Below are 576,716 nucleotides of genomic sequence, written 5' to 3'. Positions count from 1 at the left end.
TGCAAAACTTTTAATTTCCTTATTTTGCTCTCAATTGGATATGAAGTATAGATTTTTAAGTAAAACATGTTACTGAAGTTCCACAACTTTGCTGAGCTAATCTAGCACCCAATTTCCAGGGGTGCTGAGCACCCATGACTCCCACTAACTTCAGCTGAAATGGTGGGGATTCAGAACATCTAATAATCAGCCACTAGTCATTAGCTGAAGTAATTTTCCTAAAAATCATTCATATTCAGTGGTAGATAGGATTGTGCTTTACCTGATTAATAACCATAAGAGGTAGGAACAGAATAGACCACTTGACTCATCCAACCTGATCCCTGCCTTTTTCAGGACTATTCTGTACATCATTCCAATATCTCCAGTAAAGGTGCCATAGCTACATGTACCTCCTTTTGTAGTGCCCAGAAACCTCAACTTACATAAATACCATCATGATCCATCACCACAGTAGGCTGGACCAAGAGATAATTGCTCTGTGGAGCCCCATAAACATCACCCCAGCATAGAACTGTGTGTGTGGCAGGAGGGGAAGAGTGCAGCAGCAGGCCTGTCCTACCGATCTGGACAGATACAACCCAGCTGCAGAGGTAAGCAGAGGGGGAGCCCCATGCCTCTTGCTTGCTGCTCCTGAGAGGAGGCTGCCCCTGTTGCCATTTCTGGTTTTGGGGAAAAAAGGGGCCCCATGCCACTGTTCCTTCCTCTCTAGGTTGATAGGAGTTCCTTCTGCCACCACAAGTCTAAGTGGGGCTAAGGCCACACAAGGCCCTATATCATACTGTGCCTAGTGCCCCAGATTACCTTCTGCAGCCTAAACTTTTCCCTTCATTAGGGCAGTGGGTCCCAATGTTTTTACTAAGGCAGCAGCCAACTGCATTTTGTCTTTTTTTGCATCCCACTATTACCTATATGCACCCTCTGCCCCAGCTGAGGAAGCTGGAGGGGGCTGGAGAGCAAGCTTGCCTCACACTCACCCTGCATCAGCGGCTCACGTCCTGCGGGCTGGCTCCTACTCCAGGCATTGCGACATAGTGCATAGGGTTGTAGTGCATCCAGGTTTGGCCTGGCCAGGAGTGTATGTTTGCCTAGACCAGGGCCCAGTGATGGGTTAATCAGGCCCTGGATATGGGCAACCCATCTAGAACCTTCCTGGAACCCACTGGTGGATCGGGACCCACCATTTTGGAAACACTGCATTAAGTCACTGCCTTTGCTCCCAACATTCTCCCAGTCTATGAATCATTCCATACCATCATTTATATTGTTACCTTCAATTTATTTATTGACTTTGTTTTTATACTCCCCTGAATGTTCTCTTTGCAGAATTCACATAGGAAACAATATACCTATACTGTAACTTGAAGAAAGAAACTGTCTGAGTGGCCCATTATTGTTGTGGGAGGTGACAGCCAGATTTCTCTAGAGTGCGGTAGACTACATTTAAAGGCCATATCCTACCTTGTACTATGGCTGCCTTGCACCATCTGGCAGTGCAAAGCTGCCTAACCTACCCCTTAAAGAATTCACTCACCATTCCCCTTCTCTGCTGTACCAAGCACTGCTCAACTACAGCTGAGGATCTAGCCCTAAATCTGTTGAAACTGCAACAGACTAATAAGTATTATCTTTTAAAAGTATCTCAGTGATACTGTTATGCATCTGTTGATAAGAGCGAAAACCACCTTTTGTGTTGTATGTGTATATGGTTTACTAGTTTGTAATAACTGAAACCTCTCTTCAGGCTGGAATGATGATATTTTAAAAATGGGATGAAGGCAAGTATTGAAATAATTGCTGATGTGTGTGTGTACACACATGTTGTACACACATGTGTGTGTCAGCAATTATTTCAATACTTTCCCTCATTCCATTTTTAAAATACCATCATTCCAACCTAAAGAGAGGTTTAAGTTATTACAAACTGGTAGAGTCAATCAATATTTTATGATACTTCATCACCTCCTGCCATATTTGGAGTATATGTCAAAGGAAAAAGTTATTTTGAGTGTCAAGTTATTTAGTTTTATTTTGGTCTAACAACAAGAAAGCTAAAAAAGAGGTGGGTGCTATCTCATCTGTCTCCATAGTCTGCCAATTAGATGAGGAGAGTTGTAAATATCCAGTCCCTCACATACCTTAAATTACATGCCTATTTGTACATTCCCTAGATTTAGCAGAAGGGAATAACAGTGGATAAAAACTAATCTATGAGATTTAATTTTAGATTTAGAGTCTCAGAAATTATTTTTATCTGATTAAAAATGAGAGTATCAATTTCATTACTGGAATTTTTCTCTTTCCTCAGTCTAGGATATAATTTTTGAAAATGTTAAATTTTTTTATGTTGCTTAAGAGGCTTTTTTAATGCCAATTTAAAATTTTGTTGTACAAAACCTGTTGATTATATGGAGATCTGATTTAAAATGCTAGATTAATACTGAACCATCGAGGATCAGGTGCTTCCCCCTTTCCTGGGAAAATTTGGTAACGTCAGATATTTGTTCTACCAATTGGAGAAAAACTATTAAGCATGTAGATTAAGAACACAGGAACATATGAATTGCCATCTAAATCACATTAGTAGTCACTCTGTCGAGTCTAATATTCTGCCGTCTCTGACAGTGACCACTGCGCGATGCTTCAGTAGAAGTTACATGAAACCCTATAGTGGACAGTTATGGAATGCCCTACCGACAGGGAAATTTTTATTCCCGAATCTGCCATTTGTTAATGATTAAGTTATGCCCTGACAGAAGAGGGTTTCTATCCTTTATTTAGGAGATGTTTTTTATTCAATGCAATTTTGATGGTTCTCATAGTGTCCAGTTACCCCTTCTGGCTCCAGAGAGACTTGCTGATACTTAGCTGCGTGTTAGGTTCTTGACACCTACAATCTGTTAGCCACCCAAACAATCTCCTCAGGGCTATTCCAACCCTTACTTTGCCTTGCAGATTAACTATACGTGCACTCCAGTCCTGAGCCCCTTTGAAGCGTTCCCCTGCGATATCCAGCCTCTGGCTACTCACAGAAATTGCTGGTTTGCTTTCCCCCAAAGGAAACAATGTACACACCAGCCTGTTTGATTAAACTGAGGCTCAGCTCCCATATAACACAACAACACTGAGATATATTTATAGTGCAAACAATCGTAAGTTCTTCTTCATCCTATAGGTGCTACACTGTAGGTGTGCCTGCATCCCTGCACCTCTCATCGGAGATCTTTGGTAGCAGTATCTGTTCGGACAACACATGCGCTCTCCCTCCCTTGTGTTCTGCCTCAAGGCTAATTAGCACTGCGTGGGCGAACCACCCTTAGTTCCTTCTTAACTGCCCCCGGCCTGAGACAGAGCAAATAGCAATCCCCTTTCCCTTACCTTAGAGTTAGGTTTTGTTTTAGTTATTATTTCTATTAGATTTTTCTTAGTCTTATAGGGTTTCTGTTAGTTTTTTTCCCAGTTAAAAAACAAAACAAAACATAACTTTTTTTCTTCCCCGCTTTCTTTTTCTCTCCTCTAGGGATCACCCCCAATAACGGGCATGCCCGGCTCCCTGGGTTTAAAAGGTGCCTCTGACACTCCCGCTGTATCCAATGCCTTGGAGAGGCTCACATTCTGCAGAAGTGCACCTTCTGCCAACAATTGTAGGCTAGATCCCCCAAAAAATAGGAGTTAAAGCTGAAACTCATCCTTATGGAGGATGCTCTTAAACCAGCATCTGACCCTGGTCCAGAATCCATTCCACGACACAGACCATCCCCGGAGCCTTCTACGTCTAAGGACAGTGAGCCATGAAGGAAATCTTCGGACTCCCATTGCAAGTCCTCAAACGCAGCCCCAGACCAGCCAGAGGAGATCCCTGGTGCGATCAGTCACCTCGGCACCAGCAGCACCGATGACTCCAAAGCACGGTATCCATAGGACACGTGGCTCATATGGTGCAGACACCGCCTATAAGCCCTAAGGACTCTAAGGGTGCAGGCTCTGAAGCAGCAGCATCGCCTGACAAAGGCAAGAGCACAGTCCGTACCGTCTCTGCAAAGGAGGTCCCGGCATGTGAACCATTGCTACTGACCGTTTCCAAACAACCCTTATCGGATCGACCATCTTGGGCAAGATCTGTCCCGATTTCCTCAGTACCAGCGAGTCAGCACCAACAGGCCCTGATGGTACTGATCACTGCGGTACTGCAGGACTTCTGTTTTTCCAGAGATCTCATGGTGGCTGAGGCTCCAGAGTCCCTGCTACTTGGTATGAAGGTCCCGGTACTGAGCACTTCTCGATTCCCAGAATCACCACAAGCAATGGAGTGTTTGCTTCCAGCCTCCTTATCAGTTCCACCACTTTCCAGCAAGGATTCAATTAGTGACCAGGATGATGTCCTCTCACTACCCACACATCATGGCCCATCTCAACACCAACCAGGGCCTTCCCAGTCACACCATCAGTCTAAGTCTCAGCCCTCTTGATATGACCAGCCATGGGTATCACCACCCATGCCCTTCCCCCCACCCCAGTGGCCATACTGGGATCCATGGGCAGCCTACAGGCACCATACTTCATAGGCATCTGGTGTCTCCTACTCTGAGCCAATAAGACAATCTCCTGCAGCCTCTAGGTCCAGAGCCCCAGAACCTTGAAAGGAAAATTTTGAGGTGCAAGAGGCCAGATTAGAAGAGGAGGTTACACCACTAACCAATATCTCCTCCTCTTCTCCGGACGAGGCCGTGATGCTTCCTCCATCGTCCATAGTAGACGATTTTAAGTTGTTTCAGGTACTCACAAAAATGGTGGCAGACAAACTACAAATTCCCCTGGAGGAGGTGAAAGATACCCACCACAAGTTGCTGGATATATTGCACACATTCTCCTCCTCAAGAATCGCCCTCCCGGTTAATGAGGTGCTTCTGGATCCTGGTAAGGTCATTTGGCAAATTACAGCCTCTATCACACCAACATGCAAAAAGGCTGATAAAAAGTACTATGTGCTCCCCAAGAATGCGGAGTTCCTCTTTTCACACCTCTCACCTAATTCCATTGTGGTGGATGCTGTGAATTCCTGCGGCCAAGAACATCATTCTAAGGCCACCCCTTATGATAGACTGGAAAAGACTTGATTTATTTGGTAGAAAGACAAAAACCTCAGTGACTTTGCAAATCAGAATTGCGCATTACCAGGCCTTAATGGCAAAGTATGACCACATGAACTACACCAAATTTCATGCATTTATTGACCACCTGCCAGAAACACAATGGGAACAGTTTCAGATTATCATACATGAGGAACAGTTAGTAGTGAAAACAGCTCTCCAGACAGCACTAGATACCACGGATACAGCGGCTGATTCGGTGTCGATGGCAGTAGCAGTGCGTTGGGCATCGTGGTTACACCTCTCAGAACTGCCAAAGGAGGTACAGATGACGGTCGAGGACTTCCCTTTCGAGGGCTCCAAACTGTTTGCAGACAATATCGATGCATCACTTCATACCTTTAAGGACTCCAGAGCCACACTACATTTGCTGCGGATCTACATACTGGGACAGAAAAGAAAATTCAGTCCTCAGTCATCCCATAGATCCCAACCACCCCAGTACCCACCACCGCAACGGTACTATGAGCCACAGCGAAAGAGGCCTAAGATTCAAAAACGTAAACCATCAGCCCCTCAATCCTCAACATCCCAGCTCTTGACCTCGAAACACCAATTTTGACACCTTGGTCAAGGGCCCGAGAGACCACTCCCCATAACATCAGCTGTAACCTACAGACCTTTGGATGCCACCTCACTCTTTTCTTCCAAAATTGGAAGAACGTGACTTCTGACAGATGGATCTTGGAGATTATCTCCAATGGGTATTTTCTCCACTTCACCTCTCTCTCTCTCCTCTCTACCCTCCCTCCCTGTCCCTCTTCAGGGACTCTTCTTACGAGAGACTGTTAACATAGGAAATAGATCACCTGCTACTCCTAGGAACCATAGAACCCACTCCTGTGCACCTCAGAGGCAAAGGCTTCTATTCCAGATAGTTCCTGATCCCCAAAAATAAAGAAGGGTGGAGACCCATATTAGATCTAAGAGCACTGAACAAATTTGTGAAGGCACAAAAATTGAAGATGGCCACACTTTCAGCTATTATCCCATTTCTAGTGCAGGGAGATTGGTTCTTGGCCCTCGACCTGTAGGATGTCTACTTCCATATATCAATCCAGCCATCCCAAAAATGATTCCTCAGGACTCAGTCAGGACTATTACCAGTACAGAGTACCTTCCCTTCGGACTCTCATTCGCACCCAAAGTATTCTCCAAGTTCCTGTCTGTAGTCATGGCTCATCTACAGAGCCTAAGGATCATGATTTACCCTTACTTGGACGACTGTCTCCTCAGAGTCCATTCCTTCGAAGAAGCTCTTTGGGACACCCAAAGATGTATTCATGCATTTGAGTTTGCTAATCAATTCCCCAAAATCGACCTTGACTCCACTACACCACTTGGAGTTCATAGGAGCTGATCTTGACTCAATACAAGCGTAAACACTCCTCCCACAACACAGATTTCACATCCTGACCACTCTCATAGACAGTTCAGGGCAGCCCACAAACACCAGCCAGACGTTGCCTCCAACTTCTCTAGCACATGGTGGCATGCACGTTTGTGATATCTCATGCCAGACTACACATGAGGTGCCTACAGGCATGGCTCAGGTCTGTCTACACACCAAAGATAGACTAGGCAAACCCCTGTCGATGTCCTTTAGGATCAAACATTCCCTGGAATGGTGGAAAGACCCTATGAACGTCTGCATGGGGGTCCCTTTCACACAATTGCCCCCCCCCAAAAAAAAACATGGACGTATCCCTAATAGGCTGGGGAGCCCATCTGAATAACCAAAAGTTCAGGGCAAATGGTCCCCAATGGAGTCGACTCTCCACATCAACCTCCTGGAACTAAGAACGGTCAGAAATGCTTGTGCTCACTTTATTCCACTGATCAGGGACACGCACACAAAAATCATAGTGTGCATGTTTTACATAAATCATCAAGGGGATGCCAGATCATCCTTCCTGTGCACCGAAGTACTAAAGCTATAGAATTGTTGCGTTCACCACAATGTTCTCATATCAGCTGCTTACCTGCTGAGAGTACAGAATATAACACCATACAGTCTCAGCCACAAGTTCTCACGACTACAAATGGGAAATGAACCTGGCAGTACTCCACTACATACTGAATCACTAGGAAATCCCAATAATAGACCTGTTGGCTACTTACCTGAACAGGAAATGCCCACTCTATTGCTCCAGAAAACGCTTGTTAGGGGATGCTCTAGTTCTCCCATGGGAGAGGGGCCACATTTCCCCGAGTTTATTGTCTCCTCCAGAGACAGGACAGTCCCCTGTGGTACATTCTCCTGTGTCTTGTCACCTGTTGACCTTACACTCTTTTGTTGATTTTGTACATAAATGGTGCTTCTATTATGTTGGCTTAAAATGCTTAATTTACATGTGAAACTAGGTACACAAGTGAATATACATCCTTTGGCAGCAACCTGTTTGTCAACTCTGCTTTGATTCAGACTTTTAGGGAACATATTTTCTAACTATCCATACATACTTGCCCACATACAACAGTATTAATGACCAGTGTGACCCTGGCTTTTATTGAAGACCTTCCATGACATTCTTTATGGATAAATACTATGAAAGCAATGTGCTAGATGTAGTGAGTTTGTCAGGTCTGACAGGAGTTGCTGTTACAGAATAGCGAACCCTTTGCCAGCGGCACTAAGGAGTTGTTAGGGTCACACAGTAATGTAACTATGGATGGTCTCATTAGCTATATAAATATCAAATTAGTTTTTTAATCCTGCTAAGCCCTGGGCCTCAGTTATATACTTTGACAATGAGTTCCACAAGTTAATTATGTTATGTAAAAATAATTCTAAATGTGCTGCATTTCAATTTATTTGTACGTGTTTTATAATAAAGGTTAAATAGCAGTGCACAACTTACATTCTGGAGAAGAAGGATGGATAAGAGGTTTGTGCACAGGCCTAAGATGTAGGTGCCCTAGGTTCAAGGCCCTGCTCTCTCATAAACTTCCTGTATGATTTTTCGGCAAGTTACTTAGCCTCTCTCTATCTCAGCTCCCTACCTGTAAAATGTGCCTAGACTTAAGGTGGCTGGCAGTCTAGGTACTTATCTAAGCCAAGAAACCAACAGAAGTCACCTTACTCAACAGCAGCTTATGATGAATTTACCTTCTCTGTGCTTTTTATTATACCTCTATCATGTTCCCGCTCATCTGGCAAGTCTGCAAATTTTGCTACTTCACTGTGTTTACTCTTTTCCCAGATAATTTATAAATATATTAACTAACACTGGTCCTGGTATGGAACCTCAGAGCAACCTCACTGTTAAACTTTTGCCATGATGAAAATTTAGCATCAGTTTGTATTTCTACACTTCACTTTCTGTCTGTTAGCCAGTTTCTAATCAATGACAGTACTTTACCTGTCAGTCGTTGACTATTTAGTATCCTTAACAGCCTCCGGGGTGATGACTCTAGAAAAAGAGTTTTGAAAGTCTAAATAATTTATACTCTTTAGTTGACACACTCAAAGTATTCCATATTGTAGAAAGATTATTTTATTTTATGGATACTGTGATGATTTGTCCCTCTCCTATCATGTTCATTTAGTTTTACAATTATATTTTAATTTTTATTTCTGCTCATTTGTTTAGTTTCTCTTCAATGTCCTTCTCCTCCTCAACTGAGCCATGCTCCTGCTAAAGTCACCAGAAAAACTGTTATAGAGGTCAGTGCTACGGGATCAAATCTTTGCTCCTTTCACTCCCTGGTATCCTAGTGGTACCACATCTAGAGTGACCCGATGTCCCTATTTTATAGGGATAGTCCTGATATTTGGGGCTTTTTCTTCTATAGGTGCCTATTATCCCCCACCCCGTCCTGATTTTTCACACTTGCTGTCTGGTCACCCTAACCACACCATTCCTGTGTTTGATATGTGTAATTTATTTGGAGAAGTCCAGCCTCCCTCCACACCAGTCAGTGGATTTGGTGTGGCACACATTGCTTCATTTAAAATGCTACAGTATATGCTACCACTTGGGTGTGCACTCTCCCATCACTGCTGGAGGCACTGTTCTTACCCCACAAAAGATGTCACTGAAAGCTGTTGGTAGGATCCAATATTTCCAACACGGACAGTGGCTTAATGCTGTTTAGCTGTGAGATTCTGAGGACAATTTATTTCTAGAATTATTTTAAAACATCTACACAACGCTTTTGAAGAGAAACAGTTGCTTATACTAGGCAATACAATTAAAATACACAGGATTTTTGAAGTTCTTGAAAGGTTCACTCTATCATTTTACAGACTTGTTTGTCTAATCTATTATAAATGAAGAAATATTAAAATTTGTTTCCCACCTGCAGTCAGCAAAACATGCCCTAAGCACTAGAACTTCAAGAGCCCATTGTGCTCCTAAATAAGAGTCCCCTGAGACCATCCAAATTGGGTCACCCACAAATTTATTAAGCAGAGAAACATTCCAGAGAGATATTAGATTAGGAATACTTTAAAAAAAAAAAAAAAGATACCACACAAAAATTCCATAGGACCAAATTATGGAGACATTTTTCTGGACAGGGACCTGAAATAACTGGTTGGTTAGCAAAGCAAACAGCTGAAGCACATGAAAGGTATCATATGGTGGAAGATTAGATAAACCTCTCCAAAGTCTCTGTTACAGATGAGCCAACATTTTTGAGACACACTCAGGATAAACGCATAATTTATCAGCCTAGCAAGTTACCTCCTATCCCTGCTTAACTTTTCTTTTTCTATGGCATTTAAGGTAAAGAAAATATTTAAAAGTAAGACCAGTACATTTTGTGACAAATACATTATGACCCCAAAATTGTCATCCGAAACGCTTGCTTCACCTGTTCATGAGGCGTACTCAGCTTATAATGCACTTGGCTGTCTGTAGCAAGCACCAAGTTTAAAGTTAGTACTATTACATTGTTCCTCTCATGAATTTTAAATATCTGCCCCATTGTTTACATTGTAATTTAATATATTAGTTACCATAACATTATGATCAAGGAGGCACTTGAGATGAAAGCAGGGGGGAAAAAGTGTTTCGCTCTAAGAAAATTATTCTTATATAGATTTGGATAACCAAAAGATGGATTCTTCATAAAAGCTCTAAATCAACATGTATGTAATTCACAATAAGTCATAAATTACTTTTTCTGAATTAAAAAGAAATGGTTGAGTAATTAGTGTGCACCTTCTCTATATTAAATTTAAAATGTTGATGCAACAGACACACAAGTTGGGAAATGTACAGTTTAATTTCTTCTACACAACTCAAGCACATTACACATATACATTTTAAGGCAGAAAACCTATCACCATTTAAAATGCAATTGGATCAGGTTACAGTTGGTCTGTGAATCATCCTGAGATTTGTGCTTGTAATATTTCAACTAAATGTTGAACTAATGTTTTGCATTTCGCATGGGAGGAAGAATAACAGCTAAGGTTCAGAATTGAAGGAGATCTGTGTTCTACTTCATTACAAGTACAGATTTCCTGTGAGATTTTGGTAAGGCATTTAAGGGCACATCCTGATCACACTGAAATCAAAGGGATTTTACGCTTAGCCTTTGTTTACACTAGCAGTTTCATCAGCAAAACTTTTGTTGGTCAGGGTGTGGAGGAAAAAAAACGAACTGACCAACATGAGTTTCACTGACAAATGCGCTGGTGTGGACAGCACTATGTCAGTGGGAGAGCAACTCCCACCGACATAGCTACTGCCGCTCGTTGGGGGTGGTTTAATTATGCCGGTGGGAGAGCTCTCTCCCCTAGTCATAGAGCAACTATACAGGAAACCTTACAGAGGCACACCTGCAGCAGTACAGCTGTGCCACTGTAAGGTCTGTAGTGTAGACGTAGCCTCTGGGTTTCATTCTGCAAGATGCTGAGCACCTCCTGAGCTGGTGATTACCTTCTACTCCCAGGGAAGCGATGGAGGTTTCCCAGCACCACACAGATGGCACTCAAAACTTGCAGGATCAGGTATTTAATCTCTTTGCCTCCGTTTATTTGTAAGAAAACAGCGATAACATCCCATACTGTACTTCACAGAATATTGTGAAGTTAAATTCATTAAAGTTGTAAATAGTTTTGAGATAGCACATTTTGCCTAACTGCAATGTACAGTATATTTTATACTTTTAAACAGAAAGCATTAAACTTTAAAGCTACATAAAAATGCATTTGTGTTAAGGATTTGTGTCTCAAATTCCCCCCATCCACCAGACTCAAGAGCCCAGATTTATACTTCTGACACAGCCCTGAAAGGCAAGTTGATGCATGAGACAGTCAAGTGTGAAGGCAAAAGAGAAAATGGTCAAAATATGTGACTAGAATTTAGCAGACAGGGAAGGGGCCTGCTGTCTCCTCTTTCCCAAGATGTCAAATTGAGCTTCTCCTCTACAGCACAGGAAAGCCTAACGTGAGACAAACGCACGCCTTGTAGTTAAGCCGCAGGCAGTGATTGTGCACCAGGCCTTGTAGCCGGAGCACAGGGCACCTGTGAGCCAAACACCCGCCTGCTCGGCCGCGCTCCCAGCGGGTGCCGGTGTAGTGTCAGGGAGGGGCAGCCGGGCCCCGCTTTCAGGGGCCGCCTGAACGAAGCCGCGGCCTCGGGCTGGTTTCCGCAGGGCCGGAATAAGACGCAGCCGCTTCTGCTGCGTCCCCCTGGTTCTCCTGCGGCCCCGCCCCCCGTCTTCGCAGCCACCAGCGGCTCAGCGGCAGGGCCCTGCCCCCCCCAAGGACAGGCCCCGCCCCGCCGTCCAACTCTGTAGCCGAGCGCCCTGGCCTGGCCCCAGCGCAGCCAGGACAAGCTGACCTCGCCCCGGCATGCAACGCAGCCCCGCGAAGCACTACAGCTCCCGGCATGCAGCGCTTCGGCGTCACTCGCTGGGGTTTCAGTCCCCTCGGGCCGCGCTGCATGCTGGTAACTGTAGTCCGCTGGCTGCTAGACGCTTGTTCGACTCCGCCCCTGCTGTGACGTAGAAAACAGAGGGCGAGAATCCCGCTGTCGCTAATTTCACTGTTGCTATGACTACCGGGGAACGGGCAGAGCCATGTTGTATAACGATGTGATTATAGAGGTCTACAAATGGCGTCGGGGGAGGGGGTGACCCGGATGTAAATGGCGCGCGTCACAGGGCGGGAGGACACAGGACAGGAGTCCCCCGCCCGGGGCACGTGATCGGGCTGGGACGCGGCGCGATGGGGACCGCTCTGGACATCAAGATCAAACGGGCCAACAAGGTCTATCTCTGCGGGGTGAGTGCGGGGCCCGGCGCGCGGCAGCTGCCGTTGCCCGCGGTGGCTCCTGAGGGGGGCTGCGGAGGCGGGGCCCGTTGTCGGGCTCGGTAACCGACTCCCGAGGGGGCAGGGGACCTGGACCGAGGGGGTCCCGGGGCCGCGGGGAGGGGCTTGGGGGGGGGGATCGCGGCCGCAGCCAGCGCTCCGCGGGTCTCTGGAGCATCCAGCCCCTGCTAGAGCCCCGGGGTGAAGCGCGGGCCGGGGCTGGGGCCGGAATCAAAACTCCTCCCCTGGCCCAGCTGGTTCGGGGCCACCAGGGTCCCGTCCCCCCCGGCTGGACTGAAGCCCGCGCTGAGCCCGCCCAGCTCCTCTCCTGACAGCCCGAGGGGCCGGGTTCCCGGCGCTGCCTGGCCGCGGGTCTGGGGCGCCTCGGCTGGCGCCGCCTGCCCGCCCCTCGCCGGTAGAGGGGACCGACTGGTACCTTTCACTGTATCTCCTGTGGCTGTTCCGTGCGTCTTACGAGCTATTGGGCAAGTTAGGGCTGACTGAGCACCTGCCTTCTGAGGGGGTTTCCCCCAGGCGAAATGGAATGGTTGTGCTCTCAAATTCCATTTCACAGTGAACTGTTTGTTCAAAGTAGGGAGATTCCCTCTAGCTTATAAAGAACAAATCAAGTATATGTGTGTGTGTGTGTGTGTGTAAAGCAGCTGAATAAGAATGGACACAAGCATTACAGCTTTGATTTAGTGAATAAAGCCATTTAATGAGAGAGAAAAAGCATTACTGGAGCAATCAGTGGATGAGAAATAGAAAATAATAATGAATACAGTGGTCTTGTTTGCACCCTATATCTAAAGGCTTACGTACACTTCCATTACACACCACATTGTTCAGTGGATTTATAACTCAGCTTTAAGAGCATTCCCTGGACTGAAATCGGATACAACATATTTGGCCTTTGTGATGATTTTAACTTTTTATTCACTATATATAATATATATATATATATATATATATATAGAGTCTGGCTGTGTTTGTATGTTGCCACTTTAAAGAGATTGTTGAATACATTTCCTTTAAAGTTACCTTTAGTACACTGACTAGACAGGAGAGCTGAATGATCTGAGAACACAATGTTGAAAGAACTGTTTAGTTTACTGAGTGCTGTACTAGAAATGCTGTCTGAATCTTTGATCAGGAATCACTAGGAATAGTCAATAAGTTAAAAATAAATCTGTTTTAATTAATCATGGGAGTTACTTGCATGGTGTAAGTTTTCTATTCTATTTTAGAAAGTCATTTGTCACCACACATTACACTGACATCAGCCAGTGGTAATAATGTCTTTTATGTATAGCACCTTTCATCCCAAAGAATCCCAAAACATGCTTTCACAAACAGTACTTTTATAGGAATCCCTTCACCTACCAATGCCCATGTTGCACCCAAGTGGTGCTGTCTAGCTATATAACTGCAGGTGGCAATATTACACTATAGTTAAGGTGGGGGAAACAAATTACCAAATCCAATTGAAACTGCATTTGGATATTAGGCAGATATATTAATGCCTTAATTAACCATTACAGCTTGCTGTATATTTTTGTCACTAATATTATAATTGTATATAAAAACTACATTAAAATAACAAGGTTGAAACATCAAGCACTTCAAAGTTAGACAATGACAGTATGACTGTTCCTTGGATTACCTGAACTGGGTACCCTTATGCATATCTATTATGATAGGCTTGCTCAGTATTGCATAGGAATTCTGTGGCAGAGCCACCAGTAGAACCCCATTATTTTGCCTTGCATTCCAGTGTTTTAAATGCAAGGGAACATCTTTTCTCTTCTTGGAACCCTCTGCCTCAATCACAGTCCATCCTGTGCACTGAAAGAGGTAACGAGCGAACTTTATATTGGAATAGGGCCATGCTGGAGGTGGAAAGGATTGGTAGAAGAATAGAATGCTTTGACATTTTTGGGCTCTAGAGAAGCCCATAGGCATCTGGATAAGGATGCCTTAAGTTAGAACAGCTCCACTTTGATTACTGTAACCTACTCTTCATCAGGCTCCCAGGACCCACATCACCACATCCACCCCTGGAGTCCATACAAAATACATCTGCTAAAACTTTGCCCACCATTCTGACCAGATCAACACTCTCCTTTCCTTTCCTCTTTGATCCGTCCACTGACTTCACCATATTAAGTTCAGACTTCTTGTGATGGTCTTCAATATCCTGCCTAGCTTTGTCAGTTTCAATTTATCCATCTTTTTTTTTTTTTTTTAATAATGTTGCTACTCCCCCCCCCCCCCCCTTCTTCACTTCACCTCCACTCCATTTGAAACACCAGCTGTGAAGGCCTGTTTGTCCACTTCTTTTACAACAATACTTTCCCCCTGCTACTGTGTATTATTCCATTCCTTGAACAGGTCTGCAGAGGAATCCCCTGTCCTCATTTAAATCCCTTCTGAAGGACCACTTCTTCAACACCCACAAGAAGCTAGCTGACCAAGCCATCTGTTTACATGTCATTTATTTATAAGTAAATTGCTCATTTATGTGGCGGAAAGATATTGAAGACTAGGAGGGAGGGGCATACGGATACTGGAACACAATTTGTGAGTTAGGGTAAGGGGAAGAAGAGAGGTTTGAATTCTGGCAGCAGATTGGGTGGGAGTGGAGTTGAAAAGCAAACATGTAAGTAAAGAGACTTCTGCCTGCCATCACCTTGATCACTTAACTTGTATTTTGTATTCCTTTCCCCTGCCTCCTCTCTTCATCAATATGTCTTTTCAGACTGTATGTTTTGTGAGGCAGGGACTGTCTTCCTTTGCATTTGGAAATCACCTAACATACTTTGGGTGTCACTGCAGTCTGAATTCTAGCAAGAGAAGAAACTGATAAAATCAATATGTTTTGGTTATCACTTTTTCCTTGTTAGGAAGTTCTTTCTGGAGTGGTGGTCATAACAAGTAAGGATGCAGTCCAACACCAGGGTGTCTCCTTAACGATGGAAGGATCAGTAAATCTGCAGCTCAGTGCCAAAAGCGTTGGTGTGTTTGAGGCTTTCTATAACTCTGTTAAGGTAAGAAATATGTAGATTGGTTTCTTGGGTACAAAAAGTTATGTCTGGTGTCTAAATCAAATCTCTCCTTAGTAATTCTACTTCTTTATGATTGTGTATTACTTCAGTGTATGCAGGTGGTTTAATATTTTCCCAATCACTGCCATTATCTAGCATAACACTGTGAGCTTCAGATGCAGAAAAATGTGTTAAAACGTACCCAGCCTAAGTAAACACAGAGTTAAAGAAACCTTGTCAAGATATTTACTGCTGTAATGTGCCGTGCTATTTGCATGTAGCTGTAACTGGTGTAAGAAGCACAGTCCTGCAAGGGGAAGAGGAGTAAAACTGTTCTAGAATTCATAGAATCATAGAATATCAGGGTTGGAAGGGACCTCAGGAGGTCATCTAGTCCAACCCCCTGCTCAGAGCAGGACCAATCCCCAGACAGATTTTTGCCCCAGATCCCTAAATGTCAAGGATTGAACTCACAACCCTGGGTTTAGTAGGCTAATGATCAAACCACTGAGCTATCCATCCCCAAAGAACATGAATAAAGGGAGTGACATTTGCAATGCTCTTTCTCTCTCTTCCACCTCCATCTACATACATCACCACCAAGCAACTGAAGCACTGATCAAAGGGGAGAGCCTGGCTGAAGGGCAACCAGCCAGCCTGTGGTGAGAAGCATCTAAGTTTGTAAGGGCATTGAAAGTGTTAAGATTAGCTTTGAATATGTTTTGCTTTTATTTCATTTGACCAAATCTGACTTGTTATTTGACTTATAATCACTTAAAATCTATCTTTATAGTTGAATTCTTATAAATAAAGTGAATGTGAAGGCTCCAAGCAAAGCTGCAACGAGAAGCCTGTTTTTAGTTATATATAAAATATCTCTTCCATATGTGAGCCCTAAGCAGCTGGATAGTTTACTTTTGAGAGGAGAGAAGAAATACTTACTCTGAGGAGAAAGAAAGCTTCCGTCAGTCTGTGCTGCTTCATGGTTTGAATAGTCCCAAACTTAGAGGATATCCATATTTTTCCCCAACAAAGCATTTTCAAACAACCAGAACAAGAATTTTAATTCCATTTCAGCTTTAGAAGCTTAACTTCAAATATAAGTTCCTTGATTTAGACAAATGACCTTTGAACAGTAATTTGGGGCCCATCATCTTATCATTGGCATTGGGTATTGTAGCAATTTAAAACAAAAATAGTTTGAAAAGAAAAATGAAAAATCACATAGGGGAAAATAAGATATTTATTTCAATGCTCTATTTGATATTAAATTAATTTCCGTGCTCTGGGAGTGCATGTATTTATTTATTTTATTTTGCTGTTCCTACTCTGTTGTCTTTTAATTGATGGAGGCATATTTCATGAGAATTTGCATGCTTCCCCAGTCAAGTGCCAAACCATAGTTTGCCATTGTTCCAGCAACATTCTGATGCTAAATATATAGCTTGCCTTTGGGAGCCTTTCTTCCCTCCAAGAGCTAACTGCTCAACTGGCATATACACATACAGACTCCTTCTGCTGCTGTTAAGGTTTGTGATTTCGATAATGGAACAAGAAATGTGCTGCTTTCAAAAGTGTACTAGGTTCTACTTGTTAGCTTCTTAAATGTGCTTAGCCACCAGTCTGACACACGTGCAAAAAAACTGTACAGACTGTCTTGGTAAGAAACATTAAATAAGACCACTTTTTGCCACAGCGTGAGTTTGTAGAGAATTGTTTGTATGGGACACAGACATGTGAATTTGGAGATATTTGGAAAGGCTGATAGGGTTTCATGTGGCTCTGTTATTGGGCCGTTATTATGAAGCAGACTGCTTTATTATAAACTTCTCAACGTTTCTCTTTACAGCCTATTCAAGTTATCAACAGTACCATAGAAATGGTAAAACCAGGAAAACTTCCCAGTGGCAAAACAGAAATTCCTTTTGAGTTTCCATTGCATATGAAGGGCAACAAAGTTCTATATGAGACATATCATGGTGTGTTTGTCAATATTCAGGTGAGATGGTTTTCTGTGTAGGGGAAAATGTGATGAACTACACTCTGAGAAACTTCTCTAATTGCACTATGGGAGGAAACTATCTGGTGGCAGCATAACTGTATGTTGCCAATATTTTTGGTTTTGTCAATTTTGTACAATTATTGCAATGCTCATGTACAGGTCCCTTAAATTAAAATTCGTGTTCCAGCTGTGGGGGATTTTTTTAAATTTACCGAAATGCTAGTAGGAAAAGATTATATATCGGTTCAAACATTTCCCAAACATCTGTCATTGTGGTATTTGGGTGCACTTTACATGGCTTAAATTGAGTCAAAAGTTTCACAGTTCCGTTCAGCTCACAGCTGTTGAGACAGAACAAAAATTGTCCCATTAGCTATTTCTCCAGGATTTAGTACCTCAGAGACAGTGGAAGACCTGTGTGAAACACTTTTTGGATTTCTTTCCAAACATGGCATAACAGCCATTTTAAGATCTCAAAACTTTATCAGGATATATAGGCTTAAAAATTATACTTGCACTTTAAAAACAAAATATTTGGGATTGTTTTTTTTCCTAACTAGGAGTTTTGGCTTGTGTTACTTATATCCCCTGTTGCAAGGATCATCAGATACAGCCTTGGAAATGTAAGAAAGAAGAACGAAGTTTTGGAGGGGTTTTTGTTGTTGTTGCTGTTTGTTTTTTGCTTGAAATAAGTGTGTCTTAAAAACAAAGAAGGAATCTATACTGTGTTTCACCCTTTCACGTCTATATTTAGTGGTGGGGTTTTTTTAATGTAGGGCCATTTTATAAACTTAGAATCAAGAGAGATTGATTCATTGGAATTTCACCACTCTTCAGTAGGTTCAAATATGAAGTTACGTATAATGGGACAGTGATATCCTAGCACAGGATATTGTATTGTACCTATTGTGTCTTATTAACCATAAAATGTGTACATCGCCTGAGTTAAAACTTTCTTTTAGTCTCTTCATTTCATGTAGGAGCTGTTATTAGTTTGTAGGATGGGGTCTATGAGGCCTTCTCTACTCCCTGCTGGAGGCGTCAGCAATCTGATACTACCTCCATCACTCCCCAGCTCAAGGAAAGCCCGCTCAAGTCAGGCTACCAACAAGACTTAGTTGCCCAGAAGCCTAGAAGGGCCAGGAGGAGACACTGGCCAATCAGGAGCCAGCAGATCAGTTAAGAAAGCTTTCCTATTCCCTCACAAGGGATAACAAGGTGATTACTAGTGAAGCAGCTTTGCACGAGAGTACTAGTGAAGAATCACCAAAATCTTCACACCTTCTCTCCCCCCACCCCATCATTGCTGAGAGTATATAGTACAAAGTAAACTAATAAAAACTATTCCTTTTTATAACTGAACCAAGAGACTTGCACAGAACACTCTTGATGAAAGTATTTTATGAACCTCTTAAGCTGTCAAAAGTAACTTCAAAAATATTCAGAGTATAATTATAAAATGCTGCATACACAGATAGCATGTCCCAGATAAGACAGGTTTAATTCCAACCTATCAAGTACTGATGAGATGACAGCTAGAATACGGCATTCCATAATGGGCACCTTGGTCCATTAAAAGATGGTTATGATTGTAACAAAAACTAGAGACAAAGGGACTGGCTTTGAGGTCCATTTTTAGGTGGGGGGAGATACCTTAGGCTCTCAATCCTGCAGCTGGATCCATGTGGGCAGAGTTCCATTGACTCCAAGGAACATCCATACAGGCGTAAGTATCCACCCACATGGACTCACCTGCAGCTTCTGGGGTGTAAGTATCAAGGAAGGGGAGGCACTTCCCTTTAGAGTTATCAAGGAATACAATTTAAGAGTAAAGAGATTTTTAATATCAAGGAATAACTTCCTAACAGTGATGTCTGCTAAAGTGTGAAGTAATCTCCTAAAGGAAGGAAGCACAATTGCTTGAATTATTGAATCACTTAAAACTAGACTGGGAAAAACACTAAAAAATATAGAAAGAGAACAATTCTGCTTTGGCAAGGGAATATGCTAGGAGTGACCAAGTCAAAATTTCATACAACTCCAACAGATGACCTGAGTTGTTGTTCCAGTGGTTAGGGATTTGAGAGATGAGGGTTCAATTCTCTGCTCTGCTACAGACTTCTTATGTGACTTGGCACTTAGAATCTCTGTGCCTTAATTCCCCACCTGGAAAATGCTACTTTCCAACCTCACAGGAGTGTTGTGAGGATTAAAAAAAAAAAAAAACCTACTAAAGATGATGAGGTGCTTGGAATATACTGGGCTCATACAAGTACCTTAGATCAGTGATTCTCAATTGGTGGATTTCATCCCCCAAGTAGGTCAGGAAAGGGAATTGGGGGGTGGGCACTTTTTTAACAAAAAGCGTTAAATTTTTATTATAATCCAAAGAAAATCTGCACCCTGCACACCCTTACTGGTCAAGTATTATGTCAGCCTCTCAAAATGCACACAGATTATATAGACTTTGTATTGTTACCAGTGGTACTTTTCTTACATTTAAAGTACATGTAAGAGTTATGAAAATTTTTGGTTTTGAATGAGTTGCTAACTTGCAAAGGGTGAGAAACAATGCTTTAAGTAGATATGTGCTAACTGGAACTTGTAATGTTCCTATAGAACCCTGGACATAACATCTGTTGATTAGTATTAGTACTACAGTCTTTTAGGCAGTTTCCTCATTAATATAGCAGACAGGTTTTGGTGCGTATTCTGCTAATAACGATTGGACTAAACAAATACATAAAGACTATTCTTCGGCTGGGAGTAGCTACCATTACGCTGTATTCATTTTTCTTTTACTAGTAGAGTAAACAAAATCGATTGTAAATTGTGCTGGGTAGGGAACATATCTTTCTATTATGTGACTAGCATTGAGAGCAATCAGGCCTGATCCTGAGTGAGGTCTCTGAGCATTATTGCTGTACAGATATTCAATTATTACACTTTAAGTTTCAGTTTATAAAGAGCTGATAAATGATTAATAGATGTTATAGGGTTGTTAGATATATGAGTACTACATGATATAGATGGTTATAAGCAACCTGTTGGACTCTACAGCATCTATAACCATTGATTAACAATTTATTAAAGAATATATAAGTTGCCTACTGACTCTTAATAAATGACTTATAAATGGAATGTTAATATAAATAGACAGTGACACTTTGTGTTTCTAGAATGATTTCGCTCTAAGTCGATGCTGGAGATGGAAGAAAGCTTTGATAAGACTCTTATCCCCCAATCTTTTTCACAGTATACCCTTCGGTGTGATATGCGACGTTCTCTACTGGCCAAGGACCTGACTAAGACTTGTGAATTCATTGTCCACTCACCAGTAAGTTGGAACATAGAGATTTTCATCTCTGCAGTTTTGTTCTGTTTAGCAACGTTTGGTGCCCAGTCTTATATGGTGATGTTCACAAGATGTAATGCTGTAACTTGTATGTAATGTTGTAACTCCTATATTAGCAAGCCATAAGACCTAAGGTGGCGGTTGGGGGGGGGAGAGGGAAGGTTGGTGTCATGCTTTCTTTTATGTTTTGAAGTTAGCAGTATTCAGGCTTCAAGCATTTCTGTTACTACTCCTCTACCTCAATATAACGCTGTCCTCGGGAGCCAAAAAAACCTTACCGCGTTATAGGTGAAACCGCGTTATATCAAACTTGCTTTGATCCACCGGAGTGCACAGCGCGCTCCTCCCCCCCACCGGAGCACTGCTTTACCGTGTTATATCCGAATTCGTGTTATATCGGGTCGCGTTATATAGGAGTAGAGGTGTATTTGTATTACTGTGGTACCTAGCAGCTGAGACATGAACTAGGACCTCATTGTGCTATAATTTACATAACCTTTCCACCTTAACTTATTTTAAATGTGCTCTTTTAACTGACACAAATATGTTTGAGAGATGATGAGCTTGCTATGTTGTGAAAACCTCCTGTTTTCCCCCTGAGTCCTCCCCTTCTCGCTCCCTGCTTGTTCCCTTCATGTCCTAGATACGTACTGGTCTACTCAGTATCTAGATACTATGGTTATGTGTGCTCCCATAAGTATCTTTTGGATGACCTGATCTCTCTTTCTCTCTCTCTCCCCCAGGTGCTAAGCTTCCAGAGCTCCCATTGGAAATTGAGAGCTTTGGGTGTTCAGCGTCTATGGAGGGAAGATATCAAGCCTCTTGTATTCAAATGTGTAAATTATTGATTTAGGTCCCTTACTCTAGGTGTGGAAATAGGACTGCATCTAGTTGGAGACAAGTTTACAGCCTCTTAGAGTATGTCTACACTGCAATTAGACACCTGTGGCTGGTTTTTGTCAGCTGACTTGGGCTTGGGGTAAGGCGCTGTTTAATTGCAGTGTAGACACTTGGGCTGGAGCCCAAACTCTGGGTGCGTCCCAGAGCCGAATGTCTACACCTCAATTAAACAGCCTCTTAGCCCACATTCCGCAAGCTCGAGTCAGCTGACTCTGGCCAGCTGTGGATTTTTAATTGCAATGTAGACATACCTATAGGGACTACATAAGTTTGGTGTCCTAAACAAGTTGTTCTCATCAAGTTGTTCACGGATAGTGGTGGGGTCAGAAATGACTATTGTAACTAATGCCTTGATTCTGCAATTAGTTCTATGCAAGTGGATCCTTGCACCTATGTGGAATTTATTGCAGAATCAAGGCCCACATTTTTAGCTGTATTGCATGAACTGCTTTTGCCTTTCATCATGAACATGTTCAGTAAAATGGGTGCAACTGTGATTTGTATTGATTATAGATGTGTGCAGAGCACATGTATAAGCAATATAATCTGTGCAAACTTAACAAGCAAAATATATTTGCTTCCACCCAAAACTTGCTAGAACACACATGATGCTTAGCTCCTGTAAGGAGCTCTTCAAGAAGAGTGCTAATATACTTAACAATGTTTTGTTCTCCTCATCATCAGTGATGAAAATTAATACAGTAGAACTTCAATAACATGCACAAAAATTGCTCATGTCAGCAAAGATTTAATAGCAAGACACTTTTGTTTTTTTGCTTGAAATAAGTGTGTCTTAAAAACAATCTTGTTCCTACATTTTGTAAAATGAAAAATCGTACTATGCTACATTAACTAGTACATTATGAAGTATTATAAATAAGCCACAGTTGTAAGCTGCTCATTATTTTGACATATTACGCAGTATTCTTGCTTTATTTCTTTTTCAGAAATAGCACTCATTAGTTCACAAAATTCAGTAATTCACCATGAGTCTCCCAGTCAGTGTGAATTAATGAGGTTCTACTGTACATATATTTCTCACTGTCAGTACACAATATTATTTCCCTTAACCTTCTTTCCTTTGCCAGAATTTGTCAACTGTATTTTCCCATAACTGAGAATGTGTGTTTGTTTATGGCTGGCAGTTTCCCAGTTTTGCAGTTGTACACAAGAAACTACTATGGACACAAAGTAATGGAGAGTAAAACAACTGCAAAGTTCAAGTTGGGTCTTCTGATGATGATAAAGCACTGCACCAACTTTCAACAGTGCACAGCTGGGACCCTCATCACTGATTGGCACACAAAAAATCCTTACACTTATTTTAAATGGAAGCTTTGCTGCAATGTGAATGGAGCTGAACAAAGATAAGGCACCTCATTGGGATGAGGGTGAAGAGAGGCAGTTACCTGAAGATTAAAATGACAATTATTTTGTCCTTTCTGTGCGAAGTGCCAGACTGCCATTTCAGCAGCAGTTCAGGGCCTTTTAAGTCGCTTTAAACTTACTTTCTACCATAAAAGCTAAACTAAGAGGTTTTTAAATATTCCAAATATAGATTTAAAAAAAATAATAACATAGGTCCTCAGCTGGCAAAATCAGTGGAACAACACTGAATTACACCAGCTGAGTATCTGACCCAGTAAGTTGAAAACAGGTACTGGGCCATAACCTGTGTCTGAAAGCGCTCTCGCTGGGGGGAGGGGTGGTGGTAGTTGTTCAAATAGTGCAGGGAGGGCACTTCAGATAGAGAGGGTTAGAAAAACAATCAATATGTTCAGGATAATAGAGAAAGTGCATATATAACTTTCCCCACTATTTTCTCAAATCTGCTTACTAGGAGGGCTGAGTGCTACTGGAAGGACACATTGCGTCAGACTTCACAAAACTTAAAAAAAAAAAAAAAAAAAAAAAAGCCAACACTGATATGTAAAATCAAGAGCCCTACTTTAACAGCATGGCAAGGTGTGCATTAGTAGGCTATTGGTTTAGAGCACTTAACCTTGTGACTCGCAACACAACATGCCCAGGGCAGGCACCAGTAACCTAGTAATGCACATCTTGTCATGGTTTATTGCAGTAATGGCAAGGATAGTTCTGGATATCCAGGAATTAGAATGTCAAAATGTGGTTATTTTGTAACACCTGGTGACTTGTATTTGGTCCATGTCATAATCATGTCCTGTTTTTTTTGCAACATCTAATAGACTTTACATGAAATGGGTCAATTTCTTATTAAAAGAATTACACCTAGTTTGCTAAAGACTAGTTCAAAGTTAGACACTGTAAAGTGATTAGGTCAGCTTCTAAACCAGTCTTGCAAGTAATGGTATATGAAAAGGGATTCTTTTCATGATTTGATGTGTGTACATTATCATGTAAACTCTATATACTGAGTATCCAATATCAATACTACCTTTTCATTACATTACAGCCTCAAAAAGGGAAGTTGATGCCAAGCCCAGTGGACTTCACAATTACACCTGAAACCTTACAGAATGTTAAAGAGGTAAACATTTTGTTTTTAAAAAATGCCTTAAGTGGTGTTGAGTGACTCTCTTGTCTCTAGTGTGAACTGGTGTGAGGAGTGAGATAAGTGGCTACTATTAGATTCTGCTCCACAACTAGTCATAGTTCTTCCTCTCCTCTTTTGCCAGTTTTGATTCCTGAAATGCTAAGCAACAGTTTAATGGATAGCAGTGCTACTTGTTCTTTTGTGTTGATGCTGTGTTGTTAAGAGTTTTCCTCAGTAATGGCTACACGTTATTTTGTTTATATTTCCCTTACTGGGAACCAACCAAGTCAGTGGAATATGGCAGCCAAGAGCTCCCATTGACTTCAGATGAGGCTGTGAGTACTCAGCACTTCTGTAAATCAGACCACAGCATCTCAAGCTGGGCACCAGAAAATGAGGAACACACAATTAATCACTTTTGGCTTAAATGACTTTCCCAGTAGCTATATGGTGACAGAGGCAGGGATAGCAATCAGTTCTCAGGACAGTATTCAACTGCCTTAACACTGAGACCCTCCTTTCTCTCCCGCAATCCCCTGCCTCATTCACTAAACACCTTCCAACTGCCACAAAAAATAAAAGCAGGGGTCCTACAGGCAACAGCCTCCTTCACTCAAAATCCTGATTCATCCCCAATCCACAGTCCATCCTGTGCAGAGACCTAGTGGGGGGGGGGAAACAGGTTACCATGTAATTAGAGACTGTATCACAATGCATGCGCTCAAGGGTGCTCCATTAACATTGCACAGGCAAGCTTGATCCTGGCATTTTCTAACTTTTGAAGGGTCTGACTTTGCAACCTTAATAATGTTCTTTTAATGTAGGGTTTTTATGTACTTCAGTAATTCTTATGCTGCTGCTTTCCACAAAGGGTGGTTTTGCCTACTTAGCATTCTCTGTGCTCTTTATGATTAGTCATGTGACTTTTTTTCCCCCACCCTACATTTAGAGAGCCTCGCTCCCAAAATTTTTCATCAAAGGTCATCTCAACTCGACTAACTGCATCATTACACAACCACTAACTGGGGAGTTGGTGGTGGAGAATGCAGAAGCTGCAGTCAAAAGTATTGAGCTACAGTTAGTACGTGTGGAAACTTGTGGTAGGTTGTTTCATGTACATTAAAATCTGAATATACCACACGGGTTATCTGAATATTTATATTCTAAATGGACATAGCATACTTGTCTAAAGCAGTAGTAGAAATCATTTGCAAAAGTTACTTTTTGTATATCCAAAGTATCAATTTATAGGGTGTTCAGATGTAATTTTTAAACAGTCATAAAGACAAAGCTCTAATGGGTAAAAGGGAGGGTGTTTGTTTTTTGGCTAATGCCTCCAGCCTTTGAATTATGTTCAGTAACTTTCTAATAGAATTAGTGCTACTCTTTTTTCTTTCACCCTAATACTTGTTTTCTCCAGGTTGTGCTGAAGGTTATGCTAGAGATGCTACAGAGATTCAGAATATTCAGATTGCTGATGGGGATGTCTGCAGAAGCTTGTCTATTCCAATATACATGATATTCCCCAGGCTGTTCACCTGCCCTACACTGGAAACGACAAATTTCAAAGTTGGTACGGACCCAGATATTTTTGAAATATTGGTACCTTCAGAATCCATGTGAAACAAGCTGCTAGTTTCAGTTCAGTTTCTAGTGGGCAAGGGGCCACAATACAAACTACCACCACTGGCACTAATGAGCAGCTTTGCAAGGGAGGCCAAGGAGACCTTCTTACCAACAGAGATGGTTCCATACCAGAGTTGAAGTATATTAACAAGGGTAATGTGAGGAAATCAGCACTACCATTCTTTGAACAGTACCTGTTGTGGATAAAGAGGACTCAGGCTCCAGGTCTGTTAGTCCACTAGCTTTAGGGAATACTAAATATACCAAGTATCAGAGGGGTAGCCGTGTTAGTCTGGATCTGTAAAAAGCAACAGAGAGTCCTGTGGCACCTTTAAGACTAACAGATGTATTGGAGCATAAGCTTTCGTGGGTGAATGCCCACTTCATCGGATGCATTCACCCACGAAAGCTTATGCTCCATCTGTTAGTCTTAAAGGTGCCACAGGACTCTGTTGCTTTTTAAATATACCAAGCAATTTGTCTCATTAAAAACCTCTATACCATTCCTTTAGCTATAACCTTCTCCATTCAAACTAAGTTCTCTGTCTAGTATATTCTGTCTTCTTACTCTTAGTGGTTTCGTAAGCGGTCTAAACTAGAACTAAACTAGTTCTGACCAGGAAAATTATCTGGGAGAAGCAGTTTTAATGGCAAAGACCTGTTTCCCGTAGGGATTAAATATGCTGAATACCTACAGCTCTCAAGAGCAGCAGGAAATTCAGAGGGTAAAATGCTGAAAAGTGATGCTTTCCTTCCATTATCCCTTTCTGTCATCACTGACACACCCGCCATTCTCCCGGTCACTCAGGCCTGGAAGTTGGGGGTTGTCTGTGACTCCATCTATTGACTCCCAGCCAGGCCATATCCAAATCTGTCGACGACTTCTTCCATAGTGTTGCCAAGATTGTTTCTTCATCAATGCACACCATAAAAGCTCTTGTCTAGGCCCTTTTCTCCCCTCCTGAATATTACAGTTGCCTCCTTCCTTCCTAACAACCTCATCAAACTTTCCACTTAAGGACATTCAAAATGTTTCTGCTAAAATCATCTTCATAATCCATAGTTCTAACTAAGTTTCCTTCTTCTGAATCTATCCCCTATATCGCTTCTCCTTTTCCACTACATAAAGCTTTTTGTGCTTGCCCCTTTAGGACCCTCCACAACTTAGCGCCTTCCTACTTTTGTATCTTCGTATCATCCCCAATTACATCTCCTCTGCTTCACCAACTTTGATCATCCATTTTTGTGCTTCTTTTATATGTGCAATGCCCTCCAATGGATTTGTTTGGAGAACCACTACCCTAAACTCCTTCAAATTACTCCTCAAGATCTACTTCTTACTATGATGCCAACAGTAAATTACTAGCTAATAATGGCTAGACAGGTGGCTACCACTAATGCAGTTAGTCAAATCTTTTATGGAGCTATGTATATGTTGACACATAAGCTGGAGAAATTGGTCATTTTTTTTAGTGCCCTGTTGTTTTCTACAGTGTTGAATCATCTAGCACAGATAATCCTAGAACACTAAAAACAGCTTGAAAGATTTATCTAAGGTGAAGGAAGCTGAGAGCAGGAGCCACAGAATTATCATGGTCTCTACTGTACAATTTGAGTTAATACCAGAGCTCTCTTTTTCCCCTAGAGTTTGAAGTTAACATTGTTGTCCTCCTGCATGATGATCACCTCATCACAGAAAATTTCCCACTGAAGCTCTGCAGGGTGTGAATATCCACAGGAGAATTGCTAATGGAGGAACAAAGAAATTCTTCAGCTACCAAATGGAAATTCAGTTCATATCTTCAAACTTATTTTAATTGAAGGACTAAAACATTTGCTCATCCCACTATTGATTTCTGTGTTGGAAGGGAGTGCAGTTCTCTGTAACTCTTACCAAACACTTTGTCTATCTTCTGATATTATTAGTGAATGTGCTTTTCTGCTGAGATCCCTGCCAGGTATCTCTTTGAATTCAACAGCCATGCCTCCCTTTCTCTATTTTTTTCCTTAAGAACCCTTAAGGGATGTTTTTTGCACATTCCTATCGTGCACAACACACAGTAAGTTTCTATGATTAATTGATAATTTAACACTTGTGCTAACTCTTTAAATGTTTCCTTTATAAGGATCCTTGTATCTAAACAGCTAACAGGCCCTGCTATGTATTGGTCCTTGAAGGAGAGACTGAGAGATTAGATGTTTTCTAAGCCACCTCACCATATGGATGCTGGGAGACCTAATGTTCAGGAAATGTTTTGAGACCTTTGAATGGTGTTACGGAATTGCACCACCGTTATTGGAGCAGCATCACACAAAGAATATGAAGTGAAAAGAAACTAAGTATGTTTCAGTTAGATTGGGAAATGAATCCATTAATCAGGGGAACAACCTCAGAGTTAAAGCTTTTTATTGTAACAAAGTTGATACAACTATCACACTCTAGTTAGCTTGGTCAGTTACTTGCAGTGAGAGGACCAAACTGTCAAAAGAGGTTCTAGCTTGCAGTTGTGCCAGACCTCTTGCTCTTGATTAGCCAGTCCATGTTAATTTCTTTTTCCCCCTACTACTGAGTTCGTTACCTACAATCTAGTTGTGGTGCGAAAATGTGGGTGGGTACTTTGCTCTTGTGGCAACAAAGGCATCAGATGAAAGTGGCTGTCAGTATGCTTGGCTGCTACATTGTAGTCTAGCTCTTTCCTGTGCCTGACTTTATTGCAAGGTAGAATACTTTACTAAAGACTGCATAAACATATTTATGTTCTGGCCACCCCAATTAACCTTTTGCCTGCAATATGGTATTATCTGAGCCGGTTACTAGCTGCTTCCCCTTTCATTGGAAGGTTTAGTTGACATTTTCTGAACATGTCAAGATGTAACTATGGTAGGGGAAATGTGCCAGGCAGAAATGGATTTTTTTTTTTTTTTTTTTTTTTTACTATTTGCTGATTTAAAAAAAAAGAAAAAAAAACGCAATGGAAGGCTTTTAAGTTAGCACATCTTTATTGGGTAGACATGCTTAAACTGCCACAGCAGGAACTAAACCAGGAGACTCTTGTTTTGGGGAGGTGGTGTAGGGTGGAAGAATTTTGTTTTTGATAATGTAAGAAAAAGTATGTATAAGGGCAAAGTGTGCCTTTTCTGAATGTACATTTGCAAATGAAACCATCTGGGGAGGGGGAAGGAGGAAGAGGCACTGCAAAACAAAATGAGCAGGTGCCTAAAACATTAACTCAATCTTGAAGTAAAGACACTTGACAAAACATCTGATTCTGGCTTTATCCCTCCCTTCATCCAACAGAAAAACACAGTTTTCCAGCTGGCTATTCAGGCCTCTGGTGTGGCTAATGGCAAAATCCTTGTTCAGCAACTTCCATATTTTAAGGAATAAAAACCTGAAGTTCTAAAAATCTAGTTTAACAATTTGCAGTATCAGCACAACATGTTGACATTAAATAATTACAAAATCCTCTCCTCAGTCACTGCAAAAAACAATGTTTGCATGTGATCTGGAACTATTATCACAGGATCATTTCGGGGGAAATGAAGTCTGACTTCCAAACGGGCAGGATGATATTAGACTGCCAGCTATTGGCCAATACCAAAATGGCTATGTGAATTTACAGATGTTTAGGGGTCTTTTGTAAGCATGTAATGAACATCTAATGGAAACAATGTATAAATAACACTGCTATGAATCCTGCATTTAGTTTAGGAAGTACTGGCATTGGATCCTTGCATTGTCACAGCAGGAACTGTTGACCTACACCCTCCAACACAGGACTATACCACCCTAGATCATCCCACTGAAGTTCTTGTTCACATGTGACACCTACTGGAGTGTGTGAGACAGACTATGAAGATTATTCTGGATCTGCGGGAGAGGAGCGCATGTTAAAGCGCCCAGCTAATCTTGCTACATGGATGATACCCTTTCTGCTACCCTGTTTCCCCGAAAATAAGACATCCTCCGAAAATAAGGCCTACTTACAGTTTTGCCTCTCGTTGTAATATAAGGCATCCCCCCGATAATAAGACCTCCCCGATAATAAGGCATCCACCAATAAGGCATTTTTCATTTCTGAAAAATAAGACATCCCCTGAAAATAAGACCTAGCGCATCTTTGGGAGCAAAAATTAATATAAGACACTGTCTTATTTTCGGGGAAACAGGGTAGTAATAGCAATGTAATGGAAGGAAAGCTATTTATTTTCCTTAGGGAATAGAGAGCACATGAGTCCTCCCCTTCCATTTACTAAGCCATTTGGCTGAAAAGATGCAGGGTGGGGGGAAAAGATTGTCCTCCAAAAACTAAGCTCTGGTTAGCAGGAAGTCATGTATATAACCTTCCTTGTATTTCACTGTGTACATCTGTTTCTTTATTGTTCAGGTATGAAGGATTCTAGCTTAGTTCTTTGAACACAGTGGTCCAGTTATTTTGTACTGTTTACAGCATAAACAATAGATTTATTTATTTATTTATTTATTTATTTTTGCCCTCATCTTGAGAGTGGGGAGATAGTAATTAGTGAGCCCCACAACCTTAAATTACCAGTTTGTTTTTCTGCTCTGCATAATTAGGGATTGGTGGAAGCCCAAAGACTCTCATCTTACTCTATTTACATTTTTCATAGTCTCTTTTCACCACCACAGAGAGGTTTGGGGCTTTTTGACAGACTAATCTTTACCATGAATTGAAGTTGATGACTCTCTCATGTTTCCTCAAATGTTAGCAGAGCTGAGCAAATTCCAAGGCACAACTTAAAATTGACCTGCTATAGCAGGGGTCAGCAACCTTTCAGAAGTGATGGGCTAAGTTTTCATCTATTCACTTTAAGGTTTCATGTGCCAGTAATACATAGTAACGTTTTAGAAGGTCTTTTTCTAAAAGTCTATAATATATAACTAAACTATTGTTGTATGTAAAATAAATAATATTTTTTAAATGTTTAAGAAGCTTCATTTAAAATTAAATTAAAATACAGAGCCCTCCAGAGCGGTGGGCAGGACCCTGGGAGTGTGAGTGCCACTGAAAATCAGCTTGCATGCTGCATTCGGCACGCGTGCCAGAGGCTGCCTACCCTTGTGCTATAGAGTGACAGTTTCTTTACTTCTAGCAGCATTAAAACTGGAAAGTAAGAAGCATCCAGAAAAGGCTGTGACTTCTTAACTTTTTCCTCAGCCCTCAATCTTCTATTAATTCAAAGCCCTTCAGCAGTATCCCATAGGTCAAATTTGAAAGACCCCAAAACTGTTTGATCTCACTGAAACAACTAAGATCTAGTGCTTAAGCCACAACCATTAATACTGAATAGCTTTAAACAAATCTGTTTATTTCACACTAGTAGGGGAATATCATTAAATCACAATTGAACTAGTTTTATTATCCTTTTTTAAATTTTGTTGAACATAACCAGTTTTCTAGATTATGGCCCTTCATATTAGTTCATGACCATTAAGTCTGCATCCATGGAGTTTTTTCCTGCTCATTTCAGGAGAGGTAGCTATTGCTTGCCGTGAGCTAATTTTTTGTTCATATAACCTATCTGAATTCTGAAGCAGTTTGGACTTTTAAAGTGAGCTAATGGTGGTAATCATTCAAACTTCCCCTTTAAAGCTGGAAATTATATGTGAAGTAGTGTTTTCCCTTTCAAGTCTGTGGATTGGTCTACATCGGCATAGCTTCATCTCTTGAGGGTGTGAAAAACACACACACACACATACCCCCAGCGTGATGTATTTAAGCTGATTTACCTGCAGGTGTAGACAGCATTAGGTCAATGGAAGAGTTCTCCCATCAGCCTACCTACTGCCTCTCTGGGAGGAGGATTTCCTACACTGACAGCAGAAGGCTTCTTGTCAGCAGCGGGAGCGTCTTCATTGAAGTGCTAGAGTAGTGCAGCTGCAACGCTGCAGTGTTTCAAGTGTAGGCAAGCCCTCAGGTAGGGGGATTACCTATGCTGCCAGGAAACCCCTGCCTGTCAGCCTACGTAGTGTCTACACTGAAGAGCTACTGCAAGGCAGATGCACTGCTGTAGCATTTTAAGGATAGATGAGCCCTGTGTAGCTAGGTCTGTCACACTTTTTTTTAAGAGCAAGGAAATCTCTAACTGTACTAGTTAGAAAGCTCATACTTAAAACTAAAGAGGATGGGATCTGTAATCAGCAATCCACCCTCAAAAATACTTAAGACTGTAGCAAGGGAGAAAAGTCATAGTAAATGTTTAGTGCATGTAAAAACCCAGCTAGCTCTTCAAGGCTTGTTTTGCAGTTTCCGAATAGAAGACAGTCCCATCTAGCTGACTTCTTCAAGTAAGCGAGATTCAGGACCTAGCACTGAGCAGTTTTGTTTTTTTAGTTCTGGAATACATTTCTGCACGAAGAGGTGAAGTCTGCTGCAGCAGACCTGTAGAATGCATGGAGTCCTTGCTGTAGTGAAGTCTTAGATACTATTGTGACAAGTCCTTTTTAAAAATGTGTATGAATGAATACACTTGTCATAGTCACTGAAGGACTGCACTGCTGGCCATGCCCAAATGCAAAACCAGTAGCTCACAGATTCATATCAGCCAACACTGGGGGGGAAACGTAGCCTAGTCTAAAGTTGTATATATTGAAAGTAGGGTAGGTGCTGATTGTGCAGGGGCCCTTAGGGTGAGGAGCTGCCATGTTCTTCCTACACCCTGCAACCCATAACAATGGAGAGGAGCTGGAAAGACTGTCATCACCAAGTACTGCTTCAATTACTGCTGGTCCCTCCACCTATCCAGAAACCTCCCCTCCCAATAATACTAATGACCCTTTGGAGCACTCACCTCTGTCTCCAACTGCTTTTTTTATCTTTTTTCCCTTCTGATGCTGGATGAGTCTGAGCTGGGATGGGGGCAGCTGGGAGTCTCATTCCCAGCCTCTAGGCCAGGGATGCAGCAGGAAGCGTCTTACACACAAGAGTGTGGTGCTGGGGAGCAGGGCTGATAGCTCCTGACCCTTTAAGGACGCAGTGGGAGAGTGGGGAAATGGAAAAAAGTATCTTTGCCCGCTTCACATGCTGAGAACAGAAGGAAGCCTCGGTGGGTTTTCCTTCTAAACCTGGAGGAGAAACTGATAGCTCACAGTATTGGCAGCACACACGCACCCCTATTTGCATACACAGAAAAACCTAGCATTGCTTTCCCATCCCCCATCGACAGGATCTTCCTCTTTTCAGGCCTGTCTGGAGGCAGCAGGATTCTTCATTCCTAGCAGGGAGCCTGATCTTCACCCCTCGGGCCGGGGCGCAGGAGGACCCAGAAGAAAGCAGCGGCATGGGGCTGAGCAGTGGCTAGGGCAAGTGCTGACGGTCTGGGCAAACAACTGATTGATTGGCCCTGGGGGTGGGGGCGAGACTAGCGCAGCACAGCCACTGAGTTGGGTGGTGTCGCACTAGGGTTTTATACCATATCAACCTATAGATTTGGCAGGGCGGAGACTGACAAAACTGGATTATTTAACAGTCGACTTTTAAAATAAAGAGTTATAATATCTGAGATTGCTTTGGGGTGGGCTCTGCAGCTAAGGCAGTTATTCATTAAAGGCGTGGCCACTTGTACAGGTTGCACTGGGTATTGTAGCGTTCAGGCATGCTGTCCAAAATTGCTGTGAAAACCGACCCCACTGCTAGCTACCACTGTACTTCACCATCCTCCTAGTTGTGGTGCTTTGAGGAGGACTAGTGAAGGGGGGGGTGTGCTACAGGAAGAGCAGCGCTAACTCCAGAGCAAGGTGTGAAGCGATCTCAACACTGAATATAGACAGTCATCATGAGTGGAATTTTTTTAATTGAAGTCTGCCCTGCATTTGACAGTGTGGAAACACCACAAGTACTACTCCTGGGGGAGCTCATGTGCCATGCAGAATTTTTCCCTCAGAAAATACATCCTGCCAGAAAGGTGCTGCAGTTACTGCTATCGGCCAGCAGGGGCTGCTGTGGCACCAGAACACAGAGCAGCTGCAGCTCGAGAAGAGAAAGATGCTGCCTTCCTCACAGTGCTCTGCCTATGGGGCAGGCCTGCCAGGTCAGTGCATTGAGTTATGGGGGGATGGACAGCATGAGGCTGCTGGGGGGGGTGGGTCACAGACTGGGGTTCAGAAGGGCTAGTGGGAGGGGACAGACTGGGTAGAGGCTGAATGGAGGTGGGGGTGCAGGGCTCCATGAGGATGAGGGAGGGGGTGGGGGTGCAGGAACACAGGGATAGTGGGGTGGCTGAGTAGGGGCATAGGACCACATGGGGAGAGGGGGTTGGCTGAATGGGGGTGTGGGGTGACAGGAGGTGGCTAAGTAGGGGTGCAGGGAGGGGTGGCTGAGTGGTGGTGCAGGGCTACATGGGGGGGTGGCTGTGTGAGACGTGTAGGGCCACATAGGGACAGGGGGAGGAGGTGGCTGAGTGGAGGTGCAAAGACATGTGGGGGGATGGGGGGAGGATGGGTGGCTGAGTGGGGGTGCAGGGACACATTGGGGAGGGGCAGATGTACCTGACTGAATGAGAGAGGCTAAGGGTGAGCCAGGATTTGCAGAGTGGAGGCTCCTTAACAATCCCTTCCTACCCCCCAAAAAGCCTAATACCATACTTCTCCCACTCACACTCAACAACCCTCCATGTTCAGACCCAGGCTCCTTCCCAGCAATTACTTCCCTCTCCCTCAGCTCCTCCATTACCCCTAACTCCTCCAAGACTTTGCATTGTTTCTGAGTGGTGTGGGAAATGCGTTTCTGTATTGTTGTTTAAATGAATTATTACTCAGAGTTCTGTATTAACATGCCTGTTAAGGAATCTATTTGTTAAAAAACATTTCCTGAATTTTTTTGTCTGTAACAGACATACTTGTTGACAGGTATTTTGAAATAAATTGCCAAAATAATTGAAACTGGCATGCTTATATTGTGTTATTTTGACAAATAAAATACATAGAATTGCAAAATTTTAAAATATTGCGCACAGAATTTTTAATGTTTTGGTGCAGAATTCCCCCAGGAGTAAAATAAGGTACAGTAATCACAGAGCAGCATAATTTCCCCCTCTAAATTGAAGCATGTTATTCCAATAAAACTGTAGTGGGAATCTAGAATTGAGCTAAAGTTATCCTAACAAAACTTTGGAAGCTACATCACCTTAATGACACTACCACTAACTACTGAGTGATATAAATTCTTACATAATGCTCCTTGCAAAAGCAGCAGCCATCAGACAGACATGTTTGTTCCACTGTGTCAATGCATGCATAATTTGGATTTCAAAGACTGTGTTGGCCTTAGTCATAAAGTTGCTAACTGTTTAGCTAACAAAGAGGACCAGATGAACCAAAGTAAATACAATTCATTGGTTTTGATTATATCTGATATGAACAAAGTTTGCTTAAAACTGACATACAAAAACCTTTGGATGGGAAATTTTTAAAATCAAAGAAATTTTAAAGAGAACCCCACACAATTTGATAGTTTTAGAAATATCTACTGTGTTCTCCTCATGTTATTCAGTTGCAGCCGCCAGGGTGGATTGATTTAAATCTGAGCCATTTTAATCACAGATTTTAATCATGATTTAAATCAGCAAACAGGAAATCTTGATTTAACTCATTTTTAATCTTTTGCATTTGTACTTTTTTATTTTCCTAAAGAAAGCTTGATTCCCATTGATTGATAACCATTATAACATGTTTATTTGCAACTAAATATAGCCTTTACACCAAATTTCATTCTTTTATTTTCTAACCAGGAGACTATAATATCTATACTTGTTTATTTAAGCAATTATGTAGATTCTCACATTTATTCAGATTCTTTATTTTGTTAGAAAATGGTGAATGATGCATTTCTTATTTACTCAATGCTTAATTTTGTTACTTGTGTTTTGTGTCAAACTCTATTTGGATAGAAATTAAAATTCAATTAAAAATTCACAAAACCAGCATTTTGAATTTTTTTTATTATTAGTTTGATAAAACTACCTTAAATGTCCTAGAAAATTATCCAAATAGTTTGCATTTAAAATTAACTGGTTTATTAAAGAAAGGAAGTATTATCTGTAGTTAGTGAATTGAATTGATGGCCACCATGATATCTAAAATCTTGAACTAGTAGAGTTCATCCTCTCATACCTCATTTTTATTCATAGATTGGTAGAGGAGAACAAGCTTCCCTGGTTTTCCAGCTCCCAATTGGTTTCTTAACTTTGAATTAACTGTTGAATAAACTTCAATGAAAAAAATATTCTCTCTTCACCTGCAGAAGAGGCTATTGCTATCAAAAGCTGGTTTAGCATTGCAACAAACCCTAGTTTCAGGTGCTTAGCCAGTGGCTTCTAGCAGTTCAGTGCTTTTGATTTTCTTTAAAACTTATAAGCAAAGATATACTGCTTAATATTATTGTTTTAAAATAATTTAAATGACTTTAATAGTTTCTAGTAAATGTAGGCATTAACTTGGGTTGTCAATTTCAAATTTTACTTTTAAATAGTTTTGGTAGTTTTGAAAGTAAACCTAGATTTAATTTAAATCCAGAAAATCTGATTTTTTTTTAAATTGTTTTTAATCATATATGTTTATCCACACTACTGGCAACTATACCTAGGGGTATCACTGGGTAAATGTTGAAAATTATGTTGTTGTTGTTGTTGTTGTTGTTTTTAATAATTAAGAAGTGTTACCTGTGACTGTGTGGTGTTTTGTTGATACAGTGAAGCAGAAAACTTTTTTCTCTATATAAGAATATATATATATTTGCCACCGAGTCTGCAAATGCTTCTCTAGTGACCTCTCTCAGAAGGAGAGGAATTAATTCACTGTTTTAAGAAAGTGAAGTATGACCTTAGGGAAGTATTTGCACTGACTCATCACCAAGTGTTAGATTTACTGGGAACGATGCACTGTGGGGAAATTTTTGCCTCACTGTACTAAGTTTAGTTGGCATAGATAGGCAATTATTTCCAGCATGACAGTTACCTGAATGGAATTTCAAATACTCATTATAAATGAGGGAGAAACGCTCCAGCAAAGGAAATATGCATGGGCTGCCTCCTCAGAGGAAACATGTCTCTGTGGAACTAGAAGAATCTTTGTAAGCAATGAAAGAGTATAGTTAAAGCAGATGCAATAACTACTTGAGTATTATGCGACTTATCTTGCTAGCATATGATGATATTGCTGTTCCTGTGGAAGACATGGTGGACGCAGCCAAATTGCAGCCACTTCATTCAGTCACCAGGAGGCAGTAGGGAGAGATTGGACAAGATGTTAGTGGGCAGCCACTGCACAGTTTGCAATTTTTCTTCAGTTAGACACAGTGGGTTAGATAATATAATGTAATGCCCTGAAAGAGGGCTGGATAAATGTCCCCCCTCCCCGATGATCAAGAGCAGAGTGCTGCTGCTCCTCCTCCTTAGGGAAGAGGGGAGTGTAGGCCAGACAGTGTTGCCGGGGTTCCACACACAGTGTTGGGCTAGCCACCTTGAGAGTCAGGAGTTACAACTGCAGGAAGTGCTTATGTGTGCCGTTGTACTGGAGGTGAGAGAAGGGAGAGGAGGTTGGAGGATTCCCTCAGAAAAAATGGCCCGCTATGAGTGACGTGGATCTTTAGAAAGACTGCTGCCCACGACTATAGAGACAGCTCTCTTAGTGCAGAATCCTTACCAGGCATCCTTAATGTTCATCTCATTGTCTCTGTGTATGCCTATTGTGCTCACTACTATGTTAGAACCGGGTACATTCTGCATCTCTATTTGTATGAATATCTTAAGAAATGTAATTGCTGCAGTCATATTCTGGATCTTATCTGCTCCCCCATCCACAACTGAATGACTCTGCCTTGTCTGTGTGGATGTTGGAGTCAATTCTGTACTGTTTCTGGGATATTCCAACCCACCACTACATCCCTCCTTTCTGCCTACAGCATAGGAACAAGTCTGGTGATCCAGCAATCTCCTAGCTTTGTTTTTTTTCCCACCCATTATCAGGAGTGAAAGTAACTTACAGGACTTACCAGTACTGCTGGAGTCCTGAGGGGGGCGTGGCCTCAACCTGAAGAGGCGGGATCTCTCAAGATTTAAAGGCCCTGGGGCACCGGCTGTGGCTGGGAGCCCCAGTGCCTTTAAATCCACCCGGGGCTCCCACTGCAGAGGTGGCTGGGAGCCCCCAAGGCTCAGGGGCAAATTAAAGGGCCCAGGGCTCGGGCTGCCGCAGAGCTCCAGGCCCTTTAAATCCCGGCCCCAGCCCGGCAGCCGGGCTCGGGCATGGATTTAAAGGGCCCGGAGCGCCCCAAGCCTTGCCGGGCTGGGGCCGGGATTTAAAGGGTCCGGAGCTCCCGCCGTTGCGGGGAGCCCCGAGCCCTTTAAATCCTGGCCCCAGCCCAGCCGCCGGAGCTGCGGGCGGGATTTAAAGGGCTCAGGGCTCCCCCCTACGCGGGGAGCCCTGAGCCTTTTAAATCCCCGCCATGGGAAGCCAGTGCAGTCCGGTACAGTGTACTGGCTCTTGCCGGTATGCCGTACCAGACCGTACCGACTTACTTTCACCTCTGCCCCTTATTTATTTTTGGACAGGAGCAGGCGCTCTCCAGCCTGTCATCTGGGGAACACATCAGTTTTTTACTTCCTTAGCTGCACTCGCTCCTTCCCACTCCTTCATGGCAGAGCAGTCCAGCGAGTAGCAGGGAAAACCTAAACAGTTCTCTATATGTGAAGCAACTCTTTTCAGGCACTGAGAGACTGAACTACGCCTTAGCTGCCCACAGCCCGTCAACCGTCACGCTACTAGGACAGAGCTTTGAGCCAAGAGGAGAATGAACGCCAAGAGGCACCAAAGGCAGCAGCTCTCTCTGTTTTAATTCCTGTTCCTCAACTGAAGAGGAGCAGCTTTCAGAATGCAACTGGGGGGTAGGGGAATTCTGCTGCCCAGCTTCGCTCCTCATTCCTCACTAACAGGTAACACCTCTCACCTGTGGAATTGGGGGCAGCCCACTGTTGCTGCTGGAGCCTCAAGCTCAGCTCACCAACAATAATTCTTCCAACAAGGGAACACGTTGGCAGTTCAGTTTCTTCTGATCACTTTGTTTTATATAATTTAACTTTGATTTGTTTTCATGCAACAGAGACTTCAGTTCAGCTTCCGGAGTCACTCTCACCCCTTAGCGCAGCAGCAGTGAAGGCCTCCAAGCATTGAGGCACATGCAAGAAGTGGCACAGGCAGCTTCCCAGTAGCCTCAGCGAGTGAGCTATGCCCTGCTGCCCCAAGCTGCCAATCTTCACTCTGGCACGCCAGGGCCTCAGACCCCACCCAAAGTCACAACTCCACTGCAGTAGGCTGGACCAAGAACATGGGGATTCCTGCAGAAAGGAGAACCCCTCACAGGGCTAAGTCTTGCAAACTCCAGCAGCTCCAGGACCCAAAAAGGCAAAAGCAAACATCACCTTCATTAAGGCAATTCATGTTGTTAATGAGCAAGTGGTGTAAAAATCACACGTTAAACCTGTTCCTTCACCTTTCTCCCTGGAGGGAGGGTTTACTGGGGCTTTTCTCCTAAACTGAAGCTCTCACCATGCTCTGTATCAGGTTCCCTGCCCACCCCCCACCCCACATTGCAGCATCTCTGGGCAAGTGTCAAGGAGCACTGTAATGGGAGCTGTGCTTTTCTGGCTTTCAGCCCACAGCCCCTCATTCTGCTCAGATTGAAATACAGATGAAACTGTAATTGGTACCATTTAAATCTGCTTTTTCCCCCAAAACTTGTGGTCAAGATAGACAAGATGACTGTATTCCAAGCCGCAAAGACTAGGTATTTAAAATTGTTTACCTCCACACTTCAGCAGAATGCTGCAGTACATGATAAATGAGGTAAATAAAGGTGCTTTTCAAGTCCAAATAACTCCACCAGAAACTTAATCATTCTGAGTAACTTAGTGCCAGGGAAAGGAGTTCAGAGCCAGAATGAAGGAGTCTCTCTAGATGCACAGACTCTCACACTCAGAGGGTGGCTCCACAGTAGTACACAAAGCGTGTCAGGAAGAGGACTCCCCATGCCTCATGCAGCTGCACCATTTTGGGATGACAGGGAGGTAAGTGAGAAATCCTTTCCTGTATTCAAAATTGATCCAGATCTACTGAGTTAAGCCCTGAGTGACCCTAGTTCTTTCCTAAAGTGCTCAGAGGGCTGCTAGCCAGCTGGGGGGTGGCGGGACAGTCAGGCATCATTTCAGGCTCCCCCTCTATTGGGCCATTCCCACGATTAGGATATTTGACCATAGGCAGAGTTTGTACTCCTCTAAGGCCTGGTCTACACTAGGAGGTTATGTCGAATGTAGCAGCGTTAAATCGAATTAACCCTGCACCTGTCCACACAACGAAGCTATTTAGTTCGACATACAGGTCTCTTTAATTCGATTTCTGTACTCCTCCCCGACGAGGGGAGTAGCGCTAAATTCGACATGGCCATGTGGAATTAGGGTAGATGTGGATGGAATTCGACACTAATAGCTCCGGGAGCTATCCCACAGTGCACCACTCTGTTGACGCTCTGGACAGCAGTCCGAGCTCGGATGCTCTGACCAGACACACAGGAAAAGCCCCGGGAAAATTTGAATTCCTTTTCCTGTCTGGCCAGTTTGAATCTCATTTCCTGTTTGGACATCGTGGCGAGCTCAGCAGCACTGGCAGCGATGCAGAGTTCTCCAGCAGAGATGGCCATGCAATCTCAGAATAGAAAGAGGGCCCCAGCATGGACTGATCGGGAAGTCTTGGATCTGATCACTGTGTGGGGCGATGAGTCTGTGCTTTCGGAGCTGCGATTGAAAAGACTGAATGCAAAGATCTACGAGAAGATCTCCAAAGCCATGACGGAGAGAGGATGCAGCCGGGATGCAATGCAGTGCCGCGTGAAAATCAAGGAGCTGAGACAAGGGTACCAGAAGACCAAAAAGAGTCAAACGGATGCTCCGGATCCCAGCCCCAGACATGCCGTTTCTACAAGGCACTGCATTCCATTCTAGGTGCGGCCGCCACCAGTACCCCACCACTGACCGTGGACTCTGAGGATGGGATATTGTCGATGGCCGCTTCCTCGGAGATGTTAGCGGACGGGGAAGATGAGGAAGGAGATGAGGAGGACGAGGCAGTCGACAGCGCTTACAATGCTGATTTCCCCGACAGCCAGGATCTCTTCATCACCCTCACGGAGATCCCTACCAACCCTCCCCAGGCATTAACCCGGACCCTGAATCAGGGGAAGGCTCAGTCGGTAAGTGTTTTAAACATGTAAACATTTATTTTGAACAGAACAGGAATATTAACAATGGGTTTTTAATGATTAGTTTGCCCTAGGCGCTTAACGTTTTAGTCCTTGGCAGTGCAACTACTGCAAAAGAATCTAACAATGTCCGGTTTATCATGATTAATTTGCCCTAGGTGCTCTACTTTTTAGTCCTTGCCAGTGCAGCAACTGGAAAATAAGGTCTATATGTCCGGGGATAGAGGTGAAATCCTCATGGGATATCTCCACAAAGCTCTCCTGGAGGTAATTGGAAAGCCTTTGCATGAGGTTCCTGGGGAGGGCGGCCTTATTGCGTCCTCCGTGGTAGGAAACTTTTCCACGCCAGGCTATCATCAAGTACTCTGGGATCATTGCCTCGCAGAGCATGGCAGCATACAGCCCTAGTTTTTGCTGGCTTTCACGCAGCATGCGGTCTTTCTCTGTGTCAGAAATCCTCATCAGAGTGATGTTGCTCATGGTGACCTGCTTTGAATTAGGGGAATGTTAGTATTGGGACTGCTTGCCTGTTCCTTTACATAACTGTAACCGATGGTTTACAGCCACGCGGTGGAGGCGGGAGAGGGGCAGCATACAGGGATCTTTCCCAGGGACAGCCGCGAGGGGGTGGGACGGGGCAGAGTTCATGCTTGCCGGATTGCCGACAGCAGGAACTGGCCAACGCTAGGAGCATTGCTTTGAACGTGAAAGGAGGGCACTGCTATACATTAAGTTTTAAGCAGCCAAAAGTCTACGGCTTACCATGTCAGCCTACTACCCGAATTCCGCTGTCCTGCCCCGGTTGTCTGATCTCCACTGCAAGACCCCAGGCACTGAATGCGAAGGCCGAAAATTCCACCTTGTCCTGAGTGCACATATGATAGGTGCTGTGCCTGGTCTTCTTCACAGAGGAAGACTATGTTCATTGTTCACAAAAATGTATCTTTGTGAGGAATTCACTCCCTTTTTCCCATCCCACAGCTGCGAATGTCTCCTGACCTATCCCAGCATCCCCCTCCCAGAGGCTGGCGCAGATTAGGCGGAGAAAGAAAAGGACATGGGACGACATGTTCTCAGAACTTATGGGCTGCTCCCGAGCCGAGGCGGCCCAGCAGAGCCAGTGGAGGGAGAACATGTCGCAATACCAGCGATCACATAGCGAACGGGAGGAGAAGTGGCGGCAGGAAGACCAGCAGGCAACTCAAACGCTGCTTGCACTAAGGAGGGAGCAAACGGACACGCTCCGGCGCCTTGTGGATGTTCTGCAGGACCGGAGGCAGGAGGACAGAGCCCCGCTGCAGTCTCTCTCTAACCGCCCTCCCCCGCCACAAAGTCCCATACCCCCCTCACCCAGAGTCCCAAGAAGGAGGGGCGGCAGGGGCCGTGAAAACTGTCACTCCACCCCTGCAGACTGCTCAAGTACCAGAAGGCTCTCATTCCCAAAAATTTGATAAGTCCTTTCCTTCCCGCCTCACCCAAGCCCCCGTCCCAGTTTCATCCCCTAACTGTGTAGTTGCTAATAAAAGATAAGTTTCTGTTAATTACTGTTTCCATCATGTTCTTTTAGAGGAGAGTGTGTTTGAAGAGAGGGAAGGGGGTTGGTAATTGGAGAGGAGTCACCTTTACGAGGGTACAGACACGGGGGCAGGTTCAGCAGAAGATCACACACACATTGCAGTCACTAGGCACCCTGGTCAGTCTGGGAGGTGGTTTTCATGTTCTGTGGAGGGGGGGGGCGGTTAGAGATCTTATGCAGCAGTCCTTATCCTGGATCACAGAGCCACGCAGCAGGGGATCTGTAACCGTCCTCCCCCGCCACAAAGTCACATAGCCCCCCCACACAGAGTCCCGAAAAGGAGGGGTGGCAGGCTCCATTGAAACAACCAGTCCACCACTGCGGACCGCTCTAGGAGCAGGAGCCTGTCATTCCTCGAGTTTAGAAGCGTTCTTTCCATCACTACGCCTGCTCCCCACCACAGTCTGCGTCCCAGTTTCAACACTTTACAGCGAAATCCGTAATAAAGAAAACGGTGTTAATTAACAAAGTTCTGTGTATTTTATTTTTAAACATGTGTTGGAAGGGGGTGAACGGGGTATGTAACTGCAGAGGATAGTCAACATTAAGTGGGTAAAGAAACAGGGGCAGGTTCAGCTTCTCTTTAAACAAATTGAATAGTCACAGGTTACCTTGCTCACTGAGGAACCTAGCTTTCAAAGCCTCCCGGATGCACAGCACGTCCCGCTAGGCTCTTCTAATCACACGGCTGTCTGGCTGGGCGTAATCAGCAGCCAGGCTATTTGCCTCAACCTCCCACCTCGCCATAAACGTCTCCCCCTTGCTCTCACAGAGATTGTGGAGCACACAGCAAGCTGCAATAACAGTGGGGATATTGGTTTCGCTGAGATCAGAGCGAGTCAGTAAGCTTCTCTATCTCTCCTTGAGACGTCCAACAGCACACTCCACCACCATTCTGCACTTGCTCAGCCGGTAGTTGAAGAGTTCTTTTTCAGTGTCCAGGGCACCTGTATAGGGCTTCATGAGCCAGGGCATTAGCAGGTAGGCTGGGTCCCCGAGGAGCACTATAGGCATCTCCACATCCCCAACAGTTACTTTGTGGTCCGGGAAGTAAATACCTTCGTGCAGAGTTCCTGAAAACACGAGCGTCATGAACCTTGCCCGGCCATCCGACGTTGATGTTTGTAAAACGTCCTCTATGGTCCACCAGTGCTCGCAGCACCATTGAAAAGTAGCCCTTTCTGTTAATGTACTGGCTGGCCTGGTGGTCCGGTCCCAGGACAGGGATGTGAGTTCCATCTATAGCCCCACCGCAGTTTGGGAATCCCATTGCGGCGAAGCCATCTATGATCACCTGCACGTTTCCCAGGGTCACTACCTTTGACAGCAGCAGCTCAACGATTGCGTTGGCTACTTGCATCACAGCAACCCCCACAGTAGATTTGCCGACGCCAAAGTGATTCGTGACTGACCGGTAGCTGTCTGGCGTTGCAAGCTTCCAGAGCGCTATGGCCACTCCTTCTGGACAGTCAGGGCTGCTCGCATCCGGGTGTGCTTGCGCTTCAGGGCAGGGGACAGCAACTCACAAAGTTCCAGGAAAGTTCCCTTACGCATCCTAAAGTTTTGCAGCCACTGTGATTCATCCCAGACCTGCAGCACTATGCGGTCCCACCAGTCCGTGTTTGTTTCCTGGGCCCAGAATTGCCGTTCCACAGCATCAACATGACCCATTGCCACCATGATGTTCACAGCGTGGGGTTCCATGCTTTGTGAGAGGTCTGTGCCCCCTCAGACTTAATGTCCTCACCGCGCTGCCGTAGCCTCCTCGCCCGATTTCTCAGCATCTGACTCTGAAAAAGGTACATGATAAGGTGCGAGGTGTTGACAACGGCCATAACTACAGCGATGGTCGCAGCAGGCTCCCTGCTCGCAGTGCTGTGGCGTCCGCGCTGTCACTCACCAGAAAAGTGCGCGAAGTGATTGCCCGCCGGCGCTTTCAGGGAAGGAGGGCGGGAGTGACGGTTGAATGACAACAGTTACCCAAAACCACCCTCGACACATTTTTTGCCCCAGCAGGCATTGGGGGCGCGACCCAGAATTCCAATGGGCAGCGGGGACTGCGGGAACTGTGGGATAGCTGCCCACAGTGCACCGCTTCCAATGTCGACGCTTGCCCCGTTAATGTGGACTCACAAAGTCGAATTACTGTCCTTAGTGTGGATACACACGTTCGACTTTGTAATATCGGTTCCACAAATTCGATTTAAGTAAAATCGAACTACTCTCGTAGTGTAGATATACCCTTAGTAACCTTCCGTTGTTCCTACCTCACCCCTGATTTCAGAGGAGTAAAACTAGACTAGATTTCCAAGGCTTGAGCTGCTTTTTAGCATAAGCTTTGTGAGGGTTAAGTATAATCGTTATTCTTAAATATTTCCATTGTCTTGGGCTGGTGTGTACAAGACCAGTCAGCAATGGCGGATCCACATACATACAGGTATTCATTATACAGCAAGATTTTCATAATACAATTTCACGATCAGAATTCACACATTGTACAGACGTAACTCCAATTTTTCTTTAAAGGGAGACATATATAATTGCTTTTAGGTTTAATGTAACTTCAAGTCATTGTCAATGCTTATCTGTTCCGGGACTGTTTCTACAGCTTTGGAAGAGCTCCTGTGGTAGCCTGAGTTGAAAGGCAGTGGCTAATTTCTGGAACTTGAAAGCAACAACACAAGACTACTTCCAAATTCCACAGGTCAGATGCATTACCCATTTTTATGAATGAGTACAGAAGCTGCTAGCAGAATGAGAAATTTCTTACCTGATCATTTTCTCTCTCATTGTCAAATTTAACAATCTATAGAAAAATAGTTGCCAAGGTTGAAATGCAACCTGAAAAGGATAAGGCAGCAGAAAGCCAGTGGGGAAATACCTGGCATCCAAATGCAAAACTGGAGACTGTCCTTCTCCTACAGTCATCCGTTGAGAACATTATCAGGAAGTAATAGGAAAATACCACCCAAGGCAAAAGCCTCAGCCACCAGGCCACAAAGTTTTACAAAATTTAGGAAAGAACAGTTGTGTTATTTTACAGTAACTGTAGTTCTTTAATATGTGCTGTCCACATAGATTTCATTCCTGGTGCACATGACTCTCATGAATGCAAGACTGGATTAATTTGGCCAGGAGTGTCCATTGGGGCTGCATCTGTGGCCTGGATGTCCGTGTTCCCCCCACTGGTGCCCCAACCCTTCAGTTCCTTTTCCAATACTGAATCCGAAGTTTGTAGAATTCTGTAGTAGCAAGGAATGAGGATGGGTCATGGAATTCACGTGAATAAGACATCTCTAAGAACCAAAGTTGATGCAATACAAGGAGCCATTTTCTCCTTTGACTGTCTGTTCACAGAGATCCCACTTATGGTGACCTTCCAACAGTTACTGCCTTGCTTGGAGTTGGTTACTACTAAGAGGCCTATTTAAACAAGGATTGTTGAACAACACTACTAAAATTAGCATCCGATCTAGAAGACTCAACTAAGGAATGGTGTTGGGTAAAAGTGTGGACTGAGCTCCACATAGCCACCCTACAGATTTCAGAAGCCAGGATAGTACTAAAACTTGACCATATAGGTTGCCTGCACTGTAGTGGAGTACGCTCTAATAAGCACAGAAGGATTTAATCTGGCTAACTCACTTAGCCTTATGGGAATCTAGTTGAGGCTATCCTGCTTAGCACCAGAATGTTCTGAAATTCAGTTGAACAGCTTCTTGTGGTGACAGTTAAACAGCCAGCACCCAGGCTGTTAGGTGTAATGATATGAGGTTGGGGTCTGGGTGCAGAATCTGACTTTAGTTCTGCAAGACTGTTGTGTGTGGCAGGTAACTGGAAAGAGGACTGTGTTGACAGGTTCACCAGATCAGAGTTCCAAAACTGCCTGGTCCATCCTGGGGCTACCCTGATCATCAATTCTGTGTCTTGCCTCAGTTTCCTCAGAACACACTGTATCATGGGGATGGAGGGAAGGTATACATTGGACCCAGTGGACCCCAAGACCTTCTGCAGGACTGAGTTGTTGAGACACCACTTGTGGGTGTCTGAGAATTGTCTGCTGAGGATCTGCTAGTCAGAGTTCCAAACACCTGAAGGATGGAGGGCCAATGGCATGTTGTGATGATGAATACACCAAGTCCAGAGCCAAATGGCTTCCCTATCTAACACAATGCATAGCTGAATTGTTGCCTGTCAACACCTGGACTGTGGTTTCCTAGAGTAAAGACAGGAATGCTTTAGAGACAGAGTGGATGGCTCTGAGTTCCAGGGTATTTATGTTCAGATGAACTTCCTGATTGAACCAAGGGCCCTCTGTTTGTAGGAGATCCAAATGAGCCATCCCTGCCTGGAGGGATCTGTCACCAGAGTCTTGGTAGGTATTGGTGCAGAGAATGACACTCCCTTGCAGACCTGAAGAGGGTCTTTTCACCAGTTGAATGAGGAGAGGACTTCTTGTGGGACCATAAGCTGGATGTCTATGTGACATTTGCTGGAGAAAATACACTGATTTCAACCACCTTTGCATGGAGAGTAGGTGAAGCCTGACAAATTGCATCATGTATGTGCATGCGGTCATGGTGTCTGAGAAGTCTGAGGCACACTCTAACTGATGTCTTTGTGTGAGTTTGAAGTTGGTTGATGAGGCCTACTATAGTTTGGAATTTTTCTCATCATCTTTGAACCTACCACAGCTCCTATTAACTCTATATTTGCAATCAGAATGAGTGTAGATTTTTCTCTGTGTTGAAGCTCAGTGTGGTAAAAAGCCATAGAATTACTTAAACAGAGTTGGTCTCCTGTTGGACTGATCTTCCCCATGTCAATCAGTCAAAGTAGGGGTAGACCTTGATACCCTATCTCCTTAAGTGAGCTACCACATCTGCCAAACACTTGAACTCCCATGGTGCAATCTAGAATAGGACACCATCCGCCTTTCCAATTTAGGATGAGAAAATAATGGGAGTAAAATCATTTGTACCTTAACTGAGGATACCACCTCCACTCCTTTTAAGATGTAGGATACAGTTTAGCGCTTGCTTCAACAGTACCTCCTTAGATTTCCTGAAGAGGGATGGGGAAGGAAGGTAGCGATAGGAAGGGTGTAGAACTGCAGTCAATATCCTGTTCTGATAATTTCTAGGACTCACTGGTGTGTGGTGATCCCAGTCCAGGTTTCCTTGGAAAAAAAGGAAGGTTACACCAAAAGGAAGAGTGATGGTACAAATCCTCCATAGGCTCTGCCAGACTCTTAACTGTGGTGTCAAAACCTGCTGGTGAGATGAATATTAAGAATAGTTCTGAGCTCCAACAGCTTTAATGCTCTGGTTCTTCCCCCTGGCTTTCTAAGCTCCTTGTGCTATCCTGTGCCCAGGTGAGCTCCCCTTCCTGTCAGGTTAGCATTGGTTGAGAGTGTGGGGGTCTGGAAGGCATGTGTGAAGATCCTTGCAAATATTTTGTGGAATTGTCCATCATCTTAGAGTCAGCATCTGGTTTGGAACCAGTACCTGATCTTGCAGGCATTCCAGTGAATGGTTCCATACTTTCAGGTGCCTCCAGACCTCTCCTCTGATATAAGACCTTTGCTCATGAGGTGATTTCTATATACAAAACCAAGAGGCCCAGTAGCTGTAGATATTTAATTAGGGTTGGCCTTGCACACTTTAACAACATGGATATCAAGTTCTGAATCTTGTGTAATCTGTCCAATCATGGGTAGACCTTTTGCTACAGCAGTGCTCCCAAATGAACTCTCTCTATGGAGGAAGACCAGGATCTCTTCTTGGTGTTTATCACAAATTGATGTGCTTGAAGCAGATCCAGCATCCAGACTGTGGCACAATGTGCCGCTGCTTGGGTCAAAGCTCTGATCAAAATGCCATCCAGGAGGGGATATAGTGAGTGCTCTGAATCCTGAGTTTGGCTATTACCATCAACAACATCTTGGTAAAGACCCTGGGGGCCAACAAATGGCCAGAGGGTAGCATTTGGTACTGGTAGCAAGCTGTGATGTATGTGAATCTCAGTAGTCTGTGGTTACATGGCCATACAGGAATGTGCATCTGCTAGAATCACAGAAGCAAGGAAGTCCCCTTGAGACAGGGAAATCTGAAACTAGAGACTCCGTCCAAAATCTTGTCATCTTCATCCATTTGTTGAGCCACTTGAGATCCTGGATGGCTCAAACAATATACCACTACCACCACCACCTACTTCTGGACAATGAAGAAAGTGGAGTATTGTCCTAGGAAACTTGCTTCTGAAGGAACCCTTCCTATTGTTCCTATGTCCTGGAGATGTGAGATTTCATTAACAGCAGCTCACATTGAATAGAGGTCATTCGAGATGGGGGAGTGGATGAAGACAGGATGGGATGAAGTCCTTAGTTTGAGGTAGTATCTGTAATTCTCTGCTTCTCTCACCCACTTGTCTGTGGTCAATCAAGACCATTCTTCTGAGATGTGGGAAATTGTCTCCTAGATCTGGATGGAGGCATATTTGTTCCTTGTCATGGTAGTCTCTTAGAGATGGTGGAACGATTTCTGGACTTCCCATGTCATCTTCTGTTTCAGAGTTTTCCTGATACACCTGTTGTCTTTCCTCTGGTACTTTGCGAGGAGGATGGATAAAAGGAGCATTTTTGTCTGTTGCTAGATTTGTAGTCCCTGCTTAGACTGAGGGGCTATTTTGGTTTGGCAGCACTTTCTGCCACAATGTTGTCTAGTTTTTCCCCAGCGAGGCGCGAGCTTGTGAATTTAGATGAGCAAAAATTTCTTTGGAGTGAGTGTTGAGCTTCTAGGGATGAAATCAGTTGTGGCGTCTGACTGCTAAGCTGGATGTCGTGGCCCTCATTGAAAATCCCATTGCATCCACTGAAGCATCTGCCACAAAGGCTGTTGCAAGGGAAATTTTCTAAGTGTAGGCCAGAAGTCAGGATGATCTGTCCTTTATGGCTTTAAGGTCATTCAGCCAGGACGTTGCGGCTCTTGAAAGCAGGAATGCTCTAAGGGTGGCTGATGAAGCCTCTAAATCCCTTCTGAGAATGGCTTCTACCTTTCTAAGTTAGAGCTTTGGGAAATAAATCCCCTTCAGATGGTATTACCATACCTTTTCCTAGAGATACTGCTGCAGCATTGACTGTTGGTATCTCTTAGTGATTCTCAAACTGTGGGTTGGGACCCCAAGTGGGTCACAATCCTGTTTTAATGGGGTCACCAGGGCTGGTGCTGAAGCCTGAGCCCAACTGCCTGGGGCCAAAGCCCAATGGCTTCAACCCTGGACAGTGGGGCTCACGTTACAGGCACCCTGCCTGGGGCTGAAGTCCTGGGGTTTTGGCTTTGGCTCCTCCACCCAACCCTCGCCTGGGGCCGTGGGACTTGGGCTTTGGCCCTCCCCACCCAGGGCAGCAGGACTTGGGCAAGCTCAGTACCCACTTCCTGGGGTCATGTAGTAATTTTTGTTGTCAGAAAGGGGTGGTGGTGCAATGAAGTTTGAGAAACCCTGATATATCTGTAATGGCATTTTTCTGGTGCTTGCAATTTAGATATAAATATATGCCTAGTTATGCACTTACTCTGGTCAGATATTTCCAGTTCCTCCCTGATTATGTCTTCATAGATGGGTACCATGGGATGGCTGGCTGTCTCAGATTTGTAAGACAGATATTTGCCTTTAAGCTTGTCAGTGCAGTGTGTGCTTGGCTCAGGTTGGATCTAAAGTGTGGATACAACCTGTTTGCCCATGGGGGTAGAACAACAACTTTGTTGCATTTTTTTTTTTTATGCCCTGCTCAGAGGCTGAATCTGAGTGCTCCCCTCTCAGTGGAGGTGGTGATGTTTGAGGCAGAGGACAAATCTTAGTTTTTGTTTTAAATGCCATTGCTTTTCCTTTTTGCGCTTTTTGGTCACATTTGCTGGTGTTGCTGCCCTGCTATGGTCAGGGCACAGGCTTTTGCAGCTTGCTTTGTATGGTACCTTGAGCCCTCTAGATTTCTCTCAGGGTCCCTCTCCCCCTTCCCAGGGAATTGGGGTTCATTGCTAGAATTCCCCAGTTTGAGCTGGGAAGAAGGGGAGCTGAATACGAGCCCTGCTTCTCTCCCCAGGGAATTCTAGGATGTGTGTGTGTGTGGGGGGGGGGGAGGGCTGGAGCCCCTTAGGGTTTTTTCCTTCTGGTGCTGTTCTGTCCAAGCTGGCTGGCTAAAGTCCTCCTTGTCCTTGGAGTCTCTCCCTGCTCTGCTCAGCAACACTGGATCACGCTTCTCTGTGTTGGAATTGCAGCTTCTTGGGGACAGGGTGGGAACCCAACGAGCCTGTCCAATACAGCCCCTCCAGTTGGCTGAGAACAGGCAGGGCATAATTTGCCTTCTAAAGAGCCTGTAAAAGCTTCCTCACAAATAGACCACTGCTTGGATTTAGCTCGATGTTTGCACAGCCCTGCCATGCCTGAAGTTGGGGCCGAGATCACGCCACTGCACAACTAGTCCAGGAGAAGAAATGGTGCATGCCACAGCCTGAAAAAATGGGTAAAGTTGGGAGCAAAGTGAACAGTCACTTGCCTGCAGACGATCTGGCAGTGAGCTGCAGAAGGGGGCATGATTTGAACAGGTTGGGCTACAGCTGTGAGCTGCCTCTGGAAACGGCAGCCAGGAGGGCAATAACCCATACATACACCTCTACCCTGATAGAACACTGTCCTCGGGAGCCAAAAAAATCATACTGCGTTATAGGTAAAACCGCGTTATATCGAACTTGTTTTGATCCACTGGAGTGCGTAGCCTCCTCCCCTCCCCCCCGAGCGCTGCTTTACCACGTTATTTCCAAATTCGTGTTATATCAGGTCGTGTTATATTGGGGTAGAGGTGTATTGTAATTGTGGGAGATGCTGGGCTTCAGAATATCGGTGCTGGAAAACTTGGTGCTGAGGACACAGGTATAGGGTATCTATACAGAGTGCTGGTGCTTGGGAGTGTGTACCAAAGGGACTGTGGTCTGCAGAGCTGGATGATTCTGGACTCACTCAATACATGGTCAGTGTTGAGGTGTTGGAGGGACCCAGTCTTGGGTAGTTTACTACTTTTTGACAGTGAAGCCTGAGATGAGTCCAAGAAATGGTGACTTGTTTCTTGGTTTCATAAGTACTGAAGAAGGAGACCTATGTTTAGGCTTGTCTTTGGAACGTCCTCCCCCAGAACAAGGTTGACTGCATCAAGGAGGTCTGTTGTGCCCTTCAAATCTCAGTAACTAACAATTGAAGTTTCTGGTCAAGGAGGCAGCCCAGGAGTTCAGGGGTTCACATTTCACAGGGGTGCTAACAGTAATGGACTGCTTGGGGGTTTGTCCCTTGGCCACCTCTCTCTTTTCAGAGTCTGAGGCGAGCGTCGTTGGGCGCTCCAATAGAAAGCTTTAAGTCGGCATGCCTTGCCTTCTGAGACCACTTCAAGAAGCAGTGTCAGATAGAACAATGACCCAGGATATACTCTTCTCCAAAACGAAAAAGGAACCTAGAGTGCCAGTCATTAAGAGGCATAGAAACACCACAGTTGGGACAAGATTCAAGACATCAGAGATTTAAATTCTGCCATGAAGTCTAAGGCCCCTGTATGGAGAACTGTACTTAATATAATAAAACTAACAACAAATTATTTTGTTTAATTTTGCCCACTGGCAATATAAAAACAAGCAGCTAACTACAACTAAGTAACTACTCTAATGAGGTGTAAATGTGGGGCAGAAGGTGGGTAGAGCCCAAGTTCTTTCTCAATGCCAGGGTGGTAAGAAGAAATTAAGAGTTGGTTGGCCCTGCTCCACCCTTTATGTTTTCATGTTGTTTGGGGGTGGGGGCATGGGCACATCAGGACATCCAGAGTAATACTAGATCTCAGCCAAAGAAAAAAGAAAAAGTCGGATAGAACTCTAGCTGTGATATTTCCCAACGATATTCTGATTTCTCAGGACCTTAGCTTACCTCCATATCCCCATACTTCCACATCAGTATCACCTATGGACAGTTGTGTACAACAGGGGGCATCAAACTCATTTTGTGGCAAAGTTATGGATTGGGAGAGAGGTTATGCCTAAGAAAGGAAATCTTAAATTATGTTTAGGTAAGATGTGAGTTCCTAATCAGTGGAAGTAAGAACTTAGTGAGTGTGTTCTACATATGTAACTATGAACTTATACAAAGAAACCACACATTTTAGATGTAGAAATAATTTTACTTGATCACAAGCCTCAAATTAACATTAAACATACTAAATTGATTACTAGGTAGATTTAACAAAAAACTTCAAAAGAAGTATAAATAGGCTGTGTGTGGGAGGATTATGTTACATTAGACATTTTATTTCATGTAACCAGTCAACTTTAATACTCTTGACATTTTCAGAGTCTAAAATGTTTAGTGGTACGTAACCTAGTTTTGGTCTTCAGGTTGCTATGACAAGTTACTCAGCAATTAACAGATCTTAACTCTTAACCAGTATTGATCTTCAAAACTTGAAGAAAATGCTACAAGACTAATGCAAAATATTAGGGCAGTAGAGGCAGTTCTGAGCAGATATTTTAAAAAATGCCCCAAATGCAAGCACATTGTTATTGAGGGGACAATTCAAAAAGACCAACACTAAGCTTAGTTCAGATAAACATTTTAGACTGGTTCAATAAAAAGTAATGTAACAAATCAGTTTTCCAGATGCATTTACCCATATCAGAGAACAAGAGATAAGCCAGTGTCCATGCACAGAATACAATTTAAATTTAAATACTAATGATGATACTTAATTCATCTTCAAAAAATACATTTTCCTCTAACTGTAAATGTTAAGTTCTTACATCACTTTAAACAAAAATCAGAAACTGCATGTAGCAGTAGAAGGTTTAAACCATGTAGTGAGTTAGAGTAAAAATAAACATGATAAAAGTGAATAAATCATTCGCTTGGAGGTCTAAAATCAGAAAATGTTAACAAATAATAGTGGTTATTCAAAATATAAAATAATCTAGTCCAATTCAAAATACTTAAAGTTGTGGTTTATACAAAAACAGTATTAGTATGGAAACATTATCTGTAGGGGAGAAAACCCAACAGTTATGATATGGATTCTGAACAAGTTGTGATTTGAAGCCTTTAACTACAATCACTACTTTGTGATTAGGAAATGTATAGATTTTAATCTTATTTAAAAAAAATCATTTAAAAAAAACCTTACAAACAGCACAGCTAATTAAAACTGAAGTTTTAAAAGATCCTACTTTTCATTATTTAAGCAGTTTAATTTATTTCCACTGACCAAGCTGAGAAAAAGTTAGTATTTATTTTTTACACTGAAGCAACACGGTAATGTTTGTGGTCCAACTTTGCAGGAGAATGTTAATTAAATGAGCTAATTGGAATTTTGATTTCTTTTTCATGTAATCGGCAGCTGAAGTTTTTTTTTTTTTTTAAATTGACAAATTTTTACAAATGCTAAATTTGGAGTCAAATAGTATCTGATCGGACCTTTTAAAGGTAGAGAACTTTCAAAAAAAGGACAGTATTTAGGTCCCAAAAATTATGTTCCTTAATAGTGGTTTATGTAATTATATAACCTTTTGCTTGAATTCTCAAGAGAGATCACTCTTCATCTTCCAGGGATGAAGCACATAGGCCTTCCCTAGAGAAAAGTATATTTGGTGGCCTACGTGACTTAGGTATCCCTTTAAAATAAAAAAAATACCCCATGTTTTAACCTGATACGTTTGGGATATACATTTTGTTCAGTTTAAATATACAAACCGGATAATTACATAAAAGAAAGCTACATAAAATCCTCTTCAAGATAGCCTATGGTGTGTTAATATACACATCCATTTGGCCAGTAATCAGGAAAAAAGCCAACATTTTCAGTATTAAAAATTAACTGGTTTGATTTTTTTTCTTCTAAATTTTAATTGGAATAAAAATTATAATATTTATTTCTCATGACCTAGAGCACTCAGTGAAATTCTGGCTTCATTGACTTCAACAGAGCCAGGATTTCGCTTATATTTCTAGGCAGCACATTACACATACACATTTGTTACCAAGATTATTTATTTGCAGCTACTAATATGAATTGCATCTTCTTGCTAATCTGAATATTAATAAGGCAAAATTTAAGCATGTCGGTTTCGTCCAGGAAGCTTAGGGAAATCTTCAGGTAATAGAGCATGAACTCGACATGTTGGGCATGTACTTTGTGTTTTAAGCCAGGTTCCAATACACTGTAAAAGATGGCAAGAGAATGTCAGAAACCTTTAGTTAATTTCAGCTATACTAAGAGTTTTCAACTTAGTGATAAATACTAACAAAAATACATTTAAAAATAGATAGTTGTCCAAAGCATTCAATCATAAGTTAAGATTTGGTGTTGGAAAAAATACAGCCTCTGGTTCCATGATGCTGCACAGACTATGGGTTTTTTTTAAAACCAATTTCTGGTGTACACCAATTATACAATTACTTTTATTACACTTATTTTTAAGGTTTGGAAACTCAAAAAAAAAAATAATAATAATAATGAAATGCACATGGACAGCTTTTCAATCATCAACTTTAATAAAGTCCTACATACCAGTAGATAATGTACTTTAGTTTACAATTTTGATTCTTCCTTACTGTAAGAACTTACTATAGATGTAGCTATTTTCATGGTTGCCTACCCTTTTAACAAAATACTGGCAATGAAGCTTGTGTCCTATTACAGGTCTGGAGTTTGATTGCTAATGAGTAAGGCTACGATTTGGTCATGGAGATTGCAGAGGAATCCATGACTTCCACAGACCTCTGTGACTTCAGCCCACAGCGGCTGGGAGCTGCAGGCTACCCAATCTTCCCTGGAGTGGCGGGGGCCCCCACAGCATGGGGAATCCCCTAGAACTCCAGTCCCCACAGGGGATCCCCTGGCAGCTCCCCAGCTGCTACAGGCAGGGGGCTCTGCCAGCCATGGGGCAGGGGCCGCAGATCCCAGCCACAGCTGGGCAGGGTGCTGGATCCTCCCTCTCTCCCCCTTTTTGTCATGGACATTTTTAATAAAAGTCAGGGACAGATCACAGCTTCTGTGAATTTTTGTTAATTGCCTGTGACCTGTCCGTGACTTTTATTAAAAATGTCCATGACAAAATCGTAGCCTAGCTAATGACCTTAGCATTTCTATAGCACTTTAGTTTTTTGAAGTGATGCAGAAAGATGTAATTAATTAGTAACTTTATGAAACTTTGAATAGAAGGGTTGCAGTCAGCTTTATTTTTAAGCTTAAATGGTAGTTTAACAAAACCATTTTAGTGTCTAGCTCTCTAAAATACAAGAAAATTTTGCCAACTGAAAATACAAAAGAGGAATATTCTCAAACATACAATGAGTTATTACAAGGGATACAATAAAAAACAATATATGAATTACTACTTTAATATCAATGCTAAATACTATACAACTGGGGGCTTTTTTGAAAAGGGAAATCTGTCTAATTCAAAAAATATTTTTACATCAGATAGGTAGGTTCAAAAAAGACTCACATGTAAATAGTATGAGAATATAAAAAAAAGTATTAACCCTTACCCGTCTGTGAAAACTGTGTCCACATTCTAGCACACACATATCTTCCTGGCTTAGCTCTTCATGGCATATTATGCAGGGATCATCATCCGATGTCTAGAGATAAAATAATTTAAATATATATATTTTATGTAAGGTTAGCAACTACTTTAAAAAAAATCAATCAAGTATAGTCAGCTAGTTGTAACACAGTGGGTTGATTGCCTTCCAAACATAAAACAGGCATAGATCCTGCCCTGAAGAGCTTACAACCTATTGTAAACAAATCCATTTCTCCTATCTTTTTTAAAAGCACAACAGAACAGAACAACAGTACTTCAAAGTAAGTTGTTAATGCAAGTGATGCTACTGAAGCTGAGACACCATTATGGAATGCTTTTGAAGACAGAGCAATGAAGTTTTTACAAAAAGGCAAAGTTTAGTGATTGAAAGTCTGGGAATCCCATCTCCCATTTTTATTTGCATATTATGGTAATTGCATCCTGCAAACACCTCAGATAAATCTTGTTCTGCCTTCTCAAATCACCTTTAAAATAAAGCCTCATACATGATCACACCTGATAGTGCTGTTACATACATTATGCTTCTAAAAATAGAGGCTAGGAAAGTGAATAATAAGTATTTCAAAGCACTTTGTGGGGAAGATATCAAGTAGGGTACCCATCACCATTTTACAAATAAGTATATTGATGCAGGAAGTGTATGAATGACTTGTCTGAAGTTCTGCAGCAAGTTAGTGGCACAGCCAGGAGCAAAACACAGGGAGAGATTTTCCAGTTCTCTGCTCTGAAGAGCAGGGAACACTCAGAATTGGCTTACAATGCCTAAAGCAACAGGCATTAAAAAAAAGGCATCCCTCGGGGGGGGGGGGGGAGAGGAGGGGTGTGTGTGTGTGTGTGTCAAAGCTGTGCTGCGCTTACTGCCAAGTATTTACACGCTGTCTCATTAATTACTGCAATGCACAGAGATCTCATCTGACTAATGAAGATATTTTATAAAGTATCTTCTAAGAACATTAGTGAAGCAAATAATACAGATTTTCTTTTTTAAAATATAAAAGTTTTGATTTCCTAGTTGAATTTTTTGTAAGATATAATATCTTGACTTAATTAAATTAAAAACTATGGAGTAGTGCATCATAAAATTGCCCCTTGTGCTTTGATACATCGATTGAAAACACACACACACACACACATTATATAGATATATATAGATATAGATATATAGATATAAATATAAATAAAAATTAGTGGAAGAGTAAAGAAAACTTACAGTAGAATCATTTGATTTTATCCATTTTGATTGTGATGGTCCTCCAACAAGTCTCCACGGCTGGTGGGCTGGCTGTGATGGCTGAGTTGTTTTGTTTGCAACAGTTTTATAGGAAGGCCTTGCCTTGGAGAGGCTAGACACATTTCCCACGGCAGACTTGGCTACTTTCGGAGTCTGAGTTACAGCGCAGGATGCTGGCTTTTCGGTTCTCTTTGCTGAGGTCGGAGCCTACAGAGGTATTGCAAAGGAAATTTTTATCATCATCAAGCATTATGCCATGCATTTGCTAAAGAACATTCAGTATCCTCTTCAGCTTTGTTTCACTATTTTAATCAATTATGGTGCAAAAAAAGTCTGACATCTGCCATGTACCTTTTTCTTATTTTGATGGTCCAGAATGAGTTCGGTCACTCGGGTAAGGATTTCATCTGAGCTCAATCCTGAAAGTTTGTTTCCATTTTTAATTTGTACTTCTTTTATGAAGTTAGTAAGATCAAAACTGCAAGGGGGAAAAAAGTAAAGAACAGAGTTTTACAACAGTTTACATTGTGATTCAGTCAGCACAGTTACAGTAAAAAAAAAAAAAAAAAAAAAGCCTTTGCTTAAAGGCTTTAGATCAGGGATTGGCAACCTTTGGCACGCAGCCCACCAGGGTACTCCCCTTGGTGGGCTGGGCCAGCTTGTTTACCTGCCGCGTTTGCAGGTTCGGCTGATCGCAGTTCCCATTGGCTACGTTTCGCCGCTCCAGGCCAATGGGGGCCAGCACATCCCTCGGCCTGCGCTGCTGCCCCCATTGGCCTGGAGCGGCGAAACGCAGCCAATGGGAACTGCGATCAGCCGAACCTGCAAACACGGCAGGTAAACAAGCTGGCCCAGTCCACCAAGGGGAGTACCCTGGCAGGCCGCATGCCAAAGGTTGCCAATCCCTGCTTTAGATTTATAGAAGTGGCCCTCTTAAAAAAAAAAAAAAGGGGGGGGGGGGGAGAAGAGAGAGAGAGGTTGACATTTTAAAATGCATTTAGAAGACACACTTCTAGATACCATTCTGTCAGTGTCTAGTTTGCACTGCTCTTATACAACACCAATCTGAAATAAATAAACACCAGCATCTAGATGTTTTAACCACAATGGGCTGACTGAAGGAAATAGTTGCAATGTTAATTCAGGTTTGATGGGATTGCTTGAGATGGAGGAGTGGATGAAGAAGGGATGGGTGAGTCCCTCAGAGAGTAGCCACAACTCACTATTTCTCACCCACTTGTCTGTGGTCAATAGAGACCATTCTCCTGAGAAACGGAAAATTCAAGGAGTATTTCTGCATATTACTGGGCTTGTAGTTCCTTCTCAACACACTACTAGTTTGGTTTGGAAGTGCTGTCTGCCACAACTTAATCCAATTTTTCTCCAGACAGGAGACAACCTGTGTATTTGGGTGAGCAAAGAATTTGTTTGGAGTAAGCATCTGTAGTCCAGGGCACAGTTAGATGTGATTCCATGGCACTAGCTGAGAATCTCACTGCATCCACTGAGGCATCTGCCATAAAGTCTGTTGCTGGGGTTAGAAGTCAGGTTGGTCCTTTTGTTGTCATGGTTTCATGGCCATCCTGACTGTCTCTTGTGAAGCATATAGTGGCCTGTTCCTTTTATGGTGTCTTTCACCTTTTTGTATCACTGGGAGAGAAATCCTCTTCACCCAGGATTACCATTTCTTTTGCTAGAGATGCCACTGCAGTATCATCCTTTGGCATTTCTGTAATGGTGCTTTTTGGTGTTTGCATTTTATCTAAGTGCACACCTGCTTATGTGCTTAGCCTTGTCAGGTATTTCCCATTCATCCCTATTCACATCCTCAAAAGGGTGCAGTGAGAATGTTGTCAGAAGCAAGGATTTGGAAGGCAGGTATTTGCCCTTAGGCTGGTCCTCGTGTGCCAGTTCTGGTTGATCTGGAGAGCAGATGCAACCTTTCTGCATATGGTCTCAAATTTATTAGAGGGTGAAAAACCTTTGCTGCATGTTTTCCATGCCCTGCGCAGAGCCTGAATATGAGAACTCTCCTTCCTCATTAGAAGCGGCAGAGCCTGAATCAGAGGAGAAATACTCTCAGATTTCTTTTAATTTTTCTCTTCACCTTTATAATATTTTTGGATTTTTGGCCCTTCTTATCTGCTCAGCAGGAGTTGTCACCAGGCTATGGCTTGAGTGGGATTTCTTGAGATCCATGGAAATATCTCCCTGTACCTTCCCCTTTACTGGGAATGGGGTCTCACTGCTAGTGTCCGTAGCTTTGTGTGGGAAGGAGAGCTATGTAGGAATCCTGCTTCTTTTCCTAGGGAGTTTAGGATCCACCTCTGTATCGGGGGTGGGGGATTTGGTGCCCATTGTTTTTTCATTCTGATCAGGGTCTGCCCCAGGACTTAACCCCGAGCTGGCTGGCTGGTGTCCTCATCTTTGGCTATCCACCCCTCTCCCCCGCAATAACTTGTCTCGTGGGAGGGGTTTTCTACATTGGAGTCATGGTTCCTCAGACAGGTATGTCAGGTCTCCCCTGCCCTGACTCTGAGCCCCATGTCCTGGCAGAGAATAGACACAGCATTAATTTGCCCTCTGAAGATCCTGTAAATGCTGCCTCACATACGGAACACTGCTTAGATTTAACCAGTGTTTATGGGACAGACAAGGGAAGAGAATAGGGAAGGGAGAAGAAAGGTTGCTCACTTCTAGCCAAAAAATTAAAAACAAGGCTGGCAAAGAAATGATTGGAAGCAAAGTGAACTGCTACTATGGTAGTGAAGACTTGGTGGCAAGTTACAGTAGGGGATGTAATCAGCTGGGACTGTGTTACAGAGATGAACTGCTCTGGGAACCGCAGACACGAGGGGACTAGCCCTTAGAACTTGGGCTGCAGAAAAACCAAGCTAAATATTTCAGCAATTTATAGCAGAACTTCACAGGTGATTTTTTTTTTAAATCATACTACCTGAGTTGGCACTACAAGTTATAAATCCATAAAAACTGTATGCATTAAACTGCTATTTACCTAGCCAATTTTGAGATTTCAGAACAGTCAGGTGAAATAGCCTATATGGGTTTTTTTCTAGGACAAAAATCTTAGGAACAAAGTAGTTCTAAAAGTATGTTTTATGTAGAAGTTGATAATTTTTTCAAGAGATAAAATAAAACACACTTCTAACCTTAATGAGTGGCTCTGCCTCATCTTCAGTGTATGTTTTAGCATGCTTCTTGTATGTACATATTTAAAAATTAGTATACATCCAACACTTTGGAAGGAGCTCTAGTAACTTTCTACTGCACGTCAAAGAAGGTGTTTGAGAGAAAACTCAAGGGCCTTTTATAAAGTACCACTGTCCTTGTCACATTCCTAATGGTATGTAAAGGGACTGACGCTTATTCAACGTATTTTATTATTCTGTTAAAAACATTTAATATTCTATGCTTAGTCTAAACAAAAACTAAAGAGAGCCTTATCAGTTGCATGGTTAAGAACTCAAAATGCAAGAATACCAAGGTTGCACTAACAACTTCTCTACTTTGCCCCCATGTACATACACTATCACAGAGCTGAATTACATGGATTACATTCTATTCCTCAATTACAATATAATATGAAATTTCCTGCCACCTTAGATACACCTCCACCTTGCAATATTTATTCAGACTTTTATACTTGCACCAACATGTTTGCTGTAATAGATCACTGTACCTTTGAGAGAAGACTAGAATTAGTGTATAAGATATCTATGGTAGCACTGAATAATTTTCTCTTTTGAAGCAGAAGCACAGCTAACTGCAGGTACAAATTAGGGGGTCAAAGCAAATAACCTAAAGCGAATGGCTGCATGTTTAGGTGGTCTATAAGTACTATAAACAGGACTTTTTACTATTACTTCTATGGTATATACTTAATCTGTTGTATAACTGTTGTTGAGTATTTGCATATAAATGACTAATGGACTCTGACGTACACAGTAGCACATGTAGAAAATTGGGGTAGCATTGCATTGCGTTTAAAAATAATGTAACGCTTTAGACTGTCAATGTATAAACACACAAAAGGGAGCAAAGTTAAGAATGTGTATCTGACAGTGTAATCATAACTTTCTATCAATAATGTAAGGGTCCTGGTTACAGAATTTCCTCACTTAATAAGAGAGGAAAGAAGATTGGGGGTGGGGTGGACACATCACCTTTGTCAGGACTTGGAGATGCTGCAAACTAGCAGCTAATTGGTAATAGCATGCATAAATTCCATAATCTGGAGCATGTGGCTAGGTATAATCAAATGTGAAGTCTAAAGGAAGATCCTCTATTGCACACCTTCGCAGCTATCATGTCAACTCAGAGTGGACTCTATCTTGCACACCTTACCAAGTATGCTGCCCCAATCCTAACCCCTTTAGACCCAAATGCTATTAAATTTAGCCTCATGTACCTGCAGAGAATCCTCCTTCAGCTGAACATTTTACAATATTAATGGGAAGATAAACCCCAAATAGGGAGAAAAATTACCCAAGAGCATATCCTGCTCCCAGCTAAAATATGAGGAGACTCCCTGCCAAGAAACCCAGTACGATAGAAATAAAAGAAAAGAAAAAAACCTTTTAGAACAGTATTACCTTGTATAGTGTGGAAATATAGCCATTAGACGCTCAATGATATTATCAAGTGCTTTTGAAAGTGCCTTCTTGTTTGGCACTCCAACAGCTCCCAAGTGTGTAGCTGATGCTGGATCATTTAGCGGTCTTTGGTTCGGCTGTATGTTCTGAGCAGTACTTCCAGAAATCCCTGATGGCTGGGCTACTCGCACTTGATCAGAGTATGATGCTCCTAACGTTTCAAAGGGTATTTCTACTGATCCATTCTTTGGAAAACAAGGATTAGGACTTTTACGTGCTGTTTTATTTCCAGTTTGCACATTAAGTGTGGAATGCACCGGACTTTGATCTTTGGAGCTTGAAAATGCAGGAAGTAAAGTGGGGCGTACAGGTGGAGATGAATACATTATGATGGCTGGATCATTAATAGGAGGACTGCCTGGCATTACCTACAAAAAAAAAAAAAAAATTCCCCAGAAAGATGAAAAGTAAAATATTAGTCAAGTATTATTGTCAAACATGATAAGGCTGCAGCTACTTCATGGATTGGGCTGTACTTACCTAAGGCCTTGGCTACTCTGGCGCTGTACAGCGCTGCACTTGCTGCGCTCAGGGGTGTGAAAACGCCCCCCCCAGCACAGCGAGTGCAACGCTGTAAAGCGCCAGTGTAATCAGCACCTGCAGCGCTGCACGCTCACTCGCAGCACTGCAAGCTATTCCCCTCGGAGAGGTGGAGTACACACAGCACTGCGGGAGAGCTCTCACAGCGCTGGCGGCGCGACTACACTCGTGCTTCGCAGCGCTGTGAATCCCGAAGTGTAGCCAAGGCCTTAGGCAGTTAAGAAGGAAATGCACAGTAAAAGACAACACTTCATCCTGACCTGATTTACCACGCGGGGTAACCTGTTTATAGCACACATGCAAAATCATGCCCTTTCTGATAATCATGCAGTACCTATAGACAAGATTTGCTCCAAGCCTAATTAAAATATAATGTGCACACAAATGCAACCCTTACCATTATTTTAACTTATACAGAGTTCCCATGGTTTTAGCTACAGAAATGGTCCTGGCCAGTCATCATGATTTTACAGAAGGAATGTTTTGAAAGTGGCTGTGGGCATTTCTTCGTTAAAGATTCCAAGATGGCTGGCAAGAAAGCCAGCAGTTAGAGGCATTAAAAAAAATGTTTTTTAAAGGAATATATTTAAACTTTAGCCATATATAGGTTTTTATTTAAAGAAATAAATGGCTGCCATATTCACCATCCTGAAAGGCTCTGCAGGGTTAGAATTCATTTTCATCACAGGGCTCTTTAAAAAAGGATACACTTATCCTCACTAAGAATACAATTGTGCCCACTTACTCATAATGAGTAGTGCTATACTCTACATGCAGACCTAGTGAAATCAAATCAATGGAATTACTATTAGAATAAGTTACCACTCTATGAATACGAAAAGCAAGTCAACATGGTCAGGGACACAGCCCCATGCTCTGGGTGTCCCTAAAGTTCTGACTGCCAGAAGCTGGGACCAGGTGACAGGGGATGGATCACGCAAAATTGCCCTGTTTTGTTCATTCCCTCTGAAGCATCTGGCACCGGCCACTGTCAGATACTGGGCTAGATGGACCATTGGTCTGACCCAGTATGACCATTCTTATGTTCTAGAATTAGATTTTAATACCTGTTCTGTAAATGTGATTTTATCTTTGTACCACTCCTAGCACAAGTTTTCCTTGCATTAGTCTACAGTGAAATCAGATAAAAGATCAAGAACACAGCAAGAGAACAGTGCTAGTTTTAGTTTCCCCATCTATAAAATCAGGATAACACTATCTCCTTTAGTAATGTTTCTCAGATCTGAAGATGAAAACTATTGTAACCCCATTTTGACCAGAAAGATTAGGCAAAGTTTAGGGCCTTGTGGGTTGTTTCTGTTCGGAGGAGAATTTGATTGAGTCAGGTATCCTTGATGCAATCATATCTATTTGATTCCTCCTGTCTTCAGAAAAACGAATAGGAAACTGTTTGCTCCAAGCTCCTCAGCCCCAAAGCACTCAGCATGTCTCAGACCCATGTTCCCAGTGCCTGTTCAGGCTGTCTCTGGTGCTTCCTTGCTCCTCTAGTCTTTCTGCTTTTTCTCTGAGGCATTCAGACGTACACAGCTCCACCAATCAATGCCTTAGCCCCAGCATTTGTTATATCCATCCCCCTGGGCCACATAGTTCAGCTTCTGCTCAAGTTTTCATATATGCCTGTGTTTTGGGTGGTATGCCTATTGTTTCATCTGTGTGGTTATACAAAGATGTTTAATGGCTTCTTTATATTTATCATGAATGAAAGGCAGCTATTACACCCACCAATTTCAACAAGGTTTAATCCAACCCATAACAATACTATCTAAGAATGAAGTAGATTGAGATGGACTTAAGAGATCAGTATTCAGAGTACAGAAAAAGATGATATTTAAGAAAAAGAAAGGGGAGAGAGGAGAGAACGGTTTTCAATGGTTCAAATTTCAATGGTGAACCTCTATCCGGATTAACTATTCAGAAAAAAAAAATTAAAAACAAAACTATCCAAGGAAGTTGTGTGTACAGTGCCCAGTACAATGGGGCCCCCATTCTGACTAGGTTGCGTGGCTACTGAATACAAATTAACAAAAATAGAAAAGAGGCCGGTGACCAAACAAACAGCATCAAACCTTTCTGGTTATTTTCAAAGCTCACTCACTCACTACAATATTAATAAGATGTGAGCTGAAAGGGCATTTAAGGGACTGACAAGCAAATGAACTAACCAAGTACAGGTCTGCAAGAAAGCTGCATTTGTTTTGTCCAACAGCCCAAAACTCACCACGTATAAACTGCAGAATGCCCTAAGTTTTCAGTCATATTATTTGACCACAATTAATGAGGGCAGTCATGTTGTCAAAAAATTATACACATTACATATAAATGCTCTGTTTGTCAAACAGTCTGGAAAATGTCAGTGTCTTAAGAATTAATATAGATTTAAATCAGCAAGAGAGTTACCATTTAAATGAATGTTAGTTTTACACAGTAAAATTCTTCCGGTGGTGGTGAGAAAGAACAGTTACTGACCCTACAGTAAGGGCGGATATCCTACAGTTCAAGTTGATACCAGTGTGGATCCCACTGTGGGTGCATATGTGCCTAATGCACATGAGATTGGAGGTTCTTGTGATTTTTGTTTTAAAGTAATAGTCTGTTTTGGGGCACGCTTGCACCATATGCCTCTTTGTGCTCCCATGCCCAGACATAAGGAAGGGGCAGCTGTGACCCACCTTCCATTTTCTTGCAATTTGAAACCCATGTTTAGATGAGGACTCTGAAAAGAAGGGATTGAAGGCAGGTGATGGGACTCACCCGGACAATAGAAAAGAACTAGTTACTATAAGGTAAGTAATCGTTTTTTTTCAACTGTATCAGTCAAACAGTACTTAGCAGCCATGTCCAGTGCCAAGTCCAAAGCATAATGTTTGACAACGGTCAGTTGGTTTTCCCATTTCACTGCTTTGCAGATTTCTGATATAGGCATATTCCTGAAGCACGTGAATAGTACTGCTGGAGCTCTGGTGGAGTGAGACTTAGTATCTCTCCCATCAAATACACCAGCCAGCTGGTAACAGAGAGAGATACTGTGTTATCCATTGCTCTGTGAAGAGATGGCCTGACCTTTAGAATGCCCAGCTAGAGCCAGAAACATGGGGAGACGGTGTGAAGGGTCCTGTCAATGCAACAAAACAAAGTCCTGGACACGTCTAAATGTGTGCAACTTCTTTTTGCCCAGTGCAGACTGTAGTTTCGGGAAGGAGATGGGTAGATTGATAGGTTTAGATAAAATTCTGAGGACTACTTTGGGGATGAAGTTTGGTGAGGTCTTAGCACCACTTTATCCCCATGAAATGGTCATTTAGGGAGGGTTAGCCATAAGTTCTGTACGCTTACTACCTTTTCTGGCTGAAGTGATAGCCAACACAAAGACTCTTCCGAGTGAGGTAACTGTAAAGCAGCTCTCTGAAAGTGGATCAAAGGGAGCAGGCTCCATGAGTCTAACGAGGACTGTGTTGAGGTCCCAGGTAGGAGTAGGTTCTCTGACTAGTGGGTATGTATGTAATAACCTTTTGAGGAACTTTGATACTGTTAGTGAGAAAAAACTGAGCATGACTGTACAAGCAGATGGCATGCCAAAACTGTTGGGAGGTGGACCTTAACAGAACTGAACAAGAAACCAGCCTCCTTTAAATGCCATAAATAGTCAACAATCTTCAGTATCAACGCCTGGACTGAAACTAGACTATATGTTAAGTGGCCCACATCAATAACCTCTTCCACTTAGAGACAAATAAGTCTTTTTGGTAGATGCCTTCCTGCTCCGTATCAGGATTTCTTGGATCTTTTAGGGAGAAGTCCTTGTCCATGCTACTCAACCACTCAACATCCACACTGTCAGATGCAGTGAATTTAGATCTGGATGGAGTATCTGGCTGTGGTGCTGTGGGATCATGTCTGAGGAGGCCGAGAGCTGACTAGGCTGTTGAATGGACACTTGTAGCAGGTCCAGAACCAACAGTGCCTTGGTCAGTAGCCAGCAATGAGGACAACTGTGGCGCTGTCTTACTTAACTTCCATAATTACCATAGGAAATCAGTGGGAAGGTACACCTCTACCCCAATATAACGCAACCTGATATAACACGAATTTGGATATAATGCGGTAAAGTAGCGCTCTGGGGGGGGGGGGGCGGGGCTGCGCACGCCAGTGGATCAAAGCAAGTTCGATATAACGCGGTTTCACCTATAACGCGGTAAGATTTTTTTGGCTCCCGAGGACAGCGTTGTATCGAGGGAGAGGTGTATATAAAAGGCTGGAGAGGCTTTACTGCCTGCTATGCCAATGCTGTTGCTACAGAGGACTTCAATGACATTGACATGGTTGGAGTCGAAGTTGCTGGTAAAGCTCTACCTGTACCATTTTTGCCTTCTTTCTACTGCCAGATAACGGGTCTGATGTGCACTCGAGAGAATGCTGGTGAATCTGGCCTTGCTCTGGTAGCGATTATCATCTCTGTATCCAAACTGACTCACATGGATTACTCTAGCAGATGTAGTTTGAGCTAAGCATCCCTGGATTTGTGGGTCCTGGAAGAAAAGGCCTTGCACACAGGGCACATGACTGGGATGTGGCTTTCTCCTAGGCAGAAGAAGCTTTGTCCATCTTTGATAGAGATCAATCCCTCACAGGACAGGCAATGTGTGAATCCTAAAGGTTTGCAGCCTACCATGAGGTGTGGCAGTTGACACAAAGCACCTTGCCCTGCTGTAGGGGGGCGGGGGTGTCACTGATAATCTTTTCTCTTTTGAAACATCCAATTCCAAAGAATGTGAAGATGGAGATTTCTTTGAAGTTGGTTGAAAAAACAGTTTTATAATCTCTGAAGACAGTGTCAGATAAGACACTGGCTAGGCAGTAAAAGGGAACTGAGGGAGTATCACTGCTACCCCACCCTTCCTGCCCCTATACGAGGTGGCAGAGACATGTTTATTAAAAAAATCTCCAATCTCAAATGCATGAAGCACAAGCATTCCTACAGTGGGATTCACATTGACAACATCTCAAAGAAGAACTTAGTGGTTTCATTTGCTTTCTATGAAACAAAAAATCAAAGTAGATTTGTTAGCAGCGTTGAGATACTTACTGAGATGCTAGGAGGGGACTGAAGATCAGCAGCTTTCACTTTAGAGAGATCATTTAGCTGTGCACCATTTTTCACTAAGTGAATTCTCTCTTCATACTGAGACTACAGAAAAAGACAAAGAAAACCAAAAACAAATCAGCCTTTATATTATTCCACTTACACCAAAATGAGACCTCAAAGTACCAATTAACACTATTACATTTTGAGAGAGACCAAAGACCTAATACATAGAAATAAGACTACACAGAAGTTTGATTTTCTTTGCGCTATGTTAGTGTATAGATTAAAAAAAATATAACCATGGAAAGATACATTCATTAATTTTACAGATTTAGGATTACTGGGAATATTCTTCTCCAACTGTGTACCACTACCAGTTGTTCAGCTTCCTAGGATGATGATGATTTTTTTTTGTAAACAGCCTCGTTATTTGTTTTCCATACCCCTACCCCAAAGGTAAGAGAAGAGTCATTATAAGTTATGTGGACTTGGTAAGCTAATAAGAAACGGTTGTCACATTTTTGGCCAATTCAGCAAGGATGCCTACCTGAGTGAACACCTGGGCCCACATGAAGCTCCACTGAAGTCAATGGTGCTTCATTTAAAAGAACCCCAAACCCACATGGACCTCTGCTGATTTCAATATGGCTCCATACAGACACTGGTGTGTATGGTTCAATCAGGGCTCTTACAAGTTATTAATTTAAGTAAATACATTAAGAGTAGCTATTTGAGATCTGTATTAAATTATAAAGGAAATATAAATCCAAATACTTATATTGTTAAATTATTCTCCAACTAACAGTTTGCATCCATCTTTAAAACAAAGGATATATATATTGCTTTTTTTTAATCTACTAGGCACATCACAATTCTACATTTGGTAAGAAGAGATAATTAAGGAGGACTCTTATAATACAGGAAAATGTGTTTGGAAAACAGACTTACTTCTACTTTTTCCATTTCTTTCTTGATATTTGAAATAAATGTTTCCCAAGAATCAATCTGTGACTTCAACTGAGGTAACACTGAAGTGGGATCACTGAAATATTTCAAATTTTCAGTTCAAAATAATGTGATAACTTGAGTTCGTAAGTGATTCTTCAACAGAGAAAACTGCTACCCAAAAGTGTAATGCTCTCCTTCCCCTCCCAGGTAAATCATAGCTGAAGACTTCAGTCACACAGAATTTTAACAAATTCAAGTATCAGTGTTTGTCTACTAATTTAACCCTTAGGAACTGGCCAGTCTTGGAAAGTAAGAACCCTCAAGCAACAGCCAGACTCCTAAGGATACCCCAAGACCTGGAGAGGTTGCTGTGCAGGGAGGAGGCAGGCCCTTGGGTGGAGCCAATCCCAGCTCTGTCTCCTCACATGCAGAAACAGAGCTCCACCATGTCCATCAGTCTTGCTCCATCTCCTTCTAGTCCTTCTCCCTTCCTCATACCATCAGGCAGGAAAACGTGGGTAGGTCTGAGCTGCATGAACCACCATGGCTAAACTAGAACAGGCATAGAGCTGGGAAGTCTTTTACTCTGAATTTTTCCCATGTTGCATGGTCAGAGATTGAATGCTAGCAACCAAGAAAAGATTCTTTACAATTGATGTAATTCGCAAAGCTAATGAATGCCACTTTGCTTTCCTAAACATTCAGAACTTAATTTTTCAGACTCCTAAAATGTGACGTAAGGCATCAAAAACACATTCTTAGACAAAGCTTTAACATGGTGTTAGTACATTCTAGAAGATGTAGTTAGCGGTCTAAAAAACATCTATAATGGTATTTATTTAAAGTCACCAATGCAGCTGGCAATGTGAATACCTGTTACCTCCAACAGAAATGTACAGTTCCATTAAATAAATAAAAGCAAGTCTAAATTAGTGAGAGGATATAAAACAATACTAAAACCAGAAAACAAGAAGGTAAAACAATTATATGCAATTACTGCATTTTCATGTGTGTACACTGAATCTAGACTAAAATGTAATTCTAGATGAAATAGTGACAATGTTCTCTAGTTAGACTTATCTTCTGTTTCTATTTCGTAGTTGTTACACAAATTATAGTGATGTATTAAATGCATACCTGCTCATTAACTTTAGGAATTTAAGATTTGCTTCTGCATTTGCAGCTATGCTGCGTAATTTGCATACTTCAGTGTTCTTCCAACTTTCAAGTACTGACACCTAAAATTAAATTCTGTGACTTAAAAGACATACAGTACAAGCATTTTCCTTAGCACAAGCAGTTAAAACTAAGTAATTATTAATCTAAATTCAGCCTCAATCTGGTCTTTAGTAAACATACTCAGGAAAGGCCTAGCTCTAGAACATCTCTGTAGTGAGATATTTCAAGCAGCGTTAAAATGCAATGGCAGAATTGTGAGAGGAAACTTAATGACTCTCAGATGGCTGTAAACAGTCTGCTGAGCATTAAAACTTTCATAAATAGTGAAACACTTTCCATCCCCATCCTTTGAAAACAGATAACCTTGATATTGTGCATTATCTTTATGATTAAAAAGGTATTTATCTATTTCAAGGCAGATGCATTGGCATCTAGCTCAATAAGGACCCATCTTTTTTTAAAAAAAAAAAAAACACACGACTTGCAATCACAAGCAACTTTAACAATCCAAAACTTCCTTAAAAGAAAAGTTGCATAGCATCTCTTTTATTCAAGAAATCTGAGTTCAAAGCATTCTGAATATAGAAAAACATACAGGTTTTAGAGGAAATCACCTAAGAGAACTATTATGGACAGTCCTATTATTTACAAGATGCCAGCCTTTGAATGAAATATTCAAAGGGATCTGTGCATTCTAATACCACTAGAAATAGATGTGCTGATATTCCTATTAATGATCAGTAATTTTTTAATAAAAAGGATAAATTCTTTTTTGTGAGTATTTCCCACTAATGGAAACTATGTGCATGTCAAAGGGATAAAACATTCTTTAATTGCAATTACCTTTTAATAGTAGACTTAACTTTTAAAAAATTTTCTGGCAATATATCACATTGACCCAAACATCCAACCGCTTCTAAAAATATATACACAGAACAAATACAATAGAACCTTGCTAAGTTGCAGTGTCTTGGAGACCCATGGAGAATTAGCAACGAAGTGAACAAAAATATCCAGGATAGCGCATCACAAAACATACTTTGCTGATTGAGCATACTATTAAATATTGTGTAAGTGATTTTGTAACAATAATGAAGCCATCATTAAGACGAGACCTCACCAGATCTCTCTATTAAATCTATTCTGACAAGTGGGCAGATCAACCTTTTTTGTGGGGATTAGTGAAATGCAAAGGAGCAAGGTTCTAGTGTAGCATGTTTTACCTCTGCTGCAACAGCTCTTTTAATACACTCCTGGTAATTATCTTTGCTCTTTTTTATTAGCTCCTCCAGTTGTACTTTTTCATTGGCAAATTTATTACTGTGAAGTAAAATAAAATAAAATAAAAATGAAGATGTCAAAAAGAATACTGGGATGCCATCTACATTTGAACTGTACTCCAAAAACTCTACAACACATTTTTTTCCTCTTCTACAAAAATATGCATCACTAATTACATTATGTACATTACATGTAGACATGGATATTGGACTAATTATAGGACAGTGCTAACTCATCTTAAATACGGTGGGGCAGATACACTTACTATGAATAATTCTAAACCTACCACTTGTATACTAAGAAACTAAGGGCTAGTCTATACTGGCAATGTTACAGCGCTGCTGTGGCAGAGCTTTAACGTGGCATGTGTGGCCGCGGCAGAGCGCTGGGAGAGAACTCCCTCCACAAGGGGTGTAGCTCTTAGCGCTGGTGCACTGTCTACACTGGTGCTTTACAGCGCTGTAACTTGCTGCGCTCAGGAGGGTGTTTTTTCACACCCCCGGAGTGAGAAAGTTGCAGTGCTGTAAATTGCCAGTGTAGACAAGCCCTGAGAGCAAGGCTACAGGATTGCTATAACTACAATAAGTATGTGAGCTCGCCCCCTGCTGTACCGCAGCAGCACTTAAATTATTTCCCACAGCTGCTTTCCAATTAATGTTGATGCTGTTTCAGAGGAAGAGACAGGCTGATCAAATGCAGAATGAGAAAGGTGACCAAGACTTGGGGTGGAGGAGAGATTTTTATTTTCCAGCTTCTAAAAGGAAAGTAGGAGAGCGAGCATGAAGAGAGCTGCAGAGATATAAATGCAAAACACACGCACACATACAGATACATATGGTGGTGATATGCATTTGATAATCTGTGGAATCAACCCAAATTGCATTTAATAGATTTTTTATATTCTAAACCCGGAAAAGACCACTCTGATCATCTAGTCTGACATATTGCACAATACAGGCTATAGAACTTTCTTGAATTATTTCCTCTTTGAACTAGAGCATATCTTAAAGATCCAATCTTGATTAAAAAATTTCCAGCGATGGTGAATCCACCACAACCCCTATTAAGTTGTTCCAGCAATTAACTACCTCACTGTTTAAAAAACAAAAAAACACCTTGTTTCTAGTCTGAATTTGTCCAGCTTCAACTTCCTGCCACTGGATCTTGTTATATTTTTGCCTGAGAAATTGAAAAGTCCTCTATTATCAAACTTCTGTTCCCCATGTATGTACTTATTGACAGTCATCTCTTAACCTTCTTTTTGATATGGTAAATAGATTAAGCTCCTTCAGTCTTTTGCTGTAAGGCATATTTTCCAATCCTTTAATCATTCTTGCAGCTCTTCTCTGAAGCCTCTTCAGTTTTTTTTTAAAGCCTTCTTCTTGAATTGTGGACACCAGAACTGGACATAATATTCCAGCAGCAGTTGCACCAGTGTCAAATACAGGGTAATATAACCTCTCTACTCCTACTCAATGTTCCCCTGTTTATACACCCAAGTATCATATTAGCCCGTCTGGCCACAGCATCACTCTGGGAGCTCATGTTCAGCTGATGATTTACTGTGGCCTTCAAGTCATTTTTAGAGTCACTGTTCCCAGAAGAGAGTCCTCCATCCTGTAAGAAACGCCTGCACTTTTGTTCCTAGATGTAAGAGTTTACATTTATTGACTTATCATGGCACCTTTCATTGCTTCATCTGCCCTCTAATCAATCTCCCCTTACGACTACTATGGATAGTCTAAATTCTGCACAGATTCAGTAGCCACACTTCTACAACTTCTTGTTACAAAAATGTTTCACTCTTTCCCCCAAAATTCTTGATGCCTAGAACAACTCAAGTGAAAGGTTTAAGGCAGGGGTCGGCAACCTTTCAGAAGTGGTGTGCCGAGTCTTCATTTATTCACTCTAATTTAAGGTTTCACATGCCAATAATATATTTTAATGTTTTTAGAATGTCTCTCTCTATAAGTCTATATTATATAACTAAACTATTGTTATATGTCAAGTAAACAAAGTTTTTAAAATGTTTAAGAAGCTTCATTTAATATTAAATTAAAATGCAGATCTTATCAGTTTAGTGCAGTGGTTCTTAACCTGGGGTGCACGCACCCCTTGGGAGTGCAAGATGCCCTTTCTAGGGGTATGAGACATGCAATATTTTTTTTAGAAGCTGGGGGTGGCTGCAGAGCGCTGGGGCCAGGCCAGGAGCAGAGCCTTGGGCTGGCTGCCAGTACCCCAGGGCAATTGCAGAGCGCTGGGCCCTGACCAGGAGCAGAGCCCCAGGCCGGAGGCCTGGACCCCGGCTGGAACTCCAGACCAGCAGCGAGGTGAGCAGGGCCAGTGGCTGGTATCACAGGCCGGCAGCAGGCTGAACAGGGACGATGGCCAGAACCCTGGCTGGCAAGGGGCCGGAAGCTGGAACCCCAGACCGTCAGCGGGCTGAGAGGGGTGGCGGACAGAACCCCAGACCAGCAGCGGCTCACCCGCTACCAGTTTGGGGTTCCGCCGGCTCCTGCCAGCTGGGGTCCCGGCCACCGCCCTGCTCAGCTCACTGCCGGCCAGCAGCTGCAACCCCAGACCATCAGCAGGCTGAGCGGGGCTGCTGGGCAGAACCCCAGACCGATGGCGGGCTGAGCGGCTCAGCCAGCTGCCGGTCTGGGGTTCCGTCCGCTGGCTCCTGGCCACCAGCCCCACTCAGCCCGCTGCTGACCAGGGGATCCGTTCACCCAGGCAGGCATTGGGCTGAGCAGGGCTGGTGGCTGGAACCCTGGCTGGCAGCAGCATGCCAGTAAAAATCAGCTCGTGTGCCGCCTTTGGCAGGTTGCCAACCCCTGATTTAAGGTCTAAGATCTCTTGATCATTAAGACTACAAATAAAATTTCCTGTCCTTGGTGGTATAAGGTACTTCTTTCTAGCCCTGCTGCTGCATATTCTAAAATTATGAAAAAATCCTTTTTAAAAGTGTTTAAGAAGAGCAACAACCATAATGTCCCTAAGTAACTAGTATTTAGGTGATTTTCAGTAAAGCATGCTACTACAGTTAGTTAAAAAAAAAAGTTAAGTATTTTGCTTATTCTCAAAATAAGCCACTACCTATCAACTCAAATCTGGTATTCATGATTCTTTATTGTATCTAGTACAACAGACAACAGTGTTAGGATAATAACACCAACCAATTAAGATAAGTCAATAGTGCTTAGGGATGCAAGAATTTATTATAAAAAAAAAAAAAAAGTTACCTGATCTCCAGGAATTTATCCAAATACACTGTATATTGCTTGTCCTTCTCATCGATGTTCCTCAAGTACCTTCGTGCATCATAAAAAAGGAAATCTATTAAGTCTGTCTTGAAAAATATTTACTCAACAACCACAATACAGTCTTCTATAACCTTAGTTGCACAAATATAGTTGACAAATAAGTCTATGCATTTGATTTATAGTTTTGTAGGTAGTTCATTTAGGATTTAATCTCTTAATCCCACAAATTTGTTTTCTGCTAGATCAGCACTGTGAATTTGTAATTTGAATGTTATTGAAGATTATTTCAAGATGTGACCCAACCCATCTAGCAAGACAAAAGAAGGGTTAATCAATAAATATAAAAAAATCTATTACCACCCCCTCCCCCCCCAAAAAACATCCAAGGTTCAAAGTCTCCTGAGGTAGGTGGTCTATGTAAATAGAGGACAATGAAAATACAGGAAGATGTCAAAGCCGATCAGGGATGTATCACTAAACAAGGGTCAATACACGTTTTGCAAATTAAAAGAAAGCAGTATTGAATGTGTTTACCTGCAAAAGAAAAGTATGTTTAAGCAGAAATGTATGTACCTTAACCCAAGTTCAGTGATCCAACACCTACCTGAAAGACGTCTAAAAACCAGTCAGTATTTATGAAGTGATAAGATCATTGTTGGAAAGCATAAGAAATTATTATAATACCACAACCAACCCTCAACTCATCTAGTACATCACTCGTTTGAAAATTTCTTATTTGCTAGTATTGCCTGTGCTCACTGAGTATGGTGGTTGGAGAGGAGTTGATTTAGTTAATGCCCTTTTATCCACAGCCAGAGAGCCCTGTTGCCAAGAAACCCCACAGCATGGGGATGATAGGAGCCCATGTAAGGGACGTGCACCCTTAATAATAAGTCTCTATGGAACTGGGATCCTCCTTTCGGGCTTCTGTTTATAGGACAGGATAAAAAACACAGTAGGCATAAGGAAATGCTTGCAGTTTCATTTTGAACTGCAAAATCAGTACTTCTGAATCTAATATCAAAACTACACGCTAATTAGATGCAACGATGGCATGAAGTCAGGTGTAACTATATCAAGAAATGGCAGAACCAAAGCAGGAGGAAATCAATGTTGTCTTTGGATTGCCCCAGAAATGTTCTGTTGCATGGCAGAATGAACACAGAAAGTGAATCTGAAATGTGAACCAGTGTTGGGATTTGGTTGGGATGACTGTGTAGTGGGAATGGAGGAGCAGCATAGGAGTTGAGGGAATAGAATATGGAATCAATGATGGTGAGGGAAGACAGGAAAAGTTCAAAAGGAGTGGAAAATTAGGGGGTGCTCAAAGAAGTGCAAAGGAAAACCCAATACTGAAGATGGTAGTCTGAGATGGGAAACAAGGTATTATATAACCTGGTTATGTAAATTATTCTGCACGCAGACCTACCAATATCAGTAGGGCTAATCACAGAATAAGGTATGTGATTTTTAAAGGTGTCAGACCCTAAGAAAACAAGTCTAGTTGCATGTATTCTCACTCCATACATGTTACCCAGCTAACAACCATCACCAATTTTGTAGATTTTTATCATCAGAACAATAATACAAATTATTCTACCATTCAGTTGTAATATACAGAATCAATATTTAAGGTTTATTTCTAGTCAACTAATATTTCAAGTACTTATACTGCTGCTCCCATTTCTAAAATCATGCAAACAAAAATGGACACTTACATCTCATTGGTATCTGCAAGTTTTTTGGATGTATTCTTTGTTGCTTTTAATTTCTCTTGGTTTTCTTTTTTTTCTTGTTGCCATTTCTTAACTTCCATTTCTAAATCTTGGTGAAACCAATCCAGCTCTCTTTGTGTAATCTAGAGGCAGAAAATATTTAAGAAAATGTAGTTTCTTAAAGACATTTCTTTTAAAAATTACTAGAGTAAGTTGTGGGGTTTTTTTTGATTGATACACCGCCTAGCAAATGCATGCTGATTAGAACACGTGTTCCAGCCAGCATTTGATTCACATTTAGATGAAAATAAACAGGGCTACTCAGAACAAGTGAAAAAGGCATTCTGTTGTTAAAGCTAAGCTTTATTGTGATGATTACCACTTACGTCTCAAGTGCATTATTGATCAATAAGCTGTCTAAAGCTAAGAGGGTTTTTTAAATCATTCCAATTGCTCTTTATCTGTTATCCTACATTGGGGTATGCGTAAAAAATTTACCTTATTTTCTTCAACTTTTTTTTTTAACTGCTCTTCTAAAACACTCGTCTCTTCTGAGCTTCGGCACTGTAACTGTTCATATTTTTCCTTTGCTTCCTTAAGTTGCTCTTGTAATACCTGATGCTCTTTTTCCATACGTAAAATATCTCCCTGAAATTTAGGTTATGAAAGAACTTTTGTTACAGCACTCAGTATCCTAGAGTAACAACATGAGTCCACAATACATTCATAGGAAAAGATTAATGTGAACTATGGTCCAAGATCTTAGAGAACTTTGTTGATAAAAGGTTAAAAAGATTTTGAATTCAACTCAAGAAACAACTACTGATTCAGCACTGAACTAGCATGAACATTTTGAAGATCTGTTCCCCCCCCCTTGATGTGGGTATAAAACTGCCGTTTAACATTACAGGGAGTTAGATACTCCTATCCACTTGATACTTCTACATCCCAGAATGGAGGGATGTAATCATGCTCAGAATTGTTGGAAAGGAAGAATTGCAAAATTCACCATGAAACTGACTCCAATGTTTGGGCAACAACTAGAGAACCTGAACTCCAAAATTGCCACTTTTTTCATTAGACCTCTATGAATTCAACACTATGACATACTAAAAAGCAGGTCCAAACAAGATGGATGGGAAAAAAAAACAAAAAACAAACAAACAAACAAACCCCAAAGGTCACTAAAATTCTCTGTCATTTTCAGCCAGATTTATCCTTTCACTACTAAACCTTTTGGGGATGCTTTTTATCTCAAGCTCCTCTTGATCTATACAAATGAAATGTTTTAATATAGTTTGGAAGTAGTTTGGGTGATTTAAGCACTCGTCCCACAAACAAAAAAAATCCTATAGTAGTAAAACAAAAATCTATTATTAAGTGACTAATTTGTTGTTTTATAGCGAGATACTAAATTAAGTGACACTGTGCACTTCTTGTTGGGCCCTTAATTCTTCCTTATCTAATTAGCAAAGCTTTCATATCAAATATTGCCCAAGTTAAAAATACATGTACTTACTTGTTGAGTTTCAAATGGATAAAAAGGCATGGTATTAGCGTCCCTGTCTGCTAATTCCTGATTTACCTAGAATACAAACAACCACTAGTTATTTAAATAAAAATAAAAAATTATATCCCATCTACACTTGCAACCAGTCCCTTAAAAGTTTTGTAGTGTAGATGGGCCTAACTTAAAGCTCTCTTTTAGATCATGAGTAGTTCCCATCTACCAGACTTGAAGGAACCATCTTGAGGATAACAATATTGTAAATGAGTTCCCTAAAATGGTTGCATGTGTAAGTGAATGCAGGATATTTTGGCTGAACTTTCTCCACTCTCAGGTCAACAAACAGATATTTGTATTATGTTTAAAGAGCAATCCCTTCCCTCAGATTCCTTAAAAAGAAGCTTGAGTGAACAAGCAGAGTTTCTCTGAAAGCTCAGGGTAGGATTTTCAAAAGTGTTCACGACTGGCCTCCAGCTCTTACTGAAGGCAGAGGGAGTTTTACCATGGACTTTGATGAGAACAGAGTTAGGCCAACAATGAATGCTTTGAAAATACCACTCTGAGTTCAAAAAACAAATTATTACCATGAATAATGTATAATACCTGAAAATACAGCTTAATTATAAATTTGCATTTGATAATCTGTAGCACACACAGCTCTAAAAAAGTTAACCTCATTAGGGACAGTGGTGATAATGGAATTCAATATCAGCAAGCTATAAAAATTGTTATATTGCTTTAATAGTACTTTATTAATCTGACACCGGACTCCTACCATTGCCTGTTCCACTAATGAGGTCATGTGTCCAGGTGAGATGTCTACTCAGAAATGCAAATTTTATTTGGAAGGTTTTTTTCAAATGCTTATTTGAAGCAACAAATGTTTGGGTTTTCTTTTCTTTGTTTTGTCTCCATTAACTTTCAGAGTCCCTAAGAAATCCCTAATATTGAGACAATAGTTACTAAAAATATGATGCAGTTGCATTTCCCACTGTACCAAGTCTTAAAAGTTTACTTCTGCTGATCTTGAAATGATTTAAATATGGCACCACTGAAAAAACATGCAATTATTAGGCACATGAGGGGTTCTTTTTTGTAAGTCTTTCATTATATGCAGGTATTAGTTTGAAAACTGTTTTCCAAATGGGAAAAAAAGGGAGAACAATCTGATTTTCTTCCCTTTGGTTTGAAGAGAGATGAAGGCACATTTTTATTTAATTTATTTACAAAAACAGGCAAATCCACAATTTGTAGAATACCTTTTCATTCCTATATAAATATCTGCCTTTTTGCATTAACATAACCAACTGATATAAATATAATTGTGAAAACGTTTCTGAAGTGGTGTTGAGGAGCCATAAAGGGACCAATCCTGCAAACAGTTAGCTTAAAGTACTATGCTTGTTATTATCTGCAGGACTGGATCCCAAAACAATAAGTCAAATTTAGTCTTAGCTCACAGTGGACTAGTAAATACATAGATATTCTGAAATCTTGAATTTAGTGTACATAAGATGACAATTTAAATGTCTATGTATTTTAAACTATTTTATTAAATACAGCTGTCTCATTTAGTACGTATCAATTTAAACAACCACTGAAATAAAAAACAAGTTAAAGAACAAGAACCTTCCCCAACCTGTAAGATACATTTTATACTGCTTCTGTAACTCCCTCCCTTTTCGTGTAAATTTTAGGCATAAAAAAACCTCAATGTCCCTTTAAAGTATTAAAGGGACAAATGTGAATGAGCTGCAAAAAGTGGTTGTGTCTGCACTGACAGCTCTAGAGAATTAAGTGTTCTATTTATCAAGAAAGAACAGGAAAGGAAATTTAAAGCATTACTAGTCAAAGATCCTTAAAAGAGTCTCTTCCTTTAATTTCTTACCTGAATAGCTATCATCCTTGTAAGTGGAATGCTTTTCACTACAGGTGTATTTTTATTCTCAAATTCCATCTTAGCAGCAGATAGATCATATTTAACTTCCTTAATACTGCTCATACCCTGGTCAAGATTAGCTTCATAAGAGCTGTAGTCTGACTTCATCAATACATACTGAGTATCCCGGTATGTTTGTATTTGACTTGGTAGATGATTGCCAGGTATGTACTCTCTCTCTAATATTGTTATTTTATCGATATCAAGGGGAGCTTCATAATCAGCATATATATAACTAGGTTGCCCAGCAACATCTGGAATAGGAGGTATTTGAGAAATCATTGAGAACGTTCTTTCATTTTCATAACTCGAAGAAACCTTAGTCAGAGGTATATCATGATTATCAGAAATAGAGGAGTGCAGTAATACATTTGAAAAAGATAGTGGTCCTTCTATGGTATCAATACTCTGACTAGGGAGAGAATGCACTGAAATATGAGAAATATGTGAGGAATATCCCGTGACTGAATAATCTGGAGTTTCACAGTTTGCTACTGTAGTATTAGTAGAAATTGGTATATAAGGTTTAATATAAGACACTGGTTTGAATTCCTTAGCAGCTGGGTTTAACTGTAATTTGCTCTTGGAATTTTCATGAATATTTTGACAGGCTATTTGATTTTCCTCTTCATTTCTAGTATCTTCTTCAGTCTCAGTATTTTCCTTAAGCAGAATTGCATGCTTCATCAAGCCAATAAGATCATCCATCATAACAAAATTAAGGGATTCCAGAAGGAAAGATTTCAGACCACCTGCATCTTCCACAATCTTACGAGCTTCTGCAGGGAAATGTTCATATTCTCCAACTAACAATTTATCATCAATTTCCATGGGACCATGTTCCTCCAAGATCTGAGCGAAATAGCTTGAAAAAAACAGTTATACTCATTAATCCAAGCATTTTTCATTTCACTTTTAAGTCATACTTGATATTTACATTACTGTTTTAACAGTAATTTCTACAAAGACAAATAGCATTAGTAATGTATTAAGAAACTTTTGAAATCAATTTTTTTCAGGAAAAAAAAAAAACACATTAAGAAACACCTACTAATTCTAGATATTTGTTCTCTCTAACTCTTCTACAACTGACTCAAATTAACTTCTCCAAATACAGTGCCAATATGAAAAGGAGATGGCTAGAGCCAAGAACTAAAATTATGACTTATTGTAATAAGCTGAAAAACAGAATCTCACAGTTAACACTTTATTTCTCCAAAGAGAAGCTGGTGTTATATACTTCATCTGAAGGGTTAGCAAGGAAAAGATAGTACATAATGTAGTTAGCTGAAGTACGTGGATGTTAAAAACAAGTAACTGGAAATGTAAATAGGAAACAATAAAAGCTCAGAACCTAGGCAAAGTGTCACTATAGAAAACACTGGGGGGATATTAAAACTAAGATAGCTACTTTAAGTAAGGCCAAGTCAAGTGAACATGAAAGGGAGAACAAAGAAAATAAACCCTATGAAATGAAAACATGCAGGAAATATAGGATTCCTCAAGATTTCTGATGAAGAGTGCTATACAAAAGTTAGTTTTTCTAGAGAGAGGAGAGAAAGGTACCTTCACCTGCACTAAAACACTTCAATGAGGAATATGCTGATTAAAAGGACATGTCCTTTTGTAAAGAATGAAACCGCTCACACTACTCCATCAAACAACAAAAAACTCCCATCCACACTCCCAACACTACGCAGAAATAATACAGCTAAGGCAGTAACTGTAACCACCAGAGAAAGAACTCAGTATGTGTCTAACCTTTCAACTGGTGTATGACAATAATTACTCTGCAATAGCGTGCAAAGTTCCACTGCTCAGAATAGAAACCAAAAAACAGAACTTGACACAGTATTCAGCAAATAAACTCCAGACTAGAGACACTGGGTAATGTACATTTGTGGGTAAAGTAGACAAAAAACACATACTCTGTCCAATAAATTAGGCCTACAATTTGATGTGATCTTTGAATTAGAGGTTCTAACTCTAAATTTTCTTTATAATTTGGTGATTGTGGCAATGAGATATTAAGACAAAGACACCCATCTTTAAAACTGGTCATTCTGAGTTACCCTATCTCTCTACCATCACCAGTGCTGTGTTGTGGGTGTTGTGTGTTAAGTAAAAGCAGTAGGTTCTTTAAAACAACTTTTAAGGTTATTAAAAATATATATATAGAGAGAAAAATGTTTCTTTTTTAGGAGTTTGGTTTCTCTGAGGATTTGACAGCAATTTGTATACAGTCATTTCATTGTTTTACCTGTCCATGGAGATCTTTTACACAGCAATAGAGAAGATAAAACAACATTTAGAATATATGGAAATGTTACTAACAAACCACAAAATTTGTCAGGACAACTCAAGGGGGAGGTGCAATAACAAAACTAACTGAAAATATGTTTTTTGCAAATTGGCTAGGATGTCAAGTTGAGATCAGTTTTAGACATAGTCAACTAATCTCACTGTAGTTTTGATTTCTGCTGGAAATATTAAATAAGGGAAGAGTGTGTCCATTCTGATCCCTGTGAATTATTCCTTGATGACACAGCTGCCATTTTTATAGTGAAGCAAATGAGATTTAAGTGCAAGTTAGTGTGCCAACAACAAAGACAGACATCTCAGGAAATTACTAATAATATCAAAATCTTCCACTTCTAAGTCACTTGTTCAGCCTTAACCAAGGGTTGATAGAAATCAAGTATTAACAACTGCCAGCTATCCCGTGACCTCTGTGAAATAAAACTGGTCATCTCTGTTTAGTTCCCAGCAGACTGATGTCCACATCAAACCCAATACCACCACAATTTTTGTATAGATACCTTTTAACTCAAAGTTGAAGCATATTAGAGGAGGAGGAGGTTAGAACAGATGCTAGATCAGCAAAACAGATCAGTTCTGCCTCCAAGGCTATAAATCTCCTGGAAACAACCTCCAGCTTTCCCTTTGATGGAATTTCTTGTTCCCTTAAATCAGCATTTATAGGGGTACAACTGGCTCTCAATTTATTTGTATTCTTCAAAAGTCTGAGGTATTAACTATTATCAATTACACTCTAAACTTAAATTTTAGGATGTTTTATTTCTGTCTACCGGTTCAGCATTTCTTCCCTCAGAAAATACTGTGGCTTAAATCTCAAATGGATGATGCAGAATTTATTTTCACGTAAAACGGAAAAGTCACCCAAATTAAAAAAACAACACAAATATTTGAAATGACTGAACAGGTAAGTTTACACCTACTCGTATAAATGTTTACATGTTGGGTCTGGGTTATTATCCAAAAGTCTCTGATAATTGTTACTGTCTGAAACATTGTCATACAGAGCTTCAAATTCTTCCACTTGATCACGAAGATATTCTGGAATTATGAAAGGCTCACCAGGATTCATAAAACTTCTGTTGGGAAGAAAAATCTTATGATTTAAACAAAACAAAAAACAGACCTTGGTTTACTGGATTCATCCAATTGACTAATGCACAGGACCCAAGATTATTTGATTAAACTAATTTTAAAAGTTTTAATAGTAATGTTAAGAGTGGCTTGGTACCTCTAAGCAACACCCTGAGAGTCTGAATTCCTTGGTGTCAGCTTTTTTTTTTTTTTTTAATTATTATTATTATTATTTTATTTTTTTAGGCTAACTACAAAGCCTTTGTAAAGATTTTTTTAACCTTAAATTACTGATAAGTATCCTCAACCTCAACTTTCATCTTAATACATTTTTTGGTCTGATATCTGTTTACAGTATAAATCCTTCCTGGCAGGGACTGTATCTTCTCCTTGTTGTATAAAACAGCACACTCTGGGGTGCTATACAAAACAATAATAAAGTTGCCTGCTGGTACTCACAATGTATTTTCTTCTGGAAATATACTGTCTTCTTCTCGGGTTACTGCACCAACCCCACCAGATAGTACTAAAATAGGCTAAATTAAAAAAAATTACAATTTTTTTACTCTGCCACAGTATATAAAATTCAAAATATCTACAAGACAGTGATCCATCATCAGGAATGTAAGTGACTTATTTGTATCAAATCCTGTTTTAGTTTGACATGTATTCAGATGCCCTATAATGAATTATGAAATTTGACCACCATAATTACAACAAAAGCTAGAGGACTGAGTAAGACTGCCCAAAAATCCTTCCAGAATTACCGGTAAATAATCGTCTGTTCTTCAGAACTAGTTGTAGAAAGCAGGAAAGGGATGTTCAGCCCCAAATGACTTTTCACTCTTTGTTCATCTAAATCCCATGACATCTTTCTATCTTTTCATTAACTCTCAAATGTAATCTACGGTCCCTATTCTACAAATATGTAGGCACTTAATTTCATGCATTAGGAATATTCCCACTGAAGTTTTTAGAGGGTTGGGACCAAACTATTTATTCGATTTATATTCTGTGCCTCAATAGGCTTTTCTGTTAAAAGGTAACAAATGTAAAGGAGCAGGTTAAGTTAAATAAATGTTACCTACTTTTATCATTCACTCCTAAATTTCACTTTTTTTTTTTGCTTTGTCATTAAGAACAATTTTCATTAACTTCACACATCTATAACTTTAGAAGTACCCTATCGAATACTAATAATAAGTGAAAGATTTTTAACTTCTATTTTACTACAGTTTCAAAGTCAGCTGTAAACAAAGAAAATTCTTTTTGAGGCTCCTTCTTAGCAATGTATCCTCACTAAATTCAGGCCCTGAAAAGCAGAACTAAGGACAGACAGGTAAGAGTTCCCACATCTCAGAAGGCAGAAGCAGGACATTATTCCTTAGTTATCTGTTAACCAATATTTGACAGGGTATCTTGTAATGGATTTGTTTTTTTCCCCTGAGCTTTTAAGGAGATACTTTCTGCTTTTTCAGTTACTAACATGTCCCATAAACACAATCAGAAGAACAAGGGGAAGACATTCCCAACGTAAATATTGTTACAGATACACCCTCTCCCAACGTGGCTCTTCCTTGGACACATTCACCTTTGTTGATTATTGTACATGAAGCTGTTGGACTGGTAAAAGCTCCTGTGCCAAATTTGATTTGTATTTCCAGTGTGAACTGGAGCCAAAAGGTGTATTTCAGCACTGAAGTAATCACAGTAGATTGTGTTCTCTCTATCTCTACGATACTGAATTCCGCCCCCCGCCCCGTATTGAAGTGCAAGGAAATTGTTGGAAATGCTAATGTGGTCAGAACCATGGTTGTTTGTGAAACTATGAATATATTGCCTTTTACTTTCTGTTACTGCAAATTTTGAATACTACATTAATTGCTACTTACAACATTAACTGTACCTTAGGACATTTTCTATCTAGAGACTTCTCTTTAACTTAACCAAGAATATTTCTCAACATGCTGTTTTGGAAAATACTCAGTTTTAGATTTTTAAATACTACAAATTCCAATTTTTAGTAAATCAGTGTATAGAAATAAGTAATACAATTATTACATACCCTTGATTCTTTTGTCTTCTTCTTCCTATTTTTGTTTTTAACTTTGATACCATTAGTCTAAAACAGAAATATAAAGTCAATAGCTACTCATTAAGGAGAGGTTACCATGTGTTTCTTACACTGACACACACAGTTCTTCAATTCAAACTCTCCTATCATTTGGAATAATAATTTACAGAGCACAACAAGCAGTGTTGTTTTTTTTTTTCACTTCTGGAAACCTACGTGGGAAAATAATTTGGCAAAAGTCTTGTATTTAGACTGTTCCACTCACATGAGTTCTGTGTTTTCCTCATTCTCCACTTTTATTATAGGGAACATGGGTTTTAAAAAGAGAATTGACAATTTTTCTGTTTCTACTGCTTGTTCCCCACATGAAGCAATGATTCTGTTCTGTGACAACTTCTGTAACAGTCCACTGTGATGTCACAAACACCACAACTTCACGTAAGGAATAAGCTTCAGAAACAGGGCAACTGTTGACCATCTTGTTCACATCAAAAATATCTCTATGTGATAAGTGAGGGAGGGAATTAAGAATTATCTTCACTTATTGTTAACAGGAACTGAACTGACAACTGACTGAAAGATTATTTCCTCTCCAATTTTTCTCTAATAAGGTATTTGTCTTCTCAATTTATGTTTAACACTGAAGTCTAATTTCAACAACAACAATTATTTGTGGCAAATTGTAGCAATACCTTATGTCATTAGCTTACTTTGATATACAAATAATACACCAAAAACACAAATATTTTAATACAACAACATTTACATTACTCTTCAACTTTAGTTTCCCCTGAAACTGGAAGATAGCATATGGTTTCACATTCCATTGACATCTACATTCATTAACCTTGTCAAAACACCCATTCTGTGTATCAGAAGTTAACTGTATTGCATTGGGTGGACTAATTAGCAACCAGAATGCTTCAAACACATGAGCACCACTGACAAATGCATATTCTGTTATTCCACTTGGCAGAAAGATGATATTACTAAAGTTGTATGGTAGCAAACTAGTAAGATATGATTCAGAATAAAGGACAGCTAAGGCTTTAAGTATTTTTTTTTTAAATCATAGTTGTACTCTGAAAAGTGACTGTAAAAATGTCAATGTGTAGTTCTCAGTTTGTCTTAAAATGACCTGAGCAAATATGTTGAGGTCCTCAATAAAAAATAATTTTTGCAATTACTAGCCTTGCAAGCTCAACTTGAGATCTGATAGTCAAGTTGGGTTCTTTCCCTGTCACTTACGATTTTGAAATGTATAGTACGTGAAGTGGTCAGAGTTACTGCTGGTTGTTGTCAATGTTACTACAAATCACACACATGCAAAAAGACCTTGAGTTCAAATTCGGATTCAAAGTTGGCAGTTAGAAAAAAAACAAGAAACAAAACCAGAAATAAAAATCCAACTGCCTTTTTTACCTATAAAGTGGTAAATTTATCTGACCCACCACAATGCTATTTTTACAGTGATACTTTTCACATTGAAACCATACATTAGTTTCAAGTACTGTTTCTAAAGCCCACATGAACCAGGTGGCTTCTTTGCTCTAGCAAAAAATAAATAAATAAAGGGAGGGGGTACATTTGCCAAGTCACATTTTTCCTTGTAAAACGTAAGTCATAGATAGCTGGATTCCTCCCCACCCCGAATAAAGAGAAAACAGAAGAAAAGTTGTTTGGCCAAAATGCAAAATGAAATGCTGTGCTGAAAGATTTTTTTTTTTTAAAGAAGAAAACCAAAGCTCTTTGTTCACTTCTTTAAAGCTTTAAACTCCTCTTCTACCCCCTCCCTCCCTCCCCGCCCCCCCCCCCCCATCTCCCCAATTCCTGTTAAAGGTTTTTTATGCTTGTTTTTTAAATTACAAATATTGGGGTCTTGTTTCAATCATTTATGAATGGAGAACTATAGGATGTCACAGTGACAAAAGCAAACCTGAGCAAATGAAAGAGAAAAGGATCATTAGCCTGACTGTTTCACTGTTTTGTTAATATCTATTTAATTCAACCTCCTGACAGACACTTGGAGAAAATCTGTCTATTCAAAGATTCCAAATCTCCCCCAACTCCATAACTGAGAGCTGAGAACGCTCCCATACTTATTCTCCAGTCTTTTAAGGAGTGATCCTCCAAAAACCAAGGAAGACTTGATATTCACAATACTTCTCCTTTTTCTAACTGCAGATTGTTTTGTATACCTTTCAGGCCTTCAAAACAAAACAAAAAACAAACAAAACAGAAGTACACAATTTTCACTTTCTATTTTGCAAGTCCCCTTAAAAGAACAGGAAGCGAGCATGCATCTTCATTATACTCTGTGTCCACTGTGATGGTTTACTGTTGAGTCTAATTTGTTCATTTTTCAATTTATTATTTAAAAAACTTACGGAGAGATCTTCATTTTCCTGCTTCTTTAATATAATGCAAGGAACATCTATTGAAAGAAAAATATTAAATTACTTTAAAGGAAGTTGTAAAGTAGTACACAAAATATTAGATTCTGTAAATTATGAGATTTTGGGGATAAAAAAATTAATCTTTAAAATAGCTCCCAGAATAAAAAAAGTTATTCTCTAGAATTTCATTCCTGCTAAGATGGCATGCACATGGTTGGAGTTAAGCACTGGTTTTACTGGAACTATATATATATGTTTAAGGGTAAGCCTATGCATACGTCTTTGCAGGATTGGGACTTACAAGTGGAAATGGTATCTCTCATTCTCACACAGCCTCGAGAAGGGCATAGCATTTCAAGGTACTCTAAAGTTAAACTTCTCCAAAGTAAAATAACTTTATTCTGAAGACAGAACTCTATGAACTCCTTTAAAATAACCGCAGCAGATAAAAATTCTAACTTCTCAGCAAGTCAAAGTAAAACCTGCTGTACACTGCATTTTGTATTTCCAATTTTTGAAATACATGGGTAAAATCTTTATATATGCATAACCAAACATTTTAATAACATTTATCATCAGGAATCAACATAATCCCTTAAAAATAGCGGTCCATAATTTAAAGCTACTACCGGACAGCATTACAATATAAATAATGCTAATTATTAGTTTCATTTGATTTAAATAACTCTGAATTGTACTAGCTGCGTTCTTTTTCACATGCTCCTGCCTCTTTAGACTGTTCAGTCTTCAATATGGAACTTAGAAGATCCAATATGCAATTTATCGGAGAGGCTAATACTATCCCAAGTTTGTATCATTTAAATTACAGTGTCACCACTTTCCTAGGATAATTCACAATAACATAGATGGGGAGTAAAGGCAGGCACAAGAGGGCACTTATAAAATAAATAAGCTGTATACATTTACCCATTTTATCAAAGAATTCATCTAAAGCTTGATGCAGAGATGGAAATTTCTCTCTATTATCCTCTAATAGCCATATTACACAACGAGTTTCCTTCAATGATGCTTCATAGAAACACTGAAGTATTTCATTATCTTCAAAGCTGGTCAACACATTGCCTAATTTACTGCCATACTTCTCATTCCAGAGAATGGTTATAAAGCTAAGGTCAAGCTCTTTAACAATATCTCCATAACGAGAGAAAAAGATCTTTGTGGCTTCCAAACCTGAAATGAAAAAAATTAATATCAGTTAATAAATTCAATTTAGGATTTAGGTTATTCCAATTTAGGGCTGAACATTTGACATCTCCTACAGAACAGTTTGCTCCAAAACCAGATACAAGACTGCCAAAACTGAAGATATATACTGTAGCCTTGAAAAGTGCAAACAATCAGAACAGGTTCCAAAAAATCAAATTTTTACTCTACCATCAATTTCGTAAATGTGTCTATTGCCTGTCAAAGTACAGGTAACGGAATCCAATTTTTAAAAACTGATTTTACCCCATTTTTGGCATTTATTACATATCTTATCCCATTTTACTTGTAACATACACCCTACATTTTAATCAAACAACAAACCAAATAAAGTTCTATAGCAGGGCAACATTACCAAAAAAGTTAGAAGCTGATTTCTTCAAACTGTAGTCAGCTAAACAGAAGATAAGCATTCCAATTTGTAAGGCCAAGACAATAAATTGGTTACTTTGTAGAAAATGTTTAGATTTATCCCTATTTTATAGACTATCTTCTCCATTCTGGATTTTAAAGAGACAGATTCTCTACATCTAATCCTCTCCTACTGGCAAAGTCCCGTACAAATCAGTTGCAAAGAGTCCAATATTTCAAATAAATTTATCTGCCATTTAAACCACCTTCGTTTTAGGAACTTAATTAGCTATAGACAGAACAGTATTTAGTTCTATGAAGTGCAATACCTAAAAGAGCAATTCTACTTTGGAGAGGGACTTAAAATGCCACCTTATTACTCAGATGCATTTTGTTTGCATTACGAAAACATCTGACCACTTCAGTGACAGGTTCTTTTACTGTTTTTGACAGCACTGCAGAGCCAAGTGGGGTTGCCTAGGTGAAACTGAGGGCAGAATTTCTGCTGTAGAATATATGATTGAAGATTACATCACAAGTCAGAAAGAACAAAGCTTGACTTTAAGATCCTTGATTGAGAATGCAGAGCTGGCAACTAGGGATCTTTTAGCCATCTTTTAATTTGTAAACTGAACAAATTCCATGTGAAACCAGAGACAAACATGGAACTTCATGATAGCATACTACAGACTTGCTTTCCAGTAAATGGAGAAAAAGAAAGGTGGAAAGCATGCTTAATTTTATAATTTCATCTGCAAATTAAGTCATCTTACAGTTATATGAAATAGGACCTACCAAAACTGTTAAGATCTTTTATCCACTCATGTAATTTGGGATCCACTTCTTCAAGCTCACTCAGCACATGGACAAAAATTCTTGTGTTTACTCTATTCTTCTTCTGAATTAAATGACTTATGAGCTGCTCCATCACTTCATTTGATGTGCTGCTACTTGCGGAACACATGCTGTAATCCTCCTCACTTATTACCCACCAAGAAAGTAGTTCACTTAGAAGTTTGGAAGTGTCATGTATACCAGTTTTTATCTGTTCAACATTCTGCAAAATATGCTGCAAGACTCTATCACTAGCAAATAAGAACCTCTGAACATGACCTATAACAAAATAAAGCAAGATTGTTATGTCAGTTTAGAACAGCTGCAAAACAGAATCAACCCCAAAATATAGATCAATTTTATTACATTATTTTTTTAAATGTTTTTTATCATGTGAACTGGAACTCAGATTTAACTACAAGGGTTCTACTTGCACTTGCTAGAGACTAAAAGAATTTTTCATACTGGTAATTGAATTTTAGATGCGTAAGAAACTGATTTACAAATGGAGCAAACCATACTTCCTCAATTAATATTAGAAAGAAAACTTTAACTACCAGTAATTTTAGCTTCAAATTACCACCACATGGAATGCATATGCACTCTGGGTGCCCAGATGGAACTCTCAAGAGCAGCAGTGACCAGTGTGGATGCATCTGAACATTATGTTTTAAGGGTATTTATGGAACCTTGGCCTTATCCCTGCCTGAAAATCTTTGCAAAAGACAATGAAGAAAAGATGGATGGCAAATGTGAGAACGACAGTCACTAGCAAGTAATCTTTCTTTCTCCTTCAAGGACTGCCTCTAACAGACTGCCACTTGAGAAACTAACTAGCACTAACTACCTTCCAAGAAGAGGAGTCTGAAGATAAAATTAAAAAAAGACTGAAGTGCTGCTCTCCCCCAAATTTGGGACCAGACCTACCCAAGTCTAAAGTAATGGTGGTATGAACTGAGCACCAGATAGCAGCCTTACACATCTGTGATACATGTCTGAGGAATGCTGGTGATGATAATTTAGTACCCTATATAAGGATATTTCAGGATTGATTCAATAGGCCCTCAGATTACCTCACAAATCCAAGAAAAGCAGACAGATCCACTGCTTAGGCAGACAAAACCACTGCTTACGCCAAGTTCTTAGAGCCAAGGACCAGGCTTCATTTGCATAAATACAAGATGCTACACCCCAGTGATCAGGTGGAAGGTAGCAGGCTAGTGAATTGGGACATGGGTGATTAGACTCGGGCCCAAATAATGCAGTGTAGACACCCAAGCTCTAGGTTAACAAACCTAGGGTCTGCTAACTGAAGTTCTACTAACCCTGGGCTTACATTGCAGTGTAGACATACCCTTTGGCTGATACAGGCCTGCCAGGGGTGTTTTACTGCAGTATAGACATAGTCCGAGATAGAGACTTTAGGTCATGACATGATCTTTTATGCACAATATTACATATCTTTTATCAACACCCTTTTATGCACCGGCTACCCCAAATCTTTCCTATTTGGTATTATTTATTGCCATACATGATGTTTCAAATCACACAATTTACATAGCAAGTTGCTTCCCTTTTTAGCAATAACAAAGCTATCAATTCTATTATTTGACAAGGATTGTCCTTGTTTTCCCTAGCCACTCCAAAAAGTCCATAATAGGATGTTCAAATGTTAATAATTTTTTTTTGCCAGATATCTTTGTTCACACTTTTATCTCTATAAGATTATACAGAATTCATAACAACTACACTCAATTACTCAGGCCTGCAAAAGCTACATAGATATTGCTTATACATCTACGTATACACTGCTAATCAAATATCCACTAAATAAGGATTAGGCCTTTATCATGTTACATAAGGTAAGCTCATCTAACAAATGCTTTAGTCCCTTACATCCTAAAACCTTTTGGATCAGATACATCTGCAAGAACAATACAGAGCGCACCCCCTCACCTTTCATCTGGGCTTATGAACAGATTTGGTCTAATTAAATGGTAGCTCTGAACTCCTAAGCTCCTAAAGATATGTAACCTAGGCCTTGGCTACACTTGCGAGTTACAGCGCTGTAAAGCCGCCCCCAGCGCTGTAACTCATTCCCCGTCCACACTGGCAAGGCATTTGCAGCGCTGTATCACCGTGGTTGCAGCGCTGCATATACTCCACGTTCCCGAGAGGAATAGCGAGTATTGCACTGCCGTTGCAGTGCTACGGCACCAGTGTGGCCGCCCAATGCGCTGTGAATGGCCTCCAGAATTATTCGGCAGTATCCCACAATGCGTGTTCTAGCCACTCTGGTCATCAGTTCAAACTCTACTGCCCTGGCCTCAGGTAACCAACCATGTGACCCACTCTTTACATTCCCCGGGAATTTTTAAAATCCCCTTCTTGTGTGCTCGGCGTGGCGTGCTATCAGCAAATCTTTCCAGGTGACCATGCCTCCACACGCCAAGCGAGCCCCAGCATGGAGCAATGGCGAGTTGCTGGACCTCATCAGTGTTTGAGGGAGGAAGCTGTACAGTCCCAACTGCGCTCCAGCCGTAGGAATTACGATACCTCCAGGAAGGTATCAAAGGACATGATGGAAAGGGGCCATGACCGGGACGCCCTGCAGTGCAGGATTTAAGTGAAGGAGCTGCGGAGTGCCTACCACAAAGCCCGCGACGCAAACGGCCGCTCAGGTGCTCCCCCCGCGACCTGCCGATTCTACAAAGAGCTGGATGCGATACTTGGGGTTAACCCCACCTCCACTCCGAGCACCACCATGGACACTTCAGAACCGGTGGGGGGATCGGGTGGAGAGGAGGAGGAAAACAGGAGTGATGGTGGTGGTCCAGATGGAGACACCCCGGAATCCCTGGAGCCATGCAGCCAGGAGCTCTTCTCGAGCCAGGAGGAAGGTAGCCAGTCGCAGCGGCCGGTACTTGGTGGAGGACAAACAGAAGAGCAGGTTCCCGGTAAGCGGTTTTTCTTTTTCGGGAAGGAATTTTTTCGGTGCGGGCTCTTTGGGAGAGGAGGGTTAGGCATGTGCATTGATGTGGTTTATCACATTGCGGTAATCGGCCTCAGTAATCTCCTCGAATGTCTCATCCAGAACGTGTGCAATGCACTTGCACAGGTTTAATCAGGAGAGCCACCGTGGTCCTTGTCCCAGCCAGGCCAACGTGTCTGCGCCATTGTGCCGCGAGGGGCGGGGGGACCATTGCTGCACACAGGCAAGCTGCATATGGGCCAGGGCGGAAGCTGTATTGCAGTAGAAGACCCTCCCTTCCTTCCCAGGTCACCCTCAGCAGTGAGATACCATCCAGGACGAATTCCTGTGGAAAATGTTGGGACAATCTTCAGTGTAGGTGCCCCCTGAAGCTGTTGGCTCTCCCCAAGGCACAAAAACCCAGAGGACAGTGCAGCCCTGAAACAATCAGTCCCCCTTACTCACCATTTTGAGGCTCCCGTGGGATAAGTGTGCTCTGTTTCGGATGGGAAAATTATGCTGTTGTGTAGACCCTGTGTGTTTTCTACTCCTTAAGTGCGGGGGGAATCATTACTCTGTCTGCTATAAACAATGCTGCCTCTGATAAATGTTTCATTTTGCCTATACAGCTGCATCAACCTTGAGACCTCAGCCGTCCCTCTTATCGCCTACTCAGAGGCTGCAAAGACTCAGGAAGAGACCGCGAAAAAGCAAAGAAGACATGCTGCAAGAAGTGATGCAGCAATCTATTAAAGAGAATGAGAAAACACAGAACTGGAGGGAGAGAGAAAGCAGGATCCGCCAGGAAAAGGCAGTGCACCGGCGGCAAAGCACGGAGCACTGGCAGCAAAGCACGGATCGGCTCATAAGCATCCTGGAGCGCCAAGCAGATGCTATCCAGGAGCTTGTAGCCATGCAGAAAGAGGAGCAGTACCACAAACGCACCCCCCGCCCACAGCCCTTGTCCCAAAACTCTTTCCGTTGTGCCCCACTGTCACCTCCAACCCACTTTCCCCAACTTCTGTGTTCTTCACACCACCCGCTGCCTCCAACCCCAGTATCTTCACCACCCAGCCCTGAAAACCATGACCCTTACCCTCTGCACTCAACCCCCATCACCATGCAATATAGCTATCTTGAAGTGCAGCAGTCACTGCACAGCACACCAGACAGGACATACACGAATCTGTGATTGCACTGTTCCCCACTCCACCCCCTTGTTTCTTTTCAATAAATGGATTTTTTGGCTTTGAAAACATTCTTTATTATTGCATAAAGTAAAAGACTCCTTAGCCCAGGAACTAAACAGGCACTGCAAGTCTGATTGTCTGCTTAGCAGACACTGATTCCTAAAGATTGGAACTACTGCACTTCACTCCTGTGCAGGGCACCAGATATCACTGCTGGTTTTCAGCCTCAAATTGCTCCCTCAAGGCATCCCTAATCCTTGCAGTCCCGCGCTGGGCCCCTGTAATAGCCCTGCTCTCTGGCTGTGAAAATTCAGCCTCCAGGTATTGAACCTTGGAGGTCCATGCCTGAGTGAAGCTTTCACCCTTCCCTTCACAAATATTATGGAGGGCACAGCACACGGATATAACCGCGGGGATGCTGTTTTTGGCCAAGTCCAGCTTCCCATACAGAGATCGCCAGCAGCCCTTTAAACGGCCAAAGGCACACTCCACAGTCATTCGGCTCCGGCTCAGCCTGTAGTTGAACCGTTCCTTGCTGCTGTCAAGGCTCCCTGTGTAGGGTTTCATGAGACACGGCATTAACGGGTAAGCGAGATCTCCAAGGATCACAATGGGCATTTCAACTTCCCCTACCGTGATCTTCTGCTCTGGGAAAAGAGTCCCGGCCTGCATCTTCCTGAACAGCCAAGTGTTCCGAAAGATGCGTGCATCATGCACCTTTCCGGGCAAGCCTGTGTTAATGTCAATGAAATGCCCACAGTGATCCACAAGCGCCTGGAGAACCATAGAGAAATACCCCTTCCGATTAACGTACTAGGATCCTAGGTGGGGTGGTGCCAGACTAGGAATGTGCGTCCCATCTATCGCTCCTCCACAGTTTGCACCCCATTTGTGCAAAGCCATCCACTATTTCCTGCACGTTACCCAGAGTCACGGTTCTTCTAAGTAGGATGCGATTAATGGCCTTGCAAACTTGCATCAACACGATTCCAACGATGGACTTTCCCACTCCAAACTGGTTTGCGACCGACCGGTAGCTGTCTGGAGTTGCCAGCTTCCAGATTGCAATAGCCACCCGCTTCTCCACTGGCAGGGCAGCTCTCAATCTCGTGTCCTTGCGCCGCAGGGTGGAGGCGAGCTCCTCACACAGTCCCATGAAAGTGGCTTTTCTCATCCGAAAGTTCTGCAGTCACTGCTCGTCATCCCAGACTTCCATGACGATGTGATCCCACCACTCGGTGCTTGTTTCCTGAGCCCAAAAGCGGTGTTCCACGGTGCTGAGCATGTCTATGAATGCCACAAGCAATTTTGTGTCATACGCGTTATGCGGCTCGACAGCATCGTCAGACTCCTCACTCTCACTTTGGATCTTAAGGAATAGTTCGACAGCCAAACATCTCGCCAGCACGTCACAAGTCAGCATACGCCTCAGCGGTTCGGGCTCCATTTCCCGCAGACAGATTGCGCTGCACAGAAACCGTTGAAAGATGGTGCCAAAGGTGAACGGAAACAAAGGGATTTCTGGGATGCGAAGCGATGCATCACGGGGCGTTGGGACAGGACCCAGAATGCCCCGCACCCACGCCCCCTTCCCACAACCCACGGTGCCAGAATGGGAAGAGGTGCTCTATGGGATAACTGCCCATAATGCACCGCTCCCAATAGCGCTGCAATTGCTGCAAATGTGGCCACGACAGTGTGCTGGGCAGCTGTCAGTGTGGACAGACTGCAGCGCTTTCCCTACTCAGCTGCACGAAGTCAGGTTTAACTCACAGCACTGTACATCTGCAAGTGTAGCCAAGGCCCTAGTTTCCCCAACATGGAAGGAGGTTTCAGGAAAGAATAACTGCAAATTTATGCATTGATTCAGATGGAACTTGGAAACCACCTAGGCAGAAACTTGGTGAAGGAAGTACTCTTATGAAACATTGTATAAGGAGGACCAGCCAGTAAATTTTAGATTTCCCCTACCTGAGGTTACAGTACAAAGACCATGGGTTGGAAGTGTAGATAGTATAAAGATAACACAGAGACTCAAATGTTGGTTCAACAAGCATTGGATTCCAACTCCAAGAAGGTGGCAGCTCTCAAACAGGTGGAGATACATTACACAATCCTTTTAAAGAACTTAACATTAGGATGTTAAAATATGTAGCATCTTTGAAAGGGTAAGTGATATGCAGCTACCTTAACAGAACAAGGAAAGTCAAGAATACATAAGCAAAAACAGATCATCCAAATATAAAGGAATTGAGAAAGTCCCTGGTATGAGCTACAAAGAAACACTCTCACTTCAGAGCATAAGTTGCACAGCTCTCCAGAAGAACTTCTTGAACTGCTTGTGAACACTCAATGTCCACATTTAGCAACATATCACAAATTTGGATGAAGACCCTGACCAGATCCAATCTGACCAAGTGAGCTGGCAGAAGAACTGAGACACTTATTTATGCTAAGTTGAAAGATCTGAGATCTAAAGAGAGTTTCAAAAGGGAGGTTAAACTAAGAGAATTAAACTAAGGAACATTCTCCACAGATTATTTTTAAATCCCCACTCTCCTAACGCTATTTCATTCTATGCTGCCTGGAGGGGAAAAAAGGGTCCCAAAGGGGAGCAGGGAAGGGAAAGTCTGTGCTCTGATTGCACCAAGGGCATGTGTTCATCCCATATGTGAGAATCTACACACGTAATTCTCAAAGGAGAATTAAATTAAAGCAACTATCCACTATCTTTTCCACAACTAATACATACAAAATAGTAAACCGTTTAATGTGAAAAGAAGTATTTTATTTAATACGGTCTTGTCTAATTTTAGCAGCAAAGCCTATGAAAAGTAAATTAAATTCTGAATTAAAGCTTGCCATAGCCATCTTATCTCACCCATTTTTGGTAAATACATTTGCATTTGGATGTTAGCACTACAATAAATATGTAAACAGCTATTCTGTTCTATAAAGATTCTTCTCCTGCGTTCATCACTAGAGTATTTGAGCATCTTCCCGTAGTGCATTGACAAGGGCTCCTATGCACCATGGTAATAGAAATCATCAAGTAATTAAGCAAACAGACTATACAAGACACTCCAGATAAATATTTATAATCCTTTCCTTGAAATAATACTCCTATTCGATTCACTGATGGTACATTAAAACTGCCACTTATGCTAATCAAAATATCCATTTGTTTATATGATAATGTACAGCAATATATTAGAATACAAATGTATTCTACAACAAAATACCTTAAACTTCCACATACCTTTATGACTATCATACTTAGATGCATTATCTTCCCTTTTATTTTCTTCCACGCTATCTTTTGCAGAGTTCAGTGCTTCTTCTCTTACATGCTTTCTCTTTATTTTTTTTTCTTCTTTTATTTTTAGCTTCCTAGAACTGATAAATGAAACTGATCAGTGAGGCAAATCAGCCTCAACTATCAATAGACGATCTTTTCTCTGGCAGTTTACAAACCATTTTCCACCTATTAGAACATTTGTCAGCTTACATTACACAGTAGAAGTCATTAGTTGAACGATAGAGAGGTAAAATTTGAATTTAGCTATTCTTCAGTTAAAAAGTAATGGAGACCATCTACCTTCAGGCATACTGAACAACTTATTTGAAGCTTGTAGATGTAGAGAGAATATCCTAAATATTTTACAATAATCTGTATTAGGAGGAGCTGACTTTAAAAGACTCTCTGATGTAGCATGCATGCCCATATTTACATCTAACATGTACAAGATGTTGAGTTATTTATAAATAAATGTTAAAAAAAGGTTTCCCAAAGTTCCTATGACCAACTTAAGTAACACAAGAAATCCATCTTTACACATGTATCTCTCATTACTTGGAATATGAATTCCATAATCTAAACTCCTACCTAAATGAAACCAGTTTAGTGAATATCTCATTCCTTCAGATAATCTTATTCCAAAAGGAAAATTAAGGGGAATAAAATACTGAACCTGTCCAATAGATATTTACAGTATTTATCCTCTTACTATAAAGCAGCATTTACCACTCTGTCAAATCTGTTGTGAGCAATAAATGCAAACTCCTTTAGCGATATTACAGCAATGCCAAGACTGTGCTAATCAAACATTTGAACGTAACCTGTATACACAATTCAGTTTTTAACCAGCATTTTCTTAGGATCCATACAGAATGTTTCAGTCAAGTAAACACTCTAGGGTAGCTCAAGCAATGCCCCTCCCACGTAGCTTGAATCTAGCCATTTCCTTCCTCCCACTTAACAATAGGAGAAGGATTGAATAGTTACAACCTCCAGATTGACAACTCTGTGGCGTTTCTCAACATTTATACCAGGGACCGGCTTCCTGCCTTTCTAAACTATGTCTGGGAAATCTCAGGGAGTGGGAAGGAGGCTGCTATACAGGTTACTTACCTGTAACTAATCTTCAAGATGCGTAGTCCCTATCTGAATTCCACTGGGGGTTACACATGCATACCATGCACCTGGAGACGGAGAATTTGAAAGTTGTGTCTGTTGGTCTGCGCATGAGCCCTGGTTCACCTGGTGCCTCCGACTGAGAGGATAAAGGGCGGGGTGGACATATCGCCTCTCCAGTTATTTCTCTACCAAAAATCAGATAAGATCCGAAGCAGAGAGGAAGGAGGGCAGGTAGTGGAATACAGATAGGGATCACACATCTTCAAGGACCTCCAGTTAAAGGTAAGTAACCTTCTCTTCTTCGAGTGATGGTCCCTTCTATACGCCACTGCGAGTGATTGACAAACAGTACCTAAGTAGGAGAAAGATGCGAGGATATACACAGTAGGATTGAGTGGAGTACTGCCATCCCAAAGGAGGCATCAGCAGAAGAGTTCAGCACCAGGGCATAATGTACCTCCTCAAGAGATGCTATAGTCGTTGCTTAAGCCAGGGTGGAATGAGCTCTTACCTCTGGGGGGGAATGAGGGGGAGGGGAGGATTTGGGTTTGAGAGCTGATAGAGTAGAATGGAGCTGGATATCTATTTGGAGATTCTCTGGTGGAGATGGCATGCCCGCCGACTCTTTCTGCTACCGTGACAAACAGTTTCAGGGATTTCCTGATTGGTTTTGTTTTCTGCAGGTAGAAAGCCAAAGCTCGAGGGAGTGGAGTCTTCATTCTTCTGCAGAAGTGTGTGGCTTTGAGAAGAAAGCAGGTAAGTGAATGGATTGGTTAGGATGAAATTCCGACTTTAGGGATGAATTTGGGGTGTAGAGATAAAGAAAACTTATCCTTATGAAATACAGAATATGGAGGATCTGCCAAATAGAAAATACAGAGGTACTGCAGTATAGAAAAGCTTGAGCTCCAAGTTTGCCAACCCTTCTCACTGATGTGATGGCTACGAGAAAGGCGACTTACATGGAAAGGAGGGAATATGGAACAAGTAGCTAAGGGCCTAAAGTGAGGCTTATTAGCACTGAGAGAATGAGATTCAGGTCCCACTGGGGTGCAAGCATCTGAGGACGTAGGAAGGTTCTTATTAAGCCTTTCTAGAATCTATTGGTCAGTGGGTGAGTGAAAACTCAGTAACCTTGAGAAGGTGGATGTGGCAGTGGACTGGAGTGTTTAATCTTGCCGTTCCACTGAGTCAGGTGCTCAGGAAACATTGGGAGAATGATTGGTGGGTGAGACAACATGTGTAGAAGGCTAGGAAACCAGAACTGTCTGGGCCAGAAGGGGGTAATCAGGATGACCCTCACTCTGTTCTGCAGGATCTTGCCTAGAGCTCGTGGCAGGAGGGTGATGGAGAGAAGGCATAGGCATAGGTGAACTTGATCTTATCAAGTAAGAAGGAGACCATCGCCCTGGGAGCGGTAACCTAGGGCTCCTCTGGAGCAATACGTAGTGCATTTGCTGTTTACTTGAGAGGTGAATAGATCCCTGGTTGGAATTTCCCCATATAATGAAAATGTTGCGGAGTACCGCACCATGAAGCCTCCTCCCATTCGTGATCGATTGTGAAATGTTTGTGAGCATATTCTGCTTTCCTGGGAGGTAGTCTGCTGATCGGGTGATTTGACTGCTGACTGTTGTAGTGTTGTCTGACATTATAAGGACATGGTGATGGTGATGAATGGAAGAAAGAACTCACAAGCCTTCCGTATTGTCTGTAGTTCCAGGATATTGATGTGCATCCCGGCCTCTCAAGATGTCCAAACCCATTGTACTGTGTGGTTGTCCATGTGGGCTCCCCAACCTAGTGGGGCTGTATCCATAATGATGTTCCTATCTGGAGAGGAAGAGAGAAAGGGGACTGCACGCATATTTAATGAGAATTTGTCCGCCATAGGAAGGACGACAGTACCTTGCCAGGAACTGTCACCATGTGGTTCATGGAATGATGGTTTATACCTGAAGGCAACAAAGGTGGAGTCTTGCCAATGAGGTGATATAAGTGCACAAAGCCACATGACCAAGTAGGGACAGACATGTTTTGCCCGGTATCTGAGGACAGTTTGTGATGTGAGCTATGATATTGTTCATGGTCTGAAACCAGTCTGTGGGCAGGTACTCCCTTGCACTGATATAACCTGGGGGTGCCCCGATGATGTCTAAAGATTGTGTGGCACGAGAGCAGATTTTTCCATGTTTATGCTGACTCCCAGTGCAGAGCGAAAGTGTAGCATTATTCAACTCAATGCATAGGCCTCCTGGTGGGGCAGCAAGGAGCCAGTCATCAAGGTATGGGAAAGACAAGAAGGCCTTGACGTCTAATGTGGGTTGCAACAACTGAGAATATCTTGGTAAAGACTCTGGGTGCAGTTGCTATTCTGAAGGGGAGTATCTTGCACTGAAAATGATTGGGACCCACCATAAATCTGAGAAAATACTTGTGGGTGGAGTGGATATCTAAGTGAAAGCAAGCATCCTTCATATTGAGAGCTATGGATCACATGCCATTTTCTAAAGATGGAATTAATGCTGCTAACGTGACCATGAGAAATCTGAGTTTGCGAATGAAGTGGTTGAGATGGTGAAGGTCGAAGACTGGTCTCCAACCACTCTTCTTTTTAGGTATTAGGAAGGAGGTTGAGTAAAATCCTTTCCCTTAGTATTGTGGAGGAATGTGTTCTATTGCTCCTCTCTGCATTAAGGAATCCACCTCTTGTGTGAGCCAATTCTTGTGAGAGTGGTCCCTAAAGGGGGACGGGGAAGAGGGTTTCAGGGGAGGTAGTGATGCAAACTATCACATAGCCAGAGTGGATGATATTCAGCACTCACTTGTCTATTGTTATCGCACTCCAGCTGTTGAAAAAAAGAGACCTAGACAAACCCTGAATGGTGTGCTGGAGTCAGGAGATGGTGGGCTTAGTGGTTCATGGCTCTTGAGCTCTCATCAAAGATAACGTCGAGCTGATGGCTGAGACTGAGATGCAAAGCCTGTTGTGGAGGAGATAGGGAAGCAGGACTTCTGTATACTCTGTCTTATGTAGTGGCTTATAGGCCCTCTGATAGAAGAACTGTTGAGCCATATACCTCAATTTGGCCGGTGGGCAATGAAACTTCCTCTTAGGACCAGGTGTGTATATCCCCAGCGATCAGAGGGCAGCCCTAATCCTTCCGGGTATGGAGGGACTCATCCGTCTTCTGGTTGAAGAGGTGCTATTCACCTTGCTGTGATGTGAGCTTCCCCAAGGCAGTACAGGCAGCGTTGGTGGCTGTCACCGACTGAGAAGGATCATGGGCAGGAAGAACAGAGTTTGAAGCCCGGGTCCTGGATGTAATACCTGAACAGGGTACAGGGTGGGGTGGGTACCCCCCATAAACTAATCTAATGCTAAAGCTACTAGAATTGTTATATTTGCTAAAACTATACACTATTAAAACTTAACTTAATTGTAAATTGTTATTTATTGTTTACTCCAGGGGGAATTCTGCGCCAGCCACAGTGTGGGCACAGAATTCATATTATCCACAGATTTCTTTGCTTCCCCGCAGACAATATATTTCTGAGGGGAAGCAGAGAAGCCGCAAGAACAGTCACTCGCTCCTCCCCAGCAGCTTGGAGCAGCCAGCGAAGACATAAATCAACATGTGTATGTGTGTTTGTATGTGTGGGGAGGTGCTGGGAGAGATATCAATTATTGTAAATGACAATATAGCAATATAAATGCTTATGGTGCTTTAGTGATTAGAACTGGTCTAAATTTTTGGACTGAAAAATTTTCCTATCAAAATGTGCTCCATGAATTGTTTACTACTGACTTTTCTGGAGATGGTAGCCAATATAAATTATGAGTTAAATTCCCCAGCCATCACTTGCTCTTCAGCTGCCTATGATGTAATACTGAGCATATGGCTGCATATATTTGTTGACTAATAACTAGAAATAAAGAGTCAAACCTAACTATTACTATTAGACAAACGGGGTTTGGGGATTTTCTCCAATGCTCTCCACACCCATTCTCCCCATCCATTGTATTGTAATTTAAATAAATTACCAAAATAATTGAAACTGATGTTTTTATATTGTGTTATCTTGACAAATAAACTATGCAGAATTTTAAAATACTGGGTGCAGAATTTTTAATTTTTTGGCGCAGAATTCCCCCAGAAGTAATTATTTATGGGACAAAGTTGAAGCTGCGGACACTAATGGTTCCAACCTGTACTATGCAGCAGTGAGAAGGAACTGGAGAGGCAGTTGGTCCACCCTACCCTTTATTCCCTCAGTTGGAGGCACGATGTGAACTAGGGTGCATGCATAGACCAATGGACACTACTTTCAAATTCTCTGGCCCCTGGTGCATCCATATCCCACAGTGGAATACAAAAGGGACCATCACTCAAAGCAAAACATACATATGTCAAGAAGGGTAGCATATTCCCTGCTCTTCCTTCCCCTCCCTTCATAGCTACTTAGGTCATAGGTCAGATTGATGAGCAGAATGAAGGGAAAGAGATGGTTCTCAAGTTCCATCCACAGTCCTGGAATCCCAGGTTGTTTGTGAGAAGATTGTGAGCAGTGAAACGGAATTTACCAATCTTAAATAATTATAATTGGGCTTCAGATTTAACAGCCTATTGAGATGAATGGAGCAATTTGCACTTCAGAATTATTAGTTCAAATTTTATGGAAACCAATAGAATTACTACAGGAATTTGACCTTTCACCTCTCAGCAGAGAGATTCAGAGAAGACTCTTTGCATTGATTCATATTTTCTTCATGGCCATAAACAAGTTTTGTTCTTTTTTTAAATGAAAAAATTTAGTTCTTTAGAAATTGCTGGGGCAACTACAGAACTGCTAATAATACTTATTGCCTAGTACCAGCTCAATATGAGCTCTGATTTAATCATTTAGCCTTTTCATCCTTCCTATCAAATTAGGAACCCCTAAAATCTTTTATGCTGTTTTCTGAACTCCCTCTAGTTTGTCAACTTTCTAGTAACACAGTGAAAACATATGAATCAAATAACACTGGTCTACAATTTTTGAGAAGTCGTCTGCTTCAGAGATAAAATGTGCTATTTATTATGTATCTTGATGTGCTGAATTCAAATATGACAATTAAAACAACTGATTGGCTACTGTTTCTAAGATATTTAAATTTTTACATTTTATGTCTATGTATATTGTGTAGATAGTAGAGTTTTAATCCTAAATTGTAAACCTAGGTCTTTTCATGTGTTTATGGTTGCGTTACATGATAATATTTCACCTGTCCTGTTTATGTAACACTTTAAAAATCAGCAAAAGGGTTATATAAATAAAATTTATTATGAAACAAAAGGCAAAAAACTATTATGTACATAGTTTAGTCCTATTCAGTGTCTACTCGGCGCTTCTTGACTTGTCTCTTGTATTCATTAAATGGAGCGTCTCTTGTCACTGTCCAGCAATAGTCTGCAAGCATTGATGGGCTCCATTTGCCCTGATAGCGTTTCTCCATTGTTGCAATGTCCTGGTAAAATCGCTCGCCATGCTCATCGCTCACTGCTCCACAGTTCGGTGGAAAAAAATCTAGACGAGAGTGCAAAAAATGTATCTTTAGTGACATGTTGTAACCAAGGCTTTTGTATGCCTTGAGGACGTTTTCCACCAACAACCTGTAGTTGTCTGCCTTCTTGTTTCCAAGAAAATTTATTGCCACTAACTGGAAGGCTTTCCATGCCGTCTTTTCCTTGCCACGCAGTGCATGGTCAAATGCATCATCTCGAAGAAGTTCACGAATCTGAGGACCAACAAAGACACCTTCCTTTATCTTAGCTTCACTTAACCTTGAAATTTTCCACGGAGGTACTTGAAAGCTGCTTGTGTTTTGTCAATGGCCTTGACAAAAAGTTCTTCATCAGACCCAGCTTGATGTGTAAGGGTGGTAACAAAATCTTCCTTGATTCAACAAGTGGTGGATGCTGAACACTTTTCCTCCCAGGCTCCAATGACTGTCGGAGTGGCCAATCTTTCTTGATGTAGTGGGAATCTCTTGCACGACTATCCCATTCACAGAGAAAACAGCAGTACTTTGTGTATCCAGTCTGCAGACCAAGCAAGAGAGCAACAACCTTCAAATCGCCACAAAGCTGCCACTGATGTTGGTCATAGTTTACGCACCTCAAAAGTTGTTTCATGTTGTCATAGGTTTCCTTCATATGGACTGCATGACCAACTGGAATTGATGGCAAAACATTGCCATTATGCAGTAAAACAGCTTTAAGACTAGTCTTCGATGAATCAATGAACAGTCTCCACTCATCTGGATCGTGAACAATGTTGAGGGCTGCCATCACACCATCGATGTTGTTGCAGGCTACAAGATCACCTTCCATGAAGAAGAATGGGTCAAGATCCTTTTGACGGTCACGGAACATGGAAACCCTACCTAACATCACCTGCCAGGAGATTCCACTGCTGTAGTCTGGAGCCCAACAGCTCTGCCTTACTCTTGGGTAGTTCCAAATCCCTGACAAGGTCATTCAGTTCACCTTGTGCTATGAGGTGTGGTTCAGAGGAGGAGGATGGGAGAAAATGTGGGTCCTGTGACACTGATGGTTCAGGACCAGAAGTTTCATCCTCTTCCTCGTCCTCCTCAAGTGAGAATGATTTTGGTGCATCAGGAACCGGCAGTCCTTCTCCGTGGGGTATTGGGCTTATAGCTGATGGAATGTTTGGATAATGCACAGTCCACTTTTTCTTCTTTGACACACCTTTCCCAACTGGAGGCACCATGCAGAAGTAACAATTGCTGGTATGATCTGTTGGCTCTCTCCAAATCATTGGCACTACAAAAGGCATAGATTTCCTTTTCCTGTTCAACCACTGGTGAAGATTTGATGCACAAGTGTTGCAGCATATGTGTGGGGCCCACCTCTTGTCCTGATCTCCAATTTTGCAGCCAAAATAAAGGTGATAGGCTTTCTTAACCATAGTGGTCATACTGCGCTTTTGTGATGCAAAAGTCACTTCACCACAAACATAGCAGAAGTTATCTGCACTGTTCACACAAGTACGAGGCATCTCTGCTCACTTTGGCTAAACAGAAATGTGTCCCTTTGCAAAATCAAACACTGACAAATAAGAGAGCACGACACTGTATGATTTCTAGAGCGGATATAGGGCAATTTGTTCAGCAGAGTGATGTAACTTTGTTATGATTGCATCATCCATAACTTCTAGGAACAACATGATGCAATTCATATCATGTATGATGCAATACCAGCTTCAGATTGCATCATTCATTGTTTTGCCTAAAAAGCAAGTACTGTCCAAATCCAGTCATAGATTTATTCATAGATCCAGTCAAAGATGTATTTTAGTCATTTCTGGTTTAAATTGAGATCCCTTCCCTTTATAACTCACTTATCCTCTGCCATTCCCAAGTCAAGGGTCTATATACTGACCCAATAGCATATCTTGAAAACTAGAGCCAATCAACAATTTTAAGCATCATTTTCGTTTTCAGTGACCCAGAATTAGTAAAGTTTGACTACATTTATTTCAGAAGCATTTTGGCTGTAGAGTAATCATTTGAATCCTTGCCACAGCCATAAAGAGAGCAACTATCACCTCTCTAAAATATTTGGAGTATTTCAGCAATTTCTGAAATATGTAATCCCATCCTATTGTACATTTAAATTACTGTTAATCCTAGAAATCTTACCTTGAACATTTCTGTTTAACACTGGCTCTTGGTGAATTCTTAATTTTGGGGATTTTTTGTTCAAACTACAAAAAAATGACACCACGTTAATTGAATTTGAGTTCTAACGCAATCTTAACGATAAAAACAAAAATGACATCTGATGTTTCAGAAGGCAACAATGTAATAGCTTGAATTAAAAAAATAATAATAATGCAGCCACCTGGGCTGCTCAAGCCATATAAAGCTGCAAGCTTTGGTTATACAGAAAGACAACTAGTTCACGGGAAAGGTAATCTGGCAGAGAAGGTCACAACAGAGAAGAAACATTCCTTACAATTATTTCCCAGTGTCTCATATGATGAAACTCCCAATTCTCCTGTGCTGTAGATTTGAAAGCCAGACAAGAGTTACATTTTTGGGAGATATGGGACTCTCCCAAGCAACAGATATACCTAGAATGGTCATCGCTGACAGGAATAGCCTCCCGACAAGAAAGACAGCATTTGAAACCTGGTGAGCCAGGCATGTCGAGCCAGGTCAAATAAGCTCCACAGAAAAAAGGAGGAAAAAAGGGAGAGAAAACAAACAAACCACTCTCTCATTACTATCTAACTAATCCTATACTAACAACAGCTAATGCGAACTAGAAACACTAAACTAAACTAAACTAACAACATTATGTCATGTAGTTGTAGCTGTGTCGTTCACGTAGAACATGCTAGAACTCAGTCTCAGGCTGAGTTGGTAGAGAAGAACTCAGACATTTCACCACTGCAGCTCTATACACCATCTGTGTGTGACACGAGGTCGTACCAAGTGCACACAAGGACCAAAGAGACACTGCTAATGGGAAGTCTCCAATTAAGGGCTCAAGAGGTTCATGCTCGAAGAACTGGATTTACTTCTTCCCCAACAGGCAGAAATCCTGCTCCTACAACGATCAGTCGTTTCAGTAAGTCACCAGTCCAAAACAAGCTGGGATACTTAGGTGCAAGGAATCTGAGAGAGCATGGATATGTTAAAACTAGTAGAGCCAGACCACCTCATACTTATTATACTATGAAAATTCAATGAAGCTTCCACTAAATTACATTTGTATATCAAGGTCTTATAATAAATGTAAGAAGCTTATATTTAAAACATTCCAGTTTACCTGTGGTTTTGTAATAAGGTCAACACAGTAAATTGACTTGCTATCTCATCAAGGGCAAATCACTTTACCCTGTGCCTCTTTTTATCCATTTGTAAAATAGGTACCAAAACCACAACCACAACCACCACCTCCCTCAAAGGGGGATGCTAAAAAAGTTAATTGAGCTATGTAAAGTGTTGTGATCCCCTAGTGAAATTATGTAACTGCACTGTCAGTAAGTAACACTGTACAAGTCTCCAGTGGATCTTAATTGCAAGATGAGGATTTGTTTTAAAAAACTGATTATCATTTCACACTGATGTTTAATTACTTACCACACATTTCACAAGACCAGAAGAATTGAAGATAACAATTTTTGAAATGAGGCCTCTACAATCAGGAGTGAAACATGACTCTTGAAGAAAATCCTGTGGAAGAAGATCAGGTATTATTGAAAACAGAATTTTTTTTCTACAAATGGAAAGATACACTATCTCCGTGCTTTTGTACAAAAATGCTATTGTGTATACTGAACTTGAGCTGACCAAGGTAATTAAGACCATCACTAAAGGCTTAGGCCTCTACTTGCATTTAGCAGAAGGAAGCCAATCATGGCATAAAATGGCTGGGATCAAAAAGATGGGAGCAGTTGCTCATGGCACATACTCTTTTACTCCCCAAACCAATGGTGAAATCCTCCAATTTCCTGTCCACAGAATTTGTGCTCTATGGATTGAGAAAGGGTACTTCCTGATCTTAACAGCCTCATTTTCCCATCTCAAACCTGCTGGGATTTCCCAACAGAAGATTATACCGATTACCACCATTATCTTCTGCCAAGTCTCCCTGTGCACATTGAAACCCTTTTGGTTTTGGAGTATTAGCTGATGGAGAGGCCATAACAGCAAGGTTTCTAAGGGAATCAAGCATCCATAAAGTAAGAGGTAAAGAGAACAGGCCATACACATTGAGCCTTTACATAAATATCCCTGTCCTCCATAGATACCTTGACGCCTGCAGGATTTCCCTATGCCTGCAACACAGACTGTATGTTCCCCATAGGACAGGTGAAAAGTTAAGGCTCCAGGACTGTTCTCATCTTAATGACTTTAGCACAGCTACACCCCTAGAAAACAGTTAATAACCAATACTTAAATAGAAGTTTGACCTGGATCTTACCTTGTCATTTTTATCACTGTAAATTGTAGTTTTCAGCTTTTTCCAACAGCTGATGTGAAACTCCACTTTACACTGCTGACAGCAAGTAATCTGTATAAAACCCTAAAATTTGAAGACCATAGGAATTTATGCTTTCAAAGAAAAAAAAAAATGTACCATTCAATAACAACAAAAAATTAAGAATTTATGCTTCACATAAAACTTGTATAATGTGCAAGGCACATAACTCCGGCAAAAAGTTGGATCTCCAAAACCCTTAAAAAAAGTTTACCTTGAAGTCTGGGTCAGTAAAATAGATTTGAATTTTCGAATGTCCATGGCACTGCTGATAAGAACAAACTGCATCTGGTTCTGGAGGAAACTTGCATTCCTCAATGAAATTCTCCAACATCAACTATAAAACATCAAATACAATCACAAATAGAGATATCACATTGTTCCAAAGAATAAATTATTTCTCAGACACAAAAACCAAGTAATGAGATCAAACATCTCTCTACTTGAATTTTTTAAGATTTGGATGTTTTTAGGGTGAAACAGACACCACATTTTCAGAGCCAAAAGAGTTATACTTGAAAATAATTAACTTAATTTTAAAAACATCCTGCCTTTCATGCTGCAAAATATTTCAAAAGTTCTTCATACTTCTACAGGTGTCAGTGAGGAATGCATAGCCTCTCTGCATACAGTACTCCTGGAATAATTCTGCACCATTGCGCAAGTGCAGAATTAATGTCTATCCCCCCGCAGAATAGTTGATTCTGAGGGGGAGGCAAAAGGAAACCTTGAGAGAGGTCATGCTACAATTACACCTTTTGCTCACCACGAACCGATGTGGTACCAGAAGAGAGAACAGCTGGCTCATGGGCTGGAGCAGCCAACCATGGAGACAGGACAGAGGCTGCCTTCCTCACAATGCCCTGCTCGTAGTGCCAGGTGAGGAGGCCTGGGATATGGGGGGAGGAGGTGGACAGAGCAGGGCACACGGGGCCACTGGGGGGGCCACACAAACTGGTGTTCAGAAGGGCTAGTGCAGGGGGTAGACTGCAGTAAGGGCACAGGAACTTGTGGGATGACAACATTGAGACAGGGCTGAATGGGAGTAGGGGTGCAAAACCACATGAGAACAGGGGAGGGGAGAGTATGGGGCCACATGGTAGTAGGGGTTTGGGGCCAAATGGGGACATGTGCAGATATGCCTGGCTGAATGGGAAGTGGGAGTGCAGGGACTAGGGTTACCATTCGTCCGGATTTACCCGGACATGTCCTCCTTTTTGTGCTAAAAATAGCGTCCGGGGGGAATTTGTAAAGCACTCACAATGTCCGGGATTTCCCCCCCGCAGAGCAGAGCGAGCGGCTGGGAGGGCTGCAGGGAAGTCCCGGGCTGGACTCAGGAGCAGCTGTAGAGGAGCCGGATCCGCCCTGCATTCTGAGCCGGCAGCTCCCTTGCAGCCCAGTCCGGCAGCACTGTGTAGGGCCAGACCGGGTTTTGTTGTGCAGGGCCAGGGACCGGGTTTTGTTGTGCTGGGGAGCTCAGCCACGTGTCCGGCTCGGCTGCACAGAGCCCAACACTCTGTTCTGAGCAGCAGGGTAAGGAGGTCAGGGGGCAGGAAGGTTCTGGAGGTGGCAGTCAAGAAACGGGGGGGGCTTTTTGCGGGAGTGGAGAAAGTTTTGGGCAGTCAGCGTACAGGTAGGGGGTAGGGTCCTGGGGGGCAGTTGGGGGGGGTCTTAGGAGGGGGCAGTTAGGGGACAAGGAACAGGGAGTCTTAGGTAGGGGATGGGGTTCTGGAGGGCAGTTAGGAGCAGGGGTCCCAGGAGGGGGCAGTCAGGGGACAAGGAGCAGGGGGGGAGTGTTTGGGAGTTCTGGGGGGGGCTGTCAGGTGGCAGGGGTGGGGAGATGGATCGGAGCAGTCAGGGGACAGGGAGCAGAGGGGTTTAGATGGGTTGGGAGTTCGGGGGGGGGGCTGTCAGGGGGTGGGGAGTGGTTGGATGGGGCGTGGGAGTCCCAGGGGTCTGTCTGGGGGTGGGGGTGTGGATAAGGGTTGGGGCAGTCAGGGGACAAGAGGCAGGGAGGCTTAGATAGGGAGTGGAGTCCTGGGGGGCAGTTAGGGGCAGGGGTCCCAGGAGGGGGCAGTCAGGGGACAAAGAACGGAGGGAGGGTTGGGGGTTCTGGGGGGGCGGGAAGTGGGAGGGGCAGGGGCGGGGCTCCTCCCGTCCTCTTTTTTTCTTGCTGAAATATGGTAACCCTAGCAGGGACACACAGGGACAGGGGCAGATGTGCCTAACTGAATGGAAAAGGCTAGAGGTCAGCCAGAGTCTGCATGGAGGCAGCTCCCTATCTCCCCTCCCCCCTCCAAAAAAGCCCATGTTCCATACTTCTCCCGCCCACACCCAACAACCCTCCAGGTTCGCTTCCAAGCTCCTTCCCAGCAATTACTTCCCTCTCCCTCAGCTCCCCCAAGACTTTGCACTTCTTCTGAGGGATGCAGGAAAGAAGATTCTGTATTGTAGTTTAAATGAATTATTACTCAGAGTTCTGTATTAGTATGCTTAGTAAGGAATCTATTTGTTAAAAAACATTTCCTGAATCTTTTTTGTTACCTGTATTGTTACAGACATACTTGCTGACAGGTATTTTGAAATAATTACCAAAATAATTGAAACTGGCATGATTATATTGTATTGTTTTGACAAATAAAATATGCAGAATTTTAAAATACTGTGCACAGAATTTTTAATTTTTGGCACAGAATTCCCCCAAGAGTAATACAGGTTGGCCAGACCATCATTTTACATGTTAATAGTTCTCTCTCAACTTAAGGATAGTGTTTGTGAATGAAAAAAATAGCTTTGTTTCTACTATTTCAATGGGAAAGACAATCTTAAAGCTAACAGTTGAGATTTTTAAGGTTGACCAAGAAACGTAACCACTCTACTCCCAATAAAATCACTGGGAATCGTGTTGCTAAACCCCTAGCAAATGTTGGCTTTAAAAACTGACAAAGTAACTATTACTTAATTTCATGTTTCTCAGTACTTCAATTCTTTATTAATTATGATTTCTTTACTGATAGAGTCCAATGTATTAGAAATTTAGTGCAGAAAAATTTCTGTACTAAATTTCTAAGTGCTAAGAAACTAACTGATCGACTAACACTTGGACAACACTGGCAGGGTAGTTTCACAATATGCTACCAAAAAATGTACTAAAGCTCAAGGCCCTACCTAGATCCCAAGTTTTAGGAACTGAGTACATTCAGAACGGAGCCCAGCCCATTCAAGCAGTGTTGACTTGGTACCAAGGGAACAGATCCCACCTCTTTACAAATTGGGGCTTGGGTTGAGGATATTTTAATTGGTAAGAAATACAGTCAGGGTGAGGATTCTGAGGACCCTTGCTTCTCCGTTCTTGTGATTGGTGATACCATAAAAAGCCAAGATTCATTAGCTGAGTGAAATTGTATTAAATCAGCATCTTCCCATTCATTTAGAAATTCTCTGATTTACGGGGATGGTACTTCTATTTACCTGTAATTTCTCAGTCCGAGTCTCTTCAATGACAACAGATGTTGTGGGCCAAGTTAATATTCCAGGTACAATTTTACGATTAATCATTGTCTGTGATTTCAAGAACTGATGTATAGCATCTGAAAATCTAAATTTTAAACACATACAAGACAGTGAGGTCACAATTCTACAGCTATTTCATGCAACTGTCTTACATGGAATGGAATGCTTCGTGCTTGTGAAACTGAAAGCCATCATAAATTAAAGACTGTATGAAGTGCAAGGTAGTGGAGAAAGGGTTAACTATTAAAGACAAGGATATCTGTTACAAATATCTTCATTTATAGAGTAAATCTAAGTTCATTTGTCTCTGCACCAAGCTTAATAAAAATGAAGTTTTACATTATACAAACCTGTTTTGTCTAAGGTATACTTTTCCAATTCCATAATGTGCCAAGCCATTAAATCTCTCCTTGTGATACTGCTCAATTATTTTGTTAAACTGGTCTTCAGCCTTTGCTAATTCCTTCAAAATAAGTTTAAGATAATCACAAACTAATGAAATAGTTAAGAAACAAAAACAAAGAAGCAAATAGCTTTTGGATAATGGTTCTTAACTGCACAAAAAAAAATGCAGCACTGCCTATGTTTTGATCAACTTTAAGAACGCTGAAGGTGTGTGCCTGTGCACTCTCTTTTTCTTTATGATTTACATACATAAAAAACAGTTCATTGATCTAGACTGAATCACGCTTGCATGTTCTGGAAATTAAGCTTCCCTCTCACACGGTCCATTCATTTGATTACTTTAGGGAGGCAAGTGTACAATGTTATCATTAGTCTTCTCTCCTGAATAAAATATACATTAAATAACCCAAAATCTCAAGAGACTAGAAGGCTACAAGAACTCTATTTTTAAAAGTACTCCAAAATATTTGGGGGTGGGGGGACAACTAAACTAGGCAGAATCTTAATCCTTATCTGCTATTGGGCATTCATGGACCAAAAATATTTAAAATGCTACTAAAAAGTGACTTGTAACGGTAGCTGGGTCTACTCAAGTTACTCACTCTTTAAATACTATTAAAAAAAGAAGAGAAGGGGGGGGGGGGGGAAATGATGTGCAGGACTGATTTCCCTTTCATTAGTAGGCTTGGAGTCCCACTTGAAAACTTACAGGTAATTTTCTTTCTTAGTACTTTAATTTCTAGAAGTCCAAATACAAGCTTATCTGGACAGTAAACAACATTACTTTCTAACAGTCAAAACCTCCCTTCCTGGAGCTCACCCAGTCATTTCTGTCTGCTCATAAAAGGTGCTGGTAAATCACCTAATGTCTAAACTATCATTTTAAGATGCAGAAGAATCAATTGTAATAGCTTAAAGTCTTACCTCAGGCTGTCCTATTCCAAGGAGAGCAGTGGCATGTCCATAGATGACTACTACATAGTCAATAACAGCAAGATTCAGCTGCTGCAAATAGTCAAAGAAATCACATTAACAGTATGTGTGAAAAGATTAAGTTAGTAACCAGAACACTCTGCCTTGAAGTAGACAATGTTCTCCACAGTAGGCACAGGGAAAAACCACAATTCACACAATCACAATCTTCAGGCAATAACAGATCAGTGTTACAATGACAGGATCCTCATTTGACCTTCTGTGATGGCTTAAAAGGGTCCTCCTGTTCTCTTACTATCCTCAAACATAGCATGGTGATGTGTTCTGGAACTACTGCTTTTGGTAAAATTATACCTTACTATACTATGTTCAGAGAAAATACTCAACACAGGGAGAACAAGTTAACATATCTACTATTTTAGCTAGATGACTATACTACATTTCTTAAAGTTTTCCTAAGTGAATGGATGTTACTAGAAATTCCACAGGTTTTCCCTTATTAATAAGGCGAGATATGATTTTAGGTCGATAGCCATGCTATGTGCCTGGACAGTTAGGCTAGTGTTTCTCTTGTTGCAGAAGGAAGGCTTTGCCAATACAATAGGATCTGGGATATTTCATGTTTGTGAGGTGTCTGCATACATATATACATACACACTATATAATACTTACTCATAGGGGAATTCTGCGCCAAAAAATTAAAGATTCTGCATACAGTATTTTAAAATTCTGAAAATTGTCAAATAAAGGTTACTCACCTCTCGTAACTGTTGTTCTTCGAGATGTGTTGCTTATATCCATTCCAATTAGGTGCGCGCGTGCTGCGTGCACAGTCATCAGAAACTTTTTCCCCTAGCAGCACCCGTCGGGTCAGCTGTGGAGCCTCCTGGAGTGGCGCTCTCATGGTGCTCAATATAGGACCCTGTTGACCCGGCGCCTCCTCTGTTCCTTCTTGACGGTTACTCTGACAGGGGAAGGCGGGTGAGTTTGGAATGGATAGGAGCAACACATCTCGAAGAACAACAGTTACAAGAGGTGAGTAACCGTTTTTACTTTGAGTGCTTACTCATATCAATTCCAATTAGGTGACTACCCGCAGCCTTACCTAGGTGGTGGGGTCAGAGTTAAGGAAACGCTGATTGTAGCGCTGCTCTGCTGAAAACCGCATCATCTCTGGCGCGCCGGACGATGGCATAGTGCGAGGTGAAGGTATGCACCGAGGACCAAGTTGCTGCCCTGCAGGTTTCTTGGATCAGGACCTGGGCCAAGAACGCTGCTGACGAGCCTGGGCCTTCGTGGAGTGCACCGTAAGAGCCGGGGCCAGTACTTTGGCCAACTCATAGCATGTGAGGATGCATGACGTGATCCAGGAGGATATTCTTTGAGATGAGACCAGGAGCCCTTTCATCCGGTCTGCCACCACTATGAACAATTGGTTCGATTTTCTGAACGGCTTAGTGCGCTCAATGTAGAAAGCTATTGCTCGCCGAACATCGAGGGAGTGCAGCCTCTGCTCTCGGTTACTGGCATGCGGCTTACGGTAAAAAACAGGCAGGAAAATGTCCTGACTGGCGTGGAAGTGCAACACTACCTTGGGGAGAAAGGCTGGGTGCGACCCGAGATGCACCTTATCCTTGTGGAAAACCGAGTACAGTGGGTCAGAGGTGAGGGCCTTTAGCCCAGACACGCTCCTAGCAGAAGTAATGGCGACCAGGAAAGCCACTTTCCACGACAGATACAGTAGGGAGCAAGTTGCCAGTGGTTCAAATGGGGGCCCCATGAGCCTGGAGAGGACCAGGTTAAGGTCCCAGGCAAGGACAGGATGCCTGATCTGGGGATGTAGGTGGTCCAGACCTTTGAGGAAGCAACCAACTATAGGGATCCGACCAGATGCTCCTGGGTGGAAGGCCGAGATAACAACGAGGTGTACCCTTATGGAGGACGCCACCAGGCCTTGCTGTTGCAGGTGTAGGAGCTACTCCAAGATGAGGGGTACAGGCATCTGGAGGAAGGGTGTTTGATGCCGAGGCCTGCAACCATGAGCTACACCTCAGGGTGATAATGGAGGACAAGGTGCTTGCCGCCGAATCCGCAGCGTCCAGTGAGGCCTGTAAAGAGGTCCATGCCACCACCTTGCCCTACTCCACTATGGCTCCAAACTCCTCCCTGGACTGTGACAGAAACAGTTCCTTGAATTTGAGAATCAAGTTCCAGGAGTTGAAGCTATACCGGCTCAGAATTGCCTGCTGATTGGCAATCCTGAGTTGCAGTCCCCCCACGTCGAGTACACTTTACGCCCAAACAAGTCCAGGCGCTTGGCATCCTTGGACTTAGGTGCTGAGGCTTGCTGCCCCTGCCTCTCCTTCTCGTTCACTGCTGCAACCACCAATAAACAAGGCTGCGGGTGCGTGAAGAGGTATTCGTACCCCTTCGACGGGCCGAAGTATTTCCTCTCAATGCCCTTGGCGGTGAGAGGGATGGAGGCCGGGGTCTGCCAGATGGTCTTGGCATTGGCCTGTATGGTCTTAATGAGGGGCAGACACACCCTCGAAGGACCTTTTGGGGAGAAGAACCTTCGGGGCCAAGACGTCGACCACCGGGTCCTCCGACTCCACTACCTCCTTGGCCTGCAGACCCATGTTGCGCGCCACCCTGTGAAGGAGGTCCTGGTGGGTGTGGCCGTCTCTGGGAGGCGGTCCAGAGATAGACATGCCTGCAATGGCCTCATCTGGGGAGGAGAAGGAGGCTAATGGGGGAACAAGGTCCTCCTGTCCCTCCTGCTCGTCAGGGACTTCCCGTCCTGTCTTGCTGGCTGGACAAGGGTCCTGGTTAGGAACCGGAGTTGGAGTTGGTGTGGGGGGGAGGGGCACGGGCACTGCACCTCCTTGGCACCCCAAGGGGTTGGGCAACTGGTGGAAGCCTCCGGCACCAGCGGTTCAGAGGTGGCTGATTGGGAGCCTTTAGACTGGGTGCCTTGCACTTGGTGGTATGCCCACAGGGTCCAAAATGGCCACTGCGTTGGTTCCTGGCACTGCGCAGACCACAGCCCTGCTCCCATCTCAGAGCGTCCATGACCCGACCAGTGCCAACCCTGCTCTCAGTATCTAGATCCTGCCTCCGAGTCTGAAGACCAGGACGGCAATGGCCAGGGCAGTGCCGAGCGGAGCTGATCCTGCGAGCACTGCCATGCCGGAGAGCAATGTCGCTACGCCGGAGAGCAGTGCTACTACACTGGAGAGCGGTCCCGCCACCTGGAGCTGCACTGGGTCTCTGAGCGGCACCGGGACCTGCCGTGCGACAGGGATTGATGCGTGGATCGGCATTGCGAGTGGGAGCACTGGCGTAACCTGGAGTGGTGCTGCAAGTATGACCGGTGCCACAATTGCAAGCGACGCCGGGACTATCAGCGGCGCCGAGGGACGGAGCATCGCTTGAGACGGTGCCACGCAATGCGGTACCGGAGGCTTGGCGCGACGGGTGGGTGACCTTGGTGCTGTCATGGCAATGAGGTCCCTCGCAGCCTCAAAGGTGTCCAAGATGGACGGCAATTCCACCTCCTTGATGACCTAGGCCGGGGAGTCCAACGGCATCGACTCAACGGTCCTCCTTGCAGGGCCGAAGTCGATGGTGCCATCTCCGCAGGCTTAGGTGCTGGGTGCTCCTCTTGAGGACACAACCCATTGGCCTGCTCCAGACAGGTGGACCTCTGAGATGGAGAGCTGCTCCTTTCTTGCTTCCGGTGCCACTTCTGCACCAGGGAGTTGGAGCAGTGCTGGGTCAATCCCGCCATTTTCAGCACCGGGGAGCATCGGTGCCACGGGTCTCTGCCAGAGTCCTTCCGCGGTGCCGCTTCCACCAGTGTCGCCGGAGCGCTACGCACCAATGAATTATTTATTTATTTATTAAATGGTGAGACATATACCTATCTATCTCATAGAGCTGGAAGGGACCCTAAAAGGTAATTGAGTCCAGGACCAAGTACTGATTTTGCCCCAGATCCCTAAGTGGCCCCCTCAAGGATTGAACTCGCAACCCTGAGTTTAGCAGGCCAGTGCTCAAACCACTGAGCTATCCCTCCCCCTTGGCGCCGGGTCTTGCCATGGTCTAAGTGGCGCCTCCATAAGGAGCTGCTTGAGGCGAAAGTCTCGCTCCTTTTTGGTTCTGGGTTGAAACCCCTTACAAATCCTACACCAATCGGCTTGCTGAGCCTCCCCAGACACTTTAGACAAGCGTCGTGGGGTCGCCCGTTGGTATGGGTTTGCTACAGGACTTGCAGGGCTTACATGCCCAAGTCCGAGGGGTTCAAGCCCTCCCAAGGAAAAGCGGTCGGGATAGAGGGTAAGCTCCCCCAGCCCAATTGCTAGCTACAAACAACTAAGAACTAACTAAAAAGTACAGAGAACACAAACAAAGCTAGGGAAATGTGATAGAACTTGCTGAGCAAGACGCCACAGTTCCAACGACCGTCGCTGGAGGTAAGAAGGAACTGAGGCAGCGCTGGGTCAGCAGGGTCATATATTGAGCGCCATGAAGGCGCCACTCCAGGAGGCTCCATAGCCGACCCGACAGGTGCTGCTAGGGGAAAAAATTTCCGATGACTGTACTCTTGGCGCGTGCACACCTAATTGGAATCGATATGAGCAAGCACTCGAAGAATAACACTACATAATCATGCCAGTTTCAATTATTTGGGTAATATATTTCAAAATACCTGTCAGCAACTATGTCTGTAACAATACAGACAACAAAAAAAGATTCCTCCAGAAGTAGAGAGTTAAAGAAACCCCTACAACAACCCAGGTCCTGTTTCTCTGCACCCTCCTGTCCAGAGCACAGCTGTGGGGCCAGACACCGCACCCCTTCCTCCCAGAGCCCAGCCACATGCCTCCACCCCCACACCCCCAGCTCAGACATCCGCACCCCCTCCCACCCAGCTGCGGGGTGCCACTCAGCCCTGACACCCGCACCCCTCCCCCCCAACAGCCCAGCTGCGGGGTGTCCCCTTCCCCCCCAATGACCCACATCCCTTCCCCAGAGAGCCGCACCCACTCCTCCCCAGGACCGAGCTGCAGGGTGACCCCAAGCCCAGACACTCGTACTCCTTCCTACTCAAAGCCCAGGGATCCAGAGGGAGAAACAGCCTGATGCTGGGGCCAGGATTTGTATTGAGTTGCCTGCATGCCACCTCCTTTCTTCATGGCGTGCCATGAACTGCAGCTACCACGAGCCATCCAGCTCCCTTTCCTACTCAAGCAGTAACTTCTATTAGAAGTTGGGCTCTCCTGGATTCAGTGGCCCCTAGTGGCAGCCAGCAGCTCTGCAGCAGCAATTCTGCAGGGGGAAAAGGGAAATTCTGCGCAGAACATTAATTCTAAGCAAATTCTGCATTGCACAGTGGCGCATAATTCTCCCAGGAGCAGATACTGAAAACTACGTTAAAAATTGTATGAATGTATGACAATGAAAATATGTAAGAAGGTTATTGGGGATGGATTAGATATTTAATAAAAAAATCACGGTATTTGCCATAAAGAGTTTACAATCTAAAGAGAGAATAAAGTGTAAGAAAAATAGATACAAGTGAAGTGGCTAATATGGTTATGGATCACATCTTAAAATGTTTAGGATATGCAATTTTGTGTATATGCACACAGATAAAAATCTGTATTCCCAAAACATTTTAATGTCAAGATGTTGTCCATGATCACCATAACTACTTTATATGTTGTATCTTTTTCCCTATTCTCTGTCTTTTAAAATTATAAGCTATTTGAGACGGATTGTGCTTTTTTTTACATTTGTACAATGCCTAGCACATAGTGGAATGTGACTGGAAACAATAAAATAAAATAAAATATAATGATTGCTTTGGGGGAGGAAAAGCAGTGAAATATAAAACTTACAGGTCAAGGCTCAATCATCCCTAGTAAATAGGCCAGGGCACCCGCCTCCTTACCTTTAACTCTGAAGGATCCAAAATATTCAATAAGTCTGAAAAGAATTGTTCAGCACTGCGATAACGTTGGTCCCGCAAGGCTGTATAGCCATCATGAACAAGCGTCTTCAACATTTCTGGCAACACAGTTAAATCCACCTACAAAAATTCAATCTTAACTAAATCAAATTTTGTTGACTATGTTATGAAACAAGCTACTAATTATTAAAAACGCTATCCAAGTCGTGATTAAATAATATCAGAGTTCAATCTTTTCTGCATTTTGGTTACAAGAGTTCCACCTTTCTGAATTTAGTTCAGTGGCAACATTCACTTTGACCTGACTTGTGGGTATTCAAAGTTTGCACAGAAGCAACTTTGGTAAACTTTAAAAATATTGTTTCAGACCCATCCCCCCCAACAACTTCACTGGCTTCCCATTCATTTAAAAATTGTCATCCATGTATGTCAATGGTCTATTGTTCCAACGTACTTCACAGACCTAGGCTTTGTCTACACTACAAAGTTTTGTTGGTAAAAGTTATGCCGCTTTAATTAAAGTGCTTTAATTAAAACCGCTGTTGCATGTCCACACTAGCTCCTTGTGTCAGCAGAGTGCATCCACACTAGCAGCTTTTGCATCAACACAGAGCAGTGCACTGTGGGTAGCTATCCCACTGTGCGACTGGCTGCAGGGTGCTTTGGGAAGGGTGTTGCAATGCCTCATGGGGAAGGTACAGCATCACAAGGCATGTTTCTCAGTCCCATCATTCCAGGGGCATCCTAGTAGATTGTCAGCTGCTTTTTCAACTGAAGTGTGTGCGGGGAGGGAAAGGAGAGTGGTGTGGCTGGGGCAGGCGAGACAGCAGGCTGATCACCTATCCTGAGGCGGGGGAGCGGGACACACACCCCAGGTCAGCCCCCGTCTCTGCTTGGCAGTCGGCACAGCAGTCTCCCCTAATGCAGACCGCTCTGCCTGCCTGCCTATGGTTCTATGATTCTCGCCAAGTTCTCCCACAGCCCCCTCAGCTGCCGGAAGCAGCATCCTGAGCAGCTCTGTGAGCTCTCCATGCTGAAGAATGTCAAAGCAGCACAGCAGTCATCCATCGTCCTCCCTGCTCCTTGCAGCAGCAGTCTGCCTGCCGCTGTGCTCCCAGTGCAGGGCAGAACAGGAGCATTCCACGCTCATGATTTGCTCTTTGTTCCCCAAACTGAGCAGCAGGCTGAGCTGCCAGATACTTCCCAGAGCTTTGAAAGGGGAGGGGCGCATACCTGCAGGGCAGCAGAGATCAAAACAGTGAGCAGAGCAGTCAGGCAGGCATTGTGGGATACTGGTGGAAGCCAGTTATGTTGACAAAACAAACAGCAGTGTCTACACTGACCCTTTGTTGCTTTAACTTTGCCCCAAAAGGCTTTATGCCTCTCGTTGAGGTGGTTTTATTTTGTCTGCAAAACAGCAGGGATTCGCCACCAGAAGTAGCTCTGTAATGTGGACAGCTCCCCTGTTTTGTCAGCAAAAGGCAGCTTTTACCAACAAAACTTTGTAGTGTAGAGAAGACCTTAGTCTCTCTAAATCTCAACTCCTCGGTCCCGTCAGATGATTTCATCACCACGGTTTAAGAGTCTGCTCCTCAACACTTTTACCATCTAAAAGCAGACTTCCTATATTTTTTCACCTTACACCCACCCATTTCTCTAAAACAATAAGCAATTTGAAAACATTTTTTCTCTCCCTGGTCTATATACTTTCACTTTTGGTCTTCTTTTATATTTAATGCTGAAATATCTTGGGTATTGTATTAGCTTGTTACTCCTCTAAAGTTGCTGTATACACGAGACAAACACAGAAGTCATTAGTTCATGAAGTGGTCTAATATCTTAGGCTCTGATACTATGCTGTGGATCACAATGGACTGCTGTGCAGAAGTCCTCCAAGCACAAGTAGTTGCAGGATTGGGGCCTTAGTATTTTGAACAAGTAATTAAGGAAAAACAAAGCTGAATTTAATGTCATGAAGTAGCTACTATGCATAGGTATCAAGTACTCGTTAAAGAAGACTGCATAAGGATTTTTACTACGCACAAACAAGGGAGTACATGTACGTATATGCACACAGACCATAATACCTCATTGTTCCTATGTCAGGCAGACCTGTTTTATAAGCTTTCATTCCTCATTTTCTTTTAATATATGAAATAATTTAAATGTAAAAAATTATGAATAAAGCTCATCATTGTCTCTCCAGGCAATGGAAGACAGGGTTGGGGGTTGGAAAGGAATTATAGAAGTGGGAAAATATTGGACGGAGGAGGATGACTTGAGATCCTAAGCTGCCCAATTTCCTGATAGTGTGTTATACTGAATTATACTGCTGTATTTTAAATTACACTTCAGTATTATTTTGGTGTATTTTTAAGCTTTGTCAAGGGTGTTAGAGGCTATCAATAGGTCCCCTTTTTCCTATTTACATAAATCCAAATTAATACATTAAAAACAAACTGAATACTAAAGAAATTCATTATTACACATACTGTAATGATCTCCTAAATCATGCCTAAAATTAGAGTTTTCAGTATGTAAAATTGTTTTATTTTCAGATTCTTTAAAGTAGAAATTTAAAAGTTAGGATTGTAATGTTTGAAGTAATTTTCTAAATATTAATGTTTCACCCAATCATTAAACATTTTAATGAAGTGAAAACAAAAGCCAAATCTAACTAGTCCTGTTGGTACCACTGAAGTGAGATTTCAAAGTAATGATCAGCCCGTGTCAAACACTGGGGCCTTACAGAACATTTTAAATTTCAAAAGTTTTATCTTGATGAATTTTAGATTAACTTTCATCCATCAAAATTCAGATTTCAGAAGTCAAGCTGCAAAAACCATAGCTGAATTGCAAAACAAAATGGATACTAAAATTGCTGTATTTGCAAAAAAAATAAGAACATTCATCTACTCTTCGGGCAGAATGGAGCGAATGCTGATGGTGAAATTTGTCATAAGTCTGAAATTGTATTTATTTTCCTGATCTTTAAGTGACTGGTTGTCAATTTGTTATGTTTATTATTATGTGGTTCTTGTATTGAATTTTCTGTAAATTGGTGACATAAAATGTCTCTCTTAGGACTCATGGCCCAAAGACAAGCATGCCACCAACTTCCTTAAAAGTAGTTTTGTGTCTCTTGAGTTTTTATATTTTTGGAGGATCATTGGACAGCCTCTCTGATATAAAAATATTACATATTTTATAAAAATGTTCACCTAAGAGGTACTTTTCCAAAGCTGATGCCTGCTTAATTGTCAACCTTCATTAAAATGTCCTAATCTGCACTTGATTAGCAACACAATAAATTAACACTGCAGCAGAATGTAGGGGCTGATGTTGTTTTATTTGGCCCTACTGTACCACAGAGTAGACACAGCCCTGTTCAGAAGTTTATGCTCGTCTGATAGATGTGTACTTAACCCCTAGGCTGCCTCAACATGTTAAGTATTAAAAAATAAAATAATGGCATTTAATTAAGTAATGTCATTGCCAAGATAACATGATTTATTCAGACAGAGACATGAAAAGTTTTTTTCAACTAAGATCCTAATGTTTTCAGTTGTTTCCTTCATTTACCTTTCGGATAGCACTACAGAGTTTATCCTGGATGTTTTTAGAATCGATCTTCAAACTCAGATGATCTCTACAATTAAAGAGAGTATTAGCATCACTGCATTTTTTAAATTGGAATTTGTAAATATACATTTTATATACTCCATTCTTCAGAGGGTGAAGAAATTCCTTTGCTTATGTAACCATATGGGGTACGCCTGCACAGCAACTGGGAGGGTGCTTCCCAGAGCAAGTAGACAGATATGCACAAGCTCTGTTCAAGCTAACACAAAAAAATAACAGTGTGACTGCAGCATCAAGGACGGGTCATCAGGCTAGCCACCTGAGCCACTCTGCTATTTTTAGTGCACTAGCTCCAGCTTAGCTAACATGGGTCTCTCTACCAGTGCTGAGAAGCATACTCCCAGCTTCTAAAGACATTTGATTATACATTCATCTCTGCCCCATGTTCAAGGGCAGCAAGCACCCAGCACATGAGAAGTGTCCTAAAGATTGTGTGCTAAGAAACTGGAGATTTCTAGGAAGGAATCTGTCTGTTGTATACAGTAGAGCAAGTGTGAGGGGACCTTGAAAATGATATGATCATTTAGCCACACCATTTAGCCACTCTGCTGGTGTGGCTAAATTTTAATTCACTAATTAGTATGAGATCCATGGCATCCTAGACTGCACAATAAACACGTTCATTGTTATGGCTAGGCTCTATAAACTTTTCACAGCAACAGCCACAAAGATGTAAAAGTAGACTGTGATTAAGTAATGGCATCAACACATTTTATTAACAAGAATTTTCTAATTTTGCATTTATTTATAAAATTGCAAATGGTCTCTGAACAATACAAAAACTTCAAACAGTGCAGCCTCTCCATGACAGATGTAGTAATTAAAGAAATTTAGTCAACTGACTGGACCTGTAAACTTAATCCAAGTGTAGTTCAGCTCTGAAAAGTGACTTCCAAATGCCCTGGTAGGGTTTCATACTTTGGTGTCTCACTAACGCCATATCAAATTTGTTTCTGGCTGTGAGAATGACAGATTATGTATTCAGCCACCAGTAGCTTGCCAATCATTTTACCATCTAAAAAACTGATAATTATAACTACTGTGATAAAGAATGTTACAGTTGAAAAGCAAACCAAAAAAATTCTGCTGTGCCTAGACACAGTTCTCTATCAAAGGATCTTTGAATACCTATCTTTGATCACAAGTCTAATTATCTGAGAGGTAAAAACAGCAAACTGACAGCCTTAATACAAACTTAACAAAATGTTATGGCCCATGTACCATTCTTAGAAGTTTTAATAATTATTTTATTACTTTTATGATAATTATTTTTCAAGGTAAGATCTACTGTAATAACTAAAGGCTCATCTTAATTTCAGTAATGCATTTACTATAATCAAGAAACCCTTCAGCAGAAGTAAACAGCTATGCGGTACAAGATGGTTATACAAGCAGTGATTTGGATTTGTTTGTATTCCCCCTCTCCCACATGCAACTATTTTTTGACATTTGTTTATAGACATTTATCTGGTGATTGTAACACTAGCATCTCAATACCTTTGAACCTATACAAATGTGTTAAAATTAGCAATTCTGCTATTACTTTTCTTTTTTGCCAATCTGTTTTTTACAATAACTTCTATGCCTTGTGAATAGGGTTGCCAGGTGTCCAGTTTTCGACCGGAACACCCACTCAAAAAGGGACCCTGGCGGCCGTTAAAAGTCCGGTCGGCAGCACAGCAGGGCTAAGGCAGGATCCCTACCTGGCTCTGCGTGGCTGCTGGCCAATGGGAGTTGCAGGGGTGGTGCCTGAGGGTAGAGGGAGTGCACACTGCGCAGAGCCGCCTAGCTACGCCTCGGAGCTGAGAGACATGTCGCCGCTTCCAGGGAGTGCCCAAAGTAAGCACCACCCAGAACCTGCACCCCTCACTCCCTCCTGCACCCCAACCCCCTACCCCAGCTCTGAGCCCCTTCTTGGAGCCTGCACCCTGCATCCCCGCCTACACTCCAACCCCCTGTTCCAGCCCTGAGCTCCCCCCCACACCCAAACTCCCTCCCGGAGCCCATATCCCAACTTCCTGTTCCAACTCAGAGCCCCCTCCCACCCTGGAGCCCACCCCCAGCCCACAGCCCTCATCTCCCTGCACCCCAATCCCCTGCCCCAGCCTAGAGCCTCCTCCCACATCCTGAACCCCTCATTTCTGGCCCCAGCCTGGAGCCCACACCCCCAGCCGGAGCCCTCACCCCAACCCCAACCCCCTGCTCTAACCCAGTGAAAATGAGTGAATGAGGGTGGGTGAGAGTGAGCAACAGAGGGAGGAAGGATGGAGTGAGTGGGGGACAGGGCCTCATGGCAAAGCCTCAGGGAAGGGGGCGGGGCAAGGGTGTTTAATTTTGTGCAATTAGGAAGTTGGCAACCCTATTTGTGAGGTAGCAAACTCATTTAGAGCATTCACTTACTTACAAATGTTAATGAATAATTGTTGGGACATGATTTTAGATACTTATAAGATTACTACAGAAAAACCATTGAAGGAGAAAAGTTGAGCAAATTTAGCAGTGAGAACATTTACATAATATTTATACGGTCCTGTTTTTCTGGGTTCCTTTTGTCATTGAAGATCTAATTTTTAATCATGGCTCTTCTTTCTACAGCTTAGTTTCTTCTTCTTGGAGCTTCAAGGAAATCATAAACTTGTGCTTATGACAACCATCTACTGCTACTGAAACAACTGTGATGTCAAATTCACTATTTACAGACTTCTACACAGAATGAAAACAAGGTGAGAACCACCATTGCTGTTCAACTGCTTTTAAAAAAAATATGAACAGCTTATTTATTAGCAAGGAGTGCACACAATGTTGAAGTCTCCAACATGTCAATGAGAGTTTTTTATCCAATATATCTGAATGCCTTCCCTCGTGTAAAAATTTGTCCTTTCAAGAATATATAAAAATAGGAACAGTGAAAGTTTCATTAAAGTTCTTCCAAAGATTTTCACCATGTAAAGTTACTAAAATGATAAAATATCTACTTCTTACCTCGTCTTTTCAGAATCACTGGTTTTGTTCTTTAGTTTTCCTTTATTTTGGTGATTCTCTCCTGTTGCATAAAAATATGATTTTGAACCAACTGAATAAAACATTCACTTAAAAGGACACCAACTCGAAAAATCACACTTTGTCTGAAATTTTTTTACCTCCAGCAGTTACAAATATCTCAGATTAATGTAACTGAAAGAAGTTAATAAAAATATCACTTCTTTCTTTATCCAATTTGTTTACTTTGGAAATTTACCACCACTTTGTGTACAATTTCTCCCTTGCTAGAAGTCCCTTATAATTAAGAAGAAAACCCCTTTAAAAAAAAGTTTCTTTAAACAATTGTAACAATCACATATTATAAAGAGGTTATATCAGCAACAAGCTAAAAATTATTTCATTTTGAAAAATTCCAGTTGACATGGTCTAATTTTTGAAGGATTAAAATATCAATATGAGCCTTATTGTAACATATTATAATTTCAATTTGCTGTATTTAGCCACAATACTTAAAGAATACCTTGCTGAACAGACTCATACAGTTCTTTTTGGCTTTACATTGAGAGGGGAAAGAAATTGAGAGAATAAACACTCGAGTATACCCAATCTAAATAAATCATTTTCTCTACCTATGCCAGTCCATGCTGTAATGTTCTACAGGTGAGGAGAATTCATGACAAAGTTTCTTCCTCTCTATTACATCATATCAGGCAGGTAAGTGATTGAAGTAAACTCCAGTAATTAATTCTAGTACTTCACATATCTTAATATTGTGATGATTACTCAATGGGTTGGTTCCTGTGATAATTTAAAGCTATAACTTTAAAATAATTGTAAAATGGATAATGAATATATTATATATTAGTGGCATTTTTATATTAATTTAGTACAAATGCTAGAGGTAAAAGCACAACATAATGAAAATGCAACAAAATGAAGAAAAACTTTTGGAAGTATTTTGATTTCTATTCTGGTCTGCTGAAAATAAGAAGTGAAATCACTGACTCGAAAAGGATTTTTGCTCACTTTCTTGCCTGGAGATGAAGGAAATGAAATGTAAGATTGGATGTTTGAATGTGTGTTTATAATTAAATCAAAATTCAATGTTTATCATATTTTTATTTTTGTTTTGAATGTTTAGTAGGTTTTAAATGAAAACTTTATGAGACAGTCAATTATTTTGCTGCTCAACCTTTCACCAGTCCATGATCAGAAGTTCTGATTATCTGTGTAAGCAAAATGATGTTTTGGGACTCCTAAATAGACAATTAATAGTTGACAATGTTCAGTTATAGATTTGGTGAGTGCTGGATTTTGCCAGGGATCTTCATGACATGCTAAGTTATGAAAATCAGGGTTGTCTCAAAAAAAAACTAATCGTTCACAACTGGATAAAAGGCTTAGCAAATGCGAGGATATACTTTATTCTGATTCACTGAAATACTCCAGGAAGATTTTTTAAAAATCACCGATTTAAATTAGGCTGAGGCGCTGTAAAACTAATTTGAAAATATGTGCTACTGCAACTTTAGATGAAAATGTATAATGAATATATTATACATTAGTGGCATCTTTTATATGAATTTACTAAAAGTGCTATAGATTAAAAAAACAACATATGAAAATTAAGACTGTGGCTCTGCAAATACTTAAATAGGTACACCACTGCATTCACATGAATAGTCCCAGGGGACTATTTATGTACTTAAAAGTTAAAACATATGCATAAGTGTTTGTAGCATCAGGGACTAATATTTTTATTATCAACTTCTTAGTGGTATAAAATCTTTGTTACTTCAAAACAAAAATTACCTCAGTGTTAACAATGAAAAGTTACTTAGACTTTCAATATATTAATAAAATAATTATGAACTTCAGAATAAACAAACCAAAACCTTTTAAAAAATAGGAGCCTAAAGTTAAGATGTCTGTGGGAGCTCTGCACTGTGCAGGTTCAAATATTTACTGAAGGTGACACTTACAAATAATAATGCACAATAGTTTCCTCATACTTGTAGCCTGTGGGAAACTAGCAAGTGAGAGCCTGTCTGAAACACAGTGTTTTATTTCAGAGTAGCAGCCGTGTTAGTGTTTTATGTATATCCTCATTTTAGCATTTAAATGTACAGAGTAAATTCTCTTTTCATTATTACACTGGAGTGTTCTTTTAAGGAACTGATATTGCATGCAAACAAACATTCAAAAACATAACCAAAACCCCATTAAAACAGTTTTTGTACCTTTGTCCTGCTAATTGCCTAACTAGTTTGTAACGACCCATCTTCTTCTAATGTTTAAAGAGCATACATAGAAAAGAACACCACAAAATTAAGGGCAACACTAACTTAAGTCCAAAAAAGGAAAACATTCCAATTGATATGATTCTATTTTATCTTCAATGCATTTCATATTTAAAATATAAAAGACAACAATTAAAAGGAAAATGACTTGCTCCATTGTGTAATATAAGCCTCCTCTTCCACTGATCATCCAGATCAAGCACTGCTTATCTGAGAGCATTAATACTTACTTATAATCTCAATTTGCTCTTAAAATACAAAACTACAAAAACCCCTCTTCTGAAGTTTATTTAACATACCCATAGGAGAACATATTCAAATGTAAATGAAAAGCACTTACCCCTGAAACACTTTAAAGCTTTACCAGAAGTAACACTAACTCTGACAGGGAGTGCCATTAGGAATGAACAAAAATATACTACAGAAAGACAAACACACTCAAAAAAATACATGTAAACAACACTGAAAGGAAAAGAAGCCAAATGCAAATTAAAAAGAAATGGAGGCACCAGGGTCCTATATAAAATCTCCCACAAGCCACAGCCCTTCACTGAACAAAGAACCCGGAAAAGAATACTCACTCCCTCCACCCACCTAAAATCTGTAACTAGACATGCACAGCATAACTCCTTCTGCCAAATCAAGGCCAAGCTAAATATTTCCTTCAAAATCAGTATGAATACAAAGAATATCTTGTACTATAGACACTTACAAGGAAAACAAAAAACAAACAAAAAAACCCCTAAAAACTCTAAAGAGAACAGAATGAAAAGCTAGGCACATTTTCTAAGAAATTCAGATTAAGGAACAGCAATTCACAGCTCTATTACCTGCTTAGTCTTAGTGTGTTCTCTCCCCTAAACACTCAATCCTTCACTAGACCCCATTATTTCTTCTGCACCATCTCTAAAATGGATTAACCTTTTCTCTCAACAGCACCCAGGTTCATGCCTTGGGCCTCTCTTGCCTCAGCTATTACAAAAGCCTCTTTAGCCTTCTTGATACTCAGATTTTGCCCCTCCAGCCTATCCAAATACAGCTGTCAATATTATTTTCCTCCTGACCATGATTTTCTCCCTTCATAGATCTCTTTACTGACTTATAGGATCTTTCGGCATTAAGTCCTTGCAATACTTCACAATTCTATGCCAGCTAACATCTCTTCCCTATAATCCTACTACATCACATCTCTTCACTACTCCAAAATTTGTCTAGACTTGTCCCTTCCTACCTTTTCCGGCTTCAAAAATACCTTCTTTCTTCCTAGTACTTTACATATTATATATATATATGCTTAATTGTCCTGTGAATCATTCATACTACCAGATCACTCTTCAACACTTCCTGTTCTGTCATGTATTGTTTGGTGTTGTATCCACTTCTGGTTTTAGGGTTTAGTCTTGCATGGTGCTCTTTACTCTGGCTCCAATTCAGCAGAAGCATTTAAGCATGTGTAGTTTCAACAGGACTACTTTTGTGCTTAAGCACTTAAGAAATTACTCACCTAGTGCAGTAATGATGGTTCTTTGAGATGTGTGTCCCTATGGGTGTTCCACTGTAGGTGACTCCTGAGTAGAGTTGCCAACTTTCTATTGGCACAAAACCGAACACTATAGCCCTGTCCCTTCCCTACCCTGCCCCTTCTCCGAGGCCCCACTCACTACATTCCCCCTCTCTCAGTGCTTCGTTCTCCCCTACCCTCGCTCACTTTCACTGGGCTGGGACAGGCGGTTGGGGTATGGGAGGGGTTGAAGGCTCTAAATGGGGTGCGGGCTCCAGGGTAAGGCCAGAAATAAGGGGTTCATTGGGCCAATATAGTTACTAAGGGTTTATGTTTGGAGAATTGAGGCTTATTAAGAAGATGTATTGTATAACCTTTTACTGCTTGTGTGGTTCTCTCAAATTGCTTTGCATTCAGCAAATTGTATCCGAATTTTCACTGGTACCGGTAACAATCTGCCAGCCGTGGGCCAATAAAGATCCATCTCTACACCATCAGCCCCCTATTTCCCCTATCCTTCTGGCCGAAGTGATGGCGATAAGGAACACTGTCTTCATGGAGAGGTGAGTTAGTGAGCAAATGGCCATAGGTTCAAACAGTGGTCTAGCCTTTTAAAACAAGATTGAGGAATGGGGGTGTTTAGGTTGCGGGAAGATGTTCGCTATGCCTTTGAGACACCTCTTCATAGTTGGGTGGGAGAAGAAGTAGCCTTCTTCCTGTTTGTGAAAGGTTGCAATTGCCACTAGATTGACCTTCCGTGAGCTAACAGAAAGGCCTGATTTCTTTAAGGATAATAGGTAGTCTAATACAAATGGCAGAGTAGACCTAGCAGGGGTGATGCCTCTGGATTGGCAACAGATCTGAAACATCTTCCACTTCTGGAGGTAGGTGCAATGAGTAGCGCCCTTTCTACTGTGCAATAGCACCTCTTTTACCTCCTCAAAGCAAGATGCCTCTATGTGCTGGAACCATGAAGGAGCCATACTTTGAATCACAGGGTCCGCAAGTTGGGATGGAGAGTTCACCCCTCTTTCTGCGACAAGAGGTGAGGAGTGACCGGAAGGCTCATTGGTCGACAAACTGCCAGGGGCGACAGGTAAGGATACCCAGTGTACCTGGGTCAAGTACGGGCATTCAGAATGATGTTCACCTTGTCCTTTACCTTCAACAGGACCTTCCATCAATAGAGGAAATGGGGGAAAAGGCATACAGGAGGCCTTCATCCCAAGGAAGGAGAAATGCATTTCCCAAAGAATGATGCCCAATCCCCTCTCTGGAGCAGTACTGGGGACATTTCTTGTTCTGGGGAGTCACAAGTCTATTACTGACGTACCCCACTGCTGAAAAATGTTGTGTAGGGTTGTCACCTCTATTTCCTATTCATGGTTGTGCAGGAATTTTGGCTGACACTATTGGTCGTCGTGTTGTGTATTCCTGGTAGATAGGCTGCTGATATCAGAATGTTTTTTTAAATGCACCAGTTCCATTAACTTCAGTGCTTCCATATACAGGGAGTGAGACCAAGTGCCTCCCCATCAGTTTATGTAGTACATACAGGTCATATTGTCCATCATGACCTTTGTATGCATGTCCTTGATCAGCAGAAGGAAATGGATGTACGAGTTTCTGACCTCTCTGAGAGGTCAGAATCTGCTCAAGCAGATTCATGTGAAGGCATGTCTCTGCTGGGGACCATTGGCCCTGTACTATATGACCGTTGAGGTACACGCCCCTTTCTATGCGGTCTCCAGTCTCCTTTTTTCTTTGGTATCGGGAAGTAGCGAGAGTAGAAGCCTTTGCCCCTGAGATGCATGGGTAGAGGCTCTACAGCTCACATGGTTCACCTCTTGGTGTAGTAGACTCTTGTGAGAAGGGTTGCTGAAGAGGGATGGGGAAGGGAGAAGTGGATTGCATATCCATTCTGGACGATTTCAAACACCCACTTGTCGGAAGTTATCCATTCCCAGGGGCTGCGGAATGGGGAGAGGCGATCTCTGAAAGGAGGAGAGGAATCTCCCAGTGTGTAGTAATAGAGAGTGTTCTACGGGGACCTCAATCAACCCGTCAAAACTACCATTTTGATATTGATGGCTGTGACAAAGTAGTTTGTGGTCCCGACTGCTTCCGCTTAGGAAACCTCTTCCTTTGACGTTCATAGGGCCTCTGAGATTGCTGTTGAGGCATATATTGCAATGAAAAGGGCTTAAATTGTGGTTGAGGGCTATGCTTCCTTTTGTAGGCTGGAGTGTAAATTCCTAATGAGCGGAGGGTCACCGAAGAATCCTTCAGTGTGTGAAGGGATGCATCTGTCTTCTCAGCGAACAGCTTCATTCCCTCACAGGAGAGGTCCTCCACTGTCACCTGGACCTCTTTGGGGAAACCTGATGACTGCAGACACAAAGCCCTTCTCATAACCACTGCAGTGGAAATCAAGCATGTTGCCCATACTTGCCGCATCTAGAGCGGATTGGAGGGACATCTTCGCTACCAGCTGACCCTCGCTGATTATGGCTGAGAATTGGTCTTTAGGAGAATCTGACAGCTGATCAATAAAAGAATTTAACTTCCCATAATTCTGGTAGTACTTGGCCAATAAAGCATGGTAGTTAGCCACCCGGAACTGCAGAGAGGCAGATGAGTACGCTTTCCTGCTGAACAGGTCTAAGTATTTTCCATCCCGCTCAGATGGAGTGGGCCTAGATTGGTATTGGCGGCCCCTAGAACTAACTGAGTCCACTATAATAGAGTTCGGAGGCAGGTGAGAAAACAAACTCTGTGCCCTTTGCCGGCCTAGTACTTTTCGTCTACCCACTTACAGATTGGCAAGGCGGAGGCTGGGGTCTGCCATACGATTCTGGCAGGGTATGGAAGCACCTCATTCACAGGGAGCTCACTCTGGCAGAGGTGGAAGCATGTAGAATATCTACTAGTTTGTGGTGGTGTTCAGTCAACTCGTGTAGTTGAATTTGTAGGGCTTCTGCAACCCTCTGGGCCAATCCTGAAATGACTTGAAGTCATCCACCATGGATAGCGGAGGAGGCATCACTGCCTCATCAGGCGAGGAGAACGACATACAGGCTTGAAGGAAGCCCTCTCTTTCTGCCTGAAGGCTCGATTTCCTCCATCAGTTGTATGGGAGGTTCCGTGGTCCTTGATGCTGTCGCTGAAGGAGGGTATCACACTGGGGGCCCTGGAGATTTTCTGTCTCTGGGCTGGTCCCAGTATGGCCATTGGGGGTAGCTGGCTGACAGCTGATACCAGGGATGCCCATACTATGGAGGTTGAGGGGTTGGCAGGCGGTATACCTGTTGCCCATGCTGGAGTTGAGGCCCGTATGGCAGGTATGAGGAGTGTTGGGAAACCAGGTCCTCTGCTCACTCTTCAACCCCTCTGAGGAGAAGGGCAGTGCACAGCACAGAGAGGCCATCGATTCCAATGCCCTGGGGGAGCTCAGTACCGGGGCTCTGGTGCTGAGTATGGGGGAGTCCAGAACATCAGATATGGAGAGGCCAGAGATGCACACCAGAATTCTGTCGGTGCAGAGAGCATTGGTGCCAGTAGCTGTCGTTGCGGATTGGCTTGTACTGATCGAGACAGCAATGTGGGCCTGACCAAATAGTCCGCCCGTGCCACGTGCACGGTGCCGTTGATGTGACGACGTGGCCTTCCCCATGGTGGATTTTTTATGGTTTTCGCCCCTCTTGCTAACGGAGCTTCCTTGCCCATGCCTATCGGGTCTTTGGGCTGACCAACTTGCTCTGTCGGCTCAGTACCTTCTGAGCCCTGAGTAGTCGATCTATTCAGCTTTGATGCAGATAGTACCGATGATAAGGATGGAGCCGGGGAACATTTACAGCTCAATCTGCGCTCTCTGTGGAGACTCAGATCTTTTCTTAAAGGTCTTGAATGAGTGGCTCGTCTCCTGGGAATCACCTGCCTTCGACATAAAAGGTTGCAGTCGGTTGAAGGGCCGACTCCGTGAGTAGGAATTTAAGCTTCAATTCTCTGTCCTTTTTGGACTTGGGTTTTAGCTGCTGGCATAAACCACACCTTTGTGGATTGTGCTGTTCCCCCAAGCAGCAAATGCACTGCAAGTGCCCTTACCAGGATGGATTCCTTGCAGGTCAAACACTTCTTGAAGCCTGGAGAGCCAGGCATAACCTTGTCCAGGAGGTCCCAGGATTGGTGGGAGGCAAACCCTTTCTTCTTTTCTTCTTTTTCTTTGTCTTTTTTTTGGCAGGGCGAACTGGAAAACCGAAAGTACTTAAAGAAAAAAAAGCTTCAAGTGAAGCTAAATTTGCAAATCCATGGAGCGTTAATGATCCGTGAACGGAGTGATTGAGAAGGAACTGAGAGGGAAGTGCCCTGGCATGCTGGCTAGCCTCGAAGCGGGCGAGGAGCTGGGCACACCTATAATGGAGCATACCTAGGGACACTACTTAAAGAAGAAGCATGTATTTAACTTTTGCTTGGTCGGGCTAGAGGGCCCAGTGCCTTGCAGGAACAAGCCCTCATATTGTAAACATACTCTTCACTCAGCAACCAGAAATGTTTGCAATTCTATATAACCATTTTAAACAAGAACAAACTCTGATTGCAAAGGATAACTCTCATGCCTCCTCAACCACTTACAACTGTTACCAGGAAATATCAACACTTAACTACATTTAGGAAAAGCAAACTCTTTTTGAAGAGGACAATTACATAACTCTTAAAATCTTCATCTTTGGCACAGAAACAGAAGTCCCACCCATACACACCCCTGCAATGGGGATGATCCTCTATAAAGAGATTTGTTTGTTTGATTTTTGTGTGTGCAAGAAACTCAAGTTCTTATCCAAAAACTTATGGAATCTATAAGGAATGGATAGTGACTGCTAGTGTGTATGGGGTCAGTAGCTAGAGAACTATGTGCTCTCTACACACTGTATCCCCCTTGATTGTTTAACTTCTAATTTACTCCAAATGGAAGCCAGATTTCCTCAAAACATCCTTTATTCCTCAATTTCTACTTTTTCCTCCACCTATATGCAGTGTCTTTATTCTGACACTACTCTTCGTTTAGTAACCTGCCTCATTCCAATATACAGAAGAAAAAAGAAGGGAAAAAAAAAAAAAGAGTTTAGTGGAGCTATACCTCAGTGTTTACATTTACTTGCCACATAAAATACTGAATTGCATTATACCTTTTTATATTGTCTAAACTCAAAAACAACTAAGGGCTGGAGGGGGGGAAGGTGCATGGAAACCACTACAGCTTAAAGTGCTTCTTCTCCCCCAATTCCAAATTTTTTTTTTTTTTAAATATGTTGGGCTTTGATTTTGGTACTGATTAGTAAACTATGTGTCTTGAAATCATTATGTATCTTAAAAGTTATACATGCACGCTAAGAAAAAGGTGCATTCTAATCTTGGACCAAACATAACAGCAGCTGTACTAGGTCAGACCAAAGGTTCATCTAGCCCAATATCCTGTCTTCCAGCAGTGGCCAATGCCAGGTTTTTCAGAGCAGTGGTTCTCAACCAAGGTAAACTTGGTACCCGTAGGGGTACACAGAGGTCTTCCAGAGGGTACATCAACTCATCTAGATATTTTCTAGTTTTACAACTACAGGCTACAGAAAAAGCACTACTGAAGTCAGTACAAACTAAAATTTCATACAATGACTTGTTTATATTGCTCTATATACTATACACTAAAATGTGAGTACAGTATTTATATTCCAATTGATGTTATTTATAATTATATAGTAAAAATGAGACAGTAAGCAATTTTTTTGGTAATTGTGTGCTGTGACACTTTTGTATGTTTATGTCTGATTTTGTAAGCAAGTCGTTTTTAAGTGAGGCGAAACTTCGGAGTACACAAGACAAATCAGACTTCTGAAAGAGGTACAGTAGTCTGGAAAGGTTGAGAACCACTGCTTCAGAAGGAATGAACAGAACAGGTAATCACCAAGTGATCCATCTCCTGTCCAAAGGGATAGTCTGACCTGCTGCTCTTGCCTGACTCATTTACGTTGGTCTGTTTAGTTCCACTTTCAATTCCAAATGCATACTGATGAGTAAGATTTAAATAACAATGGATGAATAAAACAGGAACGGGACAGCTGGATAAGAAGAGCAGTATGACAATTAATGGGGAAAAAATATAAGACAAATGACAGTTTACTGAGATTTAGATATACAGTATTTTCAAGTCTGCTTGACTGTGGCACAGTTATTTAAGGGGGGGGCGGGGAGGGGAAAAAAAAAAAAAAAAAAAAAAAACACACCCTCATTGAATTTCCATTACTTTTAGAGCGAACTCAGGCAAATAAAAATTAACTCACCTGATGGAAGCACTGAAGACCAGTCTTTATTTCTTGCACTTATAGCATCAGTAGTCACCTAACAACAAATAAACAAGCTAGATTTTTCACAGAAAACATATTAGATAAATATTAAGTTCCAATGACATATTAGAACTATGTTTACGCTACAGATAACTATAAGTATTATCTGAAGAAATAAAATATTAAAAATAGGTTATGGTATCAACAGTTAAAAGCACTAGAATAGGGACAAATTTCTTTAAAAAAAAAAAAAGTAAAATTAGAAGAGATCAACTTTGGTGAGTAAAAGTAACTTACTTATGTTCTCATTCACTATAAATACATTAAAGCAGGGGTGGCCAACCTGCACCTGAGAAGGAGCCAGAATTTGCCAATCTACATTGCCAAAGAGCCACAGTATTATGTCAGCAGTCCTCATCAGCTCCCCCGCCCCGCCTGCCAGCCGCCCTGTGGATCAGTGCCTCCCCTCCCTCCCTGTGCCTCACGCAGGAGGCTCTGGGGGGTGAGGAGAAGAATGAGGTGTGGCAGGCTCGGGGAACGGGGCTGGAAGAGGCAGGGCCTTGGGGGAAGGGGAGAAGTGGGAACAGGGCCTGTGGCAGAGGCAAGGGTTGAACAGTGAGCATTGGAAAGTTGGTGCTATAGCTCCAGCCCCAGAGCCAGTGCCTATGGAAGGAGCCGCATATTAACTTCTGAAGAGCCACAGGCGGCTCTGAAGCCACAGGTTGGCCACCTCGCGTTAGAGCATAGATAGTTAACTAAGGCATCAGTCCTACAAGCTGTTCTGTGTGGGAACAAACCCACTAATGTCCAGGGGGCTCCACATATCTATACAGTCAATCCATATGGAAGAGTTTGCAGGGTCAGGACCTAAATATTTGTTCCAATATCGTAACCCCCATCTACTCTACCAGTGAACCAGCCTCAAAGCCCTGTTCATCTGTTTCTCCCACAAGTATCTCTGTGACTTTCTTTGTCATGCTTTCCTTACTGTTGTCTGCCAGGCAATTAACCTCACTCATCTAAATACTATTTCTTCTATTCCAACAATAAGTGAATAATTAATACCAATTTTTTTTTAATTAAAAAGCTAGATGGACAGACCATTGTGTGCACATTGCATAAGCAGCACAGTTGCATTATTGCACTACTGTAACCTTTGTCCTCTTTCTCATCTCTCCCTACCATTTGGCACTCCCACTTGCTATGTCACATCTAAAATTTAGACAGCAGTCTCTTTAAGGTAGCAACTGGGACTTGCCTCGGTCAATGAAACACGCAGAATACTTATGGGCAATCTAAAACAATAGCACAACACAAGCTTCTACCTTACATGGTTTGCTTTATTAGTACCGTATTTCAGCTAAATGCCCACATGAGCTACATCCAATCACAATGTATCGGGAAGAAGATATTTAATCAAATTCTAATTTTGTCACCAATTTGGCAGATATCACACCACCCTACTTTTGGTAGCTCAGATCTTCAGGGCTGTCGCTAAAATTCAAGACTTTTCGTAGTGCCACAAGCATAGAGGTCATGATTGCATATAATATTGACAAGAATTCAAAAATATAAAAAAACCTTGTAAAAACATTTTTGCTTGCTATGGGCAAACACTCCCTAACTCAAAACCACAAACAAGGAAAGCAAGGGTAAAGCCATACACCTATACACATCACTTTATCATACATACACACCCTCTCTGAAACCCCACACTGTCCCTACTGCAAGCAAATAAAAAATTATTGAAGTCTCAAAGTGACATCCAGACAGTCATAACTCTGCCTCATGACAGATGGCAATGATTCTGTGGAATTATTCCCTTTTCTAGTTTTTGTGATTTTGTTTTGGGAGCCATTTGCCCTTTGGAACCTTAGGCTACATCTACACTACCCGCCTGAATCGGCGGTTAGAAATCGATCTCTCGGGGATCGAATTATCGCGTCTCGTCGGGACGCGACAGTCGATCCCCGAATCGATGCTTGTACTCCACCAGGGGAGGTAGGAGTAAGCGCCATTGATGGGGGAGCCGCAGAGGTCGATTTGCCGCCGTCCTCACAGCGGGGTAAGTCGGATCCGATATGTCGAATTCAGCTACACTATTTGCGTATCTTAAATCGACCCCCCCCACTCTGCCCCGTAGTGAGGACGTAGCCTTAGTCATTTTTAAGATGGTGGTTGTTGTTGTTGTTGTTGTTGTAATATTGAATGTTTACCAAATTTTGTTGCTATTAGTAAGGGGTGTTGTATAATTGTTCACTGTTTGCTAGGAATGGGGAAGCACAATAATTTAGAGTGATATTGTATGCATGGGGCATGTCACAGAGGTAAGGTTGTGTAGGTATTACCTTGGCTGATAAGTGTTAATTTGCTTGGGGAAGGGTTGTTAAAAATGATTAGGTTGCTAAAAAGCAAACATCCAAACTTTGCTCTTCTGATGTGGTTTCATTTCTCAGTAAATGACTCACCCTGGTTTCTAGCCAGACCCGTTTTCCTGTTGCTAGGCAGAATTTCTTCCACGTTTACATAGTAGGCAAATGTATTTTTACACTGGGGACAGGGATAGCTCAGTGGTTTGAGCATTGGCCTGCTAAACCCAGGGTTGTGAGTTCAATCCTTGAGGGGGCCATTTAGGGATTTGGGGCAAAAATCTGTCTGGGGATTGGTCCTGCTTTGAGCAGGGGGTTGGACTAGATGACCTCCTGAGGTCCCTTCCAACCCTAATATTCTATGAGTCTATTAAAATGCTAATGTTTAAATTTCCCTGTTTTTTAAAAAAAATGAAAACTGAAGATACTGTTAAGAGTATCAGACCAATCAAAGTAGAGACCAATCAAAGTTAAATTGTCCACAAGGAGTCATTCTGCTCCCCCCTTCATACCCTTAATCTTCTCACTAAAGGTTTAGGCTAGGGCAGCTGTCAGAACGGCACAGCTGTGCTCCTCAGTCTCTAATGTATCAGCTCCCCCACATTTTTCTGCCCACTCCAAGGCTTCTGTGATATTTAAGAGGGGGAAGACAGAAGGGGAAACTGATCCCCAAGAGGTTAAGCATCACAGCTCTTAGATGTATTGCTCTGGCAGCAACCTCAGCCATCTAAGGGTTTCAGTATGATAACCCTCAGGCCAAGTCTCATAGTGGGGAGAGTGAGGATGAGGGGAAAGAGAGACTGGGGGTTGAATTTGTGGAGAGTAGATGAGACATCAAAGGGAACACAAAGAGGGAGCCTAGATCATCCCTCCAATTTCCTCAATTACACTATTGCTCAGTAAATCACAGTGTTTAAGAAACTCTTAACTTTGACTGGATTCTATAATGCACCTTATTCTACAGAGAAATTTCCAACTCTGCACATTAAACCAATATTGACCCCTTATCTTTTAAGGGGAACAGTAGGTTTTCTTCAAAAAGCCTATCCAGGAAGCAAATAAATGTGTGGCTGTTCACCTTCTACACTTGTGCTTTTTTCCCTTCCCTGATATCCTTTACATTATACAAGTTGAAGACTTTTCTGCTTCAAATAGAGAGTCAGGCTGTACTTTATATTCTTTTCAAACCTAAACCAGGAGAGCTATTTTTCAAACAACAATGTTTGCAGGAATACATGTGATACTGTTCTATGCTTATTAAATATTAATGAGTGGTCCCTTTGTTCTCATACTATGGAACAGAGTGAAGACTATTCCTCATGATTCTGAACTTAGCCATACTTCTCCCCCTCACAACTGTTTTCTTTTCCAATATTTGTCTTCAGTCAAATTTAACTTCTCTTTAAAGAAAAAAAATTAGCAGCTCAAATGGAATTTTACTACATAGAAAAAAATACCATGCCCTATGAAAATTGTAATATGCTTTTTATATGTTTAAAAAAATTCGTTACCTGAATTTAAAGTTCAAATTAGGCTTCACTTGTACATTGTCCTCAAATCAGAATGGCCAAGTTTGAAATTGCTCTTTCAATGTACAGTAATTTGAATTTCTTAGCACACTGAAATAAGCACATATAATGCACTGACAAGTTTTTTTCCCCCCAATGTCCACTAATTTCTCTCTCATTTTTCTTTAAAAATATTAGCAGTTTAATTTTAAATTTACATAAAAGCTCAGTTATAACACTGGATTAGTGTGTACAACTCAGATAATCAATTATAGTTCTTAAAGCAACTGAAATTTTGCCACCCCACCGCGCCTGCTCCCCCCCCATACACACGAGATGCTCACCATAAAACCCCCCAAAATATTATGTATGCATGATAAGGCCAAATATTTGCACTTGCATATAGTTAACTGTAGTTTAAAACAAAACAACTAGGACAGTTTAAAATATTATCCATCTACATTTAGCATGGATACAACTATACAATTTCCTAAGATATACCAAGTCTTTGAACAGTAGCTTAAAGAATATTTAAAAGTTTGTTACAGTCAGAGTTTATTGCAACACTGATTATCTGAAATAAGATAGTCTCTCTCTCCCATATCAAGCAATGGAAGCTCCTCTTTTATACTAGCTCTTTAAATTCACATCATTTTTCTAGGACACCGAGTTTCAAAAGGCACTTGGTTTCCTTTCTATAATGTATTATTGAAATTCAATTTCAAATTCATATTAATTTTATTATTTAAACTGCATTAGAATATTACTCCTTTTTAATTCAGTAGTACAGAAAGTATTTATCAGTTTAAAGGAGATAATGTATACTGACCTATTTTACAAAGATGTTCCTAGTTCAACGACAGGTGGCATGTTTTCACAAGAGGCAGTCTACCCACAAATACATAAGAACTGAAGCTTTCAAGTCCTCCTTTTATCCTGTGTATAATACTTCCTCTTTTCAATAAGAGCATTCCAATTAATTCATTGCTCAATCTTACTTTCTATTTTGCTACTCTTTGCTCTTCTGATGTGGTTTCATTTCTCAGTAAAATGACTCAGCCTTATTTCTAGCCAGACCCGTTTTCCCGTTGCTAGGCAGAATTTCTTCCACGTTTACATAGTAGGCAAATGTATTTTTACACTGCTGTTAGATCCACATTATGAATCATCATGCCTCCATTAGTATGCCGCATAACTAACCTGCTAATTTCTAGTAGTTGATAATGTTAAAGGGAGTCAGAAAGAGGCAGAAAAGTTGAATTTAAAAGGAAAGAATGCCTTCAGAGAGTAACAGCTTTTTGTTCAGTTTCATTCAGTTGGAGCATACAGCTTTATACCAGTCCTAGCGAGAGTTGAGCAAATAAGGCCTTGTTTATCCCAGGCCCTGTAGCTAGTGGTGTATTTCCAACGGTGTAAACACACGTTACACTAGTGTAATATGATTTGTACCAGCCAAGAGTTGTTGCAAGACAGGATAACTGAACCTTTACAATTCCCATCTACACTAGACGTTTGTACTGGAACAGCTACACTGCCATGTTTTTTTCCCACTGAAGTATACCAGGCCTAAATTCTTAACATAGAGATTTACTCTGCAATCATCATTACTTATTCCTATGTTACGAAGGCATCGCTTTCTAGGGAATTTACAATACGCTTGCCAGTGATTTACATCCGAAGTCAATACTAGGTGTCCTGTTACAGATTGTTTTCAGTCTTTCCTATCTATTCTCTAAAATTTATCTAATGTCTGGTCTTGCTGCTCAGGTACAAACAGTGTTGTTTCCAGCGATGTGAACTGGAATTTCCCACCTGAACTTCACTGCAAATCTGTCTTGGTATTTGGTGTTTTACTGAAACCCCCAGCTCCTGGCATCACATTAAAGCATGAGAACCTCAGGTTTCATATTAAAAGTATCTGGTGTGAAATCCTGGCAAGACACCCATTGATTTCAACTGGACCAGGATTTTTACCCATAGCTTTTATGGTTGCAGAAAAAAAAAAAAGAGTTTAAAAATGTAACCTGAATGCACACTGAAAACTCAGAAACAGGACAGCAAATTAAAAAAAACCTCCTTTTTTGAATGCTTGAGGTTGGAAATACTGTATTTTTGTTCACTAAGCACCCAACATTTTGTGGCAGTACATAATGACTGGCCAAACTCCTGTGGCTGAAGATTGGACTGTGCCAGGAGGCAAGTAGGGATGGTTTTCTGGCCACTGAAGCAGTGTCAGTTAGGATTCTTTCTTCCAATGAGCCCCGAACAATCCCTGTCTACTCCAGCTGGGAGTCTCTTCTCTTCCCCCAGCACCAAACTCCACCCCTATCCAATCAATTTCCAACTATTCCTTCAAATCAGGAAAGAAGGGCAAGGCTGTACACAGTTTGCATCAGGAGAGAAATCTACATAGAACTCAGCTTCATGATGCAGCAGGACAGATGAGCTGAATAAAGCTGCTACCCCTTCAGGAGGTCATATGGTCACCTAATACTTATCAAAGTTGGGATAGTGAGTAGTGAGCCAAGTTTTGTCAGCTCCAGTTTATCAGAGCTTCCGGGACAGTTTCTAAGGACTCAAGAATACAAACTGTGTCTATCAAGAAAGTCCACAATTTTTATAAAGCACATGTTATTGACAGTAATTTCTAATCAGTAACAGTACAATTTAAAGATTAAAGTTACCTTGATATTGTGTTTTTGATGACAGCTATGGTCTTTAGAGTCCGCTTGTATTTTCCTCCTTTCTTTGTCCATTTCTTTTGATTCTTGAGACGTGAATAAATCAGACCACGAAGAACCATATTCTCTAAGGAAAATAAAATGATGTTTTCAATGCTGGTAAGTCATATAGGCAATACTTAAGACTATAGACTGTATATGCATTGCAAAAAATCCCCATAGATAGATGAATCACAGATAGCTTAGACATATTTAAAGAGGTGGTCATGTAACCAAGCTACCAAGCTCTTCAAAGTTCTTCAGACTACTGACCAGCAAGAAGAGAACTAAGTGTCCAGCACCTCTAATCAAATAGCAGAGTGATGTTTTCTATAAAGAGTGTACATTTATACGGTTTCTGTCTACAGATAAATCATGCTCTATATGCCATAGCAAATGTTGCCTTTGCAATACAGAAAAGGAGGTTATGGAAGGAAGTTTCTTCAGGTTATTAATTTTTATAGAAAACTGATTTTAATTATAGTTACTGCATTCTTTTTTACAATGGCACATGCCATAAAGCTTACGAGTGAAACAATAAAATCCAATGCATCTTTTAGAGAAAAAAGCTTAGTTGATAGGCGTGCACTTTAACACAGCTAAATAAACAGGGACTAAGGTGGAGGGGGAACAAAAACACTAGACAGGTCAAATCCTATCTTGTTCTAAACACAGACCCGAAAAGATACATTTGACTAGACTGGGATTGCCCAATAGATGTACATGCTAAACTTCAGTGATGCTAAAAATTAATCTATGATTAATACATGTATATGATTGGTACTCAATTACTCCATATATCTAGGATTCAATATGGTTTTAACCCCCAGGGATTTTCTGTGGTTTAGCTGAATCTAAATCAAGACTTTTCATTCTTTAAATGTAACATATTTCCCAATCTGCTTCCCTAATAGCTACAGTACTGCAACAAAGATAAACAGAAGGATAGTTAGTTGTTTTCAGGACTTTTTAGATTTACAACCTGGGGAAAACTAAAAAACTAAAGAAAACAAATCTAGAAGTAGTAGTAGTTAGCACAAAACAAATGAAATATATTTTTAATTACTTTGTTTCCTACACTCCTCCACGACTACCCCTCATTCTGATTAACAGGCATTAGACACTGCTGGGTTCAGATACTTGCCTCTTTCCCTTTTATTTTTACTTGTTTGTGTATAACATAGTAATTCAAGCAAACTCTGTGCTCTGTACTATTTAAACAAACATTACATTAACTTTAGATTGAGTTATTTTTTATAAATAAAAATAAATCTGGCTTTAACTTACCTTTTCTCAAAAAATGATTTCTTTGTTCTGTGTTTACTTGCTTTCCGACCTATAGAAATTTAACACAGAAAGCACTGATCCAGCAACTGAAAAATGTCATTTGAAAGTAAAGTTGCAGTTTAAGGTACCTTGTTGTATGCAGAAAGTATCTTGAAGACAGAAAAAGCTACCTTTAATTTCTTCCATTTCCTTCCTTAACTTTGTGTTTTGCAGAATAAGATCCTTAACTCGCTCAGGAATATTCTTGCAGAGTTCCTGGGCTCTCTCATTAGCTTCCAGGGCCCATTCATGTTCTCCCAGCATTGAGAGAGCCTCACAGAAGCGATAATGACCCTAACGTGAATATCAATTTAAAATTTTTAATAAAGTGATGATTCTTTCAAAAAAGAAAAATACTAATCTATATCCAAAAAGAGCATCTTAGTAGACTGAACAAGTTAAAGTTTTTATATACTCAGTAACATACAAGTTACTGTCTGTTCTAGCCAACTGTTGAATGGCCAGTGTTACATAAGATTTGCCACATCAAAACAGACTATTGATCATCAAATCTAGTATCCCTTCTCTGGTTTCAGAGAAAAGTGAAGATGCCTTTCCCTAAACCCCAATACCACTTTTGCACTTAAAATATGGACAATTACACAATTGTTCAAGTCTTTTTAGACTTAACTTTGGGAATGAGACTTTGTTCACTGTTCTGCATATTTATTATAAAGTGTTGTGCATATTATAATGCTATGTAGCAACATAATACATGTTTTATTTATCACAAGTGTTTTTAATATGTACAATATATTCTCCACCCTCATGCATACAAAAACACCACCCAATAATATTCTTAAAAATATATCTCAATCTAACTTTTTATCTTTTTAAGTTTAGTCGGATCACTGAGCTGAGCTCCTGCCACTTCCATGAGAGCTAACTGGAGCAGAGAACAATCTGCATCTAAAAGGATTGTGCCCTCATATCAGACACTGTGACCTTTTATATAGGCCACCTGACATATTTTTCTTTCTATTGTAAAGAGAGTTGCCAAATTTACATTAAACTAACCTTTGGCCAATTAGGCTTCAAAATAGTGGCCGTTTTTCCATCAATAAGAGCTCTCCTTTAAAAAAAAAAAAAAAAGGAAATATTTATTAGTATTGCAGTAATACCTAGAGTTCAGGGCCCCACTGTGCTGGATACTGTACAGACATAACAAAGAAAGAAGTCCTGCCCAAAAGAACTTTTAATTTAAGTGTAAGACTACAGACAACAAGTGTATATAACAAACTTATGGAGGGGGACTAAAAAGGAATAATAGGACAATACAGGTTAGCATAAGAAGCACAGCACACCAGCTGCCTAACCATCAATTTTTGTGTAGCCGTCAAGGGAGACAGGAGTTGTAAAGAGGGATCTGAAAGTGGACAATAAGGTGGCCTTGTGGCAATCAAAACAGGTATCATTTGTGCATTAGACGCAGGGTTCAACATCTTGATACCATGCAAAAGGACGCTAAAGGTGAAAACAAGTATTTTGATACAGTGGAGAAGGGGTGAGACTATGGAGGGATGCAAAGAAGGGTTGATGTGGTCAAAACAAGCCATCGAAATTGATTGTTACATCAGCATTTTAAATGGCTATAAGTGGGGCAAGACAGGATTTGTTAACACCAGAAAGGAGGACGTTGCAGTGACTGAGATGCAAGATAAAAGACGACCTGGATGAGAGATTTAGCTATTTGGATAGAAAGGAAAGGCAGGATTTGAGGATTTATGCAGGAAGTATCAGCAAGATTTAGACATAGTTTGGATGTGAGGATCTAGACCAGGGGTTGGCAACCTTTCAGAAGTGGTGTGCCAAGTCTTCATTTATTCACTCTGATTTAAGGTTTCGCGTGCCAGTAATACATTTTAATGTTTTTAGAAGGTCTCTTTCTATAAGTCTATAATATATAATTAAACTATTGTTGTATGTAAAGTAAATAAGATTTTTAAAATGTGTAAGAAGCTTCATTTAAAAATTAAATTAAAATGCAGAGCCCCCCGGACCAGTGGCCAGGACCCCAGGCAGCGAGAGTGCCACTGAAAATCAGCTCATGTGCCGCCTTTGGCATGCATGTCATAGGTTGCCTAACCCTGATCTAGACAGAAGGATGAGTCAAAGATGACACCCAAATTGTGGTCTTGAGTGAAAGGGAAATCAAGTCTATGGTGACTAAAAGCGGGAGAGAAAGCGGCCTGTATGGGGGGGGGAAATCAAGAACTCTACTTTGGTGATGTTGAGCTTCATCTGACAACTATACATCCACAAAGAAATGCTAGAGACACGAGATGAGATTTTTAGCTTTGACAGGAGGCAGATCAGGAGTGGAGAGGTAAATCTGAGTCATCAGTATAAAAACACTGAAGTCATATTTATGACTAGGAACACTTAGGAAGAAAAGGAGATGAGAAGGACAGAGCCCTTTGGGATTTCCACAGAAAGTCAGAGGGAAATGAAGAGGATTCTTAATAAAATGCTAAAGGAGTGGATGGAGAGGACAGTCATGAAAGCAGAGGGAAAACAAAGTTTAACGAAGAGCATGGTTAACAATGTCAAAAGTTAAAGACAGTGATGAGAGAGTACTGGTTCTGAGGTTTTTTTTTTGTTTGTTTCTTTGTTTAAGAGATTTTAGAGTTCATTAGAGATTTTGGCAAGAACCGTTTCAGTGGAAGGATAGCAAGCCTGACTGAAGAGGGTCTACAATGGCATAGGAGGAGAGGAGCTCCAGACAGTTGGAGTAGATAATGCATTCAAGTAGTTTGGAAATGAAGGGGAGGAGGGGCAATAGCTAAAGCAGCAGGTAGGGTCACAGTGGGTTTTTGTTTTTTTAAGATGGGACAAACTAAAGCATGCTTGTGCTGCCAGGGAAGGAAGCGTGATAAGAGTGAGTTTGAGCACCAGGGAAATGGAGGGGATCAGAGTGGGGGTAAGGTATATCAGGAGATGGGATGGGATCACTGGCATTGGTGGAAAGTTAGAGGAAAAGATCAGATAAGCTTTAGTTTGTATTTGCTACAAATTATATCTATTCAAAATATACTTGTTTTCTAAAGATGTTTACATCTTTCAAGTTCTCAATCATATCTCCTTGTGGAATTTCCTTTCAAATGAATGGAAATTCAACCACACAAGATAAACACATTTGCTGGATGGCTCTGTTCAGACAAACAGCAATAAAATAGAAGGTTAAAGATGAAACTTAAATGTGAAGCCTAACGAAGAACTGGGATGACAACACTGCTCACACTTTGAAAATAGCTGTTTTTTGTTTTTTTTTTAGTCTGCCTGAAAACAACCAGTTTTATCCTGTCTGCTTTATACTGTGCCATTATTACTTCAGGAAACCAAGTATTGTATCTTCGAGAGATTAAAGTACTACTTTACCAAGTATACTGTCAATTCAGAGTTTACAATTACAGGAAAATTCAGCATTTCAGATCCCAGAAATGAATTACTTACCAGTATTGTGTAGTGAGAAGAAAACAGAGAGCCCGGTTACCGTAAAGAAGATGGTTTTCAGGACTTAAAAAGAAATTATTTTAAAAGTTATCAGTTAATAAAATATATTACTTCTGAACAGTATAAAATGTCTAATATAAGGAAAAAACAATTTTCAAAATAAAATTCTCCAACAACTTCATTTCCTCAATATGTGCAAGTCTGTGACCCAATCCAGCAAATATTTACAAACATGCTTAATTTTATTAATCTGAATAGTCCCGTTGATTTCAGATGTATTATCTCAGCCAAGGAAGGTACAGAACTCAGTCATTTCTGACAGTTCCTGCCTCTCACACCCCCCCCATTAAAAACAGCTGAGAAAGATCTAAATACTCAGGGGAGGAAGGAATGGGGTATATCAGAATCAAAGCATTAGTGAAGATAAATTGCAGCTCAGCTCTGTTGAACTTATTGAAGTGCACTTCAAATCCTTTGAGAGGGTACATTTACCATGATTTTCTCTTAGCTCAACTTCACTTTTTCAGGCTGGAAAAGGTGCCTGAGGTGCAGAAAGGCCAGCTGTACTGTAATATATACCCCACTTTATTTGGTATGGAAATTAATGGTTTTTAGGCAAATTTATTCTTGTTTCTGAACAATACACTAATACAACTACTCCATCAAGCCCTCTTGAATGAATTACTATAGACTTTCTCTGTTCCTGGATCAATCCAATGCTATCCAGAGGAGTTGAAGCAAAAATCAGCACAACAGCAAAACAGATTTTTCATTTGTGACTTGTACTATTGCTTAGGACTTGGTTTAACATAGCAAACATTAACAAACAAAGAAAACAAGAAATATTTTATTCTATTTTGACTGTTGTTCTGGAGGTTCTCCCAGCTAGCCACGAATCTTCTTGCAGCAGACTGACAGCTAACGAAATTTTCTGATTGAAAGAGGAAGACTAGCCTTGTGTTGTAGGCTCTACCACGATGCCTTCAGACACAAATACTTTTTTTATTTACTACAGAAGTAGGGAGCATTTTATCACTGAAATATAGGAATGTCTAATCTGCAAGAATTATAAGGGGTAAAGTGAACACTGATGAGTGCTAGGCCATAGGGTTTTAGTGGTAGATGCTTAAATAACAATTTTCATAAAAATGTCACTTTTCAAATAACAAACATATCACTGTCCCTAACTACTGAGGGAAAGCAGAATGCCAAAATGGTGGGAAAAGAAATTAGCTTCCTCATACTCATAAAGGAAGCAATTTTCCAGCCTGTGGTTCTCAAGTTTGTTGTCTATGATTATGACTATAGTTCTCCACTCAGTTCTATAAGCAACTAGGGCTTCCACAAGCATCTACAACTATGTTGCATCTTTTTAATTGCTGGACATGTGAAGAAGCTGCAGAAAACAATGAGAACTCCTTGAGCATGCAATTCATAAACTATGTTTTAATTCCACATATCACTGTCCTAACCATTTTACAAGCTGGCTGGTACTAAATAGTTTCTTCATCTCAGGTAGGTGTGAACTGGCACAATCTACAAAGGCTTCTCTCGAATATAGACAGGAGCCCAAAAGCACTGCTGCTATAAAAGTTGTTTTCAGTCCTCCTTCTGACATCTCTCAGTGCAATGCCTCACACCTGAAACCCTGCTTTCAGCAACAGTATTGGGCTCTATGGGAGGTGTTCTTTGCTGTCTCAGCATGTAACAATATATGTATAGTTGTGTTTTGTGAAGACATAGCAAAATGAAAAAGTCCTTATTAACATAAACAAACAAAAATACAATTCCTGTGTGGAGGCCTTGGACTCTTGCAAGGACACATGATGCAATAAAAATGAAATGGTTTCTGGGACAGTTTATTTGATTAGCATAGCCATCTAAAGTAAAACAACATGCCCAGTGCAACTGAGTTTTCTGAATAATAATAGTAGCAACACCTGATTGCTTTGACTCTCAACAGCTTTAATTCTGGATAAAAGGTTACTCACCCTGTGTAATAACAGGTTCTTTGAGATGTGTCCCCCTATGGATGCTCCATTTTACGTGAGTCTGCATCCCTGATCCAGTGATCCAGAGATTCTTGGTAGTAGTGCCGTTAGGGCCGCATATGCGCTCCCTCCATCTCGTACCACTCTTGGCAGTTATACAGCGCTGTGCAGCCAAACTGCCTTCAGTTCCTTCTCTACCGCAAAGTCCATGTAGAGAGTGGAGAAGGGTGGGTAGTGAAGCACCAATAGGTACACACATCTCGAAGAACCTCAATTACTGCACAGGGTGAGTAACCTCTTCTTCTTCTTCGAGTAATGTCCCATATGGGTGCTCCACTTTCGGTTACTGTAGAGCAGTGCCCCTGGTTGCAAGAATGGGGCTTCAGAGTTGCATTCATGAGCAATGATAAGACAATCAGTCCATCTGATGAGGAGTCCTGCACAATTGCACAGTGCTCTGTGAATGTGTGGGTGACACCAAGGTGGCTGCTTTACAAATGTCTGTGACTGGTACATTGTTCCGGAAGGCTAGAGAGGTGGAAATCGATCTTGTGGAGTGTGTTCGAGTTCCTGGGAGGCGAGGGTGGGGGGGGGGTTGCAAATCATGCTGACTATAGCAGAGGTGAATGCAACTGGAAATCCATTTTGAAAGCCTTTGTTTAGATATGGCTGAGCCCTTTGATCTTTAAGTAATAGAAAGGAACAATGTTGATGATTTTCTGAACAGTTTAGTTATTTTGAGACAGAATGCTAGCGCTCTTCTAAAGTCTAGCAAGTGGAGCAGGGCCTCCCTTTTATTGCATGTGGCTTGGGGAAGAAAGATGGGAGGTATAGGCTAATTCAGGTGGAATGAGGAAGGTATTTTTGGTAAGAACTTTGGATGTGGTCATAACATAACTTTATCTTTAAAGAAAACTACATATGGGGGAGGTACAGCATGAGAGCCCCTATTTCCTCCACTCTTCAAGTAGATGCAATGGCCACAAGAGGGTGGGGGAGGAAGGGACTGCAGGGTGATGTACCACCTCTGTACAGCCAGTGGCCTGTGCTCCCCTCTGCTGGAGCCGCCACATTTATTTATTTACAAATAAAATATGCAGAATTTTAAAATATTGTGCAACATTTTTGTATTGTTTTGGAGCAGAATTCCCTCAGGAGTAAATAACAGATTCTTAGTGAAAAAAATATTTTTTTAAACAAGAAAGAAAGAAAATGAGGGGAGAGGAGGATAGTTCAAACAAAGTAACTCTACTCTATCACTATAACAACAACAACACCACCACCACTAAAGAGTAACACTTTAGATATACTTAATAGGCTCTGCTAAGGGCTCCATCTCAGGCCAAAAGCGGTTGAGAAGGCACTGAAGGCGGTTTGGCCGCTTAGCGAAATATAGAGCTGCCAAAAGCGGCCCAAGACGGCGGGAGTGCATAAGTGGTCTGAGCACTGCGACCAAAAATCTCCAATGACAGGCACAGGGACACAGACTCACCTAAAGTGGAGCACTCATAAGGGAAGCTACTCAAAGAAGAAATCTACTTTACTAGTTGGCACACAATCTGAGGGGAGACATTAGAAAGGCATCAATCCTTCCAAATGCATGCCTACTATATGTGTCAGACCCAATACTCCCTAAGATAGGAATCTTTATGAAGTTCACAGCCTTTCCACAGACACAACTGAATTTGCCAAGAGCAGCACTTGCCTGTGATAGCACTGGTAACAATTTCAGCAAGCCAATGTTTTGTTGCTAGTTCATTTTATAAGGCATAGCATTATACACTAAATAAATACTGTACCATTGGCATGCACAATATTTGTTTTAGTTTTACTTTTACTGTTTCTCATTTGAAGTCATAACTAGAAAACAATTTCCACAACCACCCAAAGGATGACTTCAGGGGAGAAATAAGCAACACATATAGATGAAAGTGAGCATGTTCTCAACCCCTAAATATCCCACTGGTGCCAACACTGGGTCAGCCCCATTAGTGCCAGCAACATTGGGAGCCCTATTGTAGGCAGCTATCAGCTCCAGTAGCTGTTTTCAGTAGTGTATCTTGTTTTTCTGATGGGACCATGTTTAACAGACAGCACTGAAAGTGGCTTCTGAAGCTGAAGGGCCATTTACCCTACAGCTACCAACACTGTTAGAGCTGTTGTTGCTAAACTAGTATTAGTAATGATGGGCATTTTTTTTTTTTAAACTTCACTAACACAGACACAGATAAAAAGTGTCTTTAGTGCTAAGACAGGAAACAGAGATAATATGAATGTAGACAAAACTCTGTGGTAAGTCACTTAGGCATCATCTGATTTTTAAATGAGTGGTCAACAAACCAAGACAAGTCGGAAAAAGATAAAAACGTAACATAAACAAAGATGATCCAGTTAGTTGACTTAGTTCTTACCAATATTCTATGGCTTTAGTGTATGAGCTTATAGCAAAATCAAGGTTCTCTTTGGAAAACTCACAATTTCCTCTCTTTTTCATAAATTCACTTTTCTGTAAGATCAAGAAAAACAAATATGTAACCAATCAGAATTTATCCCAACTGTGATGCGTACTATAAAAGCATTTAACAATATGTATTTAAGTGTCTCGTCTGTCTGTATACCAAATGTTGAAATGTACTCATAACTAATTGATCTGGAGCAGTGTAATTATCTTAAAAGGCATGCAACTCCTAATAAGTGTTGGCATGTGATCCTATGAGAGGAATACTTATCTTTGGCCAATAGCTTCCCTACAAGTTTCTGTAACTTTGACCTTTTTTTCTTTTTTAAATCCACTTTAGTGTTTTGTCCTACCTTTATACAGTTTTCACAACTCTGAGCTTCAAACTCTTCAACTAAATTGCAGTCTTCCAATGCAACTTTAGTTATATAATGTTTATCTGTAGGCAGAAATTAGTAAGGTAAGGGAAAAAAACAAAAGCCAAACAACAATAGGTTTAACTTCTTGCTTTTAACAATCATAGTATATTCTATAACTGGAAATAGGATGTGTCTAGTTTTGTTTTTTTCCCCTCATCAACAACAGAAATAAGCTAAAACAAAGTAATACATTTCAAACAGAATGTGGATTACTTTTGCTTCCACTGTTGCACAAAAAATGTAAGTCCCAATTGAATTCAGCAAGGTACTTAAAATTACGAGCATAATGCCTAACTTCAAGCATGTGAGCAATCTCAATGAAGTCAGTAACACTATGCATATATTTGAAGCCAGCATGTACTTAAGTACCTTGCTGAATCAAGGACTAAATGATCCTCCCTTTGTACTAAAAACCCAAATCCTGCCATCCTCAGTCTACACCTCAGTGCCATGGAGCCTTTTGCTACTACAATAGAACTTTTTTCTATCATAAGAGTTAAATTCTCATATATCTGAATAATTTATTCAGAATTTTCATGAAGCTGACACAGATATTATTCAACTCTAATCACAGTAATAGAACAAACAGATAAATGTTTTAACCATCACAGCCATGTATTAGAATGAACAGCAGTTAAAGAGTTTCATTAAGATGACAACCTAACAATCTTTCACTCTACTACTGTTGTATGCTTTAAAATACCCACACAAAATGGGTGTAAAGTTACCTGTCAAATCCGTTACCATTTCAAGACTTTGGGAACTAAGAAAAATATTAGCCAGATAATGAGTACCGGAGGGTACCCCCAAAGAACTTACATTTAAAACCAAGTGGGGCTAATACTTTAGAGCTAATTATTACTAGTTTGGAATATTTTAAAATGAAAAAATTAAAGAGAGTTTATAAAAATATCTGACAGTTTCAGTAGATGGGAATGTTGTCTTTTAATGGAGGCACCCATCCTATCCACATGACATCACAAGAGACAAAGCCTCCTGAGCAAGATGACTGCAAAATTTCTGATCCTATCCAATAGTCAGACTGTCTTCAAATGTTATTAAGTTGTTTTAACTTTGAAACTGACTTCTCACTACTTTCTATGGGACCAAAATGATCAGTGTCCTAATTTGCCTAAAGACACTGTCAAACTTATGGACTCCTGTTTAACTTTTTTTTTTTTAACTATACTTCAGATAATTTTTAGAAAGTGCTAAAGAATCACTTCTTTATAATTAGATAAAAATTCTTATATTTGTTTTGTTTTTTGTTACACTGAAGTCTTCCATCAAATGTTAGACCAGCTTTGTTTTCTTTAATAGTTATTCTTGAAAAGGAAGCACCTGAGAGACTAACAAATTTATTTGAGCATAAGCTTTCGTGGGCTATAAACCCACTTCATCGGATGCATGCAGTGGAAAATACAGTAGGAAGATATACACACACACACACACACACACACAGAGGACATGAAAAAATGGGTGTTGCCATACCAACTATAACGAGAGTAATCAGTTAAGGTGAACTATTAATCAGCAGGAGAAAAAAAATTTTTGTAGTGATAATCAGGATGGCCCATTTCCAACAGTTGACAAGAAGGTGTGAGTAACAATAGGGGGGAAAATTAGCATGGGGAAATTGGTTTTACTTTGTGTAATGACCCTCCACTCAGTCTTTATTCAAGCCTAATTTAATGGTGTCCAGTTTGCAAATTAATTCCAATTCTACAGTTTCTCATTGGATTCTGTTTTTGAAGTTGTTTTGTTGGAGTGTTACGACTTTGAGATCTGTAATCGAGTGACTAGGGAGGGTGAAGTGTTCTCCGACTGGTTTCTGAATGTTATAATTCTTGATGTCTGATTTGTGTCCATTTATTCTTTTGCATAGAGACTGTCCGGTTTGGCCAATATTCTTTTTGCTGATACAGACTAACACGGCTACCACTCTGAAACTTGAAAAGGAAGGTAAGAGAAAACATGCTGGTTTATCATCTCTCTAAGAAAAAAAGTACCTCACGCCAAGTAGGATTCAGATTCGATTGTCACTGATGATGGAACACATCCCAATTATCAAAAGCTTATTTTTAATACAGCAGGGGATAGCATACCAACGGCAGCTGTAGCAAGAACGATGATAAACATTGGAGCAAAACTGGATATTTCAAAGGAAAGACTGCTAAACTGTTTTTCTAGACTTAGAATAGCTGACAAAACTGAAGAGTGGGTGACTTCACGGAAAAATTAAGTATACTGCATTTAGAAACTGTTTCACTTAGCTTATAATCAAGTTCTGTCTTTTCCTTTGTTATTTTCTAAGAGTTCTTCTGGCTCTTGTTAATTATGCCACAAATGAGGGTATGATATTTAAGACAGTCATGTTCACAGCAATTGATTGTATCACTGACTAAGAGTAGGATGTCAATGAGGGAATAAGCAGCAGGAATGGATAAAGTCAAGATAAGAATATCCTTTGTAATGAACAACATTAGAAAAGAAATACGTAAGTATGAGAGAATAATCCTTCTGAACTGAAAAAATTCTAATTTTCCCATGATGCCCTCAACTGCTCCAAAGCTAAAGAAAAAAAAAATTATATATGAATATGACTCAGACACACACACACATACATACACACACACACACACCATATGACAAGGTATCTCCCCCCCCCTTTTTTTTTTTTAAATGCTTATCACAGTCTGAGCAACTGCACCTGAATTGCCCCCCTATGATCCAGCAAGGGCACCCATTCTTAGATTTCCAGTTCCTAAGCCATTACCGCTCTTGGATTGACATATGCACCTCTCTACTTTCTGACCAGGGCATGTCCAGGCTGCACAGTTCTCCTTTAAGACTGTTATTCCTCAGCAAGGCAGACCACCTAACAGGCCTGTGTCTGCACTTTTCTTACACTGTTTACAGCCTGGGAAGAGTAACTGCTAGAGTTACAAGTTATCACAGCTCTTCCTAAGCAAATATGTTTATTCTTAAAGTAAAAGCATTATATAGAAAACATATTAAAACCAATAAAAAGAACCTACATGCATGCTAATAAGCTGACCAGAGATCGCCCCAAGTCCTACAAGGTCTCTGGTTGGTGAGCAGTCCTTCAAGCCTCACCAAGGTTTTGTTCCCCCGTCATGATCACAAGTTCGTAATTGCCTTGGCTCAGAAAAAAAACACCCCCATGAATCTGCAAATTACTCCTCCATGCTGTTTGGGACTTTTGATCCTGGGAATAGGTAATTCATAGTCAAAAGGTCTTGTCACCAAAGTGAAGTTTGAAAAGATCAGGTCCAGAGATGTGCATTTGCATTCCTCTCCTCCCAAATACCTCCTAGGAAACCTGCACAACTATCAATTCATTGCTGTCTTAGCCCATTTTCTAAAATTTGAAGCTCAATACTTCCCAAGGGTTACATTAGTCAGGTCTCCTACACAGCTTACATACAATCCCACAACACAAACATTTGCATTTTTAAAAATGAGATCCTATGATATTTAAAATTTAATTCAATAAGGTGTAGCCCAATTTAATAATGTTCATCCAGAATATTGCAGGAAATTGCATACCTGTCACAATGATTATACTTACATTTAGCAAAGAAAGCTTCTAAAGGAGGCCAACAGTAATCTCCAAGTTCTTCTAATTTCTGTAGAACACTGAACTCGCCTGTACATTTCACCCAGGCAAGGGCAGCCCCAATATCAAAAACTCTCTATTTCAAATAAAGGGTAGAAATTAGAGAAAGTTAGCAACTGTACTCAGTTTTTCTTATATGGAATAACCTAAATTACTGGCAACACAATATAAAGTAAAAAATTTAACAAATATGGATAGTATAGCAGCAATGTTGTGCAAAAGTCTGACGAATAAGGTGCAAGGGCAAATGTTGAGGGTGTTGCCTGGAAAAAATAGAGCATAGGTCAAATACTTCATATCTATTCCACAAGCCACAGAATTCAGGAAAGGTATTTTTAGTTTATTTCAGACACCTGATATGTTATTTCTATGCATAAATATATGGTCAAAGAGAACCAACACTAAGTTAGCTTGCATTTTCACAAATTATAACAGCCATCTCATTTTATGCACCACAAAGGCCAGAAAAGGTCAGGCTGAAACTAGATTTAAAAATCTGGCACAAGGACAACCTTGGAATAGTTTTTTTGCTCTAGCTAGGTTAGATGTGACATGCCAGTGATGCTGGCAGATCAGGTGCCCGCTCATACCAAGGTCCCCATGTCTCAATTAGACACTGATAAATTACATAACCAGAATCAGTCTGGCCAATCTGTATTATAATTCTAATATCTATTTTAACAATTCTAAGAACGTGTTTAGACTTCATTGAATGCTTATGAATTGCTGCGTGCATTAATATAAATTTATAATATTGTATCCAATATTGTAAGGTAATATTTCAGCAGTTACACTGTGAACCTCTGTGACTGTGTATATCACCAGATAGGATAGAGACCTTAATTACTGAGGGGCTCATCTTCAACAGAAAGTGTTATGCCTTTCCCAAAAGGAAAGGTCCATCAATACCAGACACATTATTGTGGGACCCTGCAATTGGAATCTCCCTACAAACCCTCAAGAGAACAAAAGACTTATGTTGTTCTGTCCTCCTCCCTGTGACAAGTCAAGCAAGTGGGTTCCTTCCATCAGTTGAGTTTCCAGCTCACAGTACATGGCAGGAGGGGTATGAAACCCCTAACAAGAACTGATGCTTGGACTCTGGGGACAAGATTTTTCCAGGCATAAGCAAGAGATCTCCAGCTGCTTAGCCTGGGTTAGCGCTAAAGGACATAGAGTTGCTGATTATAGAAACTTGTATTATCTTTTGAGTTACAATCTTAAGTTTCATTTGTGTATGTTTACTGCTTTACCCTTGTAAAGAATTCTCTAAATTTCTTTTTTCTATTTAATAAATCTTTGTATAGTTTATTACAGGATTGGCTACAAGCATTATCTTTGTTGTGAGACTTAAGGTGCAACTGACCTGGGGTAATGACTGGTCCTTTGGGACTCAGAGTAACTTAAATATTGCTGTGTTTCTTGGTGTAAAGGACCATTGATCAAAAAAGTACGCTCACCTGGGTGGTGAGATAGCGCAGAGTAGCCCAGGGGACTGTCTGTGACTCCATGTTAATGCTCCTATAGTGCCTAAGGAATTTACACTTGATAAATGGTTGATGAAATCTAAGACTATGTCCACACTACAGACCTTACAGCTGCACAACTGTACCACTCAAGTGCACCGCTGTAAAGTTTCCTGTGTAGCCACTCTATGCCGGCGGGAGAAAGCTTTCCCACCAGCATAATTAAACCACCCTCAATGAGCAGCGGTAGCTATGTTGGCAGGAGACGCTCTGCCACCAACATAGTGCTGTCCACACCGGTGCTTTTATCAGTGAAAATTATGTCGGTCAGGGTTTCATTTTTTTCCACACCCCTGACTGAAAACAGTTTTGCTGACAAAAGTGCTAATGTAGACATAGCCTTAGTATAGAACTCACAGCCAATTTGGGGATAGTACTCTTCCTGACAGTCTGCCCTGAGGTTAGTACTCCTTCTCTTGAATCACTGCAGGCAGCATTACAGTATCAAGGCAAAGTAAAGTAGCATTTCTCATACAGTGTTACTTTTTACTGGTGCTACAGATTACCACTCCTGACTTATGAACCTTTCCTCAAATCCTTGTTTGACAGCAAACCAGAAAGGACACTTTTGGTATATCAATATAAAACCAAATGTTAGTTTTTAAAACCATTATCCACATTATATGGGAATCAACCTGACGGTAGTCATCGGCCAATCACTGCTCCTTGTAAGGAACTGAATGTTACTCAGCACAGTAAATGCCCACTGTGACACCAAGGCCCATTGGTGACAACTGGCAAATGGCTCAATATTCTTTGCAAGCAGCTCCTTCCTCAGACCTGACAAACTCACTACATTCACTATAAAGGGTAATATGCAATTTCTCTACTAAAAGCTTGTAACTTAGCGACACTCCCTTATCGTGAGATGTGCGTATGGGAAATATTTAAGGAATAATGTCACTACACTGAAAATTAAGCCCTTATGGTCTTGAAGTGAAAGTGAGTCCCCAGGAAATAATACGTCTTGGTGATGGCCAATTCAAGTGGAAGGGAGTTGTCACCCCTCTCTGGCTAGCTAATGATGTAACATATTGCTCAATCATCCACCTTGGCAATAACCCAGAAAAGGCAATGGAATACCAACAAAGCAACTATAAACACTGAAACTAATTGTAAGTGAAAAAGAATGACATGACATCAAGGGATGGCCATGTTTGTGACTAAAAACAAAAGACTGTTTTAGTATATTACAAGGTGGAGAAAGACATTCTGTATCTGTTCACTGAGATGCATCTTGTTGAACGGGGTGCTTGATGAAAGACTGAGGCCTTGTCTACACTAGAGTTTTGTGGACACAAGTTACTCCGACTATCTAAAAGCACTATAATTACATTGCTTGAGCATATTCGCACAACGCTGCTTCTGTTGGTGGAGTGCATACACAGTTGGTGCTCTAGCATAGACACTGAGAGCAGTGCACTGTAAGTAGCTATCCCACTATGTTACTTGCCACCTTCTGCAGCTAGGAGTTGTGGGAAGGCAGAGTGGATCATTGAGCCCACACCCATGATGCATTTTTTCCCCATCCCATCATTCCATGGGCTTCTGACTGTATTTTGCAGCATTTTTCAATGTGCGCCCACCATCTCTGTCTGAAAGGATGGATCCTGCACTGTTCTCTATTGTTGTGGTCACTGTTATGAACAAATCATGGTTGGTTATGCAGTAGTATATCATGAACTCCCAATCTGAATAGGAATCAAGAGTTGCCGGACTTGCTCCAGGTCATCGAAAGAAACAACACCAGATTACTTTGGGCATTTATGGAGCACCTGCACATGGTGGACCGTAGCTTCTGGGCTTGGGAAACAAGCAGTGAATAGTGGGATCACATCGTTATGCAGGTCTGGGATGATGAGCAGTGGCTGCAGAATTTTCAGAAGAAGAAAGCCACCTTCCTGGAACTGTGTGCGGAGCTCGCCCCAGCACTGCGGCATAACAACACCAAAATGAGAGCTGACCTCTCGGTGGAAAAGCGTATAGCGATCGCTGTGTGGAAGCTGGCAACTCCAGACTGCTACCGGTCAGTGTTTAGAAACCTAGAGCAGTTTCCCCCTTGCTGCAGCACCGAGGCAGATCGCCTGCGCAGCTGATTTTGAGCAGCCAAATACCAGGGCTATTAGAGAGGGTGCAATGGGGGGTTATTTGAATCAGGGAAGCTTTGAGGCACTATTTTGATAATGAGTACAAGCAATAAATCTTTCTATACAGCACTCTGCCTGCTTTGTTAACTTTCCACCTTCCATGAAAATGTTGATTCCTGACCAAAATCTGTAGTCTGAAAATGATCCAACTGCCACTGTGTATTAATTCCAGCAGTAACTAGCATGTGAAGCAAACAAATAATGATCATCTTTCAGAGAGTATGTTTTTATTAAATACCAATTAACAACACACAAAACGCTTGGTGGGAAGAGAGGTAATAGTGCAGGGCAGTATAGGCTCTTATAGCTGTGCTAAGTCCAGCTATCATTTTGGAAGCTATCCGAAGGTGCGGAGTGAATAGGGTACCCAGACAGCCTGGGAGGTTGCAAGGAATGTGTGGGAGGAATTTGGGGAGGGCATGGCAAGCAGTTCTGCATCAGTGGGGTGTGGGGGCAGAGGGAAGCATAAGCACACAGCCATGCTGCCTGCAGCGTGATTAGGGATTTCAACATCTCTGTTTGCGCCATCACTCTAAGCCAATGGTGGAGAGAGCTCTCCAGTCAACTCAATTAATCCATCCCCAATGAGTGGTGGCAGCTATGTTGGTGGGAGAAACTCTCCTGCTGACAAAGCACTGTCCACGCTTAGGTTGGCATAAATTGTGTCTCTCGGGGAGTGGCTAATTCACAACCCTGTGTGACATAACTTACGTCACCTTAAACTGTAGTGTAGCCATAGCCTGAGTTCTGGCTCCTTGTAGCTCGCAAACTGCTCCAAGACTAATTCCCATCCCAAAGTTCAATAAGTGAAGACCCTAGTTAGCGTTTTATGATTTTGCTTTGTACGTAGCCATTTGTTTACCTTACTCACACTTGTTTCAATTTGAATCTCTATTGTTTCTTGAAATAAATTTTGTTTTGTTTAATTATCATTGAATTCAAGTGCTGCATTTGATACAGGAGCAATAGTCTAGGGTAAAACTAGTAAACTGTTCCTTTAGGAACAGAGAACCTAGTACTTCTGTGGGTATCCAGTGATCAGGGGCTGGACACCACAGGGGGGCACTTTAAAGGGACTCAGGATCTGGGGTGCATCCATTGTCAACCTGCAGGGAAAAAGTAGGGCTAGAATAGCCCACAGGAGAATTCTTGAGTTGCTGGCAGTTCTGTTGTGTTAGGGAGTTGACAGCCAGCAGGCACTGGCCACACTCCCTCAAGCAGCAGGAAGATGGCAACAGGTGAATCACAGCTCTTGGTGCCTCCAGAAACATCACACCCACCCCTCTTTTTATAACTTTTTTTTTTTTTTAAAGTACAATCCTTTCCCAAAAGGTGGGTTAATTTAAATCAAAGCAATATAACTCACCAATTTTAATAATTTAAATCAGTAAGTAAGAAACCGATTTAAATCATCCATTTTAGTCTTGTATTGTATTTGTACTTTAGTTTTTGCCCTTAAGGGAAAATTGATTCTCTATCATTAGTAACCATAAAAACCACATTGATTTGCAATTCAGTATAGACTTTATACTATATTTCATGCTTCTTTGTGCAAACCAGAAGGATACATTGTATACAAACGTAAGCAATTATAGACCTTTTAATTTACATTTATTACATTACAAAAAACAGTGAATGATGCATTTCTTACTTACTATATAAAATTTACTTGTGACGTGTCACACTCCATGTCAATGAAAAATTTAATTCAATTAAAAATATAAAAATGTGTGCATTTTTAACAGTTAAATAAAACTACTAGTCCTGCCAGAATTCTGTATTCCCTGCAGAATTTTACTTTCATGCTGAATTTGTGATTTCCCCCCAGGATTCCTGCACGTGCCTGGCACAGGGGGTTGAAGCTCCCACTGACAGCCCCAGGCTGATAATGGGAGCATGATTATATTGTGTTATTTTGACAAATAAAATACGTTGAATTTTGCAAAATTTTAAAATATTGTGTGCCAAATTAAGTTTTTGGCACAGAATACTCCCAGGAGTAAACTACCTCAAATGGGCTGGATATCTAAGAAACTGTTTATCAAAACATGGTTTGCATTAAAACTAACATTGACAAAACCAAGTACTATCTCTAGTTAGTGAATTGAACGGATTGTTTCTGGTCACCATTGTCCTTCAACATTTTAGAACTAGTAGACTCACCTTCTCACATCTAGTTTTTATTCAGGTTGGAAGAGGAAAACAAGCTTTCTTGCATTAGCAACTTCCCAACTGGTTTCTTAACTTTGAATGAACTAGTTACTAAACTGAACTAGTTAAATAAAATGAAAAAAGAAGAATATTTTTTTCTGTACCTATAGAAGAGGCTACTGCTGTCAAAAACTGGTTCCAATGCTTCAAAAGTGACTTCCACCAGTTAAGTGGTCTTTCTTTAAAAGTTGGACAAATGTACTTTTTTTTATTTAATTGTTTTAATAGATTATAGTAAGCTTAGGCCTTAAGATAAATGTGAAATATGAAAACTAATTCAAAAGTTTTATTTTTAAAAATGTATTTAATTGAAATTTTAAAAAATTGTTTAAAAAAAACCCCACTGATTTGTATTCACCCTGCTTTCCCCTAACTTCTCTTTTTGACAGATTAATTATCAGTACTAGTGTACTTGAATCCAAGTATTGCGGGATTTTTTCAGAATATTTGTAATGCACTATTCAATCATTTAAAATCACTCCACCGAAGAAAACAAGTAAATATTGGTTTACACCTACGAACTTAAATTTTGTATTTTGTCACTGTAGCATCATAAATTTTGAGTTACCTTTAGAACACACAATACAAAATTGTTAAGGTGTTTCTGCAGAAGACTTATTTTGGTGATCACTTTTAAGAGTCTGCATCATCCTGCAAGCTACTTTTCAACAGAATGAGTGTTCCTGTTGAAGACCATTTGGAAACTTCAGTTAATGTAAAATGAGAATCTGCTTACTTATCTGGATTTCCCCACATGCAGCACAAGCTTCTTTTCAACTGCAGTGGCTTTCAATTAACTTATGGGTATCATTCAATTGTAGGCTTTGATCTATTTAGCATTTTTCTTGGTGACACACTGTGGTGGGGTATACAGACTCCACACTGGAATGTAAGGGGTTAAATGACAGGCCTGGGTCCAGCTAGCCTTGCCCCTCTAATCATGCAGCACATGCTCTAACTTGCAACATGGTTGAAAAGGGAGCAAAGCCCGCTCAGAAAGCTGGAGAGGAGTACAGAACTACTCCACCAACTCCACCCAAAAGGGGCTAGAGATGCATCCCTGAAGTACAGGACTATATGCTGAGCCCCGCTAGGGTGACCAGACAGCAAATGTGAAAAATCGGGACAGGGGTGGGGGGGTAATAGGAGCCTATATAAGAAAAAGTCCCAAAAATCGGGACTGTCCCTATAAAATCGGGACATCTGGTCACCCTAAGCCCAGCTCACGCTGTTTGCTTTTCTTTTTGGAAAAAAAGGAGACTAAGGGGGGATATGATAGAGGTATATAAAATCATGAGTGATGTGGAGAATGTAAATAAGGAAAAGTTATTTACTTGTTCCCATAATACAAGAACTAGTGGCCACCAAATGAAATTAATTGGCAGCAGGTTTAAAGCAAATGAAAGGAAGTTCTTCTTCACACAGCGCACAGTCAACTTGTGGAACTCCTTGCCTGAGGAGGTTGTGAAGGCTAGGACTATAACAGTGTTTAAAAGAGAACTGGATACATTCATGGAGGTTAAGTCCGTTAATGGCTATTAGCCAGGATGGGTAAGAAATGGTATCCCTATCCTCTCTTTGGGAGAGGGTGGAGAGGGATAGCAGGAGAGAGAGATCACTTGATCATTACCTGTTAGGTTCACTCCCTCTGGGGCACCTGGCATTGGCCACTGTCGGTAGACAGGATACTGGGCTAGATGGACCTTTGGTCTGACCCAGTATGGCCATTCTTATGTTATGTTTTTATTTTCCTTTATCTGGGACCAGAGGCAGAAGGTGCAGTGGTAGGAAGCAACCCAGAGGGTCTATCAACACTGCTGACCCTCATAGGGCCCTGGGTCAGAGCTTGGTGGAGTGGGCGGGCACAGGTTCCCCTACCACTACCCCATGACTGAGTGGACGCTAACCACTAAGCCATTTAAGCCAACTGAGGACTCTACTACACCCACCTATGTATTTGTGTTTCAACCCAAACTGAGACAACAGCTGACATGAGAATGGACAATCCTCAAGCAGGGTGTTGCAAGTGAAAAGCCCTTGACTCTGAAATATACTTCTCCCATGTCCAACACAGCCTGAGTTGGAGGACCATCAAAGCATGTTCCAAAGCTTTTTCTAAACGAGTGGGGTTGAGTGCCGAATGTTTGTTAGCTGGTATGTTCTATACGTGTGTTTTTAAAACAGATTTTGTGAATTTAGATTATTATTTTATTTACTATTAAATGCATGTCCATCAAGACAAAATGCCATTTAAATTAAATAAAAATATAAGTAGTGAATTATCCAGTAACAAGTTATAGCTGTGCCTGATTTATTTCTCCCACTATTAAAAGTGGCTACGATATGGTCTTCAAAATGGCAAACTTCTTTTTTTAATGTTCAAGTAACTTTCCAGTTTATGCCATCTGTGTAGGTTAAGAGAAAGTGACATGCAGAAGAAAAAGTATACCCATGCACCAAAACTTCAGAACTGGGAGACTTCTAAGAAAATGCAACCTATTATACCATCAAGGGCTCTAACTGTTATATACCCATGTACCTTGTTTATATGTAGAAAAGAAATACTGCAGACAGATGGAAAAGCCTTATTTGTATTTACAGGAGGTTTTTGTTTCTTTTTTTTTTAAAGTCAAAATAACTTACATTTTCTATTCGAGTACCAATATTCAATATGCCACTGATAAAAAATGGATTGTTCTGGGGAAAAAAAAACAAACAAACAAAAGAAATCAGACTTTTCACCCAACCAAAAGCAAAGTGAGGCTGTTTACTCAACGGCATTTCTCTGTCTAATGCGATAATGTTTGAATGGTATATCTGATCCATTCAAAAATTTCAGGGAATGTTCTAGGCAACAGTGAGTAGAATCATATTGATTTTGGTGAAAATCAGAAGAAAAAAAAAAAGAAAGGGGAAAAAAGAGGAATCCGATTAGGAGAGCCAGCAGCTTCAAAGAACCGGTTGATGGCAGCCATTAACACCTAACCTTGTAACAATATCCCCTCTATCTCAGCTTTGCTGATCCTCCCAATACAGTACAATGTTGATATCCAAAATAACTTATTTCCCAGACAGAAAGACAAAAAATAAGAATAGTGGGGTGAAAGGACAGTGGGGAGATAGAAAATAGGAGGCTGGCACACAGGGAGCTTGTTGGAGGGAATACCAGGGGTATGTCTACACTGGCACTTCATCAGCAAAACTTGTTGTTCAGGGGTGTTTTTTTTTTTAAACCACACACCACACCTGCACTCGACAAAAAAGTTTTACCGAGGAGAAGCACCAGTGCGAACAGCTCCTTATCAGCAGGAGAACTCTCCTGCAGACAAAGCTGCTGCTGCTGGGGGATGGAAGTTTTTTTGCAGTCAAGAAAGCTCTCTCCTGCCAACACAGCAGCTACACTGCGCAGCTTTTAGCGGCGTGGCTATAGCAGCACACCGTGTCGCTAAAAGCTGCATAGTGTAGCCATAGCCTAGGACGCAAGGATGCCCTGTAAGGGCAATGTGCTCAGACAGAAGCAACAAAGTGTGCGACCCACTAGTACAGTGGTTCTCAACCTTTCTGGACTACTGTACCTTTCAGGAGGTTGATTTGTCTTGCGTACCCCAAATTTCACCTCACTTAAAAAGTGCTTGCTTATAAAAATCAGACATCAAAATCCAAAGAAGTGTCACAAGCACACTATTACTGAAAAACTGCTTACTTTCTCATTATCATATAATTATAAAATAAATCAGTTGGAATATAAATATTGTACTTACAGTTTAGTGGTATAGTATATAAAGCAGTGTAAAGAAGTCATTATCTGTAGGAAATTTTAGTTTGTACTGAATTTGCTAGTGGTTTTCATGTAGTCTGTTGTAAAACTAGGCAAATACCTTGATGAGTTGACATACCCCCTGGAAGACCTCTGTGTACCCAAGGGGTACACGTACCCCTGGTTGAGAACCACTGCACTATTTATTATGAAGTCATGTAACGGCAGAGTGGACCATCAAGATGCAGTTTTGGGTTGCACACAACCAATCTTCCATTGATCACAATTTTCAGAGTAAAAACTGTGCAATACCTCAATTTAACACACCACACCAAACACTAAAATATTTGGTTCATCATTTGCACACTTGCCCACAACCCTCCGTTTTCTTCGCTGCTTCCCTCTCTCCTTTGTTTGGCATCTCCTAGCAGTACATGGTTGTTTTGGACCAGACTAGAAGCAGCAGCAAGATTCAAACAGCAAACTGTTACTGAGCAAAAGAGTAGTGAAAAAGCAACTTTATTTCACTGTGGGTAAGAGGACCTCTCACCTCACTGACATGGTTCTACTGTCTGTACTGCAATCATGGATCAGGGAATGCTGTGCTATCCACTGTACAAACGTAACAAAAAGATGATCCATGCTCTAATCAAGCCCCTGGAGCCAGTTTTCTTGCAGACATCACTGAATCATTGTACTTCCCTTACAAGAACAGTAACTCATAGTGCTACCCAACTGGCTGTCAACATATTTATTCACCCTAGCAGAAACAACTGCCTTGTTCTAATTTAACATATAAATCAAGACCTGTATCATGGCAAGGTGCTAATTAAGCAGTCTAACACATTCGAAAATGTAAGTTATAGAACACCACTTACCACAACTTTCTTAGCCAAATCAACCACGTGTTCCAGAACCTCAATATCCCCGAGTCTCTTCAAACTTAGCTCACAAAAGTAGGAATTGCTTAAATGAAAACATTTTTTTTAGAAAAGTAATTTTTGTCCTGTTATATAGCCTTAGCTATTAATATTAAAGTCAGTCAGATCTAAAGAAGACAGTGTTTAGAAACTTAGAGCAATCTCTTCAAAATGGGAAATCAATTGTAGCTGCTGGGTTCTTAGCACTTTCAAAAACCAGAGCAATGATTTGGATGTTTAAATATAGGCATCCATTTTTGAAGAGTTTATCCCTGATATTCGGAATCTAAAGTCTCTTCAGTTATAGCTAGGGCCCTACCAAATTCATGACCATGAAAAAATGTGTCACAGATTGGGACATCTGGTCTTGTGTGTATTTTTACTCTATACTATAGAGATTTCAAGGGGGGAGACCAGTGTTTCTGAAACTGGGGGTCCTGATACAAAAGTGGGTTGTGGGTCAGGGAGGGGGGGGGGGAGAGAGTCGCAAGGTTATTTTAGGGGGATTGCGGTATTGCCACCCTTACTTCTGCGCTGCCTTCAGAGCTGGGAGGCTGGAGAGTGGAGATTGTTGGCCAGACGTCCAGCTCTGAAGGCAGCGCCCAGCCAGCAGAAGGGTGGAAGTAAGGGTGGCAATACCATACCACCCTTACTTCTGTACTGCTGCCTTTAGAGCTGGACAGCTTGAGAGTGGCAGCTGCTGGCCGAGGGCCCAGCTCTGAAGGCAGCAGAGCAGAAGTAAGGGTGGCAAAACCATATCATGCCATCCTTACTTCTGCACTGCTGGTGGCAGTGGTTCCGCCTTCAGAGCTGGGCTCCCATCCAGCAGCTATTGCTCTCTGGCCACCCAGCTCTGAAGACAGCACCGCTGCCAGCAGCTGTGAAGAAGTAGGGGTAGTAGTATCGTAACCCTCCTACAACAACCTTGCGACCCTCCCACAACTCCTTTTCGGTGCAGGACCCTTACAATTACGACACCATGAAATTTCAGATTTAAAGAGCTGATTTTTTAAAATCATCTGACCATAAAATTGACCAAAATGGTATGGCCCGTAAATTTGGTATGGCCCAGTTATAGCCAACTTTGCTCATGGCCAGATTGAAGCATTAAAATAAAACAAAAATGTCAAGGACAAGATTAACCAATATGAATAAATGCTTACCTGAAATCAGTTTTATTCTCAAGTTTAAGTAGAAACGGCCAAACAATGTAGATTTTAATCACATCACAATAGTCTTTCAGTACATGAACTGGCTTACTGCACCACACTTCACAGGGATCAACTGCTTAATAAAAGAAAAGGAAGACATAAGGAACCTGATTAAGAATAACCAAAGCTGAATGTTTAATTTAAAAAAAAAAAAAAAAAAAAAAAATCCACTAGAGTAATTTCTATATTATGCTCAGGCCTAAAACCTGGAATCAAGGAAATCTGAACATTCCAGGTATAGCTGAGTTCTTTTGCCACAACCTCCCAAATAAATGGGAGATTCCAGAAAGGGCTATATTTGCAAACTCAGAACATTCAGCACCCCCCGTTCACACCGTGAGCTCCCCACACTGGGTCCACCTAGATGGGACACCAAGGGAAGCCTTACATGCCTCCAAAGGGCCATTCACCCCCCACTTCCAAGTCATCAGTGACTCTCAGCCAGCATTGTAAAACAGAAGGTTTATTAGGCCTGGTCTAAACTAGTCGGTTATTTCAGAATTAGCAGAGTTAATTCGGAAAAAAAAATGAATCTGTCCACACCACCAAACCAGTTTTTTCTATTTAAAGGGCTCTTTAATCCGATTTCTGTACTCCACCTCGGCAAGTAGAGTAGCACTTAAATCGAGATCGCAATCCCGGGTTAAAGGTATTGTGGACACAATTCGACATTATTGGCCTCCGGGAGCTATCCCAGAACGCTCCCTTGTGACCACTCTTGGACAACACATTCAACTTCGATGCACTAGCCAGGTGGGCAGGAAAAGCCCCGGGAACTTTTGAATTTCGTTTCCTGCTTGGTCACCATCAGCACAGGTCACCATCACAGGCGACCATGCAGAGTCCACCATCACAAGAGATCACGTAGTCTCGGATTCGCAGATGAGCTCCAGCATGGTCCAAACAGGAGGTACTGGATCTCATCGTATGTTGGGGAGACGAGTCTCCAGAGCCATGACGGAAAGAGGCTACTCCAGGGACACAGAGCAGTGTCGTACAAAAAAAATCAAGGAGCTCAGGCAAGCGTACCAAAAAGCCAGGGAGGTGAATGGGCGATCTGGGTCACAGCCCCATACATGCCGCTTCTACAGTGAGCTCCATGCAATTATGGGGGGTGATGCCACCACTACCCCACTACTGTCTGGGGACACTTGCAAGGGGGGAGTTGCACAGAGTGAGGAGGAGTCATCGGAGGAGGAGGAGGAGGAGGACAATGCAAAGACGGTAAGTGGGGAATCTGTCTCCTCCCCTAGCCAGGAACTATTCTTAATGCTGGAGCCAATAGCCTCCCCCCACTCCCAAGGCAGGCTCCCGGACCATGACCCTGGAGAAGGTACTTCTGGTGAGTGAGAGCCTGATCAGAGCCACACAGTGGGGGGCTGAGGGGAAACCCAGCCGCACTGGGCTGTTCGCGTTTAGTTTAAAGGGCTCATCTCTGCTCAGAGCCTCATCGGAGCGGTGGGGGGAGGGGGGAAAAGAGGGGGTTGTGTGAAGCGATCATCCCAGAGAGCCCGCAGGCCCTCCTTTTATATGGCAAACCCACTAGGCATTGCTTGCTATAGGAAAGGTGGCCCGGTGGTTTGAAAGCATTGAAATGAATGCGGAAGTAGCAGAACCCCGCGTATCCCTGGGGCTTACCATGGCTGCCTGCAAGCTGAATTCTGTTGCCCAGCTGTGTGCGATGGCTTACTCACACCAAAGTGGCAGGCACTTCAGTACAAGAGGCAAAATGCTAACTCGTACAGAAAGAACATGTGCAGTGTAGTATGAATTGCCTGTTTCACTGAAGCATCCCCTTTGTTCTCTGAAATGTATCTTTTAAAATATTACCCTCCCCTTTTCTCCTCCCGCAGGTGCAAATGTTTCAACGCAGCACCTATCTACTCCATCCCAGAGACTGGTCCAGATTAGAAGGAGGAAAAAACCAACTCGGGACGACATGTTCGACAAGCTCATGCAGTCCTCCCGCACTGATAGGGCCTAGCTGAATGTGTGGAGGCAAACAATTGTGGAGTCCCATAAAGCATTACAGGAACACCAAGAGAGGAGGGACGCACACGATGAGAGCAGGCAGGACGTTATGGTCAAGCTCATGGGGGAGCAAACTGACATGCTGCGCTACATGGATGGATCTAATGTGGGAAAGGCAGCAAGACCACAGACTGCCACTGCAGCCCCTGTATAACCGCCCGCCCTCCTCCCCAAGTTCCATAGCCTCCTCACCCAGACGCCCAAGAACACTAGGGGGGAGGCTATGGAGACCCACACACTCAACCCCAGAGGATCGAACAATCACCAGAAAACTGGCATATGCGAACTTTTGATTTGGTTTCTGGACTTATCCTTCCCTCGTCCTCCACCGCACTAACCCAATACTACCCCCTCTCCCATCTAACTTCTGATTTCTCTCAATGTGTTGTGCAACAAATAATAAAGAACATTTATATATATGTACACACACACTTTTTTTGATATCTAGAGAGAAAGAGCAAGATTAGCTTCAAGAGAAACAAACAACTGTCACACTGTACCCTGGCCAGTCATGAAACTGGCTTTCAAAGCTTCTCTGATGCACAGTGCACCCTGCTATGCTCTTCTAATCGCCCTGTTGTCTGGTTGTGTGAAACTGGCCACCAGGCGAGTTGCCTCAACCTCCCACCCTGCCATAAATGTCTCCCCCTTACTCTCACAGATATTGTGGAGCACACAACAAGCAGCAATTACAATTGGAATATTGGTTGTGCTATGGCCACTCGCTTCTCAACTGTGTGGGCTGCTCTCATTTTGGGGTCTTTGTGACTTGCTGTCCCCTGTCCTGAAGCACAAAGTTCCATGAAAGTGGCCCTATGCATACAAAGGTTTTGCAGCCACTGGGAATCATCCCAGACCTGCAACACTATGCGGTCCCACCAGTCTGTGCTTTTTCCCGGGCCCTGAATCAGCGTTCCACGGCATGAACCTGGCCCAACCCCACCATGATCTCCCAATCACCACATGCTGTGCTTCTAGGAATATCTGTGTCCATGTCCTCATCAGTATAGTAATCACACTGTTGTCGCTTCTTCGACCAGTTTTGCAAGTACTGCACATATTGCTGGATAATGCGCGAGGTATTTACAATGGTCAAAACTGCAGTGGAGATCTGAGCAGGCTCTCTGCTCGGGTAATCCTGGAAAAGGGCGTGAAACGTAGGAGAGCTGTTTGGTTCAATATGGCCAATAAAAAGGCGGAAAATGGTTGTCTTCAGTAGCTTTCACAGAGGCGGGAATCTCATTAGAGCTGCAAGAGCGGGAGAGCAGAGTTTGTGGCGGAAGCTGTGCGGCTCAGTTCACGAAAGCCAAAAAAAGGCAGGAAATGGTTAGATAAAAAAGTAGATAGAAAGACAAGAGGCCATGCAAGGTGGATTAATAGTACCAGGAGACAAGCGGTGCACCGTACTGTACCGTCTGCTGGCAGTATGGCGTCTGCCGTAGCTTTCACAGAGGGAGGAGCGAGTGACGACACACCCAGAAACAACCCGCAAGAATGTTTTTGCCCCATCATGCACTGGGATCTTAACCCAGAATTCCAATAGGCGGCGGGGACTGCAGGAACTTTGGGATAGCTACTCACAGTGCATCACTCCGATATTCGATGCTAACCTCGGTACTGTGACACACTCCGCCGAATTTACGCGCTTTAGTGGGGACACACAACACCGAATGTATAAAATCACTTCCGAAAATTCAAATAGAATAATTTCAAATTAACTTCGTACTGTAAACGTACCCTAAGTCAACAGGAACACAGTATAGTTTTCTACCCTTTGGTAACCTGTGACCAGTGTTATTGACCAACCACTTTCTTAAAACAAAAGCCCTATCAACAGTACGGGCACTGCAACAGCATAGCAATGGTGTCATAGCTATGCTGTTGTAACCCCATAGCTTGTTAGCACAGAAATCAGGAACTTTCAGCAAAGTCCATCTTGGGGGGATCCAGGGCCTGGTGCACTGATTCCCCACTCCGAGTCCCACACAGGAGACTGATCATTTTCAGCTGCCTGACCCCAGACACGCCTGTTGCCCCTCCTCATTCCTTTGTCTCTTCCCAGGGCCAGCAGGTCACCTGGTCTACTTTGACACCTCCGGCTGATTCTTGCAGAGGAGGTGACCTGACCATCAGTTGCCAGGCTCCAGAGTGTCAGCCGTTCTCTGTCCCAGGCAGCAGTCACACCTGCCCTCTAAGGGTCATGGGAATGATCACACACTCTTACCCTGCCACCTAAATACTGTACTTGAACAACAGGGGAAACTAAAGCACACAGTATTCAGAGAAGACATTAAGAACCTTCCCACTTCACCACAGTACAGAACAATTAATTGACGATGACCTCAATGTCACTCCAGGGAGAAATTTAAATTTCATTTTTTGTCCAGTATGCGTGTTTGTTGGAGTAGGTTACACATTTCTAAATGAGGTTTCAAAACTTGTAAGGATAGACTTACTTCTGAGGCTTTGGTTACCAGTTTAAACAAAACAAATCTGCCAACTAAAAATCATAGGTTGTAACTGACAACACTTTAGAATAAATCAAAAAAGCTATTTGTCATTATTTATGCTCATTCTTTGCATTTCTCTCAGATTGAAAATAAATATAAATGAAGGCTATTTTACATTTACTTATAAACAGTTTCACATCCAGGCTTTTAATGTTGCAGTTGTTTGGGTTTCAAACAATGCAGGGGAATATTTGTTTGACTACAGCTGCTTTAAATGAAAAGTTTAAGAATTCTGAAAACATCTATTGGCCTCAAAATCCACACTCCTTAGCATTCTAACTATGCTGACCTAACTCTCAGGGTAGACACAGCTAGGCCAACAGAAAACTCCCTCAATTTACCTAGCTACTGTCACTCGGGAAGGTGTAATTCCTACAGCAACTGTAGTCTGCGTCTACACTATGGGGTTACAGCACCATTGCCATACCACTGCAGCACCAATATGGTTGATAGGGCTTTTGTCTTAAGAAAGTGGCTGGTCAATAACATTGGTCACAGGTTCCCAAAGGGTAGAAAGCTCAGGTACTCAAAACCGAGTCAGGCCTATATGGCGATAAGCAGTTGACATATATAGAATGGTTTACTCAGGTCCTGGTCTAAGATTGGAAGAATTGTGATTTGAGCAAGAGGCATAACACCTTCGTGTATTCTTTTGGGAGACCAGAAAGGGGACTGAGGTGCAGCTAACCCTGTAGCCCCAATAATGAAGTATCTGAGCACATTACAATTTTTTATGTACTTACCCTCAACACTCCATGAGGTAGAGCAGTTCTACAATAGTGAACTGAGGCACAGAAACATTAAGTGACTTGCCCCAGGTCACACAGGAAGTCTGCAGCAAAGCAGGGAACTGAACTCCCAAATCCCAAACTTGCACCCTAACTACTCAAAACCATCTTTCCTCTCACTTATATTGCATTTGTATTACAACAGCACCTATAGAAACCCAATCAAGTTCACAGCCCCATCATACTAGACTCTGGGCATGTAGACTAAAAAAGAGTCCATGATCCAAACAGCTTACAATCTAAATAGACAACAAATGGGAGAATATTATCCCTATGAAGGAACTGAGGTACCAAGGTCTTTGTGTACATGGAGAACTTTACCAGAACTATTATATCAATATAACTTCATGTGAGGACACTTGGAACAACATTGGCCATTTTTAAACTGAAGAAAAAAAAAAATCCACTGTTTTTCCAAATAAAAGTGTCTACATGGGGAGTTATATCAGTATACCAATACTGATAAATTTCTCTGTATAGATGAGTCAAAAGAGATTAAGTGACATGTGTAGTTGAGAAAGCCTGAAGCATGGGGCTTGGTATGAGGCCTAAGGCCTACGTCAGGCCCTGCTGATATAAAGCAAAGTTAGCAAGAGTCAGGCTTTGAGAAAAAGTCAGGCCCTCTTACAAAACAGATGGTTGCTTGTAGGTTCGCTGTCTGATACACGAACTTGGCAAGAACAGGGCTGGCATTACAAAAATACAAACACTCCTAAGAAGTGCTAGACACAGGATACTTGGATAAATACATTGCAGAAAGGTAGTACCAGAACACCCTAATATCAGGTTATGGCAGGGGTCCCCAACGCAGTGCCTGCAGGCACAATGACGCCCGCCGGGGCGTCTAAGTGCACCCGCGTACTGGCTGGCGGATGAGCATCCGCCAAATTGCCGCCGAGAAGCATTTCGGCGGTGACTCCTCTGGATGACGTTGCTTCTCGCCAGCATTTTGGCAGCAATGCCTATTGACGTTGCCACTTGTTGGCGGCATTTTGGCAGATGCTCGTCCACCGCCACAGTCCTCCGTGGCTCATCGTCTGGTTGGGGACCACTGAGTTATGGTATAAATATACTCTGCGAAGATGATACAGTGACATACTGACCCCTCCTAAAGATAAGGTCAGGATGACAGGATGATGGATAGATATGTTTTGATTGAGCCAACATGTACAAGGTAAAGGGTGGTAGCTAACCACGTCCGAGGGGCAACTTATTTATATCAGTGTATAAAAAGGGTCACAGAGGGGGTGTCTTTGTCCAGCCTATGGGGGAGTCAAAGGCCACCGCTCACTAAGCCAAATCCATTGTAACAGGCATACAGGTTCTAGTGTAACTGTAGATGTTGATCCAGGGAGCTAGGATAATAAACCTGGCCAAGCGCCTTCGCCACTGAACCAAGTCTGTGGTCTTCCAGGGAAGTTCGATAAAGTCTGCTTCCGGGCTATCTGGCCAGAGAGAATACAGATGCAGCCAAAAACTGACAACAACATGCCCATGGTCACAAAATAAGTCTGGCAAAATCAGGAATTCAACTCATATCTCCCAATTTGCAGTCTAGTGCCTTAACTGCAAGACAATCCTTCCTTTCTACAGGAATGCATATTTAGTTACAGAAAAAACTGTAGCTCAAACAAACCAAGCTGCTAGATCCTGGCTCCAATGACTTCAATGGGTCTCTTCACAGTGTAAAATTAAGCCTCTGCAGAATTGCAGCCAAACACCACATAGCTGAAGCAACTCAAAGACACCTCATTAAGAAAGCAAAGTTGAACCTGACATGGAAAATTAATGCTGAATTTAAGCTTTAATTCTCAGATCATACTAAGAGGTTGCATGCATGTAATCCTAATAAAATATCCATATTATTCTTGCGAACATATGGTTCTCTGTTAGGACAAGAGTGAGAAATATTGCAGCATGAAATATACACGCTTCTGCTCAACAGGGCTCCAAAAGAATGTTCCCAGCCATCCAAGCAAAATATAAGGGGGGGGGGGGGGGGGGGGGAGTGAAACAGTCCAAATGACCAAGTAAAGCAGACAAGAGGAAATAGCAAACATTTTACTTTGTAACTTCCCACGTCAGTTTACATACCTGTTTTACGTTTGTTTGAAGAACGCTTTCTAAATTTCTCACGAACCTAAAAATAAAGAAAATTTTATTTTTTGCATAGCAAGCAATAAAAATCACAACGCACAAACCATAGGCAACATAATTCCTCTAAGCAATAGTGATTTAACTGGTTCTAAAGCAGTTTACGTTTATTTAACTTTGCTAAGGACTTTTTAAGGTCTGTCACCAGGGATTTGGAGCAATCAAATTTTTGAATTGCTCCGCTCCAGAACCAATAGTGACTGTTCCAGCTCCGCTCCAGCTCCGGGCAAAAACCTGCAGCTCCACTGCTCCGCACTCTGCTCCAAAGCCCTGTCTGTCACCACTTTTCTCACTCTTTGCTGTACTAAGGTATCAAGGAATAGTAATAGTGCTAGAAAACTTTGCTTTCAAATAACAAAAGAAAAAACACACTCTGTGGACACAGCCACAAAGATTATTCCTGTCCTTCTACTCTGAATGCAAACATTTTTAATCCCACTGTGATGGGTTGGATCACAGAAACCCCCTTTTGGGGCATCAGTTGGCAGCCCAGACTACTTCTGCCCCTGCTTTCCTGCCCTGGAAGCTTGGGACTTCAGTGCCCTGCCTGGTTTGAGCCAGACCCACTAGCCTGCTGCAAACCCAGACCCAGGTCTGAACTATGTCCCCTAACAGCTGTAGGCTTAATTGAAAGCAGCTTAAGAAGCGTTCCTGTCTCTTAGGGTACACTACCAGCCGGATCAGCGGGCAGTGATGGGATCCATCCAGCGGGGATCCATTTATCGCATCTAGTCTAGACGCAATAAATCGACCCCCAAGCGCTCTCCCATCGACTCCTGTACTCGGCGAGAGACACAGGCAGAGTCGACAGGGGTGGAGGAAGGGGGACGGCAGCAGTCGACTCACCGCAGTGAAGACACCGCTGTAAGTCGATCTAAGTACGTCGACTTCAGCTATGTTAGTCACGTAGCTGAAGTTGCTTAACTTAGATCAGTTCCCCTGCCAGCATAGACCAGGGCTAACACTCAGATGCCCAACTTCCAATGGGGTCCAAACCCCAAATAAATCCGTTTTACCCTGTATAAAGCTTATGCAGGGTAAACTCAAATTGTTTGCCCTCTATAACACTGATAGAGAGGTATGCACAGCTGTTACACCCCCCCCCCCCCCCAGTATACTCTGGGTTAACTAATAAGTAAAAAATGATTAAATGCAGAAAGTAGAATTTAAGTGGTTCCAAGTAATAGCAGACAGAACAAAGTGAATTACCAAGCAAAATAAAACAAAACAAAAACATCCAAGCCTATGCCTAATACAGTATGAAAACTGAATACCGATAAAACCTCACCCTCAGGGGTGTTCCAGTAAGCTTCCTTTCACAGACTAGTCTCCTTCTAGTCTGGATCCAGCAATCACTCACACCCCCTGTAATTACTGTCCTTTGTTCCAGTTTCTTTCAGGTATCCTTGGGAGTGGAGAGGCTCTCCCTTGAGCCAGCTGAAGACAAAATGGAGGGGTCTCCCCCAGGCTTAAATAGACTTCCTTTTGTGGGTGGAGACGCCCTCCTCTCTCCTATGCAAAGTCCAGCTCCAAGATGGAGTTTTGGAGTTACCTGGGCAAGTCACATGTCCATGCATGACTCAGTTTTTACAGGCAGCAGCCATTGCCCACATGCTATCTTGAATGTCTCCAGGAAGACTTTTGTGGATTGGAGCCTTCCAAGATCCATTGTTCGTTATGTGTTTTTTGATTAGGCACTTAATTTGCACATTCCTTTCCTCAAGAAGATGACCAAATGCTATACTAAGGCTACTTAAAAATCAAGCAAGTACACAACCAATATTCATAATTTTTAATACAAAAATGATTCATCCATACAAATAGGATGAATAGATTCAATAGATTATAATCTTCAGAAATAGGTTACATGGCATATGTAGCATAAAACATATTCCAGTTATGTCATATATACATTCATAAGCATAGTGCACCCCATAAGGCTTTATGGAAATATCACACCCACTTTCAACATGAATGGTCTTACTATTTTCTTTGAGTAGAACTGGATGAATCTGCTTCAGGTCTGGTCTACACTACAGACCTATACTGGTATAACTAAGTCACTCAGGGATGAAAAATCCACACCCCTGAGCAACTAAGTTATACCAACTTAACCCCCTATGTAGACAGCGCTATGGGAGAAGCTCTCCCACTGACATAGTTACCGCCTCTTGGGTAGAGAGTTTAACTACACCAATGGGAGAGCTCTCTTGTGTTGGCTTAAAGTCTTCATTAAAGCACTACAGCGATGCAACTGCACCAATGCAGGGTTTCAAGTGTAGACTTGCCCTTTGAAATCAATCAACACTACTCCTCATTTACTCCTGGGGGGAATTCTGCACAGAATATTGTTTCAGATTCCTGTGGGTGAACACATTTCACAGAGTGATCACTCTGTATCTGATCTCTCAGGGCTTGGCTATAGTGCTCTGAGTCTGCGGCTAGAGCACTCCTGGTACTCCACCTCGGCAAGAGGAATAACGTCTGATGCGTCTTGGCTGAGACGCCCCAGCGTCAGTGTGAACAAGGTATTGCATTACTGCACTCTGACTTCCGGAAACATCCCATAATCCCCTTAAGTCAAGTGGCCACTCTTGTAATTGTTTTAACTCGGCTGTAGGAATGCGCATATGCCCTTTCAAAGCTCAGTTTCTGACAGCCAGCATGCTCATCTGTTCCGAGACAAAGCAAACATTACTTAGGAATGTTGCTTGCTGTCAGTGTGTGAGAGAGAGAGAGGCGGGGGGGGGGGGAGAGTCTGAACTTACAAGACAGCATGCTGACACTCAGCACCCCAAAAACCCAATCTCCCTCCCCCCCACATACAGACAACACACTCCCTGTTACAGTCCACCCCACCACCCCCCGCATTTGAAAAGCATGTTGCAGCCATTTGAATGCTGGGATAGTTGTCCATAATGCACCGCTCCCAATGCTGCTGCAAGTGCTGCAAATGGGGCCATGCCAGTGCGCTTGCACCTGTCAGTGTGGACAGACTGCAGCACTTTCTCTACTGCGCTCTCCAAAGGCTGGTTTAACTCAAAGCACTCTACAGCCAAGCCCTCAGTTCTTATAGAAAATCTGCACAAACACCTTCAAAGGTCTGTAACCTTTAGTTCAAACTTTGCTTGACAATAAAAATCATGGACTGAATAGAGACACTGAATTTATGGCTCATTACAACCATCTATAACCCATTACCAACCGCAAAATAAGCTGCCTTTCCCCCTCCCTTTTCCCTCCTCCCCATGACTGGAAGGGTGTTAACAAGCCACTTCACCTTGAATGGTCCCTTGAAATGTTTTAACTACTTAGAGAATTTTTTCACTTCAAGGTCCCAGAAACAAAGACAAGGTTTTCATCTCGAGGCCAAGAGACCAAAAACATCAAGACACTTGATCACAGCCTTGGATAGACCAAGAAACTACTGACACTTGATCTTAGCTCAGAGAGCCGTATTTAGCGTGTTAGAGCACATTAAATCAGCCCCGGGCACCCTAACTCCTGAGGTGTCCACACTGGCAAGGCACTTAGAGTGCCTGGATGCTGCAGCTGGAGTGCTCTTGGTAATCCACCTCCACAAGATGCATAAAGCTTGCTGCGCCCTGGCTGAAACACCTGGGTGTCAGTGTGGATGCAGTGCATCACTGCGCTGTGACTGGCCTCCGGAAACGTCCCATAATCCCCTGAAGTCAAGTGGCCACTGATCATTGTTTTGAACTGGGCTGCAGGCATGTGGATATCCCCTTTCAAAGCTTCGTTTCTGACAGCCAGCATGCTCATCTGCTCCGGGACACAAAGCAAACCATTACCGTGGAATGCTGCTGCTGCTGAGACAGGCATTTGTGTGGGTGGGTGGAAGGGTCTGCTGCTGTCTGAACTTCTAAGACAGCATGCTGACACACACTCTGCCCCCCAAAACACACTGTCTCTCCCCCACATACACACAACACATGCTCTGAGTGTGGAGAAGCAAATGGCGATCGCTCTATGGAAGCTTGCAACGCTAGCTGGCCCTGCACCTCAGAGACATTCCGCATAGCTGTCTGCAGCTCCTGTTTCAGTTTCAGGTTACAATGCTGCAGAGATTTCAGCTCTTAGTCTTTCCTCTGCCGTATCACCTCACTTTTGGCCCTGATAATGAAAAAAGCATCCTTCACCATCTGTAATTGTGGGAAACTCTTTCTTCTCCTTTAACTCCTCAGTAAGCTTGTCCAACTCTTCTTGGAGCTGGGAGATTCAAGCCTGCTTTGCTATGTGCAGACTTTGCAGCTGATACTTTAGTAGCCTCTTTTCTTCTTTCTTCAGTTCCCACTTTTAGTCTCACCTCCGAAAGCAGCTGCGCAGCCACAGGGAGACTGGCACCCATATCCTGCCGTTGGCCAAAAAGCCTCAGAGCTTGTCTGCACTCCTCTATTCCAGATGCAGCAGCTGCTTCTGTGTGGTGCTGTACCGTCTGTCCATAGTGTCTTTCACTTCCTGTTTTGGCTGGTTGATGGCATCTGTCAGTCACATTAATTCTGTCCAACTGCCCTTTGTGAAAAGCCTCCATAGAGAGCTATAGTTCTAGCCCAGGTTCTTCCTGTTTCAGCTCCCAGGAACTTCTCCTGTCAACCAGTTTCCTCTTCCCCTTAGCTGCCTGGTGACCATCATCCTGGCACTTCTTGGATTAAAGTGCTTGAAAGGGAATGGAGTCTTACTCAGGAGAAACTTCGTGTTAGCACTCAAGAGGCCCAACATGCAAAGGTGCAGCGCCAGCACTTGGATGGGCAGACAATGTTTAAAAATACTCCAAGCTTTGGAAGACAGTAAACCTGAACAAGATGGAGTTTGTCACAAACCCCACTGTGAGAAATCGCCCCAGGAGAACTCCCAGGCAAAGTGGGAATGTTCTTGATGTGTTATTTGAATGCTGAGTAGGGAGTATTAACCTGGGAAGGTTGCAGGGGAGTTTTGCTGGGACTGCCTGCACTGGGGAAGGGAGGATACCTAAGCATGTAACATGAGAACCCAGGAAGGGGGTTGGAGGCCAGGTAACACCTCTGCCAGGGAAACTGGACAAAGGACACAAAGGCTGGAGAGGAGCCGGGGAAAGGGCAGAAAGGAGAGGGCGGAAGAGAGTTTCAGTTTTTGAAGCTGGCTGGGAAATAAAGAGGGGAGCCCCGACCAACAGGGCTGTGGCTTCCCTGGGGCCCCCAGATGGACCTAACTAGAGGGGGTCCTGTTGTCTGTATCAGCAAGACCTGTTTTGGACTGTGTTCCTGTCATCAAAATAAACCTTCCGTTTTACTGGCTAGCTGAGAGTCATGGTATATCGCAGGAAGCCAGGGGTGCAGGGCCTGGTCTCCCCCCCACACTCCGTGACAGGGGTTTTTTTTGCCTTTCAGGCTTCAGATGTTGTATTTACTGCTCACAGAAGAGGCTCCAGGAAGGAAGATATTATGGATAGTGAGCGATCAGCTGTTGTGACCTGCATGGGATGTGCCACATTTGTTTGTACAGACAGCTTCTATCCTCTGGGAGAAAGACAAAGTGCAAGCTGGTCTTCAATTTGGAAGAGAAGGTTAAAGGACTAGAGACCCAAGTATTAACCCTGCATTGCATCAGAGAAAATTAACATTTTCTGGATAGAAGTCAGCGTTTGGTACTGCAGGCACAGCATGCTGAAGAATCAGAGAGGGCACTGCAGAACGGGGAAGAAAATTGGCAGCATGTGACCTCCAGAAGAAACAAGAAGAGAACCCATGAACCCCCAATGCTGATAAGTGGTAAGAAACCGTTTTCAGGCTTGAGTGGGTCACTGCAGACTATGTGGCTCTGGGAAGAGGATAAAGGAGTCTGAGGCACAAGTATTGTTCTCGTCCATCCTCCCCGTTGAAGAAAAAGGTCCAGGTAGGGACCATCGAATTGTGGAGGTAAATGCGTGGTTGCACAGGCGGTGTCAGAGAGAGGGTTTGGATTCTTCAAGCATGGGATGTTCCACGAAGAAGGATTACTAGGGAGAAATAGGATCCACATAACAGAGAGGGAAGAGCATCTTTGCAGGAAGGCTTGCTAACCTAATGAGGAGGGCTTTAAAACTAGGTTCGCTGGGGGATGGAGACCTAAGCTCTGAGGTAAGTGAAGAAGTGGGATACTGGGAGGAAACACAAGGAAGAGAGTGCAACAGAAGAGGCCTCCCAATTCTTACTGAGAAAGTAGGACAATCGGCTAGTTATCTTAGACGCCTGTACACGAACACAAAAAGCTGGTAAACAAACAGGAAGAATTGGAAGTCTTGGCACAGTCAAGGAACTATGATGTGATTGGAACAACACAGACTCAGTGGGGTAACTCACATGACTGGAGCACTGTCATGGATGGGTATAAACTGTTCAGGAAGTACAGGAGGGGGAGAAAAGATGGAGGAGTTGCACTGTATGTAAGAGCAGTATGACTGCTCAGAGCTCCAGTATGAAACTGGAGAAAAGCCTGTTGAGAGTCTTTGGGTTAAGTTTAGAGGCAAGAGCAACAAGGGTGATGTCATGGTGGGCATCTGCTATAGACCACCAGACGAGGCTTTCTTCAGACAACTAACAGAAGTTTCCAGATTGCATGCCCTAGTTCTCATGGGGGACTTCAATCACTTTGACATCTGCTAGGACAGCAATACAGCAGTGCACAGACAATCCAGGAAGTTTTTGAAGAGTGTTGGGGACAACTTCCTGGAGCAAGTGCTAGCGGTATCAACTAGGGGCCATGCTTCTCACAAACAAGGAAGAATCGGTAGGGGGCATAGAAGTGGGTGGCAACCTGGGCAGCAGTGACCGTGAGATAGTCTAGTTCAGGATCCTGACAAAAGAAAGAAAGGAGAGCAGCAGAATACAGACCCTGGACTTCAGAAAAACAGACTGACTCCCTCAAGGAACAGATGGTCAGGATTCCCTGCGAGGCGAATATGAGGGGGAAAGGAGTCCAGCAGAGCTGGCTGTATTTTAAAGAAGCCTTATTGAGGGTGCCGGAACAAACCATCCTGATGTGCAGAAAGAATAGCAAATATGGCCAGCGACCAGCTTTGCTTAACAGTGAAATCTGTGAGCTTAAACACAAAAAGAAAGCTTATAAGAAGTGGAAACTTGGACAGATGACTAGAGAGGAGTATAAAAATATTGCTCTAGCATGCAAGGGTGTAATCAGAAAGGCCAACGCACAATTGGAGTTGCAGCTAGCAAGGGATGTGAAGAGTAACCAGAAGGGTTTCTACAGGTATGTTAGCAACAAGAAGGTGGGATAGGCAACCTAGTGACAGATTATGTGGGAAAAGCTGAAGTACTCAATGCTTTTTTTGCCTCGGTCTTCACAGACAAGGTCAGCTCCCAGACTGCTGCACTGGGCAGCACAGTATGGGGAGGAGGTGAGCAGCCCTCATTGGTGAAAGAACAGGTTAAGGACTATTTAGAAAAGTTGGACATGCACAAGTCCATGGGACCGGATCTAATGCACCTGAGAGTGCTGAGGAAGTTGGCTGATGAGATTGCAGAGCCATTGGCCACTAATTTGAAAACTCGTGACAATCAGGTCCCGGACAGTTGGAAGAAGGCAAGTATAGTGCCTATCTTTAAAAAAAAAGAAGAAGGAGAATCCGGGGAACTACAAATCAGTCTCACCTAAGTCCCTGGAAAAATCATGGAACAGGTCCTCGAGGAATCCATTTTGAAGCACTTGGAGGAGAGAAAGGTGATCAGGAACAGTCAACAGGGATTCACCAAGGGCAAGTCATGCCAGACCAACCTGATTGCCTTCTATGATGAGATAACTGGTTCTGTGGATATGGGGAAAGTAGTGGACGTGATATATCTTGACTTTAGCAAAGCTTTTGATATGGTCTCCCACAGTATTCTTGCCAGTAAGTTTAAAAAGTATGGATTGGATGAATGGACTATAAGGTGGATAGAAAGCTGGATAGATTGTCAGGCTCAATGGGTAGTGATCAACAGCTCAATGTCTAATTGGCAGCCACTATCAAGCGGAGTGCCCCAGGGGTCTGCCCTGGTGTCACATTATTGACTTAAACTGGGACCATATAGAACATGGTTGCAACCAAAGTCGTGTAATGGCACCAAATCTTGTATAAAGGGGGTCAAATGAGGTGTCTACAGTTATAGTTTGTTGGTTATGATGCTATCTATATGTGTGGATCAATTTTGTAGTTGAAGTTATGAATATTGGCTCTATACTGTCTGTATTTCAAACTTATGTTATGCTTCTGGGAGACATCCCAGACAAGTTGGTGTTAGCTCTGCCTAGCCTGCTTGATGGCCCATTAAGGACCATCAGCTATACAACTGACCCATTGAGAGAAGGCAGATAAGCCTTGTAACTCAGACAAGTATACAGGGACCTGCCCATGTAACTGCAGACTCCATTTTGCTGTAATTTTCCACAGTAAGAATAAAGAGGTGTTCTTACACCTGGAAAAGACTATAAAAGACTGATTCCTCATCTCCATCTTGTCTTCAATCCTGCTTCCTACTTCTGGAGGGACTTTGCTACAAATGGAAGCTCTACACAAAGGACTGAATCACCCATCCCAACTGGGGATGTACTCCAGAGACTTGATTTAAACCTGCAGTTTATTTCATCCCTGCTTCAAGCCTGAACCAAAAACTTCCCCATTACTGTATGTAATTGATTCCATTTAACCAATTCTAGCTCTCATCTATATCTTTTTCCTTTTATGAATAAACCTTTAGATTTTAGATTCTGAAGGATTGGCAACAGCTTGATTTGTGGGTAAGATCTGATTTGTATATTGACCTGGGTCTGGGGATTGGTTCTTTGGGATTGAGAGAACCTTTTTTCTTTTACTGGGGCATTGGTTTTCATATCCATTTGTCCCCCATAACGAGTGGCACTGGTGGGGATACTGGGAAACTGGAGTGTCTAAGGGAATTGCTTATGTGACTTGTGGTTAGCCAGTGGGATGAGACCAAAGTCCTCTTTGGCTGGCTGGTTTGGTTTGCCTTAGAGGTGAAAAAAAACTCCAGCCTTGGGCTGTAATTGCCCTGTTTTAAGCGATTTGTCCTGAATTGACACTCTCAGTTGGGTCCCACCAGAACCAGCATTGTTACACCTGGGGCCAGTTTTATTCAACATCTTCATTAATGATCTAGATGATGAGATGGATTGCACCCTCAGCAAGTTCGCAGATGACACTAAATTGGGGGGAGAGGTAGATACGCTGGAGGGTAGGGATAGGGTCCAGAGTGACCTAGACAAATTGGAGGATTGGGCTAAAAGAAATCTGATTAGGTTCAACAAGGACAAGTGCAGAGTCCTGCACTTAGGACAGAAGAATCCCATGCACTGCTACAGGCTGGGGACCGACTGGCTAAGCGGTAGTTCTGCAGAAAAGGACCCGGGGATTACAGTGGATAAGAAGCTGGATATCAGTCAACAGTGTGCCCTTGTTGCCAAGAAGGCTAACGGCATATCGGGCTGGATTAGTAGGAGCCTTGCCAGCAGATAGAGGGAAGTGATTATTCCCATCTATTTGGAACTGGTGAGGCCACATCTGGAGTATTGTGTCCAGTTTTGGGCCCCCCACTACAAAAAGGATGTGGACAAATTGGAGAGTCTAGCAGATGGCAACAAAAATGATAAGAGGGCTGGGGCACATTACTTATGAGGAGAGGCTGAGGGAACTGGGGTTCTTTAGTCCACAGAAGAGAAGAATGAGGGGGGATTTGATAGCAGCCTTCAACTACCTGAAGGGGGGATCCAAAGAGGATGGAGCTAGGCTGTTCAGTGGTGGCAGATGACAAAACAAGGACCAATGGTCTCAAGTTGCAGGGAGGGAGATCTAGGTTGGATATTAGGAAAAACTATTTCACTAGGAGGGTGGTGAAGCACTGAAACGGGTTACCTAGGGAGGTGGTGGAATCTGCATCCTTAGACGTTTTTAAGGCCCAGCTTGACAAAGCCCTGGCTGGGATGATTTAGTTGGGGTTGGTCCTACTTTGAGCAGGGGATTGGACTAGATGACCTCCTGAGGTCTCTTCCAATCCTAATCTTCTATGATTCTATTATTCTTAGACTTTGAACTGCACAGCTTTTCACATGCACTACTCTCACTAGGGCTGGCGCCCTAGGCAAAACTGCCACCTTGCGCCCCCACCCCCCAGCAGCTCCCCGCCCCCACTCCGACCTGAAGCGCCCCCCCCCCCCCCCCACGGCAGTTCCCCCCCCCCCGGGGAACCGTGCGGCAGCTCCCCACCCCAGCTCACCTCTGCTCTGCCTCTTCCCTGAGCACACCACCCTCCTCTAATTCTCCACCCAGGCTTGTGGCACCAAACAGCTGATTAGCGCTGCAAGCCTGGGAGGCAGGAGAAGTGGAGCGGTGACCGTGCGCTCGGGGAGGAACGCTGTAAAAATAAATAAAATTGGGGGCACTGCTTTTTTACGCCCCCAAATCTTGGTGCCCTAGGCAACCGCCGAAGTCGCCTTAATGATAGCACCGGCCCTGACTCTCACCTCTGAAGCGGCAAGAAGAAGCCTGTACTCAGACTCCTTTGCATCTGCTTTCAGCCTTGAGTAAATATTTGCTTTCCTGATCAGTCATCTTGTCACTTGGACTCTTGACTTAAGCTACCCCATCTCTGAGCCTAAAAAAAGGAGTCAGAATTTCTTGGCCTTGCCTATTGGCCACCGCTGTGAACAGTCTCTCCTGGTCAGGCAGCATCTGGCCTTTGACATCTTATTCAGGTTTACTGTCTTTCAAAGCTTTCAGTATTTTAAACATTGTCTGCCCATCTAAAGAGTGCAGTGCCAACTCTACCTGTTGGGCTTCTTGAGTGCTAACACAAGGTTTCTCCTGAGTAAGGCTCCATTCCCTTTCAAACACTTTAATCCAAGACCTGACTAAATAATTTCCCTCACTACTTGCTACTAGCCCAATCTACTTGTCAGATAGTTGATGGGCTTGCTTCCCTTGCTCAAATAATTTTCCCAGGAAAACCTACATTTGCATCTGCAAACTGGATAACTGCTTCACCATCTCATTCGCATTCTTGCCCCACATGCTCCCTGGGACTCTGGGAACTTTGGGACCTAGGCTGATCTTGCCCCCAAGCTTCCTCAGCCTGAGGCCCTTTCTTTCTTTCCCTGCAAGTGCTGGGATCAGCAAGCCCTTCAAACTTCTGATGTTCTTTTGCCCTGTGGCTACAAGAAAAATCACAGTATCCCCGATAAATCGGAGTGGGGGGAGGGTGAACCCTCTGGTCAAGCTCTAGCCCTGGCTTCTATACTGTGAGTTTCCTGTTACACAACTTAATGCATCCCCATTGGGAGGTCCCCTCTGTTTACAGTTCAAAGTTCTTGCCAGGCAATGTCTCTTTACATGCCCCAGTTCGCCACATTTCAAGCACATTAACCCTAGGACAATCACTCTTCTTGGCCATAAACTGTGTTTTGTCAGTCTCTTTAAGAGACATCAGGGTCTCTTGCTTCGGAGACTACACATCCTTTGTGACCCAGCCCTTTCTGGGTGCGCCACAGTACTCTGCATCAGCCAGTAATCTCCCTTGTTACTCCAGGGGCAAACCCAACTTGCATGCCCCCTCTTGCCCACAGTACTTGCACCCCCTTAGCAGGACCATCCGACTTCTTTCCTTTCAGCATCTGTGACAGCCTACATGGACTGCTGGGCTCCCCGCCAACCCTGTGACAAGTGCTCCTGGAGTTGTTACTGCTGCTCCTTCTGCAGATCCAGAATATACGACATCTTTCACTCAAGAGGAGTGTAAGCATCGCTCCTTGTTATCATCCCTAGATGATGGGAGGTGGCCTCATACCCCACTTCTAGTACCATACTATAACAAGGGCCCTCACCCTAGAGTATCCCCTGGCAGCCCAGTGCAGCCCCACCATTGTGTGTCTGCCTCAGTTTCCCTGAGTGAAGGTTTTATGAAGTCCAATGAGATGCATATATTCAACATCACCCCTTCAGGGGCCTAATTTATTCAACCCCAAAGGTGGAATACCACACAAACAAGTCTCCACTTCAGCATCTCTAGTAGGTAGGTGCAAGAGCTGAGCCAGCATTTGTCTGTCAACCTAGTTATGTCCCACGTCCCTTACTAGTAAGGCCTTCATGACATGGAACCATTTTCTAGAGTCCAAGGCCTCTTCTTATTAACTGGGGGAGGGTCTCTTCTCCTGGGTCAAGGCCAAACTGCAAAGACCTTTCCTCAGGACAACATCTAATTTCTCTTTTCCAGGGCTTCTGCCTGTTGAAGTCTTTCACGGGAGCCAGGTTTCTCTGAGCCTAATCATTCATAGTCCCTTCCTTCCAGAAACTCTCCCACTGAAGAACATTCTCCCTGGGTTTCCTTCATTGGATTCCCATCCCCTCTGGGAATTGCTTTCTTTATCACACCCAGGTGCTTCACTGCCTAATTAAATGCCTCCCAATTACTCAATAAGCCAGATGAACCTGAGTTGCCTCATCCATCCTAGTGCAGCCTGTCAGAGGTAAGCCAAGCCCCTGAGTCCTCCTGAGGGCCAGATACCCTCTGATACACTCATATAGCTTATTCCCAAAGTGGAAGGGGAATAATCTATACTGGTATAGATCATCTTCATATAAGTATAACTGTGTTCTGATTAGGTACCATACCAGTATAATGATTTAAGTTATAGATTAAAAAACAAAAACCCAACCTACACCCTATCTGACAGCTGTTCACGTACAAAATCAGTGTGCAGACCAGCTAAATAAGAACCTCCATTAGGCATTCTGCCAATCCCTTACATATTAATAGTTACTTACCAATTCACAGCATTGTTTAGCACAACCACCATAAAAAGTGATTCCACTGAAGTCTGATTCCAATGTAGTTACCTCCATAGTGCATGTCCCTGGGGGGAAATAAAGCCAGAAATGCATTAGAAAAAAAACCTCAATTTGTACATTCCTCTGAGAGTGCTTAGAATGTCTGCAAAATTAAGTTATAACCTAATGTGAGGGGAAATGATCCATTCAGCTTTGAATTTTAGCTTTCCACTCAGGATTGTATAGAAGTGAGGGGGGAGGGATAGCTCAGTGGTTTGAGCATTGGCCTGCTAAACCCAGGGTTGTGAGTTCAATCCTTGAGGGGGCCATTTAGGGATCTGGGGCAAAATCAGTACTTGGTCCTGCTAGTGAAGGCAAGTGGCTGGACTCAATGACCTTTCAAGATCCCTTCCAGTTCTAGGAGATAATAAATTAATGGAGATATCTTAAGTCCAGATAACCAGTGTTATTATTTGAGGAGTCCCAATCACAGACCAGGACTGTACGAACAAAGACAACCCCTGCGCCAAAGAGCAGTATAAAACTAGAGACAAGAGATGGATAGACCGATGGGGGAAAACACAGCAAACCAAGAGACAATATTGGTCAGCATGATCATATGTGGACTCAGCACACCAGCAGCCTGTTGTCAAGATTTTTGTAGGCTTCATGACTCTGGAAAGTTTTTTGCACTGGATCACAGAGAACAGTCAACTTCATAGAAATTTGTCTCTCCATGCCAAAACTGACCCAAAACACTTTCTTTGTAATTTGCATTTTACAGCCTGTGCTTTCTTCACTGATCACAGACAACTATGAACATGAACACACATTCATAAAACGCTTTTGGTTTGGTTCAGGGGCAAACTGTCCTGTGATCACTCTCTCAGTCTCTCCACGGGCATTTCTTCCAAGTAGCAAGCCTCTACCTGCACTTCTCCCAGAGCAGAACCCCACAATTCACACTACTTTAGACAGGATCACTTTAGATAAGCTACAACATCCCTCATTTACCAGTCATGTATAGCTCAGCTTGTGCAACTGGGTTTAACTAGACTCCTCTCTGGGAGCTTGCGGCTAATATGAAATGCAGTGGTTCAGGACACGTTCTTCAAAAACGAATTAATTATTCATTCACAGAAACATAACAAGGAGTGAGAATAGGGTTTTAAATAAAAAAAGCCTATACATATATTTCCTACCTAAACCCAGCCCACCCTTGCCTGTTTATGGAGGTTCTACTTAAGCCGAGTACCCCAAGCTTGGCCAGGGTGAGACAGGTTGCCTCCTGTAACTGCTGCCTTCCTGATAGGCTGAGCTCTCCAGTCCGCCAGTCTCTCACCTCAGCTCCCTGGTTCAATTTTATCCATTCCAGAGACTCTGTGTTCAGGATTCCCAAGTTCTTTTGTCCGACTTGGCACCCTGCTCCAGACGGATTTGCGTGTTTCCCCGCAGGGGGGCTTACCTGTAGTCTTTATCATACAGTAGATCCCAGGCATTGTCTATTTCACTACGGGGCAATTCAAGCAGTCTGCAGTCATGTCTTGGCTCTTGTGACCCAAAACTAACTAGGGCTGATCGTAACGCTTACAGAACTAACCCGCCAACCCCATTTCACATGACACAGGCACACGTTAGTGCAGACAACGCCAGTTCTTCACGGCGGTCAGTCACCACAGGGACGGGTGCTCGCCCGCCCGCCCCTGAAGCGCGGAGGCTGGTGAAGCCCGGGGCTCGGAGGACGGCCGAAGGCCGGGGCCCGGTTCGCGGGGGGCTGGACGCCGCCTCGCGTGACACTTAGTTCACTTCGCCCAAGTTTTCGCGAACGGGGGCGCCGGAAGCTCCTCGGGCCAACCCAGAAGCGACCGAGAGCCCCGGCCGCCTCTCCCCGCGACCGGACGCGGCCTGGCCCCGCCGCAGGGGCTCTGGGGTGCGCGAGGGGAGCCCGGGCGGGTGGGGACTGCGGGCTCCTGTCCCCCCGTCACTGGGGCACCCCGGCCACGTGGAGAGGAGGCGGAGGCAGCGCGAGCCCGGAAACGATCGTTCAACCGACACCCCGAGCGCCCCCGTTACAACGCTCCCGCACTCACCAGGCCGGGGCGAGCCCCGAGAGCAGCGACACCGCCCGCTTCCTGCTCAGCCGCACAGCCCGGCGCCTCAGGCTCCACAGCCACTTCTCCGTCCGCCCAGACCTCCTATTGGCTGCCTGCCTTCTGACGTCAGGGAGTTTAGAAAGGGGAACGGGCTCCTCGGGACCCTGCGTTTCCTGCGCGAGCGGAAGAGACACGCGTCGATGGCTCCTGGCGCTTGAGTGGTTCCGACGGCTTCTTTCAACGTCATGCGCAGGCGACAACTTCGCAGCTCACGCGTGTGTGTCGTTTCACCACGCATGCGCGCAGAAAGAAGTTGCGTTGCGTTCTGGATGCGTCATGGACGGCTGGGCTGGGCGCTCCGCCCCATTCCTCTCTCTCCCTCGCTCACTGGCCTGGGGCGTCCCGGGCCGCACGCGGAGCAGGCCGCGGGGAGGTGAGAGAGGGGGATGGGCAGAGCGGGAGAACCGGAGGTGCTGCCCCGGCCCGGTGCTGCTGCTGCTACTTCCCCCCGGGGTGTCAAATGGCCGCACTGAGCGCGGCGCGGGCGGCAGTTTTCACGGGGGTGGGAGGAGACGCCCAAGTCCTGAGGACCTCGCAGCCTCCAGGACACCGAGAGCCTCCCGCGCCCGCGCCGCGCCGTGGGGGCGAATGTGGCTCCCGGCCCTCTCTGCAGCGCCGCTGCTGCCCGCTCACCCGCCCCCCCTGCGGGAGGCACCTGGGTCTTGGCGCTGACCGCGGCGAAGCGCCCCGGAGCAGGGGATGGGACCAGGGCCGGCTCCAGGCACCAGCTTCTCAAGCAGGTGCTTGGGGCGGCCGCTCCGGAGAGGGGCGGCACGTCCAGGTATTCGGTGGCAATTTCGCGGCCAGTCCCTCACTCCGCCTGGGAGTGAAGGACTTTCCGACGTTGATCGCGATCGCGGCTTTTTGTTTGTTTTGGCTGCTTGGGGCGGTGAAAACCCTGGAGCCGGCCCTGGATGGGACGAAGGTCCCGGTGTCGCTGTGTCGTTGGATTTACTCGAGGGCCTACCTAGGTCACAGCCCATCTCCACATTGATGGCGAGGAGGGTTGCGGCTGGTCAGAAAGGCGTCGGGGGTTGGCACCCACAGGCCGTACTCTGCCCGCGCTGCCCCGGAGTGGAGTGAGGCGTCTTTTGGGTGCCCAACTCCGCTGCAAGAAAAACCGGGCTCCGCACGGGTCTTCGCCCCGGCAGGGGCAGCCTCTGCCCAACAACGTGCTTGGTGCTGAGATGAGCAGGAAATACTGCTTCTTTCAAGCCCTGTCGTCTTGTCTACGTCAGCAATAACTAATCCAGTTAGACTGCAGGTTCCCCTGCCAGGAGCCGTGGCAACAGGTAGCGCTAGTAGTATGGGTCTACCCACATTGCACCAGGAACCACACTACTTGATTCCCATTCCCCACAGCCACATCGAAGATGAAAGTGAGAGGAATAGCATATTCACGAGTTTCTCAGCATCTTCGAAACCTATACAAAATCCCTATTGTAGAGTTGCCAGGCATTCGGTTTTCAACCGGAACGGTCAAAAAGGGACCCTGGTGGCTCCAGTGAGCACTGCTGATGAGCTGCTAAAAATCCGGTTGGCAGTGCAGCGGGACTAAGTCAGGCTCCCTGACTCAGCACGGCTTCCGGAAGCGGCCGGCATGTGGCTCCTATGTGCAGGGGCAGCCACGGGGGCTCCGCGTGCTGGCCCTGCCCCAAGCGCCGGCTCTGCAGCTCCAATTAGCCAGGAACCATGGCCAACGGGAGCTGTGGGGGCGGCAGCTGCAGGCAGCACACAGAACCCCTGTGGCCACCCCTGCACCTAGGAGCGGGATATGCTTGTTTCCGGGAGCCACCTGAGATAAGCGCTGCCCCTCACCCCCTTCCGCACCCAACCCTCTGCACCAGGTCAGAACCCCCTCCTTCACCACAAATCCCTCATACCCAGCCCCACCCCAGAGCCCACACCTCCAGCCAGAGCCTGCACCCCAACCCTCTGTTCCAGCCTGGTGAAAATGAGTGAGGGTGGGGGTGAGGGAATGGAGTGAGTGTGGGCGGAGCCTCGGAGAAGGGGCGGGGCAATGTTCTGTTTTGTGCAATTAGAAAGTTGGCAACACTACCTTAAGGTGATGTGTAGCTAATAGCTTCTTGTAATTAATTTCTTTCTCTCAGTTAAAAAGAAGAGACTAACATGGTTGAAAACTCTCCAGCCCCATTGCCTGAAAGAGCAATATATGGGTTTGTTCTTTTCTTAGGCTCCCAGTTTGGCTTTAGTAAGTATGTTTGCTTTCTGAGTAAAGTGCTACATGTATTTGCTGTATTAAGAGGCAGAAATGAATACTGTACAATAGTGCCTCCAGAAAGATGTAGAAGTTTTAAAAAAGATTAACTCTGTGTTAATACTTCTCAGGTAATAAAAATGATATTGTAAAGAAGGACTGAACTGTTATTTGAAGTGTTGTAGCTGTGTTGGGCCCAGGATATTAGAGAGACAAGGTGGGTGAGGTAATATCTTTTATTGGACCAACTTCTGTTGGTGAGAGAGACAAGCTTTTGAGTTTACACTGGGCTCTAATGCTTCTCTCTCACCAAGCTCAGAAGCTTGTCTCACCAACAGAAGTTGGTCAAATAAAAGTTATTACCTCCCAAGCTTGTTTCTCTGAACTGTTGTTAATTTTGCAACTTTATGGGGTAATCCAAGTCTTGTCAGTTCTCCTTTGTATTATCCTTTTGGATTTTGTTCTCCCTGATACTGCTGCTGGTGGCCACATAGCGGAGTGTGCTGAGGGAACAGCTATATTTCAGGGAGTTAATTGAAAATCTTTCTAGTAGGTTGAGTGTCCAGCATATCATGTATACACACTTGGCACTTTGTGACCTGTGTAGAAGTCAAAGATGCAAAACACAAATTCTGAAAATGGGGACTGATACTCAAAGGATGAAAGCTGACGAAAATCACATCAGTTTCACTGTGCTGCTGCTTTCAGCAATGATGAGCCACAACAGAGCAAGGTGCTGGAAATACTCACTTGGTAAGGAGTGGAGTTGTAAAGAGCCCATACTCCATTGCAGCAAGTATGAGGCTTTTGAGTGGGGAAAACTAAATAGAGAAGGTATGCTCCTTCTCTTCCAACAGTCAGAGGATAGTTTAGGGACTTCAGATTTAGCATATCAAAGACAGAGATGAAAAATGGAGAACCAGATATTTCAGGGACAGAAAAGCACCTGGCTGTAAGAATCTCAGAATCCTTCCCATTTCAAGCAGCTCAGCAAGGATGGAGCTAAGGAGGGCTCCACTCCAAGGGTGTTCCCGAGACTCTACTCTGGGATTCCATCTTCTGTATCCTCTTGCTAGTAACTGTTCTGTTGATCTAAGATGTTGTAAAACCTTAACTTTTGAGCCAAAACTGACCTTACTGTTCCTCTTAAGAGAAATATTTTTGGATTAATACTTGCTTCATTGGCATTGAAATAGGTAATCCCAAATTTACTCCCATTCTAAATGTATTTTCAGTAAAATATGCATTTTTAAAAACATTTCTTCAAGTACTAGGTTGTTGTAACTCTTGTTTCAGTTTTGTGACAGTTAGGACTAGTGTGACTCTGTTACTTTATCCTTCCCCACCAATTCCCCATTTATATGTTTACTCACTTGCCAGAATTCTAGATTTTGAGTTCTCTGGGGCAAGAGCTGTCATTGTGTGTTTGTTTGTACAGTACCTAGTACAATGCTATCCTAATCCCTATTTTGGGTCTTTACATTTTATCTTTTCTATTGTGATAGCCCCTTAAGTGGCATACTGTAGTAAAAAACTGGATTATTTAAAAAAGAAAATCTCATTCAAGATGTGTGGAATTCCACTAAAATAACATTTGGTACTCCACAGACGTCTCATTTTGGGAGTTAATTGGTTTTGTTGGGGTGTTTAATGGCTAAATCCTGCTATCCTTGTGTAGTCAAATTACCCATTAACACAGAGGTGGGCAAACTACGGCCTGCGGGCCACATCCAGCCTGTGGGGCCCTGAGCTCCTGGCCCCGGCCCCTCCCCCGCTATTCCCACTCCCCTGCAGCCTCAGCTCACTGTACTGCCAGTGCAATGCTCTGGGCGGCAGGGCGATGAGCTCCTGGGGCAGCGCAGCCTGACCCGGTGCTCTGTGCTGTGCCGTGCATGGCTGGCTCTGTGCTGAGCCAGGTGGCGCAGCTGCACCACCGCCAGGCACCGGTGCTCCAAGCAGTGCGGTAAGGGAGCAGGGGGAGAGGGGGATGGATAGAGGGCAGGAGAGTTCGGGGTGGTGGTCAGGGGGTGGGGGTGTGGATAGGGGTCGGGGCAGTCAGAGGGTGAGGAACGGGTTGAATGGGGGCAAGAGTCGGGGGGGGCAATCAGAGGACAGGGAGAAGGGGTGGTTGGATGGGGCAGGGGTCCTGGGGGTGGGCAGTCAGGAAGGAGAGGAGGGGTTGGATGGGGTGGCGCAGGGCAGTTGGGGCGGGGATTCTGGGGGTGGGGGTCGGAGCAGGGGGCGTGGACGGGGTAGGGGTTCCGGGGGGGCCGTCGGGGAACAGGGGGGGTTGGATGGGCCAGAAGTCCAGGGGAGCCATCATGGGGCCAAAAGGGGGGGTAGATAGGGGGTGGGGGGCTGGGCCACACCCCCCTCCCCTAACTGGCCCTCCATACAATTTCCAAAACCCAATGCGGCCCTCAGGCCAAAAAGTTTGCCTGCCCCTGCATTAACATCATTGCTAGTTTTGACTGCAGAATTAGACCCTTTGTGGTTTAGTGCTGTCATATAGTTCTACATACATAGTCATGTGTGCATATTTCTGAAGACCTAGAGAAATACCTTGGACCAAAGTTTGTAAAATACAAATGTTTAAAATTAATTTTAATTTAAATTTTTAACCTTTTTTAAAAATTGACAAATGATGCAAGGAATTCTTGTCTATTTTATTCTGGAATTAGAAAACAAATATGAAGAAGAGAATTAAAGTACCATCAGTTATAAAGTTTGTATCCCTATGGCATAGTTTGTGTGTTCATGGTAGCATTCTCTGCAGTATTTCAGTAGACCTATTTAGATGCTTTTTGGACTCGATAGAGAAAATTTTTATAATTTGTTTGTATCCTCTGTAATGACGGTGCTAACTAGATCTAGAATTATTTTGTCTCTTAAAACAATGTAAACTGTACAATTATGATCAAAATATTAACCTTTACTCTTTTTGCACAGTGTTATACCTTGTATGGGCGTATGTTCCTGAATCTTGGTTATTCTCATTGGGACTAACATACTGGCCTCAAAAGTAGGTTAAATTCATTCACTGTTAAACATGTGAAAGAACAAACACATACCCAGAAAAATTGTGCCAGTGTCCTTTTACATTTAAAATATTTTACATTTAATCCAACTTGAAAAAGAAGATTTAATATGTTTCTCCTCACAAACAGCTACAGTATTTATGTAAAGTAATGTTTCACAAACAACAGTTTACTCTGAAAAATTATCAGCAAGCTAAAATGAAGTGCAGTACACCTGTCTGTTATGTTCTTAAAGTAATTTGGCAGCTTGGTTTAATTAAGGTTTTTTCCTGAAATATCATGGTAAATTTTATTAAATTAAATTGCCAAAAAAAAATGTCTAAGACCTTTATTTGGCTATTATTCCATACTGGTCACAATGGGTCCTTAGTTAATGAACTGCATTTTCAGGGTCTTCTGGTTTTAGTGTGGTGGTCTTAGCTATAACTATTTTTTCTATCCACTTTAAATTCATACACCTCTACCCTGAAATAACGTGACCCGATATAACACGAATTCGGATATAATGCGGTAAAGCAGCGCTCCGGGGGGGGGGGGGGGGGGGGCTGCGCACTCCGGTGAATCAAAGCAAGTTTGATATAATGCGGTTTCACCTATAACGAGGTAAGATTTTTTTTTGGCTCCCGAGGACAGCGTTATATCGAGGTAGAGGTGTACTTGTTTCTACTTCTGTACTGTCTTGCTTGATTTAGAGCTGGAAATAATTTTTTACTAAAGACTTTCTTTTGCGAAATGTTATTTAAAATAAATATTTTATTCTGCAGGTACTGGGCAGTTGCTTTGCCTGTATACCTTCTAGTTACTTTAGGAATTGGCTATATACTACTCTTTGGTATTAACATGATGAGTACTGCTCCACTTAACTCCATGCACACCATTACAGGTAGTTGATAATTTTCTTGTTTAGTTCTTAAGCCTTCTACAAAAGTTATTGACAATCACTGTAAACATACTTGCTGGTATTACTAAACTAAACCAAATTCAAAACCTTGAATTTGCACTTATGTTTAATGTATTGGTGTATTATAACTCAGTGGTTTGAGCATTGGCCTGCTAAACCCAGGCTGGTTGTGAGTTCAGTCCTTGAGGGGGCCATTTAGGGATCTGGGGCAAAAATCTGTCTGGGGATTGGTCCTGCTTTGAGCAGGGGGTTGGACAAGATGACCTCCTATGGTCATCTTGTCCATCCTGATATTCTATGATTACAGGACTGTTACAAACAGTTATATATTTTGTTCAAACTTAATTTCAATACAATGTTATAACTACAAGTTTTGACTGTTTTATTTTTTTCCAAATGTATCTTCTTTAGGACAACCATTACAATCTAGCATTTGCTACTCTTTCCCATAGATTTTATTTCTGCCCATTAGTCCAGTTCTGAATACTTGAAATATAGGTGGCTTCCTCAATATTTTCCCATCTTTCTCAAGATGGTATTTCTTTTATTTGCTGATAACTGCTTTTCCTGAGCAAGAACATAGGAGAATTCAAAAATTACCCAGATCATTAGAATCTGAGTCCATGCTAAAGCTAAATTGTCCCAATTGGCAGCACCATTTGGCCATGTCCATTCACTTCTAATGAAAACCAACAAAATTAGTATTTAAGGCATGCTTCATTGACTTATTTCCACTTGCTTCCACTGAACTGTTCTTTGAAGAGGAAAGAGCCAAGTGTAGACTCTGCAGTAAAGATGGTGACTAGACTGATGACTTGATAGAAAGCTGCTGAAGTCAAGAACGAAAAGGGTCAGCAGCGCACATCCACAGGCAGAATTTAGCCCCAAGTCTTCCTTGAATCAGCACTATGTAACTTGCTTTGCTAGAGGGAGCAGAATGTTAACATCTACTGTAGATAAACTGACATTATCAACAAAATGTATTCACTTTTAGTAAACCAGAATGATGCAGTACATGTCTGAAAAGTGGGATGTTTCTCGAATTTCACTCTGTTAAACGTTGCATAGGATTAGGTTGTAGCTGGATGTGATGTAAAATCAGAGCTGTATGCTTTTATGTTGATGAAGTGTAGGAGTCTAACAACACTTCTAGCAGGAAAACAAAGTATTTCAGTTTATACTATCAGTTTTAAATCATGGAATAGTGAAATCTTTTGTCATATTTCCTACAGATAACTTTGCAAAAAATCAGCAGCAGAAGAAATCTCAAGAAGAAGCAATCCCTGCATTGAGGGATATTCCCATTAGTGAAGTAAACCAAATGTTTTTCCTTGCTGACAAAGGCATTTGTAACAGAAATTAATTGGAACCAGACCCTGTTAGAATAAGACACTACAGTACTTCAATAATTTTTTAGAAACCCATTGTAAGAAAAGTCAGAGGCTTGTCAGTGCTAAGAAATCTAACTCAACAACTGGAATAGATGAATTTGTATCTAAATTAAGCTGTGGTCAACACTGGTTCACCTTGTGTGGCATAGAGTACTGAACCGGGACTCAGAAGATATGGGTTCTATTCCCAGCTCTGCTACTAGCCTGCTGGGTGACCTTGAGCAAGTCACTTCACCACTCTGCTTTGATTTCCCCATCTGTACTATGCATATGATACTGACCTTTATAAAGTGCGTTGAGATCTACTGATAAGTGTTAATTAAGAGCTATGTATTATTATTTATTATTAAACAAATTGATGATTGTTAAAATGGTTTTATTTCTTAATGTAGAGAGACCTACAGTATTAAATAACAAAATACTTCATTCTGGGAACTGAATTCTTCCATATAAATTTGTTTAGCTATGCTCTGGATCTGAAGTAATCTGTTCAGTTACCCCTAGATTTTCTTTTTCTTGCGCATTGAGAGTGGGATATTCCAAAGCATTTAATGTTTGGCTTAATTCTACTCTCATTGACTTCAGTGGGAGCAGAGTTAGGCCAACACTGAGTGCTCTTAAATATCCCACCCTTTTTTTGACCAGTCATAGTAAATTAAAGTGTATGCATTGTGACTGTACAGTAATATTAATAAAATGTTTTAATTGTCTAAAACTGATTGCATTTCTAATTTTTTTTCTGAGGGGTATCTTACTTGCCTTGGACATACAGTGCACAATGGATTTTCTTTAGATATGTATTTCTGCATATCAAGAATATCCTTGTTTTCCTATCTTATTAGGCTTATTAAAAGTGATAGGGTTTCCCAAAACCAGGAGAAAAGGTGGGAGATGAAGAAAAATCCAAACAAGTTCCCATTTAAATATATTAGTTGGTTTTTCTTAAATTGCTTTCTTATCCTTCTTCTAAAGTTTTAATATTAAAAATTACAATTCTTAAGAGTATTAAAAATTACAATTCTTCCGGACCCATGGAACTGCTGTAAATGTCCTAGAAAACTGTGGTCCAGCTTCTTAAACTCAAAGGAAATCTCAAAGTATACTGCATTGTTTCTAAGCCACTGCCAAAATATCTTAAACAGAGAATATTCTTCCACTTAAACGTTACTTTGCTGACAAATCATCACCAGAAGTTGTCTAAATATTTTATTTGTCACCAGCTGACATCCTAACACATTGCATCTTAAAACACTAGTGATAATAGTTAAAGCCAGACAAAAATACTGTCACTCTTGTCAGGAAAGAACTTCAGAGTTACAAAAAAGTTACCATTTTGTTAGAAAAGGAAATAAGATATCTTGGAAAACGTCTGTATGTAGGATTTCATACTGATCCCATTAAAACTAATGAATGCTCTGCCACTAACTTCAGTGGGAGTGTTTCCTCCACATCCCAGCTTGCGATAGCTGAACAATCACATGGATGTTCCCAACTTGTGATCCAGAATCTAAGCTTGCTTGTTTGGTTGATTTTTTTGGTTTTGTTTTTTGCAAGGGGGGAGAGAGAGAGGAATCTCCTCCGGCTCTTAGAACAATGAGAAAAATCCTCAAATTTTGAACCAAACAAACCAATGTAATGCTGTCTGCTTGAGTTTGCAGATAGCCTGAAATAATAGCTCTAAAGTGTGTAACTTGCCCTTATTCATCTCATTGGGGTGCTAATGCCAGAGCCTAATGATTATATTTTAAATGACAACATTAACTACTTAATTGCTGATCAGAATGTGCAAGGAAGAAGAGAGTCTTGGAATCTCATTTTGATGTCTCAGATTGCATGGGGCATATTTGTTTGAGTGGAGCATTTGATTTGGGACAGAGCTGAACTTTTTTTTTTTTTTTTTTTTTTTTTTTTTACTTTCTCATACAATCTTGAACTGATAGAAATTATAGGCTATTCTTGCAAGGACCATGTATTTATTATTCCCTAGCCAGGGGTGGGGGGTGAGGTTTGTCATTAAAAAAAAAATAGTTAACTTTTTTTTTCTTGAGAGAATTCATGACTAAGTCACTCCAGGGTTATATATTTTCTCATATGCAATTTCTGGTTATGATTTTCTTGTTCCTTGAAATTTTTTCTAAATTTTTCAGAAAGCAATTTAAATTCTAACTTGACAACTAGTGAAGGCTATGGTTCTGGTGTCATTTAATTTAAGGATTAAATTAATTCCCAGTTAAAGATACACAAATCCCTACACAATAAAGAAGAGCTACTGGAAAATGCCCTCAAGTCCTAAAAGCACACAAACTAAAGGATTATAAATCTTAAACAAAGATTCTATCAGTGATGAATCTGCCATTTCACTTGTCTGCTGATCTAGCACAATTATGGGAAAACTAACAGAAGGGACCTAAGTGAACAGACAAACTGGGGCCATTTATTATTTAAGTGAAATTTACAGGCATGAAACTCAATCTTTGCTTTTCTGTCATTGAGTGTCAGTGCTGAAATGACATTCTGATGACCTTTACTTCAATTGAAGACAACCTTTGATAGTTTGATAATTATTCTTAATGATCAAAATAATATATTCTGTAACACAATGTATTTTTCTTTTGTGTAGGGTTTGGGACTTGTGATAAAGATTAATGGCATCTAATGTTTAAAACTAATATACTTTGACAGGGCGTTGTGGATCTTGAGAGTCCCTCATTACATGACCATACATACAGCAGTAATCAGGTATATTTTATTCTTACCAGCTTGGTGGGGGAAAGCTACTTTTCACTAATTCCTTGCACCTAAAGAGACAGCATTCTTTTTAGCTGCCAAAGTATTTAGAAGGCTTTATGCAGTTGTCAGCTCAAAGTTATCAGATGGATGATTCCAAAACAAAACCTGACAAGATTAAAGTGTGGTGCTGGTTTTAACTCCTTCCCTCCTAAAACATACCTGTGTAAAGACTACCCAATGAGCTGGAATAGACTAAATGTGATCAAATATCCACTCCCTTTAGCCATGCTAAATCCTAAATTTGCCCTCATTTTCACCTCTTGGCCTGGCCTTATCAGTGGTATCTTGTCACCACCAAGATTAGTAGTATTTAGTGGACTGGGCTAATAGCTTTATTCTTGCTGAACTAGGCAAAGGGGGGGGGGGGTAGCCTTTAGCCTTATTGTGCAAGTAACTGCTATGCTTTTTGTCTAGTTCCTTTAGAGGAATTTTGTTTTCATATGCATTTGGATGCTTATTGCCATGATTCTGTTTTGATATTCTATGCAAGAGAGATGCATGTGTAGAAACAGTGTGACATTCTGTTCTCCAGAATGGAGTTTCTCTACAGACAGTGTTGAGTTTGAACATGCCAGAGCTTCTCCTGTAGTGAAGATCAGAGAGGCTACTCTTGTTATTTTTAAAATGCAAAGGCCCAGTACTCCTACCACTGAATGCAATAGGACTGTGGTTCTCAACCTTTTGTATATGATGTTCCCATATGCCAAAAGAAACGTGTGTGCATGAACAGACACACACAATATGTTAATAACCCTAAGCCTGAGCAGCCATGCAAAAGAAGATTTGCCACTGATTTCAGTAGGAGCAGAACCAGGCTGAAACTGATTAAGGGTATGAGGTGGAAGCCTGTTTTTGTTTTTTTACTGTGTTGCAGTGCAGAATGATGGGTTCGGGCTATACATAGAAAGTGCACAATGGTTAGTAAAGAGCTAAAATAAGAGCAATATTACCATGTATTCAGTTACTCTCATTTTTATTGTAAATATTTATATTAAACTGAACCCTGTAGGCACTACTATATTGAGATCTGTACCCTACTGAGCTGGGTGCTACACAAACAGAAAAGAGAAAAACCTTCCCCTTCATAAAGGGAGGGCATGGGGATAAAATATTACAAGTGAATGAGTATGGTGACGAACTGGCACAGCTTTGTAAGTTACATGTAGGGCAGTTTGTGTGTATTTAATTGGGGTAGAGGAAGGAAGTAATAGAGTAGGAAAGAAAAGAATATAAAGAGGAAACCTGCTGGTTAAAATTCCAATTCAACATGTGAGTGGCCAGAGATATTTCTGCAGGGAACAGAATGTTAAAGTAGAGCAAGACTCTCAATAGGACTAGATTGAGTGGGCCCTCCTCACTGTGGCATGCAGCTATACCTATGCTATTACAAGCTGTGTCTGACTTGCTCCACATCCAAAGAGGTCTCATGCTCTTAAAAAATGTACGAAGCAATTTTAAAAAAAACATGTTGAAGGTATCAGGTAACTTCTGAATCAGATGTAATTATTTTTAAAGTCATCCTCTGGACCGCAAGTTATTCCTCTAGACTTCCCACAAGGGAAGGTCAGGCACAGCCACCCATAACTACATCACAAAATGCATTCATGCAAATTAGAAAATTAATATTTAGCATAACATTTGTTTCTGCTTGTTAGGCAAAATGGCAGTTGATTTGGAATTTTGCCTACATCAGTTGGGGCAAGCTGAGGCCCATAATATATATACAGGGCCTTACTCATTTCCTGAAAGTAGGAGGAGAAAACAAATATAAATTTATTTATTTGAATTGGCTGGGATAGGGGATATTTCAGGTCTGCTATCATAATACTTGTTAAATGATTCCTGTATATGTATGGTTCTTCTGGCCTTTTGCTGCATAATGGGCCATTTCTATTGGTACTACTCACATCTTTCAGCCACTTTCAGACTAAAGATGGATTCTCACTTATATCCTGGTTTTGGCCAACAGTAGGGCAACCAGGATTTCCATTTGCACTTCTCCCTTTTTTTTATTAATTGGGGTCTGTAAGAAGCAGTGAAATCTGGGAACATGGAGTCTTGTTCTAACAATACTTTTAAAGAAAGGTGGCCAATATAAATTCACTTTGGTACAGTGCGATAATCTCAGTTTGTCACTAGAGACACCCTGGGAGATTCGTCCTGCTTGTAAATCACCATGATATTAGGTATGATGTTGTTTCACAGCTGAACGTAACAGGCAATCTTGCAGTGTTTAATCTTTATACATTTAGAACACAGAGAAGATTAAGGAAGAACTTTATCCTCAGCTATTGCTTGTTCCTCAGCTCGTTTAACATTTCTTTCTAACACTATTTTTCTTCTATCAATATAATATTAATAAAGTATCTATTAGGAAAAAAATATATGAATGTTATTAGAGATACAAGGTCAGATAGAATAGCCTTAACAAGACTCCACTCTTTGGCATGGATGCAATCCCTCCTGGAGATAACTGTTCCAGCTGTGGGACCTTAAAAGGTCTCTGGCACTGGAGAGAAATCAGAAGCGGAATTTAAAGCCATGTTATGAGCCAGCTTTAATTCTGACTCTTCACAGTAATGAGTAGAATGGTAGATGATTAATAAAAACTATATTGACCAAGTTGCCTTTCCAAAATCCTGCTACCACCAATGTCCCCCTAGCCTTGCAATTTAATTGTTTTCAGTATAGCAATTTTAGGCAAGTTCAGAAAGGGATTATGATGTATTTTTGCCCTAGATAAATTATCATCTAGCACTTGCTGGAGGAAATACAATCCATCACTCTATGCTGACAACTATGGAAAGTCCTATGAAACATGAAAATCAAGCTATATTTTAATTATTAATCTTAACTACTAAACAGATAAATTTGTTCCACAAGATAGAATGTTTCAAGTCTTTTCTTCAAGGTACAAAGGTAACAATAAACTCATTACTATAGGGATACTTTGTGGCCTTCTTTCTGCAAGTGATGGATGATTCAAAGGTCATTAAAAGCCCCTCTGGGTCAGGCCCCAGATTAATTAACAAACCAAAGCTAAATGGTGCAGGGAAACAGAAGATGTTGTATACTGCTTGTTCATTTGTAGTCTTTTCGTTTGTTTTTAAATAAAGAAGCTGGTAATGTATCACTTAATTACGGGGCTTCTGCAGTTTTTATAGTAGTTTGAGCATTACCATAATCTGAATCATATTTATGGTGGTCATAGCCATGTGCAATAAGATTTTACTAAATATTAGTAGAAGAAATCTTCCTATGTTACAGTTTAACAAAAATGAGAGGCAGTTACCTGAGTTTCTATAGTGAAAACCTGTGTTGTGGGTTAGCATTATAATACCATAATTGTTAAAGATGGAAAACCATTAAATCTCACTCCCAAAATCTTTCTGATTCATTCCACACAATTTTTAAATGGTTTTAAATGTTATAAAATAAAGAAACATTGTATTAACCCTGCGTGCCCCATGTGCAGGACATGGTTATGGTAGTATACATGGCCATGTGTCTATACTGGACTTCTGCTCTCTATTTTTGTGTAGATAGTTAATCCTGCCAACAGGAGCTGCTGCATCACACTCCTGAATACTAGCAAGCTAGCTCTCTCTCTCTCTCTCTCTCTCTCTCTCACACACACACACACACACACACACATACATACATACATACATACATACATACATACATAAAATAAAAAGCACCAGTACGTCAGGATACCCATTGGTGACCATCTCCCAAAAAGGATCTTGCAGCCTGAAGGCTTTCAAAGATGTCCTACAACTTGAGAAGTAGCCCTACTGAAGAAGAAAAGTGGGTGGGTGGAGGCAGAAGGCTGATGCTGCTAATATGTTCATCTGAAATTCACTTTGGGGGGAGGGAGGATTAGCCTGAATATACTTTCTTAGGGGTCAGAACTTGCCGTTTTGCTGGGAGGTGGGTGACAGAAAGCATTATATTTTTTTAAGTTATGGTGAGTATGTAGGTTTTCCTGAGACACATGTTCTGGGGCTCAAGGATAAACAGGGCATGACAAGATGTTTGTAACTTGCTGCATCTTTGGGTGGTGATGGGAAGTAGGGACTTGGTGAAGGAGGTGCTGGAGACACAATGTTGCTGGGTGACAAGCCACACTATTGAATGAGTTGTAATGTAAAGAGAAATTTTCTGGCTGGGAAATGGATCTTCTAAATGTTGTGTGTAGAATAATAAATACAAAAATAAATATAGATAAAATATTTTAAAAGCACCTATTAACATGGTATTTAAGCAGTGTGCAAGGACAGTTAAACTGACCTAATATGAGGTGTAGACAGTGATAGGTGGACAGAAGAATTCTTCTGTTGACTTAGCTACCGTACTGCCTCTCAAGGAGGTGAATTCATTACAGCAACGGGACAACCCCTTCAATCACTATAATGAGTGTCTACACTGATATGCTACAGTAACAGCAGTTTAAATGTGGCCATAGCTTTAGTTTGTTACTGACAACCTTGCAGACAATGTGAAATTGGCAAGGAACGCAGATTTTCCCTTATTATTACCATGTTTCTGAGTTTTGAGTTAGTTGGATATGTCCTGAAGCAGCCTTAACTGTCACTATACAAAGTTTGTGTGTGTTTACTTCTTATTTTGTTTTGTTTTTGTTTTTTAAATTCAGGATTGGTGTACCTCCATGGATAGGTCTTAGGGAGCAAGGAAAGGAAGAGGGGGCGATCACTAAGTGTGAAACACCCGGATTTTGTGCCATTACAGATTATAATAGTTCTTAAATTACAAATATGTGTCCCAGGCTGTTTCCTCATTATGTGAATTAAATAAACCAGAGGTTTTTACAAAGAAAATTGGGGAAAAAATCACCCACATACAACCATAGCAAAATCTCTTGTGTCAACAGATCAGTTTGAACTCTGGACTAGAAGTGGATGAAAATTTTCAGACAAATAGTTTTTGTTGGAAAATGCAGCTTTGCTCCAAAATTATATGTGAATTTGATAGTTTTGGCCAACATTTCTGGGGGGGGATGACTTAGGCAGCATTTATAATGTAGGAGGTGCTGTCTCCCTTTTAACCTTTAGCTTCCAGCTTAGGGTACTCACCTGGATTGTGGGAGACTTCAGTTGTTTTCCCTCCTCTACCTGATTAGGAACAGTGATTTGAACTTGGGAGACATCTCCTCCATTACTAGGCAATAGGTAGTGATTTCTCAATCTCCTGTTGAAGCTGTTCTACTTTGTATAAAATATTTTAATAGTCATTGACCAGAGCGCACAAGTGAAAATGTCTGTCCGTCAGGGCATATACCTCTGATGTAGGAAACCCAAATTCAAGTCCCTGTTCCAAGGGCTATTTCATTATTTATACACATGGAATGGCATCAATAGAAGAGGTTGATAGCCACTATTGGCAAGATATCCCACAGCCCAGAGATTAGGGCAGTGGCTCTCAATCTTTCCAGACTACTGTACCCTTTCAGAAGTCTGATTTGTCTTGTGTATCCCCAGGTTTCACCTCACTTAAAAACTACTTGCTTACAAAATCAGATATAACAATACAAAAGTGTCACAGCACACAATTACTGAAAAATTGCTTACTTTCTCATTTTTACCATATTATAATACAGGGGTCAGCAACCTTTCAGAAGTGGTGTGCCAAGTCTTCATTTATTCACTGTGATTTAAGGTTTTGCGTGCCAGTAATACATTTTAACATTTTTAGAAGGTCTCTCTCTATAAGTCTATAATATATAACTAAACTATTGTTGTATGTAAAGTAAAGAAGGTTTTTAAAATGTTTAAGAAGCTTCATTTAAAATTAAATTAAAATGCAGAGCCTCCCGGACCGATGGCCAGGACCCAGGCAGTGTGAGTGCCACTGAAAATCAGCTTGCATGCCAGAAGTTGCCTACCCCTGTTATAATAAATTGGAATATAAATATTATACTTACATTTCAGTGTATAGTATCTAGAGCAATATAAACAAGCCATTTTCTGTATGAAATTGTAGTTTGTACTGACTTTGCTAGAGCTTTTTATGTAGCCTGTTGTAAAACTAGGCAAATATCTAGATGAGTTGATGTATCCCTGGAAGACCTCTCCATACTCCCAGGGGTACGCATGCCCCTGGTTGAGAAGCACTGGATTAGGGCACTCTTCGGTACTGTGAGAGACTTAAATTCAAATCCTTGCACCATATAAGGCAGAGGAGATAATTTAACCTAGGTCTTCCACATCCCAAGCAAGCATCCTAACTACTTGGCTTAATGGTGGGGGTGTGAATCTATCCCATCATGTTCTTTGCTTTTATGTTTAAAAAGTGCCTGGGGAAAGAAATTCATTTCAGGTCAAAGAAAATGTGTAGACCTGACATAACATTTGAGACTACCATGTTAAAGTCCTGGGTTCTGTTCTGATTATGCCTGCAGTGATCTTGTGTAACCCATTAACTTATATGTTAAAATAAAGTGGTAGCTCATATGTGTCTGCCCTCTAGGTTTGGGGTTCATGGCCTTGCTCAACAACAAGGCTGATGAGGTGCAGAGAAATATATATCACACTTAGCAAAGGCAAGATTGGAACTTTTTTTCCTACATCACAGGAAATGTTGCTTTCCCCCAATCCATAAGGCTTTTGGTGGTTCGCTCACCTCCTCCCCAACCAGCCTGGTTTTATTGATGCTAGAACATGGAAGTCTTATACCAATAATCCATGTAAATGCAGGGATAGCAAATGTATTGTCACATTTTTCCCTCCCGAAGGATTGTAATATATACAATTTATCTTATCTGCTGGATATGTCTCTTATCCTAGCTTGCTTAAAAAACTAATTCTGTAATATAATATTGCAGTATTGTAATTCACACTAAATCAAATATTACTCTTATTTTAAAATACTATATAATTTCCTCTTTTAAATAAACACACACAAAGATGCATTTGATATGTATAATACAAATACATCTTTCTTCAGGAGCACATGGTCTAGTGATTTACTTATTTCTTACTAATGTTCATCTGTACACAGTTGACCTTTATAGGAACTTTTTTCCCCTTCATGCATTTCTGTTGTTAGCCCTTTAAAAATTTTGCAGAGCTAACTAACCATCTCTCAAGGAGAGCAATTTTGTAATTAGTAGCTGCTGGATGTTTTTTTTTTTTTTTTCTCAGCTGGTAAGTACCTATTGTGTTTTTCTTAGCTTTCTTTCTTGCTGTTGATGAGGTAGTGTATTCTCATAATATGACAAAGGGTCTGAGTCAAAAAATCAAGAAAGTTTATATTGGAAGTTAAATACTGCTTTTGATGAGCATATTGTTGAATTTTGCTTTAGTCTTTTTTTCAAATGTGCACGTGTCTTGCATTTTAGTCAGAGTTGTGTTAAGGTATAGTATTGTGTAATATTAAGGGCTCTTTCCGAAATATATTAAGTCAATGGATGATATATTGTCATACGCTATATGGGCTCAGATCCCTCTATACATAATGGCATGAGTGAAATTTGAAAGGTTTTAGTTAACTCGGTTTTTTTCCTGTCATAGTTCATCCCTTCAAGGAACTTTAATAATATTAGATTTAAGTGTATGAGTAAGAGCTTAAATAATGTTAGCTATTTTTTGGATTATATTTACATCCTGACTCAAAACTCATATGTAAAATTTCAGTTTAGGATGAATAAAACACAGAAAATGTTTTATAATGGAAACAGTCACTGCTCCTTTAAAGTTGCAAAGGCAATGGGTATTACTAGCATTAAAGGACTTCTTTGTGTATACTTTGTTTGAGATTTAAAAGTGTGAATGCAAAGTTTGTGTGCTAACTAGTTCATTGATTTGGGTTTAAATGGATTTTACAGCACCCTTTCAGTGTGTCTACATTTACTGAATAGTTTGTAAAAATGTTAATAGTGCATGCTCAAAATCTTTTGAACTCTTCGTAATTAGATCTGTCTTTAAAACAGTTTGATTCTGCAGTAGGGGATATTCCCTGATTCCAGGTATGCTCTTTTCCTTAAAATCCCATTGTTACCATTACTATCATGCAGTAATGATGATGTGAAAACAAAACCTAGTTCCTTTGCCACCCAATGCAGCAGCTGGTAACTAACATTGGCCCTGATTCTACAATCCCTTATTCATGTGAGCAATCATGACTCACATAAAATGACCTATAGAAGACAATACATGTACTGTACTTAAATGAAGAATTACGGGATTGGACTTGTCCTGATCCCAGAGATACACTGTAATCATGTGACTGCAGCACAAAGAAGGAAATAAATAGCAATGCTCATTTCAATTCCATTAGAAATTTAGGGGAAAGGAGAACATTAATGTTTCTCAAATGAAAAGTGGGAAATTTTATTTTCTAATCTGTATACAAGCTTTTACAAAGGAGAGAAAAAAATTTAAAAATTAAATTGATATTGTTCCAATAAATCTAATTTAATGCAATGGAATGTCTTATACCCTAATTCTGCAAGCAGTTATTCAAGCACATAACTTTAGGGACAAGAGTAGTCCCACTGATTTCAACTGAAATATTCAGAAATACATAAAGTTAAGCACATGCATAAATCTTTGCAGAATCAGGGCTGTACTCAAAATAAGATGGCAGTTAATTCTTTTCATACATCTAGAAACTGTACAAAATATTTATAAGACAAACAGCAATACTCCAACACTACAAGTGAGAAACTAGGAAGAGATATTTTGAATTTGGAAGTTTGCAGGGGAGGGGTGTAATAAAGAATCCTTTCAAAACCCTGCCTACATGTCAAAGTCTGTGATAGGAAGCAGATTTTAAAAGCTTCGTCTAGAAAGGTGAACTTGGCATAATGTTGTTAAAATGGCTTATGAAAGCAATTAGCAAGACTAAGCAGTAACTTGGTCACCCTGCGTCTGAACACAAAATAAACTAGAGGATGTTCCGCTCTAAATCCAAACTTTATAGTTGATTTGTAATAAGCTATGCTAAAATCCCTGCTTCAAACCCACTACATTTTAGAAAAGTTTAGAATAGGATTTGAATTTTGTAGTTCGGACCCTTCTTAAATTTTCTCTTCTGCACATTTTTCATGCATCTAAGGTCCTTCTATAGCTATACCTCAGTCTTTGTTGTTGTTGTTGTTTTGTTGTTTAAAATTCTCTAATACTCACCTTAATTCACTGTTAAATCATATTTTATTATTCATGCTTTGGCACCTTTCCCTGATTAATGGCAGGGCTCTTTTCTGATTACTTAGGGAGCAGAACTTGTAGCAGCTTACAGGCAGAATCCCAGACGATATAGTGGGACAATGGATATGAGTTTCTCATTTTACACATCTCACCAAAAAAAATCAAATTTAGAGAGGTGTTGGGGGCGTGTATATTTTTCCCATAATCAGGCATATATTTTCATCTTCCAACACAACATAATATGGCATTTGTGCTGAACACAGTGCAATGGTAACAGTGACATTAATGGTCTTAATACAGATGTTACTCCAGCCAGAGTGAGTTTGGGGACCACACTAAGCTCTTGCAACTTAAAATTCTAAAAACTGCTCTAAGGACTTTTGTTCCTGTAAGCCTCCCAAAAGGAAAACAAACCTTCCATGTTTGTTGCCATTTGCATCTCCCCACTATTTTTCACATGACAGCAAGAAGATGATTCTCACATGAGCTTTAGATCTGTTTTTTGGTTTATATGATTTTTGCTAGTAAACACATTAGAGGCCATTTTTTGTCTCTTCATTTACATGGTCCTCAGAGGCTGAGTACGTTCATTATAAAGCTGAATTCCTTCCTTCCTCGTCATCTTCAGAATCAGAGTCGTCGTTGTAGAAATGAATTGTGGCTTGTACTGGAAAACTGGCCAGAACCTTCTTTCCAATGTTGTGTAGGAACTTCTGAGATTTAGATTTGGGCAAATAAAGTCTAGTAAAACAAAACAAAACCACTTATAAAAAACATGTAAACTACACCTCTACCTCGATATAACGCTGTCCTCGGGAGCCAAAAAATCTTACCGCGTTATAGGTGAAACCGCGTTATATCGTTATATCACGTTATATTGCTTTGATCCGCCGGAGTGCGCAGCCCCGCCCCCCTGGAGCACTGCTTTACCATGTTATATCCAAATTCATATGATATCGGGTCACGTTATATCAGGGTAGAGGTGTATTAGAATCCTTCCAGACTAACTGACTCAAGGCTTGTGTCTGAAGGCTACATTTCTTCCCTTCCTTGTGGAAGGGAAGCTCTTCTGAATCCTTGATGGCTTCTCTCTCCTCTTCATCTCTCCATGTTTTAAACCATCCTTCTATCTAAAGGCCTCCTTGAAGTAGTCCCATCTCTTCCCTGGTCAGTACTATTGGTTTTGGCAGTGACTATTTATCCCCAGTTACTTTTTTTTTTTTTTTTTTTTTTGGGGGTGGGGGGGAAGGTCAAATATTGGGTTAGCCAGAGGTCTGTATTTGACAAAGTGCTGCTCCTGAGAACATGAGCAAATGTGATTTTTCTAGAACTGTGCAGACTTGGTAGTCAGAGAGAGGATGTGTGTATTTGTTAATGGTGGTGGGGAGTTTGAGGAAGGGTGCTGGAAGGCTGGTTTAAGGCTGTGATCTGTTTTTGTGTGGGGTGGTTCTAGTGGTGAGATGTGTCTCTCTGGGTAGAGGAGGAGAAGGTATGTACTATTAGATACCTTGATTTTAAATTTCCTTTTTTGAGGAATGTTAATTATGAAACCTTAACTCACAGTGGGGTAAGTCTGGTCTGTCAGGATGACATTGGCTCTTTCTATGGCTTTCTAATGTCATGATTTATCATATTGCTTCAGATCCTGCTTACCTTGTGTCTTCTGAGGTGAATTACACAGTTTAACACTTTGTCACGGAGGAAGTTTATTACTGAAGAACAAAAATACAAATTTCACTTTTCCTGGATCAACTTATAGGATTCATCTCACCTCACTGGATGCTGAAACCCCAAAGCTCCTTTTGAGCTAAAATTTCTCTGATCACCGTCCAGTTCAGACTGTAAAGACACATATGTGTGATTTAGAAACAGCTATAAAAATTATCTAAGATTTTACAATTTTCTTGTAATGGCAAGAAAATGCATACTATATATTAATTAAATCTCAGGTATTATAATATCAGACATCTGTGGAGTATAATTCCACTGAGTTAAATTTTCAAACTACTGTACTTAAAACTTCCCATCTAAATGAATAATTCAATATTTCAGGCTTTTGTTTTAAAGGGAACATTCTTTTTTAAATGATTACTATTATTATTACTTTGCTAATGTAGCACCTAATGGGCCCGGTCCATTGTGCTAGGTGCTGAACAAACACACCAAGACATTTCTTTTGTGTTTTTTGGGTTCAGCTGGCAGCAATAACCTCTAAAATGGAGGACTCGAGCCACACCACAATTTGTGCTCCTATGCAATGCAGACACTGCAGTGGAATACTAGGAGATGCTATGCTATTAGAGGTACTGTGAACGAGATGTTAAACTGAAGTCTCTTTTACCCTGGTCCTGGAGAGGGAGCTGCTGAGTGAAATCAAAGATCCCATGGTACTTTTCAAAATGAGGAGGGTACCACAGAAGATAGAGATTAAAAAGATTTTTTGGATCATCTAGTCTGTATCCCTGTCCATAGAGGATTGTCAATGGATAGCTATTGCTGAACTTACCTACACAGGTTCTGATACTGCAGTGACTAACTTGGTACAGCAAAGCTGAGAAGGGTTGTACTGGGGAAGCCCTGCTGCACCCCACCCCAGGAAAAAGCAAGGTACAAGGGAAAGAACCTCAAAAGTGGTCCTCCACCACTGCCTAGAGAGGCCTTACTGGAGTGGCCATCTTGAAAACTAGAGAGACCTGGTTCTCCAAGGGCTAGAGACAGCCAGTCAGAGCCCAGCAGGCTTAGATAAAAGGAGCTGCAGGAGCTTAGCATATCAGTTCCTGGCTTGGACCAAAGGAGGGAAGAAGTGGGTTCTTCTCTGGCCAAAGGAGAATGACAAGTAGCTAGAGGTTATTTCTGGCTGAATTTACACTGAGATTGCAGAGGGAGAAGAACCTGGGGATGTTGATCCTGAGATAGGGCTGGTAATAAAGGTGGTGAGAAGTGTGTGGCTGCTGTGTATAGGGTGCCTGGGCTGGGTTCCTCTAGTGGCCTAGATAAAGTGGTCTAAACCCCAAGAAGGGGACAGGCCTTGTTTAGGAGCTAAAATACAGGACTGAATTTAAAGGGCCCAGAGGCAGGGCTGAAGGCCCTAGTGAGGGGAAATAGACGGTTTAATTATCTGACTTTTGAATATGTCAGAAAGGATTTATTTGGACACTGTGACTTGACTGGAGGGTCAAGACACTGAAGATCCTCCAAGGGTGGCTGGCAGCCTGCTCAGGACACCAGAAGCAAGAAAAGGACTGTAGTACCACACCCAGCTGCTCAACAGGTGAGTGCCCCTTTACAAAAGCACTCTGAGGGCACTCTGAAAGATTAAAGGCAGTGAACCAAAATGTAGATAAAAACTTTGCTTTGAATTTGTATTTGAAAGCCCCTATACAGCTCACAATTCCAACCTGGGCCAATAAGTCTCCTTCCCTATTTTACCCCTTATACCTGTGTGACCTCAAGGCCAAGTGTTGTACAAAGAAAATCAAGATTTACTGCAGATTTCATCAATACGTAATTGCTGTTGAGAAATATGACACTCCTTCCATAACAAGGCAGAATGCCTTGTCCGTACTGAAAACCTGTGACCTAAAACGTAATCTGGCTCTTATTAAAAGGATGGCCGGGCTCTAAGATGGTGTCCCGTTTGATGGAGACTTTGAAAGCGATCTTGTTATGCTGGCTAAACACGCAAAAGAGCATATTTGTACTAATTTGCTGGGTGCTCTGAAAAACAAGATATGTCTGCATGCATGGGGGTTTAATCTGCATCTTTTTGCTGCACATCTGGGAATGCACAGTATGCAAGCTGCAGTAGTAGCATGCATATGGGATGGTATGCCCTCTGCCAATGCACATGGAATGCTATGCCCTCTGTCAGTGTGCATCATTGTGTTCACATGGCAGTGACTTGCTGAGAACTGAAGGCATGGCATTCTTGGAGGGTAACCCATGCTCCTTTGCTTTGCTGCTGAGAAAAGTCCATTGTGGGTTTTTTCTTGCTGCACATTGTGGGATGCATAGCAGAAGCCAGGGAGTTCAACTTTAATAAAGGAAAAATCCCACGATTCATCTGTCTTCGCCCTGTTCTTACTTTATGTGCAGGCCAATGCCTTTATAGAATTGCTGTCAGCCAGCTCTGTTCCAACAATGCTCCATGCCACTATGCTGGCAACCTCAAATATGCAGAGGCTGCTTGATGTGTATTTCAGCACTCAACACTGAATGAATCAGTGTTGGACTTCACCAGCTGCACCACAGAGCAGACAATGTGGTGGCAGCAGCTCTTCCAGCAACAGAAGAATCTTCAGCAGCAACGGAACCAGGATGCGGATGAGGAAGACACCAAGCAACTGATAGTAGAGGACTGTGACGTTGCAGTCTATATGATATTATTTATAAAAATATGCTAATGAGTGAATATAATATAACTGGAATATGCTTCATGCAAAAGGTCTCTTGTCATTACAAATCTTATCATTACAAAGCTTATAATCTACTGAGTGTGGGCATCCTATTTGTATAAATGTATCACTCTTGTATCTGAAACTAGAAATATGAAATATAACTCTGAGGGCTTATTGTAATTATGCAAAGTGTGGGCCATTAATGGTTGTTTGGAATCTTGATGGCTTCCATCAACCAGGACAATTGACTGTGGATGGCTCTGTTTGCAGGCAAGCCATCCTGTGAGTCAGGCTGGGAGGAATGAAGGCTTGGGGTCTTACAGTGACATGTGATCATGTCACCTGAACTGGAATCCATCTTTAACCTAGTGCTTTTCCATTGAGAAGTGGGGGGGTGGGAACCCAGAGGGTCAAAGGATTCCCGCCTTATGCAAAAGATATATAAATGGGTAGAACAGAACAAGCCATCATGAAGAATTCACTAGCTACCACCTGAGCTGGAACAAGAGCTGTATCAGAGGAAAGAATTGTGCCCAGGCCTGGAAGGTGTCCAGTCTGAAGAAAAAAGTTACTGAAGCATCTCTAAGGGTGAGATTATTTGTATTCAGTTTGATTAGACATAGATTTGCATGTTTTATTTTATTTTGCTTGGTGACTTACTTTGTTCTGTCTGTTACTACTAGGAACCACTTCAATCCTACTTTCTGTATTTAATAAAATCACTTTTTACTTATTAATTAACTCAGAGAATGTGTTAATACCTGGGTGGGCAAACAACTGTGCATATCTCTCTATCAGTGTTATAGAGGGCGAACAATTTATGAGTTTACCCTGCATAAGCTTTATACAGGGTAAAATGGATTTATTTGGGTTTAGACCCCATTGGGAGTTGGGCATCTGAGTGTTAAAGACAAGAACACTTCTGTTAGCTGCTTTCAGGTAAGCCTACAGCTGTTAGGAGACATGATTCAGACTTGGATCTGGGTTTGCAGCAGGCTAGCGAGTCTGTCTCAAACCAGGCAGGGCACTGAAGTCCTAAGGTGATGGGGCAGGAAGGCAGGGGCAGAGGTAGTCTTGGCACATCAGGTGGCAGCTCCCAAGGGGAGGTTCTGTGATCACAAGGACCATTCCTGGAGCAGCTTCACAGTGTGCACTCCTGCTTCTGGGCTCAGGAAACTAGCGTGGATTGGTGGGAAATAATTGTTCTGCAGACCTGGGATGACCAGCAGCGGTGAGAGAATTTCACGATGGGGAAGACAACCTTTCTGGAGATATGTGCTGCACTGGCCCTGGAGCTTCAGTGGCAGCGAACCAACATGCTTACCCAGGAGTATGGGGCACTGCAGGTAGCAATTGCCATCTGGACGCTGGCCACCCCCAAATGCTACTGCTCCATAGCAAACCAATTTTGGTGTAGGAAGATCATCCATTGCGGTCATTGTCATGCAGGTGTATGATGCCACGGAAAAGGTACTGTTGCACCATGTTAAAAAGCTTCGTAATTCTCAGGAGGTTATTGATGACTTTGCATGCGTGAGGTTCCCAGACTGTATTTGGGCAATTGATGGGACCCATATGCCTATTAGCCCCATCAGGGCTCAAAATTCATAAACAGAAAAGAGTAGTTCTCCATGGTGCTCCAAGGGCTTGTCAAAAACCATGGCAGGCTTATGGACACAAATGCTGGGTTGTCTGCAAGAGTCCATATGAAGCTAGGATATTTTGGAACTCTGCTCTATTAAAATTAATGGAGAAAGGACTGTTTGCCCCCGGCAACACGGTGGATTTTTATTGATGTGGACATTGCTTTGGTCATCCTGTGAGACCCAGCTTATCCTCTCCTTCCCTGGTTAATGAAACCATTCACAGACCACTTGGACACAAGGAAGAAACTGTTTAACTACTGCCTCAGTAGCTGCAGAATGGTAGCTGAGTAGACATCTGAAAGGGAAATGGTGCTGTTGGAGAAGTCAATTGGAAACTGCAGAAAAAAACATCCTGGAGATCATAGCAGCATGTTGTATTTTGCACTATATTTGTGAGAGTAAGAGCGGTAGGTGGGAGGCTGAGGTGCAGAGACTTACTCAGCTGCTTCAGCACCCAACAAGGTGTCCAATACAGAATGCAAACAGCCAAGGGAAATGCTGTCAGGGCCGCCTATTGCTCTTATTTTGAGTCTCAGGCCTGAAACTGTAGCCGTACATCCAGCTATAAACCTGTGAAGGGTGTGGGATTAGTTTTGTTTCAGCATTGTTTATGGGTGTTGAAAGTGCAACGTCGTGGCAATACCTATTGCACCCTGCGTTGTTGCCTACATGTGTTTGTAAAACCTTATGAATTAGTGCAAACAACTATTTTCTGTGTAAAATGAACTGCTGGTTCCTTATTAATGTAATAATGAACTTTTAATTTCATAATCTGTTATGTAACAAACAGAAGTAAAGGCTCAACTGAAACGAAAATGACAAATGGCTTTTAATTATTAAACAACATATTAAAAACAAAACTGTTTCATTGAACCACCAGTGAAACAAAACAGTCCACTGCCAGGCACAACACAATGGGCTGGGAAGCTTAAAGTCACTGGCAAGTATAAATCTTGGCTCTGGCTTTTCTGGTTTGTGGGCTTTCTGGGATAGAGTGCCAAAGCTCAAAGATACCAGGGGCAATAGAGGGCTCAAAAGAGCTGGGGTCCATTTGCCAATGTTCTTGATGGTCTGGAAGGAGCGATGGCCTCTGGGAGAGGGGAGAGGAGTTGTTCTCAGTAGCCTGTATTGTCCAGGGCTGCATAACATGGCTGGGTGGTGGTTTGCAGTACTGCATTGCCTGCTGCCCTAACAGTAATGTGCTGCAACAGAGCATCAAGGCTTTTTATTGCCTCCAGGAGCTCTTCGTCCCTGTATCCCTTTCCATACTGTTCTTTGCCACTGCAGTGATCTCCCTGGAAAGCTCCTTGTTGGATTCCTCTTAGTCTTCAGATACTGCCTCTACCTCTCTGCATTTTTTAAATTCTTTTGTTTCTGGGATGCTGTAATAATGTCCATGAACATTTCATCACAAGTTCTCTGTTTTATGCCCCTCAGGTTTGCCAACCGTTCTGCCATTGATAAGGACTTAAAACAAGCCCCTGCTGGATTTCCCTCCCCCCCTTTTGTCCTTTGTCTTTAATGTAGGTGCTCCTGAGCTTTTCGCTGCCTATCTGGTCCTGTTTGGCATCCCAATTGTGCCGCCTCCTCATTGACATCTATCTAGCAATGTCCACAAAAAATATTTTTATTACAGTGGCTGGTCACAAGAGCTTCCTGCACTAATACTTTGCCCCAGGTAGTGATGAGCTCCAAGGTCTTGGTTAGGCTCCAATCGGCTGCTCAAGGCATGGTGGAGGCTTCTGGAGTATTATTGCAGCTATTGTGGTAAACTAGAATCCAGGAGTGAATGGACAAAATCTGTCTGTGTGCCAGCATTTAAATGTGAGGGGACATGCAGTCAACTTCATCCCAGAGCAGGGGAGGGCACACAGGTAAACAGACATGTCAGCAATGGTTGCCTGCAAAGCACTGTGGGATAGTTGTTAAAAGACTACCAAAGCAGCGCATAGCATCATTGCATGCACATGAACAATACTAGACTAATTTGCTTTGCAGCAAAGGTAGTTCAGTTTGCAACAGGACTCCAGAGTTCATGATAAATGCAGAGTCCATGCACTACAATTAGGTGCGTTGTACATATGCAAGAGTTTTCAAAGTGGATTAACTCGAAAGTGGCAGATTAGTTGCCCCACCACTGCGTAGACAAACCCCTAATATAATGTGGTGCATCTAACAAGTATTGGCAAACTTGTACTCTTTTCTTCTTCTTTAAAATCTATAAAGATGGCCTGTAATGTTTGTGTGTTTTTTCTGCTAGTTTTTGATATTAATAATCCAGGTCTATGGAATAATCCATGAAGATTAGAGAACTAAATGAAAACTTTTACTCTGGACTCCTGTTAAGCATTTTAAATAGAAAGGTGTCCCTAGCCTCTGTTTGTCAGAGGGTGGAGATGGATGGCAGGAGAGAGATCACTTGATCATTACCTGTTAGGTTCACTCCCTCTGGGGCACCTGGCATTGGCCACTGTCGGCAGACAGGATACTGTGCTGGATGGACCTTTGGTCTGACCTAGTATGGCCGTTCTTATGTTCGCTATCTAAATTATTGAAGAAGATATTGAACAGAACCAGACCCAGAACTGATCCCTGCAGGACCCCACTTAATATGCCCTTCCAGCTTGACTGTGAATGACTGATTACTCTTTGGGAACGGTTTTCCAACCAGTTATGCACCCACCTTATAGTCGCTCCATCTAGGTTGTATTTCCCTAGTTTGTTTATGAGAAGGTTACGTGAGACAGTATCAAAAGCCTTACTGAAGTCAAGATATACAACATTTACTTCCCCCGACCCCATCCACAAGGCTTGTTACCCTGTCAAAGAAAGCTATTAGGTAGGTTTTATATGATTTGTTCTTGAATAATCCATTGTGATTGTTACTTATCACCTTATTATTTTCTAGGTGTTCACAAATTGATTGCTTAATTATTTGTTCCATTATCTTTCTGGGTACTGAAGTTAAGATGACTGGTCTGTAATTCCCTAGGTTGTCCTTATTTCCCTTTTTATAGATTGGCACTATATTTGCTCTTTTTCAGTCCTCTGGACTCTCTTCAGTTTTCCATGACTTTTCAAAGATAATTGCTAATGGTTCAAATATCTCCTTAGTCAGCTCCTTGATTATTCTAGGATGTATTTCATAAGGCCCTGGTGACTTGAAGACGTTTAACTTGTCTAAGTAATTTTTAACTTATTCTTTCCCTATTTTAGCTTCTGATCCTACCTCATTTTCACTGATATTCTCTGGGTCATTTAGCACTTCTGCCATTTCCACATATGCTGTTTATTGTTTTTCCCCCCCTCACTGAGTAATGGGCTACCCTGTCCTTGCTCTTCCTCTTGGTTCTAATGTATTTATAGAATGTTTTCTTGTTACTCTTTGTGTTCCTAGCTAGTATAATCCTGTTTTGTGCCTTGGCCTTTCTAATTTTGCTCATATCCATCCTTTGTAATTTGACCTAGTTTCCACTTTCTGTAGGACTCTTTTTGAGTTTCAGATAATTGAAGATCTCCTGGTTAAACAAGGATGGTCTCTTGACATACTTTCTATCTTTCCTACGCACATTTAAATAATGTGTATAGCATCTTGTAATATTTTTAATACTTAAATTATTTTCAGTATTAAAATGTATATGTTTGACTTACATTTTATATGATCTTCCCATATATCACACATTCTTATTTTAAACCAAGAGTAAATAATTTCTCAGAAGCATTCAGGGGGTGAAGCAGTTAACTACACATCTAAATCAGGCACCTGTATATGCCACCACATTTTCACTATTAAATTGAACTTTGTGTGTAAGTGTGACTTAATGTGTAACATTTTTTAATACTTTAATAGACTTATCTGGCATATGCAACAGTAGACAGTGTTGGAAAATTATACATATGTATTTCAGGGGTAGGAAAACCTGTATGTTTTGTGTTATATGAGGAAAAGTATATTATCCATAGGGCTCCATATCTCACGGAGGCCACGGAAGTCATGGATTCCATGAATTTCCGCAACCTCCATGATTTCTGCAGCAGCCAGTGTGGCTGACCCCAGGGCCGCCCAAGCAGCTGGCCTAGGGCTTCTGCTGGAGCACTTCTGCAGCCAGCCGCTCAGTTGGCCCTGCAGCCAGCTATGCCAGCCACTGCTGGAGTGGCCCCAGAGCTAGCTGCACCAGCTCCTGCTCAGGTGGCCTCAAGGATTGCCTGAGCAGTGGTCCCGGGGTGGACGGAGCAGCTTCTATTCACCAGCCCCCAGCAGTGGTCCTGGGATGGCTGGAGCAGCAGAGGAGAGGAGAGGCGAGGGGGGCAGCCCTGGGGGTGGCTGGAGCAGCCTCTTCTTGGCAGCTCCCAGCAGGTGGTGCCGCTGGCCCCCCCAGGGTGCCCCCCCCCCAAGCAGCAGGCCCCCAGCCACCACCGCCCCCAGCAGTGACACCCCATCCCCACTAAGATTTAGTCAGGGGAAATTATGGTAAGTCATGGACAGGTCATGGGCCGTGAATTTTTGTTCATTGTCTGTGACCAGTCCATGACTTTTACTAAAAATACCCATGACAGTTGCCTTAATTATCAGACAACTAAAGATTGTATTGTAATGCATGTGCACTAAGGGACTGAGTTAAGGTTACTTGTGTAATCTTAATGTTGCCAATTTTCCATTCTTTAGTGTTTTGCTGTGCAATTTTCACTTTCTCAATGTGTTTTTTGTATGGAATTTCCTGTTTCTTTTCTAAAAGGAAGAGGGGAAAAATAAAGCTACTTCACTCTTCGGGACTCGAAGCTCTGTTGATGTAGCATGTGCAACTTCCATAATATAGAATTACTTGGCTAGACACCAACGGAACATCTTGCCTCATGCACTTTAGGAAGCTCATAGGTAGATGTCATTCTTCTGCAAATATAGGAATTCTGTAGCTGAGGAAGCTTGCTTAAGTCTATTAGAATGGGGCTTCCCCCTCGTTATCCGCCCCCCCACCTTATAAAGTAGTCAAGAATCTTCCTCAGCTATTGTGCACCTGGTAAGGAGTGCCAAAGTGGGGCTCTTCTCCTTCATTCCTCATTAGGTCCCCAACTGTGGAGACTCCTGGTTTAATGGGGGAGCTTGGGTGGGCCCTGCAGCATAAAAGAGAGGGAGTTGGGAGGTTCTGGACAACAAGGGAAACATTAATATTAAAACTAGCTGTTTGAACTGTGCATAAATTTTTTAACAGTGGCAGGCTCCTAGCAATTAACATGGATGAACTTCATACATTCAGTGAATAAATTGGTAGGAGCCAAGCACAGCTGAAAACCTCATGTATAGGTTGCATAAAGCGTTCTATACAGATGTGATATTTTTTCAACGTAAAGAGTATTACAGCTGTCTGATCCCGGAAACTTTAATTCCTCCAAGTTGCCCAGTCTCTTTGGAACTTCTAGCTACTTTATTCCTCAAGTTCTCACTGCTGGTTCTGAGTATCCATAGATGCAGACGTGCTAAGGAGTGTTGGGTGGGAGACTCACTCATCTGATGGGTACCTGCCAGCAAAGCTTAGAACTCTGCTGTGTAGGTACATTCTTCTGTAAGCCTGCTGGAGTTGCCTCCTTGGCTCTCATCCAGGAGCCATCCAAAGGTTGGGTCAGCAACAGCCTCCAACCTTAAAAGGCCCACAAAAAGGGAAGAAAAGGTGCTCCACAGCTGCACACCTCAGAATGTAGGGGAATCGCTATGAACAGTGACCCTCATAAGATATACATTGTGGATAGCTGTAGCCTTAGCTTCAGTAACTTTTCAGATACATAGCTATGGATCTGATCCTGCAAACACTTATGCATGTGAGTACTACCATTGAAGTCAATAGGATTATTCACATGCTTAAAGTTGAGCATGTGCATAAATGTTTGAAGGATTGGAACCTACATTAAATGTATTTACGCCTTCCTTGGAGCTATGTACTTTGAACTAAAAAAAAACCTATCACCAGAATATTAAGAAGTACCTTTGAATAAAGACTATTCTTATACCACATTTCAACTTTCTTCCCCTAGCTGTTTTAGCTGTAACACTGTCCAAAAAAAAAAAAAAAAAAAAAAAAAATCACTTTTTTTGCTCAAACTTTCTCACTCTCATTCACAGTTAGGCAGAGACCAAAAATTAAACCTTCAGCCTGAGAGGTTATTGTAATGGTGGTAAAATGGAAATTGTTGTTTAACATTAACTATTGTGCTTCCTTTCACACCTGCTATGATATCCCAGGTCCTGTTTTTATAGACAATAACAGAGTTATTAAAAACGTACCTTGAAACTGTTGTTCTATTTTTATTAGGGCGGTCAAGCGATTAAAAAAATTAATCGCAATTAATCGCACTGTTAAACAATAATAGAATACCATTTATTTAAATATTTTAGATGTTTTCGACATTTTCAAATATTTTTATTTCAATTACAACACAGAATACAAAGTGTACAGTGCTGACTTTATATTTATTTTTGATTACAAATATTTGTGCTGTAAAAAATAAAAGAAACAATATTTTTCAATTCACCTAATACAAGTACTGTAATTAAATCTCCTTTATCATGAAAGTTGAATTTACAAATATAGAATTATATACAAAAACCCCTGCATTCAAAAATAAAACAAAGAAAAAAATTTTGCGCCTACAAGTCCACTTATTCAGCCAATCACTAAGACAAACAAGTTTGTTTACAGGTGCAGGAGACAATGCTGCCCGTTTCTTATTTACAATGTCACCTGAAAGTGAGAATAGATGTTCACATGGCACTGTTCTAGCCGGCACTGCAAGATATTTACGTGCCAGATGCGATACAAATTCATATGTCCCTTCATCAGGGGTGAAAGTAAAATGGAGCTCTTACTGGTATGGGGCCAGTTCTGTTTCCCCCTCCCTCCCAGAAGGTGCAGGGCCTCGGGCTGAAGGGAAGGGGTTTGGGTCAGTGTCCCCCAGCCTGTCCATCCATGCTGCCTGGCCCACACCGCTCGGGGCTCCAGTGGTGATTTAAAGGGCCCGGCAGGGCTGCCTATGGGCGGCGCAAAAGGGGCAGCGACATTAAAGTGCTTTAAAGCACTGTGGCAGCGCTTTAAAGTCAGCGGTATGGGCCGGTGCTGGCAGCTACTTTTTACCGGTATGCCATACCAGCCCATACCACCTTACTTTCACCCCTGCCCTTCATGCTTCAACCACCATTCCAGGGGACAGGCGTCCATGCTGATGACGGGTTCTGCTCAATACGATCCAAAGCAGTACAGACTGAGACATGTTCACTTTCATCATCTGAGTCAGATGCCACCTGCAGAAGGTTGATTTTTCTTTTTTGGTGGTTCAGGTTTTGTAGTTTCCGCATCAGAGTGTTGCTCTTTTAAGACTTCTAAAAGCATGCCCCACACCTCGTCCCTCTCAGATTTTGGAAGGCACTTCAGATTCTTAAACCTTGGGTCAAGTGCTGTAGCTATCTTTAGAAACCTCACATTGGTACCTTCTTTGTATTTTGTCAAATCTGCAGTGAAAGTGTTCTTAAAATGAACAACATGTGCTTGGTCATCAACCGAGACTTCTATAATATGAAATACATGGCAGAATGTGGGTAAAACTGAGCACAAAACATACAATTCTCCCTCAAGGAGTTCAGTCAAAACTTAATTAACGCATTCTTTTTTTAACAAGTGTCATAAGCATGTCCTCTGGAATGGTGGCCGAAGCATGAAGGAGCATACGAATGTTTAGCATATCTGGCACATAAATACCTTGCAATGCCAGCTACAAAAGTGCCATGTGAATTCCTGTTCTCACTTTCAGGTGACACTGTAAATAAAAAGCTGGCGGTCTTATCTCCCGTAAATGTAAACAAACTTATTTGTCTTAGCCATTGGCTGAACAAGAAGTAGGACTGAGTGGACTCGTAGGCTCTAAAGTTTTACATTGTTTTGTTTTTGAGTGCAGTTATGTAACAAAAAATATCTATGTTTGTAAATTGCACTTTCACGATAAAGAGATTGCACTATACTACTTCTATGAGGTGAATTGCAAAATACTATTTCTTTTGTTTATCATTTTTACAGTGCAAATATTTGTAATAAAAATATTAAGTGAGCATTGTGCACTTTGTATTATATGTTGTAATAGAAATCAATATATTTGAAAATGTAGAAAAATATCCAAAAATAGTTAATAAATTTCAATTGTTATTCTATTGTTTAACAGTGCAATTCATAATTTTTTTAGTTTATTGCATGACTTAACTGCAAATAATCGACCGCCCTAATTTTTATAATAAGAAAATTGGCCTCCTATGTTCTCCTAGTTTTGACTTTTTTTTTTAAACACATTTGGTTTTCTTTGATGATTTTTTCCAGAACTTAACCTTACCATTCCTTGACGTCCCAGTTCAGCATCTCTTGCTGTGAGAATCCAGGGTCTCCATAATGTAGGGGTGCTGAAAGTTTAATGAAGAACAACACACTCTCATAGGTAATTCTTTATGATAATAAGCACATTTCAGTGCAATGACAGTTATCTTCATTACATGCTATCTGTGCCTTTGAAATAAGTTTATTCTTGTCTCAACACATTGATGTGGGTAAATGTGATTTCAGTGGTAGATATTATTCTGCCCGTGGGCTTCTTCTCTATGTGCTGTCAGTTTACATGCACTAAAATTAATATAAAAGGAAAGTCTGAACTGGATAAACAGTTACTCTCACATATTAGCTATCGGTACAATATTAATTGATTTCACAATCCAAGTGGCTCACAAAGGGATTACACTTAAATCAATTTTTAGAATATTTAATTTCTAGAATATACTTAACTTCTTATGAATCTTATTATTCATTAAATAAATTAGGTAGTTTATTGAATTGTACTATCCCAATTCCTCAGTGACATGAGGAAGAGCTCTGAAGCTTGTCCCTTCCACTAACAGATGTTGTTCCAATAGAAATTACCTCGCCTACCTTGTCTCTCTGACATCCAAATAGGTATTCCTAATTAAAGTGGATTACACCTGGCTTTGCATGATCAACTTGATTTTTTTTTTTTTTTGCTTATATGTTGATCGTAGGGTGGCTGATCTATTTTTATTAAGTTAGCAATTTATTGCATTAAAGTGATGCTGCTGACTTGAAATCTAATCAGTTTAATAAAAATGTCAGCAGTTTCAGGTACTACACCAGCCTCTTTCTCCCCTCTTAATATTTTTTAAGTTTTACAACCACATTTACCTATTTTTAAATGTATTTTCTCTCCTCTGTTTCTAAATACCCACACAAAGGGGAAAGAGTGAAACTGATTATACTCTAACTGCTGTCAAACACTCAAAGTAAATAAACTGAAAAAAACAGTTCTTATCTTTCAGTTAAAGCAACCTTATTTGTAACTAGAGCTGAATGAAAAAAATATCATTTGGAAACCTTCTACAAATAAAAAGGACAATTTTTTGCAAAAATAAAAATTCTGACTAGCTCTGTAATATGTTTTTAACATGTAAAAATAGGAGATAACAGAGACGTGTTTTCATTTTTTTAAGCTGATAGTTCTTTATGGTGGAGTCTGTTTCCAATCAGCTATTTGAGAAGGTCACATTGAATATGGGCAATGTGCATTTAAAGTCTAAACAATGAGATAGGCTAGCTATTTCAATTACTTTGTTCTGTTGCCAAAGGAAGTGGTATGGATCCCACAGTGTAGTTTAGCAGGTGGTGTTATTTTAATGAAAAATTTTGTCAATAGTTAGAGAGAACACAGAATTTCTTCTCCGGGGTCTGAATGCCTGCCTTTATGCAAGTCCTGTCTTTGCCCATTGTAACTACATAGTATTTCTGCTAGAGATTTTTAAAACTGAGTTGTTGAGGAAGCATTTCTCCTTTCCTCTGTCTTACCTTTCTGGCTGTTCTCTTGGATGGAGAGAATGCGGCTGGATATCTCTGGCAGAGTGACAGATCTGAGTCACTGCAGTCTGGAACAAGAATTTAGCAGCTGCAGCCTCCATAGTGCTTGCCTGTCTGCTGTTTTGTGTTCCTGTGCCTGGCTGGCTAGTTCTCTAGGCATTTCAGCTCCTCCTTTATTGCAGCTACTCAAGAGTACTTACCTAAAACAAGCAAGCCTTCAGGTAAACGAGGGAAATGGCCTTAATGAGTTCCCCCCTGTCTCCTCCAACTATTTCAAAGTTTTCCTGTTGTCATGGTGTTCTATGAAGAGTGTAATAAATACAGTACTTTAGTTTACTTTAATCAGCACATTATAGTGGAAATAACCTAAACTGTTTATCTTTCTGCCTTTGTTGTACTGCATCTTTTTACCTATTTTTGTTTTATGTGAAGTACACTGTGAATATATGACTGTGTGTAAATAAAAATTATGTAGGAAAATCTTCAGCCTCAAATATCTAACAAAACAAATGGAAAAAGTACCAATCCAGTTCACAGGTGACTTTAAAAAAGACCTTTGTTTTAAAATTACAAAACAGTCTGTCAGTTCCAGATTTCAAAAATGGAAAAAATACCAGGGTAAAGGAAAATGAGAACTTAAAATGCAAACCTAATGACTGCTTTAAAAACAGAGGATGTTACTTTTTAAGCTTGATCTGTTTGGTCATTAGGAGGAGAAAGCTGATGCTAAGGCCTTGGCTATACTGGCGATTCACAGTGCTGCACTTGCTGCGCTCAGGGGTGTGAAAAAACACCCCTCTCCGAGCGCAGCGAGTGCAGCGCTGTAAAGCGCCAGTGTAATCAGCACCTGCAGCGCTGCACGCTCACTCGCAGCACTGCAAACTATTCCCCTCAGAGAGGTGGAGTACTTGCAGTGCTGCGAGAGAGCTCTTGTAGTGCTGGTGGTGCGACAACACTCGCGCTTCACAGCCGAGGCAGCGCTGTGAATCCGCGAGTGTAGCCAAGGCCTCAGAGAGAATACATCCTCCAACAAAGCATGCTTGGTAATGAATGCCACTGCTTTGGGGTCCTGCTGTTTCACTGCATATAATACATATTTTAAACTACCAAGGCTAGATAGGAATAAACCTCTTCTAAGCTTTCCTGCCAATTGCCTTAATTTGGACCACTAATTACACACAGACTATTATATTGTACAAGAATAGATTTATTGCATTTGGTAACATTACCTGATTTTCACTGCTATGGAAAATCATCACATTTGCTCACTTTACAGGTAAAAATACTTATTTTCCTTCCTGCCATCCCTGCAGCTTAAGTTGGATCTGATAGTGAATCTGACTTCCTTCTAGCTTTTGCACCATCAGAAGTAATAAATGTTCTGTAGCTGATGCTTAGGGAAAAAAAAATCTCTTGAGGTGTGAATCAGAATAGAATTTAGCTCATTCTTGTATATTTTTGTTAGCACTGCAGAGCTAACAGTGTGTAAACAATAGTTTTAATTTTTTTTTTAACGAAGTAAGCAGATCACTTTGAAAATATACAGGGATTGGATCTGTTGAGCAGGTGCCATTTTTACATTCACTTTTCTTGCTGTAACCACACATCCACAGGCTGTCTGTGGTAAGTACGCAAACTTTAGGATTAGAAACATAAATTATTCCAGCGCTGCTCTAGGAATTGCTGAGGATGCCCAGTTAAACTTGCACAACCTACATCTGCCCCCTCATGCATGTGTGTTACACTAGTGTTTAATTGCATGAATACACAACATTTCTCAAATAATGGTGTGTGGGTGCATATATATACAATTTTCAACCACTTTAAATACATGCATGGCATCTTGTTCTGTGCACTATACGTTGTATGCCAATAAAGGGTCACGAACAACTTGTATGAAAAATACAGTGAATGGTATTTAAATAACAATGTACTAAGTATACAACATGGAATAAAAGCAAAAATCTGCTGGCATATCTAGGCAACCTAAAATAGCACTTACTGGCCCCATTCACAAGGTACTTAAGTGTGTGCCTAACTTTAAGCACATGAATAATTTCATTTATTTTAATTGAATCAGGGTCTACATTAACTTTGTTGTCAAATGCCTACTAAGAGAAGTTGTGCTGCTAGTTGAAAAGGATAGCTGATGACTAAGTCCTGGCTCATGCAATCAGAACCATATAGGAGGATGCTTGGGCTCATGTGCCGAATGACTTCAGTGAGACTTTAGCTCAGGGGTGGGCAAACTTTTTGGCCCAAGGGCCACATCTGGGAATAGAAATTGAATGGCGGGCCATGAATGCTCACAAAATTGGGGTTGGGGTGAGGGCTCTGGTTGGGGGTTTGGGCTTCGGGGTGGGGCAAGAAATAAGGAGTCCAGGGTGCAGGCGGGGGGTCTGGGCTGGGTCGGAGGAGTGGGGTTGTGTGGGGGTGAGGGCTCTGGCTGGGGGTGTGGGCTCTGGGGTGAGGCTGGGGATGAGGAGTTTGGGGTGTAGGAGGTGCTCTAGGTTGGGACCAAGGCATTCAGAGGGCAGGAGGGGGATCAGGGCTGGAGTAGGATTGGGGCATGGGGAGAGGTCCACGGGTGCAGGCTCCGGGCAGTGCTTACCTCAAGTGGCTCCTGGAAGCAGTGGAATGTCCCTTCTCTGGCTCCTACATGGAGGCACGGCCAGGCAGCTCTGCACACTGCCTCATCCACAGGCACCGCCCCTGCAGCTCCCATTGGCTATGGTTCCCGGACAATGGGAACTGCAGGTGCAGCGCTTGGGGTGGGGGCAGTGTGCAGAGCAGAAGCCCCTGGCTGCCCCTACACTTAGGAGCCGGAGTGGGGGCCATGCAGCTGCTTCTAGAAGCCTTGTGGAGTGGCCTTGGACCCTGCTCCCCAACGGAAGCTCAAGGGTGGATTAAAACAGCTGGCGGGCCGAATCCAGCCCGCGGGCCGTAGTTTGCTTACCTCTGCTTTAGCTGGTAGCAAGAGTCTCCGAATGTGGATCTTACTGCAGGATCAAGGCCCAAATTATTAAAATACAGTCCTTAGCATGAAGAAATGTTACCATAAAACAAATCTCCCAAAGATATACAGGACTGCTTTGATTACAGTGCAAGTATAAATTTTTAACAAACCTATTACTCTGTGCTACACATCTGTATTTAAGGTTGTAGAAAAATGTGAGGTAACATTGCCTTATAGCAGTGGTTCAGCGAAGCACTTAATTATGCGTTGAACTTCAATTGCATGGTTTGTTTCATTGGCATCAGTGGACTGTTGACATGCTTAGTTAAGATTGTATTTGCATTTTGCAGCCTTAACTTTGCATTTCCTGACTTTTGAGTGCTTACTTATGTAGCCATAATCTTACTGCATTTTTAGTATGAATTTTAATAGTTTTGGTAATTCAGAACTTTTGTTAGTGCTGTTTCCTAACCCTAATTTATTAATCTTCAAAAGAAAGTCAGGCTGCACAGGATGATTGTGGAGGGATAACTATGGGGACTCTTGAACTCTAATTGGCTGCATAGTTTTTTAAAAGTACGTACTCTGTTCTCACAGATAAAAGGCAAGTAGAGTTCTGCATGTGCAAGAATCGTTGAAACAAGGCAAACAAAATCAGAAGAATTTGTAATCTGAAATACTGTATCTCTTTAGAAACTGTAATTTTATTTTAGAAATACGTTGTGTTTTGTTGATATACATCTACCATTTGTTGCTTAGACACATAAAAAGTAAAGAGGTTAACCCCTAGGGTTTCCTGACTATCCAGGAAAGCACCACTAAAGCCCAAACATTGAGGGACTAGACTATTGTTACATAAACAGTGCTGAAGACCTGTAGAGAAATGATCATTTCCTTTACCTCTGTTTAGGCAGATAGTGTATCCTGTTACTCACATCACAAAGTAATCTACCCCTCTGAATTGTCTTGTAGATACATCACTTCCTTAACACCAATATTTTATTTAATTCCTAATAATTTGTGGGGGGAGAGGGCGGCGAGTGATTCCAAGAGTGGAATGTGTGGACTGAGGAAAATAGCTTATTCCTGTAAAATGGTACTAGCTGTAAAAATGCTTGAGTTGGCTTTTTTTAAAAGTCCACATTAATCCATTTGCAGTTTTCACATTTTTAAGAAGGGAATATGATAACAATGTAACTGTGTTTTATACAAGTGTTAAATTTTGGTGAAGTCTAATGAAGGTAAGGATGTGCAATCCCCATCCAAAGCATTTTGATTGTTACAGTTAATGTTTATCTGTTCATATGCTATTCCGTGCACTGGGGTGAGGATGGGGCATTTCCCATACTTTTGATATTGTCTGAATGTAACTTTGATAGAAGGGCCTGATTTTGACTTCACTGAGATTTACAGGTGCTCTGTACTTGTCAGGATCAGACCCTAACTCTGTTTTATTGGTATTTGGAGACTTTGCTTCAGTATGTGACTTTATTGCCTTTGAGGAGAAAAACGTAAATTTATCTACATTCTTTTGAATTTAATTGATGATTATGTTACTAGCCACATCTTTGCATAAATCCTCTCTACTCAGTATCCTTTCTAGTGAAAAAAAATATTTCACTGGGGAAAAGAATGCCTTTCCTCAAATCATGACCTCAAGGACAAAAAAGCACTGGATTTGATTTGGGAGCATCTGCTACTACCCATGTATCTCTTGGGAGCAGTATTGTTCAGTTTCAAGGTGCAGATTCTTACTGCCTTCAAAATACATATTTGCTGTGAGGTAGGTGGATGGGGGTAATCCTTTGGCTTCAGTTTCTCATAAAAGAATTAGAATAATTTTTGCACCTGGCATTGATAGTAGCTGTACTGTAGCTATAATTGTTCATTAGGGCTCTGATCCTGCAAACGCTTATGCATGTGTTCATCTTTATGCAAGTGAGTAGTCCCATTGTAGGATGACTACTTACATGCATAAATGTTTGCAGGATTGAAAAAATACTCTGGATTTAAACAGGTGCAACTGAGAACAGAATATAAAATCCTAATGTGTTGTCTTAGTCCAACAAGAATTGTAAAAGTTTTAAATAAAGATATAGTTTTGAAGACCATCATGTATTGAACCGAAGACAGCACAGAACAAGCCTTTATAGTCATAAATTTCAGACAAAAAAATCTCAGGGACAGCTTTTGGTGTGTGTCTGCTAGCCCACCCACAGAACTTAAAGTATCAGTCCTGTTCAACTCCATCAGTTTGTAACAACTTATCTTTAAATACTCTTCTGTGCTCTGTGTACTAATTGTCCCATAATCACATGGCCTTCATTGTTCTCTGCAGAAGGGAAAGCCAGTGGATTAGTCACTGCTGGCTTCCAAGTCCCTCTTAAGGCTTGTCTACACTTGGAAATTTACTGAACCAGCTATTCCAGAATAATTATTTTGGTACAAGCTCCAGTGTGGACATTATGTGTGTGTGTATAAGACACACATACACAACATCAAGGAACATAAGTGTGTGCACATGGAAGCTTATACTGAAATAATTATTATAGAATAGCTATTTTGATAAATTTCCAAGTTGTAGACAAGTTCTTAATTGCTATACAATAAAAAGGGAAGCCAGTCTAATTTATTGTTCATAACTTTAACTGATCAGTACTTCCCTGCTTTGTCTTGACAAAATCTAAACTGCACTATAATAAGGCTGTGAAGTCACAGGAGCTAGTCTGGTTTCACATTGGTGTAAGTGAGCAGAATTTAGATCTGATTCTATCCATTTCTTTCCTAAAAGGAAAGTATTCTAGAAACCAAAGCTTCCAGGCTGCTTTAAAATGGTATTGATACCTCCCCCCATTCTTATTTTGTATTTTTTGTTTGTTTGTTGTTTCTTTTTTCTCTCTTAAACCTCTTTTGCTACTCTATCACAGGTATCCTCATGCCTGATTGCTAAATGTCTGATATGAATATCCTTTCCTTATTTTTTTTGAAGGGGGAGAGGGTTTGTTCACTCTGTTTGATACATAGGATATCACAAATAAGCAAACAGCGTTCAGCTAGGAGACATTTTATTTGTGCAGCCTCCCTTAGAAATGAAGCCAACAAAGAAAAATCAAACAATTTGTACTTCCTGGACATTTCAGGTATGCCATACTGATGGAAACAAAACACATACATAGATAGGGAACAGGTTGGTTTTGCTTTAATCTCTATTGTATTTGTGTTTTGATTTGGTTCCATGTTCTGCTTTTAATATGTATTTTTATTTATAATGAATAAAAATGCCATTCTTGACTCTCCCAGGTAAAAAAAAAAAATTTAGTTATCAAAACATAGCTGATCTCATTCAATGTCACTGAAGGATTAACCTCATGGTTAAACAAAAGTACCTGTCCCATCAAGCAAAGATTAAATAAACAGATGGGGTTTCGCAATGTGCTCTGAAGGTCAGCAGAAACCGCTCTGTTGGACTAGTGTGGAGGAAGTGAATTCCAGAGTTCAGGGCTTTCCCCGGAGAATGTATGCTTTGCTTGTTTTACTCTCTTTTGATATGCTTATGTAAGTGTTTTGACCTGTGTAGCACATTCTGCATAAAGTAAAATCTCAGTTTCAGAATGAGTGTAGACCTCTATTCACAGAACAAGAACGGGATGGGCTGTGGCACTGCAAGCCCACATGTTCCTCCAGTTTGACCCGGTGGGGAGAGAATAGTTCAGTATTCATGTCTTGGCCTTTTTGCTGAAATTGCCAACAGTTTCAAAAGAGAGAGACAAGGTGAGTGAGCTGCTCTGTGTAAGCTCAAAAGTTTCTCTCTCTCACCAATGGAAGTTGGTCCAATGGAAGATATTACCTAGGATGACCAGACATCCCGATGTTGTTGAGATGGTCCCAATATTAGGGGCTTTGCCTTATATAGGCAACTATAACCCCCTGTAACGGGGTAGGGGACTCAACACCTGGTGCCTCCTACTGGTTGTCTTTGGGAATTAGCTCTGTCCAGTGGAGCGCCCCCTCCTGGTGGTGTCCCGTCCGTCATCTCTCCCTCAGTAGCAGGGTAGTATGGCCCAACGGCCAGAGTCCATATAATTCTCCTCAGTAGCAGAGTAGCGTGGCCCCACGGCCAGAGGCGTAGGGGGACCCGGGCCCTCCCTCTCCACCAGGTCCCGACCCAGGGCTTTCCTAATGGCGGGGTTCCCCTTGCCGTTGGCTCGGCGGGGATCCGGCCGCAACACGCCGAGCATCAATGTTGCTCAAATGCGGCTTGTCCCTAAAGTTCCCCTGGGTCACTTCCTACCCTCAAGGTCGCGGTCTCCTCCGGAGACATGGGTTTCGGTCTGTTCCCCTCTGGCAGGTCCTCCGTCTGAGATGCAGGGTGCGGGCCGGCTAGGCTGGCTCCTGGAGCCTGGAGCGTGGGCTGTTCCTCCTCAGGAGCTGGCTGTGTGCATCCTTCTCCTCCAGTGGTTAGCCCCAACTGAGCAGCTTTGCAGGCTTTTATACCTAGCCTCCAGTTGGAGCATGCCCAGCAGGGCTTCTGGGACGGGGCTTCCTCTGCCAGGAGGGAAGGGTTAACCCCTGCTGCACCAGTGTGCGGCCGCTCTGCCCCGTCACACCCCGCCCATCCCCAAAGTGTCCCGATTTTTCACACTTGCTATAGGCTCACCCTAATATTACGTCACTCACTATGTCTCCTTAATATCTTGGGACCAGCATGGCTACAACAACACAGCATACAATGGTTTCAACAGTTTGTTGTGGTAGTCTAAAGTTATGTCAAAGGTGCTTTTTTTAGCTCCTTACTCTTCATTCGAACACTCACTATTAGATTGTTAGGATCAAGCTGTCCATTTGTGGTACTGAAAGGTCAAGGTGTATGCGCTTGACTGAGCTGAGTGCTGTGACAGCAGACCAGAGAAGCCTGAGCTAGTTTGATGATGCCTGAAACTATATCCCTTACTCCTGAGGGCATTCTGCACCAAAAAATTAAAAATTCTGTGCCAAAAAAAGTTTCTGTGCACAATATTTTAAAATTCTGCAAATGTTATTTGTCAAATAAATGTGGAGGCTCCAGCATGGCATTGGGGATCACAGGGCACTGGCTGCACAGAGGTGGGAGATCACTGTGCAGCTCCCCCCCGGGACACAGATTCAGTGGTGAGGCTGCACCCAGCCCTGACACAGCGCAAGGACTGGGTCTGCCCCAGAAACACCCCAGGGACCTGCGCCTCCATGCCAGGTGCACCAGGTCTGGGCAGGCAGGCTCAACAAGGCAGGATCCAAGTGTGAAGGGGCTTAGTGTGTGTGGGGGGGATCCACATGTGGGTTGAGAGGGTTTTGTGTGGGGCAATCTGGGTTCAGGTGGCTCAGTGGGGGATCTGGATGCACAGGGGCTTGTTGGGGGGGGTGCATTCTTGGTGCAACGGTAATGGGAATCTGCAGGGGGGTCCAGATGAATGTGGTTGGAGCTCAGCCAGGGGGATCTGGATGTGTGTCGGGGGGGGAATAGAGCTTGGCAAGGTAGCGTGGGTCTGGCGGGGCTCAGTGGAGAGTCCAGACACTGGAGGAATGGGGCTCAGTGGGGTGGGGATCAAGGTGCAGTTGGTTGGGGTTCAGTAGGGCGGGGATCTGGGTACACGTGGCTCATCGGGGTGGTCCAGGTGCAGGGAGAGTGGGGCTTGTTGGGGGGGGGTCTCGGTATGAGGGGGTCTGGATGCACAGGGGTTGGGTGGATGGGGGAGCAGCTTCCTGTACAGTAACCCCTTCTTCTGCAGCTGAGAAGCGATGGATGCAGGAAGTGTGGGGGTGTGGGGTGTGGAAGAGTTTGCAGAGCTTCCTACAACCAGGGAAGAAATCTCTGGGTGGGTCTGACAGGGCCTTAGATGTTGTGCAGGGGAAGAGGAAGTCCTGTCCTCCCCAGCCCAGCCAGGACTAGCAGCTGAGACCGGCGCCGGGTAGGAGCCACCAGCTGGGTCTTCCCCAGTCCCACCCTCTGCCCCATGGTGATTTACTTCTGCCAGCTGCCCTGGGCACCCAAAGATACTGCTGGGGAGGGTTGCATGACCGCTCTTGTGGCTTCTCTTTGCTTGCCTGTCAGAAAGAAATTTTTCTGCGGGGAAGCAAATAAATCTGTGGTGGACATCAATTCTGCACATGTGCAGATGTACAGAATTCCCTCAGAAGTAATTCCTGTACACATGAGCTACTCCTGTAGTAACTAGCATATTAGACTCTACCACAGGAATAAGGAGGGCTTTCTAGGAACCCACCTGTTGCTTCACCTGCAGCTACAGGAGCTTATTTGTAGCATATGTACAGGAAAACTTGGGGTCATGCAGCTTTCCTCACCCATGCTATCCTCCCATAACAGCCATCCTGCACTTTCATTCAGTGTAGCAAACTGACATATATATTGCAACCCTCTGCTATGTGAAATCAGGCTTATCAGTTTGATTGTTTTGCCCTCTAGTGGTTGGCCTAAAAAAGAATATTGGATCTTTAGGTAGATATAAAGTCTATGATGATGGAGATGCTGTTCCTTTAAGGAATAATGATGCATACTGGGATAGGGCCAAGTGTCATCGTATCCATTTTTAGCAAGATAAGATTCAATCCTGAGTACCATGTGAGATCTCATACTTGGTAAGTACTTTAGCTATAAAATACAGAATACATTATTTTATTGTGCTTGAGTATATAAGTTGCTATATAACACCACTGATAGTAAATAAGACTTGAGTTAAAACTGACTTAGAGAATAGAACTCAATCTTCTATTCTAAATCTTGCCTACATGTATATTATTATGTTTTACTAGTATTACTAGTGTTTTATTTACATCTGTGATGCACTGACCTAAAGGTGAGACTCTTTAATCTATCTATCAGTGTGCTGAGCCATTCAATCCCGCATATCCACACAAAATATTGTATATCAGAATAGTGATAACACATTCTTATTGAAAGTAGAAGTCAAATCATTCCTTTATCTTTCCCTCAGTTGCCTGGGAGAAGGAATGTTTGTAAAATAGAATCCACTTTCTGGAGATGTGTTAGTGTTTATGGTTAATATAAGAATGGCATTTTATAGTAATGGGGTTATCCAGGTAGCTGCAGTGATCCATATGATAGTACCTTCTCCAACCTCCATGGTTTCAACGATGAAGGGACTGAGAAGGAACAGCTCTGAGATGCCCCTTATGTTTACTTTATATGGAAGGAGCAAACTAGTAGTCAGGAACCATCACTTGGATTGTTGTGATTGGGAGTTCACCCCAACACTAGCTTAGGAAAGGTTAATGAAGCTGAGAAGGGGCCAATTAACCAGGTAGGCCACACATTTCCCCTCAGCTGTGGCTTAAGTAACCCTGGATTGATGGAGCCCAGCTGAGAAGAAACCAGTGAGGCTGGTATAAAGCCAGGAAGATGGCAACAGAAAAAGGCTGCAGTCACTTTCTGGACATTAGAAAGAGAGGGAAGGAAGGAAACCTAGAGGAGAAGATGTAGGGGAAAAGCTTGGGGAAAGGGTAGTAAGGTTTAAGATAGTTCAGACCTTGACTGCTGATTAGAAGGTCCCTGAGATGGAACCTGGAGTAGAGGGTGGGCCTGGGTTCCCCTACTAGCCACTGTGGAAATGGCACCATCTGGGCAGTGAATGAGAAGAGTGGTGGAGACAATTTTTATGGAAAGACATTAATACCCTGGAAGGGGTAAACCAAATAGTGACCTGGGTAGAGGGCCAAGCCATGGAGAGCACCCAGGGTCTCACAGAGAGGCAGCAGGACACACAACAAGTGGCAGAAGGGGGTGTTGAACCTGGAAAGAGCTAATCCCCAGAACAACTAGGAAGAGGTGCCCAAGTAGTGAATGGAACCCCATTACACTTGTGCACCTAGGTTCATGTTAATTTTGTCCTATACTTTGTGTCCTCACTTCAGTATCAACTATCAATAGCATCAGTGATGTGGCATTTAGCATGATGGGAGTTACTCACGTTGCCACTCATAGTCTTTATTCCCTGTAAGATTTATCAGTTTATTTTCCATGTATATTGCTTTTGTTCCTCTTTTTTCCTATGATCTGGGGAGGAAATCACTGAATAAAGACAGGACTGAAACAAATCACTATTATTGACCTGTTAAAATTTCCTTGATACATTAAAAATAAACTTAAGTAAAGTGGCCAGAGATGTGGTTGGTGCCTCATAAAACAAGTAAAGACATAGTCACCATCCATCTGGGCTGTAGAACTTGCAAACTAAGGCCTTAATCCCACAAACAGTTGCACTCATGTGTAACTTCATGCCTGTAACCTTCATGTCCCATTGAATTGAACAGGACTTCTTACAAGCATAAAGTTGAGTATATGCACAAGTGGTCACAGGATCTGGGCCTATCATTTCAGTCCTGCAATAAACTCCATGTGGACAAACCCCTGCATCCTCTCAGAGCTCCATTGAAGCCAGTGGGGTTCCACAGAAGTGTAGTAGTCCATTCATATGGATCTCCTTGTAGAATCAGGTTGGGTCTTAAAACCCAGATTCTGCAATCAGAACTTCATGCATAGACCTCTGGTAAAGCTTAAATCCTAAACAAAGACATTTTTTTAGGATTTGCTTTTAAAACACTATAGTAGCCTTTTGTATTGGAAGGAGGCTTGAATATTTTCCCCAGAATATTTTTCCCATTGGTCTCCCAATAATGTTTATATTTATTTCTGGGTTTGTTTGCTTTAAGTCAGAGTCAAATACACAACATAGTCAAAATAAACAGTCATATTAGAATAGGTCAGGGGTTCTCAAACTGTGGGTTAGGAACCCAAAGTGGCTCCTGTTTTAAAGGAGTCACCAGGATTGGCATTAACTTGCTGGGGTCGGGGCTGAAGCCTGAGCCCCACTGCAAGAGGCCAAAGCTGAAGCCCAAGTGCTTCAGCCCTGATGGTGGGGCTCAGGCTAGAGGCCCCTCGCCTGGGGCTGAAGCCCTTGGGCTTCAGGTCTGGATCCCCCAAGCTTGGGCTTTATACACTCCCCCGCCCCTCCCCGAGCAGCAGGGCTTGGATGGGCTCAAGCTTCGGTCCCCCCATCCTGGGGTCATGTAGTAATTTTTATTGCCAGAAAGGGGTCGTGGTGCAATGAAGTTTGAGAAACTCTGGAATTTAATTCCTTCTCCTAGCGCCCCCAAATGAATGGCTATTATTAAGGCCCCCCTCGGGCATGCTAGACCCGCACTTTCACTTTGCATTTTTTGCAAGATTTTTTTTTCAGCTATGAAACAAAAATGGGACGACAATATCTGTGCTTACACAGCAGCTCAAATGTGCCTTAAACCACCTCGAGGATTAAAACAGTTCATACAGGTGGTGGGGGGGCGGACAACAGCTCTCGCTCTCCGCCGCCTCCCGTGGGAGCGGAAGTGGCTGGCGCCTTGGAAAAGATTGTGCCGCGGGGCGGGACAGCAGCAGCGGCACCACAAGCGGCGCCCGAACCAGCTGTTTCGCAGCCGCTCTGTGCGCAGAAGGGGAGCGGGCGTGAAGGCACCAACCAATCAGGAGACGCTTCCTTTGGGGCAGCCACTCAGAGCCGCAGTTAGATTAGCCAACCGGCGAACTCCTTTCTCTTTTCCGAGGGTGGGAGGGGACAGGGCAGCCAATCGGGAACGAGCCAGAGTGGGGCGCAGCGGACACCCCGCCACGCTCCGGCCGCGGGGGGCGGGGCGCCGGCCGGGCCATGCTGATCACGCTGTGCTACCTGTACCTCTGGGCGCGCTGGGGGGCCGGCTGGGCCGCGCTCATCCGCCGCACCGTGCGCCGCCTGCACCGCGCGCGCTGCGCCTTCGTGTTCGGTCACTGCTGCAGCGGCGGCGCGGGCTGCCCCCCTCCCCAGCGGCGGCGGCGCAGGCAGGGGTCGCCCGGGCTGGGCGAGGAGCCCGTCTGCCTCCGGCTGGGGGACAAGGTCTTCTTCACGGAGGAGACCCCGCAGGTATCCGCCGCGCCGGCCTCCTGCGTGGGCGTCCGTGGGGGGGTGGCCTGAGGGCAGGCCCGGGGTGGGCAGGTGGGGCGTGTTGTGGGTGGGGTTGGGGGGCCTGTGGGTGGGTGTTTGGGGAGAGCGAGGGGGTCACCCGCTTAGTAGCGGGAAAGGCTTGTCCTGGCTGCGACAGGGAGGTCGGTGCAGTGGATAACTCCTCTTGGCCAGCCCAGCTCGGGTGAGAACAGCCCCGCTGCCCAGGAGCACAGTCATTGGATTAGCTGTTGAGAAACTGTAAATTGAACAGCTACACCCCACTGCAGTACTAGTCCCTCTGCCTCACACCCTCCCCTGGCTATTGTAAAGCACCACTTCACTCGAGCTGGGGATTTGTGTGTGTGGAGGGGAGTCAGGTCAGGGACAAAACTGGAGTTAACCTCAAGCCGACAATGGCATGAAGGGAAGCCCTGTGTTAACTTTCCAGTCATCTGAATCCAAAGATAATATCCCTGTCCCAGGGCTTCTCAGAAATAGGACATAGGGCCATAAATATCCACGATAGGTCATCAGTCTCATAGCAGCAGCTGCTGTAATTCCAACAGAGACAAGGTGAGTGAGGTAATATCTGTTATCGCACCAACTTCTGTTGGTTAGACAGACAAGCTTTCAAGCCACTCTGACCTCTTCCTCGGGTCTCTCTCTCCAACAGATGTTTGTCCAGTAAACAATATTACATCACACACCTTGTCTTTCTAATATTTTGGGACCAATGGGGCTACAACTAAGCTGCATACAACAATGTAACTAAGAGTCATCAATAAATTTGGTGCTGTAAAAACAAAAGGTTAAAGACTATCTCTGTTTCAAAGACCTTGCAGTCCCTCATCAAGATGTAACTATTAGAACACATTCGTGACTACAGTCTAGTGTATACACCCAAACATCTACTACTGGGTTGAGTTAAAGCCTAGTGGGGAGCCTGGGTTTTAACCAGACCAGTTTAGCCCATGTTAGGTCATATCTATGCTAGGGGAAAAGAGGTGTTTTTAATCTGTGTATTGAATGTGTTAACATTTTAGTTTAGACAAGGCAAACTGTTAACTGGTTAAGGTAATCCACAAGATTAAGAGTTACTTCAACAAATTAACAGATGTTAAAACATAACTTGTCTTGTGTGCTAGTGTGTTAAAATCCTAGTGTAGATGTGCTTTCAATAAAGTCCAGATAACATTCTCATAAGCACATTAGGGAAACGTGACCTAAATGAAATTACCACAAAGTGGGTGGACAACTGGTTGAAAAACTGTACTCAAAGTAGTTATCAATAGTTTGCGGTCACACTGGGAGGATATATCTAGTGCAGAGCCAGGCAAACTTTTTGGCCTGAGGCCCACCTTGTGTTTTGTAAATTGCATGGAGGGCCGGTTAGGGGAGGGGGGTTGTGGCCCGGCCTCCACCTCCTATCTTCCCTCCTGCCCCATGCAAACCCCCTGTTCCTGGACAGCCCCTCTGGGACCCATGCCACCCACACACCCACCCACCCATCCAGCTCCCTGTCCCCTGACTGCCCCTGGACACCCTCCAACCCCTCCTCTAATTTGATGCCCCCCCCGGGGCCCTTGCCCCATCCAGCCACCCCTTCTCCCTGTCCCCTGACTGCCCCTGGAACCCCTGCCGCCCTATCCAACCCCCCCTCCTTCCTGACTACCTCCCAGGACCCCTGCCCCCATTCAACCTCCTGTTCCCCTCCCCCGACTGCCCTGACCCCATCCACACCCCCGCCCCCTGACCACCACCCCGAACTCCCCTGCCCTTTATCCAACCACCCCTGCTCCCTGCCCCCCTACCCTGCTGCCTGGAGCACTGGTGGCTGGCGGTGCTGGAGCCGGGCCATGCTGCTGCCGCCACCACCTGCATGCAGCACAGAGAGTGTCAGGCTGGGCTCTGCAGCTGTGCTGCCCTAGGAGTTCACAGCCCCACGGCCCAGAGCGTTGTGCCAGTGGCGGAGAGAGTGAGCTGAGGCTGCGGGGAAGGGAGGACAGCAGGGGAGGGGCAAGGGTGAGCCTCCTGGGCCAGGAGCTCGGGGGCCGGGCAGGACGGTTGCGGGGGCTGTAGTGGGTTAATGCAGGGATTTATCCTGGCTCTGGTATTAGTCAATATTTGCATTAAAGTTCTAATGTAATGGAGAATATGCTTACAAAACTGCAGATGATACCAATCTTGGGGGAAGGGGTTGTTGCAAGCACTTTAGAGCACAGGGTTAAAATTCAAATACAGTAAAAACCCATTTATCCAACCATCCATTATCTGCCTCTCTGTATTAACTGAACAACCAGCATGCACACGTCCAGAAGCGGATGATCTCTCCTGTGGCTGCTAGATGGTGCTGCAGCCTCGCACTTTCCCATTCTCCAGATTACCTCAATTTTTGATAATCCAATCTGGCCTCAGTCCCAGTTAGATTGGATAAAGGAGGTTGTGCTGTAATCTTGAAAAATTGGGGTATTGGTCTGAATCAATAAGCTGAAATTCAGTAAAGACAAGTGCAAAGCTTGATACTTCTCAGGGTTGTGAGGCACCTTGCTACCGCTTGCCTTTAGTGTGAGAGCTTTCTCTGAACTTGCACTCCAAGATAGACCAGAACAATCCTTTGTCTTTATTCATAAACAGGATTCCCCCTCTACTGTTTTGTTTCTTCTTGTAGACTTTTGCTTTTGTTGATTTCACAATCTCTTAATTTGCTTCTGGTTTAGTCTGCAAATAGGCATACATTATTAGGGATATAATACACAAATAGCCAGACAGGGTCATAGGTGTTTGCTGCCTGAAAGGAACATTTCCAAGGAATGTCAGTCACCTGGTTACCTGCCTTAACTCCAAGACCATAAAAATATAATTTTTAGTGTAGATATGTAACTCCTTAAATATTATCTATACATATATTTTGCAATGATTATGATGACTAGTGGGCTACTGGCTCTTGGTAGACCCTACATGTCATCCTTCAGTGAACTATCATGCATATATCCGATGCAGGGGATCCCTGCAAAATACTATGCACCTTCTGTGCCCTCTCCCAGTTGGCACCAACTGGTTCCTGGGTCACAAAAATGCTGTGCTTAGGAAGGAAAAATCAAGCATAACTACAAAATGGAATTTAACTGGCTAGATGGTAGTACTGCTGAAAAGGATCTGGGGGTTATAGTATATCACGAAGAGACTTATAATTCAGCAATGTGATACAGTTGTGAAAAAGGCAAATATTGTTGGGTGCATTAACAGGAGTGTTGTATGTTAAGATATGAATGGTAATTGTTCCACTCTGCAGTGTTGGTGCCGTCTTAGTGGAGTACAGTGTGCTGTTCTGGGAGCCACACTTTAGAAAATATTTAGCCAAATTGGAGAGAGTCCAGAGAGGAACAACAAAAATGATAAATTTAGAAAATGTGATATGAGGAAAGGTTAACAAAACTGGTCTGTTTTTATTCTTGAGAAAGGAAGAATTAGCGGGGAGACTAAGTTTTCAAATACTGTATGTTAAGTGCTTTTATAGAGGACGTGGGTAAATTATTCTCAGTGTCCACTGAAAATAAGACAAGAAGTAATGGGATTAATCTGCTGCATGGGTGTTTTATGGTTTTTTTTTCTTAATCTAACAAAGATAGTGAAGTACCGGATAGGTTACAAGTTGAGATTCTGGAATCTCCATCACTGCAGTTTTAAAAGAACGAGTTAGACAAACACCTCCAAGGTACGGCCTTGGTATACTTGGTTATGCGTAAGCATGCGGGAATGGACTCGGACCTCTTGAGATCCCTTCTAGCCCTATGAATCTATGTGTTCAAATCACACCTTTTTTCCCCTAGTGAAGGCAAGGTCAGAAATACACTGCCTTGTCTACACCCCCCTTTTAGGAAATAATGGCTAACATACTCTAAGAACATGTGAATCTTTGTCTTTACTATGTTTTATAGTGTAGAAGGTTCGTGCCGGGGCTTGACCATCCTGGGCAGGAGGGGAGCTACACCGACTCACTACCAGTGGAACAGCGGTATAGTTGGCGGGGTCAGGGCTCAGGCCCTTTGGCACAGGACTGAGCCACAATACAACAGTTAGGGAGCTCAGGCCCTCTGGTGCAGGGGCTGAGCAACAGTATAACAGTTAGGGAGCTCAGGATCCTATACCTGAGCATTGGGTGAGGGGGAAGTCTGCCACCCGTGAGCAGGGTGGCAGGGGGGGACGCAGGCCCACCCACTCCACTGCATCCCAGCCCGGGGCCTTAGCAGCGGCCACTGCCGCTGTGGGTCAGTGGGGTGTCCTGACCGAAACACACTGACATCAGCTCATATGCGTCTGCAGCCTGACCAGGGTCGGCTACCCCCAGGCTACTTCCAGGTTCCCCCTCAGGGCCTACCTCATCTGTGGCACCGGGCCCAGTCCAGTCCACCAGCATGGGTTTCTCTCGGCCGGGGCTTGGTGGCAGGTCCGGCAGCTCCTCGGGGAAATCTGGCCAATTGCACTCAGGCGGCTCCTCCGGGTAACAGCAGGGACAGAGGGGCTCGGGTGGCATCTCACCTTCAGGGTTGGTGTGGGGAAGTTCCAAGGGCTCCATGCAACGACGGGAGCAGACAGGCTTCGGTGGCTCCTCCTCGTAGTGGGCGCAGGGCAGCTCCAGCCAGTTAGGGCAAGGGCCTTGGAGGTCTCTCGGCCACACATCTGCTCCCTGCAGTGGCTAGGGCCTCACTGAGTCTGGCGGCCGGCTTTTATACTTCCTGTCCCGCCCCTTGACTTCCGGGGGGCGGGAACAGGCATTGGTGGCTCCGCCCACTTGGGTGTCTGTAAGGGCACTCCCTCTGCTGGGCAGGAGGGGAGCCACACCGACTCACTATATATAGATAGACACAGGGGAGATGGGATGCCCTCTCTCCCCCTTATTTTTAGAATTGTAAGTAGCAAAGATGGTGTGCAAAGCATATTTTGAGCATGAGTTTGAGAGCCGGGAACTCCTGAGATCTGTTCCTGGCTCTAATGCTGATTCTTAGTTTGAATTTGGTCAAGTTCTGGGATCCCTCTATTTGTAAAACTGAAAGAATACTTAACTAGCCCATATTGGGCTAGGTTTTGTGAGGCTCAGTTAATGTTTTTTCAGCGCTGTATATAAGTGCTAAATTTTATTTATAAATATCCTATTTCTCTCCCTGAACTCTGGTGATGTGGAATAAGTATACCTGGCATCTTCAGTGCATCCTCCTATTCCAAAGTGTTGAACACAATAAAATTTTCCTTTATTTGATTCTTGTTTTCTAACATTTCAGGGAAATGTCTGTATATTGAAAGGGAAAACTTCCTGTGACAAATTTAGATAGTTTTGTGTTAGTCATATTAAGAAGAAATCTTTAGGGTTTAAATGACATTTTTGACATGTTATGTTTCTAAATGAAATTAATTATCCTTGAAAGATGCTGGCTTGATATCCATAAGGGTTGAAGACCTCTGTAACTACAGGGCAGGTGTCAACAAAACACATTTTCCTGGACTGCCCCAATTTTAATCTGGTGGTGGCTACCTTTAGTGGCAGTTGTTTCCATGTCTTTTCAAAGTGTACTTGTTTGTGGAGTCTGTGGAGCCAAACAATGGCTTTTGGTGATGAAATGTGACATGGACACTTGTTCATTGGGAATTGGACTGAGATCAGTTCATTTCAGACATATTTTTAATGTTTTAACTGCTAAACGTTGATAGTGAGTTTACAATAGGAGTTGTTAGCCTGAAATTTTGATGGAAAAATTGAATTGTTGCATTTTACAAAGTTATGTTGTTTAATTATTTATACATAAGGCTACGATTTAGACAGGGAGGTTGCGGAAGTCACGGCATCTGTGACTTCCAGTGACCTCCGTGACTTCAGCCTTCAGGGGCAGGGTCCTCCTGCCGCCTGCGGGGGCAGGGAGCTCCCAGCCGCTGTGAGTGCCGGGAGAACCTCCTGAGCTCCCGGCCGCCACGGGCAGTGGAGTTGCTGGTAGTGGGGGAAGTTCCCAGCCATTGGGGGCAGCAGGGAAACCCCTGAGCTCCCGGCTTCCATGGGCCCCCGGAGCTGTGGGCGGCAGGGGTACCCCATAGCTCCTGGCAGTGGGGGCACCCCACAGCTCCCAGCTGCTGTGGCCGTGGGGAAACCCTGGAGTTCCTGCCTCTGTGGACCCCTGAAGCTGTGGGTGGTGGGGGTACCCCGCAGCTCCCAGCTGACACAGGAGACGGGGGCATCCCACAGCTCCTGGCCCCCACGGGCAGCAGGGGACCCCTGGAGCTGCAGGTGGAAGGGGTATCCCACAGCCCCTAGCTGCTGCAGGCGGCTCCTAGCCCCTGCGTGGCTGCCCTGCTTCAGGTGGTGTGGGGACATGTATATCCCCATTTTGTCAGGGATAATTTTATTAAAAGTCATGGGTAGGTCACAACTTCCATTAATTTTTCTTTTTTTGCCCATGACAAAATCTTAGCCTTATTTATACAGTGCTAAAAGTGTGCTCTAGGCACTTTGAAGACAGGTAGGAAGGCAAGATCCATGCAGTAAGGACCTTTGTTTAATAAATTATGGAGAAGATGGATGGGGCTGGAACTTAAAGCCATTTAAGTGGTCAATTTTAGTCTCTGTGTTATTAATACTATTTTGAATGTTGAGAGGTGTTTTTTGCTGTTTTTTGTGCTGCTTTCCTTTCAGGTAGGTACTTGGGAGGCTATAGGCCTACCAGAAGTATGTTGTTAGGAGAGGGTGGAGGCATGGTGAACTAGGTCAGAGCGGGACTCCTGGTATAGGTGGGCCATAATGGAAGAAGCCACAGACAAGTGGGTGAAGGATATGAAGGGAGCAGTTACTTAGGCAGGTGGTGCCTTCTTAGTTTAAAAGCAAATACTTGTGCTTGCTAAGTGTTAAGAGGTTTAAGACTTGAAGTTAAGTGTGTCTAATTCATTCGGTGAAGAGGTCTGATTTCCACTTTGAGTTGTGGTCTGTGGTTGGTCATCCTGTAAATTTAGGACTACGTGCTACTCTCAATCCAATGTGCTGCTCCAGCTCATGACAACGGGAGGTTTTCACAAAAACTGAGGAGTAGAATACGGCTTTTATGTAGTAACTAAACTTAAGCATTCATTCGTTCACTGCCTTATTGTCACATTCAGCATCACACGGGAAAATATGCTCACCTTTAGAACCAGCATTATTTCTGCCCTTTTTCTCACTCTATCTGCCTTTCTCTGTTTTGCTTCCTCTAATGTTTTTGCCTCTGCAATTTATTTCCTGCAATAGCTTCACTCCTGATCCATTTCCTAAAATGATCAGCAATGAAAGAGTTGATACCTATATTTAAATGCCCTCAGTGGGCTTAAGGGTTCACCTCTCATTAACATAAATGGGAGAAGGGAGAGATTGCATTTCTGAGCCATAGTTTTAGGCCATGTCTACATGAGCACTTATGTTGGCAAAAATTTTGTCACACGGGGTGTGAAAAAAACACCCCCCGAGCGACATAAATTTTGCCAGCATAAACGCTCGTGTGCACAGCACAATGTTGGTAGGAGACTCTTTCCTGTCGGCATAAGGCGACTACATGGGCGCTCTTAGGCTGTATCTACAATGCATTTTTGTCGGTAAAATTTTTGTCAGTCAAGGGTGTGAAAAAAGTTTTATTGATGAAAAGTGCTGAGGTGGGCAGTGCTTTGTTGGCTGGAGACATAAGGTGCGCAGAGTAGACATAGCCTTATAGCGGCACGGCTGTATTACTGTAAGCTCGTAAATGTAGACACAGCCTTAGTTTGCAGATTCAAAACGATGGTAGTGCCTTGGTTTTAGCTCAGTTCAGTTTTGGAGATGTTATCTTTGAAGCATAAAAGTTTGAATATTTTTTGTTTTTAAATGAAAGTTAGATTCTGCAGAATCTGTCCATGCACTATACGTACAAAAATTCATCTAGTAGGCTGGGTTAGGCTGGTGAAATGGTTGTGTAAAATGTTTTAATTGCATGATTAAATATGTCCTGATGTTACAATTAGATAAAATTACTGTATACAGTGTTAGATTAGAAATCACTTTTAAAATTCAGAGAATTTATACAACAAAAACTAATCCAAAGAAAGATATTGAACACTCAAAGCAACAAAATAAGGAAAAAGCTTAATTAAGGAGGAAATGTAATATACCAAGAACAATGGGAGATTGCCTGTTACCTTACCTCACAGTAGTTAAGCTTTAGGTCTGTCTTTGATATTCTTTGCTTTTATGGATTTGTCTCAGCCTTAAAGGAACACTGTTGACTTAAATTTGGGCCCATATTTAAATTTGGTCAAAACAAGTTTTTATAAATTTAAAAGCTAATAGAAATGTTTGCCATAAGTCTTTTGAATGTCAGTGAAAAGTTATTTTAAAACATATCTGCTAGTTTTTTGTTTTGTCTTAGGGCCTAGGAGTCCCAGTGAAAGACCAGACCCCATTTTTGTGCTAGATGCAGCACAAATACAGAATAAAAAGTGTATCCCTGCCACAAAGAGTTTACAATTTAAGTATCAGACAAAAGATGACAGGAAAGTACAGACAAATAATTTGATGCTACAGGTCAGCCTAACAGGCAATGGTCTTACCACACCAGCAGCCTAATTAAGTTTTTTGTAGGCATTGCAGAAATAGAGAGTTTAAAGGAGGATAATGATGTAGCTTTGCAGATATTTATGCACAGCTTCTTCATAGTGTGAGGGGAACATGGGAGAAAGCGCGAAGGTGCTTGTTTGAAAATTTAACAAGCGGACAATGGAGGCTGGCATCATGGGCTGATCAGAGGTGGGAGTTGACAACAATAGTCAATGAGAAGATAGGGAGGTTCATAATCTATGAATGATAGGTTGAGGGAGGGATAGGTCATGAACGGTGTTGAAAGTGAAGACAAAGAGCTTTTATTTGAAATGCAAATAGTGTAGCACTAAGAAACTTATATGAAACTTATTTATAAAAAATACTGAAAGTAAATTTTTGATATTCACTGAACAAGCTGAGAATTGCAAACAGAAAATTGATTTTAAAAGTTTTAAAATTGGGTTTCTAAAATTTTTATTTGTAAACAAATCTATTTCTGTATTGCATATTAAAATGTAAAGTGTCCCTTTAGCCATCAGTGATGGTTGTCTGCTTTGATATAGATATATAAAAATATTTAAAATAGTTTTTGTAGTGGTTATATATCTGAATATTATCTATGTATGTGGAAAGGAATGTTTCTTAATCTCTCCTTTTTGCTAGCATTCAAATGGTTCTCTGTACGTGGATGTTCACGTCAGGTACTGTGGCTGCAGTTGTCACCAACCATTTAAAAAGGAATGTAATTGAAATGTTTATGAAGCATACTATTGATCAGGTAGAATCAAAAATTCATAGAACTGGAAGGGACATTGAGAGGTCATCTAGTCCAGTCCCCTGCACTCAAGGCAGGTCTAAGTATTATCTAGAGTGACCATCCCTGACAGGTGTTTGTCCAACCTGTTCTTAAAAATCCCCAATAATGGAGATTCCACAACCTCCCTAGGCAATTTATTCCAGTGCTTAACCGCTCTGACAGTTAGGAAGTTTTTCCTAATGTCCATCCTAAAGCTCCCGTGCTGCAATTTAAGCCCATTGCTTCTTGTCCTATCCTCAGAGGTTAAGAAGAACAATTTTTCTCCCTCCTCCTTGTAACAATCTTTTACGTTATCATGTCCCCTCTCAGTCTTCTCTTCTTCAGACTAAACAAACCCAATTTTTTCAATCTTCCCTAATAGGTAATGTTTTCTAGACCTTTAATCATTTTTGTTGCTCTTCTCTGGACTCTCTCCAATTTGTCCACATCTTTCCTGAAATGTGGCCCAGAACTGGACACAATACTCCAGTTGAGGCCCAATCAGCGCGGAATAGAGCGGAAGAATTACTTCTCGTGTCTTGCTTACAATACTCCTGCTAATACATCCCAGAATGATGTTTGCTTTTTTTGCAACAGCGTTACACTGTTGACTCATGTTTAGCTTGTGATCCACTATGACCCCCCAGATCCCTTTCTGCAGTTCTCCTTCCTGGGCAGTCAGTTCCCGTTTTGTATGTGTGCAACTGATTGTTCCTTCCTAAATGGAGTACATTGCATTTGTCCTTATTGAATTTCAACCTATTTACTTCAGACCATTTCTCCAGTTTTTCCAGATCATTTTGAATTTTAATCCTATCTTCCAAAGCACTTGCAACCCCTCCCACCTTGGTATCGTCTGCAAACTTTATAAGTGTACTCTCTATGCCATTATCTAAATCATTGATGAGAATATTGAACAGAACCGGACCCAGGACCGATCCCTGTGGGACCCCACTCGTTATGCCCTTCCAGCATGAAGTACTCTTCTCAGGAAGCAGAAAAGCTTTCCTCAAATTACATGGGTAAAGAGGAAATGTTTTCAGTAAGCCACGAAAAGGCTGCCAAATATTGACTGAGTTGGTCCATAGAACAGTCTGTTTCTCTGCTTCCTTGCTTGTGAACAGATGCCTTAATGCTTGTTTTTCTCTTTCAAAAACCATGGCGACAGAATCTAAGGAAAGTTATATAGTTGGTTCAGGTTCCAAGAAAGCGTATTCTCCACTTGACTAGAGGTGATGGGAGTTATGCCTGTTGATTTACAAAAGTCCTGTGTGGTTTACTCTGGATTTACTTGCACCATACATTAAGCTTCTCTTAAACAATGTCATTTTTGTCCTCTTTGGTTTGGTTTTTGGAAACACAGATGCTCTTCTGTACTTAAATATTAAAAGATAGCTTTTGTGTCTATAGTATTGTTCAAACAGGCTGTGTTATAAGCATGTCGTTTTTGCATTTATAATTTTTTAAGAGGTTCAGAAATTTGGTCTCACCCTTCCAGAGAAGTGCTTTTCTTATATAAAATGTTTTTAAAAGTTACTGGCCATTTTTGAGTTTTAAGAGTTCCAAAAGAGTTATGACTTTTAATTAGCTTGTCAATCTTCAGGACACGGAACTGTTTCTACCCATGTCTGTACAGTGGGCCCTCAAACCTGATTGAAAATTTGAGGGCTACAACAGTACAAATGAATATTTCTAAATGTACTCTTTAGAATGGATTCAAATATTACTTAACACTCTTAAAGAGAGAGCTTTTTGTAATCTAATCACTTGTTTTTTTTCTACATGATTTTTAAGTGCTGGTGATGTGACATATTGGTCTCTATCCTCTCTCCAATAGTTACATCATAGGCAGAAGCAATACAGAATTCTCCACATAGTCCTGAACCTTATGGTGAGGGTAGTTCAATCCTCCTACCTTTGACTCCTCTGAGGCTTTCAGTGATGGGGTTGATTGTCTACTGGGCTCTGGACTGTGATCAGTAGCTTCCTTAATACAAGGTACCATAAGGTCATAAATGGCAGTTTCTCAAGATTACTTCTGACCTTTATCAAACCAGGTGCTTAAGATAATGAAAAGCTTTATAAGCCAATTCCTGTTGACTTTAAAGAGTAGTTGTATTGACTCTGCACCTTGCTTTAGTAAAGCAGGCAGGCTTTGGTGATGTAACCCATTACCAGTCCCTTCAGTTAATTCTTCATTAGACAAATAATTAAAAATGTTGACATATTTTCATTTGAATACAGATCGACTGTACACCCTTAAGGCTTGAGTCAGGGAAATTCACACTTACTCTATTGTGTGAAATTAATGAAGATTCACAGCACCTTGTTTGACCTGATTTGCTCCCAGTATAGTTTAGTGCCAAAAAAGGTCTGTGTAGTTTTGAAATATTAATGATAGTTTCTGTAAAATACAACTGAAAAATAGTTAATTCAGCCACAAATAAATTTTAAACACGTTTTTTTGGTAGAATAATAACAAATATTAGATGGTTTGCTTAAGTGTTCTGATCTTTCAAATAATTTTTCGACATTGCTGCTACCGGATGTAGTTACAATATTTATAAACATGCTCTCAATAAGTTGTAGGATTTTTAAACATTGTTGCACCTGAAATCATGTGATGTAGAAAGGAGAGAGGATACAGCATAGTATTGACACATCAGGAAAATCACGTTTGGCTATTTTTAAAGATGTGTTGATATAAAAAGAGCCAATCTGGCTATGCAAGAAGAAGGATGGGGAGACTGGATGTGCTTTTAATTAGGCTGCAACTTTGTTCTTAAAATATCTGGGAGTACCTTGCAGATAAAATTGTACACTACAGGTAATTTCATGATGATTTCCCTATACTTTAGGGCTACCATCATACCTCTTCCTGTCCATTCTGGTTCCAGCCATCTTGATGATGGGACCCTACCAACCCTTCATTTGATGGTTAAGAGCACCAAGAAGAGGGGAAGGGTTTGACTCCCCGTTGTAGGAGCCCTGAACTCCCCTTTTCCCCTCTCTTTTAAAGTATACCTCCTTTAAAACCTTTACCTATCAATTTTTTATCTAATCGATGTCCATTCCCACTGGTGTACCTACACTGGACATCTGCCACAAAGAGGTGCCAGCAATTAGCTTGGTTGCCTCCACGCCATACCTAGTCAAGTTCCCAGACATTTACTGGTGCCTTCTTTAATATCAGCCAAAAATATCTCCACTCGCCAGTTGGAAAGAGATATCCCAATCTCTCTGAATAACTCTGGTGCCCCATAGGCTATGTCTGGATGAGGAACTGCTAACCACCATTGATTACATATAAACTTGGCCACCTCCCTGTTAACATACGTCCTACTCTTGTTGACCTTTGGGGGCTCCAAGGCTCCCCACCATACTTTGTGTTGCAACATATCAGACCAAATAAGTTGGACTCCTGGGAAAAGTTCTAGCCATTGTCCCCAAGTCCCTCTTGGCTTTGAGCATCAAGTCTACCCCTTTGCACATTCCCAAATTGTTGTCCCCAAGATGAACCTCAGTCGCATCCAGTGCCTGCTTGTGGGCCACCACAGAGTATAAAACGGGCATCAGCTGGTCCCATAGCATGCCCATCCTGCCAGCCAGCTCTGGATTGCTTTGTCATTGAGGCTCATCTGTGAACATCCAGGCAACCCGGAAATCTGTGTATGTGCCCAGTAGACAATACTGTGCCCTCAGATCCACACCACCCTCTACTTAGCCTGACTGCATGTGTCTGAAAGGAAACATGAGAAAATTATACCTGATTCCCAACCTGTAGTCTCATGTACAACCTATATGCATTAGAGTGCTGATGCCCAATTGCTTGAATTGCCCCAGACCCAGCTGTGTTGCTGCCCTGATCCAGAATGAGTGGGAACCAAATTCATGGAGGACTGGAAGCCCCAACCTCATCAGCCCCGATCTGAAAATTGTAACAAACTGATACATTGTTAGGAGGCTTGTGTCTCCATGAATAAACTGGTTTTATTTCATATATGCCCTCACAGACGTTTCTTAACTGGTCTTATTTCATATATGCCCTCACAGGGCAGATCCTGACATCACTGCCTTCTTGAAGCATAATGTATTTACCCCAACCTCCCTGATCTGTCTTTGATAGCCTCAAGGCTCAATCTATCAACTCCAAAGCCCTTCCTGAAGTATCCCTCTGTGACCCAACCCCTAGTTTGCTGATCCTAAAAGCCCCAAATATGCTACGAGGAATGCAGCCCTGAACAAGGCCACCTCTTGTCCACAATGACCTGTGCTCCAGAATTTGCACCAAATCCCTAAGCCTATTAACAGTGATGGAACAATGTGTGTCACCTGTAAGGGCTATGCTTTGTGACTGCCCCATTATATACCTCCGAACTAAAAACCTGCTGCAAGGATCAGGGTAACCATGAGGCCTACTGACAACTGTAAGAACCAATAGGCAACTGGGAGATGGTTGATGATGGCAGTCTCTGTGCTGCCAACGCCACTGTGTATTGAAACACCTGGTCCTCTGGAATCAGCCACATCATGGACAGGCGCACTCTCTTCTAAATTGCACAAAATCATTAAAACTTCTCTCATAGTTCTTAAATGTTCATGATGCCACCAATCTCTGCAATATACTGAATGGCATCAGATATCAAGGTTCCGGAGTGCTAGCAGCGTCCGTTTGGGTCTTTTGCCTCATTAACTAAGCTGCCCTGTGAGTATGGCAAGGTATCAATCGATACTCATCTGGGGCTTTCTTAGGGACCAAGCCCAGGGGAGACACCCACAAGTTCTTTATAGGTAAATGCTTGAATGGCCCGGCTATTCTACTAGTCTTCTGTTCTTGTGCAATCTTTTTCTTTACAACATGACCTAACCACACTAAGGATTTCAAATTTTTGGACGACATGATTTCTTTCCGCTACATAGGGGATTCTGAACCCTGAAGTAAACCCGTCCCATAAATATGTCCTATCTGTCTTGTTAGGTTAATTCCAAAGGAGAACCCTTAAAACCCCAAGCTTAACCAGAGATGAGGCTTTTGGCCAGCCCTCCACTTTCAGCTTGCTCCCCCATTTCTGCACCTTTAACCCCAGACCCTGTTTCTGTACCTAGGGGCCTGTGGGAGAGACTTGATTTACCACCTCCCGCAATCTATCATACTACAGTCTTCCCCAACCACTGACAGCACACAAATTGCTAATGTGACATATAGCACACTTTGCAAGCATGTCTACATTTTCAGATACTCCAAAAACACCCACCTTTGTTCAGTGCCCAGCAAATGTCATTACGTGCATCTGGCTTCTGCCAGGATTGCTGAGGAATGAACAGACTGCTTTCAGTTTGAACACAGGCCCCCCGATGTTATCTACTCTAACCACAGCATATGATGCAGTAAGTATGTCCCACCTAATCCTACCTTGCGCTGCAGCCTTCAACCTAAACAGTTCATTGTAATTAAACCATTATATGATATGCCTACATGATTATATACATATATTTGATTAAAGCTGGATTCTGCGTCTGCAACAACACCTGCATAAATTAAAAAGGAAGCTTCCCAATTTTCCCATAGTCTAGCCAACCTTGACCTCTTGGTTTCATTACCTGGCTTGCCTTGCCCTGCTTACTTTTTGTTACTACCTCCCTACGTAACAGGAAAATAATAGTTTGGCTTTAAAGATGTGTTGATACAAAAAGAGCCAGCCATATAAGCAGTGGGTTAGCTGTTAAATAGGTAAGTTACTGGAAAATTACTGTAACTGATGAAATCTTAAAAGCGAAATACTTGCTAATTAAGGAATATAAAGATACTTCAAAGCAACTTCCAAAATATATTGATGCTTCTTTGTTTCCTATTTCTTTTAGTCCCTGGATGACTTAAACAAATGGACTCTACTTCTCATATCTCCTTTTATTTATTCTGATAAAATACTTGATGCAGACCATATAGCATTTGTGACTGAAAGTGTTTCTGCCAAGGCAGATGATTTACAGACTAGCTTCTCAAAAAAGGTGAGTAGTTCTGTTCATTTTTTAAACAAAGTAGTTCTGACAAAGTGTGTTTAGTAGTTTAAACTATTTAATACATTTTGAAATTAAAAAAAGTTTTATCACGTGATAGGTGGATATAGAAATAGTGTGATAAGGGACAAAATATAACTTCCATCCAGATTATCATACCTATTCTTATTCATTGGATTTATAGCCCACCACTACTGTGTCTGTCTGGAGCAGCACTGTATTATATTTCAGGATAAAAATCAGAGGCATTTTACTAAGACCATTAGTTCTCAGCAATGCTCTTAAATGGGCTGGTGGATGGTAATTGTAAAAGCAATAGTTTAAAATAGGAAGAGAGAGAGTAGGTAACAAACAGCCTGATAAAGCTGGCCATCTGGTTATTGTGGTCTGTTAAAGTTGTAAGGGAGCTAAACACTTCGGTACTAGATTTTGGGAGAAATTTGTTCCCCTCCAGGTATGGTGAAGCCATGTAACACGAATGGTAGCGCCCTACTTGCACTTCATTGGTGGTGCCTTTTGGTCTGTGTGCCCTCCCTCAGTTCTATTAGGAAAGAAGGATGGTGTTGTGATTAAAGCACAGGACTAGGAATCAGGAGATTGAGGTTTTGCTCTGGACTGCAACAGACTTCCAGCATGACCTTGGGCAAGTCAGTTAGGGCTTGATTTTCAGATGTGCTGAGCAGCTACAATGCTAGTTGTTGTAAATGAACTGCAGTGCTTGGTAACTCTTAAAGACCCCTATTCATTCAGATACTTAAGCACGTGCCAAACATTGAGCCTGTGAAAAGTCCCATTGAAGTCATTGCTGAATTCAGGCCAAAACCAGGCTCTTAATCTGTCCCTCAATTTATCTTTCTGTAAAATAGAGGTAATACTTAACTCAATCAGTCAGTTTTATTAGCTTGCATCTGACATGTCTTTTGTGAATACAAACAGAGAAACATATATAATCTAAAACAACAGCAATACCCATATGATACATTAAATTGTCAATCAGAACCTAATTAAAACTCTCTCTTCTTCAGCGCAATGCTAAAAGGACAAAAATTGCCACCGATTAAATTACTTCCAAGGACTGAGACAATACTAAAAACATTATCTTTTTTGAGATGGTGATAAAGATTATTTTTTGTAAAAAAGAGGTAAAATCCAGCCTGCTCTTAGAAGCTGGAAAATTCTAAAATCCAAAAGATGAGGTAGATTTTCCAGCACTCCAGATTTATGTGGCCAAAAACAAAGATGTGAAGGAACTTTTCCATATCTACCTTTTATTGAAACAATTTCTAGTGCTGAAATTTGACCTCTGAACCAGACTTCGGCCCCATAAAACATCTGTGATATTACTTTAGCATTACAAATTCTTAGCACCGGGGCTGTTCTGTTCCCACCATATGAGTGTGTAAAACCGAGCACACCTTGAGCAGAGCTAAGGATCTTTTGTTTAAGCCTTTATGATAAGGGGACCAACAGCCCGAATGATGAAACTTTATTTCTAAATAAGTAAAAGCTAAGACTTTTTCTGCAAGGTGGTTTTCTATCTTCAACCCAATATGTGGAGGGGTCATCCCAAAAATCATGACCTTGGCCTTCTTATAATTGAGAACCATGTCTTGAGAATTACAATAAGAAGAAAAACGAGATAACAGGTAAAGGCCTTTTAGAGTTCGCAATACAACAGCCTTGTCATTGGTATATAATAACGCTGGGATAGATCTACCCTTTATTTGTGATGGAGAGAAATTATCTTCCTTTAAAACATACATCACATTGTTAATATATACATTTGAAGAGAAGAGGTGCTAGAAGGCATCCTTGACATACTCCCTGAGAAGCAGGGAAAATATTAATATGTTCAACTTTGACTTTAGTTCTTACCTTAGCCATATTGCCTTCATGAAGATTCTCCAAAATATACTGAAGTTTTAGATCGATACCCATCTCTCACAGGTATCTGGTCTCTGTGAATAGACTGAATCCCTGGACTGGATCTGGTGAGTCCAATCTAGCTAATTAAAGAGGGCTAGGCTACACCTGGGTCTGTAAAGGGCTACTAATAGACAGCTGGAAGGAGAAAGGCCTGAGACAGGCTGAGCCTTGTGAGGGAAAGCCACAGTGGAGTGGAGCTAGCTCCTGTGATGGGTCCCTGGAGCAATGGGCCAGGAGCTCAGGGAAGCAGTCCTCTGGCTTCTGTTCCAGGAAGGGAGCAAAGCCGACTGGAAGACTGCCAGGAGCTGGCGTGCCAAAGATCCCTGAAGCCTGGGGCCAAGGACTGAGTTAAGACTATTTTCTGTTTGTTTGATAACCTGCATTTAAGAAATAAACCTCCTTGAAAAGACTGGGCGTAGCAGTGCATGCTTTGGCACTTGGGAGAAGTGAACAGCCAGGTGACACCATTATTCTTAATTTCACCCAAAGATTGTCTTGGTTAATAGAATCAAATGCCATCTTTAGATCTATGAAAGTGGCAAGTTAATGCCCTCAACCACAGTATAGCTATAAATAATATAGGCTAGAATAAAACAATTATCAATTCTGGCTCTACCAGCCCTGAAGCTGGACTCTTCTTCATGTAGTAAACAAGCCCATATTTTCATGTTTGGATAGTAAATATCTAGAATAAATTTTCCCTGCCACATCTAACAGATCAATAGGTCTATATGAAGCAGGATTCTTTCTGTTCTCTTTTTTTAAAAAATAGGAACTATGATACTAAACTGCCAGCCAGCCAGAACCCTTCCAGTGTGATTAATGATAATCAATAATTTAGCTGAGACTGAAGACTACCAATCAGGAGTCTGCTGAAGGACTTCAGTGGGGAGATCATCTTCCTCTGGAGCTGTTTTCTGTCATTGGGCTAAAATAAAAGACTGGATTTCACTGTCTGCTACTGAAGGCCAGAGTAGTAAATCAGAGAGAGGATTCCTCATTTCATCTACTATAGTAGAATTAGGTTTAAAAAAAAAAATCTGGTTGAGGGGAGTCATTAAAGACCTGGCCAAAATGTGCTGTCCAGGCTTTATCGTTAATATGGGGTTCCTCAAACAATCTCCAAGGCAAATGCCTACGCACTGCAGGACCACACACAACTGAGGGAAGGGTGGAGTAGAGCTCTCAGTCTTCAAATTGGGGCCATCCTGCTATTCTCAAAAAAGTGGGAGACAGGACTCCTTCCCAGCTCACTCCATCTCGTTTGCTGCTAAGCGATCACTGCTGTGATATTGCAGCTGTCTACAAAGCGGACAGGGTGAGCTGCTCTCCAGATCCATCAATGCCAACCAACTCTCAACTTCAAAGTTCTGTTGAAACTTCATGAACTTCCACTAGGAAAGAGAGACTCCATACCAATCACACCTCAGTCCAACATAGATGATATTACTACCTGCAGAGCTCCCAGGGAGGGAGATTCCTCACTGAAACTCTTATCTCCACAGTCTTCACCTCATCCAGCAGATTCAAACTCCAAGGTTCACTACTTTTGCCATTCCAAATCTCCAGACTCCCCAAGGTTACAGAGCATTATTACTGCATTGAGGAAGCTTTTGCTTATTCACTCAGCAGCACAGATTCCCAGAAGCTTCTCCACTACTTCCTGCCTGTGTGGTCTGGGCCCCTCAGATGCTGCTCTCCCTTTACCCCTATGGGCAGCTCCTCCTTCCTGACGGTGAGCTCATAGTAATGGGTGGGTTCACTTCACTTCCCATCCTCTTAACTAGTGGTTTCTGGGCCTCAATCAACCCCAGGATCTGGCACACGCCTTCTCTTACTCAGTGGTTTAAGGCGGGCTACCACACACCAGGGCTCCTGTCTCCAGTCAGGCTTCCACCCTAATGCCCTTTGTGAGATAGATGAGTAAAGTATTGAAGCTAAATTTGTAATGTTTATAACGTGCTTTGAGGTCCTCCAGGGATAGAAGACACTAAAATATAAAGTAGTAGTATTAGAAATGTGACAGACAATATCCTATGATAAAGACAAACCTTATGGAATTAAGATAAACTTTATTGAATTAGGTTAAATATCTTTGGGGTCCATTGTGTTAAAAATGCAATTGCATATGTGTTATTTTAGAGTTTTATGTAACTCTTTTAGGGGGAGGGGAATGCTAATATAATTCTGCTGGTTATCAGCCCTTTGAAAGCAAACTCTGGGGAGATTTGCATATATTAGTTCAAACTGGATTCTACAGGGACCAACAGGCAAAAAACAGATTTTTGGATAAATAGCCTAAACAGGTTCAGGACCTTTTTCCTGATCCAGCAAACAGACAGGACCCCTGGTCTATGGAGGGCCTCACTCTTTAGGGAAGAGTTTGGAAAGAATGGGCCTACTGAGGCCCCCTAAAACTCTATACTGGTGCTGAGCTTAAGCAGTGATGAATTTGAAAACACAAGGAAAGCTGATGTGTAGGGGTTTGAAGGACTGCTCCTGCCACAGCCCATGTTAGGGTTGGAGTGAACTCTGGTAAACTTATTGGCATGTATGTAGGGTCTCTTACTGGCTTTAATATGTTTTCTCTGTAGTGCTTTTATCTTAAGAATAAAATAGGCTTGAAACTGATGTAGATCTTGGGTCTTTTGTGTGTTAGAATTTTTCTGCTCTTGATAGGGAGATTTTTTCAAAAGTTTATAAAATGACTTGCTGACTAATTTAATCCAAGTGGCTTACTTTTGCTTCTTGCCCCGAATCCTTTATGTAATTTTTGTATTTGAAAGGCATGTCAGTGGTGTATTTAAGTGTTAGAGCAAGTGAAGAGCTTCAGTTGTAGAATACAATGCTTTCCATGCTGCTTACTATAGGAAATCTTTTAGTGTGTGCTAGCCAGGATTTCCGAAGCTTTGATCTCTGGGAAAGAAGTATTTGTTGCACTCTTCTTTCTTCTCAAAACTGTTTAGAAGTGCTCTTGTTTACCTTTGTCAAGACTGAATGGAAGTTATGTAGCACCTGATACTTCGTACAAAACATGACCCTTCTTTGATAAGGTTGTTTTGGGTGTACTTGAGTTTATGTACTGACATTCTTAGCCACAGAGGATGCACTATGTGCAGAAATGTCAATTGGAATTGGGAACTCTATCTGGGATGTATTATTCCAGGGTAAAATTAATTGCAGTGGTTACTTTTGTTTTTTGTTTTTTTTTAAAGACAACATGGTTTTAAGGAAACTGGTTTTGAAAATGATATATTCAGTGATCTCCCTTGGGATACAGAATTTTTTTTTAAAGATCAGTCCTTTTTGAACTGATGTTTGTCACCCAGTGTTTGAATTGTGCTAACTTTATTATTTATGTTTAAGTTAATATTTTCTGTGTTGGTTCTGCCTGTTTGTCTGTTTTTAAACTGTAAACTCTTCAGGGTAGAAATGTCACCTTTGTTTAGTAATGCATGTTCATGGAATTGTATTTTTTAATTGATCTCTCTTTAGAACGGGAAAATATGTTGTTTTTTTATCTTCTTAGGTTGTAAAGTGGTCAGACTATTGTTCACCATTGGCCTATAAACCTGGAGAACCTTATAAACTAATTGCTGAAGCAAGTGTGGATAACTTCAGTAACCTTGGAATAGCATTCATGGAAGACAGACTTCAAATGGATAATGGAATGGTGCCAAGGAAGATTGTTTGTAAGTATCTTCACAGAACACTTCAGTTTTAGTGAAGTATCTTAGTGTTTCACTTATTCTAAGTCTCCTATTGAGTTCAGTGCATCTATACACAAAAATATATGCTTTTACTTTGGCATAGGAATAATCGTTTCACTGTCATCAGAGGCAGTCTGGTTTTAAAGGGCAGCTGTATTTTAAATTTAATGCCAAATATACGAATCTTTAAAAATATATTTAGACTGCTGTTTCTGAGGTTTTTTTATTTTGCATTTGTAATATGCGTTGTCAGAATGACAGCTGAAAAAAGTAGTTGAATGTCTTTAATTGAAACTGTGTGTACATTTTTTTCTTATTCCAGTTATTACTGCTTCATAAACAGTTAATGCCACCATTACTGTAATAAGCTTAAATTTTTGCAAAGTCCCTGAGTATCCCAGGTGCTACTATATAAGTCTTTAGAAAGGTTAATGTAAACATCACAAAGATAGTATCAAAGGGGTAGCCGTGTTAGTCTGGATCTGTAAAAGCAGCGAAGAGTCCTGTGGCACCTTATAGACCAACAGACATATAGGAGCATGAGAAGATAGTAATTTTTCTTCCTCTTCTTTGTTGCTCTGTACATTTTATGATAATGCCTCTGCTCTGTTCTTCCCATTTCATCTGCTCAGAAATGCATTTACTTTCTTTGCACTTCCACTTTTCATAGGTGTGTGTTTTTGTTTGTTTTTTGTTTTGTTTTGTTATTTAAACCAACTTCTGTTGCTTTTTTTATTCCTGCTTTCTGGGTCCCGACCTCTCTCTCCCAGTCCAAGACATTTGGGCTATGCTGCTCTTCATGCAGATTAGAGGCAGTTCAGACTTTTCCATCCCCTTCTTCCCTTGTGTCAGATTTTTTTGCCTCCATTGGCATAAAGAAAGGTGTGATTCAGTGCTTCCATCTTATCCAATATAATCCTAGATTTTATAGCTCAGTTTTGAACAGCAGTGAGCAATGTCTCTGTCTCCTTTCTCTCTCAGGGGACTGATTATTTTTTAGGGCTACTTTTCTCACTTTTCACCTTCCCCAATCATGGTGTAACAGCTGAAAAGATGATGCATCTGGGAGGAGACCCACTCAGGAGTAGCAGAAGGGATACCATGCTACAGCTGCTCTCAACCTGTGAACCCTTGTTTTGTCAAGAAAAGGGTCCAAAGCCTGGATCGCTTTCTGAAACCTTCACATTACATTCATACGGAATTGAAATCCTGAGCACCCACAGTTAACGCTGTCTTTTGTGGGCGTTATGGTGGTTTGTTCTCTCTGAAAACCACATCTTAAGTGTTTCAAGTTAGGCACCAAAAATCTAAGATTTTTGAAACTAGCAGACACTTGTGAAAATTTGTCCTGTATGACTTATCAAAAGTCACAATAAACCACTGACAGAGCTGGAAACAGAAGATTTGACTCCTGGTTGTGTTAAGAACATAAGAATGGCCTTACCTAGTCAGACCAATGGTCCATCTAGCCCAGGGATGGGCAAACCTTTTGGGCCGAGGGCCACATCTGGGTGGGGAAATTGTATGCAGGGCTGGGGCAGGAGGTTGGGGTGTGGTGTGTGCGGTGTGCAGGAAGGGGTTAAGGGCAAGGGATTGGGGCAGAGGAGGGGTGCAGGGTGTATGAGAGGGCTCAGGAAAGGGGATTGGGGTGCGGGGTGCAGGAGGGGGCTCAGGGCAGGGAGTTGGGGGGTGGGGTGCAGGAGAGTTTTGGGCTCCAGCCCGGCACCGCTTACCTAAAGTGGCTCCGGGGTGGCAGCGGCGCGCACTGGGGCCAGGGCAGGCTTCCTGTATGCCTGCCCTGGCCCTGGCCCCGCGCCGCTCCAGGAAGCACTGCGGCCCCTGGGGGAGGGGGGACGGAGGGCTCCGTGTGCTCTGCCCTTGCCGCACTTCCAGGTACCTCCCCCGAAGCTTCCATTGGCCGTGGTTCCCCGTTCCCGGCCAGTGGGATCTGAAGGGGGCGGTGCCTGGAGGCAAGGGCAACGCACGGAGCCCTCTGCCCCCCCCCCCGCCCGGGGGCCACAGGGACGTGGTGCCGGACACTTCTGAGAGCGGCGCGGGGCCCACGGGGGGCAATCCCGCGGGCCGGATCCAAAGCCCTGAGGGGCTGGATCCAGGTTGTGGGCCGTAGTTTGACCACCCCTGATCTAGTGCAATAGTCTGTCTTCCAACAGTGGCCAGATACATCAGAAGGAATAAACAGAACAGGGCAATTTATCGAGTGATCTATCCTCTGTTGTCCAGTCCTAGCTTCTGTCAGTCAGAGGTTTAGGGACGCTCAAAGTATGCAGTTATGTTCCTGACCATCTTGGCTAATAGTCACTGATTGACCTGTCTTCCATGAACTTATCTAATTTGTTTTTTAACTCAATTATACTTTTGGCCTTCACAACATCCCCTGGCAATGAGTTCCCCAGGTTGACTGTATATTGTTTGAAGGAATACTTCCTGATGTTTGTTTTAAACCTCTGCCTATTAATTATTTCAGGTTCTTGTGTTATGTGAACGTGTGAATAACAGTTCCCTATTCACTCCACACCATTCATGATTTTATAGACCTCTATCATTTCCCCCCTTAGTTGTCTCTCTTTCTAAACTGAACAATTCCAGTTTTTTAAATCTCTCCTCATATGGAACCTGTTCCATATGCCTAATCATTTTAGTTGCCCTTCTCTGCACCTTTTCCAATTTTAATATATCTTTTTTTGAGATGGTGTGATCAGAACTGCATACAGTAATCAAGGTGTGGGCATACCAAGGACTTTTATAGAGGCATTATGATATTTTGTCTGATTATATATCCCTTCCTAATGGTTCCTAACCGTTAGTTTTTTTTGGCTGCCACCTGCACATTGAGCAGATGTAGATAGTTCTCTGAAAACTATAATTCCAAGACCTTTCTTGAGTGGTAACAGCTAATATAGACCCCATCATTTTGTATGTATAATTGGAATTGTGTTTTCCAGCATGCATTACTTTGCATTTATCAACACTGAATTTCATCTGTCATTTTTTTGCCCAGTTTTGTGAGATCCTGTGACAAAATACACCCCTGTATTCACACCCTACACTCTGCTGTAATTGTCTTTGTAGAAAGTATGCCTTGTTAAGGTATAATTTGAGAACTCATCATTTTCTGGTCATTATTGTCCTGGTAAAATATGTGTGGCAATATTGTATGGGAAGTTATAAGATTTCCCTACATGGTGGTGGTAACACATGTTCCAAATCCCACAGCTCTGCCCAAACAGAATTTAGAAAACATGTCTTTCCTAAACATAGGAATGTGTACTCTTCTTAATTTGCATTTAGCAGTAAACTGCGTTATTAGGCAGGAAAGGAAGACAAAGGAAGTTCAAACAGGTGCAAAAGCCAGCAGGGAATATCCTTCCACATAGACTCTTTGGCTCCAGGTACTTAGCTGGAAATGTTTTTCAAGAGGGGGACTGAAACTATAAAAGGAAGGGACAAATGCCCCAAGGTACCCCCTTCTCTCTCCCTGTTCTTCGCATTTGCTGCACCTGAAGACAAAGGAACAGTGGTTGGACTCTGAAGAAGAGGTCCTCTCTTGAGAGTTTGGTCAGTAATCTGTTGGAGCATGTGGTGAAAAAGTTTGCTTTCGAAGTAAGAGAGTTTCTTAAGTAGATACCAGTAAGCATTTTATCTTTATTTTTCTTGTAATAATTTCTGACTTTTATGCCTCATTACTTGTAGTTAATAAACTGGTTTTATTGCTTTATCTAATCCAGTTTGTTCAAATTAAAGTAGCTGGGTAACTCCATGTGAGGTAACAAGTTGTGTGTGCATGTTATTCCCTTAAAGGAATAATGGGCTCAATATATTTGCCCTGTCCAGGAGAGGGCTGGGAGGCAAGGGACATACATTTCTGGGGGGAAATCTGAGACTGGGAGTGTGTGGTGGTCACCTGGTGGTAATCTTTAAGGCTGCTAAGTGCCAAGATGTGGATGGCTGGCTGCAGCACCCGCAGACGTAGCTAGGAGTGCCTACATGCTGGAGACTGTTTGTGAGCAGCAAGGCATAGTAAAGGGCATCACAGGTTACAGGGCAGGGGTGACACAGCTACTCATTAGTCTGGATTGTACCCTGGCGTGTCACAGATCCCTTTGTATCTCTTTGCTGTCAGCTTTGGATTTAACTATTTTGAATAATTTTGTATTGTCTGCAAACTTTGTCACCTCATTTTTTAGGCCCTTTTTCAGATCATTTATGAAAATGTTGAACAGTACAGTTCCCAGTACAGATCCTCAGGCACCCTACTGTTTACTTCTCTCCACTGTGAAACCTGACTATTTATTCCTACCTTTTGTTTCCTATCCTTTGACCAGTTAGGGGTCAATGAGAGGACCTTTCCTCTCATCCCATGACTGCCTACTTTGCTTAAGAGTCTTAAGTGCTCTCTAACTGCTAGATACGCTCTCCTAGGGATTTACAAAATAAACTTACTCTTTGTTTCAGGAGAAGTAGGTCTTAGTGTCTAAAAAGAGGAAACTTTTTAGTAGTGTAAGTCAGTGGCTCTCAACCTTTCCAGACTTCTGTACCCCGTTCAGGAGTCTGATTTGTCTTGCATACCCCCAAGTTTCACCTCACTTAAAAACTATTTGCTTACAAAATCAGACATCAAAATACAAAAGTGTCACAGCACACTATTACTGAAAAATTGCTTACTTTCTCATTTTTACCATATAATTATAAACTACATCAACTGGAATATAAATATTATATTTACATTTCCGTGTGAAGTATATAGAACAGTATAAACACATCATTGTCCGTATGAAATTTTAGTTTGTACTGAGTTTTAGTGCTTTTCATGTAGCCTGTTGTAAAACTAGTCAAATATCTAGATGAGTTGATGTACTCCCTAAAAGATCTCCCTGTACCCCCAGGGGTATGCGTACCTCTGATTGAGAACGACTGGTTTAAGTGATTTATCAGTAAACTAAATCTAACGCCAAATTGCATACTAGGGGTAGTGACATTCAACATTGCTATTTTTATACAGCTTTTAACTTTTCTTTTGAAATCTCTCAGCTGTCCATTTACAGGAGTCTGCTCTAAAGGAGCTAGAGCGGATGGCTGCACCTACAGAAGAGAAGAATAGCACTAATAGCGCACACATGGATGAATTGACCCCTGCTCCTCCATTTGCAACTGCAGCTCAACAAGGATCAGTGTCAGCTGATTCTACAGGAGGAGGTGATCAGGAGGTGAGAGAAGAGAAATCCAGGCTGGAGAAAAGAAGTGAGCCTCATGATGAGCCTAACAGCCTATCTGAAAGGGAGACAAGTACTGGTAAACATCACCACCTGCACCTTTCCAGCTGCCACGAATGCTTTGAACTTGAAAACAGCACCATTGAGTCAGTCAGATATGCTTCATCAGAAAACATTCCAGAACTTCCTGATGATTGCAGTGCTAGCACGGAAGAAGTTACTGATGACTGTCTGGCAAGAGAACTAAGAAGGATAAACCTCACTGGGAAGCCTCCCAATGTCTTAATTTATGTGGGCTCTGACCCTATGAAAATCAAATTTGAGAAGATAAAATCAGTGCTCAAGGAGTGCATCGATACAAACCACTACGCCATCTACCAGCTGGTTGAGGAACAAGTTCTGAAAGCTCCCTGGCTTGATAACTCGTTGTTGTTGGTTATTGCCACAGAGGAACCCATTTCTAAGGATAATCACAAACAGTTCCTGACCTACTTGTCAAAAGGTGGGAAGATTTTAGGGCTTTCTGCCTCTTTTACATTTGGCAGTATACAGATAAGGAGCAAAGGTGAACTGAAGAAGACCATCCAAGAATTAGTGTTCTATAAAGCAGATAACAGTGAAGTTAAATTAAACCTTCTGACGAGTGGCAGTGTTTTTGAGCAAGAGGTTAAAGAAAATCTCAGCCCAGTGAAGCCGTTGAGTCACTTAAATAATACAGATAAAGATATGATCATTGTTTACCTGCCATATGGAGATCGTGGAGGAGAATCCATTCTGTGTCAGGTACTGTGTGTAAGAAGACTTAAGTTGTTTATTGCCATAGTATAATATGCTTATTATGGTGTGCTCCTAGATTGCAACTGACTTCAATTATAAGTTCATTTTTGATGCCTCTCTAAAGTCCACAGACAGGAATACCTGCCTCAAATTTGATAGGTTAGACAAAGGACTGAGGCAGAATTTTTCTACCTAGTTTGAAGTTATTTGTACAAAGGATTCCTGAATTATGGGACTCAGGTCATTAGAGTAGGAAAATAACATTTTGTCCATTTGTAGCAAAAGAAAAGAAGGAGGGAGATAATAATGTAGTTTACTGGGCTCATCTTGTTGGGTTCTGGTGCAGAGAACCAGATGGAACAGAAATACAGGAATATAAACCTTAGGCAACCTTTACCCTTATTTTAATTATAGGATAGACTTTTTTTCCCAGGATTCAAGACTTACGTATAGATGTTTATTCTTCTGGTAATATGAGTAATCTTCCAATTACTCGCTTCAGAAAACTTCATCAGGGCTTCTCCAAGGTGCTTTCCCCTCACGAGTGCTCCACAGGATGTACAGATGACAAATTCCTTTTGAACTCACTTTGCCAAAGGCAAATCCCAACATTCCTTGTTTATTCTGTCAGATTCACCCTTAACAGTTTTTAATCTGTCACCTTCCCATATGTCTTTTTTTTGTAACTTTCCCACCTCAATGTATGGAAAAGGGCATTTTGGGGCATTTCTAGTGTCTTAGCTATCCAGTGATCAGCTTTACTGCATGTTTCCCAGTATTAGAATATTCGTTTTTAAAGCTGTACACATTTGCCAGTATTACTCTTGAGTGTCACTGCCAAAAGACTATGGCATCTTGAGAAAACCAGGTTATGTAGATCAAATGTTATAGTTTTGTATAACAATTTCTGCCACCCATGTGTTGGGTACTTGAAGTAGAAAATTGATTAGGCACTGTTGCTATCCATTTCTTTAAGTTGCATGGTAAAACCCGTTTTGCTGTAGCATTTAAATTGACCCCTCTCATCTAATAAAATTTAATACGGCAGTGAGTTTCCCAAGAAAAAAGCCAATGTGGGGCAGGTTCAGAAATCAGATTAAAAGGATTAGAATGTCATTTATGATTTTTACATGGGTTCCAGTCTGCATCTGGAAAGGCGTATTGTTGATCTCTTTATGGTTATATTGATAAGAGTATTGACAGTGACATCAGCCAGTAAATATTCAAATTCACAGGGTAGTTATTTCCCTCTTCTGCACTGATCTAGTTTCATAACATTCCCTCTTTAATTCAATAAATTTGTGTGGCTGAATTATAGAAGAGTGGATAATGCATACTATAGATAGAGAAAATAAAATGTGCAAAAATGTAGGAAAGCACAGAACAAGTAATTTTTATGCCACTTTCATTTAAGTGTATTTGCATATAGTAGAATAAAACAATTGTACATTTTGTATTCTACTAAATATATTAAACATCTTGGAACTTCTGTGAGATACAATATATAATTTTAGGACGGCTAGGTTGGACTTTGCATTTCAGCTCTGCTTCTTAGGGCTTGTACACATGGAGAGTTAGTGCTCAGGAAGGCAGGATGTGAATATACAACATTCTAGTTTGCCACGTACTAAATCTCTGTGGATCCTGCTACCGTGCACTAAAAGTTTTGTGATTAGCTTTCATTTATTGCTCTTTGAAGTACAGTAACTCCTTACTTAACATTGTAGTTGTTACTGAAAAATGCGATTTTTAAGCAAAACGACATTAAGCGAATCCAATTTCCCCATAAGAATTAATGTAAATAAGGGGGGGGTTAGGTTCCAGGGAATTTTTTTTTTTGCCAGACAAGACATATAAATTTTAAACAATTTTAAACAAGCAATTTAATGCAGGTATTAAACAGGCTGGCAGCCCTCTATCAGCTCTCCTATGCGCACTCCCCCCTCCAGTGCCTCCCGCTCACTGGCGGACCCTGCTGATCAGCGCCTTCCCCCTGCTCCCCCCGCCTCCTGCCCGCGGCAATCCGCTGTCTTGCGGCATTCAGGAGGCTGGGGGGAGGAGCGAGGACACGGTTCACGGAGTCCGCCGGCGGGCAGGAGGCGCTTTGGGGGGGGGGCATAGGGGAACTGATAGGGGGGCTGCTATCCATGGACACGGAGCAGGCGGCCAAACGACGTTATAGGGGAGCATTGCACAACTTTAAACGAGCATGTTCTGTAATGGAGCAGGGACGTAACATCGAAACAACGTTAAGCGAGAGGATGGTAAGTGGGGAGTTACTTTACTGCTAAATAGTATTTCCAAAATGCACTACACACAGAACTTTTAGCGTGTGGTAGCAGGGTCCACATGGCCAATTAGTGAGCAGCATGCTGGAGTGCTGTATAGTTGCAGCTTGGCTTGCTGATTGTGTAGACCAGGGGTTCTCAAACTGGGGGTCGGGACCCCTCAAGGGGTTGTGAGGTTATTATGTGCGGGGTCGCGAGCTGTCAGCCTCCACCCCAAACCCCGCTTTGTCTCCAGCATTTATAATGGTGTTAAATATATAAAAAAGTGTGTTTAATTTATAAGGGGGGTCGCACTCAGAGGCTTGCTGTGTGAAAGGGGTCACCAGTACAAAAGTTTGAGAACCACTGGTGTAGACAAGCCCCCAAAGTTCACCTCTACTTTGAAAAGTGATTCTGTATAAAATGGCATTGTAGTTTTCTGTGTTAGTGTTCCAGATATAATCAGTGCAGTTCAAAAATAAAAAGATGTTTTTCTAATTTCAATGCTGTGATTCATCTTGGAATTAGTCAGGCTGGGTTCTTTCTACTTTGTGCATCACTACCAACAAAAATTCTGCAATCAGAACTGAATTCCACTGGTTCACGAGCCAGAATGGAATCCAGAGCAGCCTCGTCTATATAGTGCTAACAGAAAAAAAAAGTAGCAAAAACTTCTTTTAGACAGTAAGTAGATATGGTCTCCAAATACATGCGGGAGACAGACCAACTGATTAAGAAAGGGGCATTTTTACACACTTTTAAGAGAAGAACCGTAGTTTACAAAGAGCTTTAGTCTCCTCCTTGAAAGTTAAGGATTCATTGGTCTGTACTAATATTTGCTACACCTTGGATTTGTATCTGCTTGACAGGCTTTTAAGATGTCAAAGCCCTATCCATTAATATGTCTTGTTTCTTCATCGTATAAAATATAACCTTACTTCTAACGCACAAGTCACACTGAATTTTACACGGCTCTTGTACTAAATTCAGCTACTAGTAAGTGAATAGATACCAAGCCATTTTTAGGTCTGCTTTGCTTTTATCTACCTCCGCTGCTGTCTTTCGTATTAGTGACTCCTTTCTTTTCCCATCTTCCCAGATATACTTGGAGATGGATATCGCCTCTCTGACTACACAAACCCAAGAAGATTTTAATTTACTCAAAATGAGCAACGCCAAGAGATATGAAGTTCTTAAGGAGATCCTGACATTACTTGGACTGAGTTGTGAATTAAGTGAAGTTCCTTCACTAACTCCTATTTATTTGCTCTCTTCTGATGAGGTGAGCTTTCTACTTATATTACAGATATAAGAGATTTAAACTAGCTTGATGCATGATTTAAAAAAACCAAAATAATCTTTTTATAGTTCTGGGGTAGGAAGGGCTGCCAAGTTGTTAGGCCAAGTAATTTTAATATGTACCAAAAATTACTAAAAGTTTCTCTAGAGAGATGAGAAAGTGTAGGCCAGGTCTTAATTGTTTCTGAGTGTCAATTTAGGGATGTGACTTCCACTGTTTTAGTCACAAGGGGGTCACCATGTCTTATGAGACACTATGATTAAAAACAAAACCATCAAATTACTAACTTTACCTGTTTTTAAAAAAGAAAAAAAAAAGAAAAAACAATAAACCATGGTGACTTCAGTTACAGTCTCTTTTATCTATCTCTCCATGAAGAGCTTTTAACAGAGATTATGTCTTAGAGTGTGGGCCGGTTTTTGGTGGGGGCATTCTTCTCTAGATCAGTCAATACCAAAGAGATATTTTCAAAACTAGTATTTGAGTCCTCTTTTAGTGTATCATACATAACTAAAACAGTTTATATATGGGCAAGGAAATTTCATTTAAGGGTAGGTGAGTCCTGTGTGGTTTAGCATGGGTAACCTAAACTGTTCAAAAATAGGCAAAGGTGAGTAATCTTAACTAAGCCTTATGAAACTTAAGTAAATATTTAAAATCAGTTACTTTAGAGGCCATTCAAAGAGCTGTCTTGAGTCAGGCAAATGAATGTATATTAAGAATCTTAATATTTAAATTAAATCTATTTCTCTTTTTACTAAAATTAATTTGTTTCCTCTCCAAGAATAATAGTTTAAACCACTTTGCTGCTTAATGGGAAAAGCTGTTATGGTCTTAAATTACAATTAGCATTTCAATATCTTATTAAAATCATTATAAGAAAAAAAATAAATGTGATTCCTTGGAAGTGCTTTGGTAAACTTTCTCTCATTCTTTGTGATATCATTATGTTGCAGAAGCACTGTTGTGTTGCAAGGTGACTGCTTCTTGATGCTGTATGTTAACTGCTTCTTTGTCATACTGCTGACATTTGCTTGCTTGAAAGAGATGGCATGAGTAAGACTGGAATGCCAATGAGGTTAAGAAACAGAAGCAGAGTATGCTACTTGCTTAATTCAGAGAGATGTATAGTCTTCACGTTTTACAGTTTCGCTGGAGGTGCAAGGCACACCCCTTTTAGGGCTCATCTGGATTTAAATATTGGCTGCTGTCTTTTCATTGGCTTAAGACCCTCGTGGGATGGTTCAGGTAGCATCTTCAGCTCATGAATATGAAATTTGTATGCTATGGAACAGGGTAGTAACTGTATATTGTTCTTGTGGAGGGAATTCAAATATCCTTTGTTTTAACTCTTTCTTGTGTTTAGTCCTTTAGTTTTATTAGGGTTTAATAGGAGTTAAATTCTGTTTTAAATAAGTCAAACATCCTTACTTTTACATGTCTTTTAGCTTTAAAATAGCCTTTCTAAACTTAGATGATTCTTAAGAAGAGTCTTCAATTTAAATAGTCCTCAAAGAATGCATTGGCTTTTCTTACAAATTCTTGGAGTAGTGGTTCTTGTGTTTAACTAGAAAGTTGCTTAAACACTGTCAGATACTAATTCCCCAATTAGCATAAATATTCTGTACTTAAATGTATTTTTATTGTATTAACCAGTGATGATGATAAATGACCATTTTATATTTGTAAAAATATAACAAATATTTTACTAGTTATATGGCAGTGGCTTCAGGCCGTTATTATGAGGCTTACTTTTAAATACAAATAATTTGCAAATAAACATCTCAAAGGTGCTTGTACCATTTCTAAGCGTTTAAGGAATAAACAAAGGACTTATGTGAAGTTGGGAAATGTTTTGTATATTTTCCTTAAACCTATATGAAGGCCTTAGAGTGTTTATAAAATTTTTGATAAAACTATTCCTAGACTATTTTGTTAGAATTTAAAACTGAAGTTTTTCTTTATGAAGAGAGAGAAGGGTGTGAGGGCAGAGATGAGTCTCCTGGCTCAGCCTTTTATGGCCTTGGCAAACCAGGTGCTATATATTGCTTACCTTGAGATCCTAGAAAAAAATATCTTCACTTCACATTGATTAACAAGGGAGAGACTCTTTGAGCTGACACTCCTGTTGGGTGTTTTGCCTTTTAATCACACAGTTACCAAGATTTCAGTCGACAGTCGTTTCACCTGTAGTTCACAATTAAAAACTGTACAAATTTTAAAAAAATCATGACTAACAATTAAATGTTTTTCTAACATTATATAAAATAAAGGCTATCGAATATTACAACCAAGTAGACCTTAAAAACTGTGATTGGACCTGGTGGTGATAACATGTATGGGCCAGAAGGAGGTAGTCACTTTGAAGCATTTCGTGTTTGTCATTTATTAGGAAAGCAGAAATTTCCTAAGTTTCTTTAATTACCCTGAATACTTAATTTAATAAAACAAATAATTACAAACCAAAATGTAAACTGCTATTGTCCGACAGCCATGTATACAAAAGTACTTAGAAATATTTCTTCAAATTTAATAAAAGTCCAGGTGAATTTATAGCAATCTAACATAATAAATTTAAAATAATTGTATTAGCTATTGTCAATATTGAGGTTTACCCCTTACATAGCAAGTAATAAAAATGTCTAAATGACTACTGCTCTTTTATGGTTCTTTAGCTGCTAAACACACTTTTGAGATTTACATTGGGGAAACTGTGGGACTTGAACCTTTTAAGAAGAATTTGGCTTATTGCTTCTGGAACATTTTAGTCCTTTGTTAATAAGACATGCATTGTACTTCATTTGTATCTTTACACAGTATCGAAATGCTCTACAGAGCAAAACTGTGCTAAGCTATAGTAAGAAAATGTTTTTAAGAGATTTAAAAGACATAATTAACTTTATTTTTACTGGAGATAGAGAATTCTGCATAAATGGGGCAACACAAATGAAAGAGCAACCACAAATTATGGAGAACTGATTGGGCAGTGAGGAGGTCAATACTGACGGACCATAGTGTATGGGGAAGGCAATATGAGGAGTATGTAGTCAGAAAAGTGAGGAGGAGATCTTTAATAATCCTGACGGCATTTTTAATATTTGTGTTAGATAGGCTAGGAAACAAGTGAAGGTGCTGCAGGTTGATATACTTTGTGCAGTGAGAGAACAATCTGCCTATTGCCCTGGCCTGCTAAAATTTAGAGCATTGTTATGCATAGGACTGATTGTGAAGAATGTATCAAGTAATAATTTTATTGTAGACAGCTTTATGAAAACATTGAAATGTGACACCACAAGATGAAATGGCTAAAAGTAAAATGAACAAAGTTTAAACTAGTAAGAGTCCCTGGTTCACAAGCAAACAAAACTATAACTTACATTCTGTTCATTTGCCCAATATTAATTGTAATTTAATATCTAAAATGTCCCAGGAGGAGAACTGTATGGAGAGGATCAAGTTGATAGAATTTTCTCTAATATTGTTTCCCCAATCTCTATATCTTTCTCCATTCACACCCAGCTTTCAAACTGTACTACTTAAGAATCCAACAGTGATGCTAATTAATTTTTGCCAATGCTTGCCAGCTAGTGGCATATTTTACATTTGCGGTTCCATTAAATAGATTCTTGTGAAACATATTGGACAGTTACATGATTTAAACGAAGTTTACAAAAAGCAAGTGGGAAATGAAGGGTCATTTGAGGATTATTGGTTTTGCCGTAATGTTAGGTTTCATAATGCTATAATCTTTGCATGTGCAACATCATTCTTAATGTTTTTAATATACATTTTCAAGCTGATAATTTAGCACATTTCTAGAATAGTATCTGAAAGGAACTTGCAAGTATTGAATAAAACTTACATTTAAGAAGCAATTAAACATCTAAGTATTAGAATAAATTAAGAATACATAATCACTTATGAGCTTTCTGACAGGTTATTCATTTCTCTAGATGTATTATGGCTTTCACTTACATAGAGCCTTTCATTTGAGGTATTCAAATCCTTTAAAATAATTTCTGATTAAGATTCAGCACTTTGGAGTACATATGTGTAATCTGAAGAATAGTTAAGTTAATAGTTTAAAGTCACACAGTGAGTCAATGGAACGAGAAATGTAGGAGTCCTGACTCCCAGGCATTTGCAACGTTGCCAACCTCAAGCATTTAAGTCATGAGCCAGGCCCCAAAATAATCATGAGTTGTAGTTTGTCGTCGATATTTAAAAACTGTAGCTACTCTTGGTTTTCTTTCTGCTGTTTGAGGTTTTAGGGTTCACGTTTTCAAACTTTATTCTGTACCCATGAGGATGAAAAACTTATGTTCTTTTAAAGTAAACTGAGATTCTTTGAGAAGTGTCCCTATAGGTGCTCCACTTCGGGTGCGCATACGCCGTCTACGCCTGTGATGGGAGATTTTTGGTAGCAGTGCCTGTTTGGCCTATGCATGTGCCCTACCCGTACTCATGGCCTGTACTGAGAATTACTCCCGAGGGTATTCTGTGCCAAAAAAAGAAAAAAATTCTGTGCACAATATTTTATAATTCTGCAAATTTTATTTGTCAAATAAATGTGGAGGCACAAGCATGGCATTGGGGAGCACAGGCCATTGGCTGCACAGAGGTGGGAGATCACTGTGCAGCTCCCCCCCCTTTTTGTCCCCTGGGACACAGATTGAGTGGTGAGGCTGTACCCAAACCTGACACAGCGCAAGGACCAGGCCTGCCCAGAAACACCCCAGTGCCCTGGCCCTCTGTACCAGGTGTGGGTGAGGTTCGTCGGGGGGGTGTCTCGGTATGAGGAGGTCTGGATGCATGGGGATTGGGTGGATCGGAGAGCAGCTTCCTGTACAGTGACCACTCCCCCTGCAGCTGAGGAGCAATGGGTGCAGGAAGCGCGGGGTGTGTGGGGGTGGGGGAAAGTTTTCAGACCTTCCTACAGCCAGACCAGGAAGCCTTTTAATTCGCTATATAGAAATGCTGGCTGCAGGCAATTTTATCCCTTGCTGTGATCAAGTATCACATTAGCAGGGGAGATTCTGTTTGTACTAGCAAGTACTGTGGGGCGAAAGCAGGAAACAGCCAACAGATGGGAAACTCTGACTGAGTTCTCTTTATGATCTCTTTGGAAAATGGGAACCAATGGGGAATTCTTTAAGATACAAAGGCAAATGATGATCTCAGTAAAACCACGATCTATGGGTTTTTGGGCACGTGGGGATGGGGGGAAATGAGGGTGATGTTTTGTAGTTGGGAGATGAGGGCAAATGTAGATCAATGATTTTGCATTGGCCTATTGAATAAAGGTGTTCTGTAAGAAAGGAGAGAATACCGTCTCGATGGGTATGTCTGCACTGCAGTGTAAGCCCAGACAAAGGCTTGAGCCAGACCCCCTTTCATCCACACACAATTCTGTCTGACTCAGGTCCAAGCCCCAGGACTCCATGGGGTTGAAGGTTTGAGCCCAGGTCCCAGTGGGTACTTGGGTACTAACTCCATCCTTTTTGTCTTTCGCGGGGCGGGGCTTTTTAACATACCTGTGAAAGAAAAAAGTTTTGTCGACAATCGCAGTGTAGACAAACTTGAGTCTCTCCAAGCAAGGTTGAGCAATTCCCCTGATGTGGCCTCATGCAGGTGAGTCATCGCATTGTAGCTCCCTTGCTGGACAATGGCTGTTGATGGGTTGTTTAACACCTCGCCCGGGCATTTGTTACTTTCCTTGCTGTTGCCTCTGCTTCTGAAAGGTTGCCGACCCCCGATCGAAACTAAATTTATTTTTATTTTATTTTACTTAACACCTTTATTGACTATTTTCCAGAGTAACATCAGGAACAATTTAAGGTCATCATAAATGAAGGTCAGCTCTTGGCCACAGAAGCAGTTCCACTTCAGCACAGGGGAAAGGGTTCTATTCTAGATACTTTCTCGTCCCCCATAGACCGAGGGATGGAGGCCAATGTTAGATCTCAGGTATCTAACAACTAAGTGAGATTCAGAATAATGACCCTTGCAGCTATAATTCCTTCTCTAGATTCCGGAGATTTGGTTTGTGACTCTTGATCTTCAGGACTTGTATTTCCATGGTGTGATTCAGCTCTCTCACAAGAGGTTTCTTCAATTTACAGTTAACCACAGCCACTTCCAATACCAAGTGCTCCCTTTTGACCTCTCCTCTGCCTCAATAGTATTCTCAAAGGTTATGGCAGTCATAGTCTCTCATCTACATCTAGGCATAATTATCTTTCCTTATCTCAATGATTAGCTACTTGGGTCAATTATGTCAGGATGTCGTGGGAACAGTATCTAAAAACATAAAAATGCCCATACTGGGTCAGACCAATGGTCTCTGTAGCCCAGCATTCTGTCTTCTGACACTGGCGATTGCCAGATTCTTCAGAGGGAATAAACAGAACAGGCCAGTTATAGAGTGACTGTCTTCAGTCCCAGCTTCCGGCATTTGGAGATTTAAGGATACCCGGAGCATGGGGTTTTGTCCTTGGCCATCTTGGCTAATGCCATTGATGGATCTGTCCTCCATGAACTTATCCAATTCATTTTTGAATCCAGTTATACTTTTGGCCTTCACAGTATCCCCTGGCAACAAGTTCCAATAGTTGACTGTGGGTTGTGTGAAGAAGTACTTCCTTTTTGTTTGTTTTAAACCTGCTAACCTGTTTCATCAGGTGATCCTTTTTTTGTATTACATGAAGGGGTGAATAATACTTTCTTGTTCACTTTCTCCACACCATTCATGATTTTATAGACCTCTATCATATCACCCCTTAGTCATTTCTTTTCTAAGATGAATAGTTCATTAATCTCTCGTCATATGGAAGCTGTTCCATACCATTATTTTGTTGCTCTTCTCTATCCTTTTTCCAGTTTTAATCTATCTTTTATTGAGATGGGACAACCAGAGTTGCACGCAGTATTCAAGGTGTGGGTGTACCATGGATTTATATAGAGGCATTGATATTTTCTGGCTTATCTATCCCATGCCTTATGGTTCCTAACATTGTTAGCTTTTTTGACTTCTGCTGCACGTTGAGCAGAGGTGGGTAGTTCTCTGAAAATGATCAGATCTTTCTTGAGTGATAACAGCTACTATAGACCCCGTCATTTTGCATGTATAGTTGGGATTATGTTTTCCAATGTGCATTATTTTGCATTTGTCAACAGTGAATTTCATCTGCCATTTTGTTGCTCCATCACCCAGTTTTTGTGAGATGCCTTTGTAACTCTTCACAGTCTGTTTTGGACTTCACTATCTTGAGTAATTTTGTATTGTCTGCAAACTTTGCCAAGTCATTGTTTATTCCTTTTTCCAGATAATTTGTGAATATGTTGAACAGCACTGGTTCCAGTACAGATTCTTGGGGGGACCCCACTGTTTACCTCTCTCCATTGTGAAAACCTGACCATTTATTCCTACCCTTTGTTTCTTATCTTTTAATCAGTTACTGATCCCTGAGTACAATGACAAGGTCTTTGTGTCACACTTTAGGCCTCTAGATCAATCTCGCAAAGTCTGTCTTGATCAGGGCTGGCTCCAGCTTTTATGCTGTCCCAAGCGGCGAAGGAAAAAAAGCTGCGATAGGTGGCACTTCGCCGACAGCTCTACCGTGCCGCTTCATTGTTCGGCGGCAATTCAGCGGCCGGTCCTTCCCTCCGAGAGGTGGTGATAAATAGTAGAAAGCAGACCACACATCACACTTACCTACAGAAACGCCGGAGATATCATCTCTGGTGTACCCATCAAGAAGTTTCTCCTGTCTGCTCTTCTCTTTCTGCTGTCGCAGACTACCTGCTAGAATTAAAAAGACCTGGTCTTTGGTCAATGTTCACTTGGCAGTTATAACAGCCTTTCATTTACTGATAAAAAGGTTTTTCAGTTTTTGCTCACCCCACTAGGTTGAGATTCCTGAGCCATCTGATGAACCTTTTCCTACAAATTTTAGAACCCACTTCAATGTGGGATTTGAATCTTATCCTTAATTATCTTATAAAACACTCTTTTGATCTACTAGCCACATGTTCATTGGTTCACCTATTGATGAAAACAGCTTTCTTGGTGGCCATCTCTTCTGCCTGAAGGGTTAGAGAACTGGGGGTTTTAATGCTGGACCTCCGATTTACAGTGTTCTTCTGGGAAATGGCCTCTTTATGACCAAATACTAAATTTTTACATTAAGTGCCTTCTGAGTTTCATGTTAACTAGACCATTCATCTCCCAGTTTTTTCCCCCCAAACCACGTCACACTTGGCGGGAAGCTGCCTTCTGTATCCTGGATGTTTATAAGGGTGTTAGCCTCCTATTTGGACAGAACTAAACCATTCAGAAAGTCACCAAGTCTGTTTGTTTCAATTGCAGACAGATCCACAATCTTCACCCAGTGGCTTTAAGCTGGATCTCTGGTTGTATCATTTCATATTATGACTCTGCCACCATTCAACCCCCTTATCGAGTGTTAACCCATTTTACAAGGTAGCAGTCTACTTCTGTGGCATTACTTAGGAATGTTCCAGTAGTTGAAATTTGCAAAGTGGCAACCTGGACTTCAATACATACATTTTCCAAGCACTATGCCTTTGTGCATGCCTCTAGATCAGAGACTGCCATGGGCAGTGCAATTAATATTAGAGTCTGTTCCAAATTTCCCTTCTTCCTGTGGGGTTACTGCTTGGGAGTTACCTGAAGTTGAGCACCTATAGGGACACTACTTGAAGAAGGAGAGGATATCCTATGGGAGTTCCACTATCTTGCTTTCTGTTTTAGAGTTTCCTCTGTGAGACTTTGCAGTAGAGAAGGAACTGAAGGCTGTTTGCCTCCACAGACATATATATCTTTGCTCTGGGGCATGCGGATGTGTGGAGCACATGGGGGCCGAACAGACATTGCTACCAAAAATCTGTGATCAAAGGTGCAAGGGACGTATGTGCACCTGAAGTGGAGCATCCTTAGGGGGACATGTCTCGAAGAACTCCAGTTATTGCACAAAGCGAGTAACCTATCTTTCTCACATAAATGCATCACTGGGGCTTCAAGAAAAACACCAAATATCACAAATATTGGCACTTCCCTTCTGAAAATCAGGACACATTAAAAGAGCCCAAGTTGGGGGCACAGAATTGCTAGTCACTTCAGCAAACCTTGGCATGTGCGATAGTTGAGTCTTGCTAACAACAGAGGACCTGTTAGTTTTTATACGAATCACTAGACTTAAATTTGGAGTTCGGTTAGATGGTCAGGCGTCCATAGATGTAATCAAATTGGGGGGATTAGCTTTAAATGTGTTATGCACAGGGGAAACAAAACAGCTAAGTTTTTTTGAATGGATGAAGAAACCAATGAGATGTACACTTGTACACAATTCAAGTAAGCTACATAGTTTGAGTGGAGTACCCATCCTCTGAACTGAGACTTGAAAAAGACAGTACATGCATTTACTGCCTTTTGCATATGCAAAAACTGAATTGATTCAATGTGTGAGGGAAACTATATTAGGAGAAATCTGTGTATACCTATGACGTTGCTAGAAGTTGCCTATGTCAATTAAAGCACTGTATGTAGAAGAGCAGTATAGAAAATGGGAAGATTTGGGGAAGAAATATCTAAATATTAAAAGTGGTGACATTGAAACTTGCACAATTTAAATTTCATCACTCCAAGAAAATACACTAGGCATAGGATGACCAAGTTTAAGAAAAAGTTAAGTGATGAGGTCAGTATATTACAACGTGGAATTGCTCATTGGTTCAGACGCTCTAGATTTATGCACTGATATTCTTCCAAAACAAAGCCAGAGGATTCAGCTGTCCCGTATTCAAGTTTAAGATCCGATGAATTGGAGGCTCTCCTAAACGAACAATACATTTTATATTGTACTCCATTGTTAAGAGTAATAATTTTACATTCTGAAAATTAGATCAAATTATTCACTAGACTGGGGGCAACATTCTTTGGTCATTTGTCTGTGGGCAGCTAAGATTCAGAGTTAGGTGTCTGACAAGAAAACACGTTGGTTGTATTTTTCATGTTGTCTTGTTCTGTCAGGTAAAGGAAAATGAGCTACTTTTGCTGCTGTGATTGTTTAGAAGCATTTGTTTATTCTGCCTCTGTTTTAGACTAGTGTGCCCCAGCGGTTGCTAGTTTCACTCTTGTTCTTAGTCTGTGTGTTGCATTTGGCCTTATGTATTAGCGTTGTCCTTGTTTTAATACAAATTAAAATGCCACTGCCACTACTAGTCCAAGACTGCGAGATGACATCTCCCTTCTAAAATTTATTTTAAATTTACATACGAGTTCTAATACCTAAATATTATGGATAATGTCAATCTGATCATATGGACTAGAGCTAACATAGTCCACCACTAGTGCTGCTAGCTGCTGAGTGATCACTATAACTGTGTCCACAAATGCATTTTATCTCTTCTCTTTCTTTTTTCTCAGTAAAGAATAAGGTTATGGGGACTACTGGAGAATATCAGCACTAGGGCCACTTGCTCCTCACAAATCAGACTCCTTATTAAGTTGTGAAGTGTGCTTTGCTTCATACACATAGACGCATGGGCTATTTTTAATTAAATTAATTTTGGACAACCCATATTCTACCATTGCCTTGCTTTAGGACAGTGAAAGCAATATTTGCAGCAAGAACAATATATTATGAAAGGCAGGTTACTTGATAGCTAAAAGTTAAATGTGTGTGTGCCCACTGTTTATTGACTTGGTGATTTTAAATGTCATTTTAGAGACGGCCATTAAAACCTTTTCCTTCAAAAATGTATAAAATGAAATGGAAAATTGTCAGTTTTAATGTTGCTACAATGAGCAAATTCTTTGTCACTAGGCAGCTGTGTGGGATCAAAGCATTGAAATAAAGTGAATGGTAGTTGCTATAGCTGTTGAATCTGGCACCCATATGTTCAGTTTCAGCTTCATGTATGTAGATTTTTTTTCTTTGTTTTTTTTGTTTGGCAACTTTGCCTCTAAAGAGACAGAAATGGCTAACCCATTCATATTTGCCATTGTAAAAGATATTTCAGCTATAAAGACTAGGATTGTCTTTCATTGCTGTGGATTTCAGCATAACATTTTCTAGCTTGTGCAAAGCCTTACAACAAGAATATTCTCCTTGAAAAGATTAGAGAGACTTCAGTCACAATGGTGATTTAAGTCCATCTTGAAATACAATATGTCCACAACTAAACTTCTTAAAAATGCTCCCTAACTCAGGCTCCCTCAGCCCGAGTCAGGTTTTGCAATATGTTCCAAATGGGTGACAGCCAAATGACAATATTTAATCATAGCCTACAGGAACTCAGTATACATGATGTAGTACAATCTAAATTCAGGCCAACCAGTTTTGTCTTGAGTTTTTCTGCGTTGAGCCTCAATTCCAAATATTTTTGTTCTTGTGATGCTATCGGCTCTCTCAGATTTTAAGTCTTTTTTGTCAGCCAAAGGAACATGAGGCTTCCCATCCTAAGCAAATCTAAATTCTGTATTGGGAAACTTATACACTCAGCAGGCATTGTAATAACCCTAGCTTTCTGTATACATTTTTGAGACAATAGCCTCTATAAAGTTTTTTTACCTCATAGATAATAATATAGATTATAGAACATGAGAGTAAGGCTTCTTCTGATCTGCAAGTTGTGGAGTATTTAAAAAAAACTCTAAAACTAAAATATTTAGTGAGTACTAGCTGTGCTAAAGAAGGTTGCAAATGTTTTAACTCCTCATATTGCATTTTACAAAAAAATCTGGTAATAGTAGAGTAACAAGAACATAAGAATGGCCAGGCTGGGTCAGACCAATGGCACATCTAGCTCAGTATCCTGTCTTCTGGCCCTGGCCAATGCCAGATGCTTCAAAAGGGAATGAACAGAATAGGGCAGTCATCAAAAATGAGTTTACTGTGGATTTATACAGAGGCATTATAATATTTTCTGGCTCATTATCTATCACTTGCCTTATGGTTCCTAACATTGTTAGGTTTGTTAACTGTGACTGCACATTGAGTGGATGTTTTCAGAGAACTATCCACAGTGACTCCAAGTCCTCTTTCTTGGGTGGTAATGACTAATTTAGAGCCCATCATTTTGTATGTATAGTTGGTATTATGTTTGTTTACTACTTTGCATTTATCAACCTTGAATTTCATCTGCCATTTTGTTAACCAATCATCCAGTTTTGTGAGATCTCTTTGTAACTCTTTGCAGTCAGATTTGGACTTAACTATCATGCGCAATTTTGTGTCATCTGCAAACTTTTCAACCTCCCTATTTACCCCTTTTTCAGATCATGCATTTCACATGAACAGCAGAGTAATACATGCAAGGAGTAGAGTCTAATGGTCTTGAACACACTTACAAGGGACTGTCCTTATCAGTAAACTTTTTGCACGTTTTGATAATTACAATTTTTGAGAAGTCATCTGCTTCAGAGATAAAATGTGCTATTTATTATGTATATGTATATTGTGTAGATAGAGTTTTAATTATAAATTGTAAACCTAGGTCTTTTCATGTGTTTGATTGCTTTACATGATAATATTTCACCTGTCCTGTTTATGTAACACTTCAAAAATCAGCAAAAGGGTTATATAAATAAAATTTATTATGAAACAAAAGGCAAAAAACTATTATGTACGTAGTTTAGTCCTATTCAGTGTCTACTCGACGCTTCTTGGCTTGTCTCTTGTATTCATTAAATGGAGCATCTCTTGTCACTGTCCAGCAATAGTCCGCAAGCATTGATGGGCTCCATTTGCCCTGATAGCGTTTCTCCATTGTTGCAATGTCCTGGTGAAATTGCTCGCCGTGCTCGTCGCTCACTGCTCCGCAGTTCGGTGGAAAAAAAATCTAGATGAGAGTGCAAAAAATGTATCTTTAGTGACCGTTGCAACCAAGGCTTTTGTATGCATTGAGGAGGTTTTCCACCAACAACCTGTAGTTGTCTGCCTTGTTGTTTCTGAGAAAATTTATTGCCACTAACTGGAAGGCTTTCCATGCCGTCTTTTCCTTGCCACGCAGTGCACGGTCAAATGCATCATCTCGAAGAAGTTCACGAATCTGAGGACCAACAAAGACACCTTCCTTTATCTTAGCTTCACTTAACCTTGGAAATTTTCCATGGAGGTACTTGAAAGCTGCTTGTGTTTTGTCAATGGCCTTGACAAAGTTCTTCATCAGACCCAGCTTGACGTGTAAGGGTGGTAACGAAATCTTCCTTGATTCAACAAGTGGTGGATGCTGAACACTTTTCCTCCCAGGCTCCAATGACTGTCGGAGTGGCCAATCTTTCTTGATGTAGTGGGAATCTCTTGCACGACTATCCCATTCGCAGAGAAATCAGCAGTACTTTGTGTGTCCAGTCTGCAGACCAAGCAAGAGAGCAACAACCTTCAAATCGCCACAAAGCTGCCACTGATGTTGGTCATAGTTTACGCACCTCAAAAGTTGTTTCATGTTGTCATAGGTTTCCCTCATATGGACTGTATGACCAACTGGAATTGTTGGCAAAACATTGCCATTATGCAGTAAAACAGCTTTAAGACTCGTCTTCGATGAATCAATGAACAGTCTCCACTCATCTGGATCGTGAACGATGTTGAGGGCTGCCATCACACCATCGATGTTGTTGCAGGCTACAAGATCACCTTCCATGAAGAAGAATGGGACAAAATCCTTTTGACAGTCACGGAACATGGAAACCCTAACATCACCTGTCAGGAGATTCCACTGCTGTAGTCTGGAGCCCAACAGCTCTGCCTTACTCTTGGGTAGTTCCAAATCCCTGACAATGTCATTCAGTTCACCTTGTGTTATGAGGTGTGGTTCAGAGGAGGAGGATGGGAGAAAATGTGGGTCCTGTGACATTGATGGTTCAGGACCAGAAGTTTCATCCTCTTCCTCTTCCGACTCAAGTGAGAATGATTCTGGTGCATCAGGAACCGGCAGTCCTCCTCCGTGGGGTACTGGGCGTATAGCTGATGGAATGTTTGGATAATGCACAGTCCACTTTTTCTTCTTTGACACACCTTTCCCAACTGGAAGCACCATGTAGAAGTAACAATTGCTGGTAGGATCTGTTGGCTCTCTCCAAATCATTGGCACTGCAAAAGGCATAGATTTCCTTTTCCTGTTCAACCACTGGCGAAGATTTGTTGCACAAGTGTTGCAGCATATGTGTGGTGCCCACCTCTTGTCCTGATCTCCAATTTTGCAGCCAAAATAAAGGTAATAGGCTTTCTTAACCATAGTGGTTATACTGCGCTTTTGTGATGCAAAAGTCACTTCACCACAAACATAGCAGAAGTTATCTGCACTGTTCACACAAGTACGAGGCATCTCTGCTCACTTTGGCTAAATAGAAATGTGTCCCTTTGCAAAATCAAACACTGATAAATAAGAGAGCACAACACTGTATGATTTTTAGAGCTGATATAGGGCAGTTTGTTCAGCAGAGTGATGTAAGCTTCGTTATGATTGCATCATCCATGACTTCTAGGAATAACATGATGCAATTCATATAATGTATACCGCAATACCAGCTTCAGATTGCATCATTCATTGTTTTGCCTAAAAAGCAAGTACTGTCCAAACCCAGTCATAGATTTTTTCATAGATCCAGTCAAAGATGTATTTTAATCATTTCTGCTTTAAATTGAGATCCCTTCCCTTTATAACTCACTTATCCTCCGCCATTCCCAAGTCAATGATCGTATATACTGACCCAATAGCATATCTTGAAAACTAGAGCCAATCAACAATTGTAAGCATCATTTTCGTTCTCAGTGACCCAGATTTAGTAAAGTTTGACTACATTTATTTCAGAAGCATTTTGGCTGTAGAGCAGTGTTATGCAAAACATTTAGTCTTTCTGACATGACACCAATGGATATTTAGCTTTCTGTGAAATCTGGACAGTTCATTTTAAGTCTTATTTTCTTCCTACATTATACTTGCCTCTTGCCATGTGCTTTATGCCTACTTGGTATAAGACCTTTAGTGTTCTCTTCCTCTAATTCATGATGGTACTTTTATTTAAAAAAACCCCCAAACACAAGTGTGGTGTTTAATGTTGTCCAAGCACTTTTCCAAACATTTAAAAAAATCTGTGTGTGTGTAATCACAACACATTTATATAACCATAATCTAAGTAGAGGTTTACTACTCTTCTCCTATCACCCCCAAAGTGTCATATGTAGGCAAGAAGAGGAAAGTACACCTCAGTCTCTTCTTCCCTCTCCCCCTCCCACTCCCAGCCAATATGACAAAAAGCAGCAGCCCTTTAGAAGTGCCTGTTCCAGGAAGGGAACATGCTTTCTGGGTAGAGCTGCTCAGATTTTTTTATAAAACTTTTTTTTTTTCCGGTGGAAAATGCCATTTCGGTCAAAACTGAAACTTTTCATAGGAAATGGTTAGTTTTGATGAATCCTTTGTCAGGAAGTTTCTCAGCGCTGGGATGAAATTTGTGTGTGTGTGTGAGGGGAGATTATATATAAAGTCATCTCAGACTAGCAATAAACTGGTGGTCAGGGCTGTCACCAGGCATGTGGGAGACTCAAGTTCACATCCCTACTCTGCCTGACTTGGAGACCTGGGACTTGAAGCCAGGCTTCCTACATCCTAGGTGAGTTCCCTAGTTACTGGGACTCAATGAATATTGAATTACTTATAAAAAGTAGAATAGCTCCTACTGGGGAGATAGTGGAAAAACTAACAGTGACTTTATGGCTTGGTGGTTAGGGTGCTCACCTGAGATGTAGGAGACCTGGGTTTAAGTCCCTTCTCTGGATCTCTCTCCTGGGTTTTTCCACACAAAGAAAAAGGACTTGATTTCATCCCAAAGCAGAATGGGAACATTTTTAAAACTTCAAAGTTTTTTTGTGGGATGGGAAAACCATTTTCCACCCACTTCCATCTCTGGATGGGATTCAGTAGCAGCAGACAGCCTGAGAGCTGTGATAAGAATGATGGCTAAGGAACAAGCCAGCAGGCTGTTTCAGGTAGGAGCTGCAGTAACAGCAGAATAAATCTTAAATAGAGCTAGGGGGAAAGAGCAGAGACTGGGCCTGACTCCCCCACCTTCCACTGCCTTTTTATGTCGTACCTACAACTCCTGTGGCACTTCCCCATCCATTGGGGGGTGGGTGGGTGGGTGTGAGGAAAGCTTGGGTTGCAATTGAAACCTTTGGATTCATTTCTTTTTTCTCCACATACTTCAGTCCAGTAGGGTAACCTCCCAATCTCTGACAGATTGTTGCAATGATTTACATGTTTTCTGAAGTATAGACTTGGTTTCAAATGAACATGAACACGATAGTTTTTGATACTGATGTTTGAGGGAAAAGTTGAGCAATAGCAATCTCCTGCTTTTGTTACACCTGCTTTTCTTGTCTATTTCTTAGGCTTGGACAGGTCTTTGACTAGCAAATAAAACAGATGTTTAAATCCATTCTCTTGATGGCCTGATTGCCCTTTGTGATTTGTACAGATTAATGGATTTAGTATGATTCTACTCAAAATGTATACATGTGACCAGAACAGCATCCTGTCAACCTTTTGGTTTCCTAGAGGCATTATGCATTATGTTGCTTGATTTGTTAAATGAAAACTGTTTTAACCACTTCAAGAATGAACAGATACGCGTTGCTAAATGGAGGTGGCCTTCTTTAAAATAAATTAATTAATTAAAAATAATAGAAATAACCGTGATCAAGTTTTTTGGGGGGAGTGTTTTGAGTTCATTTTAAGACAGGAGTGGAAAATTTAGACAGGGCACCAAAAGTAGTTAAATTTAAAAGGTCTTAAAAACAAAAAATACCCCAACCCAACCCCAAACCCATTATTGCTTTTTTAAGATATAAAAGGTCAAAAGATCATGCAAAATTCAAGGAGTCTCATATTCCAGATACTCTTTTTAAAGAGACTGTAGAGGTAATATCACATCTAATTGCATTGGCAATCTAACAATTGTTTATAAGATGGAGGGTGAGGATACAAGCATAATGGGAAGCACTTAAGCACTAACTGTTTTTTCCTGCTGGGCCCATCTCTTCTATTCTTGCAGTAGAGTGAAACATTTTACAGGACTCTTGGCTTTCAGAGTGTGTCAGTGAACTGAATTCTTGTAAACTTGATTGCCTGCATACAAGAGTATAGGAGGATGCCTGTGCTTACTATTTATGTGTATGCTACCAGGTGTCAAAGTGCAAACTTCTCATCTACCAGCCTTGATGTCATTCTGGATGCATTTTTATTTAAATTGCAGTTCTAGTACAAAACGTGATTACAAAAACAGTATGATGAAGTTCCAGGTTTACTTTCTGACTGCCAATAGAAATTTGCTAAGTTTACAAGCAGAGATGATTTTTCTAGTTGCCAGTGCTCCAGACTTAACTTTGGATCTGATAGCTGAACTGTACCTCTTTCTGGCTCCTATAGTATCAGAAGGCCAAATTCTGTTCTCAGTTATCTGTCCAAACATGTTGTGTTTCAGGCTTCTAGTTGGATCTGCTTTAATGACTAACCAAAATAATATCTAACAATTAAAAAAAAAATAGTTTACAACATTGCAAATTCTGTTTGATAGTGAATTTCTCAAGGCAGAGACTGTGGGCGTGTCTACGCTGCCTCGCAGTTTGGACTAAGGGGGCATGCATAGCAATGTGCATCGAAGTACTGCTCTATAACTCCCCTCTGTGGATATGAACCTAAAGGTCCTGAGTTTGCACTCATGTAGTCCTCTTCATTCTACTGTAATGTGAACTAGGGGCCTTTAAGTTGTGCCCACAGCATCGACACGGGATTTACAGCGCAGCACTTTGATGTGTGCAACTTTTCATGTCCCCTTAGTCCGAAGTGTGGGACAGTATAGACGTGCATTTAGTTTACTCTTGTTTGCGCAGTGTCCAGCACAGTGTGAGCCCAATATTTATCAGAACCTCTGGGCACTGCTGAAGGCATCACATTAAAATAGCTAGAAATCTCTGTAATTTGGAAAAACTGGAGGCAGTTGTGACGTGTTCGTTTAGATGTTTTAACTGAAGTTTTCTTACCACAAGGTGTCACTTCTGAGCTGGATTTACAGAGTAGTTAGTAACAGCGTTGTAAAATAAGGAGGGAGAATAGGATTCTTTCATGATGCATTGTGCATAGGCTTATACATGTTCACAGTGGCTGAAACATTTAATCATATTTGACTTTCTCCAATTGTAAAACTATTGAAATATCGCAAGAATTCAGAGGGTGTGTAATATCAAAATACAGAGACACCTATAGGAGAGGCCATCTTTATTAAGCATCCTCCTGTCTTAAGAGTTTATTGCAAATGTGGAACTGGATTGTACTCAAGAAGACTACTTTTATTAAACTATTTTTGTTGGTCTAATTAGTGTTCAGTTGAGAGAGTTATTATAATTAATAAGAGAATTGGGAAAAGCTCTTATGATTTTGTAGCTAGGGAAAAAGCAAGTGCTTGTTTCTTTTTAAATGGCAGTAATAAACTTTTGTTGTATATTAAACAAGTGAGAGAAGCTGCACCTTGAATTCACGTAGTATTCGATATTCATGGTTGTTTGTATGCCATGTGTTGGACAATACTTGTAAAAATATATAGAACATTTTGGAGACACGTTACTTTGGTATATGTTTGAATAATTTGGAAAAAGTAAGGAGATCTTATTGGAGCATATCTACATTATATGTAGCAATTTCCAAAAATGCTGTTCATGATACTGTAAGAATTAACAAGTTAATAATACATTTTATCCAAAGTTAGCCCCAAATATTCTTATAGATTTATCTCTGATGTTAAATTGCTACATGCTGACACCTGACCAAAGTGAGACATTCTATACTCTTATTGCATTTAAAAGCTTGCTCCAGGTAACCATGTACAGTATACTGTTTCACAGTCCTCATTCTCCTTTGGTAGCCCTGTTCTTTACACTTAATTTTAAATTGGAGGACAGAAAATATTAATATAGTTCTACTAGTAGCTCACAAGGGTGTCTTAAAATAAGGAAATGTGAGTGTCATGCTCAGATTTCTATTAGTCCATCACATCCACAATATAAAACTACCGTTCAGAGAGTGAATGCTCTCTGCTCCTGAGCTTGGATTTCTCAGATAGTGTCCTCTGTTGTGAGCCTTATGTTGGGCTCAGTCTTCTTGCATTCAGCTTATCTTTGTTGCGGTTGCAGTGGGGATCTAAATAATAAAAAATAATCCACAGTGACAATTAATAATCTGATCTATACAGTCTGTGGTTCTGTGTCACATACATGCACATGGTTCTAGTGTAATGTAAAGAGAGTAAGTAATAGAATCCAAAATAGTCAGTTTACAACATTCAAAAAGTCATAACTGAAAAATATCCTTTTGAGTCAGAGTTTTATGGTATTGCCCTAGAACATATGGGTGGCTTTAGATAGGTAGGCTCCATGACTTGTGAAGAACTCTCTGGAGATCCATAGCAATTTGGCAATGGTTCATTTAACTATGACATCACTAGTAAAGATCTGGCAAAAATGGAGTATTTCCAAACCTACTAAGCTTAAGATTCCTGGGCGTTAAGTGTGACCTGTATCTAATTTATGCCTGAAAGACCTGGAAAATGAGAACAGGGTTGGCATCATCTGGAGTCTTGTGAAATGCTATCATATTGCCATTGCTTAGAAATAAAGGTACAGTCCTGTCACAAGAAAGATCAGTATTTCAGTTCTTTAAATATATAAATTATTGCGTACATTTTGCCTCTAACTAAGATATTGTATAGAATTTAAACAAAACAAGATTATAAAATATATACCAAATTAAAATTAGAAAATCCAATTCTATTGTCCCTATATATTGGAAATATATTGCTCCCAGGAGGAGATGTACCTTAGGCATTGTCTTTATTTTAAACCAACATTTATGACCGTGTGGATTTGCTCATCACAATGAATGCACTTCTCTCTTTGATGACACCTACCAATTCTTTGGTAATTGAATTTTCCATACCATAGTGAGGAGTTGATTTGATTTGATTCTTTGAAGAAAAATATCAGGTTTTAGACTGTGGCAAGAATTTGTCTATCATTTTAATCTCTCTTAAAAAAAATTGAACCTATCTGGGAAAATTATGATCAAGGTTAATTAAAACCTTGCATAACTTAGGAAATGTTAGCAATATTCTTTCATTTGTGTGCGTGTGTGTGTGTAGGTGGTGGTGGAGATTTCAGATTAAATCTAAAGTTTTACACAGCATAATGCTTTATAGTAGTAGTTGCTAAGAAGAGATCAATAACTGTTTTGGATTCTATTGTATCAATCACTTGAAGTAATTTGAGATCCCTACAAATTAAGAAAATCCTGAAATTCCAGATGCACTGTGAATGGAATCTGGCATATGGTTGTCTTGTTGGCATGGTGCAGATCTTACAACGAAGGGCTAACTAAATAGCAGCTGTTAGATTAAAGTAAATGTTGAAAAGCCTGGGTACAGTTTTTACAACTATGAATATTTGTAAGTGTCTTTTAGCTTTTTTTTAGCTTTTGTTGTATTTGGTTTTCTTAACATAAACTGGAATACTCCATTATCAGGTACTGAACTAAGGATAACTCTAACTGTGACAACATTATAAGAAAATTAACAAGGAAGTTATCACAAAATAGCATTGAATACTTTTTTTTATTGTACAAGGCTTTGTCTTTGTCAGGCTTTCAGATCCATTTCCCACCATTGATAACACCAGTTCATCTCTGATACTGGTAGCCCCTGTGAAAGTGCTAAATTAGGTAAGGTACAATGGACACAAACATTCTTATTACTATATTGTATAGACCTGCTTTTTACAGGATTAAGTGACCTGGTACCTAATCCCAGTGACTGGCTTGAGCCCTGTCTATTCTAGCATTCCCACTTAATAACACTGAAGCTCCCCTCCTTCTGCACTCGTTCAGTTTTGGCAGCTTTTTTGGTGTGGAAGCTTTGTAAGAACAGAAGACCAGTGAATTCTGAAGCATGTGTACCAAGGAATGCTGCTACATGGTTGACGGTGATGTGAGAATAAAAAGCTTCAGTGAAGCAACAGGATTGCAAGTGATAAACATAAACTGAATAGACAATCAGACCATCTTAAGCACCCTCCAGGAGATCAATCTGGGTGGTGCTTGATTTGCAAGGAGGCCACATCCATTTGGAATTTTCTATGATGATGACTGGCATTGCCAACCTGGAGTATTCAAAAATCATGAGTCAAGCCTCCCAAAATCAGGAGTGGGTCAAAACCACATGAAACTTTTCTAAAATAATACATTTGGTGTTATTTTTCTATGCCTTCTGGTATTTGAGCCTTTAGGATGCACCTGGGTTATGTTTTCAAGCTTTTCTAATGCTCAGGGTTATGGAGAAAATTATTTTTTTTTAAATGAAAGCTGAAATCTCACTAATTAGTTAAATCCAGGAGTCAGAGGTTTAAGAAACGCATCAAATATTATAGAATAAAATGCATAAGTTGGCAAAATTGTATTACTGTATGATACTTACTTGGCTTTTTTGAGTTTCTGTTGAAAGGATTTTTCAGTTGTAGCAAGTATGTTTAATGAATCATACAGATATAATATTTGAAATGGATATTTCAGGGGCATATGTGAGTTGGATGCTGTTGCCTCTGCTCTCACTCAACTCCTTTGGTGTGTGTTTTGGCTACTGTTCTGGCTTTAACTATTGTGTTTAAGAGACCAGCGAGTAAATGAGTATAGAAATACCTAAGCATAAGACACTTTTCCTACAAAAAGACTAGGGGCAAATCTGAGGATTAGTAAATGCTCACCTGGGTTCAGCCTACCCTATAATAAAGGGTCTGCAGTGCTCATAGCACTTTGCAAACCCTTTGATCTGGGAGAGTTTGTGGTAGCTGGCAGCTTTGTAGCTTCTGCTGCCGTCTCTTACTCCTATGCAGTACCAGCATAAAACAAACCTACCAGTGAACTTTGGCTAAAGAAGACATGCTGCTGCAATGGTGCCCTACCTTGGAGGAACATGTATGAGGTTTAGAAAGGTATCCCATAACTGCCTACTGCAGAGTTTCTTCCTCTGAAGCCTCTGGTACTGGCCACTGTTGATGACTGCTGCTCTGATCCACTGGGGTATTTCCTGTGTGAAGGGAAGAAAGGAGTGTCTGCTATAGACCTGGTGAGAGGGAAACTAGGAGATGAGCAAAACAGGAGGATATTGGCTGGAGGAGAGGGAGCAGGCAATCCCACGTGAATGGGTTCTTTTGAAAAATTAATCCCCAAGCTCCCAATTTATAGATTGAGTCCTTGAGAGGACTAAATCCAGTGTGATGTATATCTATTATTTTAAAACGTGACTTATGAAACTTTTGGAATTCTATGCGACTGTTTTTCCTTTGTTCTTTGAAAACTGAGAGAATGCTTTCAGTCAGGTAGGTGGTACTGTCTGAGGTTTTAGCTCTAAAGATGATTTTTGATGTTGCAAGTCTATTGGGAAACTTGGAGCTTAATAGGTACAGAGTAGGTACCTATCTTTAAGAAAAGGGGGCAGGACAGTCAGGAGAAATTTTTGAGAAAGAAAAGAGAATATACAAACTTAAAAATTGCATCATTAATTTTGAAATGAGACCAAGTTTTGATGATGACATATTCTTTTTCCCAGAAAAAGTAAATGAATTTAAAGCAAGAAGGGCTGAAGCAGAAAGGGTGGAGGAGGAACAAGGGCATTGGACATGTTGGATAATATGCAACTTGAATTATTCCTGCATTTAGAACTACATTGACTGCCAGAATCTGGGACTGGATGATGGGATGGTTTAATCGATAACTGCCCTGTTCTGTTCATTCCCTCTGAAACATTTGTTACAGACTACTGTTGGAAAACAGGATACTGGGCTAGATGGACCATAGGTTTGACCCAGTATGGCCATTCTTGTGCTCTTATGTACATTAACTGCCTGTCTTATTCATTCCTATCTATAACTCAGCATTGTGATAAATGAGCACTGTATTTTTCTCTATCTTTTTGTGGGAAAGGCAGACCCATTTGTGATACACTGAATATATGGATTGTTTTTTTTTTTTTTTTTCTGTTTACAATATTTGGAGGATGTTTTTGGTCTTACTTGAATCTCTTACAATATATCTCTGTACGTGGGAGTTTACCTTGTGTATTGTCTTGAATTTTTCAGGCTCTGAAACCCACCCCCAGGGGGAAAGTCTACACTGCTTTGTTTGTTTGTTTGTTTTTAAGTCTTGCAGCCTGAGATCAATTGACCCTGGCTCTGAGACTCATGCTGTGGGTTTTTCTTTGCAGTGTAGACATACCTTTTGGTTCTAGCCAATTTTGTATTAATATTTCATATTCATGAACATTAAATTCACTCACATGATATTAAAAAAAAGCGTTGAAAGTAAAATAAGTGTGATGGAAAATCTAAAACTAAGAACTGTATATTATCAATGCTAACAACAATATATTTTACTAGGCTTTTGGTTGTTTTACTAATTCTGTCACTGTTTCCCAGACTTTCAACGAACTATTTTATCTGTAATAAGAAACTTTTTTGCTCATTCTTGCTATAAATAAAAAGACCATAATACTATACATTTATTTTAACAGGGCTGATCATATCATATATCTGATTTATTGGCCTATTAATTAGGGAACAAAATTCCCATTCTGTATTTTTATGCAATACTGCTTAGTTTAAGTGAGATATTTAAGGTATCTGTATGCTGTATTAATTGCTTTATATTTTTATCTTAACTATTTGTTCTTTTTAAAAAAGCATACTAATCAAATTCTTCCACAATTCTTTACTTTTAAAGTGTAGCAAAAACACTTAATGATTACATTACAAGTTTGGAAAGTTTGTGTGCTTTTTTTCTTAATTCCCTATGTATTCGTCACACATTTTTGGTTGTGATGTGTGTATGCACATATAATTGTTTTGCAGTATAGTTACTCTTCAGAAAATAACAGCTTCACTCTTACTTCTAAATAGGTGTCACTGCTAAAGAGTTGGTTAATACTAAACAAAAAAAAATAATTATAAGTTACAGAGCTTCTTGTAAACGGGCCTCTTGTTTTGATGGTATAGTAATCTCTGCTAGCCCCTCTGTAGTTAAGGATCTGTCGTTATTTCCATTAATTCCTTATTTTTGGATTATTAAATGCCAGGTAGTGGAATTCTTTGCAAGGTAGACTATAGTTGTTCTTATCCTTCATATCTTGCCAATAAAAATAAGTTTTTTAAAATCTACTGCAATAGATTTACCTTTATTTATCACATTGTGCACTGTGGTATCACAGCACTTGTAGAGTATGCAGTATAGATGATCCTCTACTAGTTAATTCCTGAAATACGTAGATGGGAAGTGCTGAATGAGGTTTGAGCATTAATTCTTAAATTCCTTTAATTATCTTTCCTTTCAGTTAAAGTAGTAGTATGAATGTGTTACTTGTCTAAGGCACTAAACAGAGTTACCTGGACATGTAATATCTTGTTCTTCTCTCACTTATTTTTTGTTCAGATATTTTAAGATGGTCCAAATGAAAAATATGTTTGCAATTTGTTTTAAAAAAATTGCTCTTGGTCTAAAACTTTGCATATCACGTTCAAGCCTAGGATATCTCTTTACAAGAGATTTATGAATGCTGGGAGAAAAGGAGATGAACTTGTGCAGCTGTAATTAAAACTTCTCAAACAAGATTTGAAACTGACTTTGCTTGCTTGACAAAAGATTTAATATCCATACTTTGTCAATGTATAATATCTTATTCAGTTAACTCTGCATTAAGATTATTTTTTCCATATAAAAGCTATGTTGGACTTAAAACTGTATTTAGAACTCCATAAATAACAAAATTTGATGTTGACTTCATATTATATGTCTGAAAATCCCTTCATTATATGTAAATGAGAAACTGACTTCTCATTCAGTATTAATTAACTATATAATATCCTAAAATATCTAAATAAAATTCTGTTGCCTGTTAGAGTGTAAAACATAGATTGTATATTGCCTTTTAATACAAATATTTTTTGATAAAAGCAGCTATTTTTGGGTAGTCCTCAAAATCATCATAAGAACAAATTAGCAAATTTTGCTCATTCAGATACAGGAGTTCTTGTTTAAATAGACTTTTGGCCTTTCAAAATTGAGTATGGTTCTCTTTTATACATAACATGCTGTTTTATTATGCATGTACGGTATTAATTTTTTTAAGGTATGCTTTCAGTTCAGGATGACGTTTAGCCTTTGACCTAGCCACTTTCTTACAATAAACAGTTTGTTGATGAGAGCAGCTGCCAAGAAGATTGCTTCCAGACTGTTCTAATGTAGTTGAGGGAGAAAAGTAAGACAAAATACACCTTACAAGGCTGGATGGTGCTGTGTTATCTCTTCTGTGCCTTCATTTTAATGACAGTGGCATGTTTTCTGTTTAGAAAATTCATAGTATTCCAGACATTATAAAACCAGTGTACTTCTCCAACTTAAAAAATTAGCCCTTCTAGTACTTATATTTCTCTGTCTAAACATTAGCGGCTTAATATGCCATGAATTTGTTAATTTATTTTGCCTCTTAATACATTTTTCATGTTTGGTCTTTTTTCAAATGTTAGGTATTTCTCATTAGTACACTGGAAAGGAAGAGGTAGGATAAGAACCCTTTTCTTGTATACATTAAGGAGCTGCACTTAAAGGAATGGTGAGAAAGGGGTAAAGGGTACTGACCTGAACAAAGCTGGGGAGTGGTGGGAATAAAGCAAAGTGGCAGGACCAGATGCAGGGGTGGGGGTGTCATATTAGTACAACATGTACCCATCGGTGGGGAGTATTTATATCCCATATCCCTCGGTAAGAATTCTCTTTCTACTTTGGGCTGGCAACACCCACCTGCCCACCCATGGGATCAGATTAGGACTGGGTTTTGATGATCAGCAGTGAGCACTGTCCTAGTTGCCTTGTTCCTGTGGAGCAGGGAAGGAATTTTTCCCACTCCGCCAGGTTGGGTGGGTTTTGTTTTTGTTTTTTTTGGCCTTCTCCCCAGCTGGTTGGGGGGACGTGGTGGAGATAGAGAAAGGGGTTAGGTCAGAAATCTTACATCTTAATAGGTAACAGGTGCGGCAGGTGTCTTGTGCAGGAACTCATTACAGAAAGGGTATGGTTCATGGATAAACAGGAGTTGGAAGAGGGTTTGGGGGGCAAATATCCCCAAAGGAAATTGGGGAAAGAGGGATTGGGGCTCCTAACATTGGGTACAGTGGGCCTTCTTCATCCACTCCTTAAACCTCATACAATAGGAGGAAGGATGGCAGCATTAAAATCAGTCCAGCAGTTATCTTTTAATGCGTGATTATTTGATTAGAGAGAGAGAGAGGTAGGCCTTTGCCTCACAAACAGGAGCCAGGAGATTTGAGATCTATTCACAGCTTTGGAACAGCCTTACTGTCTCTCACTGGGCAAGTAAAAGGTGGCTGCTCTCACTTTACTTGCCAGTACTTCCTTCCACAGAGAAACAGATGGGAAGAGTGACTTTCCCTCCTCCATTCCACAGAAATTTCTATGGAGTGGGGAGGTCACAGGTGGCCTAGCCTGTCCCCTCTTACTGTTCCTTAGAGTTAAGGGTGCTTGATTCAGATCTTTTTACCTCCAGACTAACTGAAGAGGGCCTCTATTTTTTCTTCCTTCCTCTGCTAATCAGCTGTCCTGATGCTTCTTGCTGCTTACCACCTGCTGTGGTCATGAAGTTGTTATTGTGTCTGACCCTTGTTCTTTTATAAAGTGAGGGTCAGGGATATAGCAATGCTTTTACCTTTTTACCTTTTTATGATGGCTGTGAGCTAAATTTATATTGTGTATGAAGTATTGTACAATACTTCAGTGGAAGGTATTATAGACTTGGATAGTACTTTACTCTAATAACGTGCAAAAGGGATGAGGATGATAGAATTTTGTATAGCTTCTACATCTCCTGTATATTAATAGCAAGATTTTTAGTGCCATTTTGGATTTAAAATTAAAAAAAGTATTGAGGCTTGCCTATTCTGGCTCAGTATGAAACATGCTTTTAAAGAGCCTGGTTTTAAGGTTGTTTTATGATACACTATCCTCCTGTTTAGGCACAAAAATGTACCACCTTTACAGGAAATTAAAACCTATGTGGCATCAGTGGATCAGGCATCTCCTTGGCCAAAGACAGCTGCCAAAACCTTGCCCTCGTGTGCCAGCAGTGGACTTTTCCTGCTGCTGGCCGTCTGTGGTGCCAGTGTTCTGGGCTAGAATTGCCATCGCTTTTTCTTGGCTGGCACCAATCTCCCTTGCTGCCACATTGGACGCTGGTTTGTTTTTGTTGGGTTCAGGGGATGATAGGAGAGCCCTCCGGTGGCTAATTTAACACCTTTACATTTGTGTGGCTGTTGAGCAAAAGCACTGTGTAATGTAGTGGATAAAGTATGTGTGTGTGCATGCACGCTTTTTATATTTTAAAGGTATTGAGCTCAAATCCTGTAGCTTTTTATTAATTTTTTCCCCCATCAATGCTATTATAGATGAATTCTTACTCCTTTTCTAAAATAAAAATATAAAAAGGTGATACCTTAACCAAATCCTTCACATGTGGAAATAGCCAAGGTAGGGGGAAAAAAAAAAGTTTAGCCATATGAAGGTGTGATGTCTATAAAAACAGCTACACTAGAAATGGGTCATTCATACCCTCCTCTAAACTACTCCTACTTTTTCCCTGTGCAGTCTTCACTAGCAGTTAAAAATTGCAATAAATATACAGTCTTACACAATTTATGGTAGGCTCAATCAATACTTCTCAAATATAAGGGCACATACTTTATTCACTAGGCAACATGATTTTTGCCTAATATCCATGCAAACCTAAATGTGTTAAACTAGCCATTGGAGGGCTCCCATGTCATTCCTGCAAGCCAGTGGAAACCTATTGAATTACAAGAGGAAAAAGAAATGTATAAAGGGGCTGTAGAGTTTCAACAGGGTTCTCCTAGTTCACCATTTTCCCCTTTCAGGAGAAAGAAACCAGTCACACACCCTTCATTCTCACCATGCCTTGTAAAAGATCTACCCATTTTAATTTACATCATCCATGATGCCACTCTTCCCCCCCCCTCAGTAGTCTAGGTATGTCCCACTCTTCGGGAATTGCTGGTGAGATCTTGATAATATGCTGTTTCTTTTTTAAAACATATTTTAGTAAGCAGTGAAGTAGTTAAACATTGACATTTACTGTCATCATTGGGAACCTGGAAGTGGTGGGTGAAAGTGCTATAAAAATGCAGCACAGCAAATTACATTTTAAAAGAGAGGTTTAAAAGAAAGTTGATTAATAGTGTTACTTTAAATACAGTAACACAGCTGTTTTATTCCTTTGACTTGCAGATGGTGCGGTTTTGGGGCATAGTGTCACGGGTGTCCGTTGCCCCAGCCCAGTAGTCTTAACCTCAGGATAATAGATGTTGAGTAGATTTTTTTCAAGACCTGTGTGCGCCAACTTCCCAGCATTTTTTTTAAACAAGTGGACACTAAATGGATTGGGGATTTTTATTCGTTCCATTTTGCACTTGTTTGTTTAGATTTCCTACACCTGTTTATTCTTAACTGACTTCTGTTAAATTGTAAGCCACTTTACAAAACATGGGGTATAAAAGTAGCCTTATTGAGTTGTACCCATTACAGTTGAAACTCTTTTTTGAACTGAAAAAACTGATTTGGGTGTAGGAATGCCTTTAAGTAGGGATTAAGGTAGAATTTAGAGGGGTCACATGCAAGGTAGACATCTGTATTAGAGCACTAAAGAGGAGATGTGTATCTGGAGATTATAGTTAGTACTTTTTATGTGGTGACTTATAAATGTTTTTTTTTCTTCATTTTGTAATGTTTTTCCTTCAGGGATGAGACTGTTTCAGTGAGGTTTAGTTTAAAAACTAAAACATTTAAGGAAATGGGTAAGTCAGTTTTTTCTCACTAAGTTCCATAAGAATAGAAATATTTCCTTGGGTTATTTTATATCATCATTTCTCAAATGTGGCCGCATGCAGCCACCAGGGGCTTTTCTTGTGGCCACAGCTTCCTGGGCAGTGACTGGGGGTGGGGAAGGGAGGAAGCAATGGCCCCTCCTTCAGGGCCACCAGCAGGTGTTGGGCTCTGTCTCCCTCTGGAGCCACAAACGTCATAGAAGCAGGCAGCTAGTGAGTTCCTCATCTTCCTGGGTGTGGTGAGGCTCTGGCTTCAGGCTTCAGCCCTAGAGTGGCAGGCAGCAGGCTTCAGTCATGGGGCTTCAAGGTCCAGCCCTGGATTCTGGCTGCAGATGCTGGGCTTTGGCTTAAAGTGTATGAAAGAGAAATTGAACAGTGGGCAAAAGGTTTAGAGGAGGGGTTCCCAAACTTGGTTCACTGCTTGTTCAGGGTAAGCTCCTGGCGGGCCGCACGACGCTTTGTTTACCTGAGTATCTGCAGGTACGGCCACTCACAGCTCCGAGTGGCTGCGGTTCGCCGTTCCTGGCCACTGGGAGCTGCAGGAAGCTGAGTTTTGATGAGTGGAGCAATGTCCACGATGATCCTGTTGTATGTGCTTGTGTGACAACAGAAGAAGGGAATGTCTTCCTTACAGAAACAATTGATACATCAGGAAATGCACATACAGCAGAATACTTACAAGAAGTAGCAGTAAAAGCTATAACTAACTGTGGAAAAAAAATTCAAATGTCTAGCACATTGATCACAGACAATGCTTCAAATGTATCCAAGATGAGAAGAAATTAATTACTTAGAAGAGAGTGAAGAGAGTCCCAAGCTAATAATATATGGCAGTGGTTCTCAAACTTTTGTACTGGTGACCCCTTTCATATAGCAAGCCTCTGAGTGTGACCCCCCCCCCCTAAATTAAAAACACTTGTTTATATATTTAACACCATTATAAATGCTGGAGGCAAAGCGGGGTTTGGAGTGGAGACTGACAGCTCATGACCGCCCATGTAATAACCTCGTGACCCCCTGCGGGGTCCCGACCCCCAGTTTGAGAACCCCGATATATGGCTACAGTGCTCATTTGATGCACCTCATAGCCAAAGATTTCAGTGTTCCAGAAATAAATGCTAATTATGTCGAAATTGCAAAATACTTCTGTAACAACCACTTTGCAGCAGCTGCTCAGAAAAATGTGGGAGGAACCAAGCTAACTCTCCCACAAGATGTGTGATGGAACTCAGTGGACTGTTTTGAGCACTATATCAAGAACTGACCTAATCTGATGACAGTTTGTGAAAAAAATTGTGAAAAAACTATGCTGTAAGAAGCTTGGGGCCAGGTATGAAAAATCATTGGTATCCTACTAGAAACTACTCATTTGAAATCCCAGATATGTAAGTAGATTAGGAAATGTCTAGGAAAGCCGCAGTTAGGTTGATCTCTTTTTATTTCTTTATGGCTTGTGGATTCCTGTGTGCTAATCCCAGGTGCTTTTGTTTTGCTGATAACCTTTAAACTGGACCGCAAGAAAACTATTCTTGACGCTTAATCCTTATAAGTGTTTTTTTAAATCTAGCAATAGCCTGAGTTTCCAGATGTATTTTCTTTCTTTTTGTTTTTAATAAAATTTACCTTTTTTTAAGAACAGGATTGGATTTTCGTGTCCTAAGAGGTTTGTGCACATGTTTAATTAGCTGTTGGCAACAGCTGATTTCCTTTGTTTTTCTTTCTCAGCTCTTCCCCAGAGGAGGGGTGAAAGGGCTTGAGGGTATCCCACAGGAAGGAATTCCCAAGTGCGCCTTCCTCAGTTCTCAAAGGGGTTTTGCAATTGGGCGGTGGCAGCATCTACCCATCCAACGTCAGACAAAAGCTGTAACCTTGGGAGTTTAATACATGCCTGGAGTGGGCAGTATTAATTTTTATAATCCTTGCGTGCCCCCACCTTCTGCACTCAAAGTGCCAGAGTGGGGAATCAGCCTTGACAGGTGTGTCTAGAATGCAATATAAAATTACATCTGTTTGTAAGAAATTAAAGCTAAGTATTAGTAACAGTTAATGGGTTACAATATGTAACACATGATAATGGCATATAAAGACTTTATCGCAGGAGTTTGAGAGTCCTACATAAGTGCAACACAAAGATCAGCGCAAAGAAGCACTGCTAAAAACTTTTATGCCACTTCATCATTAGTTGTGCAAAAGCTAAGCATTTGAGAGAGTTTGAAAAACATTATTGGAACTGTTTTCCATCTGTAAAGTCAGGTGCCTTAGTTGTCTTGAAGCTCAATGGGCAGAGTTTAGAGGAGCTACAAAAATCAAAAAATGACACAGTAGCATTTCTGGACCTAAACATGTCATTATTTAAAGCCTGTTGTCTCAGGCCCTTTTGTGGCTAGAAGCTAGTGCTGGGTCCCATTGGGGAAACACATTTTCCTTACTTCATAGAATAAACTCAAAAATTTTTTGCACTACAGGATTTCAAGATAATGGACTTCAAAATCGTGACTTTAATGTATAGAAAAAGCTGTAACTTGCACAGGAAAGAATGGTCCATCCTGAGATTTGAGCAGATGTAAATTTTGGGGAGGAAATTCCATAGCTGGAGGGTGGGAACAGGTCCACTATTTTTTTATTTTTTTTAAATAGACAATGGTGTTTGGAATGTTAGATTAATTCCTTGGGAGAAGAATTAGTGGGAAGTAAGCATGTGTCATAGCGAGACATATATGAATTGTGCTGCAGTTAAGACTCTGGACTGGGACTCAGGAGAATCTGAGTTCAGTTTTAGCTCAGAAAGGTGCTGAGAGGATAACTTAATGTTTGAGACACTGAAATACTGCAGTAATGGGGGCTGCATAAGTACCTAGAGATTGATATCTATCACCTCTATACATACCTAGTTACACAGATCTGTGTGCTTTTAACTTTGCAAACTTTTGCAAAGTGACCCTTTTCTGTTTAGAAAAGATCAGAGGAAGAAAAATGAATACTTAAGCATTTTTACTAGTAAATAGTGTGTGATTTTTCTCAGTGTTAATTCTTCTGTCTCAGGATGGATAGCATGACAGGAGAGTTTGCTGGGACTGAACAAGTAAATACGCTGAATTTAGAATTTGCTCATTTGTATAAATTGGGTTATTATGCTCATTATTTAATGTCTTGGAGAGACATTTGTCCACAAATATCAGATCTGTAGCTCCTTCTTTCCCTAGTGCACCAGAAATGTTTAATGTATAGAGGATTTTAACACTTTGAAAATAGCTTATAAGTTACCATTTTCTTTAATCAGTTCATCAATAGCTTTAACTTCCTTTCCTGCCTTAGCTTCAGTATGTTGCCTACTGGTGTACCTGTGATATAGCTACTTCCATTTTATCTTCTGTTCCTAACTGACTAGTAAATTCCTAGTCCAGTTTAGATTCATAGGTCATAAAATGAGTGGAGAAAAATACAGCAAAAAGACAGTTTGTGTGTGTGTAGGTGACTGACTTTTTGCTCCTTGTACTTGGCCTAGATTTGGAAAAGTCCCAGCATCTTCTTTTCTTTGGCTGTTTAGAAATAGTAGGTGTTTTAAAGAGATGGCAAAACATTTCATATAAACTCCTCTACAATAGCATTAGATAAATCCAAAACGTTTTACAAATGTGGAGTTGCTGTTTCAGGATATCTTAAGGACCTATGTGGTCCCAATCACCCATCCCCTTAACTTTGTCTTCAGTATAATTTATTTCACACTTCTAAGGCTCTGTAATAAAAGGAAAAGAGCTGAGCATCTAGGAGGCTCTGGGATAAGTGTGTGCTTATACTTTATACTTCTTGTGTCCTGTTTGAAAAAATTAATTCACAAATCTATACAAACAGTGTCATTAGCTGTGACAACAGAGCAGACTAGTCAGTGCCTTCTGTACACTGAGAATACTGAGTTCTCTTAATACTTTTATAAGGACTTTGCTAGCTTCTTTGTTAATCTGTTTTAGTTAGTTCCTTAGTTACCCTGGCCAGTTCAAATAAGGCCCTACCCAGATTGGATTTAGCAAAATTTAGGTCCAAACTTATCAGTAGTCACAGCCTCTTCTGCCAGCATTCTACCGAGGAATCACTGTTCACCATTATGGAAATGCTTTTTACTAAGTTGTTGCAACATTCCCAGTAAAGTTTGTCATAACTCTGGGTCATATGACCTGTAGCATAGAAGCCTAAGTGGTTAGCATGCTAAATCACCCACTCAGTGTGGGAGTATCCATGTGTTTTAGATTGGCTCCATACTTGAGTGGATGAGGCAAAGAATGTCTGCACAGAGTCACCAACAAACTTGTTGTAGGAAAGGGGTTGGACTCAGAGGCCAGGAAGCTGCAGAGGGGGTGGGGTTGCAGTTCAAGGAAGTGACAAGCAACCAGCCAGACCAGGGCAGCTCCTAGGGAGGGGAAGCCTAGAAAATGTAGGCTAGTTTTTCCATACTCATCTAGGAGTGACCCTTTTGATATAAAAAGAACAACAACGAGGAGTCCTTGTGGCACCTTAGAGACTAACAAATTTATTTGGGCATAAGCGTTTGTGGGCTAGAACCCACTTCATCAGATGCATGGAGTGGAAAATACAGGAGCAGGTATAAATACATGAAAAGATTTGAGTTGCCTTACCAAGTGTGAGGTCAGTCTAACGAGACAATTCAGTTAACAGCAGGATACCAAGAGAGGAAAAATAACTTTTGAAGTGGTAATGAGAGTGGCCCATTTCAGACAGTTGACAAGAAGGTGTGAGTAACAGTAGGGGGAAATTAGTATTGGGGAATTTTAGGTTTAGGTTTTGTAATGACCCAACCACTCCCAGTCTTTATTCAGGCGTAATCTAATGGTGTCCAGTTTGCAAATTGTGAGTATCAACAGAGGGAAAATTATTTTTTGTAGTGATCAGGCCTTGTTAGCACTGACTCCTCTCTTCCCCCCCCCCCCCCCCCCCCCCCAAACTCGGTAAGGCAACTCCCATCTTTTCATGTGCTGTGTATTTATACCTACCTACTGTATTTTCCACTCCATGCATCTGATGAAGTGGGTTATAGCCCACGATAGCTTATGCCCAAATAAATTTGTTAGTCTTTAAGGTGCCACAAGGACTCCTCATTGTTTTTGCTGATACAGACTAACACGGCTACCCCTCTGAAACCTTTTGATATAGACGTTCTCAGAAGAAAGTTTGTGTGCATTAATGTGCAGTTGTGCATATTTCTCTCATTTTCCTCTCCACAGGAAAATCATATTTCTTTTCTGAAATGGCTTGAAAAAAAAGTAGATGTTGAAGGATTAATAAAGTCCAGCAAGATGACCCTTAAATTTGTCTCATCTTACAAGCCGGAGATGGAAATAACACAATCTCTCATACCAGTTGTCACTGTGGGAGGCTTCTCATCTGAACACTTCAGCCTGCAGACATATCAACACAATCTGCAAACAAAGAAGCTTGGGAAGATTGTTCTGTTTGCTGAAGTCACATCAACAACAATGAATCTTCTTGATGGGTAAGGTGCTGGTGTAGACCATCTCCGATAAACATTTTGAATTGTGATTCACATATAATGAAATACACTAACCATACAATGTTCAGCATGAAATTGAAAACTTTTCTCTTTGACTTAGCTTTTGCTCAATAACCTCTATATACACACAAGCTATTTCTCCTTTTGATTGAGAAGTAAGAAGGAAAGAGACGGATTGTTTATTTGTAAATACTTAGGAAATGCTCGATTCTATGGTAATAGAGGCCTTACAAGTATTTAGATGCCTTTGAGAAGGAAAACTTAGTGCACCAATTACTTTCTTGATAATAGGACTTAACCATTGTTTCTCCTGTTTCAAAATGTTAATATTTGTAATGTTTTGTGAAGGCATTACATAAGCAGATATAGAAGACTCAGGATTTTTCTAAACCTTGTTGATAAAATAAAAAACAAGTTTTCTTCTTTAAAAAGTCATTTATTTCTTTGTAATATTATATAATTTTTTACATTCTGTTTAATACTCTTTTAGGTGATACGAATATTTCACTATCAAATTTTTTTTTGTTTCCAAACATTCATTCGAGTTTAAAAATACTTTTGAGCAACACATAAATGACTTTGGTAACACCTATGCAGGATGTCTGTTGAGGAAAATAGTTCATTGAGATTTAAAACAAGATTAGAAAAGTAAATGAATAACAATAAATCCTAGATTTCAGAGTAGCAGCCGTGTTAGTCTGTATCCGCAATAAATCCTAGAGTTACTCTAGCTACGCTACCATTTACAAGGTCTAGAATTGTAATATTTCATAGCACAAACTAATCAGTTGGTTGAAAAACTCCCTCCTCCACCCCATTGTGGTGATGTGGAACAGTTGGCCAGATATGCAATCAGTTAAGTCATCTTAAGGGGGAGGGATAGCTCAGTGGTTTGAGCATTGGCCTGCTAAACCCAGGGTTGTGAGTTCAATTCCTGAGGGGGCCATTTAGGGAACTGGGGTAAAAATCTTTCTGGGGATTGGTCTTGCTTTGAGCAGGGGGTTGGACTAGATGACCTCCTGAGGTCCCTTCCAACCCTGATATTCTATGATGTTACTGTGTTCACAGTTCATTAGTTAATCAGCAAGAAGAGCTGTTGCTCTTTAGCTATAGAGCCCAAACTATAGGTCTTTATATAAACTGAATTTAGAGTATATTTTCTTGGTAAGGGAATAGGTGGATTTGGTTTAAAAAAACAAAACAAAACAAACAAACAAACAAAAAAAACCACCGTATTTTAACAAGAATGAGTCTGCATTAGAATCATATTATAGTAGTTTAAATTTTATGCTTAAATAGCTGGTTGACAGTCTTTTCTGTGGAATTTAATAGTAATAGATCAAGGGATTTTTTTAACCCATGAATTTAATACATTTTCCCTGAAATATACTTTAATCTGATTCATAAATAGGATTTACAAAGTTTCTTAATTTATCCAGAAATCCAGAATAAACTAGAAAAACCTCAAAAGCAAGTTTTGAAAATTTGAAGGCTTTAACACTGTTCAGCTAAATTATTTTAATTAAACTATTAATTATATTAACTAATTTAATTTAATAATGTAATTAAACAATTCCTTATTAAGATGGAGACAAAACCCGTTCATTTTTCTCACTAAGTGTGAAAGATATTGCTATTGAATATTGTTTTTTCCTTTTTTGTTTTTGGCATGCTAATTAAAAGTTAGCTTAAGTCTGAAGACTCATAGACTCATAGACTTTAAGGTCAGAAGGGACCAGTATGATCATCTAGTCTGACCTCCCGCATGATGCAGGCCACAAAAGCTGACCCACCCCCTTTCCCTTGACTCAGCTGTTGAAGTCCCCAAATCCTGTGATTTAAGGACTTCAAGTCGCAGAGAATCCTCCAGCTAGCGACCCCTGCCCCATGCTGCGGAGGAAGGCGAAAAACCTCCAGGGCCTCTGCCAATCTACCCTGGAAGAAAATTCCTTCCCGATCCCAAATATGGCAATCAGTAGAACCCCGAGTATGCAGGCAAGATTCTCCAGCCAGACCCTCATTGACCATTGATACTATTTACCAGCGATGGCACGCTGTTGATTAATTGACTAAAATCACGTTACCCCATCAAACCATTCCCTCCATAAACTTATCAAGCTTAATCTTAAAGCCAGAGAGGTCTTTCGCCCCCACTGTTTCCCTCGGAAGGCTGTTCCAAAATTTCACCCCTCTGATGGTTAGAAACCTTCGTCTAATTTCAAGCCTAAACTTCCCCACCGCCAGTTTATATCCATTCGTTCTCGTGTCCACATTAGTACTGAGCTGAAATAATTCTTCTCCCTCCCTGGTATTTATCCCTCTGATATATGTAAAGAGAGCAATCATATCCCCCCTCAGCCTTCTTTTGGTTAGGGTAAACAAACCGAGCTCCTCGAGTCTCCTTTCATATGACAGGTTTTCCATTCCTCTGATCATCCTAGTGGCCCTTCTCTGTACCCGTTCCAGTTTGAGTTCTTCCCTTTTAAACATGGGAGACCAGAACTGCACACAGTACTCCAAATGAGGTCTCACCAGTGCCTTGTATAACGGAACCAGCACCTCCTTATCCCTACTAGATATACCTCGCCTAATGCATCCCAAGACCGCATTGGCTTTTTTCACCGCCATGTCACATTGCCGACTCATAGTCATCGTGCGGTCAACCAGGACTCCGTGGTCTTTCTCTTCCTCCGTTACTTCCAACCGATGCGTCCCTAGCTTATAACTAAAATTCTTGTTAGTCATCCCTAAATGCATCACCTTACACTTTTCACTATTAAATTTCATCCTATTTCTGTTACTCCAATTTACAAGGTCATCCAAGTCTCCCTGCAGAATATCCCGATCCTTCTCCGAATTGGCAATACCTCCCAACTTTGTGTCATCCGCAAACTTTATCAGCCCACTCCTACATTTGGTTCCGAGGTCAGTAATAAATAGATTAAATAAAATGGGACCCAAAACCGAACCTTGAGGAACTCCACTGGTGACCTCCCTCCAACCTGACAGTTCACCTTTCAGTATGACCTGCTGCAGTCTCCCCTTTAACCAGTTCCTTATCCACCTCTGGATTTTCATATCGATCCCCATCTTTTCCAATTTAACCAATAATTCCTCATGCGGTACCGTATCAAACGCTTTACTGAAATCGAGGTATATTAGGTCCACCGCATTTCCCTTATCTAAAAAGTCTGTTACTTTCTCAGAGAAAGGAGATCAGGTTGGTTTGGCACGAACTGCCTTTCGTAAAACCATGTTGTAATTTGTCGCAATTGCCATTGATCTCAAAGTCCTTAACTACTTTCTCCTTCAAAATTTTTTCCAGGACCTTGCACACTACAGATGTTAAACTGACAGGCCTGTAGTTACCCGGGTCACTTTTTTCCCCTTTCTTGAAAATAGGAACCACATTAGCTATTCTCCAGTCCAACGGTACCACCCCCGAGTTTATAGATTCATTAAAAATTATCGCTAACGGGCTTGCAATTTCTCGCGTCAGTTCCTTCAATATTCTCGGATGAAGATCATCTGGTCCGCCCGATTTAGTCCCGTTAAGGTGTTCAAGTTTGGCTTCTACCTCGGATACGGTAATGTCAATCCCCCCTCCTTTATTCCCCTCTGTCACGCTGCCACTATTCCTAAGCCTTTCATTAGCCTCATTAAAGACCGATGCAAAATATTCGTTTAGATATTGTGCCATCCCTAGATTATCCTTTATCTCCATTCCATCTACAGTCTTCAGCGGTCCCACTTCTTCTTTCTTTGTTTTCTTCCTACTTATATGGCTATAAAACCTCTTACTATTGGTTTTAATTCCCCTCGCAAGATCCAACTCTACACGGTTTTTAGCCTTTCTCACTCCATCTCTACATGCTCTGACCTCAATAAGGTAGGTTTCCTTACTGATCCCTCCCCTCTTCCACTCTTTGTACGCTTTCTGTTTTTTCTTAATCACCCCTTTGAGACGCTCGCTCATCCAGCTTGGTCTAAATCTCTTTCCTACTAACCGTTTTCCCTTTCTCAGGATACAGGCCTCCGACAGCTCCTGCAACTTCAACTTAAAATAATCCCAGGCGCCATCCGCCTTTAGATCCATAAATATGTTAGCCCAATCCACTTCCCTTACCAGTCCCCTTAATTTATTAAAATTAGCCTTTTTGAAATTGTAAACCCTAGTCTCTGATTTAATTCTGTTAATCTTTCCATTTAGTTTAAATCGAATTAGCTCATGATCACTCGAGCCAAGGTTGTCCCCTACAACCATTTCCTCAACGAGGTCCTCACTACTCACCAAAACCAAATCTAAAATGGCCCTCGTCGGTTCAGCTACTACTTGATGAAGGAATTCATCAGCTAGCACGTCTAGAAACATCTGAGCCCTATTATTGTTACTAGCATTTGTTCCCCAATCTATATCCGGGAAGTTAGTCTCCCATGATTACACAGTTCCTATTAGTATTTACTTACCTAAAAACATTAAATAGTTCTCTGTCCATATCCAGGGTAGATCCCGGCGGTCTATAGCACACCCCAAGCACTATCCCAGGGGAGGCTCTAGTAGTTCTTTTACCTAGTGTGAGTATTGTCCAGACAGACTCTGTCTTATCCATTCCATCAGTTATTATTTCTTTACAGTTTACCTCATTATTGACATACAATGCTACCCCTCACCTTTACCTTTGTTCCTATCGTTCCTAAACAGCACATACCCTTCCATACCTGTACTCCAGTCATGACTACCGTTCCACCAGGTTTCGGTTATTCCTACGATATCTGGTTTCATTTCTCGGACCAGGAGCTCCAATTCCTCCATTTTGTTACCTAGGCTTCTCGCGAAGAGGAAGAATAACTTTTTATTTTGGCCCCAGTCTTGCAACTGGATCTGTTTGCGGGAGCCCATGCCCCTGGGTGTATCCCCATGGATTTCATTGGCAATTCACAGAGACACAGGCGTCCATTCTTATGGATCTTATGCCGGATTTGGTCTTCATTTTTTAGTGTGGGATAGTACCTTTTATTGTATAACTTTAAAAAACTCACTGCAGGTGAAATAGCTACTCAAACCTGTTGAGATGAAATCAGAATCATCGTTGTGTCTGAATAAACTAAAGACGTGATACGTCAGTTAATAATTAGGGATCACATCATGGTAGGGGTCTACGGTAGACCACCAAATCAGGAAGAGAAGGTGGATGAGTCATTTATAGAACAAATTACAGAAATATCCAGAACACAAGACATGGTACTAATACAGGACTTGAACTACCCAGACACCTGTAAGATGGGAAAACACAAAATTTCCAGTAAGTTCTTGGACTGTGTTGGGCAAAACTTATTTGTTTCAGAAAGTGGAAGAAATAACCTGGGGGACAGCCATTGTAAACTTGATTCTGACCAACAGGGAGGAATTGGTTGTGAATCTGAAGGTGGAAGGCAAGTTGAGTGAAAGTGATCATGAAGTGATAGATATAATGATTCTAAAGAAAGGAAGGAGTGAAAGCAGCAGAATAAGGACAGTGGATTTGAAAAAGCAGGCTTTAACAAATTCAGAGAACTGGTGGGTAAGGTCTAATGGGAAGATAATGTAAGAGATAAAGGTATACAGGAGAGCTGGCACTTTCTCATGGAGAAAGTATTGAAGGTGCAACTGCAAGCTCTCCTGATGTGAAGGAAATATAGGAAGAATAGAAAGAGGCCTTTGTGGCTTCATCAGGAGCTCTTTAATGATCTGAAAATGAAAAAGGAATCCCACAAAAAGTGAAAACATGGAAGAATAGCTGAGAAGTACAAAAGACTTTCACAAGCCTGTAGGGATAAGGCTAAGGTACAAAATAAGTTACACCTAGCAAGATGCATAAAAGACAGTAAGAAAGAGGTTCTTTAAATACATTAGGAGCAAGAGAAAGACAAACGAAAGTGTAAGTACTCTACTTAACAGGGAAGGAGAGCTAATAACTGGTGACCTCAAGAAGGCTGACGTGTTTAATGCCTATTTTGCTTCAGAGGGTCCTGTGGCACCTTTAAGACTAACAGAAAGGTGCCACAGGACCCTCTGTTGCTTTTTACAGATTCAGACTAACACCGCTACCCCTCTGATATTTTGCTTCAGTCTTCACTAAAAAGGTTAGTGGTGACCACGTACTCAACACAATTAATATTAACAACATGGGGGGAGGAATGCAAGCCAAAATAGTGAAAGAAGAGGTTAAAAAATATTTAAATAAGTTAGATGTATTCAAGTTGACAGGGCCTGAGGAAATTCATCCTAAGGTACTGAAGGAACTAGCTGAAGCAATCTCTGAACTGTTCTCAGTTATCTTTGAGAACTCATGGAGGACAGGTGAGGCCCTTCTCATGGGGAAGGGCAAATATAGTACCTGTCTTTAAACATTAAAACAAAAAAAACCCAGGGAATTATAGCCTAACTTTGATACATAGAAAGATACTGGAGCAAATTATTAAACAATCAGTTTGCAAGGTGATAATAGGGTTATAAGAATAGCCAAAATGAATTTGTAAAGAACAAATCTTGCCAAACCAATCTAATTTCCTTCTTTAACAAGATTACTGGCCTACTGGATAGGGGAGAAGTAATAGACCAGATATGTCTTGATATTAGTAAGGCTTTTGATATAGTCTCACATAACATTTTCATAAATAAACTAGGGAAATGCAGTCTAGATGAATTTACTGTAATTTGGGTGCATAACTTGTCGAAAGACTATACTGAAAGAGTTGTAGTCAGTGGTTTGATTTCAAACTAGGAGGGCATGTCTGGTGAGGTCCCACCTCAGTCAGTCCTGGGTCTAGTACTTTCAGTATTTTCATTAATGACTTAATTAATGAAGTGGAGAATATGCTTATATAATTTGCAGATGACGGCAAGCTGGGAGGGGCTGCAAGTACTTTGAAAGACAGAATTAGAATTCAAAATGACTGTGACAAATTGGAAAATTAGTCTGAATTCAGAAAGATGAAATTCAATAAAGACAAATGCAAAGTACCTTGCTTAGGAAGGAAAAATCAAATGCACAGCTACAAAATAGGGAATAACTGGTGATAGTACTGCTGCTGAAAAGGATCTGAGGGATTATAATGGATCACAAATTGAATGAGAGTCACATTGTTATGTGATGCAGTGATAGAAGAAGGCTAATATAATTCTGGGGTGTATTAAAAAGAGTGTCGTGTGTAAGACACAGGAAGTAATTGTCCTGCTTTATTTGGCACTAGTGAGGCATCAGCTGGAGTGCTGTATCTAATTCTGGGCACCACACTTTAGGAAAGATATGGACAAATTGGAAAGAGTCCAGAGGAAAGCAGCAAAAGTGATAAAAGGTTTAGCAAATCTGCCCTATGAAGAGAGGTTAAAAAAAACTAGGTGTGTTTAGTCTTGGGAAAAGAAGACTGAGAGGGGACCTGATAAGTCATCAAATATGGTAAATGCTATTATAATGAGGACAGAGCTGGGCTTAATCTGCATCAAGGGACATTTAGGTTAGATATTGGGAAAAACTTTCTAACTGTAAGGGTAGGTAAGCTCTGGAATAGGCTTCCAAGGGAAGTTTTTAAGAACACCTGTCAGGTACGGTGTAGGTAGAGTCCTGCCTCAGTGTAGGGGTCTGGACATGATGACTTTTCGAGGTCCCTTCCAGTCCTATATTTCTGTGATTCTATATATTTGCACTGACATTTGTTTCAGATGATGCAATGACGATAAGAATATCTTCACTTTTGAATGTTAGGTGTTGTATTGCTCAAACTACTGTTGGGATTTCATTAGATATCACATCAAGTAGGATCAGATCTGGTCGGTATTTAAGATCTTCAAGAAAAAGATCAAGGTGCTGCAGGAAGTGGTGTTGGCATTCCATAAATCAGGGGTTCTCAAACTGAGGGTCGGGACCCCTTAGGGGGTCGTGAGGTTATTACATGGGAGGTTGCGAGCTGTCAGACTCCACCCTAAACCCCACTTTGCATCCAGCATTTATAATGGTGTTAAATATATAAAAAAGTGTTTTTAATTTATAAGGTGGGTTGCACTCTGAGTTTTGCTATGTGAAAGGGGTCACTAGTACAAAAGTTTGAGAACTATTGCAATAAATGTAACTTTTCCTTCTGGTTCCAAACTTAGCCCCTGATCCTGCAGACCCCGGGGCACTTGAGTTAGTTAACCCACATTTGTCTTTGGTCATATCAGCTCAGCACGATGATGGAACTGAATGAAGTCTTTCCACCGCTTTCTGTTTTGTATCAGTGACACGCTGTCTGGAGTGGCTGAGTGCCTGTCAGGGCAGATTGTCAAAAACAGTCAGACACCCCAAACTAGTGCTATGTTCTACAATTAGATTTCACCAATCCAGTAACAAATGTGAACTCCTGGATCACTATAACAGTCATACCCTGGAGTCACAGACAGTCCCCTTAGGCCAAGGATTGGCAACCTTTGGCACGTGGCCTGCCAGGGTAAGCCCCCTGGCGGGCCGGGCCGATTTGTTTACCTGCCGCGTCTGTAGGTTTGGTCGATCGCAGCTCCCAGTGGCCACGGTTTGCCGCTCCGGGCCAATGGGGGTGGCGGGAAGCGGCAGCCTGCACAGCTTCCCACAGCCCCCTATGGCCTGGGAAGGCAAACGGCGGTCAGTGGGAGCCGGGATCGGCTGAACCTGCGGATGTGGCAGGTAAACAAATCGGCCCGGCCTGCCAGGGGGCTTACCCTGGAGGGCCGTGTGCCGAAGGTTGCCAATCCTGCCTTAGATTCTCAATCTATCTTGGCACCCAGGCAAGCTGGACTTTATTTTAAATGATCATTTACGCTGAAAATCACTAAATATTCAGGTTGCTTCCAGTCCCAAGAGACCAGTCACTTACCCCAGATCAATTGGCACCCTAAATCTTGCATTAAAGACAATGCCTGTAGCCAATCCTGTAATGAACTATTTAAAGGTATATTAACTAAGAGAAAAGTGTGTTTATATACAGGTTAAAGCAAGCAAATGAGTTTGTCTAAATCCTAAAAGTGACAGAGTTTTTAGATCTGTCAATTCAAAATGTCTTTCAGGGCAGACCCAGGAGTTAACCCCCAGGGATCTCTGCCTCAGCTGCTCTGCTGTAGCACTTTGATGAAGATGCTCTAAATCGATGGTAAAGAGCACTCCTGTTGGCATAATTACTCCATTTCCATGAGAGGCCTTAGCTATCTCAGTGGGAGAAGCTCTCCTGCTGATATAGCGTTACCTACACCAGAGGTGGGGGTATGTTAAGGTTGATATATAACTACATCGCTCGGGGTGTGTGTTTTTCACACCTGTGAGTGACGTGGTTATACTGAAGTAAGTGTCCAGTCTAGATCTGGCCTTAGTTTAATGTCTTTTGCCCTGTGAGAGTTCAGACAGGAAAGAGATGACAGATTTTTCTTGTGATCCTGTTTTATCTTTTACATTTGGCCTTCCAGTCCATGAGATGAGCTCTCTTGCACGTAGCATTTCCAAGGTGTGATAGGGCCGTCACCAATTCTTTGTACTTTGATGTTTCTTCATGGCCCATTTAATCTTGATTGGCCTCCTTAATAGGTGCAGGGGACAATTCCCATGCCTGGATTCACATGTTCAGAGCAAACGTTTTCAAAGTTATAAAGTAAAACTTATATTTTTCCTTATAGCATGGCATACAGGCATTATAAGTGAGATTAATGCATGCAGCTACTTACAAGCATTGCATAGTCTAAACAATAAATATATATTATTGTAAGACTAATGCCAATTCTGAACAAAACGAACGTACAGGTGAGCTGGTTTGATTTCCAGCTATGAGTTTGTCAGTTCTTTGCTAACACCTGCAGGCTTGGCCAGAGCTGGCACTTGGTTTACCAGCATCACAACCAGCTTCATGGATTTGTTCATCTTTAAATCTTTTTGTTCTGTGCCACCGTGTCTATCCTTTGTCTTCCCCTGTTTCTAGTTTCTTTCACTGTGGTATGTATCATCATGTAAGGTATCCTTCCCATGTTCATTCTTGACATGTCCATGCAGTTGTCTTTCTTGACTCTTCTGAAACAATGTTATTTCTTACCCTAGTCATTTTCCTATTAATTCATTTTTTATTTTCTGCAGTCTTGAAATTCTCAGTGTTCCCCTCAGTCAGTTCATTTCTGCAGACAGTATCTTACATTTGTTGGCTTTACTCATATTCCCAACGTTCTGACCCAGACAGTAGTATTGGTGGGACATCTTTAACTCATACATTGGTTGTTGCTTCCAGATCTAACAGTTTTCTGAATGCAGGAATGTCTAGTCCAAGTCTTACTTTTATGTCATTTTCACAATTCCCATTCTTCTATGCTAGTCCTCCATTTTTTCCCACTTGTTCTAGATCTTTATCTCTGAATTTGAACTTTACTTCTTCCTCTTGTTTTCCAGTTGCCATTGTTTTGTCTTCTTGTTGCCGATGTTCAGTCTATTCAGCGAATATATGGCATCCCCATGAAATTGATCAAGCGAAATAGTAAATATGAAGAGCAAATTGATGAGTGCAGTGAGAGTAGACAAGAAGCTGGTGGAATGGTTCAGAAGGACCGTAGGATGTACACTATCATAAGATTTGTTTAACATAGTGTGTCTTGCTTTCTTTTGTTCTCGTATGCAGATGTTAGCACTTGATGTCTAGGTTTTGTAACCAGAAGATGGCCTCTCTATCAAGGGCGGCTAGGTGTTGTAGATTGCCCTCCAGATATCAGGTTGGGGACAGTCTTCCACCTTATGAGTTGTTGTCTGCAGTGCTGGGAGGAAACCAGCACAGCCTGGTGCATGGTTGTGGCAACTCTGGTCGAGCCAGAGAATAGCCCGTTGAGCCTGTGATCAAGTGGCCAAGACAGCAGGTGTACGATGGACTCCTGACTTTACTTAATGAGTTAGACTCTTTCCCACTGATGCTTCCAGTCCGTAAGGATATATCTTTCAGCTCTCTAGCAATGCTAGTCATTCGTGCATGGAAATGGGCCAGTAGCCCTCTTTTCCAAGAGTTCGTGAGCTGCTGTAACGAAGGGGTCTTGAGCCATCAGGTGGGGCATTGCACCCCGGACCAAAGGAGTAGAATTCTTCCCTTAAATACAAGCAGACCTTTGAGTTGGTACTGGAAGCAGTAATGGAATGGTTGTAGCACTGAGATATGAAACAAGACAAGTCATGTTATTTGCGAGGGCAGTGAATAACCTTAGATTTGCGGGCAATCCTGAACTCATAGCATTGATCAAGGAGGATTTAAGAGAATAACTGATGAGGGAGATTGGGAAAACAGAAAGTTTGACCCACATGAGTAGAGCCAATTTAATCAACTACTCATATGCTTAAGTGTTTACAGGACTGGATCTAAGACTTTTCTTAGCAATGATGCTATTTGAAGTGTTGGCTTTCAGATGAGATGTAAAACAGAAGTCCTCATCATTAAATAGCCTTTTGTTGGAGAAGGGTATCCTGGCCAATTCTAGTATGGGCAATTAAATTCTGCCTACTGGAAGCCTCCTCTTTAATTAGCTAAAGTATAAGTTTTGAAGAGTGTGGCTGATATTATTGTAGCTGCATTGTTGTGGTGGGCGATATATTCCTTATACAATTGCAGCTTGCAATTCAGTGAAGCGCTTTGAGGCTTTAAAAGCTAGCCATTCATAAACGAAATGTCTATTCAAGAACTAATCTGGTGTCTTTCATTGAAAACATAATCGAAATAAATCAAGTGTATATTGTACTTAGCACAGATTCCCAGTCAGTCATTATGAAGTCAGTAGAACATGTAGTGTGTTACTTTGTTTTAGCCATCAGTCCTAAGTTTAAAAAAAAAAAAAAAAAACAACTTCCTGGAAGCAGGTTTTATTGGAGGTCCAGGCCAAAGGGAAATCTCAGAAAAAAGGATCTCCTTGCTTGCACTAAAAAAAAAAAAAAAAGTAGCTATTGAAGACCCTGATAATGCTAAGAGTTCCATTAAAAATAGTGTGTGTTTCAGATAAGGCTTGCTTAAACAGACAAGTTTTATAACTGCAGATATTGGTTTTTGGCACTTTCAAGAAACTTTATTTGATGAAAGCTCTTGATTTTTTTTTTGGTCATTACCTAACGAATTCTTTGCACAAGTACTGCAACTTTCTTTCATTTCAATAATTATACTTCTACATAATACTGTTTGTGGCCTGAGTTCTTTAGCGGTGCAACAAATGCAGAAAAGTGTCTACCCTTAGAATAAATGTTTCAAACTCTAGAAATGATAGCTCTTAAAATTTGCTAAATCTAAGTCAACTGAAAAGGTGATATAGAAGTCACTCAAAAGGCATTAAACTATGGTGAATTAGTAAATATGGCAAATTGTTAATATAATGTTGATCATAAGTATGCCATTTAAGTTTCAGAATGTAAGATGATTTGAGGTTTTCCTTTACCTTTTCCACAAGTTGAACCTTAGTCTAGTCTTCACTCCCCCGAACCTACATATCCACCAAAAATTAAGACATAGAAGGGGAAAGTAGGCTGGAACTAATTTAATGGCTGAGTGACCTCACAGTAGAGAAACAGCCGGAGCCTAATAGAGGTCTTTGTCTACATTTCCACCCTGACTGGTAACGTGCCAGTCAAAAGTCAAGCAAAAGAAACAGGTGGAAACTATTAGACCTGTCATAAAGTTTGAAAAATTGATTCTGGAGTTTAAGTGAATAGATTGAACTTGACAGTGTTGTCCTAAAGATTCTAAGGGAAAATTCTGTAGTTTAATTTGAAATCCCTTGATTATTCATTAGCTCTCCAGATGGCTTGTATTGATGTTTTACATATATTAATATACACACTGTATTATCGTTGGCATAAAATTAAATGTACTATAGTAACCCACAAAGTGTGCATACACCTTTTAAGTACCTTAAATTGAAGGGTATTAGACTAATTGTAAAATAAAGATTTGTTTAGATATTTAGACTGATCAGTAATGCTTTTATGATTTTACATTAGATGTTACTGTCACTGAATCCTTTGAAAATATTATTTAAATTCTTACTAATTTTTTCATTATTTGTTAAATTAAAATTTATAATGATCATCAGTACGGCAATTTAACTCCCATTCCAGAGTTTTTGTCTGTCAGTCAAGAAGATCTTTCACCAAGTCACCTGAATAGGTTACCCTTTCCAGTACCAGGCCCCCCTAGCATGTGTGGGATTGTATGATTTAGCATAGGCTCATTATTTTTAAGGATGCAGCTGGAATAGTGATACAAGTAATTCACTGTAGGGACATATTTGTTAGGCCTGGAGCACTCACAAAATTGATAAAGAAATATTTCTAGCACACTTTTGTTAACTGGAGTAGTTTGTTAAAAAAAAATGTTAGAATATTAATTAGGCATATGTGATGAACTTCTGGTTTTATTCTTTAAAATTTTATAGTTGATATCAGTAATGTTTTATATTGTAGAAGGGTTGGTTTTCATGTGTATAAGTGCAACATATTCTCTATATTAAATGCCTAAAGATCTGTGTATGTGTGTATCTATAGCACTAATAAAAATGCTATTGTAGGACATACTCCACCCTATATAATGGGAAGAATGAGCTTAAAACACTCAGTATGATGCAGTAGCTGTGGACAGGACACATGACTTTATTCACACAGCTGGATAGTGAATTTTAGTGTAGGAGCAGAGAGGACTAAATTGTTCTCATATACCTGATAAATAGGGATATTTAATTAAAATGACAAGTCAAAATAAACAGTGCTCAATGGTTTAAAAAGCCTGGGGGGGTGGGAGGGAGGGAATCCTCTGCATTGCTGGGATCTCATTTGAGGTTTTCTTCTAATGCCCTTTTAGGTTCATATAGCATGAAGTTCACCAAATTGTGACTTCTCTTGTGCTTCTGATTTTGAGAGGTGATGATTAGGACTGGAAATTAGTTTTAAAGCTCTGTTGCAGTTATTTTATTTAAAGAGAATCAACAACGAAAGGTGTATACAATGATGTGTTGCTGACACTTCTGGGATACTGATAGTGAAGGGAAACTGAAACAGCAGTTCAAAAGAACAGATAATTTTTAGGTTGGGAGAGAAATAGTGATCTACGAATACATGGAGACCTCGAGACCTCTTTCTGTCTGCCCTCTATTATGCCTTAAGCCTCACCTCCTTTAAATCCTGGCCTAAAACATACTTATTCCCAAAAGCCTGTACTATTGCCTTCCCCGCATAGATAACTCAAAACTTGAAAAGAAGGTAAAATAAAATTGTGGAACTAAGGTGACCTATGCAAGACTATGCCAAACAAGTGCACTGTTTTTGTCACATCCTGTCCCTTGTGTTCTCACTGTGGTTCTATCTACATAGGCAAAAAAGTGTCTCTTTCAATAGTTATCTTAACTTGACTAAAAACCTCCTTTAACACTCAGGTAGACATAGTTTGCTATGTTTTAGATCATTAGAGCTGTCATGTTGTAGCCTAAACTCAGCTGGGATTTAAAAAGCACCTTTGTCTATGTAGACAAGGCATTCCATAAATAGTTCCACTGTTCTGCTACCTTCCCCTCATAGATATCTTGCAGGACCTAGGCCCTTAGACTGTAAACTCCACAAACCCAACTTTGTCTTCTACCCTGTCTGTAGGGGGCCTAGCTCTTTGATAGTGATAACCGTCATGAAGGTGACAGTGTGTGGGGGTTCTTGTTTAGGGGGTCAGACAAGGCTAGCTAACTCTGACTGTTTTTTAAATTACCTGGGACAGATTCCTTTAGTCAAATTTAAATCTCTTGGATTAGCAGTACATAGACTGAATTGAAACTACATCATCTGTTTTAGAATTCTAGTTAGTACTAAAATGTACCCAAATTCTCTATCTCATTCCTGCTTGTAACTGTGGTCTTCCACAGTTACATGCTTCTGCATGATAAAGGACTCAGTCACTTCGCAGTTCCAAGCTCTGCATTTTTTATGCATTGCACATTCATCATTTTCACAGACTTGTCTTTTCTCCCCCTCCATAAATGTTCAAGTTAGTGAGCAGGAAAATGATGTCATGGCTGGCAAAAGGGATAACTTTTACTTTATCTGTGCTGAAAATGTGCATTTTTACTGGCTATTGTCCCTAAACCTCCAATTTATTCTTAGTATTCTCTTTAGAGTTCTTAATAAAATGTTAATTGAAGTGCAACTAGAGGAAAATCTGATATATGCAAAAAAATAATGGAAAGAGGGAGAAAGGTCCCTGGATAATTGCTGGCCCATGATTATATTTTAGAGTTACAGGGCAAGGTTACCACATAAGAAAGAAATGTGTGTAAACAGAATGGACATTGCAGTTGGAATACCATATGCACAAACAGAAACCTTTTCTAGAGGTACATCGTTTTAAAAACTACTGATTACTAAAACCCTAGCAAGTTTTAATATTCTTGAATAAACTCTACAAATAATTTAACTGACATGTAGGGTATGAATGTATAACTTGATTATTGAGACAAGAATCCAACAGAAGTTGGTCCAATAAAAGACACTACTTCACCCATCTTGTCTCTCCTCGTACCCTGGGACCAACAAGACTACAGCTTTACTGCAAATAACCTGATTATTGTAAAACACTAGCATTACATATTTATTGGAGGGGGTGGGCAGCACCTTTTGAAGATTTTTAAACCACCAATTCACATCCAGCCACCTTCCTCATTGTTCGGGTCATCATTTTACTTCAGTTTTATAATTTTACATGCAAGGTTTGTATTTTTATTATTTGCAGGTCTTTTATCTCAGAAAAATGTGTGTTTTCTTCTGTTGAATACTTCCCTTTCCTGGATTCAGGACAGCTGCTTCCATGTTCTCGCTCCTGAAGGATTTTCTAATTTTGCACCCACTTTGGGTAATACGGATTAGATCAGGGAACAGAAGAAGTCTGTTTCCATTTGACAGGTCCTCCTGCTGTTATCAGACAAGCCTCAACAGTAGCCTATTTGTCCCTTATTGGTTAAGACAGATCTAAAGGTACAGTATCTCCTGATTTTTTTGCTCATTGGTACTCCAGGGCATCATTTGACATTAGAAAGGGCTTTCCTCCATATTGATGATTAAGAATTGTGCAAAAGTTTTTGTAACAGAGCCAAGAGTCATTTCTTTCCCTGCTGGTAGGAAAGCCAAGAATTCGGATGTTCTTGGCTCCGATTTGGTTCTGTGCCATTCCTAGTCATCTTTCCATGACACCAATGTTTTTAATTACATGCTTGCTGAAAGATTTTGTATTTAGATTTGTCATCTCCAAAAGCATTTATCCTTGGGTTAATTTTCCCTGCCTCTTTCCACCTGTTAGGAACAAACCCTGAGTGTTTCGAACAATTACGTCCCTATTTAGCTGTCATGTACCTTGTGTGTCTGATTTTTCATGGAATTGGAATCAAACTATGTGCCTTTTCCTTTTTACATTATGTAAAGTTAATAAGTTTTCTTCCAGTTAATAAAAGGGACCCCAGTTTTATGGGTTGCTGAATATTTCGGAAGCAGGTTTGTGGTTTCCAAAGGGGACTGGATCATGAAAAATAGATACCTATTTTGTTGCGCAGAGCAATTAACCTACGTTGACTCCTGTCCTACATTACATTACCCTGCTGCTAGAAGTTCTTATGTAATTTCTTGTTTTAGTATGAATAAGTAGGGATGTTTTGAGAACTCATCATTCATGAAATGCAACTAGTATGCAGTTAAGGCTGCACAGTTAAAACAAAGTGAGAGAATGCAAAAAGTGTGGTCCCAACAGGAAGGCTAGCTTGGCTGCATTGCACAATCTTATGTTTTATTCCATATGTCATACAACACAAACAGTGTATATTAAGCTTTGTAGCTAGCCTTATAAACCAGAGCAGCCTTGCAAAATGAAGGACCCTCAACTTAGTTGCACTTGCTGACTTTTTGCGATTTATCTATGCAGCACAATGCATAAACATTTCCCTGCCTCTGGCTTTAATTTCTTTCCTTTTACAAAATCAGAGGAAAAGAGAAATTGCCTGTGTTAACCTAATTGGGACCATTTACATAATAAGTTTACACCTCACTGAGATGAATATGGTGGATAAGGAGGACAGAAAGATGGTGTGAATGACCAGAAGGAAAGTCCCATTCCAGAGCTGTTGTGTTTTCTTTTGTGGACAGCTGTCCATTATGAATTTGAGTGAGATCACCAACTCATATGAGATTGGTAAAGAGATACACCTTTACACCCCGGATCCAGGTTGGTAATCTAATTCTCGGTGGAGAGGTGTTCACGTAGCAAACACTATCGTAATTGGCATTAGATGTTACCCGTTGTTTAGAACCTCAGCAGAGGTACAAAGGTTTAACTGAACAGATGTTTCCAGTGTCTGCTGCAGCTTCTAATGCAGTTTCAGATTCCATTATATAGATGGTGAAATTACATAGGATGAAAGTCAGTGTAGAAATTAGTCCAGAGATTTTTTTCAAGGCACTGCCCTAGACAACAATTATTTGAACAGTGTGATCCCAATCCACTTTACTCCTGATTTCCATGAAAATTTAGGCTATTCTAAAAAGTGTCTAAAAGCTTCCAAAAAATGTCTTTCATCTTCATCCAATATATCTTTGTGTTTATTAATCCTTTAGAAAATTGTTTTCTACTCAGTTGTGTTTGGCTTTGATGTTAAACCAACACTTCCCTCTCCTTAAGCTTCCCAAACTTTTGAAAACAAAATATTCTGAGAAAATGGCCATATTGCAACTTGTATTTAACCTTTCCATATATCTTGGTGAGATCACATAATTTGTGTTTCTCTCCTGTGTTTTATTTTTTATGTAATCTTCCCTCTGTTTTATAACTTGCATTGGTAAAGAGGAACCTGTAAAGGAAATGGAAGTCAGGCTGTCAAGCATTCAAATATCTTTTGTAAAGAGGATACCGGAGGGCATGTCTACATCTAGGAGCAAGCCTCCAAGGCTGGGTCCACAGACTTATGCGAGCAGGGTTTATGCTAGCGCTCTAAAAATAGCTGTGTAGAGGGTTGCATCTTGGGCTGGAGCTCAGGCTCTGAAGCTGGGTGGTGGGTGGGAGGCTTGAGAGCCCAATCTCCAGCCTGAACTGCAATGTCAAACCAACATTAACAGAGATATTTTTAGAGCTCAAGTGCAAGTCTGTGGACCCAGGGTGGGAGACTTGCTCCATAAGTGGCAGATGATACATTGTGCTGATTGGGGAATTCTACCCACTTTATCCATAGCTGAAAAGGCACCACTTGAGGTGGAACTGGTGAAGTTTCACGGGGGATTGTATGCAGGTTTTCCAAATCTTGCTCTACCTCACAGAGGGAGGATATCTACTCTCTACAAGTAGCAGATCCTGATTCCAAGGGTGCTGCCTGCTTGGCCCAGGCACACTAGGAATTTGGGATGGACTGGAGGACAGTGGAACCAATGTATCTTGCGGGGGAGAGCTCCATCAGCCATTAATATTGCATCAGGAGATACACATAGAGGCTACTTCAGCTATTGGAGTAGAATAGGATCTGCAGGCTGGTTATGTTTAATGTTCCATGGCATGGAGTTGAGTGGGAGGAATCTTTCTCCCAGTCATGCTGTGCTGAGGCTGGGATTTTGGCCTATCTTTATTATTGGAAACTGGAGTTAAAATCTTTGCTTTGGACTGAAAGGAAAGGCACTTAGTGGCTTCATTTTAATCTTTCTTTTGCCTATATCAGAACTGCCTTAAATTCTGTCACAATATTGAATGTTTTACATTCAATGCTAGAGAGAGACTCAGAATTACAACATCATGAATAACTGCAGATCAGGAATGAAGGGTGTTAGTAAGATTATGTGGGGAAGGGTGCACAGCACTTGTTCTAGCACTGTATCTGGATAAATATAGTGATTTGTCTGTTCTTCAGCCAAGAGTCAAAAAGTAAAGAATATTGTTTCTGAATAATTCAATATTTTTAAAGCTTAAGACTTTCAAAGATTGTGTGACATTTGCCTTAAGCAATAAAAATTAAAAACCCCCCGCAGAAACTGAATTATTGTTTACCTAAATCCCAATGCCCTAATTTATTTTCACTTGTACCCATAGTTAAAATATTTTTAAAATCTGTTTGCATTCACAGGAAGGCTTGCATTTATCACACTTCATACTATTTAGCCTGAAATGCCATGAACTGTAGAATAGTGTGTACAAAATGAGTTTCCCCTACTGCAGTTTTGTGATCCCCAGGGTTGCTATAAAATGCTGCACCTCATGTTTCTTTCAAAAGAATTTACTAGCATTGTTCTTGTTACTTAGAACTGTTAGAAATGGATGATCCTCCAGATGTTTTCTTTGTAAACCTAAACTGATTTTTTTAATTGATCATATTATTTTACAATATACATGGCAAATATGTTTAAGGATTCATTAAAAAAAAAAAAACACAAAAAGCCCCAACCCTATAAATATACATTAAAACAGTGATCACAACTCAGTGGACACCTCCACTCTTATTTGTGGTTGCCTGGACCATCTCCTCTCCCATTCACAATTGCTATTCCTTGGGGAATTCTGCACCAAGAAAAATTCTGCGCACAATTTTTTAAAATTCTGCATATTTTATTTGTCAAAATAAAAATATAATCATGCCAGTTTCAATTAGTTTGGTAATTTTTTTCAAAATACCAATCAGGAAGTATGTTTGTAACAATACAGACAACAAAAGATTCAGGAAATATTTTTTGACAAATAGATTCCTTACTAGGTATATTAATACAGAACTCTGAGTAATAATTCATTTAAGCTACAATATAGAAACTTATTTCCCGCACCCCTCAAAAGCAGTGCAGAGGCTTGGGGGAATGAGGGGATAACAGAGGAGCCGAGGGTGAGTGAAGTAATTGCTGGGAAGGAGCCTGGGTGTGAATTTGGAGCGTTGTTGGGTGTAGAGTGGGAGAAGTATGGAATAGGTTTTTTGGGGGGATAGGGAGGGATTGTTAGGGAGCCTCCACCATGCTGAGCTCTAGCATCTCTCATTCAGTCAGGCACATCTTCCCGTGTCCCTGCACCCCCACTCAGCCACCCCTCCCTTGTCCCCATGTATCACCGCATCCCCCACTCAGCCACCCCACCTCCCCCATGTGTTCCTGCATCTTCCTGCCCCTCTCCCCATGTGTCCCTGCACCACATGCTCATATGGCCCTGCGGCTCCCCCCAGCTACTCCCATCCCCATGTGTCCCTGCAGCCCCTCCCCTGTCCCCATGTGTCCCTGCAGCCACTCACCATTCCTATGTGGCCCTGCAGCCCCACTACCATTCATCCCCCCATCCAAATCTGTCCCCTCCTTCTGAACTCCAGTCTAGGACACCCCCCTCCCCCCCAGCAGCTCATGTGCCTTACGTTGTCTGTCTCCCCATGTCTCCTGACCTGGCCCCAAGGGCAGGGCACTGTGAGAAAGGCAGCTTTTTTCTTTTCTCTATCCACAGCTTGGGCTACTCTCGCCCAGGAGCCGCTGTTCTCTGTTCTGGCACCACAGCAGCACCTGTCCAGAAGAATGTATTTTCTGCAGGAGGGGAAAAAAAAAAAAAAAAAAAAAGTATGGCACCTGAATTCTGCATGCATGCAGTGGCGCAGAATTCCCCCAGGAGTAAATTGCATAACATCTCTGTTGACCAGATAGTTTGCTTACATGGTAAAGTAACACCAATACATTTTAGTTGTCTTACGTGACAACTCATTGAATATGGAAGCCATGAGGAAGGAAAGAGGAGATGAGGAGGAGAGTGACAGAAAAAAAAAAATGAAGAAAATGTAGAGATTGACAGAATGTGCCAGGGATTAAAAAAAGAGAAAGGGGATCAAGATATGGAAGTATGGGGAAATTTCTTATTTATGCTTTTTATAGGTCTTTGGCAAATGTGCAGTGTTTGAGGGAGAGAAATGGAACAGCTTTCTTGAGCACTTACAGTAAATTTAACTATACATCCAGAGCAGACAGCAGTATGAATCAAATAAAATAGATTACAGTTCACATGAATGCCTACACAAACCACTGCTGGCTGGTGGCCCATTGATTATCTGGTAATTGCCAATGCTTGAAGTATTCTTCAGTAGACATGGGTATGCAATGTCATGGTTTCACATCTCCCTCACTCAAAAAGGCTGGTGACAACTCCTCAGGTGCAGGGAGAGGGGTTGTTTTTTGAAATGGGGTGGGGTAGGGAGAGGATGACTTACTTCCTTTTGTGCAGGCTAAAAACACACTCATATTGGTCCTACCAACAGTCTTAAAGCTGATTCTAGAGATCAGCTGTCTCTGCTCTGCCAGTTTCCCTTCCCCTCTTTTGTGCAGCTGTATGTTGAACTCTCTCCTTCCATCAGAAAAATTGCTGATGAAATTCACCTCTACCCCCATATAACACTGTCCTCAGGAGCCAAAAATTCTTACCGCATTATAGGTGAAACCGCGTTATATCAAACTTACTTTGATCCACCGGAGTGTGCAGCCCCGCCCCCCTGGAGCACTGTTTTACTGCGTTATATCCGAATTCATGTTATATCAGGTCATGTTATATCAAGGTAGAGGTGTACCTAGTGTGACAGAGTTCCTCCTCTACCTTGGAGCCTGCGCTTTTTGGCAGATTTGTTCGCCTCAAAGGTTCACGGCAGCCCTCAGTTTGACCACTTCTGTTAGAGGCTCAAACCTGCTGTTCACTCAGTTAACCTCATCACTGGCCAGCATAGGGGAAATGGAGAACAATCCCCACAGTCTCTGTGTTCCATCTAGTGGGTCAGGGACAGGCCAGATCCCTTTCCAAATTAGACCTTCCCTTCTGGTGTTGCTCACAGATCAGGTCAACTCCTCCTGTGTCCGATTAGCAGTTCGCAGGATGGGGAGAACCCGGGCCCACCCTCTACACCGGGTTCCAGCCCAGGGCCCTGTGGATAGCAGCTGTCTACATGTCCTGTGACAGCTACAACTCCCTGGGCTATTTCGTCATGGCCTCCCCCCAGCACCTTCTTTATCCTCACCGTAGGATCTTCCCCCTGAAGCCTGATCAGACATGTAGTCCTCCAGCAGCACACCTTCTCACTCCTTGCTCACCCTCTACTAACTGATGGGAGGTCCTTTTTAAACCAGGTGTCCTGATTAGTCTGCCTGCCATAATTGATTCTAGTATGTTCTTAATTGGCTCCAGGTGTCTTCATTAGCCTGCCTATCTTAACTGGTTCTAGCAGGTTCCTGATTGCTCTAGTACAGCCCCTGCTCTGGTCACTCAGGGAACAGAAAACTATTCATCCAGTGGCAGGTATATTTGCCCTCTACCAGACTCCTGTACCCCACTGGTCTGGGTCTGTCACACTAGGTAGAGCTACTTACACAGCTTAAGTTTTACACTTAAATCTGTGCAGTGATACTGTGTGAGAAAAAAGCTATTTAGTAACACATGTTATTCATTTATAATATAGCACAAGGAGCATGATATAGTGGTATAGAGTAGAGTGGATTTATGTGTAGGGTTGATCCCTCCAGGCTCTCTCACTTTCCAACATGTTAAAATATTAAAAAGAAAAACTAAAATAGGAGATGCAATTCTCAAATAAGTTTTCATTAACTCACTATTTAAAAAAAAAAAAACCCTCATAACTTTCAGATAAGGTTCTATTGCTTGGGGGGTCATCCAAACAGAATGATGGTATCCTTTATGTTTGTACTCTTGGCTCATCTTTTTAAACCAATATATTTCACTAATTTTATAATTAATTAGTTAATTTAAACACATTTTAACTCTGATAGCTCTAAAAATAAACAGATTTGTTAAAGTAAACAACGGTATCTTCTGACTTGGAATAGTTACTACAAAACCAGGTAATGTTCTGGAAGGTGGTCTTGACATTTATACTGTAGTTTACCCTTGAATGTTGAAAAACAGTGTAGAATTTATAGTATTTAGACCAGTGATACGTTAGTATTTTTAAATAAGTTGTTGCTTTGCTGGATCAGATAATTAAACATATATATATAGTGTTGCCATGGAGTTTGGTTTTCCAGCAATAGACAAAACCTGATTCTGCTCATGCTTGTGTAAATCAGGAGTGGCTGCACTTGAAACAAGGTAGATAGTTAATGCACCAGTGTAAAAGCAAGTGTAAGTCATTCAGTCACGTCTACAATCTGTTATTGAAGTGCTTTGTGTTGGCATTGGATATGAATATATGTCTGATAAGGTACTGTTTTAGTGCCAGAAACATCTAATTCAGGGTATGTCTACACAGCAAAGAAATATCTGTGGCTGGCCTGAGCCAGCTAACTCTGGTTTGGGCTTCGGGACTGTTTCATTGCTCTGTTGACTTCCGGGCTCAGGCTGGAACATGTGAGCTCTGGGACCCTCCCACCCAACAGGGTTCTAGAGTCCATGCTCTAGCCTGAGCTCAGACATCTACACAGCAGTGAAACAGCCCTGCAACCCGAGCCCTGTGAGCCCAAGTCAGATAGCACAGGCCACCTGTGGGTGTCTAGCGGTTAAATATGGACCTCATCCTAGTCCTAATGGTGAAGAAATGACGCCTCTGCCTTGCATCTGTTTTCTTAATTTCCTTCGCTTTTTTTCCCTTCAATGTATTAAGTTTGTGCCCTTGATCTCCAAATAACTTTGTCAAAAACATACAGCTGTGAAATGTAAAGCTTTGCAGAAAAGGCTTGTATTATCTCAATAAGCCATCTGTTAGGCTTCTTTGGTAAAAGAAAAATAATCTTAACACATCATCGAACAAGTACTGTATATGGAATGGAAAGAATAGCATTTTACAATAATTTTAGGATTTTAAGAGGGAATTAGATACACCAGTTCTAAAAATATTTTTTTTACTTGAAATATTCCAAATCAGTTCTTCTTTTATGTATATAAAAATAACCCCTTTAAACCTTATATAGAGTACCATACCAGATGTGAGATAAAAAAGAAATTGCTTGTGGCCACCTGCTTAATGCGTATTAAAATCTTCTGTGGTAGCTGATGTCATACAGAATGCATGTGATAGGGAATAATTTTTAGTAGACCATATCAGGTTAGTAAGGATCAATGCTAGAGGAATGTTTAGAATTTTCCATCATAATATACCCATCTGTTTTGGAAAATGAGGGATGAAATAATCACTTTAGGCCAAGGGATTTGAAAAAAAAACCAATTGAATGAGTGGGATTTTTTCTGTGGTAGTAGCAAGGACTCTCAGAATTTTCAGTTGAATACAGTACTAGCTCCAAAAATAAAGGTCTTGCAAAATCAGTAGAACATTAATTATCTCTTTTCACCTTTCTTTTTATTTTCATTTTAACCTCTTTCTTTGACCATTCAGGTGCTATTTTCCTGTGAGTTACTCAGTAGCTCTAAGAGTAGTGATTGCTTCTTCTGGAGCATGTTTTTTTTTTTTTTTTTTTTGGGCATTGACAGGGAATACAATATAAGGAGGCACCATGAAACAATATGGTGTGAGTGTTGTATAAGTATGTGTATATAATAGAAGCTTCTTCTCCAAGGAGATTGCCATTTTAAAAGGAGCCCCACACACTAAAAATGCTTTCATAACCAGTTTCAGTTTCTAATGCTGCTTGTATGAAGAAACAAGTGTCTCAAACAGAGAATGTCATCTTTGCAGTGTGTCCAACTGGCTAGCATTGACCCTGAGCCTAGGGATTCAAGTTTGTTCTTTGGTTCCATCTCCCACAAAACCATGTGCTGTGGCCCTGCCACTGGAGACTGATTATGGAACACTTTGTCATAGATACTCTACTGCAGAGGTCGGCAACGTTTGGCACACGGCTTGCCAGGGTAAGCACCCTGGCGGGCCGGGCCAGTTTATTTACCTGCTGACGTGGCAAATTCGGCCGATCGCGGCCCCCACTGGCCGCGGTTCGCCGTCCCGGGCCAATGGGGAAACCGCAGCCAGCACATCCCTCGCCCGCGCCGCTTCTTGCTGCCCCCATTGGCCCGGGACAGCGAACCGCGGCCAGTGGGGGCCGCGATCGGCCGATAAGCAACAGCCAAAGGAGAAAATGTTTAGTGCTATATAAAACGTTCTTCGTGTTAGCAAGCAATTTGCTTTGTACTATATGTATAAGATTAGATATATGGAATGTAGGAAAATCTTCTATGCAAACTGATGCCATTCCTTAATGGCTGTGAATCCACTGACAAAGACTGAAAATTAATAGCAAATCCACATTTTGAGGAAATGTATGTCTGCCTGGTTACATGGTTGTAAGATGTTTTATTTCCAGGGCTTTTTACATGTAGGGGTCTGTTCATTTGCCCATTAATAGTAATTATATGTATTTTGTTGCAAGTGTGTAGCTAAGCTTGCTGTTTGGGGTAGATGTGATTAACAGGGGCTAATGTGACCAACAGAGAATGCGTTTATTGACAGCTCCTGCAGAAACTGCAGGACTCTTGACTTCGTGTTTTTAAAGCACTTTGAGGTAGAAAATACTGTGACCAGTGTAAGCTGACGTGTAAAATATCACTGAAAATGCTAGAGAGAGTCAAAGTAGGAAAAGACAATCTGTTTCCAGCTATGCAATAGATCTCAGCCTGGCAAAGAACAATGAATGCTTCTCTGTCAGCCTCGTTGCATTTGGGGCTTTCTTCACAATGCTGTCTTAAACCTTCTTTTATATTGGTATGCTCATTATCATGGTAGTTCTAACTATATCTTGGAATTAGTATTAATTCCTAATGGGTAAATCATTTTTAAAAAACCTCTGTGTAGAGATTAATTACATCTCCCATTTATTTTCTGTAAAAGTCAAACTGACTTGAAACCTGAAAATTATGAACATAGCTGGTCTGTCACCATGTGTTCACATTCGCTTCTCTGCTGTTTTATATTAACTTGTGTGCCCAAACTGTTTGGGATAGGGACCGTCTTTTATGCTGTTCTGTAAAACACCTTTCACAAAGGAGTCCTCATCCTTATTCAAGCTTCTGGATACTATTGTAATACCAATAAATAGTAGTAATATTGCACATGAAAATTGGCACGTTTCCACAAGCTTCTCTCAGAAAGAGATATCAGCTGAACTGTGAGGAGTGAATGAAAGAATGGACTCTTAAAACTGTTGTAAGCAAAAGATTGTGAGACAAGAGGAAACATTGTAGTAATAAAAACTTTGCTGCACTTGTAAGTTGCAGAAACACAGGGAATAGACAGGGGAAAGTAGTCATAAAAGTGTGTTTGATATCTCTGGTAGAATTAGGGAACTAATCTTGTTACATTTAATAATGGTAATAGTCATGAGCTATTGAATGCTGATAGGTAGGACCCTCTTGTGGTGAGAAAAGACTATAGAATACTTTTATGGAAACTAGTTGGTACAGAGAGCATGGAAGTCTTTAATTTTGGTGATTGTGTGTAATCATGTCAGGTTTTGAGAAGAATGAGAAGAAAAGGAAACTTCTGCAATATAAAGGATTTTTCTGGGAAGTCAGTATTGGTCACTGAAACAAGAGTCTTGTCCCAGCTATATAGCAATGCTGACTGGAGCAGCATTCAGTTTATGTGAGTGTCTGTTGGTCATCGCAACATTGGTGAAGAAGGGTTGCTGAAGTTCCACACTGTCCCCATTTCTCTTTCACTAGGGGAATATAAAAGATGTGGGGGGAATATTGAATATGCAGTATCTGGAAAGAGAGGAGTCTGTTCAATAGCCTGCTGCCCGTCTGACACAACATATGCAGGTTCCAGCATTTGATGTTTCACTGTGGAGCTAGCATCTAGTCCAGGGGTCGGCAACGTTCGGTACGCGGCTCGCCAGGTAAAGCACCCTGGCGGGCCGGGCCAGTTTATTTACCTGCTGACGCGGCAGGTTTGGCTGATCGCGGCCCCCACTCGCTGTGCGCGGTTCGCCGTCCCGGTCCAATGGGGGCGCTGGGAAGCGGCGCGGGCCGAGGGATGTGCTCAGGGCCGGCTCTAGCTTTTTTGCTGCCCCAAGCAGCAAAAAAAAGCCCCCCCCCCCAGCCGAGCGCCACGCCGCCCCCCCCGCCGAGTGCCGCCGGAACCCCCCGCCGAGCGCTGCCCCCCCCCCCGCCGAGCACCGCGTGCCGGAGGGCCCCCCCCTGTGCTGAGCGCCGCTGGAACCCCCTCCGCGCCCGCGCTGCACCCTCACCGAGCGCCGCGTGGCGGAACCCCCTTCTAGCGCCGTGCCCACGCCGCCCACTCGCTGAGCACCGCGCAACCGGAGCCCGCCCCCCCTGCGGAATGCCGCGCCGCGCTCCCCCCGCCGCCCCTTACCAGGTGGCGCCCCAAGTATGTGCTTGGGTGCCTGGTGCCTGGAGCCAGCCCTGGATGTGCTGGCCGCGGCTTCCCACCGCCCCCATTGGCCCGGGACGGCGAACTGCGGCCAGTGGGAGCCGCGATTGGCCGAACCTGCCGCATCAGCGGGTAAATAAACTGGCCCGGCCCGCCAGGGTGCTTACCCTGGCACGCCGCGTGCCGAACGTTGCCAATCCCTGATCTAGTCTCTGGTTTATTCTATACTACCGAAGAGCTTCTTGGAGCAGCCTGGGCAGACACCCCTCCTCCCCGCCGTCCCATCGTGTGAGTAAAGAGATGACTGCTGTATAAGCCATTATGCCCAAAGTATTCACTACAGTAAAATCATGCAAAAAATAATGTAAATGTATTTGTATTAGGTTCTAGTTTTAATAAATTATGGTGTGTGACTATACAGGGTTGAAGACAGAAAACTGGTTTTTTGACCAGTTTTGTTGTGCTACTCTTTGAGACCATGAAATATTGGGAACATGAACAAGATATGATAAACTTTCAAACAGAATTCTATGTATTTAAAAAAATTCTTTGTCAATTGAATGATAATTTATAAGTGGCAAATTGTTAAAGTAGTTAATTGCCTTCCTCCCTTAGGAGAAATAGCTGAGCCAAAATCTGAAGTATTGAGGTGTTTATTTTAACACTGGAAAACACTTATTACTTCAAATATCCCCCTGCTTGTATATGGTATCTGTTATACCAGATGTGCCACCTACAAATTAGACGTGGCTCATAAAATGTGGTAATCCCAGGTTTCTGTAAGGTTTTCGAGAAGTAATTTTTCCTTTTTATCTAACTGTTCCCTATGCCCAAGTTATGGGACTGGCTAATGGTTGAGGCCTATCATTTAACATTCCTTAATATTACAATTTTGTGCAAAAGTTTTCCATTTTATTAACGCATACCTTATTCAGTCCATCACTTAAAAAATTAAGCCCTTGGATCAAATGGTGATGAGCACCATGGAAATAAATAAAATTTAACTATGAATGTAGATTCTACATAATCTAAAAACAAGAGTGCTTTTGCACTGTCTGGTAAGTATGCAGCTGTAAATGTTACCTAGAAAACACTGTTCGCAGAAATGTGAAGACAACATTTATGCTTCAAACACCTGAACAAACTTTTGCTAATTTCAGGCTGTTGAAGTGTAGGTGGAAAATAGATAAACTTTGATATACGAGAAGACTAAATCTGTTCAGAAAGAGTTTATTTTCCAGGGTTTAAAGATATTAAAATTATGAGAATATTATTGGAAGTTCAGTACAACTTTGTGTATCTGAAGGTCCCTGACACCTAAAACCAGACAGTATACAACAATTTGGATAAAGAGAGAGAAGGCTTTTGACAGGCTGTGCTTCAGGCACCAACCTTGGAGTTTAGTGAAGAGACACCAGCCAGCTTTGCGGAAAAGCTTTGCTGAATATATCCTTTAATGCTGGCTAGGTTGTGAAGCCAGCTGGCACTCTAGTATAGTATAGCATCCGGTGACGTAAACTAACTGTGGTTAACTGGAGTTCAGTAAACTGGGATTGTACTGTACTTGATAAAGTTAATTGAACCCCGAATTTCACAAATCATTTTGTGAATATCTGTAGAGGTGACAGGCACGTACCTATTTAGAAAGTAAAATTTGGGTGATCATGTTAGCTCCCAGTAACAGACTGAGCACTGCACTGTCATCTAAAAACAAATCCAGAAACGTCAATTGTTTTCTTTGTCTGTCATATATTGCAATATTTGTAAAGGCCTCTTTTCATAGTGTGATATTAAAGTCATTTAGGGAATGAACTGTTAGGCAGAAGTATTTGCCTAGTGTGTATTTTCAGTTTTATGTGTTCTAGTAAATCTGAGGTGCTTCGTGCTGGTTTTAAGGTTTCAAAATACATTAACTATGTATCCGTCTCATGCACTGGCCCATACCGACCTCATTACAAAAAAGGTAGGAATCTGATCCCTCAGTGTGGTTTTCCTAAGTAGGCTGCTATTGGTGTGGATGCAGTAATGTGCATAGATTTCTGCAATGGACTGTATTACGTAGTGTATTTGTTTTTCCTGGAGTTGGTTACATTGTAATGTGCTTTTTGTTTGTATTAATTCAATCTGGAACATTTTGAAACACTGATATTTGTGTTATTAGGTGTATATATAATGTAGAGTGTGCATTATTTGTAATTAGTAATTTGAGTTGGATTATTGTTTCAGAAAATCTGTCAGAATTGTAGAATTAGTAGTATGTCCATTGTAGTTCTGCCCACATACATTTAAAAACACCCGCTGCATTGCAGAATATCACCATAAGGTTTGATGCTGCAGATATCGTCAAGAAGCTCTTGTGTGTCTCCTTGCTTGAGTCACTCTTTGACTGCTAAGGATCCAGATCATCTAATCTCTTGTCAAAATCATGATAGTAAACCACCTCCCCATCTTGTGTGTGCCACTTTCTTCCCTTGTGGGCCATAATTGGAGAATCTGACCTATAGTAGATGAGGAATAAGCTTTACTGGCTAATCATCCCTATCAAGTCAAATTTAAACCTCTTGTCACTACTTTCAAAGCTCTATATAACTCCCTACTTATCCTCCTTTGTTACTGTGATACAGAGGCCCATCGGTGCCAGCTGGCAAAAAGGGTTCACTACTCTGTCAGCAACTCCTAATAGGCCTGACAGTCTCACTACACCCAATACATTACTAATAATCGTATTTATCTTACTCCTGGAGGAATTCTACAAAATAAATAAATAAAAAATTCTGCGCATAATATTTTAAAATTCTGCATATTTGTCAGTATAACACAATGTAATCACATCAGTTTCAATAATTTTGGTAATTTATTTCAAAATACCTGTCAACAAGTATGTCTAACAATACAGACAACAAAAGATTCAGGAAATGTTTTTTGACAAATAGATTCCTATTAATACAGAACTCTGAGTAATAATTCATTTAAACTACAATACAGATATGAATCCTCCAGCAAGCGACCCCTGCCCCATGCTGCGGAGGAAGGCGAAAAACCTCCAGGGCCTCTGCCAATCTACCCTGGAGGAAAATTCCTTCCCGACCCCAAATATGGCAATCAGCTGAACCCGAGCATGCGAGCAAGATTCTCTAGCCAGACCTTCTGGAAAAATTCTCTGTAGTAACTTTTAATATCCCATCATTGACCATTGTTATTGACCTATTGACTAAAATCACTGTATCCCATCAAACCATCCCCTCCATAAACTTATCAAGCTTAATCTTAAAGCCAGAGAGGTCTTTCGCCCCCACTGTTTCCCTCGGAAGGCTGTTCCAAAACTTCACCCCTCTGATGGTTAGAAACCTTCGTCTAATTTCAAGCCTAAACTTCATGACGGCCAGTTTATATCCATTCGTTCTAGTGTCCACATTAGTACTGAGCTGAAATAATTCCTCTCCCTCTCTGATAGTTATCCCTCTGATATAATTAAAGAGAGCAATCATATCCCCCCTCAGCCTTCTTTTGGTTAAGGTAAACAAACCGAGCTCCTCGAGTCTCCTTTCATACGACAGATTTTCCATTCCTCGGATCATCCTAGTGGCCCTTCTCTGTACCCGTTCCAGTTTGATTTCATCCTTTTTAAATATGGGAGACCAGAACTACACACGGTACTCCAAATGAGGTCACATCAGTGCCTTGTATAACGGAACCAGCACCTCCTTATCCCTACTAGAAATACCTCGCCTAATGCATCCCAAGACCGCATTAGCTTTTTTCACGGCCACGTCACATTGCCAACTCATAGTCATCCTGCAATCAACCAGGACTCCAAGGTCCTTCTCCTCTTCCATTACTTCCAACCGATGCGTCCCCAGCTTATAACTAAAATTGTTATTTATCCCTGCACCCCCATCCCCATACACCCCCCTTCCACTGTCCCCATGTGTGTCTGCACCTCCACTCAACCACCCCATGTACCCTCCCACCCCCATTGTCCCTGCACCCACACTCAGCCATCCTCCCTGCTCTCCAAACTCACTCATCCCCATGTGGCCCTGCACTCCAACTCCCATTCAGTTCCTACCCCAGTCTGTGGGGAACATGAATTCTTCACATGCTCAATGGTGCAGAATTCCCCCAGGAGTAATGGATAGGGTCTTGTAAAGCAGCGGTTCTCAAACAGTAGGTCGGGATTCCAAAGTGGGTTGCGACCCTGTTTTAGTGTGGTCGCCAGGGCTGGCTTAGACTTGCTGAGGCCCAGGGCCGAAGCTGAAGCCCAAGCCCCACCACCTGGGGCCGAAGCCTGAGGGCTTCAGCACTGGGTGGCAGGGCTTAGGTTACAGGTCCCCTGCCCTGGGCCGAAGCCCTTGGGCTTCAGTCTCCCCTTCCCCTGCCACATGGGGCTGTGGGGCTTGTGCTTTGGCCCTCCCATCCTGGGCTGCGGGGCTCAGGTGGGCTCAGGTTTCAGTACCCCCTCCTCGGGTTGTGTAGTAATTTTTGTTGTCAGAAAGGGGTCGTGGTGCGATGAAGTTGGAGAATCCCTGTTGTAAAGTATCAAATGAGCACTGGTGTCATGTTGGTCATTAATATTGTAAAATGTATGTACTGATGCTATTTAAAAAGTTGTGTATATACTGAAGATGTATCCTGAGAGTCTGTATTCAGGTATGAGTCACTGGCAGAGACAGATATTCTCTCAGTCTGGGAGTGTTTGTCCATGTAGCTAATTGACATATAAATTAAGCTTTGTGTTGTTTCACAATGGGCCTCCCATCACTGGTTTGAACTGAATGCTAGTAAAGAACAGATCTATGAAGTCAACACATACTAGAGCAGTGGTTCTCAAAGCCGGTCCGCCGCTTATTCAGGGAAAGCCCCTGGCGGGCCGGGCCGGTTTGTTTACCTGCCACAGCCGCAGGTTCGGCCGATTGCAGCTCCCGCTGGCTGCGGCTCGCTGCCCCAGACCAATGGGGGCCGCGGGAAGCGGCACGGGCCGAGGGACATACTGGCCGCTGCTTCCTGCCGCCCCCATTGGCCTGGAGCGGCGAACCGCAGCCAGTGGGAGCCGCGATCGGCCGAACCTGCGGCTGTGGCAGGTAAACAAACCGGCCCGGCCCGCCAGAGGCTTTCCCTGAACAAGCGGCGGACCGGCTTTGAGAACCACTGTACTACAGAATAAACATTAGGAGCACAAAAACAATGACTTTGGGGGACTATAAGGGAAAGGCAAAAGGACACATTATTGAGGGAGCAAAAGGAACAGCACTTTTTGCATACGTGAACCTTGGATCCCAACCATGTGGACTGGTGACACTGGGAAAGATTGCTTTAGGTGAGAAATTACTTTAGACAAGTATTTTAACCTGGTAAAATTATGGTTAGGCTCTTATAAATGTGCTATATTTGTGCTTTATGTGTAACCATTCTGTTTCCAATATTCTTACTCACTACTCATTTGAAAATTTGAATCTCTGTTCTTTAATAAATTACATTTGGTTTTTCTACTATAAATAGATTACAATGCTGTGTTGTACTGTAACTGATACTCAGTTGAATCAGACAAGCTGGTGTGTGTACTGTTCTCTTGAGTAGTGAACCTGGTAATGACTGTGAGTGTCCAGCAACAGGGGCTGGACACCACAGAGGGACACTTCTGAGGAGTTGGGGATTGGGGTACATCAGATGTTAACCTGGAAGGCAAAGCAGGGGCTCGCAGAGCACTGAGGAGAATGCTTGAGTGGCTGAAGGGCCGGTAGTGTCAGGGAGCTGACATGTAGCTACCACAAGAAAGACTCCCTCAAATTGACGGCAAGGAGGTAACAAGGTGACTTTCATTCCTGGACACCCTGAGAAAGCGTCACAGTTACACTTTGTGTTGTCCACTGTTCTACCAGTGTTCTCAATTTAATCCACCTGTTGGACAGCTTCTCAATCAATCACCTCTGTGTCGTCTTCTGTGCAGTCCCTTAAGAATGGTATGACATCTCTGAATTTATATTCGAGGCCCTCTACTCATTTTTTCTGTGGAGAATCTAGTTGACGTACATAAAAATTCCCAGTTTGATGTACCCCTTACTTTAACCTTGGTCTACTTACTCTTAAATTTTGAAATCCAGGCCCTGATTTGCTCAGATAACGTAATTACTGAATTTCAACATATATTTATATGTGAAAATGAACTAACAAGTAATGGGCAGAAATTGTGATGGTCATAATACTGCTAGGCATAACTTTTTCCCACTGAGTTGGGCTGAATGTGATCAGTGACTTTAGAGGATGCCCCAGTACAGCTTTGGGATTCACACCTTACTCCCATATGGAGTCACATTGACTCCACTGAAACTATGTACAGTATTAACAAGTGGATCTTGATGGAGGATTAGGGTCTAAATTTAACTACTGTATAAAGGCCATATTCTACCTTCATTCTTTTTATAAACCTCCCATTATTAACAATGGGAGATCTGCTGTGAATTGAGGGGAGTATATGGCCCAAACTTTTCTAGATCCAGGCCATGGATCAAAAGTGAAAATGTAATTTGAATTTCTCCACTTCAGGAATTTGACAGTTCAGCTTCGTCTTTGTTGAATACCTTTTTTCACCATTAGTTTCAGAACTTCGTTTCTGAATGAAATAACATCTTTGCTACAGAGTAAGTTTCAGTCAGATTTATTAATTTCATTAAAATATTTGAGACCTGATTTTAAAATGTGCATATATACAGCTGAGCATTAAAATTACATTTGCAATTGAGGCTTAATTTGAGCATGCAATTTCCAAGATGAGGGAGAGGGGGAATAGCTGAAGCGAGAGACTGAAGGATGGAATATCTTTGTTCTGGTGCACTCTGAGCCAAGAGTTCTTATGTGACTAGGGGAAAGTCATTTAAATTTCTGTTTTCATACCTATAAATTGGGGGTTATACTTACAATACAGGAGTATTGTGGTGCTTAATTCCTTAACTTGAGTTCTTTATAAACATTGTTAGGCGCAATAAAAGTGGAAAGGTTTATTGCATAAATCCAGCAGTTGGGCGACCAGTTTAGTTCAAATTATGTCTACAATTCTGGTAATTCCTATGCAAATTAGGTGCATAATTGTACATGCACATTTTGTATTGACACTTGCATACACGCTATTAAAAATCAAGACCTTTGTATGATCAATAAAATACTTTTTCTGTGGTTTGTGTGTGTGTGCGTGTGTGTGTGTAAAATACATTTGAAAAGGGTTGGCCATCTATGCAGCTAAGTTAAACAAGGTAACCTTGGTGAACTTGATCACCTCTCCCTAGTTCCAAGTTCTGCTGCATAAATTTATTGTCCTATTAAACTTAACCATTAAAACAGCTGCCCCTTTTCTCACATGGCCAATTTAATAGGTATTGCATCTTTATATGGCTGAACTGTTCTATTACACACACGTAGGGTGAATACCTTCTAGGAATCAGGTCAGTACCATACAATAGGGGTGAGTCAGTATAATGAACTTACATGATTATTACTTTTTATTGATGGACAGTATTTGTTCCGATTTCTGGAGAAAAGCAATTTTCTGGCTGTAGCCCTATGTACTATAAGTTTTAATTGTATGTAGCAGATTCATGATGTAGACAGTAATGTTGTGCTGGAGAGAGTGCCTCAATATCCCCTTGATAAAATTCTGCTGTTAAATTGATAGGAGGCGTAGGATGATTTCTTGCATCTGATGGAGTTCAACTCCCTTCTAGATACGGCTTATAAAAGATCTGTCATTTGTGTTTAGTATGGATGAAATTGCACCAAATTACAAGTACTAAAAAGAACAAAAAACAGAGGAGAAGAACCTCAATTATTGCATTTGTCTTATTTCACCCAGAGCCCTATTTCAAATTCTAGATGTTGAACATTATGATATACTATTGATATGTTGTGTTTTACTGGAACAAATTATAAACAATTTAGACAAAGTGCCCCATTTCCGGCCCTTCACCCTGTGTGTCTGCAATCCCATGTAGCTCTGGTTCACAAGGTTTATCGTAGGCTAAAGAAGGACCATTTTTGTGGGAGCACTTTCTTAAAATACTGGCCACACATCACTGAGAAAGTGCTGAAATAACGTGTGTTGTCACTTCGTAAGTTATGACCCATTTTGATTTGACATTTTAACAGTGAGCTGGAAAATAAGAATTCTGTGGATTTTTTTTTAATTTCTGAATTATTTCAACATCGGCTTCTTGGCATACCTGTTGTTTTCTTCGTAGGAGATTTTCTTGTTCCAGTTATAAGATACATCACTTGAATAAAATTAGCAAAATGATCCCCTGCTTAATCAATGTAAAATGCTAATGATTGTGAAGGCAGTTCTTGCAGGGTTAGAAATGAACTTACCACTTTTCCCCCATACTATTAACAAGGGAACCAGAGTTGATGTCCTGGCACATTTGAACAGAATACACAAGACATGACCATACCAAATTTGTTATGTTCAGGTGGTGGTTGTATTGCACCCATCACCATGGTACTTGAGTGCCAAAGGGAAAAAATACTCTTTGTGACTGAGCTTCCTAATGGTCCTAAAACTGTACCAGCTTGAAGGGAGATCCGTGAAGGGGAGAGTGCTCCAGAGGATGGTGAAGAATTGGTATTGGGTGGATTTTTACTCTATAATAGCCAAAGTAATGTGCTGTTATTTCTTATCTAGACCTGGAACATGATGACCCTAAATTTAATTCATAATCCAGTGGTGGTGCGGGGAGTAGGAAGTTGATTCCTGTTTGTTCCTAATTTGGATAACTGTCTGGCTGCTCAAGTGTGAACACAAATCCCCTCACCCCCCAATCTTGGGGTAGGGTTTTACTACAAAGATTTTAGTTTAACTCAAATAATGCCAACTTGGCAAAAATGTCTCTCTGCATTCCTTCTGTGCAGTTTTGCAAGCAGTAAATTCAGCTCCTATGCTTTTTCCCAGAGCTCTTTACTTTGATATTTAGTCAGCACAATTCCCTGGTCTTCTGCTATTCTGCGAGCTTCTTTTAAAGTGATGACCTTACATAGGCTCAGCTTTAGGTAATTTAACTCCCACCTGGGTGTCTCGCTGGTTGGAAATTAACCTCCCAAATACCCTAGGTGTCTGTGTTGGCAGAGCCTTGTCCTAGGGACACCTCTGGAACAGAGGGCTTCAGAGTCCTTTCCGGGGGTGCCAATAGTTGCCATTTTGGCATAATTTCCTCATTCCATGTTCCCAAATAGTGAGGACTGCCATAATTAGGAAGAGCTAAAATACTGTGTCTCTGGGAAATCTAGCCTCAGCCCCACCTGGAGCCATCGCAACACACAAGACCTCTGCATAAAATAGATGTGTATGGTGGGCCAGGTTGGAATGAGTATAGCTAATGGTCTGGTGAGGGTTACCATTCATTGTTTAAAACAGCCATACAACTTCTACCAAGCACTTCTGACAGAGTTATGGAAGAATGCCGTCCTTAGAAGGAGGCCTAGAGAGAAGAATTCTCCAGAGGAAAAAGTACTTCCCTGCTGTGTTAGGTGAATTGATAGCTAAAGACTACTAGTCCATTTGCATCATGTTAAGATATGTGCTGACTCAACTGGATGGCTCATTTAAACTATAGGTGCAAGTTTTCTGTCCACAATGTTATTCCTAGTATAGATGACCAAGTTTAGAATATGTGATAATGGCTGCTGTGTTAATGTGGAGACAAATCGAAGCCATGCCGTCTTTTTCTGGGATTAACAGCACATAGGTGAGCCACCGTTTAAAGGCATTTCTGGATGAAAAATGGCACATTTGCCCCAGAGAACCACATGGACAGTTTCTTTGGCAGTGGAACTAACTAAAGGCTTTTAATGTCTAATGTGTACAGCTTCATGTTCTTGGTATATACACAGTAGCTCTGCATACAAAATGTATTATTAGAACAACCACTTCATAGGGGACTCAGTTGTATTGAGTTGGTGGAGGATCAGCCGTTGCAAGCTGCATGATAATGATGTGACCAGGTGGAGAACATTACTTTCAACAAGCTAGACTCCTGCTGGGAAATAGTGTTCGTTGTTTGGAAGATCTTAGTGTCAACCTGCTGGCTCCATCCCAATGAAGTCTCTTAGGCCTGGTCCACACTAACCCCCCACTTCGAACTAAGATACGTGAATAATGTAGCTGAAGTCGAAGTACCTTAGTTAGAACTTACCGCGGGTCCAGACGCGGCAGGCAGGCTCCCCCGTCGACTCCGCGTACTCCTCTCGCGGAGCAGGAGTACCGGCGTCGACGGCGAGCACTTCTGGGATCGATCCCAGAAGATCGATTGCTTACCGCCGGACCCGGAGGTAAGTATAGACCTACTCATAGAGACTGTAGTTGTAACCCTGGAACTGTTTGAGCAGCTGACCTTGGAGAACAGTTCTGAGAGCCCTGATTTTCATGCCAATAACTGAAAGCCTAGATAATGAGCTACAGAATCTTTCACCTGTATAGATCCTAAATTTGAGTCCAGCCCAGTTCATTATGGATTAAAAGTTCTCGTCTAATGAATGTTTGATCATCCTACTCTCAGATGAGTTTGATTGGTCTCAGTTTCAGTTCCCACATCAAATGGTCAGCTGCACTTTTTGCTAATTGTCAGATACAGCAGAGAGGCAAAACTGCATGGACCATGAAGAAAGAAGTACCTCTTTTACACCCTGATCAGGCTTGAGGCCTACTGGCATGGCAGTATATGCCAGAAGTGTGCCCTGCTGCTGCGCTCTAAACAAACAAGACTTCATTTACCGGGGGCTCAAGCTGATGCCTTTCACTACCACTAAAGTCACACAATATTTTAAAATGAAGTTGGTGTTAAGCAAAAGTGCCAACTAGCTCAGAATTTTCATGAAGTGTCACATATGGAACTGCACAAAACTTTTTAGCAACACAGATGATGGTATCACAGTCATGCAATGAAAGATTTTTAGGATTAATTTCACCTTGTTCTTTAATTTTGAAACAGAGCAAGTGTATATAGTTCCTCTGTGCTGGACCATGGTTTAAAATCTGTCTATTTTGACCAGATACAACCTGTGCTGCTGGGAAATCATGTTATCCAGACACTTGGAGATGCTGAAATGAGCAGGCAACAAAAAAAAACATACAGGTGGACCAGAGTGGAGATGCTGGGAAGAGAGACTGATTCCGTCTCCAATTAATAAAAAAGACCGTGGCCTGGGAATGCTTTTGTTATCTTACTAAGACTGCCTGTTCTTTAGGCCTTTAGAAACAAAACTGTTGAACTTCCAGTTTTCTCCTATTGTAGTGTCTTTCTTGGAAGTTGTACCTGTCAGTGATACTTACTGACAGATTGCTCAATAGTACAAAGGATATCTTCTCTTATCGCAGATGTCCATTTTCCCAGATAATGCAGAAAAGCTAGAGTTCCGAAAATGGAACTTGACAGTACTTCAGATTTAGCCCTTCTAGGCCTTTTTTAAGTAAAGGTGCGTGTGTGGGGGGGAAATCCCATACTCTTAGGGACAAATTGAATCCTATTTGGAGATGCAGGAAAAAATCCCACTAACTTCAGTGGGGTCAGATTGTGACCTTTAATTTTGTAAATTGCTTTTTACAAATGTATTTAAAATATTCAAAAAATAATACTGATATCAGTACACTAGTAAAATCTTTCATACTTTGGATTCTAATGTTAGAGAGAGTGTAGTTGGTATATGCTGCAAATTGTGGGCTCAACTTGGTAAAATATTGTAGTTTTCTTTATTTTAGCTTTTAAAGACCTATTATAATTTTTGTTCAAAAAGACGTGTCTTAATATCCAAATTTGTATTTAATACTTTATATTTCAGGATTGATAATAGGTAACTAAACCCTGTAAACGTGGATTTGTCACATAAGTAGTCACTGCTGTCTCTTGTTTCCTCCTTGGTAAATCCAGCCCTGCCAGGAGGTTAGGCCAGGTTATTTTTTTTTTATGCTATAGAAATTGTTTCAAAACAAACCCTTTCTGTAGCTGTATTATCCTTCAAAGTGAGAAATATATTTGACTGACATCTGACAAATGTTTCTCTGCGGGAGTATTCAGTGTAATTTGCAGTGATCAGGTAAGTATTTAGTGGTCTCTGTAGAACTTCATCTTTTCTCCCCTCTCCCATCCCTTTCTAGAGCACGTCCTTTCATCAGAAGTGTTACCTGCTTCTCTTGCTTTTTTGTATTTGAAATCCATGTGTTTCTCATGCCGTCAGTTTTGTTTTAGGAATCCTGAGGTTTGGTTTTGAACATACGATTTTTAAAAAAATTTTATGCTTTTGAACAATGTCAGATAAAGATCTGATACAATGAGGGAAGATATTTATCTTTCTAATTACTATATTGTAAGTCACCACAGACTAATTGCAGTCCCCTCACGTTTTGCTGTAATCCAGTGGTTTTCAACCTTTTTGTCATTTGCGGACCCCTAAAAATTTTCAAAAGGAGGTGAAGGCCCCTTTGGAAATCTTAGGCATAGTCTGCGGACCCTAGGGGTGTGCAGACCACAGGTTGAAAACCACGACTATAATCCATTCAAGTCTCATAAACTGCACAGGATCATCACTGGTTTGGGGAGACCTATCAAAAATATTTTGATGCTGCTGAAGTGGGCATTGTTAATTGAGTAGGCTGTACTCTTCTGAGCTAGTACTCAACTGATGCCTCATGATCTGGGATAATCCTCCCACTCCACACAAAAAATTTCCTAACCAGTTCAATAGAACAGTTCCAGCCTCCTAAACCTGCTCTGTCGTGGATTCAAATGGTTTTAAAAACTGTTAGAATTTTTGGGGAAATGTCTTCTATATAGGCAGGCTGCCAGAGTGTTGGTAGAGCGGTCTGTGCAAGTGGAGCTTGCCTTCTTTTGGATGAGACTTAACTGCAGTCATTTTTGTAAGAGTAGCAGTATTAGCCCAACTGCCCTAGCCAAACTCTAGTTTAGGTAATCATATTCTACTTAGCTAAATCTCATTTGGTGTATTTTTTTCTCTTAAAAACAAATTTGTTTTACAGACTATGAATGATAATGTCCTTAACTGTAACAGTAGTAGTAAGCCACCCACTTCCCTTACAAGAAATAGAGAAATCCAGACTCTTATAAATGCTATATAGAGTTAAAATGATTTGCAGAAAAAAAATCGTAAGACATTGAAAATATCCTTGCTACTAAGTTACAGTCAAGATGGATGGGGTGATACGTTTTTAAAGCAAGTGATAATGGACCAAGCTGAGTAAAGACAAGTCTTTATTGATGAATGTTTTCTGGAAGCTCTGTTGTTTGCTTTCGGATTTAGCTGTTGTTTGGACAAGTAGGACTCGTGTTACTTGCCCAGATGTGAGAGAGCACAGCGTCAAGGTTGCAAATATAAAGAACTTTTATAAATCTTACACTGTTTTCTCTACAGTGTATTGAATATTTTTCTATCAATAATTTTGAACTCTGTATGCAAGCTAAGTAGCAGAAGACACCGCCTAGAGCAGGGGTAGGCAACCTATGGCACGTGTGCCAAAGGCGGCACACAAGCTGATTTTCAGTAGCACTCACGCTGCCCAGGTCCTGGGCACCGGTCCGGGGGGCTCTGCATTTTAATTTAATTTTAAATTAAGCTTCTTAAACATTTTAAAAACGTTCTTTACTTTACATATAATAGTTTAGTTATATATTATAGGCTTATAGAAAGAGACCTTCTAAAACGTTAAAATGTATTACTGGCACGCGAAACCTTAAATTAGAGTGAATAAATGAAGACTCGGCACACCACTTCTGAAAGGTTGCCAACCCCTGGCCTAGAGGTTGACAGTTCCATCTTTGTAGCACTCCCAGCTCAGGAAGCAAGGGACTGAGCTAGAGCCTCCTAATTGGATTTCAAGCAAAACTTGTGAAAGTCACAACATTCAGAGGCTTTCTTCACCTGCAATATTACACTGAGAACAGTTTCCTGTAGTGAATCATAGTAGACAGGAGTAGAATGTATCTTCCAACCTGCCATAAAATTTTGCTTTTTCATGATCTTTATAAATAATACTTAACTGATTTTCAAATGTCAACTCTTACTATTATATGCAGTGTAGTTGTAGCTGAGTCAGTCCCAGGATATTAGAGAGACAAGATGGGTGAGGTAATATCTTTTATTGGACCAACTTCTGTTGCTGAGAGAGACGAGCTTTCGAGCTACACAGCTCTTCCTCAGGTCTGGTAAAGGTACTCTGAACATCACAGTAAATGCAAGGTGGAACAGATTGTTTAGCGTAAATAGTTAGCACATATTCTAAGGGACCATTCAAGATAGAGTGGCCTGTTAACACCTCTGTAGTCATAGGACAAAAAGAAGTGGTTAGTGGGTTACGGATTGTTGTAATAAACCATAAATCCAGTGTCTCTGTTCAGTCCATGATTTGTAGTGATTTGTAGCAGAGTAAAAATCATGGGCTGAATAGACACACTGGATTTATGGCTTATTACTACAATCTGTAACTCACTAACCCCCTCTTTTTGCTCTGTAACTGAAGATGTATTAACAGGCCACTCTATCATGAATGCTTCCTTACAATATATGCCAACTACTTATGCTAAACAATCTGTTCCACCTTGCATTTAGCTGTGAGGTTCAGAGTACCTTTCCCAGACCCGAGGAAGAGCTCGGTGGAGCTCAAAAGCTCATCTGTCTCACTAACAGAAGTAGGTCCAATAAAAGATATAACCTCACCCACCAGGTCTCTCTAACTATTGAATTTACTGTACTTATCAAATCATAGTCTTGCCAGGAATTTTCACTGTTAAATTGTACATACAAACTTCATTGTTTTATTTACTGTACATGGCGATGTTCCCCTCTATGCTCTTTGAGCAAGTGCCATATCTGTGTTAAAACCTTGAGGATTCCTGCTTTACACCCAGTCTCTCCCACGTACAACCACTACTTTTCCAGATGGAAGACTCCCTTAATGACTCAAGGCATGTTCACTTTTTCTTCCTCCACACTCTTATCAATAGCTGAGTAGAAATTCTGTTAAATTCCTGAATGCAGCCAGTTTGAAGAAAGCAGGATGAGACTCAAACAAGGGTATGGCCAATCACCAGATCTGTAGAATATTTAGCTTTTTCCTCATGACCAGCTATCAACTTTCACTTAAAAGGATATTAAAGCCAGTTAGGAACAGTGTGCGTACCACAGTGCTAGATTTTTTAAACAGTCGTGTTCATCTTTTCTCCAAACAGTGAGCACAGATTCTTTAATAAGGTACATGTTTTGATTTTAAAAACAAAATCAAGCACCTATGTGTATAACCATCGTATTTATAACCCCTTCCCCCACCTTGTGCTTCATCTTATAGAACCTCAACAGTGTGCTGTAGGTACAGATGAAGAAGAGGAAGGAAAATGGGTTATTTGGTGAAGCACAGGGCATATGATCAATGTTTGTTGTTGTATGAAATCACAATCAAAATTGACACAAGTTGCTATTAAACTCTATTTCCTGTGTTAAAAAAAAGTCAGTATAAGCTAAAAAGAAACCTGCAGGAGTAGATTTGCACATAGACCTTAATTGGCCCAATTGACCTTCTGTGCTGTATTTACAATTGCCTTAAAATTGTAAGCAGATGTTTAAGAAACTTTGGTTAATAGGTCCCTAACATCTGTTTCACCAGTGATATTGCCCACCAAAGCAGTTGTAATTAGTAGAGCACCCAATGCACACATCTTTTTCTTACTGGCCTAAATGATCGTATTTCTCCCCTAGGTATTAAAGCAAATTCTTGTTGGCAGTTTTAGTTTAATAAATTCTGCATCATTTGTTTTGTACAGAGCAACAGTGTGTCAGCCAAGTTGCAGAATAATGTAATAGCTTTTCTCTGTGAAGAAGCATAAAAAAATGTACAATACAGTATCAATACATCCATTAACACTAGACATAATCCTGGATAGTGAAAAATGTGGCTTGAAACATTTGATAGTGGTTTTTCCATTGCTGCTGCTCTTATATATGTGAGAATGTGTGTTTCAAATCATAGAATCATGGAATCATAGATTAGGGTTGGAAGAGACCCCCAGGAGGTCATCTAGTCCAACCCCCCCGCTCAAAGCAAGACCAAGACCAACCCCAACTAAATCATCCCAGCCAGGGCTTTGTCAAGCCAGGCCTTAAAAACCTCTAAGGATGGAGATTCCACCACTTCCCTAGGTAACCCATTCCAGTGCTTCACCACCCTACTAGTGAAATAGTTTTTCCTAATATCCAACCTAGACCTCCCCAACTGCAACTTGAGACCATTGCTCCTTGTTCTGTCATCTGTCACCACTGAGAACAGCCTAGCTCCATCCTCTTTGAAACCCCCCTTGAGGTAGTTGAAGGCTAAATGAAAGGGAAAAAATGTTAAAATGTGCTTCAACTTAGCCTCCTTTTCTGCGAGACATACTGCTTGCTTGTTCAGTTTGTGAAGCAACTCTTTCAAAGAAATTATGACAATCTGTGAGGGTGAAAGTTCAAACTTGTATTATTTACCAGGCATCAGAGCCATCACATTTTTAAAATAAATTGTGAGTTGAAAGTTATTTAACTTCTACTTTATAAATTATATTATGAAATGCACAAATTGGAGGAAAGCTACAAAGCTGCCTATACCAACTTGCTCTCCAGTGATTTCCATTGGGATTTAATTGGAGATGAGGGTCTCAGAGACCATTGGCTCCTTTCAAGAAGAACAGGTTTTTTATGGAAGTGCTCAGCTGGCTCCTGAGGCAGCTGCTCACTTTCACCAAGGACAGGATCTTTCTCTAAAAACAAAACAAAATCCAAACCTGGGAAATTCAATCATACACAAACACTATATTGGATATCCGTTATAGTCAGTCTACATATAACTTATTAGTTAAACTAACATAACAGTACGTAACCTCTGCTTCTCCCCCTAGTGACACGGACGTCACTAATAGCACAACCACAAACCCTACATCACAACTTTAACTCTGCCCTCATGGGAGAGGAGGAAATTTGGGCAAAGGGATGCTGAAAATCTGACTTCCTACAGGACAGAGTTAGGGTTGCAGTGCGGGGCCTGTGGTTATTTGTGGGCATGTGCTGTTAAGGGAATCTCTTCTTCTAGATGGAAGACCAAAAGGTATGTACTGTAACTTTAACTGGCATGTTATGTACAGACCAACGTTAGTTGATACACAGCATTTTTATGAGTTAGAATTACATTTTCAGTTTATGTATGTATTATGTAGTGTCTAACAGCTAGTTACCCATCTTGTAATTTTAACTGAGAATCTTAAGTATCTTCGGTATGCATCCGAAGAAGTGGGCTGTAGTCCACGAAAGCTTATGCTCTAATAAATTTGTTAGTCTCTAAGGTGCCACAAGTACTCCTGTTCTTTTTGAGAATCTTAAGATAACAAAAGGGTAGTTCTACTCATTCGGCTATAGAATGGAAATATTTTGGTTGCCAATATTAACAGTCCTCTGTCAAGCTTCCTGATGTTGTAAAGGAGAGAATTTTACACCCTCCCTCAATTCTAAACTGGAATAGTTCCTACCAATATATTACATTAAGACCAGTATACAAGAGTACCTTCTCTTTTTGTTTTTTTTTGTGCTGTTATTTTTACAAATGGCAGAACAGATGAATCATGGCTGGAAACAGGTGTTGATCATTGTCCACCACAAGTTCAATTTCCAAGTTCTGTGAAAGCTGTGCAGGTGTGTTGTATCACACTTTGAAATATCTCAATATAACTTCTTTCTTCGCCTTCCTTCCCAAATGTAAAACTTGAATGTAACCTATTTTCTGATTTTTATGTGAATAGAAGTGAAACAGGTTTCCTTCCAAAGATGCCAAAAACACTTCATTTGAATTCTGGAAGGAGAGACATTTGCCCCCACTTGCATTGACTAATGTGAAAATTTTAAAACATGAATATGAAAAAACAGCTAATATTTGGTGGCAGTTTTGAGAATCTTTTTTGTGTGTGTGTAATGATGACATTTTTATTGATGCTTTGGGTGTTATGAAACCAATGAAATGCATATGTGTACTACAGTACGTCACTTCTGATGACTGAGATCTCTTGTCAAATTAAAATACCTTTTAAAAATAAACTAATTCGTTCTCAGAGGACTAACAGCACACTCAGTTTGGGTTTTAAAACAAAGACATTTTTGAGTTGTTTGAACTCAAAGAAAGTGACAACTTGTTCAGGTTGGCAGGTCTGTTACTCAAAATAGGCCAAATTATATTAAATCAAATTTGGCAAATAATAAAAATTTGCAGACATAGAAAAGGCATGAAGTTTCATCATGAAAACCAAAGAAACTTTTGAAAAAGTTGAATTAAGGGTCTTGTTTAGGAAACCCTTCTTAATCTTTACCTGTTGCCTGGAGAGGGGAAGATTTTACAAAGGTGCCTAAGGGATATAAGAGCACAGTCAATGGGATTTGTTCTTGTAATCTCCATAGGGTCTGTAGATGTTGCTTTGACTGTTGTGGCTCAGGTTGGATCTCGGGCTCTCAACCCCACCCCCTACCCTTCCTCAAAGACCTCAGAACCTGAGTCGCAACGTCTACTCAGCTGTTTGTTAGAATGCTAGCGTAAGCCTGTGAACCCAGGCTCAGAGGCTCATGCCCAGACGCAGCATAGTGGGGTTCTCAAATTGGGGGTCGGGACCCTTCAGGGGGTCACAAAGTTATAACATGGGGGGTCGCTGACTGTCAACTTCCACCCCAAATCCCGCTTGCCTGCAACATTTATAATGGTGTTCAATATATAAAGAAGTGTTTTTAATTTATAAGGGGGGTCGCACTCAGAGACTTGCTATGTGAAGGGGGTCACCAGTAAAAAAGTTTGAGAGCCACTGCAGTATAGACATGTCCATAGGCATTTTTGAAAATCTACCGTAAAGTTGTTCATGTGGCATGGTATCTATTACTTTAAAGGTATCTGGATTTTGTAACGTTTAGAATTAGAATTTCTCTGCAAACTATACTAAATTTCTGTAAAGAAAATCAAATGTTAAGTCCTCATAAATATAATATAATATATTTCATAGAATGTCAATAAAATTCCTTTAAAATGTTTTGTTAAATCCTCTCTATAGATGTATGTAAATGCCATGAATAGGAATATAATTAATATTCTGGAATTCTGATTTTAAAGATTGTTTTAAAATTGGTAGATAATATATATATGAACACTAGCAACTCTGGTTTTAAAAATTGAGAATGGGTTTCTATAGAAAATCACTGCATGTTTCACTTTTTGAGTGTACAGATAGCTGAAACAGCTTTGTTTACTAAATTCCCAAGCTGAGGATGCCTTTAGGCCTGATTAGAGACAAGGTAGGTGAGGTAATATCTTTTATTAGGCCAGCTTCTGCTGGTGAAAGGCACAGAATTTTGAGCTATAAAGAGCTCTTCCTCGTGTCTGGAGCAATGCTTAATACTTATGTGCAGTTTCATAAATCTGAAGGGCCAATGAAAACATACTCATATCAATCAAAGCCAGGATGGCCTCTAAATATTCCAATGTCAGTCATTTTCACTATCTAAACTTAGATTAATTTGTCAATATTGAAGATTGTTCTATCATTTCACATTTTTTATAAAAAACTGCTGAAGATTATTGGTGTGAAATCCGAAAGCTTTGAAATCATGTAGAAAAAGAAAGTGTATGAAGTAAAATCTCTAATGTTCAGAAATAGAATTTTTGCTCCAGTGCCCCAGGATACCCCAGCGCTGAGCAGTCTCAGCCACTCCCAAGTCCCGGCCGCAGCCATCCTACCCGCCCAGCCCCAGCACGCATAGGCAATGAATTATATGGGCCCATGGTGCCTGTGCTCCACCAATATTTAGGAATGTGGGCCTGGCTCCACCAATGGTTGGGCTTGCCACGCTTCAGGGGGCCCTACACTTTGGGGGGACATGAGGGCCAGGGCAGCCTGGGTGGTTAGTGGGGGGCCTGACACCGGCAGCAGCGAGCAACCTAGCCCCAGCCCACTGGAATGGGGGCGAGGAGGGGGCGGAGCAGGTGTGGACTGGGGCCAGGTTGCTTGCTGATGCCGGCACCAGGCCCCCCGCTAATTCCCCAGTCTGTCCTATGGATGGGCTGGCTCTGCTTGGACCCGTTCTGGGCACCATCAAAAAATGTACAAACCTGGGACCCATGCCAGCATGCTTCCCTGAAGAGAAGCAGCCAGCATGGGCAAGCAGGAGGGGGGCCTTCTGGGCAGAGCGTGGGCAGGGCCAGGCTGGGCTATTTGGGGAGGCATCCCCTGTCTATGATACACGCCACCTATGCTATCCTTTCTTTATCCAATTTTTGGCTAAGAGTATTAGACACACAAGCTTTGTGCAGCCACCATTCTGCTGCTTTATTTTTAAATACTGAAATAGCGATTTAATGTTATCTTTCTGAGAGTGATTGAAAGGTGCCGTATAAAACTAACAAGTGCCAGACCCACTCTAACTTTTCATTTTGTGAGTATTAGTTGTATAGTGATTGCTATATCTTACTGTTGCTGGCATGAGCTCCGTTAGACTTGGATGTATAGTCATCCCTCTTTATTTGGAGAGTGCCAGGTTTTTTGCCCTTATATTTATTCCCCTTTTCTTCTTTGTCACTTCAGCACTTGCCCAGCTAAACAGAACAGTGAATATGCTATTGTTGCTGTGAATCCCTGGGGAGACATACTAAAGCCAATAGGGTGTGTGTGTGGGGGGGGTGTATTTCTTTATCTATGTTGGTTATTCCCTCTATAGCAATTTTTTTAGAGTAATAATATATAAACCTAAAAGCTTACCGAAATATAAACAGCATCAGTATAAATCACCATTTCAGTATTTCCAATCTTAAGTGTGCAAAAATCCTGAGCTAGGCTGCAAAAAGTAACGAGTGGCTTAAAAACCATGAGGCATTTAAAAATACATTGGGTTCTCTTTATTTGCTTTTTGGTATCTGAGCCTTTAGGTCTTGTGTTTTCAAACTTTTCTCTGCAATTTATGAGGGTTGGAAACTTACCGGGTTTTTTAAAATGAAAGTTAATTTTCTTATGTAAAAACCTATCCATGAACCGTGGTTATAAGAAAAACACCAAATATTGTTAGACTGCTGTTAAAATCACAAGAGTTGGCAACACTGCAGTTTCCATTGACGCAGCACATCTAGGTCAGGGTTTTGGACCAATGTTGTTACATTGGTGCACCAATGTCTTAAAAAACCCAGTGTAGACAAGGCCTTCTGAGGAATGGGAAGTAGGAGGAAACTCATACTTACTCTTTATAGTTATTTTGCATGTGATGCTCTTCAAAATTATCATAGACCCAGGTCTCCTTTGTAGCAGTACAGTTCACCATTGGGGTGAACTTTGTTTCAGGGATTTCTGAAGAAACTGAATCAGGTGGTAATAAAATAATATACTGGAGTCAAAGAATATTCAGTTAACATATTTAGGGTTAAATATCACTATTGTTCTTAAAGTCAGGAAGCAATAAAGTACATTAAATAAGCATCGTACAGGTATTGTTAAAGCTTACTTTTCTCTATTTCAGGAAACATGCTAACATTTTGTTTCCAATTTATATGTTGTTGCTCTTAAAAAAAAAAAAAAAAATTGCTGTAGAGGGAATAACCAGGAATCTTGAGTGTACTGAGTAAAAGCCTGACTGATGTATAGAATTTCATGGTTTCACATTGGGCTGTATGGAAAACAGTAGCATTCATTATATAGCTTGACAAAATGTTCATAATTGCAGTTGACTTGCAAATTTCTCTAAAATTACACTTCTGTGAGAAAACAACTCCTTCAATGTGTAAAAATTACCATTCATTTCTTTGGTTTTGACCTCTGTTGATCTTACTAATACTTAGTTATTCTCATATGTTCTAGCCTTGCTGGGAGGGAAAAAAGGGACTTTTAAATTTTTTTTATTACATTCCTGCCAGAGATTTGGGGAGATTGTTTTTTAAGAGTTGTTATAACAGCGCCCATTAGCTAAGTTAAGGATCTATTCCCGCTTCTATTATAAAACTTTTTCAGGGATTTATTACTCGGCTATTTGAATTCTCTTTGGAATGAAACTTGGCATGAAAGCCCAGATGCTTTTGTGTGTGTGCGCAGATGCATGTGCACACGTGTGTGTGTTTAAAATTGATCAAATTTGGTTAAGCATTTTTAAACAATGTTTAATACAATAATGTTCAATAAACATTGCTTTCTATTTAACAGTTCTTTAAAACATTGCAGTTTTTAATTTACAACATGAAAACAATAGTCTCAAAGTGATTAAAATAAGATCCTCATCTTAAACATAAATAAATAAAAATAATCCCTGACTTCATATACTTGGCCTTCTAATGTTCAGAGTTTGGTTGGGGGAAATATTTTGAATTACTGCAACAACACATGTAAGTAGATTACTATAAATGTGGTCAGAAGATTTCTATAATTGTTTTTGTTTGATTCACCAAGTGAAGTTCATCATTTGCTGTTAAGTCTTATACTTGAAATTGCGCTTTGCTCTTAGAAGAGTCAGTGTTGCATACAATAAGGGACAACTTTGGGTGCATATTTTGCTCCTTTCTTTGAAGTTTAGTTCCAAAATTGTGGATTTCAAGTAAGCACTATCTGAACTGTGAACCTCTAATTTTCTTGCACTTTTGTATTCTTGTGGAAACAAATCATCCTGGTTTAAGAAATGCATCCCTATTATCTGCCTCTTTCCTTTCCTTTCTCTCTCCCTAGAGAGCCTTTCTATCCATTACAGTGCTTCGAGGACCTGCTATTCCCCCAACCCTTTCCTTCACACTTGTGACTGCTCATTGGAACTACCATTCTTTTTTCGGCAACACCCATTTTTTCATGTTCTCTGTGTGTGTGTGTGTGTGTGTATATATATATATATATATATATCTTCCTACCATATTTTTCACTGCATGCATCCGATGAAGTGGATTTTAGCCCATGAAAACTTATGCCCAAATAAATTCGTGAGTCTCTAAGGTGCCCCAAGTATGCCTCGTTCTTCCTTCTGATCTTGTTAACACTTCTCTCAATCAATGGACAGGATGTTGTTGAGGTCATGTCTACACTACACCTATTGAATTCTGGGAAAGGGCCATGAGCCTGCCCTTATCAGAAGGCCCCTTCCCCAATCTAAGGGGAGGAGCCACTAAACCAAGGGTTCAACTAAGCAACTGGGACAACCAATGGTACGCTACAAACATATGTTGACTCAAGTTACATTGGCACACAGCCACTGCAGTTAGTACATCGCTGGTGCATGTGCTTACCTGGCTCCTTGCCTCGGTGGTACGTGCACTCTCAGTAGTGCTTGTATAAATGCAGAATGCGGTGCACCATGAGTAGTTATCCCACTGTACAACTCGCCACTGTCCAGCACACTGTCTTTTGGCCCCATCATGCATTTCCAAAACAAATTCCACAGGGGTGACTGAGAGCATGGGGTCAACTTCCCAGTTTGCAAGTGTCTCCATCCCATAATGTTATCTGTATCCCATAATTTTCTTGATTTTTTTTTTTTTTTTTTAAATCCCCACAAACCCACATGGTCCTCCTCACTGTCCACCATCTCTGACAGAAGCATGGAGCCTGCACAGCTGTGCACTGTTGTCATGAGCATTGCAGGTGCAGGGTGCACGATCCTGAAATTGCAAGAAGAACCGAATGAGTGGGGAACATGACGATTCCTTGGAGTACAGATTGATGTGGAATATAGTGACAACCGGTTTTGTTGATGGCATTTACGGAGCAACTGCAGATGGTGGAACACTGCTTTTGGGCCTGAGAAACAAGCACTGACTGGTGAGATCTCATTGTAATGAAGGTTTGGGATGACAAGCAATCACTGCAGAACTTTAGGATACGCAAGGCCACATTCCTGAATGAGCTCCTCCCAGCCCTCTAGCACAGGACACCATAATGAGAGCTGCATTGACAGTGGAGAAGTGAGTGGCACTGTGGAAACTTTCAATGCCAGATTGCTACTGGTCAGTCGGGAATCAGTTTGGACTTGAGAAATCCACCGTGGGGCCATTGTGATGCAAGTGTGCAGGACCATTAATCGCCTCCTGCTACACAGGACTGTGACTCTTGGCAATGTCCAGGACATAGTGGATGGACTTGCAGCAATGGGGTTCCCAAGCTGTGGTGGAGTGATAGATGGCACCAGACCACCTTGTCACTGAATAGATCAACAGAAAGGGCTACGTTTCTATGGTTATATAAGCATTGGTAGATCACCAGAACACTTCACTGACATCAGTCTGGGCTGGTCAGGGAAGGTGCATGACACTCGCATCTTTAAGAACACCGGCCTTTTCAGAAAGCTGCAAGCACAGACTTTCTTTCCCAACCAATGGATTCACATTGGGAATGTTGAAATGCCAGTAGGATCCTGGATGACCCAGCTTACCCCTTTCTCCCCTAGCTCCTGAAGCCAAACTGCCACCTTGGTAATGGCAAGGAACGATTCATCTACTCGCTCACCAGTTGCAGACTGACAGTTGAATATGCTTTGGGTCATTGAAGGGATACTGTTGTTGTTTGCTCATAAGATTGGACCTCAGTGAGAAAAATATCCCAATGATTATAGCTGCCTGCTGTGTCCTGCATAGTATCTGTGAAGCAAAGGGGGAAAAGTTTCCACAAGGGTGGAGGTCGAGCAGCTGTCTGCTGAATTTGAACAGCATATACAAGGACTATTAGAAGAGCTCAACACGGAGCTATACGACTCAAGGGAGGCTTTGAAAGACCGTTTTAACAGTGAGCCAGAATACAGTGTGGTGTTGTTGTGTGCTCTACCTGGCCCTCCTCTTCTGTGGCCTGGTAGGAATTGGGTGGTGATTGCTGGACATGTAGGAATATAACATTATCAATGCACCTATTCGTTTTGTTTGTGAATGATCCTATGAGTTGGAATTGGTTGCTTTCAGAACTGCTGAGCAGTCAACTGCTGAGCAGTCATGTTTTGAACTAATAAAGATGAATTATTTTCCAAGTAGAAATTTATTCTGTAACAAAATCAGTGCAAAAAAAGAAACCCTTGTGCAATTAAAAAAAAAAACATTAAAAACTTAATAAAACTTAAAAAATTAAGAGAACAGAACTTATGGAGAAAAGAACATTCATGTCCATTTCAACTGCGTCTTTCACAGATCAGTGTATGTGAAGCTGTGATTGTCTTTAATGTTCCCTGGGGTGGAGTGTAGGGATAGTGTGACGACCCCTGATGCCATGTGGAATGTTGAGGAGGTGTATAGGGAGCTCCTGATACTGAGTTCACTTTGGGCTGCAGAGGGAGGTGAGCCTGGGATTGTTCAGTCTGCAGGTCCACCAGAGTGTGCAGCATCTGTGTTTGGTCCTTGAGAAGCCCCTTTATGTCTGGGTGCATCGCCCTCTCCTTTTCCTGCTGGGACTCCTGGGCCTCTCTCCTCTCCATTCTTTCCTTCTCCATCCTCTTGTCATGACCGGGGCATGAGCGGTCTTACCTATTGATCAGAGCAGGAGTCACACTGGGTCAGATACCAGGAAGTCAGACTCCGAGACAGGCCAGAGCGCAAACCAGGAGGCAGGCAGGGTCTGGTTATCAGGCGATCGGGAAGTAGTCCTAAGCAGAGAGATCCAGTTGCATGGACAACTTCCTGTTCCTGCGCTGGGTTTATATAGAAGCTGTAAACCAATCATGGCCCCTAGCGTTCTGTCAACTGGAGTCCTCTGTCAGGGTTCAGCTTTTGTTCTGGTACTTGTTAGCAAGCCACTGGGTGTCAGGTTGGAACTTATGAGCTCCTAAGAGCCCTTAGATCAGGATTTAAGACTTGCATTCCCTGATAGCTGTCCACAGTGTTCATCCTTCAGGCCTGTGCTCAGGTGTCCAATGCAGCACTTGCTTACAGGATCTCACTGAATATGTCATCCCAAGTCCTCATCTTTCTCCACCTTATCTGGCTCAGATGTTCTGTGGGTATAGAGGGGGAGACCCTGGAGGCCACAATAGCAGCAGCCACAGATAAAATACACAGAGCGATATCATTTTCACTATGGAAAACAAAACTTAAGATGCTGAAATCACTCCCCTTGGTACCCAAAAGCTATGAGCACTACCTTCTCTCTGTTGTTTGCGATTGCTTGTGCACATCGCCAGTCAGTGCTAGCCATGGTAAGTATGGCCCGCCTGGGGTTGGGGAAATGAGGAGGGAATTGCTCAGCTTCATCATTCTAGTAGTGTAGGGCAATGGTGTCTGCTGAAGGTATCTGGCATGGAGGAAGAAATAAGGCAGCCCTCCCTGGAAGTCTTTGGGAGTGGATTTCACAGTATCCCCATGAAAGTTTCTTAGCAAACTCTAAGGAGGATTCGAGGGACATCCCTGTGTACATAAACTGTTCTACGAGGAGCATCCCTGTGGGTGCTTTACTTTAGGTGTCTTAGCACCCTGTGCCTATAATCAGATTTGTGGTAGCAGTGCCTGGTTGGGCCGCACATGTGCTGTAGCCGTCTCATGCTGCTCCAAGTGGTTGCATAGCAGTGTGCAGCCAACCATCCCCCAGTTCCTTCTCTACCGCCTTTGGCTTGAGTCAGAGCGATCAGCAGTGCCCTCTCTTACCTCAGATAAGATTTATAGTAGTTAGTTCATAGTGATAGTGTTAGCTTAGTTGTAGTTAGCTTCTATATCTATTGCCTGCCTTTAATATCTTAAATTAAAAAAAAAATCCCCTTTATCTTCCCTATCTATCCCAGCCTCTCCAGCAGACATACAGCCTTTCCTCGACAGGGTTTACCTCTGTTTTTTTCTCTAAGAGACCAGCTCCCTCAGGCATGCCCGGCTCACCTGGGTTTAAACGCTACCTGACTTGCAGACTATCCATATCGGTCTCTGATGGCCACACTCAGTGTGCCTACTGCCTCGGCGAGACACATGTTACTCAAAAGTGCAGAAAACTGGTAGCTTGGACAAGAAAAGCCAGGGATCTCCAACTGAAGCTCCTCATGAGGGAGAAATTCCTCAGACCAGCCTCTGACCCTGAGCCCAGGTCACCCCCTGGGCGGCCAACAGTAGCCTCTGACAGGGGCTCTGCTTCCACATCGTCCTACTCCTAGAAAGGCTACCAAGAAGCAGGCGCAGACATTCCCGCACCGAGAATCACCTAAACAAAAGCAATCTCCAACAGAAAAATCTGCCCTGGTACCGACAGCACCGAGAGCGTCAGACCGCGAGGCACTGGGAACGTCCGGCACTGAGAGTTCCTGAAGAGCTAAAGACCCTGTGCGTGCAGGCTCTAATGGAGGTTCACACACACAGTGAAACCTTCCAGCGTGGCGCCCATGGAGCCAAAGACGATCTCGTCACCGAGCGGTACAATGGCGCCACCTGCTGTACCTATGCCGCACAGCTCTAAATCCTCGACACTGGTAGCTTCAACTCATGCTCCTGGGCTGTCTACCATGCTGTCTGTCACCGAGCTTCATGTTACCGCAGCAGTTCGTGAGACATGCAGACCTGGTAGTGGTTTCAACACCTGAATCTCCTCTACTCAGCACCGAGGTCACCCATCCAGATTGGTATCTAACCAGCCCACTACTCCCTGCAGGTCAGCCCCCCCTTCTCCAGTGATGAGGAAGAAGAGGATGATGCAGTAATATATATACTCCTCGTCATTCCTCACCAAAGCCAGGACCATATCATCAACAACCACTGCAGATATATGAGGATTGTATTGTCACCCATGGGCACTATCCCTATACCATTCCTACCTAACTGGTCATACTGGGATCCATGGGCAATGTATAACGCCCAAAACTGCAGGTCATCTAGCCTGCCTAGGTCCAGAACAGCCCTGACCCCTTCACCTACTGTCCTTGCACCCTCTGAAACACAAGAGTGAGATGCTGAGGTACCTGAGGACACAGCCAAACAGGACACTACACTGCCTACTCACCTCTCATCTTTGTCACCAGATGAAACCATAATGCCACCATCTCCTACTACAGGGGATGATTTCAAATCCTTTCAGGACCTTTTCAAAAGGGTTGCTGACTCTCTAGACATTTCATTGGCACAGCTACCAGAAGCCCAACATAAACTCACGGACATACTCCAGGCAACCCCATCAACAAAGATAGCCCTGCCGATAAATGATGCTATTATGGAGCCTGTGAAAATCATCTGGCAGAGTCCAGCTACTGCACCACCCTCATGTAAGAGGTCAGACAGTAAGTATTATGTGCCAGCCAAAGGAGCTGAATTTTTATTCACACATCCTGCACCAAACTCCTTAGTGATGGAGGCAGTCAATCAAAGGGGGAAACACCACCAGTCCCGAACAACCCCATACAATAAGGATTGGAAAAGATTAGTAGACCTTTTTGGGCGAAAAGCCTATTCATCAGCTATGCTTCAGTTCCACATAGCTAACTATTCGGCCCTGCTGGCTAAATAAGCACACAATCTGTTCTCCAAAATGTCAACCTTTATTTGCCAAACAACAACAAAAAAACAGTACAAAGCACACATTTCTGAAGGGGGTCTCATCTCATCCTCCAGGCTTCCTTTGACTCTGCAGACACAGCAGCATGATTCATCACAACATCCATTGTCGTGGGCTGTGCATCCTGGCTCCATCTCTCCCGATTCCCAAGTGAGGTCCTGGCAACAGTTGAGGACTTACCCTTTGAAGGACAGAAATTATTTGCAGACAAAACTGATGTCTCACTACACACCCTAACGAACTCAAGGGCGACCTTGAAAACCCTTGGCATTTACGTATCTGCAAATGAAAAGATATAGAGCAGGTTTTACAATCAGAGATTCCAGCCTACACTGTACTCCCAGCCACAAAGACAGTAAAACCAACGGCATGAACAAAAACAGAACAGATGTTCACAGAACCAAGATCGACCTTCAATCTCTCAACCATCCACCTCCAGACAATCTTTTTTGAAGGTGTGGTCGAGGGCACGAGACCTCCGCACTGTCTGATTCCAGAAACTGATACAGTCCCCTGCCCATTCGGACACCGTCTGTCACTTAGTACCCAGTCTGGAACACCATCACAACAGACAAATGGGTTTTAGTGATTATCCAGAAGGGCTACTCCATCCCCTTTATTTCTATCCCACCTACACACTCCCCTTCCCCATTCTTCTTCAGGGACCCCTCTCACGAGCACCTGTCATGACAGGAAATAAACCATCTCGTACAATTAGGTGCCATGGAACCTGTACCATCACAACATGGGGAGAGGTTTTTTTTCCCATTACTTTCTAACTTAGAAAAAGACCGGCGGGTGGAGACCCATCCTGGATTTACAAAAACTCAACAGATTCGCAAGAACACAATGTTTCAAAATGGTGACTTTAACCACAATAATTCCATCGTCAGAGAAAGGAGATTGGCTCCCGGCCCTCAACCTCCAGGTTGCTTATTTTCATATTACCATTCACCTCTCACCCAGAAGATTCCTGAGATTCACCCTGGGGAAACGGTATTTCCAATACAGAGTACTACCCTTTGGCCTTTCCACTGCCCCAAGAGTTTTTCCCAGGGTTCTCTCTGTTGCTGCAGCTCACCTCTGCAGACAAGGGGTGATGATATTTCCATACTTAGATGACTGCCTGATAAGGGCACCAATGTAGCAAGGAGCAATAAATACCATGCAGAGCATGATAACCCTGATCACGGACCTAGAGTTGCGAATAAATATACAGTCCACACTGGTTCCTGTCCAGAAGTTGGAATTCATAGGCGCCTACCTCGAGTGTCTCTCAGGAACAGCAGAGTTACTCCAACAACACTTCCTCACTCTAGTCAACCTAATTTCAGTGATGATGGACAGCCCACAAACATCATGCTTACGACTCTTGGGGTACACATCAGCAGTAAGATTTGTTGTAAAACACGCCAGACTCCACATAAGATGCTTACAGGCCTGGCTTCGAACAGTGTATATACCGCACAGACACTCTCTCAACAGATGCCTCACAATGCCATGCAGGGTATACGACTCGCTGACATGGTGGACGCAACCACAGAATGTCTGCTCAGGAGTCCCTTTCCAACAAAAAGCTCCAACCATGACAACCACGACAGATGCTTCCCTAGTTGGGTGGGGGGCACATTTACGCCACAATATGATCCAAGGCCACTGGTGCCCAGCAGAGTCCAACCTGCACATAAACTTATTGGAGTTAAGTTGAGTCTGAAATGCATGTAAGCACTTTCTTCCTTGAATCAAGAAGAATGCCATCAAGATCCTTATGGACTATATAGCATGCATGTTCTTTATAAATTGCCAAGGGGGAGCATGATCATACTCCCTATGCACAGAGGCAATACGCCTTTGGAATTGGTGCATCACCAACAACATAGAGATATCGGTATCCTATCTGCCAGGATGTCAGAATACAACAGCCGATCAACGAAGTAGGGATTTTTCACAAACCCACGAGGGGGAGATGGATCCTGGAATTCTCAAAACTATATTCAAACTATGGGGGTTCCTCACCATAGATCTATTTGCAACAGCTCAGAATGCCAAATGTCCACAATATAGCTCCCAGGCCGGATTGGGACACCATTCCTCCTAAAATGGGAGGCACCACTGATGTATGCATTTTCCCCAAATCCAGTCCTAAGCTGAATCATTCACAAAATCAGGCAGGACAAATCCAGGATCATTCTCATTGCACCCACATGGCCCAGACAAATGTGGTTCCATACCTGCGGCAGATGGCAGTGAAACCGCCTCGAACCCTTCCCTCACCTTCTATCTCAAAATGCAGGACGCGTCTATCACCCCAATCTCGCAATACTCCATCTAAAGGCCTGGTTACTCCATGGCTGATAGGGGTTGAGAAGGACTGTTCTGAGGAAGTGAAAGATATACTACTGAACAGTTGGAGACTAAGCACAAGAAAGAAGTATATCCATAAATGGAAACGATTCTGCATCTGGTGCCACAGTTAGCCTCCCTACCGAGAATCCTCGATTATATACTAGGCTTAAAAAAATTGGGGCTGTCCACAAACTCCATCAGAGTACACTTGGCTGCCATCATCTCCTTTCATGACAAGATGGACAGAGTCACTATATTTGCTCACCCGATGATTAAACACTTCCTTAATGGCATAGAAAACACTTATCCCACACTAAGAAACCCTACAGCCACGTGGGACCTCAGCCTTGTTCTACATGATTTTATGGGAAAACTGTTTGAACCCCCTGCAACTTGCTCTTTGTTGCACTTATCAATGAAGGTGGCTTTCCTCATTGTCATCACGTCCGCAAGATGGGTGGGATAATTAGGTGCCCTAATGGCACACCCACCTTATTCAACATTCTTTAAGGATAAAATAATCCTACGACTGCATCCTAAATTCATACCCAAAGTCATCTCCCCTTTTCATTTAAATCAACCTATTTACTTACCCGTATTTTTCCCAAAGCCACATGCTGATGGGAGGGAGGCCTCACTCTATGTGCTAGATGTTCACAGAGCATTAGCTTTTTAAATAGAAAGAACAAAAACATTCAGAAAATTACCTAGACTACTAATTTCCATAACAGAATGCTCGAGGTACTAAACCAGGGGTGGGCAAACTACGGGCCGCCTCCGGCCCCCAAGCTCCCATTGGGGAGCTGGGTCGGGGGCTTGCCTCACTCCGGCACTCAAGTCAGGGGCTTGTCCTGCTCCACGCATGCCGTGGTTCCGCACGGCCCCCAGAAGCAGTGGCATAGCCTCCCTCCTGCTCCTATGCATAAGGGCAGCCAGGGGGCTCCTCATGCTGCCTCCTCCCCAAGCACTGGGTCTGCAGCTCCCATTGGCCGGGAACCGCAGCCAATGGGAGCTGGAGTGGTGGTGCCTGCAGATGGAGCAGCGCGCAGAGCCGTGTGGCCAGCACTGTGCCTCCGCGTTGGAGCCGGAGGGGAGACATGCCATTGCTTTTGGGAGCTGCTTAAGGTAAGCGCCACCCAGAGCCTGCACCCCTGATCTCCTCCCGAGCCCCAACTCCTTGCCCCAGCCCTGATCCCCCTCCTGCCCTCCGAACCCCTTGGTACCAGCCTGGAGCCCCCTTCTACACTCCAAACCCCTCATCCTCCAACTCCACCCCAGAGCCCGCACCCCCAGCCGGAGCCTCCTCCTGCACCCTGAACTCCTCATTTCTGGCCCCACCCCAGAGTCTGCACCCACAGGTGGCCCTTGCACCCCAGCCCCCAATTTCATGAGCATTTATGGCCGACCATACTATTTCCATATCCAGATGTGGCCCTGAGGCCAAAAAGTTTGCCCACCCCTGGGTGAAACCATCTCAAAACAGAGACTATCCAAATGGATATCTAGATGTATCCATTTGTGCTATCAAAACCACAATCTGCAACCCCCACTGGGAGGTCGCACACACTCCATGAAAGCGTTAGCAACATCTGTGGCCTATCACTGATATTTGCAAAGCAGCTACCTGGACATTAGCCCATGCTTTAGAACAACAATCAGCAGCAGATGCTCAGTTTGGACTTATGGTGTTATCCGCCATCAGTAGACCAACTCCAAAGCCCTTCTCCTCCACTGAGAGGCACTGCTCAACAATCACCTAAAGTGGAGCACCCACAGGGACACTCCTCGAAGAAGAAGAAGAAGAAGAAGAAGAAGAGGAGAAGGTTACTCACCTTATGCAGTAATTGAGGTTCTTTGAGATGGTTGTCCCTGTGGGTACTCAACTACCCTCCCTCCTTCCCTCTGCTTCGGAATTTTTCACACTGATTCTCTGAGGTAGAGAAGGAACTGGAGGACGGTTGGCTGCGCACCGCTATGTAATCACTCGGAGTCAAGCGTGCAGCCCAACCAGGTACTGCTGCCACAAATCTCCAATTGCCAAGACGCCTAAAGTGGCGCACCCACAGGGGCAACCATCTCGAAGAACCTCAGTTACTGCACAAAGTGAGTAACCTTCTCTTCCGCATGCTCTTCTCCCCTGCCCCCCATCTAACTCTAGAGGGGACTGAAAAGCAGATACCGCTCTTGGTGGCAGAAGTACTCTTCTCACATGAGTAAATTAATGGAAAGTCAAAAGATGTGTTCTGCTACTTCGGGGGTGCCATCCCTGTAATTGAAAAATTTTCTACACTCTTACCCAAGGTTCCTTACCCTGCATTGGGCTTGATTGGCTAGACTGAGATGAAATCAAAAGCAGGTCCTGGCTCACTGCACAGCTGGATAGCCCTGTCGCCTGTTCCCCATACTCCTCCTCCTATTCCTTGTCCACATCCTCCTTGCTGTTCATGGCAGAGACCTGTGGCTCAAGCTCCTCGGAGGTATCCACAGTGGTGTGTGTGTGTGTGTGGGGGGGGTTTGGCAGGGTCTCTGCCAAATATGGTTTGCAGGTCTTGGTAAACGTGGCAAATCTGCGGGTGAGCACCAGATTGATCGTTGGCCTCCCTGGCCCTTCTGGTATGTCTGCCGCAGTTCCTTGACTTTCACTCTGCTACTGATCCCTGTCATACTCCTTCACTTGCATCCTCTGAGCAATCTGCTCGTAGATGTCATTGTTTCAATGGCTAGTTTGGAGCTGTGCCTGCAGTGCCCCTTCTTCCCACTGGCCCAGCTGGACAGTTCCACTCAACAACGGAGAGCTGCTAGGTGTGCTCACCAAGCCAGGCAATCAGGAAAAGGAATTTTTGAAAATTCGCAGGGCTTTAAAGGGGAAAGTGGCTTCCAGTCTCCATGACTGCTGAGCAGTGGAGTTCACAATGGTTACCAGAGTGGTCAGTGTGGGGCATTGTAGGACAGCTGATGTTGGATAGTTAGGGTCGACATAAGTTATTCAGTGTCTACACTCAAACTGCATCAATCTAAGTACATTGACCATGGGTCTCTGCTGCTCAGGGAGGCGGTGTTACTTGCCAGCCCAGCTGGGAGCTTACATCGGTGAAAGACAAATATAAGTGTAGACACATGCACAGTTAGATCAATGTAAGCTGCCTTGCATTGACCTAATTTTGTAGCGTAGTCTAGGTGTGAGTATAAACAGATACTCAGTTCTCTTTCCTTGTTGCTAGGCATGCTACTTCTGCAGCATTCCGAGAACTGGTTGGCCAGTGACATACTTGTACGGGCAATGAGTTGGGTTTCTTGTACTGTCGTGCAGATTGCCACCAATAGCCAGGAGTAGTTTTTATATAGCCAGAGGCCTAACTTTTAAACAGGGACTGTTATGACTCTTTAAATGACTGTCATTTAGGGGCATACTGGATTGAGTTGAATCTGTATGCAGTGGTGGTGTAGCTGTGTTGATCCCAGGGTGTTAGAGACGGAAGATGTGTGAGGTCATATCTTTTATTGGACCAACAACCTGAACTTTGAATGTATTCCTTTTTGTCAATTTACGTTAGATCCTTGATGATGTAACTTATGGTGAAAGACCTGGGGCTTTTTTCTATACTTCAAATACTTTCCCCTGTGTATAGGAACCTTGTGTGTCATGGTAATTCTTCTTCTGCTTAAGCAAGGCAGGATTTGACATCATTCAAAGCTTGTCAGCTCCACGGCTGAGTCCTATCAGAGTGGCTATAGAGTAAAATGAGATGGTTTTTATCCCTGTCTTTGACTGGAACAAGGGAATGTCCCAGTTGCTTCAGGAATAATTGAAGAATTGGAAGGAACTTAATACTTTGACTGTCTTACATTTATTTAAATTAGTATTTATATAGTTTAACTACCTTTAAGTTTTTTCTTTGAGCGATTTTTTCAGATTGAATTATATTTTTTCAACCCATAAAGAAATGTCCATACACAGGACTAAAACTGAGGCTGTGGAACTGTTAACCTTTGTTACTCATAGCTAGGAATATGGTGTTACCTAAAATTACAAAAACTTGTAATTATTACCAATTAAATCTCATAATTTCCTTTTTTATTTGTTTCCTACCACACTGACATCATTCTCATACTTCAAAACTACTGCAAATTATCCATAGCACTTAACTTCTGAGAGTTTAGAATCTCACAACTTACTACTACTATGGCCTGGTCTAAACACAGTTTTGTAGCAGTTTTGGGGATAATTTTTTTTTAACTCATAGTTATATTGGCACAAACTCTGTTGTGGACACTGTAACACTGGTATAAAGGTATAAGCAGTATAGCTTATTCCCCTTCCCATATTGGGAATAAGCTGTAGTGATACAAGCACATTTATGCTGATATAACTGCAGCCATACTAGGAAGGTTATACTACTTTAACTATACTAGTATGATTAAAGGAGAACAACTTTTGTATGTAGACAAGCCCTTAGATGATAAAAAAGAGAGATTACTACAGGTCATGTGTGCTGCTTACTTCATTGGCCGGTGAAGCAAGCTCACTATGTGGGTACCCATCCTTGTGATTTTTGGTGGAAATTTCTTGTTTTGATGAACTCACCAAATCATGAAGTTGTTGGGTTTCTGAGTAAGAGTACGTTATTGAAGTTCAAAGAAAAGTAGTGATTTTGATATACTTATCTAAATGCTGATCTTATGTTTTAAAGTGTTTTCTTCAGCTATAATAACCAAGAATGGGTTTTTAATCTTTTACTTCTCATATTTGTAAATTATGCTTATGCTGTACTTTGGTAAACAGGATTTACTCAATTTATCAATTTTACAGATTAGTTTCTTTATTGATCACAACTGTTTCATGCTGAAGATCAATGCTAATGTACTTTAAATCTTTAATTGCTAATCCTTTTTTTTTAAATTAACATTGATGTTTGTTGGTATAATCTCTACTAATATAGAATTTAATTTGTTTGGTGCAGTGAAGTACTTTCTGATATCACTTAATGCATTCATGGAAGTAAAAGACCACTAAGTAAGCAATTAATTTGTTTTCTATTTAAAAAAATGAAAATGGTGCACTTTAGCAAAAGATTTCATGATGAGTTCAAGTTAATGTGTTCAAACAACCATGTTTTTGTGTGATGTATTTATTTATATATTTGTTATATATAATGTAGAATGATGTAGTGTGTATGGCAATAAAATCATTGAAGTTTGAAATAGGTGGACATTAATCCTGCCTTAACTGAAAAGCTCAATGCCACCTTAATTATGGAGTTGCAGTAGACAGCTTTAATAATGTTTCTTCTGTTATAACTTGTCACATAAACCCTAGGATTTGTCAGTAATTACAACTAAGAACAAAGTAGTGGGTAGGGTATTTTTTGTTTTGTTTTTGTTTACACACCTTCACCCCACCTTGCTCTGTTTAATGATTGGGTAAACTGCTATTTTTACATTTTGTAATGTATACATTTCCATTCTTTTAAATGTATTATAGGTGGGCTAGTAGTGAGCCCTATATTTGGTTGTTTAACATTTTTCATTATGAAAGATTCTTGAACTTTTTTTGGGTGGGGGGAGGGAGGGAGTTGTTTTATTTTTGTTTTTGAGAAACGTTAACATTTCCATGCTTTGCAGCAAACCATTGAAATTTGGCAGTAATAAAGCCCTTGGCCTAGACAAGTGCCTTTTCTTTGTCACGGGAAATTCCATTTGAGCTTAGCTGGGTTGTAAAAGTGTTAAAAACAATCATTTTTCTTCTCTCTCGACAGTTATTTTGGCATCCTTCCATTTTTTTTTTTATTTTTTTAAAGGAACTGAACGTGGACTTTGGAAAATGCTGGGCCCATTCTGCCACCAAAGCTATTGCAGCTGTGTACTGGGAATACTTGGGATTTATTTTTACCTCTTTCCCTTTTTTTAAGGAAGCTTTTGTGTACATAATTATGTTAAAAGAAAGTTTATTTAAGGTTCCATAGTCAAACACTTGAAACCTTATGAAATGCCAAATTTACAGTTACCCATGCATCTTGGTTTATTGCATCCCTCCACCAATTATATGGGGCTGCAAGTGGTATTAAATACAGTTTAGTATGTAATAGAAACTTCATCCTTAGACTGCCTGTAAATTGTTTTTAATACATTAAATAGAACATCTCTAACTGATTTTATTTTTAATTTTGTTTTGCTAAGAGCAGTCCTACTTATTAATTGTGTAAATATGTTTGAAATCTATTCAGTTACCCAAACCTGTGGAAAAACATTTCAAATCTCTGGTAACGTTGGGAACACCTTTGTCCCAGAATCCCTCTCTGACTGAAGACACAGCATAAATTGGTGGTGCAAAGGCCACTCACTGCTAACTTCTACCTTGCCTTCATTATGAAAAAAGTGCATTCATAACCTGCAGTAGCTAACTTGAGATCAAATCTTAGTGCAGTGGTTCACAACTAGGAATACTCGTACCTCTGGGGGTACGCAGCGGTCTTCTCGGGAGTACATCAACTCATCTAGATATTTGCCTAGTTTTACAACAGGCTACATGAAAAGCACTACTGAAGTCAGTACAAACTAAAATTTCATACAGACAATGTCTTGTTTATACTGCTCTATATACTATATCAGTGTTTCTCAACCTGGGAAGGGGGTCATGATTTATTTGATAATTATATGGTAAAAATGAGAAAGTAAGCAATTTTTTCAGTAATAGTGTGCTGTGAAATTTTGTATTTTTATTTCTAGTTTTGTAAGCAAGTAGTTTTTAAGTGAGGTGAAGCTTGGGGTACTTAAGACAAATCAGCCTCCTGAAAGGGGTACAATAGTCTGGAAAGGTTGAGAACTAGTGAACACAAAGCAGTTAATAGTTTTGTTCACATGAATTATCAAGTTGAGTTAAAACCTATTAACACATGTGAAAACTACAGACTGCCTTGTCCACTAGTATTGAGTTGTGAACACATTTTTCATAGTAAAGATAAGGCTTTTGGTAAGTCCCACTCTGGATATAACCTTTCTGTGTCAGCAGCACTTCTTCCCCACCCTGGGCAGTGTAGGCACTGCTGTCTGCTGTGGAAGATTTTATCTGAGACCGTGTGTCACATTCTGTTGTCTCCTTAGGCTGCAGCTGCCATAGAGCTTCCCTTGAGCCCTTAGCACTCTATGGGTCATGACAGAGCACCTCATTTTATCTTGTGCAGCTTTAACAATCTGATTGTGCGAGGTGGGGCGTGACCTCAGCTCCTGTTGAGTCCACTGGGATCTGAGTCTGCTTGGCATCACACTGGAGGCATTTAATTCTTTGCAGGATTTGGTGCTAAACCAGGGTGGATCTGGTCCTGAGAAATGAAGTGACAACTTGGTTTAGGTTAGTGGGAGAGTCAAGTGCCTGACACATCTTGAATCAGATGTTTAGTGATGGATATTCCTGGGTACAATTTTTTAAAGTTTGTTAGTCAGCTTTGGCTCTTGTTGGTTCTCAAGCAATAAAAATAAAATGCAATCAGCAATACAGGCTTTCATTTTATTTTATGGTTTAAATTATCACATGGAAAAAAAGAGCCTTAAGCTATCTAGTTTTCTGTATATGAAATATTGTAGATTTAGCTGTTGTTTGAGGTAGATGAGAACTTTGCATGTGCTGAAGCACTGACCTAAAACTGCTTATTTCTAGTGATAAACAGCAGACTTTTGCTGAAGTGTCTGCTTGTTGTATTTTAATGGCATACTTGTCAACATGTAGCCTTAGAATATAGTCACCATAGCAACAGTTTTAACACAGTCTCTTTAAAAGCATCATTGTGTGGAGCACAAATAGGAACATCTCGACTCTTGTAGTCTTTTAATCTACTTAAAGAAATGCTTTTCAGTCCAACAAAAAGCATATTTTTGGATCTTGTTGAACATCTGTCTGTCTCAGAACAACTTGGAATAAAGAGAAAAAAGTTACAGCAGGTCCTCAAAAGCCATCCTAGTAGTTGTAAGGAAAACATAAGTCATTCAGTCAAGAGACAGTTATAAACCTTTAATAGTCGGCATGTAAACAGCATTAGCATTTTAATAATGATTTGAATCAATAAATTAGAGGACTCCTGAAAATATGGATACTGAAAGTTCACATTGCAGTGTTGTTTAACAAAATGTGTTTTGGTTGAAGTGCAGTCTCACTCCAATACTGCCAGGTGTAAAGCACAAGCCTAACTTTAAGCACTTGAATAGTGCATAGGTGTCAAGTTCCATGACTTCAGAGTCATGCCTAAGTTCTGTTCGTTAATGAGAGTGTGGCATAATCACCCCCTAATCAAGTGAACACATGCAACCAATCTACTTCTTACTCACTAGTTACTTAGATTTCAAGTTCTTTAGGGCAGGGACCATCTTTCTGTTACATATATGAGCACCATGGGGCCCTGATCTGTAACTGGGGCCCCTAGGCACTACTTCAGTACAAATAATAATTCTTCTGATTTTACCAACTAAAGGGGACTAATGGCACTTTTAAAATTGTACGTGTAGATTATCACTTAGACATTTAAATTGATCTTGGATAAGGAGTTTGAAAATATGTCTGAAATCCTTTTTGATTTGTGGAATGGACACCTATAGTTGTATTTTACAAAATTTGAAATAATGAATAAACTAATATTCTGCCTCCAGTGAGTCCATCGCTTTTCTCACCTCTATACCAACACCAACTTCCCTAGAACTACTGGGAAGAAGATAAGAAACTGAAAGATTGTATACCGCTGATGGCATACAATGAGAGGATACTGTCATAGACTGTCATTCATTGTTGAAAGCCTTTTGGAAAACTTGGAAGGAGAGTACAACAATTTAGGGTCATGATAGGGTGAAGAGCTAAAGGAATTGGAGACAGTTGTGAAGATGAGGGTCATTTTCTACTTAATTGTTAGCAGGAACCTGATGAAGTATTTGAAGGTGAGATTTTCAAAAGTGTGCTTAGCTTTTGCTTAACTCTGCTCTATTGAAATCAAAGGGACTTTTACCACTGACTTCAATGGAATCAACAGGCTTTTGAAAATCCCACCCTTAGAGTTTTTTGCCATTTCAGGCTGGCAAATAAACCTATCTGCAGAGCTGATCATAGGTAACACACTTGAAGAATATTCCCAGGCTCTGGGAAGAGGCCGTCTGCCCACACGCGTTTTGTTCACAGAACATATTTAGCAGTGAGCCAATTTCCTGATCTGGCACAACCTTCACAATTTTATTTTTCACTGGAATCCTAAAGTCCTTCATTTTCGGTTTTTCTTTTCTTTTTTTAAATGTACTGGGAATTTATCAGTAAATATTCCTAATTTTTGAAAAATGGGTGAAAATGGGTAAAAATTGAACAAAGGGCAATGGGTAAGGTTGGAAGATGGGTGGGATTTATGATGTAGCAGTTGAAAAAGACGTCTGCTCCCTGTGGGCTTGTCACTACAGTGGTTGGGCGGTCTCGGCTGCTGGTACCCGGCTCCCTGACAATCTCGTTTCCCATTACACAGAGAAAGCTGACAGGGCCATATTCAAGGGCTGGAGTTTGGAGTGGAACAGAAGGCTGCACCTTGTAAATACCGGCCTCTCTTCTGGACATAACTTCCTCCTGACCCTTCAGCACAGCCCTGTCCATTTCCCCTATGGGGCCATGCTGAAGGGCTAGGATCAGGAGGGGAGCTGACGGTTGCACCCCATAAGCAATGGTGCCTCTGCTGGCCATAGTCCCCTGCTGACTATAGTCCCCTGCTGACTTCTGCCCCTCAGCACAGTCCTGCCCGCTTCCCCTGAGAAAATTCCTGGGTCCTGAAAAAGCCAAAATCCAGGCGAAAATCAGTAAAACCCAAATACCAGCTTTTCGAAACCTGGAAAGTTTTGGTAAATACAGAAAATCAGTCAATACTAAAAACAAAGGATCTTCTTTTAACTGGTGAATTTTGACTTCTTTATGTGCTGCTTTAGTTCTTTTTCTAATACAATTTAAAATATCTAAATATGTTAACGTTTTTAAAACCTAAAGACTGAAGGTGTTTGAATTTTTGGTCTCATTACCGGGGTGAACCACCCTTAAAGCATAAGATAATGCTTCTTTCCAATACAACTATAGACATTTTTTGACATTGGAATTCTTAGAAATCCCAGTGAAACTTGTTTTAAATTAATCTTTGTTATGCTATGTTGACAGTTTATATAAAGCCCTTAAAATCTTAAACTGTCCATGCATGCTGAAATTCCCTTAAAGGATTTAGTGTAGCTAAACACTAAATAACCTCCTTTGTCAACTGCAGTTATAGAATGTGTCCATCCAACTGACAAATCTCTCATCCTAACTATCTGTGTGGTTCCAGACTCTAGGCCTTCCTGCATATTTCCTCTAATGTGAAGGAAGTTTCTTTGTGTTCTTGGAATAGTGAGAAGGGAAACTTTGCACTTGGATGCCAATAACATTTCCTTTGGCCCCATTGCTCTTAATGAAGCACAGTCTGGAGAAAGTTCCCTGAATCAGGCTAATGTTGTGAATTCAGTCTACTGTCATTCAACACTTTGTGTCCTCCCAAGGTCAATACCTCTGGTTAGGGCTGCAAAGAACATGCCCTAGTGGCTGGAAAAGTTTCTTTTAGATTGAAAATAAGGGTCTGATTACTTACCTCTGCTAGCATTGCTGGCTTGAACTAGCAAAGTTAAAGGTAAGGGCCTCTTGCTAGTTAGGATCTGAGACATTTTAGGAACCTTTATTTTTGTTGCATTGAGGAGGTTTGACAATCCAGGCCACATATTTGGAAATGTTGTTTTTGACTTCATTAGTATAAATCAGTCCCTACAGGTCAGAGTTGAAGAGAGTGAGCAATTAAAGCAGCTTTGGGAGGATCATCATGGTCTATTCTCAGTCTGGTCACCTAATGCTGAGTTTATCCTGCCACCAAAATGAACATTGTAGCAAAAGAGAGTAACGGTTCTTTTAATGAGGTATTTAGATATTATGATGATGAATGTGGCATAACTTCTTAAATAGAACCATGAGAGTTTCCCACTTTTTTGTTTTGGTACTCTCATTCTGACGAACTGGTGCTCAGTAAAGGGATAGTGTGTCACCTGTACACATACCATTTCTGGTTGGCTCTCTGGCCTTTGAGGCCACTTTATCACAAGAAGTCTTCCTTTAACATAGGAAAGAGATAATGTTGGAGGCTTTGATTAGCACTGTAAAATACGATGTTTGAAAACTACCTTGTTATAGCAACAGTTACAGAACTAATGAAACTTGGCTCTTCCTCCTAAACTCATTATATTTCTCTGTTCATGACAATATTAACTCTACAACTTTGCAGGTGTGCATTATATGATAGCTTCTTTCAGTGCACAGTGGCATTACACTAGGAAATCTGCACTATTGAAACTATTTACTTCATATATATACTCTCATATAATGCACATGTGCAAAGTTTGTGTGTGTGTGTGTGTGTATATGTGTGTAAAATTATGCATGCAATACAGTTGTATGCAAGACTTTTGCCAGGCATTGCATAAACAATAAAAATGTTTTGACTGGCAACATGCAATCTATTCTGATATCCTCTGTAAATGTTTGTGAGCATCTGTATATCAAATGCAGTTCAATAAATACCCTTTCTAGGTTACCATGACCCTCTTCTTCACTGTTATAATACAGGGTTTATTTCCCATAACTGGCTTATCTTGGTAACCTGATAATAATTGATATTCTGGTATGGAAAATTGAGTACAAATTTTGCACCATTCAGAAAACTGAGGCTTGAAAATAATATCAGCATTGCCTGCACATAATTTTTAATACTGATTACGTTTCCAATTAAAAATTTTAAAAGATAAAGAAAATGCTATTTTTATTCCAGCTTTAGGGCATGATGAAATCCTTTGGAAGAAAAAAGTCAGTCCAAAACTCTGTGTGTGTGTGTGTGTGTGTGTGTGTACACATGCTATTCTCAGGCAGATTTTATATTATATATAAAACCTGCCTGTCAATAGCATGATCTGAAACACATTTGTGCTAAAAGGCCAGAGACCTAGAGGATAATTAGAAATGTTTTTCCATGGTGGATTATTCTGAGCAGTATTTTCCAGACATGTCATGTAGTATGGCAGGCAGGCTGGCTTACTTACCTGTGGCAAGATATTAACAGTTTATAATTTAATGTTTAGGACATGCAAAACCATTGTCTAAATAGCCAGAACTGTTGCCATCTTCCCAACATCAGGTGATCAGTTTGTTTTTAACATTTAAATTACATATAGCTCAACTGTATACAGTTAACTGACCTTTCTGTAGTACAGCATTATTCTGTAGGGGTTGCAGCATTTTGACACACATTGTGCATATCTTTTAGGTTGTGAGAAACCAAAGCACGTCCCATGAGGCTGCTTGTTTGTGGCATAGCACAGCTTTGGTGTCAAACCAGTCACAAAACAGGCGTGAGACACACCTCTCATTTTACTAACAGGCATGATATAAAATGCTGTTCCTTCCATCCCTCCCCATGCCAACCCTTTTTGAAACATCAAATTTTGAGTAAGCAATTACTGTTGTTTGTATCTCTATTGCCTGATGATGTAAAACAATCACAAGAAAATTTTTGCCATTTTCCTTATCCCAGAAATGTGAGGTTTCAAAACATGTCTAAAGTTCAGGTATCATTTTCTCACTTTCTTTGTGCTGTGAGATGGGTCTTGTGTTTTGAAATTTGGGTACTGTACTGGTCTGAAGAAAATCAGTATATATTTCCTTTAAATTACATGGATAGTGTTGGTTCAAGATTCTCTTACAGATGATATCTCATAAGTTTGTTTTTTAGTTTATTGGCATGAAGTCCTCTAGGGAATGAAACAGAAATTTCTCATTTAGTTAAAAGTACTGAAGAATCATATGAAAATGCGTTGCAGCCAGCTCCCTATTGACCATACATCTAAAGAGGCTCCAGGAGTTCAAGTTATTCCATGTACGGTTGGCGTTAATTTGAGATCAAACCTTTTCCTCCAGATTCATCTGTTTCATATGATATTTTACAAATTGGCATTGGTTATTTTGACTGTTTCTACCCACTTTGGTGAAATCATACTTTCAGGCCTCTTTTAAACACAAATACAGATCAGGATTTTCAACTTCCATAAGGCTGGCATGTACTCTCAGTTAAGTGCTTATAAACCTGTATCAGTAATTCACTATAATGAGTATTCATAGTGTAGCTCTGATGAGAATTGAAGAATGTCTGATGGCAATCCATCTTTATCCTCCTGGCTATCATTTAGCTAGCCTTTACCATACTGCTTACATATATGGCAATAAGTGCTTTATAAATTAATTAACATTGTGGCATCACCCATAATAAGAATTTTCTAAAGTTGTGTTCTGCTACTTTGTTATCAGGAAGTTGTTACACATGTGCCTTGAAAGATTGGGTACACTCATAGCTGTGAACCTTTGGTGTTTCAGCTGAAAAAACAAGTTGAAATTCTAAGGGAAATCAGAGCTCAATTTTTACTCCATTATTCTCAGAGACTTTTCTCTGTTAAATAGCCATGCCATATGACACGGTGCAGTTGGTGAGGGATTCAAGAATGAACAGAAGCTTTCCCCACTACCCCAATAGGAGCAGGTAAACTTATATTGTGGAAACTCTGCTTTTGCTTAATCTCCTGTGTTTCTAGTATGTGAAAATGTATTGCCAATATTATAGTATTTCACTAACCCCTCCAATTCAAGGGATGCTAAATTAATTTAAATAGCGTTCCTTTAAAATAAAAAGTTTGAGCTTTTATTTTCATCGAGAATCTGGTCAGTTTGCGGTATTCAGAAATAATGGAAAATATCAGCATTATGATTTTCTGTCCTCCACTAAAGTCTCTTCACGATGGGATATGTGTGTTTGTGTATGTATTTATATGTCATATTGTATTACAGTAAATCAGATCTAACTGAAATTTAATAATATAGAGAAGTAATGAGTTGCTGAACCACTTATCTCCTGTTATACTAGTGAGGGATTTGCAGTGTATCATGCATCTCTCTTTGGTTTCATTAACAGTTGGAGACTGGCAAACCGTTATATTTAAAAAAAAAAGCATTGAGTATAGAATAGATAAATCAAGCATGATTTCAGATCATGAAATTCTTCTTGCCATAATCTGTTGGCCTAGAAAATTGGATTCCATTACTCTTCTGAATTGGAGGCATCAAGTAGACAGTCAAACCATAATTCTTGATCATTTGGGCTAGCATAATTGATTTCTGTATTGTACAACTGTGTACTAATATTAACGTGTGGTTAGAATATGAAAAATGACTCTGAAAAAATGGCATCATGAACTTCCATGTTTGTTTCTCAATGACTCCAAATCAAATTTGCTCAGTTTACAAGTAAAATAAAAGCTTTTCTAACTGGCAGCCTAGAAAACTTATTCTGAGATGTGAAAATCAAGCTGTATTCTTTCTGACGCATAGATCACTACCACTAATAAGAACATAAGAACGGCTGTACTGGGTCAGACTAAAGGTCCATCTAGCCCAGTATCCTGTCTTCTGACAGTGACTAATGACAGGTGCCCCAGAGGGAATGAACAGGACAGGTAATCATCAAGTGATCCATCCCATCGCCCATTCCCAGCTTCTGGCAAACAGAGGCTAGGGACACCTTCCCTCTCCATCCTGGCTAATAGCCATTGATGGACCTGTCCTCTATGAACTTATCTAGTTCTTTTTTGAATCCCGTTATAGTCTTGGCCTTCACAACATCCTCTGGCAAGGAGTTCCACAGGTTGACTCTGTATTATGTGAAAAAATACTTCCTTTTGTTTGTTTTAAATCTACAGCTTATTAATTTCATTTGGTTACCCTTAGTTCTTGTGTTATGAGAAGGAGTAAATAACACTTCCTTCTTTACTTTCTCCACACCAGTCATGATTTTATAGACCTCTATCAGATCCCCCCTGAGTTGTTTCTTTTCCAAGATGAAAAGTCCCAGTCTTCCTAATCTCTCCGCAGCCGTTCCATAACCCTAATAATTTTTGTTGCCCTTTTCTGAACCTTTTCCAGTTCCATTATATCTTTTTTTGAGATGGGGCCACCACATCAGCACACAGTATTCAAGATGTGGGTGTACCATGAACTTATATAGAGGTAATATCATATTTTCTTTCTTATCTATCCCTTTCTTAATGATTCCCAACATTCTGTTTGCTTTTTTGACTGCCGCTGCATACTGAGTGGATGTTTTCAGAGAACTATCCACTATGACTCCAAGAACTTTTTCTTGACTGGTAACTGCTAATTTAGACCCCATCATTTTATATGTATTGTTGGGATTATGTTTTCCAATGTGCATTACTTTGCATTTATCAACATTGAATTTCATCTGCCATTTTATTGCCTAGTCACCCAGTTTTGAGAGATCCTTTTGTAGCTCTTCGCAGTGTGCCTGGGACTTAACTATCTTGAGTAGTTTTGTATCATCTGTAAATTTTGCCACCTCACTGTTTACCCCTTTCTCCAGATCATTTATGAATATGTTGAATAGGACTGGGCCCAGTACAGAGCACTGAGGAACACCACTATTTACCTCTCTCTATTCTGAAAACTGACCATTTATTCCTACCCTGTGTTTCCTATCTTTTAACCAGTTACCAATCCATAAGAGGACCTTCCCTGTTATCCCATGACTGCTTACCTTGCTTAAGAGCCTTTGGTGAGGGACCTTGTCAAAGGCTTTGTGAAAAGCTAAGTACATTATATCCACTGGATCCCCCTTGTCCACATGCTTGTTGACCCCCTCAAAGAATTCTAGTAGATTGGTGAGGCATGATTTTCTTTTACAAAAACCATGTTGATTCTTCCCCAACAAATTATGTTCATCTATGTGTCTGACAATTTTGTTCTTTACTATAGTTTCAACCAGTTTGCCTGGTACTGAAGTCAGGCTTACTGGCCTGTATTTGCCGGGATCATCTCTGAAGCCCTTTTAAAAAATTGGCGTCACATTTGCTATCCTCCAGTCATTTGGTACAGAAGCTGATTTAAATGATAGGTTAAAGACTACAGTTAGTAGTTCTGCAACTTCACATTTGAGTTCCTTCAGAACTCTTGGGTGAATACCATCTGGTCCTGGTGATTTATTACTGTTTAGTTTATCAGTTTGTTCCAAAACCTCCTCTAATGACACCTCAATCTGGGACAGTTCCTCAGATTTGTCACCTAAAAAGAATGGCTCAGGTTTGGGACTCTCTCTCACATCCTCAACTGTGAAGACCAATGCAAAGAATTCATTTCGTTTCTCTGCAATGGTCTTATCGTCCTTGAATGCTCCTTTACCATCGCAATCGTCCAGTGGCTCCATTGGTTGTTTAGCAGGCTTCCTGCTTCTGATGTACTTAAAAAGTAATAGCAAAAAATTTTTTGAGTCTTTAGCTGTTCTTCAAATTCTTTTTTGGCCTTCTTAATTATATTTTTATGCTTCATTTGCCAGGGTTTATGCTCCTTTCTATTTTCCTCACTAGGATTTAACTTCCACTTTTTAAAAGATGCCTTTTTGCCTCTCACTACTTTTTACTTTGTTGTTTAGCCACGGTGGCACTTTTTTGGTTCACTTACTATGTTTTTTAATTTGGGGTATACATTTAAGTTGAGCCTCTATTATGGTGTCTTTGAAAAGTTTCCATGCAGCTTGCAGGGATTTCACTTTTTGCGCTGTACCTTTTCATTTCTGTTTAACTAACTTACTCATTTTTGTGTAGTCCCCCTTTCTGAAATTAAATGCTACAGTGGTGCGCTGCTGTAGTGTTTTCCCTGCCACAGGGATGTTATATTTAATTATATTATGGTCACTATTACGAAAGCGGTCCAGCTATATTCACCTCTTGGACCAGATCCTGTGCTCCACTGAGGACTAAATCAAGAATTGCCTCTCCTCTTGTGGTTCCAGGACTAGCTGCTCCAAGAAGCAGTCATTTAAGGTGTCAAGAAACTTTCTCTGCATCCCATCCTGAGGTGACATGTACCCAGTCAATATGGGGATAGTTGAAATCCCCCATTATTATTAAGTTTTTTATTTTAATAGCTTCTCTAATCTGCCTGAGCATTTCACAGTCACTATCATCATCCTGGTCAGGTGGTCAGTAATATATCCCTACTGCTTATTATTATTCAAGCACAGAATTACTATCCTTAGAGATTCTGTGGAACAGTTGGTTCATTTAAGATTTTTACTTCATTTGATTCTACGGATTCTTTCAGTAATAAAGGTTCTGCTTGATTTGTGAACCAGGAAATACCCAGCTCACTGTACCTTAGCAGTGAATGCCATCATGTAGAATTTCTCATTCCTTATGTATCATTTGCTTTTCGCTAAACTATTTCCAATAGAGATAGGGAAGTATTAATGACATTGTACGAGGCATTAGTAAGACCTCAACTGAAATACTGTGAACAGTTCTGGTCGCCCATGTTCAATAAAGATATGTTTAAAGAAAACCGGTGCAGAGAAGGATGATCAGGGGAAGGAAAACCTGTTATGCAAGAGGAGACTAAAAGAGCTGGGTTTGTGTAGCCTAGCAAAGTGAAGCCTAAGGGGAGATGATTGCTCTTTCTAAATATATCGGGGGTGAACACCGGAGAAAGAGAGGGGCTAATTAAGCTGATGAACAATGTTGGCACAAGAATAAATTGGTATAAACTAGCCATGAATAAGTTCAGGCTGGAAATTAGAAGAAGGTTTCTAACCATCAGAGAGGGGTGAGGTTCTGGAGCAGCCTCCCAATAGGAGTAATAAGGGCAAACATCTAACTGGTTTTAAAATGGAGCTTGATAAACCCGTGGCTGGGATTATTTGACAATGTCACCTTTGGTAGTGAATGGGATTTGATGACCCAGGAAGTTCCCTTCTAGGCCTACATTCCTATATTATACCCAGTTTTATGTGGTTGACTAAATGACTTTTTTTGTGCTTATGCATCTCACAGAAAATCCTGTTCTCATTGCACAGACTAAGTAACTATACTGGATAATAGTTAAGTCCCTGGAAGTGAGGTGGGAAAGAATGGAAAATTTTCATTATACCGTTGGAGTCTCTTCACAACCACCACTCCAACCATGGGGCTTGATTAGGTTCTGTGACCCTACTGCCCCAATTCTGTAGATGGTAATGGGCCACTCCCAGTATCCGCTACATAACAATGCACAGAGAACCCAAACGGAGCATGGCTTTGCAGAACCACAAAGGTATGTTCATTTGCTCTGTGAGCTCTCCTAATCCTTCCCCCCCCCCATCCCAAGGCAGCAGTAGTACACAAATTCTGTTGCTTTTGGTACCCTTCACATACATGAATGGAGGACAGGATTGTCCCTGCAGAAATACCTTAGCCTATATTTAGACTCTCCTGATTCCCATCCTTTTGCTATACTCACCAGTCCATATCGTCTCATGCATAATAGGTCTCTATTTACATATATTGCCTCTTGTGTTTCAACATCTTCCACTTTCATCCTCTTTTTACTACTATATGATGAGGATTCATGTCACTGATTATTTGTAGCACTGCTAATACTATTGACATTGCAGCAGAACTTGTCTGAATGATACTTAGCACCATTCTTATGTTTCCTCAGTGTATAACTTATTGAGGCTCAAACTCTCTGGTCAACATTTAATTTAAAATATACATTTAAAATGTGAAGTTCTCCAGTAGTACCTTGATCACTTACCTTTTTTATCTCTTATTTGAATCACAAGGAACAAAACACTGAAAATGTGTTCAGACGTGTAGAGTAGCTGTATGAAAAACTGAATATGTTCTGTACTTCAAATATTTAAAACTGGTTAGGTTATGCTATTGTGTAATAGATGTGCAATGTTATGGAAACTGTGTTCTCCATGAAAATATTAATGTTGTTGTCATATTATGCAAGCTTAGTTTTATGGCAATGATTAATCTGTCTGAATTCTTAGCAATGTCTAATATAAAAAGACTTTGGTTGCAGCTGTGTCTCAAATGTGTTGGATATTTTCTATCAAATATATTGTAACAAAAGTTGATTCTTTAAGACCTTGCACTTTTAATGAGCCATCTTATTGTCGACACTCAGAATCTAATAGTGTGCCTTTTGGTGACGTTGTTGAGAATTTTAATGCATTTTAGTTCTCATTCGGCACGGCCTATGTGCTCCTCACAGGAGGGTCTTTAGAAATAGGATTAACTTTTAGAGGAATGCATTAGCCATGACACAGAAGTAGGCAAAGCTCTAACTAGCCTGATAGATTGCTCCACGCTTCAAATCCCTCTAGCTATCCCCTCCCTTTTTTTTATTGACAACTTCTCATTGAGCGGCTAGAAGCATTAGTGTATTTAGGAGTTAGAAGTTTTGTATCATCCTAGGCTGATCTCATATTCGCTTTCTGAAATTAATTCGACACTGCTTTACATGTTAATCCGTAAAGGATTGATTTTGGGAAGGTCAGAGCAGTGCAGCCTCAGAAAATGGAAGAAAAGCTCCACTTAAAACAGCTCATTTCAGTTCCCAGAAGTAAGTATAGGTGCCTTTTCATTGTGACACTTAGCCAGCTGTAAGAGACTTGGTCATCTTGCAGAATACATCAAACAGTGTTGTTTGATGTGGTCTGCAAGAAAGTTGAGCTAATTAAGTTTAGCTTCATAAACCAATTGCATTTTGCAAGTTGCACAACTGCTCTTTGAAAGTCTTCTATATAACAGAATGTGCAGCCTTCTTTTGGCCATAAACATAATTAATAATTCAGTGATACTTTAATAGCAACAAAGTTTTTAAAGTAGCACTATTTGGTGTTTCCTATTTATTTTTCCTCTGTTCCTTTCAGCATACAGGGAGTTGCATAATTCTAAAAAATGAAAATGGATATGCACAGAAAAAGGACTTGATCATGTTGATGTTGGGTCATTACACAAAAGATCATGAGATATGAATAACATAGTGCTGTGGCAAAAGTGAGCTAATAACGTCTAATAAAAGAAAGCAATTATAAATATGGAGAAATTAATTTGTAACTATAATTTGCTATAAGTGTGCACACACACACTTTTTTGCAAAATATAAATAACATGTTACCAACCCAGGAACAAAATTAAATGACTGGCTCTTTTCATACGCTTATAATGATCATGAAAAATATATATTTTACTTTCCCCTTTTAAAAAATACTCATTGCAGAAATTTGTAATATATTGTCCGTACTTACAGTACTTTTCTCTGACTTAGGACCTTTTTGTAATTGTAAGAATAAAATGCTTTCCACCTATAAAAGTGCTTTTTGTTGACTGTACATCTTTCTAATGCTTATAGGGCTTTTCATTTTTACTTGAACTTTTGCTTCTTTAACTTTTATTGAGGCAAATTATATGTAACTACTCTTAAAAAATGCCCATTGGTTCTGCTCCATGTTTATGTTCTGAAAGTTCAGACTGACTTAAATTTCTCTGTTGCCAGCCCATGAACATCTGAATTGAGTGTCAGACTGTCAAAAGAGATATATGAAGAGTCTTTTGTGAAGTTCAGAAATGCTGCAGTTTGTTCTGTTTTCTCTCAGTTTTCTAATATGAGAATGGAATGGGGCTAATCCATTCCTATTGCCTTTTAAAATCAGGTATCCGGTTATGTGCAAAAAATCAGTAGATATTAAATCCAACAGACCCACTGTACAACAGTATATGTGCCAAATTCACCACTGGCGTAAGTGGATGCCACTCTTTTGACAGTAGTGGACTAGTGTCCGCTTATATTTATAGTAGGGCTGTCAACCGATTAAAAAAATAATCATGATTAAAAAAATTAATTGCTATTAATTGCACTGTTAAATAATAATTGAATACCATTTGTTTAAATATTTGTGGATGTTTTCTACTTTTTCAAATATATTGATTTCAATTACAACACAATACAGAGTGTACAGTGCTCACTTTCTATTTATTTTTGATTACAAGTATTTACACTGTAAAAAAACAAAAGAAATAGCATTTTTCAATTCACCTAATAAAAGTACTGTAGTGCAGTCTCTTTATCATGAAAGTTGAATTTACAAATGTAGAATTATGTACAAAGAACTGCATTCAAAAATAAAACAATGTAAAATTGTAGAGCCTGCAAGTCCACTCAGTCCTACTTCTTGTTCAGCCAGTTGCTCAGACGAACAAATTTGTTTACATTTGCAGGAGATAATGCTGCCTGTTTCTTGTTTACAATGTCACCTGAAAATGAGAACAGGCATTCTCATGGCACTGTTGTAGCTGGCGTCGCAAGATATTTATGTGCCAGATGCACTAAAGATTCATATATCCCTTCATGCTTCCACCACCATTCCAGGTGCTGATGATGGGTTCTGCACGATAATAATCCAAAGCAGTGCGGACTGATGCATGTTCATTTTCATTATCTGAGTGAGATTCCACCAGCAGAAGGTTGATTTTCTGTTTTGGTGGTTCGGGTTCGGTAATTTCTGCATTGGAGTGTTGCTCTTTTAAGACTTCTGAAAGCATGCTCAACACCTCGTCCCTCTCAGATTTTGGAAGGCACTTCAGATTCTTAAACCTCGTGTCGAGTGCTGTAGCTATCTTTAGAAATCTGACATTGGTACCTTCTTTGCGTTTTGTCAGGACTCCAGTGAAAATGTTCTTAAAATGAACAACATGTGCTGGGTCATCATCCAAGACTGCTATAACATGAAATATGTCAGAATGTGTGTAAAACAGAGCAGGGACATACAATTCTCCCCTAAGGAATTTAGTCACAAATTTAATTGATGCATTATTTTTTTAACGAGCGTCGTCAGCATGGAAGCATGTCCCTTGGAATGATGGCCGAAGCATGAAGAGGCATACGAATGTGTAGCATATCTGGCACATAAATACCTTGCAATGCCGACTATAAATGTGCCATGCAAATGCCTGTTCTCACTTTCTAGAGACATTGTAAATAAGAAGAGGGTAGCTTTATTTCCTGTCAATGTCAACAAACTTGTTTGTCTTAGCGATTGGCTGAACAAGAAGTAGGACTGAGTGGACTTGTAAGCTTTGAAGTTTTACATTCTTTTGTTTTTGAGTGCAGTTATGTAACCAAAAAAATCTACATTTGTAAATTGAACTTTCACGACAAAGAGTACTTGTATGAGGTGAATTGAAAAATACTATTTTTGTTTATCATTTTTACAGTGCAAATATTTGTAATAAAAATAATATACTTTGATTTCAGTTACAACACAGAATATAATATATATGAAAATTTAGAAAAATATCCAAAATATTTTAATAAATTTCAACTGTTTGGCAGTGCGATTATAACTGCGTTTAATCTTGATTATTTTTTTTTAGTTAATTGCGTGAGTTAACTGCAGTTAATTGACAGCCCTAATTTATAGTGAATGTGGTTTATGGACTCTACATTATATATATCATTTATATTGATTGCTCTTTTAATTTGAGGAAGTTCCACTGCTTGCATGTTTCCTCTGGCAAAAGTCATGATTTACAAAGTAGTCTTTTAAGTTTCAGTTGTTGGTGGTGATTGGTTAACCTGTGGATCTTAACGGCCAACATTTTAGCAATGGAAGGAATGACTACATATCTGAATGACAGAATTTGACTGTAAAGGATGAGTTTAACAGTGAAAATTCAGATTTAAGACTCACGTGCCATTACTTGTTTAGTGATTTAATGAGGCTGAATTTCCCCAATTCATTCTGGGTCCCTCAGAGCAGAAAGCCCTCTGGTAGTGGGGGGTGCCAGGGTATAAGCTGTTCTTCACCCCTTGATCTTCCAGGGAGTATGAGGCAACCATGGCTACAAGGTAACACCTGCCCTGCTCTGCCCATAGGGTGAAACCAGACCAATAACTCTTTCACCCAGTTTCTAAGGAAAACTGTAAACTGCTCTTTTTGATTGCATCTTATATGTATTACTTATTTGTTAGCACAGAACATTAATCCAGAAACCTGTCATGCATCTTAATAATTGTATATTGTATTTGCATAGCACCTAATGTTCAGAAATCTCAAAACACTGTACTAATATATGATTATTTGATTTCACACTTGAGAAAACTAATGTACAGTGAGACTGAAGACTGAATCCTGGAAAGCATTGAATTTCCTCAATTTTCCTTGGACTCTCAGCATCAGGCCTTAGCAATAGTCACCATAGTCACACAGCTAGTCAGGGGTACATTAGGGAATAAAATTCAGATCTCCCGATAAGTCCCTCATTGCTTATAAATATAAATACTGGAATAGTTTTGTTTTGATACTAACTTTCTGAAAAAATTGTTTTCTAAACTTATTTTACTGAGATTGGCACATTAGCATCAAAATTATAGGGAAAGAAAAGTTGAGATTTTACACCTGGACAGGAAACTGTGTGACACAACAAATGAAAGTTGCAGAACTGATTTGTTTGCTGTTTGGCTATACTCTTTGCGTTGCTCAGTAGTGCATGTAATCTACACAGGAACAGCGTGGTCATGAAATACATACGTGTATATTTAACACGGATGCCTCTAGCAGCAGAAGCATAGGAGTCCATGATTTCCTGTGTATTAGAATATAATATCCTAGAACTTAGTCTTACGAATGTGTGAGTTGAGAATCTGGCCTTTTGGTGAAGAGAGATGAAGGGGAAAGCAAGAACTGAATGTTCCCTTTTTTCTCTTTCACTTATATTTTTATTAATATTTATATCTAAAACTGGTGCTAAGTATGCATACATATAAAGGGCAATGCTCAACTTAATTTAAGCTCAGTGTTCTTTTTTTTTTTTATTAAAGTCAGTGGGTTACAAAACCTAGTTTGCATAGAAATCTTCATGAAGGAAGGGAAGAGTGAGGGAGAGAAAAATAAAATAAAATAAAACAACAAAAAACAACCAATCCCCTTCAGTATTGCTACTTTGTGGAAGTAGACTGTGAAATTGACCAGGTAGTGTCCTCATCCAATCTTAGAGTAAAACAGAAAGTAAATAAACCATATATTGGTAAAAAGTAAATTTTGATCCTTAAATTTAGTTTGGGAGTTCAAGATATCAGTAACACAGATTAGGATTTTTTTTTTCCAACTGACTTTCTGTCTGGATCATCACTTTTAGTAGGAAGATGTGAGATGGTAATCAGTGAGGATATTGGAAGATCTTATTTAGGATAGTCTTGAACTTCATATTTTGTTGATCTTTATTTTCTTGATGTAATAAAAGTAGCTTTGTATAATGCCTTATATCATATAAGTAATGGAAGATTATGTATATGTTTTGGCAGCAGATTTCAATATGAAAGTATTCCATTTGAATACAACCTGTAAAGGCATATATTGTGCAGTCTTGGTCAACACCTGGCATGTTGTTGTGTGATAGGTTGTTAACTGAAAACATACATGATCAGAGTTTTATCTTCGTTACTAAGTATAGCCTAGGGCAGTATAAGAAGATAATTTGGAATGGGGGGGTTAACATTTCAGGGTAATTAGTAAAATTTATTTTATATCTCAATAGTGTGTCTCCTTCAGATTTCTGAGAGGAAAAACATGTCCCATTTTTATGCTCTGGGAATTTAAAACCATGGGAACTTCAGCTCTTCAAAAATGATTTATCTGTCCTGATGGATGAGAAACATTTTCATATGAAAGAAACAAAACTAAATTGTCTCATATGATCTTTGATTTCTATCTGCTTGTCACCTCATGTGTCCCTGCAGTGATTTTATTTTTATAAGAAGACAGGTGAGAAAGTTGTTTATTGCTCATAGTATTCAAAAAAAAAAGATAAGGAATAACTTGAGCAGTGGAAGGCAAATCAGAATGGTTTTAAGTGTCTTTTTTGTTTATAAGAGGTTGAGGTAACAACCAGTAGCTATGTAAGGGATTTGAATCTTTTAATTAGTTCTGTTGTAGGAACTGTATGGATAGGAAAAAAGCTCCTCTATTTAAAAATAATAGAATGCAAGAAAGCAATTTAAAAAATAAGTATTTATTTAAATCGACTTATTAAAATGTGTGTAAGAAGAATAAAACATACTGACTTCATATCTCAGTACTTAATTTGTTTTATATTAAGGAAATAATCATGTCTGACAATCCTGCAGACTGATATGTTCTCATTTTTTCACAGAAGAGATTCAGCAGAGCAGATACAGTGCAAACTTTCTCACTGTGTCCTGTCAGTATGCTTTAGCAAGTTTTGGAGGGACAAGTTCTGGAGGGTAATTCAATCTTTGCACATCAGGCATAATCCCTGTCTGTACTCCTTTAGAGAGAGAGAGCTCATGGAATATTGTGTTCAATCTGAGCATCCAGGAATGTAAAAGCTGTAAACAAACTGGAGGGAATTCAAAGGATGACAAAGTGATTAGGCTGAAGGGATTGAAACACAAGGAAGATTACAAGAACTAATTTGTGTGTGTGAGGCTTGGCTAAGTGATGACCGAGATTGAGGACATAACCAAATGTAAGTATTTGAAGGGTATGAATGCAATGTAGAAAGATGACTTAGTTAGCATAGATGCAAGGAATTAAGACGAATTGTTAAACTAAATATCAACAAATACTTTGAGAAAGATCTGTTAGATTGTGCAGTAGTCTTCCAAGAGAAGTAGAAGAAGCCTAGTGCCTTAGAACATTCAAAACTAGACGGGACAAGCACTAGGAATAATATATTGTAGGGACAATTATGCATTAGCAGAAGGATGAGTTAGTTCATATACATTTATTATGTAGTTCTCATGGGGTTAAGATTTTCTGGTAATACATGTATTCATTCTAAAGGGAAATTAACAAGGATTACTGCGCTTTAATCTTGAACCTTAATAAATGGGAGAAAGTTTAAAGTAAAATAACCAGTTAAAGGTAATGCTCTATATCAAGATATTTTACCTTTCGATACATCAGTTCATGTGCAGATATCATAACCTCCCCTGGTTGACGTAAATACAATTTCAACAATTCCATTGTGAATCTCAGGAAAGGATCAATGCTTAATTCCCTGAAGCTGATTCAAGTCATAACAGCCCATGTTTTTCCAATTCCCAGCTTCTTAAGCATTTTCTCAGCTCCCTTTACAGTTTGTCTGTTTTGAGTCTTCCGGTTCTGCAATTCATCAAGGTCCTGAACTTTGCAGTGAAGAGTCTCCCTAGTTACTGAATCCCGCTGTTCTCCTCAGCCCTCAACCCGGGATAATTTCTACCCTCAGTATTCAAATGAAGGAATATTCAGTTGGTGTTTCTGATTGGCTGTTGAACAGTTTTCGTTCAACTCCTGTTAATTCATGCTGTATTCATTAACCCTCAAATTCTACAAAAATGCTCACTTGTTCCTTTATGTCTAAGGTAAAGAACTAAACCCAAGACCCTTCGGTAAATATAACCAAATAAAACTGTTAAGACGCATATAATAACCATAAACAATCACAACAGTTATGTTTTCCACAAACTTCTGTGCATCACCACCTGGAGACAGAGAGAGAAAAACAGTAGGACCTTTCGCAGTAAAGCTGAGGTTTCCTCCCATCTGTATTTTCTGTGGCTGACCTCTATTGAGGCTGCCAGTAACAGTGTTAATTGTGGGGTGCGTGTCTTTCATAATGCTGCTTTTCTAGTAAACTAAACTGAGACTACTCCCTTTATATAGGCCACCAAACATGTCTGTTTACTACCAACTTTATCTGATTTTAACTGTTAACCTAGAGGTAAAGGACTCCCATACCTAATATACCTGTTCCATTAGCAATGTTCCTTGAAAATATTGTTTTTATACCATAGCACATATAAATGTTGAGCTTTGAAATAAGAGAGAGACTTCCTCCCAAGTTTTCTTAGACTCAAAACAGCTTTTAGGAATTGTGTGCTTCTTTCCCCCACCCTGTCACTGTTAAGAAAGTTTAGAATGTTGGCCCATGACTGAAGAAACAGTCCATTAACAGGCAAGGTTCAAGAACTGTGAGCCATTAGTTGAATCACAAATAACAAATGCAAGATAAGCAATGAGATACACATATGTAAAGTACACATTTTCTGATGACAGTGTGTATGAAAACAACATAATACCAAAGGACTTGGTTTATCCAACAAAATACATAATTTGCCAGTGTACTGTATAGCGTTGGGGAGCGGTGGAAGGAGACTCAACGAGCTATAGCGTGGTCTGATCTTTTGCAGATGTTTAAATCAAGTTCTTGCTATAAGGATTTTGTGAAGGAATCTAAATTTCTACTTCCAAAAGAGATGATTCTCTAATATCTTAGCCCATTCAGGGCCTAGTTCGCCACCTACAATGTAACTACTATGCAAAAAGGTTCAGGGTGAGAGTTAATCCTTCAGGAATTCTTTAGCCTTTCTCAGTTTGACAGTTTCCCCAGGAAAAAAGTCTCCATAGACGTGTAGAGAGCTAATTCAAAAAATACATATGCAGTGACCCAAATTAAACTTTTCCAGTTACTATTAAGAGCCACCGGTTTCGCCTGCAAGCTTTGTTTCCCAGGCTGTCCATCCTGGTAGGAATAGATTTATTATTACTTCTTAAAGGTGTAATTATTATTTATATAGCAATTTAACTATATAAAGTAACGTATGGTAACTGAACTGTGCCAAGTACAATACAGAATGATACTAACATATGGAATGATATACAGTATAGTCATTATGTCTGGAATGCTTTATAGAATAAGAGGCATTTTAGAATCCTCTAGTCCTGGGGCAGTATTTTCAACATCTGACACTCTAACAAGTTTGTGAAGTTTCCCCGGTACAATTCCAAGCTTCTTATATAGGCTAAATAGAGAACCCTGTTTTAAGTTTACTCTTTCATGTAATAGATCTAACTTGTGGAACATACTATCTTTTAGCTCAAATGCAGCTGTTTTCCATTGCAAAAGAATCGGTGGCTATGGAGAGACTTGAGTTATCTTCCTAGAGCAAGCACATGTTGCCTCTTAGTATTTAGCTTTCAAGTGTTCTTAGAAAAAGGGCTGGTTCAAGCAAATCTGATGCCTATAATGACACCTGATGGGGGAAAAAAAGGCCAGGGTTGAATTTTTCTTCACTACCACCAAACTGCTCTACCATGTCAACTGTGAAGATGGAGAGTTTGTCCCATGGAGCAGAGGTGATAATAGGGATTTTGTCCAAAGCTGGTGAGAGTAAAGGGAGTTAGTGGATGGAAGTTTCCTGTCAAAAGGGTCAGGGTGTGCAATCCTACAATGCAATTCAGTCAGGGCTATGATCAAAGGAAAAAGACTCACCTCGGAATCTACTATCCAGTCTCCAATCTAAGCAAGCTTTTTGAGAAATTGAGGTAAAAGTCTTCAATGCCATCTTCTGATGCCAACATCTTGGATCCCTCCCAACTGGGATTTAGAGGCTCTGAGACGCAGAGAGCAGCACTTGTTGCTCTGCTGCATTACCTCCTCCTGCTGTATGTAAATGGAGGAGCTCTTCCATCATTATCTTGCAGCAGCTGATGCTATCGACCACCAAAATCTCTTCTTCTTCTTCAAGAAGTTGTTCAGAAATGGCTCCCAAAGCATTGTTATGGGCACTTGTTCTATCTCTAGCCCCCTCATGTAGGACACCACAAGGAAGGCTCAATTCTTTCCTGTAAAACACACATACCACACACAGACATATATCCATTGGTAGAATTAGCAAGAAACATAGGCTTATGTGCCAGCAGTATACAGATGATATTCACTTCTAACCCTTGGTAAATGTGGATTGCACCATCTCAAAGCATTCTTGTTGCTTAGTAGAGATCAACAGCTGATTGAAAAACAGTTGGCTTAACCTGAACCCAGCTATGATTGAAATGGTGCTGTTAAGAGGAAACCACTTTGTAGACCTCTCCACCTCCATAACAACTATGACACAATGGCGTCTGGACCCAGATAGTTCACTTTGTCTATAGACTTGGGGTCCTATGGGTTCCACTTCATTTGGATGCCCAAACAACCAGGGTGCCAAAAAAAAAAAAAAAATTAAAAAAATCCATTCCTGTTTGTGTCTGGCCAGAGGATTGCACCTGACTTAGATTTAACCACAGTGATGCATGCTTCCATAACATCTCATCTTTTAGGAATGACAAGCCTTATCCTGAGAAAGCTCTGGTTGGTTCACAGTTCATCAGCCTTTTAGGAACTCAGATAATCAGAACCACATCACTTTTAATTCTCCATGGCTTCCTATTGAACAGTTCACGTTCACTGTCCCGATGTCCAAATCCCTCTATGGAATTGGTCTTAGCTACAGGAGATACCATTTTTCCCCACAACAGCTGCATCCTATTGGAACAGCAAATCTGTTACCAGGCAGAGTGGTAGGCTCATGGCCACAGGGGACTAAACTTTCACAAAGGCTGGAACAAGACTGTTGAAGATAAAAGAATTAAAAAATAACAAGAAAACAAAGCCTTCTGGTTTCCGAGTCTTTAGTGTGCACTGAAATCACATTTTCAAGATTTCCTCCCCAACCATCAGAGCTAAAAATTTAATGTTTTTATGAAAGCTAAGATTCTCACATAATCGCAAGATTCCTGGAGCTGGGGTTTTAAGAAGAATACCAAATATTGCAAGGCTTTCAATAAAATATTGATCATCAGCATAGCCACTCTGTTACTGTGCTAGCTTGATAAGAGCTAGTGCAAGTATGTCTCAAGCTGGGAATCACACCCCCAGCTCGAAGTGTAGGGTTAATGGCCTAGTGGATGGAGGGGATGGGGAGAGCTGTAGATGTGGTATATCTTGATTTCTAGTAAGAGTTTTGACACAATCCCCATGACATTCTCTTAAGCAAACTAGGCAACTGTGGTCTAGATCAGGGGTTGGCAACCTTTCAGAAGTGGTGTGCCGAGTCTTCATTTATTCACTCAAATTTAAGGTTTTGCATGCCAGTAATACATTTTAACGTTTTAGAAGGTCTCTTTCTATAAGTCTGTAATATATAACTAAACTATTGTTGTATGTAAAGTAAAGAAGGTTTTAAAAATGTTTAAGAAGCTTCATTTAAAATTAAATTAAAATGCAGAGCCCCCGGACCCGTGGCCAGGACCCGGTCAGTGTGAGTGCCACTGAAAATCAGCTTGTGTGCCACCTTTGGCACGTGTGCCATAGGTTGCCTACCCCTGGTCTAGATGAAATTACTATGAGGTGGGTGTACAACTGGTTGAAAGACAGTACTTAAAGAGTAGTTATCAGTGGTTCTGTGTCAAACCTGGGAGGAAGTATTGAGTGGGGTCCCGCAGGGGTCTGTCCTGGGTCCGGTACTATTCAATATTTTCATTAAGGACTTGGGTAATGGAGTAGAGAGTATGCTTATAAAATGTATCGATGACCCCAAGCTGGGAAGGTTGCAAGCACTTTGGAGGACAGGCTTAGAATTCAAAAGGACCCCCCCAATTTGGAGAATTGGTCTGAAATCAGTAAGATGAAATTAAATAAAGACAAGTGCAAAGTACTTAACTTAGGACGGAAAAATCAAAAGCACCACTACAAAAGGTGGTAGTGCTGCTGAAATGGATCTGGGGGGGTATAGTGGATCTCAAATTGGAATATGATGTAGTTGCAACAAAGGCTATAAATCTGGGGTGTATTAACAGGAGTGTCGTATGTAAGACAGAGGAAGTTGTTGTCCTGTTCTGTTCGGCACTAGCGAGGCCTCAACTGGAGTACAATGTCCAATTCTGGCTGCCACACTTTAGGAAATGTGAATAATTTGGAGAGATTCCAGAGGAGAGCAAAAAAAATGATAAAAGTGTTAGAAAATCTACCCGGGGTAGTCAATAGGTGGACCGCAGGCCAAATTTGGACCGCCAGATGCTTAGAACAGGGATCGGTAACCCTTGGCATGCGGCTCGCCAAAGTAAGCCCCCGGCAGGCTGGGCTGATTTGTTTACCTGCCGCGTCCGCAGGTTCAGCCGATCGCGGCTCCCACTGGCCACGGTTCGCCGCTCCAGGCCAATGGGGGCGGCGGGAAGCGGCGGCCAGCACATCCCTTGGCCTGTGCTGCTTCCTGCAGCCCCCATTGGCCTGGAGTGGCGAACCGCAGCCAGTGGGAGCTGCGATCGGCCAAACCTGCGGACGCAGTAGGTAAATAAACCGGCCCGGCCCACCGGGGTGCTTACCCTGGCGGGCTGCATGCCAAAGATTGCCGATCCCTGCTTTAGAATGGACTCCAAAAGCTTTTTATTTACTTACCATTTATTATTATTTTTCTCTGGGGTCTCGACCTTGACTGTACCTTAACCAAGAGATTTGGACCTTGACAAAAAACAATTGATTATCCCTGACCTACCCTATGAAGAAAGGCTAAAAAAAACCTCGGTATATTTATTCTTGAGAAAAGACGGCGGGGGAGAGAGGAGAACCTGATAAGTCTTCCAATATGTTAAGGGCTGTAATAAAGAAAATTGTGGTCAATAGTTCTCCCTGTTCACTGGAGGTAAGACAAAGAAGTAAGTGGCTTAATCTGCCCCAACTTTAGGTTAAATAGTAGAAAAAACTTTGAGTAGGTAAGCACTGAAATAGGCTTCCAAGGGGGGTTGTGAAATCCCCATCACTAGAGGTTTTTAAGAACAGGTTAGACAAACACCTGTGAGCAATGGTCTAGGTCAGTGGTTCTCACTCTTTGGGTCGGGACCCCAAAGTGGGTCACACTCTCTTTTAATGGAGTCACCAGGGCTGGTGTTAGACTTGCTTGGGCCTGGGGCCGAAGCCCAAGCCCCAGCGCCCTGGGCCAAAGCTGAAGCACGAGGGCTCAGATTACAGGGCCCCACCTGAGGCCAAAGTCCTTGGGCTTCAACTTTGGCCTCCCTGCCCAGGGTGGTGGGGCTTGGGCTTTGCCCCCCCACACACTCAGGAGGGCAGGCTCAGGCTTTGGTCCCCCTTCCTGAGGTCATGTAATTTTTGTTGTCGGAAGAGGGTTGCAGTGTAATGAAGTTTGAGAACCCCTGGTCTAGATATACTTAGCCTTGCCTCAGCACAGTGAACTGGACTGGATGGCCTCTCAAGGTTCCTTCCAACCCTAATTTTCTGTGATTCTGTACTCTAAGTCAGGGGTTCTCAACCTTTTTCTTTTTGAGGCCACCTCAACATGCTAGAAAACTCCGGGCCCCAGCACAGGTGGAGGGGGACTCGGGGCTCTGGGCAGGGATGGGACCCTGGGGCATAGGCATAGTTTGACTTCTATTTTGGGGGTAGGGGTCAAGGGCCGGCAGGGTTCAGGCCAGCTCTGCACAGTGGGAAGGAATTTAAACACAAATTGTGTAGCAGCTAAGTGAAGAAATATTATGTGACAGTTTTCTGTCATGCTGACCAAAAGGATGTGCAGTTTGACTCTTCCATATAACCATAGATTTTATTTTGATTCTGTTTGTGATTTGTATCCGTGATACCAATAAAACAGGAATAAATAAAGCATGTTTGCCTTATGTAGAGAGGTTGTGAAGGTAATTGCTTGCTATTCTCAATAGAAATTCCTATAGCAAACCCTTTCTTTGTAATTTGTTAAAAAATGAGTGCATTATATTGCCTACCCCAGTTTCTGACTTCCGCTTTCTCGAAGTGAGCGTTTTATACAGTAGGTAATTAAGCAGGGAGGGAGAAATTTTCCAAAGGGAAAAGCAGATTTATAAAATGTATAAGTCCTATAAAAATAAATTCTATAATTGTGGAGAAAACAGTCACTCCATACTCTTTCCTACAAATAAACGGTGCACAACTTCTAAATAAATCAGACCCTTAAGTATCCTTATGCCAGTTTTGAATTTTAGTACCTTGTATTAGGAGATTGTTGTAATATATGGAAGCAGCTAGAACAGGTAATAAATTTATTTTTGACAGCATGGTGCTAAAATTGGCTATATTGATATGTGGATATGACACATCTGAATTTAAGCAGTAATAACCTCCCAAAGTGTGTGTTGTTAATAGCTGAAGTGAAGAATTATGAACTGTAGTACAAATCCAGTCTTAAGTATATTTAGACAATCTTGTCTTAAACAAGTGAAGGTCACGTTTTAAAATGAGATGGAAGACAAAATAACTGTATTGAATTTAAGTAGAAAATTGAAATGCATTATTAGACTGTATTGCAATCATCTCCTTAGTTGGGACCGTTGATCAGCTATTCTTATTTTCTTTGCAAATATGTACTTTTTAAAGAGTGAATTTGATTTTCATGAATGATATTACACAGGCTATTTTGAAGCCTGAAATCCTATACAGAACAGGTACAAGCACAGATGGGAGTATAAGCTTCCCCTTGTTGCTCTTCCAATATGTTTCAATCATGATATGGGGGGACCATCTCTAGAGAGGGCCAAGACATCCTAATCTTTGGCTTGTTTGCTTAGATAGCATTAACCACCACACTTGTAGGCAATTTGATTTGGTGCTTAACATGTGATTTTTTTCTGGGTGTAAATTGTTCTCTGTGTGAAGCAACCCTTTCAAAATGAAGCCTCACAAACTTAGGAAAGCTGCATGTTGGTTGGATGAACACATCCTACTTATTTAGAAATTAGGTAGAAAATCAAGTTTGATTAAACACTTGGTTGTCTCTTTCACAAAACCTTTTCCTTTTCATAGACCAGCTCCTGCTGTAAAACTTTGTATATTTATAGTTTGATTATTGAAAATTAGTTGCTGATATTAAGGACTCCATAAACAAAATTATATTTTAGCTTACCTAATAAAAGCAAATATTTGGTACAGAATTACTCACTATCTCTTATCTTAGTTCTATTCAAACAGCTCCCAGTGCATTATCTACTCCCAGTGTAGAAAATTAAGTCAATGTAAAAGTATACTCTGTTTTTTAAAAAGAGGTCACGAATAGCCTTTCTTCCCTTGGTAGTCACCAGTGTTCTTATTACGCTTCATTTATATAGTTGGAGGACTCAGGAGGACCAGCTGGGCCCCCTGTCTGCACTCATCAAGAGTTAATTTCTGAAAGAGGTGCTGTTGTCATGAACAAGTGCAGAAGGTACTCTGGTGGTCCTGCCAAACAACAAGAGCTCTTAATTAGCAGCAATGTTCAATCAGGCTGCTTAACCTGCCACAGAGCTGAGGAGGTCATGTTCCTTCCTGCTATGCTGCCCCTGTAAAAAGCACCCAAGAACTGATCCCAAATGTTTTTTGCTGTGAGCATGGTTCCTAAAGACAGTGCATGATCTATTAATGAATCTTCATGATTCTGTATACGCACACAGAATTTGAACCAGTATTTTTATATCAGACCTACTGTTAATACCCATTATTAAATTATTATTATTTGTATTCCTGTAGTGCCTGGGAGCCACGACTATGGTGCTGTACAAACAGCAAAAGACTGCTCCTGCCCTGAGCTTATATAACGTAGTTTTACTAGCTGTATAGGAACAAAGGTGTGTTAAGCACTTTGCAAACATATATATCAATGCACTTTATAGTATGCAAACAAATAGCACGTGAAGCAAGAGAAATAACCTGAAATAAGTAGTAGGAAAAAAATTAGTTTTACATATTCGTGCAGCATATACTGTGGGTATAACATGTTCCTTCAAACAAACTATAAATGCGCAAGAATCCCAGTAGCTAGTGAAAGGGAAGGGAAAAAGAAACAGAAAAAGGATTCTTGCAAAACTAGCTGGAAAATTTACCAGCTCAGAGAAAACAGATGCTTGCTTGCAATTTACCATGATGATGAATAATTAAAAAACTAATGATATTTTGCTCATCCATTTAAAAAAAAATTACTTTCCCCATGAAAGTAATATTTTGCAAGGTTAGAGTCAAATTAAATACATAAAAAACATAGGATACAAGAAGACATGCACTCTGAGCCAGATTCCTTAGATAATTCAGAGCCAAAGCTGTTCGAATTGTAAACATTAGTACATACAAATTTAACTCTAATTCTGAATGTTTGTTAGACTAGATGATTCTTAGTCTCCAAGCTAGTGAAGAAAAATGTTGCTACCATTAAATGGACACAACTATCAGCAAGGTTGGGTGCGAAATGTGGTCCAGTCAAAATTATTATTCTGGTGAGGAAAGTCCTTTGGATTCTTGCAACATTAATGTACTGTATGGCGCACACCCATATGCACTCTGAATGGAAGGGGTTGGACACAAGTTACTCTTTAACTATTGTGTTTAAATTGACCTTTTCAACAGCTTACCCTCTTCTACCGAGGAAACTTTTTAGATGTCTCTTTTTATATGGCTGGAGAGTTTTGGCTCTAACTCTTTTGTGCATGTAAAATATTGCAGATCAGACATATTTTCTTTTTCATTTTAGTTTTTAAAAAGTAAGAGTTGTTCTATAGTTGAATTGACTGAAAAAGTACCAATGTTAGTGAAAACGCACCACCACCAAAAATGGTGGGAAATATAAAACTAAAAACAGCCACCAGGAATGCATGTTCAATTTCCTGAATACAATGGAAACATTTTGGATCAGGTTTTGCAATGTCCCTTATTCACATTAAATAGTGCCTTATTCTTCAAGTAGTGCAGTTGAAATCAATAGGGCTTTTTGTAGAATAAGGTACTAATAAACTTGAATAAGGGTGGCAGAATTTGGCCCTTTATTAACAAGGAAAAAGAATGTATTCCTCTAAAGAGTTCAAATTGTTAATGTAAGTTATGATTGTACAGAAACCTTGCTAACAAGCTTCTGCATGGGTTTTAACTTGAGGTCATGAACAAGTCCCAGGATGTCTCAACTACCCCTCCCTTTCTTATGGCTATATGGGAGAAGTCCTGGAAACTATGGGAGGGGTTCCAAAACTTTCTAATGTTAGAACATAGGATAATCATATGGAAAAGGTTTGGGAACCACTGAGCTTCTAGAAACCAGCTTTCCATATCTTAACTTAATGAAAACCAGATTTATGTTTTGTTTTCTTTTTTTAAGTATTTATTTTCTGCATTTCACAAAATTACTTATATTTCGATGACTGAGATAATTATTAAAAAGAAAGGATTAATTTAACACAGGAAAAGTGTTTTTTTATTAAACTTGTACTATAAAAGATTTTAATGAAAATTTAACTCTACTGTTGTTTGAAATATTCAGTAAGACAGAAACTTCATCTGCCAAGTTTATTTGTTCTTTGATTTAACTGTCATGGGAATTTAATATAGAGGGAACCAGTGTAGCTGTATGAATGGAATAAAAATCCACTGCAAAACAAAACTCATGGAATAAGGTTTTTGGAGTTCAAACAGGGTTATGCTATCATGTACTATATATGCACAATTGGAGCAGTTCTGCCATCCTTACTTGCACTGAGTAGTACCTTATGCAACAAGCAGTCTTTATTTTAAATGTCAGTAAGGGTGGCAGAATCTAACTAAATACTAGATAAATCAGGCTTACAACATGTCTGCTTGAACAAGTCTGAAGTTTACTAAAAGAAAAAAAAGAAATATCTACATTGTGGCTAATATATTTCTCTTACAGTAAGGATAGGAAGATGGTTGTTTACTAGGTCCGAATAAAAATATAAAGTTTCAGTGCTTAATATTGTTGGATTAGTACCTCAGATTACCCATAGAGGTCAGTCCCATATATTAGTAGCACAGTGGGGATTTATGCAAAAGGAACAAAAGAGACTTTGTTATGCTCTTAGAGCTTTTTATACATAGTGAAGTCCTATGACAGCTACCAGTCTTGATGATCTTCCACCTTCTTTAAAAATAATGTTAAATTAAAAGGGCTTTTCAGTATTATTCTAACATAGAATGTTGAAAATATAAATCTGAAGAACTGTATCACATGCTAGTATGTTTTTAATTCAAAATGAAACTGAACTGCAGTGTGGGGATAGAGTGGCAGAGAGAGAGTGCTTCTCTCTAACACAGGGGAGGCAAACTACGGCCCGCAGGCCGGATCCGCCTGTCAGGGCTTTCAATCCAGCCCATGGGATTGCCAGCCCCGTGATGCAGCAGGGCTAAGGCAGGCTCCCTGCCTGCCATGACCCCGTGCCACTCCTGAAAGTGACCGGCACCACATCCCTGTGGCCCCTGGGGAAGGTGGGGAGGCAGAGGGCTCCGTGCACTGCCTTACCCGCAGGCACCGCCCCCGCAGCTCCCATTGGCCGGGAATGGGGAACCGTGGGAGCTTTGGGGGTGATACCTGCAGGCAAGGGCAGTGTGCGGCAGAGCCGTCTGCCCCCACCCCACTCCCAGGAGCCACTGCCAGACATGTTGGCCACTTCCGGGAATGGTGCGGGGCCAGGGCAGGCAGGGAGCCTGCCTTAGCCCCGCTGTGCGCTGCTGCCACCCCAGAGCTGCTGGAGGCAAGTGGCACCGGGCCCTGCCCTGAGCCCCCTAATCCCCTGCCTTGAGCCCCCTGCCACACCCCTCCTGCACCCCAACCTGTTGCCCTGAGCCCCCTCCTGTACCCCACATCCTTCCTGCACCCCAACCCCCTACCCTGAGCCCCCTCCTACACCCCAACCCCTTGACCTGAGCCCCTTCCTGCATACCGCACCCCCCTCCCATACCCCACACTCCCTCCTGCGCCCCGGCCCTACATTCATGGCCCTGCATACAATTTCCCCACTCAGGTGTGGCCCTCAGGCCAAAAAGTTTGCCCACCCCTGCCCTAACAGGAGGGAAAACAAGAATCAAGTCAGTCTTACACAATTTGTTTCTGAGATCTTTGGTCAAGAGAGGCTACTCCTATTCCAAATCTGTGCTGCAGCAGTCTGGTGATATATATTGATCTAACTCGCCTTTTAGTCACTACTGTGACTTTTATGCATAGGAAGAGTATCTTATATTTGCATGCAGTTGCACATGTTGTCTAAAAGCTCTGGTTTTAAAATGCAACTGGGAACTTAAAAATGAGAACTGTGCATTTATTTACATCTGTATTCATGGTATTGCATAGGGTAGGCATATTTTTAATAGATAATTATTTGAGGAGTTTAAGAACATCAGAATGGCCATACTGGGTAAGACCAATGGTCCATCTAGCCCAGTATCCTGTCTTCCGACAGTGATCAGTCCCAGGTGCTTCACAAGGAGTGAATAGAACATGGCAATTATCGAGTAATATATCCCCTGTTGTCTAGGGTCAGCGTCTAACAGTCAGACATTTAGGGACACCCAAAGCATAGGCTTGCATCCCTGACCATCTTGGTTAATAGCTATTGATGGACCTATCCTCCATGAACTTATCTAATTCTTTTTTAAACCCAGTTATACTTTTGGTCTTCACAACCTCCCCTTAACAGCATAATTTTAAAAATGAGGGGAATTATTTAGCATTTGTGTTTCTAATAGTTCCACTAGTTTTGTAGGTGTTTGTACTCTGAAAAGAGGAAAATAATCTGTATACATCTACAGTGACTAATGAACTGCTGCCTAGTTGTAAAAGACGGATGGCTATTAAAACTGTTCTGTTGACACAACCCCTGTGCATTGTAAAAAGGGACCATACCCTTTTCATAGAGCAAAAATACATTGAAAGTCTTTGCGACTTGCTGTGTAAGTGGAAAGATGGTGCACTAATCCTTTTGTACATATATGCTTATCATGGCAATCACATTGTTCTGATGGTTTTGTACAGCTCTGAGAGAATTCAATGTAACTGTTAAAAAAGGGATTTTGGAAGAGAATGTTTGTTATCTTTCTTAGAAATGTGAATGCTGGGATCTTGGATGAGTTAAGCCTGTCAGCTTGATATTTTCAGGGTGTCATTCGTGTTCAATTTTTTGTGGTGTTTTATTTATTTATTTATTTATGTATTTATATTTTTTTGTAATCACTATTTTTTTAATAATCTGGTTTTAATACATTCAGTAGTTTCTGAAAAACAAGGATAACAACAGTTTAGGTACAGACTAACTAAAGAATTCATATTCTGATTATTTTTAAAATTAGTAAATATTTAATAGGCTTCAGCCAAAATATGATACCTGTTTCAGGTTTGTGATAGTTCAGCATTTCTTGTGTAAATTTGTTATTTACTAAGAGGGGGAGGGTTGGAGAAGGAGAAATGCACTCTAAATCTAGGAATTTAATGGAATCGACCAGGATCCTAATCATATCTGTAATATGGAAAGGTACAATGATCTAGTGTCAAGCATTTTATCCTTCTTTAAAAAAAATTTTTTTTTCATCAGTTAGAGTTATCTGGGAACAAAAAATAGCTTTTTTTTTTTTTTGGTCCAACTTAAATGTGAAATGCATTCATATTTAAGAAATTAGTTTCTAAATATATCCCTGTAAAAGAACTACTGAAATTATTTTCCAGGACTATTGTTCAGGGTTGAAGATAATGCGTGTTTATCATGAACCCGTTTTTTTGTCAGAATGCAGCACAAGGTGATTATTCTGGACGTAACAACAGCTTGAATTGGATAGTTTCCCATGCCTGTGTAAATCTGTTCATCTAAATCCTACTCTTCACTTAGTTCGCATCTATGTAAGTCTTAAGATAACATGCACATTGTGTTTATTCTCTGCTCATAATATCTTCAGTGTGTAAAAGATGCTCAGAAAAAATTGTAATAAACATTCTTTAGCAAAAACTGGATTGCACATGTCTAATTTCTCTGCCCACATGCCAATAAAGATACCAAAACTGGCATCAGTGAAAATAACTTCATACCAAAAAATTAGACCAGCAGCACAATAGTCATTGTATTAAGTAGCAGGATAGTATTCTAAATTTTGGTGAGTATAGATTAATTTAAGGAAACTAAAAATTGGAGAGGAGAATAAAGGTTTCAAAGTGTATTTTTTGAATATGAGAGTGTGATATGTTGAATGTTCAAATGAGATGTAAAGATCCCTGGTATTGTCATAAGAGTTAGGAGTTGAGTTACCTGGCCATATTTCAGGGTTAATTGTTCATCTTGGGTAATTACATGCTGACTATCTAAATTCCTCTTACGGTTTTAAATTGGATAAATCATTTACCACATTTTGTGCAACAAACTGTTAAGTAGTGATGCTGTGTGTTGTTAAACAATTGCTTTGGTTAACCCCAGAGGTGGTCTTATGTAATGGGTCAATGAAGTAATCTTTGTGTGTCCATTCATAGAGCTCTGCATAGATACAAAATTTGTATCGGCATCCGATCCACAAAAATGGTCCATGAATATCTGCATCCGTGGATATAAAGTGGATACCTGCCGACTTGCAGGGCGCTATTCATTCAGCTTTGTAAGGTGCTTCTGGATGGTTTAATGTAAAAAGTACTGTTTAATTGTAAGATCACAGTGCTTGTGTGTTTGCAAGCATATAGGCAAGGGAAAAAAAATATTTTTTAAAATGACCTAGTGCCTTTCATCCAGAGATCATAACAGGCTTGATTACTTCACCCATCAGTGAAATTCATCCATTTCTGAAATGGAGGGGGGCAGTTCTTAACCAAAAATGCAGCCACACGTATACAAAAGTTTAGGACAGAAGAACATGCAGAAAACCATGGCTAAATGAAAATACTTTGGAATTTTAAGTAGGCAGAAAGTAATTGTACAGTTTAAGATATTTTGACGGATATTCCTAATTTGGAGTAGTAGGCATTAATTATGGTTTAGAATAGATTAGATTACCTTGACACAATGAACCATAATGGTCTAAAAGAGCAGTTACATTTTATTATACCAGTGATTCACAGATTATTAAAACTTTGAGACTGAGGATTCTCTGTAGGGTACAGAGATACGTCTATTGAGAACTTTTTTGCAATACCTGTACATGTATCTGACACACTCTGAGGATGGTATATGTATTTTAAAGTGCACTTGGAACACCTCAAGCAATCTGATACACACTTAGGGAATGTCTGCACTGCAGTTAGACACCTGCAGCTGGCCAGTGCCAGCTGATTTGGGCTTGTGGGGCTCGGAATACGAGGCTGTTTAATTGCAGTGTGGACATTCAGGTGGGATCACACAGGATCTTAAAGCCCGTACATCTTCACCACAATTAAACAGCCCCATGAGCCCAAGTCAGCTGGCACGGGCCAGCCATGGGTTTTTAATTGCGGCATAGACTTACCCATAATCTGATTGAGTCATCACTGTGAGTACAAGAACAAAAAAATTATTTTGGAGTCGTATGAGGATCATACCTGATAATTCACTGAGAGGATACTATGTTACAAACAATCTCAATTGCATCATTTTTTAAAGGAAAAATGTAATTGAAGTGCAAAATCTCCATAGTTAACCTTTACATTTTCAGTGCTGAATGCGATTTTAATCATTAAGTTCTAATTAAGATCAATGGGAGTGACAAGGCATGAACCCTATGGAATTCTTTGAGAATATATTTCTCTGGGTTGAAAACTTAGAACTTTAGTTAAGACTTTCCTCTCAAGGGTCTGAAAAGAATGCATTTAATAGGATGCTGCAGGACCTAAGGATATTTATAACATAATATCCTCTCAGTGAGTTATCAGGTACTGTATGATCCTCGTAAAACTCCAAAATATTTTTTTTCTTCTTGTACTAACAATGATAACTCAATGAGATTATGGGTCTGTCTACACTGCAATTAAGATTTATATATGTATACACACATTGCAGAGTTATACAAGTTTGGATAGGAGGATTATCACAAGTGACTGATATTTTTAAGCATAGTACCCTTCTAAGTCTATAGAACACTGGTGTATTCTGCCTTTTGAGCACCCTTTTTTCATTAAGTAAATTAGTTTTAGAATATTCAATTAAATGTTTTTTTAAACATTTTTTCTGAATTATTGTGCCATTTATCTAAGCACTGTGTTCTGTTCAGTTAGTTTTAAAGAAAAAACTTTGAAGATTTAAATTTTCATCATCAGAAGGAAATCATACCAATCTAAGTGCTTTGCCAGATATTGTCAAGGGGTGAGCAAAGTCATATTTTTGCTTAATGTGCATACAGCTATTCTGTTTTGTTTGTATATTGTCTTATACAACAGGATACATGTTTTTTGCTTGAATTCTAGTATTGTAATCCATTTTAGATCATTCTGCAGACAATTTTACACATGTACAAATAGAGATAGTATGAGTCATGGGAATAGTAATGAGATGTGGACACTTTCATTTCTAAATCACAGGTTTGAATCCAATCTGAGGCCCAATCCTGCAAATTGTTCCATGTAGGACGACTCATGGTCACATACAGAGCCCCACTCATTTTGATGGTTCTCTATACAGCCTAGGGGGTCCACTCATGCAGAACAAATTTCATGATCATATTCAAAATTAGTAGTAACCAAAAGTCATAAAAACTACTATACCACTAAAGTAGCGGTAAAATGTTACATTGCTATAGCATTATCCATATGACAATCTTAAAGTATTTTACTAACATGAATAAATTAAACCTCACAAGACCTTTATGAAACATTGTAGATAAATATTATGTGCCTTTTAATACAGAAATTGTTGCACAGGCTATGACTTTTGCCCAAGTTCACTCTGGTATTTATGGAAGAAATTGCATATGTAGGTAGAAAAGAGGCCATGTCCAAACAGAATAGAGTTTTGATTTTATATAATGATTCAAGAATCTTAAGCCTTTGAAGTAACATGAAATACTAGAAATGTAGTGACTGTGCAGACAAATGGAGGAGCTGTTACGGGATTTAACAATAGATTGCCTGCAATCTTGGATATTAGAAATTATTTTATTGAGAAGGAACTCTAGTCAGATTGTCAGTATCATCCCCTACCTTTTTTAAAGTAACTTGGGATCTTCAGTGTCAAATATGGACCTACTGGTGTTAACTGTTCGTTTGCCCTATCCAACTTCCTGTTTCTTTTGCTGTAATATGGAAACTTATTGATTCTATTGTTTTTCTATTCAGCTTACATTAATGCTGAATTGTGTCATGCCCATCCCACTCTACTGTTTTTTAAAAAGTAGCTGGAGTCTGCAACACAAACATTTGGGTAAATAAAAGATTCATGGGCTACAGGGATTCTGTGGCAGTAGAAACTTAATCCCAGTTTGTCTGGAAAACAGGCAGCCATGTGAACAGCTGCATTTCATGGGGCCCCATGGCAAACTGTCCTACAGATAGTGTTTTCAGTGGCTTGCAAGGCAAATGAAAGCATAAGAAAGAATTTAGTCCAGATATGGTAAGCAGCTACATCAATAATCTTGCCTGCCTGGCTGCTTTGCCCCCTTTTATTTTCAGTCCTAACCTTCCATTACATTCACTGTATTAAATGTAAGATATAAACATAATCAGCATATTAATTTTAGTGGCTTGAGCAGAAAAATCAAATAAAAATTAGCCATTCATAAGAATAATGACAAGGTCTGGAAATTTTTCACCTTACATTAGGTTACTTTTTATTTAGCACCTCATATTCTGTTTATACAGCAGTTACTTTGTCTACTTGTATATTACATTTTAAAAAGCTTATTTAATATTTTAACTTCCAATTAATGCTGCTTAACCTGCTTATCAGGTATTTGATAGTAAAAATCTGGTTTAATAACTGATTTTTCTGATTGCTACATTAATAAGTATGCATGCAAATTTAATTTTGACTGTCAAACAACATTGTTCAGTTGTTTGTGACATAGACTGTATCGGCAGGAGGTGGTTCATGTCTGTCGATGCGTGTTCCTGTGCAAAATCAGATTTTTATATTTAGTGTGTGTAGATACACAACTCACAATTAATGTTCTACCTAGAAAGTATCTTATTACTAAAGAGACTTGCTTAATGAACCTGTGGATTGAGCATCTTTAGGACAGTTTTGAGATTGATAGCCTCCAAATTTGACTGATTTTTTTCCCCTTCTGCTTGGTACCATAGTTCATACTGTATTGTCCTTCTAAAATTTGATTATTTTTCTTCAAGGAAAAAAACACCCCTAAAATGTCAAGAACATAACAAAAATCAGTGATAGTAACCATACAATAATAAATGAACATGCATGTGTGATAGGGAGAAAGTAACTAAACAAACCTATTTTGACCACTAGTTTTCAAGGAATTGCTGTGTTAGGGAGCAAAAATTGATTTGGAAAAAAAAAAAAGAGTTGTATTGGTAATGGGATATGGAACCTTTGACCTAGGCCATTGGTCTGAATACAGCCCAGATTTGTATTGACAAGAAATTGTTACCATCTGAAGGTTATTTGCTATGTGTAAATTAGTTGTTAATCTGATCTAGTAGGCATATGTTCTCATCACAAAAACTGCCACCAGATAGGCTCCTTGACTGGCAATCTCAGAATTCAAGGATTATGAAAGGATACACTGAACCACTTTATTTCTGTAAACTTCACCATTTAACAGAGATTGAGCACACTGGTGGAGCAGTGTTTTATCAGAGGACTTATGCTGTTGCTGCCTATGCTGTAACTCGGAGACTGGTAAAGGAATCTGTCTCCATATTGCTGACTGGAAATTTTCTTGAGCACTGAACTCATAAAATTACAGCAGAAATTAAAAAATGAAATATAACATCAGTGTCTTTTTAATTGTTTAGGAGCCTGTTGATTTTATAACCTCTTGTCACATTCTGGGGTGCAATCCAGACCAGTGAGGGGTTGTGTTACTGCCTGCCCTGTAATGCTGAGTGCCTAAAATGGCCTCCTGCTGAAGTCCTCTTGTCTGAACGCTTCCAGCAAGTGTACAAGTTCTGTGTGTTAAGTAGCTCTGACTCAGCAATTCGGATTCCAGCAGCTTGCTTGTTATACAGCTGCCACATTCTGGCCTCACCCAGCCTTTGTGACACCTGGCAAGATGACCTCAACACTCCCCAGTCCCAAATTTTCCCAAAGCCATGTATTCTGGAATGTCCAGCCTTCTCTTGGACTACTCAGAGAGATATTAAGGTCTGTTTGTTCCCTTAAAGATACAATACCCAGCAGTTTGCCACATTAACTGAAATTAACTTTTAAATTTAAATTCACTTTAAATCAAGCACAGCGCTTGGGTTGCTTATATTAAAAGTAAAACAAGTTTATTAGCCAAGGGAGATAGGATTTTAAGTGAGTTCAAGTATGAAGGACAGAGTTAGAAATGGTACAAACAAATAAAAGTTAAAAACGATTTCTAGAGACAGAGTTAACAAAACTACAGTTTGGCTCAAGGTAAGATTCTCATCACAGTACCTTCCGGCAAGATGGCTGACTAACTCCTCTCCCACAAAGTCCAAAGTGCTCAGTTCTTTGTCGTCTTAGGTGAAAGATAATTTGGAGTTTTTCGCCCCTTTCTTTCATAGTCCAGCAAACCTTTTAATTAGATTTTTTTTTTTAAGATTACTCCCCAAAGTAAAATTAATTCAAGCTGTGAGGAAGGTGACATAGAGTTGGATGGGGAAGAAAGTTCCATGCTGATTTCTTCGCCCGCTAAAATGCAAATTGAGTAGCTTCTTTCATTCTCCTCCCCCTGCTGTGATGCTGAGTGGCTGTCTCCTCTCCTTCTTGGCTTTATGGTCCTAATTATCTTTTATGTAAATTGCATTCCCATTGTCTTTTAATGTACCTTGGAAATACTTTTCAGGTGGAAAAACCATATTCCTTTGTCTAGGTTGGGGTAACTTTAGCTCTGCCTAGCAGATACATTTTGATAAAGTAATTTCCAATGTCTTTATCATTTTGAGTTTGTTCTCTGTTCATACACCATGCAATAATATTAATTATCAGTATGTTATTAGTTTTCTATTGATATCTTACATGACACCTTCTAGATACAGATTATGACATTAATTAGTTGGATACCAGGTATCAAAGAGCCCCTTGCTCTCTTGCATTGGGATGTTGTTAGATTCATACCCCTCGCTAAATGAATTTAGAATAGCCTAGTGAAAGTTTCAGCACCTGAAATAAGTAATTTCTGAAAATAACCTTAGTTATATTATACTTAGGATCTATTTTTATTCTTTTCACTTTCATATTTGTATGCATATATGGTGTAGGGTAGATAAGCTGTGGTTACATGACAGATAATTACCTGTTATGTACAAGATGTGTGAATGTGTATATAGCTATGCAACCACACTGACATACCCTTGTTTTTGTTTAAATAAGACTATTACAATCAAGCACAGTGTGAATATCACTCTACAAACTCTAGCCATTACCCTGCTGGGCATGGCAGGTTTTGTTTTATGAAGAAACTTTAAGTATCTCCATCTTCATTTTTTATTTGTTATAAAACATAGAGAATTTCCACGTAGTTGCACTTTGAATAAACATGCATAGTTGTCTCAGTTTCAAATTAAGATTCGTTTGTTGTATGTGGCTTTGTGTCATTATGCATGTCAGTTTTCAAGGGTTTGTATAGAAATAGAGCAAAAAGACATTAACTCTCTAGTGGGAATGTTCTGTACTTTGACAAAGATCTGTTTGATCATGTCTGCGTTTGATTTCTGAGTTAGCGTCCCAGCTGTGTTGCTTGCTGCATACTAATGAATAATGTGTGAAAGCATTGTCTGAATTGGGTGCATCTTGTCTGTCATAGTGCTCTAAGTCTCTAGTTAAGTTCTGATGCATTAATTCCATGGATGTATAACTCTATCCAACATGATATATAGAGCAGCGCACTCTACATACCTGGAAAACACCATTCAAATTCCAGGAACCTTATATTCCTGTGTGTTCATGCCTTAATGATAGTTGATTTATTCCTTGGTCTTGGAATATATTTAGTTCTTCTATACATTTTAGGTCTGCTTCACTGACGTCATTGGTAGTTTTCCCACTTGCAATGTACATGTTTTGTGTGTATGAGTTAGTTATGTTTCCCTGTAGTGGCTGGACTGCAAAGACCTACCATTGTTACAGTCTGAACTTTTATTGTTTTATCTACATTTGGCCTAGTCAGCCTAAAAACAGCAAGATCCAGGCCCATTATACAATTATCATTATTACTGTAGTGCTTAAGAGCTCTGGTCTTGGACCAGGACGCCATTGTACCAGGTGCTGTAAAATCCAGAATGAAATGTTGGTCCCTGCCCTAAAGATTGTACATTTGTGTATAAAATAAGAGACAGCAGATGGATGCAAACTAACTGATGGGGTAGTACAGGGAAACAATGAGACAATATTGGTCACTAGGATGGGCAGTGGTCTCAGCACACCAGAGGCCTAACCATTGTTAAGCTTTTATGTAGCCATCACAGCAAAGGTGAGTTTAGAGGAGGATAAAGAGATCATTTTATGGATGTGGACAAACACCTGTCAGAGATGGTCTCAATAATACTTAGTCCTGCCTCACTGCAGGGGTCTGGACTAGATGACCTATTGAGGTCCCTTCCAGTTCTACGATTCTATGATTCCGTATTTATGGGACCCTCCCAAGCATCAGGGGCAGCACAGGAGAAAGTACAATGGTGCTTGTTTGAAAATTTATTAAATGGGCGATGGAGGCTAGCTTCATAGAGAGTACACTTATAAAGTTTGCGGATACCAAGCTGGCAAGGGTTGCAAGTGCTTTTGGAGGATAGGATTAAAATTCAAAATGATCTGAAAAAACTGGAGAAAAGGTCTGAAGTAAATAGGATGAAATTCAATAAGGACAAATGCAAAGCACTCCACTTAGGAAGGAACAGTCAGTTGCACACATACAAAATGGGAAATGACTGCCTAGGAAGTAGTATTGTGGAAAGTGATCTGGGGATCATAGTGAATCACAAGCTAAATATGTGTCAACAGTGTAACGCTGTTGCAAAAAAAGCAAACATCATTCTGGGATGTATTAGCAGGAGTGTTGTAAGCAAGACACGAGAAGTAATTCTTCTGCTCTTCTCCAGGCTGATTAGGCCTCAACTGGAGTATTGTGTCCAGTTCTGGGGGCGCCACATTACAGGAAAGATGTGGACAAATTGGAGAAAGTCCAGAGGAGAGAAACAAAAATGATTAAAGGTCTAGAAAACATGACCTATGAGGGAAGATTGAAAAAACTGGGTTTGTTTAGTCTGGAAAAGAGAAGACTGAGAGGGGACATAAGTTTTCAAGTACATAAAAGGTTGTTAAAAGGAGGAGGGAGAAAAATTGTTCTTAACTTCTGAGGATAGGACAAGAAGCAATGGGCTTAAATTGCAGCAAGGGAGGTTTAGGTTGGACATCAGAAAAAACTTCTGAACTGCCAGAGTGGTTAAACACTGGAATAAATTGCCTACATAGATTGTAAAATCTACGTCTTCGGGGATTTTTAAGAGCAGTTTAGACAAACACCTGTCAGGGATGGTCTAGATAATACTTAGTCCTGCCATGAGTGCAGGGGACTGGACTAGATGACCCCTTGAGGACCCTTCCAGTCCTATGGTTCTGTGATTCATGGGCTGAGTGGAGGTGGGAGTCAGCATCTTCAATAGCAAACGAATGATGATAGGTAGGGTAGGGATAGGCTGAGCAGGGCCTTGAAAGTGAAAGACAAGCATCTTCTGTTTGTTGCAGTAGCCTTCTCCAAAACCACCCCCAGCTTTTTGGCTTTGGGAGAAACAAACACCAAACTGGTATCTATCCCAGTCAAAAGAGGAGTCTGATACTCTATTGCCAAGTGACCCCTAGAAGTTGCCATCTGTAACCATGGTGTCCTGTGAAATCCAAACTGTAAACTTCAAACCAAAACAAACTGTAAATTCATTAACATTCTCCACCAATAATCACACAGTGGGGAGGAGAGAGTGGGCTTTGTGGCGGAGAAAAGAGCAGGAAGGGGTGCTCTTCTGCTTTGCTTGCTAATATCATCTACACTGTGTCCCAGCTGGTCAACTCAAGAGACCTATTACAGGTACCAGGAGTATCGGATGTGAGCGCTCCTCGTACTCTTGTTGCCCCTTTGGGTGAGTGTTGCAACAAGGCAACCCAAGGGCATGGACTGCTCTTCACACCCTGCCCTGCAATCCCATATGGCTTTCTTCCAAACAACAAGGTCAAACACCACTTAAAGGGATTTTTCAATTTGAAAATTGCTTTTATCTGAAAATTATGTATCTGAAACAATTATCTGAAAATTATCTGCAACAAAATAGCCCCCAAAAAATTCTTTTTTTCAGTTTACTTTGTGCATTTGGCAGCACTTTGTATAGCCAGTTTAACATCCTCTATATAGGAGAAGGCCTGCGACTATTATAGAGCAGTGGTGGGATCCCATGGTATGAGGGCAGGTGTGCTTAGTGCCCTGGATTGTCTTCATCTGCTCCTGTCCCTGTCCCTTAACATAGTTAAGGTAATATACTCCCTGCTTACTTTTGGAGAACCCAACTGAAAAGGCTACACTGAAGCCTCTGGATTTACTTGTACCAGATTTGGCAAAGAGAACCGACTGTGTTAGGATTTAAATATTCGTTAAGTTTTGTGTTGAGTCTGGTATAATTTTACATCATGGTGGCTCTTTCTGAAGTCCACAATGGATGCTCTGGCTAGTGTAATATAATTTCCTTATTTTGAAGTACCATCTTAATTGACCATGAATTTAACTCTTGGAGTCTGCCTTCAAGGTGGCACAATCTAATATTGGGAGTGTTAAAAATCTTTTATACATTTTTGGAAAAAATTAACATTTTTTTTTTATTTTTGCCATTTTGGGCATTGGCTCTTGCAAGAGAGAAGTGCTATATGCTTTAGTCCTCAAGTTAGAAATTTTGTTTTTCTGTTAACATTATTGATTAGCAGCTAACATCAGACTGTTACTTATAGAGGACATTATTTCCTAGTTATTAGGGAGGGACATGGATGTGTTTGGCTGTTTGTTTTCATTTCTTCTTTAAAAAGAAAAGATCATTGTATCAAAAAGGAAGGTATTTTTTCTAGATGTGTGTCTTTTAGTTTTCTTATTCAGATGAGAGCTGAGTGAAAATAAAATTTCTGCCCATGGCAAATTCTGATATTTTAACATTAGTTTTCCTCCCAATTCAAGAAGAAAACTGAAATATCAACATTTTTTGCAGAACAAAAAGTTCTGAAAAAAATTCTGTTTAGAAATGGGAAAACAGCATTTCAGTATTCCTGCATTAAAATAGGTCATTTTGATTTGTTGAACCAAATCAAAATGTTTTGTTTCAAGTGAGCTCAATGTAAAACTTCACGTGCCTGCGATGCCATGGTGCCTGATGAGAATTTTAATTCAGGTGTTCCTTGCCCCCACTCTCCCCTGGGGCAGGGTTCCTTGACTAGACTAGAGCTCCCCTGTTGCACCTGCAGTCATGTGATTCCCATGATGTGTCACATGGCTTGGTCAGAGGAGAGACAGCATGGAATCATAGGCGATGTAGAGTTGTGAAGAAGCACAGCCAGTAGGGGAGAATTTAAGCTTGTGGCACCAAAACTACAACTTCCATGAGGCATTGAGACACCGTAGGCAAATGCAGTTTAATGTTTAACTAACTTGACACTAAAGGTTTTGGTTCAATTCAACAAACCAAATGTTTTGAGCAGGTTGAACCAACCCAAAATGAAATACTTAGTTTAGATTTTCCTGATGGAAAATCAAAAGTTTTTTACAAAACAACTGCATTTTCTGTTTTAAAAAAATAATTTCCATGGAAAATTCCCAACCAACTGTAGTATTTTAGAACAATAATATCTATAGTGGACAAACAACAAATACTTTACAAATGATGATAACAAAGGAAAAATTCTGTGAGCTAAGTCGCTTGTCCCCTTCTCCTCCAGTATATCTCTGTAGCAATCTGATGCATTTTTCACTTGTAAACCTGTTTTTTCTTTGAGAAAAATTATTCCCATATCACACGAAATTCGCCTCTTATGTATTAATCTTATAAATAACAGCTCATAGGGAGCAATTTCTACCATGCCATGTGTAAGTCTCTTAACAGTGAAGTGGTGAAATCCTTGCCCTGTTGAAGTCATTGGGAGTTTTGCCATTGACCTCTGTGGAGCCACGACTTTACTCAAGAACTTTTCTTTTAAAAAATCAGTCTGCAATTGTCCTTAGATGTGCAAACAGACTGATTTTTTTTAAAAGAAAAGATCTCCAGTGTACTTGACGGCAAAAAAAGAAATGTAGCTAATATAGTTACAATTCATCTGGTAACTTATGAATCCTTGCTAGTTCTATACCATTTATAACACCTGATCAAAATTTTCTAATATTGGTATATTGCCAATAACTTTAGGTTTCCAACCTGATTTCCACTCTGCTAGCATACATTGTCCAATATGCCACATTTGAACAAGTGTGCAGGAATACAAGAAATACTTTGTATGAGTTTAAATTGCATTAACTTAATGTTAGACTCACTCACACTTTTGTAAATGTATAGAAAGTCCATTTATTCATTTCTGAATATTGGGTAACATCATAGCAGAATTTTTGGGAGCATTCTCAATCCTTTGAGAACTTCACACACTCAGCAGCTGACTTCCCAGTGATCTGTTGCACATTGGCTATCCATCTGCTCACTGATTGTCCCCTCTACAATGACCTGCCAGCATTCCTTCCATGATAACTTTCTCAGGGTTATTTCCATCTGTATGCTTGGTGTGATCAAAGTACATAAATTTGTGCCTGTTGATTTCCGACAACGGAGTCTGCTTCTCTTCAGTAATATTTCAAACATAAGTGTTAGTCTTCTTTTCCATCCAGGAGATACGCTTGAGTCTTCGCCAGCACCACATCTTAAACGTTTCCGTTTTCTCTTGTCAGGAGCATTGGTTTTCCAGGATTCATATCAATAAGTCACTATGGAAAAAATTAAGCTTTTCACTGGTTGAACTTCATACATTTTGAGATGCCATGGTTTTCCACACTTTTGTATTTCATCAAAGCATATATTTAACTCAAACTTCCATCTTTCTCTGAAAAACTGAAATGCACAAATAGACTAGGGTTGTCTGAGAAACATTGCATAAAGTACTGAGACCAGATGAGAGGTAGACACAAGTTTTAGTAATAAGAATTTCAGGTGTCTCTCCTTCCATGGAGTGGATGGTAGTAGTGCAGCCTTCATAAAGTTCCTGGATCAGTTGGAGAAAGCTTTCAGGCATCCCGAACTCTTGCAATATGGCAAAAATGTGCTTGTGGAGCATGGATGCAAAAGCATTAGTCAGGTTGAGCCACACTATGGCACATTGTCTCTGTGCACTCCTGGCTGTGTGGATGGCAGTCTGAAGGACAAAGTTGTGTTCATATCAACCTTCGCATGACATGAAGCCTTTCTGGATGGAGCTGATGGCTCCTCTGTTCACCGACCAGTCTGTGATCCTAGCCATCAGGCCGCTAGCATACAGTTTGTACATGGTGGAACAGAGGGAGATGGATCTCCAGTTGCCGTGGTCATCTCTCTCACCTTTCTTGTAGACGAGCACCGTCATAGACTTCTTCCAGGAGCTGGGAGTACAGCAGAACTAATTGCATTTGTTGAAAATGGCAGTTAATACCAGGCAACAGGGGTCTCATTTTTTCAGGAAGTTATAGTGAATGCCATCTTTTCCAGGGGCTGTGGTTTTGGTGTTTGTAAGTCTGATCCTTACTTCATGTGATGTAAGGTCTTCTTCCAGGTCCCCTGCACAGCCAACTCGCAGTAGAGGATGAAGCTATCTGTAGTGGCATGAAGTAAGGCTGTCCCCTCAGCCCCATTGTTTTCAACTTAGCCATGGAGCCGTTCATTCGAGTGATCTCCAGCGGTATAGGCGGTTTCAACCTGTATGGCAACAGCATGAATATCCTGGCCTATGAGGACAATTTGGACCTGATTGCGGACAACCCTGAGAGTCTCCAACAAATGCTCAATGTCACGAGCCAGGGTGCCAACTGGGTGGGACTCTGCTTCAATGCCAGGAAGTGTGCATCCCTGCATATCAATGGCAGTAGAAGGGACTTGGTCCAGGGTGACGCCATTTCAGATCCAGGGTGAACCTATGATCTTCCTCGAAGATGGGCAAACGTACCAACACTTCAGCACGCCAACGTTTCCGCGTCCAGCAGACATCTGAGGATGTCATCATGGAGATCCTATAAGATGTGGCCAGGATTGACTCCTCCCTACTGGCACGATGGCAGAAGATCAACGCCTTGAACACCTTCCTGATCTCCCGTATTTTATTCATTCTGAGGGGATCTGCTGTGGCAAAGGTACTACGTAACAAGGCGGACAACACTGTCAGGCAGCTAGTGAAGTGGAGGTTTCTTCTCCAGAGGGTCAGCAATGAGCTGGTGTATATCTTGCACAGGCAGGGCGGCACCAACGTCCCTTGAGTGGGTGCAACATTGCGGTGATCACTCACGCCTTACACCTTCTGACGTGCCCGGACGCCATGGTGAGGAACATCACGGAGAGTGTGATGCAGGACGTCATCAGGAAGCGAATTGCCAGGACCCCCTCCAACCAAGATGTCGCCACCTACCTGAGCAGTTCTCTGGAAGGCAAATTTGTAAGAGAGAGGGTAAACTGCTTCGCTCTAGACTCATGCCCACAATGCTATGCAACACCTGGAGAAGCAAATCGGCTGCCACTGGACATGGTGTGAGGCATATCAGGAGCTGGGGGTCCTGGTGTCACAAGTGACACATACAGAGCACACAATCATCACTCGGAGAACTAGAACCATGCTGGAGAGGATTCTTAAGGATGCCATCCACTCCAGTACATGGAAAACCTGAAATGGAAGCGCAAGGCCTTCGAGGTGATGTGCAAGTGGGACTCCAGCAACCACTTCCTCCCCGGGGGCATCTTCACCCAATTTGCCAACTGTACGTTCATCCACAGGGCCTGGCTCAGCTGCATCCAGCTGAAGGGAGCCATCCACCATGGGAATCAGGACAAGTGATGCAGGAAGTGCAACTATGTCAGCAAGACACTACCCCATGTCTTGTGTAGCTGCAAGGCCCATTCCAGAGCCTGGCAGCTGTCACACAAAGCCTTCCAGAATCATCCTGCCACCCATGGGGAATGTGGTTGTGAACTCCGCCATCCCTGGAACGGACAGCCAACTGTGACCGGATGTCATCACCAACAAGGAACAGAAGAAGATCACCACGGTGGATGTCACAGTTCCCTTTGAAAACAGGACCCTAGCCTTCCGCAATGCCCGATCTTGAAAACTGGAGAAATGCGCCCCTCTGGCTGACACCTGGAGAGCTAGGGGCTACGAGGTTCAAACTCATGTGCTGATCGTTGGAGCCCTGGTCTCATGGGACCCCAGTAACAAGCAAGTGTTGAGAGAATGTGGAATGAGTCAATGCTATGCTCAGCGGCAACTCATGGTGTCAGACACCATCAGGTGGTCGAGGGACATCTAGAACACATCGGCAGTACCAGGAGAGATGAGCTGGAGTGCAGACCAGACATGAAATTGGAAAGTAACTGAAATACTTCTGTGATGGATTATATCTACTAAGGGACAACCTATCCTAAATGCTCAATTACTGAGTGACAATCTACACTCATTCCTATATTTGCTTTCTACAACCAATTCTCTGTATAACTTTTCATGAGTGATGTACCTGAGTATTTGGATTCTAATACCTAAACTGTATCGTTAAACTTATTCACCTAAAATTGGGTAATATTGCAGATTATGTACTATATATATACATATATGTGTGTGTGTGTGTATATATATATATGAGTGATGTATCTCATTATATGAGTGATGTACCTCATTTTGAGAGATATTTAAGAGGTATGGTGCTTAACAAATAATGGATTTCCCCTTAAATACTTTAAAAGGAACTTTAACTTTTGCAAGTTTGTCATGAAAACCTCTGTGACAAAGTTTTGTTGTAATTTTGTTTTTGAAAATACATTTCCTCTTTCTTCACAAAGATTTGTTTCCATTCTTAGCTCTATAAGATTCTAGGATTGTCACTCTCTGTCCTCTGAAACCTGTGATGACTGAGTCAGTTTGAAGCGATGCAAACAGCTACCAGCGTAGTTGAAAGCTCTTTTTGTTTAAAATATCACCAGTTCAGTAATCACTGGGATTTGTAGTCTGTTACTTGCCAATTTTTAAATTCTCCGCCATTTTCAGCTTTTTTACACTTTATGAATTACATCTGTATGACAGCATGTTTTTATATATATTTTATTTTAATATAAATTGTTTATATAGTGTCTCTTGTTCACAGTTATCCCAAAGTACTTGACAGGCTGTTTGGGAATTATTTCACCCATTGCTGAAACACAGCCTCTTCGTGGAACACGACAACTAGTTAACTGCACACAACAGTTCAGGACAGGAAACAGACTGAAGAGAAATTTTGGTAGGCAGAATGTAATTACCCAAACTGGAATTTGGTGAGGACACTGGGGCTAAAACCTCTGTGCTTGCAAAGTGCCCTGTTTATTATCTCATTTGAAAGATGATAGCTGACAGTGTTGTATGAGTTCAGTGCATGCTGTTCTGACTCAGAGGGAGTTCTTTACCATCAGAATGCTTGAGTTTCCTAACATCAGATTAAGTTAGTGGATTCAATATTAAATTGGAAGGAAGCATGCCACCTACTGAATCACCAACAGTACCTCCTCTAGTATCTGACTTTACCTTTGAATGTCTCTATTCCTGTCATTGATTGGGCTTGATTCTGCTTAGTGTGTGAAGCAGGATGAAATTGTAGCTCAAGGTGACATAGCTACAGATTGCATTGTGTATATTTTAATTATTTTACAGTAACCAGGCAATGTTTTACTCTAGACAAGAGCAGTTAGATCTGTTCTTGATCAATATGTTTATAACTCTTTGGTTCACTTCTGAAGATATCATTCTTAATATGTTGTGATAAATTTGTTTTATTGCATCCCAATAACTACTCTGTTTGTTAAACCTTGGCACTGGAATTCATTTTTAATAAAATCCATTTCATTTCCATTTATTTTGTTAGCTTTTCATAATGGTTCAAGTAGTATTTTTTTTTTTCAAGGAAAGAAAGGTAATGAATTGAAAAGATTACTTTTTTGAAGGAAAAAATTAAATTGTTTAGAATGGGTTTTTTAAATTAAATTGAAACAACTTAAGTCCTTACTTCCCCTCACATCTCCCTTGGAAACTCCCTCCTTTACTATAACCTTGTGGTCTTGATGATATTCACAGAGAAGCTGATTTACTGAATAAAGAACTTCTTTAAGTTTTGAGTTTTGGAACATTACCAGTGTGTCTGAACCCAGGTTTCAAATTTTACTGGCATTTTGTTGGCAAACCAGTTTTTGGAGTCCCTTCTTATTTGAGTATGTTTCCTGACACCTTTGGCTGTGTGTTACTGTGTTTTTACATTCTGTCTCTTTTTAAAAAAAAAATAGTATATAAACATTTACAGAGAATTAATTATAAAATATCTGGTATAAAAGTAGAATAAATCTATAAAAAGAATTAATTTAAAAATATCTAGTATAAAAGTAGAATAAAGACACAAGAAAATTACCAATTGAAAATTCAGAAAGCACAAAAAATAAGTACCATTTTTATTGCCGAGGTACCAAAAGTAGCAATGTTATCCCTGTCCAGTCAGTGGGCCCAGTCCTCAAAACACTTCAAATGAAATGGTCACAACTGTGTGTAGCCACATTGACTTCATCCTCCTCACAATAGCACTATGTCTAGTAATAAGTGTTTACAGAATTGGGTCCTACGATTGACACTCTTGTTGCTAGCACAATTTTTTTTCCTCTGACAACTGTCCAAAGTGTGCGTAAATGTAAGACATTTGGTTTTCAACCTGTGGTCCCTGGACACCAGGGGTCTGCAGACTGTGTAAAGATTTCTAAAGGGGTCCGCACCTCCATTTGAGATTTTTTTAGGGGTCCACAAATGAAAAAGGGTTGAAAACTACTGCTGTAAAACAACCTTGTTAGCCCAATTTCATTCATAGCAGACAGAGGTCAGAAAAAATATGATGACCTTAATATGGTAGATTCTTCTTTGTACAATAAGTGTTTATAGCAAGGTAGGAAAAACTAGCATTGTAAAATTACAAGGCTTTTTGTAAATCTACAGAAGTCTGGAACACCTTCATCACTTTTTTTTTTTTTTTAAGAGGATGCAGGAAACTAATATCTGGAGACGTAAAAGAGACTATTGCTTTAAATGATCACGTTGTGTACTAGTACTAATATGGGAAAAGGCTGTTTTATGTGGAAGCTGTGCTTGGATTTCTGCTATAAAAGAGAAATTTACTGGCATATTGATGAGCTCTAACACATGTACTAATGACTGGTTGGGTAGAATGTCTCTGATTGTGTTGCAAGCACTGCACTAAAGAATCAACAATTTCAGGTAGTCTGCACTGTGTAGAAATAGATGGGTCTCGAAAAGTAGCTGGGATTAGAGGCCTTTTCTGTGTAATTACACTGAAAATAAAGGGTAATGGTACGTTTAAAAAATGTAGTGGAATATATTGTTAAAGATGACCTTTTTTTTTTTTTCCCAGTGGAAGGAGTTGTTAACTTGAAAACTGTTCTGCTCACAAAGATGCTTTTGTGTTCCCATAGATAAACTCATAATTTTATTAGTATATTTTGAATTTAGTTAGAAAAACAAATAGAAAGCCTACAATATGTAACAACTTGGGAATGGGATAAAGAATTCTTTAGCATGTTGTGAATGGCACACAGTACATAGGAGAAAACGGAGTGGATTTGTAGCAAAGAGACTGAATGATTTGACACACGTTAGCCTTGAGCCTGCATTTCCTGACTTTTGTGAGGTTTAAACTAGACCCATAGCTAGCTTTAGTGTGGATTTATTGGGGGAAGAGAGATTAAGTTTTTTTTAACTTAATTTAATTAAGTTGCTCAAACAATTTACTTACCTGGTGAATAATTTATTATTTTATTGTTTGAAAGGGGCAAAACCATCCCTCCTCTAAAATTTGTTATAGGACTTATTGTGAGTGTGCAACAAAATGATGTTATGCGGAATTCTACTATGGAGGGTATTTTTACAATTGTAAGAACTAAGAATTGGAATTGGAATGGAAATGTCAATAGAACTGTCATTTAGAATAACAGTCTTTTCAGTAATGCATTTTAAGATCTGACAACTTGTCTTCCAAGATGCTCCTGGGGAAAGCCTGAATTATAAAACCATAAATGGCACTATGTAGTAACGTCTGAGCATTTCTGTTACAGTGCATTAGGATCCTTGATTGACTTATCTTCTTTTATACGGTCCTATGGACCTTTGTAGCTATTGAAAATATTTTAAACTCTATCGAGAGGGAAGGCTTTGTTTCAGTACAGTTTATTCTTTAGAAAAGTATCCAGCTCAAACTCCCATTACCTAAATTAAGGAGATGGATTACACATCGGGTATCAGGCACTATAATGAAATATGTAAATATATCAATACATACACTGCTAATTTCCAGCAAGGATATAATGGACTATGGCTACGGTTAAGTAATAAAAATGGAACAGAGAGTTTGCAGGTCACCTCTTTGTCTGAAATATCATAGGAGACTTGGATCAAGTGGCATGTCCTTTTTTTCAGTTTGACTAAAAAATATTATCTCTTTGTTCTAATACTGTTTCCAATATTATGGCATTCTCTGTAAATGAAATCATAGTAACTATAATCAAGCAACTTGAAGGGTGTGATTTGTTTTTTTAAAATCCCTCCCTCTCCCCACCCAGAACAAAGACATTCAGAGTTAAGGGTAGAAGTCTGTCTCTAACCTATGCCCAGGTATTTCAACATCTGGAATGTAATGTTGCCTTTTGTAATACCTCTGCAATACTGTAACACAGCAGGGTGCATTAATGAGACTTTCAGCTTTAAACCCATAACATCAATGAAATGTATAGTTGTCAGGCTGTTAACATTATTCAAACATAGTTTTTGTGGTTTCAATTCCCATTTTATGTTGCTATATACACAAAAGCCATTGCATTGGCTAGCTGTGGGGACTGATGGTTCTTTGGCCCTGATATTTCTATGAACCATTTAAGTATTGTTTACTACTCTTGACAACATAGACTGTAAATTATGTTGTGAAAAATTATTAATGTGCTAGTATTTTACCATTTAATATTTCAGTTGCTTTAAACACCAGAAGTGCACAGATTAGTTTGTCAGGTACCGCAAAAAATTTGTGGTGGTAAAGAAAATTTGAAATGAAATTAAAGCATTTTTTCCCAGAATCATATAAATGCTTTTCTTTATCCCTACCTGTTGAGTAAATTTAGTTTGAATGGATCAATCTTCTAGATTCATCAGTGAGGTCTTCTGTCTTAATTCATTGTGCAACAATGAGAAACACAAGACTTTATGAAAACATTGAAATGAAAGGGAAAGTGAAATAAAAGAGGAAATGAAAGTATGAGATAACTTCATCATATTACATTATGCCATTGATGAACCCCCTTTTCCTCCTTCAATCTAATCGGTCACAAATATAATCATTTATTTCTTCAGTGGGAACGTCAATGGCTAAGAATGTAAATCCATCTACAATTGCTTCTTTCTAGTAAAGAAAATTCAAACAACTTTTCTTTTCCAGAAATGAAACAACCCCGCCCATCCCAAAAAAACCAACACAATTTATTAAGTTCAGAAGCACTTTATTATTGTCTTGGAGCTGTGTGGCAATGCCTCCAGGGCTATCTCAGATAGCAGAAATAAATCCGTCTGCCTCCAGTTGTCTCAGCCTAGGTATTAGCAACTTCCCCATGTTGTGTACCTCCTTACAGAATTTCCTCTTGGCCTAAACAGTACAATCTCACTGTTCTCAAACTCAGTCTTGTTAACTGTTGCCAAACCTCTAACAGTTCCATTCATATGTTCCCTTAATCATATCTCTTTGTTTTAGAGGTCTGTGTTTGGTTTCAGAACTAACTTTTTTCCTGCCCTGATTTTTTTCCCCCCATAGCTGTAATATGACTATCTATTGTTTGCCTGATATTTAAAGAACCTAGATCATATGAACAGAGAGGTGACAAACAAGTTTGTTTCAGCAAATTTGTAATCTGTCCTTAACCCCATTTCCAAATTTAAATTAATGTCCTTGTTGGAGTACCATGAATTCAGTATTGTAGCTGAAGTGATGTTAATGAGTACAAAGAACCTCTCTGGATTTTGCTACTGGCTCCCAACACAAGGAAAGGTGTATTTCAATATTAAAGATTGACTGTAGATAGGCAATCATAGTCTCAATAAGCAATTCGTAGTGTCCAAGAGAAACAATTCTCAAGCTGTATTTCATGTGAAATGGAAGTGGGACTGGCAAAGAGATCTTCTGGCTAGTGTTCTTTGAAAATGTTTCACATTGATTTCTGCAATAATGTGGAAAAAACATCTGTTGGACCTGTTAAATCTCCAGTCAGCTGTGGTTCAAGTATTTCTAATTAGTAAAGGTGTTTTATAGTCCAAACCTCTCTTTGGCCCTTAGAATAACCTACTCCTTTCATAGTCATGTGAGCAATTGAATCATTATGCAGAGATGTTCTGAGATTTCAGGAAGTGGTTACTTTTCTGTATTTTTGCTCTACTTCCTCTCCCTTATCTAGCCACAGCCATTAATAAAATTCCACATTACAAATTAAAAAGCGGGGGAGGAGGGGAAGCAGACGAATAGCTCCTTCAGTAGCTGTCTGCCATAACATTTATTCCCAGTAGGCAGCAGAGGGTGCACTTGTACTTATTAGTTCCTACTATACAGCGTCACTATCTTGGTTACAGGAGGACTTGGAAGTCCTTGAATCTTCTTCCTAAATTCAGAAGAAATAATTCTGAATGCCACTTACTCTTTTCTGATTAGTGTGGCACATACTGTGTAAGGCAAAACCACCTTTAATTTAAATGAACTACTCTTTATTTGCATTAAAAGTTAGCTTTTTCAGACTATAAATTATTTACTAGATTTATCTTGTACAGCCAAACAGTGGTAACGTCATGTGGATCTTTTTTGTCTGTTAAATAATTTATCTTTTCCACAAAACTTAAAATGAAATGAAGAAGGATCATAATACAGTTGAAATATGTTTAAAACAGTTCTCATAGTAAGATTTTTTTAAAGTTAATGTTGACTCATTTGGTGGCATTCAAGTATACTTTCTATGGATTCCCAGAGGAAAGTTAGTATTCTTTTAAGTGAAACTATTTTAACAGAAGAGCGCAAGCCTAAACCAAACTAGTGTTCTCTAGAGTTCTCAGAAGGTGTAGATTTATTTACTGTAGTTAAATCATAATTAGTTCTCAGGGGATAGTGTATCTTTTAAACTGCTTTATTGCCACCATATTGGTTTTCTAAATAATCAGAAACTGCTGCTGTTATATTGTAGAGTATGAACAAAAATTTGCTGTAAGTAGAAACAAATGTCTGGAATCGCTACTTGTCACTTATGGGAGATAGTGACACAAGTTAGAAGAAATAAGTACTTCTCTGAGAAATACTAAAGAAATACAGCCATCTGTGTTTTAAAAAGCACCTTAAATGAACTATGGTCATATCTTTTTTCCAGAATTACAGATGCAGTATTATTTCACGTGGTCATTTTTCAGTTAGCTTCTCTTTCTGGATTTTCCATTGCCCTTTTCACCTAATCATAAATTATAACTGAAAATGAATAAATGATGCTTTTAATTTGATGTAAAATATTAGCCTCTATTTAAATGTTGATGGTAGATTTTCATGAAAAAAGCTGACTGTTTTAGCTGACAGTCTTTTTCCTTAATTGGCAGGTTGATGTTCAATTTGCCTCAGGAAATGGATTTAATAGCGATTGCAGTTCGACAAACACAAGGGAAAGGTAAGTAGGTTTTCTTGCAACACTAACAGAAAGAAGATAGTTTATTGCATTTATTCAGTAATGTAGTTAATATAGATCATTTATAGTAGGGCTGTCAAGTGCTTTAAAAAATTTATTGTAATTAATCACACTGTTAAATAATAATAGAATACCTCTCAAATACAGGAACAAGGGGTTCTATTCCTGGTACTTTTTAATCCCAAAGGCCAAGGGCTGTCTACAGCCCGTTCTGGACATGCGAGACCTCAACAAGTACCTAAAGAAGCTGAAGTTCTGAATGGTCTCCCTGGCCTCTATTCTCCCATTCCTGGATCTGGGAGACTGGATGCTGCCCTTGACTTGAAGGGCGCATACTTCCACACAGCGATCTTTCAAGGATACAGATGCTTCCTCCAATTTATGGGGGGACCTGGCCACTACCAATTTACTGTCCTCCCGTCTGGCCTAGCAACAGCACCGAGGGTGTTCACCAAGTGCATGTCGGTGGTGGCAGCTTATCTCAGGTGCCGGGATATCCAGATCTACCCGTACCTCGACAAATGGCTGGTCAAAGGCAGCTCCAGGTCTCCGGTCCAAAAGGATGTCGTGGTGCTGCAAGCCACTATGCTCCCTGGACCTACTGGTAAACGACAAAAAGTCGACGATAGTTCCAGTGCAAAGGATAGAGTTCATCAGAGCGGAGCTCGACTCGACCTGTGCCAGAGCGTTCCTGCCATTTCAAAGGTTCCAGACATTGGCGGACCTCATCGCGGAGTCTCTGCATTCCCCCTGACTGCGGCCAGGGTTTGCCTGTGTCTGCTGGGCCACATGGCAGCTTGCACATACGTTGTCCGCCATGCCAGGCTCCGGATGCGGCCCCTGTAGCAATGGCTGACTATGGTCTTTTCCCAGTCCAGGGATCACCTGGAAAAGATTGTTACCACCCTCCCCGGTAATACTCACCTAGCTGCGTTGATGGACCGATCATGTGAAGGTCCTAGAGAGAGTTCCGTTCGACAACCCCCCTCACTCCATCGAGTTGGTGTTGGACGCCTCGGACCTTGGCTGCGGTGCACGCCTCAGAGATCTCCAGACCCAGAGTATGTGGTCCCCGGAGAAGATGACGCTATAAATGTCAAAGAACTCAGAACAGTCCTCTGGGCATGTGGGGTCTTCCTACCTCACCTGTTGGGCAAGGTAGTGAGAGTTCTGACAGACAACACAGTCTCAATGTTCTACATCAACAGACAAGGAGGAGCGCGCTCGTCGGCTTTCTGTCAGGAGGCGCTCCGTCTCTGGAACTTCTGCATCAACCACGAGATCCACCTGGAGGCTTGTCATCTCCCTGGCATCAAGAATACACTAGTGGATCACCTCAGCAGGGCCGTCTCCTCTCCCCATGAGTGGTCACTCCACCAGGAGGTAGCCTATGTGATTTTCCAGAGGTGGGGAACTCCCCAGATGGACCTCTTCGCCACCAGGCAAAACAGAAAATGTCATCGATTTTGGTCTGGGCAAGGACTCCCTTTCCGATGCCTTCCTCCTGTCGTGGTCAGGGAGCCTGATGTACACATTCCCTCTGATTCCACTCATCAGCAAGATCCTGGCAAACATCAAGAGAGACAGGGCGCAAGTTATCATGATCATCCCTGCGTGGCCTCGCTAGCACTGGTTTGGCATGCTCATGAACCTGACAGCGGCCCCTCCCTGATCCCTGCCCAACTGACCAGACCTGCTGTCACAGGACCACGGTCGGCTCTTATACCCCAACCTCACGTCCCTCCACCTCTCGGGGTGGATGCTGCGTGGCTGAACCCGGACGAGCGGATCTGTTCGGAGGGGGTCCAGCAGGTCCTCCTGGGAAGTAGGAAGCCCTCAACCAGACAGATTTACCTGGCCAAGTGGACAATTTCCCACTGGGTGTCCGAGCATGGCATCTCTCCCTCACATTCTTCCATACAATCTGTCTTAGACTACCTGCTTCATTTGCGGAACCAAGGCCTGGCACACTCTTCTATTAGAGTGCATCTCGTGGCCATCTCTGCTTTTCATCCGCCGATCCAAGGCCAGACAGTGTTTTCTCATGACATGAATGTCAGATTCTTGAGAGGTCTCAATAGACTCTTCCTGCAGGTACGGGCCCCTGTCCCGCAGTGGGATCTTAACTTGGTCCTTTCTAGGCTCACGGTCCTTTGACCTGCTGGACTGCTGCCCCCTTCCCACCTGTCATGGAAGGTTGCTTTCCCGGTGGCGGTGACATCAGCGAGACGAGTCTCTGAGATTAAAGCCGTGACTTCAGAACCACAGTACATGGTCTTCTACAAAGACAAGGTTCAGCTGCGGCCCCACCAGGCCTCCTCCACCTTCCATCTGAACCAGGACATCTTTCTTCTGGTGTTCTGTCCCAAACCACACAAAATCAATGAGGAGAGGCGTCTTTTTTTTTTTCTCTTAAATTAATGGAGATATCCTATTTCCTAGAACTGGAAGGGACCTTGAAAGGTCATCGAGTCCAGCCCCCTGCCTTCACTAGCAGGACCAAGTACTGATTTTGCCCCAGATCCCTAGGTGGCTCCCTCAAGAATTGAACTCACAACCCTGGGTTTAGCAGGCCAATGCTCAAACCACTGAGCTATCCCCCTCCCCCCCCCCAGTCTTCATGCACTGGACGTCCGGAGAGCCTTGGCTTTTTACCTGGAATGTACCAAGCCTTTCCGTAAATCAACTCAGCTCTTCATCACTACAGCGGATTGGATGAAGGGCCTTTCGGCGTCCTTGCAGAGAATTTCCAATTGGATCACTGTTACAACCTGGTGGGGGTTCTACCGCCACCGATTGTCAGAGCCCACTCGACTAGAGCCCAGGTGTCCTCAGCGGTCTTTCTAGCGCAAGTCCCTATCCAGGACATCTGTAGAGCCGCGATGTGGTCCTCTATTCACATGTTCACGGTGCATTATGCCATCACTCAGCAGACCAGAGATGATGCTGGGTTCAGCAGCACTGTGTTGCAATCTACATGTCCGTGAACTCCTACCCACCTCCGATGGTGCTGCTTGGGAGTCACTTAGTTTGGAATGGACATGAGCAAGCACTCGAAAAAGAAGACAGTTACCTGTTCTGTAACTAATGTTCTTCGAGATGTGTTGCTCATGTTATTCCACGACCTGCCCTCTTTCCCCACTGTTGTAGTTTACAGCAAGAAGGAACTGAAGGTGGGGGGAACTGGCGCCACCCCTTATACTGTGCCATGCAGGCGCCACTCCAGAGGGCACCAGAGCCAGTCCCCCATGGATACTGCTGAGGGAAAAACTTCCGACACCGGTGCATGTGGTGAGCACACACACCTAATATGGAATGGACATGAGCAACACATCTCGAAAAACACCAGTTACGGAACAGGTAACTGTCTTTTTTTTTTTTTTTTTTGCAGTTATGTAACAACAAAAAATCTACATTTGTAAGTTGCACTTTTACGATAAAGAGATTGCCCTACAGTACTTTGAGGTGAACTGAAAAATACTATTTCTATTGTTTATCATTTTTACAGTGAAAATATTTGTAATCAAAAATAATATAAAGTGAGCAGTGTGCACTTCGTATTGTGTTGTAATTGAAATCAATATATTTGAAAATGTAGAAAAACATCCAAAAATATTTAATAAATTTCAATTGGTATTCTATTGTTTAACAGTGCGATTAAAACTACAATTAATCACAATACATTTTTTAAATCATGGTTAATTTTTTTGAGTTAATCGTGTGAGTTAACTGCAATTAATCGACAGCTCTAATTTATAGACACAGTAAAAATATTTTTGGAGAGCTCAGGGGGTTGATAATCAGACAGCAGTTTTTTCCTAGGGTTACCATATTTTGTGCCTCCAAATGGAGGACACTCCACGGGGCCCCGGCCCCACCCACGCCCACGCCCCAACTCCACCCCCTCCCCAAAGTCTCTGCCCCCTCCCCTGCTTCCCGCGAACATTTGATTCGTGGGAAGCCTGAAGCAGGTAAGGGGGGTGTGGGGGGAGGAGGCGCGGCCCAGGCTGGCCCCCCCGGCGGCTCCAGCCTGGGTCGGCTCGGGCCCTGGGGTCCCCGGCAGCCCGGCACAACCCCCAGCCGCCCGGCACCACCGGCCCCTGGCGGCCCGGCGCACCCCCCGGCCGCCCGGCAGCGCCGGCGGCCCGGCGCACCCGCTGGCCGCCCGGCATTGCCTGTCCCCAGCCGCCCGGCGCACCCCCCGGCGGCCCGGTGCACCCCCCGGCCGCCCGGCGCCGCTGGCCCCCGGCGGCCCGGCGCACGCCCCGGCCGCCCAGCACTGCCGGCCCCCGGCGGCCCGGCGCACCTCCCAGCCGCCCGGCATTGCCGGTCCCCGGCGGCCCGGCGCACCCCCTGGCCGCCTGGCACCGCCGGCCCCCGGCGGCCCGGCGCACCCCCCGGCTGCCCGGCACCGCCGGCCCCAGGCCAGCCCCTGGCCCAGCGGCGCCGGATTTTCCCGGACATGTTCAGCTTTTGGCATTTCCCCCCGGACGGGGATTTGAGTCCCAAAAAGCCGGACATGTCTGGGGAAATCCGGACGTATGGTAACCCTATTTTTTCCCCTTTTACTCTTATTAATCTGAATCCAACCCAACTTAGAAATGACCAAAAGTAGTTATCTCATGGATGTTTAGTGGCTTACATAGAATGAATTGGTGGCATTGTTTTAATTCCTACTGAAAAGTCTTCCATATCACACAAACTGCCATCACCACAGTTGGCACTGAACCAAACCAGAACCAAAACTCCCATTGACTTCATTGCAGCAGGACTGGGCCTTGAATTGGCATGGAGCAGTGGTTCTCAACCTGCAGCCCACAGGTCACTTGCAGACCAATCAGCACACAGCTGTGGCTCATGTGACATCCTCAGGGTCATACAGGGAGCATGTATATTGTGTGCATGCGACCCATATAACACACAGAATGCTACAAATGCGGCCCTCAATGGTAAATAGTTTGAGAACTACGAGCATGGAGTCTGTTCTGTGGATAGATAGAAGGCTTCAATCTCCAGGAACGTTTCACAAGTACTTTTTTATTTAAAAACAAACATAAGTAGTTCATAAAAACATATGATCTACAAGATACCAAGGAATTGTGGGCAACATATTGTGTGCAACGCTTTTGATTTCTCTATAAAGTTTCTATAAACATGATTACCTGAACACACATTCACAAAACCAATACTTTAAAAATAGCTATAAAATTGAATATAGTTTTTCTTTGAAATAAGCTGGAACAGTTTTAGAGCCCTCCTTGTAGATTTTTTTTTCAAGAGAATGCTATTTTTGAATAAACTAATTCTTATGCTGCTGCTTTCTACATTAACTAGTATGAACTTTGTAAAAACAAAACAAATAACCCTCACAATTTCTCTGTCTTACATGTTTGTTTATTCAGTGTTGTGGATTTTTTTCAGGTCGTGGTGGAAATGTCTGGCTCAGTCCTGTGGGATGTGCTCTATCAACATTACATGTTTCCATTCCTTTGTGTTCCCAGCTGGGACAGAGAATTCCTTTTATTCAGCACCTGGTGTCCCTGGCTGTGGTGGAGTCCGTGAGATCAGTACCTGGATATCAGGTATCTAATTTTAATTCATTTTAATATTCCTATTATTTTCACATTTCATTGAGTTCAGTCTTTAACCTGACCTTCATAACTAGGTTGTGTCATTGAAGCCATAGATCAGTGATACTCGGACTGAGGCTCACAAGCTGCAAGTGACTCTTTAATGTGTCTACTATGGCTCTTTGCAGCACATTATATTAAAACACTGCGTGATTTAATTATTAACCAATCGGGATGCTTTTGCTATGTTATTAACCAAAAATAATACTTGGTCAGTCCTTTTTCTGTGAGAATATAAATATATATATATATATATATATAAAAATAAAAATGTTAAAAACTAAATATTTCCTGTCATACCATTTAAATATGAATACATAGTACCATAGTAAATGAAACAATAAGTTCACACTACTGTGCCTCTTTTGGGTAATGTTGATCCCTAAGTTGTCTCCTGAACTGCTGCGGTATGAGTATCACTGCCAATGAGTTTAGCTCTTCAGTAATACTGGATTGTATAATTGCTGTGTGATTAAAAGAATGGATGGATTTAGCCTTCCGATTTATTTGTATATGTTTTTAATAGATGTGGTGCTTGCAAAGTGAGTGCCTGCTATTAGGGCCGGCTCTACTGTTCTTGCCTCCCCAAGCAGTGCGCTGAATTGCCGTCGCGGACAGCGGGGGCAGTCCGTGCGTCGTTAGGGCGGCATGCGCACTTCCGCAGCGGCAGCAATTTGGCGGCAGCTTCTCGGACGGCAATTTGGCGTGTTGCTTGGGAGCAAAAACACATGGACTGCCGCCCCTTGCAGATTGCCGCCCCAAGCACCTGCTTGGAAGTCTGGTGCCTGGAGCCGGCCCTGCCTGCTATTGATTAGATTGAGTCTAGCAAACTCATTTCACTTATAATCTAATGAGCATTTGAGCTTCAGATTCCAACAGTGAAGATGGATTTACCCTTTACTTTGTCTAAATGTTGGATTCATTTGTTTTGGTTATGAAAGTGTTGAGGAAAAGTGAGAAGAAAAACAGAATAAAACTGATAAATGCTTTTTTTTGTTGGTGCATTTCAGAGGCAACTTGTCCCCTTTTAAAGGATTTTTTCCAACTCTTTTTGAAGGTTGAAAACTGATTTTTAAAGAAAAAGTTAAGAGTATTGCTCTCAGGAGGGAATCAAATGTCCTGTCATCAGTGTTCAAATGAAGAACCAATCTTCTTCATCACCTCATATATCTCTTTTTTTAATGTTACCATATTCTAATATTTGCTAACTATAAAACTTTGGTATTTTACAGAAGTAGTTAACTGAAGCACATGTTTCCTATATTACTCAAAATGAATGTCTTATACACATTTACACACGAACTTTATTATAGTGGCACCCAGTAGCTTTGCTGTAGTTTAGGGTCTGTCAGCCCTTCTATTAAAACCTCCTAACTTCAGCACTTCATAACTTGACTGTAAAAATTGCTCCAGACTGAAATTTGCAATACAAAACCTTTGGCTGGGGAGGTCAATATTTTTAACTATTGAAAATAAAAGGGGGAGAAGGGTTACTTTTTTAAAGTGTGAGTTGAAAAGCAAAAATAGACATAGTTTAAGAATCTTCTTACTTCTGCACCTCTCTTCATACTGTGGCATATATAGCGGCTACTTTTCAATGAATTATTTTTTTTAAAAAATTAGTCCATTCAGGAGTAGCAACTTGATTGACATAATAGATGATGATATTAACACAGAAGGAATAATTGTGTCAATAACACACACAGTTGAGTCTACCGGTTATACATTTATATTTTTAGAATAGCTTGTTCTGACCATAAAGAAGTTGAGTTTATCTTGAAAGAAACACACTCCACCCCCTAAGAATGAATTAACTACATAATTGGAGCTATTAAATTCCATCATGTCAGTGATCACTAAATTAAGAGGAATCACTAAATATACTTTGACAGTTCGTCATCATCCTGAACTCAGTGGAAGAAAGGATTTCTGTACTCCGTTTGAGATTTTTTTAAAGAAAGGAAATTAAACACAGACAAGAGATTAAAACAATGTTAAGAGTCTGACTCAAATCCATGAAAGCAAGGAAATTCAAAGTTAAATCTGAAACTCTATTCTTAAATTGCCCCATTGGACGTAGGGTAATGCAAGGCTCTCCACATGGTGGATGAACATATATGCCATATAAGCTTCAGTAGCTAGGAACAATGGGTTAAGTTATGGATGAGGTTTCAGTCTTAGTTCTACATTTCCATACCTTTTTGCATAAGTCAGACCTTTATTATTACTTTAACATACTTTTTATGTTGTTTTATTATGCTCAAATTCCATTCCAGAATTTTTGTACAAAAGTATCAAATGTACGTGTCTCAGTTGATCAGTCAGTCATTTTTAGGGCTGTGTCTTTAGTGTTCACAGTTCTAAATGGCCAGCAGTTCAAGCTACTCTCCACAGTTCTGGATTCTCAGTGGGAAAATCTGACAATTCAATTCAGTTTCATTTGCAGATGACAGTGCTCTGAATACAAACAAACCTTATGTACTAGATATTTTCTACTGTCCCTGACTCAGAACAGTATTTAGGAGCCAGTACATAACTTTCAAATAAAAATAACATGTGTCACCACTACATGTAACCTGCTAAATCAGTGCAAAATAATGCATTGTATTTTATATTTTGACAGTAAATCCTTTGGAAACAATGGTAGTTATGCAGCAGCTCATCTTGCCTCATTATATTCCAACAAAAAACTCATGTCACCACTATAGTTCATCTTGAAAACTAGTACTATTGTAGAAATATCTGCTGTTCTCCATATCCAGCAGTTAGTTCCTTAGCAGTACAAATGTCTGTGGTCTATTGGCTTGTCTACATGGGAAGTTAGTGCAGAACAGGCTGGGGTGTGAATTTAAAGCATAATTGCTATGTTGCCCTAGCTCACCACATGGCACTCTTATTCTGGACTAAGAGTGCCTTTGTGTGGTTAAATTTAATGTACTTTAAAGTGGAGTTAGTGTGAAATAGCTATTGCGCTTTAAATTCACACCCTAACTTATTCCACACTAACTTCCCCGTGTAGACAAGCTAGCGATGTGTATTTTTCGAACTCCTGAGTCTGTTACAGTTCAGAGAGTAATGACCTGCACAGGATGCCTTGAGAAGATCTGTTAATCCTGACATACTGAATGGCTTAGCTGTGGCATGCTTTGAAAACTGTATGTCCCAAGAATCTTCTGTAAATCTGCACTGAAATGTGAATAGTCAAGTGCTTGTGGTAATGAATATGAACTATGTTTTCTTACAATTCCTTATGATACCAGAATAAGTTAGCATTTCCTGTACAGATATGCAGAGACATCTGTGTAATGGAATCCTCACTGGCCTTTAAATCTGTCAGGAAAGTAGACATAGACCCAGGTGCAGTTTTCACACATCCTGTAAAAGGATTTCATAATCTACAAAAGGAGAGGGTGTAACCAGATTCTTGTAGTCATGGAGCACCTCCCATGATTTGCCTCTTGGGATCCAGTCATATGCAGTTTTTTAAGCTCCAGGAAGCACATTTGCTTTCTTTTTACATTTAAGTAGCTGGTGCAAAGTTTAATTCAGTTCTGGGGCTTTAACAAAAACTTCTTTATTGCAATGGAATGGTGTCATATGATGCAGTTTGTGTTTCCAATACCATGGTATAGATTGAACATAGCTGCATAAAATGTGAATATTTTTAGGACTATTTACATAGTTAATTGTGAACTGGAATTTTCTCCTGACTGCTAAATTTCATTCCTGATCTTCAAGATGTCATTGCCTCCCTGTCTGACTTCTGCAAGAACCTTGGGATATATTTGTTCTGTTCATTGTGGGCAGTTCTAGGCGTGTTTAGCAAAGTTGATTGTCTTTCTTTAATAGATCATTTCTATCCTGAAACAGATTTTTATGGCGAATAAAGAAATTCAACCAAGTTATTCGTAGACTAATAGATCGAAGGGCTAGAAAGGACTATTGTGATCATGTAGTCTGACCTATATAACACAAGCCAAGGAATTTCTCCAGAATAATTCCTTTTGAACTTTAGTTTCTTTGCTTAAAAAATCCAATCTAGATTTCAAAATTGCCAGTTATAGACAATCCCTGTAACTCTTGGTAAATTGTTCCAATTGTTAATTACCTATTGTCTGTGATTTTGAGATTTTTAGGGAAGACCTCTGCCAAGTCACTTTGAAGTCCCTATTTTTGATTATGTATAGTTCCTGTAAGCCATTAGTATCTACTGTATAGCTTATTACTAAATAACTACTCTCAATTGTCTGTGATTGCTGCCAACCTTCATAATAAACCACCATGAAACTTGCAGATTCCCCTACAGATATTTACTTTCTTTGGGGTTGAGGAGTAAGCCTCAAGAATGGGAAAGAGTTTTTCAAGGTGAAAATACCAACTTTCTCATTGATATTTGGATTTTTGGCAGTCATGAGTTTCCATCTTAATGTTGTTATACTTACTAGAGTTCCTCAAATGTGTGCTTAGTTATAAAAACTCAAATTCAAAATATAGTTCTGTGTCTGACTCATTGTTCTGTAAATGATTTTGATCTACTTTAATTAAGAAAGAACTAAATTATCATGTTCCAAGGTAGCAGAGAGGGATGGCATTTGCAGAACTACTGAGTGATGGCAGAGTCTTTATAAAAGAACAGCATTATATGGTTATATACATATACATTTATTTCTTTAGGATATTGACCTGCGAGTGAAGTGGCCAAATGATATTTACTACAGTGACCTCATGAAGCTTGGTGGGGTTCTGGTAAATTCTACACTTATGGGAGACACATTTCACATACTTATTGGTAAGTGTCTAAATTATTTTCAGGCTTGTCAGGCCATTTTTTCTAAAGCTATTTAATTATTCTTAATGTCCTATACGAGTTCAAACTACGAGAACAAGAGCAAATGAGAAGTGGGTATGCTAGTATGCAAACCATGATATTCACAAAACACAAAAAATAGATGTCTTCTGTGATCTATAACATTCCATATGGCTGGCCGGGAGAAGCTAAACACAAGCATCAGGACTGATATAGTAGATTTTGAAGAATTAAAAATAACAGGATGAAAGTTTTCTTTCACATTGAGTCACAAAGGTAGGGTACCATGGAGAAAAGTTTACTATATTTTTAATGTTTTTTCCTATCTGATAAGCACGCTTTGTCTTTTCCCTTCTCCATGAAGTGAGGAATAGAATAGATCTGTCATGTGCTCAGGAGCAAACTCTGTGCTCTGTAGGGAGTTCCAGAATGTCCTGCCTCCTCAAAGCAATTCTTTATCTTTTGATAAGTCTAAAAACTGGATTTGTCAAGGAACTTCTATGTAGAAGGTTAAGACAAGGAGATGATTATTATTGTTTAGTATTGGTACATAGCACAACATATGTGCACAGTATTTTACAGAGCAAATGAAGACATGGTTCCTACCCAGATGGCTTAAAGATCTAAACAAGTTACACAGTTTAAGTCAAAAACAACGAGGAGTCCTTGTGGCATAATTTATTTGGGCATAAGCTTTCGTGGGCTATAACCCACTTCATGCATCTGATGAAGTAGGTTATAGCCCACGAAAGCTTATGCCCAAATAAATGCGTTAGTCTGTAAGGTGCCACAAGGACTCCTCATTGTTTTTGCTGATACAGACTAACATGGCTACCCCTCTGAAACAGTTTAAGTCAGTCATTCCTTTTCTCTTCAACTTAGTTGCAGCCATTGAATCTTCTGTTGAACTCATACCTTTGAAAGGCAATTTTCTTTTTTAATGAACTTAAGAGAATGGAAGGTGCTATGAGACAGTTTTGAAGCCTTCTGTCTTTTAGAGCATTTGGTCCTTCCATATGTTTTTTCCTGAGCCATTCTAACCCAAGGGTAATACCTACAAAAGAATTTATCGTCTAAAGACAAGAAGGTAAAACACATCTTAAAAATAAACAAAAATCACCTTTTTTGTAGCAATTACTTCTCTTGACTCATTACATTTCAGCGTTAGACATGGAGCTGCTAAATAAATGCACCAAAAAATTCAGATTCAAATTGGAACTTATTCATTCTATCCTCTCAGTCATCTCCAGTGCAGACTTCATGACAAAAGTAGGTCTGGAAAGAGGGTACACATTAGAACCTCAGTTTTATGAACTAATTGGTGATTAAGGAGTTCAACAAATCCAAAAATTCATAAAATTGGAAATCTGAAAATGACAGTAAATTCTGTTCATAAGTTAATTTATCAGTTGTCAGTGATAGTGTACGTAACGAATGGTGGCAAATGACGGTAATGTGCCCGATTTGTCTTGGAGAGAACTGCTTCTCTTCCTTGCCACAGAATCTCTCATTTTTTTCAGATCTATACAGCCACTTGAATGTTGGCTGAAGGCATGTTCAATGGCAAAAAAATTGTTAATATAACCAGTTGTTCATAAGGTCAGTGTTCATAAAATCAGAGTTCTGTTGTATTTTCATTTACTAATCAGACCCTCTAAATTGGAAGTTCCTGAGATTTCTGTACCAGTTGTCTTCACTACCAACAGAAGATTCTTTTCTGTCTGACTACCCCTCTCCCTCCTTTCCTCCAAGGAATATGTGATCTAGTAACAGTATTGAGTGTATTGGTGACAGCATTTAGAGTACAGAGTAATCTACCCATTCTTGCATTAGTAGCATGGTGAAATTCCTACAACTCAATGTGCAAAATGTGCCATCCGTTTTCTACAGACACATGGCTTCATTGTAAACCAAGTTGAATGATCTAATCAAATTAAACTTATTCAATATGTGTGGGGTGGTAATAAATACCAAGAGCCAACAAAGTCTGTATATCAGGACAAAGTATCAGAGTGGTAGGCGTGTTAGTCTGTATCCAAAAAAACAATGAGGAGTCTGGTGGCACCTTAAAGACTAACATTTATTTGGGCATAAGCTTTTGTGGGTTAAAAAAAACCCAATTCTTCAGATGCATGGAGTGAAAATTACAGATACAGTCATAAATATATATTGGCACATGAAGAGAAGGGAGTTACCTTACGAAACACGGTTACCCCTCTAATAATCTAAACCTTCTAACCCTAGTTATGCGTGGAGAGGGAGGGAGGGCTCTTTCTCCTGTTTTCTGAAAGTCCCATTGAGAATCTAGCCCAAAAACCTTTTGGTTGAAAAGTTTCAGAGTAACAGCCGTGTTAGTCTGTATCCGCAAAAAGAAGAACAGGAGTACTTGTGGCACCTTTGTTAGTCTCTAAGGTGCCACAAGTACTCCTGTTCTTCTTTTGGTTGAAACTATTCCACAAATTCGTATCAAATTCACAGGCAGCCTTGGAACCACTAAAACTGCATTTTTCAGCTAATAAAACAACTGATACTTTGATACTAGGGTTAGAAGGATGAGATTATAAGAGAGGTAGCCGTGTTTTATAAGGTCACTCCCTTCTCTTCATGTATCTGTAATTTTCACTCCGTGCATCTGAAGAAGTGGGTTTTTTACCCACAAAAGTTTATGCCCAAATAACTCTGTTAACCTTTAAGGTACCACTGGACTCCTCGTTGTTTTTTGTATCAGGACAAAGATCCTCTCTGCCAGGATAGCCAGCTGAATTTAAGTGTCCGTCTCAGAAGCATAAAAGGCCAAAGACAAACTCTTTAACTAATTGGCATTACCAGGTTTTCTAACCATGACTGGTCACTCATTTCATATATCATACATTGGGGGAGGGATAGCTCAGTGGTTTGAGCATTGGCCTGCTAAACCCAGGGCTGTGAGTTCAATCCTTGAGGGGGCCACGTAGGGATCTGGGGCAAAATCAGTCCTTGGTCCTGCTAGTGAAGGCAGCAGGGGGCTGGACTCTATGACCTTGTAAGGTCCCTTCCAGTTCTAGGAGATGGGATATCTCCATTAATTTCATTTTATTTAGATTTCTAAGGCTTCAGTCTGATCCTCTGCTCACATGTTTGTCAGGCTCTGCAAGACAGGTGATGTCTTGAAACTGATAGTACATTAGTAGCTAGGGTCTGTATTCATATGTACTATGTTTGAGTGCAAATAGCTGTGTTTGAGTTGCTTACTTCTTAGCGTATTTTGTTAATTTTTCTCATTTTCTTGTTAGATAATCCACTTCTCCCTACTTCCAGTGGTATTGATATATTTTGCTGGATATTACTGTAGATCTTTCTTTTGTGTGCATATTCTAGTTATTTAAAAAAGAAAAAAAGTAATTTAGTTCCTGAAGAGAACCTTCTCTCTCCTGGTAATTCTGAGTGAATTAATTCCATGTTTTCATGATCTCATCAAGTTTATAAAATAATGTAACCTACTGCTTCCTACGGAAGAAGCCAGTTTACTATTGAGCATGAGTGACAAGTCTGGCCTAACTGCACAGGGAAAGGAAAATCCACATTATATGGGGGGAAGGAGGGAATAAATAGTTAATACAAGATTTTCTTACATCTCTTAAAGCCTGTTTGAGGAGGCTGCAAGAAAGGTCCCCAAGAGCCATATAATAACAATGGCTTTTTGCCAACATTATCCTAGCTGGAGAGATCTCAGTGAGAAACTTGAGGCTTCAAAAGGATATTATGGCAAGACAGCTTAAACTATCTGGAGTCTAACCCTGAAAGTATGACTCTTCAGGGCTTTTCCCAGGAAGCCAATTGCTGACTTATGAGCTGAGGAAAAAAGGCTTATTTTTCAGAATGTGAAATGAGTTAACTGTAGTAAATAGAAGAGACTCTTAGTCACATTCTAGGCTGCTAGATTCATAGTGTGGTTAATCGTCTGCTTTCAGATAGTTTGGTAGCTGGCTGTCAATACCACAATTTAAGGGATTTTCAGTTTTTTATTGGCAATCTAGACAGCACAGCTAGCACTTTCCTTATTCCTAAATCTTCACTTTAGTCACAAGTTAGGAGTTTGGTAGGATGGCATTTTCTTGATGGGACTGTATTGGGGCTATTTGAACTGGCATTTATTGGCAGAAAGGAGTTTAAAGGAGGATGTGGACATAAATGTTAACTAGGCTCTGAGTGTAATTAGCTGCATACATGCATTTGGGAATGCAAAAGATTGATGAAAAACGGTACAATGGTGGGAAAATCCTTTAAGAAAACCTTTAGAAAGCTTTGCACCAAATGATTGAAGAAAGTGCAAATGCATTTATTATATGATAAGAAATAGTCAACATTTCCTACTGTGCACTCTTGATTTTTCTTCCTCAGGCTATGGATTTAATGTGAATAATAGCAATCCCACCATATGCATCAATGATCTCATCATGGAGTACAATAAGAAAAATATGACAAAACTAAGGTCCTTAACAGTAGACTACCTGATTGCTAGGAGTGTAACTGTGCTGGAAAGACTGATAGACATATTTCAGGAAAAAGGACCTGATGGAGTTCTTCCCTTATATTATAAATACTGGATACATGCGTAAGTATAGCTGTCTCTTCTATTCAACTTTTCCTAAACTTTCCCTTTAGAGAATTAGGAATAACTCATAGATGTCATGCCTTGCACTGTGAATGTTCCACTAGATTGCCTTTTCAAGCAGTAGTGACTTAGTTGGGTTTTACGTAAGAGCATATTTTCAGTATTTATATTGGTGTTAGAATAGCATAGATCAAAATTTTAATGTATTGGCATTTATTACAAAACTTTGCTAGGGATCTTGCATGTACCATCTCATGAAACAATGAGAATATTTAGGGTTTTATAGCTATTTGTTTTGCTTAAAAATTGTGCTGTACTAATTTATCAAAAATTATGTTGTAAAAATAGTGTGAATTAACCATGCGTTCTGCAAAAGGGGTCTAAGGAGAAAATAAAGGAGCTCTAATGAAGGTCATTATTATCTCTAAAGATTCAGAGAAATGAGGAATAACACTGTCTTTAATAGAAGACTCAATGCTCTCCCTATAGTATTTATCATGATTGCTGTTTGTTAGTCATCCTTGTTGAATTGTTTTTTATAACTGATATAAAATCCACAACCAGCTCTGGTGAATTTCAACCATTGTTTTGTTTTCATTTCGTTTCAGAGGAGGGAAAAGTTCACAAGTAATAATATAATGGGTTATTTTTGTGACGTGTTCAAAGTTTATTTTTAAATAATTAACTGGTGCTCCCTTTTCTTTTCTTTTCTTTTTATAGTGGTAGGCAGGTCCGTCTCTGGAGTGAAGAGGGCCCATTAGCATGGATAGTTGGAATAGATGATTGTGGATTCCTTCAAGTTCATGAGGAAGGCAAAGGTGTAGAGTCTGTGCACCCAGATGGCAACTCATTTGACATGCTGAAAAACCTTATTATCTCAAAGCAGCAGTAGACCTTAGAGTTGTTGAAAAAGTTGCTCTAAGAAGATTGTTCTGTATTCAGCACCTAGCAGCTGATCTTGGCTATACACAATATATCAAACTGGAATGATTTGGAGGTGAAGTGTAAAAGCTACATATTATATTTTACATTATTGTTTCATTTCTGTTGTGTTTTCTAGCCAGTGGCCCTAAGGACCAATTAGTATTTTCTATGCGTTTTTCATGTTGCATATTTTTAAGCATAGAGGTGAGAGGTAGCTTATGATTAGGAGAAATCAATTTTTTACCAATCTTTAGTTTCTTCTTTCTTAACATGGATAGCTTAGTTGAAAGTTGCTACAAAAGTTAGTGTTATCCCATTACTGGAGACCCGTAATCTTTTGCTAATTGCTAAAAAATTCACTAATGGTATTGTTTGTTATAAGCATTTACAGTAGGGAGGTATTTGCAAAGGAAGATGTTAAGCTCATCATTAATTCAATATATTTAAGAAACTAAAAAGACTGCATATATTTGTTTTTAAAAAAATGTGTTTGAATAATGCATCTATTGTGGTTTTGCTTTGGGTATAAGCAGTAAAATGTTTAAATTACTTACTATGAAATTTTAAAGAAATGAGTTCTGCTTATGTCAGCTGTGGAGGGGACATGTGAAAGAACTCACCACACACCCATAAGGGAAAGTGGGAAGAATTCTGCAAGTTTATTAAGTTAACTGTATACTCACTGTATACTTATAGTTCCTCCCACCCTTTAGAAATAATGAGCAACTTTGCTGATTTGGCTCGGCTCCCAGTGGGCTTCTATATCCTTTCATCATTCTGTAACTGGATCTCTGGACTGTAGGCCCTTTGCACCTCTCTTGTGGTGGCCTTATGCTTGGACATCCCCACCAGCAGTGCCTGTGAACTGGGTTAATTTATAACCCCCAAAATATAGATATTTTCTGCTTTTCTTAGCCTGTTAACTAGCTCTGATTCTTAGTAAACCACTCCATGCTTCCTTGTATCATGGTCTTTCTTTCAAGAGCTCTTAACCCTCCACAAGAATTGCCCACCACATATGCAATTAGTGAATCACTTAGTTGTCATCCCCTATGCTATTGGCCATCAAATACTCAGTCCAAGAATTGATATCAGTGTTGACTGTACTTCACTCAATCCCTGAGAGGTGAACCCCATCCAAATGATGAAATAAGAGAAGGAACCTTGTTCTTAATGTCTCCTTTGCTAGCAACTATTCCAGTGAGAAAAGCACAATGAGGGGGCCTCTGTTCCAACCATCTCTCTAAAATCTCTTTTATTGTACTTTCATACTATTTCCCAAAGCAAGCCTCCTATTGTGGTGTTAATAATTGAACCCAAGGGATTTAAGGATTGTTTATTTGAAAGTGTCCTGCAGTCCAGCCTCCAAACTTACCTAATTGCTGTAGAGGTTGGGTCAGATACAGTAGATAAGACAGTATGTGGCTGGAGGGCATAGGTGAGAAGCTGAACTTGAGCTCCCAACTGCACATATATGCTTTCAGGTTCTTCTCCTGGACCAGTCCAATTTTCATGTACAGCCTGGTCACCTGAGCAATGGACCTCAAGCCAATCACCACACATCAATAGATGTCAGGTGTGACCTGGCCAATAGCCAGCTATGTCTCCTAATGTGGACTGCCATTGGTTATTACTACACCCTTCCCTGAGGAAGCTTGGCTTAACCAAGTGGGTTCTCATAAATACATTCCTGTCTTCTAGCCAGAAATGGAATTTATGGGTTAAAGTTCACTTCATAAATAACCAATATAAGGAGATCAGCTCAATTACAAATCCAAGAAATCGTAAAGGAGAGTTGGCCTGTAATGGTAGATTAGAGTAATCCTGACTTACTGGGATTTGGATGCTTTGTCGGTAAATTGCTAGTGATTAAGTTTTCTGTGTATTTAAAGTGAGGATTTTGCCCTCCATGTCATAGTTTCTTTCATTTTCTGACTTACAAAACAGTCAGTTTCTTACATCAGACGGGACTGCACACCAAAAAAATAATAGAAGTAACACAATAAACACTAAATATTGAATGACTTATTTAATAATTCTTATTTAATGTACTATGTGTAAACAATAATGCCCAACTTCCCTCTCACAAGATCTTGGTTAGATTTTAATACTACTTTGGGCTGGGAACTTTTGACTACTGACTTATAGATATACATGATTATTTATTTTTAATACTCATATTTAAGTTTGAGCTACTAATCTTAAATACTGAGAGGAACTCTTGCAATATAGTGTTCTCTACTCTTCTCTTCTTCGCTACCTTTTCTTTATACGGTTTATGAATGATGTATGTTGCTACTTGTCAACTGCAGAATTTTGATATTGCTTTTTACTCCTTGCCACCATTCCCAGCTATAAACAGTGAAAAGAAAATTCAACAATGCTCTTGGTTCTTCTTGGTCTGGTTTATTTCATCATGAAAACCTTCCCTTAATGCAGAGCAGTACTTTCCCAATCTGACTCTTGTATAGCTGAATTAATCTAAAAAACTCCTGTTTGTGCTGCAGTCCTTAATATAAAACCTGACTGTCACTATCATGGCACAGTCAGGCATCTTTTTTGTAAAGCAGAATTAACACACTTAGGGCCATATCATACCACTGATTTTTTTTTTTTTTTTTTTTTTTTGTCTGAGCAGAGTTGATCTGAATGTGACTTACATTTGAAATGTGACAATATATGGCCTATTCTGTAGTGAGATCAATAGCAACAGTAGTTCTTCTGAAAAATTCCATATGAAATCATAAACTTTATAATAGAGATTAACCTTAATAATAAAAAAATTCACTAACGGGACCAAGTACTAATTTTGCCCTAGATCCCTAATTGCCCCTTCAAGGATTGAACTCACAACCCTGGGTTTAGCAGGCCAATGCTCAAACCACTGAGCTATCTCTCACCCACAGTCCTGAACCACAGTCCCCTGATTGAAATACACCCAAACTTCAGGAAATTTTGATCCAGATTTGAATGTTGTGGCGTGCCCTGATCTCGGTCATGGACTGATCCAAAACCCTGGATACAAACACCCCAAAACATTGGGAACATTTGGATCAACATCTAAGTCCAAAATGTGCAGTTTAAGCCCATGTAACACTTTACAAATCCTCATTGACTTCTTTGGGACTCGGCATAGGAATATAGGCCTGCCCACATGGTTTGGTAGGGCTGCATGGGTATAAATACCTCCCACCCCCCACACACACTCTTTCGGTCAGCAGGAGGATAATGCAGCAACCCTCAACTGACTTGGCCCCAACTGCTTTCTGCCATTCCTGTCCGTACCTGTAAACTTCCCCTTTCTCCCTATCTGCTGAAAGGGAGCCGTTAAAGGGGCAACACCCCTTTTCCTCCAGCTAGCTGGACAAAGACCCACTTGCATGAACGTAGCAGTAGGCACATTATCCCAATAAAAAGACTAAGGAGGAAAATGTACTCCTCCTGTGGGCCGAGGTGAGTGTCTATAAAACTTCACTTAGCTGAAATGCCACAGGACCTGTAGAGCAGGCAGATATATATCCTTAACTATATAATAAAATGCCAACAGTTTTTCATAGCTCCTGTCATTGCTTTTTGGATTTCTGTGGGGGGTTCTTAATGAAAACCATGTTTTGTTTATGTTTTATGCTGTAATGCTATTCTGGACATGTCTGCATTGGAAAAATTATTTAATTTCCTTTTTGTAAATGAAAACTAATGAAGTGTGGACATGTCAGAGCACAAGTAGATCATGTGGGAATACTACTTTTCCTTTACGCTTTTTAATGGCTTGTTCTCGTGTGTACAAGACTACCTATTGTCTTGAGAGGGGAAAAACAGCCTTCAGTAGGATGAAATATTTGTCATAAACCTGACTTTTGCTTCAGATGTACCACAGAATTTTACAAAGCAAATTCCTGTTTTATGCAGAACAGCTGAGTAAGGCCATTCTGACCAGCAGCTGTTACTGTCAAGAAAGCCTTTTTATTCTACACTCATCTTAAGGTATATGGGGAACACAGTCGGTAATCTCATTGTTTTTGTGCCAAACTTGTGTTTAAAAAAAAAAAAAAGTCAGAGTTTTTGTATAACTACTACTTTTTTTATTAAAAAAAAAATCCCTATACAAATTAGATAAAACATAGAAATATGTATGGGCAAAGGTAGGAAGTCAGCCATCCCAAAAATCTGGAAGTATCACACTGAAAATGTGTTGCTGTTAAAATATCCAGATTAGTAAAACATCTATTTCATTTTTAGACTGATGTCACATCTCAAACAATTTTCTTGATGAAGTGCTGTCAAAAGTATTTCATTATGGTACCCATATTTCTTGCAATTTGAGATTTTCTCCTGGACTCAGATATAAAACTCCTCATTAGATGTGAAAATAGTTATAGAGACTGTATATTGATAGCAAAACTTCTGCTGAGCAAGTGTGGCTGGGGGAGGAGGAGGTGTGTTTCTCTCTGTCTCTCTCTTTGGAAAGAGTGAGACAGGGACTTGTAGCCAGGCAGAACTGATACCATTTCCAGTGTTTTTAAAATTATATCAGGCACTTAGAATTAAGAGTTCAAGATCTGAGCAAACCTCACTCCTGTTATGATGTTTTATAAGCGTTTGGTGCATTTTCAAATATATATCCTGCAAGATTAATATACCTCAAGGGCTGTTATCTAGAAATTGTATTGAAAAATGTTTAAATCTTTATGCTGTAGCTCAAGTATTGCAGGTAAGAAAATATTTTGGTTTTGGTGTTTTTTGGCGGAGGGAGGCAGTTAAAGATATTTTGCTCTTTTTGATTCAGCAACAGGACCGTAGTAATTTGAAAAATTACAATTCTGAAACTAGTTGGGGAACTATGACGAAACATATAGTTATGCAAAAAATACAGCGCTAAAATATTTGGCATGGAAAGGAGTAGTACATAACCCATTGTTCAGTTCAGCTTATGTCTTTTAGTGGGGATAGATTCCATCATTAGAACCTATTAAAACTAGCTGATTTCCTGGTGAGCTGTATTTGTGGATATCACATGCATTTTTCAGCAGTGTTTATGCTACTGTAATGGACCGGTACCATGGTGTTAAGCTGTGATGAAGCTGCTTTCTCACCATTAACAGATCGGTCTTAGCCGAAGAATTTACACATTAGAGTCCCACAAATAGTTTAGGAAAAGGAGTTGCAATCAAATGCTGTACATTTGTGATGTATTTAAAATACTCCATTGGTAGGCTTTATTCAGCAGATAGCCTTATCTTTAAGGACTGAAAATAACCCTATTTCCATAAAACTGCTATGCATAGCTGGAATAAAATAAATTAAATCTTTGCATTTTATAGTTTGAAAGAATAATCTAAGTTAATGTTGTCAAAGCTATGATTACAATTAAAAACTCTAAATGCTCAAAAAAATCTCCACTGTGTCTGTCATTCTTAATGCCTTATGCTTGTATTTTAAAAAAATCAAACCCATTACTCCTTTGGCTACAGTATTTAACATTTTAACAGTTTTGTTTTATATAATAAATAAGCAAAATATGCTTTATATTTTTAGGGAGTACATACATAATTCTAAGCATTAATAGTGTGTTTGTATTTTTCTTTACTTTTCACAAGTATTTGCCAAATACTTCATTTCTGCATCATATTTTTAAAAAAAATGAAAAAAGTGGACTCAGACACATTTGTTCTGAGAAATAACTGAGATGGATTGAAAAAATACATTTACTGTCACATTTTGTGAATTTCAGACACGTACCAATATTCCAGCAGCTATCCCATTCTTTCATAAAAACAGCATCTGTTTTGTGTGTGAGCTATATTTTCTAACCTGTATATTGTGCATATCACTGTGTTTAGAATGAGCAAATCTACTGAGTAACTCTTTAGAAACTTCAGGGCTGAATTCAATAGAAAAGTTTGTTACTGCACTTACAAGTGTTGTGATATCTCTGCTAATAGCAGACAGATTTTGAGACACCAATAAGTGATTAATGTTTTCAATTTCACTCTTCATTAAAACTCTGTATTTCTCTTTACATAGTTTCTTTGCCATTCCAGGAACTCCCTAAGAAGTGAAAAAATCTGTGGAGTTGCACAATGAAAGTATTTCTGGCTCAAATGAATGTAGTAGAGAGAAGGGAAATGAAATGGTTTTTCCCTAATATATTCTGATTTACACTCCAATTATATGGAATATTTTTCCTAATATTAAAAAAAAAAAAAAAAAGTCAATTCTTGCACCATATACTGCGCTGAGTATGCACAGTGAACATCTGTAGTTTAACTGTCTCAAAGTATAGATCTGTACTCCTACTTCTTTATAGAATTCTTCATTCATGTTCCAGATGTGAATACGCAATCAGTGTTTCTATTTGGGGTGGCTCGGGGAAATGTTACACATTTGGTTTTTTTTAGTCACAAATATATGTTCTGAAACTTAATCCACATTATCATATGTGAATGAATAATTGATTCTCTATTTCCTAACTATAAACCTCTATGTATCAGAACCTCGTGTACTGTAAAACATCTGCTGGAGAATGATGGAACACCTCCATAACACATATTCTTTGACTACAGCCGCAAAGTGTGAATAAGGAAGTAGATGCTTGAAAATACTTTGTGGTATTGTAAAAAAAAAACCACTAAAGCCAAACTTGTACCTTCTGAAATCATGTTTTCACAATGAAGACCAACTCAAGAGAACAGAAAAATATACTAGACTGACGTTGTATGCTGCACACCATACTAGTGATGTATAGCAAAATGTTTATGGGAGAGCTGTGCATCGGGTTTCTTCTTGACAGTGACGACAATGTCAGTTTTCTCATTGCAGGACATTTTTAATTTTAAAAAATTAACACACTTAAGTCTTGGCATCATTGTAGTCTTCCAGGAATTAAGTTGGATATATACATTAGTGACACTAGTTTGGAAGGTCAATTAAACAATGAGAACAAAGCATTTGTAGCTAATCATATCAATATCGTAATAGATTCACTTGTAAAATTCTTTTAGACCTGACTCCTTTCTAGCTTTAGAGAAGCACAGAGTGCACTTACAGTGAACATTTTTGTAAAGGCATCAAAATTCTAGTAGCTATTAGTAAATATTTTTGTTGAGCATTATAGTGAAAGTATGCAGGGGCAGAGAAAAAAGCACTGTAAGCGAATTAAAAGTTCAGTTAACTGTGAACTTGCAATATATCAGATGAATTGCAAAATAAGGCTTTCTTAATACTATTAACCTTTTAATAGGAAGGCAGAACAAATACTGAAAACTGTTTTTTAAACACGTCTTTAAAGCATTTCTGTTTACTTGTTATATCAATTAATATTCATAAAAACCTAGGAAGATGAATGAATTTTGTTGCTGTGTATGAAATACAGAAAATGCTTTATTGATTAAAAATGTATACATTTTATTACATCCTTTAACATATTTGTCTTTAATAAGGTGTAATCCATGAGCATGTATTTTTCCATATTGCACAAGCCATGTGAGTACTTTCTTTAGAGATACTCCTACAGAGCATGAGACATTTATATTTAGCTGTGGCAGATAAAAGCTTTTATAATGTAATCTAGCCTTGAATGGAACTAAAAAAAGAAGCTAGATATTGCTGACTCAAGTCTACAATGCAGTCTTCCTATAAAACACCATCTGACTCCATTATTTGTACTTGTTAATGTTTATATGTATTATTTTAGGGAGCCATTCGTCATTTTATCAAGGGCACAAAGAATTTTTAGGGAGGTGATGGAGAAGGTGTTGTATGCTGATCATGTCTACTCTCTATAGAACATACATACAGTAGAACCTCAGAATTACGAACACCTTGGGAATGGAGATTGTTCATAACTGAAATGTTTGCAACTCTGAACAAAGTTACAGTTCTTTCAAAAGTTTAAAACTGAACATTGACTGAATACAGCTTTGCAACTTTACTATGTGGAAGAAAAATGCTGCTTTCCCTTTACTTTTTTTGTAGTTTACGTTCAACACAGTACAGTACTGTATTTACTTTTTTGGAGAGGACGGTCTCTACAGTTGACTGATTGTGTACTTCCAGTTCCAAATGAGGTGGGGTGGTTGACTGGTCAGTTTGTAACTCCCTGTGTTTGTAACAGTGAGGTTCTATTGTAAACACGTATGTCTCCTTATGTCCTGATTTGTACACTGTAGGGACAGGCGAAAATAACTAATTGGTACTTTATTGGAAATACTGAACAAAACTAAGTAGATGGGGATTTTCTGCTAATCTGAAATGCTTTTTCCTGGATACAGTTTACTGTACCTAACCATGAGAGCTGTGTGAAATGTTCAGCTCTAACACAAATGTACTCAAGCTGCTTTTTGTAACTTGCAGTGGTTTCTTGTGTCCAAACTGTCCATCAAAGTATTTTTGTGGTGAGAGAGAATCTGTGAAACCTGATTCTTGACTTCGGGTCGACAAGGAGAATTCAACCTTGAAACAATCCAGTTTGCTAAAACCAGAACTTTTTCAAAACTTTAGAAACTGCTGACACGTTTTGAACCAAGCTTGTAAAGTTTCACTGAATTCTTTTCACTATTTCCTACGCTGTCTAGAATAAGAAATTCCTATCAGGACGGTCTTTTGAATAGTTTGTTTGAAAAAGTGCACAATCTTCTCCCAGTATATCCAGTGGCACACACTTCAAAAAGTTATTTCTTATCATTTAGCATTTTTTTATTGGGAGTAATTTTCAGTCCTTGCAGTGTGATCTCATGTTGTGCCAATCTTGCTATGACAAGACTTTTTAATATGTATCTGTGTCGTCTAGTTTGACATTTTATCATCCCTCTGGAATACACTGTGATAGCAACAAGGTATGAATTCCTGACTCTGTGTTAAAATATATCATCAAGGTAGAATCATCAAACTTTGTTTTAGACCATTCAAATAATTAATAAGCATTCCAAGACAATGTGAATTGTTGTTAGTTCATGCAATTATGTCATGGATACCTAAGATTCATTACCATTTTTTAAACAAAGTTCATTTGTCAGGTTGTTTACAACATGGATTGAAAATTGCTCTAGTATTTCACAGTGTTTGTCAGATAACATTTAAACTAAATTTTATGGTTCATATTAATGATAAAAATCTTGAATATATTTTGGAGTCCTAGTTTTTAAAAAAAGAAAAAAAATAGTTGCCTCTGTATAATTCTAGGCATATAACACTTACCCTTTAATTTTGTTACACACTGTAAAATAACAAAAATATGATCTTTATATGGCTTCTTACTGGCAGAGTCTACACCAGAGATTAATCTGTAACAATGAAGCACTGAAGCTACATGTGTATTTTTCTGACCTTAAAGGTACTATTACACATTACTTGCCAAGAACACATACAAGTTTGTCCCTCACTGACCTTCTGCTATGCTCAGTAAATGTAACCATGTTTTCTCATGCTTTTTAGAAATTATTATAGTTTGGGTTTGTTTTTAATTAAGAAATACATTTCTATTATCGTCACCTCCCATTGGCTATTATTACAGAAGTTCCAATATAATGGGGTAGTGCAGTCTCCTTGTGGGTTTCTGGAGAAGAGGCTGATGATGGACTTTGGTTTTTATAAATAAATGTATTTACCTCTTCAGAAGTGTATCCATAATTTTCTGCTACGTGTCCAGTCGCTGTACATGATGAGGTTTGAAATGTACCGTGTTTGGCTAAAACATGGTGATAGTTCAGAAATACAAATGGGACTTGTCCAGTAGTTCTTGTATCCATCATGGGTTCATTTTCAGAGTCATGGTCAAGCTTTACTGTCATTCTGTCATCGTTGTCTAGTTCATCCAGGTTCATAGCATGATGGCTAATATGCCCATATTTTGGTTCTTTCATACATATTCTCCTTGTTTGTTCATATACTGTTGGCACTGGCAGGAGATGACTTAATTGTCCAATAGCTTTAGCCTGAAAACATTCTGATTTTGGCAACAAGGAATTAGCTATGGAGTTTGAAAAAGACTTTTCATTAACACACACTTTTTCTTGTAGGTCTCTGCTGAAAGCTAACTTGTTTTCTTCTTTAATGAGATGATGAGATGGATGTATCCTGCTTTCCATTTTGTTGGGTTTCATGATGCTGGAGTTGTAAATCTCTTCTTTGTATCTGCTGTTTGGCATGGATGTTGCACAACTTGTAAAGCTGTCAGATGTAGCATCTTGGGTGTATCTTCTGTTTGGTATGGGCACTTTTAGGGAAAATAAAGAGTATTAATTGCAGATGATTGGAACTCATATACTATGAGTTGTGTTAGAGACATTAACATTAATACCAGCTAAGTTTGGGCCTAATCCAAAGCTCATTGACTTCAATGGTTTGAATCAGACCCTTTATGACTGTACTGAAAAACCAGAAACCGATATGGAAGGCTAGTCAGTGTGTAAGGCAATTGACACTTTAGTTGCTCTATTGCAACTTTTCAACTAGGAAAATGTTTTGATTGCATTATTAAATGAACTTCTCATTGTTTGTCTGTGTGGCTGTAAATTGGTTTCCTCTTTGAAATGGTTAAATCAGGAAATTTAACAGGGACTTAAACATTTGGAAAAGGGATATAAGTTTATACTTTTGAAACTTCTTTGTAAAAGCTTCAAAATCGATTCCCAAAATAAATGTTACATTTTTATTATGTATTAAATTCAGAGTCAAACAAGACTTTATTCTTGTTGCCAATGTGTAGGGGGTGGAGATTACTTGGACTCTTACAGGAGCCATTTACAAATGGATCTAGAATTATGTCCTGTTATACTGGCTTTTTAAATTGTTTAATTTGTTTCTTTGAAATGAAATCTAGCATTGGATATTAAAAATACTGTATCTGTAGCAGAGCAGTAGAAATGCCACTTGACTACAGTACTATTATACTTATGCTTTTGAGAGAGACTTTGACATGTCAAAAACAGTCCAAAAACTTTGGGAGTTTGAAGATCAGAATATTAAATCATGGATGAGCCTCAGATGCAAAGGTCAGATCTGGATCCAAGGTATCCCAGTTTTCAAGGATATTTGAATGTGGGGTTTTGGTTTCACCCCATCTTTCTGAAATACGAAAATGTCTGCTGCATCTCTTCCCAATAAGCTCTACTCTGTCCATGGTTTAAGGATTCATTAGCCAATAGGAGTTGGTTGCATTGTTTTCTATTTGCTTCACACTGCCGTTCTGTTTCGTACCATTTTGCCTACAAATGGCAGGAGAAGAAGCTACCTGTTTTAGTCCTATCCGATCTGACTAAAGTTATGCAATATTCAGCCAGAATATAAAATGCAGTTTCTGGTTAGTAACCATCTGGATTTTTTTATGCTCATTGCCAAGATATAAATCTTGGATTTAACCTTTAATATCAAACGTTCAAATATCAGATCTAACTATGCCTTGGTCTCATTTTCAAGTCACTTAGGCACTCAGGCTGAGGGCAAGTCTACACGAGAGCGCTACATTGGCACAGCTGCACCTGGTGCCGATGTGCCATGCTGATGGGAGAGTGCTCTCCTGTTGGACAATTACTCCACCTCTGCAAAAGCTGGAAGCTATGTCGGCGGGAGAGCACCTCCTGCCGACCTAGCACCAGTGTGGGCAGCGCTTAAGTTGATGTAATTTATGTCACTCAGGGGGGTGGCTTTTCACACCCCTGAGCGATGTACGTTACATCGACTTAAGCAGTACTGTAGACCAGCCCTCAGTCTCAATGGAAGTACGTGTGACTTAGACTTTTGAAAAATGGATGGGCTCTTTCAGAAATTTTATCCAACGTCTTATAGGTTATGTCTACACTGTAGCTGGGATCTGATTCCCAGTGCAGGTAGACAGATGTGCTAGGTTTGCTTTTGAGCTATCGTGAAAAATAGCAGTGTAGCTGGGGGTAGCCACCCGTGTATGTACTCTGGAGGTCTGGGTGGAGTTGTACTCAGGCAGTTAGCCCAAGCTGCTGCATCTGTCACTTCCAGCTACATGGCTATTTTTAGCATGGTAGCTCAAACTGAGCAAGCTTGTGTCTGTCTACCCATGCTGGGAAGCACGCTGCCAGCTGTAGTGTCAGCATATCCTTACTTAGGGCTCACCCTGTAGTGATTGCTGACATCAATGCAACTAAAATATTCACATCACTGCTGCAGACACTAGTGAAGCCATCAACTACACACACTTTCTACTGATTTACGTGGGAGTTGCAGCACATAACTAATAGACGAATTTGGTCCAGAATGCTGGACTTAGTTTCTCCTTTTACTTATCTATCAAAAACTAACTTTCAAATATTGTTTTTAATATTTTTGTAAGTTTCACAGTAAATAGTGCACACACTTTGTTAACAGATAAAATGACACCTTAGTTCACACGTGAAAGCAGTGTTTAATTCTTATAACACAAAGGGCTTGTCTACACAGGGAAATTTACTGGTATAATTATAGTGCAATCGTTTTACCACTAGAACTCCTTGTGTGGACACTCTTATTCTGGAATACAAGTGGTTCATTGCAGGTTAGTTTATGTTGCTTGGAAGCAGTACACTGGTATAGTTATGCCAGTAAATTTCCCTGTGTAGATAGGCCCTAAGATGTAATAAACTTACCCTCTTTACTGCAGTTTGGAGCAGTTTAGCTCCTGTCCCTATTCTCCTCTATCAGCAGAAGCCTCATTTCCTTTACTGCACCCTCCTTTCATCCAAACAAAACTCCTCTCCCCCAACTTAAGAACTCAATTTCAAGACCTGGGGCTTATCCAGTATCATAAGATATACAAGAACCCACTCGTGTACTTTTGTTTTTTACGTAGTCTATTAAATTCTATTATTAATGGCTATAGTTTGCTGTTAATTTTTGGCCTTTTTTATTTATGGAGTATGGATTTAAACTAAAGCTAAATCTGTTTAGTTTACCTCCCTGTTTGTAAGCCAACATCTAGGTGTCTCATGGGTTAGGGTAGTCAGTTAAACGAGCTGTCTCTGGAGCAGCAGAGCACAAACCATTATTGGTCACACATACACTAGCTTTTGTTTTGTGTGCTTGGGCTCAAAACATTTATTGGAACTAGGCTAGAGTTAGCCCAGTGTCTTAGCAAGTTCGAGTCACCCTGGTGGAGGTTTCTCATGGGATGGCCTCTAGTGGGAAATTTAGTTGTTGAAAGCAAACTCAGGGCATCATGCTGCCACAGGAAGTAGTTTACACCAGGACTGGTTGAGCCAATGCTGTCAAACTTGCAGCTGTAGGACGCCCGACTACATCAGAAGCACAGTGAAATGCCTGTGAGACATTTACTGCTCATTGACCAGGGTTGAACTGTATGAAGTAGAAGCTGTTTTACAATGGCTAGGAGTCAATGCATTAATTCTGGGTACATTTCCTGTCAACTCTCTCTTCCCCCCGTGGGACTGAGTTCTCCCAGTAGGCCTGGCAGACAGTTTGGGACAGGTGAGACAAAGGATGTTGCACAATTAACATTGGGCCTTATAAAAGAAAGTCACAATGGCTTTGCAGAAGGGCCCTTGTACTTGCCTCTGTTCATAACCTACACCAGCAACAGTGAATCTGGTCCATTCTGCATCATGTCTCCACTAATCCTCACTGAGTGGTTGCAGCTCAAGAGATTTGAAAGGAACAGTAGGGGTGTCAGCCCCACCCACTGGGAAGACTGACAGAAGCACCTTACCCCCAACCTTGAGAATGACCATGATGGGTTCCAGCATTAGCCGTTCTTGTTTTAAACATTGCCCCAGTTTTGAACACTTTTTCCTCCTCCTCTTTCTCTTCTTCTCTGGGGAATTTTTTCCCTGCTTAGGGACCACTCTGACTAGGATACACTTTTCCCACCTTGAGATGGTGGAGCAGACCAGAACAGCACAAAGTCCAGATGGTATTCAATATGCGAGAAGTACCTGCAGCCAGATATTTTATTCTCAGTGTGCCCAACTCGCTGAGTTTCACTCTGCCAGCAGAAAGGGCTCTGAAGCTGATAGACACAGCTGCACTCCATTTCAGCGCGCATGTAGCACCGCAGGAAAGGAATCTGGAGGCATCCTAAGCCAAACTCACTCTGACTCCTCTCAATGATCATTTCCACCTGAAGGGACATGAGGCATGTCAGCAACAAATTAGATGCAGCCACTTTGGCAGCAAAGAGTCCTCTGTTGCATCCTATGGGCTAAAACAGGTGCTTTTTTCCTAGCGCAATTACCTCAGGATAATTGGTGCCCTGACTCTTTTTCCTTTCATCTGAGCCTCTTAAGAACTCCACACAGACTTCCTTATGACTAACCCCACTCCTGCCTGTGGCTGGTTTAATAACCGAAGCAATTCAAAACAATCCTCAAGATCCAAAAATAGTCTATCATCACAAAAGTTCATACTCAGCCCTACTGTCTTCTACCACATCCAGAGCTCTTCTGTCTCAGTCTCCTCTTCACAAAGCTGCCCTTCCCAGCTGGAGCTCAGCCTTCTGGCTTTGGCCCAAACCCTTCTCCCACTCAGGGGTCTCCTGATCACTAGAGTTCTTCTCTTCTCTGCCACAGCTGCTTCTTCCATGCCCTGTTCCCTTCTGGCTCTTTATAGAGAGCAGGAACACCTGCACTCTATCAGGCTCCATCAAGAGGCTGTTATGAGGCATAGGTGAGCTGGACCAGTTCCCTCTTAAAGGGCCCAGTCCTCCCTATGACAGAACAGTGCTGCAACTTTTCCGAAAGATGGTCAGAATCTGGATTTACTTGATCTCCTCTGGAAAACTGTTCCATAATCAGATCCCCCCCCCCCCCGAGGGTTTTGTCCCAGAGGAGCACAGCTGTCATGGTGGTTCATAGATTGAAATTAGATCTTTGATGTAACTGGGGCTTAATCTATTAATTGGCTTGAAAATTAGGAGCAAGACCTTAAGGTGGCATTGGAAGCCAACTGGGAGCCAGAGAAGGGACTTGAGCACAGGTCTGAGGTGCTCATCATGGCCTGAGCCATGGGGAAGGTAAGCAGACACATTCTGTACCAGCCGGAGCCTGTGCATCATCTTTGCATTAAACTTCAGAAGCAATGAGTTACAGTAATATGGCCTGGAGGTGACAAATGCATGGATACTGTGGCCAGGTCCCCATCCAGGAGGAAGGGATGAAGTTTCCTCACAAGCTGGAAGTGAAAGAAAGCAGCTTTGGAAATGAATACTACCTGGTCATCCAAGTTAGCGAGGAGTTAAACAGGACCTCGATGTTTCACACTATTTTGACTAAGGGGGGCTATTTGCCTTCAATGGAAGACCTAGACAATGTCTTGGCCAATTCTTCAACGCCTTTTCCCTGGGTTCAGCTTGAGCCATCTGCTCTTCATCCCAGAGCTTACTTCCTCTAGGCATTCTTGACATTTCAGTAGTATCAGTGATTGCATCAGTTGAGAATGAGATGTATGTGGAAGGGCATAGATCTGTTTCACAGGTTGTGGCTCTTGATATTTTTCAGGCTACTTGAGTTCAGTGGCGTGGATAATAGAATCTGGTCAGGGCTGAAATGTTCTGTCCCAGTTGGCTCCTTCTGTATCAAATATTGCAGAGAGATCCTCCCTGGCTGAAGAGACAGTTATGTGCTCTGAAGGGATTTCTTCTTCTTTCCCAGTCAGCAGGAAAGTTGAAGAAGCCTGAAGACAAGATTCTGCGACAGTGTCATCTGATTGTGCTACATACTTTTTCAGAGCTTTGATGGCTTGGTCTGATGAATCTAAAAGATAGAATTCATACTGAAAAACACATCTTCAGTCCACGCCCTTTTTGGTAGATGCCTCTATGGAAGTAATGTGCTTTGCTGTAACAGCCATGGTCTCAAACCCTGTTGCCAAATATCGTATTTGGTTTTCCTTTGAACTGCAGTTAATGATTCTAAGCAGATCCTCTCCGCTTAAAAGTTGACTCGTTCTCACCAGTCAAGTGAAGCAATGGAAAAAAGTAGCAGATAGTGTGAACGAGATCAGACACTCCTTTCCTTCCCAATCCATTCAAATCTAAGGAAGGGGTCCCTTCCAAGGATCCATGCCTCCTGTCTGCCTAATAGCAACATGTCTGATTCTGGCTATGGAGGAGGCAAATTCTGAAACGGGGTAGAAATAAAATCCACAGTGCCCTCAGGGAAGCTCCACTCCTAACGCTCATCAACTCTTTCTATGAGACACGAGTGATCTCTGACAAGGCCTGAGCTTACAGGGACGTTTTTCCCATTTTATTCCTAAATGGTGCAATTTCACTAGCGATTAATGAGTCCCACAATGGCTTCACTTTCCAAAAGCATTTTTCATGTAGTGCCCAATTCCCAAACTTTCTTCAAAACATTTCTTTCTTCAGGAGATATCCCACATTTTCTGTCTTATGCTATAAAACCCATTTCCGAACCAGAGACGTGGTGACATGACAGTGAAGATCAATCTTCAAGCACCTCCTTCAGGAGCTGGGTGCACAGTCAGTCCCAAGTGAATAATCCTGTGATGTCTCTGGGATTGCTAAAGCTTTTGATCCTACCTGTCTTTCCCTATCTTTTTTCCTTCACTGTTTTCCATTAGAGGAGATATTCTATAGAAGAATGGAAAACTTCCTTTCTCCCAGTAATGTCTCTGCTAATCAGTCCTAACTGGTGGTTTTCAGTTTATCCATCTTACTGCAGGCTCCCATTACAGCTGGGTTTTTTTTCTTTTGAGAGTGGTGTATGCAGTTAAACACTGAGCAGAGAAATATTTAAAACCCTATTTCACACAAGGATAGGACTGAATTTTCAACTTATTTGATTTTATTTTTTTCATTTAACATTTCCTAAAGCCTTGGAAGTACACTTCTTGTGAGTTGCCGGACGGGAGAGGCCAACATCCCGTGTTCCTTTCAAAGCATTTGAGCTGCCCCCAGCCGTGTGGAAAGATGGTGCAACTCCCATCAATGAAGACATTGCCTGAAGAACATTAGTAATCAAGACAATTTCCCATTGACTTCAGTCCTAAAAACACTTACATTTACTATCATTAACATAGCTAGAAGGCAAATACTTTAAATATAGGAACATTTTTAAAAGGATGGCGTCCCTTTTGTATGGGTACAATCATGCCTGTATTTTGGTTTCTACAGTTGACTTGTAGGTGCAGATCTGAGTACTTCCAGTTCTTTCTGATACGCTGGCACAATTTGAACCCACATTTTTGCACCTGCAAACTAACTTTGCATAAACACTCATGTGAGTTGTGCCTGTAAAAGGAGGCCAAGTCTTGGCTTTTGTGAAAATTTTCCCACTAAAGCAGTGGTTCTCAGACTTTTGTACTGGTGACCCCTTTCACACAGCAAGTCTCTGAGTGCGGTCCCCATTATAAATTAAAAACACTTGTTTATATATTTAACACCATTATAAATGCTGGAGGCAAAGCGAGGTTTGGGGTGGAGGCTGACAGCTCCATGACTCCCCATGTAATAACCTCGCGACCCCCTGAGGGATCCCGACCCCCAGTTTGAGAACCCCTGCACTAAAGGCTTTCATTAAAAAAAAAAAAATCAACATTCTGAAACTGGATAACATTCCTATTCAAATGCTCAAACGAAAAAAAGTAGGTCTAAATGTCATGACAGTATACCTTTTAAACATACTGCATGTTAAACCCAAAGATATATTTTTCTGTGTTCAGTAAACATACTGTATTTCATATTTTCAAAGTACATGTTAAAAACATCTTCCAAATGCTATGCAGCTTATTATTTTTAAGATAACACTCACCTTCATAACTCTGTGCAAGATTATGACATGCAACATTTGTTGGTTGATCGGGAAGATTTTTAGACGGCGACTGGCTGGTAGGTACTAAAGAGTTGGCATAATGCCATTGGCGCTCTCCACTTGTCTGCAATGTACTCAAGAAAAAACGAGCCACTTCACAAGGTGATCCTTGAGACTGCCCAAATTTAGAAGTCAGCATTTGTTTTTTGCTACTGAAGACATGAGAATCTACAGGGAAGTGTCCATAATGGTAAGAGAAAGGCAAACTATATGAGGGGGCATATAAAAGTTCACTGTTTTCTGAATGGAAGTTCTGTTCTTGGATGGTGCCAGCATTCACTGTAGGGCTGGATCTCCAGCTTCCAACCTGGCCACATTCCAGTTTGTCTGTTTGGAATGAGCTGTATTGCTGAAAAATAAAGAAAAGTGTTCAAATGTATCCATGTTACACACCAGTGTAGTTGCCTCCAGCCATGCCACCTGGAATTGTGACCTCATTAAATCTCATAAACTAAGTAGGATTGGGGCAGATCAAAACTTGGACTGGGAAGTTGCAGGGGGAAATGGTGTCGGTGACTCAGGAGATGGCATTCTTCCCTGTAAGTCAACAGTGAGTAAATGTCCCCCATAAAGGCACTGTATTAGTGGCTATGATGTAAAAACAAGGCTACTGACCACTTTTCATTAAAAATCCCATGTGACTTTTCACCAGAGTTGGGGCATTAATCCTAGTGTTCAGTCAGAAATCTTATTTGGATAATTGTGCCTATCTAAAATTTCCCCTGTGTTTTTAACTGGAGACATTTAAGGACATGGTGTGAGGAATATTGTAAACCAAATGCTGCACTCCATCCAAGAGATGGCTGCATTTCAAAGGCAGGTTTGCAACTCTTTGGCGATCCTTCAGGATGTGAGCTGCTATGTAAATATCATACAGTATTGTTAGGTCACTGAATAAAGACAATAGCAAAACACTATTCTGATGTAACAGAACAATAATTTCAGCACAACCGCAGTCATCCTAATGTTAAGGAATAATTTTGGATAGTTAAAGTTTTTGGTCAATAGTTGTACGTAGACATCAGAGGATATAAACCTGTTTTGAAGAACAGGAAGTCTTGGTTAAATGACACATGAGTGTCATTTGCTTATGTTAAAAAGATGTATTTATTAATATGGGAAGCTTTGGAATGGTGGCAAGTCCAGATCTAACCTCTGTGAGTCAGTTAAACACCACAACACACACTTCCTCCAAATGTTTGGCTGGCTCCCACTGTGTTCAATAAAGTACGTATGCTAGTTTTCCCCCATTCCTGATCAATAATAATATCCAGCTTTTATCATCTGTAGATCTCAAAGTGCTTTTACAAAGAAGATCAATATTCTTATCCCTCATTTTACAGATTGGGAAACTGAAGCACTGAGAGTCGAAGTGACTTGCCCAAGGTGACCCAGCAGGGCAGGAATTGATCCCAGGTCTCTTAAATCCCAAGTCACCACTAGGCTATCTTCTGTTGCCAGAGGAAGTTGCCAGCATTCCTTTGGAGCCAGACCTTGGTTAGCAAAAATTGGTATATTTTTACACCAGCTCAAATTAAACTTACAGCATCTGCTCTCTGAGTTACATTGTTCTCTTTTTGCTTAAAAAAAAAAACTTAGTTTTTCTAACTAATCTGAATACCTAAAATCCAAAAGCTTTTGAGTTCTGACTGATAACCTGATAATCCTTAAGCCTCTTCTTCCCACATGCTGTGCCTTCTCCATTTCTTCTGTGTCATTTACATGAGCTGGCATTCTCATACCCCCAAGAAAGGACAAGGCTGGTGTTAACTTTGAATTTCAAGGGAGTTTTTTAGCAGCATTATACTAGCAGCAAATTAATCTCATGATGACCAAGCTACTCCCACAAACGCCCTGTTTACTTGTAGTTGGGTATTACAGAAAGAGTTACCTGTTGCGGGTAAGGAGTCATTCTGAGTTTTGCCTTCATTTTATTACTTTTGGGTTTTGCTACTCTCCTTGTTTCTTGTGAGGTAGACATTGAGTTTCTGCATGAAAACTGTGACTTAGAAATGATAATCTGGTCCAGTGATAATTGAAGTTCCTTGTACTCAATATCTCTGCAAAAGAATCATTGTGATAGGTTAAATACTTTAATGCACTGCACAGATGAAACATATCATATTTTAAAATGGTTTAGTTTCACAATGTTTTCATTACTATCCATCCAAGATATTCATTTGGTCTGCAGTGGTGGGTGGGGAACGTGAGAGAGGGAGATAAATCATAAGGACTGAACTTATTCCCATGGAAATGGATTGCAAACTTCCATCAGGAACAGGGTTACAAACTTGGTATTAAACATCCCTAAAGTCTGAACTTAAGCTCTCTTAACTTTTTTTTTTAAAGCCATCCTTGTGGCACTTTGCCTTGGGGACCACAGACAATGCTGGTGTGGGGGTGATCTAACAGCAGGGCAAAGATCAGATCAGTGTCCTTCAATCTTCCTCAAGCATGAGTTCGTCTTTTCCCTGACACATTTGAATATTGACACAGAGGAAAGGGAACCCAGGTCATTCTTCTGCCAGTATGATATGCCACAACCACACCACAGAATCACCCAGTAGGGTTTAATTTCATGGTGATGTCTATCTTTTCTCAGATTTATCTGTTCAATAGATACAGCAGAGTTTTTTAGACAAATTTTTTTATAGATAACTGTGTACAAAAAAATAAGGATATTTAAGACTAAGCTGTGGGGCTTCAGTGTTGTTTGGTGTGTTGGTTTGTTTTTCCATTTAGTGCTGCAGCTCTGATTTTTAAAAAATCCATTCCTTTTGGACTTACCAAAAATTTCAGTGGAGGGAAGTGAGAGGGTGTAGCAGGAGAGCTGAAAATCAGCAATATGAAAGCATACAGGATAAAGATTGAACTTCACAGAGAATGACAGTGTTTTCAGTAAGTTTTACAGCAGACAGGTGAAAGAATAACTAGACAAAACCTTTTCCCTCTCTTCTGTAGCTAGGAGTCATTTCTGTCTGAGAAAATGACATAGAACTAAATTCTGCCCACAGATGTGCACAGGCTTTGTGGCAGTTACTTGAAAATACAAGAAAAGAGTTGAGCCCTAACTAGCTGTGCGACCTCAGGCAAGTGACTTAATTTCTCCGTGCCTCAGTTTCCTGCCTGTAAAATGGGCATAATACTTCCTTTCTCCCACCCTTTGTCTGTCTTGTCTAGTTAGACTGTAAACTCATCAGGTCAGAAACTTTGCCAAGCATACAGGGGCTCTGATCTCAAGTACAGCGTCTGGGCTCCACTGTAACCCAAATAATTACCAGTAATGTAACATGTTCACCACACAATCTTTGGAATCCTTCAGAATGCAAGGTAATAGTGTGTAAATATAATCAGAGTGGCTACACACTCATTTTACCCAATATGCCATTTATACAGACACTGTAAGTAAAAGAGGGAGCTGGTGGGGAAAGATAAATTGCTGTAGATTGTATATAAACAAGATGATACCAGAGGAGATTAATACTATAAGATTGGATAAAGGATTGGATTAATAATCCATCAAGTACTGATAAATGTCTTTTAATGTACAAAATATTTTGACTTACGTAAGGACATAATTGACACTCACTATGCAGTGAGGCCGAGATGAACGGCTGTTATGCACGATGGTAGCATAGCTCTGTACCCAAACCCAGCCTCCATGCTTGGACAGTAGTCGATAGTACTTGGTTGTGACTTGGCCTTTCACCAACACTGTGAACATAATGCAAAGACAGGTTTCAGAGTAGCAGCCGTGTTAGTCTGTATCCGCAAAAAGAAGAACAGGAGTACTTGTGGCACCTTAGAGACTAACAAATTTATTAGAACATAAGCTTTCGTGGACTACAGCCCACTTCTTCGGAAGAACTCCTGTTCTTCTTTTTTCATAATGCAAAGAGTATTTCACATTGCTTGAGCTTGTGACCAGCTCCTACAGTGATTTATTTGTAAAGAGGAAACTTGCCCCCTATAAACTCTGAACTTCCCTGCAAAGACCACACTCCTCTATATAGTTTCTCGGGGTTTTGCATAAATGTGTACAAATATCTTATTACAGACTATTTACCTGCATCTGCCCTTCATCCCCCAATTTATTCTGCACTCATACCATAACAAAGTCGTTATTTATGGAAGTGTAATAACCACCCCCACCTTTGGACTGCTTTTTTAAAAAAGGTTTGATAAGTAGAAGCATCCAAAAATATTTGGAAACAGAGAGAGAACTGCTTTTATTTTAATTTTACCAAAGTATTTGCAATTGATTGATTGAAACATGATTGAGCATTTTTTTTGGCTGCTTTTGTTTTTCCCCTCTGGAAAGTAAACTTTGTATTTTGAAGACTGGGCTTATTTTTTTTAACATGACAAATTTAAAATACAGTTCTTTGGTTCTTCTCTTAAACATACAAATAAAGAGCAGTCGCAGGAAGCAAATCAGTTACTGGAGAGTTTTTACTGGAGGTGCAAATCCTCTAAACACCCTGCTTGGTTTCTCTGTGAAGAGGTATGCTAAAATTAGAGCTGGGGACAATCTCCAAATGTTTAGTCTGGCTCCCTCTCCCCAGATCTCTCTGGTTCAGTGCCAGAGATTTAACTAATGCTTCACAACAAAGCCATAACTCCAGCTCTGGAACATTTTTGCATGACCCTGAAGACCTTATTGGGAAGCTCCACCTTGCTCCTTTTGCACACAACCAAATTTGTTTTACGTTGAGAGAAAAAAGGCAGTATGAGAGGTTCAAATGCTCCCGTTTAGCCAATAGCAGCAGCTCTCAGTAGGTTTGTATTACACACTATGAAGAAATAGAGATTCTCTCTTACTCTCAAATGGCCTGATTCTGCATTCCATTGAACTGGATGGTAAAGCTCCCAGATGGAACTAGGCTTATTTTCAATGCAGGATCAGGCCAATAAGTGGGCCAGACAAGCAATAATTTTCTGCTTTAAGCCAGTGGTAGTGAAGAAAATGACCACTTGAAATAACACTTTTGGGCTAATCTGATTACTTGTATTCACAGGAGGTTAGTCTGATGGAGATGCATCCAGTAGAAGGGGTGGAATAGAAGAGCACCCAATATTACTTTTATTTACCACTGGTAGTTAATGACATGGTTTTCAGTATTTGGACTAATTATGTTTTTGTAATACTGACAGTGGTCAGATGCCACAGTGATGTGCATGTTGTAAATACCTGGTTAGAGAGACTGAAATACTATACTTGAGCTAAAACTTTGGGTTAAATGAGTCATGGACAGATTAGAACATTTGTTCTTGGTACTACCCCCCTGAAGTTTCAGAATGCTAGTATCTACATTATGCGGATCATCTCACATTAGATTCCTCTCATTTCCATCTACACAGGTGGTAACTCATTAAACTTTTCTTCAAAACCAATCTATCTTGCCAGAGTTCCTCAGGAAATACCCTCAAAAATGACTCTTGCAAGAACTTTCTGGCTATGGAGTCAGGTCCTCCTCCACTAATAGACACAGTCCATGTTCATTCTGAAGATACCAAGGTAAACTGCAGCATCCTTTGAGAGGGCGACCAGGAATCCATCATGGTAGATGCCAAGCTGTTTGCTTCTTTTACCTCAGAGTCCCCTTTTAGTCATCTGGCTTCTTTTATACCATGTTTGGTTGTCCTATTTCTCTAAAACATATATTAACCATAAGCTCAGTACATTAAGAACATAAGAAAGGCCGTACCGGGTCAGACCAAAGGTCCATCTAGCCCAGTATCCTGTCTACCGACAGTGGCCAATGCCAGGTGCCCCAGAGGGAGTGAACCTAACAGGCAATGATCAAGTGATCTCTCTCCTGCCATCCATCTCCACCCGCTGACAGACAGAGGCTAGGGGCACCATTCCTTACCCGTCCTGGCTAATAGCCATTAATGGACTTAACCACCATGAATTTATCCAGTTCTCTTTTAAACTCTGTTATAGTCCTAGCCTTCACAACCTCCTCAGGTAAGGAGTTCCACAAGTTGACTGTGCGCTGCGTGAAGAAGAACTTCCTTTTATTTGTTTTAAACCTGCTGCCTATTAATTTCATTTGATGACCCCCTAGTTCTTGTATTATGGGAATAAGTAAATAACTTTTCCTTATCTACTTTCTCCACATCACTCATGATTTTATATACCTCTATCATATCCCCCCTTAGTCTCCTCTTTTCGAAGCTGAAGAGTCCTAGCCTCTTTAATCTCTCCTCATAGGGGACCCGTTCCAAACCTCTAATCATTTTAGTTGCCCTTTTCTGAACCTTTTCTAGTGCCAGTATATCTTTTTTGAGATGAGGAGACCACATCTGTACGCAGTATTCGAGATGAGGGCGTACCATCGATTTATATAAGGGCAATAATATAGTCTCAGTCTTAGTGTCTATCCCCTTTTTAATGATTCCTAACATCTTGTTTGCTTTTTTGACCGCCTCTACATTAATTCAGAGGTTAGGGTCTTGGACAAAACAAAAGAGCCCATCTTCATTTTGCTGTTTTAGAATTTAGTGTCATAACTTCGATTAATGCTAGTCTACAACTGTGATGTTACTAATCAGAGTTGTCCAGTTAAATCTCTGTGCATCATGCTTTCATGTTTACCTGTACTCTAAAGCCCAAAGAACCCAAAGCCTCACAAATGGCACTCTCATTTTGGCTCTGATCTTCTGAGAGAGAGCGAGCTTTTCAATGGGCTCTAAGTTTTCCAAAAGCAACTTCCTCTACCTCAGGGGATGTCTACACTTCCACCTGGGGGAGTGAGTCTCGGCTCGAGGAGAGATATTCATGCTAACTCTCATCAAGCTAACATGCTAAACATAAAGTGTAGCCACAGAAACAGGAGGGGCTAGCCACACCGAGTACATGTCCATCACAGTCCCTAAGCATGTACTCAAGGTGTCTAGCCCTTCCTGCCACTCTCATCATTGCAGCTACACTATATTTAGTGCACTAGCTTGATCAGAGCTAGCACAGATATGTCTCCTCAAGCTGGGAATAACATTCCCAGCTCAAAGTGCAGTCATACCCTTAGTCTAATTCTCAGGTTTCTCTTATCCCGAATTCAAATTATCTAGCTACTTAATCTTCCAAAGCAAAAATTAACACTAGTAGAGCACCTTCTGTTCTATGTCTCCACAGCAGCATTCTTCTTTGTGCGCCAGGAGTTGTTCTGGGCTCCACCCTTGTCAGTTGCCTTCTCATTTTCCTAATTCCTGTTTTAGGTCCTCTGTTAAGACAATGTTTTAAAGGTTGCAAAAGAATTGAGGACTAAATATAGTACTCCAGCTTCACTTCCCAAGTATATATGAGCAGTGTGTCTCCTGTGTTCTTCTTTTTGGCAGTCTTTGAGGAAAGCATGTCATTGGACAAAGGATAGTGGCCACAATTCTAATACAGAATGTTAGATCAGTTCGCAGTTGACCCTGCATTAAATTGCCCTGTGAGCTGCTGACTGAAAGACCTCAGCCATGTCTTTCTGGGACAGAAGTGTCTATTACCAAGCCAACTTGTGCAGGCCCAAGTGACCCTCACTGCAATCAGTTGGATAGAATTTAGCAGCTTTTTACTCTTGGCTGTTCGATTTACAGCTTTCCTCTACCATTTGTGAATGGCTGTTTCTCTGTTGTGGTTCCCTGCCTGGTTGAGCGTGCAGGTTGATAAGATTGGCTGGCCGATTTGATCTGTCATAAATGGCTATTTTAAAAGGCTCCATAGGTTTCACTGGAATGCAGCATTCACCAGCCTGTGCTCAAGGCCACAACTTTGCAGGGAAATTAGCCTTTCAATCCTACACTTGCAACAGTAATTGTCTAAGCTTCCCCAGATCACACCACTTGCCAATCCACTGGATTCCCTACAACTGCATGATCAGTGGATGATGCCCTGACAGAATAGCAGCCCTTTAAAGTTCCCTAGCTGCCTGAAAGACCAGTGGTGCTTTGCTGAAAGTCTTGAGCATTACACTGGGAGACAACAGGCTCAAAGTGGTGCAGAATTTAACCTGCACCTCCTCCATTATACTGGGCATTGTGCCTGTGAGGTTCCATTCCAGGGAGCAGCTGGGGCTTGTACTTTGTCTGCCCTGGCATATGGAGCCAGTTCCTGGACAAACTGGCAGCAATTTGTGCAGCAGAAACAATGGGATTATAACATCTTTGGTGCATTGAACCCTCCCTACAAAGGAAGCAGGCTCATGAGAAAAGACACAGCTGAGGCTAGGAGTATTTTGTTTGCATTGTAATGGCTTCACTTGTCCTGTTTTGTAGACTATCAGCTCCTTAGGCAGGGACCCATTAGCTGAGTGGCAAACTTCCTCTGTTGTACAGTAATTCCCTGCACACTGATGGCATTATAGAAATAAGTAAACCCTCTGAAATGTCAACATTTTTTTCTTCAACCTGGAAGCTACCAAATGTTTCAAACAGGAAACTATTTTTATATCAGCACATCTTCAGCAAACTACTCACATCTACTACTCTCGCTGTTCTCATTACACCCATTATACTTTTAGTTTTGTTGTTTCCTTCATGGCTCTCTCGAATGCTTGTCTTATAGTTTGAGTTTATTTTGGAAGCGCAATTGCTTATCACAGTATAGGGTTTTGTTTTTTTAATTCTCTAATCAGGTGTAAGATTTCTCTCTCCAGATTAACATCAGGTGACACTTAATCATCAGACTGTTTCATAGAATGCTAAATTGTGTACGTTCAGACCTGTCAACCTTTTACTATTCATACTCGTCAGATGTTTGGTGGGGGAGTTATAACAGTACTCTCTGGAGGCACAGAAGTTTGTACATTTTACATCTGTTTTCATCATTCATGCCATGCTTTTTTACTCTTCCTATTGTTCCCCAAGTATTTTGACTTTTTCTCCCTCTTCTTGGCCCTTGGTTACTTTAACTCGTCAGACCTTTTAAATTAGATCGGTCTCTCTTATTTCTTCTGTTTCTAAACTTTGTCATTCTTTATCTTTATAGTTCAGTTATAGCATCCAGATCAGTATTTTTAACTAAGTAGCTTAGTCATATCTCCGTATTTTAGAATTCCACTCAAATCCTATTTACAAAACTGGACGAAAGTATCAGCTATTGCCTTCCATTGCCAGCACGAGTTCTGATGCTATGGGTTCTGATGTTCATGACTGTGTTGTAAAGGTGAGATACTGTTTTTCAGAAGATGATCATCGCTTTATCAGAATTCTTTATACTGTTTGACATAATTATATCAAATAATATCAGAGGGAAAAAATGAGCAGTGGCTTGTGCAGGTGAGCAGTCAGATGCCACAGGAGGGAACTAAGGATATAAGCAGGTTTTGATCTTTCATAAAAGAGGAGACTAAAAATAAGAGCCAGTAGGAAATAATGTGATTTAGCAGGTCTGAGCTTCCACTAATTCTTTGGCAAATGCCAAAATATTTAGGGTCAAGTTCTGCCTTCCTGTGCATAACTCCCATTGGAGTCAATAGAATTTGATATTTAGTCATTCACCACTGACTTGTTCTAAGTACAGGAAGGTCATCTTCCTATATAATTCTTATATATATTCCAGATCTTCAATAACACCACACAGTAACATAAGGGATTGACTCTTCTTCAGAGAGGGTCAAGGATGGTTTCTTTCTGGTTGTTTTAAGCCAATGGTGGCAATCTGGAAACCAATTCATTACCAAAGGTTTTGGTTTCTTTTGTCTTTTTTGGGGGGTTTGTTTGTTTACATAATTAGTGGATGTGGTGAGAGTTGGGCTGTGGAAGTCTGAGCCATATCAGAAACATTTTCTATTCCCCCAATTTGCTTCTGGAAAAATAAATGAATAAATAAAGCTACTGTGTGACTATTTCAGTGAATAAACTAAATCCAAATGTATGAAGAGGTGATCAATTCCCCTCTTGGCCATGGGGAATTACTAATCACGTATCTCTTTCTCCTGACACTCTGCTTTCAGAACTCATCCACATGCTACTAAGGAACATGCATCTCAGAATTTTTTTGTTTTACATTCAACTTTTCAAACACACACTGATTATTACCAGTGTGCTTGGAAAAAACCATGGAAGTGTTGCATAACTTTTTTTTTTCCCAACTAACACCATTAAGAGACAGATTTTTCAATAGAATTCAGCGCTCACAATCAGGGACAGATTTTCAAAACAGCTCTGCTCCCATTTAGGCAGCAAAATAAGTAGCCAAATATATTTTGAAAAGAACATAGCATGTTGGGTGATGAGCTCATTTGAAAATCAGACCATTTAATTGCTACCTGAATGGGAGCTGAGTACTTCTGAAAATCTGGTCTCAATTATGGGTGCCCCTTTTGGGATTTGTTTTCCTTGCACCACAGTGTCTGTTGTCTGCAGAACTCCTGACCTTACTGAATAAGCTGAAGATTTTGAGCCACTTTATGCCAATTACTTACAGAGATGGTGAGCATATCGTAAATGGAAGACATCGCAGCCATGGACATGGTGGTAGAGGGTCTTCTCTATCAAGTCTTGGGGCTCATATCCAGTTAAATCAGTCACCCTAGAAGAGGAAGGCTGACGGATAAGCAGCATCTCTAGAAAAATTTAATTTCATTAAACTAATACTGATTTTGCCAATTAATCAAGTGCTAAAAGGCTGCAGAGAAATCATGTTGGTTTGGAAACAGAGAACAATGATCTTTGCAAGAAATTAAAACTTTAGTACGCCCGCCAAATACAGGGTGCAGTAATGTTGTACACAAAGAAGTGTCCCAGATACAGTCAAGGAGGAGGATCTGTTAACTTATTTCAACATTAGATTTTTACTTTGGAGCTACTAACATGTGATCCTTTGCACAAAGATCCAGTTGATGAGCTGTTTGTGGAAGTGTAAAGTACCCCCCCCCTTTTTTTTTTAAACTATTGATAAATTTTATGGCTTTGCAGATATACAAGCATAGCCAGAATAATTAGTCTACAGTAGCCGTTCTCACAGTCTATAAATAAATCCAAGCTAACAGCCTAAAGGAAGGCACAGGATTATTCTGTTTTGGAAGATGGAAGGACAACAATAGCAATGCCTGGAAGCTAAAGAAGGAAAAGGAAAGCTTAAGTTAGACATGATGCAAAAGTTTCTCAACATTAAGAGCAATAGGATGGGAACTGAGTGGAACGAAGTTAAAGCATGATCACTGCAGACAGACTGGGAATGAAGTAGTGAATACATAAGAATTGCCATACAGAATCAAAGCTGAGATCTATCTAGTCCAGTATGCTGACAGCGACCAGTATCAGCCACTTCAAGGAAGGTGCAAGAAACTCTGTAGTAGGCCCTTATAGGAATAGTCCCACGCAATACAATAGGGATCAAACTACATGACCCAAGGGGTCTTTCCTGTCCTTGCTACTTGATAGCAAAAGATACTCTAAATTACATCAAGGAATTTAATCATAGATAGCTTTGTTTGTTTATCTATGTGTTGATGGCATTTACACTCCCATGCTCTTTCTATATCTCTAACGGCAGAGCAGAGGTACTGCACTCAGTTTCAGGATAACATAGCAATCCTGTAAAATGAATACAAGAAGTGTTGCACAGTGTAATCGGGTCTTGCAAATAACCTGAACTCCACTTTTTGATTATCATGCCTTTTGTTTTCTCTTTCCTTAGAGCTTCATGCATTGCTTGGCCCTGCAGAGAAGCAGGTCTTTATATTTACTTTTATCCTGACACATCAGTTGGCGGGAAAAGGTGTGTGTGAGGGGGGGAGGAGAAAGGGGGAGGAGGAAAGAAGGCTCCTCTAGCGACCCTTCCCCTACACACACATTAATCCCTCCCTAAAGATCCCCCAACATGGCAACCTTTCCTTCATCTGGGAAGGATTTAGATGCATTTTCCTTAGGGGCGGTCGGTGATGTTTTGCACACTGACATGAGGTGGAGGTCATTTGAGGGTAAAATGAACAGCTTCCTCCCCCTGCGAGGTGTGTGTTGGGGTGGGGTGGGAGCAGGGTGAGGAGTTGGGTGTGACCTTCACAGCACTCCCATTCTCTCCTGGGTCACAAAACTCAGGACCCAAATTCTGCCCTGTGCGCAGTGCTGCTATGACCAAGTGGGAAACATTGGTTTATTTTTCATGAATATGGTGCATACCTGTGTGTGGTTGTTTGATGGGTTACTTGCTATGGAGTTAGATCAAAAGGGTTTGTTAAGGAAACCAAGCAGGAAAGGTAAACCAATGGCTTGCATAAGGAGCATCCCAACAAACACAACGCCCAGGTTTATAGCTAGGAAGAGGGGACTACTCAGTAGCCCTGCTTCGATAGCTGTTTTGCAAGGCTGAGGAGAGAGAGGTCAATGGGAACACTAAGATGTTAGAGCAGTGGCTGTCAACTTTCTAGACTACTGTACCCCTTTCAGGAGTCTGATTTGTCTTACATAATCCCAAGTTTCACCTCACTTAAAAACTATGTACTTACAAAATCAGTCATAAGAATACAAAAGTGTCACAGCACACAATTACTGAAAAAATGTTTCTTTCTCATTTTTACCATATAATTATAAAATAAACCAATTGGGATATAAATATTGTACTTACCTTTCAGTGTATAGTATATAGAGCAGTATAAACAAGCCATTGCCTGTATGAAATTTTAGTTTGTACTGACTTTTCTAGTGTCTTTCATGTAGCCTGTTGTAAAACTAGGCAAATATCTAGATGAGTTGATGTACCCCCTGGAAGACTTCTGCATACCCCCAGTGGTACACATACTCCTGGTTGAGAACCACTCCATTAGAGGACCCTGGGCCTAGAAAAGGATGGGGGTTGATCGTGTAGCCAGGTGGCTGCCCAGGGTATCCGTGAAAGCTGACAGGTTGGCAAGGAAAAAAGAGACAGGGAGAGCCTACTGTGATCAGAACAGTTTGTTTCTCTCAGCAAGAGCTGGGTTGTTAGCTGGGCTGAGGGGGAATAACAAAAGCTGGCAAGGAAAAATTAAGATGTACCAGACCCAGAGGTATAGGACTTTAATTGATTTTATCCTTTGCTCTAGGGCAGGGGTGGCCAACCTGAGCCTGAGAAGGAGCCAGAATTTACCAATGTACATTGCCAAAGAGCCACAGTAATACATCAGCAGCTCCCCCTGCCAGCTCCCAGCGCCTCCTGCCCATTAGCAGCCCCACCAATCAGCACTTCCCCCTCCCTCCCCCCACCTCCCAATCAGCTGTTTCGTGGTGTGCAGGAGGAGTGAGGGCATGGCAGGCTCAGAGGAGTGGTTGGGAAGGCGTGGAGTGGGGGCAGAGCCAAGGGTTAAGCAATGAGCACCCACCGGCACATTGGAAAGTTGGTACCTGTAGCTCCAGCCACGGAGTCGGTGCCTATACAAGGAGCCGCATATTAACTTCTGAAGAGCTGCATGTGGCTCCGGAGCCACAGGTTGGCCACCCCTGCTCTATGGGCTTTGTACTTTTGGGGAAATGCATAAATAATGCCGATTAATCCCAACTATCCATACAACTTGATGGGGGTTAAATTATATGTTATCGCTCAAGAAAGAGACCTTCGAGTCCTTGTGGATGGTTCTCTGAAAACACCTACTCAATGTGCAGTGGCAGTTAAATAAAGCTATCAATATGTTAGGAGCCATTAGGAAAGGGATAGATAATAAAACAGAACATATCATAATGCAATTATATACTTCCATGGTACGCCCACACTCTGCATACTGTGTGCAATTCAGGTCACCCAGCTCAAAGAAGAGATAGTAGGGCAATAAAAATGATTAGGGATATGGAACAGCTTCCATACGAAGGGAGATTAAAGAGACTGGGACTGTTCAGTTTAGACAAGAGATGGCTAAAGAAGGATATAATAATGGTCAATAAAATCATGAATGGTGAAGTCTATAAAATCATGAATGGTCTGGAGAAAGTGAATTAGGGAAATGTTATTTACTCCTTCACATAACCCCTTCATATAGAAATCACCTGATGAAATTATTAAGCAGCAGGTTTAAAACAAACAAAAGGAAGAACTTCGTCACACAACGCACAATCAACCTGTTGAACTTGTTGCCATGAGATACTGTAAAGGCCAAAATGATAATTGGATTCAACAAAGAATTAGATAAGTTCATGGAGGAAAGGTCCCTCAGTGGCTGTTAGCTGATGGTCAGGGACATAACGCCATGCTCTGGGTGTCCCTAAACCTCCAACTGACAGGAGCTGGGACTTGATAACAGGGGATGGATCATTTGAAACTGCCCTGTTCTGGGTGTTCTTAAACCTCCAACTGGCCACTGGGCTAGACAGACCATTGGTCTGACCTAGTATGGCCTTTCTTATGTTCTGAAGGCCCCATCTGAGTCATTTTAATCTACTCTCTAGTCACAGGTTCTAGCAGTGAAAGGGCTGAGAGGTGCCAAACTCAGTTCGGCCTGTCACATTAACACAGTTGAGAAACAGCCCCCGAGACCCATCTAAGAGTGGTTAGACCACAAGGTTCCACCCAGGGTGAGGTGTACGAAGCCAGGCCTGTCACGTAAGGGGTGCACTAGAGAGTGATTAAAAGGGGTTTAAGGCACAGTTCACCCTGTAACTGTGAGAGGTGCATTGAACTATTGCACCTTAAGCCCTGTTTAGATCTCATTTACATCAGTCACTCAGCTCTCAGTGCCATTAAAATGAAGAGAGTGATTTCATGTGACTTTCTTGCTTAACTAATGATCAAAGATGGGCTCAAATCAAAATCCTGGAGCTGAATATCTCCAGATGTTGGATCTGTATCCCTAGTTTTGCAGCTTTGACCCTAGAATGGTCAAACAAACCCCTGATCTGAACACACACAGAATTTGGAAAAGTTTGATTCTGGATCTGAGTTTTGCAGCCGTGTCTATTTCTACTCTAAATATCCCTGGTTTCCATCTTTGGATGTAAAAGGGACTCTGAGTGTGTGAACAAGGAAAACAGAAAGGGGAACAAAGCTGGACAAAATTATCTCATCTCCCCTCCAGTGTCCCTTGAAATTGTGGGAATGAATGGATGCATACAGTAAAGCAGCAGCCACAGATCACTTTTGTGGGCTGGAATTAACTCTTAAACTAAACTATCAAAACTATTTCTCCTTAAAGCTGATATATTTAGTTGTCTTCTCCTATTACCATTTAGGGCATGATTATGCCCTTTCTGTGTGGGTACACTACAAGTGGGAGTCAGAGAGAGTGCAGGGGAATACCTTCCTGTCAGGAGGTAATGATAATTTGGACAGCTGGGCTGGGAGTGCTAGGGGAAAGGCGCTGGCCAGCACTACCGACAATGCTTGATATTCCAGAAGTTCATCTTTGTGGGACAGAGGCAGGACCCCACCCTTGTGCTTCCTGGCAAGTATGGGGACAGTGCTGGCAGTATCTTTTTCAGTGGTGTAACAGGAGCTTTTGTTCGCTGTGCTCCTATCAGCGCCTCTGGATAGACTCTCTCTTATGAAGACTCTTATGCCTCCAGACAACTCCACTTAAAATCACAGGATGAGAATTCTTCCGCTTTATCTGCTCTGATTAGGCCTCAACTTAAGTATTGTGACAAGTTCTTGGTGCCATGTTTCAGAAAAGATGTGGACAAACTGGAGAAAATCCAGAGGAGAGCAACAAAAATGATTAGAAGTCTAGAAAACATGATTCATGAGGGGAGATTGAAAAATTGGGTTTAGTCTGGAGAAGAGAAGACTGCAGGGGGACAACAGTTTTCAAGTACATAAAAGGTTGTTACAGGGAGGAGGGTGAAACATTGTTCTCCTTAATCTCTTAGGATAGGACAAGAAGCAATGGTCTTAAATTGCAGCAAGGGAGGTTTAGGTTGGACATTAGGAAAAACTTCCTAACTGTCAGGGTAGTTAAGCAGTGGAATAAATTGCCTGGGGAGATTGTGGAATCTCTGTCATTGGAGATTATTAAGATCAGGTTAGACAAATACCTGTCAGGGATGGGTCTACAAAATACTTAGTCCTGCCATGAGTGCAGGGGTCTAGACTAGAAGGCCTCTTGAGGTCCCATTAGAACACCTCTTCCTCATCCTATCTTAGCTCTGCCATCTACAGGCACATTGTTCAGCCTTAGGTTGTATCTACACTAGAAATGCTATAGCAGCACAGCTTCAGCACTGCAGTTGCACCACTGTAATATAGACACTTATTACAGTGATAGAAGGGGTTCTTCCATCACTGGAGTAAAACCATCTCTCTGAGAGGTGGTAGCTAGGTCAATGTAAGACTTCTTCTGGTGACCTAACAGTGTCCATACCGGGGCTTAGGTTGCTTAACTAGATCGCACATAATGCGAAATTTTTCATAACCTTGAGCAACTATAGTTAACCCAATTTAACTTGATAGCATAGACCAGCTTTCAGTGCTTAGCAATATTGGATGTATTGCATTAAACATGCCAAAAAAGAGAGAGGATTCCTAAAACACATTGTAACTTGCATTTTAGCACTGGGCCTCATTGATCTTAGCCTGGAGAAAGAGCATGCTTTTGAGTGTTTAAATTGCCCTGCAAAACTTCTCCAATGTATTAGTCATAGACTTTTTTACCATTATGTATGAATATCATTTCTTTTCCTTGAAACTCCAGCATGTCACGGAAGACACCAAGTAGGTCAAATCTTGTTCCACAATCCTAGTATTGTGGGGTGGTTGGTTTTTTTTGGGAGGTGGGGCAGGCGTGAATTAGAATTATCTGCCTGTTGGCAGTCAAACCTATAAGACTGGAAATTTGCTGGAAGGTTCTTCCCTTGGGACATCTAAAACTGGACCATACAGATCATCAAAGTATATTGTAAGGCATAATTATATGTTGAAAAGAGATCAATTAGTCACTTCATGTGTCTCTTTGAGCTCAGATTTGTGCTTTTCCATTGCCCATGTGGGAGTTCTTTCAGGCATCCACATGGGTTGTATCGGTAGAGTGTGCTGAGATGATTCTATTGCCTATTTCACATAAATCCAGGCAGAGCTTGTGCACTAGGCAATCTTGCAAGCTGTCCCAATAGTTACTATTTTTCTGAAGAGATTTAATGTCTGTTTTTTTTTTTAAATGGCCATTTGACTTAACTGTCACTCGTATCTTTTCATAAACCCATAATGTAGGCAAGGTTAGGGACATTAGATAGATAAGCTGGTCTCACAGCTAAGGCACTGAACTAGGACTTGGGAGACTGGGTTCCTATGGATTTCCTGTGTTACCTCGGTCAAGTCACCTAATCTCTCTGTGACTCAGTTCTCTACCTGTAAAACAGGCACAATAATGCTTCTTTTCTCCCACCTTTTATCTGTCCTGCCTGTTAACATGGTAAACTCTTCAGGACATGAAGTGTTTTACTGTGTTTGTACACTGCCTACCCTAATGAGGCCTCTGGACACTACCATGACACAAATAACTATAGATTAGAATCAGGTTCCGTAGGCTTGATATTTTAAAGATAAAATATTGCCTTATTTACCGAGTCATTTTGAAAGTCCTGCATACATTTACACTGCTCAAGTTCAATTTTAATGATGTCATAGTTAAAATACACCTAAAACTTAAGTATATTGAAGTATTTAGAAACCCCTATAATTTGACAAAACTTAACTTCCAGATGCTATATGATGGAAACCAAATCATTTTGCTTACCTGGAATCTAGGAATATAAGTTTTAAGTCCAGACTTGCTCTGAACATGAACATGTTACTGTGAAGCTTGATCTCAGTGATTGCACTGGGAGGTAAAGATTGACCCACAGCCACCAGTCCTACAATTTGGTAACAGGAATCATACAAGGACATGTCCAGCATATACTGACGAATCTTCAAATAGCCACTGCAGTGGATCACCTGGCATGGAAAGAAAGCATAGTAGATATTTGAAGGTAAAGGAAGAGGTCTTAGAGGTCAAGAAAGCATCTTGAGAGCATCTATTTCTCAGCCTCTGCTGCATCTATTTCAATGATACAAATAATTTCTCTTAACACCATTTGTCTGGCTGCATAGTTTGTTAAGACTGCTAAGTGTCTTATTTGTAAGTAGAGATGCAGTGATGCTGTGTACCTGTGTTTCTGTCGCCAGCACATTGTAATCTGGTATTAAAATGCAAGAGCCCTGGTGCCATATGGACTGCTCTCCAGTTAATGCTTTAAATTAAGGTTATCTAATGTACATTTAATGTAGATACAATAAGATAGTTATTGTGTATTAACCAAATAAACTGAAATTTGCCTTTGATGGTGACTTAATCATGAAACAGCCATACATATTCCTAGCTATACTTTAACAGCCAGTTTGATATATCAAAACTACTTCTATTGAATTTGTTCTTCATTATGATGAAAAACAGATATATTTTAAGAGACTTATGAATGTAGCCCTAATTATAAATGATTAAATATATATTTAGACACCTTAAAAGTGTTGCTTCTTTCCAGTCAGGATTAGTTGATCCCTGTTGACAAATTAACAATGACAATCTCTAGGGGCCAAATTCTAGCCTGACATACATTTACATAATTCCAGTTTCCATCCATGATAATTGCATGTGTACATCTGATGCTAAAATTTAGCTACTAGGCTGTAAGAAGGGATAAATAATGATTTGGGGCAACAAAGGTAAATGCAAAATGCTCTTAGAAACTCTTTTGAGGAACATAAATATTCTTAGTTTCTAATGGCTATTATTTGGCTATGCACACTCTTGCAAGGCTCAGTCCCAAATATCATGTGGGAAACTCCACAAGTATCAAGTATCAAAACCACATTCTATATATCCCTCAGTTTATTTGTATATTTCCTTTGTTTTGACTTGTATGTTCTTCCAGTAAAAAGGAGAGTGTGTCCACTGCCCTAAGCAATCCTTGGCAATCCATTATCTATATATCTAAAAATAGATTCCTCTTAAGGCTCCCCATTCAATCATTAATTAATGTGGTAGTCAATAATAACCCAGTGATAACTTACTTAAAATCTCCCATCAGAGCCTCCTCATTCCCTCACAATTAGGCATATTTGGTTTCCCTTGCACTTAGGCTATTCAGGTGGTACTTTCTGAAGTGCTCAGCATTGGCCTAACCTTGAAGTCACTGACTGATGAGAGCAGAATTAGGGCAATGCTGAGCGCTCTAGAAAATCACATCTTTAAACAACATACACTGGAATCAAGCAATAGGGCTTCAAGGGGGAAAATGGTATGTGACTCCGCTCGCTGACAAATTGTAATCTAAGAAGAAACATAGAGGGATGTCACCATCTACTCATTTTTTTAAAAAAATTGTTTCAATATAAATTATGGATTAGAACAATGTACATTGCAGGACTACACTTTCAGGAATAATTGTTCAAGTTTAAAAGGGTAGGTAAATGTCTGCACCTTGGAAGAATTCTAAAAGAATAGCAAGTCACTCTGAGGTGTTCTTTCTCTTGCTGTTGAATAAGTCATTTATTTTCAGTAAAACTGTGTGTAAGGTGCCTTTCTTAGCTGCTGCTTAGATAGTAGAAATGTTGTTTAGCTTATGGGAGAATAAATGCAGAAAGTAAAGCTGAAAATATATGCTTGAATGGCAGGTGCTAATGTAGGATTACAGTATTTACCATCACCCATGCTTAAGTGCAGTAACTATTAAAACAATGTATGCTAAGAGGTTGATAAATAAACCTGAGACTGTGGTAGACATCAATCCTGAACTAAGATATACAGGCACATGGGGCCATATTCTGATACCCTTACTCATGCTCAACAGTACAGGGAATAATCTCATTCAAATCAATGGGATTACCTGTGGAGTTAGGTACTAGTCAGCATGAGAATGGGTATCAAAATCTGGCCCATAGCTTCAGGGTGTACTGTTGCATCAATAACAAAATCTGCACCTAGCAGTGGTATTCTGACTCTTTTCAGTAGTAGACTTTGTTTTACAGCTACCCATATAATAAAACCTGTTACTCTTTGAACATGGAAAGGCTTCAGAACGTTACCTTGTAGCCGCTACATGTCAAGCCTGCATTCCTCTTGGCCAAGACACACTTCATCCGGAGAAAAAATGATCTCTCTATTTCGTACTCTGAAAGCATAAGCCCATTGTGTTTTAATTATTAATCTAGGTTTCAAAAAATCACCCATAATGTTTACTTTGACCATTTAACCAAAGTATTTGCAGGGTATTTCAGCCATTTATATTAACCTTTGTATTGTCATTATTATTTTTAGGGAAAGAAGGCAATAGGAAGATGGCCGTGACACATCTTTGTCCCCATCCATGGTCAGCTGTCTCTGCCAAGGTCACTGATAGTTATGATTTATTTTAAAGGTTAAAAGAGTTGGGGATTGTGACATTTTGGGGTTCACTCAAGCCAGTCAGGGGTTCAGTCAATGCCTGCTTTGTAAACCTGTATGTCTTGTGACTGCACAGCTCAATTTGATCTCTGTGATGGATCCTGGTCAGGCCAGCCAGTAAAAATCTGGAAAGAAGACAGTGGAGGAGAGAGAAACTGTCTTGAACAAAGAGTGTTTCTTGCTAGAGTAAGTTTTAGACTTCTAGATGAACGTGTTCACTTTTATTTGCCTTCAACCATCTCTACCTTTATTCCTTTTACTTGGCATCACTTAATCCATCCTCTTTTGTTAATAAATGTGTTTTGCTATCATTATAAATCAGCAGTGCTGGTAAAATTCAGTAAAGTGTGTGACTGTGTTAAGCTGGCAGGTTGGAATGTTCTGCTGTCTCTGTAGAGGCAGCAAACCTAATGCTTTTTCTGAGAGGGTCTAATGAGAGGAACCGGATCCTGCAGAAGGAATTCAGGCCTGGAAGGGTACTAAGGTCAGCTTGCAAGGAGTATCCAAGTTGGGCAAAGCCAGGGTGAGGCTTGTGGCCTGCTGGCAGGCTGTTAAGGTGAGAGCTCTGAACCAAAGCTGCACAGTCACAAGACACCCAGGGCTACAAGGCAGACAGTGACTGAACCCCTCACTGGCCTGGGTGAACCCCAGAATGTCAAAGGCATTGAGCCTCCAAGCTTTAAATAAAAGGCCTTTCCATTGAGCAGTGACATCTTAGCCTCTGCTGGCCTCAAGGGCAGGCTTTACAAATTCAGTCTCGCAAATGGTTGGATCTAAAGGCAACAGGTGAACCATGGATCAATATCTTGGAAGCAGCAAAAGAATAGGAAATTTATCAGAAAGTTCATGTTGTAATCTCACTGTACACTGCCAGTCATTGGGCCAAAACTTGCAAGCCTAGACACTTTATAAAGTTTCTACCTATTCAGGGCACCAACAAGCAGACTCCTCTTAAGAGAAGTTTTTAAGCAAAATGTTTTTAATGGAAAAGTCACTGATTTTTTTAATTGAACCCTGCTCAGGTGCATAAATATCTTCTTTTAAAAATTTAAAATCCTCATGTAGCAATTTTTTTTTGAGAAATACCTATTGCAGTTCTAATATATCCAAAGATAGTCAATAGTTCTAACCTTTTGCTATGAACACTACTGTGACGGGTTCCCCCCAGGGTACCATGTGGAACTGGGGTACCACTGAGCCCTCTGACCCATCAGCCTGGGCTCCCTCTCACACTGTGCTGCTGTGATAAGATGCAAAGCCCTCCAGCCTGCACTTTCACCAGCATTCACACAGGTGGGACTCACTCAGCTGCAGTTACATGCAGTGTCTCTAACCACCAGCTTCCCAGCCTAGGACCCCAGAGCAGTACTGTCCTGCCCTGGTCAAATCTGGCCAGTATTTGGGTTTAATACCAAGTCCGCCTCTCCCTCAATGTGAAGAGAACAATGGTAACCAAGCAGAGATTTTCCCCAAGTACTCCAGTCAAAGCTCACTGGTTTGGATTAAAACATAAAATATATTTATTAACTACAAAAGACAGATTTTAAGTGATTATAAGTGATAGCAAACAGATCAAAGCAGATTAGCTGGCAAATAAACAAAAAACGCAAACTAAGCTTAATATACTAAATAGATTGGATATGAATTAGCAGATTCTCACCCTAAGAGATGATACAAGCAGGCTGCAGATTTTTAAGGGGCAAGCTGCAATTGCTTTACAGCTTGGAATCCCCAGGTGTTCCATTCACAGGCTAGAAATCCCTTAAGCCTGGGTCCAGCACTTCCCCCAGTTCAGTCTTTGCTCCTCAGGTGATTCCAGGAGTCTTCTTGTGTGGGGAGTGAAGAAACCCAGATGATGTCACTCCCTGTCTTATATAGCTTTAGCATACGGCGGGAACCCTTTGTTTCGAAATTTGGTTCCCAGACCGGTTTGTGGGAAAATACTGACATCCCAAGATGGCGTCCAGAATCATGTGACCTGGTCACATGTCCTTGTAGAGTCATAGCAGCCATTACGTACAGGCTGTTTGGAGTATTCTCAGGAAGATCCCCAGCTGGGGGAAAAGATTTTCCTAAGGCCTGTTGTTTTTCCTGATGGCCCATTACCCTGAATAGGCCCTTCCCCACCCACTATCTCGACTGAAAGCATCTTCTGTGGTGGGTGTTACCCAGGTGTAACTACATTTGAAGTACCGATACATATTCGTATTTATAGCTTCAGATACAAAAATGATACATGCATACAAATAAGATAATCATATTCAGCAAATCATAATCTTTCCAATTACACCTCACATGACTTATCTTGCATAAGATACATCATAATTATGCTATAATCATATAATAATAATATCACCACGAAGAATATGGGGTGCAGTGTCACAACTACCATTTTGGCAGGAATTGACAGAAGCAGCAGAGGACTCTCACTCTGTACTTCAATGAATGGGCACTTTGAAAGGTGTTTTCAGGTAAGTTTCAAAACATTGATTTCTTCCCAGCCTTAGAGCTTGATCCAAAGCCCATTGAAGTCAATTGGAGTCTTTCCATTGACTTCAGTGGGCTTTGGATTAGCCCCTAGTATATTGTTCTAACAACCTGTCTTAATTTGACTTTACTGCAAATTTTGTGCTGTGTATTTTTATGCACCTGTCACCCAGTTAACATCTGCAGTTGCTTTAGCCTCAGATGCTACATAGAAACTATTAACTCTCTGCATTATACTCTATTTAAAAATCCTAGAAAACATCTGCAGAAAAAGGAAGCACATTTCATGTTAGAGCTATGCTTAAAGGAAAAAATGCAATACACATTGAATCTCACCTAGTATCATCAGCCTTCCAAATCAACTGCTTTTCCTGTTCATTGAACTGAAGGCCCAAGAATTTCCTTACAACTTACTGTCACTTCATGCTAAAATGCCACCCTCTGTATTATTTCAGAATTATGGTTTTACTTTTAATGTTCAATAAAATATTTTTAAAAGGCCAATTTAGGATTTTTTACAATAATATTAAATTGCGCTGGAATTCCGGCAAAACATTGGAATTATCCATTTATCTTACTAATGCAAATTAGTTTCTTGTGGGAACAATAGGCACTTTAATGAATTGGCATATCTACTATCAAGTTTAAATAATGATATACACAAGTAGGTGGGCCGAAGCTATACAGTATGCATCTCTGATGGAAGAATGGTCCTGGGATTAAGGCCTGGAATGTGGGTGGGTCTGAGTTCAGTTCATGGCTTTGGTACTGGCTCCCTGTGTGAGCTTGAGCAAGTCACTAACTCTGCCTCAGTTCCTTGTTTGTAAAATAGGGACAATACTTTCCTCTCTCACAGGGATGTGAGGATAACTTCACAACCATTAATGAACAGATGGTGATGGGGGCCATATAAACACCCAGATGGATGATGAACAGCAATTTTTATGACAAGTTCTTTTCTAAAGACCATTTGTGGAAGTGGAAGCAGGGTTTTAAGCAACAGAGCCAATAAATTTTATCAGAAATATTTCTGTAGCACTAACTTTACAATTCTATCGAGAATAGGTTTTGTGTACACAACAGTTCCAATACACAGCCTGGCCTTCATGAGTCTGTAACACTAGGGCGGTGGCAAACTAGTAAGGTGGAAGTTTAACAATTTCTCCCTTCCTCAATATTAAAAATAAAAAGTTCTCAATCTCTCAGGTTTCATGGTGGGGAACGATTCTCTACAGGGAAATTCCACCAAGTTTTTATCTTCTTCCCTGTAGAACTTTGACTTGATGGGTCAGCTTTTCTAATACTCGTATTTCCCATACTTTTTGGGACGAGTCAATTGATTTAGAGGAGTCACATCTCTTCCACCACCTTACAATTATGATTCTTGCTGCAACTGGGTAATTGTTTCTTTGTATCTGTTATACAACACAGAACTTTTGGGGAAAATTCACAAAAACACCTGTCATCTCCTTGAAGGAGTTTCCAACCTCTTTTTCAAAGTGTCTGAATTTTTGGACAGATCCACCATATGTGAAGAAACCAGCCCACTTCAGAACACTCATTTCAGCATTTGCCTATGCCTGTACCATAGATGACTTTAACATAGTTTTCTTTTATGAATGTCTATATTGAAGTATAGGGACTGCTGTTCAAAATACTCTCCCAATCCTCATCCTTAATTCCCTTGCACAAATCTGCATTCCACCTCTTCATGAAAAGTGTGTTTCCTCTAAGCAAAAACTGAAAATAATTTTATAAGGTGGAAAGAGATCCTTGTGCTTCATAATAGTGACAAGTAATTTTTCACTGTTAATTTTTTTCTCAGATTTACCTTTAAGATGATGTGTTGAAAAATGTTGCAATTGCAGATATTGGTACAGTACAATGGAACTTTAGTATTTCTTGCAAGCTGATTTTTTTCTTCATATTATCTGAATGTAACGTCTGAGTAGTTGCCCAACTCTTGTAATACAACTACAATGCCAGGTTTTAAAGTTTCCCAGAGTTTTATTAGGGTTGAATTTGGTGTTATGTACTATGGACATTAGAGGTGATGGGTCTGGGCTTAATTTTTGTTATCCCATGCCTCTATTGTTGCTCTCAGAAAAGGGTGGTTATATATTATTACAGATTAGGACTGTCGATTAATCGCAGTTAACTCATGTGATTAACTAAAAAAAATTAATCGTGATTAAACAATAGAATACCAATTGAATTGAAATTTATTAAATATTTTGGACGTTTTTCTACATTTTCAAATATGTTGATTTCTATTACAACACAGATTACAAAGTGTACAGTGCTCACTTTATATTATTTTTATTACAAATATTTGCACTGTAAAAATGATAAACAAAAGAAATAGTATTTTTCAGTTCACCTCATACAAGAACTGTAGTGCAATCTCTTTATCGTGAAAGTGTAACTTACAAATGTACGTGGGTTTTTTTGTCACATAACTGCACTCAAAATCAAAACAATGTAAAACTTTAGAGTCTTCAAGTCCACTCAGTCCTATTCCTATTCATCCAATCCCTAAGACAAACAAGTTTGTTATATTTACGGGCGATACTGCTGCCTGCTTCTTATTTACAGTGTCACCTGAAAGTGAGAACAGGTGTTCACATGGCACTTTTGTAGCCAGCATTGCAAGGCATTTATGTGCCAGATATGCTAACCATTTGTATGCTCCTTCATGCTTTGGCCACCATTCCAGAGGACATGCTTCCATGCTGATGATGCTCCTTACAAAAATAATGCGTTAATTAAATTTGTGTCTGAACTCCTTGGGGAGAATTGTATGTCTCCTGTTCTGTTTTACACACATTCTGCCATATATTTCATGTTATAGCAGTCTCGGATGATGACCCAGCACATGTTGTTCATTTTAAGAACACTTTCACTGCAGATCTGACAAAACACAAAGAAGGCACCAATGTGAGGTTTCTAAAAATAGCTACAGCACTTAACCCAACGTTTAAAAATCTGAAGTGCTATCCAAAATCTGAGAGGAATGAGGTGTGGAGCATGCTTTCGGAAGTCTTTAAAGAGCAACACTCTGATGCGTAAACTACAGAACCCGAACCACCAAAAAAGAAAATCAACCTTCTGCTTGTGGCATCTGACTCAGATGATGAAAATGAATGTGCATCGTCCACACCGCTTTGGATCGTTATCGAGCAGAACCCGTCATCAGCATGGACGCATGTCCTGTGCAATGATGGTTTAAGCATGAAGGGATATGTATCTATAGTGCATCTGGCACATAAATATCTTGTAATAATGGCTACAACAGTGCCATGCGAACGCCTATTCTCAGTTTCAGGTGACATTGTAAATAAGAAGCGGGCAACATTATCTCCTGCAAATTGTAACCAAACTTGTTTGTCTGAGCAATTGGCTGAACAAGAAGTAGGACTGAGTGGACTTCCAGTCTCTAAAGTTTTACATTGTTTTATTTTTGAATGCAGTTATTTTTGTACATAATTCTACATTTGTAAGTTCAACTTTCATGATAAAGTGATTGCACTGCAGTACTTGTATTAGGTGAATTGAGAAATACTATTTCTTTTGTTTTTTACAGTGCAAATATTTTAATAAAAAATAAATATAAAGTGAGCACTGTACACTTTGTATTGTGTGTTTTAATTGAAATAAATATATTTGAAAATGTAGAAAACATCCAAAATATTTAAATGGTATTCTATTATTGTTTAACAGTGTCATTAATCACGAATAATTTTTTTAATCGCTTGACAGCCTTATTATAGACACAATATTTTCGGTCTAGAGATTGTTTTAATCCAAGGAGTCATGTGGTGTTTGATGGTGGAACACTAAGCCTGTTCCATCTAGTTCTCACACTCGCTCGCTCTCTTGGGTTATCCAATACAGCAAATTTCTGCTTTGGTTTGCTGGGTGATAATATTTTAATTTTTGGTAGCATTAGTCCTCCTTCTTGCCAAGGTCTTTGTAGGGTAGCCTGTTTGTTTGACTCTTGGCTTCTTGTGTTCTCAAAAGAATTTGTTCGGCAGGGTTGCCAATCATCAAGATGTTTCCTGGGATGATTATTAGTAGTGTATGGAAGACAAAACTGATTTGAGGTAAGAATCATTTTTACTGATACAATTTTTCCTAGAGGTGAGACTTTGTACTTTGACCAGTTTTCTACATGTGTTCTAACTTAATCAGAGGAGTATAATTAATATTATAGAGAACCTGCCTTTTCTGATATAGTCCTAGGTTATTTTAATGAGGTAGTCACCCATTTATATTTATAATTTATGGTTTTTACAAGTTGAGATCACTACCAAAGTCCCAAATTTCAGACTTATCGTAGTTTATTTTTAAACCTGAAACTTTACTAAATTCCAGGTTTTCCTTTTGCAATTCAAGGAGCCTTTTCTGTTTCACTCATATTTCTTCATACTGCCACATTATCCTGTGCATGTGTCTGCTATAATAAACTCTGTACAGTGTGCTTGAATAGACTCCAGCTACTCATATGAGAAACCACAAAGAAGTTAATGTAAAACCCACCATAAAGCCAATTTGAACACCAACCTTGCAACAAAAGGGCCAGGTCCTAAACCAAGCAACATATTATGAAGAAAACTCTAGAGATAATATATTGTTTCTGGAATTTTTTAAATAAAATATATTATATTTTAGTTTCCACAAAGTGTGTCATTTCAGTTATCCCCTTTCCTTCTTTAGCTTGTACATTAGACAATACGTCTGACTTTGAGCACTGTTTAAAAATAAAATGGCCTGTTTATAATTTGGTGATTTGTTCTTTTTTTTTTAAAACTGTTGCAAACAGGATAAATGTCATGGTGCAGTAAATGAAGTGCATCTGGCTATTTTGGATAATTAATTTAAGCATTTGTTCACTCATATTGCACATGACTACTAAACAAGATTCTCCAAGCATTTCTGTGAAATTATGGCTAGCTTTATGCAACCCTAATTATCCTTGGGGTGAAAGTATGAAATCCATCTTCATTGCTCTAACTCATTTTTCATCTCTTCTGAAAGAAGGCAGCTACTAAAATACGGGTATTTATATTTTTCTTGTAGTATGAGCTTAGAAAAGATCATCATGTTTCTTTCATGATTCCCTCTCTCATGTATTATTTTCCACAGGGTAAAGGCTAGTACTTTATATCTCTGACCCATAACTCAAAAGTTCTGCCGGGATGGGCGTTGCGAGAAGGCAGAGGTGGTGGCAGCAGAAGATCGGGGCCGCTGGGAGCGTGGGTGGTGATGAGATGGCTCGGGTTGGCAGGTGGCCTGAGGGCAGGAGCGGAAGGATGACCAGTGTTGCTTGTGGGTCGGAGCTGGCATATAGATACCCAGTGACCGGAGGATGGCCTGGGAATCCTTGAGGGAGTGGAGGGTCTCATCAGTTTTATCACTGAAAAGCTTATGGTTGTCAAAGTGGAGGTCCTCAAGTGTAGTTTGAAGCTTCTTTGGGAACCCGGCGGACTGCAGCCAAGAGTTGCGGCAGAGCACTATCGCAGAAGCCAGGGACTAGGACGCTGTGTTGGCGGCATCGACCACAGCTTGGAAGGCCACCTTGGCAACCAGCTTGCCCTCATCCAGGAAACTTTGAAAGTCCTACTGCTTTGCCGGGGGAAGGAAGGCCTGGAAGTCTGCCAACTTAGTGTATGCCAGGAAGTCGTACTTAGCCAGGTTGGCCTGTTAACTGGTGATGCGGAACTGAAGACCCACAGTGGAATAGACCTTTTGCCCAAGAATGTTGAGTTTCTTCGCCACCCAGTCTGTGGGGGGGGTAGATTTGAAATGTTGTTGGCAGGCACGCTCCGTAGCCACATGGCCCACCAAGGAGTTAGGTGGAGGGTGTGTGAACAAAAAGTCTGTGCCCTTGGATGGCACAAAGTAATGTTGTTCCACCCAGTTAGGGGTGGGGGAGCAGGAGGCCAGCATGTGCCAAACAGCCTGTGTGGGTTGGAGGATGGCATTGTGTATGGGCAAGGTGATACGGGAAGGTCCAGCGGGTTGCAGGATGTCCCGGAACTGGTTCTGTGGACCCCAGACATCCTCCACGGGCAGACTGAGGGCTGCCATCATGCGATGAAGCAGGGCCTGATACTACACATGGTCATCGGGGGAGAGGAAGAGAAGGAGGGAGGGATGAGTGCATCCTGGGCTTCGAAACCAGAGGTGCCAACAGAGCCCATGGTGTCAGGAATGTCCTGAGGGCCCTCGTAGGCAGAGGACGGAACAATGTGGGTCGGGGATGGACGGTGATGCAGGCGCATTCGGAGTATGGGTCCCAAGAAGGCCAGTAAGGCCAAGCACAGGGGTCGCCGAACATCAGTGCTCCCCGTGGGTAAGGGAAACAAGGATAGGCAAATGGGCCATAGGCCGGTGGATAAGGCTGGCTGCTGGGGTCCAGGCTGTAGGATCATGCCAGCGAGAAGGCAAGGTCAAGGTCTGAAGACCAGTCCAAGTCCGAAGATGGGTCCGGCAAAGGCAAGGCCATTGGGACCAGAAGCACAGGATGGGACAATGCCAGGAAGTCCAGGAGCAGGAGAGGTTCCGTGGAAGGGGGATGGAGGCCCGAGAACGGCCGGAGGGTCCAAGCACAGAGGAGAGCCACCAAACGGCAGCATCAGCTCAGCCATTGGCATCAAAGGGGACAGGCATCCCGGAGTGCACGGGGCTGAGTGGGAAAGTCCGGACAGTCGTGGTGGTGTGGACGGTGCCAAAGGTGACAGCAGCGGGCCAGTCACTAGGGCTGAAGGCAATGCTGGCAGAGCGTGGTGCTTGGACATCCAGTCTGCATGAGAGCTCTTTGGAGCAGGAGCATCCGGGTCAACACGCAACTTCTCACCCAACCTGCATGCGCAGTGAGACTATGCTGCATTTATAGGCGGTCACCATTGGGGACCCGCCCTGGCATCCATGCCTGTGTTTCTTGTGTGCACAGTGGAATTGGGTGATGAGACGGTGGTGCTGGGTGGGAAGGTCCCATGAAAGTGCTCACTGCCAGAGTTGGGCAGCGCTCCAACAGATCTGCTGGTGCCAGATCCGATGGCACACATGAGCACATAGCCTCCTCCAGAAGCAACTTGCACAGCTGAAGCTCTCTGTCTTTCCAGATATGGGATGGGAGGAGTGACAGGTGGAACAGTGAGCAGCAACGTGGGCTTCGCCCAGACCATAGAGACAGCGTTGGTGCTCATGGAGGAGGAGTGGGGGCAAGAAGCACAGTATTTAAACCTGGCTTGCTGGGGCAGAGTCCCTGGGCTGGGTAAGTGTCCCAAAGGGAAAGTGCAAAGGGGTGGAAATCTAACTGACTGGCCATCAATGTGATGGACAACAATATACAACTAGAGAAAAAACTATATACGAAAGAAAAAATGTAGAAGAATAGTTCTCTTAGCAAGCTAAGAGCACCAAAGAACAGGGGTTCTGATTCTGGCCATGTGGTAGTAAGAGGGAACTGGAGCGGCGCCGACCTACACAGCCTCTTAAAGCCTCAGACACACCACACAGTCGACACACATGCAGGTCAACGGACACTACTATGAACAGTTATTGTGCATGCGCATCCACATAGGGACCGCATATCTCTAAGAAGAATTGAAGAGTACAGATATTTATGTTCACATTTGATGGCTTTATCTACATCATGTAGAATATTTTTGCTCCTTTGCTGATTTGGCAGGTTAAACTAGTTTTCACTGAATAATGTTCTGAGTATTAGATGTGGGACATATATTTTGACAAGTAAAGTTAAATCACAGAAATGTAGAACTGGAAGGGACCTTGAAAGGTCACCAAGTCCAGTCCCCTGCCTTCACAGCAGGACCACGTACTATCCCTGACAGATTGTTTTGCCCCAGATCCCTAAATTGCCCCCTCAAGGATTGAACTCTGACAACCCTGGGTTTAGCAGGCCAATGCTCAAACCACTGAGCTATCCTAAGCAAGGCTGTAAACTAGTGACTTTTAGATACACCGCTACCCTGATAACGCTATCCTCGGGAGCCAAAAAATCTTACTGCATTATAGGTGAAACCACGTTATATCGAACTTGCTTTGATCCGTCGGAGTGCACAGTCCCGCTCCCCCCACCCCACCCCAGAGCGTTGCTTTACCGCATTATATCCGAATTCGTGTTATATCTGGTCGTGTTATATTGGGGTAGAGGTGTATTATTAATTGAAATGACTGCAGTATGGTACTAGTTCTGCTCCTGGGAAACGTCAAAAAGTAACTTTACAGATTAAAACCTTGTAAATCTCTCCAAAATTATAATGGAGAGCTTTTTATTTGGACAAGGTACCCTGACAACTTGGGCAAGCTTTAAAGAGAAGGGAAATGACAAAAACTGAATTTAGAGTCAAAAATAACTGGGACATAAACTGATAAAAGTGGCTTTAATTTCTAATTCAGGTACCATAAACACATTAGTGGAAATGCCCTTTACACCAGGGATTTATTTGAAGTCAAAGAAGATCAACAGCAGTTTATCTGAATAATAAACTATATGGCAAAATTCACTGATTGGATGGAATCCTCACTTTCAAAGTCAATCACAAAAATTCCCTTGACTTCAGTGGGGCCAGGATTTCACTCTATACTTCAATAATTAATGAGTCCATAAAGGCATTGAAAATACAAATGTAAACCAGCAATTTGATCTATTAAACAATAAACACCACTCCATCAGTTTTAAAATGTGATTTAGGTAAGCCAGATGCATGTCCTGAAGCAGTGATTCCCAAACTTTTCACTCAGGCAACCCACCAGCTCCATTTTGTATTTTTTTGTGACCCACCCTCAGCTCTGGCCCAGCAACCCTAGTCCTGGTCTGCTGTGGAGTGGGGGGGTGGTCGAGCCCACGCTGCACCAGTGGCTCCTGTCCCATGATCCTGGGCCGCACTCTCCATTCCAGGCGTTGTGATCTAGCGCACAGTGTCACAGCACCATTGGTTTGGCCCAGTTGCCCTGAAGGGGAGAAATGTAAGTTTGCCTAGGCCAAGACCCAGTGATGGGTTAATCTGGCCCTGGACATGACGACCCATCTAGAATCTTCCCATGAACACACTCGTGGTCGTGATCCACTATTTGGCAAACACTGTCCTAGGCCTAGAGTCATGCCTTTTGCAGGAAGGCTTTTGCATCAAGATCCCTAAGCAACACAGGAGGAAAAAAATGCTTAGATTCCAAATAAGATGTTGGCAACTGTTCATCTTAATTTCCACTAATACATTATAGATTATGAAAGAGAAAATATCCATATAGAAGCTGATTAAACAAATTTCCAAATGATTGGTAAAAACTCCATCTTTAGCACCACCTAGAATCCAGTGTATGATGCTAAAACATCTTCATGTGGAAAATAAAGTTGGTAAGGAGCTACACATAGCAGATGCCATTAGCAGAGCAATAAAGAGATCACCTACCACCTGAAAATAGGTATGAGGCATGTGTCTATTATGGTGCTATTTATAAAATCAGCAGAATTCCACACTGAAACACAAAGAACTGTGTGCAAATTGAAATTAACATTTTTTACAAGGATAGCCCAAAGAAAGAGCACAATTAAACCTCAACCTGAGGCTATTTTGGAAAAAAAAGGACCAGTCATCTAGGTCTAGAAAAATGTAAGCAAGGAACAGCAGATATCCTGTTTGGGACTGAGATAAGAGCTTACATATATTGATTCAGACAAGCACAAACAAAAAAAGCCACAGTCATGAAATCCTAGCTCTATCCTGACTGAGCCTAAGAGAGGATTTATTTGAATTTGACAATCTAATTCCTATTAATTTATCACTACTCTAAATTCATAGAGCTTTCACAAATAACAAGCTCGCCAGATAAATGATTACCCATATAAAGTTGGCAAGTGTAAGATTGAGTCAAGTTCCCCATGTTGGACACTGACCAGAGTGCTGTGAAAAGATCCAATTGCTTAATCCCATGTGCTTTTAACTTGCTGGGTTTGGGCAAAGTGCAGGCACCGTTCCTGGCTTTAGGACTCTCTCCCTCGGCATGCACTCCAGGTGTAAACCTCTGTGTCTCACAGTAGGAACTTGACAGTCCAGTTGCCTAGAAACTGAAACTTCCCCAGCAGCTCTTGCTCACCTTAGAATCTCACCAAAGTGTGAGCCCTCCTGGTTTACAGTTTACCTCCTCTGAGGTATGAGCTAGTGGAGCCAACAGACCCAAAGACTTTTCACAGGATCCTAAAACACCAAACTCTTATAAGAATAAGAAATACACAGATCTATGCCCCTCATGCATTTCCCTGCCTCAGCTTTCCTTCGCCACCCTGGAGAGTTCTTTTGGCTTGGGCAGAGTACCCCTCTGGGGTGTCCAGAATCCTTCCCTTGAAGCTCATGACTTCTCTTCAGGAACACGGAGCCTTCTCTACCCCAGCTAGCTTTCTCTATCCTTGGATAGCCCCACCATTAAACTGGATCTCCTGACCCCCATGTCCCCCACTGTCTCTTCTTCTCGCTGGCCTCAAACTTCCTCCAAAGCCTTCCAAAATTCCTTCGGTGAGTCCTTTTTAACTCCCTGTTTTATCACCTTTTTCCTGTTGGGAATTTTCCACTCTCTCCACTTACGCCTCCCTCCAGACAGGCTTCACTCAGCCTCCTTCATGTACCCATTGTTCAGTCCAGAGCACAGTCATTAAAGTTAATAACTCTCCATTGGACCTGGTTTGGGATAGACATTCTATGGCTCTGTCAGCAAATGGGGGATTCAACATCCACACAGATGATACAATTTTAATAATTTTCATAATATGAGCTTCACACCATCAACCAGAATTCATAAGTTGTACAAGCAGATTCCCCAAAATGTCACAGCCGGGCATGGAATACATGACCATGGAGCTTGTTTTCAAGAATTTGTGAAGGCCTCCTCATCTGAACTCACAACCTCCTTGCCAAAATAGCCACAGAACAACACATTGCCTACAAGCTATTCAGAGAGAGAAAAATCTCTTAATGAAACATGATGGATACACATCGGTCCCTGAAAGTCCACCAAGAGGATTATTTCCCCCAGAACCTATGTAAATGGTCAGACACACAACAACCTCACTTCTGACAGAAGTTCAGTTACTCAAGCCCTGAGCAAGTACAAGATGTATAACTACAACTGGAGGAAAGAGAATTAAACAAACTGTACTTTGACATAAATACAACACCACTGTCCAGCCTGATAGCTGGGCAGCTAGACCATTTGAGAATGGACAGTTACAGCTGGAAGTCAGCTAGTGTTGTTACATCCACACAGATATTGAGAAAATGGACAGCCAGAGATACTTGAGATTTACTTGAAATACCTGAGACAGCCCAGCTACCCATGAACACATGGGGGGAAACTAGTGACAGCTTGATTCCTTAAGAAACAGATGAGTGTACACAAGGACCTCTGTTCATTCTGGTGGAGTCACTACAGACAGAGTCACTGTCAAGATCCCCAGGTGCAGAGATTTCACAGATATGCATATAAGCAAAACAGTACAGTTCTAAGTAGAACTGCAACATAAGTAGCCTGGAGTGTGCCATGTTATTAGTCGCCATGTCCTGAGAAAACCAATCCAATACTGACAGGACGGAAACAAGCTATAACTGAATGATTAAGCAATTTTGAAAAATATGTCAAAATGTATTAAACATGATGAATCTGAAACAGTTCTGTTATTTTAAAGTTCAAAGTATTGTCATGGGGAAGTAAATTAGCTAAAAGGGATAGGGTAAACATAGGTATCACATTATTAGTATGGCAGTAGTTATGCTAATGAGATGATGTAATATTAATAAGTGCAGGACGATGCTAATAGTTGTGTTAATTCTGTGAACATGCCCACTGTGGACTAGATGTTTCCGGTCTGAGCTGTGTATTTCAATACAGTGCTTTGCCTTCTCCTCTGAAACACCTGATTGCTTACTAACCTTTACCCTAAGCAGTACTGTGCTAGGTCAGTACCCAGTACCCCGCTATACCGCCGCATGCTTCAAGAAGTAGCTCTGGTGATTCAGTAGGTGACACTTTCCTTCTGAGTTGGTAATGAATCAATGCCCCAGTATGATGTTAGGGAAAAAATCTGCTCCTGGAGACGCTATCTTTTCAGTAAGACACCAAACCTAAGTCATGACCGCTTGCAGTTATTAAAGAACCCATTGCATTCTTCATAAAGGAAAGAGTATTCCCTCTGGTGTCATAGCCAAATTCTAAATTTAACAAATTGCATTGAGATATGTCCTCATATTTTCTACTGGCTAACATATTCTTCTTCACTTCCTCTCCTAAAATACTGTATAATGCAGCTGCAATGTTCTACCTCAGAGGTGGCTACGTAACAGAGGTGGATGAAATGATCCTTGTGTAAAGTTTGAATTGCAATTTAAAACTGCAAATGCTCCAAGATCCTCTGGGATGAATGGTACTAATAAATCTAGGAGTGCTGCTTATTACCTATGCTGCTACAAGCCAAAATGCTGAGCTGCAGTATCAATTTGGTACCCATTCTGCATTTGTGTACACAAAGCTTTACCGGATAATGTATAAGCTTGCCGTGTTGAATGCAGCTTTCTTTTTTAGCTTTTCAGCTGAAATTTGATCACATCTCCTGGAAGTACCTTGTAAGAGGTGAGGATGAAGAGGCTGGTGTGCTGTAAGCACTGCTGTCATCTCATCATGGTCAGAAGGATGTATATACTCATAAATGCTATTGCCAGTAAGCTCCACCTGTCAAGAGACATATAAAACATTAGGCAGTACAAACGGCCTTTCTTTTAATAATATAAAGCATTCTTCAGTGACCTACGTATACTACATCTGTATACTGTGCATACAGTCCATTACCCTTACAACGTGTGGTTTTTACTGGACCAAAACCATGTACCAAATTATACCTATTAAACTGAATCATTCCTTTTTCAGTGGTAACTAACACTTTGGAAGCTTTTGTGGGAATTTCTGGTGCTATTCTGCACACAGGGGAGTTGCTAGTGGAAAAGCTGGCAAGTGACGAGATGATAGAGGAGCTACAGAAGTGTTAGCTTCCCACAAAGAGGGGGAAAAAAATCTCCACAAGCTGCATAAACTTTTCTCACAGACAAACATACACTAAAAGTTTTACATGTTCCCAGAAACCATCATTTAGATTCTGTCTGTATTTGAAATTTAACAGCCAAGCCAGCAAATTGATACATTTCCTGTTACTTTTTTTTCTGTAAATGCCCTCCAAAAATACAATCCAAATTGTTATTAGGACCAAGTCTAGTGCCCATTTAATTCAGTGGAGCTATTCCCACTTGTATCAATGAACATTGGATCCAGCATCTCCTGCTTCAAATAAATGTGCAGAATAAAAAAAAAGACCAGCTCAGCAAGAGTTTTATTTGTCCTTAATTTCCTCAATAGAGCATATTCCTATTTCTCACTTGCTCTGAACCTCTGTTCACACATGGATGTGTTTCTGTCATAGTATTTGTCCCTTTCTATATGTGACGTACATAATAAATATAGTGTAGAGGCTGGGAGCACCATTACAGCTGGCATGTGCTGTATGTCCTTTTTGCTAACTTTGTTTGGCACATGTAAAAACGCCTCAACAAAAAGTCTCCAGATAGATGCAGTAATGGATTTAAGTAGAGAACCAATACTTTGAGCTTGTGTTTTAAATTAGTGTCAGGCTACCCAATTGTTCATTGTGGCCTGATGTGCATTGGGCCCCAAAGATCAGAGACAGCTGAGAGGTGAAGTAATTTAACCTATTCTTCTGGGCCAATCCTACTGATTTGCTAAGATGTGTGAGTTGCCTTTTCTTTAGAATAAATGAAGTTGTCTAGCCCACAAAGCAATCTTTTCCCGAAAATGTCTCTCATAGTTCCGTTTTCTGCATTATTCATGGAATGTCTCTTCCCAGCACTATACAAACTAATTCTTTCTAGCCATCTATTCCCCACTGTTCCCTTCCATCTCTCCCTCCCCTACCCACCCCCACTTCCAAAAAAACAAAACCCCTGGTACACATTCAATATTCCAACCAGATATTAGCACATTTCTTTAAACAGACAGTTTTCAGTTGCAGAAGGAAAACAAGAGATACCAAATTAACAATGTTAGTTCACATAAATCATTGCCCCTATGAGAAAATATTTGGGATCATTCCTTTTCAGGATTACAACAGGTAGGAACATCAACACCAGCTCAGTATATTTTGGCTTTAGTGGCTGGTGAAGGATTGGAAGTACACAAGGATGAATCTTTTTGTAACTTGTGATTTTTTTTTCACTCTTTGTAAAAGAAATAAAACATTATTTTATCAATCTGCAAAAGTAGCAGATTGATCCATAGTATGTCTATGATTATAGACAGACTATGATTTTCACAAAAGCTCTAATACAATGTTTTTAGAGCACTGTGATTTGCATTGCTCTAAGCTGTCAAGGAAACAGAACAAGCAAAAAATCTTACTGGAGAAAGACTGAGTTTGGATGAATGTTCAAACCGAAATGTGGGGAGGTAGGGTCTATGGACTTTCCTGTCCCTCTGAGTTTAACCCTCTGTCTGGAACTATCTCCTCTTAAAATAGCTTTTATCCTTAGCTCATAAGGATATTTCTGAAGAGCAGGCTTTTTGCCTTTGAAATGAATCAGACTGTACCAAATGGAATGTAGTTATAAAAAATGTTCATAGGAAGGATACCCTCAGATCTCTTTTATTCCGTCCGCTGTACAAAGGCATTCTTTCCTCCACCTGCCCTGCAAAGCTAATTACAAACACTAATTAGGTTAATCCAAAAGACTTGCATATTTAATTGATCATAATCCTCACATGGGGACCAATCCTGCAAAACCTAATTCACGTGAGTAGCCCTTGCTTTTGCAAGTAATCCTGTTGACTTAAATGGGACTACTCACCCAAGCAAGGACTAGTCACAGAAGGATTCTCAGAATTGGGCCCATGGTCACAATTTTACCTACACTGAGCTTCAGATCACATGGCTTATTTCTCAAAGGTAACACAGCTCGCTTTCTTGAATATAGATATAGGGATAAATTCTATTCTGTTATGCATGTGTAACCCCAATGAAATCAATGCAGTGCCACATATCTAAGTGACAGCAAAATTTGATCTGTTGATTGTTAAATAAATCTGAGAAACCCAAAACCATCTTCAAAAATCTGGGGCTACATAATAGTCAAATAACCAAAATGTTTGTACATAATTTTTGAACTGACAACTGTCTCCTGTTATAAAATATGCATATGTGCTTTTTAAACATGCAATAAAATACTAACAACTTAAAAAATAAATTATATGGTTGAATCCATAAAACTTCTACAGTCTCACGCATCAGGCTTATTAAACCAGATCCTGGATGAAGCATTTTAATATTTGTAAATACCTACTTATTACCAGTTGCATTTGTTTCCTACTAAGAGCTTTTTTATGTGTAACTCCGCTGTATATTTTCTTTCTGCCAAGAAATGATTCATAATAAACAGAGGACTAAATAAATGGATACTGGAAGAAAATAATTATATATTTTGCCATTAGTATACTTACTGGATGAAAGTAAAACAAACTTTAGCAAGTTCAGATGTTTTTGGTTAAATATTTCAAGATTTATCAAAAATTAAATATAAGTTTTGCTCTTGTGGAATCAGAAAATGGTTGGAGTGCCAGCCCACACTTTCAAAACTGCAAAATCTATTTTTCACAATAATTTTCTTTGCTTCTATTTAAAAAGGGTTTTCCCTGCAGTCTATAAGTCACGTAAGTAGTAATGTGTATATCTGTGTGCATGTGCACATATACAAGTTGCACTTAAACTGTACAGCCCACAACATACCATCAATTTTTCAGCTTAAGTCCTCGCAGAATTCACTAAGGGATTCTGCTAAAGAATTGATAGCACAGTATGGCACTGTCTCTTAGATGTACTCATAAGTGCATGGCTATGCAATGTGTATTTACAGAACTTTCCTCTTTAAAATGTTAACATATGAATAAAAGAATCATGAAGTAAAATGATCATATAAACTTAAATGGTAATGGGTGATGCATTGTGCCAGCAGTTTTTAAGAAAAGCCTCATTGGGGAATTTGCCCCTTTTATTATTCACGGAGTAAGGACACATAGGGTCAGATCCTCAGCTAGCGTAAATCAATATAGATCCGCTGACTTTAATAGAGCTATGCTGATTTAAACCAGATGAGTGTCTGGTCCTCAGTATTTACTATTCCTGCTGTTGCAAAAACTGACATGGAGTAAGATAGGACTTTTAAAAATTGTTGCTTCTGATACTTGTGTGTAAATTGTGTCTAAAAAAACACTGAATTAGTGGGAAAAATACAAGTTAAGAAAATATCTTTAATGTTGCTTATACATTTGTAAACATAGTTAAATGTGTTGACTACCAAAAGCTTAATCAGAAGGGGTAAGTGACTCGCTGTTCTTTCTGCTGAAGCTATAATCAGGATTAATTGAAGTTACAGATTAATACAGCAGATCTTCAAGGATATCTTGTAAATTTTTTTTAATGTATTTTTTTATTTATCATAATTACCTGTTTCAACAAATTGCACTAACTGAAAATTGACTTGTAATCTAGTTTCATAGTGGAAATGGTTCATAAAAAAGGCCTTTTTATAAACATTCCAAAAGATTATCTAAAATCATCATCATCACTTGGAGCGCCAGCCAAGACAAGCTGAGCCCAAACTCAGATATAAGAGCTCTTGTTGAAAATATAGTGTAGGATTATGACTTGGTGAGAGAAATTTGAAGAATTTGCTGCTATGGACCAATTCTGCTCTTATTGATGTCAATGGCAAAACTCCCAGAGACTTCAAGGGAAGCAGGAACAAGACCTCATTTAGCAAAGGATTTTTTAAAAATAAAATGCTTATAAGACCGTCCTAGGATTACAGTGTTTAAAAGTAAGCTGTTCCTTGAAAAATCAAGAATGGAGAGATGGTGGAAGGAGATTCCACAATACGGCAAATTACTGCTGACATGAAGATGGTTTTGTGTTTTTCTTTTAAAGAGAATAAAAGAATGTGATGTATCATTCGGTATCCAATCCAGTGACTTTATTTTACAATCGATAGACAAACAGACAGAAAGATTGCATACTGTGAAATTGTTGGGGCTGGCTACTAAACCTAAAGAGGTGTTTTTTAAAGCAATCATAGTTTTCTACTCCCTAAAAACTGCCTCTAAGTCAGGGGTTCCCAAACTTGGTTCGCGGCTTGTTCAGGGTAAGCCCCTGGCAGGCCGCAAGACACTTTGTTTGCCTGAGCATCCGCAGGTACAGACGCTCACAGCTCCCAGGGGCTGTGGTTCGCCGTTCCTGGCCAATGGGAGCTTCAGAAAGTGGCGCAGGCCGGGCCACCACTTCCCACAGCTCCCATTGGCCGGGAACAGCGAACTGCGGCCACTGGGAGCTACGAGCGGCCGTACCTGCGGACACTTAGGTGAACAAGCCGTGAACCAAGTTTGGGAACCCCTGCTCTAAGTTCACATCTTTACATTCTCTTTGCTCTACAGCTTTCCTGAGAGTTCAAGGCAATAGCCCACTTCTTACTACTGCAGGATATTCAAGAATTTTCTGGTTAATCTTGCTTCAGTAAACTTTATGGGCCAAATGCACCAGTCCTTCCTCAGGAAAAACTCCCATGGATTTCAGTGAGAGTGCATAAAGATGTACTTAAGGACAGGGGTGAAATTCTGTGCATAAGGCCAGCATATGTCCAATTTAAAGGCTTTAAATGACACGGAAGTGGTGGTGATCCCCTGCACAAGGGTGAACTTCAATACAGTTTCTTTGAATCTGGCATATTCAACTTATTTTATTCTCCGAATGATTCTGTAGTTTTTTTATTTCACTGGGATTTATATATTATTCTACAGCAATGGGTGTTCCACCCACCATCGCTGAAATGTTTCTTCATTCTCTTGACAAACACAAGAGAATGAAGAAACACTTCAGCGATGGTGGGTGGAACACCCATTGCTGTAGAATAATTTTTCTGTGTAAGTGGATCAATTTCAAGATTTATGGTTATGATGGATCTTTTTAATAGGTAGGTGGATAAAGAGGCTTTGAGTAAGGGCTCTAAATGCAAAGTGGAAAATATAGCCTCTTACGTGGAAAGTATTTCAGGACAAGCCAATATTTAAAGACATTTAAAGGTGCACTTAAATTTATGAAACAACAAATATATGCAACTGCAGACTTGATAAACAAATGGCTTAAATTAAAAATTCTCCTTGTATATATTTTAAAAGTTGGTAGAAAAAGTAAGTGTCCACACTGAACCCTGAGTAGTGTCAAAATCTGAAAATTACTTTTCTAACAGAGATTACAAAAAAATAGTCTGAGGTTTCTTTCTTGTTTATCAGGAATGTTTTCAGAATATGATATGTAATATTTGCTTTTTCATGCTTTCTAGAGTTGTTTTTCTAATTGCATAAACAATTATAAAAATACACCCAAATAGTCTTCAATTCCTTTCAACATTAATCTCCATTATGACTTAAAATGCACATTTTAATCTCTACCACATAACTCCTGCAGTCTTGGGATAGTTTTCCTATATTTCCTTCTCTCATTGACTCTTCAGATCTCATTTGCAAACACATCATACCTCCCTTACCTTTATCTCTTCATTTCTCTCTCTCTCTCTGCCATTAATCATTTATCCGTTTTATCAATTCTGCAAAGCATTTGGGATGCAGCTGCTATGGAAGACCCTTTACAAAAAGTTGTGTTCTTTGTGAGGCTAATGCAGAGCCCAGTGAATCAATAGCACCTTTCCAATGGACTTCAGTGAGCTTTGGATCAGGTATTATGTCTCCAAATTTGTAGAAGATATTTTCAAACAAACTCATGGAACCACGCTTCTTACAACATATACACTTCTAATTCTATTTGCTGTTGTACTTACTCTGAAAAGGTAAAAATTTAGAAGTGTCCTAAAAACAAACAAACAAAAACCTTCTACTTCTTGTGCAAAACAGTAGTAAACTGAGATTTACAAGTTCTATCACAAGTATATAAAACACTTTACTGAAAAGATCATTGAGCTGTAAAAATTCAGGAAAAATGACCCTGAATTCCATGTAAAAACTCAAATCTGCCCTCTGCCCACCTTCCCCTCCCCCCCCAAAAAAGTACATTTCCAGTAAGACATGTTCCACATCAGATTTTCTCTCTCATAGATTCATAGACTATAAGGCCAGAAGGGGCCATCATGATCATCTAGTTTGACCACCTGCTCACGGCAGGCCACAGAGCCACACCCACACACTCCTGTAGTAGCCTTTATATTTTAGCAATTCTCAGTGTCACATGCAATACAAAACGTATGCACTGGAAATCTTCACTTTTTTTTTTCTGAGATGTACGGCATTACCATGCAGGCAGTAGCTTTGAGTTCCAGGCTCAAGCTCAGAAACTACCTCCAGTTTGCAAAAATATTTATCAACCTTATTAAAGGTAATAGGAAGTAAAATTTAATCAACAAGAAAAGATACAAGGTAAGATAATCACATTGCCGCTCTAAGCAAATGGCTTTACTTAAATAAAAGAAAACTTAAGATCAGAACAAAATTGAAGCTTAAGACCCCACTGCAAAAAACAAAACCTAATACACTGACCAAGATATTACCATAGTACATCAGTATTTAACAGATGGGCAGAAAGTTACTCCTACCTGGGATAAACCGAGATGAACAGATGCGGTTTCAGAGATATACATTATTTTGCCATCAGATGCTACCACAAAAACAAATCCATCCAATGTCTGCAATAAAGAAATATTTTGGATAAAAATCTCACAGGTTAATTGATAATTTAAAATAAAGATTTTTAAAGTGTTTCCCCTCCCAAGCAGAAAATATATTATTAAAAAGAAATATTTAACCCATACTGTCCCTGTGAAGAATATTATTCAAACACAAATTTGTGAAATCCACTTCATTATCCCCTTACAGAAGTTATGCTGCACTTTAAGTTAACATTCTCCTATTAACTTGGGTTACTTTAGTATTTAGCACAAATCCTGAATTATGTGGTACTTAAGGTATCCAATGCTCTACAGGCCATTTTTACGATGTAATGGCAGAATTGAGCAATGTTTTAAATTCCTTCTACTATATTTTTATTTATGCTTTGTGGACAGAGAATTGTCTTCTTCATAGCTATTTGGAACTTGCCAGGGATGAAAAAGCCCATGACAGCTTCAGAAAGAAACAATCCATAAAGGAAACTTCATCAGACTGAAAGTGAAACATTGTAGACATTTATCACTAACATTGCAACCTGACAATCTTAACTAATGGTAACATTTAATGCAAACTCGGGGCCTGATCCTGATAATCCTTACTCACATGAGGTCTAACTTGAAAGTAATGATTACTCATGTGAGTAAAGGTTTGAAAGATTTAATTATCCCATAAAGAAAAGATTGACAGGATAGAAATTAAAACTGTACAAAGACGGCCATGATTTTCAAAAGTATCTAATGATTTTGGTTGCCTCAATTTTGAGGTGCTTTATATTGTATTTTAATAAGGGCTTGATTTTTCAGAAGGCCAGTGCTTAGGAAAATCAGAGATATCTAAAATCACTAATCACTTTTGAACTTCCTGGCCAAATACCTGTACACATGTAGATCACTGAAAAATAAACATGTATTTTTGGGAGGGGGAAACTAACTTCTAAAGTACAGAGATAAAGCAACTGCCTTGTCTATTTACTAATTCATATTTTAGGATACTGAACTAGGAGGAATGCAATAAAATCCTGTAAAAGCAGTGCACACAATGTGGCCCTAATAAAAAATATTCCAAATTATTTTCTGGCCTACTAACTATTTTTACAGCATGTAATTGAAACCAGATTACTTTTTAGCTTTACTCTTTTTTATCCCCCTCCAACATAAACAAAACTTTGTAGATATATTAAAATGGGAAAGAAATCATTGCATCCTTAAATAAAAATTTTACTTTAAACATTATTGTCAACTTTCAATTGCTGTTCCCAATCTTATAGTTAAAGTTATGTCCATTCTTCCATTAGAATTATTGTTAGGGGTTTCCAACTCAGCTAGAAAAATTGTTGCTTAGAGTTGAAATTTGGCATACAAAATATCAGCCCAGGTGCTAGTATTAAAAAAGAGTTGACAGTAACTGTGCTGATTTAATATAATTTTTGAGCATTATAATTTAGAAGTAAAATCCATTTTATGCATCATTTACAGGTAATTAGCACATAATATTACCTAACTGCTTTTGACACTAAACAAAATGTAAAATAACTAAGAGATTAAGTAGCTACTGTACAAGCAAAGGCTTTCATAAAGATTTTTATTATGTACCTACATACAAATTTTCAAGATAGACCAATGGCTCCAAACCAACATATCAACTAAATTTATTTGAAATAAAATTCAAAGTGCATATTTAATGAGCTAGATGATAACATCTCCAGCAGAGCAATTACCAAATCTTGCCTAAATATATTTATTAGGGCTGTCAAGTTATTAAAAATATTAATCACGATTAATCATGCTGTTAATAATAGAATACCATTTATTTAAATATTTTTGGGCATTTATTACATTTTCAAATATATCTATTTCAACGACAACACAGAATACAAAGTGTACAGTGCTCACTTTATATTTATTTTCATTACAAATATTTGCACTGTAAAACAAAAGAAATTGTATTTTTCAATTCACCTAATACAAGTACTGTAGTGCAATCTCTTTATCATGAAAGTTGAACTTACAAATGTAGAATTATGTACAAAAAATAACTGCATTCAAAGATAAAACAATGTAAAACTTTAGAGCCTACAAGTCCACTCAGTCCTACTTCTTGTTCAGCCAATCGCTCAGACAAACAAGTTTGTTTACATTTGCAGGAGATAATGCTGCCCGCTTCTTGTTTACAATGTCACCTGCAAATGAGAAGAGGTGATCGTGTGGCAATGTTGTAGCCGGCGTTGCAAAGTATTTACGTACCAGATATGCTAAACATTCGTATGCCCTTTCATGCTTTGGCCACCATTCCAGAGGACATGCTTCCATGCTGATGACAAGTTCTACATATGGCAGAATGTGGGTAAAACAGAGCAGGAAACATACAATTCTCCCCCAAGGAGTTCATTCACAAATGTAATTAACACATTATTTTTTTAACGAGCATCATCAGCATGGAAGCATGGCCTCTGGAATGGTAGCCAAAGCATGAAGGGGCATACAAATGTTTAGCATATCTGGTATGTAAATACCTTGCAAAGCTGGCTACAAAAGTGCCTGTTCTCACTTTCAATAGCAGGGCCGGCTCTAGGATTTTTGCCGCCCCAAGCAAAAACTATTTTGGCCGCCACCCCCACCCCGTTTTTTAATTACCCCACCCCCGGCCCCACCTCAACTCTGCCCCTTCCCCAAATCTCTCAAGCCTGGGAGAGAGGGGGAGAAGCAGCCACTCGGAGTCTCCCCCTCCCTCCCAGGCAGCAGCAGCGGAGGTGAGCTAGGGCGGCCGGGGCACATTTTTAGGGGCGGCAGCAGCAGCATTCTGGCGCCGGCCATGCCGCCCCTAAAAATGTGCCGCCCCAAGCACCAGCTTGTTTTGCTGGTGCCTAAAGCCAGCCCTGTTCAATAGCATTGTAAATAAGAAGCAGGCAGCATTATCTCCTGTAAATGTAAACACACTTGTTTCTCTTAGCAATTGGCTGAAGGAGAAGTAGGTTCTGAAGTTTTACATTGTTATGTTTTTGAGTGCAGTTATATCACAAAAAAAATCTACATTTGTAGGTTGTACTTTCACGATAAAGAGATTCCACTACAGTACTTGTATGAGGTGAATTGAAAAATACTATTTCTTTTATCATTTTCACAGTGCAAATATTAGTAATCAATAATAATATAAAGTGAGCACTGTACACTTTGTATTCTGTGTTGTAATTGAAATCAATATATTTGAAAATGTAGAAAAACATCAAAAATATTTATTAAATTTCAATTAGTATTCTATTGTTTAGCAGTGCAATTAAAACTGAGATTAATCATGATTGTTTTGAGTTAATCGCGTGAGTTAACTGTGATTAATCAACAGCCCTAATATTTATTTTATTAAAATCAATAATGTGTTTCAAACCCTATCATGAGAGTTTTCTCTTTTTAAACAAAGGAGTACACCAATTTTAAGTTGGCTTTAAATAATAAGGGTGTGGTGAAAAAAAAATCCACTCTTCATGTCATTTCAAATCTTATCTGAATCCTTATCTGAATCTACATCTTTTCTAACTGATCCATGCATTTTGCTCTTCCTTTCCTATTACTGGTTATTCACCTCAGCTGCTTTACCTAGCGCACCAAGGCTTTCTGGGTTCAATCTTAAAAACTATTCCAACTGCTCCAAGGGCCTGACTCCATACCCCTTGAAACTAATAAGGGGCTTTTACCATTGATGTCCATGTTCCTATAATTGTAGTTTATAATATAAAAGCTTCAGATTTTCATTATGTTATTATTCACGTCACTGTATCTTATCTTCAAAACAGTGGGAATGAAAGACAAGTGTGAGATACAACCCACTGCACTAGCAGTTGTCAGCTTCAACTCTAGTCATATGCATTGTATCAATGTTGCCTACTTCTTAGGCTACTCTGATACAAACTGGAAAAACAATAATGAGAATTAATACAATAGCATGGAAAGTAGAGTGACAAATTCTCTGACTGCACCTTTAAAATCTCACAGCTCAACAGCTACAAATGCCAGTAGACTACATTTAGGAATGAGGTTTTGAAAGAGTTTTCAATACTCACAGCTCAGAGGCTGAGTTTCTCTTTAGATATACTCACTACCCCAGTGTACACTTAAAAACAGCTATTGTGACTAAATACTAAACTTCCTCAATAAAACTGACCATTAAATAATTACAATTTATTATGTCTTTAAAGTGGGGGGAGGGGGAGAAAGAGTCCTTGCTGCATTAAGGTTACAAACAGAAAGCTCCCTTTGGGTGCTCCCGCCCAACTATTTCTCCCTAAATTCTCTGCTACATGGGGACGTTCACATGGGGAGCAGAAGAATTCCAGAGCAGATCAACAGGATTCGGAACTGTATTTTCAGGTGCTAGCGTAAATAAGGAGATCTAAGCCAGATGTTCACCTCCTGCTGCAGGAGCCATGCGCTCTTTTAAAGGTTTTCCCTACTGAGCAATCTGTGGATAACTATGATCTCCCATTTACAAAAACACCCTGACTGGATTGTTGATAGTAAATACAATCCACATTGCAATTCACCAGGGGCCGTTCGTAGTACCAAAAGCGATCCCTTAGTGTGTGTGCGGGGTGGGGGGATTTATTTGTAATTGTTGGACCAGGCAAACCGTTCTTATTAATGTAGGCTGTTGGTACTGCTAAAATCAAAGAACGAAAATTAAAATGACTGGCTTCACTCTGAACAGCTGAAAGAAAACCGTGGCTCTAGGTTGTGTGAACAGAATGACCTCGCAAAGTCTTCGTGTAACAACTAGGCTGGGAGGGCGATAGGGAGGATTACACAGAGTCACAAAAAATCCCAATGCAGCGTATAAAACTCGAATAAAGCATCTTCTACCTGAAGCAAATGAGATCCCAGCTCTTTAGCCACATTATCCAAGGGCCCTATTCTGCTCGGCTGGCCCCAGGCGTCGCCCAAACCTGGAAAGGAACCGACAAATCAGTTAGAAACTCGGGGATGGGAATGAGCCTCCGGGGCCGCGCGTGTCCCCGATTCCCTTGGCTGCCCAGGGTGCGGGGCTGACCTGGCCGGGCCACGGGACACTAACACCAGCGCACGTCTCCCGGCGAGGACGTAGGTGGTCTTTTCTGTAGGCGAATCAGCGCCATGACCTTGGGGTTTAGGCTCGGGGCGAGCGGAGCCTGCGGGGGGCGCGCCCTGGCGGGGCCACACGTTCCTTCGCCTTCAAATGCCACTTTAGTTCAAATCCCGCCAAGTAACCCGACCCGGGCCCGTCCTAGCCAGGGCCCAGCTGCGCCTGGTGATGGAAAGTCCCTGCGGTCCCACCGCTGTGAAAGCAGAGCTGCCGCGCCCTCCATGTCTCCCCACGCGACCCCAATGAGCCTGGGCTGGACTGTGACACGGACCCCAGGCTCTGGGGGGCCGACCCGGCAGCCTTCGCTCAGCCAAAAGCAATGAGGAGGGGCTGCAAGACTGAGCCCCGCGTTACTCTTCTCTGCAAATGCAACTGTTTAGATGATAGATAGATAGATAGATAGATAGATAGATAATGTGCCCAGGCTGACAAGAGCCTGGCTCCTTGTTATATGCACAAGCCCCACATCCGCGCCCTTTCCCTAGGGGGCTGTAACCGACGGAGCCCCTCAGGACAGACCCCACCGCCGCGCTCGGAGAAGCCGAGCGGGAGGCTGAGCGCAGCCGCGGGGGAGTGTCACTGGCGCACATGAAGCTGCCCCAGGCGGCAGCCCGGGCGGTCAGTGTGACTGAGGCGCTTCGCTTGGAGCCGCGCAGCTCCAATGTTGGTTTCCCAGAGGCGCTGGCTGCAGGGCGGGCGATGGATTTAAAGACGGTGGGAAATCGCTGCTTCGGGCCCGAAGCTGCTGAGCGCCTCTTAACCCGCAGTTACCTACGGGGCTTGGTGAGGCTGAGCAAAGGGCCGGGCCGAGAAATCCCGCGGCTCGGCAGGGCCAGCAGCAGCCTCTGCCCGGCCTCGCTGCCCCTAGGAGCCCGGCCAAGCGCCCGGCTTCGGGGCCACACGCGGCTCTGCAAAGCGAGGGGCCTAGTTGCGGCTGAAGGCGGAGCCTGCGCTGCCCAGAGGGGCCTGGCCGCCAAGAGCCCCCCGGCGAGGGTCTGTCCCCGGGAGCCGAGGCTCAGCCCTGCGCGCCTTCGCCCGCCAGCTCCTGGCCCAGGCGGACTGGCAGGAGCGCAGCCTCGGGCTGCCCCTCCCGGCCCCCTGGCCAGCAGCGCCGGGTGCGGGTCGAGCGGACGCTGGACCCCGTGCGGCGGCGCAGCCTGGCTGGCAGAGCGAGGTGTCGCCATGAGCGGGTGCCTGGGTCCGGGTCCCGCTGTGCAAACCCCGCCGGGCTTGGGGGGTGGGGTGGAGCGTCAGGGGAAATGCACGTTCGCTTCAGTGACCTAGCGCTATGGGGGGGGGGCGCTAAAAGGACTGTGGCACTCTGTGTGCGTGGCCCCGCTTGGCGCCGATGGGAATAACGCCTGTGGGTGTTTCTCCGGTCATTTTACACAGTACGACGCATGAACCTTATTCCCCGGCGCGAACAATAACGCGGCCGTCTAGCGAGGCACAGCGGCCAATGGCAGCTTGGGCACTTATCTCCCTCTGCAGCGCTCCCAGCTGGCGGCGCTAGAGAGCAGCTGCAAACGCGCCCCGAGCAGGGGCTGGAGAGGTGGCTGTCCGGCGTCACGCACTCCCTGCGGCCCAGTGACTCCCCCATGGCCCCGGTAGACGCTGCACTCAGCCGCAATGCTCCCTGCGGCCTTGCCTGGCCATGCTGCTCGCACAAGCTAAGGTGAATTCACGACGTAGCCTCTCTGTAGCGGCTGGCCCCGCTCCACACACAGCCACTTGCAAGGGACACTCGTGTGTCAGGACTGCTACGGGCTGGGGCCGAGCTACCTCTATTACACTGAAGGAGACACACACAGACCTCAAATCAGATAGTGCTGTCGGGGCGCCTGCTCTCAGCGCGGCCTTCTCTTCTCTCCCTTCCTCCGGGCAATTATGTGTCACTATTTATTGCTAAAGACTGGCCATGAAACGTCCTGGGTTTTCATTTGCTTTGCTTGACTGGCTGCAGGTGAAGCAGGCAAAGGCCTGGTCCAAACCCCAAGTCAAGGGGAGGCTCAGGACAGACAATGGAGGGAAGGGAGAGGGTGAGAAGGTCAGGATAAATCTAAACAGTTCTTAGGCAGTTGTTGTGCTGGTCTTACTGACCAATATTATCTCATTGTTTCCTTGTGCTACCCCAGCTGTCTGTATCCACCTTATACTTAGATTGTGAACTCTTTGGAGCAGGGATTGTGTTTTTATTCTGGGTTTGTGCAGCGCCTAGCACAATGGGTCTTGGCCCCTGACTAGGGCTCCTAGAGACCCTACTAATACAAGTTAATACCAGTATTAATAAACAATGGTTCAAGGCATGACTGTGCTTATTCCATGTCCAGCACTACCACTGACCTTCCTATAACTCAGTTATTCTTCTGCTCCTCGGGTGCTAAGGAGCCATATCAATAATTCAATGTATCCAGAGTCAGTCCCAAAGGTATGTCTTCTTTGAACATCCACATTAGCCATCAGAGTTGCCTGAGTGTATGCTTCAGTAAATTGAATGGCAGAAGAATTTTACCTCTACAGGCTATTTATTTTTGCTTTGGGGTATCTGTCTATATTTTGATGTTTGCCTATATTGTGAAATTGTATTTTTTAATAAATAGAGCTTCCATTTATCTACTGCTATCCTCTATTTCTCTCAGGCACTTTACAGACGTTTACAAATTCCACTGGTACATAAACTATTCCCATCTTTCTCTGCTGAAATGCAGCTTTCTCTTGAGTGGAAAGTATCTGTTGTATAAAGGAGCACAGAAAGGTGAATTTTCCTTGGCAAAATGATGCTAAATTAAAGCGTTAGTAGTTATCTTGTTGCTACACAAACTGCCCTTTTTAATAGTGCAAATGATAAAGTCACCTTGAGCCAATCAAACTCACTCACTCATAACGTTACAGATACATTTTTTTAAAACTACTCTTATGACTAAGCAGTCTCCTGACACTGAAGTACAAAGCAGGTTTGTTCTTTAAGCCAGTCATACCGAGGATTTTCAATAATGGTATATAAACAATTGTCATTCCAATATACCAATACCTAGCGGTATATTTGATTGTATCATTTGGTATTACAGTTACAGTTTTAGCAATATCGTGTCAGTATTTCCACTATTTTTATCGGAGCCTTCTAGCGCCGACTCGCTATTAACATAAAATCTCTCTCCAGCAGGATTTTTTTCTTTTCGAAATTTAAAATCGGTTTAGCCATTTCAAAATTATATCAAAATTGAATACAGTTAGTGGATTGGTTGATATTTTCCCTTGTTTTAAAGTGATTTCATCAGTCGATAAAATATTTTCTCAGAATATTATTTTCAAAGGTGGGAATAAAGCGAATACAACCTTAAACTCTGAAAAACTGACCGCAAAACATTAACGGCTCTTCCTAGAGACATGCTGCTAAGTTTGTAGGTGAGTGGTGCATATGGATGCAATAAACTCAAAGGAGCTATTCCTGACTAACCAGTAAACACTGTACACTTCACTCAGTAGGCTGGACCTAGCCAGGGAAGTTGCTGGGACAAAGTAAGCATTCTGTAAATTGCTGAAATGTAATGTGTGATTACTTAATAGACCCGAATGGTTCCAAATCACTAGCTTGTAGACTGGTTTTAAAGAGCCGGATGGACTAGAATGGTTTCAAATGAGTCATTGTGAAGGACGCGTTTAAGATGTATCTTGTATATTTACCTGTGAGAAAGCTGAGCAGCTGAAGGATTTTTTTTCCTGGCAAATATTTAACATTTGAACAACAATCAAGGGGTGCGAAATTGTTCCGCATTCAATTTTAAATGTATGGGATTACCTCTATCAATTAAGGTCAGACATTTATCTAGAGCGAGACAGGTTCACAAAGCCAAGAAATTCCAATCCAGACTGAATTCCAGAGTCTGACATTCCTGTGCCACAAACTGAACCCGAAAGTAGTCTATTATCCAGCAGGGGAAGTAAATGGTGAAGCAGACTGTCATAGAGAAAATATCTAGCTTTTTTTGAAAACTACGCTGTGTTGCCCTTGTTCTGGAGGTCTGAGTTCTGACTTGCTTCTCCAAAGCTCCTTTATATAGCCACACAGCCATGTTGGGGACAAGTGGCATCATCTCTTTGTAAATGTTAACTAAAGGGCTCTCTTCACTTTCTCGTTGATCTTAATCATGGTTCTCCTGCATTCTTTTCTCATTTTAATCGAGGTGTGCTGGGAATGCAGTGCGATTGAGTGTCCCTCCAGTACCTAGCACATTGGAGCTTCAGTTTTGATTGGGCCTTTGCGCCTACTACCCCAAGACAACTATAAGTAACAACTCGTGGTTCTATTTCTCTCCCACGCATTGAAGATTTTCTTTAGCCGGGGCGTCTAGGCAACTGTCAGTTCTACGGTGACTGTTTTCGACGGAGAGGCAAAAAATTATATGGCAGGGCATTTGAAAGTGGAGAAACTCCACGGCGTCTGATTCTCATGTTAGAATGCTCCCTCTCTTTTATTACTAAATGTGGACACGATTCTCTCCCTTAATCTGACATCTCAAACTTTGTCACATCTTAATATTCACCTCGTGGCATTTCTCAGTTTTCAGAGGGAAAAAATGGGTTACATTGTAACAAAATCTGGAAGCATTTTAGGTAAATAAAAGGTAAAAAAAACCCAGTAGCTTTTCTGTTTGGAAATCTGCTAAAATAATTACTTATCAGTAATGTAGTATGTAAGTATCAGATTGCCCTGTAATTTGGAGTATTTCCTTTGTGTCTCTACCCTATTGTGCTCCCACTCCCCTTTAGTGCACGATCCTGCGCGTTATTCAATAGCCATAATTCAAAGGAACCTGGGTCAACTACAAACATTGGGATTTCATTGCTCCCTCTCGGGGGGGATTTAACCGGCTATGGGGCAAACAGTTTATGAAGAAGAGAGGCACGTTGCAAATTATACAAAAGGCAGGAGAGCGGCAAACCAGGCAACACCACCCGTCTGCAAGAGTCAAAAAAGGAGGTGCCCCCCCCGGGTTCCTTTCCCCCTGTATTGGAGACTCTGATGGTGACCCTAATAATTCAGCAGTGAGGTTTCTTATAGTCACAACACAGACACACACACATACATATACTCCAACAGAGACCTAACCCGATCCCGCAGTTCTCAAAGGGAAAATTCTCACTGAAGCTATTGTGGCACTTGGGACCCATCCCTGAAGTCAATGATAAGTCCCTTTGATTTCTTTGGTGGGCAAGATCGGGCCTAGTCCCACACGACACTAGTCACGAACACGTGAGATAGCTGCAGGTGCCGTGATCAAATCGGGTTGTAGATCGGTACACACGGCTTTGGAGACGTATTTCTCACCTCTGAAAACTAGCGCTGCTAGTCAACCGCAACTCGTGGGGCTCTGAAATTTCAGCAATTGTGTCGCCTCCTGTTGAAATACTGTCTGCATACTCACCTTAACTCTACTGGGAGGTTACACTAATGGGGTAGGGGGAAACTATCTTGACTTTCTGGCACATAAATTATCACAGGACTAGACAAAATTAGATCGACAGCGTCCTTCAATAGCGCTCTTACATTTGTTGTGTTTTGGAGGTGGCTAGAACCGGGCCGATTGAGAGGAAAGGACAGATCTTTGTCTAGGACTAGCAGACTCCTGTTCAGGTTGGGGATCGGAACTCTACGTATATAGAACTAATTATTTGAGATCCATTAAAGATGTATTAAGAGATCCACTTGTTTTCTATTTGTATTTTTTAAGTCGCGTATTGGAAATATTAGTGCGGTCGGAGTTAAGATTTCTCGAGAAAAAAATGTTTAAAAACCAAGCCCAAACCGACTGTTCTATTGGAGCCAACAAAATTAGATCACAGACTCAACCCCCCGACAAATCACAAACAGGAGCGAGAGAAAAACCCTCCTGTAATGACAGTATTTAGACGCATTTAGTGTGGCGAGATATTTGAAAGTCTCACTCACGACAAGGGACAAATAGACAAATCACAGTTTATAATTATCATTTGCAGATGATCGTGCCATCTAGATTTATTCTAGGAGGAAACTGAAATGCGTCTTGCCGCTGATGTGAAAAGTCCAGCTGCTAAGAAATGATGGAGGAGATTATTAAAATCCCTGTTTTATTCTAATCTGCTCCCGATTCCCAAATCTTTCTTGCAAGCAGCCCATATACCTGTGACTGCTTGCTAGTTATGTATGCCTCCAACATTCCGGTGATCTCTAAATGCCACCGATTTACATTTAGAGCAAGCCTTAAAGGAAGCCCTAATGCCGTCTTTTATTTTAATAAACCCTTTAATACCATCAACTACTATTAGCTGTTATTAAAATAGGCACACACGGCTTTATGAATGGCTCACTCTCAGCATTGTTTGTAGCCTTTAAAGCGAATGTTAAACCTCGCAGATGTACAGTAAAAGACTGAGCTGAAACTGTTGTAATTCAACCTGTGTTATATTCCCGGCTCTATTTTAAATACACCGAGGACAAGAACATATTTATATGCCCTTTAAAGAATTATTAAAACGTCTATTCATAGGAATAAGTAATAGATCCCAGATTGTACTATTAAGACATGATGCCAAGCACAGAAATAAAAGAAAAAGTCACAATATCTCCCAGGCTTTTGTTTTGTTTTTAGGTAGTGGTGGGAATAGTATACGCTACATTTTTTAGTCACTTATTAAGCAGCTCATTCCTTTTGGTTTAATCATTAATAAATGCGCAGTGTTAAAGCTAGTTCTAGAAAATACGTGGAGTCACAATTTAACCTCAGCGCCATAACCTGGTGGATGGGATCTTTTCAACTCAACAATAGTCCTCACTCTCCCCCCCCCCCCATTTGTTCATTTGTGGAAAAACATATTGACAGCCAAGCACCAAAAATATCTCGTAGTATTTTTTTGTTCTGCAGCAATAAATGGCTTGGCAAAATATCAAAACGCTACAGAGGATGACGCTACAGAGTTTGAGTGTCGGGATATACGCTATGTTTTTATCGCCTGGATTTTAAGTCAGAATGTGAAGGTCAGAGCAAATCCACACGGAAAAAAACACTATACCGAAGCACGAAATTATACCCCACAAAACTAGCACTTTGGGAGAGCAAAAGAGGTTTAATGTAACTCTCCTTTCACGCTCACTTCGGTGGGCCTGTTCCGGATCCTCCCGCAAGGAGTTCTGTGGGCCCAGATTAAACTGTGCATCTTCTAAACATACAGTAACTGGTTGGATGGGAAATCTGATTGCCTCAAGCCCCGAAGTCTAGGGGAGCATAGGGATGCCCACTGCCGCGGACACCTTTTAAAATGTATGAAAAGTTGTCTACACTACGTGCCAGGGCGTATTTAAACCGTTAACTATCAAGGCTTTTAAAACCCTACCCTTTTTCCTGGCCTATTCAGGGCTGGAAGCAAGTTTCATAGCAGGACAATAATTCGAATCAAATGTAGCAGAAATTCGATGGTTTAGCAGCTAGGTTGCAGTCTCTTCCCCTCAGACTCCCCCCCCCCCAGCCTATCCCAGCTTAAAGAAACAAAACTGGCTCAGTGTTATCACGAAGATGATAATTCAGTCGTAAAAGTGAATGTTTACACACATTGGAGAATAGGGGTAGTGCACTTTTCCTCTTGTATTTACAATGTAATTATATATCTCAACATAGGTTATTTTAGATTTGATTCACCTTTTAGAAATTTTGGCACAATAAAAGGAATCTGGTTTCTAGCCAGGACATAGGCTGGAATGTTGGAGGCATACGATTTCCTCTGGGCCAAATTCTGCTCCCATTGATGTGAATAGCAAATTCCCATGGACTTCGATGAGAGGCGGATTTGGCCCTAAAGGTGTCTTGGTTGTCTGTCATGCGCGGATTAAAAAAATCACATCAAGTACAGTTTGCAGCCATGTGCCTTATATTTATGTCTTGGAGACACATGATCGCTGATGGGCACATTGAGTCACTAGACATCTGCAAAACCTTGAAGTAATTTTCTGTTACAAGAGAGTTTAAAATACTGACTGCAGACACATCATCTATTTCTCTCAAAAAACCAAGATCTCAGCAAAATATTGTATAGCAGAAAATATGCACGATGGCTCTTTCGGAGATCAAAAAATGATAGCTCTCCAGGCTCTGTTTCACTTTGGGGCACTGATCCCAGACTGCACTTGTCTGTAACACTAAATCTAAAAAGTTGTTATTTCTATTCTGCTGACTAAGGCCACTAAATAATGCCATTTGGGAAAATGTCAGGGGAAGTGGGAGACGTTCATTATAATTTCGTATAAAAACCAAATTCAGAAACATCAGCTCTTTCCTGAGGAAAGATACCCAACTATGAAGGGAGTTATTGATAGTGAAAGGAATTATGACCCAACCACTTCCCCACAAATTGTCTGGCAGAGAGTAGCTCCCAGCTTGAAACTTTCCAAAGCTGAACCAATTTATTAATGGGCATGGCTGAAATAATGTAGTTATCACTTTCCAACAACTCTCCCCGTATGAGTTTAAAAAATATATTCAGAAACACAGGAGTAAATTATTTACTTCGTCTTTCATATACTGTTCTCAGTGTTCTGGTTTTTCAATATATTTACGCAGTATTTATGGCAAAATAATACGTTTGTCATATGTATTTTAAAAATTACTCTTAAGCATGTGAGGAGTGCAGAAGCACACCGTCATTTGGTCTGAAGAGAATTTACACATAAGACACTGCCATCCTGGGTATATAAACTCGCGAGGCTTTCATCCTCTGGTTTTTTAAGTGTTCTTTGAGCATTGCAATTGTTCGTTGACACAGTTTGTTCAACAGGAGAGTTTTGTCTGGGAAACTTGTAATATAACGCTGTCCAGAGAAGTCTCAACATATGTATTTCTAAATATGTAATTCACTTATTTTGGAGGAAACACTTGCGATCAAAAATTGGGAACCCCCTCCCGAAATTACTATAAGATATTTCTTAATCGGAACTTTTGTAATGACTTAAATTTTCGAAAATCATTAGAATATACCAAAGCACTGGGATGTTTTATTACTATTAGAACTGTAAATGTCTTTATTTTATATGTTTTATAGAACTCTTTCGGTTAAACAGAATTATTGATTTTATGTAATACTAAGTAATCATTGCTCATAATTATTGACGTAGCTGATAAAGATTTTCTCGTTTTTAATTTGTAACCCTTTCATAAGCTCCTTAGAAACTAAGATGAATAACAAACTTTTCATTCTGGAATGCTAATTGTTCCTCCCTTCCCCCATCATCTGTCCAGACAGGCCAAACAAATCACAAAGGAAGAGATTTGGGTTTATTTAACCATCTAGAGAATATTAACCAGCATTTAATTTCATTTCTCTCATCCAGTTTAGTGATCACACAACATGACATATTACAAACGGCCCCACACAATATATGTCAGTTGGCCACTTCCGCTTAGTGAAAGAAATATCTGAAGTGTGTACTTGTTTGGGGGGAAGGTGTGTGTGTGTGTGTGTGTGTGTGTGTGTGTGTGTGTGTATGGGATTGAGAAGGGGTTGGTATTTTTTGGATTCAGTGTTTGGTTTAAAAAAGTCCGAGGGGAAAATCTCAAGTTTTATGTGCATTGCTCGCTCTCCCTTTAAAAGACAGGGTGTTTAAGGCTCAGTCGAGCAGACTGGGGTCTGCACGCACGCGAGAGCCAAAGGGCCAGATTCGGATCCCTTTATCCAAGTTGAATAGGCCTGCATATCCCATTGAAGCTAATGGCGCTCGCTATGGAGGAAGGCGCTGCTCAGTGGGAGTAGGGGACCATACTGCCTCGCACTACGATCTTTGCCCGGATCTCTCATTTCGCAGCAGATTTTCAATTGCATTGAAAAAGGCTGCGTCCTTCAGTCCCGGCTCAAGCAAAGCCTCCCTTTGCAAAACAAACAAACAAACAAACAAAAAGTCCTACTGGGAATTTGGTCCGAGTTAGGGTCCTCCCCGGCGCTTGCAGAAGCGGGGCATGATCATTAACAACCAAAGATGAAATCTTGAACCTGTAGCTCGTTTACAAAAGAGGGTTTATTAGTCTACTTACGGATGCGAATTTTATGACACTTTTTTTACAGCTAATTTCGCAGCCAGCCCCGTTCTGTGCGCCGATTCATTCCAATGTTTAAAGGGTTTGGCGTGGGTGCAAAAGACGCGGGCGAGGCTAGAAATGCTGAGCTCTGTTGGATCCCTGCAGGCAGGTGGACTGGGCAGCGTTTAAAGACCATACAGCTCGGTAAATGCTGCGTTTTCAGAAACACACACCCGCCGGGAATACCCCCGGCCCCCCAGGAGAATGAAAACAATTTCCCATGCAATTAGTAACAGGCGGGGGCAGGGGGGAGGCTTCTAGCAGATGTCCGCAGCGCTATGTAACTAATGATATCTTCCCGCTGACAAATGGACTCCAGACTGATGCACCATCCCACGCCGGCCCACCTAACGCAACCCGTTCTATTTATCAGTTCGGGACGCGCGGACATTTCGCTGCTGTTTGTTTGGGGTTGAGAGCAGAGCCCCGGCTGCTGCATGACCAGTACGTTGAGGGACAGAGCGAGAAGCAAAATCAAAATAATCTCAGAGAGGGGACGACGCTTTAAAACTATTAGCACAATGCATGCGCGCTACAAGTATAGTCGCGCTGCAAGTGAGCAGACAATGTGTGTGGCAGAGCGGAAACTAAGCCCAAATAATGCCCTGTGTGTTCAGTGGTATGTCTAGTTCTTTTGGTACCAATTTTTATACACTCTGGGCCGGTTGGAGATTATGTTTGTTTTTTTTTTAAATCACACCTGCAAGTTCATTGATATTAATTATATTATATTTATATTATTCGCACGTATTTTAAATAGGTTCCTTTGTTGTGGTGTCCGTTTTATGAGAGTTATTCTCAGAAATCTGTGCCACTCTCACGAAGTTTTCTGTCTCTACCCATTGCAAGTGAGTTGCATGTGAATTTGTGCTCTCCTATTTTCCACATGGCCCATCCCCCAAATCTTCAGGCTTTCTCGCTCCAATGGGAGAGAGTGAAGATAAAACACCAACTTGTCCCTAGTGTTATCCAAAGGTATTCTTGGTTCTAGGCCTTGTCAACGACGTGCCTGACCTGCTGGTTGTAGGCTGGATCCCCTCCCCCCATTCTGCTCTAGGTCTGGTCTCTACACTTTGTATTATCGCGTCCTAAATTAGGGAAATAATTTTAAGCAGCTCTAACCGCCCCCACACACAGGGAAAGAAAGAAAACAAAATCACAGAATGTACCACGCACAGATCTTGCTTGGTGTTTAGTCAGCTGCCTGGCACCATTTCCCCAAGATCTAAGCAACCTCATTGCCCTGGGTTAGAGAACTCTGCTTCTTTCCTCCTCCCGGTTCTGTCGGACTCAGCGCACCGCAACACGACCTACAAATATTCCCGTTCCAAACTCTGGGGTATTATTTGAGCTTTAAAATAAGCCTGATGAATACGACTAAACTCATGGCGACTGGCCCCCTGCCTGCTTAGCACCTTGGGCACAGGCTACAATTGGAAATACAATTCACAGAGACGGCCTGGGGTGTGCGTGGGGAGGGGTGGCTATTTATAAACAGTCACTGTCTTCAAGGACAGACAGCAACTATTTCAATGACTGTCACGGCTCATTCCGACCCCTTGCACCCTCGAAACGCAGATGATGGTAACTGCTAAGAAACTGCACTCAATATGTGCTGTCCCCCCACCGCCGCCCTGCAAAGCCCCTGCCTTAGACCCCTGCCTTATGAGAAGCAGCAGGTGCCCCGGAAGCAACCGAGGGATTTACCTTCTGGGAAGACAGCTCGCATTTTCAGGTAGCTGGTGGTGAGGCGGATGATGGAGGCCTTGTCCAGCTGGGAGGTGATAGCTGAAGGCAGAGGCAGCAACTTGGCCAGTTCGTAGAATTCTCCATTTTCTTTTTCCCTTCTAGTCTTCGCAGCATTCTTGGACTTTTCCTTCATGGCGGCTATTGCACGGCAATGAGGAGGATGGCACTGGCATATTAGACCCGATCCTTCCGGATTGCTGCGAGCATGGACTTTGACTTTATCGTTAATATTATTTTCTTCGTAAAAAACAGAATAAAAATCAGCGCATGAGAAGGGCGAGACCAGAGTGGGAAACCACCTCTGTGCCACAAGCCGCAGCAGGTCAGGAGAATGCAGTTCTGGGCTGACTCTGCAATGCAAATATCTTGCACTTGGAAAGCAGAGACTGAAAGATCTACATGGACCGGGACCGTGGCTGCAGCTGGAAATGGCTCTTCTCGTTCACAGGGAGCATATCCCCCCCCCTTTTTTTTTCTTTGTTTAGCGAATGATTTCCTGCTCTATGGAATTCTCCCCCCTCCGAAAAACAAAGCCTTCAAGCAACCGCTCAGCAGAAAATCATTGTACTAGGCAGTCTGCAATGTTTTTTTTAAAGGTAGTTGTTCTCTAATGAACTAATGCAAAGGGATCTGGTCCTAGAGCCCAAGGTGCAGAGGCGAAGACAAGCTGGAAAGGCAGCCCAGCCATAAAATGAAAGTCAAAGCCGGTGAGGAGGGAGCTGCTGGTAGGCTTGCTCTAAAACCACAGGCTCGCGTTTCCTTCACACATTTCCCTCTGAATCAGATCTAGGAGAGCGACCGCTTGTCTTGCAACCAGTGCTGGAGAAATATGCTTTCACCGTACACGTATGTATCAAACTGTGTGTATTTTAGACCACAAGTGCAGAACTTGCCTGCAATTTTGCCTAGCACAATCCCCGTTCACCTCTCATCTGAGATTCGGGGAATACTGTCTGCAACAGCCAAGCGGATTTCGCTGCTCCAGCCCGTGTTCTAAACCCGGTTCTCCTAAACAGTTACATTAAAGGATCCATTTTCCTCCAGGCCAACGTCACTTCAGTGCTGTCACTATCCAAACAAGTCCAAGGCAAGTCGTTAAAAAAAAGGTTTTATATTATAAAGAGATTTTTATTATTTGACACGCATGGAAAAAAAATAAAAAAACTGATGCGAAGCGAGAGCTAGTTCACATTGACATGCGACTAGAGAGAGGACTCTACCTTACAGGAGAAATAAGGGTTTGCTATTTCACCTTCCAAGAGCTGACAGCCAAGCGCACCACACAGCAGCGATCGGAGGCAAATCCCCCACTCTCACAAAGCCTAACTTCGGTGCTCCCACGCACGGAAACACTAATGTCTTCCTCCTCCTCCTCCTCTTTGCCAGGAATAGCCAGAGGCTCTGGAGTGGAACCTTCAGTTAATTCGTTAGTGAAGGCTGGAGCAAGCGAGAAGCGCCTCGAGAGGGGAGGGGATAAATGTGCCCCGTGACGTGTCCGCCGGTGCAGCAGCGCCTTCGGTAGGACCCAAAGACAGAGGCGCAAGGCAAGGACCGCAATTAGCACTTGCAATGGAAAAGGAGGCGGCGGGGGTGAACTGGAGGGGGTGTGGTTGTTGGAACAGTCTCCGGCTGGTGCTCCGGATCTCACCAACTCAGCCTGTATTACACACCCGCATCTACAGCCAGACACAGAGAGACCCACAGGTCCTCACACATTTCTGCGGTGGTCTGGCATTTTGAACGTATTATAAATAGCGCGGTTTAAAATAAGGTGGTGGGAGATACGTGCTAATATCCGAGACTTTGAGCTACACAACAACGCGATAGCCAGGAGGCTGGGAGAGAAACTGGTTGAAAGGACCTACAGAGCGGGGGCTGGGCTAGAGTCTCCCTCATCTCACACACCATCCAAACCTCCTCCTGCCATTGTCCTTGGCACATCTGAGCACTCCGGCTCCATAGTGCGCGCGTACACACACACACACACACACACACACACACACACACACACACACACACACACACTTGAATATGTACCAACACGCTAATGTAGTTTCATTAGCCAAGCGCACAAGGATTTGGGGAATCGCACACACTTGCACACAGTCAATATCAAAGGAGGCCCGGTCCTGAAGCTGGGCGCTGAGAGAACCCTGCTAATGGTTCCGGACACTTCTCTGGTCCTTAGAGTGGAAAGTATTTGCAGCTAACAGCGTGGAACCGTGGGCCCAAAACCTGCGCTCAGGCAGAGCGCCCAGCTTGATTTCAATGGGATGCAGGAGCAGGCCCTTGGGTAGGAGTGGGTTAGGTTATAATGCACATATGGCACCTATAGTTCAATGTCTCACACAACTGCAGCCAAGTACTCAATACTTTCCTCTCGGGATTTTTAATCCATCGATATGACTCTGTGTAGCTGGCGATCCAACAACCAATCAAGCGGGAATGGATGAGGACTGACAGCAGCAGCTCACCGGGTCGCTTTCTTTCGCTCAAGAAGGTAAAACAAAAAACAAGCACACACACTAGCAAGCACAAAGAAAGGGGGAGAATTCCAGCGGTTACAAATCCGCTTGGCAAGCTAGGCAGGAGTTTAGTGATGCCCATTCAGATCATCCATAGCCCTGGGGGCCGGGGCCGGCATGGACGCTCACTACACTAGACAGCTACAGACGCACACAATGTGCACACTCAGTGTGAGGCAGGTACACGCGCACACAGTGTGGGATTGTCACCTCTCGCCTGCTTTGATTTCTCCAGCAGCGGCTGTGCCACCTCTCCTTTGTTCTGTATTAAACAGAGAAAACACCAGTATGTCTGGAGGGGAAGTCCTGCCCTGGTCACGCTGCCTTCTTGATCCCCTGGTATGTCATGCTCAGAGTCCTGGGGGCTCTAGTCTCCAACCTTCCCTCCCCCCAGGGCAGCTGCTGCGCCCCCATCTCTTCCCCAGACCTCAGCAGCGTGGCAGTGTTAATCATTCACAACGCTAGGGACTGCAATATGGTTCAACCGAGGTTTCCACAACCTAAAACAAGAGCAGGAGCGAGGGCTGTCCTAGGTCCCCTCTTCCCTCCTGAGAGTCCGAAGAAAGTCTATTGGATGCATATCATTTCTAAGCCTTTCCCAGATTCGGTACCTTAAGCCCAGTTCCCCTGGTCCTGCGTGGTGCCGGAAACCCTAAGCCTCTACTGACTTGTGAGCTGAGGTCGCTTAGTACCTAGGCCAGAGCCGACCCCAAGCACATGTGCGGATAAATCTGTACACTGTGAACACGGGTCACACCAACAAAACTGACCAGCCATCGCTATATTGTAAACTTCGAAGTCGCTTCTTGTGTGGCTGTTACAGCCAGTTATTGTTCTCTCCCTCGGGATAAGGCCTCTGTTAAATTCCAGGGCATCGAAAAGAAAGTGCGTTGCACTGTATTGACAGAACCTCAACTTCTGCTATGTGAGAGTCTGTCCCCTTGTCAGTGCAGGGTTGTTCCTTGTGGAGTTGAATGGTTTATCCAGTCCGATTTTAAACCCTGGACTTCCAGCCAGGTCCACTGAAAGAATTTTCCACAATCTAGCCGGCTACATAGTTTAGCCTGTCTAATGGCACTCGGTTGAAATATGCTGCCCTTTTATTAACATTATTTGAATTTTCAGTCCAGTATACGTGTGACATCCCTACACACACACACACACACACACACACACACACACACACACACACACACACACACACACACACACACACACACACACTTTCTGCTATAGAAAGACAAAATATGTTTTCCTGGAATATCTGTCTTGTATTACCACCAAAACCCCGGAAGGAAGTTCAAGTGAAGTAGGAGTGACCCCCTTGAATGCCTAGATCCAGATGTATTGCGTCTATGCCATTGGTAGCCTCTGAGGAGTCACCCTGGAAGGTGACTTAAGAGGCAAGTACTGAGGAGCAAACGCGAGAGAAAGTGGTTGGGGCAGAGAGGAACTGCTGAAGATTTCCCCAAAGTACAACAACAAACTGAACAGCATCTAACTCACCCTGCCCCCGCCCCCACCCCCACCGGGAGGAAAAACACACTATTACTAACAAGGGCAAGCTCCTTGCATTAACTACACGTCGCTTTAAACCTAGCGATAACACCCTTCTTCGTTCATATTTCTTTGCAAGGAGGGAAAGACGGGCAGACTCACCAAAGTCAGCCTCGAATCGCATGTTTCACTCAAAGCTGATCTGGAAGAAAGGGTGACCCAAAAGGAAAAAAGACAGCAGATCTCTGTGTGTGTCGCTAAAACATGTGGTCAATTTTCCGTCTCAAATGCCCACAACTGGTTTCTCTGCACTTTCCCTGCTTCTGCGGAAATGTATTCCATTAGCGATCATAGATCAGGAAGAGATAATGCAGCAACGCGCCGATATTTACATAATTTAACCCAACTAACTGCATTGTTGTTATTACTGCTCCTGCCGCAGTTCCAGATTTAAAGCAATCACTAGAAAACCGAAATTTAAAGAAAGGACGTGCAATTCGCTGTCTCTTGCCAGAAGGAATTGGCCGAAAAGGTGACAATTTTGTACGTTTAGGGATTTATTTGTGTTCCGATTTTGGGTTATTAATTGTTGTTTAGACCCCGTGTGAAAATACATTTCCATAGCAATAATCAGGATACAAATAATAATTTAGCAGATCTCCTGTTTGTAAAACACAATAATGGTCCTTAAAACTAATCCCTCTACCGAACCCTATCCCGTTGGAGTGTGTTTGTTTAAGCTATCTCGCACCTCTTTAATTATCCCATTACACCAGGATCTGCCAAAGCAAACCACCCTTCAGATAATGGCCCGATGTTGTTTAGGAGAAGGCTGTGCTCTTTAATCTCCCAATTACCCTCCTAAACAAGGAAAGTTATATCCCCGGGCAAGATTTTGCTGGCTTCAGGTAACTATATCGCTCCCTTGCTTTTCTAACTTTGGTAATCAAAGCTCCTTTTTTATGTCCTGCTCCTCATCGGACTGATCTTTTTACCAAACACGCATGTCTATCGGTCTCAGCGGGGCTTTTAACAAAGGGGACCCCTGTCACGTTTTCGGGGAGTATATTTCAAATTGTTTCCTGAGTTGGTGGAATAAATCCCATCCCAAAGGACTTGTTTTCCTTCAGCATTTTGTGCGTTAACATGGAAACTAGAGACATCTTTTAATTTTATGGTCATTTAAAGGTTTGTGCCCTGGAGAAGAAAAGTAAAGGGGGAGGAAAAGGAGAACAAATCCCCAGTCAGACTTAAAGAGATTGTATATATAAAAACTCCTTTCTCCTACTACCTATTAAACCGGAGAAGAGCCGCCAATATAATTTTCTCAGCGCAGGGACATAATATAGTATCTAAACAAATAAGCCACTATGGTTATCAAAAGAACAAGAACAAATATAATCGTCAAGCATCTTTGATTTGTAAAAACATGAACAGACACCTATATGTTTGAAAACACTTGTTTGGTCTTTGGATGTTAAAGAGCAAACTGTGTTCGCTAACATTAGCCCGGCTGGTATAAACGTGATTTGAGATCCCACACCAGCTTTTCTCATACACTGTATATTTTATTCAGCAATCATCTTCGTGACAACTGATTCCTACAGATAATATCAATAGCTGGGAAATGGTTTGGGGTTCAGTGCTGCAAACTGTCCTGAACTGGGAAGGAACTATCATTAGATTTGACCTTCTCTTTCACACAGTATAAAGAAAACCAAATCAAACTGTTACACAGACAACCTGTGAATACCTAAGTGTGAGCCTGTTTACCTTTCTTGGTAATCGATGTCCCAGTGTAATAGGAACATACTTTGCACAAATCCTGCACAAACAAGACGACCATGTTTACAATCGGTTACAAAACTGCTTTCAAGCTGCTTTAAATTATACAAATGTCATTGAAATTTCCCCCGACAAATCTGAACGCTGCTGATGATTGTCTCTCCCTTTCTCAAACAAACCAACCCAATTGTATTTATGAATTATATCAGAAAAATCTAGCCGAATCTGGCCGCATTAGCGGGGGAAAAACATCCCAGGGAAAAAATATCAAAGACAAGAAAAACGTATTTAAAAATTCAAGTCGACGGGCATTGCATGTTGCATCAGATATGACAACACGTTCCACTGATTCTATTTTCCAACAGGATATTTTTGATGCAGATTAAAAATAAATATTGTTCCCCAAAGCGGGTATGATAACTGATTATTCCAATCAACCCTTTGATAGCAAAGGAAAGCGACCGTGTAGTAAATTACATCATTAACAAATAATTTTGGTTGGGAGAAGGGTCCGCTAATGAGACGTTTGAAATATAATCTCAAATGAGATGCATTTAAAATAAAAAAGTACATCTCTGAAATTGTGGCCCGAATTGATCAAAGCAAATCCCCAATATACTTGTCTCCTGAGGACAATCTGCAAAATAACTCCCAATAAACTCTGGACGCTGCTATAAAGAACTTCCTAAATGGTATTTTTCCTCTATCTGGTTTATTAATAAATTCTACACATGGGATTCGATAATAAAATCAAAAGAACTCGAGAAATGAGGCATAGTTATTGACCTTGAATTGCACATTTCTCTGACCTCACCTAAAAGCCCATTTTAAGGTAATCCGTTGGCTTTTTTTTTAAATAGAAAGTGTATTAAAGACAAACATTTAGTTTTCGCAGGTTTTAATTAAAAAAACCCCAAAGCCAACAATTGCATTCACTCCGAATCAATTCATGTCTCGCTTCAGTGGAAAAAGAATTACAGTCAAATCAGCAGAAAGCAAAAGGTTTGAATCTCTGGAAGGAATCACAGGGGGAATTGTTTTCAGTGTAATTTATTCGAAAGTCATTCTTGATAAGTAGGCTGCATTGTAAAGTTGGGCGAGAATTTGGGGTGGGGGGTTGAGAAGACTGATGTTAGGTTGTGACCTGTAGGAACGAGAAGCGTGTCCGCAATAACGCTTAGCACAGGAAATTGATGATCAATTACAGCATTAGCAAATAGCCCCGTCCCGGGACACCGAAGGCAAGAGATTCCTACCCAGGGCGCTGGGCAGCGCTCCGCTGGCCCAGCGAGTCCCGTTTGATCTCTCCACCACGAGCAGTGTCGTGTAACTTAAAGTCGCTTCCTAGCCCGGCTTGTGCTGGACGTTGCTGAAATGGATGCGACTGCAGCGTCCCGGTGAGAGATCAAAAACTGCTGGAGGCGAGCCGGGAACTTGCCCGCTCCGCGCTGCTCCCCAGAGGGAGTGGGACCGAGTGGCTGCCGGAGAACACAAGAAGGGGCCGTTCCCACGTTCTTGTTTTCCAGGGTGATTCTTCCCCAATAGCCACGTGGGCTCAAAAGAAAATCTGTCCCCCTGACTGATGCAAGTGTGGTTGTAAATGGAGGGGGGTATACACTAGCAATCTCTAGAGCTCCGGGTTGGTCTTGGTTTAACGCCGCTCTCTACAACTTTAGGCTGGGGGCGGCTGACGCCTTGTCGCACAGCCCTGCACAGTGCCCCCGCTTGACACCTTCTGTCACCTCGCTCCTGCTGGGTTCAGGCGTCAAACGGCTCGAAATCCGTCCGCGAGCTCGCCCTGCTCAGTAGTTCCCGATCTGAGTTCTCAAGGTTGCACCGCACTTCGCTTCAGAAAGCCCAGGCGCCGCGTAACACCGCGGGGTGTGGAAGTGGGGGGAAGAGGTCTGCAAAGGTTAGCAGACACAGAGTAGAAAAGAAGTTACATTCAGTGTAATGGGGCTTGATCCACACTCAACAGAATCAATACAACGACTCATTTGGGAAAGGCGACGCAGGGGCTTACACCCTCTGTTCTCGTCGGCCCAGGCTCTTTTGCGCGATGGGGGTTGTAAACGGCAGTGGGACGCTGTCTACTCACTGTTCAGAAGTGAGGACGAGGTGCAGAACTCGATACAACACTTCTGTTAACTGCCCGTGTCCCTATAGAGAGGTTACCGTGCATGCTTAGGTGTAGATAAATTTTATGCCCGATTTATTTAGTCATACAGGCCCTAATCCAAGCAAGGCTCTACCGATGCTTAACTTTAATGGTGGAAATCAGTGTGCCTAAACACACGCATAAATCCCTGCAGGATGAGAGACATGGGGTTTATTTTATATTCCAGTCCAAATGTGAGACAAAAAGACTCACAATAAGAAACAAAGATAGAGTAGAGAAGGCACCTTAACATTAGGCTGTTTTAATGTGGCATAAATAACAATGTCTAGCACCAAGCTGCAGTTATTAAAGATGTAAATAACTTAGATTAATAAAAGAGTCGCTCCTGCTATATCTGGAGGTAAACAAGTCTAAAAGGAGGAATAGGTAGATGGGCTGTATGGTCCGGTCCCCTTTTCTCCTTTGTGAAACCCCATAGAAATGAAATGATCAGAACTAGGGGTATCGCTCATGGTGTGAAGGGGCCCACATTACAATATTAATTATGGTCCAGTGTCTAAATTTAGGACTATGGACTATCCTCAGTCCAGGTCAGAATTCCTGCTGCGTGTTGGTGATGCTGAGCACTTTTAAAACTCTCCTCAATGTAGCCTGAATGGGAGCTGAGCTCTTGAAATGTGGCCTTTAGATTGTGCACAATTTGAATATGCCACATGGGCTCCATAAATCAAGCAAGCAGGCTGGGTATTTGATATCCCTGATTTTAAACAATGGTATTTCTAATATGCCAGTCAACATAGTTTCTAGATACCAAAGATAAAAACTAAGAACTTGCATTAATTTTGAACTTAGAGGACCTTGCCCTTTACCTCTCCATATGCTTTAAGCAAGGAGGGGGTTTAGAATTAGTGTGCAACTGCACTGGAGGGAGAGGGGAGAACGGTAGGATCAGCGGAAATAGTGCTGTAGGGACCAGAGTACAGTAGGAGAGCACAATTGCAAATGGAAGTTGTGTTGACTAAACAAAGATGGAGAAGTTTCAGTGTAAGACCCCAATCCTGCCAAGATTTATACATGTGCCTAATTGTACACACTATGAGTAATCCTACTGAAGACAACAGGACTACTCACAATCCATAACATTAAGCACGTACATGAGTTTTGGCAGGATCAGGGTATAACATTCTTATATCTTTGTGTATATCTGAGGACAGCAGTTACTCATTTTTCTAATTATAAATAACAATGTCTAGCAGCTGATGACTGAGAAAGAACAAGTTCTTTAGAGTTAGACACGATGCAAGTTGTTAACTTGAGTCTGTGGTGTTCGGCTAACACAGTGACTGGCATATTAGAAATACTGTGGAACTACTCAAGTGAGCAAAGTTGATCAGATGTTGAAATGGTTGCAGGGTTAGATCCTACCATGGCACCAGAGTGTCAGCATTGGTATTAGCTCAAGAAATAGGGCCAGATCCTGCAACCTGTTAACTAATACTCACTTGTGCTAATAGCTACTGCTCTCAGGGGAACAAAAACATAAAAATTACCCCCCCCCCAATAATAAAAACAGATTTCTTGGGCTCTGTTTTGAACCAACAGAATTGTCACTTACACCATGATCTCATTTTGACATTCAGTAGCATTACCTGTGTGATTGAAAACTACCAGGTGAGTATGGGCTGCAGGATCAGCCTCCTACCTAGTGTGCGACTTGAACCCATTGCTTAAAATAAGGCAGCTAACATACATTGACAATTTATGATGAATAATTTAGAAGTGTTACATGATGTTGCCAGAATGATGATACTAAGGCCTCGGCCCTGCAACTCCATATAGTCCATAAACTCAGGCACATGTGTAAATCTTTGCAGGATTGAGGCCCAAGGTTGCACTGGATCATTTTCAGCTCTTTTGCTGAGTCTATATTATCACTACTGTCTGACCTCCACAGGATGCTTGGGACACCATTTGGTAACCGAAGAGAAAATTATTTTTACTGGGCATAAATCTGGAAATAGTCAGCTGGGGTGGGGGTTCCATTTCTGCTCGGAACAGAGGGAGGGAGAAATCAGTGCGCTCTCTCCTTGCACATGTGGCATTTTTAGTATTTGTTAAAGGCTACTTAAGGTAATTGACTAGAAAATCCCCGCTGTTTAAAAAAAATAAAGGGGACCTTTTTTAGAACTAATCAATTTATTTATGTTTCTGCACTGAGTGTGATCTACATGCTATTGCACTGGAGGAGCTGTCAGTGTTGATGGATTAATGCAAATGGATGACATTTACAAAAAAAGTATGTGTAAGTTATATAGACATTAACTCCTGATGTTTGTGGGACAAAATCCATCAGTTGATATTTTTGTATTTTCAGTTTCTGAAGAAAAATATGGTTATTTTGGTCTGGCCAACTTGATTGTTTCATTTGGGCCTGGAATTTGAGGACTTTTCTGAAAGTATTGCAAACGGGGGTTATTAATATTAATTATCATGTGCAAACATTTGTCTCTGCTGATATAGGCTGCAAAGTGATATTTTTTTTAGCTACAGTAGATAGTTTAAAAGGTGAAAGTCTTCCTGGGGAACATGAGAAGCAATATATCAATCAGAGAGAGGAAATATCCATGCCGTAGAAATAGGAAAAACCTAGTTTGAAAAACACACACTGGAGTATTTTTGTTTCATTTGTCTGAAATCATTCCTCTGAACATTATAAAAGTGTTTTTTTTTAAGCTATGTTCAGTGACTGGAGCTAGTTCTCAGTGACCCTCAGCTTGTATGAATAGTGTGACTAATCTAGTGGGAATGAATAATGAATCTTTAAGGAATATAAGAGATTTTATGCAAACTCTTTTCAGGGGGGTGCAGTATTTTATGCTGCTTGGCATTAGATACATTATAAAATGGTTGTCACAGGAACTTTGGTAATACTTTAAGGTAACATTTATAAATACTTTATTCATGATTTAGAAATGATTAATAGAAATTGCTGTTTATACATGATTATATGATGTCTTACCATGTTGCAGGCACATTCATAAATAATTGTATGTATTCCAGTTTACAAATGTACTTGTAAAGGTTCCTATAATATCCTGACTACATTTTTAAAAATCTGTCTACTGAGCATTTCATAGCACATCCTATAATAACTAGCTTGTAATAAGTATTTTTTTTACAAGGACATAAGCCTGCATAGATACAGTAATTTAGTCAAAGAATAAGGTGTTGCTAGGCACTACTACCTGGGGGAACGGGGGAAGTACAGTATAGTGAAGTTGCCTCACAAATCTAGACCCCTATTCTGCAATCAGACCTGCACCAGTTGATCCCTGCAGCCACATGGAGCCCCACTTAGTCTAATAGGTGAACAGACCCATATGCCCATATGGAACCCCAAATGGCTTCAGCAGGACACTGCGCAGGCACAACAGTATTCCCAAATGGGTGCACTGTAAGAGCGGGGAAATTTTGATACTCCAGTAACATGCCTAGACCCCTGCCTGCAGCTGGAATACCAATTGTTATGCTCATTGCTGAAAGCAGCTAGAAAGGCCATTTCTGAAGCCTTAGCACAACTAACAGACCAAGAAAGGAGGGGGGAAGTGAGTGTCCACGAGGACTAAACACGACCATGGGGCCTCCTGACTCGAGCTTTTTGCCAAAGCATGCAGTTTTGCAACATGGAAAGTCTGGCAATATAGTTAACTATGACTATGTGAAATACAACTGGTTAACTGATAGAAAACCCCATACAGCAGAATGGAAAACGCCACACAACTTCTGCTCAGCAGTTTTGTTTTGTTTTTAAATAAACAAGCTATATAATACTAAAATATAAAAATAAATCTGAGCTTGGTGGACACTTGAACACCTCTCAAGTTCCCCTGCAGATGGAAGGCTGGCCACCGCTGGATCTGGAAATCCACTCCAGACCTCCTCAAGACCTTGGGTAAATATGAATCTGGGGTTAATCTGGGGTGCTCTACTAACCTGTTGCGGATGTGTGTAAGTGCTGGAGAATAAATAAAGTAGAAGCTTAAAGTGAAAGCACTTTTGTTTGCCTGCTTGCATCAACTAGCTATTGGCTGGATTTATTTCCTGCAACTGCCTCATAAAGAGAATAAAATTACCAAGAGCTTTGGGTTCAGCAAAACTCTGGGTAACAATACCCACATGGATTGGACAGCCAGAAGAAAAGGTCTGTTTCCTGGATGGTCCTGTCTGAGCTGATGGGGAAGGCCTAAATGGGGATGGGCTGGGGAAGGATCCACAAGCTCACTCTATGAACTGCCACTGAGGGTCTGATGCAGTGACTCCAGTCTATAGGATGGAATAGCAGTCCTGGTGGGAGCCTGGTATTCAGCAGCCTTACTCACTCCTCCCATGTTTGAGGGGAGTGAATGTCACTCTCAGAACCTTCTGCACTTTCTTAAAGCCCAATGCTGCAGGCTTTGCAAGGGTGTAATGGAATCCCCCTAGATGTCTTTCCCAAGGTCTGTCGCAGATCGAGGACATCTGGATTCTACTCCTGACTTCCAGTGATATGCTTCAGCCATCAACTTTATTCTCCTCAGATCATCATGACCCTCCTCACTAGCAGCTAGATTTCAAAGAAGATATTCGTTTGGTACTACAAGGAAATCTAATAACCACAAAACCAAGAGCACTCATACTGAAGTATTTCAAAAGCATTCTGAGCACGTATTCACCACCTTCACATGTATCAATATCAAACTGTCCACAACAAATTCATGCCAGTCAGGGTTTTATATCTGAATTGCTTGATATTCAGTAAACATATCTGAAAGTTCAGCTACTCTCAATGCAGCAGATTCATGTTATATTTCTTCTTCTTACTTCCATTAGTGGCTATACCATAGGATGCCTTTTTTCAAGACATTCACAGTTTGTTGGTAGCTTCTGGAGTACATGGATTCTTGACTGAATAATGAAGCCAAGGCGAAATACTCTGTGAAGACCCAGTTAAGGCTGAGAAGATATTGCCCTCTAAAACGGGCTGTGTTTTAGGCACTATTCCTGCAGTTACACACTTGTAGACACATTGACATCAATGGGACTATTAACATACATAAAGGTGACTTACATCAGCAGTGTGTATGCAGAATCAGAGCCTTAGTTTGTAAAATCATGGGGCGGGAGGACCATGCCTTGTTATATGTTTGCAAAGTGCCTATTGCATTACGGGTGCTAGAGGAAACAAATTAATAATTGTAAATAATGACCTTGTGACTGGAATTAAAATACTCAACAGGACAGACTTAATTTGTGTCCCCCAACTGGTAAAAATTTCCATCCTGTGGGAAGAAGGTTGATAGGGAGTAGAAGGCAGTGTTGTGTTTGGTGTTGAAGCCTTTAACGGTAACACACTGAGTTTCCAGCCAGTGATGTGCTGCCATTTTTAACAAAGGGCTCCCACAGATACTCCCACACTCTCACAGATACCCACACCCAAACTTACCCCTGAATCCCCAGGGTGCATGGAATTTACTCATTTGTTTGCTCATTTGAAAAGTGCTCTCTCATAATTACAAACAAGGTGGGAGGCAGCACCACTTGCCAAAGGAACTTAGTTTTATATATTAATCGATCTGGAAAATATACAAACTTATTTGATCAATACAATTTTTGCAATTTGAAATGGTGTGTTTGTGCAGGAGTGTGTCAAATTTGCAATAGGGTTCAGGGCAAGGTATATTTCTTGGGGGGGATTTTTAAAAAATACCCTTATACTTGGAGAAATCTAGTGTATTTTGAAGGCAAAAAATTGCTCTTTACAAGTATTTGTAAAAGCCTTGGTGATATGTCATCTCTGACAGGTGACTTAGCAGTATCCAGAGAGGGGCTGAGTCCATCAGAGGCAGGGGAATCATAGAACTGGAAGGGACCTCAAGAGGTCATCTAGTCCAGTCCCCTGCACTCGAGGCAGGATTAAGTACTATCTAGACCATCCCTGACAGGTGTTTGTCCAACCTGCTCTTAAAAATATCCAATGATGGAGATTCCACAACCTCCCTAGGCAATTTATTCCAGTGCTTAACCACCCTGAGTTAGGAAGTTTTTCCCACTGTCCAACCTAAACCACTTTTGCTGCAATTTAAGCCCATTGCTTCTTGTCCTATCCTCAGAAGTTAAGAAGAAAATTTTTTCTCCCTCCTCCTTGTAACAATCTTTTATGTACTTGAAAACTGTTATCATGGCCCCTCTCAGTCTTCTCTTCTCCAGACTAAACAAATCCAATTTTTTTCAATCTTCCCTCATAGGTTGGGTTTTCTAGATCTTTAATCATTTTTGTTGCTCTTCTCTGGACTTTCTTCAATTTGTCCAGATATTTCCTTAAATGTGGCATCCAGAACTGGACACAATACTCCAGTTGAGGCCTAATCAGCGCTGAGTAGAGTGGTAGAATTACTTCTTATGTCTTGCTTACAATACTCCTGCTAATACATCCCAGAATGATGTTTGCTTTTTTTGCAACAGCGTTACACCGTTGACTCGTATTTAGCTTGTGATCCATTATGACCCCTGGATCCCTTTCCACAGTACTCCTTCCTAGGCAGTCATTTCCCATTTTGTATGTGTACAATTGATTGTTCCTTCCTAAGTGGGGTAATTTGCATTTGTCCTTCATCCTATTTACTTCAGACCATTTCTCCAGTTTTTCCAGATCATTTTGAATTTTAATCCTATCTTCCAAAGCACTTGCAACCCCTCCCAGCTTGGTATCCTCTGCAAACTTTATAAGTGTACTCTCTATGCCATTATCTAAATCATTGATGAAGATATTGAACAGAACCAGACCCAGAACCGATCCCTGCAGGACCGCACTCGTTATGCCCTTCCAGCTTGACTGTGAACCACTTATAACTACTCTCTGGGAACGATTTTCCAACCAGTTATGCACCCACCTTATAGTAGCTCCATCTAGGTTCTATTTCCCTAGTTTGTTTATGAGAAGGTCATGCGAGACTATATCAAAAGCTGTACTAAAGTCAAGATATACCACATCTACCGCTTCCCCCCCCATCCACAAGGTTTGTTACCCTGTCAAAGAAAGCTACCAGGTTGGTTTGACACGATTTGTTCTTGACAAATCCATGCTGACTGTTATTTATCATCTTTTATCTTCTAGGTGTTTGCAAATTGATTGCTTAATTATTTGCTCCATTATCTTTCCGGGTACAGAAGTTAAACAGATTGGTCTGTAATTCTCCGGGTTGTCCTTATTTCCCTTTTTATAGATAGGCGCTATATTTGCCCTTTTCCAGTCTTCTGGAATGTCTCCCGTCTTCCATGACTTTTCAAAGATAATTGCTAATGGCTCAATTGCTAATGGCCTCAGTCAGCTCCTTGAGTATTCTAGGTTTCATTTAATCAGGCCCTGGTGATTTGAAGACATCTAACTTGTCTAAGTAATTTTTGACTTGTTCTTTCCCTATTTTAGACTCTGATCCTATCTCATTTTCACTGGCATTCACTATTTTAGACATCCAATCTCCACCAACCTGCTTGGTAAAAAACAAAACAAAGAAGTAATTAAGCACCTCTGCCATTTCCACATTTTCTGTTATTGTCTTTCCCCCCTCATTGAGTAACAGGCCTACTCTGTCCTTGGTCTCCCTCTTGCTTCTAATGTAGTTGTAGAATGTTTATCCCAACCTTATCTACAGTTTGGTGGCAGAATTTTAACTAGAGACTCCTCTGTAGGGTCTCCAGCAGCCTCCGCCCAGGAAGCTACCAATTTAGCTTGCATCTGACGTAGGAAGAACCACATCTGAGGTGTCACAGAAATTATAAATGTTGCCAGCCTAACCTGTGGAGATTTTAGCCATCCTGAGCCCCACATGCTCTAACTTCTAAAGTTCTAAACTCTTCTAGCATAGGCGGTATGGCTCATGGCAGTTACAAGCTCCCCTGGATAGCCCTCATGAGGTGTGTAACTTTCTAGCAGAACTCAAGTGGTTCTGAACCAGAGAACAACTGGAACCATTGATGTGGCCCCATTTTCACTCTTTGCACTCTGCACAGTGGACATAGAACAATGGGGTTCCAAAAGAGGATAGGTGAATCTGATATTCCATCCCAGGACTACTGGGTAAATGTTTACCACTTCTGATGAAAAATAGGTTTAAAATAGGATGATGAACCAGAACAAATTAAGGATTTCCTGAGCATTTTAGGTTCATATAAATAAGGAACATTGGCTCAAGGGTTTAAATTTGGATCAAGGACTTAAAAGTCAGACCACAGTGCCTGCTTCCTTCAAGGAAAATGTCTTTCCAGTTTTTTTTAATCCCACCCTCTTTTTTTGAACCCATGAGAATCAAAGAAGTCTCATAGCCAAGCAGGAATGACAATAATTGTAGCAGCCTCAACATGATTTGACCCAGAACCACATACTTATCTTAATTGGAACTGAGAAACATACAGAAATTTTGACCTGTGCATCCATCCTATGGATATGCAACATCTCGCCTAAGTGTTTTAGATCCTCTGTAATAGCTGGTCCACGTACTGGATAACAGCCTACTACTGCAACCAGCTAATGGGGCATCTCCTCAAGTTGAAAGGATAGATGTCTAATTTTGGTGCTAACAATCTTGGTTCTAACCCCCATGACTTGTGATGAGAGAATTAAAGAAGCTACTGTTAAGCTGGGAGCAGCAGTAGATTCTTAGCTTCTATGTTGACCAGCCATTAGATGGAAATGTGACCTACTTATCCAGGGTCTTACACATGCTATTGATTTCATTATTAAGTTCAATCTTGTGCATGATGTGGAATGAACTATGCAAAAATTACCACATTAAGACAGTGCCTTGAAGGTTTAGAAAACTGGTGATATCTTTCATGCAAATGATATAATGCCCTAATTTGCATATTTAACTAAGCATCACCTTATTTACACCAATGAGAGAAAACGTCCTAATTACTAGAACTTAAGCCTGACAAGGCTGCGGTGTGTGAAAAACTTTAAGAGCATAGGAACTGCTGTGCTCCTGACTGCCTCTAGCATCTCATCGGGCAGGAGCCAAGCTCTGGCTGCTCCTGGCTGATGGTAGATGGAGAGGGATCCCTGTCTGAGAGGGACTTGTCCCTGACTGGCTACTGCTTGTAGGCTCCTGCAGCCAGACACGGATAGCTACAGCGCTAACCAGCACCACTGGAGTAGATGGTACGATGAGATTGCCTACAAAGGCATATAGCTGATCTACAACTACTATCAGCCAATATCTCCAATGGCTGGTGATAGGACACTAGATGGGGAGGGCTCTGAGTTACTACAGAGAATTATTTCCCAGGTGTCTGGCTGATGGGTCTTGCCCACATACTCATGCTCCAAATGATCAGCATATTTGGGGTCAGGAAGGAATTTTGCCCTGGGTCAGATGGCCAAAGACCCTGGGGTTTTTTCTCTTCCTCTGCAGCTTGAGGCATGGGTCACTTTCAGGTTTAAACTCGTGTAAATGGTGGATTCGCTATAACTTGAAGTCTTTAAATCATGACTTGAGGACTTCAGTAACTCAGCCAGAGGTTATGGGTCTATTACAGAAGTGGGTGGGTGAGGTTTTGGGTTCAGCAATGAGCAGACTGGATGATCATGATGGTCCTTTCTGATTTTAAAGTCCACGAGCTCCAAGTCTGCACCCATGGATGGGTAGGATGGCTATGTTCTAGGCTGTATCTCTATGGATTGAGTCCTGGGTTGGTTTCTATGGACAAAGTCCTGGAAAGCCCCTCAAGAGCAGCCCTAGCCATAGAAAGGCAGCATAGAGTGTCTCCTTGGCTCTATAAATCAGGAGGTTTAAATGCCTAGGATTATTCACACATTACACAGCCTCTAGTCCCTAGAAAGCCAGAGAAGTCTATGGTTGGAAGGTTCTGTTCTCTACCTCCATAACCACCTCCAGGAGACACTTGAACTCTACCCTGGAAAATGAAATTTCCTTGATTAATCCCAGGGCTTGGGTATCTCCCATGGTAGCCACCAGGTTAATTAGCACAGCCACAAGCAGAAATTTCTTGCATTGCCATTAATTTCTTCTTTAGGACCAGAAAATAGGAGAACAGGACTATTTTTCTCCTTCCTTTTCCTCTCTCCTTTATCTTCTGTTTCTTCTTTAAGCTTTGTATATTCTAGGAATTCTCCAAGGGAAACACTAGTTTTGAGAAATTTGAAGACAGCAGTTTACCCTGCATAGATTGTACGTATTGGGCTGCGCAGAGTAGTAGTGTTCGTATTGGAGTGACTATGCCAATTCCTTTAACCCTCTGCGCATGTCCAATGTGAACTACAAATACTTCCAGTACCAGAGACAGTATCAGACTGAGCTGGGTATTTATATAGTTAATAAAATTGCTGCACCTACTCTCTTCAAAAACCTGACTACTAGCCTCCCTGAGATCCTGTGATGGAATTTACAGTCAGATTCCAAAAGTATGAGGGATCCTGGGGGCAGAATAGAAATTAAACTGGGCTGAGGAGAGTGGAGGAAGGAAAAAGAAAAGCATGAGGGAAATGGAGAATGAGAATCACCATGTCTGGCTAAAAGGATCAGCTGGAGAACTGATTGACTTTATAGGGCAGATAAAGGAGCAAGGATAGTTAACAGATTAGCGAAGTTTAAGTACGAGAGAAGGATCTGATTAAATTAGGAGAAATAAGATAGATATTATGGTAATAGGTTCTAGAGAAAAATTTACCAGATAAAAAGGAAGGCTGAAGATCTCCAAAGGTTCAAATAGAATTTTAGATAAGAAGTTGAATCTTGGGGGCTTAATAAAACTGAATTTACAATCTCTGTGGTTTGCCCTAATTCTAGTGAAAATGCATAGCTCTAGTGCAATGGACGGGACTCCCATGAAAGGTCTAAACTCCAGGAAGCAGTGTCATGGCCTTGGGTATGAATATAAAATGTTCAGACACTGAGGGTTTCTCCAATGATGTCATGTTTATAACTTGATAGCTTTCTATGGAGCTTTGGTTGATGGGGAACCAGAGAGAACTGAAATTAGCTTTTGCATGCTCAAAGTGGCAGTTAAGCAGTTGAATTAGTTTCTCAGATTCAGTTGCTAGAAAAAATAACTTTCCTCTAGACTCCTATTACTATAAACGCAACATACATATCAGATACTGAATATATTGAACAGGATTCTCTCCCCATATCTGGCTCAGTTTTGGAAAACAGCGTTTGTACGCTTTCACCCTTTATGTTCCTATACATAACCAAGGCCCTCTCTTTTTGTGAATAAAATGGAAAGAAAAAATGATCAGTGTCTCTGTGCCAAAATGAGCAAAAACAAACATACCACCCAACCACCAAAAACTCTGTAACTTGATTTTAGAAGTAAGGCAAGATAAGGATGGTGTTTCAGCCCTTAACTCTGAATTTCCTGGGTTTTGTCAGGTTAAATCAGACACTTCAGATCATTTTACCTTATGCTTTTCTGTGCAAGTGTGTGATTTATGTCCTATTTTTTATTACATGAACCTTTGTCTCAATGCTATTTGATTTAGTCTACTAATGGCTCTCAGCTGATTTCATTTTAGTATCTGTAAATTTTCCCACATGAAGCTAGACAAACACAGTGAATGGATAAATTAAATTGAGTAATTTAATAAAAAAAGCAAGTTCCTGAGAAAACAAGATTTTAACTGTTGATCCAGAACAGCTCTGCATGTAAACAATGGATCTTTGGTGTTTACTGTATATTATTATCTGTCTAAATACAAAGATTACTGTTTTCTCTAGTGTGGCAACTGGCTGGAGGCTCTCACTAGTAGCCGTTATTAGTACCAATGACACATTAATTGAACTTCACTGCTTCCAGGTGTGTGGCACACTCCAGGGTCACACAGTGCACCAGGATTTCATATGTATTCAATTACTGTCGCCTTATGAAGGAATGCAACATATTATACATTAAAATGTCAATTACCACTTTTTATGGAATAGCTGGTAAACTGAACCAATCCGCTTTCTTAGTTTGGGTTTTGTCTTGCTATAAAAATTAGGAGGCCAGGGAGAGAGGGAGAAATCAAATATACATCTCCAAGCATTTGGTCAGTATTCACTCATCTGGTACCTCCTATGCCACCCATACTACCAATGATCAAAATTACAAAAAACAGAATAGTATGGTGTATTGCTAAGTCCATCATGTTGTTGGAAATGGAAAAGGCTAATTCACATCTATATAAAGGAATTATTTGCTTGCACTTTTTATGGACACTGCCTTTTATAGAGAATATGTTAGCTTTCTGCCTCTGCGCTTTGGATGCAAGGTCAGAGGTACAAAGTTCAGGTGTTTTTTTAGGGACTCTGCTGTCCACACTCTTTACATTCTGCACTCTGTTCAGCTCAGCGACAATGTCCTCACTAGTAAGCAGACTCTGAAGTTTCAGCCATTTCTCCGGGTAAACCTTCCCCCGCTATACACACCAGAAAATGTCCTCCTTTAAATTAATCAATGGCATTTGTTGTTGCATAAATTCATAGTTAAGCATGTACAAACCTTATGTTAGCAAGGTTTATACATGGGCCCCACTATAAGCATTAAGGTAATAAGCTCTTATAATACAGGGGTAGGGATTCTTTTTTAGATATTTTTTTATACCTTTACATCTGAAATTTTTGTTCATTGCTCACAACAAAGGGAGTCTAAAGTAGGCCCTGATCCTGAAAGGGGAAGTATATGGGCAGACTCCTATGCCTGCAAGGAGACTTGAAGTCAAACTCCACATAGGTCCAAGGACCTGTCCACATAGAGCCAATTGACAGACCAGGTCCCTAGACTGTAAACTGTTCAGGGTAGCGGGATGTATGTGAAAACACTGTACTTACTGAAAGAACTGTATGCTCTGGAGAGACTCCATCTGTGTTCCTGACCAGGGCTTTGGAACAAACAACGTAGTCCTTTAAGAATCCATCCAAGGCTTTAAATGAAAGCCAGTGCAAGGTGAAATAGGCTACAATTTAGTGTGGTCCTGAAGCCAGGCAGACTATACTCAATAAAAGTTATAGTTCTATTCAATTAAAATGTTAAATGAATGGGGGATTTTAGTTAAATCACCAAAAGTCTTTATTGAGGTAAATACCTTAATAATGGCTTTCACTGTATTAATTAAAATATCCCATTAACTTTGGATCAAATAATATGTATAGTAGACCCAGATCTGACTATACGAATTGAGTGAACATAAGTGCCTCAATTTTCCCATCTGTAATCGGGACATACACAGAAAGAAAATAGGATAGTAGAGGGTTCTTGTCTACTAGATCATTGTTTCTCAACCTTTTTGATACCAGAGACTGACTTGCTGCCTTCCTAAACTGTGTCAAGGAAATCTCAGGGTCCAGCTTCAGTCCACAGATCAGTCCTTGAGAAACACTGTGCTAGACTAAAGGCATGACAAGATCCAATGGATAGAAGTTGAATTCAGTAAAATTCAATCTGAAAATAAGACAACTTTTTAATAGTGAGGGTAATCAACCATTGGAACAGATTACCACAGGATATGGTAAATTCTCCATAACGAGGAGCCTTTAGATCAAGATTGGATGTCTTTTCAAAATACACCTCTACCCCGATATAACGTGACCCAATATAACACAAATTTGGATATATCGCGGTAAAGCAGTGCTCCGGGGAGGGGGGGCAGGGCTGCGCACTCCGGTGAATTAAAGCGAGTTCGATATAACGCGGTTTCACCTATAATGCAGTAAGATTTTTTGGCTCCTGAGGACAGCGTTATATCGAGGTAGAAGTGTATATGCTCTGTAGTTCAACCACTAGCAACATGCAGAAATCCCTGAATGAAGTTCTATGGTCTGTATTATGTAGAAGATCAGATTAGATCAGCGGGTCTCAAACTGTGGGTTGGAACCCCATTTTAATGGCGTCGCCAGGGATGGCTTAGACTTGCTGCGGCCTGGGGTTGAAGCCGAAGCCCAAGCCCCACCGCTTGGGGACGAAGCCCAAGGGCTTCAGCCCTGTGCGGTGGGGCTAAGGTTACAGGCCCCCTGCGTGAGGTTGAAGCCCCTTGGGGAGGGGGGAGGCAGGGGTCGCAGAGGCTCAAGGCTTCGGTCCCCCCTCCTGGTATCGTGTAGTAATTTTTGTTGGGGGTCGCGGTGCAATGAAGTTTGAAAACCCCTGGATTAGATGATCATTATGGTTCCTTCTGATTTTAAATCTGTGAAATTGCCCACAATCACACAGGAAGTCTCTGGCAAACCAGGAATAGTGCTCAGGTTCCCTGATCTCCTATGCCTTAATCACATACAATAGTCAGTATCATACAGAGGGGAAAAATGGTCTGTATTTTTAATTCTTATTGATTGTATAAAATATACTGGATCTTTCAAGGCTGTTATTTGAAGGTCTACTAACAATATTAAGAATGTTTTAAAAGTATATAAATGGATCCTGTCAATTCCAAGCTAAAATAAAATGTTTAGGGTGTGCTGTGACAATTCTATGAGTTCCCTGGTATCAAAAGCAGACTTATTTTCATGGATTCTTCTTAGTAATGCGATTGCCCCAGGCATTACTTAAATATTTTTGTAGTGAACATTTTCTCTTTAAAATTACAAAAACATCCACACCCATATAAAATTAGGGAATGGAGATAATGATGCTGAACATCATTAGGCAGAATCAGAGTAACTGGCCATGCCTGATCACGGTGTTTCTCAAACACAACAAAAAACAGCAACTAATTCTAGTCCCGACACAGCATTTTAAAATGAAAGTGTAAAATGTGGACTGTGACCATGTGATATAGGAGTTATAAATATGTGCTATATATAAACATTAAATACAATTTTTATTTTTAAAATTTAGTACAGAAAGGCCTATTGTTAATAGACATTCAAAGTAACAGCCTTGAAAGACCAATAAGAAGTCAAATTAAAAATACAGAAAATTTCAATCATCCCAGTGACGGGATAATGAGTCTGAAGAAGCCTGGGTCTGAAGAAGCCTTACACAGTGGTGATTCCTGTTATACACAATTACACATCATTAGCATTAGCAAATGAGAGTGATTTACAATCTTCTGGTCCTTGGTGCCAGAAGGTAGAGCAGCCTTCTTGCATACATTTCTCCAATTCATTTTACCCAATTTTGTAAACTACTTTTTCTGCTGAGACTTAAGTGATTCAATTCTGGCAGAGGCTTTTGCGAAGCAGACGCCTGCACATTAAGAACTGGGCTGAAGCAATTCACCAGACCCCTGAAAAGGCGGTAATGACTTTCAGACACTAGTGACCTAGGCCCCTAATGCAGGAAGATGCTGAACAACATGCACTGACTTCTGCAGCTGTTCACATGATTAATGCTAAGGAAGTGCTTCAGTACCTTCCTGAATCAGGGCTCAGACTAGATTTGAAATGGTTGCTTGGAAGTGAGGACTTCATGTCACGTTAACATTAACAATTGCCTGGCTATTGTTTTTCTCCTCACAATTCGGAAGCAGTGGCACATTGACATTTCAAAAAGAGAGATTTTCATTCCAAAAGGACATTTCCTCCCTCATCTTTTAAGGTAGGTCAAAATTGGGCATATGATATTTTCTGTTTAGCAATAGTACCTAATAAATTATAATGCTATCTTACATTTGGCTGGTATTTTTATCCTGAGTAATCCCAAATCACTTTGGCCTTGATCCTGCAAGCACATAACTAACTAACTTTATAATGTAGCCCAATGGGATTACTCACAAGTGTAAATTTACTCACATGATTAAAAGTGTTTGCTAGATAAAAAGCCTTACTACATAAGCGTCATGTTGGGTTAAATAAATTGAGATGATAAATTACGTACAAATGAGTAACATCATGCAATGTGAGAAGAATTCAGGTAGGCTGCAGAAACACGAACTGTTTGGCAGACACCACATTGTGTTTCTTGTCTGTACCCTCACAGCTGTTGCCAAAGTCCTTTTGCAGGAATGCAAATAGTTCCACTCAGGATTTATTGGCAATTGTCACAAGAAAAGCATTAGTGAAAATCAGCACTCACGTCAGTGTTGAAAAATATCACACATTACATCATCGATTTGCATTTTTCACTTTGTAATCTCAGGTAGTATAACAGATAGAAACTTATTAGGTGTGTGATGATATCTGGATGTTTTACTAGATTCATAGTCCTATTATGTATATTAATCTGACAAAAATGATTTTGTAACAACGACAAATATAACATGCATACATTTAAATCAAATAAGGGAACAATATAACGATTTAATATATGGAATGGGTGTATCTGATTATAAGAGAGTTTCTCTCAGAATGTTAAGAAATTTTGCCAAGTCTATTTGTTAATCAACCTCTTTCCTCAAGTTCTCTTTCCCTTGCCCGTTGCTTAATGTCTCCTTTCCTCTATATCTTTGTTCTCTTCCCATTATATTCCTTTTTATGCATTTCCTATGTCTCTCCCCACCTTCTTTCCCTCTCTTCTTTCCTCTCCTGCTCTTCAATTTTTCTGCCATCTCTTTCTTTATATTAATGCAGGAAGATGAGCAAGAATATCAGGTTTGTAAATATTGTAACCAGACAAAGCATAGCAAGGGACAGCAGTAGAAGATGACAGTACAATGGGCAAGTGACACAGAGACTGAATCCACTCGGTTAAATCCTGGAGACTAGTCAAGGAGCACACAGTGCAAGACAGGAAAGATGCAAAGAGGACTATAAGCCACTCTTGCAATCCTTCAATGTGTGCATCTCTATGTGCCTGTCTGGCCTCCAGGCACAAATCAGGGCAGACTTTCATTGGCTGCCATGGGCCCCAAGGGCTATGGAGAGCCTTGGCCATATCATATGGTATGTCCAAGTTGCATTTTAAAACCTGGAGCTGTAAGTCTCAGAGCCCGGGTCTACAGATTCGGGCTCAGGCTACAGCGCTAAAAACAGCTGTGTAGACATTTGGACTTCGGCTGGAGCTTAGCCGTCCCTTCTGTGCCAGTCTAAGGCAGGGTTGTGGCATGGTAGCCACTATGGCGAATCTGTTAACTGGGGATTCCTCTATGCTGGCAATAGGATCCCTCTGAGCTAGAAGAGCATCACAAAATTGCCCTGACACATTAGACCGTATCGCCCTTACTGTACAATACTTAATTATCTACTCAAAAAAAGTGTTCCAAACTAATAACTCCTCCTGATCATGTCTCTCCTTTTTCCAGGGAGGGGAGAAACTCCATGAAGTCCACTAAATATCTTACATGCTCCTGATAAGCATTAACATACTACATTGAAGGGTGATATAAAACACACCAAGACAGATTTCCTCTCTTACCCATTTAGTTCATCCTGACCCTTAAAGAGAAATCCTGAATCTAGTGAAGTCAATAGGAGTTTTGTGATAGACTTCAATGGGGGCAGGATTTCACCCTTGGTCTGAAATATTCCTGCTAATAGGGAGGAGTCTTGCTTGAAAAGATGCCTTTCCCTCATGTCTCCTTTGCTGTATCTGTGGGCCTCTTGTACAGTTCCGTCTACAACCAGGGAAATCTGCCTATAGAGAGAGATATTTGGGGCTAAAACTTGATCCCATTGAAATGGAATGAGACCAAGATTTGTCCATTAGTTAATTCTCATAATCCAGGATGGGAACAGCGGCAAGGTCACAGTCAGCCTAATAAGCATGATCCTCTCTTGGATTAAAATAGTTTAATATCTGCTCTAATTATTTTTCCTTATTGACCCTCTTAACTGCTGACAACAAGCTGAAGTTTGTAAAAAATTATTTAGTAAAAATGTTATTTACTTCACCATTTAATTCTGTTTGCTTTGTTCCCATATTGTTATTACTTTGCCCACAACAATAAATTATGTTCATGCATCTGGAAATCCGTCTTTATTCAGTTTTGATTCACATATTGGATGCTGATTATTCCACTCAAGCACTTCTGATTATTCCACTTGAATAGTGATCCCTCAGCATGCTCCACAGATAAAGTAAAAATCAGCTGTATTTATTATTCTGAGAATAGTTGACATCAGGATCAATAACTCCTGACAGAAGCTATTAACATTGTAATGAGTTACTCAGTAATATCCTAAAGGAGTGCTGGCAAGTCATGGCTCCTTTGATTAAGGACAAATTTCTCAGACTACTGTAAATACATATTAAAAGGTCCAGAATGTGAAGCTGTCACCTGTCAATCCAGAAAAAAGGGCAAAGAGTCATGAATAAAGAAGCTCAGAAAATAACTATCCCATGCCTATAACAGCTATTGTGTATGGTCTGACCTTTTAAGATGCCATTAATCTCAATCAAATGATAAATAAAACTAGATATTAGTAATGGATTTCCTGGATGGTTTTCATGTATTTAAAGAAATGTCCATGTCAGACATCCTTGGATTTTTGTACATTACAGGAGGGAGAAGGTAGGCATGCATGTACATGAGTGAATGGCAAGCAAGCAGGTGCAATCAGTTAGTGGCCGGGTGAATGTGAAAGTAAATAATTGTACAAGCTTTACTGAGTCTTAAGAAAAGAGCCAGCAGGATTTCACAGGAGGTTATTAGGGAGAAATTTGCTTGCACAGAGATGGATTTTGCCCTTAGGGCTTGTCATCACTAGAAAATCAGGGCATGGCAGAACACAACTTGAGAAGTTGTATTAACTAACATGATGTTAAACACGACTTTGCAATCAATTTAGACAAGGACTATCACGTTGAACATATTGGCCGCAGGTTGTGGGTAAACCTGCTGGAGCTGCTGTCCCTGTCTATGTTGACTGCAAAGCCATAATTAACATAATGTTAGCAGGACTCCTCAAGGTTGGTTTCTAACAAAAACTAACTTTTTTTGTGAGGAATAGTCCGTAGAAAGCAAAAACAACATAAAAGTAGCAACAACAATGCTGTGCAAGCATTGTAAGGACCACAGCAGTACAGTCAGAGTGGTGGCCCCAGCATTAGACCATCAGGGCGGGACAAAGCTGGATAGACAGTTAAAGGAAAAAGATGTTAGCAAGGCTACTCCATAAACATGAAAACATGAAAGCAGCCAGAAAAACCATGTAATTAGATAATAACTCCTCCCTTCCTGCTTGCCTTATTCAAATGAGTAGTCCCATTGGCTTCACTGGACTACTTGTATCAGTAAGGTGCATATGATTCAGCTCAGTATTTGTAACATGTTCTGAACATGAGAAGCAGTATTAATTATTACTATTGAGATGGGAAAAGGCTGTAAAGATCCAAGAGGTCATGAAATGCTCCCAAAGATTCCATTTGTTGATACAAAACATGTTGATGACTTGTTATGGTTAACATGTCTTATGATATTGTCACCATGAGTTTCCAATACCTACCACGAAAAACATATAGTACTAATATAATTAAGAACAGAGAAGGGCAAGAGCCCAAATACTCCTTTTCTCAGGGGCAGGGGCAGCCTGGAAACTAAAGATCGGACGTTTGATACCCAAATTAGTTACAGTATCTGAAAATAAGTTTGGCTGGACTTCTGTATTATCTCATCTTGCATTCAGCACCAGTGCCACATAATGAAAGAGCTCTCCTGTGAAACATGACTAGGGAGAGGAGATTAAAGCAGAACAGAGTGAAGGGAAAAAAAAAAAAAAGTATGGGCCTGATGCTGCACCGGCTTGCACCTTGTGTAGTTGTTGCTCCTATGCAAACCGGGTGTAAATGCTACCAAATCAGAATTCTCCACTCACTCACTTACACCTTTGATAGCGTTTTACACTCACCTAGCACAAGTGTAGCACAAGTAGAGAATCAGGCCTTATGACTTCATGAGCATGCAGGACATGTTCTATTTTCTCCTATCACATTGAAGAAGGAAATTCTTCAGATTTCTTCTATGCATGTTTCCAATACATTCTCTTTTGCATAGAGAAAGGAAAAACTATAGGAATTCAGAAAGAAAAAGTTCACAAGTTGGCACTTAATAAACATCCAGCAAATAGGGTTTTGTTACAATCAAGTTGCTGTTGGCATATGCAAACAAACATGACATTTATTTCCTTCTCTGATTGGCTCTTTTAACGCCTCATGATATAAAATAGCATTTATGACCAAGCAAGGAAGACACAAGAACCTAGAACTTGCAGATTATGTTTTGACTGCAGAGTTACCTTGGGCTAGCCTACCATGGGTGAAACATCCTCATTGCTAGACCCATGTGACTCCACGCACACTGGTGATGTACTAGCTCCTGTGCTGGAATGGATTTCTAATGGAATATCCCATGTTTTTTAGCAACTGCATTAAACTGGGCTGCTCCATGAATTCATTCACAAGGTGTTCTCTCTCTCACCCAGCCTGGAGCTGCTGTCTTTTGGCAGGCACACGAGAATAATACTTCATGTAAATAACCTCTGAATGGAGCAACTCATTAATACAGACTGTTCTGAAGGTGAATGCAAACAACATTTGGCAGCAAGGACTTTTAATGAGAATGTGATTTAGGAATTTGGTCTGCAAACAACAGTGCACTTTCTTGGACGGCATCTCGGTTCAAATGCTGTAGAAGTGGAGCAGACATGGCGCAGGCAAACATGGGGCTAAAACGTTGAGCCAGTGTAGGTGACTTACAATGGAGACAAAGAGAGGAGGTTGAGAGGATAGTATAGCCCAGCTGGAATTGTGGGACAGCACTGGAGGACTAACTGCAGTGGAGCTTGATTCGGCATCATTCTCACTGCAAAGCAGGCGGGTTGCCAGCTGGAGCTGAAGAGAAAGCTAAGCTCAAGACTATATCCTATATCCAGGGTAGGCAACCTATGGCACGCATGCCGAAGGCGGCACTCGAGCTGATTTTCAGGGGCACTCACACTGCCCAGGTCCTGGCCACCAGTCATGGGGGGGCTCTGCATTTTAATTTAATTTTAAATGAAGCTTCTTAAATATTTTGAAACCTTATTTACTTTACATACAACAATAGTTTAGTTATATATTATAGGCTTATATAAAAAGATCTTCTAAAATCATTAAAATGTATTACTGGCACGTGAAATCTTAAATGAGAGTGAATAAATGAAGACTCAGCACACCACTTGTGAAAGGTTGCCGACGCCTGTCCTATATTGTGCCTGGTAACCTGGGCTAAATCCTGGGTAAGAGGTTTTTCTGTGTGGACAGAAAGCGAGCTGGAGTCCTGGCTGACTCTCGAGTTAAGATATACTAGAGATCAGGTATTTGATTCACAAACTAGTGACAGGTTTCAGAGTGGTAGCCGAGTTAGACCATATCAGCAAAAAGAACGAAGAGTACTTGTGGCACCTTAGAGACTAACACATTTATTTGGGCATAAGCTTTCGTGGGCTAAAATCCGATGAAGTGGGTTTTAGCCCATGAAAGCTTATGCCCAAATAAACTAGTTACAGTGCCTGAAAATAAATTTAGACTTGAATGTTAGTATAGAACACTATATAATCCCTTGAACAGTATCAACATCCAATGTAGCTTGAGGTCACATTCGACTGAATACTAAAATTCAAAAGAGCATATTAAGAACCTGAAAAAGAAAGTGAACTCCTTAAATTATGTACTCCAGAAATTGGCCAATGCAAAATGGGGAGCTGACCCCAAAACACTCGGAGCAACCTGTCTTGCCTTGTGTTATTCAGTTGCAGACTACTGTGCCCCAGTGTGGTCATGCTTGAGCCACGCACACAAAAACGATACTGAACTTAATCAAACCTATAGGATCATCACAGGGACTTTGAAACCAACTCCCACGCTGTCTGCTATACTACGTCACAGGGATTGCACCATCATCAGTGAAGCAGTATGTCTTCAGTAGAAAGAAGAGGCAAAACCAGGCCTGCGATCATAGACACAGGAAGTAGGAGTACGGGGGAAGGAGAGTGCTGCAGCACCCCCAGGTTTTATACGGGGCTGCTGGCCCAACACCCGAGGCTCCACTCCCTGGCTTGGGTCCCAGGGCCTAGCCCCGCTCCTCAACTGCTGGCTCTGTGCATAAAACCTGGGGGGGCTTCTTGCGCCTAGGCCCTGCTCCTGGCTCTCCACCTACACTCCATTCCCCAACTCCTCACCTGGGGCTCAGGTCCCGGCCGCTGGCCCACTTCCTGGCCTCTGGCCCCGTGCCCAGGGCCCCACTCCCAGCCCTGCGCCTGGGGCTCTGCTCTTGGGGCCCCAGCCCCGCGCCCAGCTCCCAGGCCTCCACTCCCAGGGCCTGCCCCGCAGCAGCCCTCTGCTCCCAGAGCTCCACTCTGGGGTCCCACACGCGGCCTCAGCCGCCTTGCCCCTGTCTGTTTTCCCACCCCCTCCTGGAGACAGCCCTGCTCCAGGTCTCAGCTGGAGGGGCGATATGTGGACAGGGGCAAGGGGGCTGGCTTTCAGCACCCTCACTACTAAAAATGTTCTGGCGCCACTGAGTGAGATCTGAGACAGGCACAGTGTCGACACATTCTATCACCTAAGAGGCAGAAGCCCAGGAAGAGATTTGCTTCTGAAAATTCCCTACCTCAAAATACCAAGGAGAAGGCTACAGTGTAACAAAATGGTGAGAAATATTGATGATCCTGGAGAACTTGTCTCCTTCAGAACAACTCCCCCCAGGTACCAACCTTGAATGAAAATATTGGAGTACTGTAAATCGAGGAAGAGCTGGGGTGGCAAAGACTGGTGACAACATGACTAAGTGCAAGCTGAGGAATGGCCCCACATACAAATGAGGAGACCTTAGACATCGCATGAACACTGCCTGATGCCATGCCCCCTGTCAACATCCTGTACTCCTGGGGAACTGGTTTGACATAAATGGCAACACCAGGTCTTGGCTGTGATTTTGGAGTGACAAGCTATGATGTTGATGAATTCAGGATTTTGGGAGGGTGAGACCCAGGAATCTCTTTGGTGCCACCTGGCAGAAGGCACAGGGGGTGGATAGGGTTTTACAGGGATCCCCTAGGTTGTATATATGCATAATAATTCACTGGAGCAGGGGGGGAGAAATGTGAGACAGCCAAGAACCAATAACTTACTGCTCATCCTAATCACTGCAAAATGTATGTACAGATAATATTCAAGGAGCTGTATCTATACTGACAATTATGTTCTTACAGGCAGCTATCCAGGAGGTGACATGTCTTGGACAGGTCCCTTTCAAGCAAAAGGTAAAAGACTTATCTCCCAGTTTGGTCGTTGTGTATTGAATGCCTTACAATGTCTATTTGTTTATTGAGCCAGATGCTGATTAAGAGATTGCAAAAATCTACAAGACTGGAGTATATAGGTTGTGGATAAGGACAATGGATTGTTCTGATATATCTAGGGGTGCAAACAGGTATCTGGGATCTTTCACCAAGGAGGCAAGCTGACAGTGTGACTTGTCTCATGAATGAAAAGATAACAGCCAAGTCTGGCTGTAAAATGCTGGAAGAACTTTGGGTGAGCATTGCTCTATGAGACATGAAAGTATCTAGTTAGGTCAGGCTAGGTTCTGGAATGTGTGTTATGATTTTATTTCATACATAACCATTTGTTTTCAATAATTCCACTTGCTATCACTTGAATCGCTATGTTAAATAAACTTTTACTTGTTTGCACTATAAACATAGCTCAATGCTGCGTGACAAGCAAAGTGGCAATCGGAGGTGGAATTGGTAAACTGGAGTGTGATGCCTCTTTGGAAGCCGTGAATCTGTGACTGCTGTGAGTGTCCAGCGGAATAGGGGCTGGACACTCCAGGGAGACACTTCAAGGGCTCAAAGCCTGAAGTGTGCCTATTGCTAACCTGTAGAGAGACAACAGGGCCTGCATAGGCCTCGTGAAGAGTGCTTGTGTTGCCTGTGGCTGGTGGAGTTGGGTAGCTGACCCCTGACAGTGCAGACGAGGTTGCAGCTGGTAGCAAGGTGCCTCACAAGCCTGGACACCCCTCCAGAAGTGACATGCTGAGTGAGGGGTGGTGAATGGTATGTAAGCCCATTGACATTCTTCTATACTTACCTACTCTTCTTTGAAAGGTAAACCAGGCATTTATTGTGCAACACTGACAAACACAGGCATAGCTTGGGAGCTCTGTAAATCCCTGCTTTATTAAACTGATATGCATAGTATAGGACATTATACAAATAGTGCATAAGAATTGTTTGGTGAAGCATGAGAAAGTCTGAAGGTATCTCACTTTTGTTTTTAAACAGATGTTCTTTTAAAGAACAGTAATATCCATATATACTAGAAGAATAAAAAGGTGAGCGCTAAGGTCTTATTCAGAAGATATTTCAAACACCAGGACCAAATTCAGACCTGATGTAAGTGGATGCAATTCTGCTGACTTCAGTGGAGTTGCAGGCATGTAAGTGAGGTCCTATTTCTCCCCAGAGCTCTGAGTCTGATTCTTCTCTCCTTTTAAAGGCATGCTTTAAAAAGCACCTCACTCTTCTCTGGAGGCTTTTCCGGTAGGTTTCAATGAGATAGTTTAAAATCTCCCTCAACATTTTTTAAAAATCAGAATTGTCCTATTTTAAGTGTTCTGAATAAGGTCCTGATATAGTTCACTGAAGCTAATGGAAAGACTCCTATCAATTTTAGTGGGCTTTGGATAAGGCCCTCAGAGCCTTACAGTACAACTTCCCGTGTTCATTGCGTACTATCAGATACCTTGGGAAGACAGAAATGTTTCAAACACTGATCAAGTCTTGCAGCAATTGTGTCAACAGTTTTCTGGGAAGTTTTATTTGCTAGACTTTCATTGCAAGATTCTGAAGCCCTGACCTATCAAAGCACTTACATACTTAAATTGAAACACATGAACAGTCCCATTGACTTCCTTCCATTCTCTCCAACTTTAACTTTTTAAAATTGCCTTATTGGATTTAAAAAAAATAAACAAACAACATCTGCACAGTGCTCAGGGAATCACCTGAGCAGTTTTTTTAAGATGAGGTGCAGATACTCCGTTGGTATAAATAAGTGTCACTCCATTGCAGCCAACACAGCAGAGTAACACCAGCTAAGGATCTGGCTTAGATTTCATAGATTGCTGTTCTAGGACAACATAAACAAGCTAAATTTGGGATTCAAAACTGTGGCTATCATAGTAGGCAGCCAGTGCGTTTTGGCATTTAGTATTGTTTGAAAGGCCACCACAAGGCTGATGAACCACATAAATCCCACCAAATCTCCATTTTGAAGAATTAAAAGGATTTAAGCAGTGCATAAGACTTGTGCTAGCTACACAGGGTGAAATTCACCTAATTTGAATATTGCCCTGAGTCTTTCCCTTCCCTTATCCCCAAGATTATTTTGGTAAAACGATTATTCAAGTCTAATGAAGTGGACCAGGCCAATAAAAAGCTTCCAGTGAGGCAATGCCATGATGGTTACTAAGCAGTCCTGGTAAAGAACATTCACTGCTTAACAATCTCCTTTATGAAGAGGGAGGTTATCTGAACAAACAGGAAGAGTTTGTAAGTAAATGCTGACACTACAGAACAAGCATACACTATTTTTCTACTCCTAGATTGCACTTTTAACATCTTATTTATTTTATGGTAACTAATTAAGATGATGATGATGATTCTGGTTAAAAGGACTAAAGCATCTTATCCAACAAATCTTATGAAAACACAAAACAAGACCCAGGAAATAAAATTTATAGAGCAGGAAAGGTTTAGTGACTTCACTACTCCGATTACCAGTTGGATATCAGTTTCATCATCAGCAACCTTCAATTTCCTGTTTTGCTTATCATAGAATTACTTTTTAAAAAAATGTTTGCACAGCCCATATGGCATCAGATTTACAAAGATTAGATATGGGACTGTTCTATGATGGATTAAATACTATGTTTGTTTTGTGATATTTTAAGAAATAAACAAAGGAATCTGCACTGACTGAATAGATATAATACATGCAACACTACTTTATTTTTTATCATTGGAAAATATAATTCATTTTGGAATGTGCATTAGATCTCTGTCCTTAGCTGATTTGTGTTCTGCTTTGGAAGTCTTCCCTCTGAGTGAGTTATAAACCCCTCTAGACTCATGGAGCTTAATCATACCATTATATATTTTCTCTAGTCTTCCTTACAGAAATCTGTTTTTCCCCTGTACCTAACTCTTTAAATCAATAATTGTGTCATCTCCCTGTACCTAGGAGCATTCATATTAACTCTGTGATAGGGATGGTCAGTTGCTTTCTCTTACAAAATGCTAACATTTTGCATAGCAACGCTCAGGCACTAGGTTTCCTAATTGCAGATCATGTTTTGTGTGTGTAAATATATATTTTTTTGTTTCAAGCCAGCATGCAAACCCGCACCCAGTTTCTTTAAACAGGCACCATCCCAGAACAATATAGCTATAGCTTTTGGACTCAGCCAACATCCAGAAGCCAGCGGATGCTGGCTCAGTGACAGCATCCAGGAAAGAGGTTAACTTGACATAGAAACCCTCATTTCTAACAGAAGCTCTGCTGAGGTGCGTTGCAGAGCTGCTTAGAGAAGAACCTGTAGAAATTAATTCCCACATTCTACACATTTTGTACATTTCTATGTCCCTGCCCCCACCCCCACACCAGGAGCCACAAAGAACGTGAGAGTTATTCCAGGCTTCGTGCTACAAAAAACAAAACCAGCCCCGCTTACCTAAATAAACACCTTACAAAAATGGCAGGTAGGCAGGCAGGCATCTTCCTTTGCCACAGAGTATTTAATCCCTTCTCTCTCCATGGTGTTTGGGAGGAACTCCCTACTTCAGTCATTGTTGGGTTGGGAGGAGCTCCTTGCCCTTCAATAGAATGTCCTTGGGACACTCTTCTCCACTAACATAATTTTTGAGGGGTGGAAGATAGTCTGTGGGTCATATGGTTCCTCTCTCCTATAGCTGACCTCTAAAACCAGAGCATCTCCAAGGCTTCTTTACAATTCTTCAAGGTTTCACTCAGTGAGATGCCTGGCATATTTGCCATAAGCTTCATTATAAAAATCATGCTGTCAGTTTGCCTCAAGAAGATTTAGGCTGCTAGAGAAGGGATCCCTTCCCTTTGCTGTTGTTGAGTCAAAATTTTGCCAGACTAATTTTTCCAGATTGGGCCTACAGTTACTTCTGTACAATTCTGTTTTTATTTAAATGTCTAAAAAGGAACACATTGCAGTCAAGCCAAAAACAGGAATTCTGCATCCCAAGTGACTAGAAGATTCCCTGTAATGCCCTATACGATGAAGAAAGGGGAAAAAAAAGTCCATGGTCCTTTATGGATTAGCAGATGGTAAATTGATGGGGTCACCAAATAAGTCTATCTAATTCATCCTCAGTTCAGGAGGAGAATATCCATCATCAGTTATCCTTCAAGATTAAATGATAGTAGCAATGCAAGTTCTAAACTATATGACAAACAGAAGATCTTAAGAAAGAATAGGCATGAACCAGTATTTCATTCAGCTGTACCAGTCAATTTAGAGCATCCACTTGCTCTGCTCCTTCCTAGTTAAAACAGGAGTTAAGCAATGCTGTGTCATTGCTCCAACTCCTTTCTCTCTCTTCTTTAATGTCAGTGTGAAAAGAAGAGTGACAAGCTTCCCTCCGGACTTGACATCCAATACAGAATGGAGGGCAAGCTCTTCAATCTCATTCACCTCCAATCCAAGACAAAGACTATCACTAAACCAATCATTGAACTGTATAATACAGATGATTGTGCTCTGTGTGCCCACTCGGAAGATCTTAAAAAAAATAGTTGACACTTTTTCTGAGGCCTACAACCAACTTGGCCTCACACTCAACATCAAGAAAACAAAAGTATTCCACCAAAAGGCTCCGAATCACCAGCATCCTCCTTCCATAATTCAGACCAATAAAGAGATCCTAGAAAATGTTGACCACTTCCTTTACCTCGGCAGCTGTCACAGAAAGCGGACATTGATGAGGAAATTCAACACTGCCTTCCATGCACCAGTGCAGCTTTCGGACACTTGAGAAAACCTGTCTTCAAAGATCATGACATCAAGAATCAAACAAGCTTCTTGTGTACCAGGCTGTTATCCCTGCTTTCTTGTACAGTGCCGAAATCTGGGTCATGTACAGTAGACACCTCAAGGTCTTGAATGATAACATCAATGGTGCCTCTGCAAGATTTTCTATTGATGCACAGGGAATTGACATACACAGGCAAAAAAGTGTTCCATATTTGGGTGCTTGAAGTTAGGCTTTATTTATGCATAGGACTTCAATGCTCAGCACCTCTGAAAATCAGCCCAACTATTTAGGTGCCTAACTATAGAGTTAAGTACCTAACTTTAGATATTCAGGTTTGGAAAATTTTGGCCATAAACTCTCATTGATATAAACAAAAAGTCTTTACTCTGAAGTTTCCTCAGTTTTGATAGGAGTACTGACTTCTCAGCAGGCACTTCGCAGGGTATCCTGCCACAAAGAGAAACTGCCCTCCCTAGTCGGTGATATTTAGATATATGGGAAATGGGTAGCAGAACTGTTGAAAATCTGCTCACTGGACTTCCAGTTACTAAAAAGCTCTCATCTCCACATCCTTTGCTGCTGGTATCTATGGATACTCTTGAGAAATGAGAGGAGGGCAAGATGATCAAAGTCCCACCTAAACCACTTACCTGCCCAGAGGCTAACACACATACACTCTAAGAGAACTATATATTCAGATTTAGAATTAAGATGTTAAAGACTTGCCTTCATACAGTTGACTACTATTTGATTCTACCTTAGTAAGAGCTACCTGTCTTATTCCAGGTAAAATCAAGTTATGTACCAGCTGTGGTGAAGTTAGAAGAATCTGATATTAATTTATAGCTGGCTGGGGGAAGGAATGAAAATACTGGGTCTGGTTCAACCAGTGAGTCTAAAGAGATATGGGTTGATATTAGAATTAGTTCCAGCGGATTTGAACAACATATACTCTATGAAACCATGGTACCCTCACAAAACCTGGCTTCTGGTTGGTTAGCTAATATGAATAAATTCACATACTGGTGTGCCCTACTTAGATAACTGTACGCACAAACTCAGTGCTGATCAACATGTAGAACATATTACACATAAGCTACATGATTTCGGGTTGGTTACTTAGAAGGATATTTTGGAGAGAAAATCCACAGCACAGTTCAGCAAGCATTGTTTTAAGCCTCCTCACTGCTTTCCCGCTATTGTCCACCTTTATTGTTTATTTTTATACATAGTCCTGAATGCCAATGTGGAAAAAAGTGGAGCAATATCAGGTGGCAATTGTTAGGTAATCATGAGAAATTGGTTTATAAAAAAAACACCTGCCCTTTAGAACCAAACAAATAAATCTTTAAGGTTCAACAATGTTTGGATATATGGCTGCCAGTTAGTCAACCAAATTACATAGCGTTTGAGTACTATGTACAGCAAACTCTAGAAAACACAATCTTCAGTTTGGAAAAATTCTTAGTTTTCACTAGTTAGCCAACTGTCCCTAGGGCTTATGAGTGGAATGAAGTACTCTCTTCTATTTTTATTTACAACATATATAACAAATTTATATCTGGAAGTAGTCTTTCTTCCTTGTTGCTGCTAAGGATAACCACACAAAATTAGTCTCTTTTTTTGCCCTCTAACTGTATTTTATTTTAGCAGGTGCCCTTTTGTGGAGTAGCAATTCAGCTAGCACTCATGTCCCATCAGGGCACACGTATATAGACCTGCAGCTATTTATGCCAAGGAGCATTTGTCCTACTCACTGTAAATTCACATTGAATATCTGCTAGGGCTTAATACTACAGAGGCAGGACATGCATAGGGGAGTTTCTGACGAAGGCTGCTTTTAACAGACCTATCAATCTATTGTGTATTGTATTTCACTCACACATTATGTAGTAAGACTGAGGAAAATGTTCATCTATGAAAGATTCCCCAGAGAGAAGCATGCCAACACTGCTAGTCTTTCTATACTATTATGAATGAAATTCAGTGTTTTAAGTATCAACCCCAAATAGAAAGCGCAGGAGCTTTCCACTGATTTTTGTTTTCAATTTAAGTAACTGGATTAGAAGTGTATGTTATATAGAAATGTACAATAGACACACACAGTGAGAACAGTATAAAGCAATACTTCTGTTTCAGAATGCTGGGTGTGACAATGAAATTCGCTGCAGTTCAAAGAATACTCCATCTTTTGGAGGCTGTCATGACAGCCAAGAATTAGGCCCTTTACATCAGTGGTGATAGGGATACTCTTAAGAAAAACTAAAGCCCCCACATTTCTGTATCAATATAGCTGAACCACACAATTCTTGTTTTTTTCCCCTCTCATTGGAACTAGTCTATTCCCCAAAAAAACACCATATCTACAGAGAAAAAGTCCCACATTTATATAGCAAGGGCTATACATACAACAGTGGAGCCTGTTCTATATTACTGACCAGTAATGTATATAGTTTTCACCCTCACAGGTAACTTCCTGACAAAGGTGGTTATAATTATCGTTCATGTGGGGAAAAGAATCACTATTTAGGAAAATGTAGCAAGTTTACAAATCATTTCCACACACATTATTTAGAGACCACCACTACATTTTTCTAGGTGGCAGAGTATCATCATGTTACAGGATGAATCTCCTTACACCGCGCAACATGTTTCTTAAATCTTCTTATAATCACCCCAGAAGGGTTTATAAAAAAAAAAAAACCAAAAAAAACAAACAAACAAACAACCCCCCCCATCCGAGGTGGGCCTTTTTCTGTTTTCAGTCATACTATTCCTACCCCAGTGAATTCAAGGGAGTTATATTGTTGTAACAGAGAAAAATTTGGCCCTAAATTATCAGTCTTTAGACTGTGAGCCAGACCCTCAATTTGCATAAATTGTTGTAACTCCATTGAAGTTAATGGAGTTCTGCCATTGTATACCAGCTGAGACTCTAACCCAATGTGTTATAGAATACTCACTCAAATACAGCGGGGGTGGGGTGGAAACAGCATTATAAATCTTACACCAGAGGTGCCCAAACTTTTCCTGTTGCACCCGCCCCCGGCCGTCTGCGTCCCTCTTCCCTTGCTGCACAGTTGGCTTAGCACAGGAGCTTGGAATGAAGGCAGAGCTGGGGATGAGGGAGGAGCTGGGGCTAGAGGCCAAGAGGGAATGAGAGCAGAGTTGAGATGGGGGCAGACGAGGGGGCAGATCAGAACTGTGGCTGGGGCTGGAGCTGGAGCTGGGCCGGGGGGAGGGCAGACAGAGCAGAACTGTGGCTGTGGGGTGGAGCATGGGACGGAGTGGAGTGGTGGCTGGGGTCAGAGCTGGGCTGGGGTCAGAGCGGGCCTGGATGGAGCTCCCTCCCCATGGGCCTGGACTGGGCCTTGCCATCTGCTGCTCCGAAAGTTTCTCTGTGCCCCCCTGGGGGTGTGCCCCACAGTTTGGGGACCACTGCCTTAGATGCTATCAGTTATAGGTTTTTTAATAGATTTTATGTTTAGTTGTTTTTTAATGCTTTGTTCATAAAAGTGTTAGAATCTGAAAATTAAAATATTTTCCCATACTGTGGTATGATATATTTTGTTTTTCCCCTCAATGTTTGTAATGCACTTAGCCAGACAAAGACACTAACAATGTGCCATTTCTGTAGTATACAGACTATTCAAGTTCCATGAACTAGACAGGATCCTTATTTCAACCTAGCACATATTTTTAATTGTGCATCAGTGATTCCTTCCCCCCTCCCCCCGGCCCCTTATAGAGGTACTATAGTACTTGAAACTGGCAAAAGCAGTAAGTATTTTCCATCTTCTGTCAGAAGCCCGGTAGAAACAGCTGGGTTTAAATTTTGGAACCTATCCCAAATCTTGCATTTGTTTTTTTGAGCTTGTGAGATATTGTAAATGTGACCCAACGCAGACATGCTCAAAAGTAACTGATCCTTGTTTTTAGTACGGAGGTAACTGATCCTTGTTTTTAGTAGGTAATATGCATGGATTCATATAAAACAAGACCCAACCTGAAGTTCAGGTCCTGAACATTTACTCCACACAAACTGAAACTTGAGAGACTTTTCAGGTTTTAAAAAACATTATCTTCTCTTCCCTTCCACCCTGGCAATGTGTGCACAACTCTGCACTTCTAGGTTTTGGCAAGACCAGAAGTGGAAAAACAAAATACCGCAAGAGAGGCTGGCTATGACATTTCTAGCCTTGCCCGAAACAGTAAAGTCTCATGAGAAATGGGATCTCCTGCATGTCTAGCCTATCAAGACCAAAGAAATTTGAATAAATTGAGAAGTTCTGTGGATTCACTCAGCACATGAGCTGAGTGAGACTCAATATTTTTGAGTCAAAGGTGATCAGACTGTCATTGATTATGGTTTATCCTGGGGTCCTTAACCCAGTGTTTTGCTTTGAGTTTGAGGTTCAAATTAATCCAAAAGCTCAAGCAGAAATTCAACTGCCATCTTGTTTTTCACTCCAAACCACAGCCTGGCCTGAGTTTGCTTAAACCTTGACCTGGTTTTCCAGAAAATATGCAACAACTGCAGTGAGCCTAGCCCAAATTTAGGGCTAAATATTTCTAGAAGAGTAGCAACCAAAGTCCTGAGTCAGGATTGGACACCACTGTGGGAGGCACTGTACAGACACACAAATAGATACGGTTCCTGCTCAAAGTATTTAAAAGCTACCATGAAACTCCATTCATTACGAATAGTTCATAGAGCTCTAGTGACAAGGAATAGACCTAAATGCTTCCCTGTAGACCAAGAAGTGATAGAATCTGTTTTTTTGTGGGTTTTCAAATGAGAATACATCATTTCGTATATTCTGTGAAGAGTATAGAAGGCAAGGATGTCATGGTGAGGATTTTTTTAGACAATATATTCGGATGTGCAGGTCAGTAACATCAGGAATATGAAGATGTACCAAGAACAAATCATGCCAAACCAGCTTGATTTCATTCTCTGACAGGGTAACTGATTTGGTGGCTAGGAGAATGCAGTGGGCATAACATACCTGGATTTCACAAGGGTTTTAACACAGTCCCACATGATATTCTGATAAGATGGAGAAATGTGGGCTCAACAGAACTACCATTAAATGGACACATAATTGGTTAAACAACCACAAACAAAGAGTAACTATTAATGGAATGATGTTGGATTGGAGGAAGGTCTCAAGTGGCGTTCCACAGGGATCTGTTCTGGGTCCGGTGTCATTTAAGATCTTTATTAATGACCTAGATGTGGAAATAGAGAGCATACTGATCAAGTTTGTAAATCATACAAAGCTAGCGGGGGTTGCCAATATTTTGAAAATTCAGAGGGATCTTTATAAATTGGAGAACTGGGTTATAAATGACAAAATGAAATTCACCAGAGACAAATGTAAGATGCTACACTTAGGGAAGAAAAACCAAACACAAATACAGAATGGGGGATAACTAGCTTGGTAGCTGCACTGCTGAGAAGGATCTGAGAGTTGTGGTGGATCACAACCTCAATGTGAGTCAACAATGCAATGCTGTTGTAAAAAAAATCAAATGCAATTTTAAGTTGCACTAATAGAGGCATAGCATGCAAGTCACTGGAGATAACAATACCGCTCTACTTTGCGGTGTTAGACCTCAGCTAGAGTAGTGTCCAATTTTGGTCACCAATGCATAAAAAGGATGTAGAGAAACTGGAAAGGATCCAGAGGTGAGCGACAAAGATGATCAAAGGGATGGAATGCAAGTTATGTGAGCAAAGGCTGAAGGAACTGGGTATGTTTAGTTTGGAAAAAGAGGATATTAAGGGAGGATATGGCAGTGCCCAGTCTTTAAATACTTGAAAGGCTGCCATAAAAAAGATGGAGAAAAGTTGTTCTCTCTTGCCACAGAGGGCAGGACAAGAGGCAATGGATTCAAACTGCAGCATAGCAGATTTAGATTAAATATCAGGAAAAACTTCCTAACTGTAAGAACAATAGGGCAATGGAACAGACTGCCTAAGGGAGGTTGTGGAAGCTCCTTCATGGGAGGATTTCAAAAGGAGGCTGGATAGCCATCTGTCTTGGATGGTTTAGACACAACAAATCCTGCATCTCGGCAGGGGGGTAGACTAGATGATTCTTGTGGTCCCTTCTAACCCTATGGTTCTATGTCATTGTGTGCATAGGAACTGTTACCTATTCTGTATTGTATGGAAGTATCTTTCTTTTTCCAGGTGTGCTGCTTAGATTGTAAACTCTTTAGGGCAGGGATTGTCTTTTTGTTCTGTTTGTACAGTGCCTAGCGCAATGGGGTCCTGGTCCATGACTAGGACTCTTAGGTGCTATAATCATAGGTGCCTAGAGACTCTAGCTGAGAGAGCAGCCCTAGCGTGCTAGGCATTGTAGAGACAATCCCAACCCCAAAGATTGTACAGTCTAAACAAAACAAAGGGTAGGAAAAAGGGAGTCACTGCCATTTTACCCTTGGGGAACCCAGGCACAGAGATTGACTTGCTCAAGGTCACACTGGGGTTCTTTGACAGAATGGATAACTGAACGCAGATTTTTCTGAGGCCCAGTCCAGTCCCTTAAAAACAATACCATTTTTCCCTGAAGGGCTTGTCTACACCCCCTCCCCTTCAGTTCAGACCACGGGGGTGTGAATTGCAGGTAAGTGCCCTGGGTAGACCATGCAGGCACAAATTTAGTTTGCGTTTGCAGGGCCCACCCAGCATAGGTACAGTGCAGGATGCTAGCACCCCCACTCCCTTAGTCTGACCTGCAGAACGTGTAGACATGCCCTTAGTACTTCATTAGTGTTTAGTCTGTGGAATTCTGAAGTGTTATTTTCAAGGCAGCCTTTCTTGTGAGGGTTTTATTCCTTCTTTTACTGACTTTCATTTGAAAATGGCACTTTTCCCAGGCCAGTGAGCACTTTTGGCACATGGGATGCAGATTGTTTTGCTTAGGTGTTTTGCTTTGTTTTGTCAGCCATGTATGATACAGGGGAACTTCTTTCATCTCCCCTTCAGGGTTTTGTTTTTCCTCTGTTAATTGGTTCTGCAGATCCCATATTTACTTTATGACGAGTGGCTAAGGTACATTTTCCTAACTGGAACTTGGTTGAGCTTTTTTTGGATCTCTTCTACATGCTGGGTACACTTTTCTACAACCTGTTGTTTATACCTAATTGCTGGGGTTTCTTTGCATTTGTTGAAATCATGGAGTCTTTGTCCTTTTTCCAATGGAACATTTTGAGGCTGCTATTACCCCTCACTCTTTTCTAAGATTCATGGATTCCGACAACATGCATTAGAGCTATCAAAAAAAGTCACTAGGGTGGGAAATTTGTCAATTCATCCCTCTCCCTTCCCCCTCCCCATCAAGAATAAAAATTTTTAACAATTGTTCTTTAAAATGTTAAACACACACACACACACACACACACAGTTCTAATAGGCAGATTTCTTATCAACAACAGCCTGATTTGACAAGAACCTCCCAGGGATAAGAGAGAACATCCAAGGTTTGTTCCTATACTCCTGACATCTCATTCCCCTCTCTCTGCATATGGCTTTCTTCTCATGGAAGGTAATAAGGAGGAAGGGGTTTCTGGCATGATATAGTGCTAAAGAGGAAGGTCTCTCAGTCAGTGGAAGCTCTCCTCACCTTTGGAACTTAGGGCACGTCTACACTGTGATGAAAGACCTATGGCACAGCTGCGGCTGGCCTGGGTCAGCTGACTCAGGAGTGCAGGGCTTGGGCTGTGGGGCTATCATATTGCAGTCTAGGGGTTGTGCTCTTAGACCCTGTGATGGGAGAGGATCTCAAAACCCAGGCTCCAGGTCAAGCCCACAATGTCTACACTGCAATTTTTAGCCCCACAGCCCAAGCCCCATGAACACAAGTCAGCTGAGCCAGGCTCTAATTCAGGGCCATGGGTTTATCATGGCAGTACAGCCATACCCATAGATTCATAGATTCCAAAGTCCCAAGGGACCACTGTGATCGGCTTGCCTGACATCCTGCATAGCACAGGCCATAGAACTTCCCCAGAATAATTCCTATTGGAACTAGAGCAGATCTTTTACCGAAAACATCCAATCTAGCTTTGAAAATAGTCAGTGATGGAGAATCTACCCCAACCCCTGGCAAATTGTTCCAACAGTCAATTGCCCTCATGCTTCAAAATTTATACCTTGCTTCCAGTCTGAATTTGTCTAGCTTCAATGGCCAGCCACTGGATCTCGTTATGCCTTTGCCTGCTGGACTGAAGAGTCCATTATCCTCCCTAACCTCCCCATTTGCCTTTAAATGCACTGCTGCCAGGGCCGGCTCCAGGGACCAACTTAACAAGCAGGTGCTTGGGGCAGCCAAGGGAGAGGGGCGGCACCTGCGGCAATTCGGGGGCGGCAGGTCCCTCACTCCCTCTAGGAGCGAAGGACCTGCCGCTGAACTGCCGCGGCCGATCGCGTCTTTTTTTTTTTTTTTTTTTTTTTTTTTTTTGCTTGGGGCGACAGAAATGCTGGAGCCGGCCCTGACTGCTACCACATAAACGGCAATTGTACCAATACACCAATGACCAAAAATAGCGAGTGTGTTAGTGAGCCAGTTGGGAGTAAGTCTCCCATTGACTTCAGTGAACCGGTTGTGCACCTTCTATGCCCTATGAATAAATCCATCGCTCATGTAGTATACTAATGTCTGACTAATGCACAATCTAGCATGATTCATTGCTACTGGAGTATGGTACATTAGTCTAATTCTTCATTAAAAAATTCCAAACTTTTTAATTTGGGAATTTTTATTTAGAAAGGAAAGACCAATGCAATATATCCTTACACGAGGAAAACTAGTTCCTGTTTGAAACAAAGGAGAAGAGTAGGAGGAGTTCATATTCAAATTGTTAGAGAGGTGTCTCTATTTTAAAAAGTTCCTGGGACACACAGATAGTGCTTCCCACCTCAGTAAACTCTAAAGACTCTTCTTCCTTCCCTGCCCACCTTCCAGCTTGTCGAGAACTATGGCTGCTGCTGCTTCTAAACCTCTCTCTCTGAAGGATGAGTGTCCTTCCCACTCTGCGGAAAAGCTGGAGGAGCCATTAGGATGGAAAGATAAAGGATGGGAAGGAGGAAAAAGAACAGGAGGTTGCTACCTGTCATTTGGAGAAGGGACTATGTGACACAGTCTCAGGACTCAGAAGTAACAGTTCATATGGACCCAGGATCAGCTCTTCCCCCACTTTCATGTGCTGAGCCCTCAGGGACCTTCTATTCCCATGGCCTCTTAATAAATTTTGCATGCAGCCGCTATGGGCCTGTCAGAGCCTATTTCTGAGCCTAGGGCAATTGTCTTCTTTTCTTCTTTTGCTTGTGGTTGTGGTCTGAATGTATTCTAGATGATTAGACTGCTTTGTCCTGCAGCTATGTTGGGTACCCATTTGTTATATGATGTGTCATTAGCTCCATAGATGCAAATGAGGAATACGTTGCATTATTACTGGCAGCAGAAGCAACATAATTATCTTGTCAGAGGTGTTGTGTCCAAAAAAGCTAGGGCAGAATAACTTAAATCAGCCATGGCAACGTTCTGGTTGCATAGAATTGATAAATGCTAAAAAGCTATATATATATGGCATCAAAAGGAACTAATCAGTATTCTACATTCATACACGTTCTATCACAGGTACACATAGGCTAACTTTTCTAAGTAAATGCTCTTAAAGGCTTCTACAATAATTTTATTTGCCTTTCAAAACAACCCAGGATTTATTAATGCAGCAATTAGTATGCTGATCATGCACAGGATGTTTAAATCTTTATTGGCTGTATGCACCACCAAAAGTTTTAGTTTTATTAAATCTGAGCCTCCTGCACATTGCTGTTTAGTGTGTGTTACTAAACTAAGATCAGCTCTGACTGTAATGTAACCCACATGTTGGACTGCTTGCTTCACTGACTTACTGAAATAGCTCAGGTAGCAAGTATTTTCTTACTACCCCGTTATAAAAATGCACGCCAGGCACACAATGTTTGCATTATTTGATCCTTTTCAGTTAGAAAAAGGGAATGTATATACTACAACTATATATTCCATTCTGGTCATTATATTAGAGGGTTTAAAATTGTATTAACAAATAGCATTTAGATACATCATATTTCAGCAAAGGAGATTTGCAGTATGGTAATGAAATGGCTAATTTAGCACACGGTTTTCTTCTTCATAGGTAGTGAGATAATAGGAGATATATAGTAGGTGGTTTTCACAAATCAGTGAAGTAATGTGGTAAGTGTATACTTTTCCAGCGGTAGCTTAGATTTTCAGGGAGGTATATGGGTTGTAATAAGTCTGGAGGCAAGCCCCAGTGCACTTTGCACTTCATAGTCTGGTCATTCCCTCACCCCTCCAGATAGAACTTTAGCATGGTAGAGTATTCCCCTGAGAAGCCCTCGTTAAAACCCAATTTTCATTTTCAGGAGACAATGCTGTTCTGTCTGCCCACTGGTAGCCAGAGACTAGACCGGACTTGACCAATTAGCAAGTTCCCACCCTCCACCCCGACATCTGGTTGCTGGGCTTGTGTGGGCATCCTGCAGTCAAGACTAAATCCAGGGCTGTTACGGTCTGTAAAATATTCACAGCAGGTGATTTAAGAGGGTGGGCCAGGTGATTAAAAAAAAAAAAAGTTATTCCCCTCCCCCAGTGTTGCCAAACTCATCTCAAGCTGGAAGGTATTTTGCAGTTCTTAACACAGCAGTGGGTAAGTGGAGATATTCTAGAAAGAAATTGCATTTTTTAACCTCACATTTTTTTCTTTTAATTTAAAAAGTGAATGAAGAGCTCAGTAAAGGGGTCCGCTTGATAGCCCTGAAAACAGATTTGCCCTGTCTACAGCACAGGAACAGAAAAGGCAGTCACTCCAGGCTTTCCTGAAATAACACTATCAATGTTATTGATACCGGTATCTGATATCGGTGGACCTTCTACCACCCCAAAAGGTCCACCGATAGGCCTTTGAAGGCAGCTCTGGGTCTGTGACTGATGTACGTGTTCTCTTTCTGTTGAGACTGCCAACAAAGATGACCTCGGGGGGAAAAAAAAATCAGAGAAACAGATTGCCCGTGTAGGGAGACAATTAATATGTGCTCCATCAGAAGGCAAATGTGAAAGTCAACAAAACTCAGGCTCTGTTGGAGCAAGTGAGGAGCGAATTCCAGAGTCTAGCCTTTAATTGAGAATGATCTGTATATAGGCCCTTGAACATAACTGTGCTAACTTGAGTGCCTCATCTCATTTCAAATGCCATGGTATCATACAAAAGAGAAGCAGGCTACAGCAGACAAAACTCACCGTGACATTGTAAAAATGGTATTAATGGGCTCTATGTTGGTTCAGCAACATTCTCAACTGTTTACAAGTAAGAATACATGTTTTTTCTACCTGCCAATGCTGAGAACTCTAGCTCTGAAAGTCAAGCTGGGTTTATTTATTTATTGCACAATTCCACCGAAAAATAAAGGTTCTTTAGGTCAAGTTATGGCCTTGACTTACTGATCAGCTTTGTCTGGGAAGTAGTAATAGACAACCCTCTGATAGGTAAATATGACATGAGCCAGGCTTTTTAAAGAAAGGGGGAAACTCTCAGACCTAGGGGGCAAATAACATGGGTGAAATCATGGTCTCAATGCAGTCAATGCAAAACTCCCATTGACTTCAAAGGGGCAGGATTTCACCTTGTGTCTCTTATTTCTTCTGGATTTTTCTCCCACCCTACTAGAATTACATCAGTGTTACCTGGGCTCCATCTCAGCCAGTTAGCCTACATCTGTCTTTGGGAAGGCCCAGACTACCCGCCGTATCGGCGGGTAGTGATCGATTTATCGGGGATCAATATATCGCGTCTCCTTAAGATGCGATATATCGATCCCTGAACGCGCTCCCCGTTGACTCTGGAACTCCACCAGTGCGAGCAGCAGTAGCAGAGTCGACAGGGGAGTCGCGGCCGTCGATCCTGTGCTGTGAGGATGGGAGGTAAGTCGGAATAAGATACGTCAACTTCAGCTACGGTATTCCCATAGCTGAAGTTGCATATCTTACATCGACACCCCCTCCCCCCAGTGTAGACCAGGCCTTTAAGGTACTTATACGGCCCCCAGCACCACAGTATCTGAGTACCTCACAGTTTTTAATGTAGGACTCCTCAACACCCCTGTGAGGAGGGAAGTGCTGTTATCCCCATTTCACAGAGGAGGAACTGATGCACAGAGGGATGACTTGGGCCAATGTCACACAGGCAGTCTGTGGAAGAGCAGGACATTGAACTCAGGTCTCCCAAGTCCGAGGCTGGTGCCGTACACACTTCTCTCTCAATCAGATCTCATTTGTGGTTATATATAAAATAAATGCCTCAAATACACTGCCTAGATCCAATAAAGGGGGTATGTGACATCCACATGGTGGAGGCTCTGTAGCTCAGACCATCTCCCCAGGAGATTTCACATACATGTTGAACAGGGGAGCTCTCAGAACCAAACTTTTAGAACCCTTCTTGAGTTTGCTCTGGGAACTCCCTACACAAAAGAAACTGACACCGAGAACAACTCCCCAACACAGGAAGATCAATACACATGTATTGCATTAAAATATATCACACAATAACAACAATGTGCTTTCCATGTTTTCTTTTTCTCTTTCTGTCCTTCTCCAAGGGGAAAAAAATGTAATGGAGAGAAAGAAGGTCCGTTAATAAAATGAGAGAGGGAATGAAATTTATGATTCAGCAACAGCTAAGACACTGAACTCATTCTTTAAATGTCTTCACTATATAAAGAAATTTGAACAGTTAGGTAGGAAGGAAAATCCTGTAATTGTAACTACTGATAAAGAATAAGGAACTACTCAGAAAACATGAACATATGCAGCTCAGTTAATCAGGAGGATATTAATCATCATCCCATTTATTAGGAGAGTGCCTAGGGACCAACCAAAACTGCAGCCCCTGTGCCGAGTAATACATGGTCCCTGCCTTGAAGAGTGAACAGACACAAGATGGAAGAAAGGGATCTAATGTACAAGCAGAATGAACAATGTGATGGCAGCAAACATCATGTTAATGCCACCTTTTGGGCGGGTGTTAAGTGAGGAGGGGATTAGCTAAATGGAAAGGGAAGGGAGATTGTTAAGGGGGACAGAACAGATCAGAATTGTTGGGGAGGAAAATAGGAGGGACAGCTGTGGAGTAAGACTTATGCGAAGAGACGGAGATGGGGGTAGGAAGGGGTTGGAACAAATAGCCAGTCAGCACCTAACAGACCAGTCAAAACGATAGACATGGTCTCTACGGTTGCAGGTCCCTGCTTAAGCTGCTTCTGCAGCTGCTCTGCCAGTTTCATTTTTTAGCAGCTCCCCCCTTCAGTTTCTTTCTCAAAGGACACATGGCTGGGGAAGGGAGGTATGAGGTCCCAGAGAGGGTCTCCCCAACACAGTTCTGGGTCTTGCAGGTCCTGGATGTGTAGCCGAGTGGCCCTGGCTGGGCCGAATTTTACTTACTACTTGCTTAAGCTGCTTCTGCAGCTGATTATGTATCAAGATACTGAGGAAATCAGCTAATGGATTTACTTTAGGCATCAAAAATCTTTTTTGAAAAGTCATGGACAACTGGGTAGGATATTAAAATATTGGAGAAAAGCAGATGTAGTGGTGATGTTTTAAAAGGCATGTGCCTGGCAATTACCGTAAGTCTAACTTATGTAGTAAAATAATAGAGCAGATGTTAACAGATTAATCAGCGAAGGCCTGATTTTGATGAACACCTTAGAACTGGGCTCTAAATTTCTAGGTCATGATTCAGCAGGTTATTTAAGCACAAAAAAGCCCGCCAACCCCATGCTTAAGTATCTTGCTGAACCAGGGCCAACTATCAGAAAATAAGAAACATGGATCTATAAAGAAATCTTATTAAGCTTCTTTTTGCCAGGATTACCAAATTAACGAACAAAAGAAATGCAGTAGAGTCACAATCACAGGATTCTCTTCCCAGCTCTGCCAGAGCTGTGCTCTGAGCAAGTCACTTCACTTCTCCATGCTTCCATTTCCCTACTGGTAAAATGGAGACAACGTTTTTTTCCTTTCCTTTGTACAGCACTTTAAAGGGTACGTCCAGAGTACCCACCATATCGGTGGGTAGCGATCAATTTATCGGGGGATCGATGTATCACGTCTCGTTAAGACACGATATCGATCCCCGAACGCGCTCCCCGTCGACTCCGGAACTCCACCTGAGTGAGCGGCGGTAGCGGAGTCGACGGGGAGCCGTGACCATTGATTCCGCGCCGTGAGGACGGGAGGTAAGTTGGAATAAGATACGTCAACTTCAGCTACGGTATTCCCGTAGCTGAAGTTGCGTATCTTACATCGACACCCCCCTCCCAGTGTAGACCTGGCTTTTGGCAAAAGTAGTATTTTTATTGTTTGGATTTTAGTATTAATTTTACAAGGGCATTTGCCATTACACTAGCTATGATAAAATTACAGGACTGCCCATTCTTATGCTCTGGGAGATAAAATAGTTGTATAATGTTGAACAATTAAGTGAATTACTGGGTTTAACATCTGCCCCTCAAATACCCAGCAATGACCAGTGGTACACAGACTATTGGAATTACCATTGATCTGGCCTGGTCTGGTCTCTCCTATGCGCCTGTATGTCTTTTATTAAACTCTTTGGGGTCTAACTTATTGAGCACGACCACATTACTTTAAAATGTGCAATTCTGTTGCTTTTTAAAACCTGTTTCCTATATTACAGACAAATTTGGTATCAAGCAGTTGGTAGGTGCTGGTGCACACACCATCTGTTCAAACATTGTGAAAAAGGGGAAATCCTGCATTTAAAATAATAGTTTTAAAAGCTTGGCTTTATTGATCGGTGAACCAAGCCTGTTACAGCAGGCCAAGTCATTGTTAGAGAATATTCTTTATTTGTTGAAAGGTTTTAGTAGTGTGCACGAATGGGCTGAGTCACACACGTTATGTTAGCCTGTTCAATGTACCCTTTTTTGGTGCTCAGGTAGAGGCCAAATCAGAAGCGAGTTTGTGCTGCAATCTGTGGTGTTCAGTGTGGCTTTTGCCTAAGAAAAACAATTCACCACCCTTCTCAATAAGCTTTGAAATTTTCAATTGCTGCCTTCACTTATCCTTCATCGAGCTGTCATCATACGTCTGTCCTAAACCTGAGCTGAGAGAGTACTCTGGATTTCAAAGAGATGCTTACTTTAAGAGTCAGAGCACAGGCCCAGAATTCAGTTAGTTGTTTGCATTAAAAATAGCATCTCCATTCTATGTTCAATGATCATGTAGTTTCTCATTCCCTCTTTTTCTTCTTGGCAGTTGAGCAGAAAGTTTCCCCAGACAGCAAAAAAGAGAAAACAAATACATTGTAATAAGACCCCCCAAATATGGGCTTAGTCCCACAAGATGCTGCATGTCCCTTAACTTCCATTTAATACATTCAGGGATGGGGAGTGCACAAGTTCTCAGCTGGTATAAGCTGGTTCATTGTCCTCCGTTAGTGTTGGAACGAAAGAGGTTAGCCTCAGTGATGTTGTGCCCGTTTACACCAGCACAGAATTTGGAGCTGAGTAGGCTCATCACTTTGCAAAACCGGGCCTGATATTGATAACTGCCGTCAGAATTTTGCTGTGTGTTGGTAGCTTTGTCTCACCTTTGGATCCTTACACCAGGAGGTGCCTGCTGATTACCGGCTGACCTTTACCATACAACTGTATCACTAGCCAAGACATGAAAGACTGATGGCTGATCTCTCTTTCGGATAGTTATCACAAAGCGGTCTTCAAGCAAAAAGAAGGCAGGCATTCAGATATAAGTTAGTGGAAAGCCTCAATTAGTCTGTATGTTAGTTTGTCCCTTCAGTTCAAAATATAGAGCCCAAGGCTATAGTATATTCCTGGCATGGTATGTGACTAAACAGGCTGTATACTGTGAATGCCAACATCTAAGATTATTGTATAAATAAATAAAATAAAAATAAAACTTTTACCTAAGGTTATGAGAGAGTTTTCCCTTCAACTAATAAGTAGTAAAGCAAAGCACTTAAACACTGCATTGGGACTTATTCAGCACGTACCTACAGATATTGCTGAATTGGGACCTAAATAGCACATTTGCATTTTCTTTGCATGAAAATAAAACTTCTTAAAATATCTGAGCAAATATGTTGGTGAAACATGACTTCACAGGAAGAGTATTTACCTGTTGGAAAATATTAATTGATTAAAACCCAAAAGCCAGAAATTCTTGACTAAAAAGACAATGAGCAGAATTTTTCCAGCATGGGTTTGTCCCAGTACATTTCTTCAGTATACAAACCAAGGATCCCCCATACACAAATGTCATTGTAAGTATAGGCTAATAAAAAGAGAAAAAAGCCACTTTTCTGGATGCTGTAGGGAAATACGAGAAGGGGTGACTAAACCAGAAACTGTATAAGCAGACGAAGAGAATACTAAGGGGTAATTTATACATTAAGAACACCTACTGGGAAATATAACTTTCACATTGAAATGCCTGTAGATTTATAATTCCATATAGCACTTCATGCAGATAAATGCGTCAGCAATTAAGTAGCTGTAGTAACATAAAAAGAAAAGGAAAAAGAATGGGACGTTGAATGTGACAAATTTGGTGAAGTTCTGAGACAGTCCGATTCTGCCAGGTGCTGAGCTGGAGGTTGGCTTCACTTTGAGTTGAGGGTGATACCAGATTCATCTTTTACAGAAAACTATCTCCCCCATCCGACAGGACTATTTCCTGGCTGCCACTCGCTTATCTGAATTGGAGTGAAACAAAGCAAACTAACAACAATTGTAATCTAAAGCCTACTTATTTCTCAATACTACACTATTTGTTCCAACTCACCAACTTCAGAATCACTCTGAACTGCATATACCAGGATATACATGTAAGTATAAGAATTTGATTATCCAGTCTCCCAGGGAGATATGGGGTGCAGCTTTCTATGTGCCTGAAGCAAAATTAGGATTAAAAAAGATGTATATGCTTGGGAAAACATGAATACTGAAATTGAGAAAGAATCAGAGAATTAAATATCCTTGTATGAGGAGGATATGCTGCCAATTTCTGATTTATTCATGGATGGGATGACTGTTTTGCAGCAATTGAAAGCATAAGATTAAAACCAACTGTTGTATTTACAGTAGCCGTGAAACACTATTAGCAAAACGCATTTGTTCTACTTGTCTCCAGCCTATTGAGGAAAATAAGATTTAACAAAAAACTTTTCTTATAGGCATCACCTTTTATGGCTTCAATTACTCTGCCATTTACCTGGAGACAAGAATAAATTGTAACCTATGCTGACACGGTTTTGACAAACTTCTGTGTGAATACGTCAGCATTAGAGAGGTACAAACTGGCAGTTTACCTATAAGCTTACCCAGTTCAGGTTGGTAAATCTATTGTACTGGACTCTGCAGAAAGGATCAAATTAGTCTCTGATGTAACTCCACTGGAATTACTTCAGGGATGAATCTGGACCAATATGTACACTTGAGGACTTCGAGACATAAGAAAATCTCTAAATTTCTTCAAAGACCGGTGACTGGGTAAGATTTTCAAAAGCCATTAACATTAGCCTAACTCTGCTTCTTTTGAAGTCAATGGTACAACTGCCATGGACTTCAAAGGGAGCATGGTTAAGCCAATGCTGAGGGTGGGACTTTTATAAGCACAATATGTGTATGTTCTAAGGCCTTTCAAACTCTCTCAGGACTCTAATTCCAATGAAATAAATCCATGGCAAGAAGGTTAGACCGTGGGCATAATGCAGCCTATTAGACCCCAAAACATCAACTGCTACACAACAGGAAAGAATACAGAAACAGAGGACAGAATCATGGCTTAGTGGTTAGAGCACAAGATTGAGAGCTAGGGGTTCCTGGTTCTGTTCTCAGTTTTTCATCTGTTTTGCCATGTAACCTTGGGCAAATCACTTACCATCTCTGCCGTTCAGTTCCCTCATCAATAAAATGCAGATAATAATGCTTACTTACCTCACAAGTGTGTGGTGAGTCTTAATTCATATTTGTAAATCACTTTGTGATTCACAGATGAACTAAATATATTAACCCTTTATTGCTAGAGACATCAATCAAGCTGGGGACCCATTGTGCTGAGTACTGTACAAACATAGTAAATGAAGTCTTTGTCTCAAAGAACTCTCAGTCTACATAACAAGACATTTAACAAGTGATGAGACAAACAAGCAGGTGGGAGAGTTGGGGGTGGAAGATAGTGGATAGGAAGACAAAAATAATAGGTGCAATCACGCGCGCAATCACAACTCACTGCCTGCCTAGCAAGTGTTTATTATGTCACAATAAAAAGCACCTGAAGAGTAAGCATTATGGCAGCGTATGGTAATGCTATGGTACTGGAAGTCAGAGATGCTCATGCTAAAGGTACACCTACATGGAGCTGGAAGGCATAAATTTCTCTTGGGTAGCCATACTCATGCTAGCTCTGATTGAGCTAGCGCACTAAAAATAAAAAAGTGTACCTCTGGCAGCCTGACGACATTGTCACCCCGAGCAGGATTCTGTCAGAGACCCTAGGTATGTCCTGGGGCAGCTAGCCCCTCATAACTGCTGTAGCTACATTTCTATTTTTAGCAACCTAGCTTGATCAGAGCTAACACCGGTATGTCTGCTCAAGCTGGAAATTACATTGCCAGCTCCAGTATGGATGTATCCTAAAAAGGAAGGCAATTGTTATACATCTAACAGATTCCCTTTTTGGAAAAAAACAAAACCACACAGATTGTAAAGTAATTAGCATCTTCCCTATCATCCTGTCCCATGCCTGGGGAAGAAGGAAATAGAAATTCTGCTAGAAAAGCCCTGAACTGTCAGAGAGAGGGAAGCAAAGCCAACATAAAACATATATCCTCTCCTCCCTTCTGCGACTGCAGAAACCCTTTCTCCTTTCTGGGCATGCTGTGGTTTGGCGACAGGTTTGACTATAGAAGGCCAGAGCCAGAGTCAGCCTCTCTACATGGTATTGCTCCCTAGCCGTATGGTACCACAGAATTTCCAGCAGAATTCTAATGGGAATTAGTATTACAGCATTGACCTCCTACTTCCCACCTTTACATCCCTTAGATAAGAGGTAGGGTGCAAGCTTGTGTCAGGAGCACGTGGTTCCTAAGTGAGCATGCTGCAAAGCAAAGGAGGAGGGGGACTTAGGGAGCAGTACAAAGGGGCAGATCCTCCATGTGGAGGTCTTTAGAGCTTCAGGATTTGGAACTGGTTCAGGTTACTTATGGGTCTCCGTGCTCTGCATAGTTGGAGGGCCAGGCCCTAGGCCCACAGATCCCTTCCCCCACCCTGGGGTGGAAGACAGCTAGGAGATGAACCATGCAGGATTTCCCTAGAAAGTTTCCCATGGTAAGGGACAGTCAGGCCCAGCAGCCCTGGGGACTCTTACTGCTCTACATCAGTGATTAAATTTGCCTTTAAGTGTTTCCTTTACTTGCTTCTCTTCCTCCTATCATTTCGTTACCTTTCCTCATTTCCACTCTCCTTGTAGGCAGCACTAATGAAGTTTTCAATACATGTTAACATGAGGTTTAGGCCATCTGTCTTGCTGTGTTCTCTGTATAGACCCTGATTCTCCTCTCTCTTACATTGATGTAAATCAGGAGTAGCTTCACTGAAGTCAGTGGAGATTCACCTGTGTAAAACTGGTGTGAGAAGAGAAGGAGACCTGATGAAGGATATTGTCTACCTTAATCCAATCCTAAATAGATTGGAAATTTCTGTGCCCGAAAAATCCAACATTAAAAAAGGAAGAAGACAAGAAATAGTATTTCTTAAACTGTAATGGGTCATATCTTTATTAGAAATTAGAAAGCTATTCCTTGTTAAATATTTTTAAGTGAAGCATTTCATTTTTTTTGTCTTGTAAAGTTTACTAGCTGAATTATTAAATTTATTTTGAAATTCCTTCCAGGAGATAGCTTGCTTATTAAAATACATTTTTATCTCATACCTTTGGTCATTAGATAAATGTAATGCAACAGCTAATCTCTCATTCCTGATAATTTATGGCTGATCATGCTCCCATTCGAGTCATTGACGGAACTCGCACTGAATCCAATGTGGGGGGAGGCAGGGAGGGAACGGATGACATTGGGCTCTACATCAGCAGTATGGGCAGAGATCCTGAGTTTCTTTGGCAGAAATTCTGCTGGTTTTGTCTGAGTCAAAATGAAAGGGTGGGATTTTCAAAAAAGCTCAGCATTAGTTTAACTCTGCTCCCATTGGAGTCAACAGCAAAATAAAATTCCCAGAATGCCATTGCTTCCTTCCAATTAAAAGGACAGGTCCCTTTCTGTTTGATTGGAAGCTCAGTGGATAAGGCCAGCAATTTTCATTCTGTTGAAGAGCACATAATAGAAGGACAAGAGTCTGAACAAATTCCCCCAGCCTCACATTTCCATAGTACTAATTTTAAAAATTGCACAAGTGGTAAAAAAGAAGAAAAATTACTGATGTATTCACTATTCATAACTGCTCTTGGAATAAGTTAAACAGATTTTATCCCATGGATTGTGAACTATTTACGAGTACTTGCACTTAGTGATTTGTCACTTAAGTTATATGGTATATTTTCAGCCCCCTGATTGGGTGACATAAGCTTTGTAAACACCAAGAGTGCCCGAATAAAATCATTTAATTTCTTTAGGATGAGGGTAGACTGGAAAAGGTAGCACCTTTAGAGTGGCAGAAACTATAAATAGTCCTCAGGAATTTTAAGACATTTAAAATCCTTTCCTGCTCTGTTTTATATTATAGATGTCTTCATTCATGGACTCCAGATTTAAGAATCTATCTAGAGTCCTTTATGACTAAGAGAGAGAGGAAAAGGGACAAGTCAGAATAGACTTTACAAATCAAATTAATCTTGTCAGTCATACAAAGTGATTACACATGTGTAGCCTCATTTGTAAAAAGGTACAACAAGATCCTCATTGGGCTCATTTAACAGAGTTAAGCTTGGGAAAATGGAAAGTATATTAAATATAGCTGGATTTTGGGAAGTTCTCTCACTTACAACCTATCTAGTGGGCTTTAAGAAGCACTTGGAACAAGCAGTTGGGAGTTCTCAGTCTTATACAGTGAAGGGAAAAGTCCACACTACTAATGCCAAGGGATTCACACCATAATTTCACATGGTGTGTGCGCACGGGCGGGGGGGGGGGGGGGGGGAGAGAGAGGAAGAGAATAATTGCAGAAGGGTTGGGTTGCATATTTTACACATAATTCAAGACAAAGTACAAGTGACATAGGCATGCACTTATTTTTTGCACAGTGCCCACTGAAGTGCAAAATGAGAACATAGGAAAAATACCCCAGGGGAATTTGCACACTAATCTAAGCAACCCTCTGACATCACAAATGCTGCTGTTCTCCTGGTTGCTGATGACTTGCTCAAGGAATCAAACCAGCACTGTGGAAAACAGCTTCTATGTGTACAAACTCATACAATGAAAAGCAATGTTGTATGTGGGAATCACATATTTCAAAATAGATTTTTCAAACCCATGATTTTCTTGGCAGAAAATGTACATCTGTGCTCCAAAATAAATAAATAAATCAGGTCCTGCATATGTGTATGTTTCTAGATAGGATTTAATCCCAGTTATGCTTAGGTATTCATACTTTATATAGGCAGTGGTGTGATAAACAGCAGGCCTACATCAACTGCAGTTACAATGAACTTTTGGCCACCTTAATTGCACTGAGCCCACTAATTCATATCTATCAGGACTACTAACTCCAGACTTTTTAGCACATTCTCAACACAGATGCTTAAACAGCAACAGCAGCCCCCCCCCCCCCCCCGGAAAAAGAAAAGAACAAACCAACCAACCACATTTCATATGCAGAATTATCCTCCCAGAGTCACACTGCCTATTAGCCCAGAACTGGCAATCTTCAGTCTTGCAACAGTGACAGGTTTAAGGACCAATACTGCTGACCATCAGAGCTAGAAGAGGGTGCTTTGGAAAAGGGGAATTTCCCTTTGGTACAGTTGGATAATGGACTAGCTTCTAGCCATGGGAAAATCAATCAGATTTACTATGTAGAAAATGTACACTGAAAGTCTGTGTCTAATAGTCTTTCCAACCTTGCAAGAACTGTAGATACAAAAACGCTTTCCTTACACAGTTCAAAGAGGAGGTAGATTACAGAGCAGATAGAGTTCCACTGCTATTCTGTAAGTCTTAATGAGCAGCCTAGTGCATAACAGTTAATATTAACGCAGTTATCAAATAATGAGGGGGCAACCCTCTACCCTTTGGAGTCTTGTGCAAAAAAAACAAACAAAACACTGTATTTTCCCCTCATGAAGCTTTACCAAAATGATCAACAGGTGCTGGCCTCTGCCAGATTCTCTCTTTCATTTACTTACATCAGTGATACTCACAGTGAGGCTTGGGAGCTGCAAGTGGCTCATTAAAGCATCTCCTGTGGCTCTTTGCAGCACACGATATTAAAACACTGGTTAAAAATTAAATCTCACAATCTAGGTTTTTACTATGTTATTAACCAACTGTAGAATACTTGGTCAGTCATTTTGCTGTGAGAACTATATAGTAAATGAAACAAGAAATTCACAGTACTGTGACTGACTGTTCTGGGTAATGTTGATTGCTAATTTGGCTTCTGAACCACTGAGGTCTGAGTTACACAGAGCTAAATGCACATGGCTGCATTTTCGAATAGGGTGGTAGCCTGCCAGGGGGTAAGCATTAGAGCCTTGCAGCAGGACCCACTGCCATAATAGCAGAAGCAGGTAAAATGTACTGTATTGCAGACAGGATTGAGTGGGCAAAAACCAGACTGTGGCAATTTGCAGGAAAACACAATCTTTATTTTTTTTAAAAAAGGTTTTAATATTTAAATTTAAGCGAGGGATAGAAAGAGATTTGATGTCTATTATAACAGGAGTTAATTTTTTTTTTTTTTTTAGTAGCATGAGATAATCTGTCTCTCTTGCAGGATTTGTAGGATCTAAGGTTTTTGTGGATGGGAGCAGGATAAAAATGGAAGAAAATGCAAGACTGGGTGGGAGTGGGAATTGTGGGGTGGGATTAAAAAAAAAAAAAAAATAGTCCCGTGCAGCACGGTAGTGAGCATGCCCAATTCCCATCAAAATCATTGAGGGGAGAGGAAATGATTAGTTACTGCACAGGTTTGGTGCCATGATGGCTAATTGGTAGACATGAGAGAGGGATAACAATAAAGCTAGTGTGGAGGATTAAATGACTATTTGCATAGGGGCGGTACCAGGCAAGGGAGTATCTTCTCCCAGTAAACGTATGTTGTTTGGGGTCATTCCTAACACACACACACACACACACACACACAGCTCTTCAGAAATATATTTGTAAGACAGGATCGTTTTTGCTCCCACCCCTTCATTCTCCCTTAAAGCCCCCCAAAATATCCACCACTCCCATCTCCCCAAAATTCCATATCTATTACTTTCCCCCAATGCCATCTCTGCTCCTCAGTCCCCTCATTTTAATCTCTTGACCTTTTCCCTCCTGACCAACCCCACCAATTCCACCCCCTCTCCCCTACTCAACTTCAACCCCTCACCTCACACCTTTCTCTAGTCAGGGCTGTTCATTCTATTTTTGCCTTTCTTCCCATTGCATTTAAGTCGTGTAGTAGTCTACTCATCTGTGTAGAGCAGAAAGATCCAAGTACCATCAAAATTCATGTTAAGAAACAGCAAAAAACCCCACATTTACTATAATCCACCCAGTACCGACACACGACGATCCTGGTACCGCACACATTTGTTGATTTTCTACTAAAGCCAGTGGCACTAGCACAGGTACTGGGATCAGTGGGCTTGTTCTGATCTCCTTTCATACCAGTTTCACAA

The 576,716-nt window shown here is 41.2% G+C and overlaps 6 protein-coding genes and 1 long non-coding RNA gene across 12 annotated transcripts; 3 read left to right on the top strand and 4 right to left on the bottom strand.

Annotated features, from left to right (window-relative positions):
• Positions 1-5,208: 5,208 nt before the first annotated feature.
• LOC128848822 (uncharacterized) lies at positions 5,209-11,791 on the bottom strand. The gene is made up of 2 exons (XR_008447108.1): positions 8,513-11,791; positions 5,209-5,535 (listed from the first exon to the last, which is right to left on the bottom strand). It is a non-coding gene; the product is annotated as an uncharacterized LOC128848822 (long non-coding RNA).
• Positions 11,792-12,251: 460 nt separating this feature from the next.
• On the top strand, positions 12,252-30,803 carry VPS26C (VPS26 endosomal protein sorting factor C). The gene is made up of 8 exons (XM_054049001.1): positions 12,252-12,390; positions 15,321-15,464; positions 17,311-17,460; positions 20,720-20,800; positions 24,153-24,227; positions 25,183-25,333; positions 25,654-25,806; positions 27,505-30,803. Exons 1-8 carry the CDS (start codon positions 12,334-12,336, stop codon positions 27,585-27,587), a joined length of 894 nt encoding a protein of 297 aa, XP_053904976.1. The 5' UTR covers positions 12,252-12,333; the 3' UTR covers positions 27,588-30,803.
• Positions 30,804-52,893: 22,090 nt separating this feature from the next.
• Positions 52,894-190,449, bottom strand: TTC3 (tetratricopeptide repeat domain 3). 3 transcript variants are annotated; one of them, XM_054048969.1, is made up of 46 exons: positions 190,240-190,449; positions 188,147-188,235; positions 175,279-175,324; positions 167,808-167,931; positions 166,603-166,690; positions 164,611-164,664; positions 156,036-156,159; positions 152,378-152,463; positions 151,978-152,072; positions 147,576-147,638; positions 145,140-145,194; positions 144,254-144,416; positions 144,084-144,132; positions 142,761-142,884; positions 136,197-136,254; positions 126,064-126,124; positions 123,022-123,088; positions 119,422-119,559; positions 113,457-113,537; positions 112,478-112,590; positions 112,086-112,212; positions 108,829-108,951; positions 108,558-108,659; positions 107,714-107,806; positions 106,265-106,329; positions 97,402-97,538; positions 89,943-90,260; positions 88,500-88,763; positions 87,564-87,610; positions 85,168-85,224; positions 83,562-83,638; positions 82,952-83,107; positions 79,662-80,577; positions 77,786-77,851; positions 76,765-76,914; positions 76,270-76,409; positions 74,531-74,599; positions 71,231-71,327; positions 69,966-70,066; positions 68,829-68,922; positions 67,881-67,982; positions 62,177-62,604; positions 57,915-58,041; positions 57,543-57,770; positions 56,274-56,366; positions 52,894-54,940 (listed from the first exon to the last, which is right to left on the bottom strand). In XM_054048969.1, exons 2-46 carry the CDS (start codon positions 188,222-188,224, stop codon positions 54,833-54,835), a joined length of 5,952 nt encoding a protein of 1,983 aa, XP_053904944.1. In that variant the 5' UTR covers positions 188,225-188,235; positions 190,240-190,449; the 3' UTR covers positions 52,894-54,832. The 3 variants fall into 3 exon arrangements, with proteins under 3 accessions (XP_053904944.1, XP_053904953.1, XP_053904962.1); XM_054048978.1 differs by having other exon boundaries at positions 167,808-167,928; XM_054048987.1 differs by lacking the exon at positions 164,611-164,664.
• Positions 190,450-190,567: 118 nt separating this feature from the next.
• On the top strand, positions 190,568-198,565 carry PIGP (phosphatidylinositol glycan anchor biosynthesis class P). 3 transcript variants are annotated; one of them, XM_054048948.1, is made up of 5 exons: positions 190,568-190,675; positions 192,414-192,514; positions 195,470-195,542; positions 196,323-196,441; positions 197,692-198,565. In XM_054048948.1, the coding sequence occupies exons 2-5, from the start codon at positions 192,433-192,435 to the stop codon at positions 197,820-197,822; spliced, it is 405 nt and encodes a 134-aa protein (XP_053904923.1). In that variant the 5' UTR covers positions 190,568-190,675; positions 192,414-192,432; the 3' UTR covers positions 197,823-198,565. The 3 variants fall into 3 exon arrangements, with proteins under 3 accessions (XP_053904923.1, XP_053904932.1, XP_053904915.1); XM_054048957.1 differs by lacking the exon at positions 190,568-190,675 and adding an exon at positions 190,714-191,083; XM_054048940.1 differs by lacking the exon at positions 190,568-190,675 and adding an exon at positions 193,128-193,273 and having other exon boundaries at positions 192,426-192,514.
• Positions 198,566-210,001: 11,436 nt separating this feature from the next.
• Positions 210,002-225,872, bottom strand: RIPPLY3 (ripply transcriptional repressor 3). Its single transcript, XM_054016467.1, has 4 exons — positions 225,732-225,872; positions 224,221-224,287; positions 211,582-211,649; positions 210,002-210,551 (listed from the first exon to the last, which is right to left on the bottom strand). Exons 1-4 carry the CDS (start codon positions 225,839-225,841, stop codon positions 210,401-210,403), a joined length of 396 nt encoding a protein of 131 aa, XP_053872442.1. The 5' UTR covers positions 225,842-225,872; the 3' UTR covers positions 210,002-210,400.
• A 12,341-nt stretch (positions 225,873-238,213) lies between these two features.
• On the top strand, positions 238,214-444,909 carry HLCS (holocarboxylase synthetase). Its single transcript, XM_054048908.1, has 11 exons — positions 238,214-238,661; positions 253,922-254,068; positions 259,533-259,695; positions 264,763-265,727; positions 269,088-269,270; positions 303,547-303,815; positions 423,482-423,549; positions 428,989-429,149; positions 433,872-433,986; positions 438,385-438,598; positions 439,319-444,909. The coding sequence occupies exons 1-11, from the start codon at positions 238,410-238,412 to the stop codon at positions 439,488-439,490; spliced, it is 2,709 nt and encodes a 902-aa protein (XP_053904883.1). The 5' UTR covers positions 238,214-238,409; the 3' UTR covers positions 439,491-444,909.
• A 2,502-nt stretch (positions 444,910-447,411) lies between these two features.
• On the bottom strand, positions 447,412-518,416 carry SIM2 (SIM bHLH transcription factor 2). 2 transcript variants are annotated; one of them, XM_054048920.1, is made up of 11 exons: positions 516,833-518,416; positions 504,767-504,849; positions 499,844-499,933; positions 492,752-492,860; positions 477,269-477,354; positions 474,939-475,138; positions 467,730-467,836; positions 460,881-461,028; positions 459,206-459,374; positions 457,255-457,663; positions 447,412-449,735 (listed from the first exon to the last, which is right to left on the bottom strand). In XM_054048920.1, the coding sequence occupies exons 1-11, from the start codon at positions 517,005-517,007 to the stop codon at positions 449,008-449,010; spliced, it is 2,304 nt and encodes a 767-aa protein (XP_053904895.1). In that variant the 5' UTR covers positions 517,008-518,416; the 3' UTR covers positions 447,412-449,007. The 2 variants fall into 2 exon arrangements, with proteins under 2 accessions (XP_053904895.1, XP_053904903.1); XM_054048928.1 differs by having other exon boundaries at positions 518,127-518,416.
• Between the last annotated feature and the right edge of the window lie 58,300 nt (positions 518,417-576,716).

This window comes from Malaclemys terrapin, chromosome 1 (assembly GCF_027887155.1).
Source record: "Malaclemys terrapin pileata isolate rMalTer1 chromosome 1, rMalTer1.hap1, whole genome shotgun sequence".
Classification (NCBI taxonomy): Eukaryota; Metazoa; Chordata; order Testudines; family Emydidae; genus Malaclemys; species Malaclemys terrapin.
Note: the sequence above shows the minus strand (reverse complement) of the source record. Positions and strands in the feature narration are given on the sequence as shown.

Excerpts from the sequence above, each read along its gene's own strand:
- TTC3 (XM_054048969.1), bottom strand. The coding sequence starts at position 188,224 with ATGGAGGTAACTACATTGGAATCAGACTTCAGTGGAATCACTTTTTAT. Across the intron at positions 166,691-167,807 it reads GAGAATAAAACTGATTTCAG|CAATTCCTACTTTTGTGAGC; the intron begins GTAAGCATTTAT and ends TTTTCATTTAAG. Across the intron at positions 90,261-97,401 it reads TAAGTATGATAGTCATAAAG|GTCATGTTCAGAGGTTCTTA; the intron begins GTATGTGGAAGT and ends ATTTTGTTATAG.
- RIPPLY3 (XM_054016467.1), bottom strand. The coding sequence starts at position 225,841 with ATGGAGGCTGCAGCTGCTAAATTCTTGTTCCAGACTGCAGTGACTCAG. Across the intron at positions 224,288-225,731 it reads CCAAGAGAACAGCCAGAAAG|CACCCCTACATTATGGAGAC; the intron begins GTAAGACAGAGG and ends TTAAACTTTCAG. Across the intron at positions 210,552-211,581 it reads GGGTTTCAGCATCCAGTGAG|ACTTTATTTGCCCAAATCTA; the intron begins GTGAGATGAATC and ends TTGTTTTACTAG.
- HLCS (XM_054048908.1), top strand. The coding sequence starts at position 238,410 with ATGCTGATCACGCTGTGCTACCTGTACCTCTGGGCGCGCTGGGGGGCC. Across the intron at positions 254,069-259,532 it reads AGACTAGCTTCTCAAAAAAG|GTTGTAAAGTGGTCAGACTA; the intron begins GTGAGTAGTTCT and ends TTATCTTCTTAG. Across the intron at positions 259,696-264,762 it reads GGTGCCAAGGAAGATTGTTT|CTGTCCATTTACAGGAGTCT; the intron begins GTAAGTATCTTC and ends GAAATCTCTCAG.
- SIM2 (XM_054048920.1), bottom strand. The coding sequence starts at position 517,007 with ATGAAGGAAAAGTCCAAGAATGCTGCGAAGACTAGAAGGGAAAAAGAA. Across the intron at positions 477,355-492,751 it reads TCATCCTCACCTCTTACAAG|AGTACGAAATAGAGAGATCA; the intron begins GTACTTCCAGGA and ends TTATGCTTTCAG. Across the intron at positions 475,139-477,268 it reads TGACATGTAGCGGCTACAAG|GTGATCCACTGCAGTGGCTA; the intron begins GTAACGTTCTGA and ends TTTCCATGCCAG.
- VPS26C (XM_054049001.1), top strand. The coding sequence starts at position 12,334 with ATGGGGACCGCTCTGGACATCAAGATCAAACGGGCCAACAAGGTCTAT. Across the intron at positions 20,801-24,152 it reads AATTCATTGTCCACTCACCA|CCTCAAAAAGGGAAGTTGAT; the intron begins GTAAGTTGGAAC and ends ATTACATTACAG. Across the intron at positions 25,807-27,504 it reads AACGACAAATTTCAAAGTTG|AGTTTGAAGTTAACATTGTT; the intron begins GTACGGACCCAG and ends TTTTTCCCCTAG.
- PIGP (XM_054048940.1), top strand. The coding sequence starts at position 193,159 with ATGGGGACTGATACTCAAAGGATGAAAGCTGACGAAAATCACATCAGT. Across the intron at positions 193,274-195,469 it reads GTGCTGGAAATACTCACTTG|TGTTATACCTTGTATGGGCG; the intron begins GTAAGGAGTGGA and ends CTTTTTGCACAG. Across the intron at positions 195,543-196,322 it reads CTAACATACTGGCCTCAAAA|GTACTGGGCAGTTGCTTTGC; the intron begins GTAGGTTAAATT and ends TTTATTCTGCAG.